The following is a 576,716-nucleotide window of genomic DNA, read 5'->3' as shown; positions in this document are numbered from 1 at the left end:
AAAGCACTTGAAACATGGCTAGTGCAACTAAGAAACTGAATTTTTAATTTTAATTAGTTAAAATTTTTATGACAGCTTTATTAAGATATAATTCACATACCATAAAGTTCATCTTTTTAAAGTGTGCAATTCATTGGTTTTTAATATATTCACAAAGTTGTGCAACCATCACCACTATCTAATTCCAGAACATTTCATCACCTCTAAAAGAACCTGGTACCCATTAGCAGCCACTCCCCATTCCCCACTCCCCCCCAGCACCTTGCAACCACTGATCTTCTTTCTGTCTCTGAATTTGCCTATTCTGGACAATCATATAAATGGAATCATCCGATATGTAGCCTTTTGTGTCTAGCTTTTTTAGCTTAGCATAATGATTTCAAGGTTCATCCGCATTGTAGCATGTGTCAGTGCCTCATTCCTTTTAATAGCCAAATAATAATCCATTGTATGGATATCCTGCATTTTGTTGATCCATTCATCAGTTTATGGACAATTAAATTGTTTCTACTTGATTAACTAAGACTCAAATAGTGGCTCTGCTATTGGACAGCACAAGAGAGCTGGGGCAGGCTTTGTAAGTGATTTTGCTCGGATATGTTCTCCTATGGTACCATCCCAGAGCAGTGAAGGGAGCCTGGAATGCTCCTGAACGATGTGAGTGAGAGCTGAGATGGTTCAGCTACCTTGACCTGGGCACCCACAGGAGACTAGCTCTGGATGCAGGAGAGAAAGGGCCTTAAGGGGAAAGGCCAAGCCACACACAGCTTGTCCAGCTGCATCCCTTAGGGAGGAGGGCATGGAGGTAGGCCATCCCCTTCCTGGCCAAGCTTCCAGTGCCTGCCCCTCCCTCTGCCCCCAGATCCAGGAGAGCGAGCACATCAAGGTGGAAAACAGCGAGAACGGCAGCAAGCTCACCATCCTTGCCGCACACCAGGAGCACTGTGGCTGCTACACTCTGCTAGTGGAGAACAAGCTGGGCAGCAGACAGGCCCAAGTCAACCTCACTGTTGTTGGTGAGTCTGGGCACGGGGTGCCATGGGAGGTTGAGGAATACCATTAGGTGGGATGCATGAACCTCAGAACTTCATCACCAGGGGTCCTGCTCCTTCCTTGGAATGCCTGTTTTCTCTGCTCAAACCTATTCTCCCAGTTTCTCCCTCCCTTATTCTGTTCTGGTCTTTCATGCTCATCAAGAATTCCAGACCCTGGACATCTTGCCCCCACCCCAGCATTTCCCTCTTCCTATGAATCCCTTCCCAGCTTCACTTCCTTTCTAGCCACTGGAGACCCTGTGCTCTGCTACGCAGGCTCTCTGCTGCCAGCACCTCCAACTCCCTCTCCCTCTGGAGCATTGCTTCCCTCCAGGAACTCACTCTCCTTTCACGTCCTCACCTTGAATCCGTGCTACCTTCTGACTTCACTGCTCCTGTTCCTGATTTTTCAGACATTGCAGGAAGAAGATCACATCAACCTGAATACTCATTGCTAGGCTCTAGTGACCTCCAGGCTCAGCTCAGGCATTGATGCTGGTCCGAGAGCCTTTTCCCTGTGTCCAGCATCATCTCCTATCCTCAAGAACGGCTATTCGCCAAGGTTCTTCACCTTGCACCCTTTGGCCTCCAGTTCCTCTGAGAAATATGAGGCATCAGGCATGAACTTGCTCAACTTCTTGGTCCCACACCTATAGGTGTCCCTATGTCTGTCCCCACCCTGCATCAACCATCCAGACTCTGAGTACAGCCCACCTTTCTCCAGCCTGAGGCTGCTCCCTTCTCCTGAGCTCTGTCTCCCAGGCTCTTGGAGGCTTCACCATCCCTTCCTTCTGGCCAGCTCCGTCCTAAAATATCCAAACAGCTTCCTAACTGTTCTCCTGCTGTTGGTCATGCTTGGCTCTGGTAGATCCACCTCCTGGCAGGTGCTCAAGACAGCAAAGGAGCAAAGAGATGAAGGAGCAGACAGGCAGATAGTCGACCATGTCCTATCATATGTGCGTGTCTATGAAAGCCTTTGACCTTGTGTTTATCAACATGTACATGAGACCTGAATGGGTTTTCCACTTGTCCTTGGCTTTAAAGCTGAAAGGATACTTTTGTGAAAATTAGAATAAGGGGCCCCTCTGGGCAGAGTGATTTAGAAAGGGCTGTACCCCCAGTCTCACACCAGGGTTCTTGACTTAGCCTTGGGGAGCAGAAGTTGGCCTAAACCCAGTTGGCCAGGCCCCTCTATGCAGTACACAAAACCCTCCCCTGGGTGTGGTAGTCCTGACTGCTACTTCTCACCTTGATAGACAGTCCTGCATGTGTTCCTGGTGCACACACACATGGGCATGCAAAGCAATAGGATCTGAAAGTGATAGGAACTCATATGCTATGGAAGTTAGAAATCTTCCCCTGGGATGTCTCTTGTGGGGTATCTACCATGAAATTGAAAGATGGAGAAGGTGACTATTAAGGTCCCTTGTAGCCCTGGAATCCTATGATTCCCTGACTTGGTCTCCAAGGAATTTTCCTTTTCCATCTTCATCTCATATCTTCACCTTAAGACTAAGATGGACAAATATGATTCTTCCAGCCTTACGAAGGGGAGACCAAGTTCCAGTAGAAAGCAAAGTAACAGTGCATCAGGACCAGCTGGGAACTAGCTCTCAAACTCCCACATGCCCATCCAATAATGAGAGAGGTGGGCACAAAGTAGGAGCAGTATGTCCCAAAGGGTGAGGGAACTCTCTGGTCAGAACATTCATCTTGAAAGTGACATCCAGGCCGTCTGGGGAGCTGTGCATATGCCAGGGAGTTGGCACCCCCTCATTCTCCCCAAGTGGAGCCTTGGGGAGCCCTGCAGCATCTTTCCCCAGCCTCTAAGCAGTTGGGGAAGAGGGAGTCCTTGTTCAACCCAGATGAGGAACAGGGAAGACATGAGACCAAAGGCCAAAGTGAAGCAGAGGTGGGAAGACAAGTGAGGAGGTCAAGGAGCCATGCCAAAGCCCGCTTCCAAAACAGATTGATGGTTCCAGGCTGCAACTGTCACACACACACGAGCGCATGCACACACACACACACCCCACAGGAGGACTACCTGCTATAAACGGAACCTAGGAGAGAGGCTCTGTAGAGAACCGGAGCTTTAGTGCCCACTTCCCCGCTTCCCCCCACGGTCCTTGTGTGTCTCTGCTGTTTGCCTTCCCTCTCCTCTTTCCCCTCTCCACTGCCTTTGTCCTTCACCCTATGTTCTGTTTCATCTATTTCTCGGTGTCTATCAGTCCATCCCATTTCCCCTCTTCTCCCTCTGTCTTCCTCTGATCCCCTTTTTTTTTTCATTTCTTTAAGTCAGGAGTTTTAAACGTGGGAAGGCCAGTGTACTGAGGGGTGGGGGGTAGGTTTCTCATCTATAAAAGGGAAGAGAGATCCTTCTCTCACTCTCTTTCCCTTTGGTGACTCCTGGTGTCTATTTTAATAATTTCCTGGGGAGTCAGGGACATTTGTGGGGCTCGGGGCGAAGATGCTCGTGATCCTGTCTGCCTGTGCACCTACACCCATTCCTTAAATATTTGGCCCCGCACCCCACCCTATCAGCAGACATCAGTCTCCAGTTCCCCAGTGTTCACTCGAGTCTGCCCCTGATTAGGCAGCATGGGGGTCAGCTCCTCCGACCTGCTTTTCTGCAGCCAGTGCCCCCTGTGCCCATTCTGGCGGGCTCCCGCAGGGTGCCACACATCCCCACCCCCGCCCCCCACCACCCCTGCTCAGGCTGCGGTTCTGGCCTTTTATGGTTTAGTTTCTCATTCTCCATGGCCAGTGCTGACAGGACCGTTGGCGTGGCTGTCCGCCAGCTGGCAGGAGCAGCATGTTAAATGCTGTCCCGGGAGGGGAATGGAATGGAGGGGAACGGGGCTGTCTGCCTCCCTCCCGTAGAGCTAAGAATAGAATTGCTCAATAAAATAAAGACTCACATTGATGGCTGCAGCACAGCCGCATTCATTCAGAGCCTGTGAATTTAGAATTAGTCCCAAGTAAACCTGGGTTAAGCTTGGCTTTACCCATGTGTCTCTAGAGACATCCGTGTATTATCTGATCAAGGTTTGTTAAGTAGTTGCAAAATGTAAATGAGATTAAGAATTAAGAATTGTCTCGAGCAATTCAGAAGCATCCGTTTACAGACCAGCTGGTTCAATAGAACTTCTTGCTAGCAATTGACATCTATTATCGTATGCTGTTTGAAGTAACTTTCTTTTCAGATAGTCTATGACTATTTTTAAATATTTTTTAAAATGATAGCTAAAACTACCTTTTTCCTCAGTTAGCTTAAATTCTTGATGTTTAGCTGTTTTGGAGTCTTATATTTTAAAAGACAGCATAGGGTTTTGTGGTGCTGAGAGAGTCCCTTCCCGCCCCCTGCGCCCTGCACTGCTTCCTGGGGATGGTGGCGGCGGGGGGTGGGGTGGAGGGAGCCGCTCAGGCTGGAGAGCAGCTCAGTGCAGTGGATGAATTCTTTGACGGAATTCACACACTCTGAGAAAAGCTGGTCTCCTTACTTGCCTTTAAAAGAGAAAACCCCAACACCCAATAACCCCCAAATACTGAGTTTGGCACTTGCTTGATTTTTAAGGGCAGGAGAGTTCCCTTCGTGTTGTTCAGTGCAGGCTTAGTCAAGATGCATTCTTGATCTTACTCTGCTCAATAGCCTGGAAAATAAAACGCCTCAGAGCCAGGGCCTGCAGAGTTTTTGGAATCTCTTTTTGGCTCTGCCACTGACTAGCTGGGTTTTCTTGGTAAGCAAAATGCCTTGACCTTGGAGGGCTTATTTCCTTCTCAGGCTGGATGGGGTTGATCCAAATAAGTGACTGCTGGGGGCCCTCCCAGCCCCCTGCCATTCTCTGAGAGCCAGAGGCAGTCTCCCGGGTGTGAGTGAAGGGGCGTCGGGGTGGGGTGGGGGGGACAGTTGTGGCCACAGATCACCTTCAAACACACAGGTACATAGAAACCATGAGGACAGTTACTTTTGTGCAAAGCTGTAGAGGCAAGATCCTCTGTTTTCCCAGCACTGAGAACATTTGCTGAGCAGAAAATCCTGGAGTTGATGCCATCAGAGACCATTTCCTTAGACTTGGCATTTCCCATTCTGTTGGTCAAGCCCCCAGGGAGCCATGGGAGAATTCCAAGCCAGTGTGGAGCTCCAGGCTCAGTCAGCCTCTCCTTTGCCAGGCTCTGTCTGGTGTCTCCCTCCCAGGCTGAGTGTGTCTGTGTTTTCAGCAAGGAGGGGAGGCTCATGGGAGCTCTTGTTTTGACAACATCCCTTTAGAGGGTTTTCATCCTGTCTAGTCCACTTCTGTGTGAGGCTCTGTAGGTCAGAAAGAATAAAAAGCATCAGGCATAGCCCATGGCCTTAAGGGCCAGGGGAGATGGGGGTGGGAGAGAAGGGGGGGAGCTTCCAGTTTTATATGATTTCAGAGAGGAGGAGAGACCCTTGGGTCTTTTCTGAACTCTCCTTAATTTAGCAACAAATTCCTTGAAAGCATTGACGTTTCGCTTGGAATTAAAGACCCCTTCTTGACATTTAGCAGCTTCTCCTTTAAGACTGTGACTTATGTCATATGTCAGTCATATTCAGCTGAGAGAGTTATGTAAAAGGGTAGGGTACAAATACTACCTTTTCTCCAATACCCATTTCTCAAAGTTTTTATTTTTCTTGAGTAAAGCAAAAAGGGAGAAAAATCGGGCAGTGGTGTGTAGCTGCATTAGTTGTTATAAAGCTTCATGATTCTAAACTTGTCCAAACGGATGTTTTCCAGGCAGTTTTCTTTTGGGGAAGCAGTGAGTCTGTCTTTTATCCCTCTTTAGCCCTTTTTACTTCCTTAGCTGGGTCTTGAGAGGACTTTAAACCACTTGCCTCCAAGAGAGCTGAGAGCAATAAACTTCTTACCCAACACCAGAAATGTTTCTAAAAAGACAAGTATACGTTTCAGAACAAACAGTGTTTCTAAGAGAACATATTAAACAACCAGTGAAAGTGGTTCCATCACAGGAGCCTCCAGAGCAACTGCTGAGGCTGGGCAGTGGCTCTGTCACAGTCCCCGGAATCATTCCCAGGGCAAGATCCAGGCTTGAGTTGCTGGGGTAGACAGTTTCCAGGCAAAGCATTCTTGGCCAGAAAGTGGAAGAGGGGTGGGGAGGAGGGTGAGAATGGATATGGAAAGAGAGATCATTCATTCCTATTTGTATATATATTCATATATAGCATTCATTCCTATTTATATATTGGTATGTCATTTATTCATATTTATATATATTCTTATGTGTATACGTACATATACATATACATCTATATACCCACAGAAGTCTCTTTCCTTCCCCATTTACACAGAGTCATGTATAGGAATCCTCTCCGGCCTTCCTACCTTGCTGAGGGGTGGGAGAATGGCTGGCCAAGTGCTTTACCTGTGCTTGCTTATTTGATCTTTGTGAAAACCTTAAGAAGTAGGTACATATTTGCTCCATTTTCCAAATGAGAAAGACAAACAAACTGGTCTCAGGTCAAGGACTGTGCTAGTGTTGACTTCGCTTAAGAATGGAGAGCCTGGTTGTCACTGCTAGTTTGTGGGGCTTCACCACCTCAAACCACCTTGGGGAGATAAAGGGTTACCACACACAGAGATCTGTAACCAACAACGACCTGTGGAAACTAGATCTGAAAAGTAGGAGAACTTTGTTCTGATAAACAACTAACAGAATCAGCAAAACTTGAGAGTCTCATTAAAGTGTTGGCTGTGGTGATTGGACATGAAGTTGACACTGTCAACTTCCATGCCAGGTCCTGTGAATGGGAACCTCGTGTGTCCTCAGCTTGTTTTGCAGCCCCCAGTCAGGGATGGCTATGATTTGCTACTGTGGCTTGCTTTTGAAACTCCTTATCTCATTTTATACCAGTTCTATGAAAATAGAGAGGTAGAAGTACTTATTATTTTTATTTTCCTTTTTAGAGAGGTAGAAATGAAGTCCTACAATAATGTCAGTAATGAGTTATCAAGTCATTGATAGCCAAGTCCTCTTCTCTTCTCTGTTCTGTTCTGAAAAATTCTCACAACCCTGTGATCCAGGTGCTATTGTTACCCACACTTTATAGATGAGGAAACTGAGGCACAGCGAGTTACTAGCTGGTGAGTGGGGACAAAGGTATCATCAAACCCAGATCTGTCTGACTTCAGAGCCCAACCCCTGCGCTGTGCTGCCCGGCAATGGGGCAGGCGTTTCCCAAGTCCCAGAGAAAGTGGAAGCAGAGCCCGATGTGGGTCCCAGGTCACTGGCCTGGGGCTGAAGGACACACACACGCACACTGAGCCCTCTCTCAAAACATGTTTGTGGTGGGAAACAGTCCACACCTTCTGCACAGCTTCCTAAATCTGTTTACACTAAGAAATATGCTTATGACTCAGGCAAAGTACAGGAAATCATGACTTCTGGACTGGAAAACCAGCCAAAGAGGTTTTGTTTTGTTTTTTTTAGCAAACAGGTATATGTGGGGTTTTCTGCATAGGTGGGTTTGTGCACAGGTGTGATTATGATGTGGATGAAGGAACAAGAACCAGGACATGGACGTCAGCTTGGGTTACCGAGACTTCTTCTTCCCCATGACAGAGCAAATTAAAAAAAGGAAAAACATTCTTCCCCTGCAATTCTGGAGAATTTGGATGATGATGTGCCTCTGTATCCATAGATAAGCCAGACCCCCCAGCCGGCACGCCTTGCGCCTCTGACGTTCGGAGCTCCTCCCTGATCCTGTCCTGGTACGGCTCCTCATATGATGGGGGCAGCGCCGTACAGTCCTACAGCGTCGAGATCTGGGACTCAGTGGACAAGACGTGGAAGGACCTTGCCACGTGCCGCAGCACCTCTTTTAATGTCCAGGACCTGCTGCCTGACCGCGAGTATAAATTCCGTGTGCGTGCAATCAACGTGTACGGAATCAGTGAGCCAAGCCAGGAGTCTGAACTGACGACGGTGGGAGAAAAACCTGAGGGTAGGCTGCCTGCATTTCATCATGGGCTTGAAATGTGCATGACTTACCTTTTCTATCCAGAAACCAGTACTGGGAGGGACACAGAGGTACTGAGAAGACAGTTTGATGATGACTGTCTGGCGGGGTCTTTGGGGGTCTTGGTTTCCAAGGTGGTGATGCTGATTCATACTTGAAAAGAAGAACATAGGACCTTTCAAAAACACATGGAACCATTGCCTGGTGATGGTGATGGTGTTCCTTCATCCTTCCCTCCGTCCTCTCCCCTCCTCTTGCACTCATATTCCAGTGGCCACTCAGCGTCAGTGAAGTAGCTTCACCATAGTTCGGTGGCTAGTTTGGGACACAAGGATGGGTAAAGACAGGGTGCTTAAAATCTGACTAGGAGTGACTGATTTTGCCATGGAGATCAAGGTAGGCTTCCTAGAGGAAGTGACACTTAAGCTGAGTCTTGGAAAAAAGGAATGAGATTCCAAGAGGTAGGGAAGATAAGGAAAGGAATTCCACACAGAAAAAATGGCAGGAGCCAAGGTACAAAGTTATGGAAATGTGGGGCAAATGCAGACAAAAAAGAGATGAAAACTCGGACAAGATCTTTGCATTTATTCCTTTTGGTTGGTGGTGATCTTCCACACAGTGGAAAAATGGTTAAGGAATAAACAGGAGATGGAGAGGCCAGGTGTATGGACTGTTATTTCAGGAAGTTTCATGTGAAGAGGAGAAAAGGGTTCTGTGAATTTAAGATGCAGGAGAGGTTGGGGGCAGAGAGGAGGTGGAGAGCTAGGGAGGGAAGGCTGCTCGTGGAGAGAGGAGAGCTTGACGATGTGAGGTAGAGAAGACTGTGGGGAGACTGAAATACCAAAGCCGGCCCTGAAATCTTCCTATAACTACAGGCATCATGTGTGCGGAAATTCTCAGGGTGATAAGTCTGCATTTTTAAGTTTTTTCTTTATTATTCATATTTTTATTGTTATATATATAGATATAAAACACAAAATTTCCCAATTTAACCATTTTTAAGTGTACAATTCAGTGGTATTAATTATATTCACAGAATTGTGCTACCATCACCAACAGTTTTTCATCCTTCCAAACAGAAATCTGTACCTATTAAGCAATAGCTCCTCATTCTCCTGTCCCTTCAGGCCCCTGGTAACCCCTAATCTACTTTCAGTCTCCATGATAACCCTCTTTATTTTAAAACTTAGGTATAAAAACAGACTTTCAAATTACTTTCAAATTAAATGATGACTCCAGATAGAAAGCTAGGAGGTTTTCAATGGAAAACATGACAGATTTGTAATAATTTTCCAAGTGGCCCTCTCCTGAGCACGCTCTGCCCGGGGAGCCCTAGAGATATGGTAGAGCAGGCTCCCCTGGGAGCAGCAGAGCACGCATCACGGGAGGCATGCGCCTCGATCTCTTAGCAGCAACTCGCCCCTCACAAATGTCTGATGGGGGAAACTGGGTGTCAAAACCGCTATGCCCTGCTCTTTTAACTCCCAGTCCCCACCCACCCTGAAATGGGCACAGGAGGAAGCAGGCAGGTTAGACTGGGGTGCCAAGAGGGGCAAGCAAGTTCCTGGCTGCAGGTTTTTAGCCTGTTACTCTGTTAAGGAAGAGGACTCCCCTCCCCCTGAAAAACTGACAGGGAAAAAGAATAACATTACAGTGAGAAGATATTCATTAGCTGGGCGGGAAAGCTTCCAAGCCTGGGCTGTGGCATGCCCCAGGAGAAACTGATTTAATTCCTGATTAACCCCACACAGTAGGACCGGAAGCCACGGGAAGCGGCTAGTTGAAGCTCCTGGGAAACCAGGTCAGCAGTTCCCAGGGCTGCAACTGCTTGGCTCTGGCAGGTGGCCTCTCCCTTCTTCCCTGCCACCAGTTGCCCCCCTTCCTTGGTCCTCAGACTCCATGCCTCTCCAATGCCCCTCCCCAGCTGGGGGTTGCCAAGGGGAAATGTCAAAATTGCCCAAAATCCAGAGGAGGGGTCCAGGCCACCCAGGGCTTCCGGACAGGAAGCTGCTCGCTACCCCTAGGCCCAGCTGGATTACCCTAGGGGGAAGAGGAGGAGGGTAGAACAGTTGGCAAGCATTCGGCTGTGCCCCAGCCCTCATTCAACGTTCATTTCGTTCATTCATCGTGTCCTGAGTACCACCACCCCCCCACCCTCTGTGTTCCAGGCACTGCGATAGGCTCCGGGGAGACAGTGGAGGACAAAGCACCAGAGTTCCCCATCCAGTCCCAGTGGTCTCCTTATGCCAGAGCCACCCCTAAGACTACGTTCCCTAACCTGACAGCTCACTTCCTTATCTTCCCAAAACTAAGTAAACACTAGCCACCACCTGAGAACACCACCTCTTCTCCCATCCCAGCCAGGTCTTGAATATAAATCTGAACTCTTCACTCCCACCCTAATCCTGCTCTAACTCTTAAATTCACTCCATCATGGCTCCTAATCCTAATTTAGTCTACATATAGTTGTCAGCAAAAGAGCTGTGATTGAAGCATCTTGCAGATTTGGGGGCTTCCTTGCAGCTTGAGGGCAGGTGGAAATGCAGAGCCTGAAGGGCGGGATCAGAGACACGGACTGTGCTTGGCCAGTCTCCGGGACTGGGGCGCCCTCTGGTGCCCACTGGCAGTACAGCAGCCCTCGGCCAACGAAAGGGACCGTTCTCTGTGCCGAGGGTCCCAACCTCCCAGCCGATCCTCTTCCCACACACTCCAGAGTAAGGAGACTCATCCGTTTGCAAAACTGTCTCACAAGAATCTTCCAAGTGGGTCTTTCACTCAACTCCTGGGTCTCACAGTCCTTTCTGAATAGGAGTTGTTTTTTTTTTTTTCTTTTCCAATGTTTAGTTGAACCGTTTCCTCCTACTGCAATTTTTGCACCTTCCTCAGTGGAAAGGTGAAGACTTTTCTCATTATCAGAGCCCTTTTTGCTCCAAGCGCTTGTCTACTTGAACTGTGGTCTTTCCTCCATTTCTCTCTTTCTCCTGCCCTTGTGGTCATTGTCCCCTTCAAGTAGAGTGTCAGGCAGAATAGAATAGGAAGCAAAGGAGGAAGGGAACTGTCTCAGCCCAGGGTCTTGAACGGAATTTCACACAGGAAAGGCTGTGGTGTAACAGTGAGCTGGAGAGATGGGTTTGAATTCCCTAAGAATGATCTGGGTCCTACAGCCATGGAATCAGGAATACAGCCTGCATCTTAATTGCCAAGGAGGGAGACAGGAAGATGACGGATGGTGTTTGTGAGTAAGGGGCAAGAAAGCTAGCTCGATGCTTGTCCAGTTCACGTCAGAGTGATGGGAGAGGCTGGTTCTAGAGCTGGATGCCCTCTTCGGGGCTCACTGGAAAATGCTTGGCTGGTGCCAGGGTACTGGGAGCATTCCCTGGGCTCACAGCACTGCTGCTGCTCCTTGCCCAGGAAGTGCAAATGGTTCCTCCTGAAGATGCCAGGCCAAGAAAACCCACCTCCCCTTCTCTGTCCCTGCTGTTCAGACCACTCCCGTACCCATTCCACACCAGGAAAATGCAGCATGGGAACAAAAAAAGAAGGGATGCCTCAGCAAGTCACACCCATCGTCTCAGAAAGGGGCACCACAAATCAGAAGGATGGGGCCTCCTTGGCAGTGAATGCTGTTGTTATTTTGTTTGTAAGGCTTTATCCAGTGACACATTTGCCGGGTGTCCTTAATCATTAAATTAATGATTGTTAAATTGACTTAAATCTCTTGCTTCCCTTAAAACCCTATTTGAAATAGCACCATTGAACTCACCTATTTATTGTCTTTATGGTACCTTTTCATATGACTTCTGCCCACTTACAGCCTCCTTCTTATGTGAAGTGTAACAATTCCTTTCAAGCTCTAAATGGTTCCCTCAACTTAATATTTGTGAGTTGATGAAAAGTCCGCAACCTTAATCTCACCATCGGCAGTCGTGTGATGTTTTTAATCACGTCTGCTTTGGACTTCTCTCCCAACATTAGAGGCCTAACCCCTTCTGATTGTCCTAACATGGCAGCTCTTCCTTCAGCAGCCCTCCATGCCTCCTCCAGCCCCATTGCGGCTTCCCAGGAGCAGGTGAACCCACTCTCTCAGGGAACGAGTAGTAACGCCTGTGTGTAGCCAGTGCACGATGGCCTTGATGACATCTCATTGGCCAGAGCAGTAGGTTGCATGTCTCCTGTATTCCACCTCTTGGGCTTTAATGCCATACCTTGGGGCTCGTCACCCTGAAAGGGTATAATGACTAAATTCTCCCTGAACACATTGACTCCATTACTGAACTGCAACTTTATGTGAGATCTCCCTCAGGAGCATCCTTGTCATCTATGAATTTGTGTAACTTTTTACTCTCAAATATGTAATTTAGAAAACTTGATCAGTTCAACCCTACAGTGGGGCAGGGTCTGTGAAATTCCACCACTACTTCATCAGCTGGACTCCAACCAAAAGTTCCTAGCCCATCCTCTTTTATTTTTCCATGGAAAGTTCCTTTCTGTGATAAAATATTCTTCCTAACCCACTCATTTTTAAAAATATGTTGTAGAACTCTGTCCACACTGTTTTAAGAACCCTAAACAAATCATAACCTCTCTTTGCTCCTTGTCACATATTTATCTATCCTTCAAAACTTGTTCGGCAAGGGGTACTTATCCTATGTAGAAACCATGTTACCTTTTCTCTGGTTGTTTGCTTCTGTGTTCAGTAATTTGTTCTTCCCTCAGCCTGCTAGAGAGGCTCACTGTCTACAGTTCCAAGCTGTGCTTTCTCCCCGACCCACGCCTCCATTACAAACGTTCGACTTGCCAACCTCCCCAAAGCACTGCAAAGCTCAGCAACTTCACATACAACCCCTCCCTGCTGGGCACTGACCCACCTCTTCGTTGTATTCTCTCATCTCTGACTCAACTCCAGGGCTGCTACTTCCAACAGTAATCATTCTTATTGCCCCTCTCTACCATTTCATGTCACCTTCCTCCATTGTGTATTCAGTTTGTACTGTGATATCATGTGCTTGATTATATTACACTTTTAATTGACATTTTAAGTATATATATATATAGTACCCACAAAACTGGCAAAATACTTGGTACACTGCAAGAATCACATAAAAATTGCTCAACAAATTCATAAGTGGATTTGACACTAGAAGCAATAAGTTGCTAACTTTTGAGCAAGAGCAGAAAGGGACTGTTGGAATTGTATATGAGTTCTGAGAAGCAGAGGAACAACTAGAAGGTTTTCTCTGGGGGACCACGAGATTAGAAAGGAGGACATGAGGGTGCTGCCTGGTGGAGGAGTGGAGATGGGTGGGGCGAGGGGGCCAGTCCTGGCCCGTTCAGAATGGCCTCATGTGCAGTCTGCGCTGACTGACCCCATGGGGATGCCCAGAGCTCCGGGCTTAGTGGCCTTGTCCGTGTCAGTGGGGCCTTCAGTGCTAACCATCGATGTCTTCTCTGCCCCTCCTTGTCCCCCCCCCAGAGCCAAAGGATGAAGTGGAGGTGTCAGATGATGGTGAGTTCCAGCCAGCTGTCCTGGGGCCAGGCTCTCAGGGTGGAAGGGGGTGTCTGAGGGGATCTGATGGCTTACACTCACCCCAACCCTCACCTCACAGACGAGAAGGAGCCCGAGGTGGATTACCGGACAGTGATAGTCAATACGGAACAGAAAGTGTCTGACTTCTACGACATCGAGGAGAGAATAGGATCGTAAGTGGAGTGGGAAGCTGCCTCGGGCCTCTGGGGTGGGGGCGGCACAGGCTCCACAGTTAAATGCAGTGCCTTGTCCTCCTCTGTTCCTGGGCTCCGCCTCCTCCCAGGCTGTCAGCACCCGTGGGTGAGCACCCAGAGCTCTGTTAGGATGTACTCCCGCAGTTCTGGCACTAGGTTAGCTCTGTGGATGCCTGGGATGGAGACTTCCCTTTTCAATGACTCCGTTCTCTGCCCAGGACTGAAACGAGAGGACTGGGATCTGGAGCAGATTATTTCTAGGATCTTCCCACCCCACCCCACCCAATCCCCACATTGAATCCACAGAAATAGTCCTTCCTTCTCCTGTCCTTGAACTGCACAGCCTGGTCATCTCAGGCCACTGTAGGAAGTTGGTCCATTCTGTTTACTTTGGGCCTTTCCTGGGGTGTGGAGGACGCCAATGAGCTTAGGCCCCCAACCCCGAGCCCATATAACAGCTAAGCTGTCCCCTTCAGCAGCACCCAACACTGGCCTTTTCCCACAAACTCTACCCTAAGAGGAGTGTGGGGGGTGAAAGAAAAAGGAAAGGGGCTCAGCTTTTGTTTCCTGGGGTTTCTGTGAGATAAGGAGACCCACAAACCCCGTAGCGTTTCTGTAAAAGGAGTCTCCACTGTCACAAAGAAACATCCCTGTTCCCTGTCCCAGCAGTGGGGAGCAGGATCCGTCCTGGGGCTGTCATCAGGGGGTCCATGCCAGAGAGCAGCCAGAAATGAAGGCAACCACCCAGAAATCCTCTGAATTGGGAGCAGATTCCCTCAGCCTGCGGGTCTCCCTGAGGGGAAGGGAAGAGAGGTCTGTCAGCCAAGACTAAGGCCTCAGCCCCTGGAGATGATGGTCCCTGAAAGAAAGAGCAGCAGGTCCAGACAGTGTCTGGATGGAGATGCTGGCCATGCACCAGCTGAGTTAACAAGTGATAGAGAGTAGGTTTGTCAACATTAGAAATGTGTTTCATGTGTCTACAGTAGGGGTTGGCAAAGTTTTTCTCTTAAGGACCAGATAGTAAATATTAGAGGCTTTTGTGGGCCTTAGGGTCTCTGTTGCAACTACTCAACTCTGCCATTGTAGCATGAAAGCGGCCGTAGGCAATACGTGAACAAATGGGCCTGGCTGTGTTCTAATAAAACTTTGTTTATAAACAGAGGGGACTGAATTTGGCCCCTAGGTCATAGTTTTCCAATCCCAATCCAGTGGAAAACTTGGTTAAATCTGGATTTTCTCCCCTCCCCATTTGGTTTGCAGTGGGAAATTTGGACAGGTATTTCGATTGGTAGAAAAGAAAACTGGAAAAATCTGGGCAGGGAAATTTTTCAAGGCGTATTCGGCAAAAGAGAAAGAGAACATCCGGCAGGAAATCAGCATCATGAACTGCCTCCACCACCCCAAGCTGGTCCAGTGTGTGGACGCCTTTGAAGAAAAGGCCAACATCGTCATGGTCCTGGAGATGTGAGTGGCCCCGCTGCTGAGCAGCCAGGCATTGTGGCCCTGGGGAGCCCCACAAGCGTCCTGCCCCAGCCACCTCTGCCCCAGAGATGCAGAGTTGCTGCGGCAGCCCATGTGGCCAGGCCCTGATCGCTTGGCACAGAATGTCTGCGTGCAGCACTGCTGCTGACCCACTGGGCTGTCCCTCTGTGCAGCCCTGTGCTCAGTTCCAGAACAAGCTGCCCCTCCCCCATTTCACCCTACTCTCCCCATGAAAGGGCCAAACAACACAAGCTATTCCTGGGCTCCTTGGTTTCATTCAGGGGCATTCTGGATGGCTTTAGGGTGGAAGGAGGGGGTCCTGCAGCTTGCAGACTTCCCTGTAACAAGAAGGGGGCCCAGGGCTGGGAGCCTGAATCCAGGGTCGTACTCTCTGCTCCAGTCCTGTTCTGAGCTTCTGCATACCCAGTTCCACCCTTTCTCGTACACCTCCAGGCTTCTCCCTCACCAAAGAGTAGCACCTTCTCTGCCTGGTGGTACAAAGGCCGTGGAATGAACCAGATGACCTCTAGACAGAGGCCCCTCTGGAATCCATTGCTTTGCAGTCCTCCACCTCCTCCCACACTTACCGAGTCTGTAAGCCAGGCCTCCGCTCCAAGGCTGTATTTTTTTGTTTGTTTGTTTCCTTTCCTTTTTTTAAAATCTTCATTTTTAAAATAGATATTGTAATCACATAAAAAAAATAAGGAAATAAATACACAATGAAAAGTCTCCTTCCCCCTCCTGCCTCCCACCTACCCTGTTCCTACCCGGCCACCACTGCAGGTAACCAACTGCATCGATTTGTCTGTATCCTTCCAAAATTTCTTTATGAAAACGCAAGCATATATGGTGTATGTTTATATATATATTCTTATCTTCCCACCTTTTAACACAAAAGGTAGCTTATTGCACTCACTACCTATATTTTGCTATTTTCAGTCAACAGTTTATCTTGGAGATAGTCTCACATCATTATCTAGTGACCTTCATTCTCATAGCTCCATGGTATTTCATTTCATGGATATTCACAATTTATTTAAGCAGTCCTCTTTTTGATAGAAAGTTTAGTGGTTTCCAGTCTTTTGCTTTTCCAAACAAACATTGTTTGTAACTTTGCACATATCACTTCACTTGTGCCTGTGATTCCTGTAGGATAAATTCCCAGAAGTATGGGAATATTGGATGGTAGGGTACATGCATTTGAAATTCCTAAGGATATTGTACAGTTGCCTTCTGGTACCCTTGAATTGCTCATCTTGAACTTTGGGGAACTCAGTCCTTAGGAGAGGACTCAATCAACGAGTTGAGGTGCTTTCTCAGGAGAGGTGAGGCCAGTAAGACATCCCAAGCTTTGAATGTGAATGGAATATTAGCCTTTTTTCTCCCCTTACTCCATCAACATTTTGGCTTATTTCCCTCCAGTAGCTGTTCCTTAGGAAAGGCAAAGTTTAGAGTGCACACTTCAGTCAGATAAACCTCACTTCAAACCCCAGTTCTACCTTTTACTTGTTATGTGACCTTGAATAAGTTACCTGACTGCGCTAATCCTTAGTTTTATTTTCTATATAAAAGAGTCTATTAAAACTGTCTCGTGAATGCTGTGAGGGATTAAATGGAATGATGCGTTTAAAGCATAGTGCCCTATAATGGGTAGCTGTTGTCTACAGTATAATGCATTGAGTTTTTCTCTATTATGCTCTTTTTCCCACTTAAAATTACTTGTGGGCATTTTCTGGTTGAGAATATTTTAACATCTTGAGTTGGTATTGTGGAACAAAACCTTACTGGAATGTAGGAAACCCAGGATCAGATTCTGCTGCTGGCAAGCCATGGTTTTGAATTAGTTAAATCCTACTGGTGAGCAGAGATATTTGGATTAGGATAATCAATCTTGAGACTGCTTTTGGCTCTAAAATTCTACAAAGAAATTCAACCAAAGAAAAAAGAACTATAGTAGATTCAAAGAAAATCTTCACTTGTATCTTAGAATCTGTTTACAGCCCTGAATTACACACACACACACACACACGCACACACACACACACACACACACGCACGCACACACACCGACTTTTAGCCCAGGTCCTGGCTTCACTCATGTCACCTTCGCATTAGCCCCATGGACTGTAGCTTTCCACATTTATTCTAGAATGGATTCTTAGCCCAGGCAGTGTGGGTGTGTGAGGACATGTGAAGAAATGTCTTCTCTTTATAAGTCAAACCTTGAGCAAGTTCGTGAGATGGTGCAGAGGGGACAGGAGGCCACTGAGTTGGGTAAGGCTGGGCAGAATACCATACTTAGCTTGGAATCAGGAGTTGGCAGGCTGGATGGAAAATGTAAGAAGGCTTCAGCTGGCCTGGCTTCCATCCCTCCACTCCGTGCCTCCTCCGAGGACAGGAGAAAGTCTTCCACACACAGATGCCAGTGGAGAGGCTGAGCCTGCGTGGGGGGGGGGGGGGGGGGGGGAGATTGCCTCTTGATAGGGACTCAGCCAAAGGAAAAGGGAGCAAGTTTGTACTTGATCTGTGTGTCTCTTCCAGCTGAAATAGTCTAAGATTTGGCCACTTAGAGGGGAAAGATACATTTTCAGCTATACCATTTGCTCTTCTTGTTATATGGGGAATGGAATGGAAGGGAAGGAAGATTCTTCACAATGTAAAAAGATGAAAATGTATTCCAGGGTCCCAGCCTTCAGTTCAGGTGCCTGAGATAATAGTGAGAAATAAGAATTAATGTATGTCCTAGAGCCTTTCTAACCTTTGATTACTGGACAAGCCCCCATCATTATTGCAGCATTTCTCTGCAACAGGGGCTCTTTCTGGCCCTGGAACCCGGGCTAGTCCTTTTGGGAGTGCTTGGAGCAATTGGTGACAGGACTCGGAGCACTGAAGCGGATGTGCAGTTCAGCCTGAGCTATCCAGGGCGATCTTACCTTTCTGCTACTGTTGGCAAAATTTATCTCAGAACAGTCCTGCTGGACGCCGTGAGACAAGGAGTTAGAGGATTTGGGTCTAGTGCTTTTCCTTCTGGCTCCAAATGAGGGCTGGCTCAGGCCTAGAACTTTGGGGATAAATTTGATCCCTTGGAGTTAGGTAGCCTTGATGGTGGTAGGTCATCACTCACTCACTCCATCACTCACTAATATTGGCCCTCACTTGGCACCTGGCATTATTATATCTGAGGGTGATGACTTCTTTTTATCAAATCAAAACTTTCTACCCATAGTCTTGAGCATTTTGAGAAGAAACCTACAGAACCATTAAACCTGTTGGTGTCACCTTTTCCATTCTAGCAAATGGGCCATAGGAACAGTTTCCAAAGTATATTTAATAAGTGTATTAAATATATTTGAACAGGTTTGAGCCTACATGGAATAAGTTCCCTCTAGAAATGCAGCACTAGCATCTCCATGGCTCAGATTTCTACCAGTTTTTGTCTCCTATGTCCCCAAGGGTACAGCAAATAACAGTTGCTTGCTTTTTCAGAATATTTTAAATTCAAAAGCAAACATTTTTGTTCTATGCCAGGTATTGCCAGATTCTAGCAAGGGTGTTGGGATGAATCAGACCTTGCCCAGATATTATCACAAACAGCTTTAAGACAAGGAAGACTAGATAGAAAAAAAATGCAGAAATAAGGCCATGGAAGCCCAGGGAGGGAAAGAGCATGTCATATGGAAGTCACGAGTGATCTCAAAGAGGATGTGAATTTTGGCTGGCCTCCCAGGGGTGGTAATTGAGTAAGCCAGTATTTCCCAAATTTGATCATAAGAATGATTTGAGGTACTTATTAAAAATATGGATCCCCAGATCCCTCCCAATATTTTTTTGAATAAAAATTTCCAGGGGAGGTTCTTTGGAATCTGTTTTCAACCAGAGTCCCAAGTGAGTCTTTAAAAAAATTCAAGGCTAGCATTATTGAGCACTTCCTGCATGCCAGGCACTCTTCTGAGCACTTTACCTGTATTAACTCACTCGATCTTCATAGCAACCCTGTAAGGCAGTGCTGTTTTTATCAGCATCTTACGGAGGAAATTGAGGCCCACAGATGTTAAGCATTGGCTGAGACCTAAAAATGTAGTTTATAGAGTGTGACTTGGAGCCTTGGTGGATAGAAATAGAGGGTTTGGGGACTTAGCGCCACCTGCCGGCCATCCAGGGACGTCCTTTGTGGGTTGGTTCTAAAGCATCAATTCCAGCAAAACCTCCTCAGCAGCCTCTGGCACAGGCTGACCTCTCACAGCTCAGCCCTTCCTGAAGCAAAGTGTTTGTGATGTGCTTATGGAGACAGAGGCTGCGGTGTGATGGGCCCCGTGGTGCTTCCCTGTCTGTCTGTCCCTCGGGTCCGTCACAAGATCCACCTGACCCACCAAAGGTTGTCAAACAATAATTAATGTGTGCTGAACACCTACTGTGTGCTTAACGTAAGTTCCCTCATTCCTAACAGCTCTAGGAGGTATGGATAGATAAGGAACCTGGGCTCTGAAAGGTTAAGTAACTTGCCCAATATCACACGGCTCATAAGAGGCAGAGGTGGGATTCAAACTCAGTTCTTTTCCCTCTTCTTGATGACCCACCTAAGGAGAGGGAAGGTCCTTGTAAGAAGACAGGCCCAGACAAAGCCCACCCAGCCTTGTTCAGCTGCAGAAAAGTGAGCTTACTGATGTCTGGATGCTGCAAAAGTTACCAAGAGACACTGCAAACTTTCTGGGCAGTGAGCAAGGAAAGTGGGTTGAAGGGCTGGGGCAGTTGGGCCATGCATTTGCACTGAAGGGCAATATGCTGCCTGGCTAAAGCCCCCAGGGCTGTTCTTAGCAGAAGATGCCAAGCTGTGGGCCCCAGAATCACAGGGCTGATTGGACATGGCCAGGATCCAATGTCTTTCCAGGTAAGAGGGATCTACCACACACTTCCAGCATGACAAGGAAAGGGTCGAGGTGAGACATATTAGTTAACAGCTAAAAGGAGTAAACTGTTACTGTCTAGCCAGGAAGTAAACAAATCTCATGACTGTAGGTATAATGGGTTACAGGCAACTAATTTTAGAAAATTTGCTGAGGCTCCCATTTATTGAAGATATTTTTCTGTTCCTAGTTATGCAAAACAAATGCTTATGGGTACTGTAAGTATTTTAAACTTCAGCTCTCTGTAGCTAAAAGACACAGCTAGATTACAAGAATGTTCCCTTATGCATCTATGGCTATTTCAGGGGAAGGAGTTACCCTTTTTACTAAGGAAATCTTGTCTGGATCTTTTAGTTCATTCCCACCTCTGAAACTGCCCCAGTCTAGACAGTGCTTCTGGAAATCCCCCAGCACTTAGTGGGTATAGGGCAGGTTCCCTGCCCCTTCTGGCATGATGGAAGATGGGGACCGGCCTAACAGGGCAGTGGCCCAGGACTCGGGAAGCTGCAGAGTGCCCATCACCCCCACACCCTGGGCTTCCCTGCCAGTGCCCGTCTATCCCAGCCTGCCCCTCTCCAGACGCCCACCAGTCCAGCCTCTGTGATCCTGTGGTCTGACCACCCCCTGTGCTCTTCCCACTTCCTTCTGTTCCCCCAGCGTCTCGGGGGGTGAGCTGTTTGAGCGCATCATTGACGAGGACTTTGAGCTGACGGAGCGCGAGTGCATCAAGTACATGAAGCAGATCTCGGAGGGCGTGGAGTACATCCACAAGCAGGGCATCGTCCACCTGGACCTCAAGCCTGAGAACATCATGTGTGTCAACAAGACAGGCACCAGGATCAAGCTTATTGACTTTGGTCTGGCCAGAAGGCTGGGTAAGGCTGGCCCACCTCACCTGTGGCGTGATGGCAGGGCTGTGTGTGTCCACACACGGGGTATTAGAGGGGATGCACAGTTTCGGGGTTAAAATCAGAGGCCATGGAGACTGCTCAGAGTCCAACTCTGCCTCTACCACTTGCTATCTGCGTGACTGGGAGTGAATTACTTAACCTCTCAGCTTCCGATTTCTTATATACAAGATGAGGATAATAGCACCCACCTCTGAGAGTGGTTAGGATGATTAAATGACTTTAAATGACAGAAAGTGCTAAGAACAATGTCTTGCACATGGTAATCACTATTTAGGTTTTGGCCTTTTTTTTTTTTTTAATTTTCATTATCCCCTCATGTATTTTTCACTCTGGTGCCTTTAGCAGGAAAATTGAAACTCAATTGGCAATGGTGGCTTTGCACATTTGCATCATGCTGTGTAGGTTCCAGAGCACGTTCATGAGCTTTATCTCATTTGGTTCTCACAGAAACCCCATGAGGTAGACAGGGTAGATTTTGTGAGCCGCGACTTATAGACTAGGAAACCGAGGTTCACAGTAGCTTTGCCCAGCCAGTCCCACCTCTAGCCAGGGGAGGTGCTGGGGCTAGAAGAAGGACCCCAGACCTATTTTGGGGTTCTCTGTAGCACTTCTGCTCTTCCTACACTGGGAGGGGTGATGGGGAAAGGGGCCTTGGTGCCCACCCCGGCCCACATTTTGGTCCGTGACTGGCCGCCTCCCACACTGCCTCTGCCCACCCTGTGTATGCAGCTCTTTGATGTCCCAGTAATTGAGGAAACAGCCTCACCTGTTTGTTATCCAGGAGCCCAGGGGCATGAGTGAACTGGCCTTTCTTTCACCTGGCCAGGGTAATGCCACCTAGAAGGTCTTCTCCCAGGACACCTAGTCCTGGACGAAGTGGAATTGGTCATAAGAGGAAAGTGAGGATGTGAGGTCCTAACAGGCTGCAGTACCCACCACAAAGTAATGGGCCGCGCAGGCCACTGGCCTCAGGAGCTGGCTGCATCACAGCCCCGGGAACACAGCCTGCAGGCTCCCTTGTAAAAGGGTATTGTGGGAATGGCAGCGTCCACCAAGGACCAGAGCACTGGGAACTAGTTCAAATGTAGCAGGAAGGGTTTAGGTTAGGGTTGAAGCAGAGCTTCCACCACATGAGAGCTGTTAAATGCTTTGCTTTAGAGCATTTGCAGTGGGCTCTGGAAAATTAAAACAAGATCTGGCCCGTGGGCCTGTCGCACATATGAAGGGCCTCTCTGGTCCTTGGTGAACAAGAGGTACCAGGTTGGGGTTAAGTGCCCCTACTGTCCTCCCTGCAGAGGATTAAGTCCTGCCTCTACCACTTATAAACTGGGGTGGGGTGGGGAGGGGGGGCATAAATCACTTCACTGCCCTGGGCCCACTCCCCTCTCGGTATACTGGGCATCACCCCTACCTCTTAGAGCTGTTGAGAATATTAGGTAGGAAAATCCCTGTAAAGCAGGCAGCATGGACATAGAACATAGTAACCAGTCAGTGAATGTTTAAAAGTATTATTAAGAATAAGTCACAGTCTCCACCGCAGAGAACCAGGGAAAGACAGACCCACAAACAAAAAGATCTTTCAGGGGAATCATTCCACAGATGCTATAGCAGCCCCTCCTCCTCCCCACCCTGCTCAGGATGGGTGTCTGGCTTATCCATGTCATGGACCAGCCAACGTCTCTGCGCCCTTCTCCAGACGGAGAGCACATGAAGATTGAGCCCCCGTGTCCCTCCCTGGATGGGGGCCCACACACGGACAAGGGAAGCACCTTTTGTGAGCTGGCTCCATGTTGTTCTGGTGATTGATCCTTTCCATCCTGGTTACAGAGAATGCAGGATCTCTGAAGGTTCTCTTTGGCACCCCTGAGTTCGTTGCTCCTGAAGTCATCAACTATGAGCCCATTGGCTACGCCACAGACATGTGGAGCATCGGGGTCATCTGCTATATCCTGTGAGTCCTGGGGTGCATACGGGGTGGGGAGGAGGGGCCCGAGAACAGGCTGCCCCTCAACGTTGTGGGAGGGTAAGTCCAGCTCACTTGGGTTGCAACTGAGGGTCACTGTCCCCTCTCAGCCAGCCACCGTGCTCCTATGCTCCTATGAGGTCAGAAGCCTGCTTTCCCATCTGTAGGAGCATTTAGCTCCACACACCAAAATCCACATGCTCAGTCCCACATTGTCCCCAGAGCTGGCCAGCCAGGGGCCTTTGGTCATGAGGGTGGGAACTGTGGCTGCAACATGTAGCCTACCCCGCCTGGATCAGTGCTTAGCAAATATTAACATGTATGAATCACCCAGGCATCTCCTTAAATTGCAGATTCTGATTTGGAAGTTCTGGGGGCCTGAGATTCCACATTTCTGACAAGTTCCAGGTTGCCCCAGTGCATCGAGGTGATTGGGGCCGAGGAAGCTCATGTAGCTGCCCACTTCCCACAGCCCTGGCAGGGCGACAGGTTTCCAAGGTTACGGTGCTGAGATGGGGATGGTCCCATGCAAACCAGGACACCTGGTCTCCCTACTTTCCAGGGACAGGACAGCGACCAGACTGCTCAATAAATTCTCACAGAGTGGACACACCCCAGATGGAGAAACCGATCACTACCAGGGTCCCAGAAGCCCTCCTGGGGCCCCTCCCTGTTACTAACCCTCAGGGAGCCACTGTCCTCGTGTCTAATGCCGAGGATTAGTTTTGCCTATTCTCGAACTTTATATAAATGAAATCATACAGAAAGAAGAGTCTGACTTAGGGTGACATGTTATAATGTTTAGTGGTAGATTGCTCATTCTCAGTACTATATCGTATTCCATTGTGTGAATATAACCCAGGGTATTTAGCCATTCCATGCTGATGGACTTTCAAATAGTTTCCAGTTTGAGGTATTACAAATACCCTGGTACATGTCTCTTGGTGAACATGTTTATTTTCTGTCAGATATATAATCTAGAACTAGAATTACTGGGTCTTAAGAGCATTTTATTCTTTTGCTAATAGAAAAAAATCTTTATGAATTGGACAAAATTGGAAACTTGAATAGACAAAAAATAAAATTTTAAAAATAAATTAAAAATAAAATTTTTTTTCCCCAAAAAAATCTGTGATTAGATGATTTAAAATTTTTTTATTGTGGTAACATGTACGTAACATAAAAGTTGCCATTTTTAAGTGTACAGTTCAGTGGCATTAATTATATTTACAGTGTTGTGCTACCATCAGCACCATCCATTATCAAAACTTTTGCATAAACCCAAACAGAAACTCTGTACCCATTAAGCAATAACTCCCCATTCCTCCCTCCCTAGTAACCTCTGATCCACTTTCTGTCTCTGTGAATTTGCTTATTCTAGATATTTCATCTAAGAAGAACACTTTATTTTAAAATTAAAATTCTTTTAGGTGGAGGAACATGGTATTTAGGATTTGGGCAATATGTTACTCTGCTTTCAAGATTAACAGGGAAGACTTTTTTGAAATTGAGGGGAAAATAATAATTCTGACGAATGGGAGTCCCAGCTTGAAGGCATATTGATGGGGGATGCCAACCAAGAGGGAGGAGAGCTGTGTGTGGCAGGGGGCAGTGGAGGGGCAGCTGAGACCCGCTCAGGGTCAGCCCCACAGCATCCTGCAGTCTCCCCAGCAGCCTGGCACCTGGATCCACACCACGGGCCCCTCAGGAACTTTCCCAGGCTGACTGTGCCAGTGGAGGTGGAGGTCTGAGAGTTCCCCTTTCCAGCTAGGGCTCCAGGCAGAGCATATGGTGCTAAAAACAGGATTTGGCCAACCAGATTGCTTCCTCTAGCCCTGCTTCTCTTGGCGGCCCTCTCTCGGGAGCTTGGTTGTCCGTCTGACAGTCCCTGTCAGGGCCACCTTCCTCCTTTGTCTCAATCTCCTTTCTGGGGCCAGGGAGCTGAAGAGGGTGAGATGAGCTGAAGAAGGTGAGATGATGCTGAAGAGGGTGAGATGGTATGCACTGCCTGAAACTCCACCCCCAGCCCAATGGCGGGGATGGGGGCACATCCTATCCTGGGGCTGGAGACACTGGTTTTCGAACCAGCAGGGGGATGGCATAGGTGGGGTTGCAGAGGCTCTCCCCTCTCATCCCTTACTCTGAAGGGAGATACTAGATTTTGTGAACCTCCTGCAGTCACCCAAGGTTAGCAATAGCCATTTGGGTTCTGTCAGGAGGAGAGAGGACAGGATGGGGAACTCTAGGCCACGCTTCAGTGAGAAGAAATGATAATCCACGCCTCATTTTCTAAGACTTTCCCCCTCTCCTATCATTTCCTGAGGACTTGGTGTTCCCTTACTGCTTGGAGGGGACCAAAACCCTTCTCCATGCTCCACCCTCATCCCTACTCCCTTCCCCCAAACCAGAGTAAAGAAGCAATTACTGCCCCATGTTCTCTTCCCTACCATCTTCCTGACTGGGCCCAGGGCCACAGCCCTCCCGTTTCAGCCCATTTGTTGAGCCCCTGCCATGCTCCAGAGATTTGGAGCCACCTCATCCCGGATCTGACTTGCGGGGACAGCAGTCTGGCCAGCTGGAAGAGCAGTCCCAGGTTGCCTGAGCCCCGGGGCGCCTGCTCATACAGAGGCTTGAATACCAGACTCTTCAGAGGGAACCGGGAGCCTCTTCCTTCCCCACCCAGTGCTGTCCCTGTCCTCCCTGCTGCTCTCAGATCCCAGCTTCTGCAGCCTCCAGGCTCCCTGCTCCTACCAGCCACCAACTTCATGTTTTGCTCTTCAGGGGATGAGGCTATGGTTAATATGACTAAACTCCAGGCCTCTGCTTCTCAGGCCATGGCACAAAATGATACTCAGCTCTTCCTGTGGAGCCTGCCCCAGCCCTCTAGGATCTCTCCACTAGGCCTTCCTAGGCCACTCAAGTATGCTTGCAGATGTGTGCCCCTTAGCTGGCCACTCATGCAGCACGGTCATCTGCATGTTACTTGACAGACAATGTGGAAGGTGTACTCCAAGAGGCATTTTTGTACTCCCCTCTCACCTGACTGTTCTGGCATGAGAGAAATCTGCCGCAAGGGGTGATTAAGAAATTAGAACTCGCTGTACTCATGACCTTTCCAGCCGACTGATATTTGACCATTCAAAATGAATGTGAAGACTCTGTGTATTTGTAAATGTCTATATAAGACAATGTTAAGTGAAGGAAAAGTAGAGCCTCTGAGAATATCCCATACCTATTACAGTTCAGTGAAAGCCAGATAAATCCATTGATAAAGACTAGGTAGTATTAGGAGAAGAGGTGAATAGTTGTGTTTGTAATATTATGGTTATTATGTTTGTTGATTGGTTAATTATTAACAAATAATGACTGTCTTTCATAAAAGAGATAAATCATCCTTACACAAATTCTAATAACATAGAAAAAGTCCAAAAAAGAAAGTAAAAAAAAAAAAAAAAATCCTGCAAGATCCCAGCAAACAGCATCACTAAAATGCAAACGCTCTCCTCGCCGCCACACTTGGCACAGCTTCCATGTTTCAATTTAGAGCCCCGCTCTTTAATAAGGGGAATGCTGGGGAACTTGAGCCGGCGCCGAGCCAGCCAGAACACCCAGAGTATTTCAGATAGAACAGGCTGCCAGGAAGGAAGCGCGCCAGAGGGCAAAGGCGAGAAGGCATTCCCTGAGTGTGGAGACCTATCTCTGCAGGATTACAGTTCCTAATTAGGAAAAGAGGTTTGCAGAAAGGGATCTTTCAGCATTCCACAGCAGGACTGTTTGCCATTCCTGCGATTTTTTGCAGTGCTACAGGACTTTCCCCCACTCTGTTTCAAATGGAAAATGTAAAAGACAAAAGGAAGCAGGGTAGCTGACAAGCAGGACTCAGGCTGCTTCTTGGTGGGGTTTGCAAAAAGAGGCCACGCAGGATTGCAGAGCCCCCAAAAACTAGGAGGTCCCTAAGAGTTCTAGCCCAGTGAGGCCTGGAGCAGGGAATGGAGTTGTATATAACAACACAGACTCAGGAACTGATGAGCTGCCACCCTTCCCTCATTGTGATATGACTGAGAATGAATATCTCTGTGCCTTCTTAAAACATAAATCAGTGCCTTCCTTATGAAAATGCCACATGCAAAAATCTGTTACTCAAAAACACAGATGTGTTGATAAGGGTGAATAATTCACGTTGCAAAAGCTTTCTTTTCTCTAAAAAGTTTCTGCCACAGGGTTCCTCCCAGGGGAAGCTTTGCTCATGATATTTAAAGTGGGTTTGGCTTTACAAAACTTGGTGTTAGACGTGGGTTTATTTAATAAACTGAGGCCCTTCAAATGGTAGAACAACTGCAGAAGGTTTGCGCTATTGTTTATGATGATGAATTCATAAGGACTCTGGGAAAGAGGTGTTAGTAAAGCCTTAACATGGGAGGCTGATGGCATGAGGGCCCCAGATCCATCTTGTAGGGTTCAGAGGTGGGGGTCAGAGCAGGACCAGCCACATAATTTGTGGGGTCCATCGCAAAATCAAAAGGCAGACCCGTTTGTTCAAAAATTGTGAAGCATTTCTGCAGAAACAGAGCATGAAACCAAGCAGGGGCCCTTCTGAGGGCTGGGCCCCCCATGACTGCACAAGTCGCAGGCCTGTGAGGCCAGCCCTGGGTCAGGATGAATGGAGGGCGCGGTGGAGGGGGTTGATCTGAGGATGAGGTGCACAGAGGTGAGAGGTGATGCCAGCAAGCTCAAAATCTGCCCTATTTGGGTTTGACATGCAAGAGAACTTTACCTTCCAAATTTTGTTTGGCTTAAGCTACTGATAAAATGAGTCATTCCTGAGATCACAGATTGCGAAGGCAGTGGAGGTGACCCAGGAAAACTGTAAAATCTCTAGGGTCATGGACTGAGCTCCTTCCCATGGATAAGACCTTGTGCCGGTGCTCATCCCTACGATGGATTTATCTTCACAGAAATGTTAGTATAAAGAGGAAAGGCTTTGGAGACAGACACCTGGGTTCAAGTCTCACTGGCTGTGAACCCTTGGGCAGGTTATTTAATCCTACTCTGTGCCTCCGTTTTCTCATCTGTAAAAGGAAAGGATAAGAGTTGCCGGTGTTACAGGGTAGTGTTAATATTAAATGAGTTAACCTATTTTAGCTCTTTACCCAGTGCCTGGCACACAGTAAATGTTTGATACACATTTGCTGCCGTGATGATTGCAATGATGATGGTGATTATGGTGATGAGTGACACCCTGTAGTAATAGGTTCCCCCTTTTACAGAGGCAGAAACTCACACAGAGATTAGGTGAACTGCCCAAGGTCACCCAGCGAGTGAAAAGACTTGGTTATGCTCTTTCCTCTTAGAGAAGCTTTCTAGTTTGGCCTCACTGCCTCTGATGCACTGAACTCATGTGTAAATAGACAACCAAACACACTTGCTGTTTCAAAGTCCTCCGTCTATGCAGCACACACTTGCTGAGCATCACCTTCAGTCCTCTTGGTGCCGAAGATGTGTGAAGATGAGCGGTGGAAGGGACGGGACAGAAGGTGCCGTGGCACTTCCTATACCAAGTGACCAGTCCACAGTGAGGGGGCAGGAGCACCAGGGGGAAAGGGCTCGCTCCACCTGGGGACTTGGAGAAGGCTCTGCGGACGGCAGCGTTCCAACCTGGGCTTTGGAGTTGCATAACCGAGTGGCAAAAGTCCCGAAAGGAAACACCTTCCACATCAGCCTCAGGCAGGTGTCAAGAGGCAGAGGATACCACAAAAAAGACGCAGAGACTATGGAAAGCTGGGGGCCCAGAGCCTCTGGGGAGCCACACCCTTTTTGTCTTTCCATGGGTGGGAGGAAAGGTGGGTGTGAGGGCCACACAGCTGAATCCGGGGCTGCAGAGGCTTGCAGCCTTCACCTTTGACCTCGCTTAGCACTCCCTTGGGGGTGGAGGAGATGCCTTCTCCCCTCTCTGCCAGTTCTCACTGCTCTCCCGCTCTTATCTCCCCAGGGTCAGTGGACTTTCCCCATTCATGGGTGACAACGATAATGAAACTTTAGCCAACGTTACCTCAGCCACCTGGGACTTCGATGACGAGGCCTTTGATGAGATCTCTGACGATGCCAAGGATTTTATCAGCAATTTGCTAAAGAAAGATATGAAGTAATGAGTTGAGATTTCAGTCTTTTCAGCTTCCCTGCTCCCTGGACTGGTGGGGGAGGCAGGGATTTCCTTGGCCGGTTGAGGCTCCTCTCTCTGCCAGTGCTGGTGCAGCGCGAGCAGGGGAGGGACCCAGCCCAAATGCGTGTGTGGAGGGGCCAGGGGTGGCATCGCCCTGGTGCTAGACATTCCCAGTCTTTAGAAGAGCAAAAACCTGGCTTGAAAAGCCGTACTTGACCGAGAGACTTGCATGGGGTGGAACAACTTGTCAAATCATGATGGCACCTTTTATTTTATGTGTGATCACGGCCTGTAAGGAGCCCTAGTGAAACCTCAGCCCCTCTTCAGAGACCTGGGGGGCTGCAGGCAAAATATCCTTTCAACAAGCAGGAGCAGATGACAGAGGCTTTCTTAGAACCTATTTGTAGGTCATGATCATTCCCCCGATTATAGATTATTCTGGTTTGGTACTTGTTTCATAGTTAAATTCTTTAAGAACTGCCTGCCTGAATATATCCATATGCCTTCTAGCACTGACCAGGGTTAGGTTGTGATCCCAGGCCCCTGGGCTCAGCCCTCCCCCCAACTCTGGCTCTACCCCCCAAAACAGTGCAGACTGCAGGGTTACCCACCTCTGCCTTGTTGGGCTGCCTGAGCACCGAGGATGGGTGAATACAAAAACCAGTGGTGAACAAAGGAGGAGGGTGTGCCCAGGTGTGTAGGTGGCCAGATATTGTGTGACAAGGTCACATAACACCAACAGGAGAGCAGAGGAGGTGAGATTTGAGGTAGGCTTTGGGTGTGGCTAGACAGAATTAATTGGTGAGGATTCTCCTGGTGAGGAGAACCAGCTAAATCAAAGCCAGAAGGTGAGAGGGGCTATGAGGGTGTAGGGAGAGCTGACATGCCCTGGGGAAGGACGCATCAGGTGAGAGGCTGGCCCATTGGGCCCCTCATCCGCTCTGTAGTCAGGTGACCAGATTAGGCAGGGCGTGGCCCCAGAGGCTTGGAATCCTATTTGGCAAGAGGGAGAAGTTACAAGGTTTGTCAGAGAAGGGTGGTGTTGAAATAGGTGGTATGTCAGAGGGTGGGAAGGGCAGAGCAGGAGCCACTGCATTCAGCCAGGTGACTTCAGTGCTGTAGTTCTTGCCGTTTCTGCCTGGTCCGTAGACCCCACCAAGGCTGTTTGGGACAGGAGAGCATAGTTGCTAAAGCAGTGATGCTGGAGGATCTCTTAAATGGCTCTGTCTGGTATTCCACTCACCTCTCAGACTTTTTAACCGTCTCCAAGCCAGACTCCCCAGATGTTGCTTTCCATACTCCTTGACAGTGAAATCTTTCAACATTTTTGCTTTTAGAGAGAGAAGTTGTGGGTTTATAGAAATCATGCATAAAATATGTGGCTCCCATATACCATATACCACCCTATTATTAACGCCTTGCATTAGTGTGGTGCATTTGTTATAATTGTGCTATTAACTCTAGTCTATGGTTTACCTTAGGGTTCACAGTTGTGTTGTACAGTCCCATGGATTTAAAAAATTTTTTTTATTCTGGTGACATATATATGACCTAAAATTTCCCCTTTAACCACATTCAAATATTCAGTGCTGTTAATTCTTTTCATAATGTTTTGCTACTGTCACCACCATCCATTACCAACACATTTCCATCATCCCAAATAGGTATCTAATCTGTGACAGTCTTTGTGTCAGAAGTAGGCATGACCCAGGAGGAACACAGAGGCTGTGGGGTATCTAGATCCCCTTTCACTCTCAGGGGGATCCCCCACTCCCAAAGTGCCTCAGGGAGATAGATTCCTCCCGCCTGATAGCTTTGGTCCAAGGATGACTTTTGTTAATCACACTCTGTTCATCCAGGATTTGGTAATCAAGGTATTATATGTACACTCTATTTTCTTATCTGACCTTGAATTAAGTCAGTAATAGACTGTGTTGAGCATCTCTGTGCTCATAAAATGGACTCACCAAAGGACTGATCTTATGCAAATAGATCAAGGCACTAGATTTTCAGAAACTCGTTTACATAGACTGTCTTCAACTAGAAATCTCCATCAATCAACACTTTTTGAAATTTTTTTTATTATAAAAGTAATACATCTAAATTGTAGAAAATTTGAAGAAAATATGAAAATGAAATCATCTGTAATCTCTTTATCTAAATATCACTACTATTTTGTTATACTTACTACTTTCCAGTCATTTTTTTATGCATGTTAGCATTTGGTTCTTTGGGCTTATTACAATTATGGTTTATGATGAAGATCCTGAAATAATTCTAGATTCCCACGGTTCTCAGAAAGATGAAATAAGTCTCAGTGCAGTTCTAGGTTTATCATATTTCATGGATTATATGGAGGACATACATCTTTAAGTCATAACAGGAAAAACCTGGTACTTGATCATTTACGAAGACATGAGAATTCATTGATTCTCTGTGGTTTTGGCCCCGAGTATCATTCTCCGCTCTCCTAGCCCTCAGCCCCATTGTGACCAGCTGAATGAACCCACCCTGGATATGATGCCATCTGTTCCCGGACACGTCTGCCCTCCAGCACTTGCCCTGCCTAGACCCCAAGGGCGGGTCACAGAACTCCAGTTACTTCCTTAGAGGTTAAGCCTCCTCAACACTGGCCTATGCTGGGTCTAATCAGTACCACCCAGACCAAGAGGGGGAGAAGGCTGAGAGCGCAGTGCCCTGGTCATGGTAGATGGACTGGGAGTGGGGAGTCCTGTGTGACCATTTCTGATCTGACTAGTGGTCTCTGAGGTCCCCTCCTGCTCAGAAATCCTCTGATCTCTGCCTCCATCAGGAACCGCCTGGACTGCACTCAGTGCCTTCAGCATCCATGGCTAATGAAAGACACCAAGAACATGGAGGCCAAGAAGCTCTCCAAGGACCGGATGAAGAAGTACATGGCAAGAAGGAAATGGCAGGTAATTCAGGCGACATTTTGGACTGGGATGTTGCTCCTCATATTTGCTTTATTCAAGCCAACTTGCCCTAGACTCATTCCAGAAAAGTTTAAATTTGTTTCTGAAATAGTCTGAGACCAATTTAGGCAGCTGATTCAGGAACAGTGTTGCACTCAGTCCACTTACTGGCCCTGAACATTGCTTAGAGGAAATCAATTTCTTGGCTACAACTGTCTCTCCAATCCTGTTCAGCTTTGTTCCAGAAGGACCAGTAAGGGCAGCTCCTGCAGCCCGGCTCTCACCAGGTTAGGCCCCTGTTATTTCATGTCTTCATGACTAAGGATGAGCAATATCACCTTGAGGTGATCTCCTTTAAAGGTAGTGTCATGGTCATACATTTCATTACAGGGATCTAAAGAGAAAGACACGGTTCCTCCACCACCCACTGAGGAGGTTGTTTGTTACCAGCTACATGTATTTGGACTTAACTTTGTCAAGCCTTCATTTTCTCATCTGTAAAGTGGAGATACTAGTGGTACCATCTTCATGGCATTCATGTGAGCATTAAATCAGATAATCTTCGTACAACCCTTAGCACAATGCCTATGCATATTAAGTGTTAAAAAAATGATAATAGTATCTAGTAAGTATTGAGGACTGACAGCATGTCAGGGGTGATTCAAAGCACTTTCTATGCATTAAATCGTAATCCTATGAGGCAAGTACTATTATTATCCCCATTTAACAGACCAAGGCAGAGAAAAATCAGGAAATTTTCCCGGGATCACATAGCTAGTAGGTAGGAAAGCCAGGATTCAAACCTAGAGCCTGGCTCCAAAGTACACAGCCTTAACAACACAAAAATGCCTCTGATAGCAAGAAGGATAAAATTGCCACCCCAAATCACAGAGTAATTATCATCATCATCATCATGTGTTTTATTATTTTTATCATTATTACTATTATAAAATGACTGGGCTCCTGGAGGGTACGCAATTCCAATACACAAGGAATGTATAGTATGATGGGGAAGGGAAGCAAAGAGACATAAAAGGACATAGCACACACCAAGAATTACAAACTATCAGTATAGCTCTCCATAACCATATATGTGAGTGCAGAGTGGAGAACAGAGCCTGTTGCAACCAGACTTGGATGTAGTTATGAGGAAATGCCCCCAGGGGTGGGATTTTGAAACTGGGCATGGAGCAAAGGGGCTGGAGAAAAGGGAATAACAGCCCCAGTGCAGGAGAAGGTCCAGAAGTGGGAGATGGACTTGTCTGCTGGGCAAGGAGACTGACGTTTTAGGGGCAACTGGGACATGGGTAATTTGCCACACACAGTGACCATACCACGATTCCCTCCAAAGGAAGAGCTTCACACACAGATTGAGGGCGGCAGCAAGGGTGGAGGGACCACAGGTGTGCGGGCTCAAGAAGCTACTCTCCCAGCCGGAAGTCTTCCCAGTGGGAGTCAGTTCTCAGTTGACTGAGGTTTAGGGGAGCCCAGCCGTCCTCAGGTGTGGGGCGAGAGTTGGACCACCTGTGCTGCTTACCCTCTGATGCCATTTGGATCCAATGAAATTGGAGGAGCAAATATTCTTTAAAAAAAACAAAATCAAAGGCTGGCTTTATTAATAATCCTGTGGTCAGTAGATCCCAAAGAGATGGTGTTTCTGGAGAGAGTAGGGTGGTTGGGTGGACTCCACAGAGCAGAGTCCACCTGGATTTTGCTTGGATGAGGCTCTGGGATAAAGGGAAGCCTTGTCACCTCAGACTATCTAAAACGATTGGAACATCGCAGGATGGTACCTAAACCCAAGGATAGGTGCAGAGAAAAATAAACAACCATAATTTGTGCTGATATTTTAATAACTTAAAATTTTTTTTTCTTATTTACAATGCTATTAACCATTGTGTTTTCTGGAAGTGGGAAGCAGAAGGGTAGAATTCAGAGAAGGAACCTCAATTTCACTTTTTAATATAGGTGGCAGCATTTGGGAATAACTTTTCCATGAAGATAGTGGCCAGGTTTCATAAGGTTGCTTACAATAGTAGCCCACAAAATTCCATTTAACACAGAAGGTACCTGGAACATAATTTCACAGGTAATAGTTAAGCTGCATCGAACCAGCTTGTGTTATTGCTTCCTTAGGAAAACGTTTTTCACATTTTAGCTCCAGACACCAGCACATTAGCTCCCTTTCCCCAGTAGCAACAGCTCCCCTGGAATAAGTGCTCCCTCTTGGAGCAATCAAGGCCCTATGTGGTTGGGCCTGTTGGTGGGGAGTGGAATCCAGTGGGCTAGAACATGCTGGAGGGAGAGGGGGCGAGACAGGCACAGGTGGCCCAGTAACTCTCCACAGGTGCATGAGAGACTGTACCTTGTTACTGTTCTGGTGTAGTTGCCATAAATAGCCCTAGGAGAAAAGACATTACATAATAACAAATCCCTACAAGCAAGGCTGTGGTTAGGTGACTAATCATGTTATTGATTTTAGAATGAAGTTATTCTGATAGCATGTTATTAAAATGGGAAAGCTGAGCAGGATAACAAGGCTTCTACATGCAAACTGGAAGCAAAGGACCAAGAATTGGAGGCCTGTTGGCAGCTGCCTGTTTTCTGGGATCCACGAAGACTCCAGCAGTGTGGACCAAAGGCCCATAGGGAAGAAAGCATTTGATTCAGTATGGCACAAAGTATTCTTAGCATCACATTTGGATATTATGCACTTCTCAGGGAAAATCATAGTCTCAAGACTCTTAGCTGTCAGGGACTGTCCCAATTTTAGCACCAGAAGACCAGCATCCCGGGAAGCTTCTCAGTCCCAGGCAACCCAGGGTGGTTGGTCATCCAGGTTTGTTCTCAAAGGGGAGGGATGCTGTTATAGGCACTGCCCACCTGGAACACAGGAAGCCAACCCACAAACAAGAAAGAGGCTTTCTCAAAATAAGTACAGAAATGAAAGAATGGAAACTTTGTTATTTTGTTGTCCACAATTTCCACAGATCTTGGTCAGTAAAGCAGCAACCAATTTTCAGCTCAAAGGCATGAAACTGGAAGACTAGGACATGCAGATATATTTCTTTTTCCAGTACTGACAAATAGGTTCCTTACCAAGTTTTGTTTTTCATAAATGAGTTTCCAAAGATTATTTTAAATATTTTTCTTATTAAGCACTTCTTATACTTGTCCCTTTTTTAGAGGTTATATACTTATAATTATATGATTATATGATATCTTTTAAATGAAAACATCACTTTTATTGACAGTTTTAGAGATTATATGCTGAGATATATCTCATAGAGATTATATGTTTTAGAGATTATATGCTGAGTATCTCCATTTGATGGAAAATTCCTCCTTAAGTGTGTCCTATTTGTTTGTTAATATGTATTTGCTCCCTCTTCTGAAATATTTTAACTCTTTCATTTGCCTTATTCTGGTAGATTCATATTAGTAATTTTTGTAAGAAATAAAATTAAAAATGGAAAAGACATCACCGCTCTGCACCATACAAGTGAAGACACGGTCCTGGTCAGTCACGGTGCCACTGTCTGGAATTGGGGAGCCCAGGGGTTCAGAAGACATGTTCCCTGCAACCCTTCTGTGTGTGTGAAGCAGAGGCCGGTGGGGACCAGTGCTGCAGGGAGATTAGAATCTTATAGTCCAATTACCTCATCATACAGCCAGAGACACTGAGGCCACCAAAAGTAGAACTGACTTGCACAAGGTCACATGGTAGTCAGTGGTTAGAGAGCTAATCTGTCCCTTTTTGGAAATGAGCCCTCCAAGGTAGAGACTCCTGGACCAGGTCAGCCAATCTGTGCTGGAGAAAGGAAGTAGAGAGCTGAGGAGAACAGATGCTGAGAGTCTGACATTAGGAAATGGTGTGGCCTGTACCAACTCTTACCTGTTCCGGAGACCACGATAAGCTCCTCTGGGAAGCTCTGAGTCTCTCCACACTCCATTTAGCACTACAAAGACATCACAGGAACAACCTTTCTCAGAAGAGCAGGGAAGACCGCCAGTGCTCTGCAGGCTGCAGGGGCATTCTCGGCAGGGCCACGGGGCCTCTGCCCCACAGTCCAGTTGGTAGGTCATCATCTCTCACCTTTCTCCCCTCCTGATCACCTTCACAGTGGCGCATCCTGGGTTCTGTTCAGAGTGACCTCATTTTCCCAGGGACCCAACTTCCCCAGGCAGCAGATGGCTAAAAGCATACCCATTCCGCGCAGTGATGCGTGCAAGAAGGCAAGTGGGCAGAGGGCAGAGCAAGATGGGATGTCTGTGCAAAGTACATGAAAATAGTCTGTAACAGAGAGGCAGGTGCCAAAACAGAAAAGTGGTCATGGTCGCAGCAGTAGGTCTCCTCTTCAACCACAGGCACATACGTGCATGCATGTGCACACGTACACATCACACACACACATTCACATAAAAGGGCTAGGGGCCTTTTCTGTACGATTCCTAAGCACCCTGAAGTTCTTTACTTTGGAAATAATATTTTTACTGAAGCATACTGGCTTCCCAGAGAGTCCAAAATTGTGAGACTTTATTGAAATACTGGAGTGTGTGAAGTTAATTCTGGAGAAAAATGGCTTTGTGAGCACAGTTTGAGGGCCAGTGAGTGAAGCCATTTGCTTATGAAGAGACTGTTTCCTTCCCTCTCAGAAGGGGGTAAGCAGGCAGACCGTGGTGACTTCTGGATGCATACCATCTGGATGCCTAGAAAAGATGTTTCTTGGTGTCACAGGTGGGAGGGCTTGGCTGTGCCCTGGTTTTCTTATCTTTTTTTTACTGACCTTAAACAAAAGGAGGGTGGAAATCCTATCTGAAGGTGAGAAACATCAACACAATTTACATTACTGGGAATTTCTTGACCCAAATTCTATGCTTGGTAGAGTTTTCACAAAACCAAGAAGTTACATCTCAAGCCCTGGCATCCTTTTCAGCAGAAATCCTGTCCTGTTCCAAGGTCCCTCAGAAAAGCAAAGTGCCATTGCTTTTTATTTTCGTCGGGTGCTTTTTGATGCCTGAGGGTACATCAGGGAAGAGCACCTCTCTGGTACCTCACTGCACGGCCATAGGCTTGTGCTGGGGCCAACCAGAAAGTTTCTCAAAATCTCTTAAGTATCTAAATCATAAACAGAACTAAATGGGATCTTGGAGATCATTTTATCCAACCCCCTCCTTATATAGAGAAAGAAACTGAAGCTCAGAGAGGTTAAGTGATTTGCCCAAGGTCAATGGAACTTTTGCTTTGGGACCTGTGGGATCAGAGGTAACTAGTCTCTTGAACAACTGAAATCCTATCACTAGCATTGTTTTATGAGAAACAGCCCCACTGGGTCCAGTCAGCAATAAGTCTTTGGAGCTGTCTCAGCCTGCAGTTGCTTTATATAAACTATCCCTTTTATGGGAGTTGAAGCACAGTATGAAATGAGTTTTTGTCTCATGTTGACCTTGTTTAGTCACATTAACGCATGCTTCAGTTCCAGGGCCCCATTCCATTCTCTGAACATCTTCTGACACGCTGATAGTGCTGAGCAGAGCAAGGTTGGGCTCACTCTGGCAGAGCCTCAGAGCACAGAAGGCCCTCGTTTCAGGGAGCAGAGCTGCTTCTCCTGAGCTGGGTGTTCTCCCCAGAGCACCTAGCAGTGCCCATCTGAAACCAGGGACATCTCCTGAGTCCAACCCCAGTGTCTCTTTTCCAGAAAACAGGCAATGCTGTGAGAGCCATTGGAAGACTCTCCTCTATGGCAATGATCTCAGGGCTCAGTGGCAGGAAATCGTCAACAGGGTCACCGACCAGCCCACTCAATGCAGAAAAGCTAGAATCTGAAGGTAAGGAGCTTGGGAGGATTTTCTCAGACCAGTTGGTGGGAAAGAAAGGGTTGGGGGATGAGGGTGGGGGTGGGAGGCTGTTTTCTTTTTTTAATAAAATTTGCAAGGATAAATCCAGAAGTACCTTTAGGTTGCCCTAACACTAAGTCCAGTAATTATTTTCAATTGTTTAATCATAGGCTTAACTATCTTCAGAGAGAAAGTTATTTGTCTAGTTGAACTAAAAGACTTCAGTTATCTTTTTCCCAAATTTTGTATAAGAATTAATAAAGGCTTTATTGAAACTTTCCTTTTATTTTCATTATGAACGTAATCCTTGTATATTGATAAAAAAAATAAAATTTAAAAATCACATTTAGTTGTGTAGGTTTTTTAAATATCCTACCACTGTGATCTTTTTTTTTTTTCTAAGACAAAAATTTATTTCATGTAGGCCATATTCTTTGACATTTTTCCTGCTGCTGAAGCATGTCATTTGAACTGGCTAGACAGTGAGTGGCAGGGCCCCTCCTGGAGACCAGTATGGTTCATTACTTGCCTGCCGTGTTTGAGCTGCTGTCCCATCCACGGATCAGGGAAGGCCTTGGCCTCTTCCTGCTTTAGATGCACTCAGAGCCTGACCCTTTTCTCCTTGAAGGTGCCTCCTTTAGGTGGAGATTCCCTCTGCTGCCTGGCGCTTTCCATCTCCACAGGATAGAAGCCCGAGTCAGATCCCTTTCGTACACCAAAGTAGGGTGATTGGCAGGACTAGTCGATGGGCTGCCCTGGAGCTTCCTAGTGGCTGGGGACAGAGTCCGCAGCACAGGGGCCTGGTCTCTCCTGACCCATACCTGTTGCTCCCCAGGTGACCCAGAAATAACCCGAAGGCAAGGGAGAGGGTACAGAAGCCCCTCAGAGTTTCAGCTCCTCCCTGGACCAATCCCAAATCTGGTGTGTAGTAAAACAACATGAAGGCAGTATGAGTGGTGGAAATAATACCATGGTCAAGTTGAAAATGCCTGTAGGACCTGGCTCCTCCCTTTTAAGGAGCAGGTTGAAGGGCCTGCTGCAGGATGAGGGCAAAGGAGCACTGGTGTGGTTCTGCCCTCTCAACTGAATCCTGCAACAGCATGAAATGCTGCCAAAAATCCTTTTTAAAGATGATTTCTTTTTTTTAATGTGTCAGCATAAGGGACGGGGGGAGGCTGAGGCACAGTTCTCTCTTCTACCAGAAAGGATTTGGCAGCAGGCCAACCTGTCCCCGGGAGAGAGGCATGCCTATGATGCAGTTCTCTAAGCTTTATTATTTGCTAAATTGTAGCAACTTTTTAAAAATCAGCCTTTTCAAATTAGAGGTGAGAAAAGAACAAGGAATGAGAATTGACCTGGTATCCTCTTCCCTGTCTTCTAGAAGATGTTTCCCAAGCTTTCCTTGAGGCTGTTGCTGAGGAGAAGCCCCATGTAAAACCCTATTTCTCTAAGACCATTCGTGATTTAGAAGTTGTGGAGGGAAGTGCTGCTAAATTTGACTGCAAGATTGAAGGTAAGTCGTAGCTGTTCTCGCCTTTACCACAAAAGGGCATTGGCTAGATGATGTGTCAACTACTGTGTGCCCTGGGGGGGAATATCAGTCTGTACAGCCTGGAAGCAATTAGGCAGTGAGGAAAGCTGGGTTGGGAGGAGTTTGTCCTAACGTCCCCTTCCCCCACCCCAAATCCCACCTCCTGAAGGCTCACTGCCCTTCAGTGGCATACATAGGGGCACGTTTGATATGTCACCCTCTTGCACTAGACCTAACTGGCCATGGAACATGTTTAATGAGGTGAGCTTTGAAAGCCTCTGGGAAGCATGTGAATGGCCCACAGGAGGCTCCCAAAGGAAGGATGGCACTCAGGGTACGGGGTATGGAGCTGCCAGCACAGCTGCTCGCCAGGGGTCTGAGTGGCCTTCGGTGATGGGCAACCATTCTGCACCTCATCTGTAAAATGATGTCCAGTGCACTGAGCTGCTGTCGATTCTGTGAGGCGATGGTATGGGACAGAGGGAATCTTTTCAGTGAATTAAAGATGTTATAGATAAAGAGAAAAGTTATGAGATTGGTAAGCAGGAAGAGAGAGCATGCACCGGTGGCTTCAGAGTGTGGACTGGGATCCAAGCCTGGGGCACACCACTCAGTCTGCAGACTCCTCCCCAGCCTCTCCTCCGCCTGCTGGGAAGAATGAGGCCATAGAATTGTGAGCTGGAGCTCAAGAGCCTGTAAGAGATCTTAGCACAGCACCTGAGAAATTAGCACTAGTGGTGGCACAAAGTGCTTTTGTTTCCGGAGACGGCAACATTCTAAAAAGAGAAGAGCAAGTGTAGATAGGCCTCTTTGCTTTATTTCTGTGACTGTCATATATCAAGCAGAGTGAAGAAGTATCTCCCATTTTTGTCTGACCAAACACAGCACAGAAGTTTATCAAGCAACTTTCCCCAGGCCACCTAGCACAGTGCAGCAAAGTCAGAACCTATCATGTCTCCCACTTATTAAGATTCTCCAGCAAGGTGACTGGATAATGCCTTTTGGGTAAAATAATCCAAAGTCCGGAACAAAAAAACTATTTTTCTTGTGTCTTTACATTATCAAATACCTTATAAATGGGTTTTTTAATCATATTTTTTAATTGTCGAATATAACATATATACATAGAAGTGATAACTTTCCAAGTGCAATTTAGCAAGTAGTTAGAGAGCAAACTTCAAAAAATATTATAGGTTACAGTTCCACAGTTTCAGTTATTTCCTTATTATGAAATATTATATATATACAAAAAAGTAATATCTTTCAAAGTATGATTTAACAAGTAGATATATAGGAAATTCCCGAAGTTGTTATGAGTTATAGTACCAGAGTTTCAGTTATTTCCTTAGTGGGAAATATAACATTTTTACAAACAGGTGATAACTTTAACATTATAATTTAGCAAGTAGCTATAGAACAAATTTCAAAGGATGCTATGGGTTACAATTCCACCATTTCAATTCTTTCCTTCTTGCTATTCTAGTACCCTAGCAACTAAGAAAAAGAAAATTATATAAATATTCAGTATTCATAATCCTTTGTTAAATTCCATCTTGTCTGTTGCTACCTCTTCCTCTAGTTTAATCACTTTCCTAATCTTCAGGGATGTCTAGGCAGTGGTAAGTAGGTTTTACCTACTATAATATTTTTCTTTTTTCACTCAACTGAAAAACAAATGGATATGCTTCCTTTGATAATGTGGAAGTTCTCATATTTGGCTTTCTGCTGAATGCTTTGGAGCCACTGCTTGTAACTCTCACCATCACCATTTTCTTTGGGTCTTCTGAAGTTGCTTCCTTTCTCCTTTTTTTTTTTTTTTTTTTTTTTAATTACTATAACATTGTGATTATCATCTTTGTACTTATTTTTGTCTTTGAGATTAGGTCCTTGGTATTTGCTTAAACTTTTGACTAGAGCTCTGATAGACAATTAAAACATATGGCTGCTGTTTTGATAAAAACAAAATTCTACTTGAAAAGAATGTTACAATTCTTAAGTTCTAATTTCTAATGTATTATTTTTATTCTGGTTGGGGCTACAATTATTTTCCATAAAAATATTTCTCCAAAATATAGGAGCAAGTCAATTAGAATATATTATATATTTTAAATGTATATTATATATGTGTGTTTATTTCATAAATTTTTAATGCTGATCTTTGCAGAAACATGACTAGTGCATAAAATGAGGGTAATCAGTGTGGTCAGTTTCCAGCTATCAACAATGAGATTATTTGCTTCGGAGCAGCCTAAGACAAGTAGTAGTAGTATCAGCTCCTCTAACTTATGCTCTATATAGCTGTAAGCAGCTTTATTAAGGTATAATTTACATAACATAAAATTCACCATTTTAAGTGTACAATTCAATTTTTTTAGCAACTCTACACTGCTGTACAACCATCACCACAATCCAATTTTAGAACATTTTCATCACCCCTAAAATATCCCTTGTGCCCATTCTCTCTCTTATTTTCTATTTAAATTTATTAAGTTAAACTTTTATACAAGATTTTTAAAGATGGTATTTTCATCCCAGAAGATATTTAGCCCTGGTATGTAGTTGGACTCGGGGCAGTATTTCTCTTTGTATTTTTTGGACAGTATTTCTCTGTCAGAAGTAGGGTAAAGGGCATGTCTTAACATGGGTGGAAAATGGGACAACTTTGAAATATTTCTCTTTGGGGATTTGAATATTAGTACTTACAATACTTGCCCATTTTTGAATGTAACTATCAAAATAGACACTAAAAGCAAATATAATTTTTTTCCTTTTGCCCCCTTAATCAATAGAGGTAACTTAGGAGTTGCTTGCATGGATTGATAAGAAATTTTGAATAACGGTTTCTGCAACTTGTGTTCTCTCCCTGTGATGCAGGATACCCAGACCCCGAGGTCGTCTGGTTCAAAGATGACCAGTCAATCAGGGAGTCCCGCCACTTCCAGATAGACTACGATGAGGATGGGAACTGCTCTTTAATTATTAGCGATGTGTGTGGGGATGATGACGCCAAGTACACCTGCAAGGCTGTCAACAGCCTTGGAGAAGCCACCTGCACAGCAGAGCTCATTGTGGAAACCATGGAGGAAGGAGAAGGGGAAGGGGGAGAGGAAGAAGAGGAAGAGTGAAACAAAGCCAGAGAGAAGCCGTTTCTAAGTCATATTGAAAAGACTATTTCTTAAAGCTCAAAAAACCCAAGCTATTAAAAGCACCTAGTGTGATAGATTATCTAGTTAGGCCATTTGGGGGTTGAGAATTCAGCAAGTTAATAACCTAGCAGCAGCGTTATCCATGGGCATTAATCTGAATTAGCTGGCACCTTAAGATACACTTAGTGCAGCTTTATTTCCTTTAGGGAAATAATCCACTAACTTCCCCGACCAATTTATTTTACAGAGAAAATAACCAAGAGGTATTTATCTAGGCAAAGTCATAAATTCTCCAACAGAAAGCCCTCATGAAAAATAAGTCCAAAATGAGGGCTCTGGGCCCAGCCCAAAGGGCCCCTGATGATAAAAGCCCCTGACTCCAGAGAACTGGTTCTTCCCCAGTCCTGCATCACTTCATTCTGAAAGCAGTTGAGCCATTTTAACTTATAAGGCACATTTTATTCCAAAGCGTACTGCAGAAGTTTGAACGTTTCATTTCTCTCCCCCGTTCCACCTGCTGGTTTTCCTAGATCTGAACTCGCTGTTTAAGTGCTAAGGACATGACAGTTCATAGATTCTGAAGATAGATCTCTGCTTACGGCTGATTCTGGCTTCCTTAGGTAAACAGATTCTCCTTTCTTCCAAAAGCAGTTAAAAAAAAAAAAAAAGAAAGAAAAAAACTAAGCCTATCCCCTCTTTGAAGATATCTTAGCAATTTCAGATTTTTATGTAAGAACCCATGAAAAAAAAATTCTTGCTAATGTGCTTTTCTTCTTAAACCAGGACTCATGTTTGTGCTGTTATAACATCAACTCTGGGTGGTATAAATTTTTTGTTTGAATGTATGGAAGAAACAATTTGCTGAAAGGTTAGTTTTATTTATTGGCCACTATGAAACGATTTCAACTGATGAAGAGCTGTAGACCACCACATACTATGGAACCTTCTTCAAGATAGTCTGAGCACATCTTCATTCTAAACACTCTCCAGACAACTCTACTTATATGGGTTCCACAGTTTTCTTTTTGAATGTGCATCAATCATGCCTTACCCCAACCTTGAAATATATTCTTAGACCTGATAAATGCACTCAGACTTGCATCTTTAGGAATTTTTTACTTTCTTTCACTACATTGGCACTTAAATTTTTTCTTTATAAAACTTTTTGAAGATCATAAGCAAAGGCCATAAACTGATGCCTAATATATTTTCCTTTGCGTGCGTGCGCGCATGTGTGTGTAACATTCCAAATACTCTTTTCCTTTTCCACTGTTTGTAAAGTACAGCAATTTAATATTTCAGGGGACTTTTTAAATATGGTTCCTTAAGAATCAATTTTAAATTACTTCAGTGCAATCCTACACAGTATCAATATGAGAACTTTGATATTATTTAGTCTTATGTTATCTTCTAATCTATTTTTATCTGCTTTTTGCTGCTAGTTTCAAATTGCCAGTATTTTTCCTTTTTTTTTTTTGCTTTTTAAAGTTACAGTATTTTCCATAATAGACACAGTATTGTCACAGTTTATTGTAAGAAAGTGTTTTTAATTTGATTTAGAGCATTCAGAGCTTTTTTTCCATCACTTTTCATTGTTTATGCTATAATTGTGTGTATGTTGTATGCGTGTGCATGTGTGGTGTGTATGTGTGTTTACAAGTTCTGAATACCTTCTTGAAATTGTCTTAATATTCTCCCAGTTTATTATGCCATCAGAATGGTAAATGAGAACACTACAACTGTAGTTAACTCACAGTTTTTAAATAAAGGATACCACAGTGCATGCTGTTTGTTCAATCTTTGCAGATTTCTCTTTCTTTCCATGCCACCAGTTGTAGAGTACTCAAATAGATTTTGGAAGCTAAAAGCATTGTGCTGCATCAAAGTAAAGCATTGCCTTATGTGGTTGTGGTTTATAAGGAACAGAATGATCTCTGTAGTTCTGTTTATACTAGGCTGCCTGATTTATACATTTAGTTCAGACTTTCTAGCGAGCATCAATTTAGTACAACTACTTTTCTAGCAGGATATTTATAGTATCAGGTCCTCATAATACTAAAATCTGTATGACGCATTTTTAGCATGTAACACGATTATCATCATCATCAAAATTATTTACCAGAGATTCATTTGAATTGGTGTCTTTGGTGCAATTAGTTATTGAAAGCCAAGTGCCATCTTTCCATGTCTTGATATTGAAGGATTTGTTACCAGGAAACCATCACTCCTGTTTTATAGGAAATTTGTTATCAAACAAATATAAGAAGGTAAGCCCCCCCAATTCTCAAGATGTTCAACCATTAGTGTAGATACCCTAGAGAGAATTCAAGACATGCTGTTTGATGTTGGATGAGATGAGTCTGTGATTCCAAAGTGTAGTCTGGAAGAATCTGTTGTGCAGTTAATAAATATTTCAATTTTTTTCATTTTTTTAAGCAACCACAACCCACAAGTGTTCCTAGTGAGGAACTGCTTAATTTTTTAAAAAAAGGACCATTTTTATTCCTTGCTAGTGGAAAATGTACCACATATATTCTGCACAGGAAAAATGGCAAAAACATTTTCTTCCATTGCATTTTCATTCCAAACATATTTTAAAAATCCAATGATTGCTTCTTTGTATTGAAAGATATTTCTATGTGTAAAAAAGATATACTAACTGGTTGTCCACAATAACTTCATTTATAGCAAGACTGCCTTATTTTTAACAAAATGTTTGCATTTTACTCTGCTTCACACCTCACTTGCTTTTAATAAATCTGTGCCAATAAGTATCAAGAAGTGATGGATAATTGAGTTCTAAAGAAAGTCAATTCTCCACTTTTCAAAGAAAACACAGTAGTACTACTTTCTTTACCTCTGAAAATTCCTTCTCTGTATTTTGAAAGGGTGGCAGTTGTCTGTGGCCTGTCGTTACTGTGGCTCTCTGCCCTCTGGTACAAGGTTAGCTGCATTCCTGGCTGCCAGGTTAGGTGGGATGTTGTAACTAGTTCTGGCCTGTGAGTTGTGAGCACAAGTGATGTGTGTCTCTGCTGGGCCGTGGCATTCAAGTACCATACAAGAGTCCCCCTAATGACTGGCAACATTTGAGATGGTGGCTATCAACCTAAGTCTCCAGCCAACCCAGAATGGGCACACAACACAAGCAAGAAATAATCTTTGTTCCTATAAACCACCAAGATTTTGGGGTTTTGGGTTTTTTAGTTTTTTGTTGTCTTTTTTTTTTTTTTTGTGGCTGCAACATAACCCAACCTACCCTGTTACAAGGTCATCACCATATTCTACATCTATTTTGTCAACAAGTGGCTATTTAGATTTAAATTCAAATAAAATTAAAACCTCAGTTGCAGTAGCCACGTTTCAAATGCTCAGTAATTACATGTGACTGACAATGGCTACTTGTGTTGAACAGCACAGAGAACATTTCTATCACTGCAGAGGGTTCTATTGGACAGCGCTGTTCTAGATGGACTAGGAGGAGAAACCCAAAGTGTTACCTGAACTATGTGCATCACTTTTCAAATTTTGTGAAATTAAAAGTTTTAACTCAAGCTTGTATGAAATTAGAGAATATGGTCTATAGTTTAATTGTGCTGCATAATATAGACTCAATACTCAGGTTATTTTTGATTCATTATTCATATTCATATATTTTTCCACTTTTTAAAGCATTTTAAAGTACAGCTGTGCGTCTCATGACAAAATATAAACCTGCAATTCATGAGCAACCACCAGATTCCTTGTGATATGCAACAACCAGGCCAAATTCTCCATTGTTTTTGGAATTTGGGGCTACTTGAGATAGGGAAGCATCCAGTGGGGAAATATGAGATGGAATGCAGACGAGACAGATGGCTGCTGGAGCAACATTTCCTTAACAGTGAACCATAAGGAAGGGGGAGAGGCTTTCCTGACATCTATAATTATTTTAATCTCACTGGCTTTTATCTTTTTTTAATGCAGTTTTATTGAGATATATTCACACACCATATATTCCATCCAAAGTATACAATCAGTGGCTCACAGCATCATCATATAGCTTTGCATTCATCACCACAATCAATTTTAGAGCATTTTCATTGCTCCAAAAAAACAAAAGTAAAAAAGAACACCCAAAACATCTCATACTCCTTATCCCCCCTATTATTTATTTTTGTCTTTATTTTATTACTCATCAGCCCATACACTGGATAAAGGGAGTGTCAGTCACAAAGTTTTCACAATCACACAGTCACACAATAAAAGCTATGTAGTTATACAATCATCATCAAGAATCAAGTCTACTGGATTACAGTTCAACAGTTTCAGGTATTTCTTTCTAGCTATTCTAATACACTAAAAACTAAAAAGGGATATTTATATAATACATAAGAATAACTCCAGAATGACCTCTCGACTTTATTTGAAATCTCTTAGTCACTGGAACTTTATTTCATTTCATTTCTTTTCCCATCTTTGGTTATGAAGGCATTCTCAATCCCACGATGCCAGGGCAGGGCTCATCCCTGGGAGTCATGTCCCATGTTGCCAGGGAGACTTACACCTCTAGGAGTCATGTCCCACTTGGGGACAGGGCAGTGAGTTTATTTGCAGAGTTGGCTGAGAGAAAGAGGCCCCATCTGAGCAACAAAAGAGGTTCTCTGGGGTGACTCTTAGGCATAATTATAAGTAGGCTTAGCTTCTCCTTTGCAGGAATAAGTTTCATAAGGGCAAGCCCCAAGATCAAGGGCTTGACTTATTAATTTGGGAGTCCCTAATGCTTGTGAGCATATCAGGAATTCCCCAGGTGAGGAAGTTTAATATTTCCACATTTTCCTCAGCCCCTAAAGGGGACTTTGCAAATACTTTTTTACTTTCTGCCCAAAATACTCTGGGATGTATCAGGGTATTACATTAACCTGTTCAGAATAATAAGATCTCATTCCTATTCTAGGTTCCATGTAATTACATTGTTTAAATAAACTGACCAGACAGGTTAAATTAGATAGGGTGCTACAGAAAATATAAATTTTGTGCCAAATGAACATCTCTCTGCCTTTGGTCTTACACAGAAGTTGGAGTTTTAAAATACAGTCAATATCATTCTTCTCTCTGTATTTTGATTTACCTTAGTCCTAACCATGTTCATTGGCTTTTATCTTTTCTCCCTTACCTTTGGAATTGGAAATGCCCAGGGAATCTACGGAGCTTGAGGACACATGAAATTTCTAACTGTTGATTGCTTGAAATTTTAGTCCATGGGCCTTGTCTTTGTCCCAAATGCCCTTGCAAGAAGTGCTGCTTACCAGAAACCGCAGCCCTAATATCGATCCCATCAAGGCCTAGGATAAATTCTCACAAGACACTGTTTGCCTTTTTTGGACTAGATCTTCCTTTTGGAGGTAACTAAATAAGGATGATGTTACAAACTAACCTAAAGCCAATTTGGTCATCTGCATTTATTAGCTTTGGGGGTGAGGGGGTGGCAGTGGTCATCATTAACCTCTAATAGAAGAAAGGTTGAGCTATTGGCTTCTCATCCACACCTTGTTTCAGGTGGTACGTTTCAGTGAAAGATAGTGTCAGGCCAGTTCTGCCCCTGTCAGACATTTATTAGCAAGCAGTCATCCAGCCTATCCTGTAAGCTACACAAGTGGCACATCTGTCCCTCCCAAAAGCACCTTACGTGTTCACCCAAGGCAGATGCTGCAGTACACCAGGGTGGGAGCTACCTAACCTGGTTAGGCAAGTGAAGTCAGTTACAGGACTACCTCTTAACAGCACTGTATAGCTTGTCCCTCAGTTTCCTAGTTTATAAATTGAGGACAGTAATAGTTCGTTCCTCCCTAACAGGTTGTTTTAAAGATTAAATGAGATCATACACGGCACCCAGCCCTTAGAATAAGCCTCTATTTTTCTGGCATTCAGAGATGCTATGATGTGTCAGAAACAGTCCCTACCTTCAAGGGACTGATTATACATCTGCAGAAACAAAACAAACACATGAAAAAGTTATATACTATTAAAAGATGGAAAGAATTATTTAAGTTTCACCCACCTCCCATGAAAGATGTTTGAAACTGAAAGCACCCATGCCTTTGTAAAAAAAAAAAAAATTGCCGTGAGTTTAGGAAATACTACAACTGCCTGACGTCTTGTTTTAAGAAAAAGTGTTAACTCTCAGCTCCTAAATACTTTCCATGGTTGAAGGAGAAAAGCTGTTTGTGTGACTCTGAAAAGCTGCTCTTCTGACCTCACGAGGCTTGTTTTTACAATCAAGGGGAAATTTCTCAGTTAGCTTAACTGTACTTAACCTCTATCCCAAGAAGTTTCCTAATTTTTCATTAGTATTTACAAAAGTTAATTCACATTGACTTTTTCTGTTTCCACCGAACAAATAGGGCTCTTCTAGGCCTAGGAAAAGGTTGGGTAAATATCTTTTTCAATTGTTTAGAAAGCTCAAGGCTAAAGTTCCTATTTTCTGGGGAGCAGGAGACGAAGAGTTTAGGAACCAGGAAGCTGCCCTAGGAGAGAAAGGGCCAAAGATGGACCGTGGAAGACAAGCATTGACCCTGTTGCCTTCTGAACCCCCATTAAAAAGAAAGGAATAATAATGTTTTAAAAGCTATAAGCCTTTCAAAAACAAATAAAGGAGATGACACCAGATGAAAAATAACAAAATTTTGGAAGATGGAAAGCAAATAGATAAGTGGGTAACTGACTTAGAACAGAGAGGACAGAACCAAACTTCTCACAGAGGAGGAAGTCAATAGGAAGGCAAGTCAAACTGCCCTCAAGAATCCCCAGAAGGTCAGAGATTGGAGGACCGAGGTACCTGTGAAGGAGGGCCTGAAAGGCAATGCAAGGTTTCAAATAACTGATGCAAACCAAGATCTGTAAGATCAGAAGCAGGTCCAAGTCCTACTAGGACATCAGGGCAGAGGTAGGAAGGGATAACTAGGAGTTAGGGCAGACAAGGATCTGACCCAGGAGGTCAGTCTGAACAAGACAGTAGCACTCATGGTCAAGGTGTAGATCTGATCTGGAAAGGCTTCTGCTAGCTCTAGGAGTTGCTATAGGACTGCTTTCATGGGGCAGGATTTCCTTAACAATGAACCAGAAGGAAGGGGGTGGAGGGACCCTGACAGCTACAATCATTTAATCTCAGTGGCTTTGATCTCTCTTACCATAGGAATTGGAAATGCCCAAAGTACAGCTACAGCTAAATAAGAGTATAGGATGTGATTACTTCAGTTGTGTCATAAGGAAGGGAACTGAAATGAGCAGCTTGACCTAGAATTTGTATACCAAAGGTAAATTGCTTAAAATAAGGCTCCAAAGGGAAGTGAAGTCAAAGGAGTGCTCAGTTGGGATTTGCATTTTTAAACCTGTGATGTTGGTGGGACTTGGTCATTTTTAAGCCCCTAGATTGACTGAATCATTGTAATAACTAGTAATGCTTCTAGGGCATGTATTACATGCAAAGCATGTTTTAAGCACTCCCTGTAAGTAGTACATTTAGTCCATGTAGTATGTGAGGTAGGCACTATTAAATACTGTTCTCATTTCACCAATGAGAAAACTGAGGCCCAGAGAGTTTGGATGGTTGAAAGTGGTTGCCAGGGGTGGGGGTGAGGGGAAAGCCCAAGCAAGTGGCAGAGCCTGGATGGCCATCCAGCTCCAGGGTCTATTAAAATAGAAACTTCTGAGATTTTCAAGAATTTGTGCCCCAGATATTCAGTTTGTTCAGAGTTTATGCTTAGAAATATCTTCATGTACAGCAAAGATTATTTATAAATGAAATACTATGTCTCACTGTGGTATGTGGTGGGCTGCTGCAGCTAGACTAAGGAAAGACAAATTCCGCTAACAAAGCCAGGAGGGAGTGATGGAGAAAGCTAAGAGCTCAGGTTTGATTTTCTATAATCTAATTTTAATTTTTATCATAGTTACATATGAATATAGTTTAAAAAGCCGAAAAAGATGTTAAAGACTTTTAACAATATTCCCCTCCACCCTGGCAAACACTTCCCACAACTTTAGCTGTTTCTTCTGGTATTTATGTTCATAATATGCATATATGGCTATTTCCTGAGTCATCAAATAGACAGTCTATATAATATTATAATCATTATTTTTTTTTTGCTATTATTTCCTATTTTGCTAGTTAAGAATTTTAACTCCATACACTACCCTCTTGTCTCCTCAATTTCTCAATGTAGTTATGTCATTAAGTCTGTATCCCGTTTGCCTTATGGTGCTTGCTCGGGAAGTCACAGACACACACTCAGCAGCCATCTCCCAGCACCTTGCCTACCCCTTGCCTTCTTTTCTATTGTTTCTATCTGTTTCCATTCCACAGCCAGGGGGGATGTTAGGTCTAACGAAAAGGCCTGGCCAGACCTTAAACCCAGAAACAGGGAACAAGCAGCCCCAGTGGTAGGGCCCCTTCCCCTAGAATGGATAAATACCTGCCGCAGGCAGCACAAATTTGTCCTTCCCCTCCAACTTGAAAGGGTGTGTGCAGAATGGCCATCCACCGACCAACCCGAGCAATTTGGCCTCCCTGGGAGACTGGCCACAAAGGGATCTCTTCCTCTGCTCTTTCGGACCCTTTGTACTGTGGAAGTAAGAAACTGGTCATTTCCCAAAAGTTTTTGTTGTGCCGGAGCCTGTGTTCCCAAAACACACCATACAGCAACTTGCTCCACAGTGATCACACAAATATTAATCCCTGCTGAGCCAAGCAGTATACTTTGATTCCATTTCTTTATCATCTTATTGTTTTTCCTGGGGTTCATCATTGTCTTATTATTTCATTGGCTTCCTTTTCTTTGAACCTATGGCTGTCTTTCCACATGCTCTAATAAGCTGGGTAAAATACCTCTTGAGATACTTTTCCACAGGTTCAAAAATCTGCTGGTCTCATGATTTTCCTGGAAACATTCTTTCTGGAGCCATCCATCCCCCTGACCCAGTCTGGACTGGTAGCTCCCTAGCTTCCGTCATAATATCTTGCGTGGACTTCTTCGGCATTTTTCCTGTGACATTCTCAAATTGGATCATCTGAAGAGCTTTTAATAAAGGGATGCTCTACAAAGGTGTAGGCAGGGCATAGACAAACCACAAGACAGTGCAAAACCACAGGAAGAGAATTTGAGCTCTCCACAGGAAGAGAATTTCATTCTCCTCCCTCCAATCTCCTGCCAGTGCTCCCCTAGACTCCAGAGAAAGGTGGAGGTGGGTCAGGAGGTCAAATGGAAAACATCCAGCAAAGCACACTCCTTCTGTATTTGCTTCTTCATTTTGGTGAAGTAACCCCTTATTTTCCAAAGCTACCTGAGAAAGGGCCACGGTAGGTAAATGTTATGAGACCTTGCATATCAGAAAATGTCTTTATTTTATCCTCATACTTGATTAATAGTTTGAGAGGGTATATATAATACAACATTGGATATTTATTTTCCCTCAAAATTTTGGAGACATTGCTCCATCAGTGTTCTGGTTTCCAATGTCAGTATTGAGAATCCAATGCCATTTCAATTACCAATTTTTTGCATGGGACTGTTTTTCTCTCTGACTTCTTCTAGATTCTAGATTCAGTGTTGCTCATGAATTGGTTAGGAATTTATTAGGGTCTGTGAGTCAAATATTTAAAAACAGATAAGCTTTTTCAAAGTTAAATTGCTTGTCCAAGAAGCCAAATAATTTAGACTTTCGGTAATATAGCCTCTTAATGAGTGTATTGTATTCATTTAAAGTGGAAGCTCATTGAACTAATCTCCATTTAATCCAGGTTGCTCAAAAACCATAGTTTTCATTCCCTCTGTAAAATAAATTAATTGAGGCCCACACACTTCTGACCTCATTAAGTGAATTGCACAATTACCAAGAGTCCAGTTGAGCTTGTTCCTAAACTTACTTATGCCCTTTGTACTTGTTTTTGTAATTACATAATTTAATTAAGTATTACAGAAACCCACAAAAAATTGAATATTAAAGGGAGTAGTAGTTGTTTCTATGAAAACTAGGTTTAGACAACCACTCCTGTATGGCAGATCAAACACCTGTACCTATCTCCTGTCCCTCTCAAAACCTTACTAAAACGAAAGTAAAGGAACAAAAGGCAAAACCCACAGGGGCAAAGAATGAGAAAGGAAAGACAGCAGACCTGAGTTGTTAACAAAATTTTGAGATGGATTAATTCCACTGTGCAAGTGTCTGTAGGGGAGAAAGCCTCAAAAAAGCAAGCTGATTCATAACAAAGAACTGTGCAAAGTTGGGAAATTAGGCCTCCCCTATCTCCTCCTTTAGTCCATATGGCCAGGTGACAATACCTCCCCCAACCCTGGCAGAAAGGAGATCTTTCAAGATTGGACTAGAGAGGCTGTTGACTGGTGAAAATAGGCACAACTGAGCTGAGAGGTGGGAGGGAGGCAACTCACAGAGTACACAGAAAATACTGAACCCTGAAACTCCCAGAATTCTAACTGCCAAACAGAGCTGGCTACCTACTCTGCAGAGCCCAGTACAAAAATAAAACATGGGGCCCTTTGTTTAAAAATCAGGAATTTCAAAACAGCAACAGCAGAGTATTGAACCAAGCTTGAGGTCCTTCTAAGTGCAAGGCCCTTGTGACTGCACAAGTTGCATGCCATGAAGCCCAGCTGCAGGTTTTTCCTGCACAGGTAGGAAATTGGAGGGATTTCTGGGGAAATTGGACAGCCCAGAGAAATGAACCACATATATTTTCATATAGGGATTTTGCAATAAAACAGACCAGTTCTCATCAGATTGTCAGTGTGGGTACTTTATACCCTTCACACCGATTTTTGTGCCAAAAGTGAGGGAAAAAAGATTATTAAGAAATCCCTCATTTTTAAACTAATATTTTACGTATTAATGTTGCAACTGTAAAAACCCAATCAAGTTTCCAAATCAGATTTTATATATTTATAAATAGATAAAAATTTAATACACTTTTAAAGGGGTTTTTACCATCTAGTAATTAATTCCTATAAACATCTAAAGCTGCATTCAGAAATTTAGTGAACACATTTCTTTTTTATTTTAAGTTCTTCAATTTTTTTTAACAAAACTTCTGAGAAAAAGTCCCTAGGAAATACCTTGCCAAGTAACATAAGTCTCATAAATCCAATAAATTAAATTTATCAAACGGTGGAATTTAATTATCTTAAATGATCCAATTCTGTTTATAAATTTAGTAAAAGTTAAACTTTGACATAAAGTTGTTCATAATATTCCCTTATTAACCTTTTGAAAATTTTGTTGTATTAGTGGGCCCCACCCTGATCAAGACAGGGCTCTGTCCTCCAACAGACACTTTGAACAACCAGCAAGAACTAGCAGAAACACCTTTCTCAAAGTTCCAGAAGGCATTTAAAGGACTGCAGTAATAGGGCAAGTGCCAAATCAAGGAAAAGGCTACTTAAAAGTGATAGAATCTTATGGTGTCCTGGCTGGCCCTTCCCCAACCCCTCCCCGGCTCAGCAGGGAGCTGGCCTGGGCTGATCTGGTTCCAGAGGAAGCAGAGTACCCCTCCTGCACATGCTGGGAGAATGTATGACTGGCCCAACCTATCAGATGATTGTGGTTTTCTGATGCCATGCCTCACATGAGGCACCAATTGTGGTTTTCTGCCCAGTAGTAACCACAGTGATGCAATGAATTACTCGAGACAAAAGTCAAGAGGGGCAAGAGTGAGAACAATTCAAGGGAGAGTGTCCTCCCCAGCAATTCTCATTTCGGTCTTTATTGAGATTTTCGGGGTAGGGAGATGTGCTGGCACTCAAGGCTGTTTAGGGAGGCAGGACATTTTGACCTTTATGACACAAAGATCGACAGGCAAGCAGACAACACATAAGCCTGGCCTTGGGAGTGGAATGTACTATGTGCAAGAACATAGCATACCAAGGCGGGACATTCTCATCATCTTTGATAGGAGTTAGACAAAGGCAGTTTTCTGCCTATATGCATGCTGAAGCAGAAGCAGAGTTTACAATAGTTTATCCACAGAATTCCCACAGATGATGGCCTGAGGGACCTGCCAACTCAGAACTTGCCCTACATGTAGAAGGTGGCTCTGTGGGAGACAGTCAAGTCATGCTGCCTGGGACAAGGGATTGCTGGCTGTAGGACATCCAGGGCAATGCCCAGGACCATGAGGAAACTGTTTCCTAGGGAAGAGAGGACATTTGTATCGACATAAACAGGGGAATTCCTAGGGCCACCGGCATGCTTAACACAAGATGCATGCATAGAAATGATCAGGATGGCCCCCACACTTTGAACTGGAGCTATTCTCTAAATTCTCTGTATGAATAAGCCCTGAGGGAGAGCACACAGGTCAAACTGCAAAGACAGGGAAAGGTGTTTTCTTCTTTTTTTTTTTTTCTTAGATCCTGGCATTCAAGGAAAGGTCTGTCCTAACACCAACTGAATACAAGCTTAAGGAACAGATGCCTCAGAGTCCAAATTCTAGCAATAACACATTAAAATATTAAAATGTGCAGGTTTCAACAAAAGACTCAGAACAATGAAACAGAAAGTGATGGCCCAGATAAATGAGAATATTAAAGGATTAGAAGCCATCAGTGTGTAGGACCAGACCTCAACAAGCTTAAGGAAAACATGGACAAAGAACTAAAGGAAATCAGGAAAATAATAGATGAAAACAAACAGACTATTAATATAGAGATGGAAATTATGAAAAGGAACCAAACAGAACTGAACACCACAGTAACAGAAATTAAAAATTCTCTAGAGGGTTCAACAGCAGTTTGAAGATGGCAGAAGGAGTTATCAGTGAACTTGAAGATAGGACAAGTGAAAGCATCCAGTCTGAGGAACAGGAAGAAGAATGAAGAAAAATAAACAGAGCCTGAGGAAACCTGTGGGGCACCATCAAGCATATCAAACTATGCGTTTTGGGAGTCCCAGAAGGAGAAGAAAGAGAAAAAGAGACAGAGAGAATATTCAAAGAAATAATGGCTTAAAACTTTCCAAATTTAAAAAAGACCTGAATACACATAACCCAAATGCTCAAGAAACTCCAAACAGGATAAATTTAAATAGAACCACAAGGCAGTATACTATAATCAAACTGTTGAATGCCAAAGATAAAGAGAGAATTCTGAAAGCCACAAGAGAGAAGCAACATATCATGTACAAGGGAGCCTCAGTAGGATTAAGTACTGATTTCTCATCAGAAACCATGGAGGTGAGAAGACAGTAGGATGACATATTTAAAGAAAGTAAAAAACTGCCAATCAAGAATTCTATATTCAGCAAAACTGTCTTTCAAAACTGAGGTATGGGAAGGGAAGGGCAAGATGGCAACATAGAGAGGAGTGGAATTTAGTTAGTCCCCTGGGGCAACTAATAAAAATCAAGAACTAGTAAATAACCTGGAACAACTGCTGGGGGGCAACCATGACTGTCCATACATCGTACACCAACCTGGATTGGGTGGAATAGCAGAGATCGCAACAAAATCTTTAAGTAAAAACTGCGGAACCATGCCAGCAGCCCCCTCCCCCCACAGCAGGCTGCGCTACAAGACCTCACTATAGGAGAAATCAGCGGTCCCGGAGCAAGTGAATATAGCTCAGCTCAGCTCCAACTTGGGTTTTAATTAACAAATGCAGCCTGCTGAATACAAGCTACAAACATAGACATACCCCTAACAAGCAGACAGAGGCTTTTAGAGAAAACTGACCTTAAAGAGCCAGAAAACTCCTGTGCCTCAGGAAAGGGAGCCCAGAAGGCCAGATGCTTTCTCTGACTAATGGGTGAAACTGGGGGGCTGTGGACTGGCTCCGAAAGGGGGCTTTCTGTCCTTTTTTCTCTCTCTCAACCTGAGTGGCCCAGTGGAGAAAGCCTCAGCCATTTTTAGTTCACAGCACTCTGACCCAGACAGCGGTGGAGATAACAGAGTCAGAGAGACAAAGGATCAATTCAAATGCAGGAGATAACTCCCTAAGGGGTGGATCTTTCCTAAGAGGAAGGAGATGGGGCCCAGTTCTAGTGCCAGCTTTCCCTTCAGAACTCAGACCCCATATGTTCCTGTTTGCTAATGCTGCCAGAATGCAAAATACCAGAAATGGATTGGCTTTTACAAAAGGGGTTCTTTGGTTACATGGTTACAGTCTTAAGGGGATAAAGTGTCCAAGATAAGGTATCTACAAAAGAGTACCTTCACTGAAGAAAGGCCATTGGCATCCAAAAAACTTCTGTTAGCTGGGAAGGCACACGGCTGGCATCTTGCTTACTCCCAGGTTGTGTTTCAAAACGGCATTCTCCAAAGTGTTGCTCTTGGAGCATTTGTCCTCTCTTAGCTGCAGCTGCACTTCAAAATGTCACTCTCAGTTGCTCTGAGCTCCTTCTCTCTGCTTTATATGACTCCAGTGACTTAATTCAGACCCACCCTGAATGGGTGGGGTAACACCTCCATGGAAATTATCCAATCAAAGGTCTTGCCCACAGTTGATTGAGTCACATCTCCATGGAAACACTCAATCAATAGGTTCCAACCTAATTAACACTAATATGTCTGCCCCCACAAGATTGCAGTAAAGAATACAGCATTTTATGGGGGACATAATATATACAAATCAGCACACCAGAGCCTAGGGAAAACAGCCAAACAGAAACTATACGGGCAACACCTCCTTACACCAGTTGGAAGTGACAGGCTGACAGGTACCACCTGCTGGGAAGTTTAGGAAAGCACAGCAGCTAGAGGCCTCACAGGAAAGTCTGTCATTCTTCTAAGATACACCCTCAGGGAAACCTGAAACTGAATGTAACCCCATTCTGAGACCTGAACCTGTTCTGGTCTGGGAAAATGTGATTGGGGTAACCAAGGAAACCCAATGCTAGACAACAGAAAACTACAAATTACACTAGGAAAAACAAAGATATGGCCCAGTCAAAGGAACAAACTTATGCCTCAATTAAGATACAGGTGAAATATTGTTTCACTTTAATGAAACAATTAAAGATTTTCAAAGAAATATGCTAAATCAACTCAAAAAACCAAATCAACAAGTTCATGGAAGAAAACACTGGGTGAATATAAGGTAGAAATTGAAAGTTTGAAAATACAACTGACAAAATCCATGGAAATGAAAGGCACAACACAAGAGATGACAAACACAAAGGAGACATACAACAGCAGATCTCAAGAGGCAGAAGAAAACACTCAGGAACTGCAGAACAACACACCTGAAATCCTACACACAAAAGAACAGATAGGGAAAAGAATGGAAAAAATATGAGCAATGTCTCAGGGAATTGGATGAAAACATGAAGCTCATGAATGTATGGGTCATGGGTGTCCCAGAAGAAGAGAAGGGAAAAGGGGCAGAAGCAATAATAGAGGAAATAATCAATGAAAATTTCCTATCATCTTATGAAAGACATAAAATTACAGATCCAAGAAGCTCAGTGTACCCCAAACAGAATAGATCCAAATAGACCTACGCCAAGACACTTAATAATCAGATTATCAAACATCAAAGACAGAATACTGAAAGCAGCAAGAGAAAAGCAATCTATCACATAAAAAGGAAGCTAGATAAGACTATGTGTGGATTTCTCAGTAGAAACCATGGAGGCAAGAAGGAAGTGGTGTGATATATTTAAGATACTGAAAGAGAAGAACCACCAACCAAGAATCCTGTATCTGGCAAAACTGTCCTTCAAATATGAAAGAGAGTTTAAAATATTCTCTGACAAACAGACGATGAGAGTTTGTGAACAAGATACCTGCTCTACAGGAAACACTAAAGGGAGCACTGCAGACAGATAAGAAAAGACAGGAGTGAGAGGTTTGGAACACAATTTTGGGTGATGATAACACAGCAATGTAAGTACACTGAACAGAGACGACTGTGAGTATAGTTGAAACAGGAAGGTTAGGAGCATGTGGGACACCAGAAGGAAAGGGGAAAGATAAAGACAGGGACAGTATAACTCAGTGAAACCTAGAGTGATCAACAATTGTGATAAAATGTACAAATTTTTTTTCATGAGGGAGAGTAAAGGAATGTCAGCCTTACAAGGTGTTAAAAATAGGGAGGTATGGGGGGAAAATAACATCAATGCAAACTATAGACTATAATTAACAGACACATCGTATTATGCTTCCTTTGATGTAACAGAGGCAATATACCAAAGCTAAATGCATAAAGGAGGGGGACATGAGGGAGGGGTATGGGACTCTTGGAATTGGTGGTATCGTCTGACTTTTATTCTACTTTAATTCTATCTTTCCTTTTGTTGCTTTTTAGCTGTCATGTTTCTTCTTCTGTCTTTTTCTTTTTCTTTTGTCTCTACCTTCTTTGACTCTTCCTCCTTCTTGTGGAAGAAATGGAGATGTCCTTATATAGATAGTGGTGATGGTGCTGAATACATAAATATGTGGCTATACAGGGAACCAACAATTGTTTACTTAGGATGGAAAGTATGGTGGGTGAACAAAACTGTTTAAAAAAAAAATGGGTTGTTGAAGAAACCTTGAGAGCACTACATTGAGTGAATTAAGTCAGACAAATAAGGACAAATATTGCAGGGTCTCACTGATATGGACTAATTATAATATGTAAACTGAAATATAAGTTACCAGGATATAGAACGAAGCTAAAGAATGGGGAGCGGTTGCTTATTATGAGCAGAATGTTTAACTAGGTTGAACTTAAGTGTTTGGAAATGGACAGAGGTGACAGCAGCACATTATTGTGAGAATAACTAACAGTGCTGAATGGTGTGTGAATGTGGTGGAAAGGGGAAGCATAGAGTCACGTATGTCACCTGAAGGAAAGTTGGAGGTTAAGTTAATAATAGAGGGGTGTATAGGGAAAAATATATACCTATTGCAAACTATGTACTATAGTTTGTAGTATTTTAACATTCTTTCATCAACAGTAACAAACGTACTATACCAACACTATGAGTCAATAATGGGGGGGAGTGCTGGTTTGGATGTATTATGTACCCCAAAATGCCATTATCTTTGATGCAGTCTTTTGTGGGCAGGAAACATATTGGTGTTGATTGGGTTGGAGACTTTTGATTCAATGTTTCCGTGGAGATGTGATCACTCAACTGTGGGCAAGATCTTTCATTGGATAATTTCATGGAGGTGTGGCCCCGTGAATCAGCATAGGCTTTGATTAGTTTACTAGAGCATTATATAAGCTCAGACAGAAGGAGCTAGCTTGCTACAGCCAAGAGGGACACTTTGAAGAACGCACAGGAGCTGAGAGAAGCTGGAGCTTACAGAGACATTCTGGAGAAAGCCTTTGAAAGCAGACTTTTGCTCCAGAGACGCTAAGAGAGGACAAGTGCCCCAAGAGCAACTAAGAGTGATATTTTTGAAGAACTGCAGCCTAGAGAGGAACGTCCTGGGAGAAAGCCCCTTTGAAACCAGAACTACAGAGCAGACACCAGTCATGTGCCTTCCCAGCTAACAGAGGTTTTCCAGATACCACTGGCCACCCTCCAGCGAAGGTATCCAATTTTTGATGCGTTACCTTAGACATTTTATGGCCCTAACACTGTAACTATGTAACCAAATAAACCCCCTTTATAAAAGCCAATCCATTTCTGGTGTTGTGCATTTTGGCAGCATTAGCAAACCAGAACGGCGCGGGGGGTGGGGTGGTGGTCAGGGGTATGGGAGGATTTGAGTTTTCTTTTTTTGTCTTTATTTCTTTTCTGGAGTAAGAAAATGTTCTAAAATTGAAAAAAAAATTGTGATGGATGCACAGCTGTATGATGGTACTGTGGGCAACTGATTGTGCACTTTGGATCTTTGAATAATTGTATAATATGTGAACAATCTCAATAAAATTAAATTTTAAAAAAAGAATCTACGGTGATTCGTTATCATGTCTTAGTTCAAATTGAAATTCCCTGGCCTAGCACTCAAGGCCCAACTATTTATTTTAACTCATTTTTATCTCTCCACCCTGGTTGGCTTTCTGTAGACACATGACTGTGTCCTATTACATTTCTTATAATGAATTTCTACCTTCATAACATATCCATTACTTTATTTATGATTATGTTCAACACACTTCTTTGAGAAGCTTTTCCTGATTTATCTCCCCTCACACCAATTACTGCTTTGAATTATTCTGAAATTATGTTTACCTAGACCTAACTTGATTAATATCTCAGTTGTTCTTTGAATGTAGCTATTCCCCAGCTATGAACTTGTAAGCTGCTCAAAGGCAGTTATATGTATAGTGCATCTGTTGTTTTTTTACCTGCCTAGCTCCATCCTCCTCATTTTGGTAACAAACCCCTTCTTTCCTTTTGGGAAGCTACATCTCAGTCAAACTCAATTCATACAGTTTGAATGAAGCTGTCCCGTACTCCTCTGTGGGAATACGACAAAGACCTGGCCAATCAGCATAGTCTATCCCCTTTGGCCACAATAATTGTGTCAGTGATAGGCGTGTAACACCAGTCAAAGTAATGAGATTAATTTCCAGGACTTCTGTTGGAACAATTGGGAAAGAGACCCTGTTTTGTTCTGGGACTTCTAGATTAAGCAAAAGGAATTTATCGATTCATTGATGGGAAGATTAATGAGAGAACTCACAAAACTGAAGGAAAAGCAACAGGGACCAAGCCTCAGGGACTGAAACCAAGGCTCAATACCCCAAGACACTCACTCTAATGTCTGTTTGGCTTCTAGCAACAGTATCTCGCCACCTGGAAGGAAAGATGGTTGCTAGGAGCCTTAGGTTCACATCCTCTGATCATTAACAATTCCAGCAAAAAGGCAAATACCGTCCCCTCGTATCCACATATCAATTTTATGGAAGGACTCTGAGAGCACTGCTTGTGTTGTTAGGGACCTAACTCTTGAAATAATTACTTTTAGTAGAGAAACCATGACGGATCCAGACTGTGTCATATTGTCAGGCGGTATGTCAGGCATTGAGTGTTCAGCAGTTGAGGGGGAAAACACAAATGCAAACTAAAATAACTCAAACCAACCACTCCCAACAACAAAATATCACTGTTCCTGCCCTTATAAAACTTGTACTCTATGAGGGAAAGAAATCACACAAATAAATATAAAATTACCATGGTACGTGTCACAAGAAAAAGTACATGGTCTAGGAGACTGTAACAGGGAGAACGATTCATTCCAGAAGTTAAGGGAAAGTGATGGCAGAATTTAGGTCAGAATGAGGAAGGTAGTAATGGAATCTTTTCTAGACAGAGGGAATAACATGTGCAAAGTCCTTGTGGCAGAAAGGAGCATTGCTCACTGAAAGCAGCCTGAGATAATGCCAGTACGGTTAGGGAAAGCAGGCTGTGAAATAAGGCTGAAGAGGCAGGTAAGGACTAGACCGTGCAGATTATTGTGGGCCATATTAAATGTCTTGCATTTTCTCTTAACTGCAATTAAAATCCATTTAAATGTTTTAACAGGGTGCAGTGGGGAGAAGGGAGTAGACAAGCACAAATTTGTATTTGGAAAAGGTTACCCTGACTGTACTATAGAGTTGGGCCTAATTAACCAAAAGAAGATACATTGAGTTTTCAATGGATTTCCAACTAACAGAGCTTATGCATTCCAGCCTCCTCCTCCTTTCCCATTAAGTAGATAATATTGGGAAAAAATGAATGAAAAAAACTTTTAGATGAATGATTATTTGCTTCACAATTTTTAAATTTTTTTCATATTCTGCAATTCAGGCCACCAGCTTGCTCTTTTAGGACGTTAGGAAGCTAAGGCAACAGTATCTGTACACAATCTGTGAGGGCAGTAAATGATAAGATCCCAACAATTGTTTAGTTCCTACATCTTCACTTAATCTCTAGATGTCTCAAGGCTTTAAATACCATGTACACCCTGATGACTCTCAGAGGGTCCCTAACCACACTTTGTCCCACAACCTCCGTGTCCAAAACTAATTGTCTATTCAACCTCTCCACTTGGACATCTAATAAGAATTTCAAACTCAACACATAAACAAAATTCCTGATTTCTACTTTCAAAATTGCTTCTTCTACAATTCAATTCTTCTAAGTGGCTCACAAGGCCCCTTTTACCTCACACTCCACATCTCATGTATCTACATAACTTATCAGGTCTACTTTCAAAATGTGTCCAGCATTCAGTTTTCACCACCTCAATCACTACCACTCTGGTCCAAACCACTACCACTATTGCCTGCATTACTGTAATACTTCCTTAACTGATTTCACTCTACGCTAAATAATATTTATTTTCGTCTGACTCCCTCCACATTCTAATATTAACTGTGGGGTACTTTTATTTATTGAAATGATATTAATGATCTTGAATCCAAAAAAAAAAAAACTTTGTAAACATGTTGATCACAATTAGAATGCCAACAAATTGAGAAAAACATGTTTCTGTAACTAGCGATAATTCGACATTTATGCTAGAATACAATATGGACTTGCCTGATGCCAGCCAGAGGGTTTCTCTAACATCAGGTAAGAGGCAGACTGACACCCCATTGCTCTGACTCCCGGCTCCAATGTCCATGCTATTCTGTTAAACTTGCTGCCATTCTCCCGGATGCACTGTGACCATCGGTTTTGAAAACTTGCCGCAGACCTGGCAACCGAGACCCCTCATTAAAGGTCCCCCTGCTTTCTTTCTGCCTTCGGGTGGATATCGTCGTTGGAGGCTCTGGAATCATCTTTAAATGAACTGGGGGCCGTTAACCATACGGGCATTGGTTGTATGGGCAGCTTGTACTAAACAAGCAAATAAACTGCATTGAGCATTCAAACTAGAGTCGTGTGGGATCTACTTTCAAGTGCTAAATTTACTTTCGATGTCGATCTGCTTTCAGTTTGTTACAACTACATTTACACGACAGATACCAAAGACTTTTGTTTAGTGCCGCGAACTCCAGTGCAACTTCGTAGATGCTCCATAAATACTTGCTAGAATGAATAAATATTTTATACCACTGCATTTACAGTAATTCATTTAAGGAGACATTTGGGTGTGTACAACTTGACGGCAAGGGAATTGTAAATAAAGAAAACTCTAGAAGAGACGATGAATGGCAAGTGGGGTCTGCTGGTTGAAGCAGGTTCCACAAGCTGTTTCAGTTTCTCTCAGGAGACGGGTTTTCTATCTCAGCCAACGACCTCCTATTTTTGGTCACTGTGGGTATATAGCTTAGCACCTCACCCTTAGCAAATCGCCGCATCATCTCGTCCCGGTCCTGGCTCTGGACGCTGGAGCCCACAGGGCTTTGGGCTTGAAGATGCACTTGAACATCTGGTTATCTCCTCAGCCCTCTCTGATGACGTTCGATCCTAAGCCATACGGGCCACTTTAATCGGATAGTAAGGGGGAGTGGGAGGGTCAATCTCATTTTTTTTTTCCCCACAGTACTAGCAACTTAAAAGGCAGGGAAGAAACCCTCGGAGACTATCCATCTGGCTATCCATTACGGAAACGAACACAACAGATGCTCCCTGCCAGCCTCACGAGTTGATGCGAAGTGAAGTTGGCGTCAATTGCCCTGATCCAAAATGGCAGGTTACTAGACGCGTGTATGAGTGAAGATAGGGCCATTGGGAGAAGCCAAGATGAGAAGGAAGAATGAAATTGTAATTGTCTTGACCCAACATGACGGCTGTGATTATAGGAGCGGGAATAACCAGGGACGACAGAAGCATCCAGGCATCTATAGTCCAGACGGCAAGATGGCCAAAAGCGACATTGACCTAATCCAAGATGGCGCCAGAGGTTATTACCCGGAGCGCAAAAGAGGCGGTGATTACCCTGATCCAAGATGGCAGTAGCGATTAAGACCAGCCGTGGGGCGTGGAGCGCCCAGCAGCGTCTTCGCCCTCTTCCAAGATGGCGACCGCCGTGGGCGCTGTCCCTGGCCCCGCCCCGCGGCCTCTGTCCCGCCTACTCCCCCGCCCCCCGACCTCTCCCCCCACTTTTCCCTCCACTCGTTTGCATTGCCGAGTCCGGGTCTGTGGTGCTCGCGCAGGGACAGCGTGCTCTGGTCGCCTGACATGGCGGCAGCGGCGACGACTGCAGCGACGAAGGGAAATGGGGGCGGCGGTGGCCGGGCCGGGGCCGGTGAAGCCAGCGGCACGCGGAGGAAGAAGGGTCCAGGGCCTCTGGCCACGGCGTACCTGGTCATCTACAATGTGGTGATGACGGCCGGGTGAGGCTGGGGCTTGGGGTCGCGGAAGGTGGGGATCGAGCCAGGCCGGGGAGGGGGCCCTGCGGCCAGCGGAGCGACGGGGTCAGCCACGCGCAGTGCAGCCCCGGCGGTCGGAGTCCGGAACCCGACTTCTGGGGGGCGAGGGCGTCCAGAGCTGAATCGGTCCTTGTGCTTGCCCAGGAACTCCCACCTGGGTGGGCGGCCGAGCCAAGTTCTGGGCGGGGGGAGATCAGGGTTCTCAGGAGGTGCGAGGAAGACTACCCGGGCGCTGACTCGGAAGAGCCTTGGGAGGACGGGTGGGCAAACCGCAGGTCCAGGTCTGAGGGGCCGTGTGCTGGGCGATCCTGCAGCGCAGAAGGGGAGAACGCAGGCAGCAAATCACGCATGGTGAACTGTCGTCGGTCCCCCCCCACCCCACCCCGCAAGGGAAGTGTTGGGAGCTGTGGCTGCAGAGTGTCCATTTTTTAGGCGGTTGTTTTCAAAACCAGGTTGAGTTTTGATCTGAAAGGTAATGGAAAAGTGTTCAAAGTTTTTGACCAGTGACATGGGCAGAGCTGTACTCTAGAGAAGTTGAGACTTTTTAGGATGGATTGGGAGTGGCGTTACTGGGAGAGGAGGGTAATAGATCCTCGAAACAGGTTTTACCGTTCCTTTTCCTCCCTTATTTCAGTCCATCCCTTGTAAATGGCGCGTTTTTATTTCTAGTTTTGACACTTACTTAACTAGCTGTGTGATCGTAGATAATTCACTTTATTTTCCTAGGCCTCCGTTTTTTTCATGTGTAAAACTAAAGAGTTGGGTTAGGTGATCTCCACGGTCCTCCAGCTCCGGAATTCTTTGATCTCGTGGTTTCTGGTGAGAAGGAGTGTAGAATCAGACTATTACTCATTTTTAAATTGTACTTATATATATATATATGTATAAAATTCCCTAACAGTTTATTATGAAAAGTTTCATACAGAAAAGTTAGAACTGAATAGTGAACTACCAGTTTTATTTATTTTTAAAACAGATAATAAATTGGCAAGGTGAAAAATTCAAAATATATACAAGAGCATTCAGTGAAAATCTTCGCTCTCACCCTTCCCTTTCACCCAGACCCCCTCCCTGGAGATAGCTAATTTTGTGTATTCTTCAGATGCTGATACAAGCAAATATGTACATAATTCTTTCCCTTCTTTTTTACACAAATGGTATTGTCATATATTTACAGTTTAATCTTTGGTTTTTTTGCTAAATATATGTATATATCTTGGGAGGATCATACATTTACTGCTATAATTAGAAATGGTAGGTATTGAAAGCTAGGCTCAGAAGTTATAACTTGCTTGACTTGTTTGCAGTCCTAGAACTTTTTAGTAGCAGATCTGGATCTAGAACCTATTTCTTGACTCAGAAATAATAGAGGTAAGAAGAAATAATAGAGATAGAAGTTTTCTTCAGCACATAAATGGTCACTAGAGTGATTTTTAAAAGAACATTCAGGAATTTATATGTGTATATATATAAAGTTCTTGGTTTAGCAAGAGCATCCATGAGAGCATTCGACTGGAGAGGGATTTTAAGATACTTTGGGCATGAAGGAAAGAAGTCTTTATTCCTAGGCCATGAACATAGATAATGGGGTGGAGAGTAAGGAGTGGCATCTTAAACCAGGAAAAGAAACTGGGATTGTGAGGGTAAAGTAAGCTTTTTTTCTAGGTGACTAATGCTGGGCCAGTTATATCATCAAGGAATCCATTTCTTCTTTTACACACTTTTGTAATATATATGATGTTTTCTAGAAATTACATAGATCACATACCTCATAGCCTAGTTGAGATTGTTCACTTAGGTAAATCTATTAATTCCTTTAAAAAGATATACCTTAATAAAAGTGCATTAGTTTCATTATGGAGCTTAGCAAATAAAAAATTATAGGGCCTGAGAAATCTATTTTTGAGGGCAGTAGAGCAGAGATGTAACCTTTACAGCTATACTCTGAATGCTTCCTTTTGTATTTTGTATTGATCTGGCTTTCTTTTCTGAGTTGGCTTTGGGAAATTCAGCTAAAAAGCCTTTTATTATTTCATTTGCAGTTTTAAAAGGATAGATTTCAAGGTCTGGGTATATTCGAATGAGATGCTTGTAAAATTAGTTTAAAACATCTTCTTCCCATCGTATTATTATTATTAAAGACCCTTTAACCTCATAGGCCATTAAATTTTTTTCTTTAACAGTTTTTTCTCGTGGTCTTTCTGGCACCTAGTTTAGCTATTGAAGGACCGTTTCAGCTTATTCCCTTCATTTTGGCCTTGTACTGTACAGACAAGGGTGCCAAAAAGCTGAGCTCCAGATGGGTTAGGTGCCACTGTGCTTTTGCAGAGCAGTCTGGCTAGGGTGCTGTTGGTGGTGCAACATTTCTGTGCATTACAGCTTGGCTCCCGAGAGATGTAGTTGATAAATCCAGTACCTGATTCTTTTTTTTTTTTTTTTTAATTTGTAACTTATATTGCAGACAAAGGGTTCATTTCCTAAATCTACAAGGGTATAATCAATAAAGAAAAAGATAATCCAATAGAACATTGAACAAAAGACACGAATAGGAATATAAAGAGAAAGAAACACAAATGGTCAATACACATTTGAAAAGATGCTCAACCTCATTAACAATTAAAATAAGGTAAACTGAAATAACATTTTTATCTATAAAATTGGTAAAATTTAAATTTGACAATACTCACTTGGGAACCGGATATCTTCATGTATACCTTTGGCATAAGGGTAATTGCTACAATTTGACAACATCTATAAATTTTTTAGCCTGTGTTTCTTTTTACCCAATAATTTCAGTGCTAGGAACTTACACTAAAGAATGTAGTTGCAAAAGTAGGCCACAAGATACATTGCAGTATTGTTTGTTTTTTTTTTTATGTATTTTTAAAATTGTGAACTTTAACATAAATGCATAACAGTGATAACTTTCAAAGTACAATTTAATAAATAGTTAGCAAATTTCAAAGAATGTCCTGGGTCACAGTTCCACAACTTCAGCTTTTTCCATTATTGTAAAATATAACATATATACAGAAAAGGGCTAACTTTCAATGTACACCTCAACAAGAGGTCATATAGGTAATTTCAAAAATTGTTATGTTATGGTTACAGTTCCACAGTTTCAGTTCTTTCCTTATTATGCACTATAGGTTATGTACAGAAAGGTAAAGACTTTGAAAGCACAATTAGCTATAGAGCAAATTTCAAAGGATGTTGTAGGTTACAGTTCCACCATGTCATTTATCTTCTTCCAGCTATTTCAACACCCCAGCATCTAAAAAAAATATGTTTATATAAATTTTCAGTATTCATAGACCTTTGTTAAATCTTATCTTAATGTTGCTATGCCTTCCTCTCACTTAATCTCTTTCACCATCTTCATGGGTGTCTAGGCAGTGAGTACCCTATCTTGTTCATATTGATGGGGCAATACTCGATTCTTGATGTCACCTTTAGCCAATATCTGTTGCCACATCTTTTTATTACTTAAATCCTTCTTAGCTTTTTTTTTTTTGATTGCTCCTTTTTCTCTTTTCCTTAGGTGGCTTGTTATAGCAGTTGGTCTGGTCAGAGCATACCTGGCTAAGGGTAGCTATCATAGCCTTTACTATTCAATCGAAAAGCCTTTGAAATTCTTCCAAACTGGAGCCTTATTGGAGGTAGGTCTTGAGATTTCTTGTTATTGATTTATAGTATTATAAAGTAAAAAACATGCTACCAAATTATATTGAAGCAGCCATATCTCTGTTGGATTCACTTGAAATTTTGCCTCAGCATACTAAAATGTTGATATTAGACTATCTTTTCAATGTTCTGGATAAGACAAAATCTCAGTTTACTTGTACTACCTAGACTACATTTTATATTCAACTTTAATTGGAAATAAAATGAAACAATTTTATATTAAGATTCAGAAGAATTCTAGTAACATCCTAGGGAAGTGTAAACAAACTCAAGATACTTTCAGGGGCCAGACATATAATAGAAACAGAGAAGTTAATGGGTGTAGGATATTAGGAGTGATAAACATAATGGTAGAGTCTGCCTAAAGACATTAAAATAAGACAAAATTTAACAAAAGTTTATTAATTTTCCTGTATTAAGGGTAATGCATATGTAGTTCTAGCTCCCATGGTAAGTATATACTAGGATTTTTGAATTGCAAGTGACAGAAATCCAACCCAAACTATTTTAAGCAAAAAAAAGAATTTTCTGGCTACTGTAGTTGATAAAGTTAGAGGTTAACCTACTGAATCAATAGAATGAGGGATGAAAACCAAGGATTTGTCATTGCCACACACTTTCCATTTCTCATCTCTGCTTATCTATATTTCTCTTTGATTGTTGGCCTTAGCCTTCTAGTGCAAACCACATTTTCCACATAGTGGGAAACAGAGAGGGAGTTTGTTTTTCTGAGCATCTGAGTCCCATTTCTAGAGAAGGATTCTATTTGACCTTGCTTAGACTAATCACTCTTGTCAGTGGTAGGACATTCTTGATTGACCAGGTCTAGGATGGAAAAGGGTGAACGGGGATAGCTTTGGGCACACAAAATCAATAGCTGCCATAGTTTGTTAGGGTGAAAAACCTTCACATTGTATGGAAGAGCTCGTATTCAGTTTCATTTCACTTAGCCTCCAGGGCAAGCCCATCATGACATTTATACTTCAGTGGCGATTTTTAAAACCTGAGCTATGAAATGATATTTAAGATAAAACTGTTTACTTCCATGAAATGGTATGTGATTCCTCCATCTCCCATCCTCACTTTTGAAAGGAGAAATTTTTTTTTTTCCTTAGAAGGTAAAGGATTTCAACTTTCACGTTTTATGTAGGTGATATGATAAAATGAGCTTCTAGCTGGGAGGACCCTTTTTGTAAGTTGGTAGTTTGAGGGAGCATGTCATATAACTCTTGTCTGCCTCATTTTCTCATTTGTAAAACAATGAGATTAAACTAGAAAGCTAAGGTGCCTTCCTGCTGGAACATTTTGAGCCTGAGAAAACTTAAACAAATCCTGGGATTGGGATCTTTTAAACTTAGCAACTTAAATTTTTTTTTTTTTTAAAGAGGCTGTTGTAAATGAGTAGCCCTTTCGTGCTCGGAGCTTTGGCCAGCAGAATTCTCTCAAGCTACAGAGACGCAAGCTTAGGGTCAAGACCACCAGAAACTTCCCCAGTGCTTGACGTAGTAGGGAGTAGTACCCCATTGGAATACTTCAATAATTTAGAGGGAATTCTATCTCCATAAGTCTTTGTAATATTAGAAGTATAATAATTTTTAAAATATAAGTACATCTTGGAGAAGGTAGTGACAGTAAATAGTGTGATACAAAATCTACTCTGGAACCAAATGTTAGACTTTGAAGGATTAATCCATTTATCCCTACAGAAGTTTTAATAGGAATTTAAGAAAATATTTTGGATTTTTGGTTTTATCTCTGTTATCTCCAATTAGGTGACAAATCCTGGAATTGATTTCAGGAAGAGGACCCTACATAATATAGTGAAGACTCCTAGGAATATGCAGTCATTTAGCATTGCAGAGGTCACTGATGGCAGTAGACTTCTTTGACTGGGTTGATAGAACAAGCTTATCAAAGCTGCCTTTTCTGAGTAGTCTGGTTAAGGAGTGTTTCATTGCCTACCCAACCTACATTATATAATAATTGCATGTGCATGGCATTGTTTAGTTACAGATAACGGTTGTCCTTGTGGGAATTATTAGTGCTTTACAATATATCCTATTTATAGGAGGAGAAAATTAATCCCGGGAGATCAGCTACTCCTTTATATCTCTGTATGCTGAATGATATTCTTCAGTAGGTTCTTAAGGAACTTGCTCAAAAAGGAAATAGGGTTTACTTGTTCTCAAGAAACTTAAAATCCTCTTAGGAAAATAGAACATTTTGCTTTTTAAAAGACCTGAAATATTTACCAAGCAAGTGTAAATGGACATATTGTAGTATGAGACGAAAAGACAGCTTAGTTTCTGAGGAAATTTTCTTTGCAAAATGGGACGCAGATATACTGAGTTGGTGATACAGTAACATTTCTTTTTTAATACAATGGACACAAGTTCTAATTTTTTCCTACATACTCATCCAAGAATGTTTTAAGTATTTTTGTATAGATAATTTTCCAAATGATTCCACCAGTAATAATTAAAATAAGTATGTGTTTGAGTCACTGTAATGAGTACTGTGGAGACTGAACCCTTACTAATAAGCCTTAAAATCTTATTTGGTAGATGATTATATTAGGCTTCTTGGCTGCAGATAATAGAAACCTCCTTAATTAACTTAAATAATAAGGAGGGTTTATTATAAGCATACAGTGTATCCTGTGGAATCTAAGGGCCAAGGTCAGTGCAGCCCAGTCTTAGGAATGTCCTGGAATCAGGAACTAAAACACTGTAGGGAACCCAGCAGTTCTTGCTCTATCTCTTATTTCTGCTGTTACCTCTCTCTCTGAATCCGATCCATTCTTCTCTTCTTATAGATCAGTTTACTTGCTTTCTTAGTCTATGTAATAGGTAATGGTAGCAGCCCAAATCTCCTGAAATTGTAGCTCCTGGAATCAAGAGAGCAGATATTTAGAAAAAGAATCTTAGTCCTAATTCCACATTCCCAGTGAAGGGCCAATTTTCCCAGCCTGAATCAGGTGCTTTTTCCTGGACCAGTCTCCAGGAGTGCTCCCCCTGACCTGTGGACAGGGGCAAGGCCACAGGTAACCAGGTAGAAGGGTTGGAAAGAAGAGGCACTTTCTAGAAAAAGGGTTGTTGGGTGGAAAGCCCCAGAAGTATCTACCAAAGTACTCAAAGACACAATACAGTGAAGCTTGTAATGTATTTGATAATTTATAAATTGGCAAAAAGTAAAATGCTGGTAATCGGTATTGTAGGCCAAGAGATCAGTGTGTGAATAAATGCATTGTGCCTTGAGTTGAGCATAGGTAGCATTTTAAAAATGCCATTCATGGGTAAATAAAATGTGTTATATCCATGCAATGGAATATTATCCAGCCATAAAAAGGAATGAAATACTGATGCATGCAACAACATGGATGAACCTTGAAGACATTATGCTAAGTAAAAGATGCCAAACACAAAGGACCACATATTGTGTGGTTCCATTTATATGAAATGTCCAGAACGGGCCCATAGAGACTGAAAGTTGATCCTTGGTCCCCAGGGGCTATGGGAACTGGAGAATGGGAAGTGACTGCTAATGGATGTATGGGATTTCTGTTTAGGGTGATGAAAATGTTTTGGAATTAGATAGTATTGATGGTTGCACAATCTTGTGACCATACCACAAACACTGAATTGTACACTTTAAATGGGTGAATTTTACAGTATGTGAATTATATTTCAGTAAAAATGCTCTTCATCCATGAGCCGTGGGTAAGCTTTGTTCTTCCTTCTTCATTCTTTTTTTGGACCCATGATATTCAATGGTAACTATAGACTATCTTTCCATCTTTGTTAGAAGAGTCAAGGATTAAAAATTAGTAGATTGTGCTACATTATGGCAGTTTAAAATTTTTTCTGAGATTATTTGGATTTCTAAATATCTTCAGTTACATTAAACTATAATTATATCAGATATTTTCCAATATTGTATTATTAAGAACATGATGGGATATGCCTCTGTGATTACTATGAGGATTCAGTTGGGTTAAGAAATGTTCTGCAAAGGCTGTAACTGTTGAGAATGACATGTACATCCGGTTATGTATCATTTACCTACATCTGCCCACCTGGGAATGCCTAAAGGACCTCAGGAATCCCCCTTCCCTGCCATTCTCTGTGATGATGGAAATGTTTCAGATCTATGCTTTCCAATATCTAGCCTCATTTCTGATCTTTTCCTAATGTTGATCTGGGGCTGGGTCTGAAATGGCACGACTGGTTCTGGAAAAGAGGTGAAGTAGAGATGAGAGCCTTGCCATGTCTTCTGACTCCCACTGCCACTTTCTAAGCCCCAAGTCTGTATTCTGGTCTAACTCCTTATGCCTCACCTCACAACTCTCTTCAAATCTTTTATTGAATATTCAGTAAACTGAATCTGGATTTTCTCTAAAATAAGGCAAAATTTTAAGAAATTATAGAGTTCTTAAGAAGAAAAGGCTCCAATCTTGTCTTCCTGCCAGTTTTTCTGTCTTTGTAGACTCAAACACTGGATGATTTTTTCCGTCCGGTCTATTAGATGGTTAGGTTCTATGGTGTATTAATATATTACTATGCTTTAGGCACATTATAGTTTGCTTTGGTGAACTACACTGAGGACATAATCATCATCTGCAATATTTTTCCTTCTTGTGAAAATATGCTAATTTCCCAATAATCTTAAAAAAGAACTTTTGAAACATAAGTTGTATGTATGTTTTAGACTGCCTTTATCTTAAGGACTTGTTTGAGAAAGCAGACCTTCAAAAGAGACTTGTGAAAAGCTAGCAGAGCAAGTCATAGTGGAGATATCTATCATAAACAGAAACAGGAACAAACTCCAGGAAAATCAACTTCAAAAACAATGTGAAAACCATAGAAAAAATAGAACTTGGGTATAATTAATAAGTGTCACAACATCAGAAGAAAACAGGGAGCCTGTAGGAAACAGGAACCCATCCACACAGGCCTCACTGCTTGACAACTTGAGCAAATAGACGCAAACTGATATGGTATTCAAAGAGGTAAGATAGCTAATGAATGCAAAAAGGAATGTGCTGTGAGTTAAAACAACAACAACAACAAAAAACACTAAACTAAAAATATCAATGGTGGCAGTACACGGCAGGAGCCCATAGGGCAGAGAAACAGTGATACTGGAGATTGAAGAAAAGCAAGAATTTCTAGTCATAGACTAAGATAAAGTAGGTTTCAGAGTATAAGCCACTGAGAAATTCTGAGTTCACCATTTGTGATCTAAAAGGAACATTACAAAAGATACAGTGCCAGGCATCAGAGACATGTTGGTGGACAAGCAAATTTATGAATGATTTATCTTAACATGAGAAAAACAAAATACATAGCAAAGTAGTGAAACTCCCCAGGTTAATAATAATCCAGTGGCACTGATGTATCTAGTAAACAGATTGAGGGTACATACCTATAAAAAAGTAAAGCTGCCAGAAGAAATAGATAAGGTTGGAAGGTATAACTCATAAATATTACCAGGGGGAAGAATTACAGAAAACTCCTGAAAACTCCTGAACTGAAAGGCAATCTCAGTATGGTTATTGAGAATATATAGATTTCCACATAGAGCTGATTTCCAAGAAAAAAAATCTCTTCCCTTCCTGGGCACCTATTTGCTAAATTGCTAAATTTAAAGCAAAGATAATTTCCAGTAAAAAAGAGATGATTTAAAATGTATCAGTAAAAACAGCCTGGGACTTCAGATATCCAAGAAGAAAAAGATCTACATGAAATGAGAAGTATCAGGTTCCTTGATACCAGACCGTGAAATTTCCTATAGCACTTGCAATCTGGCTGGTGGGACTGAGAAATTGAATTTTTAATTTTATTTACTTTAATTTAAATGTAAATAGGCACATATGGCTAGTGACTACTGCATTAGACCATGATACAGATTGCAAAGTGTCCCGATGGAATTTCATAAGATACTCCAGATTTTACCAGAAAAAGGTATGGAAGGAAGTGTTATCGGGGGAGAAGAGGGGACAGATAAAAGGGAATTTCCACTTCTTACTCTATATACTTTAATATGCATTCACTTCTGTGAATCTTTAAAATAATAAAAAAAATCTACAAAAGACAAATGAGGAAATGAAGAAAATCAAGTTTTTCAAAAAATGAAGAAAAATAGGCAGCATAGATACTTTATATTTTGATTTGAAGTGATATACCAAGTTTAGCATCTGCTGTAGTTATCCTGTAAATATTCATACAAATGGACTGATTAATTTTATCAAAATAAGGTCTAGTGGTTACTAGTGGTTACTAGTTTTAAAAACTAAAATCCAACAGTATGTTGCCTATATGAGACTGACTTAAGTTTTCTAAAGGTCAGACAAACCTACATCACCAAGCTTAAAAAAAAGCAGGAGTCCCTTTATCTTACTAGCATAAGATAAAGTCAATTTAGAACAAAAGCTAAAGAGAAACTTTCAGAGTTCACAGTTTGTAATGCAGGAACATGGGAGACATGTTGGTGGAATTAGTTGATGAGTGAATGATTATCTGAACATCAGAAAAACAAAATATATAGAAAAGCTGGCAGAAATGCTATCCTAGAAATAAAAATAGAATTGTCCTTGGGAAGGTTTACAGTATATGTAAAAGGACATTGGAGACAAGATATTTAGGTTTTAAGACTTGGTTTTGCCATTAATTAGCTCATGACACTGGTCTTAAGCTCTTTGGGCTCAATTCATTTTCTGCAGTAAATCTTCTAGATTAGATGTTGTTCTGGTTTGCCATTACTGCCGTTATGCAATATAACAGAAATGGATTGGCTTTTATGAAGGGGGTTTATTTGATTACAAAGTTATAGTCCTAAGGCCATGAAAGTGTCCAAACAAAGGCATCAACAATAGGGAACCTTCACTGAAAAACACCAATGGCATCCTGAAAACCATCAGCTGGGAAGGCACAGGCACGTGGCTGGCGTCTGCTCTGGGATTCTGGTTCCAAGATGCCTTTCTCCCAGGATGTTTCTCTCTAGGCATCTGGCGGTGTTCTCTTAGTTTCTCCCAGGCAAACTCTGGGCTAGCAAAAGTCTACTTTCAATGGCCATCTCCAAAATGTCTCTCGGCTGCAGCACTGAGCTCCTTCTGTCTGAGCTCTTAAAAGGCTCCAGTAAACTAATCAAGACCCATGCTGAATGGGCGGGGCCACACGTCCATGGAAATAATCTAATCAAAGGTATTGCCCACAGTTGGGTGGGTAACATCTCCATAGAAATGACCTAATTCAAAGATTCCAACCTGATCAACACTAACACATCTGCCCCCACAAGATTGCATTAAAGAACATGTGTTTGGGGAGACATAATACATCCAAACGGCACAGATGACCTTAAATTTTTTTTTGCCAGTTTTAAGTTCTATGAGAATTCAACATTTCATTATCAGAATATGAAAATTAAGCATGGAATGAATTAATAAATTATAGAGCTGAATATAGCAAAAATGTGAAATTATGTGACAAAGAGAAAAATTAATGGTAAATAAGGAAATTTCACCTATTACCTCCTATAATGGATGTAAAAGGATTTTGAAAACATGTTTGGAGTCTCTAGGAGGGCCCAATAAATAGTCCTCTTTTTACTGCATATGTTCTGAACATTGAGAAATTAATCAAAGGAATTGCATATGCATTCTAAAAATCACCTCTTTTAGTGATAGAGGCTAAATTGGAGGACTTGCTTTAGTGTGTGAGCCAAATGGATTTGGTAACTGAACTCCAGAATTGGACCCACCTGTGCAACCTATCCTAGGTAGCATTACCTGGGGGTGGCATGGAGGAAACAAGGAGAACTTGGGGTTCTCTGTGGAACTCCTGGGATGGAGCTGAATTGAAAATGCCCCATTTATTCTTCCCAAATTTATGGTTCAATTGAGCCATTCCTACCTTCCCCAAGGTAAGGTGATTAAAGAGTGAAGAGAAACTGGAAATATTTGGAGGAAGTTTCTCCTCATAGAAACCAGAGGAGATGGGAAAGTTTCCCCTCCAGCTATATATATATATATATATATATATATATATATATATATATATATATATATATATGTGTGTGTGTGTGTGTGTGTGTGTGTGTATAAAATATTATATTGCTATATATTTGTTGTAGAAGAAAAAAACAGATAAAGCAAAGTGAGAAATAATGGCTGATAGAACTTTCCAAACTAACAAAAGACATAAATATACACATCCAGGATGCTCAACGAACTCCGAACAGGGAACCCAAACAGACCCATTCTGTGACATATTATAATCAATTGTTGAATTCCAGAGATAAAGAGAACTCTTTAAAGCTGCAAGAGACAAGCAGTGTATCACATACAATGGAACCTCAGTAAGATTAAGTGCTGATTTCTCATGGGAAACCATGGAGGCAAGACATTTTTTGAAAGCAAAAAATTGTCACCCAAGAATTCTGTATCTGGCAAAACTGTCTTTCAAAAATGAGGAAGAGATTAAGATATTCCCCAGTAAACAAAAGCTGAGGAAGTTCATCACCACTAGACCAGCCATACCAGAGATGCTGAAGAAACGTCTTCAAGTTGAAAAGAAAGGACAATAGACAATAGATCAAAGCTGCATAAGAAATAAAGATCTCCAGTGAGAGAAATGACATGGGTAAATATAAATGCCAGTGCTGTTGTATTTTTGGCTTGTACTCCACTTTTTAATTTCCTACAGGATCTAAAAGGCAATTGCGTAAAGTATAACGATAAATCAGTGGTTTTGGATTAGCAATGTATAAACATGCAATTTGTGACAGGAATTGCATAAAGGTAGGGGAATGGAGGGGCATAAGAACATAGTTTGTGTATACATTTAAAGTTAACTTGGTATCAATGCAAACCAGATTGTTATAGATTTAGGATGTTAAATTTAAGCCCCTTGTATAAACTACAAAGAAAATATTGGAGAATATGCAAGATCATAAAGACAGAAACTAGGGTACAGGTTGCCATGCGTGGAGGGCAGGGGCAATGGGTATAAGGTTTCTGTTTGGGAGATGGGAAAGTTTTAGTAATGGGAAGTGGTGAGGGTACCGCAATATTGTGTATGTGAGTAATCCCATTGACTGGTATGCTTGAGAGTGGCTGAGATGGGAAAGTTTATGTTATATATATGTTTACACAATTGAAAAAAGAAAGCAACTGAAGAAAAAATGACAGTTAAATGCAGTACGTGATCCTGGATGGGATATAACGAGGGAGGAGAAAAGGTCAAAGGGACATTATTGGGACAAATGAAAATATTGGAATATAGACTGTAAGTTTTATATCAATGTTACAATGATAAGTGCACTAAAGGTGGTTACATAAGCAAATATCCTTGTTCTTAGGAAATGTACATAAGCAGTATTAAATGTTCAAGAAACATGATGTATACAATCTACACTCAAGTGCTCAGAAAATGTATTGCTAAATAGAATAACATAGACAGACAGATAAATAGGTGGATAAGGAGATGAATGATACAGCAAATGTGGCAAAAACGTTAAAGTTGGTGAATATGCGAATCTAGGGGGGTAAGGGTAGGTTGGAGGTCTCTGTGGAATTTGTATTATTTTAGTAACTGCCCTGTAAGTTTGAAAGTATTTCAAAATAAAAAGTTAAAAAAAAAAAAACGACAAATAAGCATAAAGAAGAAAATGCATATCTGTCCTTAGCTCACCACCTACTATTACCATTTTAGTATTTATCCTTCAAGACTGCCTGTTAAGTAAGTAGGTCTCCCCCTCCTTTTTAATTTTTATTGTGGTAAAATATGTAGAACAAAATTTGTTACTTTAACTGTTTTTAAGTGTGCAATGCAGTAGCATTAATTACATTTACATTTACAATGTTGTGCAACCATCACCACTATCTATTTCCAAAATTTTTTCATCACCCCAAACAGAAACTCTATACCCATTAAGAAGTAACTCCCCATTCCTCCCTTCCCTCAGCCCCTGTAATCTCTTATCTACTTTCTGTCACCATGAGTCTTACTCTAGATATTTCATATAAGTGGAATCATACAATATTTGTCCTTTTGTGTCTGGCTTATTTCACTTAGCATGGTGTTTTCTAGGTTCATCCATGTCATAGCATGTATCAGAACTGCATTCCTTTTTATGGCTGGATAATATTCCATTATATTATACACCAGTAATACAAGAGGCAAGAAAACAGTTGTGTAATAGATTAGGAATAATTTTAGGATAAAACTGAAACTACAGCTATCCCAAAACAAAATTTCAATTTCCGATTGGCAGACACTGTTCTAACCTTACTGAAAACATTGTTTATATGAAATAAAATGATAATATTATTGATCCTTACTAATTCTTCTCTCCCCTACCCTCTTTTTTTCTCTCTAGATTTTACATTGTGCAATAGGTAAGTATGGAATTTCCCCCCTACTATCTACAGTGTATTCTGCTTCTTTTTTTTCCAGTCATAGATGATAGGCTTGATTCTTATTGAATATTGAAAAAACAAAACCATTTAATCATTATATGTAAAATTGCTCAAAGTAGAATGACTTTTGATTTCTAAAATCATAGGTACTATTTAGATATTAGTGCAGGACACTTATTAAATGTTACAGCCATTTTGCTCTGTCAATTTAAAGAGGCCTCTCTCACCTTCTTGTTACAAGGGTAATAGAGAAATACCAGCTTGTTTATAAAAATGTGACTTGGGATTCTGGTGCTGACCTCTATTGAAACCCCTCTCTGATCTCTTAAATGTTATATTCTCTTTCCTCATCTTTAAATGAGGAAAATGCATATCTTGCCTACCTCCAGATGAATAGGTTATACAAATCTAAGGGATTTTTACTATAGGCAAATACAATACGTTTTCTTTTTCTTTTGGGGGGAGAATTATCAAAGTCTGCTGAGATAAGCCTCTAGTCTGGGGTGGCTTGGCCCTTCTAATTAAATAAAAAGCAATTTGGAAAAGTTGATAGTCCATATGGAGCAGCCCATAGGGGTTGTGCATTCCAGGCTTGTCCCTCAAAGGGAGGATTTGGCGTTGATTCTCATTCAGACGCACATAAGGTCTAAAAACTTCACCTCCAAACCATTATGTGGCCCTGATTGATTTAATTCATAAATTAACTGGCTGTTTACTGTAGACAGGGCACTGCATTTGGCACTGGGAAATTCAAAGATGAGGAAAGAGACTTATTGTTCAGAAGGGTACAAAGGATTTATCTAACCGATAATTCTGAGTGCGTCATTTCCCTGCTTAAAACCCTTCCGTGGTTTTAGTTTCTTCATGTGGCATGCTATGGGCCTTGCCCACCTCTCCAACCTACCTGTGCCCATTCCCTTCCTCCTACTCTGTACTTCGGCACCCTGACCTTCTCTTGGGTCCCCCAGGTACCATGCTACTGCACTGCTTCTTGCCTCTGCATCTGTGTCCAAGCTTTGTGCTCTGCCTGAATGGGCAGGTGACCCCTTCAGCTGGCTAACACTTTGCTACTCATCCTCCAGTAAACTTCCTTACCACCCACTAGCTAGATTAGGTCCTGTTCCTCACATTACTATAATACCTTACACCTCACTCTGCTATACTTTCCATGTTGTATTGTAGTCTGTTGCTGAAACTATATCCCCCCTCCTCCCACCCCCACCATACTGAATTTTTTGAGAGCAAAAACTGTTTCTTACTGCTCTCTCCATTCCAACACCTAACACAGTCCCCAGCACCTAGTGGGAGCTTGGTGAACATTTGATCATAATCTTGCTAAACACTGGTGAAATTTCCCAAAACTGGTTTCTAAATGTTCACAGTTCCAGTAATAATAATAAAAAGACTGTTTCTAGCATTAGTCTACAAGCAATGCTTTTTTTTTACACACATAATTTAAGTGCAATTTTTTGGACTAATGATGTGTTTCTCTGTGGCATTCTGAAAATTTTCAGTATAACAACTTGGTCTTTTAGACACTTATTTTAGAATCTTGAGATGTCTCTAGCTTACATGCTTGTTGATTTAAAGTATGGACCTCAGTCAGATTTGGTTACTTACCAGTTTTATGACTTCCAGGAAGTAACTCAACTCAACTTTTGTGTGTTTCCATTTCTTCATCAATAAAAGGGTGATAATTATACCTACTTCATCGGTTGTTGTGAAAATTAAATGGAACAATGCATGAAAAACACTTAGCACAGTGTCTTGAACGTGGTGATATTGAATAATTGCCCAATAAAATGGTAGCAGTTATTATTAAGTAAGGCAGTATAATGTCATAGAATGTTAAAAGTTTTATTCTGTTCCTTACTGTAATGTTCAATATTTAGATTTATATAAATGTAATTCTTTCTTGCAATGTCTATTTAAGTGGGTGCTTCAGAGCCTCGTTTTTTTAGCATGGGCTGGAGTTGCTTCTTGTCCATGGTTGTGTCAGTGCAGTTTGGCAGAAGTAGCCTCCAGAAATAGTAAACCAATATTCTATGTGAGGGGCTCCTTTCTATGAGGAAGTCAGCCTTCTCTCCTTTCCTGTGAGTTCCCATGTCCCAAATTTTTCCAAGTAGGTTGATTGGTCTCCATTGGGAAGGAGAAGCAGGATTTCTCAAATGCTGTGCAACCCTCAACCTAAGATTTATGTTTATGTAATGTTTTACTAGAGACAAGAATTAAAAACCACTTTGAGACATCTTGTTCAGAAGACTACAAAGACGAGTTGTGGTTTCTTTATTCATGCGGTACAGTTTGTGTTGAAAGAAGTGTTATCTTTTCTTCTGTGCTGTCTTCAAGACTAGATTGTGCAAGAGGCATATGGTATATGAGGTGGTTCTCAGATGATTTCTGCAGTGTAGCTGCTCTCTTAGTTGGAATAGAAATTAGAGGTAGAGAGTCTGGAGCTGAAGATACTCTTGGTAAGATGTGACTGTGCATTTGGTGAACCTTTATGTCTGAAATTATAAAATCAATATAAATAACTTTGGAAGTTTTCTGTTGATTGTAAACTGTAGAACAGATGTCTGAACAAAAGCTCAGTCATAGCCCAGAGGATATTATGTCTAAGGTTGAGTGTTAGCAGTTTGATTTCAACAGACAAGGACAAAAGACCTTTTGCATAGATATCCTGGATTTGTGGTTTCAAATATTTTCTGTTGCCAGCTTGCACTCTTCTCAAACTGATTAAATAATTTTAATTATTTATTAAAAGTGAATTTCAAGAATTTCACCATCATCATAATATTGGTTAGCAGCATATGACTCCAAACTGATTTTATTTGGTAAGAGAAGGTGCCAGGGAAGAAGTGGAGCCCCATCCCCTTCTATCAAAAATATTTTCCCTCCCATAAAATAGAGTTAACTAAATCTTTTCTTAAACTACTTCACCCACCCCCACCCCAGCTCCCACACATTGGGAGGGTCAGACCTCTCTCAGTCATTTGCAATGCAGTGTTATAAAGGAATCATTATCGCTTATTATTGAAACCTCCAAGTTTTAGCAGAAGACAACTAGAGAAGGAGAGCATTCTTGAGGGAAAGGGTTAATTCCTCCAAACTTCTCTTACCTGAAGTTCTGCTTTGACCCACCCACCATGCCCCCACCCCGTGCCCAGCCTTCTGGGGTATGGCTGGGCACACACAAAAAATGCTTTCTTTGTACTTTTCTTAAAACAAAAACTGCTTTCTTTAATTCCACTGAGCTTAACTGACATTTTAAAAGGGAACTTTACTAAATAGTAAGGAAGAACAAAAAAGGAATAATTATTGACAGTACAAACAGTATAAAAATAGCTGGCACAGCTACACACGTACCTTGTTGGTTCTCTTTCTGTCCTATTCTTAATGTGCTCACCCTTTCCTCAAGCTCGTATTTCTGGCCCTCTCACAAAAATGAAGAAACAAACCTTATTTTTTTTTTCAGACTCAAGCATTGCTTTCTACCTGGGGCATGTTTGGTGATGGTGATGGCAGGGGGAGGCAGGAGTCCTTTGAGGTGTTAAGCGGGGCCATAACCCTTCCAGGCAGTCTGAACTGTCTCCCCTGTAGAGGCTTCTGGGGCTCACCCTGTGAGCTGCCTGGCTGCAGTGGGGAGTTTGGAGGCCAGTGTAGGAGGTTGCCAAGGTCAACCTTCACCACATTTACAAAAACTGTGGTTTCTAGTATTTTGACACCAGAGCTCTATGTCAAGATCAGTTTTGAAGACTTCAAACCATAATTTTTCCCAAATCAGTCAAGTTTTTCAGGAAAACCTGGCATAGCCTCCTTTTGCTAGTTCTTTCTGTTGCTTCCTGAACTTATTTTGCTTCCTCCCCTCCAGACAGGGAAAGGAGGAAAGATATCTTACAACCTGCATCTTCTGCTCCTGATACCCAAGGTTTCAGCCCCTCTTCTCTGGATAACACTTGCTTTTTCACACCTCCATAATTTTGTACACGCAGGTATTGAGATGAAGGGAAAGAAGAGAGAAATAGAGCATTGCCCGTTAGGAGCTCCGATTGCTTGGCAAGGGAAAGACTTGCTCAGAGCTCATGCACACCACCTGGCACCTAGCAACCGCTCAGTAAGTGGTAGCTCTTCCTCATTATTATTGGGCAAAACATTGTCCCTGAGGGTTTCCGGAAGGCACCTTGTACCCAGTTGGAGTTCAGAAGGGAAGGCTATGCAAAGTGCCTGGGTCAGGGAATTTCACCCTCTGCTGCTCCTGCAGGAACAGCTAGGGGTTTGGTGTGAATGGGAATCTGTTATTGAGCTATTTAAAACATCTCTATAAGATAAACATTAGCTTGCTGTCCTGTCACTCAGGAACCCAGTTAAGGCAAACTCGCTTGATAACACTACTATTTGTGTGACAATTCAGACAGAGGGAGGCCCCTGGGCCATAGTTTTCACATCTGAAAAAAACTGGGGTTCGTCTAAATACTGGATGATCTCTGACATTCCCTACAGCTAGATGTTCTGAAAATCTGTGAAACTGCAACTATGATGTAGCCTCAGAGAAGAATGTCAATATATCTGAGTAGTGATAGAATAATCTAAATGTTTTAATGTGCCTATGTGTATTAGGAAACTTGTTTCAAGTACAGTAGGTATAGTATATTTTTCCCTCTCAATATATTTTGAAAGCCACATTAGAAAGCAGAATTGGGCAGAGGGGATAACAGACAAAACACATGTAGTTTTTCTATAGCATGCATTTACCCATGCTTATCACTAGATGGCACCCTTGTATTATAGTGAGGAGAATTTCTCTTGGAATTTACATTGGCTAGAGGTCTTCTGTAAAAAAGTGGCGAATCAATAACTGAAATTGAGGAGTGAGCAAGTTAACGAGAGAATAGAGAAATGGATGTTTTCTATCACTGTCTGATGATTTGATCATTAATATTTGAAGTCATGAAAAGCTGGAACTTTCTGCATTGCCCTGAAGGAGATTATCGTATAAATGTCTTAGTTATAAGGTATCTTTAAAATTAATGGCCTTAATTTGCTTAATTAATATATTTCAGAAATCTTTGATAAGATGGTATGTGATAGTCTGAATCATTTAACCTTCCATGTACATTCTTATCTTCAAAAGCAAGATTAGTCCAATGAAACATCATCTAGTGACCAAGTTGAGTAAATTACATTGAACCAAAAAGTGAAAGCTTGAGTCATCTTTTGGCCAAATAATTATTTGATTTATGATTTTATGGCAGGAGTTGAATGGTTAAATAATGTGTTAAGATAATAAAGGGAGCAAAGTAGCTTAGGAATATTTCTATTCCAGTGATTTGACTTCTTTTCTAGTTCCATAAAACTTTTCTGGGAGAGGCTGTTTCTCCTCATTTGTGGTGAATGTCTTTCCACTGATTTTTCTTTTTAATAACAGTTCCTATTTCTTATGTTCTTTCACTTAGCAGTATACATTTAACATTCACCCATGTCTTTGTGTGGCTTGATAGCTCATTACTTTTTATTTCTGAACATTATTCCATTGTATGTTATAATGGGATAACAGTTTGTCTATCCGTTCACCTATTGTTTATCCATTCACAACATTGCTTCCAGTTTTGGGTGATTATGAATAAAACTGCCATAAAACATCTGTATGCTACTTTTCCTGTGGACCCCCAAAAACAGTTTAGCATTTTCAAATAAGTTAGGTAAATGACTAGAAATGAAGGCATCTGATGCTAAAATGTAAATGCATAGAAATTACTGCTAAATTTATGGTTTTAAACATATAATGTAGAAAGATATGATTGGTAACAAGTATGAAAAAAGGTGGAGGAATGGAGGGGTATAGGAAAAGTGTATGTTTATGCTAATGAAGTCAAGTTGGTATAAAGCAAATGTGATTGTTACATATTTAGGATGTTAAATTTTAACCCCATGTTAACAGTAAGGAAAAAAGATGAAAAATATATCCAGATAGAAATGAGAAGGCACTTGACGTGGTACAACACGCACACACATACACACGTGCACACACACACACACAAAACAAAAAAATATGAAAGTAGGCATAAAAGAACCGAAGGACAAAAAAGACTTAAAAATTTTGACTAAATAGCAAAACAGCAGAAGAAAGTCTTGCATTATCGATAGTGATTTAAATGTAAATGGATTCAACTCTCCGGTCAAAAGGCAGAGATTGGCAGAATGGATTAAAAAAAGCATGACTTGATGACATGCTGTCTGCAAGACACTCACCTTAAATTCAAAGACATGAGTAGATTGGAAGTGAAAGGATGAAAAAAAAATAGACCTTGCAAGTAGTAACCAGAAGAAAGCCGAGGCACCTATACTAATGTCAGAAAAAATAAACTTTAAGTAAAAAATAGTTACAAGGGACAAAGATGGTCATTATATACTGATAAAGGGGTAAATTTAACAAGGTGTAACAGTTATAAATATATATGCACCTAATAGCAAAGCCCCAAAATATATGAAGCAAATACTGACAGATTTAAAAGGAGAAATTGATGGTTCTCATTGTCATAAGAGCTCTAGCAATTAGGCAAGAAAAAGAAATAAAAGGCATCCAAATTGGAAAGGAGAAGTAAAACTTTCCCTCTTTGCAGATGACATGATCCTATACAGAAAACCCTAAAAAATCCACCACAGTGCTCCTGGAGCTAATAAATGAATTTAGCAAAGTGGGAGGTTAGAAGAGCAACACTTAAAAATCAGTAGTGTTTCTATACACTAGCAATGAATAATCAGAAGAAGAAATGTAGAAAAAAATTCCATTTTATAATAGCTACTAAAAGAATCAAATGACTAGGAATAAATCTAACTAAGGATGTAAAGGGCTTGTGCACAGAAAACTACAAAACATTGCTAAAAGAATTCAAGGAAGACCTAAATAAATGGAAGGGCATTCTGTGTTCATGGGTTTGAAGACTAAATGTTACAATGTCTCTTCTACCCAAAGCAATTTACAGATTCAACATAATCCCAATAAAAGTTCCAACAGATATGGAAAAGTCAGTCATCAAATTTATATGTTAGTGTAAGGGGCCCTGAATAGCCAAAGCCATCTTGAAAAAGAACAAAGTTGGAGGACTAACACTTCTTGATCTTAAAACTTATTACTAAGCCACAGTAATCAAAAAATCATGGTCCTGGCACAAGGACAGACATATAGTTCAATGGAATTGAATTGAGAGCTCAGAAATCAACTTTCATACTTATGGCCAACTGAGTTTTTGACATGGGGGCAAAGACCACTCAATTAGGAAAGAATAGTCCCTTCAACAAATGGTGCTGGGAAAACTGGATCTCTATTTGCAAAAGAATGAAGGTGGATGCCTACTCACGCCTTATACAACATCAACTCAAAATGGATCAAAGATCTAAATATAAGAGCCAGGACTATAAAACTCCTAGAAGACAATGTAGGGAAGCATCTTCAGGACCTTTTGTTAGACAATGGTTTCTTAGAGTTTATACCCAAAACACAGCAACAAATGAAAAAAATAGATAAACAGGACCTCATCAAAATTAAAAATATTTGTGCCTCAAGGGACTTTCTTGAAACTAAAACAACAACCTACACAATAGGAAATAGGAGAAAATATTTGGAAACCACATATCCGTAAGTTTAGTATTCAGAGTATATAAAGAAATCCTTCAACTCAACAACAGAAGGACAAACAACAGTAAATTACAGGTGTTGGAGAGGATGTGGAGAAATAGAAATACTCGTTCATTGCTGGTGGTAATGTAAAATGGTGCGGCTTCTGTGGAAGAGTTTAGCAGTTCCTCTGAAAGTTAAGTATGGAATTACCATATTACCCAGCAATTCCACTTCTGGGTATATACCCAAAAGAATTGAAAGCAGGGACTCAACCAGATATTTGCACACTGAAGTTCATAGCAGCATTATTCACAATTGCCAAAAGATGAAAGTAATCCAAGTGTCCTTCAGCCAATGAATGGATAACAAAACGTGTGATATACCCACAGTGCAATATTATTCAGCCATAAAAAGGAATGAAGTTCTGATACCTGTGACATCATGGTTGAACATTTAAGACATCATGTTGAGTGAAATAAGCGAGACACAAAATGATGAATATTGTAAAATACTGTATGATCTCACTCATATGAAATAATTAGAATAACTGAACTTATAGAGTCAGAATCTGGAATATAGTTTACCAGGGGACAGTGTGGGGATAGGGAATAGGGAGTTATGGCTTAAAATGTACTGTTTCTCTTTGGAATGATGGAAATGTTTTGGTAATGGTAGCACGACATGGTGAATACAATTAACAGCACTGAATTATATATATGTGTGTGTGTATATATTAAATATATATGTATGTATGTATGTATGTATCTGTTAGGTTGTATATATGGTAGTAGAAAAAAATTTTTTTCAAAAAATCTATGAGACTGCATGTGATGGTTAGGTTCACATGTCAACTTGGCCAGGTGATGGTGTGTCCAGGTGTCTGGTCAAGCAAGCACTGGCCTAACCATTACTGCAAAGACATTTGTGGCTGGTTGATAAACCAGAAGGCTGGTTTATTAAATCATCAGTCAATTGACTGTACCTGTGACTGATTACATCAACGAAGGGCATGTCTCCTGCAATGAGAGAATTCAGTCAGTTGGATTTAACCCAATCAGCTGAAGACTTAAGGGAGAAAGAGAGAGGACCTTCTTTTCCTCTTTGGCTAGTCAGCAAAGTGTTTCCTGAGGAGTACATCAGACACCTTCATTGGAGTTGCCAGTTCACTGCCTGCCCTACAGAATTCAGACTCGTGCATCCTGCCCTATGGAGTCTGGACTTGTGCATCTCCACAGTTGTGTGAGACATTTATAAAATCTCATATTTGCAGATATTTCCTGTTGGTTCTGTTTCCCTAGAGAACCCTAATACTCTGCACAACATGGACAGTAAACCCTAAGTTAAACCATGGACTATAGTTAACAGTATAGTTATAAAAAGGTACTTTCATCAATTGTAACAAATATGTCACATCGGTGCCAGGTGTGAATCATAGGGTGGTTTTATGGATGCTGGCAGAAGTCACAAGACTCTTGGGTCAGAGACAAAGGGCTTCATTACTCATGGTTAAACAGTAACCGGAGCTTTGTATTCATTTATTTCAGTTCCTCATGGCCCCCAAGTCCCACAGGGGCAACACAGGTGGGGCGAGATGATGCCTGCACACACAGTGAGTTGTGTTACAGGAGAGGAATACTGCGCTTGGGGAATCTGAGCTTGCCTTTATAGTAAATGGAAGCAAGTTTGTTCTTTGAGGACAGACTTGACTTTATCCCCCAAGGTTGCTCACTGAAAACCTGAAAAATTTTCAGTAACTAAAATATTTTGATCCTTTTTGTTTGTTTGTTTTCTTTTGATAGTATTCTGGGTAGTTGTAAATTCCTTTCATCTATTCATTTTCTGAACATGGTTGTGAATTCAGGTTGGTTTGCAAGATTCCTAGTTCCAGAACATTTTTATCTGTCCATGTAGCCAAGTGCAGTCTCTTTCTTGCATGGCTTTTTCTTTGAGGAGGTCCATGGGAAGAGGAATTGTATGCCCTGTAATGATTTTAGTTCTCTTTTGTATTACGGGTTTCTAAGTTTCCCCGTGCCTCTTTTCTTCCCCTCACCAGCCAGTCACCAGAGGGCACTTCTCCCTTCCTTTTTCTTCTCTTCCTCCTCAGAAGCAATGCCTTTCTTAGATTGCCACTCTAGTCCAATGGCCTTAAATGCCTTCTCTGTAGTTAATGCTCTGAATGAGGAGCTCTTTTAGTGCTTTTGTATTTAGGCTAGATTTGATCTTTCTGGGGTGATTTTAGCTCAGATTTAGGCCCTCTGATCCTCTTTTCTTTCTTCCGAATCATTTTTTTCAAACTCTCTTTACTTTCTTCAAAGGTTTGCAGTAGGAGCTCAAGAGAAGTTCTGCTGGAATTTGGTGTTTATTTTTCTACATCTAGGTAATTTGAGCCTGTAGTGTCCTCTGTAGTTTAGTCATGCTGAGGGTGTAGGTTTAATATGGTTTTGTTTGTTATTGTTGATCTGTATAGGTTTTTGGAGGATGCATGGAATTCAGTTGTGTAAATATATTTGCTCCCTATTTGTTGAATATGTAGGTAGTTTTAAAATGAGAAAATTTTAACTATGCCTGTAGCTAAATCTTTTCACACCTGTGATTAGCTTCTATGGATAAATTCCTAGAAAAAGGTCAAAGACTGTCAGATTTTAATACTAAATGCATATTCCCAGTTGTCCTCCAGAAACCCTTCAAGCATTTATTGAGTTTCTGCTGAATGGCACACACTGCTCTAAGCACTGAAGATATGAAAATCAGGAAGACCCAGTCCCTACTCTCAAGCCAAAGAGAGGGACTTGAAGCATATGGAGACATTGTGACAAATGTGTCAAAAGGATAAATTCAAAGAGATCTATAGGTGCACAAACCAGGAGGCAACAGTGCTTCTTGGAACCCTTGTCCATTGTGAACAAACTCACCTCCATCTTCACACCACATTTCCTGCTGGAAACCTGACTGTCTCCTGAGGACAGCGCTTTCCTTGCTGCCCCTCAGGGTAAGGATGTTCTCTTTTCCACCCCCAGTAACCTCTCTCCTAGCTCTCCTCCTATGCCTTACTTAGGCCACCTGTCCTTAGATTCTTTCATGGGCTCTTCTTTCTCCCAATGTACCTCAAATGCTGGCGTTCCCTGGGCTTTGGCCCTTAGCCTTCTTTTCATCCCATACACATTCTCCCTGGGTGACCTCACCTTACCTTCCCCATCCTTCAGTGGCTCCCACAAACTCCCATCCAAGTGTTGGTCCCACATGCCCTGGTGGACACCTCTACTTGGTTGTCCTGCAAACACCACAAACTCATTAAGTACAAAACTTAACTCATCATTTTACCCCATCAGACTTGTTCTTTCTCCCATTCTTTGGAACTCTGTTAGTGACACTGGCAGTTTCTACCTAGTTGTCTAATCCAGAAACCTGGGGATGACCTTGACTCCTCCCTTTCTTTCTCTTTTTCGCCTTTTGCCCTCTGCTGCTTTCTATGCTGCTTATCCTTTTGCACTCATGTCCTCTGAAATTTTGCTATTCTTTCTCTTCTTTGTCACCTATTCTCCTCCCCTTTCTTTTCTTTCCCTTCATTTTTGCTCATTTTCTCCATTCCTCTTTTTTTTTTTCACTTCTTCCCCCATTTGTTCTCTCTGCATTCCATATTCTCAGGTTCTCCTTGGTTTCACTGCGCAGATCTGGGCCATGCCCCTGCTCTCCTTTCTTCAGGGAATTTGGGTTTGGGTGGGACAACTTGTGGCCAAAGTACCATTTCTAAAGCCTGGGGCTTTAGAAGGATAGGGTGGTCAAAGTGTCAAATACTTCTGACTGGAGGCCAACTCACTGTTTTCTCTTTTTCTCTTCTACACCAAGAGGTAGGCCAATGTCAGTCTTCTGGGTTCCCAAATGATAGCTCTTGGGGTGCCTTGAAAGCCACAGATAGTTATAACTTTGGTTTGGGAAACACCCCCTGGAAAGCCTCAAATCTGAGAAAAACGGACTTGAGTGATCAGGAATGAAGGTTTTAAAGGAATGTCAATCGGTAAGCATCGGCTAATTGATGTTTTAATGGTGGCTCTTTTTCTCAGCCTTCTGGAGACTTGGTTCATCTTTAGCTTTTATCACAGTCAGAACCTCAAGAAGCATGACATTCCAGGAGGCAGCTGAGTTGAAGAAAGAATGTTGTGAACTCCTAAGTTCTGTTAATGACAGCTGCTCAGAAAGGAATCGAAGGTCTATAAATAATGGCAGATTAGCACCTCGAATAAACTGTTGGGAATCAGAGACAGCTTGTTCTTATAGAGTTTTGGAGCTAGACTATATCATTTCTTTATTGATTTATAAGAGGCAAAGGGTAAATGACGATTTCAAGTGGGAATCATCTTTTAATCTTTATAGATTCCTTGTTTAATTTTTGATAGTAAGTATGTAGGACAGAATTTCAAAAATTAATCAGTTTAATTCATTTTGTTATTGAAGGGACATTAGGGATATTGCCCTTCTGCAGTGATCAAAATAGTTATTGCTTCCAGGGAAATGAATAGATACATGAAACAGTTAATTACACAAATTACAGGTTTCCTAAATATGATTTTTATATTGAAAATTTGGTTCTGAGGAATGGTTTTATATTAGTTACATAGTTATAGGTTAAAAATTACTCCAAAACTTAGTTGCTTAAAACAACAAAAGTTTATTATCTCACGGTTTTTGTGGGTCAGGAATTCTAGAGCAGCTTAGCTGGGCTCTTCTGGCTCAGTCTCTCCTACAGTTGCAGTTGAAATGTCGACCTGGGTGCGGTCATCTGAGGACTTGACTGGAACCGGAGGGGCTCCTTCTCAAAGGACTCACTCACCTTGCTGTTGGCAAGGAGGGCAGTTCCTCACCACCAGGGCCTCTCCGGAGGGTTGCTTTTTTGTCCTTCAGGATTGGGCAGCTGGCTTCCCACAGATCAAGTGATCGAAGAGAGAGAGCTGGGTGGGAGCCACAGTTCCTTTTATGATCTAGCCTCCAGTGTCATACACCATTACTTCTACTGTTTTCTGTTTGTTAGAAGCAAGTCACTAAGAGAATTAGGTTCTGCCTCTACAAGGGAGTAGCATCAAAGCATTTGTCAGCATATTTTAAAACCACCACATATTTATTTTGCCTGATTTTCTGTTACTGCTGTTATTGAAGGTGCTGTGGCTTAGGAGCTAAGAGCTAGCTCTGAGCCAAATAGCCTGGGTTTGAATTCTAGTTTTACCACTTGTTGATTGTGTGATTTAGCACGAGTTACTTACCTTCTCTGTACCTCAGTTCCCTCGCCTATACAATTAGGAAAATAAAGGACCTACCTCATAGGAGTGTGTAAGGAGTAAACAAGTTGTAAAGGATATAGAACCACACCTGATACAAAGAATACTCTCAATAAATGTTAGCTTTTAGTATTATCGTTGTTGTTGGAACAACAATATTGCCAAATTTATTTCTCCCTTTATTTCAGTACAACCTAAAATTATAGTTGGTTTAACATACACCAACTAATACAGATTTTCTGGATGTCTTGAGCAGTCTTTTAAGGACCACACTCCACTTTGTCTAGTTTATGGATGGATGAGTAGAAAAATAGGGGAAGGAAACAAACAAACAAACAGACAAAGGTACCCAGTGTTCTTTTTTACTTTAATTGCTCTTTTTCACTCTAATTATTATTCTTGTTATTTTTGTGTGTGTGCTAATGAAGGTGTCAGGGATTGATTTAGGTGATGAATGTACAACTATGTAATGGTACTGTGAACAATTGAATGTACGATTTGTTTTGTATGACTGCGTGGTATGTGAATATATCTCAATAAAATGAAGATAAAAAAAAAAATTTGCACAGTGGATACATGGCAATAGCAAAGTGAACCAGTGACTCTTAGTGCAGATTTCACTGTCATTGCAGTTGTGTATAAGGGATTTTAGCCTCACAGTGACACTCCATAAGGAAAGTGTATCACTTTCCATTCGGAAACTCTAACCTGGAAAGAGCTTTCTCCTAAATTATATAGGAGCCTTGTCTGAGACCTGTGATCTGCATTCATTATTCTTAAGGTTCATTCTCATATTTAGCCCAGAAATATTTATTAAACTTCTTTGGAGTTTAAAGCAAAGTGCTTCTTCATTGTACTTTATTTACTGTGAGGGACCAAGTGAAATACAGCTCTGTGGAGTTTCTCTCTTTTCATACAACATTTTCATCTTAGATTTCATCTCCAGTTGATGGGTTTAAATCGTTAGAGTACTTTGCTTACCAATGGGAAGTTTTTCCTTAAAATAATCTGTAGGGAGGAAGGGAGTGATCACAGTTCCAACACTTTTAAAGGAAAATGATTTATTAATAGACAACCAACTATTTATAATAGTTACACATATTCTCTAAATACTGCATTTGTATCTGCTAGTTCTTGACCTGGCATTTAGTTGCCATGGTCTTGGCTCTAGAAAGATGTTTTAAAAGATACTCATGAGTGAGGCGGGGCAAGATGGCGGACTGGTGAGCTGTATGTTTTAGTTACTCCTCCAGGAAAGTAGGTAAAAAGCCAGGAACTGCGTGGACTGGACACCACAGAGCAATCTGTCTTTGGGCATACTTCATACAACACTCATGAAAACGTGGAACTGCTGAGATCAGCGAAATCTGTAAGTTTTTGCGGCCAGGGGACCCGCGCCCCTCCCTGCCAGGCTCAGTCCCGGGGGAGGAGGGGCTGTCAGCTCCGGGAAGGAGAAGGGAGAATTGCAGTGGCTGCTCTCATCGGAAACTCATTCTACTGATTCAAACTCCAACCATAGACAGACTGAGGCCAGACACCAGAGACTCTGAGAGCAGCCAACCCAGCAGAGAGGAGACAGGCATAGAAAAAAAACAACACGAAAAACTCCAAAATAAAAGCAGAGGATTTTTGGAGTTCTGGTGAACACAGAAAGGGGAAGGGCGGAGATCAGGCCTTGAGGCGCATATGCAAATCCCGAAGCAAGGCTGATCTCTCTGCCCTGGGCACTTTTCCTTAATGGCCCTGGTTGCTTTGTCTATTAGCATTTCAATAACCCATTAGATCTCTGAGGAGGGCCGTTTTTTTTTTTTTTTTTTTTTTTTTTTAAATCCTTTTTGCTTTTTCTAAAACAATTACTCTAAGAAGCTCAATACAGAAAGCTTCAAAGAATTGAAATTTGGGCACGTCAAGTCAAGAGCAGAACTAAGAGAGCTCTGAGACAAAAGGCAATAATCCAGTGGCTGAGAAAATTCACTAAACAACACAACTTCCCAAGAAAAGGGGGGTGTCCGCTCACAGCCACCATCCTGGTGGACAGGAAACACTCCTGCCCATCGCCAGCCCCATAGCCCAGAGCTGCCCCAGACAACCCAGTGTGACGGAAGTGCTTCAAATAACAGGCACACACCACAAAACTGGGCGTGGACATTAGCCTTCCCTGCAACCTCAGCTGAATGTCCCAGAGCTGGGAAGGGGGAGCAGTGTGAATTAACAGAGCCCCATTCAGCCATCATTTTAGCAGACTGGGAGCCTCCCAACACAGCGCAGCAGCCCAGAACTGCCCTGGGGGGACGGCACTCACCTGTGACATAGCACAGTCATCCCTCAACAGAGGACCCGGGGTGCACAGCCTGGAAGAGGGGCCCACTTGCAAGTCTCAGGAGCCATACGCCAATACCAAAGACTTGTGGGTCAGTGGCAGAGACAAACTGTGGCAGGACTGAACTGAAGGATTAGACTATTGCAGTAGCTTTAAAACTCTAGGATCATCAGGGAGATTTGATTGTTAGGGCCACCCCCCCTCTCCGACTGCCCAGAAACACGCCCCACATACAGGGCAGGCAACACCAACTACACACGCAAGCTTGGGACACCAATTGGGCCCCACAAGACTCACTCCCCCACTCACCAAAAAGGCTAAGCAGGGGAGATCTGGCTTGTGGAGAACAGGTGGCTCGTGGACGCCACCTGCTGGTTAGTTAGAGAAAGTGTACTCCACGAAGCTGTAACTCTGATAAATTAGAGATAAGGACTTCAACTGGTCTACAAACCCTAAAAGAACCCTATCAAGGTCAGCAAATGCCACGAGGCCAAAAACAACAGAAAATTATAAAGCATATGAAAAAACCAGACGATATGGATAACCCAAGCCCAAGCACCCAAATCAAAAGACCAGAAGAGACACACCTAGAGCAGCTACTCAAAGAACTAAAGATGAACAATGAGACCCTAGTACGGGATATGAAGGAAATCAAGAAGACCCTAGAAGAGCATAAAGAAGACATTGCAAGACTAAATAAAAAAATGGATGCTCTTATGGAAATTAAAGAAACTGTTGACCAAATTAAAAAGATTCTGGACACTCATAGTACAAGACTAGAGGAAGTTGAACAACGAATCAGTGACCTGGAAGATGACAGAATGGAAAATGAAAGCATAAAAGAAAGAATGGGGAAAAAAAATTGAAAAACTCGAAATGGACCTCAGGGATATGATAGATAATATGAAACGTCCGAATATAAGACTCATTGGTGTCCCAGAAGGGGAAGAAAAGGGTAAAGGTCTAGGAAGAGTATTCAAAGAAATTGTTGGGGAAAACTTCCCAAATCTTCTAAACAACATAAATACACAAATCATAAATGCTCAGCGAACTCCAAATAGAATAAATCCAAATAAACCCACTCCGAGACATATACTGATCACACTGGCAAACATAGAAGAGAAGGAGCAAGTTCTGAAAGCAGCAAGAGAAAAGCAATTCACCACATACAAAGGAAACAGCATAAGACTAAGTAGTGACTACTCAGCAGCCACCATGGAGGCGAGAAGGCAGTGGCACGATATATTTAAAATTCTGAGTGAGAGGAATTTCCAGCCAAGAATACTTTATCCAGCAAAGCTCTCCTTCAAATTTGAGGGAGAGCTTAAATTTTTCACAGACAAAGAAATGCTGAGAGAATTTGCTAACAAGAGACCTGCCCTACTGGAGATACTAAAGGGAGCCCTACAGACAGAGAAACAAAGACAGGACAGAGAGACTTGGAGAAAGGTTCAGTACTAAAGAGATTCGGTATGGGTACAATAAAGGATATTAATAGAGAGAGGGAAAAATATGGCAAACATAATCCAAAGGATAAGATGGCCGATTCAAGAAATGCCTTCACGGTTTTAACGTTGAATGTAAATGGATATTAAACTCCCCAATTAAAAGATATAGATTCGCAGAATGGATCAAAAAAATGAACCATCAATATGTTGCATACAAGAGACTCATCTTAGACACAGGGACACAAAGAAACTGAAAGTGAAAGGATGGAAAAAAATATTTCATGCAAGCTACAGCCAAAAGAAAGCAGGTGTAGCAATATTAATCTCAGATAAAATAGACTTCAAATGCAGGGATGTTTTGAGAGACAAAGAAGGCCACTACATACTAATAAAAGGGGCAATTCAGCAAGAAGAAATAACAATCGTAAATGTCTATGCACCCAATCAAGGTGCCACAAAATACATGAGAGAAACATTGGCAAAACTAAAGGAAGCAATTGATGTTTCCACAATAATTGTGGGAGACTTCAACACATCACTCTCTCCTATAGATAGATCAACCAGACAGAAGACCAATAAGGAAATTGAAAACCTAAACAATCTGATAAATGAATTAGATTTAACAGACATCTACAGGACATTACATCCCAAATCAACAGGATACACATACTTTTCTAGTGCTCACGGAACTTTCTCCAGAATAGATCATATGCTGGGACATAAAACAAGCCTCAATAAATTTAAAAAGATTGAAATTATTCAAAGCACATTCTCTGACCACAATGGAATACAATTAGAAGTCAATAACCATCAGAGACTTAGAAAATTCACAAATACCTGGAGGTTAAACAACACACTCCTAAACAATCAGTGGGTTAAAGAAGAAATAGCAAGAGAAATTGCTAAATATATAGAGACGAATGAAAATGAGAACACAACATACCAAAACCTATGGGATGCAGCAAAAGCAGTGCTAAGGGGGAAATTTATAGCACTAAACGCATATATTAAAAAGGAAGAAAGAGCCAAAATCAAAGAACTAATGGATCAACTGAAGAAGCTAGAAAATGAACAGCAAACCAATCCTAAACCAAGTACAAGAAAAGAAATAACAAGGATTAAAGCAGAAATAAATGACATAGAGAACAAAAAAACAATAGAAAGGATAAATATCACCAAAAGTTGGTTCTTTGAGAAGATCAACAAGATTGACAAGCCCCTAGCTAGACTGACAAAATCAAAAAGAGAGAAGACCCATATAAACAAAATAATGAATGAAAAAGGTGACATAACTGCAGATCCTGAAGAAATTAAAAAAATTATAAGAGGATATTATGAACAACTGTATGGCAACAAACTGGATAATGTAGAAGAAATGGACAATTTCCTGGAAACATATGAACAACCTAGACTGACCAGAGAAGAAATAGAAGACCTCAACCAACCCATCACAAGCTAAGAGATCCAATCAGTCATCAAAAATCTTCCCACAAATAAATGCCCAGGGCCAGATGGCTTCACAGGGGAATTCTACCAAACTTTCCAGAAAGAACTGACACCAATCTTACTCAAACTCTTTCAAAACATTGAAAAAAATGGAACACTACCTAACTCATTTTATGAAGCTAACATCAATCTAATACCAAAACCAGGCAAAGATGCTACAAAAAAGGAAAACTACCGGCCAATCTCCCTAATGAATATAGATGCAAAAATCCTCAACAAAATACTTGCAAATCGAATCCAAAGACACATTAAAAAAATCATACACCATGACCAAGTGGGGTTCATTCCAGGCATGCAAGGATGGTTCAACATAAGAAAAACAATCAATGTATTACAACACATTAAAAACTCGAAAGGGAAAAGTCAATTGATCATCTCAATAGATGCTGAAAAAGCATTTGACAAAATCCAACATCCCTTTTTGATAAAAACACTTCAAAAGGTAGGAATTGAAGGAAACTTCCTCAACATGATAAAGAGCATATATGAAAAACCCACAGCCAGCACAGTACTCAATGGTGAGAGACTGAAAGCCTTCCCTCTAAGATCAGGAACAAGACAAGGATGCCCGCTGTCACCACTGTTATTCAACATTGTGCTGGAAGTGCTAGCCAGGGCAATCCGGCAAGACAAAGAAATAAAAGGCATCCAAATTGGAAAAGAAGAAGTAAAACTGTCATTGTTTGCAGATGATATGATCTTATATCTAGAAAACCCTGAGAAATCGACGATACACCTACTAGAGCTAATAAACAAATTTAGCAAAGTAGCGGGATACAAGATTAATGCACATAAGTCAGTAATGTTTCTATATGCTAGAAATGAACAAACTGAAGAGACACTCAAGAAAAAGATACCATTTTCAATAGCAACTAAAAAAATCAAGTACCTAGGAATAAACTTAACCAAAGATGTAAAAGACCTATACAAAGAAAACTACATAACTCTACTAAAAGAAATAGAAGGGGACCTTAAAAGATGGAAAAATATTCCATGTTCATGGATAGGAAGGCTAAATGTCATTAAGATGTCAATTCTACCCAAACTCATCTACAGATTCAATGCAATCCCAATCAAAATTCCAACAACCTACTTTGCAGACTTGGAAAAGCTAGTTATCAAATTTATTTGGAAAGGGAAGATGCCTCGAATTGCTAAAGACACTCTAAAAAAGAAAAACGAAGTGGGAGGACTTACACTCCCTGACTTTGAAGCTTATTATAAAGCCACAGTTGCCAAAACAGCATGGTACTGGCACAAAGATAGACATATAGATCAATGGAATCGAATTGAGAATTCAGAGATAGACCCTCAGATCTATGGCCGACTGATCTTTGATAAGGCCCCCAAAGTCACCGAACTGAGCCATAATGGTCTTTTCAACAAATGGGGCTGGGAGAGTTGGATATCCATATCCAAAAGAATGAAAGAGGACCCCTACCTCACCCCCTACACAAAAATTAACTCAAAATGGACCAAAGATCTCAATATAAAAGAAAGTACCATTAAACTCCTAGAAGATAATGTAGGAAAACATCTTCAAGACCTTGTATTAGGAGGCCACTTCCTAGACTTTACACCCAAAGCACAAGCAACAAAAGAGAAAATAGATAAATGGGAACTCCTCAAGCTTAGAAGTTTCTGCACCTCAAAGGAATTTCTCAAAAAGGTAAAGAGGCAGCCAACTCAATGGGAAAAAATTTTTGGAAACCATGTATCTGACAAAAGACTGATATCTTGCATATACAAAGAAATCCTACAACTCAATGACAATAGTACAGACAGCCCAATTATAAAATGGGCAAAAGATATGAAAAGACAGTTCTCTGAAGAGGAAATACAAATGGCCAAGAAACACATGAAAAAATGTTCAGCTTCACTAGCTATTAGAGAGATGCAAATTAAGACCACAATGAGATACCATCTAACACCGGTTAGAATGGCTGCCATTAAACAAACAGGAAACTACAAATGCTGGAGGGGATGTGGAGAAATTGGAACTCTTATTCATTGTTGGTGGGACTGTATAATGGTTCAGCCACTCTGGAAGTCAGTCTGGCAGTTCCTTAGAAAACTAGAGATAGAGCTACCATTCGATCCAGCGATTGCACTTCTCGGTATATACCCGGAAGATCGGAAAGCAGTGACACGAACAGATATCTGCACGCCAATGTTCATAGCAGCATTATTCACAATTGCCAAGAGATGGAAACAACCCAAATGTCCTTCAACAGATGAGTGGATAAATAAAATGTGGTATATACACACGATGGAATACTACGCGGCAGTAAGAAGGAACGATCTGGTGAAACATATGACAACATGGATGAACCTTGAAGACATAATGCTGAGCGAAATAAGCCAGGCACAAAAAGAGAAATATTATATGCTACCACTAATGTGAACTTTGAAAAATGTAAAACAAATGGTTTATAATGTAGAATGTAGGGGAACTAGCAGTAGAGAGCAATTAAGGAAGGGGGAACAATAATCCAAGAAGAACAGATAAGCTATTTAACGTTCTGGGGATGCCCAGAAATGACTATGGTCTGTTAATTTCTGATGGATGTAGTAGGAACAAGTTCACTGAAATGTTGCTATAGTATGTAACTTTCTTGGGGTAAAGTAGGAACATGTTGGAAGTTAAGCAGTTATCTTAGGTTAGTTGTCTTTTTCTTACTCCCTTGCTATGGTCTCTTTGAAATGTTCTTGTATTGTATGTTTGTTTTCTTTTTAACTTTTTTTTTCATACAGTTGATTTGAAAAAAGAAGGGAAAGTTAAAAAAAAAAAAAAAAAGAAAAAAGACAAACAAGGAAAAAAAAAAAAAAGATGTAGTGCCCCCTTGAGGAGCCTGTGGAGAATGCAGGGGTATTCGCCTACCCCACCTCCATGGTTGCTAACATGACCACAGACATAGGGGACTGGTGGTTTGATGGGTTGAGCCCTCTACCATAAGTTTTACCCTTGGGAAGACGGTTGCTGCAAAGGAGAGGCTAGGCCTCCCTGTATTTGTGCCTAAGAGTCTCCTCCTGAATGCCTCTTTGTTGCTCAGATGTGGCCCTCTCTCTCTGGCTAAGCCAACTTGAAAGGTGAAATCACTGCCCTCCCCCCTACGTGGGATCAGACACCCAGGGAAGTGAATCTCCCTGGCAACGTGGAATATGACTCCCGGGGAGGAATGTAGACCCGGCATCGTGGGATGGAGAACATCTTCTTGACCAAAAGGGGGATGTGAAAGGAAATGAAATAAGCTTCAGTGGCAGAGAGATTCCAAAACGAGCCGAGAGATCACTCTGGTGGGCACTCTTACGCACACTTTAGACAACCTTTTTTAGGTTCTAAAGAATTGGGGTAGCTGGTGGTGGATACCTGAAACTATTAAACTACAACCCAGAACCCATGAATCTCGAAGACAGTTGTATAAAAATGTAGCTTATGAGGGGTGACAGTGGGATTGGGAATGCCATAAGGACCAAACTCCACTTTGTCTAGTTTATGGATCGATGTGTAGAAAAGTAGGGGAAGCAAACAAACAGACAAAGGTACCCAGTGTTCTTTTTTACTTCAATTGCTTTTTTTCACTCTAATTATTATTCTTGTTATTTTTGTGTGTGTGCTAATGAAGGTGTCAGGGATTGATTTAGGTGATGAATGTACAACTATGTAATGGTACTGTAAACAATCGAAAGTACAATTTGTTTTGTATGACTGCGTGGTATCTGAATATATCTCAATAAAATGATGATAAAAAAAAAAAAAAAAAAAAAAAAAAGATACTCATGAATTCCACATGTCAAAATTGCCAAAGAAAGCAGATTTTTTTTTTAAACATGAAACACGAGGGATATTTGTTTGAGACCTAAACTCAATAAACTGTAAAAGGAAGAGTGTATAAGTAGGGTTGCATTTGACTGTACATGCCAGATTTCTGACTACTGTGACTTGAACCAATTAGGGATTTATTTTTCCCTGTACAAGAAGTTTGTCTTTCTGCTCTACCATCCTTAGTTTGTGACTTTGGTCTTTGTGCTTGTGGCCCCATAGTTGTAAGATGGCTTATGATGAGTTGTGCTGTCACCTGCTCCCTTTCCAGGCAGAAACTAACTGCACAAGCAAGATTTCCCCAGAAATTCTCAGTTTATTTTTCATTGTTCGGAACTGTGCCACATGACTTCCTCCAACTACAAGGACTTCCTAAGAGGTCACTGTTTTAGCAAGGTACATTGCTACCCCACGTGAAATCAGTGTTCTTTTGGTAAGGAAAAGAGGGAGAATGCACAGTGGGTAAACAACTAGTAGTGGCTGCCACAAGAAGCAAGGCCTGGGCCTATAGAACATTCCATGAATCTATCCCTTTTGCAACAGAATGCAGTAGTCCTTGATGTGAATAATCTGATGAATAGTTTTAAAGTTAAAAATGAGAAGAAGAACACAGACTGGTTTACCCATAGGTAGAATATATGGTCATAAATCTCTTATTTCCCTCTCTTCCCACACAAAGTCCTCGTTAGAGTAGGAGATACTTCCAAAAACTGTTTTCAATTTGATTTATGGTTATGTGTGATTTTGGGGGGACAAAAAGTATTATATACATCATTTGTGTGAAGTGATTACACATTATATTTTGATTGGAGTTGTACCAATTTTTGTTTTTAGCAGAATTTGCAGTATGGGTAGCAATTAAATAAAGTTGCAACCATGTGTTTTTTTTGTTTTTTGTTTTTTTTAGTGGAAAGACTTTATTTCTGATTATAAAAGTAACACTTATACATTGTAAAAAGTTTTTTCAGTGAAAATAGAAAGATGTAAAGAAAGTAAAAAATCACCTTTAATCTCCTTACCCAGAAATAATAATTATTACCATTTTGATATATTTCTATGCACATAAAATATTTGTATTTTAAGATAACGTTTTTAGGTATTTAGGTAATGTCTTTTAGAATTATTTGTGAACATAATTCAACATGAATAAGTATATTAGCTGAGATATCTTTTGATAAAAAATTTGGAAAACCTTAGATAAGTAATGCCATTTCAACCTTTAAAAAGTGAATAAAAGTTAAATATTTGGTGTTCATTATTCATAGCTTCTGAAAAATTTAAAAGTAGCATCTCTGACAGTTTGACATTCATGAATTCTTATTGATTTTATCATGTAACAAGAAATAAAAAGCTTTTGCTCTAGGCCCAGGACTTCCTAATTCCTCCCTTAGGCCTTTTATTTATTTGGGGGATCATAACCTCAATATTATCACTAGAATAGCAGATGATTGATATGAAAATAGAATTTTTTTACAATGACCATTTAAAATTCTGTGTAGGTTGGGTCTTTTTGTACCTGAACATTCATTTGCCTATCGTTTTCAATCTGCAGATATATTCCACCTCTCTAGATAAATTTAGCTGAAGAATTGTTAGGTTTGGGTTATAATTGCTCTTTCTCTTCTTTTCACTTTTGCAGCCTCTGCATTACTTTGACAAGCTTCACTCCTGCAAGCAGTGTTTTCAGTGTGTGTCTTTTATGAGCTGTCGACAGGCTCTTTCCATGTTCTTCTGGCCTCCTACTCAGTGAATGCCACCACTGTCACCACCCCCGTATTAGCATACGAATGGGGAAATAGAGCTGGGCAAAGTCATTTGTGCTTTTAACATCTACCAGTAAGAACAGCTCTCAATAGGCCTTTTTTTGTTGTTGTTCCTTCTTAAATCTCTTGCCCACAGTAAGAGTCAGGTTACCTACCCCTAGACCATTCTTGGTGCTTTGATTATGGGCTCATGGTTCAAATAGCTAGGCTTTCCTATTATGTATGGGTAACTGAGTGAAAGTACTGTGTCTTCCATTTAAATGCCATTTTAATGTTATTTATTGGACAGATAACATTATAAATATTACTGTGGAATTCATTTTAGTGGAAAGAAAAAATAACCCCTAAATTCTGCCATTCTGGTTGACTATTTCATTTCTCTGTTGCCTCCCAGGCCTGGTCTTTATGCATATGCAGATTTTACATAGTTATAAGCAGAGTGGCTATCATTTGACTACTGATTTCTTTTCTTTAATATAATCTTTTTTTTCCATGTTGTTACATAGTCTTCATAGCAATATACTTAAATGAGTTTATTTTTTGAATGAGTAATTCACTCACATGGTACAAAATTCCAAAGATATAAAAGGCTATACACTGAAAAGTAAGTTTCTCCTCGTCCCCAGTCTCCCAGCCACCCAGTTCCCTTTGCCAGAGGCAACAGCTTTCACCACTTTCTTGTGACATAACAATCTACTTTTTTTTTTCATGTAGCTCAATTCTTTCCCTTTATTTACTAGTTTTCAGAATAATGTGTTGGTTTCCCAGAATACTCCAAAGAAGACCAATTAAGTTGTGTGTGTGTGTGTGTGTTTATCATCCTGAATTCATGGATTTTAACATATTTGATGTGATTCAGTCCATTGTAGCTATTCTTTTTAGTGCTCAAACTGGCCCACCTTTGACCAGTGGGAACATTTCAGATTGTCTCTTGAGGTCTTTTTGTCAGAACCCAGTGATGTTTGATAACTTCCTTGCTTTCTGGTATGACAAAATGCTTCAGACTCTCTTTTTTTTTTTTTCCAGTTTTGCAAATGGTCATGTTTAAAAACCTGAGTTAGCTGGTACCTAGTGAGGTTTTTTTTTTGTTGTTGTTGTTGTTGTTTTTTAATCTTCATTTTATTGAAATATATTCACATACCACGCAGTCATACAAAACAAATCGTACTTTCGATTGTTTACAGTACCATTACATAGTTGTACATTCATCACCTAAATCAATCCCTGACACCTTCATTAGCACACACACAAAAATAACAAGAATAATAATTAGAGTGAAAAAGAGCAATTGAAGTAAAAAGAACACTGGGTACCTTTGTCTGTTTGTTTCCTTCCCCTATTTTTCTACTCATCCATCCATAAACTAGACAAAGTGGAGCGTGGTCCTTATGGCTTTCCCAATCCCATTGTCACCCCTCATAAGCTACATTTTTATACAACTGTCTTCGAGATTCATGGGTTCTGGGTTGTAGTTTGATAGTTTCAGGTATCCACCACCAGCTACCCCAATTCATTAGAACCTAAAAAGGGTTTTTTATATTGTGCGTAAGAGTGCCCACCAGAGTGACCTCTCAGCTCCTTTTGTAATCTCTCTGCCACTGAAGCTTATTTCATTTCCTTTCACATCCCCCTTTTGGTCAAGAAGATGTTCTCCGTCCCACGATGCCGGGTCTACATTCCTCCCCGGGAGTCATATTCCACGTTGCCAGGGAGATTCACTCCCCTGGGTGTCTGATCCCACGTAGGGGGGAGGGCAGTGATTTCACCTCTCAAGTTGGCTTAGCCAGAGAGAGAGGGCCACATCGCTTCAGACTCTCTTAGGCTTAATGATACATTAAAATTACTAAAATGAATTTTGTTGAATTAGATGTATCATCATTTCTCTCTTAGTGAAGAATGTTTAGGCAGTTTCTACTTTTAATATAATTTTTCAAGTAACATCTCTGTTGATATATAGCTTTTTGTTCTTGTCTTTCTTTGCTGATCATGAAACTGAATGTAATGCCATATATTTGTTTATTAATTTTATCCATTTTTAAGTGACTTTTCTACTTATGCAATTTGTTCATTTGCGTATTGAAGTCTTGATTTTATAAAATCTATATATTATGTTAACCTTTTGTCATATTGTTTGCAAACACTTTACATTGCAAACATTGGTTGCAAATATTTTAATTCTATTTTACTTATACTCTCAGAGAGTAGCCGCCAAATTTTAAACATAAATATTAATTTATATTGTATTCAACTATCCATTAAGCTTGGCAAGTCACTTCACTTGTCATGGACCTTACTTTCCTCCTTATCAACTGACTGGATTGAACTTGATCTCTTAGAGCCTTTCCAGCTCTGACAGCCAAGAAATCACCATAGTTAAATAACCGTTGCAGTTCCTTGCTCTCTTAAATAAGAGTGTTTTCCATGGATGCCCTCTTTTACAACCTTCTAGTAAAGTGATTCCCCAAAACGTTAAATTTTATTTTCTTCAGTCTTATTTCCCCTTCCATATGGATAGGTAGAACTCTGAAGGTAGAACACTGCTGACAGTAGTGTATTTCTTTTCTTTTTTTAATCATATATTTTTTTATTGTGGAATATAACATGTATACATAGAAGTGATAACTTTCCATGTGCAATTTAACAAGTAGTTAGAGAGCAAATTTCAAAGAATGTTATGAGTCACAGTTCCACAGTTTCAGTTATTTCCTTATTGTGAAATACAACATATATGCAGAAAAGGTAATATCTTTCAAAGTATGCTTTAACAAGTAGTTATATAGGAAATTTCAAAAAATGTTATGTTAAAGTATAATAGTTTCAGTTATTTTCTTATTGTGAAATATAACATTTATACAAAAAGATGATAACCTTTCAAATTACAATTTAATAAGTAGCTATAGAATGAATTTCAAAGGATGCTATGGATTACAGTTCCACCATTTCAGTTCTTTCTTTCTAGCTACTCTAATACCTTAGCAACTAAGAAGAAGAAAATTATATAGAGATTCAGTATTCATAATCCTTTGTTAAATTCCATCTTGTCTGTTGCTACTCCTTCCTCTGTCTTAATCACTTTCACTATCTTCGGGGATGTCTCGGCAGTGACCACCCTAACTTGTCCATGTTGAAAAGTGGTATCGACATTATGGGAAAAAAGGACACATCTGATTGAAGAGACTATTGCCTCTGGGTTTGAAGACTTAGCTAGCATAGTAGTTCTCTGGAGGATTTAAGTTTCTGAAGAATAAACTTAGTGAGTGAAATTTTTATGGAGTCTCAGATAGGGACCCAGGTATTCTTTAGGGTTTTCGGGGCTACTGTTGACTTGGGTTTATCATGCTGTGGCCATTTGGCATATCTAGGTGAAGCTTGCAAAGGAGTAACCTCCAGAAGAAAGCCCCTGGACTCATTCGAATTCTCTTAGCCAATGACACCTTATTTTGTTGCCTGTCTTTACCCCCTTTTTGTCAAAAAGGCATTCTCAACTCCTCAATGCCAGGGTCGGGCTCATTCCTGGAATCCATGTCCCAAGTCGCCAGGGAGACTCGTTCATCTGGGGGATCCTGTCCCACGTCAGAGGGGGAGGGTGATAAATTTATTTGCAGACTTGGGTTGAGAGAGAGAGAGTCCACATTGAGCAAAAAAAGAGGTTCTCTGGAGATGCCTCCTAGGCGTAGTTGAGTGAGTTAAGCCTTCCCTTTACAACCTGAAGTTTCACAAGAGCAAGCCTCAAGATTGAGGGCTCGACTTATAAAATAGGGGGTTCCTAAGTTCACATAACGTGTGTTATGTCCACAATAATCCATCCATATCTCACATTATCATCACTTAGTTGTACAATCCTCATCACTCCCCAAGTCTCATGACCCAAACCATCCCGTACCTCTTTTCAGCACTTAATTATTTGTCCCTAGTATTTGTGTGGTACTAGTAAGGTGTTCCTATTAATTATAGTCTCTAGTATGCAATAGGTAGATTTTTCCCATACACCATTCTGTTGTGAACTCTCTGTACTGGTGTCATACCTTACAAGTATATCATGCAAGCACCTGTCTATATTTGTAGTGCTGATCTGTGGGATACATGCCTTTAAATGACCCCTTTCAATCCTATTCGCCTTCAATACAGCTCTGATACTTATAATCCCATTAACAAACAATTGTCATCCCTAGCCCTTCCCATACCTTTGAATTCACCATCATTAACATATCTGAACGTATTAGATTATCATTCCTCCTCCACTAGCATATTTCACTAGGTCCCCAGTATTCTATAAGACATTGATTTTACATTGTTCAGGGAGTTCATAGTAGTGGTAACATACAATATCTCCCTTTTGGTTCTGACTTATTTCACTTAGCATTGTATCTTCAAGGTTCATCCATGTTGCCATATGTTTCAGGACCTTGTTCCTTCTGCTGCTGCATAGAATTCCATTGTGTGTATATCCCACAATTTGTTTATTCACTCATCTGTAAAAGGAACTTGGATTGTTTCCATCTCTTGGCAATTGTGAACAATGCTGCTATGAACATCGATGTACAAATGCCTGTTCATGTCACTGCTTTCATATCTTCTGGGTATATACCAAGACGTGGAATTGCCGGATTGTAGGGTAATTTGATATCTGGTTTTCTGAGAAGCCACCAAACTGTTTTCCACATCAGCTGTATCGTTATACATTCCCACCAGCAATGAATAAGAGTTCCAATTTCTCCACATCCTCTCCAGCATTTAATGTTTCTTGTTTGTTTGATGACAGCCATTCTTATTGGTGTGAAATGGTATCTCATTGTGGTTTTGATTTGCATTTCCCTAAAAGCTGGTGAAGATAAACATTTTTTCATGTGTTTTTTAGCCATTTGTATTTCCTCTTCAGAGAACTGTCTTTTCATATCTTTTTCCCATTTTATAATTGGGCTGTTTGTACTATTATTGTTGAGTTGAAGGATTTCCTTATATAGGCAGGATATCAGTCTCTTATCAGATACATGATTTCCAAATATTTTTCTCCCATTGAGTTGGCTGCCTCTTCACCTTTTTGACAGATTTCTTTGAGGTACAGAAGCTTTTGATTTTAAGGAGTTCCCATTCATCTATTTTTTCTTTTGTTGATTGTGCTTTGGGTAAGGTTTAAGAAACTACCTCCTTTTAATAGGTCCTGAAGATGTATCCCTATATTATCATCTAAGAGTTTTACTGTGCTGTCTCTTATATTGAGGTCTTTGATCCACTTTGAGTTAATTTTTGTATAGGGTGTGAGTAAGAGTCCTCTTTCATTCTTTTGTTTATGGATATCCAGTTCTCCCAGCCCCATTTGTTGAAGAGACTGTTCTGTCCCAGTTCACTGGATGTGGGGGCCTTAGCAAAAGCAGTCGACCATAGATCTGGGTGTCTATTTCTGAACTCTTGATTCAATTCTGTTAATCAGTATGTCTTCCTTTGTGCCAATGCCATGCTGTTTTGACCACTGTGGCTTTATAATAGACTTCAAAGTCTGGAAGTGTAAGTCCTCCCACTTCGTTCTTCTTTTTCATAATGTTTTTGGCAATTTGAGGCCTTTCCCTTCCAAATAAATTTGGTAACTAGCTTTTCCAAGTCTGCAAAGTAGGTGGTTGTAATTTTGATTGGAGTTGCGTTGAATCTGTAGATCAGTTTGGGTAGAATTGATATCTTAATGACATTTACTTTTCCTATCCATGAGCACAGAAAATTTTTCTACCTATTTAGGTCCTTTTTTATTTCTTTTAGTAAAGTTTTTTAATTTTCTGTATAGAGGTCTTTTACGTCCTTAGTTAAGTTTATTCCTAAGTACTTGATTTTTTTAGTTGCTATTGTGAATGGAATTTTTTTTTTTATTTCCTCTTCTCCTAGGTTATTACTAGCGTGTAGGAAAATTATTGACTTATATGCATTAATCATGTTTCCCACCACTCTGCTGAGTTTATTCGTTAGCTCGAGTAGCTTTGTCGTCAAATTCTCAGGGTTTTCCAAATATAAATCATATCGTCTGCAAATGATGACAGTTTTACTTCTTCCTTTCCAAGTTGGATACCTTTTATTTCTTTGTCTTGGCGAATTGCTCTGGCCAGGACTTCTAGCACCACGTTGAATAAAAGAGTTGGCAGTGAGCATCCTTGTCTCATTTCCGATCTTAGGGGGAAGGCTTTCAGCCTCTCACCGTTTAGTACTATGCTGGCTGTGGGTTTTTCATATGTGCCCTTTATCTTATTGAGGATGGTTCCCTCAATTCCTACCTTTTAAAGTGTTTTTATCAAAAAGGGATGTTGAATTTTGTCAAATGCTTTTTCAGTGTCTATTGAGATGATCAGTTGATTTTTCCTTTTTGATCTGTTAATGTGTTGTACTACTGTTCTAGTTTGCTAATGTTGCTGGAATGCAAAACACCAGAGACGGATTGGCTTTTATAAAAGGGGGTTTATTTGGCTACACAGTTACAGTCTTAAGGCCATAAAGTGTCCAAGGTAACACATCGGCAATTGGGTACCTGCACTGGAAGACGGCCAGTAGCATCCAGAAAACCTTTGTTAGCTGGGAAGGCACATGGCTGGCATCTGCTCCAAAGTTCTGGTTTCAAAATGGCTTTCTCCCAGGATGTTCCTCTCTAGGCAGCAGTTCCTCAAAAATGTCACTCTTAGTTGCACTTGGGGTATTTGTCCTCTGTTAGCTTGTCTGGAGAAAGAGTCTGCTTTCAATGGCCATCTTCAAAATGTCTCTCATCTGCAGCTCCTGTGCTTTCTTCAAAGTATCCCTCTTGGCTGTAGCTCCTCTTCAAAATGTCACTCACAGCTGCACTGAGTTCCCTCTGCCTGTCAGCTCATTTATATGGCTCCACTGATCAAGGCCCACCCTAAATGGGTGGGGCCACACCTCCATGGAAATATCCAATCAGAATCATCACCCACAGCTGGGTGGGGCGCATCTCCAAAGAAACACTCAAAGAATTACCATCTAATCAACACTGATAACATCTGCCCACACAAGATTACATCAAAGATAATGGCCTTTGAGTACCATGGTGTCTCCTGGCTTGTACTACCACCCTTCTCTTCATTTTGGCCAGGAAAATTTTGTTTCCCTGAGATTAACTTTTATTCTAAGGGAAAGTATTTAAGACAATTTCTGTTTGAGATTGCATCAGTTCAGTTTCAAAATTAACTTTTTACTGTTGCCAAATGTTTAATTTCTTGTGAAGAATGATTTTGTTAATTTTGAAATTTTAACTTATGTTCTTTGTAAGGAGTCAAATAATATGGAGAAGGACAAAGAGGAAAGTTTAGAAATAATTCTAAATTCTAATACCTAGAACTAAGCTTCATTAATATTAAGTAAATAGAATTCTAGAGAGCATTCCCTTCACATATAGTAATAAAAAGAAGAAGATGTAGATGGATGGAAGAACAGAGAAAGATATATTCTACATATTCTATTGCTATGTTCTACATGCTATTTATAATGAAAAACATTGAATTTATCAAAAATAAATAAAGAAATAAAACTTTGACCACGAGAGATTATTTGTTAAAAGATCCCTCTAAGTTTAAGAAAAAGATTATGAAAAAATTTTAGATTGAAGCTATTTCAATTTTAGACAATAGTTTTTTAATTCTATAAAATGGAAGGAAAACAGTACTGTCACACTTCTTAGCATCTCCCTTCCCTGACACCTATTTTCAAATTATTAATCAATTATTGTGGCTTATAAGCATTTACATTTTGTTTAATAATTGTATAGTCTTAGTGTTATATTTCAATGGATTCAGTACCTACTATGAGCCCCTTACCATAGCGTCTCCATTCCTTAGTTCTTTATTTTGAATTATCTCTTGTTCAGCTGAATTTTTGACAGCAAGTAGTGTTTCTCAAGAAAGTTGCATAGACATTATGTTCTGAGTCTTTTCAAATTTGGGAATGTCTACCTTTTGCCATTATACTAGCATGACATCTTGGCTGGGTACAATATTCTTGAACACTCTTTCCCTCAGACTTTTGTAGTATTGTGTCTGAAGCCAGGCTGATTTTCTCACCACTCTGTAGGCACCTTGCTTTTTTGGTCTGGATCCATGAAGTATTATTTTTTAAACCAAGAACTTTCTCAATTTTAGTCATTCACTATCAGTTGTTTTCTGAAACACAAAGTATTCTTTTAGTGGGCCATTTTAGTTCTTTCATTTCAGGGAAATTTCTTGGATTATACCCCTGAATAGTTTTCCTGTTCCACATATCGAGTTCTCTATATTGGGGATAACAAATACTCTTATGATGGATTGTCTTTGTCTTCCATAATTATTATCTTCCTTCTGGTTACTTTAATTTTTGACTTTTCCCGCAAGATGTAATAATGCTTTATTTCTCTTTTTTTTTCTGATATTATGTTTGTGTTGTTGCCATGGCTTTTCATCTTGCTAAAATGTGAGCAGCCCTGTCTAGCCATTTTTTTTGTCTGATACAGGTGTGATTGGATTCTCTCTGATGCTGTTTCCACAATATTTAAGATTCAATTGTTTTTCCTACTGATCTACAGTTTAAGGATTGGAGTTTTTCCTGTTTTACACACATCTCTGTATCAAGGGAATGGGAATGGGGCTTAAGGAGTGCATAAATATTAAAATGTTATAAAGCCTCCATAATTACAACAATTGTTTATGTATTGATATAGAAAGATCTTCAGGATGTTTTTAAGGGGAAAAATCAGGGTGCAGAACAATATATAATATGCTGCCATTATGTAAACTATTGGAAAAAAGTATGTATAAATATACCTTTATATGTTCATATACATATTTATTTTTTAATATGTTTTATTGTCAAATATAACATATGCAGAAAAGTGATAAGTTTCAAAGTACAGTTTAACAAGTAGTCATAGAGGAAATTTCAAAGGATGGTGTGGGTTACAGTTCCACATATTATGGTATTACATTAAGCTATGCAGAATTACAAGATCTCATTCCCTGTTCTAGGCTCCGTGTGCTTAGGTTATTTAAATGAACTGACCAGATAGGTTAAGTTAGTATGCTTCAGAAAATTTAAATTTTGTACAAAACAAACGTCTACCATTGTTCTTACACAGGAGGTGAAGTTTTAAAATACAGACATTATTATCATCCTTTACCCTGTATTCTGATTTACCTTAGTCCCAACCCGCTCAGCTATGTTCATATGTCTAAATGTGCTCTCTTGTTTGGCTTCTTTAAGAGTTGCTGCATGGAGTAACGCTGGCTTTCAGAGCTTCAGACCTCTAACTCTGAGTCATCAGTGTCACAGAGGTACCCAAAGTTCCAGGGAAACACACATAAAGCACAGTACATAAAGTTCCAGGGAAATACACATAAAGCACAGTACATAAAGTTCCAGGGAAATACACATAAAGCACAGAATCTATAATTTAGAAATAACATTTAAAACTCAGGAATAAATGTGACTGCTGTAAGAGCTTACATTCTAGACCCTAATTTTCTTATAAGTATTTTCCAAATGAGACTATGCCAATATTTGTCCTTTTGTTTCTGGCTTATTTTGCTCAACATAATGTCCTCACAGTTCATTCACCTCACTGCATACCTCACAACTTCTTTCCTTTCTGTAGCCGCACAATATTCCATTGTATGTATACACCACAGTTTGCCCTTCTGCTCCTCATTTTATGTACTCTTCAGCCACCTCCATCCTCTGGCTATTGTGAATAATGCCACCATAAACATCAGTGTGTAAGTGTCTTTTCGAGTCCCTGCTTTCAGTTCTTCTGAGTATATTCCTAGTAACAGGATTACCTAATCATAAGGTGACACTATAATTAGCCTCCCATGGATCTGCTACATTACCCTCCAGATGAGCTGCACCATTCTGCTACCCTACGAGCACTGAATTAGGTATACCTCTCTCCACATTTTCTCTAGCACTTGAGTCTGTCTATCTATCTACCTACCTACCTACCTCTCTATGTACTTTTATTTCTTTTGAAGCTGCAGTTTTGTTGAGATACATTGACATAACATATATTCTATCCAAAATAAACAGTGTCCCTCAGATCTTCACAATCATCATCAATCTCAGTTGCTCCAAAGAGAAAGATAACAGATAAACACAGCCATACCAAAGAGAAAACTCAAAGCACCCCATAATTCCTATCCACTCCCCCAATTATTTACCCCTAGTATTGGTGTGCTACTAGTGAGGTATTCCTGTTAAATACAGTCCATAGCATGTAATAGGTAGTTTTTCCCATATACCACTCTATTATTAACTTTTTGTACAAGTGTCATACCTTTGAAGTAGTTCATGCAAGAGCTTATTTATATTTGTAGTGCTGGTCAGTGAGATACATGACATTAAACAACCTCTTTCAATCATATTACCGTTCATTACAGCACTATTACTTATAAACCCACTAACGAACAACCATCACCTCTATCCATTCCCATACATTTAAGTTCAATCTTATTAACAAGTCTGTACATATTAGGTAACTGCTCTCCCTTCTTTAGCATCTTTCTATCTCTAGGTACCATATATTCTATATTTTAAGATTCTTAAGTTTACACTTTTTAGGGGGTTCATATTAGTGAGATCATATAATATATATCCTTTTGTGTCTGGCTTATTTCACTCAGCATTATGTCCTCAAGTTTAATCCATTTTATTACATGCTTCAGGACCTCATTCCTTCTTACGGCTGCATAATATTCCATCATATGTATGTACCACATTTTGTTTATCTTAAATATGTCATACTGCCTTCTCGCCTCCGTGGTGCCCATTCATTAGTCTTATGTGGCTTGTATGTGGTAAATTGCTTTTCCCTTGCTGCTTTCAGGACTTTTTCCTTCTCTTCAACATTTGACAGTCTGATAAGTATGTATCTTGGAGTGCATCTATTTGGATTTATTCTATCTGGAATATTTATTTGCATATTTATGTCTTTTATAAGGGTTGGGAACTTTCCCCCAATTATCTCCTCAAATTCTCTTCCTAGCCCTTCTTCTTCTGGGACTCAAATGATTCTTATATTTGTGTGCTTCATGTTATCCATAATTTCCCTGAGCTCCAATCAATTTTTTCTATCTTTTTCACCATTTGTTCTTTTGTGCATTCACATTCAATTGTTGTACTCTAGTTCACTTATGCTTTCTTCTGCCTCTTCAAATCTGCTGTTGTATGTCTCTAGTATATTTTAATTTGATCTGCAGTACCTTTAACTTATATAAGATCTATTATATTTCTGTGTACTCTTTAAGATTCTTCTGTATGCTCTTCTGTTGTCTTCTTGATATCCTTTATGTCTTTAGCCAACCCATTGAAGTTATTTTGGAGATTTATATGTACTTCTTTGATTAGTTGTTCTGAATTCTGTGTCTCCTCCTGCTTTTTAATTTGGTCACTTGGCTTGGCCATATCTTCTTTTTCTTCTTCTTCTTCTTCTTTTTTTTTTTTTTTTTTTTAAGATATTGTCACATACCCTATAATCATCCACAGTGTACAATCAATAGTTGTGCATTCATTACCAAAATCAATTTTGAACATTTTCATTACTCCAAAATAATTAAAAAATATATAAGACTAAAAACACAAGTAAAAAAGAACACCCAAAACATCCCATCCTCCCATCCCCCCATTAGTCATTTAATTTTTGTTCCCATTTTTCTACTCATCTGTCCATACATTGGATAGACGGAGTGTGAGCCACAAGGTTTTCCAATCACACAGTCACACCATGTAAGCTATGTAGTTATACAGTCATCTTCAAGAATCAAGGCTAATGGGTTGCAGTTCAACAGTTTCAGGTATTTCCATCTAGCTATTCCAACACACAAAAAACTAAAAAGTGATATCTGTATAGCCCATATGAATACCCTCCAGAGTGACCTCTCAACTCCATTTGAAATCTGTCAGCCACTGAAACTTTATTTGGTTTCATTTCTTTTCCCCCTTTCAGTCAAGAAGATTTTCTCAGTTCCACATTGCCGTGTCCAGGCTCATCTCTGGGAGTCATGTCCTGCCTTATTGGTCGTATCTTCTTCTTCTTCTTCTTTTTTTTTTTTTTTTTTGATGCAGTTTTATTGAGATATCACATAACATACAATCATTCAAAGTGTACAATCAGTTGTTCACAGTATCATCATATAGTTGTTCTTTCATCACCACAAACTTTGAACATTTTCATTACTCCAAAAATTAAAATAAAAAAGAACATCCAAAACATCCCATTCCCCTCCTCCCCCCATTGTTCATTTATTTTTTTAATACAGTTTAATTGAGATAAAGTCACATACCCTACAGTCATCCACAATGTAGTCAGTTATTCACAGGACCATCAAACATTTGTGCGTTCATCACCATAATCAATTTTTGAACCTTTTCCTTACTCCAAAATAAAAATAAAAACCAAAAAAACACCCACTTTCCATCCCTTCCATCCCACCCTATTCTTCATCTAATTTTTTTTCCCCATTTTTCCACTCACTGGATAAAGGGAATGCGAGCCACAAGGTTTTCACAATCACAGTCACACTGTGCAAGCTACATAGTTATACATTTGTCTTCAAGAATCAAGGTTACTGGGTTGCAGTTTGACAGCTTCAGGTACTTCCCTCTAGCCCTAATTCCAACACACTAAAAACTAAAAAGTGGTATCTATATAGCACATAAGAATACCCTCCAGAGTGGCATCTCGATTCCATTTGAAATCTCTCAGGCACTGAAACTTTATTTTGTTTAATCTCTCTTCTTCCTTTTGGTCAAGAAGATCCTCTCAATCCCACAGTGCTGGGTCCAGGCTCATCTCCAGGAGTCATTTCCCACATTGCCAGAGGGATTTACACCTCGTGTGTCATGTCCCACATAGAGGGGAGGGTAGTGAGTTCACCTGCTGAGGGGGCTTAGAGAGAGAGAGGGGACCACATCTGAGCAACAAAGAGACTCTCTGAGGAGGGGGGGGGGATCTCCTGGGTACAATTATAAGTAGGCTTAGCGTCTCCCTTGCAGCAACTAGCCTCACAAGGGAAAGCCCCCAGATCGAGGGCTTGACCCACTAAATTGGCAGTCCAGGTCATATCTTCTTGCATCTTCATGTGCTTTATGATTTTCTGCTAATTTTTTGGCATTTGATTATCTTGATAAGTTTATTTTGAAAGTTAACTTCCCTCACTTGCCTAATATTTTGTAGTTATTTGGGTTTTCATTTGAAGATCTCTTTTGGCGCTTGGTTTATCAGTACTTCCCTGCCAGACTGAGGCCAAGGCCTCCTGCAGGAGAAGCAAGTCTGTTTGGACATCTGCAGAGGATTTGGCAGAACAGCAATTTGCCAGAGTACACTTCCCCTGTCTTCCCAGCAGGTGGTGCTCTTGGGCCCCCTTTTCCCCTCAAGCCCACTTTTCCCTGACTATGGCAGCTCCCTGGGCAGGGTCCAAACCAGGTGAAAATCCAGACAATGCAGCAGGTCTCCATGGATGCTAGAGACCGCCAGCCCCAGGGTGGTGGTGGGCACTCTGCACCTCAGCAGAGAATCCACTTGAGGGCACGATGGGTCTGGTGATTTTCAGGCTTCCAAGTGAGATAACCTCAGGCTGTGGACTGAGATTTTCCCTTTCCCCAGTCCTCAGCCAGCTCAGAAGCACCCTGCTGTTTGTCAGCCTGCAAGATCACTGCCCACTGTGCACCAATGTGCCTCTGACATGGGGAGGGGGAGCTCTTGGTGCTTCCATGGTGGCTCTTTCCCTTGCCCCCACCTCTGCACCCATGGATGCTGTGAGTGCCACTGGTCTCCATGGAGAAAGGATGCAGACTGCAGAACAGAGAGTGTCTCTCTCACCTGCTACCCATTGGATCAGCTTTGCCCTGCGTCCCTCTCCTCCCAAGGGGAGGGCCCCTCAGTCTTCCCCAATACCAGGCTCCTGCAGCAGCCTGCCTCAGGGTTGCTGAGTGGGCACTGTACCCTGCAGAAAAGTCTGTGTGTGGGGGTAAATCAAGTCTGTTGGTTACCAAGTTCCCGCACATGTGCTCCTGGCTGCAGGACAGAGAAGGATGTGTTCCCGAGCTGAGTGCAGAGATGGAAGTGCGGGAGTGCACAGTTCGTCCCTCACCTGCTTCCACTGGCATGCAGCAGCCAGCCCTAGAGGCGCTTGCAATCAAACAAGCTCACCCCCTCCTTTCAGTCATAATTTCTCTGCTTTTCCATCCAGGTCCTCCCAATTAATGTAGAAGTCCCTCTCTGGCCACTCATACCCTGGAGCCACTGTCCCACTCATTTTCTGTTTTTTTTCTAGTTACTCTACAGTAGAGAAGTTAGCTCTGCCTCTCCTATTCTGCCATCTTCCCAGAAGTCCCACATATTTGCTTTTATATGCCTAAACTATTATGTCTGGAATGATGGACAAGGCACTAATAATTGGTTGCTTGTGGAAAAGGGACCTAGGTGGTAGTAGGATGGGATTGAGATATATCTTTTGATAGTTTTTTATTTTGAACTTTGTGAATTACTTTTTTAAAAATGTGTGGGCTCTGCTTTCTCTTCTGAGATTTGTTTAAATGCCCTGTTCCAGGATCCCTCAACTCGTTGTTTCCCATCCCCGTCAGGGTCTTTGTACCAGTCTTCCAACTCGGTGTGAAGTCTAAAAGTCTTAGCATCCACAGTGTCATGGTCCCCAGTTAGTCACTTCCCCCACTTCACTTCAGCTTCCATGTCTAGCACATTCTAGACAGAAATTTGTATTCCACTCCACATCCGGACCTATTAGTTAAAAGTCTCAGGATTTTGTTAACTCACCAATATCACTTTTGGTGGGGGAGGGGACAAGGTAGGAGGTGTGCCATAATCATTTTTCTTGGCTAACCCTTGTAAGAATATATGACATTACATTGTAACCTATTCCTTCTTGGTTGCTCCTGGTGATTTCTGTTGTTACTATTTAATGTTACGACTTTCGGTTCTATTCATTTGGTATTCAAGTAGAACAATTCTGTGATCTGGTTTCACTTGTCATCATTTAGTTTAATTTCTGCCACCAACTTTGTGTCTCCTGCTTGCTTTAGTCTCCATGACCGTGTATTCCTTAATGGTTGGTGCCTCCCCTGGCTTGTGGCCTCTGGCTCCACTTGAACATTACCCTACTCTGCTCCCAGCCTTGCCTTGCCTCTCCTGTACTGGTCTTGGTCATATTTACCAAGCTCCCAACTCTACTAACCGCACCCATCCGAGGGCTACACTGGGCAGGGAGAATTTCCAGGGCTGCCCAGCTTTGCTGAGATCAGCCATGTTGGGACTCTCAGGGCACCCTGATTCTGGGGAAGCAAACAACTGACTGCCAGATCCCCTTTGTACAGCTTTTGCTTAACGCAGACACACGTGCGCATGTGCGCACCCTTGCCTATGTCTCATATATCTGCCAGTTTTTTCCATCAAAATTTCGTTGCCCTTTCAACATAAATTGCCGCAACTGTTTCTCAACTTATAGCCTTACCTTGCCAAAGATTCGCACTGCTGACAGAGATCTTTCTGAAACTAAGATGTGATTATGCCATTCTCCTGTTAACAGATTTTTTTGTCGCCTGTCTTCGTCTTCAGGAAAATGTCTTGAAAATGCAAGCTCTCCTGAAACAAATCAGTTACAGCGTTGAGCCACGATCATGTCTTATTCACTATTATAGCCCCAGCATGTAGAACAATAGTACCTGGCACAGATGTGGCACTTGAGAAACATTTGTTGAATAAATTAACAAATAATAGATGCCAATAAATCTTTTTTGAATGAATTGTGATCTAGTGATAGCTTGTTATAAGATTCTTATTGATAGGAATCTCTCTTTGTCATATGAAAACATCCAATTTAATCTGCTCTCTGGGTAGTTTTAACATGCTATGCCATTATGTTCAAATAAGGGATAATGGGGTGATACATGCAAACACAGTGGAATTGACTTAATGAAGTCTAGAAAAGGAAGAGGATCCAGTCTGTCTTATCTGTATCTACTCCTCATCCCACATGGATTTGTGGTAACTTATATATAAAATATAATAATGTAGTGCTCTTTGGATTTGGCCTAAAGCTTTCTGGCTACCAAATTGATAAGGGAGACTGAGTTATTTAACTCTTATCTTTGGAAGGAAGCAAACGTTTCTTAACATTAAGTTCTAAAAGAAATCTCCCACCTGGAGCTTCATGTAAGGGGAATTCAGTGATAGGGTGGACCTTGTACTGTATACCATTCCTGCAGCAAATAAGGTAATAATTTTTTAACAATTTCTTATGAAATCCACCTGATGATAATAGTAAAACCCAACTCATTGATGCCAATTCTGTTCAGAGCTAAGATAATATGGTCCACTATGTGGCCTTCTGTTGTTTACAGACTTGAATCCCAGGACAGACAGAGTTCCTGGCCCTCAGATGGTCTTCCTTATATAAGGGTCCCTTCTTCCCACTGGCCTTTTGTAAGCTTCAGTAGGGCAGGCATTTTGAGCATGTGCTGTCAGGCTAGGGGCTGAACTGTTTTCTGAGTGAATGGTTGAAGTAGGTGCATGTGCTGAATGACTTGGATTTTAGAAACCCTCATCTAGGAATACTTTTTAGTTAAGTGAGGAGTTGGTGTGAATGGCATCATTTGGGGGAAGTTAAGGTGCCTCACTAGATAGTTCCCCAGGTGGGGACTGCAGAGCACCTGCAGGCAAGGCCAGAAACATCTCTGCATGTGTGTCAAATTGGAAAACATTAATCAGCTTTAATTCACTAAACTAAGATTTAAATTGGCTGCCAAGAGGTGCTAAAGCAGACATTCTTGTATTTTGCTGGTGGGAGTGTAAATTGATATAAATTTTTTGGAAAGCAATTTGGCAGTAAATCTCAAGAGCCTTAAAAACATTCATACTATTTGACCTAGTAGTTCTAATTCTGGGAAACTGCCCCAAGGAAGTAATCCCTTAAAAAAAAAAAAAAAAAAAAAAAAAAAAAAAACCTCCAATAATTGAAGTGTTTTTTGTAACAATTTCATTGTAGTATCAAAAGACTGGAAACCATTTAAATGCCCCACAGAGGAAGAATAAATAAATACAGATGATACAGTCTACTCAAACAAATGTTATAACTCAAGATAAAATTTGGAAGAATATATTATAAAATAGAAAATCTTTTTAAATGTTAGATGAGAAAAGCAGGAAACAAAGAGTATAAACAATAGAAATGGAACCGTCGTTAAATAAATGCTCACAGGAAAAAACTGGTGGGGAATATACTATAATAGTAAATGATTTGCTGTTTTTGGATACTAACACTTGTTTTTAATAAAAAAATCTGATAATTTTGTTTCGCATTTTTGAAAGGAAGCAAATATACACACTCATATCCCTAGAAAAGTAAACTTTAAAGTAGAGAGGGGATAATTAATAAATATGTGTTCAGCTAAATTGAAATATTCCCTCAGACCTTCCAAACCCCTCTGTTCAAAGTCACACCACTTACTAAGCATTCTGATCATGATACCAGAAAAAAAGTATTCCTATATGATGGTCTCCAAAATTCCAGAAATTATTAGAAAGGTTATGCCTTGATTATAAATGAATAAATTGACATTTTGGTGTATTAACAAGTCTCCTGTAGGTTTGGTTAGTATGAGTCAGCCTCCCAGAGCCTGATTATTGCTGGTGACCAGGATAAAATCAGGGTTCTGAAGCTGCAAATCTGAGATCCAGATCCTAGACTTCTTGGTACCCACAAAAATACAGCAGCAACCCCAGAGCACTGCTTGAATCATTAGCAGTCTAACCCATTGCTTCAGTGGCAAAAGGAAAAAGAGCAAAAATGAGGGGGAAAATCATATTTTCATGTGATGAGCTAGTCTTTGAGTTAAAAAAACTAACAAAGCTAGAAATAGTGATGGTCTTTCCTTAAGTGGTAAATACTTAGTAACTCATTTAGGAAAGCTTTTGGATTCCCCATCCCCTTCTCCCCCTCTTCCCCCATCTTTTAAAAATATTTTTTTCTTATTTGAGGTGTGATCTTAAGCATATTCGCTAAATATTTGACTCACTAAATAGCTCCTTTAGCAGTATTACATATTATATAACCAGGCTTTCTACATCATTCATACATTAATATATAATAGCTTTTTTGCGGTATAATTCACATACCCTATAATTCACCCATTTTTAAGTATACAGTTTAATAGTTTTTAGTATGTTTAGTATATTTACAGAGTTGTGCAACCATTACCACAATCAATTTTAGAATAAACCCCCCATTTCCCAAACCTTCAAGCCCCAGGTAACCACTAATCCACTTTCTGTCTCTGTAGATTTCCTGTTCTAGACATTTCAAAAAAACGGAATCATAGTATATGTAGTCTTTCATTACTTCACTTCTTTTTATTGTCAAATAATGTTCCATTGTATGGATGTGCCACATTTTATCTATCCGTTCATCAGTTGATGGGCTTCTTGTTTCCAACTTTTTGGCTATTGTGAAAACTGCCGTGAACATTATTGTACAAGTTTTTGTGTGAACATATGTTTTCATTTCTCTTATACACATATAGTGGGGTGGAATTGCTAGGTCATTTGGTAACTCTATATTTAACCTTTTGAGGAACTGCCAAAGTGGCTGCACCATTTTACTAGCAGTAGTAGGGTTCCAATTTCTCCACAAACTTGCTAACACTTGTAATTAATTATCTGTCTTTTCTGTTATTGCCATCCTGGTGGGTATAAAGTTGTGGTTCATTGTGGTTTTGAAATCCGTTTCCCTAATAAGTAATAATTTTGACCATCTTACTATTACTGAATTGTAAGAGTTCTTTATGTATTTTGGATACAAGTCCCTTATTGATATATGAATTGCAACAAACTTCTCCCATATGTGGGTTGTATTTTCACTTTCTTGATGGTATCCTTTGAAACACAAAAGTTTTAAATTTTGATGAAATTCAATTTATCTATATTTTTCTGTTGTTTGTGCTTTAGGTATCATATCTAAGAAACTATTGCTTAATCCAAAGTCACAAAGATTATGCCTATGTATTCTTCTAAGGGTTTTATAATTTTAGCTGTTACATTTCAGTATTTAATCCATTTTGAGTTAATTTTTGTATATGATATGAAATGGAAGTCCAACTTCATTTTTTTACATGTGACATTCTCGTTGTCTCAGCACCATTTGTTGAAAAGACTATTCTTTTCCCATTGAATAGTCCTGGTACCCTTGTTGAAAATAATGTGACCATAAATGAGGGTTTATTTCTGGACTCTCAGTTCTATTCCATTGATTTATATGTCCATACAGTTATTAATTTCTTTCATTCTCTCATTCATTCTAAAAAATTTATTGCGCACCTCTATAATATGCTAGGCTCGGCTTATCCAGGTTACTGGTTTGGGGAATCAAATATTCTCCAAATATTCTTTTCTTAAAACCCATTCTAACAGGAAATAGCATCTCTGTTTATTAATGAAATATAAAGTGATCTCTCTCTAGTAATTGCCTGTAGAGGCTATTTTAAATCTATCTGATTTGTTCACAGTCTTCTGTAGTTTATCCAACTATATTAATGTCCAGCAGTCTGAGAACATTTTAGAGAGCTTGAAAAAAAATGAAAATCTGCCTCAGATAGTCCAATGAATGTGTTGAAAATCTGGTTAGTTTTAAAGTGGAAGAAGAATTTACAAACATGATGAGGAGGTCTATGGAATAGCCTGTGTTCAATGTGAGAGATCCAGGAAGTTGGTAAATCTATTTATCCAGGGAAGCAGAAGTAAAGGCCAGAGAGAAATGGTGGGGAGCTGCTGGAGTCAATACCCAAAATTATGCTTCTAGATTTTATTTTAGTAGTAGCTCCTTGCCAGTGTGAAATTATAAAGAGAAAATGATGTTTACAGATGGTGGCTTATTGCTGGATTTAGGTTGGGTTAAAAGAGGTGAGAATTCTAATAATGGTGGCTAGTCTCTAGACAGGGGTTGTGGTTATAGAACTAGACAGGCCCAAGGAATGTAAACTTAGCAGAACTTGGTGATTATCTAAAATAATTAAAGACAATTCCAGTGTTATAACATGAGGAAATTGGAAGGGTAATTGTATCAGGGCTTCTAATGAACAAGGTGAGAAGAAACATTTATAATGATAATGAACTCTGATGTTGCTGTGCTTGTTGGCAAAATGTTCAAGTGGATAATAAAAAGATATTTTAACCATTGGACAGGATATCAAATCTGATACGCAGAACCTTCCAACATTCATTAGACACAAAGACGGTTGATTTCCCATCCATTGTTGCCTATTCCTTTTGGAAACACATAGCGTAAAATGAACTTTCAATATCTAATTTTAAAGATTAAGTGATGGTTTTGTTTATTTGTATGATAAAGTGTAGAAATTATTGCACTAGATTCCATGGTTTGCCATTGCCATTAACAATATTATTGTTTCAAGGGGAAAAAAAGTTAGTAATATTGACTACATTAAAAAATTTCATTTATATAGCAGTAAAGGTAAGTTTTAGTTGTTCACGGTGGTTTTGGCACTAAACATTTAAATTTGGATGTTTAAGGAAATTCATAAAGTGTTGAAATGCAGTACTGCTCATTTATTTACCCATCCTAAAATATCTTTCAGGAATTGTTCCATCTTCTGTTGTCCTGACTTCTTTCCAGGTGATGTCAAGGGTTTTTCTAACGTGGGCAGTAACACATAGTGTCAAAGAGGTAAGTGTTTGAGTAAAATAAAATAATATCAGCATTAGCAAATACTAGTTAATTTTTCTTTTTCACATGTGTTTTATGGCTATAGATGAAACTCCAGGTCAAATCAACATAACTCAGATAAAGTTCATATGCACTGTTGGAGTTGGATTAATAATGGGAAACCTACCCAAATGTGCAACATTGTTAAAGAGTGATTAAATGAAAGTGTCCCACGGTCTTAGTTACCATGGAAGTTTGAATGGTGTGGATGTGACCTACAACTCAGTTATATTTTTCTGCTGTTTATCTTATTTGTAGCCAGCACACTAGACTCTGGGCATCTCTATCCTTGTAATGGAACTGTACTGGATGGGAGCGTGGGGGGCACTGATTTACTCCAAGAGAAGTCTGATCTTTGTGGCACCAGGAGAAACAAATTTGTTTCCACCTAGCCTCTAGGGCTAATGGGATCCCCAAATGTGCTGTCTATTGATTCTGGGAGATGACTGCTCTGCTGGGGCCCAGCACATTAGGTACAAGGTAGGCCCAGGGATAATCATTCAAGAAATGGGGAGAGAAATCCACCCTTACCATGGGAATGAGTTTGCACCTAAGCTTCCATTTTCCAGTATGTGGGGTTTTTTTCCCTCCTATGTATATATTTTTTCTTTTTCAAAGTCATCTCTTGCTAATGTCACCTTGAGATAATCTGTAGACACAAGTAGGATGAATTTTTCAGTTTTCTAATCCCAGTGACCTATCACCAGCATTATTGGATTCTTTGGGGCTCAGGAAATGCTCTTATTCATTAACATTATTTTAATGTTTTCTTTGTCCTCTATTCTTCTGAAATCTGTGTCAAAACATTTTGTTTTTCAGGATTTATTTTGACAGTTTCAACTAATGAGTTTTTTTAAATCTTTTTATTGACATATAATATACCTACTAAAAAAATGCACATAGCTAATGAGTTTTTAGCCAAAGTTGATTAAGCTAAGTTGTTATTTTTGTTACAGTCATATGGAACCACAGGCTTTTTTTTTTTTAAGCTCTCTCATCCTTTGAAAATGTGTAAACTTTCCGTGCAAAATATAAAGCAGTTGCATACTTTTGTCCTTAGAATGTCATATTTCTTTTTAAAAAAACACAAAACCAATTCACAAAAATAGGCAAGTAAATCCTAGTACAACATATTGCCCTTTGTTCTCATACTGGATTGTTTTTGGAATTCTAATACTGAATTGTTTATTTTAGAATACCTTGTCACTTATCAATACATTCAGAAGTCCTATCTACAAATCGACATTTTTTAACCTATCCCTCTCATTTTGTTGTATACTGTTTCCTTTTCATTTTAACTAATAAACCCTAGTTTTATCTTGCAGTAGTCTTAAATGACCTAAAAATTCTTCTTACTAGTAACTCATTTACATTCTTAAGTGGGCAATTATGTGCTTTCAATAATAAAATGCTAGGTACATGAAGACAAAGTATTGTCAACTGTGGAGTATTTAATCACTCTGCCGATATAGTCAGTTATTAATTGTCCCAGGTGCTAATGCTCCAGCTAATGGATTATTCATGGCCCCTGCTTCTCCTTCCCTCTTCTGCTTCAGTGACTTTCCTCTGTTTATTACTGTGTCTGCCAAAGGGAGTGGACAGGCAAATCAAAAATACTTAAAATTCAAATCAAAATCAAGGCTCCATTCAAGATGGCAGAGTGAGACACTTCAGGACTCTGTCCCCAACAGAAGCTTTAAACAACCAGCAAGAACTGGCAGAAACATCTTTCTCAAAGCTCCAGAAAACAGTTAAAGGAACACAGTAACAGTGAGAGCTGTGTGTGGAGCCGGCCTGTGCTCCCAGTATGGATTCCTGGTCCAGTTCTGGAGTGACCCTCGTACACATGCTGAGAGCATGTTTGTCTGGCCCAGTCTGTCTGTGGTAGCCTGAGGGACTTGCCGTCCCTGAATTTGCCCTTTGTGTAGAAGGTGGCTCACCAAGCTCTCCTACAGAATGCTGGGGGAGAGCAGTCAAGTTGTGCTACCTGGGGCCCTTGCAATCTAGCAGTACTAGATTGCTGGTTGAAGGACACACAGTTCGTGCCTGGGACTGTGAGGAAACTTTTTTCTAGTGAAGAGGGCACATTTATTTGTATCTGTGTAAACTGTGGTTGTGCCAGTTTGAATATATTGTGTCCCCCAAACGCCATTATCTTTGATGTAATCTTGTGTGGGCAGACGTTATCAGTGTTGATTAGATTGTAATTCTTTGAGTGTTTATTTGGAATGTGCCCCACCCAGCTGTGGGTGATGACTCTGATGAGATATTTCCATGGAGGCGTGGCCCACCCATTTACGGTGGGCCTTGATCAGTGGAGCCATATAAATGAGCTGATGGGCAGAGGGAACTCAGTGCAGCTGTGACATTTTGAAGAGGAGCTACAACCAAGAGAGACACTTTGAAGAAAGCACAGGAGCTGTAGGTGAGAGACAGTTTGAAGACGGCCGTTGAAGCAGACTCTTGCTCCGGAGAAGCTGAGAGAGGACAAATATCCCAAGTGCAACTAAGAGTGACATTTTTGAGGAACTGCAGCTGAGAGAGGAACATCCTAGGAGAAGGCCATTTTGAAAACAGAACTTTGGAGCAGACACCAGCCACGTGCCTTCCCAGCTAACAGAGGTTTTCTGGACGCCATTGGCCATCCTCCAGTGAAGGTACCCGATTGCTGATGGACACTTATGGCCTTAAGACTGTAACTTTGTGTTTTAGTTTGCTAATGCTGCAGAATGCAAAACACCAGAGATGGATTGGCTTTTATAAAAAGGGGATTTATTTGGCTATACAGTTACAGTCTTAAGGCCACAAAGTGTCCAAGGTAACACATCAGTAATCGGGTACCTTCACTGGAGGATGGCCAATGGCGTCCGGAAAACCTCTGTTAGCTCGGAAGGCATGTGGCCGGCGTCTGCTCCAAAGTTCTGGTTTCAAAATGGCTTTCCCCCAGGACGTTCCTCTCTAGCAAGCTTGTTCCTCTTCAGAACATCACTCATAGCTGCACTCCGTTCAGTCTCTGAGTCAGCATGTTTTATATGGCTCCACTGATCAAGGCCCACCCTGAATGGGTGGGGTCACACCTCCATGGGAGTAACCCACCAAAGTCACCACCCACAGCTGGGTGGGGCACATTCCAAGCAAATCTAACCAGCACCAAAAAGAAAGACCACGAAGATAATGGCATTTGGGGGACACAATACATTCAAACCGGCACACTTTGTAACCAAATAAACCCCCTTTTATAAAAGCCAATCCATCTCTGGTGTTTTACATTCCAGCAGCATTAGCAAACTAGAGCAGTGGTATTCCTAGGGCCACACACACATGCCCCAGACAAGATGTATGTGCAGAAAGGATCAGGGAGGCTCCTACACTGTGGCCTGGAGTTATTCTTATTCAACCCATTGAATGGATAAGTCCTAAAGGAGAGCACTTGCAAAGGTCAACCTGCAAAAGACCGTGAAAGGTGATTTCTTCCTCTTTTTTTTTTTTTTTTTTCTTTTTTTTTCTTTTTTGGTTAGCTCCTGGCATCCAAGGAAAGCTCTGGCATAACACTAATTAGATACAAGCTTAAGGAGCAGGCGCTACAGAGTCTAAATTTCTGCAGTAACACATTAGAGTATCAAAATGTCCATGTTGAAACAAAGAAACAGGAAGTGATGGCCTAGACAAAGGAGAAGATTAAAGCATTAGAAACCATCAACAAGGAGAACCAGACCTTACAGATACCAAAGACTTTTTTAAAATGGTCCTAAATGTGCTGAAAGAGCTAAAGGAAAACTAAAGGAAATCAGGAAAATAATAGATAAACACAAACAGAATATCAGTAGAGAGATGGAAATTGTGAAAAGGAACCAGAAGTGAAGACCACAGTAATAGAAATTAAAAACTCCCAGGAGGGGTTCAGCGCTAAATTGGAGCTGCAAAAGAAAGAATCAGTGAATTTGAAGATAAGACAAGTGAAATCATTCCCAGCCTGAGGAGGAGAAAGAAGAAAGAATGAAGAAAAGTGAACATAACCTGAAGAACCTGTGAGAGAATCAAGCATACAAATATGTGTATACAAATATACACACTGTGGGAGTCCCAGAAGAAGAAAGAGAAAGGGGCAGAGAATATTCAAGGGAATCATGGCTGAAAACTTCCCAAATTTAAGAAAAGACATAAATATGCACATCCAAGGTGTTCAACGAACTCTAAACAGAATAAATCCTAATAGACCCATGCTGCAGCATTTTATAATCAGGCTGTCAAATACCAGAGATTGAGAGAGAATTCTGAAAGTCACAGGGAGAAGCAATGTGTCATGCACAAGAGAGCATCAGTAAAATTAAGTACTGATTTCTTATTGGAAACCATGGAGACAAGATGGTAGTGAGATGGCATATTTAAAGTGCTGAAAGCAAAAAATTGCCACCCAAGAATTCTATAATCAAACAAAACTCTTTGAAAAGTAAGGGAGAGATTATGACATTCCTCAATAAACAAAAGCTGAGGGAGTCATCACCACTAGACCAGCCCTACAAGAAATGCTAATGAGAGTTCTGCAGGTTGAAAGGGAAGGACAATAGATAAAACTGCATGAAGAAATAAAGATCTCTGGTGAGGGTAATGACAGGTAAACATAAATGCCAGTACTATTGTATTTTTGGTTTGTAACTCCACTTTCTACTTTCCACAGGATCTAAAAGGCAAATACGTAAAGTGTAAAGATAAGTCAGTGGTTTTGGACTCATAATGTATAAGCATGTAATTAGTGACAAGAACTACATAAAGGAACATAATTTGTGTATACCATTGAAGTTAAGTTGGTGTGCCGGTTTGTATGTTTTATGTCCCCCAAAACGCCATTATCTTTGATGTAATCTTGTGTGGGCAGACGTATTAGTGTTGATTAGATTGTGATTCTTTGAGTGTTTCCATGGAGATGAGACCCACCCAACTGTGGGTGATAACTCTGATTGGATAGTTTCCGTGGAGGTGTGGCCCCACCCATTCAGCGTGGGCCTTGATTAGTTTACTAGAGCACTATATAAGCTCATACAGAAGGAGTGAGCTTGCTACAGCCAAGAGGGACACTTTGAAGAATGCACAGAAGCTGAGAGAGGAGCTGGAGCTTACAGAGACATTTTGGAGATGGCCTTTGAAAGCAGACTTTTGCTCCAGAGAAGCTAAGGGACACAAATGCTCCAAGAGCAACTGAGAGTGACATTTTGGAGAGAAGCTGAAGCCTAGAGAGGAACATCCCAGGAGAAAGCCACTTTGAAACCAGAACTCTGGAACAGACACCAGCTATGTGCCTTCCAGCTAAGAGAGGTTTTCCGGACGCCATTGGCCACCCTCCAGTGAAGATAACTGATTGTTGATGACTTACCTTGGATACTTGATGGCCTTAAGACTGTAACTGTGTAAGCAAATAACCCTCCCCCCTTATAAAAGCCAATCCATTTCTGGTGTTTTGCATTCTGGCAGCATTAGCAAACTAGGGCAGTTGTTATCAAAGCAAACAACATTGTTATAGATTTAGGATGTTACATTGTTACAGTTTGCTAAAGCTGCCTAAATGCAATATACCAGAAATGGATTGGCTTTCACAATGGGGGTTTATTAGTTCACAAATTTACAGTTCTGAGACCATGAAAATGTCACAATTGAGGCATCAGCAGGACAATACATTCTGTGAAGAAAGACCAATGGCATCTGCGGTTCCTCTGTCACATGGGAAGGCACATGGCAATTTTTGCTGGTCCTTCTTCTCTTGGGTTCTGGTTTCAGTGGCTTTTTCCAAAATGTCTCTGGGCTTCTGTGTCTTTCAGCTTCTCTCGGCTCTCTGCTTTTTTCTCCCGGGGGCAACTCTGTATTGCATATCTTAGCTTCTCTCCAAAATGTCTCCCTAAGCTTCTCTTGCTCTGTGAGCTCTCTTAAAGGACCCCAGAAAAGGATTCAGACCCACTTTGAATGAGCGGGGTCACATCTCCATGGAAACAAGCTAATCAAAAGGTCCTATCCATAATAGGTCTGCCCCCATAAGATTGGATTAAAAGAACATGGCCTTTTACGGGGTACATAACAGATCCAAACTAGCACATATATTTAAGCCCCACAGTAAACTAACTACAAAGAAAATATTGGAGACTACAAGCTTACAGAGACAGAAATTAGGGTACTGGTTACCAGGCATGGAGGGCAGGGGCAGTAGGTGTAAGGTTTCTGTTTGGGAGATGGGAAAGTTTTAGTAATGAAAAGTGGTGAGGGTACCATCATATTGTGAATGTGATTAATCCCATTGAATGATATGCTTAAGAGTGGTTGAAATGGGAAAAGTATATATTGTCTGTGTGTTCCCACAACTAAAAAAGGCAAGAAAGAGCAACTAAAGAGACAGTGACAGTTAAAAGCAATACATGATCCTAGATGGGATCTAGCAAGGGAAGAGAAAAGGCTCAAAGGGACATTATTGGGACATATGAAAAAATTGGAATGTAGATGTGTTCTAGTTTGCTAATGCTGCCAGAATGCAAAACACCAGAAATGGATTGGCTTTTATAAGGGGGGGAGGGGGTTATTTGCTTACACAGTTACAGTCTTAAGGCCATAAAGTGTCCAAGGTAAGTCATCAACAATTGGGTACCTTCACTGGAGGATGGCCAATGGTCCGGAAAACCTCTCTTAGCTGGGAAGGCACATGGCTGGTGTCTGCTCTGAAGTTCTGGTTTCAAAGTGGCTTTCTCCCAGGACGTTCCTCTTTAGGCTGCAGTTCCTCAAAAATATCACTCGTAGTTGCTCTTGGGGTGTTTGTCCTCTCTTATCTTCTCCAGAGCAAGAGTCTGCTTTCAACAGCTGTCTTCAAACTGTCTGTCATCTGCAGCTACTCTCTCAGCTTCTGTGCATTCTTCAAAGTGTCCCTCTTGACTGTAGCTCCTCTTCAAAATGTCACTCTCAGCTGCACTGAGTTCCTTCTGTTTGTCAGCTCATTTATATGGCTCCAGTGATTTAATTTAGACCCACCCTGAATGGGTGGTGTAACACCTCCATGGAAGTTATCCAGTCAGAGTCATCACCCACAGTTGGGTGGGGCACATCTCCATGGAAACGCTCAAAGAATTACAATCTAATCAACACTGATAAGTCTGCCCACACAAGATTACATCAAAGATAATGGTGTTTTGGGGGACATAACACATTCAAACCAGCACAAGATGGGAAGCTTTATATCAATGTTAAATTGCTTGAACTTGATAACAGCTTTGAAGGTGGTTGCATAAGTGAATATCATTGTTCTTAGGAAACATACATGGCAGTAATAAGTGTTCAAGAGCATGAGGTATATGTAAATTACAGTCAAGTGTTCAGAAAATGAATCGACAAATAGATACACACAGATAGATGGATTGACAGAAAAATGGATACCTAGATTGATATTGCAAATGTAGCAAACTGTTAAAAATTGGTGGATCTGGATATCTGGAGGTAGGAGGAGGTGGATGTTGGAGTTCTCTGTATGAGGTTTGTATTATTTTTGTAACTGTCCTGTAATTTTGAACACATTTCAAAATAAAAAGTTTTTTGTTTTTTTTTAAATTGAAGTCAAGCAATTTTGTTAGCCAAAGCAGTCTTAGCAACATTTGCCAGAGTTCGTGGCAGACCATTAAGGCTGGTTGTCTAAAAATGCTGTTAAATGTTCCTGTGGATTACACATACATGGACCTGGCCACTGACCTCAGTAACCACAGTGCGGCATTTAACAGGTGGGTTTTATATATGGTATTATATTTGAACTTTACAATAATTTAAGTTATCCAGTCATTAGATTTGCGTATTCAGAATTGTTTCTCTACAACCGAACCGAATCAAATTTCTGTTAAGAATGTCATATAATAAATTTTTTTTGTCTTTCTGTCACTTCTTTATCCTCTTTTTACATAATATGTTGTACACCTTGTTAGTTCACTTTCTCCTTTCTTACTCAAATAGGGTTCAATATTTCTGCTGTTTCCAGATCACAGTTTTTTCCTCCTCATTCCCCTTTCCTTTGAACAGAGCTCCTTATTGTTCGCTTTGTTTATAGCAGTAGATTCTTTCCTTGCCCCTGCTCCGAGTCTTTGACAGCAAACTTGAAAAACCTATTTGCAGTGGTATCTCAGCAGCCAGTCTGCTGTTTGTCATCTATTCCTCAGTCCCTTCTTTTGGCCAAATGCTATTTTTCCTGCCTCAGAGATTCATATTAGCAGTAATTCAGTTTGTTCTGTATAGCATTACACGTGACTTCTGTACGAAATTTCCATTCTTTTATTTCCTGAAGTATCTTAAAAGATATATTTTCCCTATATTCAACACTGCTAATTTTAATGGTGGGAACCACATAACTAATACATATGGAAATCAATCTCATTTTCTCGGAGTAATGTTCAAATTCTTTTCATTCTAATTTACTTTGATTTCTCAGTTTCTTTTTGCATCATATTCCCCTCTAAAGCTGACAATAAGAATTCTGCATTTCATAACATTATATTTGGATTTGGACTCTTTCTCCACCCTTTCTGGCCTGCTCATATTTTCTGTGCTCATTTCCCTTTTTTTTCTGCAATTGTGCATGCTGTGTTGAGGTATATCCTATATACCTTTCTAAGAGGCCCTAAAGGACACCCATTCTTACTTGTCATTTTAATTCTCTACCCCATGGAATGTTGATCACATAAATGTCATCATGCACATTGTGGAACTAAAAGGTGGTCACGTGGTTTTCCTTTATGACATGTGAGGATCCACTCAGCAGCTTTTCTGACACCTTTGGTGACAGGATATTAAAGAAAAAGTTTTGGTCTGTATGCTTAAAAGCTTTTTCTTGACCTGACATGGTAAATAACCTTCCTACCTTTGTCCTTTTAAAGGGACCATATATATGAGCAAAGAAAAACTTTTGGCCCAAAAAGGGGTGGGGGGGGGGGAGGTGATTGGGGGAATTGTGGGGAATACAGGAGAGAATTGGTAATTCAAGGTGACCCGTTCCCTTTCTGAGGTTTCCCACCAGCCTCCCACATCTCAACTGGCTCCTTTCCCATCCCTTGGCCAGGCTGGCTCCTACTGCCATCACATATCGCCTCCGTGGACATTTGTTCCCCTCATCCATTTGGGTCTGTGTCTTTATTTCCTCGTTGAACTGAGACAAGATGGGCATTTTTCAAAATGAGCTTCACTGGGAAATGCCATCTTGCCTCCCTCAATAAAGTTTATAGGGCACATATTCTTCCTTCTTCAAAAATAGCTTAGCCTAGCCTCAGACGCATCTGCATGCAGGAAAGCCACTATTCATTTTCCTGACTCAGCCCTCTGAAGAAGCCAGCCCAAGTCCTCTCCTGAGTTCCTAATGTAAGATCCCTGTGTATATTGCACAGAAGTCCCAGGTCACCTCCATGAGGGGCAGTTGAGGAAGAAATTCCTAGGCTCTCACTGTGGTTTTAGCCCAAGTCCGGTGAACCTCCATTCGTTACTCTAGGAGTAATCTGAGCGTTCTCTTCTACTCACCCTTTGCCACCATTTGTGAAAGGGATGTGTCCCACATTCCTCTGGAATGTTCTGAGTTCTGATTTCACCAGTCATCTGTTTCCCACCTTCCTGGCATGCTGCTATGTGTTGTGACACTTTACCATTCTTGCCAAATTTTCAGCAAGATGCTTATAAAAACCTTGTAATCAGTATTTAGGAAAGTTAGTAGCCTCCAGTTTCTTATAATTGATTTTTTGTTGTTTGATGCTTTTATTTTATAGAGAGCTTTATTAAAATATATCATGATCATTTCCTCTTGACAGCCTTCCCTCAAGGTAGGTTGTAGCCTCTGTTTAGAGTTGAGAAAGTAGAAGCTAGAGAAAAGTAAAGTAACCGTCACATACCCAACAAGTTTGGAATGGATTTCAAACCCAAGGTCTTCCCACTGCATCAGAGCTACTGCCTTCTCACCCTTTGAAAAGGTGATTTTATTGTGCTCTCCATGCTTCCATTCTCCCACATGGAGTTGAAAACCCCTACCTCAGGCTCAGAAGCACTTTGCCTCTAAAATGCCTGTCTGTTCAGTTGTATAAAAATGTAGCTTATGAGGGGTGACAGTGGGATTGGGAATGCCATAAGGACCAAACTCCACTTTGTCTAGTTTATGGATCGATGTGTAGAAAAGTAGGGGAAGCAAACAAACAGACAAAGGTACCTAGTGTTCTTTTTTACTTCAATTGCTCTTTTTCACTCTAATTATTATTCTTGTTATTTTTGTGTGTGTGCTAATGAAGGTGTCAGGGATTGATTTAGGTGATGAATGTACAACTATGTAATGGTACTGTAAACAATCGAAAGTACAATTTGTTTTGTATGACTGCGTGGTATGTGAATATATCTCAATAAAATGATGATTAAAAAAAAAATAATAAAAAAAAAAAAATAAAATGCCTGTCTGTTGTGCTGTATTTTGTTTGACCTTTCCTTTCTTGATTTTACTTCACATTTTTACCTGCTTATTTCACTTGGAGCCTAAACAAATCTCAGTTCCATTATGCCACACATATATTGAGATATAATTATCCTGTCAAATCATTTATACATCAAATGTATACACCAGCTGTGGGCTCTGGGTGTTTGTTTGCAACACTTTGTGCATTTGCTTCTCTGTTTTTTTTTTACTGCCTAATTGGCCCTGTGATGAACCCTTCCAATTAACTGGCCTTGAAGGCTCCAAGACTGTTTTTCAGACTGGGGTTCATGGACTATTTGGATCAGAATTACCCAGAGAGTTTATTAACTACGTATTCCAGGTCCTACTCCACAGTTGATATAGAATCTCTGGGAGTGGGGCCAGAAAATCTCCATTTTTACTAAGCTCCTCAGATAATTTTATGGATTCTAAAGTTTGTGAGATACTCTAAAATGCCTGTCTGTTGTGCTGTACTTTTTGTTTGACCTTTACCTTTCTTGATTTTACTTCACATGTTTATCTGCTTATTTCACTTGGAGCCTAAACAGATCTCAGCATGACTTCCCCTAGTCCAAGAACCTCTGTTTCATTCCTGGAGAATGAAAGCCTTAGAATTCCCTTGAACTGCTTAGTTATACTAAGTTACTGTGGACTTTTGCTAGCAGCCCTCTCTGCCTTTTCTTCTGGTGCCTTCTCCAAAACCCAGTTTCTTTGCTGAGATAAGGCTCTTGTCTATGTGAATGAAAGCCTGAGGACCCCATCTTTAAGGAAGAGAAGGATCTGAAATCACTTCACTGAAGAAGCAGAAACTTCTGGTTGGTTGGTTGGTTGGTTGGTGGGTTGGTTGATTTTAAAAGAGAAGCATAAGGAATCCATGGCCATTTTGTGGTCCTCCCAGCATGCACTACCCATGCATATAACATCTCTGTGAGGCAGGAAGGGCAAGTTCTTATCCCCATGATGCAGAGGAGGGGATAAGATGCTTTGCCTGGGCACATTATTCCCTCGTCAGATACTGTGCTTGGACCAGAAGCCATGCCACTCTGCCTGCTAGCTCTGGTCCCCTCTCCACGGGCCACTCCACCTCAATTTAGCAAAGGCCATTAAGATATATTCAGTAACTTTTGGCTCCCTTGGATGCTGAATGTCTAAAATTCTCTATCCGATTCCATCTATTCCCTTACTTTCTATTTTAAATATTCCTGTAGGTGGATTTGCATCACCCTAAGTTTTAAAATTAGCAAGCACCACTCCAAAAAGTAGAAAACCTCATTATTTGATTGTTAACCAGACACTGTCAAACTTTAGACAAATCCTGGACAATTACAGCAGTACTTTAATGCCATTTTCCACGTGGGTTAATTATGAGCACTTAAAGACTGCGTTACTTATCTCATAGCTAGATGGTTCATTTTGCCATTACCTATACTTAGCATAGGTGACTTTGGCAAAATCAAAATGTCTCTTTCTCTCAATGTTTTTCTGCCTCTCAATTCCACTATTTTCTTGTACTGTGCCTCAAATTTCAAAATACCGAAAAATATTTGGGTCCTTTTGAGCTTCATCATAGGTTTGTTTCTGACATCCCACGTTGCCTCTTTCTCTCGTTGTCTTGGTTCTTTTCTAGCCCTTGAAAAACTCCACTGGAATTTCTGTGTTGTTAAAAATTTGATACCCTCTGACAGTACACTTCTTTGATAATTAAGTGAGATGTATAAAAAAACAAAACAGTAAGACATTTTCTTAAATCATGCAAGCCAGCATCACCACCACTTTATATAGATCATTGCCCTTCCATGTCATTTAATAGTTGAATAGGTTCCAAGCTCAGCAAAATGAAAAAAAAGGAACTGGTTTAATTTGTCTTTAATGTTAATCTTTGTCTCCTCTGGGCTCCCTCCACAGTACCTGGCCTCCTCCTCCCCGTGGGGACCCTGCCCCTGCCCCATCCCACCCCCACTCCATTCTTGAGCTTCTCAGTTCCTGTTCTTTTGTTCTCTCACCCCAGGGGTTAAAATCTGACATTCATCATTCCCAGTTGTCAATTTAGGCATGAGAGTGAGCGCTTACACCAGGCAAACTCCCTGGAAGTTTGCAGAATTATCTTTGCTCTGAGGATATCACACTCTGTGGAGGGGCCAAGGCCTGCATGCCGGGCCCAAAGGGAAATGTCCCACTGTCAGCAGGTTCTTCTAAGATCCAGAGTAGGACCTAGAGTGGGACCTACCCAGCCTACTCCATCCAGACTGCCCTGGCAGACACCCTGTCCTTTCAGGCTTGAGCACAGATTGGCTTCTTTCTTTTTCTCTTGTCCCAAAACTTCCAGCTTTTGGGTTTTCTAGTATATTTTGCATTCAAGTTAGCCTTTTAAAATGTTGTTATATGAACTACCTCCCCTCCCCCGCATCAATCAGTTTGCTATTCCAGATGCAGCAGCAGGGATTCCTGCATTACTCCTAGCCTTGATGATGGAATTTCTGACCAAGAAGCTTATTGTGGGAATACATTGCCTTCCAGCATAAGACATTTCTATACTGTTGGGTAGTAGGTCAGTATATGTATTGCTGCTGCTTATAAATAGGAAATCTGATGAGAGTCAAATCTGCTTACTTGCATTCCTGGGCTTAAAGATGCTGGACTTTTGACATTAGGAAACTATCATGGAAAGGGAATGAGAGTAAAAGAAGAAAAGAATTGTACCTTGGGCTTAAATTAGTGGTTTCCCAAATAAGCACATGAAATTTGCAGGCTGGGAGCCTAAGCAATTTCAGTTTTTGTTATATGTCATCAGATCAGCTTGAATTACCAAATAAGATGGGGAAACAAAGCTCTTGTCACAAAATTATGCTGGCAAGTTGTATTATCGGTGGAGAATTAACCAGTAAGTAAATTCTGACATTCAGACCAGTTTTCACCCATGGTTTCAAAATGTTTATTTTAAGCTAAAAAAAAAAAAAAAGAAGTTAACTTTTTAGTACTATATAGTGATGGGAAAATGTTGGTAACCAACATTTTTCTTCTGTGCTTCCTTTGGGTATTTCCTCTATACTAGTGTTGTCCAGTTGAACTTTCTGAGATGATGGATATGTTCTGTATCTGTGCTGTTAAATGCAGGAGCTCTTTGTCACCTGTGGCTATTGAATGAACACTCAAAATGTGGTTAGTGTGACAGAAGAACTGAATATTCATTTTATTTAATTCTATTTTAAATAGCCACATGTGACTAGACATTACCATATTTGACAGTGCTGCTCCAAAAATTCAGTGTAACATTTTCCATTCTCTTGATTTCTTTCAGTTAGATTTTCATATATGTTATTGCATAGGTGTGTGTGCACATGACTGTATATTTTTCTGTTGAAAGAATTATTCAAAGAAAATATATTTGCTATGCTGTATACTTTAAATCAGGGGATTTTTGTAGTTCTCTAGCTTAAATTATTACAAAAATCCAACTTGCCGTGTAGCAAACAGCGTGATAGTGTTCTACTTAACCTGTAGCAGAAATAGCAGTTGATTAGGTGGTGAGGCAAGAGGCCAAATGAACCTCATCTTTTAGAAGGCTGTGGCTTGGCCTCTGCAGTGGGCTCACCTTAGTAGCATGTCCCAGGTTTACTGTTATTAGAAACTGTTTCACTTGCCTCATCTCTCCTATTTGAGTTAAGAGAAGTCATGGAAGTACAGTCAGCATTGTTATTATCCCAATGAGCTTGAAGATTCTCATTTCACACTGAAAAAGTGACATGATTGCCACGCATCGTGAGCATTGCTAAAATATTTCAGCAAAGCCAAGACAAGTTATAAACTATTATCTAGAAACCACTTTTAAACCAGTGTGCTCCACAGTACAAGTAGCATTTTTTGAACATTGATTAATATTCATTTGAAAACTTTTAGGATGTGGGAGGAAGAACTATCTTTCTTAAATAACCTGCTCCTTTGCCAAAACAGTCCTTTATAGTTTTTTTCAATTTAACTTTATTTTAAAGTATAAGTATGGGTTATGAGATACCTTAGTTAAAATACATAAACTTAACAAGAATACCAGAACCTTCAACCTCCTGATAGTTGTCCTGCACAGTGAATGCAGTCAGGTAACTGGTCTTATTGTGAATCTTTAGACCACAGGGAAACCTGAAGAAATTGTCCCCATTCTGCCAATCCGATGAAATAATATAAAGTATATTTCAGTTTCTTTGGGGAATAGGGTTCAATAACCTTTTTTACTTACCCACATCAAGGAGCTCTATAGTCAGGAAGCTCTCTCTACAAGCTCTGATGCAAAGTTGTCTGCATTTTTCAGAGAGGACTCTTTCAGTTCTGAAGTGAAAACCCTGGTGCACTTCTGGAATTTGTAAGACATGAGTTGATATACACATGTGGATGTGTGTGTGTGCGCGTGCATGCCAGGGGTATCTTTGCATTTTAAAAGGGAAAAAACTAATTGCTAGACTTGATGCATTACAGAGTTTTAAATTCTGGTTTGTTTGTTTGTTTTTTTCCCACATTGCCACCAGAAATGTTTGTTTTTAATGGGATGAGTTTTGGTATCTTCTTACCTTATCTTGCTGTGGCTTATTACCAAAATAACCAAAAACTCAAAAATTGTGCATCTCTTTTGCCTTTTGCGTTGGTGCTATCGTGTATTGTTAGGTCAGGTTTAAGGAATGTTTTTTCATTGCCTCCAAGAAAAGTGTGTTCAAAGCCTCAAATGTAAAAACTAATCAGACTTTTTCATAGCACTTAGTAAGTTTATAAAACTTGAGCATTTTTAAAGTAGGTTGCAGCTTATTTATGTAGGACTTTACCGTCTTTAGCAGAGTTTATACACAGGCAGTAGAGATCTGTCGCGCTTGTGGGTTTTAAAATAAAGTTAAAGAAAACAGTGACTGGAGGGTGTGTGCACCTTATACCAAGAGCAGCTGCAGCTCACCTCAGCTAAATATTGCCAAATTAGGTCAGGATTATGCATTTTTTAAAGAAAAGGTAGAAATCTACACTTTTGAACACTGACTCAAGTATTTTTAAAGCAATGTACAAACCTAAACAGAACACCTGTGGACTAGGTATATGGGTCTCCATTTTCATATTTATGCTCTGGGAGATGATAATCATAGTTTTTGTTTTTATTTTCTATCTTGTTAACAGTTTTGCAGTTATTACACTGTCATAGTACAAATAGAACCATGATGTTTCACCATTTAGATTGCCAATTTCATGTTCTTTTGACATTTCAGTCACACTCCTAATGATGATAAATCCTCTCCCCTCTGGAATGTTGGGGGGGGCACATTGGACACTGCATTTCGAGGTTTGGGGGCCGACGGGGGTGAATATGCCTTAGCTTTTTCGCTTGGAGCCAGGTTTACCCATGACTGGGAAAGTTGTTTGGTGCTATCATTGCCTGTAGCTAAAGGACTGTTAACTTCATATGATATTTAGTCGGGAGTAGATATATATGGCCAGGGTTGGGACTAAATATGACCCCATTCTTATGTGATCCCTGTGCTTGAATTGGGATGAAGGTAATAGATGCACAAAAGCTTTTTATATTCTTTGGAGGCAAGAGAATCAAACAGGACTGAGGAAGAACACTGGGAAAGGTTAGCAGTTGGTGAGATCCTTAGACATCAAGAGTTAGAAGTATATTAACTTTGAAGTAGGAGAGATGGCATCTAGTATTTCACTTCAACAACAGACAACAACAAACAAAATAACAACAGTGACATTTTCTTGGTAATTCAGCCTAAGAAGCAGCCACCAGGTTGTATTCTCATTGAGCCCTAGCAGTGACTAGCATAAAACTGTAGGAACTCAACAAATATTTATTAAATTGTTTTCCTTTCATGGAATAATGACTACTATTATTAAATGGCTAGCACTTTGCTAAGCACTTATCTCAAGATGTTTTTCTAATCCTACAACAACCGTGCAAAAGCAATTATTATGTCCTGTTTATATATGAGGGAGCCGAGGCTCAAAGAGAATAAGTAACTTGCCCCAGGACATGCAGCCCGAGATTCTGGAGATCTGTTTGATTCCAAAGTCGCACTTGAATGGAGAAGAGGCTAGTTGTAGTAAAGGGTCGTTGAAATACCTTCATGTTTTCCAGAAAACTGACAGATCACATAGTAACTGTTAAAGTTGCATGAATGGGAACATTTCAGCGATCAGTTCTGCATGTCTGCCTTTGGGCAGAATTGACCTTGCGTTGCTTGTTGCCTGCATGCTTATATGTTTTTCTCATTGCATGTTCAGAAAAGTTGACTTCAGGGTCAAGAGTTGTTTTGGTAGGCCAAAACATTTAACTAGACTATCATCTACATCAAAAAGTAATCTTTAGTTACTGTGTGGTAATGGAAAGAATTTTTTTTACAGAATCCTTTGTCACTATGGGGTAAAAAAATAAGCATAAAAATAAAAAATCTATGTAGGTGCACATTTTTCTCTCCTTTAAAGAAGAAAAATATTAATTTTTCTTTAACTCATATTTTCCCCCATCATGGATTTTTGAAATAAATACTAGATAATAAAGGATAATTTATACATGAAATTGTCAAGCGAAAAGGCTGATGCTAGAGCAAACTTTTTTTTAACCGTCACGTGTCAGTATTTATTACATCTTAATTTATTTTTTTCAAGGGTGAAATTCCTTTTAAATAGATAACAATATGGGTTACATTTTTGTTCAGAAAAAGTTAATAATGTTAGTGAAAGGACCAGGATTGTCATCAGAATTGCCCTTGGTTGATGTCACCAACCAGGTACCAGTACTGAGGCCCTCAGCCTTGCTTTCATTGGAGCTGCCCCTGACCCCCAAGGCTAGTCCAACCAAGTTGAGAACATTTGCAAGCTCAGACTGGAGATGGGTCACCATTGCTTTATGTGTTTATTCATTCTTATTCATTCAACAAATATTTATACAGTTCTCCAGGTTTTATACTGTTCTCCATGTTTTATACTAAGCACTAAGATACAAGGAAAGGGGAAAGATATAGTTGCTGCCCTAACAGGGCTTCGAGCCTAGTATGAGAGCTGGAGCAAGCAAGCAGCAAATATCATACAGTGGGATAACTGATCAGGCAGAAGAAGGACAGAGTGCTGTGACCAGTTGTCAGCCTCAGTGGCCCCTCAAGGAGTGATCTTGAGGATTTAATGAGTTAAGACATAAATGCTTAGAACAGTGCCTGGCACTTAGTAAGTGCTCAGTAAATGGTAGCTACACGTTAGCTATGACGTGACCTAATCTTTTCAAGAAATCAAATTTCCGAATAACTATTTTGAATACTTTTCTATGCCCTAAGGTTCATAACTGAGATATAATTGACTTTTCACATAGAAATGAATATGTTCTTTATACTTATTAAAATAGTTTCACAGTTAACTCATGAAAATGTACACATAATTACTTTGATCATACTTAAGAAATAATTAGCCCTGCTAATGGGAGCTGTCGTTATTTTAATCATCATTATTATCCTAATCTGAAGCATTTATTAAGGATTTGATTAACTCCTGTTCAAAGCAAGTTTGTAAACCTGTTCCCTGCCCACAAGATATTTGGAGTCTAAGACAATAATGATGTTTGATACAAATTTAGGGTCAGCATTGAATCTCAAGTTACCATGTGTTACTGTGCCCTTATTGATGTCTTGTTGTAAGTGTGCTTATGTCTTTTTATGGTCATACAGCCTGCCACTTCCAGCAGATTCTGAGGCTACATACCAAAAATGGTATGTTTGGAAGCCAGATGATAGTTGTTACGTGCTTCCAATTGTGTCCCCAGAGTGGTGGCTTGGTACTTAATGTGAATGGCTTTTTTTTTTTTTCAATAATTCTTTAAAAATAGTTTCAAACTTACAGACAAGCTACCAGAATAGTACAAAGAACTGCCCATATCTCTTTCAATCAAGTTTCCCAACTATTGACATTGTATTGCATTTGTGCCATCCTACTCTGTATTTATATACCCATTGTCATTAATCTATTTTTGAACCTTGAGAACAAGCTGTGTATCATGTCCTTTAACCCCTAAATACTCAACTCTTTATTTTGGACATGCTCCTACATCACTTGAAAATCAGGAAATCAACACCGATTTTCAACAACTGTATCCAATCTTCAACAACTCTATCCAATCCACAGACCCCATTCAAATTTCACTGACTGTCCAAACAATGTCTTTCTTTCCTTCCTCAAATGGCAAATATTTATTCAGTATCTTCTCTGCTCCATCTGTTGTGCTAAGCATTAGGATACAAGGGAAAGGGAGAAGCATGGTTGCTGGGGTCCTCTGGCCACACATGTGTTACATTTGGTTGTCAGGTCTCTTCAGATTCCTTCAGTCTTTCCCTGTCTTTCATGTCCTTGACAGTTTTAAAGAGTATAGGCCTTACATTTGGTAGGGTGACCCTCAACCTGGATCCACCCACTGTTTCCTTATAACCGATTCCAGGCATGTGTTCTTGGCAGCAATACCACAAAAATGTGCATCACATCAGGAGGCAAAGCCACGTCTCCCCATTTCACCACTGGTCTTGTTGGTGTCCGCCAGGTTTTTCCACCTTAAATTCACCATTTTCCCCCTTTGTAATTCATTAGTATTTTGTGGGGACAACTCCCACCTTTATCAACCACTTCTATGGTGGTTACCATATAGTAATTCTCTATTTTTATCATTTATTTTGTATGTATTAGTTGCCATTATACTGTAAGAAATGGCTTTCCCTTTCCTCTATTTATTTATTCATTAATTTATTTTATTTCTATCAGTTTGAACTCATGGATTCCTATTTTATTCAATGAATTATTATTTATTTTGATACTAAAATTGTCTGTGATTTGACCAGTGGGAGACCCTTCTCCCAGGCCTTTCAGCTTGTCTCCGTCATTCATTGGGCATTTCCTTATCTTCTAACACAAAAATTTTTCTAGATTCAGCTTGTGCTTCCTCTGACCCAGCCCTGGAATCAGCCTTTTTTTTTGCCAAGGAACCCTGTTTCCTTTTAGCAGAGGATGGTATTTAAGAACCAAGATCTGGATGCTTGAGGTTCTCATTGCTCCTGGGATGCCACTGTTTCTAGGCCCTCTCAGTGGACAAAGCTCAGAATTACATATATGTATATACATACATATACATACACACACACATATATATACACATAAATAGACACATTTATATATCTAAAGTATATCTATCTACCTGTATGTATACGTATGTATAGAATCCTGCATGTATGTATGTATGTATAGAATCATGAGTTCATCATACCAATTCCTCCAACTGCAGTCCGCCTTAGCCTTCTCCCTTCCACATTTGTAAATACCTTCTTTGGCAATGAGAAACCCATTTTTCTTAACTTACTGACTTTTTTTTTTTTTTTTTGCTTTGTTTACTTATTTACTCTGTGTAACTGATCTCTCAACTGTACTGGCCACCTTTTCCAACCACCGCCTCTGTGTCACCCCCTCACCACCCCCATCCTCAGCCATCAGGCCTCTGGCTCTTGCCTGGGGGTAACCCCCGACCTTCCCTCACCTCCCTGTGTTCTTGGCCTCCAGGCCCGCTGGCCCGTGCCTCCACATGGCACCCTCACCTCACCCCTCCCCAACTCAAGTTTCTCAGCCCCCATGCTGACTCCTCCACACGCAGAAAGAAAAGAGGCACTTTGGTGAATGTGAATACCCACCCACAGACAAGTTTGGGATGATGTGGATGATCTCTTCTGGAAAACCAAAGGCTTGCTTGTGTAGGGTATTCATTCTTTTCTCTCATTTTCTTTTTTATCTTAGTGCTTATGAGTTTGTTTTTATTTTGAAGTAAAATCAAATTGCGTATTTTTAATTTCTTCATAGCAGAGATAGAAAAGAGAAACAAACTTTTAAGATACATTTTTAGGGGTTTGACAATAATTAAATCCAGGAAGTAAAACGGGTAAAACAAAGAACGAATGAAGATATTAGCGAAACAAGACTCAGGGAAGATTCACGTTAACTTTAGGGAATCCATTAGGGTTTGTTTCGGTTTCTTATGTTGGATTCAGTCTTGGGTCAGTTAATTCACGACTAGAAGTCGTTTCATGGACATATTAAAGATTCCTATGAACACCAATGTACTATAATTTTTCTTCCTTTATTCAGTCCCTTTCAGTACTCCTTTTCTGCCCAGTCCCTCTGGTGTCCCAGATCCTATTCTAAGTTCCCTCCTTAGAGGTGGGCCACATTTTTTGGAGAACTAAGGATTTTCTTGACCCTGGAAAACTGTAGCTAGCTGTGTATAGTCATTGGTGGTCACAGTTACCTTACTTGTTCTCCAGGCTTTTGTATATGGATTCCTTAGACATTTGCTTGATCTCACAAAGAGGTATTCTCGCCATAACAATGGGGGAGAGGTGTGAAAGGCCTCACCTGAATCCCAAACAAGAAGACACATCAGAAGGTTACAGGGTTTAGGTGCACAGACCAGGGTTCAAATTTGCTAAGCCTCATTTTCCTCATCTGTAATATGGGGAGTCAGTGAGAATGCAATACTATTAGGTATAATTGTGTTTACTACTATTGTTATCATAATTTTTAAAAAGAGATTACTGAGATTTTAAGATGACATAACATGAACAACCAGCCTGAACATGTTCTTATGAAGGTACTTCCTTTTTCTATAGTGTCTATTGGTTATAGATACATTGACACTCTCCATCTTCCTCCCCTCCTGTCCCCACAGGAAGGCTGAAGAATGACACCTGTAGGGGTAAACAGGTCATTGGGAGGAAAAGTTGGAAGGCAAACGTATCTAGAACATGGGTTGGCCAACGACAGCCTGTGGGCCAAATCCACCCTGAAATTTGTAATGGTTTTCACATTTTTAAGGGATTATAAAAAAACAACAGGGAAGAATGTGTGACAGAGGCCATAGTGGTGCAAAGCCTAAAATATTTACTCTCTAGCCCTTTACAGAAAAAGTTTGCCAACCCTTGGTCTAGAACATACACTTCTCAGTTTTTCCAAGAACAGGGTCTAGTTCTAGCCATTTAGGTTTTACCAAAATCTCTGCACAAACAAAAGGAGTAGTAAGAAGAGAAAAGAATGTCTGCCATAAGGCATGATCAGGCGATTCCTTTGAAATAACCTGAGTGGTAAGCAGCAGGTTTCAAAATACTAAGAAGAATAGGGTTTCTACAATAGCAATTTTCTTATAAGGCACCATCTGTTTTTCTTTGACTGTAATAAAAATGACAGCTTTTCATGTACTGGTACTCCCTGAGCCTTTTAAAGTCAAACATATGATGCTGTTTGTGTGTAAAGGTTTTTCTCTTGGACCCATTTGTTTCTCCAGCTTGAATTTCTATGTAAACTCCCTTGGCTAAATTACACAAGCCGCCTACACCCAGCCGCCTCCTCCTGTACTGGGCAAAGGGAGATTTCCTAACGGGAAGGTCTGCCCATGCCCACGTTCCCATTTGCGCCCATTGTTGTGAATGTGCACCTCTGAAATGTGGCTTTAAAACGTTCTTGGCAACCCACCTTAAACCTGCCCTTTTGCCTCCCTCTTCTCTTTTGTAAACTTTGATGAAACCCCACTATCTTGCTTTGCCCTGAATGCCTTTTTCCCCTTAAAAGGCAATAATATGAATTTAAAATTAACCTCTTATTCAATTTTTTTAAATAGCTGCACAGGGGTGTAATTTATATACCATAAAATCCCCCCATTTTAAGGGTACAATTCAGTGATTTTTCGTAAATCTACTAGGTTGTACAACCATCACCCTAATCCAGTTTTAGAACATTTCCATCACCACAGTAAGACCCCTTATGCCCTTTTATGGTTAATTTCCATTCTCACCCCTAGACCCAGGTAACCACTAATGACTCTCTGTCTTTAGATTTGACCATTACTGGGCATTTCATATAAAAGAAATCATATAATATGTGATCATTTCCATTTGGTTCTTTCTTTTAGCATAATGTTTTTGGGGTTCATCCATGTTGCAGCACGTATCGATATTTCTTCCCTTTATATTGCAGAATTATACTCCATTGTATGGTTATATACCATATTTTTTATCCACTCACCAGTTGAAGGATGTTCGAGTTTTTATTTTTTGGCTATTATGAATAATGCTGCTATGAACATTTGTGTGCAAGTTTTTGTGTGGACACAACAAACCTCTTGTTCTTGATAATTAATAAAATTGTATGTTTCTAGTTCTTAATTCAACAAACAGCTGAATTGAACTTTTTAATAATCGTAGTAGTCCTTTGCCCCTCAAAAAACCCCTTCAAAGCTAAGCTGGCTTTTTTCACTTCTCCAAGGCCATCAATTGATTATTTTTCTCCGAGTCATTGGCCTTTGATAGAAAGGAAAATCTTCACTTGTTAGAAAAAATGTTCCCCACTCTTGTTTTCAAAAAAGAAAAAGAAATATACAAGGTATCGTTCAAGTTAAGGGACACTGATTCCACGCATCCCTTGTGCATTAGGGTTCTCCAGAGAAACAGAACCAACATGATGGAAGGAGGGGGGTCGGTGCACATATGTGTATAATAAATAGATTTATTATAAGGAATTGGTTCACATGACTGTGGGGGCTGGCAAGTTCAAACTCCATAGGGCAGGCCTCAAGCTGGAAACTCTGATAATGGTGATGTTGAAGTCCTTAGTCCAAATTCCCCAGGGGAAGCTGGCTGACTAGAAGTTCTGCCAAGAGCCAGTGCTGAAGTTGAGGCAGAAATTATTCTTCTGACCTCTGACATCCTCCATTTTAAGACCACCAAGTAATTGAATGAAGAGACTGTCCACATTGCTGGAGGCAATCTCCTTAGTTGGTTGTAGATGTAATCAACTGATTGTAGATGCAACCAACTAATTAGAGGTGCAAATCTCATCTATGAAGTACCTTCAAAGTAACAAGCAGGCCAGAATGTTCAATTAGGATGAACTTAAATGTTTGGAAATGAACAGGGGTGTTGGTAGCAAGATGTGAGAATAACTAACAGCGCCGAATGGTGTGTGAATGAGGTGGAAAGGGGAAGCTCAGAGTCATATATGTCACCAGAAGGAAAATTGGAGGTCAAAAGATGGGAATGTATAAAACTGAATCCTATGGTGGGCAATGTCCATGATCAACTGTACAAATACTAGAAATCGCTTCCATGAACCAGAACAAATGTATGACAATACAATTAGAAGTTAATAATAGAGGGTCATATAGGAAAGAAATATATACCTATTGCAAACTAGATACTACAGTTAGTAGTATTTCAACATTTTTTCATAAACAGTAACAAATGTACTATACCAATACTACAAGTCAACAATTGAGGGGGGTTGGTTAGGGATAGGGGAGGATTCGAGTTTCCTTTTCTTTTTTTCTTTTTTCATCTTTCACTTTATTTCTTGTCTGGAGTAATGAAAAGTTTCTAAAAATTGAACAAAAGTTAAGTGTGGTGATGGATGCACAGCTGTATGAGGGTACCCAGGGGCAAGTGATTGTACACTTTGGATCTTTGGATAATTGTATGGTATCTGAACAATCTCAATAAAAATGAAAAAAAAAAAAAAAAAAAGTAACAAGCAGGCCAATACTTGACCAAACCTAGCCAAGTTGATATGAAATTAACCGTCACAGCTTTTTTCCAGACCTGTGCCAGAGTCTGAGGAAGCCAAATGAGATGAGACATGTCCCTGGAAGACCTTACTGTCAAGTTGGGAGTAAATAGGCAGAGGACTATTCCCAGTCTGCACACTTAGTAAAAAGTAAATTATTCTCTCCACTCCTGCTTTCTTTTATAAAGGAAAATTATTTCTTAAGAAGTACTATTAAAGCCTACCCATTTTTTGTCAACTAGAAAGAAAGTTAGTATTAGCCAGTTTAATGCATAGGTCATATGTGTATGCCTTTCCAAAGAAGAGCAGATGGAAACCATTATCAGCCGTCATCCAGCTCAGCCTTCCATCCTTTGCAGGAATCTCTTCTGGGGCAGCCTAAGTTATGTCCAGTGCCCAGGAGCACACAGCTTCGTGAAGTAGCCTATTTGACTGCCAGGCATTTTCTGTTGATTTTACCCATTAGCTTCATGTTCGTATGCCTCTTCTACATGGTGCACTTTTACACATTTTAAAAGTAGTTATCCTGTCTTTCCTTTCCCTCAGTAAGCTCTCCTAGTTCACTTCACCAGTTCTTATAACACACTCTGATTCCTAGGTGGGGTCTGATCTGTTCAGAATGTAGTCATCAAAATGACACTATTAATGTGGCCAAGTACATTTTTTTATGTGTGGGATTTGTTTCTTTTTGTTTTGTGCTGAACAGCCACCTAACACCGTTTTGGCTTGTGGTTCATATGAAAACTCCAAATCTCTTGGTTCATAAGCCAAGTCTTCTCCGTTCTGTGCTAGTCATTTTGTTGTTGCTAAATCATATATAACTTTACATTCAGCCCTGTTAAATGTGTTCTTACTGGTTTTAACTCATTATATCTGCCCATTTTGTATTATTGAATAAAGATCTGCAGACCAGATGAGTGTAATCCTTGTCTTTATCTACGTGTCTCTTGCTAATAATGTTGCATTAACAATTGATCTGATGGTATCATTTGCACAAAATGGTCACTCCTCCCAACATCAATCTTTTTTTTAAGACCTATGACTTGGTCTTTGCAGCTAGACTCTCAGAGCAGGCTTCTTTCACATTTAGCCTAAGTGTGAGTCTGTTATAATTCTATTGATTAAGGTCTAACTATAGGGTGGAGGTGGCAATGGCGGGAGGCCGCTAATCAGTAACCTCCAGGCTGGTCAAAGTCGGAGTTTGGGGCATTTTGTTTGTTGGGTTTTTTACCTGTGTATTTGTAGGCCACAGGGACTACACAGAAAGTAATATTAGACCCCAAAAAAAGAAGGAAACTGAGTCTTAGAGTGACCAAATTAGGATTGAATTAATTTAATTTGTTCAACAGATATTTATTGAGTGCCTACTTGGGGAAAACACAAAGTGCTTTTGAAATCAAAAGATAAATAAAGCACGCCCCTGCTTTCAAGGTGATTAAAAATATTAGAGGAACTCCCTATAATAATCCAGAGAACTTTAGGCAAGACTTCAACCCTTAGCTGTAAAAACATATCTCTTTAAGATGAGGAGGATTACAAAATACATCAGAAAGCAAAGTGTGTCCTGAAATTATATTTCAATAGAGATGGGATTAAGCAAGGATTTTGGAACAGACTGAAAAATCTCAACTTGAAAGATCTAGTGGTATTTAGCTTTTGCTTTACTTTGGCTAATATAAGAATGCCAGGAAAACAAAAAGTCCTCTTGTTCTTGACAGTATAAAATTCTTATTATTTTTAGAGAACAGTAACTATGCATTTATGAAATTCTTTGTCAGAGCAATTTAGCTAATAGGTATGTAAATGACTACTTATTTCATTGTGTAGGTGGATAACTCCATGCACGCTTTCTGAGGAAGAATGTAAGTGCTAGAAACTATTAACATTGCAAATCGAAAGAAGCAGAAGTTAAGGTTATAATGCTATACCTTTGTTGTATTTAGGTGTTAGTAAGACAGAGAAAGTCCATCTTGTTAAGATTTGTTGGGTTTAATGAGTGGAATTTTTTATTCACTTCTAAGGCTTGGACATCCCTTTTTGTATACAAGAAAACTAAAATGAATTAAGGTATAAGGTTGTTTCTTACTATTGGTTTTTCAAGGACAAAATATCATTATAAACCCAGCTGGGAGGAGATGGGGAAAAGTGCTGAAATTAATTCCACAGCAATAAATTTTCATGCAGGATTTTCCTTGTAAGGCGTCCAGTGAGAACACCTCCTGAAGAAGAACAAAACAAAACAAAACAAACAAACGAAAACACCTCAAGGGCTCTTTAATAAGTTTATTGTTTTTTTCAGCGTAAATACAGCTTCTAAGGAGTCTGGGAATTCAAAGCCCTTCTGGCTCTAGCTGACCTCTTGTGATCAGTATGGAAGTTTAGATAACGCTGAGGCATTAAACCAAGCCCAGTCTAGAAAAAAAAGTGGGGAGAGAATAAATGGACCCTGCCTGGTAGATGGTCTCTAGCTCTTCCCCCACTTGAATTCATCCTACCTAGTAAATTATCTTCATCTTCATTTGTGTTTTAATCATTATATTCCTCTTCTTTGAATTTTCCTCAGATTCCTACTTGTCATGCAAATCAAATTAAAATTCTTGATAATGGATTCCAGGCCTTCCACCAGTTTGCCCTCCCACGTGTCTTACCTGACTGCTCTGCCTCCCACCAGCATCAGTTCACATTCTTAGCATCAGGCTTGCAGATGCACATGTAGAAACTCACTCATTATGTGTCATTTGTTCCTGGGGGCTAAAATGCATATAATTCCCCTCCCCTGTTTCTCTCACTCATCAGTCAACTTAAGTTCCTTCCAACTCTTTGCAAACAGTGCCCGAAAGTCAGTTCTCCAGTTCTTGCACCATCTGACTGCCACTTGTGGAGCCAGACCCACTTGTACCTTATCTCTTGGTTCTGCAGTATTCTCATAGGCTTGTGTTCCTTTATTTGTAAAGCCTTTCTGTGCTGCGGCCATGGCCACTGAGGTTAGGGACCAGTGGCTATGTCCACTTACTTCATCTCCCCAGCTCTGCTGCAGGCCATGTGCATTCTGATGCTTCTTTGTTGATGGTTATTGCCTTTATTTTAAATAGCATTTAAAAATTCTTTTTATGTATTTGCTTTTGCTTTTCTTTTCCTTTAGGTACAGAGTGAAGACAGTGTCCTCCTGTTTGTTGTTGCCTGGACAATCACAGAAATTATCCGTTACTCCTTTTATACATTCAGTCTGTTAAACCATCTGCCTTACTTCGTCAAATGGGCCAGGTAAAAAAGTACACGTAATGGGACAAGCTTTTGAAATTATCCATCAGTGCATTTGTCCTTTATTGCCTAAATATTGCCTCCAAGTTCCTAAAAATAAAATTGTGTATGACAGGGTTTGGGTAGAAATATTGTCTATGGATTTTCATCACAATGTGGACTCTACTTCTATTCTTTTGATTAATAGAAACACTGTTTTAATCTTTTTTAACTTAAACTATTTTTGTTGCAATCAGTTCTTTTCAGTTAAATTATTCAATACAGATTTTTGTCCATATCAGATTTTACTGATTAGCTTCTGCCATGCTGATGTTTTTCTGGATCAAGTCCAATTCTGGTCTCGATTTTACCAAGAAGCTACCAATTTTTAGTTAATAATAAATGTTATATGGCAGTCTTAGCTTGTTATTGGTTTTCTTTTGCTTTGATTATTTTTACCAATAATATTCATTATGAATTGGGTAAAAGGCTAATAGCTCATCTATTTTTCTTAACTAATCCATGAGACAATTATGAGCAGTTTTCTGAGTTGGATAAAACCATTGAGGGAAGAAGGAATGACAGAGTAAAAGGGTCAAAATTGTCCTTGGGTGGGGCCCAGATACATCATTTCATAGAAGGAAAACAGTGATTCCTAGAGAATTTATGAGTTTAGTGATTAAATTAAGAATATAAACCAGTCATTACCAACATTTCAAATATAATCACTCCTTTACTTTTTATTTGTTTACACTGAACATTTTTATTAGGAAATGGGAAGAATGGGAAACATACAGCAGTTATAATAATCAAATGCAAAATCTTTCTGGGTAGGTACCGTGAAAGCTGTCAACCCTGGTTGTAGGGGAATTTTGTCCATTAAACCCTGACTTGACTATTGGGCAAGATTCTTTTGTCTGTTACTCTCGAAAGCCTGTGGAGGATTCTTCCTTTTCCACTGTCCTCACGACAGCTAAAGTTGGCAATGGGGACTGACTATGTCCTCCTTTCTTCTTCACAGATATCTCAGCACAATTCCTGTGCCTAGAAGTTTGGAGCCAATGCTTATTGTAAGCCACAAACAACTAATGGCTTTTTAAATTTTGAACTGAGGTTTGGGGGCAATGCTTATAGCTCAAAAATGGCTTCTGGTTAGTTCCGTGCCATAGTAACCACTCTAATTCTTTTGAGGTCGTATCTGCTCTCTGAATTCTTTTTGAAACAGAGAATTTCTTTTTAATGTGAAAAATTTTTGTGGAGCTGCCCATCTGATAGTAATTGTAATTGTAGTTTTCTTTATTGAAAGATTACATAATGACCAAAAACTTATGGATTTTTTAATGTTTTGAAATTAGCAAATGTTTCATTTATCACAATTGCATGTACATTGAAAAATAGTAACAGTGTACACACATTTGATGTGCTTTTTTTTTTCAGTCCACAGACCAGAGTTGCAATGTGTTGTAGGGATTCCTAGAAGCTGTGCTCCCACATCTTTCCCCCCCGACAGCCCCCCATCCACCCCCAGGCAGGACCCTTTGGTGTAAACCGTGACTCAGCACCCTACTTCACCAATATGTGACATCATCTGAGTTATTTCAGGGCATTGTTTTGAAGAGTTGTTTATGTAGTCAGGCCAAAGTTTGAGGCTGGCTGAATACATTTGTTTTATTTTAGAACATTCAGAAACATGTACCTGCTTTAGGCCCTTTTCAAAAATTGGCTTGGAAAACCTGAATTTCAACAAAGAAGACACAGAAAAATTTATAAACAATAGGTTTCTAAAGCAAACAATACTGCTTAGAAAGGTGGGAGTGCATTCCTCTAATAATGCTGGTGTTGAGCCTTAGTAATTAATATTTTGTTTGGTTTCAGGTACACACTTTTCATTATTCTGTACCCAATGGGCGCTTCAGGCGAGCTGCTCACAATCTATGCCGCTCTTCCCTTTGTCAGACAGGCGGGCCTGTATTCCATCAGTTTACCTAACAGATACAACTTCTCATTTGACTATTACACATTCCTAATTCTGATCATGATCTCTTACATTCCACGTAAGTAAACAGTTGTGCATACGTTTATTTATTTATATCTAATAATTTGGCTCTACAAGGAAGAGTTAAAGGTCTTTGATTGTGCACCATATCCAAGTAAATGTAAATCTAATTTTTGGGGGAAGCTTGGGTCTTTATTGAATGCTTACTGTTAAAGTGGCTTTTCTCTGGTAATAATTGAATCAAGATGAGCCCTTTTCAAGACAGCTGCCAACATGCAGCCCTTCTCAGTATGTGGGTTTGAAATGGTGAATACAGGATAGGTTGACTATGTATTAGGGGACAGTCCTGAGTGCAAAACAAAACAACATTAAAGACCTTACCTTGATTTTATTTTTCTGTCTTTAGAGAACTGCGTGGTATGGTATTTGAAAACATTGTAAAAAGATTTTTGCATTGTTTATTATATCAAAATAGATGGCTACCTCATTTTTAAGGGATTGGGAGTTAACTAGAAACAAATAAAACCAAAATAAAAATAGTTTTTTTTTCTGTGTTTCTCATTTTCTTGTTTGGGACATAATGTTCTCTTCAGGATGGTTTCCAGCTATTTTAATAGTACTGTTAAAAGGTTTAAATATATGGAAAATCAAATGTGCCTTGGTAACAAAGAGAAAAAGACATGTTTGATGCTTTAATGAGGTGAGTCCTATTTGCTAAGGAAGAGGGATTTAGTCCTTTTTTTCACATTACAATATTCAATTGTAAATCCTGTGATCCAAGAGGATCTTGCTATACGTAAGGACGTATAATGTTAATGTTTCTTCTCATTTAGCCAGCGTAAAACTTTGAATCTTATTTTAGTCTACAAAAGATGCTATATTCTCCTAAACTCCTAAATTCAGACAGGGCTGGATTTTTCTTCAGCCCACAGCAGCAACCCAGTGAATCATCCAAACAGTCATTAGTGACATGTTTTTTGTCTCTCCATGGAAAATTGCATTTCGTGCATTATGAGAAAAAAACTACATCCAAATTTCATGTGAATATTTATCTTGGAGAAATTCCTGGACACAATTCTGCTTCATGATTCACTTTCTACTCTTTGTTAATTAAGTCCTCTTTGGTGATGGGACATGATGGCGAAAGGCCTTCTCTCTTCAAATTGAAGGTAGTTGGTTTTGAAACAAAAGATAAATATGAAGAATCTAAAAATTTAAGTAATAAAAATTAACTTACAGTTTTTCAATTCTCAAATTTTGTTCCCCTTGGAGCTTCATTTTCCAGTCACTAGAACAATATCTAGTTATGGTTGTGCCGCATGCTGAGCACCACATATTTATCCCAGTGGACGCCACTGGATTTATTTAAATTCAGCGTAGTCTTTTTTTTTTGAGTGAATAGGGGTTCTGTCCAATATTGGATAACTGGAAAGGGGCAGGGCAGGTATCATGAAATCAAACAAATAACAAGGTGCTGCCACACTGACAAAAATCTGGGGAACCCTACCACAGAGTTTGACAAAATTTCCAGTGCATCTCGGAAGGAGGGGCTGCATTCCAGGAATAGCTCTCCCAGACACCCTCAGTGTATGTGCTTCTCCTAGTTTTGTGTTGTGCTCCAGTGGCTGGCCAGCGGCGAGCCTTTTGCCTCTGCCTCTGACCTCATGATGTACCGAAGGGGCCAGATCAAGCACAGACACCTTCCCATGATGATAGGAGTCCTGAAGGAAAAGAATCCCAGTTCTGTGAGATTCATTCTTAGCGAGAAGAGAGAGACCAGAGAAAGCACAGACCAGAGAAAGCACAGGGCCAGCTGTCTGTTTGCAGAGTAGGGCAGACTCTTCTCCCAACAGAAGTCTGTTTTCTTTACCTTAATTTCTCCCACTCTCTTCCAGTTTCCCCTTCCTTGGACAGCAATTATGTGTCAATGACAAGATTTGCATTCCTCACCAATGAACATGCATTTTCATTGGGGAGATATCACCCCTAAGAGGATAAAAATTGATTTGGGGGGGGGGGGATATGAAAAAAAAAAGGTTGAGAAACACTGATGTTGGTTGAGGACACTGAGAAGCTGGGAACTATCCAAGTTGTCAGTCACCTTACTGTGATTTTTAGAGAAACTACAAAGGAAACTTGCCCCAAGCAGAGCATTTCCAGTTGCTCGCAGGCTGGAATCCTCTTCTCCCTAGAGGGGAAAAGAGCTCTGTAGGGACTGGCTGCCTTCCTAAAAGGAGAAAGGCCTGGTAGCACTCAGTATCCTCTCCCCCAACACACACTGACAGGTGCACGCACATGCACAGCAAGTGTCTCCATTTTGTGTGTCCTGAGAAAGCAGCGAATAGAATTCTCATAGCCCATTGTCAGGTTGAGATTTTCTTAGTGTTTTTCCTCAGTGTGGCCTAATGTAGTTAAAAATAGTAGTCATGCATCCAGGATTGTTTCAGCCATTTAAGTTGGGTTCAGACCAAACAAATGGGTAATTTAGATGGAAACAGTGTCCTGACAGTGTCACCCAAGTTCTAGCCACCAAGAAGTCACTGCTAGAGGTGTGGAGTGCCTCCATCACCGCCACCACCACCTTCTTCCCACATTCCTTTCTCTTTGAGGCTGAGAAACCTCTGGGGATGTAAAGGAATGAAAGGGCCATATCCACCCCTCTTTCTGGCATCCAGCCATTCTGGTAGCCAGCAGACCCCTATCCATGGGCGTGAAGGAAGACTCGGCCATCTTCCTGCTGTAGCTGCCACATTGGGCCTGATGAATGGCTTCTAGGTCTTTATCCCCCACTCAGACCCTCAGAACTAGCCGTGAGGTTGTAGCCACCCTATGTGGGATGGTGTAATCACCGGTGTTACCAGAGGGGATGTGCTTAGTGTACTTTGTTCACAAAGTTTCGCTTTACTAAAGTAAAGCCATCAACATTTGACTGGCCCCACATTTTTTTTTTTTAATGTATTCTTTTTTTTTTTTTTTTAATTCAGTTTTATTGAAATACATTCACACACCATACAATCATCCATGATATACAACCCACTGTCCACAGTATGATAACATAGTTATGCATTCGTCACCACAATCTATCTCTGAACATTTTCCTTACATCAGAAAGAACCAGAACAAGAATAAAAAATAAAAGTGAAAAAAAAACACCCAAATCATCCCCCCATCCCACCCCATTTGTCCTTTAGTTTTTATCCCCATTCCTCCACTCATCCATACACTAGATAAAGGGGGTGTGATCCACAAGGTCTTCACAATCACACTGTCACCCCTTGTAATCTACATTATTGTATAATTGTTTTCAGGAGTCCAGACTGCTAGGTTGGAGTTTGGTAGTTTCAGCTATTTACTTAAAGCTATTCCAACACATTAAAGCCCAAGAGATGTTATCTATATAGTGCATAAGAATGTCCACCAGAGTGACCTCTCGACTCCATTTGGAATCTCTCAGCCACTGAAACCATTTCGTCTCATTTTTCATCCCCCTTTTGGTCAAGAAGATACTCTCAGTCCCACGATGCCGGGTCCACATTCATCCCCAGGAGTCATACTCTGCGTTGCCAGGGAGATTTACACCCCTGGGAGTTGGGACCCACGTAGTGGGGAGGGCAGCGAGTTCACCTGTCGAGATGGCTCAGTTAGAGAGAGAGGGCCACATCTGAGCAACAAAGAGGTACTCAGGGGGAGACTCTTAGGCACCATTACATACAACTTTAGACTCTCCTTTGTGGTAATGAGCTTCATAAGGGCAAGTCCCATGCTCTAGTGGCCCCACATTTTTAAATGATTACAATTAGCATTCCTTATGGTTTGATCATATCTTTACTTCTAGTTTTTAGATTATAGAGCTTGGCAAATTGTCTGGCTTTTGTACCAAAATAGTTCTCTCACTATTGAATTATATTCATAAACTAGGTCTTTTCTGTGAATAACTTCCTGCCTCGAAATAGCATCTGGAGTGGATGGCAGCAGCGCTCAGAACCGGCTCCTCCGCTGCAGTGTGTCAGATTTATGTGCACACACCCACTGATGTCTTGGAATACTTTAGGAGGATCATTTGAAATTTGGCCAACTTGGAGCCCGTATATAAAGGAAGAAACTGTTAGAGGAGAGTTGGCAGTAGTAGAAATTACCTCCCCCAAAATAAAGGCTACTGTCTAAAAACAGAGGTTTGAGCAGCTGGGAAGAAGGGTATTGTACACCAAAGGCCATCTCACATGGAGATTTTTACATGGTTATTGAACCCCCAGTTTACAGTAACCTTGTAAAAGCCAGATAGCTTAAAGTGGCATTTCCCAGCAGGGTCTGGGTGGGACGGTTTTTAGTTTGGGGCACTGTCATGCATCAAAGGATGTTCTAGCTTCCCTGGCCCCACATGTTAAATGCCAGTGACCTCTAACCCCCTCCCCATTTCCAAATATTCCCTAAGGAGGCAGTTCTACCCCATTCATTTGAAAATCATTACTTTGTAAAGTTTTCTGTGAAATGCCCAAGGACAGAATCTCTGTTGCCTAAGATACTGGCTTACTTTTCCATAAGGACTTTTACCACATGCAAACCTTGGCTGAGTTGTATTCAAATCCATTGTCACAGAGCTCCTTCCCCTCCACAGCCCTCCCATTCAAGTACCTTCTAGAGATTCCCGAGTGACAGAGGGGCCTTGACTGAGAGTCAGGGGCCCAGAACCTGGTCCTGACTTTGCCAGCAATTTGCTGTGAGACCCCAGGCAAGTTGCTTCCCCTCTCCGGAGCTTGAAGTCTTCCTCCCTGAAACACGAAGAGTCAGGAATATCAGCTCCATCACTAGAATTCTTTACCCAGTTGTGAAAATAATCAGAGAATAAACGTGAAGGATATGATTGATGGCTAATATTGACAGTAGAGGCTGTCGTTCCTTTCCACAACACCCTCACCCCTCAGCTAAAGCAGGAAAAGATAAGTCTCTGTTTTTCTAGTAAATATGCTCATGCCTCTGTCTCGAAGGTTCCTGCCCTTCCCCCAAGTGTACTTTATCTTCTTCAGTTGCTGGATGAGAGACGACCTCAAGTCCATGGGCTTTAAATTTAGCATGCAATTTTAAATGAACTCTTTAACCAACTCGTATTTATTTTCTTTCCAGTTTTTCCCCAGTTATACTTCCACATGATATACCAGAGAAGAAAGGTCCTTTCTCATACTGAAGAACACAAGAAATTTGAATAGTTCCTGCTTCCTGCCACCCCACCCCCAAAAAACTCTTCAGTGATCAAAAAAATGCTGCAGACTTTTTGAGTTCCCAACACGTTTCATAGAAAATAAAGTAAGAACTATTTTTAAAACATTGGAAAAAAAAACGAAACAAAAACCAAAAACAAAACAAAACACTGTTACATAAAACATCCTGGCATTTCAGCATGCTCTTTCAACCAGAAATTCCCATTACTTATGATGGCAATAGAAAGGGATTTGACATTTTATATCCTCCTGTTTCCTTTCTGTATCTGCTAAATAAAGAGCTGTAACACTAAATGCTTGAGAGTTACAGTCTGAGTAACGAAGTTGTATTAACTGAATGCGCAGCTCACTAAGTTAGTTACGTTTCAGTCTGCAGTGTGTTTAGCATTCCCTTTCCAAGCTTGAATGCATGCTGGAAACTATTTGTATTTTTGAAGTGGCAAACTTTGTTCTCTGGAATGCTCTGAAGTTACGACTGGGATCTATTCCCTCATATCTAGTGAATGAATTACAAACTGTATATGCCTGTGAAGCTTTGGGGTGGTGCCCATAGCAGAAAACAACTCAAACCCTTTTATTTGTTTGCAATTGATTCATTACTGCCTGCCACTAAGAAATGTGCTTGAATTTAATAAGTATGTGTGCATTGTAAACAAATACCATATCTGGGGCTCAGCCTCAACCATATTTTGATAAAATGACAGTTTTCAGAGGAACAAAGATTGATAGCTACTAAAGGATGAGTACCTTTCACAGCCCCATTCTCAGAACACCTCTGAGTAATGTGTTTGCCAACAGCTGTTCTTGTTTATAGGCCCAAAACCAATCTAGTCATATAGGAGTAGGGAATCTGTTAATAAAAGCACATGGAAGGTGTTGCTTTAGAAATATAGTCCAGAAAAACATCCAGGAATAATTTTATATACTGTTGTTTTTATTATTATAAAGTTTTTAAATTTTCATCCATCTCTTCTATTTGTATACTTTTCCTAATTATGATCCTTTTTTAATTCCCACCAAGTTGTTCAGGCTGGGCAGTCATAGGCTAAAAGTAGTATCATCCATGCATGTGGTAGCAACCAAGAAATGTTTTGGTCATATGGATGTTGTCCGACCTCATATCTTCATGCCATTTAATTGCTCAACTGTGTTTAAATGTACCCTTCAAGGAAAGATTGAATGAAAATGTAAAACCAAGTTTAGATGTGCATTTGATTTTAAATACAGTGTGTTCTTTGTGGAGCCTTGTTTCAGGGATTTTTGTGGTGTGGGTTGATCTTTAAAACTTTAAAAGTCTATCTTACTGAGTAGTTATCATTTAAAATATAATTGCCAATATCAGAAGACTGTCACAATGAAAAAATATTTTAAATGCTTATTTCACTGAAGCTTGAAAATTAAGACAAAAATGAAAAAAAAAAATGCATCCTAAAATTTAATGCAGGCGATCTGTGATAAATTATTTTTGAATTGAACACTAAAATTCTGCTTTTTAAATTTAGTACCTTTAACTTGGGTGTGTTGAGATTAGAATCTATTCTTGAACTTAAAAAGACAAAACATGTGGGAAAGATAATTTTTCATGCTTTCACACATGTGTTCTTTTAGTCTCTCAAAAGATATTTGGTTAGATCAGTCTTATTACTTTATTTGGTTAAAATTTTTCCAGTTGTATTTGGGATAGTTGTAGAAGAAGGAATGAAAAATTCAGGTTTTCCGGGATTATTAAGACTGGGGGTTTTAGTCAATCCTCTCTTATAATCTGTAACTATGAAAAACAGTGTTGCAAACAGTAGTTCGGCATCAAATTGAACTTTGACAACAAGCACACAGCAAACAACTCCCTTTTAAAAAACAGTTTCGACCTCGTGGTGTATTTTTATCCAGCATTTAAAATACTTATGGCAGATAAGTAAGACATTATTAGAGGTTATTGTGTCCTTCAGTAGCTTCTCTCATTAACGGGTTTCTTTATCCCTAACATGAATTAATTTTTCCTTTGAAGTGGTGGTGTTCTTTTATAAACATCCAACACCACCAAATGTCACATCTTCTCATAAAGTGTGAATGAGGAATGTGGTGCTTTGGTGGGTATTTTGTCAGACTGAGCAGTTTCATTTCAGGGTACAGTCAAAGGCATCAACTTCACAGCTACCCACTTGATTCCATGTTTCAGATCCCCCCCTGCAGGAGGCTTCCTCTGGCAGAGAACGTTTTTTGAGGTATGCAGTAGTGCTTTGTAGATAGAAGCTGCTAATCTGCATCCTGCTGTGTTCTGTTTGCTAAGATTGGGATCATTCATTTAACATATACTGATTATTATCAAAGGCACCGTGGACAGTTAGTCAGGGAATAAAGTGTTATCCTCCCAAATGAAAAGGTTCCTCTGGGATAAGAAAGGGTTAGAAGATGTAGAGTTAAAGAGGCATATGAAGAGATCATGCCCTCATTTTTCACTTTGTTCTTGGGTTATTCGTTTATAATAAAAGGTTGGCATTGATGTGGCCAATCTTGCAAATTATTTTCAATTCTGAGTCTTAGATAAAACACCAAATTCAGTACATACCATTCCTTTGAAATTTGGGTAAAAATATTATACAACCATATATATAGTCATTTTTGTATTTTTTCTATGTTGTGAAAACCAAAATTGTAATTTTATAAGTCTTTGATTCACTCAAATTATATAATTTAAATGTATTTTTTGTATATTTAGAAATAAGGAATTCAAAGACTATGCTTACACTTTCTATGCATGCATTTGGAAGCTATTTTTACTTGATAATGTTAACATGGTAATAAGTTGTATTCATAAAATACTGATCTGTGTTGCATTTTAAAATAAACTGGTGTGTGCTCTGCCTGGATTTGAAATACTGACCAGTGAGTCTAATGATTTTCCACATTAGATCGGCCTGAAGGTGGCGTGCAGGAATATAGAAGAGTTCCAACTCTGTTACCGATTCCGGCTCTTTCTGTGACAGTTTTAAAATCTATTTTTGCTATCCATAATGGTTCTGCACCTCATAGAAAAAACAGACTTTTAATATTCACTCATGGGATGCTATTTTTCATGTTTCCTTTTATGATTAAATTTATGAGCAGTAAATAATAGTGCCACAAAATCTTCTATTTGCAAGTCACTTAAGCTTTATTAGCCTTGATTTCTCTTTTTTAGTGTGAGAAATGTAGAAGGTATTGTGCAGCAAACGTATATTATAAGATTTCCAAAAAGTCAGTCGTCTTGCCAGTCAGACTTCAAGCTTATCAACCAAACCAGTCTCCATGCTGGCTGCAGAGGGGCAGGAGGGATTCCTCGTGTAAGTGACCAAGACACCCAGGGAATTAATCAGGAAAAGATTGGGGACCTTTGTCTTACAATGAGAATTTTGGTTTTTGTTTTTAGCCTGGCTTTTCTAATATAAGTTGAAAGGGGAAAATCTGTTTGCCCAGCAGTGTCCATCTTATATTAAAATAAGATGTGGGAAAGGTCAAGTACCTCATCCTGAAAATGCCCCAGATACAGATCCTAGGAACTGCTTTACTCTCTCTGAAGTTCTCAGTAAGAAGTAATGGAGGGGATTTAGGGTAGTCTCAGCTGGGCCACTTCTGACCTTCTTGCTCTAGACTCCCAATTCCCTCACCTCAAAATAAAAGTGCCGATGCTTCCCGGGTGCTGGGCTCTTCTGGTTGCTTCTCTGCGTGATCTCTCTTGTGGGGCCCCAGCAGTAACAGCCCGCCCCACCCTCCCCCACCTTCCCCTGCCCAGGTGTGCTGGGTCTTTCTCAGGGTTAACGTCACCCTTGTCCAAGGGTGTGGTCTTTGTCCCACATTCCTTTCCAGATGTTGTCAGCTCATAGCTTAGAAATTACCAGTCCAGTAGTTAGAACGCTCCCTCCTCATACAGTCTACTCTGTTTCAGAAACAGGCTTTTTCACTTATGAAAAGAGAAATAAAATAATTTTGACTGAAACGAAGGAACAGATGGTAAAGTTAATAGAGGCTATCCAGAAAATACAACCTTGACAATCTCAGGGTTGCAATAGGAAACTGGGGCTTCCTAATTTGTCATTGTCATACTCTGTGACAATTACATGTACTATGGTAACAGAAGCCCCAGCCTGGAGGAACTACCGTTGTTACAATTAAAAGACCTACTGTTAACACACAGCATTCCAAAAATACTTCTGTTTGTTCTGTTCCCTTTAACAAGAATGAAAAGTAGCTTTGCAATTTCTCATGTTATTAAAAAAAAAAAAAAAAAAAGCAAAACAAAACAAAAATAGCCTCACAGATAACCTGGTTCGACATACAGATTAGTGGTAAAGAAACTGTACTAAGCAACTATTACCAAAAATAGCCATACCTATTAACATTCCCCTGCCTACAACTGAAAACTAGGGTTAGAAGAGAGAGCTGTGTGCTTTTTAACCAACCCTTTCTTTTAAACATGTGAGAGACTAATCTTTTTTTTTTTTTTTCAAATTGAGAGAGGTACCTTTAGTGTCATAGGGGCAAGTCTTATTACCAAAAATATTCTTTTTCCCACAAAAGGCAATTCATCCTAAAAGTAAAGTGTGAGAGGCTGTGTAGTTAAGTGCCTCGAACGAGTTTCATAAACCTTTTCTACTGGGAAATTGTGTTTTCTGCTCCCTAATTTCAGAGCGTAAACACATTACCATGGCAACACTTTCGTGTCTATCTTTGGCCTCCAGTGGATGCAATCCAGATGCCTTTCCAGATGCTGCACCTGGTTAAAGCCCAGGAACGCCATTTCCACCCCCGTGTTGTCGTAGCTGAGCTTTCCCGCTGGAGGGCAGCACCTCACAAGTGATCGGAGCTCTCGAAGTAAAAGGACATGGAAGGGGCAGAAGGGTGCACTAATGAAAATTAATCGAGGCTTTTTATTGTCCATATAAAGCAAACTCAGTCAGATTTTAAAGCATATTCTGGAGTTGTACAGGAAATAACACTTTTTTTAGAGCAGAGAAACCAGTTTGGGTGCTGCTTTGAGGCCCGATTTATTTTCTGCCAGCAGCAGAGCACTCAACCATCACTGACCCTACAGGCTACTTGGTTTTGAAATGTGGAGGACGTTTGGGTTATAAACAGGTATGAGCACTCCTATTTAATGGAGAGCTTGCTTGTTAATATTTGAAGTGCTCAGGGAGGTCCAGTCCCACTCTTACTCCGTCTCTGGATATTTTTAGAGGATGGCCTGGGCCGTGAGAAAATGTCAGGCCACCTTATAAGGTTGTGTCTGGACCAGAGAGTTCTTTTCTGCAGCATGTTCAGTACACACTGGATTTGCATTAACTCGATTCTTGGACTGTGGTTTTTCTCACAGATTTGAAATGCTTCTTTTCATGCCATGGATTATTCTCACTCTTTAACAAGTTTCAAGTCTTCCTCAAGAGACCCAATAGAAAACGGAGGAGACATGTAAAGTGGATAACATCCATCGACAACCACAATTAGTTTATTGCATTTGCACAGACGGTTCTTTCTACTGGGGGTGGTTTGTTTATTTAACTTGGTGCACGTTAAAGTGAAATCCATAGAATATCAGTTTCTGGATGATATTGGAGGGTGTTGGGGAGGAGTGTGTGGTTTAAAAAGTTTAAACAAAAATAACTTTCTCTCCTGTTAAACTGTTCAGATCTTTTAACATGTGAATGCAGTTTGTGAATCTCCAAGAGGGTGATGCTAGCTCAGTATTTTCCAAACCTGTGTTTGACCTTTTTACTGAAAACATCTTGACTGCTAAGGCTCTTCCAACAGACGTTGAAAAAAGACGAATTTATGGCATCTTTCCCCATCAGGAATGTTAACTCATGGGGCCAGAGGAGTGGGGGGAGGGGGGAAGATGGGGGCTTAGCTTGGGATTTAGGGAGATTTCCTTTGTTCTCTTTCCTCTCTGTTGTTTCTAAAGCATTTTTTTTTTTAATATGCCACAGTTATCAAATAGGTAAATGAATGACTAGGTTGAGAACCCAGGTGTCAGAGTCTACATGTGCCACTTTCTAGGGAGACTGAAAAGTGTCTACCAGTACTTGTGAACTCGTCTTAGAAAACTAGGCTGAGACCAGTGGCCCCTCTGGTTCTGCGTGGACTTCAAACCAGCTGCCTCTTCCCTGGGCTGACACCCAGGTTTCTGAGCACAGTCAGAGCCTGTCCTTGAGGCTTGTGGTGTCAGGACGCTGTCTTCCACACTTCACCACATTCCCAGTTGTCAGCAGGTGGTGGCTGCTATGTCCTAGTGTGCCCCATTATCTGACAAAGCCTTAAAGAGCCTCTTTTGTTCTGGGTTACATCCTCCCCAGGTTGGCACACCACACAGTCCCTCCTGAGCCAGAGAAGCTTTTTAGGGGCCATCCACTGCCAACACTCACACAGAACAGAGGAAACTAAGGCCCCAGGAAGGCATAGGACTTAACCCGGGAACATACAGTTAGACACAGATCTGGAACTAGCATCTGGCTCTCTGCTCCCCACCCCCATCCCATGCCAGAGCAGCCCCGGGGCTACGGCCCTGCCTTCTTCTGCCCACACCCATCCATGGCTGTTCTGATGTTTCCAGCTCTCTTACTCTGTTCCTCCATCTCTACCTGGTCCCTGATCTCTCCTGTCCGTGACCCTCTACCTTCTCCATCAGCCACATCCTGCCAGATTCCATGAGCCACTCTCCTCCCACTCTTTCCACCGTTATCGTCAGCCTGCTTGCCCACTGCCCTCCCATTGTACCCTTGTGGCCGACTGGAAGCTGGGATCAGTGTGTCACCCTTCATGCCTCTCGCCCTTGGGACTGCCTGCCTGGCTCTCTCCACAATTCCCATGCTTTCTCTAGTTTTCGTCTTGGAGAGCATTTTAAACTGTCTCCTTAAAACTCTAAACCACTCAGCCGAGGAGATCAGTCCTAGTTTCACTGAGAAAACAGCCATCGGACAGCAATTCCTTCAACTTTCTTCCACCAAATAAACTGTAAACTTGCCTGTACTGGGCTCATCTTTTTCTTTTCCTCCTGTTCCAATGGGGGAAAGGGGCAACCTTGTATCCAAAGTTAATCTCCACCTCACCCCCCATCTCTAGATGTTTCCATCTTCTCCCTCCTCGGGGACCTCATCCTATTAATCTGATTCTCTCTGTACTTCTTCTTCCTCTTTGCCAGCTCTTTCCCATCAGTACTTCCCCATCTTGTCCTTGACCCCATGTCCTCCTCTAGTTTCCACCCTCTCTCCTCACGTGTTCTCTGGAAGAGTTCACTACCAGCACGTCTCTATTTCTTCACCCCCCACTCTCTTCTCATCTTGCTCCAACCTGGCTCCTTCTATCATGCCACAGACACTGCTCTAGTTAAGATTACTAGTGACCTCCTTACAATGAAATCCAGCGTACACTTTTTAGTCCTTGTCTTAAGGTTGAAATAGGGGTGCAATCCTGCTGGATGTTGAGAATACTGGTATGAATTTGGAGTAGATGGGGGACCCAGCAATACCCAATCCTCTCCCAGAACTCTCATTTCTCCTCCACGCATCTCTAAGGAAGGTGTATGGCAAACAAGCAAACAAAAAACGTTATAGTTAACTGTCGATTGAGCCCCAGGGTAGAGTTTGGTAAACTGGGTGGAACCTACTTCCTAAACTAGTGAGAGGTAGTAGATTAGATGAAAGGAAATTGTGAGACCTGCTCAACCCACTCTCACACCACCCTTTTCCATTCCATCACTTAGATCTTACTGCTGACATAGGGAGAAAGGCTGATCCAACACACCACTAGCTCCGGGAAGGAGATAGTAAGAAAGATTATCTGACTGTGGCTAGGATGGGCAAGGAAGAATCCAAGGAGAAAGAGAGCGGACCCTGCTCTGCTTCCCTCTTAGAGCTGCATGGCTAGAAGAGACAGGAGACCACACCCATGTCCATAGAACCCCTAATGCCCAGGGACTCCACTCATTCTACCAGCAAATGTATCTCAACTGAGCATTAAGATCAGCCTTCCTCTTCCTCAGGGAGGAGCAAAAACGTGTTAGGGGAGAATGAAGAGGGACCTTGGAATCTTCCCAGGAAGCCATCAGCATTCGACACTTAGCCAGTAAATTGATCTTATCTTGATAGCCTGCTCTTCCAGTTTTCTCCTACCTCCTTTTCAGTCTCCTCTGCCTACATCCCAACTCAGAGGTTCTCACTCGTGGTGTTTGTTAAAAATCAGCTTCCTGGGCTACACCCCAGACCTACAGAATCTGAATCACTGGAGATGACACTTGGGAATCCACATTTTTAGACAAGCCCCATGGATGATTCTGATGCAGACACTTTGGGAGCAATTTTGAAAACATTGCTTTAAGGGGTCCTGATCCTGAGAGTTCTGTCCTAGATCTCTTCTCACCACAAACCAGCAGCTCCTGACCATGGTCCTTGGAGCAGATCTGGCCCATGGATATGTTCTCTTTGGCCCACATCGTATTGTTTTTAAATTGAATCAGTTGCCAACACTATAAAATTGAGAGAGATTATGTAAGTACCTAAAAAAAAATCAGAAGTTGAGACAGCAGGAGTCCACATTCCCACAAATCTGTCATCAGCCATGTGGATAGACGCTAAGGAAGGGATAGCCCCAGGCTCCAATGTCGCCAGTCCAAAGACTCCAGGTCACCCCCTGTCCTTGCCCAGCTTGGCCCTGCAGGCATCTGAAGCAGTTGCTGGAAGGAAAGAGTCAGACTAATGAGCTTATATTTCCATCTCCATGCTGATGACACCAAGTCTCCCTAAGCTCAACCTCTCAAAATGAAACTCATCATCCTTCCTCCCCACAAATCTTTTGCTCCTCCTAGTTGCTCAAGCCAGGAACCATATGGGCAGCATCCTTCCTCTTTCGCGCCTTCACCAGCCCTCCAATATTTTTTAAAAATAATCAACAATTTTAAAACTTTTTCTATTTGGAAAACTTTATATATATAAAATAATACAAGTGGAGATGAAGTGTAGTGAATGCCGAAGTATTCATCACTCATCTTCACCACTTAACAGAATTCTTGCCATTCTTCTTTTACTATATTTCTCCCTGTTTTACTTTTATTATTATTATTTTCTTTGCTGGAGGACTTTAAAACAAATCCCAGAAACCATGAAATTTTACCTGTAGACAGGTATATTTAAGATACTTATTTGTAAACATTTAAGGCTAAAGATAGGAAATATTTTGAATTTTCATCTGACTTCACTTTCAGTAGCTAAATCCTGTTGCTCTATTGCTTGAGGATCTCTTGACTCTTATCAGCCACCCTCCTTGCCACCTCCCCTCGTCCGAGCCACTGTCATGTCTCACCTGGACCGCAACAGTGGCCTCCTAACTGGCCTCTCAGGCTTCATGCTTGTCCCCAAAACCATCCTCCATATGGCAGCAAGGATAACTTTATTTTTGTCTGATGTTTCTTAAAATTGTTCTAAGAGAAGTTGTTGGTTTACAGAAAAATCATGCAGAAAATATGGAGTTCCCATATATTACACACACAGACACACACACACAGAGTTTTCCCTGTTATTAACATTTTGCATTAGTGAGGTACCTTTGTTAAAATTGATGAAACGATATTATTATAATTACACTATTAACTATAGTCCATAGTTTACATTAGGGTTCACTGTTTATGTTGTACAGTTCTATGGGGTTTTTTTTATTTTTATTTTTAACCACATTCAAATATACAATTCAGTGGTGTTAATTACGTTCACAATGTTGAGCTACCATCACCACCATCCAATTACCAAAACTTTTCCATCACCTCAAACAGAAACTCTGTACCAATTAAGCATTAACTCCCCATTCCCTACACCCACCCTGTCTCTGAAGGTGCTTTTTCTGGTTATTTCACATCAATGAGATCCTACAACATTTATTCTTTTGTGTCTGGTTTATTTCATAAAACATGATGTCTTCAAGGTCCATTCATGTTGTCACATGTACCAAAACTTCATTCCTTTTTACAATTGAATAACATTTCATTGTATGTACATACCACATTTTGTTTATCCATTCATCTGTGATGAGCGCTTAGGTAGCTTCTGATTTTTGGCAATTGTGAATAATGCTACTAGGAACATTGGTGTGCAAAATCTGTTCACGTTCCTGCTTTCAATTCTTTTGGGTATAAACCTAGAAATAGGATTGCTGGGTCATGTGGTATTACTAAACTTTCTAAGGAACTGCCAAACTGTTTTCCAGAGTGGCTGCACCATTTTTACATTGCCACTAATAAAGAACTAGTGTTCCTATTTATCCACATCTTCTCCAACATTTTTTATTTTCCATATTTTTTTAGTAGTAGCCATTCTAGTGGGTATGAAATGGTATCATATTGTGATTTTGACTTACATTTCCCTAATAGCTAATAATGTTGAGCATCTTTTCCTGTGCTTTTTGGCCATTTGTTTATCTTCTTTGGAAAAATGTCCATTCAAGTCTTTTGCCCATTTTTTAAATTGGGTTATTTGTCTTTTTGTTGTTGAGTTTTAGGATATCTTTATATATTCTGGATATTAAATGCTTATTGATCCCCACCTCAATGGTTGCTGATGTGATCACAGACATAGAGGACTGGTGGTTTGATGGATTGAGCCCTCTACCACGGGACTTGCCCTTGGCAAGACTGTTGCTGCAAAGGAGAGGCTAGGCCTCCCTATAATTGTGCCTAAGAGGCTCCTCCCGAATGCCTCTTTGTTGCTCAGATGTGGCCCTCTCTCTCTAGCTAAGCCAACTTGGCAGGCGAAATCACTGCCCTCCCCACTACATGGGATCTGACACCCAGGGGAGTGAATCTCCCTGGCAACATGGACTATGACTCTTGGGGAGGAATCTAGACACAGCATCGTGGGATGAACATTTTCTTGACCAAAAGGGGGATGTGAAAGGAAATGAAATAAGCTTCAGTGGCCCAGAGATTCCAAAAGGAGCCAAGAGGTCACTCTTGTGGGCACTCTTACACACAATATAGGCAACCCTTTTTAGGTTCTAATGAATTGGAATAGCTAGCAGTAAATAACCTGAAACTATCAAAGTACAACCCAGAACCCATGAATCTTGAAGACGATTGTACAAAAATGTAGCTTATGAGGGGTGACAATGTGATTGGGAAAGCCATATGGACCACACTCCCCTTTGTCTAGTTTATGGATGGATGAGTAGAAAAATGGGGGAATGAAAAAAAAAGGCACCCAGTGTTCTTTTTTTACTTTAATTGTTCATTTTCACCTTAATTTTTATTCTTATTATTTGTGTGTGTGTGGTAATGAAAATGTCAAAAATTAATTTTGGTAATGAATGCACAACTATATAATGGTACTGTAAACAACTGAATGTACACTTTGTTTTGTATGACTGCATGGTATGTGAATATATCTCAAGAAAATGAATTTAGAAAAAAAAACCTTATTGAAATGTGGTTTCCAAATATTTCCCCCTAATTCTGTAGATTGTCTTTTTACTTTCATGATGAAGTCCTTTGAGGCACAAAAGTTTTTAATTTTTATAAACTCCCATATATCTGTATGTATGTATATAAATATATATATATATATTAGCTCATGCTTTTGGTGTAGAGTTTAAAATACCATAGCCTAACAGACGGTCCTAAAAATGTTTCCCTATGTTTTCTTCTAGGAGCTTTATAGTTTTTGTTCTTATATTTAGGTTCTTGATCGATTTTGAGTTAATTTTTGTATATGATGTGAGGTGAGGTCCATCTTCAATCTTTTGAATATGGACATCCAGTTTTCCCAGTACCATTTGTTGAAGAGACTATTCTTTCCTAATTGAGTGGTCTTTCTCACCTTGTCAAAAATCAGTTGGCCAGAAATGTGAGGGTTGATTTCTGAGCTCTCAATTAGATTCCATTGATTTATCTATCTGTCCTTCTGCAAGTACCATGCTGTTTTGATTACTGTGGCTTTGTAATAAGTTTTAAGATTACAAGGTGGGAGTCCTCTAAACTTCATTCTTCTTTTTCAAGATGGCTTTAGCTATTCAGGGCCCCTTACCCTTCCATATAAATTTGATGATTGGATTTTACATTTCTGCAAAGAAAGTTGGAATATTAATTGGAATTGCATTGAATCTATAAATTGCTTTGGGTAGTATTGACATCTTAACAATACTTAGTCTTCCAATCCATGAATATGGAATATCTTTCCATTTATTTAGGTCTTCTTTAATTTCTTTTAGCAATATTATGTAATTTTCTGTGCACAAGTCCTTTACATCCTTGGTTAGATTTATTCCTAGATGGTTGATTCTTTTATTTGCTATTGAGAATGGAATTTTTTTTCTTGATTTCTTTTTGATTGTTCATTGCCTGTGTATAGAACCACTACTGATTTTGGGTTGTTAATCTTGTACCTCGTCACTTTGATGAAATCATTTCTTAGCTCTAGGAGCTTTGTTGTGGAATTTTCAGGATTTTCTGTAATTAGGATCATACCATCTGCAAATAGGGAAAGTTTTATTTCTTCCTTTCTAATTTGGATGACTTTTATTTCTTTTTCTTGCCTAATTGCTCTGGCAAGAACTTCCAATATAATGTTGAATAACAGTAGTGATGGTAGTGGGCATCCTTGCCTTAATCCTGGTCTTAGAGGGCAAGCTTTTAGTTTCTTACCATTAAGTAGGATGTAAGCTGTCGGCTCTTCATATATGTCCTTTATCATGTTGACAAAGTTTTCTTCTATTCCTAGTGTTCTAGATGTTTTTACCAAGAAAGAGCCAAATGCCTTTTCTGCATTGATTGAGATGATCATGTGGGGGTTTTTTCCTTCTTTCTGTTAATGTGGTGTATTACATTAGTTGATTTTCTTATATTGAACCAACCTTGCATACCAGGGATAAATCCTACCTGATTTTGGTAATTCTTGTAATATGCTGTTGGATTTTGTGGAGGATTTTTGCATCTATATTCATAAGAGATATTGGTCTGTAGTTTTTCTTTTCTTTTAGTATCTTTATATGGCTTTGGTATGAGAGTGATGTTGGCCTTGTAGAATGAGTTAGGAAAGGTTCTTTCCTCTTCAATTTTTGGGAAGAGTTTGAGCAGAATTGGAGTTAAGTCTCCTTGGAACGTTTGGTAGAATTCCCTCATGAAATCATCTGTTCCTGGGCTTTTCTTTTGGGGGAGGTTTTTTATTACTGATTCAATCTCTTTACTTGTCATTGGTTTGTTCATATCTTCTATTTCTTCTTGAATCAATGTAGGTGGTTTATGTGTTTCTAAGAATTTGTCCATTTCATCTAGGTTGTCTGATTGGCATACATTTGTTCATAGTATCCACTTACAGTCCTTTTTTACTTCAGCAAGGTCAGTAGTAACATCTCCTTTTTCATTCCTGATTTTCATTATTTGCATCCTCTCTCTTTTTTCAATTTAGCTAAAAGTTTTTCAATTTTGTTGATAATTTCAAAGAACCAACTTTCAATATTGTTGATTTTATCATTTTTTTGTTTTCTCTTTCACTTATTGGTGCTCTAATCTTTGTTATGTCCTTCCTTCTGCTTGCTTTAAGTTTAGTTTGCTCTTCTTTTACTAGTTCATCCAGTTTTTGTGGTTAGGTCTCTGATTTGAAGTCTGTCTTCTTTTTTAATGTAAGCATTTAGAACCCTTTCAGCACTGCCTTTGATGCATTCCATAAGTTTTGGAATATTGTGTTTTCCTTTTCATTTGCCTCAAGATATTTCTTAATTTTGCTTCTGATTTCCTCTTTAACCCATTGGTTGTTTAAGAGTATGTTGTTTAATTTCCACATATTTGTGTATTTTCCATTTCTCCCTCTATTGATTTCTAGATTCATTCTGTTGTGGTTGGGGAATATGCATTGTATGATTTCAATATTTTTAAAATTTATTTAGACTTGTTTGGTGACCCAACATATGGCCTATTCTGAAGAATGATCCATGTGCACTAGAGAAGAATGTGTATTCTGTTTTCATTGGGTGCAGTGTTCTATATATGTCATTAGATCTAGTTGGTTTAGTGTATCATTCAAGTCCTATACTTCCTGATTGATCTTCTGATCTTCTATCCATTATTGAAAGTGGTGTGTTAAAGTCTCCTATTACTAATGTAGAATTGTCATGTTCTCCTTCAAGTCTGTCAGTATTGCTTCATACATTTTGGGGCTCTGCTATTAGGTGCATATATATTTATAATTGTTACATCTTCCTCTTCAATTGTCCCCTTTATCAGTATGTAATGACCATCTTTGTTCCTTATAATTGTTTTTTACTTAAAGTCTGTTTTATCTGATATTAGTATAGCCACCTGTTCTAGTTTGCTAATGCTGCCAGAATGCAAAACACCAGAGATGGATTGGCTTTTATAAAAGGGGGGTTTTTGGTTACACAGTTACAGTCTTAAGGCCATAAAGTGTCCAAGGTAATGCATCAACAATTGGTACCTTTACAGGAAGATGGCCAATGGTGTCCGGAAAACCTCTGTTAGCTGGGAAGGCATGTAGCTGGCGTCTGCTTGCTCCCAGGTTGCATTTCAAAATGGTGTTCTCCAAAATGTCTGCATCAGCTTCCAATGGCCATCTTCAAAATGTCTCTCATCTGCAGCTCCCCTCTCAGCTCCTATGCGTTCTTTAAAGTGTCCCTCTTGGCTGTAGCAAGCTCACTCCTTCTGTCTGAGCTTATGTAGTACTCTAGTAAACTAATCAAGGCCCATGCTGAATGGGTGGGGCCAAACTGCCATGGAGATTATCCAATCAGAGTTATCACCACAGTTGGGTGGGGCATATCTCCATGGAAACACTCAAAGAATTACAATCTAATTAACACTGATAAGTCTGCCCACTCAAGATTACATCAAAGATAATGGCGTTTTGGGGGACATAATACATTCAAACTGGCACACCACACCAGCTCTCTTTTGGTTACTACTTGCATGGTACACATTTTTTTCCATCCTTTCGCCATCAACCTGTTTGTATCTTTGACTTTAAAGAGAGTATCTTGCAGACAGTATTTGGGTTGGATCAAGCTTTTTTAATCCATTCTAATCCATTCTGCCAATTTCTGCTTTTTGACTGGAGAGTTTAATCCACTTACTTTTAAAGTCACTATAGATAATATAGGACTTTCTTCTGCCACTTTGCTATTTAGGCTTTGTAATCTTATGCCTTTTTTTTTGTTTTTGTTTTTGTTTTTGTTTTTTTTTTTTTTTTTGGTTTCTCACTTCTGTTAAAGCCTGTTTTATATTTATTTGCTTTCTTGTGTTGTACCATATTGGGTGCTTCTCATTTCTATCTCAATATATTTTTTCATCTGTTTTCCTTGTTACCATAGGGTTAAAATTTAACATCCTAAATATACAATACTTTGATTTGATTTGATACCAACTTAACTTCAATAGCATGCACATAAACTTTTCCTATACCCCTCTGTCACCCCACCATTTTTTTGTACTTGTTACTGCTTATATCTTTGTACATTGTATGTCCAAAAACCTAGATTCATCACTACTTTTTATGCATTTCCATTTTGGCACCTATAGGAAGTAAGAAGTAGAGTTACATACCAAACAATACAATACAATAATACTGGCATTTATAATCACCCAAATGGTTACCTTTACCACAGGTCTTTATTTCTTTATGCTGCTTTGAACCACTATCAACTGTCCTTTCATTTCAGTCTGAAGAACTCCCTTTAGCATTGCTTATAGGGCAGGTCTAGTGGTAATTTACTCCCTCAGCTTTTGCTTATCAGAGAATGTCTTAATCTCCCCCTTTATCACTGGATATAAAATTCTTAGCTGGCAGTTGTTTTCTTCCAGCACTTTAAGTATTTGGACCTGCTGTCTTCTTGCTTCCGTGATATCTGATGAGCAATTGTGACTCTCTTGTATGTAATAAATTGCTTTTCTCTTGCAGCTTTCAGAATTCTGTCCTTGTCCTTTGCATTTGATAGTGTAATCAATATATGATGGGGTATTTTTTCTTCATGTTTATTTTGGTTAATGTTCTCTGAGCATCTTGGATGTACATATTCAAGTCTTCCAGTAAGTTTGGGGCATTTTCTGTCATTAGTTCTTTGACTATTCCTTCTGACTCTTTCTCTCTTCTCCTTCAGGGGCTCCTATAATGTATATATTGGTGTGCTTGATGGTGTTCCATAGCTATCTTAGGCTATTTTCATTTTTAATATATCTTTTTTCTTTTTGTTCCTCAGCCTGACTCATTTCAAATGTCTTGTCTTCAAGTTCACTGATTCTTTGTTCTGCCAGCTCCAAGCTGCTCTTGAAACTCTCCAGGGTATTTTTCATTTCAGTTATTGTAGTCTTCAACTCCAGTAGTTCTATTTGGTTCCTTTCTAAAATTTCTATCTCATTACTTAAACTCTCATATTGTTCATTCATTGTTTTCCTGATATCCTGTAGTTCTTTCCCTGTATTTCCCTTCATCTCCTTGAGCATTTTTAAAATCATGTTTTAAAGGTTTTGTTCAGTGTATCCACATTCTTGTCTTCTTTGTTGGTGTTTTCTGTATTTTTATCCTCTTCCTTCAGATGGATCACCGTGTCCTGTTTCTCTGTTTGTTTTATACTCTTTTGTTGCACACTATGTGTTTTTATATTTTAAATTGTTAGCTCTGGGATTTACTCCCTGGGATGTCTGTTTCTTGGTTTTGTAACCAGGTGGTGATATGACAGAGGTTTTACTATCAGGAAGGTCTGCCCAAGGCATATGCAGTGTGCAGGGTTTTCCCTGCCTTTCTGGGCCTCTGTCTTCTCTTGAGCTTTTGCTCACTAGTTGTTTTGGAGGTCCTCTGTCTACAGGAGTTTGGTTGGCCCCTCTGTTTCCCATGGGACACACCTTCCTCTCGCAGGTATATGAAGCTGGCAGGCCTTTATCCCAGACTGTGTGCCTCTATAGTTTCTTATACTCCTTCTGTTGTCTCACTCTGATTTTGCCTGGACAGCAAATTCTGGGAGGAGCATAACCCCGGAAAACTTTCCCATTTAGGTCTTTCTCAGCCAAAACAGGGTCAGGGACCATGGTGGGGGATGGGGGGAAGACCTGCTACAAAGTGCCCTGTGGAGGGGATCAGGAAGGGCACCAAAGGCTTCTTTGATGGCACCCCAAAGCTGAGCTTTCCCGACCTGCCCAGCAAATGCAGCCCTGAGGAAGCCCTGCATCTTTAAATCTCCACCACCTCTGCCCCTGTCTGGAGAGAGTTGAAACATTGGCTGCTGCCACCTTTGTTTAGGGTGGGTTGAAACAATAGCTGCCCTCAGAGCCAGGATCCAGCAATCTGAATTCACTAATCAAAAGCCCTGATCAGTGGTCAGCCATGTCCACCCCTGTAATTGGGGAAAAGGATTTTTAGGTCCCTTTCTGTCACACAGTGGCCTGCTGTGAGGATAGCTGATGGGCAGCGGTAGCCACCACACAGAGAGAGCAATTCACAGTTCTCTGCCATAATTTTTATCAGCCTCTTCCTCCATACCTCCCTGGATGCTGTGCAGTGTTCTTCTGGCCTCTGGAGTTTAAAAATAGTTGTTCTAGACAGTTCCTGCCTGTTTGGTAGTTCTTTTGGTGCAAGGACTGAGTCCTGGAGTTCCCTATCCTGCCATCTTTCCTGGAAGTTCCTCTCTCCTACTGTTTTTAAAGCTGCATTTTCTTGATTTATCACTTGCCCACTTACTGCAACCCTTTAACTGTTTTCCGGGATTTTGAGGAAGAGGGTTCTGCCCGTTTTTGCTAGTTGTGGGGGAACAGCACCCTGGAGCTCTGCCATCTTGGTTGACCAGCCAGAATAACTTTTTAAAAGGCAAATATTTCACATCATTCCCTGTCTGAGAGTCCTCAGTAACTCTGTTGCTCCTGGGATACAGTCTGGACCCCTGAGCAGAACCCCCGATGATCTTTTGTGACCTGTCCTTATTATGTCTCCAGCCCCCTGGCTCCCCTCATTCTGAGAGAGCCTGTCAGGTCCTCCGAGGCACTTGACCTTCACCCTCTGACCTTGGACACCACATTCTGCCTGCAGGACGCTTGCTCCCTCTTCCCTCTCCACCTGGCTAACTCCTGCTCTTCTCTTGTGGCCTTGCCTCCAGGCAGCACCCTGAGGTTCCAGGATGGCTCTGGGGCTCCCCCTGGATGCCCCACCTTGCTTGAGTGGGCAGGTTAACCACAGGAGGCCCAGTTAATTTGAATTTCAGGTAAACAGTGAATGATATTTTTGTTTTTGTTGTTTTTTCTTTGAATAATATTTTAGTATAAGTGTGTCGCATGCAGTATTTTTATTTACTGAATCATCGTGACAGTGCCCACACTTTCCCCATCGGAGCCTAGATCGCTTTCTTTTCTTACCTGTTTGCCTTTCTCGACTGTAAGCTCCATGAGGTCAGGGACTATTCCAGACTTGTTTACCACTGTATTCTCAGTGCCTGCCATTCCACTGGGGTCTGGGAGACAGGTGGGAAACTTGTAAACAAATGATTAGACAGGATACTTTTGGTCACTGATAAGTTCTGTGAAGAAAATTAGAAAGGTAAACATTAGGCACTGCCTGGGGCCTGCCACTTTGGCTAGTGTGGTCAGGCAAGGCCTCTCTGACCAGGGATCCACAGGACTTGAACCTGATCTGCACACCCCAAAGACCACAGTCATTTCCCTCCACTGTGCTGCCTCCCTGGTCTCTGGAGCACAGGGAAATTGGTGGCAGATAGGGGGCTGTGCTAGTTTGGATATGTTATGTCCTGCCAAAAGCCATATTCTTTAATGCAGTCTTGTGGGGACAGACGTATTAGTGTTGATTAGGTTGGAATCCTTTGATTGTTTCCATGGAGAGGTGACTCAATCAACTGTGGGTGAAATGGTTGATTAAATTATATCCATGGTGATATGGACCCCGCCAATTCAGGGTGGGTCTTTATTTAATCACTGGAGTACTACAAAAGAGCTTACCAACAGAAGGACCTCAGAGCAACCGAAAATAACATTTTGGAGAGCAGTTGAGAGGCATTTTGGAGATGGCCATTGAAAGGAGGCTTTTGCTGATGCCTTGGAGATATTAGCCCAGAGTTTGCCCTGAGAAGCTAAGCCCAGAATGCTGCTCCTTAAGCCTTTGGAAAGGACCTGGGAGAAAGAACCAAGAACACACAGGAGCTGAGAGAGGAGCTGGAACACAACCCGGGATCAACAGATGCCAGCCACATGCCTTCCTAGCTAACAGAGGTTTTCCAGATACCATTGGCCAACCTTCAGTGAAGGTACCTGTTCTAATTTGCTAATGCTGCCAGAATGCAAAACACCAGAAATGGATTGGCTTTATAAAAGGGGGTTTATTTGGTTACACAGTTACAGTCTTTAAGGCCATAAAGTGTCCAAGGTAATGTATTGGATGCCTTTACAGAAGGATGGCCAATGGTGTCCAGAAAACCTTTGTTAGCTGGGAAGGCATGTGGCTGGTATCTGCTTGCTCCCAGGTTGCATTTCAAAATGGTGTTCTCCAAAATGTCTGCATCATCTTTCAATGGCCATCTTCAAAATGTCTCTCATCTACAGCTCCTCTCTCAGCTCCTATGTGTTCTTCAAAGTGTCCCTCTTGGCTGTAGCAAGCTCACTCCTTCTGTCTGAGCTTATATAATGCTCTAGTAAACTAATCAAGGCCCATGCTGAATGGGCGGGGCCACACCTCCATGGAGATTATCCAATCTGAGTTATCACCACAGTTGGGTGGGGCGCATCTGCATGGAAACAATCTAATCCAAACGTCCAACTTAATCAACATTAATATGTCTGCCCACACAAGATTGCATCAAAGATAATGGCATTTTGGGGGATATAATACATTCAAATGGCACAGTACCTTATTGTTGATACTTAGCTTGGACACTACTATAGCCTAAGATTGTAACTTTGTAACCAAATAAACCCCCTTTATAAAAGCCAATCCATTTCTGGTATTTTGCATAATGACAGCATTAGCAAACCGGCACGGGGCAGGCAGACATTTGGATGAATGCCATGTGAGTATCTCAAAGGTTGTTGGTGCTGTGTTTATTCCCCCCTGAGTCCTTGGGGTCAGGGACTATTCCTGAGAAGCACAGTGGATGCAGTGGGAGGCTGAGGTTTCCCAGGACACACCTGCTCCAACTCCTCTGCCTCCTGCGCAGGCCTGGGGCACCTGTGCTGGATTCCAGGATGCAGCCCCTCTGCCCAGCTGCCTGAGTCTAGGTGGGAGCACAGGGCATCTGAGCCAAGTGAAATCTTTTCCCTTAGCTCCTTCCTCCTGCACTTGTCATTAGCAAAGCTGCTACAGCTGGGAGTCCGATGACACGGAATCCACACTGGCCTGCAGGTTGAGCCTCCTCCCTGGGGAGCACAGAGGTGTGTGCACACGCTGAGAGCATCACTGACCACTTTCTAAAGTCTTCATTTCTTAGCTCATCTCTGCCTCTTCTTCCCAGCATTAGCGCAGACCCAACTCTCCCTGAAAGCTCTTCCATGCCTTAACGGCAGTCACTGACCACACCGGCCATTGGCTCGGGCGGCTTCACTTCATATCCCAAGGAAGAAGCAAGCAGCCCTACCCGCTCCACAGAAGACTGCCCTTGCCCCCCCCCTCCATCCCCATTCCACCCCCAAACTTCCAGGCCATGCCGCACATGAGAGAACCATAAGGAGCCTCAGACTGTCATCATCACCTCCAGCCTCCAGTTGTCCAGAGATAAAAACTGATGCCAAACAGGGGAAGGGATGCAGCTGGTAAGTGGCACAGCCAGGACCACTCCTTGTGCCCCATCCCACAGCCTGCAAGGTAGCCTTGCAGGGCACCTCAGGGTGTGTCAATTAGGGGACTTCATGCTCGATCAGGAACCTGAGCCATGCAAACTGTGACTTGAGGACTGGACTTTCAAGAGGACTGTAGAATTGGGGGACACCCTCTCGGGCCCTGGGGAGGAGGCATGGATGCTGCCCCTTCCTGGAAGCTTGGAGAACACAATCAGGTGTCTGTGCCAAGTGGCCCTGGGAGGGCAGAGGGCAACAGGGAGAGAGAAGTCTGCGTGGGATTTGCGTGCCCCCTCTGGCCACCAGAGTCCTGTGGTCACACACCTTAACCATGGCCTGTGCAGGTTCCCCAGAGCCCCGGGGTATTCACCCAGGAATAGAAGTCTGTGGGCTCTGGGCTAAAGCCCTTCCAGGAGTCCCATCTTCCCATAGTCTGAGAACCACATCCTGGGACACTGCCCACAAATGTGGAATCCAAGGGCTTGCCCAGCCTCTTGTCAGGAATCTCAATTCGGAGTCAGGCAGCTGTTTGGCTTGCCTGGTATATTTAGAAAAGTCAGGCTCCGGTTGCTCCCTGTTCCCTTACAAAGTGTGAACTGCACCCATCACATGGAAATGTGATTCACTTCTCAGCAACGAGGCTGAGCTGCTTCCCACCCACCTCCAAGCCACCCTCCCTCTCTGCCCCAAGACGCCCTCTCTGCACTCATATCCCTTGCAGGCCAACGCATTGGCAGTGGAGAGCTGTCGCTTTGGCATTTTTTTTGGTTGCAATGCATCGGTCTTATCCTGTTTCCTTTCTTTCTGGAAATCTGGATGCTTGCTTCTTCATTTCTCAATTTCTTCCCCAATTCTTAATGCCCCCACTCCAACACACACACACACACACACACACATACACACACACACACACACACACTTTGCTCCTGTGGTCTGTAGGGGCCCTGAAGAAGCTCAGAGACCCTGCAGAGGTTGCACCCATGCAGCCCGCAGGCTGAACATGGCCTTTTGGGATTTTTTTCCTAAAATTATATTTTAAATTGTTTTGCTTACCAGTATTTTAAAATTAAAAGCATTCATGTTAACACTCTTGGAAAGAAAAACAATCTGGAGCTCTGGTAACTCTGGGTGACATTCCCTCCAGGCACATGGGCAGAGGCTGGGCAGAGGCTGCCCCCTTTAGACAGGGCAGGTTCTCGGGGTTACCTCCCAGGCCTGAGCCTTCAATTGTGCTCCCTGCCTGGGTCCTGGATTTGGATTCCCAACCTCAACCTCGCCTATCTAGGGTCTTCTATGATAGCAGGTATGGAATAGAAGTTTGTAGCTGGTACTATAAGGACACAAAGGAGGGTGATATTTCTCCCCTCTCCTCTAATTTTGCATTCTCTGCATTCCTTGGGCCTTCTGAGTTTATTTCGCTTCTTTTTCCTCTCACATTCCTCTCTAGCGCCCTATATTATTGCTTGTACAGTTCTATTTTTGCCCAAAACCAACCTTCTCAACCCCTGCCTGATTCCTTGGAGACATAGCATCACTGTGCTTTGGAATCAGGCCCGAGTTTGGTTTCTGCCTTCACCCTTCCCTGAGCCTCTTTACGTGTCGAATAGGGACAACATGATGCCCAGTTCACAGGGTTGCTTTGAGGACTGCCCAGGAAGTGCTCAATCCATGGACTTGGGTTGGTTTCAGTGGAGAACAGAGCAGAAGCTGTGGCCTCCTCCTGACGCTGCAGGAACCCCAGTTCTTCCCTCAGAGGCGGGAAGGTCAGGAGGGGCAGGGGGGAGCCCCGAAAGGCTGAGTGTCCCATGTTCGCAGAGGCTGTGACTCTGACCCTCTGAGAGCAAGAACTCCCTTAAATGATGGGTCTCACTGGGGTTGATGGACACTGGTCAAGCCGGGCCGCAGGAGGCCAGGGCAGGGGGAAAAGCGAGAGCCTGGGGCCGTGCTTTCCCTCCTTCCTCCAAACTACCAAAGCCTGGTACCTGCCCCAGCCCAGGGCCACGGGCGCATTCTCCCCAGATCCTCCGGCTAGAGCTGAAGGAAACCAGCAGAGTGAGTCCCAGATGCCCTGCACCCCCATGACCTCGGGTGATGGCAACTCCCACTCCTCCCACAGGAGTGGCCGGCTTGGCGAGAGAGCCCTGGACTGGGACCAGGAGGCTCCCCCACCCCCGTGTCACTGTCTCCCTCCCTGCCCCTTGCTGGGTCCTGGTTTGCTCCTCTGAACAATGAGGGGATGGACTCCAGACCTCTTAGGCAACCCCTGGCCCTGACACCACAGTGATTTAGTTGAGAGGAAGAATTGTATGTTTGAGAGATGCAGGTGTGGCTTTGAGAGTGCACACATGATATCAAACCCACGGGAGCAGGAGCAAAAACCAACAGTGTAGTATAAAAGGTATAAATGTGAGACTTAGGGTGAGAGAGCAAAGGCTGGAGCAAAAGTGATCTGATCCATGCTCAGGCCTCATGGAGGGTTCCCCTTGGGGACTCTTGTCCCCCCAGGATGTCATCTGCTCTCCAGCAACATTACCCCATATCAGCTTTGGATAGAAATAAGATGGACTCAGGAATATGGGAACTGTCCTAGGCCAAAGTCCCCTTCCCCCAGGGCGCCCGAGGACTGGTACAACAGAGGTCCACAGCCAGAGGGAAATACAGGGCTGGAAGCTGGGCTGGATCTAGCCAAGGCTGAGGTCTAAGGGGCATCTGGCTACCCCCACTCCCAAGCCAAAGCTTGTTTCTTAGCACTGGCAAAGGAGGGCCTGGAACAAAAGAGCCAGATGGCTGGGAGGATCCCTGCAGAATGAAAGAGAAATGAATCCCAGAGAAAGATGGTGGGCTTCCCGCTCCAAGGGCAAGGCCTTGGCCAGCTTCCTGAGCTCCCTGTATGGGTGGAAGGGAAGAGGGGAGAGCCTCACCCATGTGCATGGCCCTCATGCAAAGGTGACCCCATGAAGAGCTCATACTGTTTAGCACTTACTCCGTGCCAAGCACTGGTATGCATCTTTGACATATGTTAACACAGGTGATTCTCCCAACAATTCTATAAAGACAATACCATTAGACTCCTCCCATTTTACAGACGAGGAAACTGAGGCACAGAGAGGTGACGGAACTGGTCCAAGGTCACCTGGCTGATGAGGGGGACAGCCTGGATGAACATAAACCCAAACGACAGAGTTTCAGAACCTGCACTCTTCTTGATTGCACTAAGTATATTGCTTTTTCTTTAACTGCAAGGCCAAAGAGGGCCCCACGCTGAGCACTCAGCCCTTTTCTTGCCATCTTGAATCATCTCCAGCTGCACCGGGGCAGCCGGGCTTGCCGAGCCGGTTACGCAATGAGCACCACGTGACCGCCCAGCCCAAACAATACCGGCAACATCACCAAGAGCCCCCTCCTGTTTTCCAGTCCATCTCTTGACCACACAGAGAAATCAAGGCCCCCACAATGAAACTCTCTTTTCTTTGTTGTAACAGAGAAACATAAAATGGAGCTATTCAAGTGTCCACACAATGACAAAGTGTCCCTGCCTCTCTTCCCCATTGTTGTCCTCCTGCTCAGTCTGAGCCCAAAGGATTTCACTGGAGTGCCTGATGTGGTTCCTGCCACAGCTGCAGCCTGGTCACCTTTCTTTGGAACCCATGGGCCACACACACAAAAAAACATTCTCAGCATCTGACACAGTGGAGCCACATTGCTTTCCTGCTTAACCCTAGCAGAAGCTGAGTAGTTGCCCTGGGAGGGGGAGACAGGCCAGGCAAGAGCCAGCAGATGGAGAATAGCAACAAGGAAAAGAGGAAATCTGCCTTGCCGGGTGCCTGTGGATCCTCAGCTCTGCAGGCCGTGAGCTGGGCAGTTCGCGGTCGGGTGGGAGCGACTTCTGTGGAGCGGGTGGTGGCGCTACCTGGGGCTCCTGATTTCTTGAGCCCAGCATGTCCCTGTTAGCTCCCGAGCCCTCAGGGACCTCCCGAAACCTCAGCATTTGGGGTCCCCAGATGAGAAAGATGCTGCTGTCTTCTCCTATGTTAGCACCAAAGTTTCCTTCCTGCTGGAGCAGGACTTGCCTTCCCCCCCGAGAGGCAAACACGTCCCCTAGCCCTCTCTGAGAATTAGGACAAGGGAGAGAAAACAGTGGGGATCACAGAACCTCACCACCTGCCCAATGCCCCCTCCCCTATAAAGCTCTTCCTGCCCCGCCAAGGGCCCTGCCTGTCCGAATATGCAGGAGCAGGGTGAACTTGGAGGTCTGGACAAGCCTGTCCTGAAGCCTCCAGGGAGTGTCCCTCCTTCCCAACAGGAAGATGGGCCTGGCGCTAGCAGGGAAGGCACCCAGACCCCTCCCCAAAGCAGGAGCCCAGTCTCTCCACTGAGGGGGCTCCATTGGCACGGCTCAGTCGGGCAGACAGGCTGTTCCTTGGTGGGCTGGGCATGTTCCAGAGGTACAGTGTGCAGAACTCAAAAGCTGGGGGCAGAGGCTCAAGTCTGGGACTGGGTTCTCAGGGTCAGCTGATTGACAGCCCAGTGAAGGGGTGGGTGGGGATAGCCTTACCCATTCTTGAAGCAGATCTGAAGGACCTCTGGGGTTGGGATCAGGGAGGGAGAAGAGGGGGGAGATCACTCACAGGGATCCTCAGGTTCCATCCCTGGAGAACCTGATCCAGTGGGTCACCAGGAAGGCTCCATTTCAAACAAGACCCTCCACACACCCCACTGAACCAGATGGACTGTATTTGGAGAAACTCTTCAAAGCTTTGGACACATGCCCCCAGCAGGGCTAAAAGCAGATGCACCCTTGTTATAGACAATTTTCTATTTACTTGATCCCAGTTCAAGAGAAGCAGAAGCAGATTTTGAAGATGGTACAGTCCATGTTTTCTATCTTTCCCCCATCTTCGGCATCCTTCTGGGGTCCTTCTGCTTTTCAACCTTTATCCTCCATTCAAAAGAGGCAAATATCCTATAGCAGTCACTTGCACTTTAGTGTGAATTTGCTTCTTTAGTGTTGCATCCTCCTTATGGATCATTTGTCTTCTTGCAATCCAAATTTTTCATACTCTTTTCAGAATTACCTTTAAAATGTGACCATGTCACCCAGTGTTCTTTTTTACTTCAATTATTCTTTTTCACTTTAATTTTTATTCTTATTATTTTTGTGTGTGTGGTAATGAAAATGTTCAAAAATTAATTTTGGTGATGAATGCACAACTATATAATGGTACTGTGAACAACTGAATGTACACTTTGTATGACTGCATGGTATGTGAATATATCTCAATAAAATTGAATTTTTTAAAAACAGGTCAAAGGTCAAGGTGCTACTGATAGGGAGTTTTTCTAGTAATTAGTTTTTTTAAGTGATATGTTTATAATGAAAACATAACAATCTTTTGAACTCACAAAAATAATCAAATCAATTTTCTATTGCTTTGTCCAAATACACAAGTTCATGTACCATTTACTGTAAATGTTTTAAAAAATAAATGCAATCATTTCTGGTTTGTATATTAAAAAAAAAGTGCCTATGTCTCTATTAGTTTTAAAACCTATTCTGACTCATTGACTTTAAAATAAAATTGATTCCTTTGCGGCTCAAATAGGGCCTTTGCAACCTGGCCCCAGGAGCCTTTCATTACTTCCAGGAACCCTGTGGCAGATTCTTTTCATTTCCTGTCCCAACAACCATTCCTCCCCATTACTCAGTAAGGAACCCCCTATTGGTTTAGAGTGGTAATGCACCCAGCTAAAAGAGTACCCATCCCAGCCTCCCTTGCAGCTAGGGATGGACAGGAAACTAAGTACTGGCAGTTGAGATATAAGTGCAAGTGTGGTGTCATATTTTCATTAGGCTTCAGTAAAATAGAAGAGGTGGATCATTCTTTTTCCCTTTCTCCATCCTGCTGTCTGGAACAGAGATGTGATGGCTGGAGCCCTACCAGATATCTTGGGCCAAGAGGATGAGGTCACTCCTTAGGGATGCCAGGGTGGAGAGCTGCAGAGCCTAGGACCCAGATAGCTTCATTAGACACCCATTCTATCAATTCAAACTTCTTTTCCCTGACAAAGTAGAACCTTATATATTTAAGCTGTCGTTTGTTCACTTCTTTCCATGTGGCCTAACCTGAACTCAATCCCCATAAACCCTTTTGTCCCCAGTCTTCCCTCTGCATCGTGTGTTTTCTTTTCTGCATCAAAGAGACAGTGCAGCGTAGAGATAAGGGTGAGCCTCTGAAGACAGATTGCCAGGATTTGAAGGCCAACATTGCCATTTGCCAGCCATGAGACTTTGGAAAAGTAGCAACCTCTCTGTTGCCTCAGTCTCCTTATCTATAAAATAGGAACAAAAGGTTAAGAGGCTGACATGGGTTAACACTTAGAACAGTGCCTGGCGCATGGCAAGGGCTCAGTAAACATCAGCTATTATCCTTCTCCACCTGTCAAACTCCTCGTCCTTCAAGACACAAGTCAATGAGACTTCCTCTGAGCTGTCTCCCCAGCCTCTCTCCCCTCACCCAAACAAAAGCAGTTGCCTGCTCACCTGCTTCCACAACCCTTGCAGGGATTCACCTCCAGCATCAGCTCAGGGTATCATAATGAGCTGTTTAGAGGTTGGTTTCCTCTGACAGCCCAGTGGCTCCTATGGAACAAGGAATGGATCTCATTCATCTCTCTTTTTAAAAATAACCTTTTCTGGGTCACAAAAAATCTTGAGCCTGAGCCACAATATAGGCATAAAGCCATCATAGAGCAAAAATACTTCATCATCATCAGCTTAAATGTGTCACAGTTTTCTTCCAACAATTGAACTTGTCTCATTCACCTTTGTCTCTCCAGCATCCGGTACAGAGTGTACCATATGGGGAGAAGGCACAAACATTAGTTGATCAATCAAAGGAGGAAAGGGACCTGAAGGTTGGAGCTGACATAAAGGAGCCTCTGAATGTACCATCCAAGGAACCCTCAGTTGGTGGGAATATGGGTGGGTCCTGGGGGGTGATGGGAGGATGGGAGGAGGCCCCGGGTCATGGGGGCAACTGAGGCTAACAATGTCAGTGACCAAGTGTGATTGAACAGGACCTGGTATCAGGGGAAGCTCTCAGCCCGCATCCGTGACATCCCAGAGAACTAATAGGACAAAAAGAACAGCGCTATAACCATTGGCTTGGCTGTGTAAAAGTCACATTGGTTATCTTTGTTTCTGCGGACCGTTTACTATTTATGACTAATCACTACTTAACAAAACAGCAGTTATGTATATAATTATGTGGCAGATTAATTTTTTATTACCTTTATTTAATTATACTGCTGAACTCTGTTTTTGTGTGCTAAGCCTCCACTACTCAAAAAAACAGAAACGAATAAAACAAAACATCAAGGTCCATCATTCATCTCTTCTTTCTCAGTTGGAGAAAGCAGGATCTGGCCCGTCCTCAGTGGCAGCCCGTCCCCTCACTGGGTTCTCTTCTGTGGCTGTTGGTGTGAAGAATTGTTTTGTCCTGCTCACTTGCTCTGTATCAGGTACCGGGCTAAGCGTCTCATAGACTGTGCAAAGCATAGAGACCCTGCTATTATCCTTTAATATTCACCCTCTAAAAGCCGCCTCCTGTGGGGTCAGTTCCCTTTCCTCACCTGGGCTCAGGGAGAGGTCATCTGGCTCAGGAGCTGGGGGGTGGCTGGAACGACCTCTTACATTCACTGCAGTGGGGACCATCCAGCCCTGTCTCTCCTGTCCCTGACTTCTACAGTGCCAAGCACTGTGGAAATGCTGATGGACTCCTGGGGTTCCAGCCGGAGTGGGGAGTTGGGAGGAGGAAAGGAGCCACAGAGGGAAAAGCCAGGTAAGATCTGCAGCAAAGTTGTGACCCTGACCCCACTGGACCCCTTACAGTCATCCATGGAGTCCAGCCCAGCCTTCTTTCAGTGAATTCTCACTGTGGAAGTTCTTTCTGTTATCTAGCCTCCATCTGTCTTCTTGTGTTGTACAGTGCTTTCCTTGGACTCGCTCCTCAGTGCAGGAAACCACAATGGGTCAGCCTCCTTTGAGAAAGCCCCTTAGAGCCCTGGAGACCTTGCTCCATTCCCAACTCCACCTCCACCCACCCCAGGGCCTTCTTCAGGCTGCACGCTCTTGGTCTCTTCAACAACAGTACTATGAGTAGCTAACATATATTGAGCACGTACCATGTCCACTCTCCATGCTGAGCACTTTTCATGCCGGTCTGTGTCCTTCCAGCAGCCCTTTGAGGTACATGCTGTAGTGGCCATCTCTGTCCTGCAGAGAGAGAGAACGAGGCACTGACAGATTGAGGAACTTCCCAAAACTCACAGGTAGTAAATCACGGAGCCAGGATTCGAAAATAGATTTGTCTGTCTCTAGAGCCCATGCTCTTAACTTCTACATTGTAGGGCCTCCTCTATCATTCATTCATTCATTCATTCATTCAGCAAATATTGGTTGAGCATCTCTTTGAGGCCAGCTGGGTGCTGAGGATGGACTGATGAACAAGGTGTTGATGAAGGAGCCTGTGCAGAGTTCACAGTCCAGGCCCACCCAGCACCCTCCCGTAAGCTTTGTTCTCCTGGGTGGGGACCAGTCGAGCTGATGGCATTCGCAGCGGAAGAGGCCTGTTGTTTGGGATACACAGCACCTCCATGCCCCAGAGGGAGCCTCGGGCAAGGTCCCAGGTACTGGTGCTGGCCCCTGCAGGGCCTCTGGGGCTCCCCCACACCCTGAGCTTGACCGTCAGCCCGGCCTTCCTCCCACTGGGTTGGCTCCCCCCTTCCCGTGGGCCAACCTTCCCCAACGTCCTCCCCTTCTGCTCCTTTGACTAGATGTTCCATCCAGAAGTTGTCCCACCTCGAGGGAACCCCACTAGGTGACAGAGCTGCCTCTGTTAGCTAGTGAAAGGGAGACAGAAGCACTGGGGTCTGGGGGACCGAACACCAGCCAGGCGGCCCCACTTCCCACGCCGCAGCCGAAGCTGGAGCAGGGCTGGCCGAGATAGCCGGAGGGAGGGCGGCCACCCATCCCTCTGAGGCTGCCCGAGGAGCCAGAGTGGCTCCCGCTGGGAGGCGTGGGGAGCTGTCTCCCCTGAGTCAGAGCAGAGGGGAAAGGAGCGGTGGGCCCGACAGCTCCCCAGGAGGACTGGGGCCGGCCAGGTGAGGAGTTAGGACTGTGCTTCCTCGAGCCTCTCTTGTGTATCAGGCCTTTTCTATACTCTAGGAGAAGATACTGTTTTTATTCCACTGATAAGGAAATGGAATCTCAGAGAGGTTAAGTATCTTTTTGAGATCACACAAGAAGCAAATTTTAGTGCTGTCTAAAAGGCCTACCTCCAAAGTCATCCATGCTCTTCCCACACCACATAGCCTTCTTAGAAGCCAGGGCCATATTCTTTCCTCGTACTCTGAGAAAAGGGAAAAAAAAATGTGTCAAGTACCTATTGTGATTGTTAGGTTCATGTGTCAGCTTGACCAGGTGATGGTGTCCAGGTGTCTGGTCAAGCAAGCACTGGCCTAACCATTACTGCAAGGACATTTGTGGCTGGTTAATAAATCATCAGTCAACTGACTGTACCCGTGACTGATTGCATCAATGAAGGGCATGTCTTCCACAATGAGAAAATGCAATCAGCTGGATTTAAAATCCAATCAGTTGAAGACTTTTAAGGGAGAGAGAGGACCTTCACCTCTTCTTCAGCTAGCCAGCATCTCCTGAGGAGTTCATCGAACACCTTCATCGGAGTTGTTAGTTCGCTGTCTGCACTACAGAATTTGGACTTGTGCATACCCACACTTGTGCGAGACACTTTTATAAAATCTTATATTTACAGACATCTCTTGTTGGTTCTGTTTCCCTAGAGAACCCTAACTAATACACCTACTGTGTGCTATGCTCACCATTCAGCAACACTCCAGTTCCTCCTTACCACCCCTTGCCCCTGCCTTACTTGCCACGTGGCCTTGGAGACAGACCAGACCAAGAAGGTAGCAGGTGTGGGCTCATGAATCACACACACACACACACACACAGCCGTGTTGGGGACTGCCCTGCTCTTCAGGCAGTTCTCCCCAAACCACAGTCCCAGGATGGCAGGGGCACCTGCCTGAACTCTGCCTCCCTGCGCTTCTGGCAGATGGGCATCCTGTGCGGCTCTGACAGGGAGCTCACCACCTGTCGAGGCAGCACACACCACTGGAGCAGTGCTTCTCAGGGGGCGGTTTGGGGGCAGCAGCATCAGCCACTAACACTGACTCAGGACTTCTAGGGGTGAGACTGGGAATCTGCATTTTAATAAGCACCCCAGTTGACTTTGATGCACACTCGCATTTGAGAAGCATTGAACAAGAGGACAGGCGGGGAGGCTGATCCACACAGTGAGACCCCAGGGGAACAAATTCATTAACTTGCTACTTGGAAACGAATTAAACCCACATGGCACGATCAGCAAGTGTGAGTATCAAAGGGAAAGGCCACCCCTGCAGCTCCCCTGACATCTGTCTACATCACATAGGTCTCCTCACTTGCAACAAGGGTGCTTCCCTCTCCACCTGGTAATTCTCACCTCTTTCAGGTTTTCTCTCAATCATCACTTCTCAGGGAAGCCCACCCCAATAACCCCCTGTGCATGACTCCCTTGCAATTGCTCTGTATTTCTCCTTCAGTGCCCTAGAAGGGGTGTCATTAAATGACTGTGGGGTTTTTAAAAAACTTTTTATTTTGAAAAAAATCTCAAACTTACTTACACAAAAGTTGCAAAAACAATACAAAACCCATGCAGAGAACTCCAACATTCCCCACCCAGATACCCAGATCCACCTACTTTTGACATTTGCTGTATCATTCAAGCCATTGATGACTAAGTGATTTCAGTTCAGGGTCTGGTTCTCCCTCCAGAATGTAAGTTCCTAGAGGACAGGATTCTTGCCTGGTTCACAGCCATTGCCCCAGCACTCGCTCAGTGTTTGGCACATGGCAGACACTCACTGACTGTTTGTTGAATGCATAACTCATGTTGGAAAAATGGAAGGAGTAAGCTCAGGTGGGAGGGAAGAAATGTTAAAAATAGAGTTGGCCTTGTAGTTCTCAGGGCCTTCCCCATTCAGGAATTGTGCAGCCCCCAGAGGAATTTCACAGGGCCTTGGAACCCTGCCCCACCTACCTCCCACCCCCAGCCCTGGGTTGGACAGTTTCTTCCTTGCATTCAAACTCTCTCTGCAAAGAAAAGCTCTGTTCTCCAAGATCTCTGCAAAGGGAAATTTCTCAGCTTTCCTTCCATATTATCCATGGCAGTGATTTATGCTCTTTGCTGTTAGAAAAGTTATGCTTTGAGTCTGACTCCTATATTTCCTACACCATTTTAATCCCCATTCCTTCTCTTGAATACAGACTCTAACAATATCAGAACTAGACAGGAGTTTAGAGAAGATCTAAGAGAGTGGTTTTCAAGCCTAATTTTTTCTCCTAAACATGACAATCCCTTTTCCAAAAAGTTCAGAATCCGAATCCTAATATGTGCCGCAGACAAAAGGGAAGTTACTCTGATTGATGTAGGGATTGGGAGCCCTTCCAGGGCACCCCCGGGAGCTCCAAGGAACCCAACTTGAAAACCACTAATCAGGTTCAAGTCTGACACTTTGTGGATGGCAAAACTCAGAAAAGGCAAGTGATTTGCCCCAGCCAGGCCCACAACCCATCTTTCCTGTCTAATGTTGTCAGACCTCAGTAAAAATGGCAACATTTGGGATGGTCTGCTTTTTCATAAGTATGTTCCAGTATTGTTTGGGAGTTATGTGGTTTTTCTTTTTCTCCTTTATGATGTCTGGTACTTTGATAGGCCAAAAAAACTCAGCAAGAAGTTGGCAAAGGAAGTTACATAAATATGTTTTGCAAATCTCCAAATCTTTGAGCAAAGATGGTCATCATATTTTCCCAAACATTTCCAGATACGGTTGGGGAGTAAGGCCCATTTTTTTGTGTGCTATTACTTATTTATTTATTTTGGAGAGCATTTTGAGCACAAATCAAGCGATTACAAGAAAGATCCAACTTGAGCGAGAAATAGCCAAGCATCCTTTTTACTGGGATTCATTAAGCCAGCCAGCCCCAGGGATCTGGGGATTTTCACAGAACCAATTCCCTTCTTGGGATTGTTAACATAATCCCCTAATTGGAGCCTTGAGGGCCCTGTTAGCTGCCAGTGCAGTGGGCCTGCTTTGGCCCTCAGCGGGAGCACATTCCCAAACACTAAGAGGAAGGTCCAGGCCTCTTCTTGGATTTCCCACGAACCCCACGCTGTCCACCCCACACCCTCACCCTGACCTTCACCTTCAGCTGACTCCCAGGCCCCAGAGAAGGGCAATGTGGAGTGCCCTGGGAGAGTGGAATCAGTGGGGCTTAAATTGTCACAGCACTTACTGGTTACCCATTTTCCACATGGCATCCTGGGAACATTAGTCAATACAGTCAGACTGCGGATGCCCCTGATGAAGCTTCTACTATGTGCCAGACATTGTGCTAGTCCACCTCAGCTTAACAAAAAGGAATCACAATATTGTTATCTCCATTTGGCAAATGAGAATGCTGGTTTTCAGAGGAGCTTGACCAGGGCCAAATCTTATTTCATTTAATTTACATACATTATTTCATCTACAGGTAACAGTGGCCAACCCTTAATAAGTGTGCACTATATTCTAAGAGATTTGCATTCATAAATTTGTTTAAACTTCACAAAGACCTTATGAAATTGGATGTTACGATCATCCCCATTTTAAGTATGAGAAAACTGAGGCACCAGTGGTTAAGAAACTTGCCCGAGGTTACCCAGCTCTCGGCTTCATCATCAGTTCAGTGTCATCTCAACTCAGTTCAAGCACCAGTTGTGTTTCTTCTATAATGCAGGGGATGCAGTACAGTGGAGGGGTTAGAGCATAGACTTTGGAGTCAGACACACCCAGGTTCAAATTCCAGCACTTTCCCAGTCAAGCTCTGTGAGTACAGGCAAGTGTACAAACTATCTTGATCTGGAACACGCTACCCCAGAATTTGGTGGCTTAAAACAAACATTTCTTATCTCACAGTTTCCATAGGCTGGGGATCTGAGAGCAGCTTAGCTAGGTGGTCCTGGCTCAGGGTTTCTCATGAGGTTGTAGTCATCTCCAGGCTCAAATGGGAGGTCTGGCTTCCAAGCACATTTATGTGTCCTCTCCACAGGTCTGCCTCCGTGGTTGAGAGAGAATGAGAGGAGAGCATTCAAGATAGAGCCACAGTCTCTCTATCACCCAATCTCACAAGTGGCATCTCCTCACTTCTGCCATATTCTGTTCATTAGAAGCAAGCCGGAAAGTCCATCCCCACTCAGTGATAGGGGATTACACAAGAGCATGAGGGTGAGGAGGTGGGGATGACTGAGCCATTGTAGAGGCTGCCTCCTACAGCAGGTCACTTAAACTTCTGAGCCTCATTTCTCTCATCTGTAAAATGGGAATCATAATAGTACCTACGTCAAAGAGTGGTTTTAAGGCCTTGATGATATGATGCCTGTGAAGAGATGAGAACAGTGCCCAGCAAATAGTGAGTGCTCCATAAACACCCGCCACGATCATTACTAGGCCTCTTTCTTGATCACATCTGTCCCTTCAATGCTTGCCTAGCTCAGTATCTGGCACTTCCTTTCACTCCACTAATGCCAGGCACTGAAAGCATCAGGGCAGGGATGAGGAAAAGTGAAGCTTCTATCATGAAAAAAAATGAAAAATAACAAGTGTTTGTGAGGATGTAGGGAAATTGGAATCCTTTTGCATTGCTGGTGGGAATGTAAAATGGTGCAGCCTCTTTGGAAAATAGTCTGGTGGTTCCTCAAAAAAGTTAAATATACAGTTACTGTGAGTTCTGGCAATTCCACTCCTGGGTATATACACCAAAGAATTGAAATCAGGGATTCAAACAGATGCTCGTACACCAATGTTCACAGCAGCACTATTCACAATTGCCCAAAAATGGAAACAGCTCGAGTTTTCATTAGCAGATGAATGGATAAACAAAATATGGTGCACACATACAATGGAATATTATTCAGCCATAAAAAGGAATGAAGTTCTGATACATGCTACAGTATGGAAGAACCTTGGAAACATCATGTTGAGTGAATAAGTTAGACACAAAGGGACAAATATTGTATGATTCCACGTACAGGAAATAGCTAGAATGCAAATCATGGAGACAGAAACTAGAGTACTGGTTACCAGGGGCAGGAGGAGGGTCTGGGGAGTTAATGCATACTGTGTGTACAGTTTCTGTTTAGGGTGATGGGAAGGTCTGGTACTGGATGGGGGTGAAGGCACCACAACATTGTGACTGTGATTAATGCCTCTGGAGGGTATGTTTGGGAATGGTTGAAATGGGGAATTTTATGTTGTGCATGTTTCCACAATTTAAAAAAAGAGAGAGAATGAGAATGAGACTAAAGAGACAAAGACAATTACATGCAATACACGGCCCTGGACTGGATCTAACAATTGAGGAGAAAAAACCCAAAAGGACATTTTGAATGTAGCCTATAAGCTTTACATCAACATTAAATTTCTTGAACTTGATAAGTGCACTTAAGGTGGTTACATAAGTGAATATCTCTGTTCTTAGGAAACATACATGGAAGTATTCAGTGTTCAAGGAGCATCATGTACAGTCTATGCTCAAATGCTTAGAAAATAGTAGGTAGATAGACAATAGATAAATAGATGGATAGATGGATAGGTAGAATGATATGACAAATGTGGCAGAACATTAAAAGTTGATGGATCTGAGTATTTGGGTTGGGGGTACTTTGAAGTTCTCTGTATGAGTTTTGTATTATTTTTGCAACTGTCCTGTAAGTTTGAAATTATTTCAAAATAAAAAGATTAATTTAAAAAAATTGAAAAGGAATGATACATGCTACAACATGTATAAATCTTGAAGTCACTATATTGGCTGAAATTAGCCAGACAAAAAAGGGCAACTATTGTGTGATTCCACTTATATGAAATATCTAGAATAAGCAAATCCACAGAGACAGAAACTAGACTAGAGGTTACCAGGGTCCGGGGGGAAGGGGAATGGGGAGTCAATTGCTTAAACGGTACAGAGTTTCTATTTTGGGTAGTGATGGTAGCACCCAAAAAATGGGTAAAGAGACAAATTTTGTTATTTATGTTACCATGAATTTTTAAAAATTAAATTTTTTAAAAAAGAAGAAGAATGAGGCTATACCTTCCCTCAGAGAGCATGACAAGCATGTATTTGCACAGTCAAGACATTTCCCAGGCCTGTGGGAGGGGTCTCCCTGGACCAGCCCGGGCACCGGAATAGAGAGGAACCAGGGGTACTGGCTTCTGCTGCCTCCTCACCGCCTCCACCCAGAGGACAGAGGGCAAGCTGCTGCAGGGGCTGCCCCTGGGTGCGAGCCCTCCAGCCCTGCCCCTGAGGGTGCTGGCTTGGCAGATCCCTCAAGCACTGCCCAGACCCTGCCCAGGAGAGGCTGGCACAGGGCAAGAGCGAGAAGTTCCAGAATGCTAGACCACCTGCGTGTGGCTGACTAACTGTCAGTGGCTCCCTGAGGCTTGTCATCAAGGAACAACATGTTGCCCTCTAGGGTGCTTGCTGAAGGTGGCAGCTGCTCAGGAGGGGAGGCGGACAGGGAGGGAGCCAAATCCTTGGCAAAGGACCACATACCCAGCCAGGCTGGAAACCAGCAAAAGAGAGCATGCACCGTGGAAAGCAATGAACTGTACAGGAAGGGTACAGGCTGCCAAGTGTCCCAGACCTGGGTTTGATCCATGACTCGATCGCTTGCCTGCTGGGTGACTGTGGACAGGCTGTTTAACCTCTCCATCTCTGGTGCCTCATCCATGAAATGGCGTAAGCATCCTGCCTCCTGGCACAGAGGTTATAAGAATGACCAGTGTGAACGTGTAGGGCCTGTCATTCAGTAGATGGAGCCATCGCTATTATCAGCCTGGTGCAGGTGGGTGGGAGGGGGCTTAGAGAAAGGAAAAGGGGACTGTGTTGTTTTGTAAATGTTATGGAGGTCTGCATCCATATAGAAAAGCATGTTTATCACAAGCGTACAGCAAGACAGAACTGCACAAAGTGAACACGTGTGTAACCCACACCAGATCAAGAAACAGAGCATGACCAACACCCCAGGAGACCCCTTGTGCTCCCTTCCAGAATCACACCATGAGGGGAGCCTGGGACTGGGAAGCTGTGGCTGCTGCATGGCTGCGAGCCTTCTGTGCGGAAGCCTGGCTGGGGAAGGAGGTCTCCAGGCTAAGGCCGGCCTCTGGCCCTGGTGGCAGTGGCAGCAGCGGGGACTGAGGGGTGGACGTGGTTCCCAAGATGCTGTCAGCAGAGCCCTGCCCGGCGGGAGGGGTGAGGAGAGGGACCATGATACAGTCGCAGAACTCTCCAGATGGGAAGCACCTCAGTGGTCTTCTACCTTAGAGGTCTTTTCTCTCCCACTCCTTTTGTTCCCTTTTTAACAATTTATAAGGGACATTTTCAAACATACACAAACGGAGAGAGAATAGTACAATGAGCCCTCATGGACCCATTATCCAGGTACAACCATCATCAACTCATTTGCCCAGGGTTTTTTTTTTCTCACATTTTTGCAAAGCTCTTTAATGTCTAGTTTTATAGAAGGCAGTTGGATTTTTTTTTCCTTTTTTCTTTTTCTCTGTTCCCGTCAGTTTTTTTAGAGCAATTTCATTGAGATATATTCACACAGCATACAATCCATCCAACCTATACCATCAATGTTTCCCAGTATCATTACATAGCTGTGCAATCACCACAATCAATTTTAGAACATTTTCATTACTCCAAATAATAATAATAAGATAAAATAAAAGTATAAAAGAAAACCCAGAATATCTCATACCCCTTATCACCCACTGTTGTTGACCCCTAGTATTCATGTGGTACATTTGTTACTGTTGATGAAAAAATATTAAGATATTACTGTTGGCACTCTTATGCACACTTTAGACAACCCTTTTTAGGTTCTAAAGAATTGGGGTAGCTGGTGGTGGATACCTGAAATTATCAAACTACAACCCAGAACCCATGAATCTCGAAGACAGTTGTATAAAAATGTAGCTTATGAGGGGTGACAATGGGATTGGGAAAGCCATAAGGACCACACTCCACTTTGTCTAGTTTATGGATGGATGAGTAGAAAAATAGGGGAAGGAAACAAACAGACAAAGGTACCCAGTGTTCTTTTTTACTTCAATTGCTCTTTTTCACTCTAATTATTATTCTTGTTATTTTTGTGTGTGTGCTAATGAAGGTGTCAGGGATTGATTTGGGTGATGAATGTACCACTATGTAATGGTACTGTAAACAATCGAAAGTACGATTTGTTTTGTATGACTGCGTGGTATGTGAATATATCTCAATAAAATGAAGATTAAAAAAAAAAAAGATATTACTGTTAATTATATTCCATAGTTTGCAATAGGTACATTTTTCTCCCAAATACCCCTCTGTTATTAATTCCTTGTAGTAGGAATTACATTTGCTCTAGTTGATAAAATAGCTTTTTTCTATTTGTATTGTTAATCACAGTCATTGTGCACCAGAAGATTCACTGTGTTATACATTCCCATATTTTCACCTCTAGCTTTTTTTCTGACTTTCCTGACTCTAAACTGCCCCTTTCAACCACATTCACTCACAATTCAGCACCATTAACTATAATCACAATAATGTGGCCCAAGGGATTTTTAAGCTGTTTTTAGCCTTATACTCTGTTCAAATAAAACCTTATGGGTGTGTAGCTGAATGGGATTATGAAATATCAACTTATAGTTTTTTCCCTGTCCCTTCCTCCCATTTAAGACTTTAGAGGGATGGCCTGCGATACCTAGGACTACAGGGTTTGCAAAGGAGGTAAACGAAGGGACAGAGTTTCACCGGCAGAGACTAAGTGAATGTACTGGAGAAACATGAAGGGAGAAGGATTTCTCCCCTTAGCTTCGAGGGTGAGGTGGTGAGATGGGCCTGTGGGATGAGCGAGGGAAAGGCAGAGGGACGGGACGTTCAGCAGCCTCCGTGTGCCAGGAGCGGCCCAGGATCAGCAGAGAGCAGCGGGACCCACGGGGCCGCCAGAGACGTGGCTCTGTCGGTGGGTTCCCATGTCCCAGGAGTGAAGTGCTACCCAAGAGGAGGACCCCAAGAATACTTGAGGTGAACATTTTATCCAGCTTCTAGTAATGGTGGCTGGGAATAAGAAATTAATTTAGAGATTGAGAAAATAAAGGAATTGATATTTTCTGCACCAAAAAAGTTTGTCAACTGAGAGTTATACCTGCCAAGCATAAAACAGATAAAAGCAAGACTGTTCTGGTTTGAGATCAACCCCGGTCCTGGCTCCCTACCACCCCCTACAGCATCCCAAAGCAATCCCAAGGAATCCTAGGGTTCCAGGAAACTCAGTTTGAAAAATACTTAGGGTGTACACCCCTACCCCCACCCCTATGTAACATACAAGACACTGAGGCTCAGAAGAGGAAAAGGCTGGGAGCAGAGCCAGGCCTAGAACCCAGGACTCCTTGGTCTCCCCAAGGACACTTTCCTGCTGGCCTCCTCAAAGACTTCCCAGAGAAGCTCACGTTGTTTCTTTGATCCATATCAGGGTCCTACCTGGAGAGGTGTCCTGCTCACTGCACAGCAAACAAGCTGGCTCCTCCAGCCTTTATGGAGTGGGCCTGGGGTCCCTTCTTGGGACCTTGTAAGAACCAAGACCAAAGGCAAAGCCAGAATGGATCCTTACTGCATTACTGAGGATGGGCCCTGGAAGGACAAGCATGACCTGTGACAAAAGGGCCCTGAGACACTGGGAAGTGGCAACAATGAGCCTGCCCTGGAGGAGCAACCAGTTTCTTTGGAGAGACAAATATGCAAACAAACCTGATAGTTCAGGGTGGTGAGTGCTACCAGACCTGTGTTCAAGGAACAGGCTGCCTGGTGCTAGGTAAATAGGTCTTTCTGGGAGGACATTTGAGCTGAGGTTTTATTTAATTTTTAAAATATTTTGGAAGGACATCATCAACATGGTGATGTAAACAGCTACTGAAAACTTCTCTCCAGAGATTCAACGAAATATAGGATAACTCTGAATTGTTTGAGACTCTGGAGGAGGATATAGACTGGAGAAAACCCTGCAAATGCCAAATTGAAGAAAGAGAAGAAATATCAGGTAGGAATCTTCCACCCTGGACCAGCCAGTCCTCTCCCCTCCCCCTCACTTGGTCTTAGTGTGGGAAAGGCACAGAATCAGCAGACTGGACCCCTCTCACCAGGGACACAGACTATAAAGTCTCTCCCAGCAGTAAGACATACCCCCACCATTTGAAGACCCAGGGGACAGGGGAGTTCATTTCAAGTCCTAGTTCAGTGAGTGAACCCATTGTAGGTAGGGTTTTGATGAGGTGACTTCAGTTAAGGTGTGGCCCACCTAAATCAAGATGGGTCTTAATCCTATTACTGGAGTCCTTTATAGGAGAATGAAATTCAGACAAAGAGAGAGAAAGCCACAGAGGGAGCAGCCAGAAGCTGAACTCAGCAGAACCCAGAGAGAAGGGAGAAACCAGGAGATGCCACGTGCCATGCGACAAGCTAAGGACCAGGGCTTGCGGCAGCCAACCCCAGACCACCACAGTCTTCAGGGAGAAAGCATCGCCTTGGTGATGACTTAATTTGGATTTTTGCTAGCCTCAAAACTGTGAGAAAATAAATTCCCATTGTTTAAGCCAAACCATATCATGGTATTTGCTTGAGCAGCCCAGGAAATTAAAATAATATTGTATACACTTTTTTTGGTTAAACCATTTGAAAGCAAATTGCAGCAATTCTGGCTCTTCACCTCTAAACAAAGAACTTCAACATGTTTCTCCTAAGAATGTCATTTTCCTCTCTAACTACAATATCATGATCACGTTTAAGAAAAACAACATTGATATACAGTCCATGGGCAAATTTATGCTTTTTTCCCCCAGGATCCAACGAAGGATCATGATTTATGTGTGGTGGTCATACTTTAGTACCCTTCAATCTAGAATAGTGCACTTTTTTGGGCTTTCATTACAATGGCATTTTTGAGGCTTAGAGGCCAGTTACCTTGGACAATGTCCCCAAATCTATATTTGTCTCATTTTTTAATGATTAGATTAGGGTTAAACATTTTTGACAAGAATAACTACACAGGTAATGTTGTGTATTTCCCACTGAAACATAGCTGGAGGCACACATGTTGATTCATCCCATTATCGTTGAGACTAAATTTCATCACTTGTTAAGATGGTGTCCATTAATTATCTTCATTGGAATGGTTCTTTCTCCCTTTAGTTAAAAAAGAATCTGTGCAGTGATACCTTGAGACAAGTATGAACATTCTGTTCTCCAACAGTCTTTTACTCAGTGGTTCTAGCATCAGTTGATCCTTGCTTGAATCAATTATTCCATTAGTGGTTACAAAACTATGGTTTCCTTTTTTTAATTAAGTTTTATTGAGATATATTCACATACCATACAGTCATCCACAGGGTACAATCAGTTGTTCACAGTGCCATTATATAGTTGTGCATTCATCACCACAATCACTTTTTGAACATTTTCATTACTCAAAAAAAAAAAAAAGAATGAAAATAAAAGTAAAAAAGAACACCAAAAACATCCCATCCCCTATCACACCCTATTTTCATTTAATTTTTGTCCCCATTTTTCTACTTATCTGTCCATACACTGGACAAAGAGAGTGTGAGCCACAAGGTTTTCACAATCACACAGTCACACCATGTAAGCTATATAGCTATACAATCATCTTCAAGAATCAAGTCTACTGGGTTACAGTTTGACAGTTTCAGGTATTTCCTTCTAGTTATTCCAATACACTGAAAACTAAAAAGAGATATCTATATAGTGCATAAGAATATCCTCGAGTGGCCTCTAGACTCCACTTGAAATCTCTCAGCCACTGAACCTTTATTTGTTTTCATTTCTCTTCCCCCTTTTTGTCAAAAAGACTTTTCTCAATCCCACGATGCAGGGTCCAGGCTCATCTCCAGGAGTCTTGTCCTGCATTGCCAGGGAAATTTATACTCCTGGGAATCATGTCCTGTGTAGTGGGGAGAGCAGTGGGTTTACCTGCAGAGTTGGCTTAAGAGAGAGAGGTCAATCTGCGTAACAAAGAGGTTCTTTGGGGGAGACTCTTAGGCACAATTATAAGTAGGCTTAGCCTCTCAGGCAAGTCCCAAGATGGAGGGCTTCGCTTACTAAATTGGTAGTCCTGAATGCTTTTGAGAATATCAGTAATTCTTCAGGTGGGGAAGTTTAATATTTCAGCATTTCCCCTCAGTTCCTTAGGGGTTTTCTAATGCTATCATTCCCTCTATATTTATTAGCTTTCCCTTTTCTGGTCTCCAACTTTTGTTGAGTGTCCTGATGGACTCACGGATTCTTTTTTTGTTTAAAATGTTGTAATCTTTACCATTAATCTTCTTTTTGAGGCTCAAATTGTCCCAAATTTGGCTATTCAGAGCTCCTTTAAGCTGGTTTAGGTGCCCTTTTGTTTTGTTTTGTTTTGTTTCCATGTTTTTATTAAGGTCTAATTTACATATGATCAAATTCACTCTTTGTTTTGTTTATATTTTGAATTTAACTTAATTATAATTATCAAATGCATAATAGATACATTTTTAAAAGTCAAATTTACTGAAGTATTTATACACGATGAAATTTACCCTTTTTAGGCAGGAAGTTATATAAGTTTTGACAAAAGTACACATTCGTATAACCATCACCACTATCAAGATTTAGGGATAGTTCCATCATTCCAAAAAGTTCTCTTGGGTCCCTTTGTAATCAATATTCTCCCCACTTCCCAGTCTCTATCAATCCCTTATCTGATTTCTGTGCCTATAGTTTTGTTTTTTGCAGAAACTTTTATGAATGGAATCAAATAGTTTGTAGTCTTTTCCATTTGGTTTCTTTCACTTAGCATAATGCATTTGATGTTCATTCAGGTAGTTGCATATATCAGTAATTTGTTCCTTTTTATTGCTGAGTAGTCCTCCATTGTGTAGATGTACCACAATTTGTTTATTCATTTGCCAGCTGAGGGACATTTGGGTTATGTCCAGTTCTTAGCAATTATGGACAAAGCTGCTATCAACATTCATGCACATCTTTGTGTGGACGTATGCTTGCATTTCTCTTGAGGAAATATTTGGGAGTGTGCTTTAATTTGCTAAAGCTGCCAAAATGCAATATATAGGAAATGGGCTGGCTTTTAACAATGGGAATTTGTTAGCTTATAAGCTTACAGTTCTGAAGCCGTGAAAATGTACAAATCATCAAGATGATACCTTCTTCCCGAAGACAGGCTGCAGGCAATCCTGGACTTGTCTGTCAGATGGCAAGGCACATGGGGGCATCTGCTGGTCTCTCCCTTCTCTTCTGGGTTTCGTTCCTTTCAGCCCTGGCTTCCGTAGCTTCCTCTCTGGCTTTCTCAGCTTCTGTGTTTTTTTCTGTGTTGCATTCTCTTATAAAGGACCCCAGGAAGAGAATTAAGATCCACCCTGAATAAGGTGGGTCACATCTTAACTTAAGATCCTACTCACCAAAAGATCCTACATATATTGAGTGCACACCTACAGGAAAGGATTAAATTTAAGAACATACTTTTCTGGGGTCCATAAAGCCTCCAAACCATCAGAGTGGGATTGCTAGGTTGTGTAGTAAGTGTATGTTCAACTATATACGGAAATGCCAAAACTTTTTCCAAAGAGGTTGTGCTATTTTGCATTCCCACCAGAAATACTCAAGTCCCAGTTATTCCACATCCTCACTAGCATTTGGGATTGTGAGGGTTTTTTGTTTATCTGTTTGTTTTCTTTTAGTCAATCTAATAGATGCACAGTGTCCTGTGTACTTTTTTTTAATTCAATTTTATTGAGATATATTCATGTACCACACAATCATCCAAAGTGTACAATTGTTCACAGTACCATCAAATAGTTGTGCATTCATCACCCCAATCTATTTTTTTTAACATTTTCCTTGTACCAGAAAAAGTGAAAATAAGAATAAAAAAATAAAAGTAAAAAAGAACACCCAAACCATTCCTCCGACCCTATGTTTCATTTAGTCTTTTGTTCACAGTACCATCATATGGTTGTGCATTCATCACCCCAATCTGTTTTTTGAACACTTTCCTTGTACCAGAAAAAGTGAAAATAAGAATTTAAAAAAAAGTAAAAAAGAACACCCAAACCATTCCTTCCCACCCTATTTTTCATTTAGTCTTTTGTCCCTATTTTTCAACTCATCCATCCATCCACTGGATAAAGGGAGTGCAATCCACAAGGCTTTCACAATCACACTGTCACCCCTTGTAAGCAACATTGCTATACAATTGTCTTCAAGAGTCAAGGCTATTGGGTTGCAGTTTGATAGTTTCAGGTATTTACTTCTAGCTATTCCAATGCATTAAAACCTAAAAAGGGTTATCTATATAGTGCATAAGAATGTCCACCAGAGTGACCTCTCGACTCCATTTGGAATCTCTCAGCCATTGAAACTTCATCTCGTTTCATTTCGCATCCCTCTTTTGGTCAAGAAGATGTTCTCAATCCCACGATGCCAAGTCCACATTCATCCCCGGGAGTCATATCCTACGGTGCCAGGGAGATTTACACCCCTGGGAGTCAGGTCCCACGTAATGGGTGAGGGCAGTGAGGTCGCCTGCCTAGTTGGCTTAGCTAGAGAGAGAGGGCCACATCCAAGCAACAAAGAGGCACTCAGGGGGAGACTCTTAGGCACAGTTATAAGCAGGTTTAGCCTCTCCTTTGCAGTAACGAGCTTCATAAGGGCAAGTCCCGTGATATTGGGCTTGGCACATCAAACCGCCAGTCCTCAATGTTTGTGAGAACATCAGCTACATTCCAGGTGAGGTAGCCCAACCCAGCTCCTCAGGGGGGGCTTGCATATATATTTTTATTCCCTGTCCAAATTACTTTGGGATGTGTCTCTATTTCACACTAACCTATGCAAACCTACCAGGTCTCACTTCCTGTTTAAAGTTCCATGTAATTATGGTATTTGAACAAACTATACAAGTTAAATTGTTTAGGAAATATAGATCTTGCACCAACTAAACATTTCTACTCTTGGTCTCACATGGGATTTGAAGTTTTAGAACGCAGTCAGTATCATCCTTTACCCTTTAGCCCAATTTGCCCTAGTCCTAACCACATCTGCTTCATTCATATCTCTAGTTGAAGTCTGGATTCTTTTTCAGTTTTTTTAACAGTTGCTGTATGCACTAATACTGACATTCATATCTGCTGAGCTCTAGCTCTGAGTTTCAGGTGTCACATAGATACCCAGCATTCCAGGGATTGATCAGGTTATACACAGGAATCAGCATCTCTGTCCTGTGTACTTTTCACAGGTCCCCATTAATCCTTGAGGACATCCTTGCTTTCTAGCCCAATGAGGTGTTACCCTACCCCAGACCTGGAATAAGCCATTTTTTAAAGGGGCTCTTGTTCTAAGTTGAGTTTGACAAGAAGAGGGTTTGGAAAGTTATTGTGTGTTAGATGAGAAAGCAAATTTAAAGGTACTTCTATAAAGTATATTTGCTTATTCTACAGTCAGATCATTTTCCACATACTAAAGTAATTCCCATATAGCAGAAATGACCTCCTTGAACTTGTCTCCAGCATATTTTAATAAATTATTTTCTGTCTCAGCTAGGGTGGATTCTGTTGTCAGTTATTAACCCTGGCCAGTAGAGTCATACCAGGAATGGTGACAAGCAACAGACTCTCAAGGAAACGAGAACTTGAGATTGGATATCTTATCTGGTTGAACTGGAAGGCATAATCCTACTAACGTTAGAAGATAGCATTCTAATGTGTAAAGAAAGAAATGACAAGCTGTTCTAGTTTGCTAATGCTGCCAGAATGCAAAACACCTGAGATGGATTGGCTTTTATAAAAGGGGGTTTATTTGGTTACACAGTTACAGTCTTAAGGCCATAAAGTGTCCAAGGTAACACATCAGCAATTGGGTACCTTCACTGGAGGATGGCCAATGGTGTCTGGAAAACCTCTGTTAGCTGGGAAGGCACGTTGCTGGCATCTGCTCCAAAGTTCTGGTTTCAAAATGGCTTTCTCCCAGGACATTCCTCTCTAGGCAGCAGTTCCTCAAAGATGTCACTCTTAGTTGCACTTGGGATATTTGTCCTCTGTCAGCTTCTCCAGAGCAAGAGTCTGCTTTCAATGGCCATCTTCAAACTGTCTCTCATCTGCAGCTCCACTGCTTTCTTCAAAGCGTCCCGCTTGGCTGTAGCAGCTTGCTCCTTCTGTCTGATCTTATATAGTGCTCCAGTAATTTAATTCAGACCCACCCTGAATGGGCGGGCCAACACCTCTAATAAAATAATCCAATCAGAGTCATCACCTACCGTTGGGTGGGGTGTATCTCCATGGAAACACTCAAAGAATTACAATCTAATTAACACCGATAGGTCTGCCCACACAAGATTACATCAAAGATAATGGCGTTTGGGGGGACATAACACATTCAAACTAGCACACAAGCTGAGAGCTTTGTTCTTCCTGTTTTAAAAATAACTTTATTGAGGTATAGTTGACCTATAATAAACTGCATATTTATTTTTTTTTGCATATATTTAAAGTGCACAATTTGATAAGTTTTGACAATATGTTTATATACATGAAACCATCACCACAATCAAGATAATGAACATCTGTCACCCCCCAAAGTTTTCCTGTGCCCCTTTGTAATCAGTCTCTCCTGCCCGTCCTTGCCCTTGCTATTCCCTGTGTAACCAGTGATCAGCTTTTTATCACCATAGATTAGTTTGCATTTTCTAGAATATTGTATCAATGGAATCACACAGTATGTACTTTTTTTTGTCTGACTTCTTTCACACAGGACAATTATAATTATTTTGAGATTTATTCATGTTGTTTCATGTATCAATAGTTTATTCCTTTTTATTGCTGAGTAGTATTCCATTATATGGATATCCCACAATTTTTAATCTTTTTAGCTGTTGATGGAAATTTGGCTTTTTGGCTTTTACAAAGAAAAATGCTATGAATATTTGTGTACAAGTCGCATGCTTTCATTTTTATTGGGTAAATACTTAGGCATAGTATAAATGGGATGGATTATATGGCATGTGTTTGTTTAAAGTTTTAAGAAACTGCCAAACTGTTTTTCAAAGTTTATCATTTTACATTCCCACTAGCAGTGTATAAGAATTCCAGTTACTCTACTTCCTCACCAACACTTGTTATGGTTACTCTTTTTTAGTTATTCTAATATGTGTGTAATGGTATCTCATTTTGATTTTAATTTGTTTTTCTCTATTGACTAATGACATTGAGCATCTTTTCATGTACCTATTTGCTACACATATATCCTCACCCATTTTTAGTGAAATGTCTATTCAAATCTTTTGCCCATTTTTATTGGTTTGCTTTCTATTTATTGAGTTTAACGAGTCTTTACAGATGCTAAATACAAATCTTTTATCAGATTTCTCCCAACCTATGACTTGTCTTTTCATTCTTTTAATAATTTTCTTTGAAGAGACATTCTTAATTTTGATGCCATCCGATTTATTAATTTTTTCTTTTTCATGAATTGTGCTTTCAGTGTTGCATCTAAGGACTCTTTGCCTAACACAAGGTCACAAAGATTTTCTTCTATTTTTTCTTCTAGACATTTTATAGTTCTAGGTTTACAGTTATGTCTATTATTTTGTGGGTGTGCATGGTATGAGATAGGGGCTGCAAACTTTTCTTAAAGAGCCAGAGGGTGAATATTTTCAACTTTGCAGGTGATATGGTCTCCACTGCAACAACTTAATGCTGCCATCGATGTGCAAAAGCAGCCAAAGACAATAAATAAATGATTGGGTGTGGCTGTGTTCCAATAAAACTTTATTTGCAAAAACGGGCAGTGAACTGCATTTGTCTCACTGGCCATAGTTTGCTTACCTCTGTTTTAAATCCCCAAACCCCATGAGCCTCCCAAGACAGAGAAGAAGCCCCACCCATCCATATCTATTCAGTTCCATCCTGCCTTGCTTAAAGCTCCTTAGTGACCTCACCTCAGGTGGGGACCTTGCAAAAAGGATGCCAATTTTTCTCATGCCCTTCCCCTACTCCTCCTTATTGCTTTCAGACCTATAAGCAGAGACATATTCCTGCGTGCCACAGGGACCAAGGACAAAGTCTGACTCAGGAAGAACTGGCTAGATGCCAGAATCTCAGGTAGACAAAGTAACCTGTGTTCAACTTCTTCATCCTTCTCTGCCTGCTTTGGTGTGGCAAAAAAAAGTCAAGATGGTTGGGCCACATTCTGCTCCTAGTGCTGTGTGACTTTCAACAGGTCACGCCACTTCCCTCTTCCTCCGTATCCCCATCTGTGAAAAGCATTTCTGCGAATACCGACACTGTTATAATTGAGTGGATAAGAATAAGACAACAGGTTTCTTACCCACCTGGTTCACTCTGTACGAAACAATCCCAAGGCTGCCTCCTCCTTGAATAGTTTATAAAGACAGCTTTCTTTTTTCTTTTTTGAAGCACCATACAAATGCAAAGTATTGTTACTATTTTCTCTTTTTTAAGTAATTCTAGAAAGCAGCCTGAGGAGTTCGCAAGCTGTCACTGTCCCTTGGTGCCCCAGCCTGTTGCCAGGGAGAGAGATTATCCCGGCTAGGGGAAGGTCAGCCAGCCCCAGCACGGTGTCCAACACAGCTCGGCTTGCCACCCCCAATCACAGATTCAGAGGCAGTGACACAGAGCCCGGGCAGGACCACTCCAAGGCCAAGCAGAACGGCCACGGAAAGGAGAAACCGCGCTCGGCAGCACTGGGCGCCGCACAAGCCGCTCTAAGCACCACCCACGCCTGCCGGCGGACGCAGCTCCCGGGTCTGGAGGCAGACATGCTGCTGTCTGTCAGAATCCCGAAAGAAGCAGTGTGTTTGAGAACAGAGAGCCCATCTGCGTGGCCCTGGAGGCTCTGCTTTGAACATGCACAGATGAAAGAGCAGATCTCCCAGAGTACTAGAGGAGCTGGTACACAGCAACAGTCATAAAAATATTTATCACAGTCATCTATAAATATATGCAAGGGCTTGCGATCCAGAGATGGACCTCATTCTATGCTAACCTCATAAATGGACATCCGGATTTATTAAGAGCAAATTTATCAATTCTCTGTTACGAAGAATGCCTCGCAATTTACATAAGGGTGAATAATTTGTAAAGGGCTTCCACGTTATTGTCCTGATCCTCGTAAGTCATGAAGGGGAGGTAGGAGAAGCACCATTATACTGGCTGGAGACTGCAGTTCAGAGAGGCGAGGGGACTTATCTGAGGCCACCCAGCTAGAAAGTGGTGAAGCCAGTATAGATCCTCTAGGTATTGTGACTCCAAGCTTAGTGCTCTTTCCCACTCAGTCCTCTTCTATGTTGACTGGAAAGCCTGTTTCCTCACCAGATGGTAAGACTTAGTAAGGAGGCACAAAGACAAAGGAAAAGAGATTAAGCCAACTGGTGAGCCAAGCCCGTTTAATCAGTCCTACCTACCAGTGGAGTGACCGCGGTTAGGGCAGAGCCCCCAGTACCCCTCTTCTTGCCCCCCAACATTGCTCCTGGCTTACAAATCAAACATGTTAGGGAGTAAGCACTATATATTTTTTTCCAAGAGGATTCACCACAGAGAACCTTTGCACAGTCATCTCCCCAAGGGCATTTAAGAGAGGGATCAAAGGACTAGAATTTTATTTTGACACAGTTTGGGATATTTGTCTGTTTATTGAAAAGTGAGAACCATATGCATGGTCAATCACACATGCAGACAGGCACTGGGGTAATCTGAGACAGGGAACAAGAGAAAATGACCTCCGAAGAGCAGAGGGGAGTGGATCTCTGGCTCTTTCTCTCCCACACTCCACAAAGAGGTTGTGGATCTGTGAGAGTGTGTGAGTGTGTGTGCATTTGCACATGCACATTCGTGGAAGGGGGTTTGTACAAGGTGGGGGAAAGCCAGGCTTTCACTACCAAAGCCAAAGTTCAATGATGCTGCCTTCCAAGGCTTTGACTTTCCTAATGAAAAATTAATAGGCACTTACTTGCTACTGCCTTTAATTACATTTGCTAGAGAGGAGTGTCTGCCAACCGGCATGGCTCTCTGGCTGCTTTCCGTGCTGGGCCTGCTCTCAGCAAAGCCCATTTGGTTTGGGAGAAAAAGGGCACCATTTTGGCTGGGCAGCAGAAGAGGCAGAAATGTCCTGGAGTGAGGGCCTATCAGGTTTTCTGCAAATGGGTTCCCACCCATTAGCATTTGCATAACCAAAGCAGCTGAACCAATCCATCTTTGGTAGATCATGGGTCAAGATTCTAAACTTGTGTGCTGTAGACCCTAGGGGACCAAGGAGATTGGGAAAGGGGGCCACCAATCCATATATGCACCGACCCCCATCTGTAAGCGGAGGAAACATGCTTCCCTACAAAGGCAGAACCATTGTGCTAACATGCCTAGATGTTATCGGGATTAATTCATTTAAATTAATTACTAAATTTATAAAAGATTTTTACCATTGATTAAAAGTACATATAGGCCATGTTAGGGTCCTTGGAACATTTTTTACCTTTAAAATGTGCGTTCCTACAGGAAAAGACAAAGAATTTAAAACAAGGATATTACTTCTATAACTGTGATTTCCAGGAGGAAAATTATAAAATTATTGAACAACTTTATTGTAATATAATTTATATACCTTAAAGTTCATCCATATAAAGTATGTAATTTAATGGTCTTTTTTCCTGTAGATTTACAGAATTGTGGAACCATCACCATAATCTTACAACATTTTTCACCACTCCATTCCCCCCACATCCCCTTCCCCACCCTCAGCCCTAGGCAGCCACTAATCTACTTTCTGTCTTTACAGATTTGCCTTTTCTGGACATTTCATATAAATAGCATCATACAATATATGGTCTTTTGTTATTGAAGGAATGTTTTGAGTCCTGAAAAGTCCATCCAGTTTCTGAATATCGAATTCCTATGCATTCTTTAAGACCCCTTCGAATCCCTCCCAGAAACCTTTCTTGCTCACTGTAATCTAGAGGAGTATGTTTCTCCTATTAATTCTCAACCTCTTGTTTAGAGAGTTTAAGAGGCATTGGCGTAAGTGGCGTCCCTTTCTGCTGAAGCTGTGCCGTTCTCTAGCTCTTTCTGTGAATTCCTCACCTCTGGCTCCCTAGGGTGGCATCTTGCTGGCATACTTTTTGGGATCTCCCCACCCCCACTGTGCCCAGCATGGTTTTCTGGTTGAAATGGGTAATCAGGGTATGTGTGTTGAAAGAATAAATGACTCACAGTCATGTTCCCAGACTTTCATGGAAAAAATAAAAGATTTGGAAGAAAGCACAAGAAAGAAAGCAAAGTCAAGAATAGAACAAAGATAAAGCATGAAAGGTGAGCATTAGAGTTTGAAGGGGTAACCAATCAGGTGCTGTCCTTGTGATGTGACTAGAGGGACATTAAAAGGGCCTATTTGGAATGATGGAAATATTTTGATAATGGGTGGTGGTGATGGTAGCACAACATTATGAACATAAGTAACAGCACTGAACTCTATCTGTGAATGTGATTAAAAGGGGAAATGTTAGATTGCATATATGGTAACAGAATAAAAACTTTTTAAAAAATCCACGGACCTACACTATACAAACAGCGAACCCTAACTCCAACTATGGACTTTAATTAACAATACAATTATAAAAATGTGCTATCATCCATTATAACAAATGTTCCACACCAATACAAGGTGTTGATGGTGAGATGGCATGTGGGAACCCTGTATTCTACGCATGAGTGTTCTGCAAACCCACAACTTCTCTAATAAAGGAAAAAAAATATTTTGAATGTGCAGATAGTAACAAGCACACACACACACACACAAACACACAAGGACCTGGGAAAGTCTCCATCCCCCTACAGAAGCTTTGAACAACCAACAAGAACTGGCAGAAACACCCTTCTCAAAGCTCCAGAAAACAGTTAGAGGGAGGGTGAGCACTTAATCAAAACGAATGCTTAAAATTGGCAGGATGGCATGTGGCCTGGCTGGCCCCTCCCCCATCCCCTCATCAGCTCCTTGTAGAGCTGGCCCCCGCTCCCATTTTGGATCCCTGATCCTGGTTCTGGAGGGTGCACAGTAACCATCATGCATATACTAGGAGCATGTATGCCTGGCCCAATCTGTCTGGTGGTGGTCTGAGGGACTCGCTGTCTCAGAACTTGCCCTGTGTTTAGAAGGCAGATCACCGAGCTCTCCTACAGAATGCTGTGGGAGAGCAGCCAAGTGGTCTGCCTGGGGCAAGGGATTGCTGGCTGTAGGACATACAGCACAGTGTGTGGGGGACATTTGGAATTGAGTAATGGGACAGTATGCCTAGGGCCACATGCTCATGACCAAGAAAAGAGGCATACCCAGAAAGGATCAGGAAGGCTCCTATGCTTTGGCCTGTAGCTATTCTCCAAACTCATTGTATGGATAAACCCTGAAGCACTAGCATACAAGTCAATCTTCAAAGACTGGGAAAGCTCTCCTCCTCCTCCTCCTCCTTCTTTTGGTTAGCTTCTTGCATTAAAGTTGCTGTCATAATGCTAGCTGGATACAAACTTGAGGAACAGACACCTCAGAATCTAAATTCCAGGGATAACACACTAAAATATCAAAATGCCCAAGTTTCAACAAAAGATTATGAAACATACAAAGAAACAGGAAGTGATGGCCCAGGCAAAGGAGAAGATTAAAGCATTAGAAACAATCGATGAGGAGGATCAGACCTGGGACATTCCAGACCAAGACTTTTAAAAAATGTTTCTCAATATGATCAAAGAGCTAAAGGAAAATATGGCCAAAGAACCAAACAAAATCAGGAAAATGATAGATGGACACAAAAAGAATATCAATAGAGGGATGGAAATTATGAAAAGGAACCAAACAGAGCTGAAGACACATTAACAGAAATCTGAAATCCCCTAGAGGGGTTCAACAGTAGATTGGAGGTGGCAGAAGTGAACTTGAAGCAAGACAAGTGAAATCATCCAGTCTGAGGACCGGAAAAAGGAGAGTGAAGAAAAGAGAGCAGAGCCTGAAGAATCTGTAGGACACCATCAAGCATAACAATGTGTCCATTGTGGGAGTCCCAGAAGAAGAAAAAGAAAGAAAGGGACAGAACGAGAGAATATTCAAAGAAATAATGACTGAAAACTTCCCAAATTTAATGAAAGATGTGAATATGCACATCCAAGATGCTCGATGACTCCAAATAGGATAAACCCTGTTAAAATGAAAACTTGAACAAAATTTGGTTGGATCTCAGAGAGTTTTTTGAATCAATTCATGAATTGGGGAGACTCCAATTTTACAAGGTAGAGAGGAATTCCGCTGAATAAAGAAAGCAATTGGGTTTATAGATAGAACAAGACAGTGCATTTGGAGGACATTTTTACTGGTTAATGCGGACTTTATTTCCTAATATGGTTAGAGCAGGCAGTGGCTTAGCAACTTAACAGCATTTAGGGTGGCATTAAATATTATATATTTATAACTGCTCCCTCTAGGTCAGGTGTTCCTAGGTGTTCTAGTTTGCTAATGCTGCCGGGATGCAAAATACCAGAAATGGATTGGCTTTTATAAAAGGGGGTTTATTTGGTTATACAGTTACAGTCTTAAGGCCATAAGTGTCCGTCAGCAATTGGGTACCTTCACTGGAGGATGGCCAATGGTGTCCAGAAAACCTCTGTTAGCTGGGAAGGCACGTGGCTGGCGTCTGTTCCAGAGATCTGGTTTCAAGATGGCTTTCTCCCAGGATGTCCCTCTCTCAGCTCCTGTGCATTCTTCAAAGTGTCCTCTTGGCTGTAGCAAGCTTGCTCCTTCTGTCTGAGCTTTTATAGCACTCCAGTAAACTAATCAAGGCCCATGCTGAATGGGTGGGGCCACATCTCCATGGAAATTATCTCATCAGAGTTATCACCTACACTTGGGTGGGTAGCATCTCCATAGAAACACTCAAACAATTACAATCTAATCAACACTAGTATGTCTGCCCACACAAGACTGCATCAAAGATAATGGCATTTTGGGGGACATAGTACATTCAAACTGGCACAATGACCTCCAGAGGGGCTGTGCAATTTTACTTCCCTACCAACAGTGAATAGGTATACCTCTTTCTCCACATCTTTCCAGTACTTGCAGTTTTCTGTTTATTTTTCAAACAGTTTTATTCTTTTGGTGGTACACTAGGGAAGCTACGATGGTGCATGTGAAAGAGTGGAACCCTATATTATGGTAGGCCGAGGGCTTGGGGCTATTAACCCTCTTTTGTCAGTCTGAGGCCTGGAATATAAAAGATAATAAGTTAGCTTTCTGACTGGTGTTTAGGGTGGATAATATATGCATGATCGCAGGATCCAGTCTAATTTTACAGGTAGGTTATCTGAAGTTTATAAAAGGGATGCAAAATAGTTCAGACAATAGGAGCAGAATCTGCTAACCCACAGGAGTATGCTATAGTTTTCCACTGAAATAAAAAAATTTTTTATAGTCACCCTTCTTCTGATAAAAGATAACCTCAAAAAATATTTCTTAATTATAAAATAAGATTAGTTTCATTAGAGTTGGCCTGGTTATTTACACAGGTGCAGCAAGAATGGCAATTTACCATTCTTAAGTTTTCTTTGCTGGTAGTTTTTATAAGGAACTTCTGATTGGACCCTTAAAAACATCTTGCAGCTAGGAAGCCAAACCAAGAACTCAATACCTGAAGTTCAAAAAGTAACTTTCTTTACTGACCTGTAAAGCTGGGAACACTGGAGCTAGGTACCAGGTTGGTTTTTCCAAGATGGTTTTGTAAGTATTGGCTTCATAAAGTTAACCTTAGTTTCTTAAAATTGTCTGGTCACATTTGATTAATGAGCATTATTCTTAAATATGATATTCCAGTCAAAACTGGTTATATAACAGTATCTCCAATTATGTCCTGTTAATGAGGATGACAGATTCTAATTAAACCTATGTAAATAATTATCTTGCCATAAAAATAAGAACATTCAGTAAGAGTTTCCAAATTCTGGAGGGTCCAGGTAAGGAGAAAAAAAGAGAATGTTTTATGAGTTACAGATGGCTTAAGGGAAAAGATTACCCTTAATCTTTCTCACATCTAGAAAATAGAGCATTAAAACATCAGCAATGATCCAAACAAAAGTGTAACCATTCTTTACCTGTCATCTGGTCCTTGGTGATTCGCCCTTGTTCTGCTCAATCTTTTGGTAGCAACCTCATTACCCACTGGCTTCTTTGCTAGAATTCTGGAATCTTGATTTTAGTCTAGTAGGATGGTGTTCCAGTTTGCTAATACCGCTGTTTTGCAAAACACCAAAAATGGATTGGCTTTTATAAAGGGGTTTATTTGGTTACAAAGTTACAGTCTTAAGGCCATAAACTGTCCAAGGTAAGGCATCAACAACAGGGTACCTTCACCAAAGGATGGCCATTGGGTCCGGAAAACCTCTGTTAGCTGGGAAGGCACGTGGCTGGTTATCTGCTTGCTCCCAGTTTAGGTTTCAAAATAGCGTTCTCCAAAATGTTGCTCTTGGGGTGTTTTGTCCTCTCTTAGCTGCAGCTCCTCTTCAAAATGTCTCTCTCAGTTGCTCTGAGCTCCTTCTGTCTGTGAACTTTTTTTTTTATTCATTTTATTGAGATATATTCACATACCACGCAGTCATACAAAACAAATCATACATTTGATTGTTCACAGTACCACTACATAGTTGTACATTCATTACCAAAATCAATCCCTGACACCCTCATTACCACATACACAAAAATAACCAGAATAATAATTAAAGTGTAAAAGAGCAACTAAAGTAAAAAAGAATACTGGGCGCCCTTGTCTGTTTGTTTGTGTGAACTCTTTTTATAGGACTCCTGTGATTTAATACAGACACACTGAATAGGTGGGGTAACACCTCCATGGAAATTATCCAATCAAAGTTCTCACCCAGTTGAATGAGTCACATCTCCATGGAAACACTTAAACAAAGATTCCAACCTAATCAACACTAACATGTCTGCCCCCACAAGATTGCATCAAAGATAATGACATTTGGGGGGACATAATACATCCAAACTGGGACAGATGGATCTCAGTCATTTAAGCAATGTCATTAGAAGCCTGTGCCCCAGAGTACTTGGTATAGTTCTTTCGATGGGTCTATGAGACAGTACTTTTTGTTGAAGATGAAGCACTCTGGCCTGTAGCTGATTGCATGTATTTTCAGGGAAGTATCAGAATAGAAATTGTCTGATTGACTTGAAGTGGCCATGGTTAACTTATTATAATTTTATAAAACTGGAAGTTGTGATGAAAGTTAATTACAAAATAATATAATTGAGAAGGAAATTTGGTTGCTTCTGTGATAGGTAACATTTAAAAAGAATAACTAAAATTATGACCAATAACACTACACTGTTGTCTTATATCAGGCAAATCACTACTAGGAACATTTCATGGACAGGGTGGATACTGACAAATCTCTAGGAATTTTATACAATTTCTGAAATGTTTATATTAATAGCATTTTACCCCTATAAATTTAACTAACAGAAGGTTAGAAATTCCTTTTAATTTGACAACACTTTCCATGTAACTCGTAACATAGCAAATCAATCTAATTATTTCTAACACCTCTCTTTACAGAAGGAGAAAGAACAAATCCTTTGGGATTTTCCAGGGATCTTCTGGAAAATCCCGAAGATAATTTGAGACCAATAAGATTTATTTAGCATTTGATTTTGGAAAGAGAAAATGTCAAAATTGGTTAGTTTGCACATTTTGTTAAATAGGGAAATGGGTCACTGCTGATACTGATCAAAAGCAGTGGTGGGTTCTCTGCCCAATGAGCTCAAATGACCAATTCCTGAGACACTTTGGTTTCAAAGACAGAAAGAAATTATTGCAAAGCACAAGCCAGGAAATCAGATGGCCTATTCAGCCTAAAAATCTGCCTCCTCAAACTGCAGTAACTGTGATTGTTTTATAGTATCAAGATGGGCAGGTTTTAGGATCATGAGTAGAGGGCTCGAGATGATGAAGTTAGAGACAATCTAATTATTGAGCATGTGCAGATAGATTTCATGCTTATAGAATGTATGTAAGAAAAAGGCAGCCTTAATATGATGATGGGCATGATTTTTTATATGATAAAGAGGAATAGGTCACTTATAGGTTGAAGTTTAAGATATTGCACATGTCAGGCAGGCCAATTTTGGTTAGATCCAGCTTCATCTAGGAAGATAGTTTAGGAATTGAGGTGGGTTAGTTCTGGGATGACTCAAGTTCTTTCATTAATAAATATTAGGGGATGTCTTTTGTGATCATAAGACTCTAAAGTTGAAAAACACGATAAGGGGGTACAAATGGAGCCAATCACAAGGTTTTTATAATCAGAAGATAAAGGTTACATAGTTATTCAATCATTATCAAAGATTGGAGCAGCTGGGTTACAGTTGAGTAATTTCAGATATTTTCCTCTGGCTGTTCTAATATACTAGAAAGTAAAAGAAATATCTATATAATGATTCAGCAATCTTAATAAATTGTTAATTCCTAATGTCGCAGTTACAACTCCTCCCTTTTGTTTGTCTTCATTCTTCAATCTTCTTTTTAAATGCAATTTTATTGGAATATATTCACATAGCATACAATCATCCAAAGTGTACAACAATTGCTCACAGTATCATCATATAATTGTGCATTCATCACCACAATCACTTTTTGAACATCTTTATTACTCCAAAAAATAAAAATAAGAATAAAAATAAAAGTAAAAAAGAACACTGAAAACATCCCTTACCCCTCCTCCCTCCCATTGGTCATTTACATTTTATCCCCATTTTTCAACTCATTTGTTCATACACTGGGTAAAGGGAGTGTGAGCCATAAGGTTTTCACAATCACACGGTCACACCATATAAGCTATATAGTTATCATCTTCAAGAATCAAGGATACTAGATTGCAGTTCAATAGTTTCAGATATTTCCTTTTATCTATTCTAATAAGCTAAAAACTAAAAATGGATATCTATATAATGCATACAAATTACCTGGAGAATGACCTCATGACTCCATTTGAAATCTCTCAGCCACTGAGACTTTATTTTGTTTCATTTCTCTTCCCCTTTTTGGTCAAGATGGCTTTCTCAATCCTATGACGCTGGGTCCAGGTTCATCCCCGGGAGTCATGTCCCATGTTGCCAGGGAGATTTACACCCCTGGGAGTCATGCCCCACGTAGGGGGACATTCCTCAATCTTGAGGTATACCAGGTTGATGACTGTTCTAACTTCTTCAAGCTGAAAAGGGGTGTTGACATTATGGGTAGAGGAATGAAACTGATTGCCATTCTTGGAGAGATCAGTACCTCTGGGTTTCAGGGCTTAATGGATACAGGAACAAACCTGAGGCTTTAAGTCTCTGAAAAATAAATTTATTAAGTAAAACATTTTATAGAGTCTTAGATAGATCCCAGAGTTCTAGCTATTGTGGCACTTTGCAATATCTGGCTGAAACCTGCATAAGAGTAACCCCCAGAATAATCACTTGACTTTATCTGAAATCTCTTAGCCACTGAAACTTCATTTCGTTTTATTTCTTTTCCCCATTTTGGTCAAGAATGCATGGCCAATCCCATGATGCTAGGGCCAAGCTCATCCCCATGAGTTATGTCCCACATTGCCAGGAAGACTTACACCCCTGGGAGTCACGTCCCACGTAGGGGGAAGGACAGTGAATTTATTTGTGAGTTTGGTTTAGAGAGAGGCCATATCTTAGCAACAAAAGAGGTTTTCAGGGGGTGACCCTTAGGCATTAATTATTATTAGGCTTAGCTTCACCATTATAGAAATAAGTTTCATAACTGCAAACCTTAAAATTGAGGGCTTGGCTTTTTAAGTTAGAAGTCTCTAATTCTTGAGAGAATAGCAGGAATTCCTGAGGTAGGGAAGTTTAATAGCTTTCTTTCTTTCTTTCTCCAGTCCCTCAAGGACCTTGTAAATATTTTTTTCATTTTTTTCCCAAAACACTCTGAAGTGCATCAGAGAATTACATCACCTTGTACAGAATATGAAGATGTCATTCCTTATTCTAGTTTCCATGTCAAATAAAGCTGAATTAGGTTGTTTAAACAAACTGACCAGACAAGTTAAATCCAATAGCGTGCTACAGAAAATTTAAATTTTGGGCAAAATAAACATCTCTTCCTTTGGTCTGACACAGAAATTAAAGTTTTACAATAGAGACAATATCATCCTTTACCTTGTATTCTGATTTACCTTAGTCCTAACCAGATTAGCCCCATTCACATCCTTAATTGAAGTCTGATTTTTTTTTCAGCTTTAAAAGCAGTTGCTGTTGTGATGTTGCTCCTTTAGTACTTTTACAGCTGGAGAACAGATATAGATACAGGTATACAGATACCCAAAGTTCCTGGGAGCTATCAGGCAATACATAAAGAGCAAAGCATCTCAGAATTTAGAAATAAACAGTTAAAGCTCAGGAATAAATGTGACTGCTGTAACAGCTTACAATGTAGGCCCTAATTTTCTTATAAGTATTTTCTAAATGAAGCTATTTTCTTTTTTTTTTTTTTTTTTTTTTTTTTAATAATAATTTTATTGAGATATATTCACATACCGCGCAGTCATACAAAACAAATTGTACTTTCGATTGTTTACAGTACCATTACATAGTTGTACATTCATCACCTAAATCAATCCCTGACACCTTCATTAGCACACACACAAAAATAACAAGAATAATAATTAGAGTGAAAAAGAGCAATTGAAGTAAAAAAGAACACTGGGTACCTTTGTCTGTTTGTTTGCTTCCCCTACTTTTCTACACATTGATCCATAAACTAGACAAAGTGGAGTTTGGTCCTTATGGCATTCCCAATCCCACTGTCACCCCTCATAAGCTACATTTTTTTTTTTTTTTTTAATCATCATTTTATTGAGATATATTCACATACCACGCAGTCATACAAAACAAATTGTACTTTCGATTGTTTACAGTACCATTACATAGTTGTACATTCATCACCTAAATCAATCCCTGACACCTTCATTAGCACACACACAAAAATAACAAGAATAATAATTAGAGTGAAAAAGAGCAATTGAAGTAAAAAAGAACACTAGGTACCTTTGTCTGTTTGTTTGCTTCCCCTACTTTTCTACACATCCATCCATAAACTAGACAAAGTGGAGTTTGGTCCTTATGGCATTCCCAATCCCACTGTCACCCCCCATAAGCTACATTTTTATACAACTGTCTTCGAGATTCATGGGTTCTGGGTTGTAGTTTAATAGTTTCAGGTATCCACCACCAGCTACCCCAATTCTTTAGAACCTAAAAAAGGTTGTCTAAAGTGTGCGTAAGAGTGCCCACCAGAGTGATCTCTCGGCTCGTTTTGGAATCTCTCTGCCACTGAAGCTTATTTCATTTCCTTTCACATCCCCCTTTTGGTCAAGAAGATGTTCTCCATCCCACGATGTCGGGTCTACATTCCTCCCCGGGAGTCATATTCCACGTTGCCAGGGAGATTCACTTCCCTGGGTGTCTGATCCCATGAAGCTATTTTCAAAATTAAACATTTGACAATTGACTTATATTGGGGTCATCAACCACAAACTGTAGCAGAAGTTTTGTCCTGATTCACCTTTACACACTTACCAGGGTTATGTTAATTAACAGGTAGGACATAATTTATATACTTGCCTTCTTCTCTTTTAAAGCCATTTTTTGGTTGAAGATTAATTTCTGACTTGCACTTTTAGAGGAGCATTAGCGCAAAGTAGTGTAATTGACAAGGAAATCTGCTTGTTTCCATGATCTGTAACATTCTTTGAAGAATAACTAAAACTATGATTAAACAACATCATACTGTTGTTTAACATTATGCAGATCAGTATCAGGACAAAACATGGACAGTGAGAACACTGTCAAGTCTTTAGAAATTTTATATAATCTATACATACATGAATAACATTTCATCTATACAATTTTAACCAACAAAAGGTTAAAAAATCCCTTTTAATTTTGATAACACTTCCTAAACAATTCTTATGTAATATATTAAACTATTTTGAGCACTTCACTTTTACAAGATGAAAGAACAAATGTTTTGCAACAGTTTGAGATAAAAAGATATCCTTTAGGGTTTGATTTTGGGGGGGCAAAATGTCAAAAGTTGTTAGGTTTGAACACTATGTTAAACAGGAAAATGGGTTACTGTAAAACAATATTTGGTTCCTTTTTTAACCAAGGAATCTAAAATAAAGGATGATAAGGTCAACATAAACACAAACAAGGATATTATTCTGATATGACACAGAATCTTTTTCTTCTAGACAGAATACTCAGATGGTTAAGAAAAACTTTTCATAACTATTAGGAGAGAATTATTTTAACAGAGGGAAAACTAAATTCCAGTTTTGTATAAATGCTCAGTTTGACACAAAAGCTCTCTAAAAAATATTATAAACATGCCTATCAAATTTTTGGTCAGCATTGACTATGACAGACAGAATTCACTTTCACAAATCTTCTACAACTTTCCATATCCATTCAGGTCTTGACTTACATATTGAAATTAGCCATTTTAGTTTAGGACAAAACTATGCTCCCTTAGACAACCTTATCAAATTTTAGTCAGCAATGACTAGGACAAACAAACTTCACTTCCACAAACTTCTACAACTTTCCATATTCACCCAGGCTTTGTCCTACACATTCTTGAGGAGAAAACTACACATCTTTCTTTAACAAAGCACATCTTGTATAGTTTACATACCCACATACTTTCAGTTACCAAAAAGATCTTTGATACCACCTTTTAAATATCCTACAAAATATATTTTTAAAATAAAGTTTCTCAAGATAATAACTTAATTTCATTAAACACAAACTGACACTTTTCACCTTCTTAAAGATATAATAGATATAATGCTAGCTTATTTTATCAGTAACTTGTATACATTTAGGGAGATCATACCTAATTAGAATAGAATTGTATTTAGTACAAAAGTCATCATAAAAAACAGGAATAGGACGAGACTTTGTCACTTCATTTTTTGTAGCTGTATTTGCTTTTTACCCCTTCTATTGGAGGTTAAAAAAATTCTTTGCTTTCATAATACAACAACCTCAAAAGCATATTGACTATCAAGCTCTGAAAAGTATACTAAAATTGTATAATTTGTCCTGAGCATAAATCCAGGAAAGCTTTTCCATAGCTCTCAAGGACATTTTCCATAACTTAGTAAAATACAGCAATTAGATCTCATTTAATTACCCCTATCCCAAGGCTATTTGTGTTTTAATGTGATTTATTGCAGTTACTGTTGCAAAGGTATTAGAAAAACAATAATTTTAAATTGGGGAATTCTTTCAGAATAAACATGGCCTATTCAGCAACATTTCTTCTGTGCCTACCATTTTTAATCTCTAGACCCAGTAGAAAGAATTCTAAACCAAACCCATTCCACCATCTCCATCTTTCTGTACCCAGCTCTTCTCCTAGAGCTGCCCCAACTGATTCATTCATATTTGGCCAAGGTTTGACACCCCGGATGTAGGAATAGGTGAGACAGAAAGAATGAGGCCTGGTCTGTTGAATTTGGTTTGAAAATGAGGGCTGTGGGATTTAAGACCCATAATGTGCCTTAGTATTGATGAGAGTTCCTATGTCCTTCTGTAAATTGTTTCCAATTATTTGACCTATTTTGCTTAAAGATGTGACCTGGACAATTAGAAAAGTCTTTGCTGTTTCCTGAGGCAGCTTTCTGCTATCTTCAGGAAATTCTAGAAGGCTGTTTCTGTCCAATGTCCAGGTTGGCTTAATATATATATACATATAAGTGTGTGTGTGTATATATATACTGTATATATGTATATACTATATATATATGCATATACTGCTTAAAGATAAATAAGTACATATATACGTGCACTTATTTATCTTTAAGCAGTTAAAATAGAACTCTTTAACACTTTTTTGTTAACTTGTTATTACCATCCTGAGGTATGGAAATATATATTGTACAAGCAGATAGACACAAATAGAAAGTCAGACAGACAAAAAAACAGAAACACAGAAATATATTTTCGGGAGAGATAAAGAAAGGATTGAATATACATAATCTCATCCCATTTCTGTTCTCTTTTGCAGAACTACTCTAACTTTAATACAGTGTCCTTTTCTATAGAACCATTTTCAGGCCATCTCCTTTCTGATTCTAAATTATATTGAGGCCAGACTGTGTTATGGAAATAAACCATGTTTTGTTTTTCCATAGGCTTATAACTGAAATCCTTCCAATTTTTCAAAATACAGCCCAAATGGCTATTCAAGAATGCTATTAGAATTAGAATTTCCTATTTTCGAGAACTTCAGTAATCAATAACCAATTAGGAACACATGAACAATACAAATGCAGTAATACATCAACTAACAATTGATACAGACACCTAATGCTTACTATGTATTTAAGTAACACACCAATTAATAATTAAACAGACAGTAAACATTTAATTTCATTAAACACCAATTAATTGAGGGATTGCTTAATTTCCAAGAGTATACTGAACCAATAGAAAACAGAAGAAAAAAAGAAGAAAATGAGTACAGGTCAGAGCAAGGGGGGTCTCTCTGGAGGGGAACCCAGGACCCAAAGCCCAGGCCCAGCGGACTCACAGCTCAGTACCAACTTCCTGATCCACTTTCACAATGGTGACCCATGGCCCAGTCAGATGTCTGGACTTGGAACTGGAAACTGTTTCTCTCTTTGAAGTTTTTAAAGCACTGAGGGCCTGGAGTGTCCATGGAACAACAAAAAAAGTCCAGTTGCTGAGCCTCTAGACTAAAAGTGTCTAGCAGATGCAAATGTCTCAATTACCGTGCTTAGCTGTCCTGCAGGGCTCCAGAACTTTGGGCAATTGGACTCCCTGCTCCATAGGGTCTGCCTCACCAGAGTCACCAAACTGATACTGATGAAAAGTGGTGGGTTCTCTGCGTGATGGCTCAAATGACCAGTTCCTGAGAGATGGTTTTATAGTATCAAAAGACGGGCAGGTTTTAGGGTAATGAGCACAATGGCTCAAGATGTTGAAGTTAGAGATGCTGTAATTATTGAGCATGGGCAAATTGATTACATGCTTACGCACAGAAAGTATGTAAGAAAATGGCAGCCTTAATATGATGGTGGGCACAAATTTTAGTATTATAATGAGGTATAGGTCACTTATAGGTTGAAGTTGAAGCTACTGCACACATCAGGCAGGCCAACTTTGGTTAGATCCAGCTTCATACAGGAAGATAGTTTAGGAATTGGGGTGGGTTAGTTCTGGGATGACTCAAGTTCTTTCATTAAGAAACATTTGGGGCTGTCTTTTGTGATCATAATACTCTAAAGTTGAAAAACAGGATAAGGGGGTACAAATGGAGCCGATTACAAGGTTTTTACAATCACAAGATAAAGGTTATATAGTTATACAATCATTATCAAAGATTGGAGCAGCTGGGTTACAGTTGAGTAATTTCAGGTATTTTCCTTTGGCTATTCTAATATACTAGAAAATAAAAGAAATATCTATATAATGATTCAGTAATCTTAATAGTTTGTTAATTCCTAACTTCTCGGTTACAGTGTGAAATAATATGTGGTTCCCTATTTAACCAAATGACAACAAAAGATTTAAAAGTAAATAGGAGTTAACATGATTGCAACAAGACAAAACAACAACAACAAAACAAACTTAACTCTTTCAAAACTGAAAAGACGTTTTCTAAAACAATAAAGGATGATAAGGTCATATGAATATCAGTAAGGATATTATTCTGATAAAATATAGAATCTTTGCTTTCTGGGCATATTACTTAGACGGTTAAGAAAAACCTTTCACAACCTCTTACTAAGAGCAGACCAATAATCTAAGAAAACGTTATTTTAAGAGAAAGACTAAATTCTAGTTTTGTATGAGGATACTGTCTAAGAAAACAAAATATCTCGTAGGCTCATCAAATCTTAGATAAATTTGTTCACGACAAATTAAATTTCTTTTCCATAAACCTTTTATGACTTTTTCTATCTATTCAGTTTTTGTCCTGCACATTACTGCTTCTTATTCTGTGACAACCAGTGATTATACGTTATGACAAAACCACTCCCCTTTTTCATAACAAAGCACATCTCTCATACTTTATATACCTGCATACCTTGTGTTTCCAAAAAGATCTTTGGAGCTGTATTTAAACAAACGTCCTACAAAACACAATTATTCTTAAAATAAAGTTTGTCAGAATAATAACTCAATTTGGTTAAACACAAATTTACATTTTTCATCATCTTAAAGATTGAACAGATATAACTAGCTTATTTTGTCAGTAAACTTGCATAAATTTAGGGAGAACATACCCAAGTAGAATAAAATTGTACTTGTACTGTACTTAACATTGATAATTTAGAAGGCACAGCTGTTTTTATTTAACTTGCAATATTAAACTAGTCTCATTTACCAAAGTTTTATCTGAGTTAAGTGAACTTGAACTTTTTTTAAACATTTGGTTTTAGTTCTATGAATGCTTTTTTTTTCCATTGGGAATATTGGAAATTTGGTTTCTTTAATTCCATTACTTTAGGAGTATTAATTTATACACAAGCATTTATCTTTAAGTCAATTTGAATAGCACTCTTTTAAGGAGATTTAGAAGTTATTTGGTAATACCATGCAGAGGTGGGAAAATATTTTACAAAGAACATACAGACAGATACAAATAGAGAGCTTTATAGCTTTAATCAAAAATCTTTTAGCTGTGAGTCAGACATAAAAACACAGAAACACAGAAAACACAAAAATACAAAACTCACTAGTTTATGTAAACTATTTTAGAGTCTTGCAATTTCTCAGTAGATTCTGAATACCAATTAAAATAGGCATCCTATGTAGCCTAATTCAGGAGCCCCCCCTTTTTAAGTGCACTTCTTTGTTGAGTAAAGTTTCCCATAAGCGCCATTTTAATTCTAAGCTTTCTTTAGTGATATTCTGCCGTTTAGTTAAGTAGGAGCAACTCTGTGCCCCATACCTCTTTGTGTGTGTGTGTGTATTGGATATTAAATATTTTTAATGAAATTTTATTGACATACATTTACATAGCCTATTAATCTTATACATAAAAGATGATGGGATGCAAAACCAAGAAGCAACAGCATCTTCAAGAACATCAACCAGATGCATCCCCCTTTCCTATAATGTCCACATGCCTTCGACATGAACAAGTTAGGATGGTCACTACCTAGACATCCCTGAAGATTGGGAAAGTGATTAAATGAGAGGAAGGGACAGCAACAGACAAGATAGAATTTAACAAAGGATTACGAATACTGAATATGTAATTTTTTTTCTTAGTTGCTGGGTATTGGAGTCGATAGAAGGAAAGAACTGAAATGGTAGAATGTAACCCATAGCATTCATTGGAATTTGCTCTATAGCTATTCGTTAAATTTTAATTAGAAAGTTATCACCTTTCTGTATATATGTTATATTTCACAATAAGGAAATAACTGAAACTATGGTACTATAACCCATAACATTGTTTGAAATTTCCTATATAATTACTTATTAAATTGTACTTTGAAACTTATCACTTTTATGTATATATGGTATATTCCACAATAAAAAAAAATTAAAAAAAAGAAAAGATGATGGGATGCCAGCTGGAGGAGGGTCCTTAGAATTTTGGGATCCATAGCAAATCAGCAGCAAAAGTGCTGTGGACCCCACTGCAGAAATGCTATGAACAAAACCAAAGGGTAAGGACTCAGGTCCCTTACATGACTGTCTTGCTAAGAATAATAGACCTGGTAACTCCTGGATAGGAACTCAGTGAGACTGGAGAGCTCGGACACAGAAAGAGTGGAGGTCGGACCTGAGAGGAACTCACTGACAACTGAAGAGGCAGTGAGAAGGACAGTGAACACAATGGGTTCCAGCGTGTACCATGCCTACTGCTCAGGTTATTTGCAGAGTCATCAGCAGTTTCCTTTGGGTGCCTCCGTGGTTACCAAAATAACAGTTAAAATAAAAACTCGAACAAAATTTGGTGAGACCTCAGAAAGTTTTATTGAATCACTTCATGAATTGAGGAGATTCCAATTGCTACAAGGTAGAGAGGAATTCCGCTGAACAAAGAGAGCAGTGGGCTTTTATAGATAGAATAAGGGAGTACATTGGGAGGAAATTTCATTGGTTAATGCAGACTATATTTCCTAATATGGTCAGTGCAGGTGGTTGCTTAGCAACAAGGAAGCTCACTAGCATAAGAAGAGGAAGGTGGTGATAGCTGGTTGGCTGATTTAAATTTTGTTATCTTGGTGAGCCAGGCATTTACAGGGAATAGAAACTTACCTAGATTTTGGGTTTGCTGACACGGGGCTCCGCACGGGCCCCTCCATGTTGGGCCTACTAGATTTTATTTATCAACCCAAATAGACCCACACCATACCATGTTATAATCAAACTGCTGAATGACAATAATATTAAGTGCTTATTTCCCATTGGAAACCGCAGAGGCAAGAAGGCAGTGGGAAGACGCATTTAAAGTTCTGAAAGCAAAAAATTGCTAACTAAGAGTTCTGTATATGGCAAAACCATCTTTCAAAAATAAGAGAGGAATTAAGACATCCCCAGATAAACAGAAGTTGAAAGAGTTCATTGTCCCTGGACCAGACCTACAAGAAATGCTAAAGGGGTTTCTGAAGGTTTAAAGGAAAGGACACTAGATGACTGACAGAAGCCATTTGAAGATAATGGTAAAAATAATGCCATGGGTAAATGTAAATATCAGTACTATTGCATTTTTGATTTGTAATTCTACTTTTTACTTTTTATAGGATCTAAAAGGCAAATGCATAAATTGTAAAGACAAATCAGTGGGTTTGGACTTATAATTTATAACTATGTAATTAGTGACAAGAACTACATAAAGGTGGGGGACAGATTGGTATAGGAACATAGTTTATGTATGCTCTTGAAGTTAAGTTGGTATCAAAGCAAATGAGATTGTTATAGATTTAGGATTAAATTTAAGCCCCATGGTAATCACAAAGAAAATGTCAGAGAATATGCAAACTCATAAAGACACAAAGTAGAGTATAGGTTACCAGGGGTAGGAGGCAGAAGCAATGGGGAGTTAATGCAGAGTAAGTGTCGGATTTCTGTTTGAGGTGAAGGGAAAGTGATAGTAATGGATGGTGGTAAGGGTATGGCAACATTGTGAATGTGATTAATCCCACTGAGTGGTAAACTTGGGAGAGATTGGGATGGGAAGGTTTATGTTGTATGCATGTCTCCACAATCAAAAAAGAAAGACAGGAAACTAAAGAGATAATGACAATTAAATGCAATACATGGTACTGGATGGGATCTAACAATAGAGGAGAAAAGGCTCAAAAGGACATTATTGGGATGTAAGAAAAAATTGGAATATAGAATGTAAGCTTTATATCAATGTTAAATTTCTTGAACTTGATAGTTGCCCTTAAGGTGATTACATAAGTAAATATCCTTGTTCATAGGAATGTACTTGGAAGTATTATGTGTTCAAGGAGTATGATGTGTGCAACCTATTCTCAAATGTTCAGAAAGTAGATTGATAGATGATAGAGTGATAGGGTGAAGGTGGGAAAATGTTAAAATGGTGGATCTGGGTATCTCAGGGATGGGGGTCTATTGGATTTCTCTGTATGAGTTTGTGTTATTTTTTGTACTGTCCTGTGTTTGAAATTAATTCAAAATAAAAAGTTGAAAAAATGTGTTTGCTTCTGCTGCACATATACTAAAACTGGAAAGATACGGAGATTAGCATGGCCCCTGCGCAAGGATGACATGCAAATTCGTGAAGCGGGCCATATTTTTAAATAAAGAATAAAAAGTTAAGGAAAAAAAAAAAAAAAAAGGCCCTGGGCTGCAAAGGGTCTCCCACCTACCTCCAGTAGCAATTGAAAGAACATATTAGTCACTTCTTTAACTGAAGGCATTAACCACCTCCACTAAAATGCAAATGTCAACACCTGGGAGAGTGGCAGATCCAGCTATTATCAGCCATTTCTACCTCAGCTCCAGTCTGAGCTGTTTGAATATTTCCTGTTCCCTGAGGCCCAGAGCTCTGATGTTTGGGGTTGAGGATGGAGTCTGGAAAAATCTAGGACAGGGTTCCCCAGAGAGCCAATTGCAAACATTATCATCCTTGCTTTCCAAGCCAAGGAAGCCAGAGGTCAAGAGTACAAGGGCTGAGGCTTCTGGTTCCTCCTCAGAGCTCACGGTGCAAGGTGGAGTGGAAGGATAAGACCTCAGCCATCTGTGCCCCAGTGGCTAAGACACCAGGCCCCAAGCCCCCATGGATGACCTGCCCTCAAGATGCCCATTGCTCCAACCAGAGCTACTCTCTGACTTTGGGATAGTAACGAGTTCTTAGTAGGAAAGGTAGGTCATCTAGTTTGAAGTACAGTACTTGCTCTCCAAATGCAAATGTCCAGGGGAGGTTGACACACTTTGTGGAGTCATTTCTACCTAATTGTAGGAATGGGATGATCTTCAAGATCCTTCCCACCCTTGAGAGAGCCTATGGTTCTTAGAGTTCCTTAACTCTTGAAGAATGCATTGCAGGGCAGGGCTCTCCTGGGCAAGACTTTTTAGTGGGCAAAGTTCATTTCTGGTCCCTGAATCCCAACCAGCCTTCATTTTGCTCTCTTCCTTCTGGCTCTGGGCACCATACCCTCCTCTACCCAGAGTCTTCCATTCTATAGTTTCATGGTTTCATTCACCTTAGCAGATTCTCAGTGGTCCCAAGTTTTCCCTCCTTACTCCTCCTAACTCATCCCCACTCCTAAACACCAAAGCATCCTTTCTCTTAATGCCCCAACCTTGGCTGGGTATTAGTGGCGGAAGCATGTAGATTAAACTCATTCACACTGACGTGCTAATGACTGACAGCTCAGGCATAAGGCATTCCATTTCCAGGGGTATCTGCATTTATTTTTGTAAACTGCTTTATTGAGATTAATTTAAATACTGTAAAGGTCACCCATTTAAACTGTGCAAATCAATGTTTTTTGTATATTTAGAGTTAAGCAATCATCACCATAATTTAATTTTAGAGTATTTTCATCACCCCAAAAAAGAAATCTTGAACACATTAGCAGTCAATATACATATATTTTCCTCTTCAGGCCTAGGTAACTACTAATCTTTCTGTCTCTAAAGATTTTCTGCATTTATTTTTAAAGAAAATGATTGTCAGCCCAAAGCACTACTATTTAATGGTGGAATTTTAAGCAGTGTGGGGGAAGGTATTTTTAGTAAGGGGGGTATTACCAGTACCCACTTCTACAAACACTTCATCTAAAAGAAGGCTGGAGGAGTGAAGAATGGAGAAGTCTTGAAAGGTAATTGAGGCACAAGGGAAAAGGTGGCTGGTGCTAGGGAAGGGGGTTGTCTACAGGAGGTCTCCGAAAGGGCCCCTTGTGCTCTGGAGTCTGCAATCCCCACCTGTCAAGCCAAGTACTCATTTCAGAGAGAGGGAGAGTTGTAGTTTGAGGCCTGAGATGATCCGTGGGTCAGCGACCTATTTGATCCTTTCTATACTGGTGCACTTCCGGGAGTTTGTCCTGGAGTTTGAGCCTTTGCCTGCTGTGACCCCACCTTTTCTTGGTTTGCCTCTGATTTTAGGATTCTACCTCTGGCTCACGCAGGGGTTGACCCCCGGGTTTCTTCCTTAGCCCTCTTCTCTCCTAAAGCCTTCTCCAGCAAATGGTGTCATTCCCATTATTATGTTACTCTTGGGGAAATCTACACTTGCTCTGTAATAGTTTTCCAACTGGTTTCCTTAGGCTCCTGGAGCTTACTTTTACCATCTGATTACATTATTGCCAGAGTTTGCCTCCTCAAACATAAGGGACCAAGACACTCCCAGCTCCAAACTCAGGGGCTCCTTAATTGTCTTTAAACTCAAGCCCAGCCCACCTTCCCAGTTTCATCCATTATTGCATGCTTCCTCCTTGCATACCTTACACTCCATTCTGCTCACTATTCCCTGGATGTACCATTTGTCTATCCAACAAATAACTCTAATGCATGTGCCAGGCTCTAGGCTAAGCACTGGGGCACAGGAATGAATTAGACGCCAACTGTCCTCAAGGTATTCAGCAGACTGGGGAGACAGTTCTGTGAATAAATCACAATGATACAATGTGACGAGTGCTATTATAGATAGTTAAGGTGTATTGGGAGCCTGATAGGAATTTGATCTGTGGGGGAAAAGGGTAACCTAGGCTAAGGCATCAAAAGCAGTTCACGGTGGCCAGAGGGCAGGATGTACGTCGGGAAGTGTTGTACCGTGAAACCTAGCACGGAGGAAGAGGTTGTTTCCTGGACAGTGTTCGGTGGGGATGTGACATGATCAGATGGCAGCAGAGCAGAGGGCACATTTGAGGGTAAGGAGGGAGGAGGAGGGAGAGTTGGGAATTTTCCAGGGAAGGAGGGGGAGGATCTGCACAAAAGTAGCAGTAAGAGAATGCAGAAGAAGAGATAATGTGAAAAGAGAAGGGCAGAGGTGGCGGAACTTGGGAACTGGGATAGAAGGGGACGAAAGACCACTCCTCTAAGATCAGGGAGTTCACCGGATGGCAATTCCACCAGTGGAGGGAAAACAGAGAGAAGGGCAAGCTTCTTGGGAGATGAATTCAGCTTTAGACAAATTGAATTTGTGGTGCTGGTAGGTACCAAGGAGCTCTCCAGTGGACAGGGAAAATGCAGATTTGGAACTGGGAGCAGAGGCAAAAGGAAAAAAAAAAAAAAAAGTGGTTTTCCTTTGTCCAGGAAATTCTACTTGCAGGAATTTCTCCTAAGGACATAATTAAGTATGCGTGTTAAAATTTATCTATAAAAATGCTCATTATTTATAACAGTAAAAGAGTGGAAATTTTTCATAAACTGCAATGGCAGTGAAAAATATCTAAGCGTAAGGGATTGGTTAAATAAATCATGCTATATCCATGCAATGGAATTTTATTCAGACAATAAAAAGGATATCATAGATGAATCCTCACTGACATGGAAAAACATCCACAGTATGTTGCTAAGTAGAAAAAAAAGCAGACTATAAAACTTTTTCTAGAGTAGCAGTGCCATTTTTTTGTTTAAGAAAAAAAATAAGGTTAATCATGTTCTTTCTAGGTGGCAAGATTATGAATGTGCTTTTCTTTTCTTTTTTTAGTTTCTCTATATTAAACATATATGGTTTTTGCTATAAGATGATGCCTATTTAAAAAACATGAATAAAATTCAAAGGAATAACCTAGGGCAAGCTCAGGGACTAAAAAGAGGGTTAAAGATGGAACCCAATGATCTTAAACCTCTGGCTGTCTGGCCTCTATATGGGAAGTCTCCTGTGCTGGTTTGAAACTATGTGCCCCAGAAAATGCCATATTCTTTTAATCCATTCTTGTGGATGCAGACCTGTTGTGGGTGGGACCTTTTGATTAGGTTGTTTCCATGGAGATATGACACTCAATTCAAGGTGGGTCTTAATCCCTTACTGGAGTCCTTTAAGAGATCTGATGGAGAGAGAGGGCTTAGAAAGAAAACACCTTGGGAGAAGCAAGAAGGACCCACAGAAACTGAGAGAGCCATTTTGAAACCAGGGCCCAGGGGAAAAGGACAAGCCGACACTGCTATGTGCCTTCCCATGTGACAGAAGAATCCTGGATGCCAGCAGCCTTTCCTCAGAGAAGGTATCTTCCTCTTGATGCCTTAATTTGGACATTTTCATGTCCTTAGAACTGTAAATTTGTAACCTAATAAATCCCATTGAAAAAGCCAACCCATTTCTGGTATATTGCATTTTAGCAGCCTTAGCAAACCCAAACATCTCCTATGTTCTGAGTTTCCCTCCTCATATTTGCTACATGATAGAATGCAAGGAACAGACTTTGCAGTTAGGTTCCATTCCATTGCATACTATGGGCCTCAGGCAAATTTTCTGATTCTTTGTCTCAGTTTCTCAACTTTTTAGTAGAGACAACAACCACTCTCCTCAAAATGATTATATAACAACAAAATAACATCTAGAGACATACTAATAGTTATAAAGATTAGTCCATCCTCCCTCCCTTTCTTTTTACTCATCCTTCCCTACTAGACCCATATTTGACCTCCATAGTCATTTTTGGCCCTCACAGTAGGAATGAATGACTCCTCTCTGACCACCTAAAGTGCTCTGCTTGGATCTCGGTTGAAAACTAACTGCATTTTGCTCTGCAGTTAGTGGCTACCTTGTTTCTTTCCCACGACTGTAAGCTTCTGGAGGGCAGGGACCAGAGTTCGGTGCAGTTTGGTCACCTATCTCAGTATTGCCCAGCCACACAGTGCTTTGCACACAGCGGGTACTCAGTGAATGTTTGTTGATGAAATTCATGTTGCTTTTTAGGATTTAGCTAATCATGGATTACTCAAAGGCTAGATCTCTTAAAGCTTAGCTTTTTCAGCTCTCTCGGAATTTTTCTCCTCCCAAATTGTGACTATGACAAGGCTTATTTTCCTTTTCCCAAAGACATGACCAACGGAGGGGTGGGGAGTGGGGAGTGCTGGCAATGGAAGTTCACTCAGACCTCTAGGCTCCTTGTCAGCAGCTCTGGGCAGAGGGCTGGATGATGAAGGGTAATGTGGTGGCTGTTTCTCCCTCTACTGGGTGGATCTTTGGTCTCTCCACTCCCCTCAGTATTTGAACTGCAGTATCTCCAGCAGAGCAGCTGACAATGGGGAGTTGGGTAGAATCACTCCACTGGCCTAAGTCCTCTGCACCCCAGTTAAACCCTTCTTTCCATCTCTGCCTCTCTATCCTTAGCTCTGTGCAGTAATATCTATCCGGTCATTCTCCTTCCTCCTGTCCCCACTCACTGTCCCCAGCCGGACTTCACCTGGTCCTGGTGTCCATCCTTTTGGCTAAAATCTTGCTAGGTAGGGAATGTAGCCTGCTGATAATCAAAGAACTTTGGCTTGCAATTCAGGAGAACTGTGAGACCTATGGCAAGTTGATTATGCTCTCAAAGTCTCAGTTTCCTCCTCTCTAAACTGGCAATAGCCACACAGGCCTTGTCCCCCGTCACATCATAGCCTTTTTGAAGGGATCACATGAGATAAAAAGTGTGAACAGGCGACGAGTTCTCTGTAAACGCCTGTGCTCTCTGTGGGGTTCTCTCGCCGTTCTATGAGTAAATCACCCTCAGGATGTAAGTACCCACCAAACGCTCTTGACCGCCCCGCCCTGGCTGCATCGGCCTCACCCACCGCATCTCCATCTTTTCTGTCACTGTCTTCCTGCGCTTCAGAGATCCTCAGTGTCTCCATCTCCCCCGTTCATTTCCGGGTCTGGCTCCAGGGCTCCTCTGCCCCCTCCAGGGACTCTAGGCTCCGGTTGCCTGAAGCAGTAGCTGCCCGGGAGCCCCCCGCCCGGCGCGCCCTCCGTTGGCACGGCCGCGCGGCCAGAGAATGGCCCAATAAGAGCGCCGGACCCAAGTCTGACAGCGCAGGAAGCGGCCAATAGAGCCCGGACGGAGGAGGGGGGCGCAGCGCCGGGGCTGAAGTTAGGTTGAATAGTGGGAGAGGGATTAAAGGGGGCTACAAAAGAGAGGAGCTAGGACTGGGGGCACAGGAATCAAAGCGGAGGGGGCTTGGCACGCGCGCCGCCCAGGTCCAGCGAAGGGACCGCAGGACCGGACGCCACTCCAGGCGCCAGGGAGGGAGGGGGCGCGGCGAGAAATTTAGGTGAGGAAGGGGAGCTGGGCCCCGTGCCATCCCCGGGCGCCTTCTCGGGCTGGGCCCGAGGATGCCGGCAGGGCGCCGAGGCGGGGGCCGCGGCCCGGCCGGGGGCGGAGGCCTCGGCTCGCGGCTGTGAGCCGAGGCCGGAGCAGGGCGGGGGGCGGGGAGGCGGTGGGAGGAGGGGATGCGGAGGGCGCTTCGGCTGCCGCGGCGGCTAGCCGGCGAGAAGGGAGGAGCGGCGCGAGCGGCCAGAGCGGCGCAGAATCCGGGGCGTGCATGGCGCGCCCTAAGCCCGGCTCTCCCGGGCTCTCCCGGAGCGTTCCTGGGGCGCAGCGGGTCTGTGGCCAGTTCCTCTCTGCCGGCTGTTTCTAAGCCCCGGCGCCGTGCTTCCCAGGAGAAGCTCGCCTGCGTTCGGGAAGAACGGCGGCGGCGTTGCGCCGGCTTCTGCTCTCCGCCTAGTCCTTCCGCGCCCGGGGCGGGTGGGCCCACAGTCGGCGCGAACGCCCTCCGGGCCCGCGGGTCCCGGCCAACCCCGCTCCGTTTGGAGGTAGCCGAGAGGCGAGAGGGTAAGGGCCGCGCCGCAGGAGTCGGCCCTTGCCCCCGCCCCCTGCGCGGACGTGCTGAAGCCTCGACTCGGCTTTTGAGGGGGCCACGCTCCCACTCCTGCTGCGGGAGGTGGGGGATGCGGGCGACGGCCCCCCCGGGTTCCAGGACCCTCCCCCCGGGGCTCCAGAGCTCTTGCTCCGCCCGCCGCCCCCTCCCCCGTGTTCTCCACTCCCCATCCCACCTCCCCACCCCTCGCCAGAAAATAATTCTGGCTGGCGCCCGCACCTCCCAATCGCTTCCAGTCCGCCGTGAGGCAAGGGGACCCGCTCTGTCTCCGCGCCGCGACCCCCGCTGAGCCACCGCTTCGCCCCGTGAGCCGCTGGGTTCCGCTTAGGCAGAATCTATGAGCGCCGCGCCCGGGCACTGCCAGACCCGGTGAGGCGCCGCCCGCAAGGACACCTCGCCGTCCCGCCTCGTCCGCAACTCTGGCCCTTGTCTAGCTCGACGCGAGCCAGGAATCCAGACGTCCCTCTGCGTGCGGCGCAGCAGTCACCGCTGCCCCAGCTTGGAGCCAACTCCATCTCTGACCTGGGACTCCTGACGCGGCTACTCAGCTACTTCTCACCTCCAGGCAGTGCCTGCCTCCCTGCTCGCCCTCCCGCTGCCCTACTCCTCTGCTCAGGACGGGGGTGCCACGATGCCCCGCTGCTGCGCAGGGTCCCGGGCCGCCCCCGACGTGTGACCCCAGCCTGGTCCCCCTACTCGGCCGTCCTCCCTCCCCTTGGAGACCCCCGGCCCGGCCCCTGGGGGAGGAGGAAGAAGACGACGAGGCCGAGGAGGGGATGTCCCGCTCTAAAAGCGTGAGCCCCCCGGGCTACGCGGCGCAGAGAGCGGCGGCGCCAGCGCCCCGGGGAGGCCCCGAACACCGCTCCGCGTGGGGAGAAGCCGATTCCCGTGCCAATGGCTATCCCCATCCCCCCGGGGGCTCGGCCCGCAGCTCCACCAAGAAACCCGGAGGGGCCGTCACCCCGCAGCAACAGCGCTTGGCCAGCCGCTGGCGAGACGACGACGATCCTCCGTTGAGCGGCGACGACCCCCTGACCCGAGGCTTGGGCTTAGGCTTCAGCTTCCGCTCCAAGTCCGCCTGGCAGGAGCGCGGCGGCGACGATTGCGGTCGCGGCAGCCGCCGGCAGCGGCGCGGCGCGGCAGGCGGGGGCAGCACCCGGGCGCCCCCTGCGGGCGGCGGCGGCGGTTCGGCAGCTGCGGCGGCCGCCGCGGGCGGGACGGAGGTACGCCCCCGCTCGGTAGAGCTGGGCCTGGAGGAACGGCTGGGCAAGGGTCGCGCGACTGATGAGCTGGAGGCCGGCGCCGTCGGGGGTGGCGAGGGGTCCGGGGATGGCGGCAGCTCGGCGGGCTCGGGCGCTGGGCCTGGTGCGGCGCTGTCGTTGGGTGCCTGCTGCCTGGCGCTGCTGCAGATATTCCGCTCTAAGAAGTTCCCGTCGGACAAGCTGGAGCGGCTGTACCAGCGCTACTTCTTCCGCCTGAACCAGAGCAGCCTCACCATGCTCATGGCAGTGCTGGTGCTAGTGTGTCTGGTCATGCTGGCCTTCCATGCGGCTCGGCCCCCGCTCCAGCTGCCCTACCTGGTAGTGCTGGCGGCGGCTGTGGGCGTGATCCTCGTCATGGCCGTCCTCTGCAACCGTGCCGCCTTCCACCAGGACCACATGGGCCTGGCCTGCTACGCGCTCATCGCGGTCGTGCTGGCCGTCCAGGTGGTGGGACTGCTGCTGCCCCAGCCGCGCAGTGCCTCGGAGGGCATCTGGTGGACCGTGTTCTTCATCTACACCATCTACACGCTGCTACCGGTGCGCATGCGGGCGGCTGTGCTCAGCGGGGTGCTCCTGTCTGCCCTCCACCTGGCTATCTCCCTGCACACCAACGCTCAGGACCAGTTCCTGCTCAAGCAGGTAGGGGCCTACGCGGCCACAGGGCTTTAGACAGTGGGGTGAGCAGGCCTCAGCCTGACTCGGAAGAAAGGGGTCTTAGCCTCACCCTCTAAAGTGGCGCAAAGAGCCAGAGATGCGACTCGGCCATGGAGGCTGTGTCAGCTGTGTGATATCTTCCATCTCTTAACCCCACTGAGCCCTGTCTTCATTTACACAAATGCTGCCCTTGTATTATATGTAATGTTCCTGGCCCGGTAAAAGATACACACTAAACCATGGCCCTTCCTGTGAGGATGGAGGAAGGAGGGAAGGTTAAGGAAGAAAATTATATGGAGAGGTCCTCATCCTTCCCCACTTTTGTCTCTGTGTAGGAGGCCCTGGAGGAAAGTGGCTGGACCCTTTAGCAGCCACCCCCTCCTGAGAGCTAACAGCTTGTTTTTTCAGAGTCCTGGGTAGAGGTTTGGAGAGGTGGAGATCCTGGGTGCCCCTTGTCCAGCCTTAAGGAGGAGAAATGAGAAGGCTGCCACCTGTGGAAGGCTGCCTAGCTTTGGTAGCTGGAGATAGCCCTGAACTTGAAGGAGGACTGTTAAGTTTGTTTCCTTTACAAAAATGCCCCAAGCCAAAAAGCTTTATTGGTGGCAAGGAGCCTCTGAGTTATGTGTGACTGGGATTTCCTGGCCTGAGCAGGAACCTAGCCTTGAACTTTCTGTGGGGACTCCTGGTCATTGCTTGTGGTGAGACATTTTTAACCCCTGCTGGGACAAACAGGTAAGCCTAGAACCGTCGGCCCCTGTCTAACTAGTGGCTCCTCTAAAGGCTTCTGGGACAAGGGGTGCTGTCATCCTGAGCTCAGGGAGAGACAAGCCCCTCTGACATCCACATCTCCTGTTGTCTTCCTGATCTGTTAACCCCTGCTGAGCCTGCTTGTTTTCATGCTGCTTGACTGCTGCAGAGTCAAGTGGGCCCTTGCACTGACAAGTCTCTTGACCTTGGACCCTACTGGACACCTCCCATCCCTTTCCTGGTGCCTGATTCCTCCAACAGAACCTCTTCACCGTATGCCATGGTCGTTGCCTTCCCTCATTTACTCTACTTCTATTGCCATTCCTCAGGCTTTGATTGTGTTGAGCAACACATCTTTTTTGAGGTGCTCACCTGTGTCTCTGGCTTCCTGGGTGCCACACTCTCCCATGGGAAAGAGCTTCCAGCTAAGCTTCATCTGAGGTGCTCTGTGACTGCAGGGGTTGGGGGTGTGCAACCTCTCTGGCCCCAGTTCCTTTTCTAGAGTATGAGAGGATTGTCTGTGTCCCTTCTGGTTCCAACAGCTTGGGTCCCAAGCCTCGGCTCCACCTATTCAGCCACACTGGCCTCCCACTCTTCAGTATCTTAACAATAGAGTCATTGCCTCAGTGGAGCACTTAGTTATTGTTCGTTGGTTTTACTCCCATCCAGTGTGAGCTCCTTGGATGCAGGTATCCTGTGGTGTATGTTGTTTCCCTCCTTCTCCTCCGTGCTTTCTCCCTTGCCTGGCAAAGTGCGGGGTACTTGGTAGGGACAGTTGGGTTGGGGTCCAGTGAGTGGAGTAGATGGGTTGTCAATGCTGAGTTTTAAGGGTTCTCAGGAAAAAAAACTTAGAGATCCACTTTGAACTTGAGAGAGAAACCTATTGGGAGATGTTGGTTTAAAAAAGTTACTACTTTTCTAAGTGCTTATATTGGCTCCAGCTCTTTTGTCCCAAGGACCTGTGCTTTCAGCTGGGTGTTGTATCTTTGGGGAGTATTCCTGGCTTGGGTGAGAGGCAAGTTGCCTGGCTGGGTATAGCTTTTCAGGAGAAGGAAGGGATTGTCATTCACATGGAGCAGAGGAGATTTCCAGGATGTTTTGGGGTATTTTCTTAACCAGACTGGAGATATAGGGTCTGTTTACAGCCCCAGGCCATCCTGGATGTATGATTTCAGGAGACTGGCGTTAGACCCCAGGAAAGGAGCTCTGAAGCTGGGGTGCTCCAGCCGCATCTCAGCAAGAAAATGTCACTGCAGCAACGGAACGTCTGCCTGACTGATGCTCCCTTCTAGTTCCTTGGACGAATCTCTCTCCTTTCTCTCTCCACCTCTACCAGCCCCTACCCCCATGCTTCTTTCACCTCTCACAGTCCTTAGACCTTTGCTTGGCTGTAGGATTTTAGGTGGATTTATACTTTTCATGATCTGCTCTATTGAATCCAGCAGAGTTTGTTATGAATGGTCCAAAAGGGAATGAATGCCCCATATCCTTTTATTTGGTTTCAGAGAAAACTGTATTTTTGTTGGTTTGTTTGTATTTGATTTACCTTTCTGACTATGTTCGATATAAAATTTATATTTCTTGAGCAACTGTTGCTAGATGGGGGGTGGGGGGAGAAGGGGAGGATATTAGTGGACAGTCCAGCATTAGCCTCTGCCTCAAGTTACCCCAGAGCAGTGGATGTTTCAGGGTAGCTTGGGTTAGATGCCTTGTCCTTGTCTTTGATGAAGACATGTGTCCAGGGAAATGGGATGGCAGGAAATGCTTTCAAGCACTGGGGCTCTGGGGATTTCCCTCCACGGTGCCTTGGGCACACAGTAGGTCCTCAGCAAAACTGTGCTGGCCTTTTTTCATTTCTGCAAGGCTGGGCCCCTCCCTCCCATGGCCCAGGTGTTCAACAGCATTATCTGCACCTGTGTGTTTTTCCTTCCCAGATCCTCTTATGTTGGGGACTGCCCTTTGCTCCAATTAGGAGAAACATTTGGTTTCCTAACCAGAGAGCTCCAAAAGGCAAGGTGGGGCAGCCCTTCTTTGTGGAGTGATGGTTCCTCCCTTTCTATTTCTTGCTCTTTTTCTCCCCACTCTCTCCTCCACTGCTCTTTCTCTCTCTCTCTTTCTGCCTGCTCCATCCTTTCTTACTTCCTTTCTCCTCCCATCCTCTGGCCCCTGTTGCTCTCTGCCCACCTCTCCTTTCTGCCTCCCTGCTTGTTCTGCTTTACCATCTTACTCCCCATTCGTGGCCTCTGAGCCTCTCCCTCTGTGCTCTTGTCTCACAGTCATCTCTTTGCTGGGTACAGTAGGAGTGTCACTGGGTTGTTTTTTTTTTCTTTCTTTGCCTGTTAGAAGTCCGTCTGCTACACCCATACCATAAATAACGCTCGAGCATCTGCCAAGCGCATTCCTCACTGGTGTTAATAGACTGCGATGATGCCGGAGCCTGTTGCCATGGCAACTTCATTTTTGTTTGACTGTATCCCACTCTGCTACATAAAGCCTTTGCACGCATTCAAACACAAACACGCACGCACACGCAACTATTATATGTGCTTAGGTTTTCAAGATTATTTTGCAGATGGCATCTTTGGGCCCTGTGGGGGTCATTTGGCCAAAGAGAACAATCTCCACTGGCAGTGGTGTACCTCTAGGAGGTGATCATGCACAGAAGAGTCTTTGGAAAAAGTAGAGAGTCCCGCTCAGATTGGGGTATTATTATTCTACGGCCACGTTCAATCTGCCTGATGTGGTTTCTGAGGGGGCGATTCTGACCCATGTGGGTCCCGTGAGCTCGGGACAGCTGTAAGAGACTGCCCTTGCAGTGCCCAACAGATCCATCCCCTCACCTCCACCCTCTCTTTCTTTGGCTCCTTCCTCCCTTCCCCCAACCCTTCTGGAGGAACTCAGTGATTTCCTGCATTTTTCCCTTTGTGCCTCTTTGAACCACAACTGTCACCAGTTGTTCCAGAAATCAGAAAGGCACAGGCGCTGTGTGGGTGATGTTCTGTGGCTGTGAGCACGTGTGAGTGTCTGTAGCGAGGCGGCTGGGGGTGGGGGTGGGGCTGGGATTGTGGACCAAGAATTGACTGCTGTGGCTGCCCAGGGGTGTGTGTGTGCATGGGTGTGTGTGTCCCCATCTGTGTTTGTGTGTCTGCCTGTGGCTGCCCTGCAGGTCGGCAGGGGCGATTGAGGTGCGCCTGGGGGAAGCCTTTGTATTGACTTTGAAAGGAGATCAGTGCAGCTCTGTCCTGTTTATTCTTGGCTGGTGGTTGGCCTGCTGTGGCCATTTGCCTTTCTGATTCTGGACCCTGATCGCTCTTCCAACCTTGTGTCCTGGATGTACATGCCCCCTTTCAGTAGTGACTCTGGGGCTAGAATTGAGTGGTCAGCAACCCTGACCCCACGGAGTCCCACCCTTCCCCTTCAGGAACACTTCCTGCTCCCCAGTGTTCAGCATTCCTGGAGGCCCGGGCCTCCTCCCTCTGGCATTTGGCCGCAAGGCCTCTCTGGTGGGTCACTGTGGCCGCCCGTGTGTGCATGGCTGGCGGCCACCGCCTTGCTGCTCCCTGGGGGATATGGAGGAGTGCACATTTCCACCGCATCGGCCCGGCATCTTTTACCACCAATTACTTCCTCCGCCTCCTACATTTCAGGACAGGAGAAATCTGGCCGCAGTGAACTCTAGCCGCAGTAGCAGGCTGGGTTGGGGGTTGGCTTTGAGTTTGGAGCTGAGGAGGGTCTGCTTGCCTTGCCTAGAGGCTAATCGTATTTGCCAATTATATTTGCTAATTGTTTTTGGTTGTGCTCATGTTGCCTCCTTCTGTAGGCAGCTGGGAGGGGGGTGTTTAGAGGGGAGCAGAAGTGGCTGGGGGTGGGGTCAGTTGAGCAGGGCTTCTGGATAGGGGTCCACTTCTAGACGCGGCAGGCTGTTGCCTTCATCCCCACGGGAAGGACTTCAGGAATGGCGGGGACTCGGCCGAGGAGCGGAGTGCGATGCTGCTGTATTTGCGGGAATGTTCACTGTTAATAATTCAATCTAAGTTTTGATCTGGAGCAAGAGCATGAGATCTGTATGCTGGGGAACACAGAACAGTGTGTTCATGCTTGTCTGTAAAGAGGAAGCAGACAGTGTGCTAAACCCCATGCACGGAAACCTGCCCAGCCTCACAGAGGAGTTTTGAAAACGAGCCTAGAAGACCTGGAGAGAAGCCTTCCTGTGCAGACAGGCCCTGGCCCCGAGTCCTCGGAGCGAGAGAGTGCCGCGGCTCCCTCGGGATGCTGGAAGCAGGAGGCAGGGCTGTGGCCATGCTGGGGCTGGGCCTCCTGTCTCCTGAGAGGTGCGAGCAGAGCCACCACTTTGGTCTCAGCAGAGATGGGGGTGGGTCATCCTGGGTGTCTGAGATTGTGCCAGTCTCCGACCGGGTGACTTCCGGTCCACGACTGCCTGCTTGGCACCTCAGTTAACTTTACCTTGTGATGGGTCCAGCTCACGGTCATTGGCTTCCTAGGAGTATAGCCTGTGATGGGAATGGAAACACTTAGCTCTGTGGGCGCCAACATGGCTGTGCCCATAAATCCTTTGGGTGCAGTCACATCAGTTCTATTTTGGCATATCCCTCTCTTGTCCATGCTTATCAGTTGGGGGTAGAAAGCTAATGGAGGGCAGAATCAGGATTCACTTTCTCTCCCAAACACAAAACTTAATGGAGATTAATTGGAAAGACCTACTGTAAAAATTGTTTTTTTTTAAATTTATTTATTTTTATTTTTAAAGCAATGTCCAAATGCAGGACAGGGGAGATCTCTCTTTACAACATGGAGAACAAAATCTGGGGGTCTCTGGTTAATGGACTGCAAGTTTAATGTGAGCCTGCATTTTGGGGTGGCTATTAGAAAAGGCTAACTGAATGTTGGTTAGGTTTATAGGCATATCCAGTTTATAGGAAGATGGAGTCCCATCTGAACTCCTGTGTTTGATTCTAGAATTCAGAAGAGAGAGACCTGGTTGGTAAGGGGATTGGAAACCTTGACTTCTGAGAGAATATTTGAAAGAATGGGGGATTTTTAAATGGGAGAAGAGCAGACTGGAGCAAGATAAAACAACCTAATGAGTGAGGTATTATTGCTAGGATCCTGATGTTAAGGTGTTAGAGGAGGGACTAAACTTGTTTTTGTTTGCTCCCAAGGGCAGAGTTAGGGCAAATGGGTGAAAAAAAATTTCAACTCCAGGTAGGAGATACCTGTGTAACAATTGGAGTGCAGCAATCCAACCAGATGCTGCTTGGGGTAGCGAGCTCCCTATCAGTGGAGGTGTTCAAGCAAAACTGGATAGCCATCTGCCAAGCTTGTTACTGAGTACATTTTCTGCTTGGTGGAAGTGTGGTTGGTTCACTAGGACAGTGATTCTCAACCTTGGCTTATCATAATCTCCAGGGGAGTTTCTGAAAAATGTAGACTCCCCAGACCCCACTGGGAGGGTTCTGCTTCCAAAAGTCTGTGGTGTGGCACCCAGCAATGGATCCTATTTTTTAAAAAGCTTGGATCTAGTTTTAAAAGCTCTAGTTTTTATAACACAAAATTTACCATTTTAACCACTTTCATGTGTACAATTCAGTGGTATTAATTACATTCACATTATTGTGCTACCGTTACCACCTTCCATTACCAGAACTTTTCCATCACCCCCAACAGAAATTCTGTACCCATTAATCCCCAGGTGATCTTGACAACCTTTTAAGTTTGGGACCATTGCCAATCACTCAGGTCACCCTCCACCCTGGTACTCTGTGGTTAAGTGTCTTGCATCATGTGGCTACCTCCTAAAGTCCACTTGGGTGTCCTCTCATCCTGTCAATCTCAGTCTCGATTCGAAAGAAGCAGAATTACTATAGATACGCAGAGCCTTTGGGAGGCGTCCACGTGGCGCTGCTGGGTGTGTGTTGCTACAAGGAAGCAGATCTGGAGGACCACTGGAAGATGATGGTGTGGCCGTGAAACAGGATGGGCGGATACCCCGGTCCTGGGCTCACCTTCTCCTCTCGCCCCTCCCCCCAGCTATTCTCACCCCTCTCCCTTCCCCTTTGAGGCACACCAGTCTGTGACTCACCATTGGAGGCAGTTGGGTAGAAAGATGGACCTAGGTTTGAGTCCTGGTTTATTCATTAAGTTATCTGGTATATAGGTGAGAAACACTGAGGATACCCCAGGTCCAGGATGGATGGTCCAGAATGTGGAGAATGTGGTGGTCAGGGATTAGAAGAATGCCGCAGGAGGTAGGGAGGGTTGGGGAGGGAGTTAGGGGAAGGTTTGAAGGAGAGGGAATGGGGCTTAAGGGAAAGAAAGAGGAGATATGGAGATGTGAGTTTGGGGAGGGAAGGACTTGCAGGTGGGGGCAGGGATGCTCTCTAGGAACAATGGAATGTTGTCACAAGAAAAGGATTGTAGACAAACACAAGGAGACAGCAGTGGCTTTATTCTTGAGACCAGCCTCATGTGTCAGCATGAAATTAATAGATCCATCCCCTATCCCCCCTCATTACCTCTTACTTTGGGAGTGTTTTGAGCTGCTGCCTCTTGACCTCACAACTTGTAAAGTCCTCTCCTGCCTCCCCTTGGGGGCTTCCTGGTCTTTATCACACAAAACAGCTCACTGCAGCTCTGCTTGGCCTTTGGAAGCCATCCTGAGGGACCTGACACATAGTAGGTGTTCAGCGAGGGTTTGAATGAGTGAATGGGTGGGTGGGTGGCTGCTTGCAGATTCTGGGCTGGGCCGACGTGCTAGACCAACACCTCCACAAAAGGAAGCTCCGCAGCTCAGTTTGGAAGCCTATTTTGGTGGGTTGTAAACCTAAACTCTGAGCAGGGCTTCCAAAATCCTCCCTGCTGCAATTTAAGCATGTGCCTTCTTAGAAACAGAGTTGTTGTTGCCTGGCACTGCCGATACTATATCACTTTATAGATTTGAAAACCATTATTAAGACATTCTTCCAGCCATCTCCTCATTCATTCAGACAGCCATCGCTTGTTAGTACCAACTGTGTACTAGGTTCTGTGCTAGAATGTGGGGGTGCAAAGATGACTCAGATTGGGTCCTGGCTGCTTCAACTGCCGTTAGCCAAGACTCTCCTACAAAGTGTGCCCCTTGGAGGGATGTTAACAGATATTTCCCATATACACAAATGGTTGTGTCAAATAAGTTTAGGAAATACTGGGTTAAACAGAATTCTTTACTGTAGGGCTTTAGAGCTTTTAATATGTTAATGTGCATTAAAATTTGCCAAGAGGGTGATATTGTATGCAGCATTTATCGTATGTCATTTATCACTTATCATTTTGGACCCAGAACCATTTACACAAGGAATGTAATGATGGTTCCTTTATCTAGCATCAGTTTATTTTAGGGGTTTTCTGCTATCATTCAACATTGGAGCAGGTTGGGCTGCTGCATAATAACCCTCGGTAGACCTAGGGTCTAGTGGATGTCTTTGCAGAACACTTGATTCATTCTGGATCATTCTTCTTCCCCAAATGTTTGCTTCTTTCCTTCCCATGATCACTCTCCAAAAGAAGGAAGCTCATAAAGAATATTATCAATGAGTGTATATTGAGTCCTAACTATATGCCAGACACTGGGCTTATCCCTTACATTCATGACCTTGTTTAGTCTTAGTACCAATCCTATGAGGAAGACATTTTTATCTCTATTACATTGCTGCAGAAAATGGGATAAGAAAAGGCAAGTGTTCCCCAAGATCCACAGCTAGTGGGCAAAGCAGACAGTTCAGCACCTGTCCATTTCCCCTGGGCATGTACCTAGCCACTTATGCCAGCCCAGCTGCCAGCACTCAAGGGCTCTCTCCAGCCATTGGATCCTCCCCACCTACTCGAGAGGCAGGTCAGGTGTGCCAAGAAGTTACTGCTCCTCAGCGCAGCTCTCAACCAGTGATTTTCAGGAGCTGGTGGATAAACACCGCCGCTCCCTTGCCCCTTGGGAGTACACCTGTGTTCTACGCTGCCTCCCAGGGTTCCCCGGCAGGATTAAGCTCTAGTGCCCACAATGGTATGGGAACAGGCTTGATAACACACCTCCTTTTTTTTTTTTCCCGTTTGTCTTTCTTTCCTTCCTAGTGTCCCTTCTCCACTCTCCTATTAGTGTTTCCTGGGATCACCTCCCAAATAAGCTACTTGTACTCGAATCCTTGTCTCCATGTGTGTTTCTAGGGGAATCCAACCCGAGAGTGGAAAGCCAGGATTCTAACCCAGGTTTGACTTGAACACTAGGCAGGAGGAGCTGCCCCTTATTGGGGACAGAAATACATCAAGTACAGAACTCCATGACAGACTTAGCGCCCTAACTCCACTCTGGGCTCTTTACTCCTTTTGATAACATGTTCATCACTAGTGGTTGCCGAACTAGAGGAATAATGTGAATTTATAGTTCTTAAAAATGTGGAGCTTTCTGTCCCCTTTCTTGTTTGTACTCTGTCCTGACTTCTGATCTCTAAGCTATTGTTACAAAGTGGTAACAGAACCTGTGACCTTAGAAAATGAAGGTTCTCTTAGGATAAGGAACAAGGAAAGGCTCTTGACTTGGGCATTTTTGCTGTAATGCATGTCTAAAAGAAATTGTATACTGGCTAAAGGGCCTGCCAGCTCCCTTGGTGAGGCTGTGATATTGCTTGGTCAGTGGAGGACTCAGTAATTAGTCAAATCTGCTTCTACTGGTATCCGTAGGGACCTCATCCTCAAAGGCAGTGCCTTCTCAGCGTTTCCCTAGTTTTGAAACTCTACTTTTTTTATGGAACTTTCCCAGACTACCATGCGCAAGCATCTAAGACAGTTCAGTTCATCTCAGTAGTTGCTTATTGAGCTCCTACTGTGGGTAGGTCCTGTGAAGTGTGGTTGGGGACAGGTACCCAAAGGAACGAGACACAGTCCTTCCAGAGAGGTGTTTCCCACATATTAATGGAAGATCTAGGTGCAGGTCCCTTGGAAGGTCCTCCTGTTGTCATCTTGAGGTCTTATCTCTGAGTGATCATATGGGTGGTAGAGGGCTCTGGGGGTGGGAGGCTAGATTGTAAGTTTTTACTCTGGCTGCCCATTTGATTCCCCAGGAGCTTTGACAGAAGACCTGCTGGGGCCCAACCCAGACATTTATATTATATTCTCAAGGGTTGAGGCTTGGGCATCCCCAGGTGATTCCGATGTGTGGCCAGGGTTGAGACCTGGACTAGAAGGTGCGTCAAATACCAGCCAGGAATACAGCCCTTGACATTTGATTAGTGTTTTACAGAAGACAGACTTTTCCATGTGTGATCTCATTTGCTTCTTGCAACAGGATTGGAGAGTCTATGGGGCAGTCACTGGCTTTGGAGCCTGGAGGCCCAGGAGAAAAGCCTGCTTGTATGATTGTGGCCAAATTGCCTTAACCTCTCTCTGTCAGTTTCCTCACCTATAAACTAAGGGTAATAGAATCTTGTTTGAGGGTATGTGTTGGGCATGCCAAACAAGTTAACGTGTGAAAGGGTTATAGACGTAGGTTGCCGGTATTGTTCAGAAGAAGAGGAAACAGAGCTTCAGAGAGGTTTAGCGACCTCGTTCATTCACACAGTCATTTGGCTTAGGAGTCACTTTCCGAATCCAGATCTCCAACTCCAAAACTGGTGCTCTATTCACATTTGTGCCCAGCACTGCGTCCACCCCCTGGTGCCTTCCGAAGCTATAGAAGGCATGGCTACTCTCAAGCAGTTGTTTCGGTTTGGTTTTGGAATGCACGGTTTTTATTTGTGATGGCCTTGCTTCTTGCATGGTGTCTGGCTTACAGAGGCATTACGGTGAGTTCTCATTTCCTGAGCCTGCAGTGATGCTGTGAGGGAACGTGGCGCTGATGTGTTCCGGTGATGCCTGGGATCAGATGTTTCCCTAGGAGAGCCCCTGAGTGGTTTTATGGGCGAGTGTGCAGGGGCTGGGAGCACACCCCGGAAGAGGAGTCAGAAGTGATGCTGGGATGGCCTAGCTTTGGGGGTGAGGCTGCCTGATATCCAGAGTCCTGGTGGCTGCTGGGACACAGCAGGATCACCTCTTGGTACAGTCCTGGAGGTCAGCCTCTGGTCTCTGCAGAGTAGCATCCAGTAGTTATGCAGTTTCATGCCTACCAGGGTATTTGCAGGGATTCTTTTAAAGCCCAGATCCCCAGAACCACCCACACACTAAAAAGCACCCCAAACATTTGTTAACTCCTCCAACCCATTTCTGTCACTATACTCTCCTCAAAAAAACTAAAGGAAAATGAAACTCATGCCCGAGTGCCATTCTTTTGCAAGTGGATTTTTCAGATTTTATTTTCATGTTTTCTTTTGGGTAATGGGAGGGCTATTTATTTGTTCACTTAACATGTCCTAGTCCCCAGCCGTCCTCTGACCGAGTCCCTGTTACTGCAATCATCTCACTGCACTGCGTGGGAGGGGATCCACCTGTCCGTCCCCCTGACTGGCCCTGGAATTGCCCTGGTCCTGGCTTCTCAGCCGAGGAGGCTGTGGAGGGAGAGGGTCCGGAGAGGAGTCCCATGGGTGAGGAGTGGGCTCGTGTCCCTCTCAGGGACCTACCTTTGCAGCACCTGAAGCCGTGAGTCTAAATTAGAAGGATACTCTTCTTTTTCTCTGTAGCATTTCTACTGGTTTGTAATTTTATCTTTGTGGTTTATTTAATTATCTGTCTTTCCACTTGACTGTCAGCTCTCTGAGGGCAGGGGCCTTTCTATTCTGTTCCTTGGCACAGGAAAGATACCCAAATACTTGTTGAATGACACTGACTTGCAGACCCCTACTTGCCCAGCACTCTGGGAAGAAGGCAGAGGTCTAGTTGCCATTCTCAGGGTCCACAAGGAGTTCTGTCATCTGCCAGTGGGAGGTTCCTCATGGGCCTGCATCTCCCCCTGCAGCAAGCGTGAGCATCCTCCACGGTCGGGGGTCTCAGAGAGCCCGACCTCTCGAAAAGGCCCTGTCTTACTCATTTGCTTCTCCCTTCTGATCTCTGCCCCTTTGCATCTTCCCATCTTCTGGTGTCTTCCTGCCCCTTGCTGCCCTCCACACTTTCCTCTTTCCAGCTGTAAGACGGGGGATGTACCTCAAAGACTTTGTAAGGAAGTGAATTTGCCTGGCTCCCACTTTAATAAAGGAACTGAAAGGACAGTAAATATGAGCATGGCTATCCTGGCTAACTGTGCAAATTCCAAAATTCCAAAAAGGATTCTTCATCCTTTTCAAAGAAGTTCTGTGAAGTGGCAGTTCCTGCAGTGTGTTCAGAGCTTCCTTATAGTTCATTGCAGTGTATTACAGTGTGTCAGCCTCAGTTTTTTTTCACCTCACATGCCCAGGGCTGAGACTTAGGTGTTCTGGCTGGGTCAGCCCCAAGGAGCCCATCAGCTTAAGGTGTGGGAAGTGAAGGCATGTCCTAGGAGTTTTTAGAGAATATTGATGTCTGGGCCCCGGATGGGGTGGGGTGGATCTGTGCATCAGCATTTTGCCAAGTGCCTGGTGATTCTAATGTGACCCAGGGCTGAGAACTACTGCTTTCCTCCTCCCCTCGTCAGCAGAAGGGATCATGTGGATGACATTGTTGAGTCTGATTTATGGCAGTATTGAAAGACAAGTTGTTTCTCTCTCAAGGGTTTATTATGGTGATTCAGTATAGAGTGATGGCCACTAAAAATTGTCGCAGGCGTGTAATAGAGGAAGAAAACTGAGTTGGTGATTGGTGTATAAAATCTTGTCAGTCAAAACTGTGACTTGGTATATTTATGTTGCTCTTATCACCAGCAATTAGCCCCAACTGTGGCTTGATACATAGTTTAGCACAGTGCGATAACTGTAAGAATATTTTTAAAAATGCCTGCTACACCATGTGCTAGACAGAGCCAACTCAGCAGAGCATCTAGTCTTACCCGATATTCCCGATGGCCCGTTAGCTACAAACAAATGCCTACTGATTGGTATCAACTCTTCTCTCCTCTCTTTTTTCTGTGATATTTCATTTTCGAATGGGGAGAAATGACACAAACGTGTCGTTACCACCTTTAGCAGTATTCATTAGGCATTGTGATTCTTTCTCTGCTAGAGCATAAACTAGAACAGTGTCTGTAGTAGGTGCTCAGTAAATATTTCTTGATGGATGAATGAATTTGCCCAGAGTTATATTGCAAGTAAATAGCAGTGTTAGTCCAGCAATATTACTTTTTCTTCAACTCTACAGCTTGAAGAAAAACAAGGAATTGCAGTTTGTGCCTCCTTATTTGCATTTGTTTTTATCATCATGTATAGGAGAGGATAAGGAGAGAAAAAGTGAGTGCAGGGTGGTGAAGGGATTGGGCTTCCTTCCTTCCATGTTGAAGTTTAGTCCTTTTCTAGCTTTCTTCACCTTTGGATTTGGGCAGGAAAGATGAGGATCCTGCTGCAGCCCCTATGCTCTGGGATGATGGAGAAGAAGATGGACAAGCTCCAGATTTGCAGGGCTGGGGACCAGGCAGCTTCCCTATCCAGGATACAGAGATGATGTTGGGTTAAATCCTCCACAAATGGACACATGTGGATTACGATGTGGTTTTTCTTTGGAAAGCCATTATGTGGGGAGAGTTAATTTTGGGTTTTGCTTTACATTTATTTTTAAAGTGAAATATTTCTCCAGCATTGGTGACAATGGCCTAGAAAAGCCAGTTAGTCACCATCTGACATCTTCCCTGGGTGGGGTGTTGCTGCCCCTGCCTCTTTCCTGACTGGTGTCTTTGGGGCTGATTGAAATCCTCTCCCTCAAGGCCTCAGGGGTGATTTCAAGGGCAAACAGGTCTATAGGGAACTCCTGCTGGGTTTGAAGTGGTGTCATCCTCTGCTTGGAACACAGGATATCTGGGGAGATGGTGAGAGCTTGGTGTGTGTATGTGTGGGGGGGGAGCAGCCCCTCTCCCCACCACCCCACAGGGGTGCCCTTTGCTTCTCTTTGGAGGACGCGATGGAATCTAGGTGAGGATTCCCTGCCATGTCCTGGTCCATAAGATTGTATCCATCCTACTCCCCACCCCCCACCCCCAGTCTTTTTGCCTTTACTTTTGCTCCCCATCGTCTCCTAGGAGTAAAAGGCAAATCACCCTAAGCCTGGGACTTAAAGACCAGACCTGATTTCCCTTAAGGGAGCAACTAAAAGATGAATGTCCCCTTTCCCACTTCCCCCAGGTCTTCTCTAGGTTCCTTTGTAGAGCAGGAAGAGGGTCTCGCTGTTTTGTGTGGGTAGATGCTAGAGTTCTGTGCTGGGAGAAAGGAGGATAGCCTGGGTGGGGGTGGCATTGAGGCACACACTTTGTTAGCTTAGTAGAGTTGAAGGGTGAGCGAAGGGCTGAGGCTGGCCATGTCGTGGTGTATGGGGCATCCACTCACCCCCCAGCCTGAGCTGCCAGCTCTGGGACTCCTGCTGGCTCTCCACTCCCCAGGCTGTAATTAGTCTAATAGGGATGCTGGGGGAGCCAGACGGGAGTGGGGCTGGGGCTGGGTCTGGGTCAGGCAGGCTGGGAGAACCGGTTGCAGTCGGGTGTGAGTGTGGGGTGGGAGTATCTTCTTCCCCAGTGAAGAGCCCAGTGGTCTGAGACCTGGGTTTTAGAAGCAGAGCAGCCGCTGGCCCAGCCACACAGATGGAATCTGCCACCCTCATGGCCTGTGTGCCGCTTTCTCCCACTTGCTTTCCCGCCCTCTCTCTCCCACCCCTCTCGGGAATGAGTAATCAGGTGGCCTCAGAGGAAGGTGCCTCTTTCTGCCGTTAATTAGTTTGGTGGCCTCCATGGTCCTGTGGACTCCAGGCTGCAGGAGTAAATAAGGAAGCCAGCTGGGAAGCTACCTGATTGGTGGGTGGGGGCAGGTGGGGGAGGCTCCTGAGATGCGGAAACGGTCCTTGCCTTCTGCTCTGAGGAGAGGTGGGCTTGCTTTGAGCTTTCCCCTCCAGGAGGGCTGAGGAGGGGCTGGGTGCAGGCGCCGTCTGGGGAAGGTGACCCCTCCTTGTCTCTGGGGTCCCCTCTGCATTAGGAGGGGCCGTGCAGCCTGGGAGGGTGTGGCATCCGGGGGTCTTTGGGAGCAGCATCGCCATTTCTTTTCCACGCAGCAGCTGTTGCTGTTGCTCTGATGAAGCCCTGGGCATGGAGAGGAAAGAGGAGGTGTCATCCCTGCCTTCAGGGAACATCTTCTGCCTTTTGGAGGTGCTCAGCCTGCAGATAGGACGGGATTGCCAGCCAGACACAGCACTGAGCACTTACTAACTTATTTGACCCTCGTAATCTCTACTTAGGTAGGTATTGTCTTTTTTTTTTTTAAAGATCAGAACATTTTTCAGGTAAGAAAATTGAGGCCCAGGGAAGCTAAGTAGATCACACGGTTATAGGGTATACTGTGGGGCTCCAGTGCTTCTACTCTTAACGAGTATTCAAGAAGCTCCCAAACTTGTGTGTGCAGGAATCCCCAGCAAGTCACTTTAAAAATTCGGGCCCCCTCTCTCTCTAACTAAGCCACCTTGCCAGGTGATCTCACTGCCCTCCCCCCTACGTGGGACCTGACTCCCAGGGGTGTAAATCTCCCTGGCACCGCAGGATATGACTCCCGGGGATGAATCTGGACCTGGCATCATGGGATTGAGAACATCTTCTTGACCAAAAAGGGGATGCGAAATGAAACGAAATAAAGCTTCAGTGGCTGAGAGATTTCAAATGGAGTTGAGAGGTCACTCTGGTGGACATTCTTACGCACTATATAGATAACATTTTTAGGTTTTAATGTATTGGAATAGCTAGAAGTAAATACCTGAAACTACCAAACTCCAACCCAGTAGCCTTGACTCTTGAAGACGATTGTATAGCAATGTGGTTTACAAGGGGTGACAGGGTGATTGTGAAAGCTTTGTGGATTGCACTCCCTTTATCCAGTGTATGGATGGATGAGTAGAAAAATGGGGACAAAAACAAAATGAAAAATAGGGTGGATGGGGAGGATGATTTGGGTGTTCTTTTTTATTTTTATTTTTTATTCTTATTCTGATTCTTTCTGGTATAAGGAAAATGTTCAAAAATAGATTGGGGTGATGAATGCCCAACTATATGATGGTACTGCGAACAGTTGATTGTACACCATGGATGATTGTATGGTATGTGAATATATCTCACTTAAACTGAATTACAAAAAAAATTCAGGCCCCTTGTCAAGAGGTATCCAGTCTCAGGCAGAGCCCAGGAATCTGTACTTTTAACAAGTACCCCATGCAATTTGAGGCCAGTGTTCCGGGACACAACTCTACCCTACATTGCCCTCCCAGAATGGGAAAGGATTGAGGACCCTGATAGAGCAGTCTGTGCTGTCAGGGCTCTTCCTCCCTGAAGTGAGGGGGAGTACAAGGCCCCTCCACAGAGAGCGCAGTTTCTGTGTCAACTTTACCGGAAGGTGGGCCCGAGAAAGGCACAAAGGGGTGGTTAGGCTGAGGATGGAGGGATCTTCTGCTGAGTTGGTGCTGGTGCTGGTGATTCTCGGAGCAGAGCTGTGTAGGGCTGGAGGAGGTTTTTAGAGGAAGCAAGGGAGAGAGTTGGAGAGGCAGGTGCTAGGAAATAGCCTGCGAGCACAGAGAGGAGGCAGACGGCGGGATTTTCAGGTGACTGCCTGGGACAAGGGCTGTTATGCAGTGGCGAATGACCCACAGGCCCAGCCGCCTGGGCCTCAGACCCTCCCCAGAAGCCCCCACCTTCCTGTGTCTCAGTTTCCTCATCTGTATGAGAAAGAGCAGAGGATTTCTAAAGGTTCTCCCAGTGTGGACATTAAAGGGTGCACTGGGCCAGATGAGAGAGGACTTCACTTTGAAGGCTTGGGTGGAAAATGCCGTGGGGGTAAAAGTAATATAAACTGGGGGACAGCCAGGAAGTGCACGCTTCTCAAATATTTCTTCCTAGCCTTAACCTCAGCTGTGGGTCTTTGTCCTCCTCGTCAGCGTCCCTCCTGCTCTTTGAACTCAACGTATCCCAAATTAAAATTTGTCATCATCCCTAAACTGACCTTATTTTTGTCAGTATCAGTTCTTTTGGCCTGTGAACTGAACTACGGTGTTAAATGTTTGTTTTAGATTGCTAGGCTGCCGAAAGTAATAAACCAGAAATGGTTTGGCTTTTAACAATGGGAATTTATTAGCTAACAAGCTTACAGTTTTGTGGCTGTGAAAATGTCCAAATCAAGGCATTGTCAAGATGAAGCTTTCTTCCTGAAGGCTGGCCACTGGAATCCTGGGCTCCTCTGTCACACGGCAAGGCACATGGCAGCGTCTGCTGTCTCTCCCTTCTCTTCTGGGTTTTTTTGCTTTCAGCTTCTTGCTTCCATGATTTTCTCCCTTTTCCTCTCTCTGTATTCATCTCGTTTATAAAGGACTCCCAGTAAGAGAATTAAGACCCACCTTGGGCCATGCCTTCACTGAGGTAACCTCATCAAAAGGTCCTACTTACAATAGGTCTAGACCCACAGGAATGGATAAGCTTTAAGAACATGATTTTCTGGGGTACATATAATTCCCGACCACCACAATGTTCATTGGACTGAATTATTTAACAAATATCTACCATGTGCCAGGTATGGGAAAGCCAAGATGAATTCACCTTAAATGGTGCCTCCTAAGTGCCAGGCTCTGTTCTAAGTGCTTTACTTATATTATCTCATCAAATCCTCCCAGCAGCCCTATGAGGTAAACAGTTATTATAATCCCCATTTTGCACATGAGGACCCTGAGGCATGGCAGATTAGGTAACATAATCTTATCGGCCTCTTCTCAAGTTCCCAGGACTCTGCCTTTATCCAGGTGTTAAGCACCCAAAGATTCAACCTCCTAGATTGTCTTCCTTCTGGAGCCCAGGAGCCTCCACTCCAGCCAGCTGCCGCCTGGTGCCGAGAGAACTCCAGCTGTGGGTCCTCACACCACTCTGGGACCCTGGCATCCTGGCTACTCTGGCCACCAGCAGAGCTCTCAACATGCCTGGAGGCCCCAGTGCCAACCCCTTGCACACTGTCCTTTCTCAGGATGTGTCATGTCCACTGCTGGATTCCCCACTCCCAGCTCCACCATGACCCAGCTGTGTCTCCTGGGCAAACTCCTTGCCCTTTCTGAGCCTTAGCATTCCCTCTGTAAAATGGAGGAGAATGCTAATTGTTACTACGGAGGGTTATGTTGAACATGGAATGTGATGATGTGTGCAAAACTCTTAGCACAGTGCCTGCCAAATAAAAAGCCCTCAAGAAATGACCCCGTGGTCTTTCCCAGCTGCGTATAGTTTATAGTTACAGGAGAGTTTTGTATTTTTCTTGATCTGCCTCTATGTTTGGATGGCAGTAAACAGGGTGGAAGAAAATGTCCTTACCTCCAGAAAAGAAGGGCAAATGCGAGAAGGGCCGAGTTCTGGGTCATGTTTTTTCACTCACCCCTGCCCCTGCATCCTTGCTGGTGACCCAGAGGGACCAGCACAGACCCTCTTTCGAATGGGTTGGAGCCACTGGGGGAGGAGAAGGGACGCACATCTGCTCGTCCCGGGTGTGCTTTGTTCTGTAACTCCATTAAAACATGTACACACACAGCAAAAGACCAAAAAGCCACCCATGGACCCCCGGCAGCCTCAGTGCAAAGAAAGCTCTGAGTCTGTGAGCATGCTTTGTGGCAGGCCTGGGAGATGTCAGATGAGATACTCAAAGGCCAGTGACACTCAGGAGAATGGCTCAAATGCCCGCCCCCAAGCTGGTGTCTAGGTGGGGCATAGGAGGTGTGAGATAGTGATGGAGATGTCCAGAGCATCTCTCCACTGCAGGTTGGATCCTTGGAGCTGGATGCAGAGTTAGCCACTTGGGTGGATGGTTGGAGGTGGCCTGCTGGCTTCCTGCCCATTCATAACCTGGGGCGTCCCAGACCAGGCCCTTTCTCTGGGGTGCTTGATTGCCCTGACAGTGAGAGGGGGCTCCCTGTGCCTGGGCTGCACTCAGGATGCCTGGGGAGGGACCATGCCAGCGTCAGAAACCACAACAGCCCCTGACCCTGGCTGGTGGAGGCAGTCTCGAAATGGACCTTTTTTTTTTTTTTTCTTTTTCTTTTTGGCTGTATTAACATTTGGCATTTCAGGGCGCTGGCCTCACGCCCAGCTGCTCTGGCCTTCTGCCTTTCAGCTCCTTTGAGGCTATTTTTGTCATTCACTTATTTATTAACTATTATTGCTCCCCAGGACAGATGGGCTCACACACATGTACACACCCTCACACCCTTGTACCCTCCAAAGCCAGAGTCCATTGGAAAACCCAGCTTGCACCTGCCAGGCTGAACAAGGGGTGGAGAAAGGGGGAATAACCAAAAGGATGGGGACTCACTCTGAGTCAGGGAAGAGGTAGGGCTGCCCACCCTTGTCACTCCCCAGAAATGCCTCCCACCTCCAAGGCAGCTCTGTACCCGTCCTCACCCTCAGGGGCGTCCAGCCCTGGGAAGGGCTCTTGTGGGAAAGGATTGTGGATCCTACATGGACTATCTGTCCAGAGAAATCAGCAGGAGGGCCTGGGAGAAATAAAGGCCCCTGTGAGCACATGGAGGCCTGCTTCTCGGCCTGGCTCTCCCAGTCTGCCGGAGAAGGGGGACTTGGCCTCTGCTCTCAGAGAACTCTCAGCCTAGTGGAGCTTTCTACTCCTTAGATGAACAGGTCCCACCACCTGAGAGACAAGGGCATGGGAAGGAAAAGGCCTGCGCGATGGGGGCAGTGTGAGTGAGACCAGCCCACCGTCCGATCTGTCTGGTATCAGCCCCTTGGTCAGCACAGATCCTGAGACCCCAGTGTGCCCAGGGCACTGTGTGTGGTACCCAGGAGATGGTGCAAACACTATGCCTGCTAATCCCCATGTGCATGTTCAGTCTCCTTGTCGCGGGGCCAGCCCATCTGCTCTGAGCCTGGGCCCTTGGCTCCAATCCCTACCACAGCCTTGACACCCAGGCTCTAAAGCCAGCGTGGAACCAAAGGGAGGACAGACTGAAAAGCAGAGACTTTATCACCTCAGGCCACTCCCTGGGCCTTGCTTGTTCACATGACAAGGAGGAATGATTTTCCTTGCTCACCTTCAAGGCAGTGAGTGAGGCAGGAGAGCAGAGGCGGGGGTGGGGGCTGCCCAAGAGTGGTGGTGATCATGCCCAAGTCTTGGGACCTTTCCTTATTCTCTCCCACTCACCTGACCAGTTCTTCCTTTCTCTTCTTTTAAGGGATGTGCTAGCTGCTTTCCTGTTCCCCAGGGGCCTGGGCATTTGCTGCACTCTTGGGACTGGATACTTACTGCAGGGGGGCTGTCAACTGCCTGGGTCTGTCCTGTGGGGTCAGGGCTGTGTCTCCTCCATTAGACTAGGAACCCCTGAGGACAAGGGCATGTCTCCCTCCTTAGACTGGCAGTTCCCTGAGGGTAGGGACTAAGTCTGACCCCACCATATTGGGAGCTCTCTGAGGGCAGAAACTGTCACCTCTCCTGTCAGGCTGGGGGCTTCCTGAGGGTGGGATCCGTGCCCTTTCTTCCCTTCCCTGAGGACCCAGTTTCTAGCTATGGAGCACAGAGGTCCTCAGTCCTGGGCACCTGAAAAGCTGGGAAAGAGGCTATGGGATGCGTGAGGCCCCGAGGCTGTCACTGGGGATATGAGAGGGGAAGAAACTTGCCACCTCTATGCTGGTGTGACAGGACCAAAAATTACATCCCCTTAGTAGCTTCCCTCCATTTCCCTTTCTCCCCAGTGGGAGATGGTGGGGCAGGGATGGGATTTTATAGTTGGGCTCAGGATTTCACAAGCCTGAGAGCCAGTTGTGTACACAGTGTCGGTGCCAAGCTCAGGCGTGAGTTAGAGAGAGGCCGGGTGTGGTGTGTGATGGGTGAGCAGTTGGGGGGCTGGGCTGGGGCCTCTTGGTGGGCTCAGAACCACAGCCAGACTTTCTGTGCCTTCTTGAGGTGCTGCCTCATCTGACCCCTGGTAACTGGCCTGTCCCCTCACTGTGAGATGTGGGGAAGTATCATCTGCTTTTGGACCTTCCTTGTCTTTGAAGTCGGCTCTGCTGCTCCTCCACGGGAGGGACGGGGGAGGTCCTCTCGGCTCTGGGTGGCCAGATTATGGCTGTACAAAAATTTCTGGGCTCTTTTCAGACCGTGATATATATGCATATTTCTCCCCTACTTGAGAAAGGACTGTCTCTTTGTAATCTTTATGCTTGCCCCCTCCTCCTGGAATGGCCACGGCCCTTGGACCGCTCTGAAATGCCATGGCTTCTGAGGGCTCCAAGCAGCATGAGGAGGGACTTGATGGGAAGGGACCGAGCCTACTGCCTGCGGGCCAGGCCTGGGAGCCATTGTCATGTGTTCTGGGAAGAGGCAAGTCCTTACAGCCGGGTGTTCTGGTGGGGGCCAGGGGAGGGGGATTTGCAGCCCCTCAGTCATGAGCTGAGCTCACTGGCCCTCACCCTGGGGATCTTGACTCATTGGCTGTGTGGTTTAATGGCAGGCACTCAGGCTTTGCAGTCAAGGAGATCTGGGTTTGGAACCAGCTCCTTCACCTACTGGCTTGTGACCTTGACACGTGAACACACTGTCTGACCCTCAGTTTCCCCTCTGAGCACCTGCAGCTGTTGATACCCACTCCACAGGGCTTTTGAGGGAATCCCACGTGCTAATCTGCATTAAACACCCTAACCTTCCCCACTGCCCATGGAAATCCCACAGACAGGCCGAGAGGGCCCAGGAGGTAAGTGGTAAGTCAGTCTGCTAAATGTCCAGCTCCTCTGGCCCCTGCCCCTGCCCTCATTTATCCATGCTGTGGTGTGTTTTAGTTTGAGTCTGCTTTAACCACTCGACCAAATCTGGACTCAGCTCTCATGCTACTTTCTTGAGAAGAGAAAGGACGGCAGTGCTAGGAGCTGGTCAGAACCCTCTGAGCGGGCCCCTTTCTGTCCAGGAGGAAGCTGGCAATCCCAGTGCCTGCACAGTTTTCTGCCTCCCAGTAAAGACTGCATTATTATGAGCTAATGTCTGTACTGTCCCCGGAGTGGCTGGGGAAGAAACATCGAGTAATATGATTACTACAACAGTAATAATAAAAACAACAGTACCAATAAGCACACACAATTATGGAGAAGGCTATGACTTGAGGGCTGGCTCTGGGCCAGAAATGTGGTTGGGTTAGCAGAGATGGCAGTGGGGTTTGAACGCAGCAGGTTTCATGCTTTTCATGCTCAGTTCTCTGTCGCACGGTCTCCTCCGATTAAATAAAAAGTCATCAGGACAAATCTGTAATTTCTTCAACTACAGCTCAGCAGCTGGGTTTGATACAGTGAGGTCTTGTATCCATCTAGGGGCTGACAGGGGTGGGCCCAGGAAGGGAGGCCGTGGGCTCCATCTGCCTTTCGCTCCACCTGCCCCCTGCTCTCTCCTCACCCACCCAGGCAGCGCTCGCCCCAGGCCTGCCCAGTTTCCCCACCTCTGGGTGGTGACTTGAGCCCAGGGTACAGGGGACACTTGCCCTGTGAGAATTCTTTCCGTGGGTCAGTCTGATAGCCAGAGTGGACCACATGTGGGGTTTGGATTTAACGAGGTGTCACAGGGAGGTGATGTCTTTGCTGCCCAGGACCAGCCCAGATGCTAAAATCACGACATGTGATTATTATAGTGCAGTGGCTTAAGAACCACCTGGGTTCAAATACTGGCTTTGCCATCTGCAAACTGTGCAACCTTTTGTGGATTACCTAACTTCTCTGTGGCTCATCTAGAAGTGGAGATAATAAAAGTAACCTACCTCAGGGTTGTTATATGTACTTAGAATAATAGTATGTGGCACCTGGAAGCCCTACAAGGGTTAGCTCTTTTATAATTATTTCCCAGGAACAATAACAGTACCTGCACTGATCCCACCCTAATGGTTGGGTGGGGGTGTGGCCCACTGTCTCCCACTGCCACCCTGAGCTCCCTGCTGGCCGTCCCCAGGGAGAAGAGCGGTGGTGGGACCGAGCACGTCAGAACAGAGGTCTGGGGCCTGCTGTCAGGCTTCAGCTGCCCGTGAGCCTCTGGCCTCTGTCCACGATGGTTCAGGCTCTTGGCCATGTGGGTTGTGGATCTGGGGCCATTTGTAGAGCTCGGTTGCATGTAGCCCACCTGCACCCTGCATCTGGGCCCCCTCACCTCCCACCGTGTCTGCCTGCCCCTCCCCTCTGCTCCTTAGAGGACTTCCCACCTTACCCCTGCTCCGTGCAGGTAGAAATGGAGAAAGGAGATAATAAATCCCTGGAGAGGACAAGCTAAAGTTGGGTGTGGCCTGATCTTCTCTATCCTATCAGAGCCTTACTGGTGATCTCTGGCTGGGATGTGTCCATGTGTGTGTGTCTGCGTGTGGTATGTGATTGTGTGTAGTGATGTCCCTCATTAGGCTGCCGTGGGCCTTGTGACTGTGAGTCATAAACTAGCAATCATGTTGCACTGGACAGAGTGGGTGACGCCGTTCCGATAAAGCCCTCCACAGTGCACCTTGGCAGCCCACCCCACCTTCTCCCTCCACAGAACAGGTTGTTCAGGTTCGTTCGGGGGAACAAATATGTCTTGAGTACTGTGTATGCATGACATGGGGATACAGCCATGAGGAAGGAGCAGGCCATGGGGTGGAGCTTTTCTAAGACAAGTACACAAATGACTCTTTAATACAAAGTTGGATAAAATGAGGAGCATGGAGAAGAGTGAGGTAAGAGTTGTCGGGGAGAGAGGGACTTTAAGGAGGAGTTGCTCACTGGAATTGGGGATGTCTAGGGTCAGGAGAGATCAGGGAAGGCTTCATGCAGGAGGTGGCATTTGACGGGCTGTCAGGTGCAGGCATTGCTGGCAGGGGGAATGGCAGAAGCAGAGGCTGGGAGCTGGAGTGTGCGGGGTGTGTCTGGGCACACTGAGTCGCCACTGGGGCTGGCAGGAGATGAGGCTGGAGATGTAACACATCGTTCCTGGCCTCAAATGCTGGAGTGAGGAGTGTCTCTGTAATTCATACTGCAGAGGGGATCCATTGAGGTTTGTGGGCAAGAGTGCATGATTCAGGCTGTACTTTAGAAGGGCCGGTCGGACAGGGAGAGTTTGCAGGATGGGAAGCATGCAGCAGATGAAGGTCTGGCTGAGTGGGGTAAGGCCTGAGACAGGGTGGGGGAGATAGAGGGAGTGGGAAGGAAAGAGTGAAAGGAGAGACATTTCTGATGTAAAACTGACAGTATTTGGCAAGCGAGGAGGAGGAGGTGGCATCAAAGATGAGCCAGGGTGATGCCGTTTGAAGAGGAGTGGGTGGAGGTGCCTCCTTGGCCTGTGGGGGCCTGGGTAGGAGGGGAGGAAAGGGACTAATGTGCCGTCTGACTGTGCGCCTGGGGTCAGAACAGGAGCCTCTGATGGGGTGGAGGGCAGGCTTCCTCTGGGGGTCCTGGCCTGGGATCATGGATGGGGCAAGGTGGGTGCAGGGGTTCTCTGGAGTTACCAGGGATGGTGGGGGCATGGGCCAGGTGACGAGGTGGGACCCATGGGTGTGAACATGTGTCAGTGGCCTTGCCAGGAATGAATGACCAGTCTGGGTCTTGGCTCTTGGGGCTTTGGGCAGTTTGTAGCTCAGGTCCGAACAGCTCTCTACCACCTCCGGGACTCTACACAGACCAGCCGACAGGCACAGGGGCCAGGACTCCCCAGGGAAACGAGCCCTTTCTTCCTCCTGCAGGTGGCCGTCTCCTTGCCTATAGAGAGCTGGCAGCCGTGGCTGGTCTGGGGGCTGTCATGTGTTGGAGGACACCCATCTGTATTTTCCTCCAGCACATTTCAGGTGTCTCAGGCCATCTTATCCTGCAAGTCTTCATTCGTATTGTTTTCTGAATTTTACTTCATAGGATTCTAGAATGTTGGAACTGGAATGAACTTAGCTTTTCATTGCCAACCCTCTCATTTTCAGTGGAACAAATGGGGGCCCAGTGAGGTGAGGTGACTCTGCCCCCCCTACCCCAAGGCCACAGAGCCAGACCTTGTGGAATTTGGAACCATCTCCTGACTTGGCATATGGTCCTCTTTCCTGTGCCACTGCCTTTATTTGTATAGATGTCTGTCCCCTTAAAGTCAGGAGCTGTTTCCATCTCCAGCATTCAGCAAATTGGACATTTGATAAAAAGATTTGTCCTCTCCATGAAAGAAGGATGAGACCTAGCACATGTGAATATTTGTTCTGTCAGAGAGTTGTGGGAGGAGTGGGGCCTGAGTGCCCGGGGCCTGTGAGGGGCAGAGGGCTCAGATGCCTGGCCTGCTCAGGGGTGGTCATTTCCCTTGTTGCCCTGTTGGGGAGCCTGGGAAGGGCGACGAGGAGGACAGGGCAGGAGTCCCTCGTTTCTCCCAACTCCCTTGTCTTCCCCAGAAGAGTAGACATCCTGTGGCCTTCTCATTGCTTCCTGCCTGTATCGGGGGGGTGGGAAGAGGCTGCCCCTTGAGGCAGTGTAGGAAATAAGGGGTGCTTGAGCCAGACAAACCTGCCTACTGGGTCAGATGAACTGCAGCGATCCTCGGGGAGGAGAGGGCTTGCAAATGCGAGCCGCATGTTTCTATCTTCCTCAGTGTCAGGGTGCCCTGTCTGTGGCAGAGAAAGTTTGTAGTAGGAGTTTGCTCCAAATCTCAATGTCTCTTTAAATAAAAATCCTGAGGTGTGTGCCCCCGCACGCGTCTGTGAGAGAACTGTCACGTTCTAACGTTTACCTCAGGTGAGGGGCAGCATCTGGGTGTCCCTGTTGCCTTAGAGCTCCCTTACCTCCTTCCCACTCCAGTCCGGGGCCGGGCAGGAGAAGGGTGGTCATCCAAGCCTGGTGCTTTCCCAGCCCAACGGGGCACATTTTTCTGATCGTGAAAGTTTCTCCAGAGGAGGAGACTCTTGCCCTTAACCACTCTGGGAGAAGAAACTGGAAGTGGGTACTGAGGAATAAGTCCGCTCTTGAGGCGGAAGTGACCTGTGCAGCGAAGCAGCAGGTTCTGGGAGGAGCACGTGCCCCTCAGAGGGACAATCATGATTGCCGGCCGGCCGGGTCTCTTCCTCTCTTCTCCTGTCTTTCCCTCCCCATGCCCTTGCCCCCTCCCTGGGCTCTGCATTATGAGCCCCTGCCCCTCTACCACAGGCTCCTGGAGGCAGAGCTGGGGGCTCCTGGTCCTCTTTGATTTGTTAACGTGAAGCATTTTAAGTTGAGAGAATAGTAAACCCCCACATACCCGTCCTTCAGATCCAACAGTTGTCATGATTTATTTCATTCATTCTTTTTTTTTTTTTTTTTTTGCTGGAGTAGTTTAAAGCAAATTTCAATCACTGTGTCAAATTACCCCTGAAGTTCTCAGAGCTTCACTTTAATATGTATTTCTGGGAAAAAAAAAATCTGCATCCGAATTTGGTCTCTGCCTCTCTGTGTGGTCCCAGGCCAGCCTGCGATGGCCTCCCTGCTCAGTTCTCTCTCTGTGACTGGGGGGGCACCCCTTTCCTCCCCAAGGATGTGGTGGTTGGGAAGAATAAAGGAAAACTTAAGAAGAAAAACACTGTAGTTAGAAGGGGCACCCGATTGAACCAGAGGCCTGGGTTTTGTAATTAAACCGCATTCCCCCTGGTTGGGGCTCCTCCCCAAGCCACTGAGGTGCTGTAGGATATGCCATCCCCTCCCCCCCGGGCTCAGGAAAAGTAATCGTTTTCTAAACGGTCCCACGGACGCTGAAGAGAGGCTCATTAGTCCCCCTGGGAGCCGCTGTCACCCCTGGAGGACAAGTGTCCCAGCTCAGAAAGAATCTGGGTCATTTTATTTTGCGCCATGAAGACCTCCCGAGGGCCAGCTGAGGCCGCACGCCCACGGACACCTGGCGGGTGCAGGCCCCCTGGCCCTGGCGCTGGTGTGAGGGGGTGCTGGGCGACACTGGGGTTCTGGGGAGAGGTTGGTGTAGGACTCCGTCCATGGCTGGTTCCACCCTGCCCCCTGGTCCCCAGCGGAGCAAAAGATAGTTTTATGATTCTATCTCATTCCTCGCTAACAAATGAGTTTCTCTTCCTCCCTTGGCAAGCTAAGCTCGTGTTTACAGAAAATATCAAAGTCGAGAATAAACAGTTCCTGTCAGGCCTGAGGGCCAGCAGGCCTGTGGGAGAACCTGTGGGTCTCCTCCCTTGTGACCAGGGGTGTCTGCGGGCCCTGGGCTGGCTCACACCCCTGCTCTTGTCTCGGGTGTCCCCTGGGGCCACCCCTAGGACCTGGACACAGTGGGATATGAGTTGAGGAAGAGTCCTGGGGGCTGGGTGTGGGCAGGTGTGGCGGAAGCATGGCAGTCTGTGAAGTCTTGCTTCCAGCCTTGACTCCCCCTGTAAGGTGAGTTGTCACATCAAGCCCCTGGCTCCCAAATGGCATGCAGAAGTGCTGTTTTTTTCTTTCCCCTGATTTGGAGCTCCCATGCCCCTCTGGTATTCAGTTCTGGATATGGGGAGTAATTGGCAAAACGAACTTAGGTAGTTTCCAAGAAGCTTTTCCCATACGTTATCTCACTAGAGTGTCGGCAAAGTAGGAATTTTTATTAGCCTATTTTACAGATTAAAGCAATGAGGCTCAGAGGGGATAAGAGGATCATATCCAGTTGCAGAGTTACTGCAGAGGTGGGGCTCAGGCTTGGGATGAGCTCGTAGGTGAAGTCAGTGTGAAGTGGACGGAGAGCTACTGGGAGTGTCTACTTGGGAGCAGAGAAGACTGCACAGTGGGTGGCAGGGCTTTGAAGATTGAGTGTCCTCCAGGATATTCTTCATTCACCTGGCAATTATATGCCTTTAGTTCATAACATACCATCTGGACCATCTTTTAAATTTTCCTCTCTTTCCTCCCCTCCCCAGAGTTTTGTTTTCTTAGAATGAGAGCTGGAAGGGGCCTTTGAGGTCATCTCCCCTGGCTCTGTGCTGTCTCTGAGAGTGAGGTCGGGTGCACAGAGGTTAAATGATTTGCCCAGGATCACACAATCAGTGGAGGGGCAGGGACAGGACTCCCAGGCATCGCTGTACACAGCCCTGCCCCTTTGATTTGTCTCTGCCTGGCTTCCACCGCTGTAAGCTCCTTCAGGGACAGGCACTGGAATTTGTCTTTTATACCCAGCAGGGTCTGGCTTAATAAATACTCACTGAACAAACAAAAGAAGGGGAGGTGAACTGCTTTCTCTGTCCTCACCAAGGAGAGAACAAGAAATGCCAGGGGGATTTGGGTTACACACCCAGTGGGGCTTCCCGTGGTATCTCCGCAGGCTGTCATCTCCTCCTCTGGGAGAGCCACATCGGTTTGGGGTTTATTTGTGGGGATTCTGTGCAGTCCTGGATCCAGGGTTGACCACTGACCCGGCCTCCCAACCTCAGGTCTCGGGTTTCTAAGGGGAAGCCTTTCTCAAGCCCCTTTTCCATGGTTCCACTCTGGAAATTCTGTCTGGGAAGGGGCTCTCCCTCCCTCCTCAGGCTGAGAAGACCAGACTCCCAGAACTGTCCCCAGCTCACCCATGGGCCTGAGCTCATAGCTCAGGGATCTCATCAGGGACGGGAAGTGCTTCTGCCTGACTGAGATTAGGGTTCGGGGAAATGCTTCGTGTTTTAGGGCCGTTCCGCGTCTGCCTTTACAAAGGTCACTACTTAAAAAAACAGCCCAGTCGTTGGCTTGGCTGATCTCCTGGGCGGCAGGGGCTGCAGGGCCTACTTCCAGACTCTTCTCCCAAAGTGGTTAGGTTAAGGGCAAGAATCTCCTCCTCTGGAGACCTTTCATGATCAGAAAAACATGTCCCGTTTGGGCTGGGAAAGGCACCAGGCTGCCCGGCAGCGGACGGTTTGGATGACCTCCCGAGGGCCCTCCCTGCCCATCCCTGCCTGGAGTGGGAAGGAGGGAAGGAGCTCTAAGGCACTAGGGGCCGCAGCCCCTCACCTGAGGTAAACGTTAAACTGACAGAGTCGGATTTTACATTCCCGGGATGAAAACGGGAAAACAGACCCGGGGAGGGAGGTTCTTCTCCTGGGGAAGCATGTGTCGTGAAGCCTGTGCCTGCTTCTGATGTGAGGACCTCTCCAGAGGCTTTGGTACCTCTTACACATCCAGGTTTAACCAGCAAACGGGGTGGCTGTCGTCGTGCCCGAGCCCAGGCTGACATGCCCCCTGTGTGCGGTGGTCCTGGCGTCTCTTCCCGGCCAACCCTTCCGACAGACCCGTTCACAGGGACAGGGCTATTTGGGGCCATCACTGAACACGCACATAACCGTGACTGCCATTTTTTGTTTGTTTTGTTTTTAGCCTAAGGAAGGAGCCAGATGTTTCTAGTTCTCCAGATGTTTTTTTGTCGTAAAGCCGAGCTCGAGAGGTTGAAAATGAGGGATAAGGGTGAGTTGGGTCCCAGAGCCTTCCACATAACAGACACCCAGTTGATAATTTGCTTCTGATGAGGAGTCAAATTCCTCCTGCTTTGGACTCCCACAGTCAGCCCTTCCAACTCTCAAGCACATCTTTTCTTAGCTTTTTGTTGTTCGCTTCTCTCAGAACTCTCTGCCCACTGTGACGGCGTCTTCATACCCCTTGCAACACCTGAAGAACCATCCCTGGGGGCCCTGGCATCTTGGGGAATCGCAGGTGTAAGTGATGCCTGGACTTTCAGAGGCTATTGTAGTTACAGTATTTGGCATCCACTCAGTTGGAGGGAGGGCAGTCCTATCAGTTGTTTCTCTGTCATGGTCCTTTTCCCTCTCTTATTCCACCCCTATTTCCTGGTAGGGATGGTGCGCTCCCTAAGGGGGCAACCTGTAGCAGAAATCTTTGAAACTCGGCACCCAGGCCATGCCCAGTAAAGCCCACAGGGTAAGAAGATTTCTCTCCTGCCTGTGGTACCCCTTTCAGTCAGGAAGTCCTCTCTGGGGTCTAGCTTCATTCCCTCCTGCTGTCCTCTTATCCTCTCCTGTATGGAGGGAGGTTTTGAGAGTGGGCATCTTCTGGAGAGGAGAGGGCAGGCATCCTGAACCCCCAGATGCTGGGTTGGTGGCCTGGGGTTGTGGGGAGAAAGGATGCTCCAAAAGGTAGTTCCTTTAGGAGGGGAGCATCGGGGTGGGACTCCCTGTTTGCATGGATTTGGTAACGGGGCCTACAGGCTGCAGGGACAGGAACTGGACTGTGTGGGGGGAAGGGTGATGAGGGCTGCAGTCTGTCCACCTGGGACTCTGTTATGCAGTCAACATGGGTGGAAAGCCCCGCATGGGCCTGCTCACCTGTATTGACATGTCAGCCCAGCTGTCCCTGTTAGATTAAGCTGCTCTGGGGTGTGTGTGCTGGGGCCTGGAGGCTTTGGTCCCAGGGCTGTCCTGGCCACCAGGGTGTGAATTCAGGAGCAGCAGCTCTGACCTGCGCTCTGTTTTGTCTCTAGGATGTGGGCTGAGTCCTGGGAGGACAGAGCTGGTACCGCTGGGCCTAGGATGCTATGTGAGCCCTGGCTTGATAGTGGGTCTGAGCTCACATGTGAGAGGCGGGGGTAGGGAAAGAAGGCAGGCACTGGGACCCCGGGCCAAGTTTAGGCCTTTGTCCTTTGTCCCCTCAGGGCTGGGCTGGGTCCTTGCCTGTTGCCTCAGGAGGTCTCTGTCTTGGACTCAGGCTTGTGGTCTGTCCCAAGTGCCCAGGACAGGGCACTAACACAATCGTCCAGCTGTGTGGACAGTGATGGGTGACAGTTGGCAGGTGTCCATTTGTTCCCTGTTAATTTGAGGTTCTTGTTTCTCTTCTGAACCTGAAGGATTCCATTTGATTTCTCAAGCATACCTGCCCAGCCCTCTGTGAGGGGACCCCATGATGGATGACAGGCCCTCCTCAAAGCAGGCACCTACAAATGTGACTCGACACCGGTAGGGCTGGGGAGAGGGGGCGTCACAGGGCAGGGAAGGAGGGCTTTCTGACAGATGGGGAAGGTCATGAAGGGCTTGGCAGTAGAAGACGTATTTGGTGCAGCTGGTGGTTTGGATTTGAAGGGGAACCCAGAACGGCTGTGCTAAGGAGTTTGGGCTCCGTCCAGGAGGTGATGATTAACCATTAAACGTGTTTGAATAAGGGAGGGCCTTGATAGAGGGGATGATTATAATAGCTTCTGTTATCGAGTGAACTTGACATAACTTGACGTATTATGTTGTTTTATTTAACCTTCATTGCAATCTTCTAAGGAGGGTGTTGTTATCCTGAAAACTGAGTCTCAAGGTCAGCCTGTTAGTAGGAGGTGGAGGTGTGATCCAAATACCCGCCCTGTGCGATTCTGAAGCTGGATTGTGTGCAGGGTGTGGCCACGGGCCTTGGAGTTGTTGGGGTGAGCACCTTCCCAGGCCTCCCCTAGCAGCCTGTTCACCCTGGGAGATCAGCTCCTGCTGTTCGCCTGGGAGGTGAAGGGTGGTCCCAGCCTGCTCCTTCTAGAAGGAGGAGGGGAGGGAATGCTTCCAGGGGCAGAGCTACCCTGGAGGGAGCCTTTGTGAGATGTTTCCTGTGGAGTTCAAGAAAGGAAACTCCCCATCGCTCTGCCATCCTGAAGATGGATGAGCTCGGTTCCAGCCCCCTGATCCCGCCCTCCCTCCTCCTCCCTGCTCTGGAGGGGGCCCTGGGGGCGGATAGGGCCCTCCTGCTGGGCTGAGAGGATCCCAGCGCTGGGTTGTGGGGGAGCAGAGGGAGGTCCTATTGCCTGTCTCCGGGGACCCCAGGGCTTTGGGGCTACTGCCTCCAGGGAGCACAGGTCTCAGGCTGGGGACCCGGGGTGGGGCCAGGTTGTGGGAAAAGCTGGCGGCAGTGCAGTCACTGTAGACAGATTTATTGCGGCTTTCCCTGCTCCAGGTGTTTGCCTTTCCCAGGCCAGTGGGTTGGTGAAGAGAGAGGGTGGTGGTAGATTAGCCCCTCTGAATACAGGGAACTTGCTCAGCTCATCCAGCTGGGGTCCGGGAGGGGGAAGAGGGCCGGGGCCAGCCAAGCAGTATCTTCCGGGGGCAGTTTTCATTCTCTTCTTGCTGAGCGTCTGTTGAGGAAGCAGGCGCTAGAGGAGCAGTGGGCAACCTGAGCAGGTACCATAAGCACCTGGAGGGCTTGCAGCGCCCCCGCCCCCCACCCCACACGCAGATGCAGAGAGTTGGGGGTGGGGCCCAAGAATTTCCATTTCTAGCCAGTTCCCAGGTGATGCTGATGCTGCTATTCTGGATATGTTATTTTGAGGACCACTGGGCTGCAGGATCAAATGAGCATTTATGGTGAGTTTCCTTTCCCTGCCTTGCCATTTGTACCAGACTGTTGCCCTCTCCACCAACGAAAGTCACACCCTGCCTTCCCACCCTGGCTCAGAGGGCATCTTCCCCGGAGCCACACTGAGAACCTGCCTCTCTCTGCTGCACATCTGTGCACTGTTCCACATTCTGCCTGGTTTTCTAGTCCTTGGTTGCACACTCCCTGCGGCCCATGGCTTACAAATCCCCAGGGCCCCTTGGTGCCTAGCATAGGCCTGCCCTCAACATCCCCCTCCCACACCCCACCCTCCAGGGCTGAGTGGATCTTGTTAAACCCCCTTTTCCAGATCCAAGCCCTCCCAGGCTGGATAGGGACAGATCCAGATCTAAAACCTGACTTCTTGACTGCTAATCCAGTGCTGTGTTTACACACAATTTTAAAGAAGAAATTCCATAAGCTTAAAACACCAGCTAGTCTCTAGTGTTTCTTATAACTTTGGCTGCAGAGGTACATTTTATATATGCACATGCCGTCTGCATAGCTAGTATTTTATGGCCACTATTTTTTGTAAGCTAATATTTCATATACTAATTTTTTTGCCAAGTATAGTGAGTGCCTTTTGTATGATGGCTGTATGTTATCTCGTTTAATTCTCACAACAACACTGAAGATAAGTTTCCTATTTCCATGCTGTAGGGCATTCATCCCATGGAGGTCATGTTCCATAGTTTGCTTAATGTTTCCAAAGCATCAAAAACAGAATGGATATTTGGATTGTTCACTGTGGGTCCAGGGCTCTTAGACTATCCCAGGCCACCCCTGTATTTCTTTTTATGTGCTCACTGTACACTGTATGTAATTGATTGATGGATTACCCAATCCCCCCTCTTTTTTTTAAATTGGGGTGAAATTCACATAACATAAAATTAGCCATTTGTAAGTGTACAATTGAGTGGCATTTAGTGCATTCACAATGTTGTACAACCATCACTTTCTATTTGGTTCCAAAATATTTTCATTATTTGCAAAGAAAACCTTGCACCCATTAAGCAGTCACTTCCCATTCCTCCCTCCACCCTAGTCCTAGGCAATCACTAATCTCTCTGTCTCTAAGGACTTACCTATTCTTGATATTTCCTATAAATAGTACCATACAATATCTGGCCTTTTGTGTCTGGCTTCTTTCACTGAGCCTAATGTTTTCGAGATTCATCCACATTTTAGCATGTATCAGCACTCCAGTCCTTTTTATGGCTGAATAATATTCCTTTGTATGGATATACCACATTTAGTCTATCCAATACCATTATTTTTTTTTTTGGTGTCCAGAGGCATATAAGTGCTAATGTTGGATGTCAAAATTGAGATTAATGTTTGAGAAGAAAGAGGGCACCAGGGAGTTTATAACCAGGAAAGACCTGCGTGGAAGAGGGGAGTGAAGTGGTGGGCCTGGAAGATTTGAGAAGATTGAGTTGATGGTCGAAGTTGGGACTGGGGATCCAGATGGGCAGAGAGGGGCAGCTGAGGGGGTGTCATGTTCCCAGAACAGAGGAGCAGTCAGTTCGGGGAAATGGTGGTGGCCGAATTCTAAGGAGGTCCCCAAGTCTGGATGTGGGTGGCTTCAAATTGAGGAATTTTGATCTTTGGAAAAGGCCTGGGTTTCCCGAGAAACAGGAGCGGTAGCTCCGGCCCGTCCTGCAGGGTGGTGTGCTGGAGGCAGGCCGGCCGAGCAGGGGCCGATGGGGGGCAGACAGCGAGACGGCCTGGACATGCTGGCACTCTCCAGCCTTACAGGGAGCCCAGCGGCTGGGAGTCAGGGGAGTGTGAACCTGCTCAACCCAAGTTACCCCAGCGTTCCTGTCCATCCCTCATTGCCGTGGGGCCAGTGCTCTATAAACCGATTGCGCCATTTTGAGTGACCATGGGAGAAATGGAAGGGAATAACCCTGAATCCCCAGAGCATAATTTCAGGAGGAGAGAGAGACAAAAAGGCAAACTTTCCTGTCTTCTTCTCCCCCTCCAAGCCAAATGAAAACACCACTTTGCTGGTCGATGGCAGCAGAAAATTATCTTTGTAGCTGACTGGGATGCCCTGCCTGTGGGGAATGCCAAGGGCCTTTTTTTTTTTTTTTTTTTTAAATAATAAACTTTATTTTTAGAGCAGTTTTAGGTTTACGGAAAAATTGCATGGAAAGTACAGCGAGTTCCCATGTTCCTCCCCCCACCCCCATGCAGTTGCCCCTGTTATTAACATCTTGCATTGGTGTGGCACATTTGCTGGAGTTGATGAGCCAAATAGCCATAGGGTTCTCTCTTTGTGGCTGCAGTTCTTTGGGTTTTGTCAAATGCAAAATGTCATGTATCCACCATTACGGTATCATACAGAAGAGTTTCACTGCCCTAAAAGGGCCCTGTGCTCTACCTTTTCCTCCCTCCCTGCCACCCCATCCCCAGCCTGGGGACTTGTTGTCATGGCCCCACTGGGGCCTGCTCTGACTTCCCTGCTTCCTTCCCTGCCCGTTGCAGCTCTCTCAGATCCTGGAGGAGAAAACAAAGTTGGAGTCTATTTTCTCTGCCCGGATGGACTCAGGGTTTGGAAGTACTTGTGTTTCAAGAAGGGGAAGGACCCTGAAGATGGAGACAGTGTCACCCTGAGACTTGCCTTTCCATGTCCATCAGCTCGAGCCTGGCGCTTAGAGCCTCTCCAAATTGCCGAGGGAGGAGTGTCCAGGGACAGGGCTGCCGTGGGCAGGCTGAGGGCCTGAGTCTCTTGGCTGGAAAATCAAAGCCACAGCAGTAGGGAGGGCAGGCCTGGGGGGCCTGTGCTTGTTGGCCCACAGGCCTTCACCCAGCAGCACTGCTCTCTGGGGTTGCTCCAGCAGAAAAGAAGTGACAGGTAGTATTTCCTAACAGTTCTAGCACGCTCACTTCTCCTGGCATCTCCCTGTCGTCCTAGCTCCCCGAAGACAAGGAGGGTAGGTTTAGATCTCTCTGTGGTGTACGCAGGAAAACTTGAGGCCCAGAGGAGGCCAGAGTTAAGTGCTAAAACCCCCAAACAAATCCATTTACCAGAATACACTGCCAGGTTTGTCTTTCAGAGCCAGATTGAAGATGGGATCTAAGGAGATGGAATAAGAACAGAAATCTGTCTGTCATGCCCTCGTGCCTGGCCATTCAAACCCAGACATGTCCAGCTCAGCATGACTTCTCCAGGGGGATCTGTTTTTCTTGCTGTTCTGGCTAGTGAGCCCTGGTTCAGTGACACACACATAGCCCCTACTGCCAGGAGCACTTGTCTGGTGGGGGCGGAGGCTCCCGCTTCCGTCCTGAGCTGCCTCCTCACCCAGGAGGCCTGTGTGAGTGTTTGTTCGGGCATAGTGCACATTCTTCTCTCTGGAACACAGCCGGAGAGATAGGGCAAGGCAGCAGGCAGCCCCCAGACACAGGCAGGGGACATGGGCTGACTGCCCACTTCTGGCCCCGTCCTGCTGAGTGGGAGAGCTGGGAGAGAGGGTGGTGATGCAAGGGCTGAAGGTACCAGGAGGGCCTTCGTTTGATGCTCTGAACTGGCCAGGGGCTCGCGGGGTAGCCATGTCCATCTTCTGTGTCTGGTGAGGGGAGTGTCTGTCCAAGGTCGGAAAGATACAGTACGGAAAGAGGGAACTGAGTCTTCTTTTGGTTCTTGTGTTCTCAGTACTCAGGCAATGCTCATTAAGCAACTGTTCTGCGGATAAAACTCCCCTTCCAAAGCCTCCAGGTAGCCCAGCCAGGGTTGTGACTCAGACATAGCGCCGATTTTGTCGCTTTTGCTGGTGCTTCGTAATCGGCCGTTCTGCCTCATTAAATGGTTCCCGGGTGGGCATATCTCTGTTCTTCCCTGCTAGCTTCCAGGTTCTTTGAGGGGAGAGACTGGATCTTATTACTTTCTTGTAAACTAACCAGACTCAACATGTTTACTAGTAAGGAAGATGAACACCTGTATAAAGCAGATGACAATCAAAGCTGTCGGTGAGGAAGGCCTGGTAGCCAGAAAGAGTTCAGTTCTGGCTGAAGGTGTCAGAGAAGGCCTCAGAGAGCAGGTAGTATTTAATTGAGGCCTGAAGGCTGGGTAGGGATTCCAGAGATGGATGGGATTGAAAGCAAGTGGGGTAGAGGGGAGAGCCTGAGATAGGACAGGCAGGAAGGAGGGACGCCAGGTCTGTGCAGGGGAGCTGTGAGGAGAGGCCGCCTTTGGTCAGTGACAGCTGGGCTCAGGAGTTCAGTCCTAATTCCATGGACGGTGAGGACCTTTTGAGAGCTTTTGAGTGATGTGGTTGGTTAAGTCACATGGGGGGTGTGGGTTGGGAGGGAGAAGGCTGTGTCCTTCAGAAGATAAGACCAAGAACTGATTCCTAGCCTCGCCCAGTCACTCAAGAGCTCTGCCTGAGGTTTTCCTGGGAGTGATCCTGTTAGGTGGGTGCCTTTCCCATCCCCATTTTATCGGTGAAGCTGGGCCAGGTGACACAGGCCGGAGGAGGTGTGGAGCGAGGAATCAAACCTAGTTCTTTCTGTCTGTAAATCTTGTACTCCTAATGCTACTCAAGACTTTGCAAGGTGGGGAGGCACTGATTTGATAAAGGGATCTTTTGATCTAATTGTCCCCCCGTCAGTACTGAAGGATGCTACTGGTTTCCTTTCCTTCTTTTTTAGTACCAATCTTCAATGACATAGTATTATATGTCGTTCTTCCTGCCCCCTCTTCCTGAAATTGTAGACAAGACTAGAGACCCCTTTGGACACTTCCTGACCCTGGTCCTATGAGCTCTTCTCCCTTTGGATGGAGAGGTTCAGAAGAAACCCTTGCATGATAGGCACCCCTTTCCCATCCAACATCCTGCCAGTGTTGTCAGCCACACAGCCACTGGCTCACCATCAGTGCTTGGCTCACCATCAGTGCAGTGCTGTCAGCAGCCAGATTCAAACCCAAGGATAGGAACTGTGAGTTAGAGCCACTCTGGGCAGCCCCTGCATTCCACCTCTGGGCCTGGCCCGAGGGGTGTGCTTGGAGAGTGGAGGGTTGTCCTCCTTGTCATCTACCTTAAAAGGTTCTGCTTGTGGTCCAGGCATCCCTAAGGTCCTTGATGACCGATCGTAGTTCTGCTTTTTCTTAATTTATCTGAACCCTCCGTGAGCCAGTTTTAGTCTCAGCTGATCTCAGCACTTAGGGAGAAGAGGACCATGGGTTCCCATCTAGCCTGGCAGGGTACAGTTCCCTTTTTTGTCCTAACTGTGCCTCCCTTAAGCTCTCAGGGGCACTGGGGCCTGGTCTTTGAGGAGCTGGTGGGCTAGCCTCTTCCTTCACAGTGCATGGCCACAGGGCTCTCCTCTCTGGAGCCACCCTGGCCCTAGCCAGGCCTGATCTGAGGTGTGACCTGGGCAGCATGAGCTAGCCCTCTCTGAGACTGGCAGGCATTCTAGGTTGGTTGGGTAACAGCTAATATGTCACAGTAGAGGCCTCAGAGGACAACTGGAAAGAGATTGAAAAGTTTGGGGAAGAGTTGCTCCTGCCTGAAGAATGCTAAGTAGGGAGGGAGGTCAAGACTCAGGGTGATTCCAGCTTATCTTCCCCACCCCACAAGAAAAAGTTTTTTTGATTTTTCTACCATTTTTTGCAACAAAATCATACAAAACTGTCTTTGGGGAAAGCAGTTTATTAGCCATTTAGGGAGATGCCTCCCCTTTCTGTGACCTGTCCCCACTTTGATGCTAGTCACTAAGTGGGCCCCAAGGTGCACAGATTGAGAATCAACTGTTCTAGGATATAGGGTTTTGTGCCAGTGCTGCCAGATTGCAAAACACCAGAAATGGATTGGTTTTTATAAAGGGGGTTTATTTGCCTACACAGTTACAGTCTTAAGGCCATAAAGTATCCAAGGTAATGCATCAACAATCAGGTACCTTCACTGGAGGATGGCCAATGGTGTCCGGAAAACCTCTGTTAGCTGGAAAGACACATGGCTGATGTCTGCTGCAAGTTCTGGTTTCAAAATAGCTTTCTCCCAGGAAGTTCCTCTCTAGGCTGCAGCTCCTCTTCAAAATGTCACTCTCAGTTGCTCTTAGTGTGTTTGCCCTCTCTTAGCTTCTCCGGAGTAAGAGTCTGCTTTCAACAGTGTCTCCAAAATGTCTCTCATCTGCAGCTACTCTCTCATCTTCTGTGCATTCTTCAGAGTGTCCCTCTTGGCTGTAGCAAGCTTGCTCCTTCTGTCTGAGCTTATATAGTGCTCTAGTAAACTAATCAAGGCCTATGTTGAATGGGCGGGGCCACACCTCCATGGAAATTATCCAGTGAAAGATCTTGCCCACAGTTGAGTGATCACATCTCCACGGAAACATCCAATCAAAAGTCTCCAACCCAATCAGCACCAATACATTTCCTGCCCACACAAGACTGTATCAAAGATAATGGCATTTTGGGGGACATAATACATCCAAACCAGCACAGGGGGTGTCTTAGTTTGCTAGGGCTGCTATGACAAATACCACGCAATGGGTTGGCTTGAAGAATAGAAATCTATTGTTTTGTGGTTTGGGAGCCTTGAACACCATGTTTTCACCTGGAGTCTGTGACAATCTGTGCTGACTTGCCACATCTCTGCCTCTGTCACTTGGTGATCTGTCTCCTTGGCCACCCCTAGTGGCTTTCTCCGACTGAATGCATCCAAATTTTCTTTCTGCCTTATAAGGACTCCAGTCATGTAGGTTAAGGCCCACCCTGATTCACTTTTGTGCTCATCTAAATAGGGTCTTTGAAGATCCTGTTCACAAATGAGTCCACACCTTAACCAATAATAACATCTTCAAAGGTCCTATTTACAAGTGGGTTCACACCCACAAGAATGCAGATTAAGACTGGAACGTGTCTTGTGTGGGGGACGTGATTCAGTCCCCAGCAGGTGGTCGGACATATGCTTGCTTTTCGTCCTGAGCGCCAGTAGTCACAAAACTGAACTTTTCCCACCTTTACTTCTTCTTTTTTTTAAATAGAAGGCATGCGGGCAGTGGGGATGGTCATTCTCCACCTGGATGTGAGTTGTGCTTGTCCCTTTCCCTGCAGCGACATCCTAATGTGCTGTTTCCCTGACCGACTCAGCGGTGGGCCTGGGCTCAGCATCCAGGGCTCAGTCCCTGCCTGTCGGACCCCTCCAGGCCTGTGAGAGCCAGGAATGCTCTTGGAAAACATCGAATCCAATACCCTCATTTTATATGCTTTTCAAATGTATGTACATTTAGAAACTAAGAAAAGAAAAACAAGCACTTGCAGCCCTATCACTCTAAATAGTCACTCTTTGCCTAATGGGAAATTGCCTTGTGAATATATATGTGTGTACCCCCAAAGAGGGGGCCAAATTTCCTGTGGAAAAAAATTTTGCACCAGCCTCTTAATGGCCTGCTTTTTTCACATGACCGAAGCACATTCTATGTGGGTACTCTGTGTTTTTTTTTAAATAACTGTGTAATATGTCTTTAAGTAGATTTACCATCTCTTAGTTTAACCATTTTCCTATTATTAAACTTTAGCTCATTTCCAGTTTTTTAGTATTTTGAATAGTACTGAGATGAAGGTCTTTGAAGATGGGCTTTTCCTTTATTTAGGACTATTTCTTTAGGATTCTCAGAAGTGGAATTACTGGGTCAAAGAGTTTGAACATTTCTAAAGCTCTTGACATGTATTGCCAAATCGCTGTACAAAAGGATCAAGCTGGTTTGCATTCCCGTGAGCAGGGTAAGCGGAGGCCTGTCTAACTGCATCTCAAAGTATTAAGCTCCTTCTATTACTGGCGAGGAAATGGAAGTCCATAGATAGGAAGGGAGCGATCCCAGGGCAGATAGTGACTTGGGAGCAGAGGTGATTCTGCAATTCAGGTCCAGACTCCCACTTAACTATCCTCACTATCTGCTCCTATTGTAAATCACATTTTAAGATCTCTACCAGTCCGGTCCCTCCTCTTGTGGAGACCATGCCTTCAGGGGCTAGGAGAGCCTATAGCTTTGCTGCTTCAGAACTGGTCTTCTTGTTTCCTTCCTGTGTGTGTGGAATGGAAAGTGTCAAGGGTTGGATTCTAGTCCCACGTGGGGATATTAATGTCTGATCTGCCTGTTTCACAATCATGAGAACTAGCTCATGCAAAAGGCACCCTAATGTAGTAAGAAGCAATACAAATGAAGTCTGCTAGAATGATTATTGTTATTCCTAAAATATTCCTGGGATATGAGATTCAACCTCAGGGCACTAAAGGTCTAATTGATTAATTGATTTGTAACACCAGTTTGTTCCAGAAAGAATGTGAGGCATCTATCAGAGAAGCACACGTTGAGATAAAATAAAACTAAAATAAGAATAGTGAGACATGGGGACAAGGGGACAATTTAGGTGGAAAAGTCATTACACCATTCAGAGGGCAAAGAGAGGCAAAGAGATTTTAACATGAAACATGCATGGCAATTAACTTACCTAAAGTATTCTAAACTAGCACTGTCCAACAGAAGCATAATGCAAGCCACATGTGTAATTTAAAATTTTTCTAGTAGCCACGTTAAAAAAAAAGTAAAAAGAAGCAGGTAAAATTAATTTAGCAATATATTTTATTTAATTGAACATATCCAAAATATTACCATTTTAGCATGTAACAAGTATAAAAATTATTAATGAGCCATTTTTTACATCTTTTTTTTCTACCAAGTCTTTGAATTCCAGTGTGTATTTTATACTTACATTACGTCTTATTTCAGACTAGTCACATTTTAAGTACTCAGTAGTCACATGCAGCTAGCGACCACTATATTGGACAGTACAGATATAGCACATTTCCAGCACCGTGGAAACTTCTCCTGGAGGGTGCGACTCCTAGAGTTTTTCCCTTCAGCTTGCCTTGGAGCCGAGCTCTGGTATTGAAAAGCTAGTGTGGGGCTGAGGCCTGGGGGAGGGCGTGGAGAGCAAGCGTCCCAGGGCCGAGTTGGTGAGGAATCCCAATGGGAAGCTATGGTGCTTGTCCCTCAGGAGTGCCTGGTCTGATGGGGAAAGTTAAATGGTGGGTCCTCTGGGAGCTCCCAGTCTGATGGGGGAATCGTGCAGCCTAACGAACGAGAAAGTTTTCTCCTTGAGGAGCTGTTAGCAAAGTTAGAAATGTGGAGCCCACAAGCAGATGGCCATTTGTAGGTTTCCTGATCAATGCTGGGGGTAGATACCCGTAATTACAGTGCCAGACTACGGCATGGTTTGTTGCAGGAGGTGAATGTCTTTGTACAGGCAGAACCAGAAGGCAAGGGCATTGCAGGAGGGGGCTAGTGTCGTGAGCAAAGAAAATGTGGCAGGAACAAGAACACTGGGACAGAGAAGTGACGGCGTGACTGGAATGGTGAGGACCTGGGGTTGAGGTTGGTGTGGGTAGGGGTGTAAATACCATAAACGGTTAGGTTTGATCTGATAAGCTGGAGCCAGCTATTTTAGGCACTTGAGCTGAGGAGTGATTGGATAAAAATGGTATTTGAAAAAGATTATCCTGGTGGTGGTGACTTCATGCTAGCTGGTTAGGAGTGGGGGAGACTCCCCTGGAATCTGGGCCTGAGGCGACGGGGGCCTGGGGGATGGGGGCTGCAGTGATAATGCATGGTGAGGCGCCATTCCTGTTGGGTCCTTGAAGCATTGCAGAGCACCTCCCAGTGTCCCTGGAGCAGGCCCTCAGGACCGTGATTGCTGGATGTACAAGTTGCCCAAGACAGGGCTCACGCCGGCCTCTGCCTCATTCTGCACTGGGATGTGTGGGTGCCCTTGCATGGGTGGGTGGGGCCCTTGGTTTTGGAGGGAAGGGGTTTGTTGGAAATCACTTGGGGGTCTCCTTGCTGGTGAGACTGCTCTTCAGGTGCTGGGAGAGCTTGTTGCCATGGCGATGGGCACATGTTGCCTGTGCTTCTAGGAGGAGGGCAGCAGATGGCTGCTTTGGTGCTGCTGGGCCAAGGCGGTGGGAGCACTCCAGCCGAGGGGGTGCCTGAACCCCAAGACATCGCTTTTTCGCTCGGCAGCCAACTGGATTTTCGAAAGGAGTGTTAGCCTTTGGATTTTCCTTCTTACTTTTCTCCTTGTCCTTTCTTCACTCTCTCCAGCTGCTTTTCTGTGCTTTGTCTCCCCATCTACCACCACAGTCCCCTTCAGGGTTAGTTTTATCCTTAATAGTTTCCTCACTGGTCCTTCTAGAATTTAAGGGGTATCACTTAACAACTGCCAGCTTTTCCTCATCTTCCTTCCTCAGCTGCCTCCTTTCTTGTCTGAAAAAGCCCACTTGACTTTAGATCAGAGGGGAAGAGATGGCTGGAAGTGGGGTGGAAGTTCTCCACACAGGACAGAGGCGATTTACATCAGGAAGAACTTCCAGACCATGAAGATTGTGCTGCAGTGGATGAGGAACTCATTCCTTTCCCTAACAGTCTTTGAGCAGAGGGCAGACGCCTAATTGGAGAAGCTGGATAGAAAATGGGTAGTGATTGCAGATATTTCTGTGCCTTGCCCCCTGCTGTGCTACAACCAAGAGTAAGGAAGAAGTCAATTAGGCAAGGCACTGGAGGAAATTGTTGGCAGGGCCCCCTTCCCTTCCACCTAGTTCCACCCATTCTCAGGAACAGCAGGACAGAGACAAATTTGGTCCCTCTACATGTTGAGGGTTAGTGGAGAAAAAAATTAGCATGAAATCTTTATTGGGCAAGGGGGAGTTCCTTCCCAGTTTGACTTCTTTCCTAACTTTCCCAATTCTGGGAGATCAAGCTGTTCCTAAGTTTCCCCAAAGTCACAGGAAGGGGAGGCCCGTGTGTGAAGTGCACACGCCTGGGAACGCGCAGCCCCTGATTCACTGTGTTGTGGACCCAGGTTTTCAAATCCTGCAAAAGTTCCTTGACTCTGCCAGCCAGCTGTCAAGGGCTTCCTTCACACAGCATACAGGCCAACAAAGCCAGGGAGGTGGTGGTGCGAGCCATGCTACCCAGCACAGAGTGATATCTTATTGCATACTTTAAGCCACGAGCTGGGGAGAGAAGTGGCGGGAAGTGTGGCCCCGGGCTGAGGGCACAGCAGGGGCACATAAAGCCGGGCACTGTGCAGGTGCGTGGGCATGTCTGGGGGGAGGGGTGGAGCCTGGGTATATAGCAGGAGATAGGCCATGCAGGGGGCTCCAGGGGAGGCTAGAACACCTGCAGTTTGGATTTTATTCCTGTTGGGTTGCCCATTCGTCAGGGGGTTGGACCAGGGAGCGCTGTGGGGCTGGGATTCCCCTCTGGATGCTGGCACTGTCTGAAGGCCTTGGCCTCTCCGAGTTGGGGGCCCCTCTGCATGCCACACGAGGTTTGCACAGTAATGCCTCTCTTTTCCAGAACCGTGGGGAATAGGCCATTCTATGTGGCCTGCTTTTCTGGATAATTAAGAATTCATGTATTTAGATGCCAGCATTTTATTATTATAACTACTTGTGATGGAAGTCTTCCTAAAATATATGCTTTGGCCACCTACTTAAATAGTCACTGATATAATATACCCCTTTTTTGGTGTCTTGGGCCATTGTGGTGAAAGTTAATCATTGTCCTCTGCACAGAGGGACATTTGCTCCCACACTGAATAGCCTCAACCACTGGGTTTTTTGATGTCTTATTGCATACTTTAAAAACACATTTTCTGTCTTCTTGTTATAGACTGTCACTTGTCACTTCTCAGTGTTGTCCCCATGCCTGCCCAAGCAGCTCTTCACCCCATCCCGCCTCCTCCCCCCACCCCATGCTTCTCTTTTGCTGTTTCTAAACCTCTCACAAGCTTGCAAACTAGATTATTAGAATTGTGTGGAAACCAACAGTAAAACGTGCTTAGTGAGAACCTGAGAGATATTATCACTTATGAGTAAAGTTTCGCGAATATCAGTGCACAGTCAAAGTGACATCCATTTTGTCCCCTGGGATGCCTTTTTTGGCTGTTTCCTGCTTCTCAGCTGTGCTGTAGTTGCATAAGGTGCTACGGAAATACTCATATTTTTATTCATTCAGAAACAATGAGATCCCTGGAAGGGAACATGAGAAACATGAAAACAGTTGATTTGTTATGGTGGTAGGATTGGAGGCAATACTGTCCTTTATTAGTTCTGATTTTGGATGAGGAAAGTCATTTTTAAAATCAGATTGAGTTTTAATTAGTTAGGAGAAGAAAGAAAAAATATAACTCAGAAAAGCAAATTGAAAGTGTCCCCATCCTAAAATTACCATTTCAGTTAAACCTTTATGTTGTTTGCAGTCCCTGGAGGGTCCTCAGCAGCCAGGGCTGGAGGGAAGGGAGGGGAAGCTGGGAACGGTCAAGGCCAGGGTCTTCCCAGGTGGCAGGGGAGGCTGGGAGCCCTGGAAGGCAGGAGGGCCTCCAAGGGCAGCCTTGGGAATAGTGAGAGTGTCAGCACATGGAGGGGAGGATTCTCCCCAGGGAAACAGAAGGGTTGACAAAATGAATAGCTGCTTGGGCCTTCACCGTTCTGAGGCTTGAGAGTGTTTCTCCATCACTCACATTATCCCGGGAGCCCTCGGCCTCCCAGCCTTTGTCTGGCTTGCTGGTCTGTTCATAACAGATGTTGTTTAGTGAGCCACCCGCCTTTGCACCTGGACTTGCACGCGTTATCTTGTTCTCAGGTAGTATCACACCCCTAGGGATTAATGTCCTCATTTTACAGATGGAGGAAATGGGAGAAGTGGAATAATGTGCCCAAGGCCGCAGAGCTCTAAGCAGAAGGGCCTGGGTTTGAAACTCAGGGCTGTCTCGCTCCCTAGCTAGCTTTGCATTACCCGGGGGAAGACTGTGTCAGTGCTGTGTGTGGGCTGGGGGGTTGGGGGGAGGGTTTAAGTGGGGTGTGTGTGTGGGGGTGGTGCAGGTGGTGGGAACATGGGTTTCTGTGTCCCGTTGCTCACCTGCCTGCCTTGTTTGTAGTCTGATTACAGGGACTGAAAGTTCTGAGTCTTCTAGTGTGTGCCATTGTCTAAGCCCATTGCATTTAGAGCACGTGTCCCTTGAGCTTCTTGGGGTGGGAGTGACGGATGCTTTCTGGGGTGCTTGAATCCTTTCTCCACAGGAAAATGTGCTCATGCTATCTTTTGGGAGAAGGGGAGGTGAGGAGGGGCAGTATTAGGGGTCTTTAGTGAGACCTGGAGGTTATAGTATGGGTGTTTGTGCATTTATGTGTGTGCGTGTGTGTGACACAGAGAGAAAGCAAGAGAGGTGCAGAAGAGGGAAGTAACACTGTCCCTTGCCTGGGGGTCAGGAGAGCTGGATTCAGGCATTGCAACTACCGACTGGCTGAGTCTGGTGTTTTCTGGGCCCCGGGCCCCTATTGATGAACCGGGAGAGCTGGAATTGCCTCTACATCTACGGCTTCTGAAAACCTCAAGGACCGCTTCCTAACTAGGGTAGCTTCAGGCTCCAGCCCATCTAAGCTAAACTGTTCCTTGACTCTCCTTTCCAAAACATGAGCAGGTTTGTTGCCCACCAGGAGCTCACAAAGGATTCTATCCAGGATTTCTTGGGGGAAAAAAATCTTTATTGCATTCCTAGTCCTTTTTCCCTGATCATCAAGCCATAGACATCATTTGAAGGCAATCTGGAAAATTAAAAAAAAAAAAAATAAGGGAGAAAATAAAAACTCACCTTTAATTCTACCACATTTTGATCTTTCCTTCTAATCATTTAACAACAAAATTAGTAGGATACAGGTTATACTGTTTTGTTAAACTTGCTTCCCCCATTCCTGCCACTACAGTAGTGGATTTTTCTTGATTACGTAAAGTAAATTAAGACGAACAAACGTTTTAGATGTGAGGAGGAGGTGCTCCGTCTGGAGCAGGCGGCTGTGTCAGCCCCTGCCTTTCTGTGGAGGCTTCTAGAAACGGCCCTGACCTTCTCCCCAGAGTCCCAGTCAGATAGGGAATCGTCACCAGGCCCCAGGATGCCTTGGCAGTGACTGCCAGTCCCTGGGGTCGGAGATGACACCCTGGGCAGGACGGGCCCGAAGTCCGCCTGAAGAGCAGGGCTCTCTGTCTGGGAGCTGGGAACACATGGCTGGGAGAGCTGGTTGCGGAGTGAGTGGCCACCTCAGGCCTTGACCCTTGACTACACACAGCCCTGTAGCCTGCAGAGGGAGTCATTCACGTACGGCTGCAATGTGAATGGCGCCCCCTGGAGTTGTGCCACGCCAAAGTTGGGCCAAAGCCTGAGGGCCTGCCTGTGCCACCACTGTGACTAACAGGTACCCGAGACCCTGTAGAGGGCTAAGCACATTTCACGGGGTGAGGTTATTTTGGTCATGTTTCTATCCTGGGGCATTCAGGCCCTGGGAAGGGATGAGGGCAGGGGCTGGGCTACAGCAAGGGGACCAGGGGCTGCCTGGGAAGTGTGGCTGCTTCTTGGCCTCCTTGGCTGGGGCAAGGGACTGCCTCCTGGGAAGGGCATCCCTACAGTCCACCCGCACCCCCGGCCCGGGATCTTGCCCTCCTTCCGGATGGGAAGTCATGATTGTAATTTATGGCCTCTCTTTCCCACGAGATGCTCTTTCACTTTATTTTGTCCGAGCCGTTCTTGCCGTCCCCACATGGCCCTCAAGGACATCTGTAAGTGCTTAGTCTGTGGTCATCAGGCGGTGGCCCATGGGCTGGCTGGGAAAGGTGGGTTTGGCCTAGTTTAGGGCCCCGGCTGCCTCAGGGACGGCACATGCTTAGAAATTCTCAGAATGTAGCTCACTCTTTTTTCTCTTCTGAAACCCACACTCTTTTGCTTCCTTTCCCATCCATCAGCACACCCCGCACATCCTTCAAGCTTCCGGGAAACCCAGGCCTGTCTGTTTGGGCAGCTGAGCCTCTTGGACAGGTGTACTGGGCAGCCCCCACACCCCTGGAGGGGCAGATGGGAAGTGTGCTGGCCCCGGCCCAAGGGTGGATCAGTGCAGTTTGTTGTAGTGTTTCCTTGGGGTTTTCCAAAGTCAGCTTCGAGCACCTCATTCCCGTAAAGAGGAAAACCTCTAAATGCCCGCCTCATGTCCCCCTGAGGTTCTTTTTGTAGCACATAGTTGAAAGTTGAACACACTTTCCCTTCTCAGCTGGGGATTTGGGGAGACAGACCACTGAGATAAATCCTCATGGGTGCAGGCCTTGGCCCACCATCCTGAGTGGGTGGAGGGGAAAGAAGGAGAAGGACAAATCTATTCCGAGGATTTGGCTGGGTGGCTCAGCCCCAGGCCTGCTGGGTGGCAGCCTCCATGTCCTGGGATCACCAGGGGATTGCGATTCAGCCATCTGCCTGAGTCCAAGCCCAGCCCTCTTTCCATACTCTATGGTGCTTCTCACACCCCTAAAACAACTTTCTGTCCTCCTTTGGGCCCCAGCCCCTCTGAAGGATCTAAGGAAAGCTGTTAAGCCTTCCCTGCAGGGAAATGCACTGCTGTGTACACACACACAGAGAAAGCTGCTGGGTACCTGGGTTCCTGAAGACCACCTGTGCACACCTGTGTTAAGAGCCCTGCTATACAAGGGAGCTGGCCCTCCGTGGCCCATTCCACCAGTGTCTGCATGGGAGGGAAATTGGCTGGAGGATGTGGTGGGGGGCGGATTTAGGGCAGGCAGAAGGCTGGCACCAAAGGGCAGGTGATGGAGGGGGTTTTGAAGGCCTCTCTGGGCTTCTGCCACCATCCCAGCATTCTGCCCACTGCCAGCTCCTACTTCTTTCCCTCTTCTCCCTCAAACAGCTGAACAGGTCGTGTTTGCCTGTGAGCCGTGTCTGCTGGGAAGAGGGGTAGGGGATGGTCCCTTGTCCTCTGAGCTCCTGACTGTAATATCTGTCCAACTTCCTGGCCTGAGATCAAAGCTGGAATCTTGATGGCCCAAAGATCGTTAGCCATCCTCATCTCTGTCACCCAGGGGCCCCTGCTCTGCTCTGGCTCACCCAGCCCCTTGCAAGATTACACCCCAGGCCCTTCCTGCAGCTCTGCCCTGTTCCACCACTTCCTTTGCCACTCTTGGGAAGAGGAGGGATGTCAGACTTGCTCCACTCTGGATTCGTCCTGCTCGAGCCATGTGCAGGGAAACACTTAATTCTGGGAGACTCGATTGACATGTGTCCAGTGAGGGGGAGAGTTTAGGTTTTTCTAACCTCGGGGTTAGGGTCCCTCTCATCTACTGGTCACATGACCCTCTGCATGTGGAGCTCTGCTGGGGGCGTCACCAAGGGGGAGGAAACACACTTGGCCTGTGCTGGAGAAGGGGTTCCCAGCTGTGCTGTGCTGTGAGTGAGTGAGTGTGTGTGTGAGAGAGAGGGGTACCTCTCTTTCGTGAGAACTTTCCATGTGCAAGTGAACACTATTGGTATTGGCAAAAAGTGATTCTGAGATTTAGAGTGGGTGGTACAGGACCCAAGGGAAACTCTTTAAGCTGAGTTCCTAATTTTTCTGAGCCAGTCCCCCTCCTGATCCACAATTCCACAGAAGGATCTTCTAGTGAAGTTCCCTGTTTTATTTATATCCTCTTTCCCAAAGCAGCTAGCCTGAGCCCTCACCAGTGTCCTGTCCAGTCCCCAGTCCTGTGCCTCCATCAAACCCTCGGTTTTTGCCAGTGATCTCCCCACTTCACCGAGGACCCTCAGCCAGTGGTCCCTCCCTGTCTCCGCTGGCCTGTTGGATGCCCCTCCCGGCCTCTCAGGGTCAGCCAAGCTCCTTCTGCCCAGAACGTTCCATCCCCTGGCCTGGCATCTGTTCCCACCCTTCTGGCCACCTCCCCACTGCCTCCCTCCTGGCTTTCAGCCTCTCCTCCCTCCCTGCCTCCTTCTCTCAGATGAGGAACATGGACACAGATTCTCCAGCATAAAAACACACCCTTGTTCTCTCCTGGGCCTGCATCCATTTCCCGTCTTCTGTCGCCTTCCCTTTACCACCCGCCCTCTTGACTGTGGCTCTCAGCTCGCCTGTCTCCCTGACATCACGGATTCCACCGCCTCCTGGTGAAAGCAGCCCTCGCTGCACATACTGGGGCCTCTGGCTGCTGCACAGGTTGACCCTCCTCCGCCATTGCTCCCCTGCCACTCCTCGGCCTGGGCACCCCCTCCTTCCTGACAGCGTCTCCCTCTTCCCTCTCTAGCTGCTTCTGCCCTGTCCTTTCCTTCCTCCCAAGCACTTAAGTTTTTCCCAGGGCTGCATAGGGGGCTCTTTTCTTCTGGCTGTTCTTGTCTACCTCTCAGACTGGCTTTACCGTGTACCCTTTCTGTCCCTCTGGCCCCGACCTTTCTCAAGACCTGCTTACAGATTTCCAGCTGTTTAATTGCTATTGCTCCCAGGCTGTGTGTTCCTTGGGCACCTCAAACCCAGCATGCGTCCCACCTAACTCATCTGCCCCACTGTCCTCTCCCAGAGCAGCTTCTCCGCCACTTCTGTTCTCCATCTTGCCTTCTGGCACCACCATCCACCCGGTTTCCCGGTTGGAAACTTGAAGTCCTGCTTGACAGCAACCTCTCATCACCATTCCTCTACTGCCTGCATCCCCTCCCAACCTTTCCTGGTTAAACCGGTATCATCATCTCTCATCGGAACTATTGCAACAGCCATTTACTGGTCTCCCTGACTCCTATCTCTCCTTCTTTGGTTCACCTGCCTCACAGCTGTAACATTATATTTCCAAACCAAGGAGGCACGTTGCTTTCTTGCCGTTCCCCCATATGCCATCCACCCCTGCACAGCTGCTCCGCCAAGCCCTTGACCCCTGGCAGTGAGGCTTACCCAAAGTGCTTTTTGTCCTTTCTGCTGCTCCTCTTCTGCTGCTGCTCACTTGCATTCCAGAGCCCAACTCAAGCATCACCTCCTCTAGGAAGCCTTCCTGGACCACCCCTCTCACAACACACAGGTATGGGCTTTTTTCTTCCTTGGCGCCCCACTGCATGGAACATTCCTTGGTTACCACACTCACCCAGCTGTGGTACTCTCCTGGTTTTATTTGTCTTTCTCTGCCTAGACTGGGTGCCTCTCAAGATGTAAGACAGACCTTATTTTTTGCTGATCTCTGAGTACTTGGCCCATCATTGGCCTTGGTACATGTTTGTCTTGTTAATGGTAAAGATAAATTCTCTTTAGGATCTGCTAATAGGCCTTTTCAAAGGAAGTTACTATTTCACTTGGTTTGAATGTGTCCCTTCCCCCTGTTAACTGTTCCCTTGTTTGTCTGTGACCGGATCACACATCCTGGGCAAGTAATACATACTCTCAGATTGATTGATTTGGCTGGGTTGAATTTTCCCCTGTCTAGCACCCCCAGTCTTCTGCATTTTCTGAGAGTATAGAAAGTTCTCAGAATCTAGGCTCATTTAAATAACAGTATAATATCACAGGGCTGAAACATCACCAAGGAAGTAAATGTATTGGAAAAAATCACCTAATACATTTCAAAGCCTGATACCAGTGATTTCAGGTTTTCCTGAATTAGCTCACAACCCACAAGCAACGGATAACTAAATCAGTGTGTGTGTGTATGTGTTCATTTCTTCATCCTGTTGGTTTTGTATGCATCCTACTTTGGTGGGTTCTTGTACTTCTAGCATTGATGATACGACATAGCCTTGAACCTAGCTGATGTTTAACTACTGTTGAATGAATGAATGAACATGTGAATCAGTGGACAGATTAGAGTTCGAGGAAGTGGCTGTTTTGTCTTTTTGAAGATATAGCAGTTTCTCATGGGTTCTTGAGTATCTGTGAGCTGTGCGGGGTAATGGGTCTGGCTGTTTCCATTCCCACTTCTGGCGTGGCCTGTTTCTGCTGGAGGTTCCCTTCAAAACTGACAGGCTCAAGACCTTTGGTCACTTGTGTTGTGTTGAGCAGACCCAGCTGTGCTACTTCTAGGTAGAAGTCAGAGGCATGGGGCTGAGAGCTGGCAGGCAGCATGGGAAGGTTTCTACAGCCTGGAAATAAAGGAGGCTGGTCAGGGGTGTTTCTTGAGGTCCTTGGAACTGCCCAGGGAATGTTGGATGTTCCCCCTTGGGTGACATGTTTGAGTCTTGGGCTCAGGAGCCTTCATCTGGGTTGGGGGGGGTGGATTCAGAGTATAGTGACCATGTAATTTAGCATCAAAACCAGACACTTTTGAGAATGAAAGGGGAGGGGGAACTATTAATAATTGTTCTAGGACAACAGGCATAAACTGAACTCTGGGCAAATCTGAATGTATGGTCCCCTAAGTGGAGGACAGGCCTATTCTGGGGGCCTCTGCTTCCTTCCAGAGGGCACCCCATGGGTAGAGAGTTGGAGCGTGATGGAAGTCAAGATACCACCAGGCTGGGAGTTAGGATCCCTGGGGCCACTAACATCCTGTGGGGTCGTGGGCGAGCCCCTCTCTCTGGGCTTCAGAGTTCCTGACGGTCGACTTTAAAGGCTGGCCGCACCTGCTGAGGGTGAGGGCCCTGCTTAGCCCTCACACCCAGCCGGAGCCGAGCCAGCTGGATTCGTTCACGCCTTTACGCCTTCGTGCCTCGTCTCACTCTCTCCTGGCCCCATGAGTTCCGAGGAGGGCTGGGTCTTCTGAAAGCATTTCCATGGGGCAGATTGGGCTTTTAGGCTCTTCTTGTCTCTGTGACAGTCCTTCCCTGTCTCCATCACTTAGGCTGTGACCTGAGGCCAGTCTCAAAGCCCCTGTGAGCCTCGGTTTCCTCATATGTAGGATGGGAATAAGAATACGTACCTGGAGGGCTGTCTTGGGATTAGAGAGAGGATGATAGTGGTGGTGATGATTCTCTGTTATCCACACAAAAAGTCACTTTGTAGAGAGGGAGGTAAGAGAAACAAAGTGGAATAATAATAATTAGCTAATATTATCTAATTTAATCTCCACAACCCTTGAATGTAGATGTTATTTATTTCCCATCACAGATGAGAAACCAAGGCACAGAGAGGTTAAGTAACTTGCCCAAAGTCACACAACAAGTGATGGTAGCATGGGACTTGGACTCCAGCTTTTGTAAACAATTTGGGGATGGCTAGAACTCCATATGGGAGTCCTGGGAGCTAGAGGGGGCAGGGATATGCATTCAAAACATTGGCAGGTCTCCTGTCCCACCTCTGTCCTACCAGCTAGGTCTCCAGAAAGTAGAAGAGTCATGGTTTCTGGCATTGAGATTGCATGTCTGGCTGGGACTAAGCAAGGGTTATTTATAAAAGGTTTTAATAAAATAAGCATTTGGCTCTATTGACATTCCCTCCCTGTCCTTTCACCATGTCCCATCCCTGCCCACCCCCCTCGCACACACACACACACACATACACACTCTCACACAGAGATTATAGCATTGGTTGTGTGTGTGTGTCTGCAGTGGACATTTTTTGCCCCTAGAAGGATGTGTACCGGCTCTCGAGTGGAGAGTAATTCTGGTTCCAGGCTGACCTCTGCAGGAAGGGCAGCTTGCTCGGATCGGGCCATCCAGAGCTGCGCTCCTGCTTGGTGATGGGGTTTCTTGCTTGTTTATTTATTTACTGGGAGTGGGGTGAGTGCCGAGCGTAAGGAGAGAGGGGCTGTGTTCAGATTATTCAGAGACATCTGCTGTTTGCAGTAACTTGCCAGCCAGGCAGAGCTGCTGGGTGGCTTGCTTTGCAGTGTTCCCTGTAAATATTATGACTTCAGGGACCAGGGTGGGGGCCTGGCGACTTCAAGGAGACTGATGGGCTGGTCCTTCTTTTGGTGCCTGCCTCTCTGAAGTCCTGTTGTCCCCCTCTTCCTCCATGATATCAGGGGTCATGGGGTGGGGTGGGGGGCTCCAGGAACAGCAAGGGGCCAGGGGACTACCAGTAGCCTCTTAGGCACCTCAAATGAGGAAACTTGGATTTCACAGATTGTCCCCAGACCTCAACTTCAGAGTGGGCGGTTGGGAGAGAAAAGGTGCCCTGAGACTTCAGGCCAGTTCTTATGGATTTAGTGGGAATAAATAAGGAAGAAATAATTTCTCAGGGCAGTTAGATGGCCCAGGAGTCCTCTGGAACTTGGTTCTGGGGTCGGAGAAGGACCAGGCTGGAAAGGGCAGTGTATTATGGACAGGTTTTAAGTGGACATGCCCGGCTTTAATCCCAGCTCTGGCATTTACCTGCTGTGTGACCTGGGACAAGTCTCTCAACATCTCTGAGCCTGAGTTGGTATATATGAAGGGCACAAGTAGTGGAGGTTCGTAATATGCAGCAGGTGCCATTTAAGGCAACCGCCAGGCCTTGGGTGGGCTACCCTTGACCCAGCCCAGGCCGAAGAGGCACCCTCTGGTGATTCAGTCATTGCAGTTTCCCTTGGTTGGAAGGTTTGTCCTCAAGTCTAACCAAATTCCTTCAGAACATGTACTGCTGAGCTCTCCTGCTCTGTTCTCAGAGGGGACAGCTGGTCCCATCTGCAGTTGTAAGCTAAAGGCTGTTTATTATTAAATCTCCCTCAGGGTTCCTTTCTCGGGGCCTAGCAACCTCAGGCCCTCTGACTGGGGACTCTTAGGGTCACATGTGAAAACATTTGGTGGCGTTCAGAGCTGCAGGAAGTGAAGAGCAGCCATGTCCCAGCACACACACACACACACACACACACACACACACACACACACACACTCACCCCTTACACGTCAGGAAAGGTACTTCACAACGCCAGTCTGGAGGGAGGGTGTGTGTGCATGTGCGTGTGTGCACATATGTGTGCATGTGTATATCTTCTTTTTCTTCTGAATTGTCTCATAGTTTACACCTCCTCGGCTGAGCCGTGTAGGGGGCATTGCCCAGGGAGCTGCTGCCACTGCCATGGAGCCTAAAATTAGCCCCGCAGGCGGGCACTTTTCCATCTGGCATTGCTCTCCCTGAAGAGCTTGTCCGTCTCCGGGAAGGTGCGAACAGGAGCTCAGCCAGTGCAGCCCCACCTCACCCCACCTTGGCGGCAGCGTCGAGCTGTGAGGAGCACCTTCTGACTTCTCAGGAGAGTTGAAAGCTGGCCGACGAGCTTGTCCCAAGTGAAAGGGCCATGCCGGCTCATTTCCCATCCCTTGCAATGGCGAGATGGGTGGTGGCCAGGCCAGGCTGCGGAGGGGAGCCGGGACTCCCTTTCCTTCTTGCCCTATGGGGCGGCCACCACCTTTGGATGGCTTTTCCCTTTGGGCTTTCCACCTATTCCAGCAGCCCCATCTCCTCCTCCCATGGGCTGGACTGCAGTCTCACGTGTGTACCTGTGTGTGTGTGTGCATGTGCGTGTGGGTGTGGGTGTGGGTGTGTGGTATCTATATCTGGGTGTGTCCTTTATGGCTGCTGTTAGTAGGGTTTGCAGTGAACCTGGAGCCCCCTCCTGCCAACTAGGGCTGGGCTGTGACTCAGCCACACACGGTGCCTGGGGTCGGTGAATCACCTGTTGGGAGTGCTCTGGACCCGGCGGGTGTGGAGGAGGCCGAGGGTGCCTGGCAAAGAAGAAATGGGCCTGGAGAGTGGAGGAGCAGGGGGCTGCAGTGGGTTCCATGTTGAGTCTTCCACCCTGGTGCTTTTTTAAAGGCTGGATTAAGTGTATCCTGGCTTGGAGACAGAGGAATAGTTGAAATGATTTTAGAGGATTTTTCTGGCATTAGAGGAACGTCTGGTCCTTTGTTTGGGGAAGAATATCTGGGGTGAGGGTGTCCCATGCAGAGGAAGCAGCCAGGGTGAAGGCCCTGGGGCGGGAATGTGCCTGGTGGCCTGTTTGTCGAAGAACAAGGAGGCCAGCATGGCGGGGCAGCGGGAGCAAAAGGGATGACTCTGGGAGATGAGGCCAGCGAGGCCAGGGAGGGCACGGGGCACAGAGGGCCTCGTGGGCTGCCATCAGAACTTGGGCCTCTTGCTCTGAGTGAAATGGGGCCACTGCCCCGTTTTGAGCAGAATCACATTTTTAAGGACTTCTCTCGTTGCTGTGTTGAAGAAGGACTGTGGGAGTGAGCGTGATGGCATGAGACCAGCTGGAAGGGCCCAGTACAAAATGAAAATTGGCCCCTCAGTGTAAAACGATTAAGAATTTCAAGATGGCAACGGCAGAGCTTTGGATTAAGCATGTGGCCCGCCTTAGAGTGGGGCTCTGAAGCCGGCCCTGCTGCTCAGTCATCCAGCCTCTCGCAGGCCAGCGAGCAGCTCCAGGACTGGAGTGAGTGAGGCAGGCACCTGTGGCACAGATTTAAGGCAACACTGGCTCTTGGGATCATGCATCTGCAGGATTGTCAGCTGCCGATAACCCTATTCCTAGACATGTTTCTGGGGAAAAGGCTTTCAGGATTGGCTTTTGTGAGAAGCAGGGAGATTGACATACCTCTCCCCAGAACATGGCTCAGGCTACAGGTTAAGTCCCCCAGGAGAATGGAGACGGTGGGTAAGAGATGGTGGTCTAGTGGCTGGAGCAGGTGCTGACCCCCACCCTGATAATCAGGCACCAAACAACCCAGACGTCCTGGCTCCGGAAAAAGGGAACTGAGAAAACCTTCAGCATTTAGTAGGAGAGAGGGGCGCAGGGTGGCTGCTGCCCTCTAATAGTGGAGGAGCAGAATAATGGGATTAAAATGGTTTTAAAAACTGTGTTAGCACATCACACATCTTATTGTGTGGAATGCCCACAACCACTTTAGGAGAAAGTACTGTTATGATCTTCATGTTACAGATGAGGAAATTGGGGCTCAGATATGAAGTGGAGAGACCAGATTTGCTCTCTCCTCAGCAGCAGCCCCTAACCATTCCCTAATACTGGTAAGTGTGAGCTCCGCTCCTCCCCTCACCTCCTGTAGAAAGGGAGGGAGGCAGAAGGACAAAGGCTGGGTCACATCCTGCTCCTTGCCCCTGCCCCTCAGAGGCCCATCTATGTCCCTCTCTTTCTCACTGGTAATAATGTTAGTGACAATATTTGTCAAGCACTGGTAAATATTTATTTGCCTTTTATATATTAACTCATGTAATCCTAAAGGGGTAATCCCATTTCACAGAAGAGGAGACCAAAACTGAGACAGGGCCTTCCCCTGGGCCACGTGACTTGCTGTGGCTGGAGCGGAAACCCCGGGGGAGGGGGCACCAGGCTGTTTGTCCTTCTTGTGGGGGTGCCCCAGTTTTAGGGAGGGTGACCCTGCCAGGCACCCCGATTGCAGGAGAGGAAGCTGGCCACACCTGTGTTTAGAGGGTCAGGCAATGGGCAGTTTTGTAGGACATGGTTTAGGTGAGTAAATGTGGCTGACAAAGCCTGTTATCAGGCTTACTCACCCCTTCTCTCTGCACCCTCCCCTCGGGAGGCCAAGGAACCCCCAAACTCCAGCCACTCAGAGCTCAGCTTTGCGCTACAGGACCGGAGCCCACATGAGGGCAGAGGGCATTGTAGCCAGGTCACCATCGCTCGCTTCGGTCTGTCGCCGCGGCTGCCTCCCTGTAATGCCTGCGGTTGGGAACCATACGGATGGTGTTGGATTTCTGTGGCTTATTGTTGCCCTAGGATATCAGACTGTGTTCAAACCTGGACTCACTGTTTCTGAGAAGACAAGAGGGGGTAGAGAAGAGCCTTGCCTGTTGTTGGAAGGGGAAAATTCAGACCCACATGAGTCTAGTTGTGTCCTTTGGATATTGATGGACCTGGATTTGAATTTCTGACCCTGCCTGGGTTATTTTATCTGTGTATCCTTGGGCTGAGTTGGGTCCTCCTTTGAGTCTCAGTTTCTTCTTCTGCAAAAATGAGGATAATCTACTTGTTTCTCGAGGGTAGAGTTGATGCATAAACCCATGGTGTGACGTTTAACAAGAAAGAGAAATGCATTGCCAGAAACCTTTTTAGGCTGGAGTCACTGTTCAGAGACAATCTGAATAGAAGTTGTGAGAGAACTGGGGGTTCCAGTTGAGTTTCTCAACTTTACAGTTGCCGAGCCCTCCTCTTTTGAAATCTTTCTCTCCTACCCTTGCCCTATGTCCCTGAGCCCCTGTGCAGCATCCCCACCTTCACCCACATGCCATTCCCACGCTCTGTGCTGTCACAGGAGCCTCTCTTGACAGCTTCCATTGTCTGCCTCACCCACTGGTTCTTCCACACCTTCTCTCCCACCTCCCCACTCACCCCTTCCCCATGGCTCTTCTAGGTTCTCTCAAAGTTCCCACAGCCCCCTTGCCCACTGCCCTATCAGTTCCTTTCTCACCTCAAGAAGCTCCCAGTCCCCAGAGCAAAGAGACTCAGAGTAGAAGGAATTGCCTCTGAAATCCTCCATCCTGGGAGCTGATGGGAGGACATGGCCCCAGGGAAGGCCACGGCATGCCCAAGGCACAGCCTCCTAGTGGCTCACGAATCCCCTTCTCCCACTCTGGGGCCCTCTATAGCAGGCACCCCCATACCAGCCTCACCCCCCAGCTCCTGCACCTTGGCCAACAAAAGACCAGGCATGGATGGTAAAGTGCCCACCAGTGGTCCCAGGTCCCTCGACTGGAGACTGTCCAGGCAGAAACCTGTATGCGAGTGGGTGAGTGAGGTGCCAGCCCCACGACTGGCACTTAGCAGAGTAAACGTTTGCATCTGATTCTGTGTCCAGGTACAGTGGTACAAGAACCAGTGCCCAGGAATTCACTTACCGTGGAGAATTTCAGTCTGAGTTCCTGAAGCTGGGCTGAGTTCCTGAAGATGTGCACTCTGAAATTGAGACTGAGGGACAGGGTATTGAGGCAGTGGGCCTCTTTTGTAGTGTCAGAGCACAGCCAAAGGGAAGGATCTGCCTTTGAGCTATAGGTGACTTTCTCTATTTATAATAATTGATGTCACTTGCAGGATGTCATTCCTCACCTCTCTTCTTTAATCCTCACACTGACTCTGGGTGACAGGGAGGAATTAGTGCTACACATCTCCAATTGATCTTTGGGGAAACAAAGGCATGAAGGCATTTGGCCACTGAGAGCTGGTGCCAGGACCAGAGCCCTGGTTAATTTCCAATGCCGCGGCTCCCTCTGCCCATCAGTTTCTGGCAACCCTGGCAGATGACTGGGATAAGAGCCTTGAGTTTTAACACTGAAGTCGGACTTCCCGAGCATGGCGTTGGGCTTCCCGCCTGCAGGATGGGACCCGCTGGAGCCTGGGAGGACTGAGAGGAGGATGGCCAGAGCTCCAGGTCATGGTCTTGGTCACCACCTCTCTTCCTCCTCTCTTCTCCCCAAATCCCATGGCTGTCAAGAAGACAACTTGCTGATATCTGGGAGAGACTGGGCTTTGCCTTGGGATTGGATTTTCGCAGGGTTTTCGGCTCTGGGAAACTTGGTCCCTAGTCAGTGTGTTATCTCGGGGTCAGAGGCTTTGTCCTCCCAGCAGGGAGACATGGCCTGGTTGGCCAGTGCAGGCTTCGGGTCAGTCCAGGACTCTGGATGGAAGTAGTCCTAATTAGGAGCAGCGTGACAGTGGTGGGGAGGATGTGTTCTCTCTATGGGCGCTTGGGAAGACTGTGTTCCCGAGCCTCCCTCATGGTTAACATGGGGAGTTTTAGCCAGTAGAATGTGGGCGAAAGCAATGGATAGCGTGATGTGCACCGTTTCTAGACCTGATCCACAAATACATCCTGTGCATTCCTTCAGCCTTCTCTTCTCCCCTTCTGCAGTGACCGCAGTGCCACATGGTCCAGAAGTAAACTTATATTGAATTAAGCTGCTGCAGTTTCAGGGTTTATTTGTTACACAGCATGGCCTAGCCTGTTCTGCCTAATAGAGTACCTTGTTAGAATCAAGTAGACCCTGCTGTCCTGCTACCTGAGGGTGTGATTTTCGGCACTTGACCCGTTTCCTCATGTGGAAAAGGAGGGTGTTAAGCCCTCTCAGGGTCTTAAATTTGGTGTGAAATTGAGAGTTGAGTGAACAGGTACTGCTGGTTCTAGGTGCGCTGGAGAAAGAACAGTTCCTGGGCTCAGGGGGAAGAAGGAGGGCAGGTCCCTGCTCTACAGACTGAGCTGTTTCTTAGCTTCGTTCTGAAGTGGGATTCATTGATCTAGCTTTGGAGAGTGCCCGGATGCTCATGACTGGTTTGATTCTCTTCATTCATTCATTCATGCAATATTTCTTGAGTGCTTATTAAATACCAGACACTGTGCTAGTTGCTGATGATTTGCTGGTGAGCAGAACAGGCCCTCCCCTATGGAGCTCACAGACTAGTAGGAAAGGTGGACACGGATGAGAAATCCCATTGGTAACTAAAATTCCAGCTGTGTGCAGCACTTTTTTTTTTTTTTTTCCTAAAGGAAGGAGATGTGGAGCTTTGGTGGCTGTTATGGGGCAGATCACTTTGGGAGGTCAGGAAAGGCTTTTTGGAGAATTGAATATTTGCTGCATTCTAAAAGAGGAGTAGGAAGTAATCAGGCAAAGGGTGTGGGGGAGGGGGCGGTATTCTTGGGAGTGAGACTAGCACATGCAAAGGCCCTGTGACACAGAACAGAGTAGGAACTGAATTCAAGGCTCGTTGTGAGAAGAGATTGGAGTAGCAGTAGGAGCCAGATGATACAAACCCATGTAGCTAAATTCAGGAGTTTAGATTTTATTCCAAGAGACTTGGAAGTTAACAAAGTTTGAAGTGGGAGGGGAAGTATAGTTTACATGATTAGATTTGTGCTTTGAAAAGATCATTTTGGCTGCTGTATAGAGCTCCAGTTCTTGTCAGCTCTACTCTTGTCAACTGGAGGTGGACAGGTGTGTCTTTGTGTGTGAACATGCATATGATTTTTTTTAGAAGAGAAAGAAAAACAGTTTCGTTATTGTATAAGCACCAAACCTGATTGTGATGCATCACAGGCAATCTGCTATGAGATTGCAAGGACAGAAAGAAAGTGAACCTTTTTTTTGTAGCTGACAGATACAACCCCTTAAATATGTGTTCTCAAGCTATTTCTCGTATCTTTATTTTTTATTGTGGTAACATATATATAACACAAAACTTCCCATTTCCACCACTTTCAAGTGTACAATTCAGTGGTGTTAATTACATTCTCGATATTGTACTACCATCACCACCATCCATTACCAAAACTTTCCCATCATGTCAAACAGAAACTGTGTACCCATTAACATGAACACGATTTTAAAAAGGACATGGCCCGAGATTTCCCCCTTCCTGCTGGGGCACGTCTCCCTGTTGGTCTGCCTCGGTGCGGATAAAAAGCACTCCATGCTTGAAAGACCAGGGGATGAAACTTCCCCAGGGGATGACAGGAACTCACCAGATGCAAATCCTGGTTTGGAGAAGAGTGCTAATAGAGAAAAGAACCATTGTCTAAAATTAGGTTTGGGGACTATTTCAATAAAATGGATTCTTCCTGCCCCTTCCTTGATGAGGACTCCTCCATGTTTCCTCTCTCCTACCTGCCCAGATCTTTGTCTTCCAGGTTGACCCTTCTTCTGGCCCTCCTGGTCCTCTTAGCTCACCCCCAGCCCTGCTTTGGAGGCTACCTGGGGCTCCCACGTACAGAGCAAGGGTTGAGAGGTTGGTTCATCGTTATTTATCTGAGGCCTCACTGGGTGTGCACATCACAGTGAGGCAGAGGCCAAGGGATTTCCACTTAGCAGATTATGCCAATGAGACTTTTCTCAAGAATATGCATTCCCCCTCACAGCCTGAGCTGAGAGACCCTGGGCCTTGGGAGAAAATAATTTACCGTCCTTGGAAAAACTTCCCATTTGTCTCACTGAAGTCCCAGGGTCCAGAGCCTGCACCTGCACCTCTTTGCTTAACCGTGACCACCTCAGCCACACTCTTAGCATTTCCTTGCTCTTCAGTCCTGCAGTCCCCAAACTGCAGACCACCTTAGTCACAGTCCTGCTAAAATAGGAGCCCAGCAGACCTTGAGTCTCCCCTGTCCCCTTCTGCAGAGCCTTGCCCTGGAGAGCAGGCAGATTCAGGACTTGTGGGGCTAGTGCACACCCTCTGCTGAATATCCATGAAATAGTGCAACTTTTGGGTTAAGAAAACACATACACACATCACTATCACCTTGGTTACTCCTACCACAATACTGAAGGCCTTCATAGAGCTCCAGCTGTGGGGCTGTGTCCTGGCTTTCTCATAGTGAGTGCCTGAGAATAGCCGGATGGACACACTGATGTGGACAGAAGGTGTTCTGCTTCTTGGGTCATACTTCCCAGGCCTCCATCCCTCCATCTGCTGTGTGAGTGTCCTGTCCAACACCCCCAGATTCCGGAACACCCAGCACTTAGTCGGCCCTCAGCAAACACTGAAGAATGCAGTCAGCCCTCAGAATGGCCGGCCTACCAGAGGCCTCTCAGCCTCTGACCCCTCGTGCATTCTTGGGGCAGACTCTTAGCTATAGACATTTTTTCTCAAGAAAGCAAGATGGCGCCTGCTGACCTTGGGTTGTAAATATTCCTCGTTCTCCAGATTGTTCTGAGAAGGGGGCCAGAGGGGCCTGATCCAGATGGGTGGCTGCGCCCAGAGACAGGGTGGGCTGGGCTGTTAGGGTGAGGCCTTGACAACCATTAGGCCCAGAGAGTCTTCAGGAAGGACACCCTGCTCAGAGCCTTCTTGGCCAGGATTACTGGCAGCAGGTCCTGGGAAAACTAAGCGCCTGGTTTATCTCTGCTTGTCGTCCACTGAAGAGAAATGGAAGTGCACTTCCTTCTCAGAGGCGGAGCTGTTTACATCTGCAGGATCTTGACACACGTGTGCATGCTTTCACACACAGAGACTCGAAATATTTAAATAAGTCCCCCATTTTGGACTCCTTGGCAGTGTACAGACACTAAGCAGATCCTGTCCATTTCCCCTCGGAACAAATGTGCTGCCCTTGAAAAGGGATTGGTGGTGGGGTGTCATCAGATGCTGGGCTGGTGAAGGGGCCTTCACTCCTCTGGAGGGCTATTTATGAAGACCAGGGGATAGCTGGTTATGTCAGATGGGCTGCAGGTGAAGTTTAGGTTAGACAGGAGCAGACCTGCACAAGAAATGAAGGGTGTTCATTGTATGGACAGTTCTCAGCTCTTCAATCTGAACTCACCTTCTGCCCCACCATTGGTACCTTTCCCAACTTTTCCCTCTCCTGTCAAGGATCCCCTAAACATTCAAGTGTCTCTGAGCTTGGGCTGGGTCAGCTCTGCATCTTGTCACTGCTTCCTTCCTAGCATTTCTTGGGTTCATCTCTTCTTTTCAGCCCCTTCACAATCTGTAATGTTGACTGTATCCCTGGCCTGCAGATCCAGCTGACTGAGAGCAGCTGCTGCTCTCCTCTTTTGCCCTCTCCGTCTATATTTGCAACTACAGACAAATTGTTCTTCCTTCTTGGGGGCGTAATGTAGCCTAGGGGTAAGAACATGGGTTTTAGAGTCAGCCAACTCTAGGTTCAAGTCCCAGCTCCACCATTTTCTAGCTGTGTGGACTTGAGCCACTTGCTTAACCCTTGCTTAGAAGGGTCAGTGATGAAAGCTGGAGCACGTTTGTTTTGACAAGGGCAATTTAGTTTAAGTGACTTGCTCTAGCACTGGAGGTGCTCCCAGCAGAGATCTGGCTCACTCCCTTGTCCAGGAGCTCTGCCTCAACTTTTCTCATCTGTAGAATGGGAGTTCTAATTGCACCCACTTCTTAGGGCTGTCATGAAAATGAAAAGAGATTATACTCTGTAAGCACTCAATACTTAGTAGCTGCTATTAAATATTCACTTCCGTCATGGAACTCCTCCCCTCATCAATCTGCAGTGGCGCCTTACTGTTTGTGTGACCAAGCCCAGCTCCCTGTGGTGGCAGGTAGTGGTCCACCCACTGGGCCTCTTGAATGATTCAGCTTTATCACCTGTGACGCCCTGTCACTCTCTGAACTTGCTGTGGTGGCCTCCTTACTGCTTCAGCCATGCCATGATGTGCATGGGCTATTGCTTTCAGCTGAGAATTTCCCCTCCCTATCCAAACTCTATTCAGTTCCCAGCCCAAAGCTCACCCCCCTCCCTGAAGTCTGTCTTGATCTTGGTGGCCCCAGAGGCATTTGCCATCTGAACCCAGCCATCTCGCCCTTAATCATATGCTCTGTTTTTATTTCTGTGTCCTCTACCTTAACTGAGGGTGCCCTGCAGGCAGGGGCCATGCCTTGAATGTCTGTAGCATGGGCTGCCATGCTGGGCAAGTATTTGACTTGACTCTGTTGACGTGGAGAGTGGGAATTGACTGTTTATGGTCAGTAGAAGTTTCTCCATCAAAGAGAGGGAAGCCCTATGCTTATTGTATAGTAACAGAAGGGACAAGAGAGGTATCCTGAGGTTCCTAAGTGGGGTAGAAATGGGGTTAGACCTCCAGCCCAGGGCCTGGATTCCCTCAGGCCTGATCCTCTGCCCCCTGGGGAGTATCTGGCCTCTTGGCCAAATTCCAGAGCTTAGAAGGATCAGTGATGAAAGCTGGAGCACGTTTGTTTTGACAAGGGCAATTTAGTTTAAGTGACTTGCTCTAGCACTTGAGGTGCTCCCAGCAGGGACCTGGCTCACTCCCTTGTCAAGGAGCTCTGCCTCAACTCTCATTTCTGTGACATGGCATGAGACTGTGGGGGTGGGGGTGGGGGGGTGAGAATCTGTCCCCTCCCCCACGCTCATCCTCCCAGTCCTGCTGTGACTCTTCGGGCAGCCCAGGTGAGACTTATTGGCTCCAAGAGAGTTCCCATCCCTCTGGGTGACATCTTCTAGTACCTGCATTGAGCAGGGAAGTCTGTGGCATGGATAGTACCAAACCACAGAGGATTTCTAAATGCATCGAATGGCTTGGAATGCACCAGAATGTTTGTGGCGGACTTTCTCCCTTATTATTTTTCACTCATGCTGAGGTCAGATCAGTCTGGATTCCTTCTGAACATAGCAACTGTCTGGAGGTGGCCATGTTTCGGATGGACCAATCATTCCTTGATGCGTTTGCCCATTTTCCTACTCACCAAACATTTCTTCAGTCCCTGCCACTGTGTGAGGTGCTGAAGGCACCGTGAGATGTGTTCCTGTGCTCGGAGAGCTACCTGGCTGACCCTGGGGAAAGAATTTGCTGTGGATCATTCCCAGTGTGGATGAGGACGTTGAATGAACCGGCAAGAACTGACAGGCGATGTTGCATTGCCCAAGTTTCAGAGCACCCCTTTCCTTTCCTCTGCTTATCAGGGTTCCAGCTGTCCAAGTTCAAGGGGTGGCTTTGCCAGGCTCTGCTTGCTGTTGTAGCTGTGGCTCTCTCTAAGAAAACCCGATCGACCAGCATTCATACTAGCGAAGCTAATTTATTAGGGGAGTGTTTGTTTGCTTTGGGGAGGGAGTTGCTGCCTTATGAAGGACACACCCTAGGATCCCTTCCCACGGCAGCTCCCTGGGTGCAGACTTTGATTTGCAGCAGACTTCTCAGGAACAGTTGTGTTGTTGGTCACGAGCCCAGGAGGGTTTACCTGTACTTGCTGTCTGCCATGAGCACAGGCACGCGTGGCTTTTGTGGTGGGGAGGTGGCCACGCTGCTGCTTTTCTCTTGTGGTTCTCATGCTCTGTCATGCCAGGCAACTGCATGTGGCCGAGAAATGGAGAGCATCTGGTGTTACTGGCTTGGATTCCCTTCTGGTCTGCCTTTCTGGGGACTCGAGGCTCTTTCCCTGCATCTCCAAGCTCTAGGAGGGGGCTGCACTTCCTCCAAATGGTGGGGAGAAAGGATGCTCCTTCCTCTACCTCCTGGGTGCTCTCAGGATGGGAGTGCTACGCAGGGGCCGTTATTTTGTCTTAGAGGGCATAGTGACTTTTCCTAGACCCTGTGGCGTTCCTGGGAGATGCCCTCTTCTGCCTGTGCCTGGGGGTCAGAGCAGCATGTTCAGCTCCTGATCCCTGGGAGAGGTGAGGGGTGGCAGGGTGGGGACCACGGGGCAGGTGTCTTTCCTTTGCCAGCCAGGTCATGAGCATCTGGAATCGAGAGGGGTCAGTGTTTAGGGCCCTCCAGCAGGGAATGTGGGGTAAATGGAGACAAGAGAAGAGGCATTGGGTCAGCGTGGGAGCTTGCCATTCAGAAGCAGATGAAAGCTCCTGGACACACCCAGCAGCAAGTCAGCAAGTGCAAAGGAACACTGAGGACGCTGAGCAATTAAACAAAGGTGCCTAGAAATGGGCCTCTCTTCAGTGGGTGGTGCTGGAGTAACAGGCCCAGCCTCTGGGGCCAGAGGAGGGCCGAGTTTTGAGTTCACCTTCCTCCACCTCCTCAAATGATTACATTTTTGAAGAAAGAAAGGAACCTGGATTGTAGAAGAGAAGGAGAAAAACAAATGAAGGAAGAGAGAAGGGAAATGCAGGGCAGGGGGGCCCCAAGCCCTCCGTCTGGTCCCCTGTCAGACCCCAGGGACTTTACCTGCCCCTACACTCTTGAACAAAACTCCCCTGTCTCCCCCAGATGTAGCTCAGAAGCATCCTAAGCCCCCAGACTCCCTTTCCCTGAGGCAGGCAGGGTACTCAGGGGCTCTTTGTTTTCCTGCCTTTCACTGTGGAAACACTGAGGGACTATCAGACAGGGAACTAAGGTTCAAGATTCCTCTGTTGCCTTAGGCTGGGTTGGAGCTTGCTAAGGAACCCCTGAGAAAGGAATGGTCTTCCTTCTCCCTCCTGAGGCCGAGGCTCACGCCTCCCAATTCCCTGCTTTTACGTGAAGGACCCCCCAGTGAAGGCCTGCCGTCCCCATGCAAGGACCTGTAGAGGCCACTGGACAAAGGAGAAGGAGCCCCCACCTCAGGCAGGGTGGTCCCAGTTATGGAGGCCTCTCTCCTACCAGGGAGAGCCCCTGAGGTGGCACCCACCAGGGGCATGGGAGCGTTAGCCTTGCCCACTTCCCCCACTGCTGGGTGCACAGTTCCCCGAGGCTCCCGACAGACTCCGGCTTTGCTTGGGTCTAGTTCATGCATCACCCCCTGGGAGATGCTGTGGGCAAAGCACCCAGCACTGTGCCGGTGCGGGCGGGCACTTGACAAATGCCGGTGTCCTTGGTCTCTCCTGCTCCTCCTGGGGGGCCTGGGGAGAGATCGATTGGGGCTCGCAGTTTCCTGCTTTCACTATTTCCAAACTCAGATAGGGAGTGGAAGAATAAGTGTTATCCTGACATTTTATAAATGCCTATTTAGTCCATCTTTGCACAGTCCTTGAGAAGTTGGTAGTATCATCCCTATTTTATAGAAGAAGAATTGGAGACTTATCAGGTTAAGATAGTCAGTACTGCTCGTCTAATAAGAAAGCTGGGACCTGAACTCAGATCTTCTGACACCTGGTCCCATGTTCTTTCCCCCACACCAAGCTCATCTCTTGAGATGGTGCAGAGCCCATTCCTTCTTTCCTCTGGGCCTCTGTTTCCCAACACACAGAGTGCGGCCGTGAAACCTCCTTCCTCTGCCCTTGAGAATCCAACCAGTCTGTCTGCTTCATCTCTGGTCTTTTTCTCTGGGGTCTGTCCCAGCTCTTGTCCAGACCACTGCCTTGGAAACCTTCAACTGTCACTGAAGTGGACCTCCCATTTCACACCTCCACCTTCATCCTGCCTTCTCTCATCTTTGTGTGCTCTCAGGCTGTAATTTCTCCCTTCTGCACTGGAGATGTGGGGGAGCAGGAGGATACTCAGATCTAGAAACCACTGCTGTTCATAGGTATATCAGTTAGGGTAAAGGTTAAAATGCTGTAACAAAAGGCATCGAAATACAGGTGGCTTAAAGAAGATGAGAATTCATTTCTCTCTCATGGAATAGTCCAGATGTGGATAGGTCCAGATTGGTAGGGTGGCTCAGTTCCATGAGGTTACTCCACTGCCCCTATGGACATTATTCTTTTCTGCTGGGTCAGAGCTGGGCTTTGGGTCTATCCATGTTCCAGCCCAGAAGAAAGTGAGAAAGGGTGGTGGTCTAGGTATAGGGCAAGGGGCTTGTCTTGGAATGGGATGGGAAATGACATGGAAGTTGCACATCTCACTGCCACTCATGCCCTTTCTCCTGAACTTATTAGTCCCATGGCTACATTTAGCTGGGCAGCCACATACTCGTTACTTGGAAGAAAGGGAGAATGAACTTAGGTGGACAACTAACAGTCTCTGTCACAGCCTTTTTTAAAAAAAAATCTGTTTTATTGAGATATATTCACATACCATACAGTCATCCATGGTGTACAATCAACTGTTCACTAGTACCATCATATAGTGGTGCATTCATCACCCCAGTCTGTTTTTGAACATTTTCCTTATACCAGAAAGAATCAGAATAAGAATAAAAAAGAAAAAGAAAAAGAACACTCAAATCATCCCCCCCATCCCACCTTATTTTTCATTTAGGTTTTGTCCCCATTTTTCTACTCATCCATCCATATACTGGATAAAGGGAGTGTGATCCACAGGGTTTTCACAATCACACTGTCACCCCTTGTAAACTAAGTTGTTATACAATCGTCTTCAAGAGTCAAGGCTGCTGGGTTGGAGTTTGGTAGTTTCAGGTATTTACTTCTAGCTATTCCAATACATTAAAACCTAAAAAGTGTTATCTATATAGTGTGTAAGAATGTCCACCAGAGTGACCTCTCGACTCTATTTGAAATCTCTCAGCCATTGAAGCTTTCTTTCGTTTTGTTTCACATTCCCCTTTTGGTCAAGAAGATGTTCTCAATCCCACGATGCTGGTTCCAGATTCATCCCCGGGAGTCGTTTCCTGCGTTGCCAGGGAGATTTACACCCCTGGGAGTCAGGTCCCACGTAGAGGGGAGGGCAGTGAGTTCACCTGCCAAGGAGGTTAGTTAGAGAGAGAGGACTGCCACAGGCTTTTAAAAATAGTTTTTTTTTTTTTAATTAAAAAGGTTAATCTCAATGATCTGCTGTAAAGCAGGGTGGAAAGAGGTAGTGATGTGGTAATCTATAGTGGGAGACCTCAAGCTCGGAGTATTTGGGTGGGTGGGGGGGGGCAGGGAGGGTCAGTCTGCAAGCGAACGTTTGCCATAAATACTTTTCCCATTGGGTACTTCTCATAGCTTTCCATCAGTAATGGTTGAGTTTAAGGGCACCCCAAGGGGGTGGGCTGCACCCAGGTAAAGTCTCCATTGGCCCTGGGGAAGAAGGCTTCACGCTCTCCCTCCCCACACACCCAAAATGGGGGTGGCCGATGCTGCTTAGACAAGAAGCACAGGGTATATCCCTGGTCGACCTTGCTGCCCCTCGTTAGCAGCACAGTGGGGAGTCAGGGGAGACCTGGGGCTGACGTTCTTGATTTTCTCTCTGGGAGGCTAAGTCACATCATGGAGAAGTTCACAGAGTCCCAGATATCTGCACACTTGGGGAGTGGTCCCGTTCTCCCAGTTGATATAAGGAACCTCAGGGGACCCAGAGAGGCTGAGGGACCTGTTCAGCTGGCCCAGCATGTGAGGAGTCCTTTGCTGTTCTCCAAGCCTTTCCACGAGCCCGATGGGCTCATCACTGCACTTCTCCTCCCAGGCTCAGCCTCCGGGACTTCGCAGCGATGTGCTCAAGGTCAGTCAGCTAGGAAACGACTAACTGGCTACAGCCCGGGTCTCCCGGTTCCCAGACCGGCAGCGCCTTGCACCTTGTCACAGGGCCCTGCAGACCTGTCTCATGGGTCACCTCCCTGATGGAAACCATCTGCAAACCCTGAGATCCACGGCGGTTAGGACTGCATTCACGTGCCTGCCTTTCTTGTTTAACCTGTTTCATTTCCTTCTGACATGGGCCTGGGCATTCCTGGGAGTGGGAATCCTGTAACCCCCACCCCCTCTGGTCTTTGATGCTCAGAAGCTCTGAGACTGTCTTCTGTTGTGATCTGGAATATATGAGGCCTTGAGGCTGTCCTGTAGCCCTCGACTTCCTTTTTATTCACTGACTCACTTAACAAGCATTTATTGGTGCCTGCTCTGTGTCAGCTGCTGTCCTGGGTGATGGGGACACAGTATTGAGCAAAAGAAGGCACGGCCCAGCCCTGTGGAATTTTCTATCAAATTCTCACCCCTGCAAACGACTAATGGCATGGCTAGCCCTACCCTATATTGCATTTGCATCTGTGTCTTATCAGCAGGTACCATTAACTCCATTTTAGAGATGAAGATATTGAGATTCAGGGAGGTTAAGTGATTTGTGCACAGTCACAAGGCTGGAACCCGGGTCTCCTGACTCCCAGCCTAGCACTGCTTCCATTGTACCACCATGCCTCTCTCTCTCTCAGGCAACCTCTGCGCCCCAGAACCTCTGCCCAGGTGCCTGACAGAACCTCCTGGGCCATGAGGTGATGGGTCATCTACAGGACTGTCTGTGCAGTGCTGGACAGTGCCCAGGCATGCCAGCCAGACAGCCAGACACAATCCCATGCAAATTCTGTGCTCAATTTGAGATTAGGCAAAAGGTTAGATGGTGGGTTCACTTTTTCTTTAGTGAGTTTTTTTTTCTCTTCCAAATTCGTTCTACCTCAAGTGGGCCTTGGAGGTACGGAATGGAGGGAGGGAGGATCTGTGGGAGGGTAGGTGAAGGTTAGGGGATGGGGAAGACATGAAAGAAGCCACACTTCCCTGTGCAGGGTGGGAATCAGCACTCAGGTTTAGGTGGGGTGCTTTTTTCCCTCCTCCTGACTCTGGTTCCCACTTTCTGTCAACCCATTCCTTCCACCTACACCCAACATCATCCACAGCTGTCACCACCACTCACACTGAACAAAGGAAACTCATCTAACTTTCCTGGAGGAGGGAGGAGGAAGCTGAGGGTGGGAGAATTTGGGTGAGTGGGGGGTGGATGATTGTTCTCCAAGATGAGATTTTTGGAGAAGAGAAACTTTACTGCACTCGGATTATAAATAAACTTCTAGCCCACAAAACTTTTTGCCAGGCCACAAAGTGAACTCTTCTTTACCCCAGAGGTCAGAGAACTGCGTGAGAAGCAGTTTGTGGGTGGGCGAAGCCATCAAGCAGCTTCTCCAAAAAGCCTTTCCAAGGTACTCCCACCCAGCCCGCTGCCCCTCCACCCCAGACCCCCTACCCTACCTCATGTCCTTGGTTTGTGTGGGAATTTATCTGCCTTCCTACCCTGCTTTGCACGTGTGATTGCCACACCTTGGTTGGTGGGATGGGTGGGTACACCGCTTGGCAGAGGTTCTGAGGGACTCCAGCTTCCGCTGGGCTTCCCCACAGATCCAGAATGGGTCTGACGTGGGAGTTTTGTGGGACCTCCAGGTGTGAGGGACTGTCTTAAAGTTGCATCTTACAGTCTGAATATTGTACCCCAGAATATTTCAGGAGAACAAGAGACAGAATATTTGAAAACAGGGGTTTCCCAGAAAATCCAGCAAGTGGCGTTTTAGTTTGTAATGGAATGCTCAGCATGCTTGTCCTGCCTGAGCAGCCAGAGGCCTGGTGGCAGTCGCCTTCACTCCCTGCCCCTTATGACGTAACCCCTCGCAGTCTGGACTTCTCTGCTGATTCTCTCGCAGAGGTCAGCGGTGGGGCCCCTTGACAACTTGTGATTCATTCCTGTCTTCTCAGCCTCTTCCACTGCACCTGACTCTGTTGGCCCTCTTCCTCTTCCTTGAATTTCTCCCTTCCGTTTAGGTTTCATGACAACTCCTTACTCATATTTTGCTCACCCTGAAACCAGCTCCTCCCTGGACTTCTCTGCATGGATTATGAACTGGAACCCCCGCTCCCCGCCTTCCGACCCCCAACTCTCCCATGGTCAAATACTCCTACTGTTCTGGCTTCCCAGCTCCTCATTCAGCCTGGCACATGCTCCCGGTTCCCTCCTCAGGGCCCCTAGCCTCTCTCAGGCCCATGGTCCTTCTCAGCTGTGCAGTTTCTTCAGCTTTCTTATCGTTCTCTCTATTTCTAGTATGTTCCTCTTCACTGTTTCCTATGCACAGCAGCCAGATTAATCTTCCTGAATTTCAGCTCTGACCGCATTTCCCTGTTCAAAGCCTGTAGCAGTAGAAGTTGTAATAACAGAGTAACATGCTTATGTTATAATGCTAGGTGAAAAAAGCAGGTTACCAAAGTATGTAAACAGTAAACTCCACAGCTTCATGAAATTGGAAGACAAAAATCATGTAGATTAAAAAAAAAAAAACAAAAACAAGAAAAAGGAATAAACGAAAATGTTTGTTTTTTTCTTTTCTATGTTTTTGAAATTTTCTATAACAAAAGCATATTTATTTTATAATTTGAAAAATGAATGTACATTTTATTTTTGGAAATTCAGCCATCAAGTGTTTGTAAAGCCACCTGGGGTTAGGTGCCAACTCTTTACCCTGACATTGAAACTCTTTGTGATTTAACCTCTGTATCTCAAGTCCTCCACTTGCTTGCTCTTCTCTGGTGGGCACTGACTGTCTGGTGTTTCCTGTGCAGCCTTATACTCTTCTGCCCCTGGCTTCTTATTCATGTTGTTTCCTCCACTGTGATACTGGCTACAAGTATCCTGCCCTTGCAGCAAGGCCCATCTCCATGGCACTACACAGTAAGCCTTCCTTGTCCCTACTGCCCAAATATGTTTGTTTTTTTTTGGTTTGAATCATTTTTCCACTTGACCCATTCTGCCTGGTATTATAGTCGTTTGAATACTTGTCTTATCTCTCCTATGAAAGACGAAGTTCCTTCAGCTTGTTATCCTTTGAAGAGCTTAGAGGAAAAGCATGTATTTGTTCCATTTTTTCATGTTTATCATTTTCTCTTTTAAGAGTAATCTATATGATAAAAAGTTGGGAGGTGTTAAATGGTCTGGAGAAAAAAGGAAAAAAATTCTTATAACCCCACCACCTAGAAACATCCCACCTCTGTTAATATTTTTTTTTCAATTGGGATCATGCCATATATGCAATTCTGTACTGTGTTTCCCCACTTGACATTATATTTTAAAAAATTTCCCACGGTGTTAAATTTTCTTCTAATAAAGCATTTAAATCACTTTGAGATATTCCTAGGGATCAAAGCACCGTAATTTAACTATTCTCCAATTGTTCAACATTTAGCTGTTCCTAATTTTTAAATTTTATAAACATCCTTGGGTATAAAGCCTATCCAAGCTACCAAGGTTTCTGTTGCACAGATTCCTTGGGGGGACTGGGGATGGGAGGTTTATTGAATCAAACATTTTTACAGCTCGTCATACAACCAGGAAGGCTGTACCAATTCACGGCCCTACTGATAGCGTAGGAGGGTGCCTGCTTATTGCATTCCTGCCAACATTATTACCATGAAAAAAAAAAAGCTTTGCTAATTTAAAAGGCAAAATATTGTTTCTATTTGTATTTCTTTGCCTACTAGTGAGGTTTCCCATTTTTTCATATCACATGGTTTGTTAGTCATTTGTATTTTTATATTTTTGAATCACATGTTCATCTTCATTAACTGGTTTTCCATTAAATTCTACTTGTTCTTGTTCATTTATAAGAGCGCTTTATATATTAAGGGTATTATCTACTCTGATTTTTTTTTGCAAACTGTGAAATTAACTTGATGTTAGAGGTTAGAGATTGGGAGACCTGCTGAGTATGTGTCCTCTGAGGTGCTCTGTGCACATGCCCGACTCCTCCGTCAGCCCCCCTGGAGGGAAGGGGTCAGTCAGGTGGCAGCTTCAGGTCCACTGACACCCAGCATGGTGCTTGACAGTAGGTGCTGAATCAATGTTTGTTGAATGAATAAATAACAAAGAGCATGTCCTGTTCAAGTAAGTACCATTATATGAAAGCTGTTGCCTCTCTGGAGTCATGCATACGATCTGGGGTCTTCCTAGGAACAAGTAACCAAAAGATAACAAAAATAAAGTGTACAGTGTAGCCAATTCTCTTTAAAGGCACAGCTGCTCAAGTTACAGAACAGTCGATCTCACTTGTGATTGTCACTATTTGCTTTATAAATTTAAGGGAATGAAAACCACAATGAGATACCATTTCACACTTGCTGGGATGGCTATAATAATAATAAAAAAAAGATGGATAATAATACATGTTGGCCAGGATGTGGAGAAATTGGAACCCTCATACACTGCTGGGGGGAATGTAAAATGGTGCAGCTGCTGTGGAAAACAACCTGGCAATTCCTCAAAATGTTAAACATAGAGTCACCATGTGACCCAGCAATTCCACTCCTAGATTTATACCCAAGAGAATCGAAAGCACATGTTCATGCAATAACTTGTACACGAATGTTTATAGCGGCATTATTCATAATAGCTAAAAAGTGGAAACAACCCAAATGTCCATCAACTGATGAATGGATAAACAAAATATATTATATCCAAACCATGGCATATTATTCAGCCATAAAAAAGAACAGAGTACTGGTACTTGCTACATCATGGATGAACCTTGAAAACATTGAAAGACTCCAGTCACAAAAGGCTGCATATTGTAAGATTACGTTTCTATGAACTGTTCAGGACAGGCAACTCGATAGAGACAGAAAGCAGATTAGTGGTAGCCGGGGACTGGGGGTAGGAGGAAATGGGGAGTGATTGCTGCGGGGGGATGATGAGAACATTTTGGAATGAGAGTGTGACGATGGTTGCACAACCCTGTGAATACACTAAAAACTACTGAATTGTATACTTTAAAGGGGTAAGTTTTATGGTATGTGACTCATATCAATAAAAATATAAGGAAAAGCTATACTGGGTTAAGCCCTGGCCTCATTTCACGGGTGGTCGGCCTTTCTCGTCCACATGGTGAGCTACGTGGAGGGGTGTAGGGGGGAGGGAAGTGCCCCTGGAGGACACTCAGTGTGCCCAGCAGTGGCTGGGAGTAGGTCTGTGATCTGCAGCACTTTATGTGACCAGGATCTGTGAAGAAGGTCTGGGGCACCCAAGGCAAGGGTGGGAGAAAGTTGAGTGTTTGTTTATTAAATAGAATGAAACAAAACTGATTTCAAATTAAGTTGGGATAAATAATAGCTTAGTACAGTAGAATAAGGAGAGCTCTGGACTTGGAGTGAGAAGCTTCTGATCCACTGTGCCATGGCCTTGCTGTGTCGCCATGGGCAGGGCTCTTACCTCGAGCTTCAGTTTCCTCCTCTGCAAAAGGGGGACGATACTGCCTGGCTTGCTTAACTTATAGGGCTGCAGTGAGGATGGCATGAAATACTACAGGTGAAAGTGTTTTGAAGACGTAAATTTCTGTACCAAATCTTCGTAGGTTCTTGTCTTTCTTCACATTCTGGTCTATTTTGTCATTCTAAAAGCTTGTTAAGCAGATGATAATGATTGATTTGTTCATATTTTATGCTCTGATTTTAATAACAGTAAATTTGCTTTTAGAATCATACTGTAGATGGTGTTTTCCAGTGATAGCAAGTAGCTGGTATGATGGGAGCAGGTGTGTTAACCAGGGAGAAGTAGGTGATGAGACTGGGATCTGGTCTGTAATGACTTTTAGGGCCTTAAATGTCAGCACAGGACTTTGGGCTTTGTCTTACTGGTAATGGGGAATCATGGTAGCTTTTTTTTTTTTTTTTTTTTTTTTAATTCAGTTTTATTGAAATATATTCACAAACCATACAGTCATCCATGGTATACAATCAACTGTTCACAGTATGATCATATAGTTATGCGTTCATCACCACAATCTATTTCTGAACATTTTCCTTACATCAGAAGAATCAGAATAAGAATAAAAAATAAAAGTGAAAAGAGAATACCCAAACCATCCCCTCATCCCACCCTATTTGTCATTTAGTTTTTACTCCCATTTTTCTACTGATTTTTTTTCAATTTTTTAACTTTGTTTATCAAAAAATTAAAAACAAACAGGCAAACAACAACCAAAAAAACCCCACAACATTTCAAACAAAGCAATGGATTAAGGAAAACAAATAACCTAAAATAACTACTTTGCTTCCAATATGTTCCTACCATACCCCAAGAAAATTAATAAACCATGTCCAAACAGAGGAGTAAGAAAAACAAATAATCTAAAATAACTACATTGCTTCCAACATGTTCCTACCATACCCCAAGAAAATTAACAACCCCTAAGAAAACAAAGGAATAAGAGAAAAAAATACCTAAAATAACTCTATTGCTTCCAACATGATCTTACTATATCCAAGAAAGTTTACAAACCATAATCATTCCTGAGCATTCCCATAACATTGAGATTACCCTCCATAGTTTATCTGTTCTTATTAGATTATCATTCCCCCTCCACTAATTGGTATCTCTAGGTCCCCTACATTCTACAGTAAAAAAAACATTGTACATTTTTCACAGAATTCACATTAGTGGTAACATACAATATCTCTCTTTTTGTGCCTGGCTTATTTTGCTCGGCATTATGTCTTTTTTTTTTTTTTTTTTTTTTTTTATCTTCATTTTATTGAGATATATTCATATACCACGCAGTCATACAAAACAAATCGTACTTTCGATTGTTCACAGTACCATTACACAGTTGTACATTCATCACCTAAATCAATCCCTGACACCTTCATTAGCACACACACAAGAATAACAAGAATAATAATTAGAGTGAAAAAGAGGAATTGAAGTAAAAAAGAACACTGGGTACCTTTGTCTGTTTGTTTCCTTCCCCTATTTTTCTACTCATCCATCCATAAACTAGACAAAGTGGAGTGTGGTCCTTATGGCTTTCCCAATCCCCTTGTCACCCCTCATAAGCTACATTTTTATACAACTGTCTTCGAGATTCATGGGTTCTGGATTGTAGTTTGATAGTTTCAGGTATCCACATGGTAGCTTTTTGACCAGGAGATTGTCATGACTAAATGAGAGATTTTCAATGTGGATGAAACAGATTTAGAAGAAGATGCCTTCTAGGACTTTCATAGCTAGAGAGGAGAAGTCGATGCCTGGCTTCAAAGCTTCAGCAGACAGGCTGACTCTTGTTGGGAACAAATGCAGCTGGTGACTTTAAGTTGAAGCTAATGCTCATTTACCATTCTGAAACTCCTGGGGCCCTTATGAATTTGCTAAATCCACTCTGCCTGTGCTCTGTTAATGGAACAACAAAGCTTGGATGACAGCACGTATGTTTACAACATGGTTTACTGAATATTTTAAGTCTACTGTTGAGACCTGCTCAGAAAAAGACTCCTTTCAAAATATCACTGCTCATTGAGAATGCATCTGGTCACCCAAGATCTCTGATGGAGATGTGCAGTGAAATGAATATTATTTTCCTGCCTGCTAACACAATATCCATTCTGCAGCCCATGGACCGAGGAGCAATTTCAACGTTCAAGCCTAATTAAAGAAATATGTTTTGTAAGGCAGTCAGTTGAAAACCTTCTGGAAAGGATTCACCATTCTAGATGACATTAAGAACATTCGTTATTCGTGGGAGGAGGTCAAAATAACAATTACAGGAATTTGGAAGAAGCTGGTTTCACATTTCATGGATGACTTTCAGGGAAGACTTCAGTGAAGGAAGTAACTGCATATGTAGTGGAAATAGCAAGAGAACTAGAATTAGAAGTGGAGCCTGAAGATGTGACTGAGTTGTTGCAATCTCATGATAAATTTTGAATGGATGAGGACTTGCTTCTTATAGATGAGCGAAGTGGTTTCTTGAGACGAAATCTACTCCTGGTGAAGATGTTGTGAACCTTGCTGAAATCACAACAAAGGATTAGAATATTACATAAACTTAGTTGATAAAGCAGTGTCAGGGTTTGAGAGGATTGACTCCAATTTTTAAAGAAGTTCTGTGGTAACATGCAGCATCACGTGCCACAGAGAAATCTTTTGTGAAAGGAAGAATCAATTGATGCAGCAAACTTCATTTTTGTCTTATTTTTAAAAATTGCTACAGCCACCCAACCTTCAGCAACCAGCACCCTCATCAGTCAGCAGCCGTTGACATTGAGGCAAGAGCCTCCACCAGCAAAAAACGAGATAGATAGATGGATTGATAGGTAGATGGATAGAGAAGAAGCAAATGTGGCAAAATGTTAAAATTGGTGGATCTGGGCATCTAGGGGGAGAGGGATAGGGGTATGTTGGAGTTCTTTGTATGGGTTTATTTTATTTTGGTAGCTGTCCTGTATGTTTTAAAATATTTCAAAATAAAAAGTTAAAAAAACAGAGTCTAAAGAGACTTTAAAATATAAATAAAAAGTAAATAAGCTCCCTAGCAGCAATAGTTTGGTCACTGAAAACCAAATAGCAGTCTTTATTCTCTGTAAAGGAAAAAACTTAAAGAAGTGTCATTATGATAAAAAAAAAAAGGTTAAAATATGCAATATTTTTAAGAAGCCATTAAGCACCCAATTGAGCATTGTGCAGTATTCAAGGAACTGTGCAGATATGCCTTCTAAGTCTATAATTTAAGATTCTTTTTCCTTGATTGATTTTATTTTATATCTTAATGGGATTGTACTGAGGTCTCTTGAGCTTCCCATAATCGCCATGTAGGAGAAATGAAATCCATCACACAGAAAAGAAACTCTTGTCAGCTCCTTTTATTTTGGGCTGTTTTGTTGTTAGTCTTGTGCGTTTGTGAACAGAAAAAGAGCTAGATTAGGAAGCTGTGTGCCTGAGGGTGGGGCCCTGGGGACAGGTCTGCAGGCAGGACGGACACCCCCACCCCCCTTTCCTAACACTCAGAGTAGCAGGGAGCTGCTCATCAGCCCCCCGCCCCCATGGCAGGTGGGCGGATTTGGAAAATCAGATTCCAGCTCTTTGGCTTCCGCTTTGTTGAGGTGATTTCAAACTTTGATGTAAAGAGAAAATGCCATGGTGTGTCTTCCCTCCTTGACGTGGGTGAGTGGAGGATCTGGAAGAGGACGTAGGGTGGATTGGGAAGTGGGTGATCCCTTGGTGTGGGGAGCCCAGCTAGAGGGGAGAGGGATTGTCAGAATTGGGGAGGGCACGTGTGGTTTGAAAAGGCTCCTTGGTAGGGTTGTCAGATAAAATACGGGCCGCCGCCCAGTTAAATCTGAATTTCAGCTACACAACAAATGATTTTTTTGTGTAAGTATGCCCCAAATATTGCATGAGACATACTTATACTAAAAAATTACTCATTGTTCATCCGAAATTCAAATTTAAGTGAGTGTTCTGGCTTTTTTTTTTAACCCCTAAATCTGACTTTCTAGGGTATTCTGATCCCTCACCCCTACACACACACACACACAAAACAATGAACCACATTGATTTTAGGATAAAGGGCCAAGCTGAGTATAACAGCAGCCATGCAAAATAGCAGATTGTGCAAGGACCTCCTGTCTTTCCCAGCCCTAGCCCCCAACCCGCTCATTCCTCATTCCTCTTTGCCTTGAGCCTTTTCTAGGATTGGCGAGCAGCAAACATATTGCAGCAGGCCCACGAGCCCCTTGAAAACTCAGAGAGAAGAGGCAGAAGTGATTGCAGTGTTTAAGCCAGCTGCTTGGACTTGTTTGTCTTCAGCTCAGGAGACGCTAGGCACAAACTGGGCAGTGTAGCTTCACACGCGTGCCCCAAACCAAAGCTGCAGCCTGCAGGCAGCGGGAGATTGGGTTTCAGAAGTGCGGGGGTGGGGGTGGGGGTTAGAAATGCAGGTGGGCGTTGTAAATATTCATAGACCTCTCCCCTGCGTTTTGACTTTGAAGATAGAATACCAAAGCTTCCCCCTCCTGTAGTAGGTTTCTCCCCGTGAGTTCCTAGAACCACCAGCTCCTGACCATCTGGACTGGAACCACTTGTAGATCCTGTGGCTCTTCCCTGGGCTGAGGATCGCTGTGTTATCAGGACTCCCCTTTACTCTACTTGGTGAAATATGGGTGTGTCACCCCCCCCCCCCACACACACACCTTTTTCTCTGTCTCAGGGAAAACCGGCAAACCCTTAATTAGGTCCTGTTCACCTGCTGTTGCGTAGTCTCAGCATTGAATGATACCCGTTACTAACTAATTAAGTCCTTTACATCAGGGTTTATCCTTTTACGGTATCTGCCTCGGTGGGGGCGTAGGAAAGGGCTGGATAATCAATCATTGTATTTAGTGGAGGAGAGAGCTGTTCAGCATTTAGACACCCAATCCTTGTACCCGAGAGCATTCCCAGGAGGCTGTCAGCAGAATTCCATTGGATTTTACTGATGCTGTCCCTCGATTCATAACCTTAGCCTTTGCACAGGGACCTTAGCGTCTATTAACACTCGGGGCACAGATCTCTGCTTTTTTGGCCAGTGGTCTGTGAGTCTGAGCATTTGTGCATGTATGTGGGTGTGTGTGTGTGAGAGAGAGAGAGATTGGCTTGTTAATCTCTTACCTTTTCACTCTCAGGTCTGATTTGTTGAAATGCACCCCCCCCCCCAAACAGCTTTGCTCGAGACCCTGCTCTCAAACCCAGCACCCTCTTCCTGCCCACCTGGTTTAGTGTTTAGTGAATGAGAGGGATGAGGATTGAGGCGTATTTAAGGCTAGCGAAGCCCTTTGGACTCCTATTGGGTTACGGTGCATAGTCTTACCTGGATTTGCGCTTTTACCATTGGCCTTCAGGCTGCAGGAGGAGTCCAATTACAGCTGGAGAGGCCCAAAGGATTAGCAGAGACGGGGCAGCCAGCGGCTAGTTGGTAATTACCTTCCAGGTCTTGTCTCAAAAGAGACGCTGGCCCCAGAAAGAGGAAAGGCTTCCCTTTACCTGTCGGGCCAGCCCTGCACATTCTCTCTCCTAGTCCTTCCTGGGTCTTCCTCTTGTTCCTTTTATTAAGGTATATTTTGCATGCAGTAAAATTCACCCTGTTTAGTGTACGGTGCTCGGGCATATATAATCTCCAGCACAATCGAGATGGAACAACAGTCCAAAAGATGCTCTCCTGCTGATCCTTTGTAGTCAGCTCTCCCCGTCCCCTTCCCCCTGGCAACTGCTGATCTGTTTCCTGTCCCTACAGGTTTGCCTTTTCCAGAATGCCATATAAATGGAGCCATACAGTGTATAGCCTTTTGCATCTGGCTTCTTTCACTTAGCACAGTGCATCTGAGATTCATTCACATCGGTGTGTATATTGCTAGTTTGTTCCTTTTTTTTTTTCAGCTGAGTCGTATTCCATCATGTGGCTGTACCACCAGTTGAAGGCCTTTTGGGTTGTTTTCAGTTTTGGGTGATTATGAGTAAAACTGCTATTAACATTCACATACAGGTTTTTGTGTGAAAATAATTTTTTTCATTGCATTTCATTTTAATACGTGGCAGTGAGGTTAGTGGGTAATATAGCAAGTATACATTTTACTTTATAAGAAGTTGCCAGACTGTTTTCCAAGGTTGCTGTACCATTTTTTGTTCCTACCAGCAAGAGGGTTCTGGTTGCTCCACATTCTCACTAGTGCTAGTTATTTCCAGTGCTTTTTCTTTTCTTTTTTAATTTGAATTTAATTTAAGCCATTTTAATAGGTATATAGCAGTATCTCTCTCCTTTTGAATTTACGTTTCCCTGATGCCTGATGATATTGAGCATCTTTCTATGTGCTTATTTGTCATTACATTTTTTTTTTTAATAGAGCATCTGTTCAAGTGGTTTGCCCTTTTGAAATTTGGGTCATTTGTTTTTCTTATTGCTGAGTTTTGAGAGTTCTTTATGTATCCTGGGTATAAGTCTTTTATCAGACAGTTACATGATCTGAAAATAATTCTTCCCATTCTGTGTCTTGGCTTTTCATTATCTTAAAAGTGTCTTTTGAAAAGCAGATTGTTCTTAATTTTAATGAAATCCAATTTATTAATTTCTTTCTTTTGTGAATCATGCTTTTGGTGTTGTTGCTAAGAAATCTTTGCCTAACTCAAAGTACTGTGTTTTCCTCTGAAAGTTTTGTGGTTTTAGGCTTTGCATTTAGGCCTATTTTACCATTTTGAGTTCATTTTTATATATTTTGTGAAACTCATTTTTATCATATGGCTATCCAATTGTTCTACCACTGTTTATTGAAAATGACTATCCTTTCTGCATTTAATTGCCTTTATACATTTGTCAAACATCAAGCTGTGATAAATGATTTGCAAATATTTTCTCCCATCCTGTGAGCTGTCTCTTCACTTTCTCAGTGGTGTCCTTTGAAGCACAAAAGTTTTCAGTTTTGAAGTTCAGTTTATCTTCTTTCTTTTGTCATTTGTGCTTTTGATGTTGTATTAAGAAACCATTGCCTAATCCAAAATCATGAGGATGTACTCTTGTGTTTTCTTCTAAGATTTTTATGGCGTTAGCCTTTACATTTAGGTCTTGGATCCATTTTAAGTTAATTTTCATATATGGTGTGAAGTGGGGAGAGGGTCCAACTTCATTCCCAGCACCATTTATAGAAAATACTATTCCTTTCCCCCATTGAATCGTCTTGGTACTCTCGTCAAAAACCAACTGACCGTAAATATAAGAGTTTATTTCTGGATTCTCAATTCTTTTCCATTGATCTATATTTCTATCCTTATACCAGTACTACACTGTTTCAATTCTCAAAATCAGGTTTTGTAAAGGTTCCAATTTGGTTCTTCTTTTTCAAAATTGTTTTGGCTATTCTAGTCCCTTTGTCTTTTTGTGTAACTATTAGACTCAGCTTATCAATTTCTGCAAAAAAGAAAATGCTCGTTGGATTTTGATTGTAACTGTCCTGCATCCATAAATCGATTTGGGGGAGAACTGATCTCTGAACAATATTGAGTTTTCCAATGCATGAGATGGTATACCTCTACATTTGTTTAAGTTTTTTTTATTTCTTTCCTCAGTGCTTTGTAGTTTTCAGTGAACAGGGCTTGCACATATTTTGATAGATTTGTACTTATATTTACAGTTGTGAAAGGTACTTTTTAAAATTTTCACTTCTAATTGTTTGTTGCTAGTAAATAGAAATACAATTGCTTTTTGTATTTTGAGCTTGCAGCCCATAACTTTGCTAAACTCATGTACTAGTGTTGGTAGCTTTTTTGTAGATTCTTTGGGATTTTTTACATAGACAGTATCATCTGCAGAGAGAGACAGTTTTATTCCTTCCTTCCCAATCTGTCCGCCTTTAATTTCTTTCTCTTGTCCTATTGCATTCATTGTCTTAAGACCTTCAGTACAATATTGAATAGGAGTGGTGAGTGGGGACAGACAACCATTCAGTCTTTTACCGTTAAGTATGATGTTAGCTGAAGACTTTTTGTATATGCCATTGAATCTGATTAAGGAACTTCAGTTCCATTCCTAATTTTCTGAGATTTTTTTCATTCATGAATAGATGTTGAATTTTGTCATGCTTTTCGAGTGTCTATTGAAATGACTTTTTTTTTTCTTTTTCAGTCTATTAATATAGTGAATTACATTGATTGATTTGATTGATTTTTTTTCATTCATGACTTTATTTTATTACTCATTTACCCATACACTGGATTAAGGGAGTGTCAGCCACAAGATTTTTATAATCACATGCTCATATAATAAAAAGCTATATGGTTATACAATCATTATCAAATATCAAGTCTACTGGATTACAGTTCAACAGTTTCAAGTATTTCCTTCTGGCTATTCTGATACACTAGAAACTAAAAAGAAATATCTATATAATGATTCAGAGTCATAATCATTTGTCAAATCCTAGTTTCTCAGTTACACCTTCTCCCTCTCACTTGATCATTCTCTCAGTCTTCAGGGATATCTGGGCAATGACCATTTTAGGTTCTTCGTGCTGGAAAGGGGTGCCAACCTAACAGAGGATTGGAACCGGTTGATATTCTTGGAGGGACTGGTACTTCTGGGTTTCAGGGCTTATTTGGCATAGGAACAATCTAGAGGCCTTAAGTTTTTTAAAAAATTAACTTACTAAGTAATACATTTATAGAGTCTTAGATAGAACACAGGGTATTCTTTAGGGTTTTCAGGAATTCTGTTGGTTGGGGCTTGGCATACTGTGGCAGTTTGCAATATCTGGTTGAAGCTTGCATAAGAGTAGCCTCCAGAATGACTTCTCGACTCTATTTGAAATCTTTTAGCCACTGAAACTTTATTTTGTTTCATTTTTTCCCCCTTTTGGTCAGGAAGTCATTCTCAATCCCATGATGCCGGGGCCAGGCTCATTCCTGGCAGTCATGTCCCACATTGCCAAGGAGACTTACACCCCTGGGAGTCATGTCCTATGTAGGGGGGAAGGTAGTGAGTTTATTTGCAGAGTTGGCTGAGAGAGAGAGGCCACATATGAGCAACAAGAGAGGTTCTCTGGGGGTGACTCTTAGGCATAATTATAAAGAAGGCCTAGCTTCGCCATTGCAGAAATACATGTTATAAGGGCAAGTCTCAAGATAGAGGGCTTGGCTTATTGCATTGGGAGTCCCTAGTGCTTGAGAGAATATCAGGAATTCCCCAGTTGGGGAAGTTTAATAATTCCACAATTTTTTTTCTCCAGTCCCTCAAGGGGACTTTGCAAATACTTTTCTATTTTCTGCCCCAAATACTCATGAATGTATCAGGGTATTACATTAACCTGTATAGAGTAGCAAGATCTCATTCTCTATTCTAGGCTCCATGTAGTTAGGTTGTTTAAATACACTGACCAGACAGGTTAAATTAGATAGTGTGCTAAAGAAAATTTAAATTTTGGACAAAATAAACTTGCTTCCTTCGATCTTACACAGAAGTTGGAATTTTAAAATACAGACAATATCATCTTTTACCCTATATTCTGATTTACCCTAGTCCTAACCAGATCCACTTCATTCATATCTCTAATTGAAGTTAATTTTAACAGTTGTGTATGGAGTGAGGCTGACTTTCAGAACTGCAGAACTCTAACTCTGAGTCTCAGGTATCTCACAGATACCCAAGTTCCAGAGAACTACCAGGCTGTACACAAAGAGCTCAGCATCTCAGAATTTAGAAATAACAAAACTCAGGAATAAATGTGACTGCTGTAAGAGCTTTCAATCTAGGAACCTTTACAGTGAGCTTTATTGAACACTCTGTACTCCTTGATCGTTGATTGCCCAATCCCTGCTCACTTTCTATGTCCTGATAGCCTATGCTCTTGAATTCAGTTCTCAAAGTTTGCTTATTATAGTTACTTTGTATTAGTGAGACCATACAATATTTGTCCTTTCGCTTCTGGCTTATTTCACTCAACATAATGTCCTCAAGGTTCATCCACCTAGTTGCATGCCTCACGGCTTCACTCCTTTTAGTAGCCACACAGTATTCTGTAGTATGCATATACCACACTTCGTCCTTCTGTTCATCAGTTAATGTACTCTTAGGCCACCTCCATACATTGGCAATTGTGAATAATGCCGCCATAAAACGTGCAAATACCTATTCGTGTCCCTGCTTTCAGTTCTTCTGAGCATATACCTAATAACGGGGTTGGAGGATCATTTGGCAACCCTATACTTAACCTCCTGTGGAACCACCTCACTGCCCTCCAGAGGGGCTGCACCGTTCTACTTCCCTACTCACAGTGAATAGATATATCTCTGTCTCCACAACTTCTCCAGCACTTGTTATCTTTCTGTTTATTTTTTAAACGTTTTATTCACATACCATATAATCCATACTAAGTGTACAATCAGTGACTACTGGTAATCACATAGTTATGCATTTACCACCACAGTCTATATGTGAACATTTCTGTTTCTCCTGCAAAGAAAGAAGAAGAGAAAAGGAAAAAAAAAAGAGAGAAACAGCAACAAAAACCCTGGACCCTCCCTTATATCCCCCTCTCATTAGCTTTGGTATATTGCCTTTGTTTCACTTAATGAAGGAGTATTACATTCTTGCTGTTGACTATAGACCCTAGTTTGCAGTAATTGTATTTTTTCCATATACCATCCCATTTTTTACACCTTGCAATGGTGACATTCATTGTTCTCCCTCATGTAAAAACTTTCTTATATTTGTACATTTAATCACCATTATTGTCCACTCTAGGTTTTGCTAAGTTATACAGTCCCAGTTTTTATCCTCTAGCTTTCCTTCTGGCGCATATATGCCCCTAGCCTTCCCCTTTCAACCATACTTGTATTCAGCTTTGTTCGTTATACTTACAGTATTGTGCTACCATCACACAGTTTTGTGCTATCCATTTCTGAATCTTTATAATTTTGTCAAACATTCTGTTCTCCTTCAGCATCAAATGCCCAATCTCACCCTCTTTCTATCTCCTGATAACTTGTGTTCTCAACTTTAACTCTCAGAGTTTGCTCATTATAGTTAGTTCATATCAGTGATACCATACAGAATTTGTCTTTTTGTTTCTGGCTTATTTTGTGCAACATAATGTCCTCAAGGTGCATCCACGTTATTGCGTGCCTCATGACTTTATTATGTTGTACAGCTGTATAATCCATCGTATGTTTATACCACAGTTTGTTTGTCCGCTCTTCTGTTGATGGACATTTGGGCCGTTTCCATCTCTTGGCAATTGTGAATAATGCTGCTTTCAACATCAATTGCAAATGTCTGTTCGTGTCCCTGCTTTCGCTTCTTCCGAGTATATCCCTAGTAATGGGATTGCTGGGTCATAAGGCAGTTCTATGCTTAAGTTCCTGAGGAAACATCAAACTGCCTTCCAGAGTGGCCGCACCATTCTACATTCCCAGCAATAGTGAATAAGTGTGCCTTCTTCTCCACATCCTCTCCAGCACTTGTAGTTCGCTGGGTTTTTTGTTTGTTTGTTTGTTTGTTCGATGACCTTTCTGGTAGGTGTGAGATGGTATCTCACTGTGGTTTGGATTTGCATTTCCATAATAGCCAGTGCAGTTGAGCATCTTTTCATATGCTTTTGAACCATTTTATTTCATCTTTGGAAAAGTGTCTATCCATGTCTTCTGCCCATTTTTCAATTGAGTTGTTTGTTGTTTTGTTGTTGAGTTGTAGGATCTCTTTATATATTCTGGATATTAAACCCTCAACATTGACTGATTTTTGAAATTGAACCAGCCTTCCATTCCTGACATAAAACCCACGTGGTCATATTGTAATATCATGGTGCATCATCCTGTCTGAGGCTAGCTTCTCATCTTCTTACCAGTTCCTCCTGCCTCACTCAAAATTTTATCTTCTGGTACCTTCCTCCCTCCTTTCAAACAGGTCTCCTCTAATTTGAACATCCGTCAAAATTCCCTGTAGTCTATACCCCAGCCTCACTTCCTCATCTCTTTCTCTCTCCTTACCCCTCTCTCATGGTCCCCAGTGGCTTCCCAGAGGCCTGTTCTCAGAGCCTTTCTCCACAGTCACTGCACAGATTAATACTGCAGCCTGTGGTCTCTTTCTTCCTCGAGTTTCTCCGTCTAGGTCTCTGGGCTCTTTCTCTGGAGTCAGTTCTGCCCTGCCCAGCCCCAGCCTCCTGTAAGCCTTTGTTATCTCATTCTTTGGGCTTCTGTGGTAGCTCCTGACTCCCTGTAATTTGCCCCCTGATAAATATTCCCCCAGCTGTGTGCTCATCCTGCTACTCTTTGGTTCAACAGTCCTTGGTGGTTGCTGTTGTACAAGAATCGTGCCTGGCCTTCTCAGCCTTTGATCTGGCTCCAGCCTGCCTTTCCAGCTATAAGTTCTTTCTGTGCACTTGAGAAGCAGAAAGCCTCGGATATTTATTTGAGGACCTGTTCTGTTTGCTAATGCTGCTGTTATGCAAAATACCAAAAATGGACTGTCTTTTGTAAAGGGGATTTGTTCGGGTACAAATTTAAAGTTCCAAGGCCATAAAAGCGTCCAAACTAAGGCATCAACAAGAGGATACCTTCACTGAAGAATGGCCGATGGCGTCCAGAAAACCTCTGTTAACTGGGAAGGCACATGGCTGGCGTCTGCTGGTCCCGGGTTGTGTTCCAGCTCCTCTCTCTCAGCTCCTGTGCGTTCTTACTTTTTTCTTCCATGGCATTTCTCTCTAAGTGTCTGGGAGTCCTCTCTTAGCTTCTCTGAGGCAAACTCTGGGCTTTATCTCTTATTAGCATCTCCAAATATCCATCTGTCTGCTTCTCCAAGCCTCAGAGTCTGTGTTGACTCTTAGCTTCTTCTGGGGGCAAACTCTGGACCACATATCCTAGCTTCTCTCTCCAAACTGTCTCTCTCAGCTTCTCCTTTTAAAGGACTCCAGTGAACTAATCAAGACCCACCCTGAATGGGCAGGGTCCACACCTCCATGGAAATAATTCAACCAGAGGTTCCACCTAATCAACAGACTAATCAGTCTGCTGCTGCAAGATTGCATTAAGGAATATGGCTTTTCTGGGGGACATAATATATCCAAACAACACAGACCCAGAGTGCTCTGGGGACACAGGCCTCCCAATGGCTAAACCTCCTTGGATGCTCTCTCCAGGGATGTCGTTTCGCATGCCTACCTGCCTCTCCAGACAACTCCTAACTCAGAGGCCAGCACACCCTGCTGAAAGGTCTCCTCATCATGCCAGCACTACCTCCCACCCCCACCCCAAGGTCTCTAACCCTTGCCTGGTATAAACCAATTAACTACTTCACATTGCTGGTTCTCCTTCTGTCTTCATGTCTTACCTCCTCTACTGGATTGTAAATTTCTGTGGAGCAGGGTCTTCTTTCCTAGTTATAAATATGCTGGGTTTTTCTATGCCAAATATTTACAGTTTCTAAATACTACAAAATGGTAATAGGACTCTGGGGTGGATGGGGTTGGGTGGGAGGCTGTAGGAGTTTTGAGTCATCAGGAGGAGCTGGCCAGGTTGGTGGAACTGGTAATTTGAGCTTGCCCTTTCCCTGAAGGCACATCCAGGAAGCACCTGTGAGTTAATCTGACATATGATGGGGGCTCAGAGCACCCTTTGGCCAGGAAACTGGAATTCTTTGTGTGGCCAAGGAGAGAATGCGATTTTAAAATGGGAAGAGAAAGAACGTCTCTTTCTATTCATTGAGTGGAGCAGGCATGGTGGAGGTGGAAGAAGGAACAAGGAAAAGATGGGACCACGTCCAGCATGGGCTCCACACGGCCTCTGGGCCTAGATGCTGGAGGGGACCCGGGTCAAAGGTCAGGGTCTGCAGAAAGCTGGGCTGGGAAGAGGCTTTGGTAGCATGAATACGAGTCAGGGACAGAGCTTGTAGGTTCCAGAGACAAAGAGGTTCCTAGAAGAAGGGTGTAGGAGCCCTCTGCCGGGTCACAGCTGGTGGGTAAATGGACAAGTGCCTTCCTCGTGCCGAGGGCTCGGGACCAGCACAGGGCTGGAGGGCCAGAGCAGCCTCCGTGGAAGGGTCCAGGGCTGACCCACCCTGTGTTCCCTTTCTGCAGCTGGGACTAAGAATTCAGGGTTTTTTGTTTGTTTGTTTGTTTGTTTTTTAATTTTTTTTTTTTGTCTTATCAAGCTCAGAAGACAATTGTTTTACTGAGTAATTTTAAAATTTCCATGAACGTATACCAACTTTTCTATTAGATAGCATCTTTTCTTTTTTTAATGCAATTTCATTGAGATATATTCACACAACCATACCATCCATAAAACCAGTGACTCACAGTATCATTGCATAGTTGTGCATTCATTCCTCACCACCATCAATTTTAGAATGCTTTCATTACTCCAAAATAAAAAATAAAAATAGGAAAGAAAACCCCAAACATCCCATCCTGGAATTCGGTCTGCGGAGGGAGTGATTGCCATGCAGGTCAAGCCCCTGCGGCCTGGATGCCCAAGCACCTTTGCTTGGCTGCTGCCCTGAGTGGCCCTGAGGAGGGGGCAGGAGCAGAGTCAGACACCCCGGGAGCTGTGCGTGGCATCCTCTAAGCACCCGGTCTCTAGAATCTGAAATGTGCTGTGTAAATTTAGCTTTTGGGGGGTTGTATTGTGTTATGTGGTGTTTTCCCTTAGTTTTTCAGTAAATATTCCTTTCAAAAGAATTCCAGCCTTGTCTCTGCTCGCTTGCAGTGGCCGTGGTATTTTTCCACACATAAAGGATCAGGGTGGAGGCCGGGCAGGGGGGAATGCTCTCCAGCTGGTGTGGGGGTGCTGTTGGGGGCCTTGGTGCTGGCACAGAGAAAGAATGGAAACCTTGGAAGAAAGGAGATGAGACCAGCCCTGGGCCCTGATCCCTACTGGCCAGGACCTTCTCCTTTCGTTCTCAGTAGCGTTCAGCACCCATCTATCTGACGGGTGGCCAGCGAGTACTTGGTTCACTGGTGCAGTTCTCTGGGGAGTAATAAGCCCAGGCTTCCCTGCAGCCCTTTGTCTTATGCTGGACTCTGTTATACTTTCAGGAAAGTTCCATTCTCATGGAAACGTCCTTGCATTTCCCCTGCTGCCTCCAACACACATACAGTCTGTCATCAGTACCCTTAGCCTTTCACTTTTTTGTATTTGTGGACATGTTCAGGATGATTCTTCAGTGACTCGGTGTCCTTAGGGGCCATACCCCATTCCAGGCGAGCCAGACTTAGTGCTTTGAGGACCTCAGAGATCCCGGCCCGTTATGTTTGGCTACTCCTGGCAGTCTGCTGTGCGTGGGGCGCAGCATTTGTTTGCAGGCCGCCAGGGGTGTGTTTGCTAAGTGGGGTGGGGGTGGGGCTGGGGGTTCCAGGATGGTGCAGTAACTGGCAGCTGCTCCACTCATGAGCTGGGTGTGTTGGTCTCTCCCTCTGCAGCTTGTCTCCAACGTCCTTATTTTCTCCTGCACCAACATCGTGGGCGTCTGCACCCACTACCCAGCTGAGGTCTCCCAGAGACAGGCCTTCCAGGAGACCCGGGAGTGCATCCAGGCGCGGCTCCACTCGCAGCGGGAGAACCAGCAGCAGGTGAGTGGGGCCTGTCCGCTTGCAGCCCTCCTGCCCCCTGTGCTGCTGAGAGGGGCAAACAGACTCAAGTCCTGCTCCAGCCCACCGCCCCGCCTGGGGGCTCCGCCTCCTCCCCCGTGCTGTGCTCCCTCCTGCTGCCCAGCCCCACCTCCCTGGGGAATGTTGCCTCTGGAGGGAACCCAGCATTCCTGGCTCTGTGGGAATCCTCTCTGAGGGACTCCAGAGAGAGAGCTCTCCCCATTCCCTGGCCTGGAGCCTCCTTGCAGTATCCCTGTGATTTGCAAAGAGCCCAGCAGCCAGGCCCTGGGAGGCAGAAGGTGAAGTGGAGCTGGCTTCCCCCTCCCTCCCAGGCTCCCCCCTTCCCAGCGGGGCTGGTGAGTTGGAGGTGTGAGACCAGTCAGCATTCCCAACTTTTTAAGTTGGGGTTCAAGTTCAAGATTAAGTTTAAGATTAAGGCATTCCTTCTGAGGAGGGGTGAGAGAGGAGAGGAGACAGCATCCGAGAGCCCCTGTTGTACCCCGTACCACAGCTGTTTTGGGGGTTCTGTCTCTTCTCCGGTGCATGTGCACCAGACGGGGCACCTGGTGAGTCTGAGATGGGATGGAGCTGCCTAGCTCCAGAGGGGAGACCTGGAGGGGGCCGTGGGGACCCTGGGGAAGACAGGGGAGGGGTCAGCATGGCCACAGGGCTCCCCCTGGACACGTGATAGCTATGACTCCCACGAGAGAAACATTCTCCACGCCAGAGGGTCCTCCTTCTGCACTTACGTTTGTGTCTGTCTGTCAGGGAGTTACAAACTCCAAAATCCTGTACAAACTCTGGTGGAGCCTTCCTGTGTACCAAACACTACATCAGCCTTGATGGCAGATGTGATCCTGAGAGCTGCCCTTGAGAGTGGGAGCAGGGGCGGACACGAGCAGGACAGCTAGGCCCCATGCCCTCCTGGCTGACATCGGAGTGTGTGCTGCAGCCTCCCTAAATGCAGGGCAGTTGTCCGATGCGTGAGAACTCTCTGGTCCAGTTAGCAGCCATCCTAGGTGAGCTGCAGTAACACAGGCTAGTGGCATCCAGACAGCGAAGCAAGGATGTACAGCTCTGAAACGTCTCTCCAGGCCCTGCCCGATTCTCTGTCTGTTCCTGGCTTCCCTTCCGGCGCTGCCTCTGGGCTGCTGCAGGTCTTGCCAGGTTCTCCATGTGGAGACCTGGCTTTCCCCTTTTGCTCCATGGCCCTGTCTGGGCTCCTGGTCCAGCCTCTTGGATGAAAGTCCTGCTCAGCCGGTATCCTGAGCGCCCCCCCACTGACTTTTCTTGGGAAGCTTGCCTCACCTCCAGTATGGCATACTGGGCTCACCCCTTAGCCCCCAAATTCCTCGATCACTACGGTCCAGGCCCCAGTATCTCTTGGCTGAGATCAGGGTAGCTTCCTTCCCCTTCCATTTTAGGGAGTGCCTCTTGCTTTACGAGCTTATGTCTCTGAACTTCATTCCTTCTTCATAAACATTAGCATTTCACAGTTCATCGCAGTTTACTTACTCTGTCCCTAGCCAGGCTGTACATTCCAACAAACCCACAGGGATTTGGGGAAGAAGATATTTTTGCCTTACCTTGTTCAGGGCCGAGGTACTGAGGAGGGACAATCACCTCCCTGGGGACAGGCTGTTCTCCTTGCCCCCCCGGAGTCCAGCAATTCTGGGGCCCCCTTGCTGCCCTCTGCAGAAGGAGCAGCTCTTGGGATCCCTGGGTGAAGCCTCCCGCATGGTGAGGGACTGAGACTTGCTCTCCTGGCTGCTCCTGGCCCTCAGCCCCAGAAGCAGTTGTGGATGTTGGAAGCCCTCTCCTGCACCCAAACAATGGGTAGCACACTGTCTGCCAGTCGTCCTTTGCTGTCACAGAATTCTTTAGTTCATGTTTCCATCTCCATAGCTGTTTACTGAGAATTCAGTAAATATGAGATGGCCATTGACAGCTGTGTTTACTGATGACTGGGGAGACCAGACAGAACCACAAAGAACAGCATCCTTTACTAGTTTATCAGCGTTTTGTGCGCATAAGGCTCTGGGCTATGGAACTGAACAAGACCCAGCTCCTGTCATCCAAGGAGGCCTCTCGTTGCACAGTGAAGAGAGACACAGTTAACAGGGCATCGCGATGCAGGTGATCAGGGGCTCTGCCAGAAGGCTTGGGGAGCCAGGGGATGCTGGCAGTCAGAGCTGCGCCCTCCCCCTGGAGTGGATCCCCAGAGGAGATGGAGGTAAACCTGAAGGAGGGTTAGGAGCAATGTGTCAAGATGTCAAAGATCCCAGGCAAGGAACTCGTGTGTGCAAAGCAAGAAAAACCGCTGGAGGTTTGGTTACTGTATTTGGAGTGAAGTGTAGATGGCAATTCAGGTGATGCTGGGAGAAGACTCTGGAGGGGTAGGGAGGGCCAGTTTGTGGACACGTTGAGGCCAGGCTAGGGTGGGGGCAGATACTGGAAGCTTCAGGTGGCATAGGAGAGTTTCAAGCAGGGCAGTGATGTCGTCAGGCATGTGTTTTAGAAAGGTCACTCGTGCAGCATGGAGAACGGATCACAGGCAGCCAATGTGGAGACAGGGAACTGATTCAGGGGCTGTCCTGGTCACTCAGGCAGGATCTGAAGGCGGCCTGGACCTGCTAGAGGCTGTGGGAGAGATAGGAATGGGTGAGTCTGAGAGCCAGCACAGACCGACCCCATGGGGGCTGCAGGATCCCCAGGGAGAGGGGGGTCAGAGTGTGCTTCCAGGAGAAGGAGCTTTGCAGGCAACTGAGGCTGGGACGTTAGGTGGGGGCTTCTGCAATGAGAAAACAACAGCCAGGCCCAGGTGGGTGGGAGTGAGCCAGAATGGAGGCGGTTGGAGTCAGGGTGTTGGGTTGCAGTGGGAAATAAGGAAGAGTGGGTTTGGGAGGCCCCAGAGGAATCCACATCGCATGTGGTTGGTGGGACCCAGGGAGGCTTTGGATGTCTTGAGCAGTGGCGTGACCTGACAAAGCAGTTTACTGGAGAGATTGGGGCCACACAGGCTCAAGGAGGGCCGAGGTGGGGGGCCGTCTGGCCAGGGCGGGGTGGCAGGAACCCCAGAGTCAGAGGAGAACTGCCCCAGGCGGTCGAGGTGGGTGCCGAACAGAAAGGACACATCTGAAGGCTGTTTTGAAATCAGCAGGACCTCATCCGTGTTGGCCAGAACCAGGGCAGGGGAGAGGAATGAGTCTCAGAGGAAAAGTTCTGAAAAGTAGGAACGGTTTGCATGGGCAGGGTCTTGACCTTGGTGATCAGGAGGGTGGGAGTGTCCAGGGCAAAGGCAGAGAACTCAGGGGATGAGCATAGGGCAAGGTGAGTGTGGTTGGGGTGTGATGTCAAGGTGGTGGGCAAAGGGCAGGCAAAGAGACCCGGGCAGGAGGTGACGGTGGAGGCCTTGGGAGTGGACTTGCTCCCAGAGGGCAAGAGTGAACCAAGGAAGGACAGAGGGGAGGTGATGCCCTCTGTTTGGGGGCAGGAGGGGAAATAAGAACCAGGAAAGGAGAGGAGGCAGGAGCTAAATCTCGGTGCCCCACGAGGGAGCGACCCAGCACCCGGTGCACAGTTAAGGGCAAGGAAAGTGAGAAGGGTGGAGGTGAGAGAAATTACGTGAGAGGCCAGCAGAACCTGCTGCGTGGGGTGGGCTGTGGAGGGCAGGGATGGACCCTCCCCCCAGGAGGTAGCTGGGTGCCTTGGAGCAGGGCAGAACGCAGAAAGGCGGCCAAGTCCAGACCCCAGAATGGGACACATGGCCCTCCAAAGGGGGCCCTGCGCCCTCACCCCACTTCTCTCCCACCTCCCCTTTGGCCTGTTTTAACAAATTCGGGTTCCCAGTCACCTTGCTTTCCCCCACTCCTGGGCTGCTGCTCCTGCGTGGTAGTGGAGCCCCCTACCTGCCCACCTCCTCCTCCTGGTCTCCATGGAGACTTCTCTGACCACCTGCTTCTCCCCCCGTCTAGGTCAGGCCCCCCTCCCTGTGCCCTCACGAGACTGGATACTTTGTGAGGGAGGACCCATGTCCGTCTCGTTCAGGGTTGTAGCACCTGGCACCCAGCGTGATACCTGGGACATAGTAGGTGCTCAGTAAATGTTTGATGACTGACTGAACGAATGTAATTCAGGATTCTACTCTGAGGTGCTCAGTACTTGCAGGTTCACCAGGAGCGCTTTTCCCCACGCAGTGTGGCTGCAAACAAGGCTGAAGGAACTGGGGTGTCCCTGGAGATGGCCCCCTGGGGTGTCACCAGGTGCCACCACCACCTTGGCATTGCACCCCAAACCATGCTCACCTTGTCCTATTTTCATTCCCTAAGTTCTCTGCCTTTGCCCCTGACACCCCCATCCTCCTGATCACCAACATCAAGGCCTTGCCCATGTCTCAGGAGAGCCTGAGAGGTTTTCCAGGCCCTGCAGGTGGGCGCACAGGTGCCAGGGAGGCGACGGGACTGCCGGGCAGATGGAAGGAGCCATGACAAAAGCGTCTGCTTCCCTCCCCAGGAGCGGCTCTTGCTGTCTGTCCTTCCTCGTCATGTTGCCATGGAGATGAAAGCAGACATCAACGCCAAGCAGGAGGATATGATGTTCCATAAGATTTACATCCAGAAACATGACAATGTGAGGTAGGGGTGAGGCTGGTGGGGTGAGGGCAGGGTGGGGGGCTGAAACCCAGCGGAGATCCACATGGCGTCCCCACTCCCTCCCCTTAAGTGGGCACAACCCAACTGGGTGGGCTGGTGGCTTTGGAATCTGTGTTGTCTGGAGCACTCTGCCCCGGCCCCTTGGGGTCAGGTGAGTGAACAACCATTGGGTCCTGTTTAACCTTCTTTGGGGTGGGGGGAGACCGCAGGGAGAGGACATGGAAGGAAGGATGAGAAAGGAGGAGGCCACAACACTGGCTCTTTGGGGGACCTCCTTGTCTAATAGAAGAGACAGAAAAATACACCTGGGTCCCGTGTGTCACCATCATCATCACAGTCTTTATCAACCATCTAGCAGCTTCCATGCCTTCCTCACCAGTGTGTGCCAGGCACTATATGAGGCATTGCTCGCATTATCACTAGTACCCCTGATAACCCTACTATGTGGGTATCTTCATTAGCACTCCCAGTTTATAGCACCTCCACTTTGCAGATCAACAGATCAAGCTTGGAGTGGGTAAATCCCTTGCCCAAGGTCACCCAGCCAGGAGTGGCAAAGCTGGTGTGCACCCACTTCTGCCCCCTCCAAAGCCCACACTCCCTTTACTGCATGCTGCTGCCTCCCTAGACAAAAGCTGCTGACAGCAGGGATGTGCAAACAGATGTAGATTAATAGAGTGCAAAATCTGCTTATGAGTTCCACGGGGCCATGGAGCAAGACAGTGGCCTTCATGCAGCCTGGCTTCCCGGAGAGCTGGATAATCCTCCCAGATGCACAGGAAAGAAGCCACCGTATTTGCCCTTGAGAGAGTTACTTTCTCCCTGGGCAAGTTTTCCTAGGACCCATGAGCCCTCTAAGGTTGGTGTAAAGGGAGCCTCTTGGAGGCCTGGGCTGAATTTTCAATACAGGGATTAAAGGAAATAATGTAAATGAGGATGTTACACGAACATACGTTCAAGGGGAGGTGGATGGCACTGGAAGGGCAGGGTAGTGTGTTCTGGGATCCAGGACTGTTGATTCTGCCTGTGTGACCTCCATCCACCCCCCAGAGCAGATACTCTAAACCTTCTGGGCAACAGAGCCCTTTGGGTCTCATCAGAAAAGCATACCTGCACAGCACACATGTCCTGAATTTTGGGGGTCTCTCAACTCCCCTGAAGCCCCCTGCCCCCTGTGCTCCCACTCCCAGGCAGGGTGACGGGGACTGAGCTGTGTGACCTGCAGGCTGCTCCTGGTGGGAGGGACATGGAGGAGGGGGCTGCGGGTGGCTGAGCTCAGGGAGGGAAGTGGAGTCTGGGACTGAACTTCTGGGCTTGAACCCTTTGAGGTAGCGCTGACCTGTTGGCGTCTGCTTTCCCTCCTCACACGCACCTCACGTGGTGGAATCATCACTGGTAATAATAGTTAATGCTTATATAGAGCTCGTTTTAACCCAGGCCCTGCTCTCAGTGCTTTTGGATATGTGTTCATTGAATCCCCAAAACAAACCTAAGAGGTTGGTACTATTATTATCTCCACTTTACAGATGAGGAAACTGAGGCACAGAGAATAAATAACGTGTCCAAGAGCCCATAGCTGGATAAGTGGGAGAATTGCCCCCAGACATCTTTCTGATATCAGAGTTTTTTTGTTATTTGTATACCCAAGAGAAAGGAGTATTTTATTTTGTTTATTTTTTTTAGGGTTCTGTGGGAAGAAGATGTGGGGAGGGCCAAGAGGAGACTCAGCGGACAGGGAGGAGGGGGTTTGGCTTGCAGCGTGTGTGTGTGTATTTGACTGAGCAGCCACCAGGAGCCTCTCCTGACTGACGGCCACCCCCGAAACCTGGTGTCTCCACATGAGGACATTGTAAAGAAACAGCCTTCCCTATTAGAACAAATCCCCGAAACCCAAATTTCAGGTGGGAAAGGGTGATCCACTGAGTGGTTCCAACATCTAGATTTTTCTCTCTTGGTCCTTTCATCACTGTCTCACTGACCCTGACATTGTCCCTGACATCTGTGTGGACAGAATGTTCTTTCCTTGGTTGCTCTGAGCATAGCAGAGCTTTCAGCAGCTATCACTACAATATAAAGGAAATCCAGAAAACTCACCGCTCAGAAACGGTCCAGCATCCAAGACGCAGTTTCCCCACCTGGCTGGCTGGTGCTCTTGGCAGGCTGTGGAGCCCACATCTGGAACATCTGGCCTCCACTGCATCTCTGCCCCATCCTCGCTCCCCCACCCTTTCTCCTCTCCCATATGGTAGACTCTGTCTTACTTCCGGTTCCATGGTTGCTGGCTCTTGGGGACCCCCTGTCCTCCAGCAAGGGGGATTGTTCAGAGGGGCTGACTCGGGCCTCTTCCACAGTGGTCCCTGCAGGAATGGCCCACCCTTGGTGGAAGCAGTGACTTTGGGTTGATGAAAGCACAGTGCTGTCTTCGCAGAGTGGCCCGAGCACCCACATGGCAAGAATCAGACTCCAGCCACAGAGTGGGTATTTCTGTTCTAGGATGTGCTAAGGATCAGTGACAGCAATCACGAAAGAGATGAAAGGAGAGAAAAGCCAGGATGCAATGATTGTCATGGGGACAGCAGTAATTCCCACTCTGAAATCACTAGGATAGTGGTGACTGGTGCACATCAGAGGCCAGCCTCAAGCAGTCACATGCAAATATCCTGCTGGGGCCCCTTTTCCTGCTCCGTTAGTGGCACTGGGTGCAGCTGCTGATGGAAACAGATTGCCTTCTCCTGTCTTTGTTTTGGGGTTAAATCTTTGGCTGGGGTTAGGGGTTGAGTAAAAGTGAGGGTGACAGCAAATGTAGAAACACGTTTGGGGGCTGGGCTCATGGAAAGCCAGCAGGGGAGCAGTAGTTAGGTCTGGGCTTTGAGATTAGGCATCCCTGCATGTTGTCCCAGCTCTGTTGTTTCCTAGATGTGTAACCCAGGCAGGTTAGAGGCATTGAGCCACTCTGAACCTCAGTTTCTTCATCTGCATAGTAGGAGTGCCTACTTAATAGGGGTGTAAATAGTAAATAGAACAATGTGGGAAAAGTGCTCAGCACAATGTCTGGCACATAACAAGTGTTCAGTAATTGGGAACTGCTATTATGGTTATTATCTGTTTTTTTTTTAATGATTATCATCATCATCCCCATATCGACAATGAGAGGCCTGGGGATTCTCTAGCTGGAGAATGGAAGAGGGATGAGTCACATTCATCAACTCTCTGTGGAGTTGTAATATTTAGAGAACGTGATGACATGCTGTTCTCTAGCCCCACCAAGAGCAAGGCCACAAGAAAAATAAATCAACTTCTCTGTGTGTGAAATTGGGCCTGGATCTAAGCAAGGAGAAGAGACTAATGGGATGGGGTGAGACTTTGGCCTGGGCAGGGAGGGTGACAGACAGGGGCCCACTGCTCTCTTGGGGCCTCATTCTCCTCTGCCCCTGAGGAAAACAGTCATGCAAGAAATAATTCCTGGGGCACCAGTGATGATTGGTGGAGGAGCCTGTCAGATCAGTTGATGCTGGCTGTGGATTGAGGCCGGCCAGAAGCCAGGGAACCCCCGGAGTCCCCCAGAGGATCTCACATATAGTGCGTGGTGATAGATGGAGATGCTTCCAGCCCCTCTGGCAGGAGAGGTCAGCTGCTCCAAGCTGGGGCCCGTCACCAGGATGTCAGACCTGAGCCTGAGAGTCTTCCTACCCTGCCCCAGCCCAGATGCATGCCCCTCTTCCAGCCAGCAGTGCCGGCCTCAGGAGCAGGGTGTGATGTCCCCACTTCCAGGACGTGGGCCTCCAGGACATGCCGGCAGGGACCACTCTGGGGTGGGGCTCCTGGTGCTTGGCTTTGGGAGGAAGGGGCTCTGTCAGCCTCAAAGGGGTTGGAGGAAGGGGGCTGCCAGAGAAGATGCTGCAGGGGAAGGCACGTCCCCAGGGGTCACAGTAAAGGTGTAGACACGGACAGAACCCGGGCAATGCTGAGAGGCTGGCCGTCACTACTGGGAGCAAGATGAGTCCACGCTGGGCACCGGTTCACATCCCAGCTCTGCCACTTAGAAGCTGTGGGCACGCCTCCTGATCTGAGCCTCACTTTCCTCCTCTGCAAGATGGTAATAGTGATGTCCATTCATTCATCCATTCAGCGAAAGTTTTCCCTCTGCCTGCGTCTCTGGGGACCACCAGCCATGCTCCTTGAGTGACAGCTAGAGGCGGGGAACACGATGTGGATTAGGATCGGCACTCTCTGACATCATGAAGTCCACCTTCTCTTAGGGAAGACACCTTGGACACCAATTAATTTGTAAATACCGAATCTCTCCTGTGCTTGTCTCCTGCCAGGCACGCTGTGAGGAGGAGGGAAGAGTAGTGACCAGGCAGACCTGGACTTTGCATTTGAGAATGTGAGAGTCTGTAATGGGTCCAGCCTGGCCCAGGCGCTCCTTGCAGGGCTGCTGGGGGTTGGAAGAGGTAGTGTGGGCAAAGGCCCCAGCCCAGTGCCCAGCTTGCAGGAGCCAGCTGCAGACTGTCTTCACTGTAAGGGTGGGCAGGCTGCGGACAGGAGTTGAGGTCAGGTAATACAAACCCCAAAGGTTTCAGGGGGCAGGGAATGCCCCAGCCAGGCCGGAAAGGGCTCTGAAGGATTCTCTGTTTCCACGCAGGCCTCCTACAGAATGAGAGAGGCCCCATGCCCCATCAGCCTGTTCCCAGGCTGGAGCTCCCTAGATTTCACAAGCTGAGGTGGTGAAGGGGCAAGAAATCATTTCAGACTGTTCTCCATGTGAAGGAGAGAAGGCTGCGTCCTCCAGGGGGCGCTGGGACCCCGCAGAAGAAAGAAAGGGCATTCATCGTAGGGCTCTATCTGTTTGGACCCCCAGGGCTGAGGATGGAGTGGATGGGTGGTTCTTGGTTCAGAGCCCCATTCTCAGGGGCCCAGGGACCCCGTAGGGCTGGAGCCGGGTCCTGGCCGACGGGCTGCTGACCCTAGTTTGGGAATGAGGTAACCGGTCCCCTCCCCACAGGGCAGGGTGTGGCTGGGTTGCAGGGAGTGAGGACGGGAGGGGAGGAGGACACCCTGTTCTCATCCCTCCCTCCCCCCTTGCCTTCTCTCTCCCCGGCTCTCCCTAACTTCTCCCCCTTTTAAGGTTATTATCTCCCGTCTCCTTCAAGGACTTGGCTGCGTTCCCCAGGTCGCCGTGCTGTCTGTCTGGCTCAGCCACAGTGTGGTTCTGAATTACAATGACCCCGCTACTCCTGCAGTGCTCAGAGCGGTGGGTGGACTGTGAACCTGAGGGCAGGGGGTGGAAAATGTTGGCCTCCAGGTACTTCCCTCGGCTGTGGACCACAGGTCCGGAAACTCCCTGCATTCCTGTCTCAAACCCAGAATTGGTGAGACGAGTGTTCTGGACTCTACCCCATACCAGTGACAGAGAGAAGTGGTTTTATATTATTATTTTATTCATACCACCAGCATATATTGAGCTCCTACAAAGACACCTTCCTTTCTCCTGCAGGGACTTCCAGCCTCCCCCGTGAGATGAGGGCACAGCGGCTCGAGGTGGGGGAGCCAGTGGGATTGGTGTTGACAGAGAGACCTGAGCTCGTCCTGGGGTGTGGAATCAGCGTTGGTGGAGAACGCAGCCAGCAGCTAACCAGGACTCGTTATTTTAGCTTTCTGGATTCAGAATGGTGGGCACTGGGGTAGACTGCAAGGGTGAGAAAGACGCGGGGAAGGCACTGACTGGTTAAACATGTCAGGTTATGTCTTTGAAAGGACTGCAGTCAGTAATGGTCCCAATGACATCATCTAGTGATTTGTGATTCTGATTCTGATAAAAATTCAGGCATGAGAAGCATTGTTTTAGACTGGGGTAAGTCAAGGAAGACATGAAGATGGAAGGGCTAGAATCAGGTCCTAAAATATGGATGTGATTTGGTTTTGACCCTTTAAAAAGAATCCTTTTTATTTTACAAGGAATGTATGTTCTTTGAAGACAAATTGGAAAATATGGAGAAGGAAATAAGAAAGCACCCATAGTCTCACCACCCAGAGTCAAGAACCACCATTAGCCATCATTCCCTCCTTCCCAAGTGTTTCGTGACTTTGTAAGCACAAGGAGCTGCAGGATATCCCACTGTAGGGATGGCAGGGCTAGGATTTGGATGGGCAGAGAGAAAATAGCAGGGATTGGGTGGACAGATGAGTCTGCAGGAGAGCCTAAAACCTGTCAAAGTGCATTCCAGAACATTCCTTGACTCCAACATCCCCTGTACCCAGTCCTGAGGGTCAGGCCTGTCATAGGGCCTCTCCTCTTGGACTCCCTTCTTTCCCCGTCTCTTCTGTGAGTTGGAAAGGGCTTGGCTGACCCGGTTGGTGGAATTTGTGCAGACGTTTGGTGGTGTGTCTGGAGTCCGCTCTCTGCTCTCTCCCCGTTTTCCTTCCCAAGCTTATTCCCCTAGATAGGTCTCTGGCGGCTCTTAGTTCATAGGCCTTTCTCTCATCTTTTTCTACCATCCCTTGGAAAATACCCAGTCCTCTGATGTCTGTTCTCAGCCAGGTGTTAATACGACCACAGCCTCATTGTACTAATTCACCTAATGGATATGAATGACTCATCGTTCTTCCTTTACTAGGGGCATGAATCCAAGTGTCTCCCCAGCTTGTAGCTTGGAGCAAATGGAGGGCACCCTGCAGGTGCAGCCCTCTTGGTCAGGAAGAACCCACTGGCCTGGCCAATTTAGAGGCCCAGCCACTTTGGCTCCTCACGCTACACAGTAGGGCCTCCAGGGTGCTTCCCGCCCTGCCCCCCCGGGCCCTTTAGCTCCTGCTGTCCATCCTAGGAGTTGGGCAGAGACCTTGCCTTACTCCCTTCCCTTCTCCCGCCCCATGACCTCGACTTCCCCAGGCCCCTGCCCCTCTGCGCCACCTGCCCCCCCATGGTTTTCATCTTGGTGGCATTTCTTTTTTTGTTTTTTTTTTTTTAATTAAAAAATTTGCTTTTATTAGAGAAGTTGTAGGTTTACAGAAAAATCACACATAAAATACAGAGTTCCCATATTTTGTGGCATTTCTTGAGTTCCCTCTCCATGCCAGAGCCTACGTAGTTGTGGACACAGAGCAGGAGCTCCAGCAGTGAGGACCGGATGGGGAAATGCTGGGGATCAGAGGAGAAGGTCATAGGCACTGCCCTCTTCCCAAACCACCAAGAGAACCCAGCTTCTGGGTGTTTGGAGGGGCTACGGGATGTGGCTCCGTCCATGTAGGTCTCCACACGGGAGAAGGGTCAGATGCTGACGACTTCATAAAGTTGCAGGATCTGTTGGCATCAAGAAGGAAGAACAGGAAGGAGATCCGTGAAAGGCACGTGGATGAAGCCGAGCTGATGCTGCCTGGAGAGGTCATAATTGCCTCCTTCTTGCAGGCAGAGGTGGTTGATAGATGGCAGGCAATTAGGGAAGAGAGCACAGCCAGAATGGGCCGTACCCCAGCTTCTGTGTGCCTGCCAGGAGGGCCTGGTAATGTTGCCAAGATGAGCTCTCAAGTGTGAGCTGATGGATGAATTAGCGTCTTGCTGCAAGCCTGGGCCCTGGGTTGTAAAGTGGCCTTCAGATCAGAGAACCTTGGCCAACAGAACACAATCAGGGTGTACCTCATAAATCGGAGCATCCTCCTGCAATGACGCTCACTAAGCAGACTCTGCCTCCAAAGCCGCTGAGAGATGTGACTTTGTCTCTTACAGGAGGGTGAGTGGATGTGGAGGCAGGACTCTCCATACATGGATAGAAGGGGCTGTGTCGGTGTTGGGAGGGGATCTCGGAGACCCAGACCAAGCTGCCACCGGCTCACAAGGCCTGCTTTGCTTCTCCCTGGCTGGCTGGCCGGCCCGCTCGCTGGGTTACAGCGCCCAAAGGATGGGAGCCAGAGCGACCTGCCCTTCCGCATTCCCAAGAGGCGGGAGTGCAGGTCAGGTTTCTCCTGGTCCTGAACCGGGAAGCTGCCCGAGGCCCTCAGAGGATGGGTCCTGAGGAATAGAGGGAAGAGTTCACAATTTAGTGATACTGGACTTGCCTCCTACTTGCTGTGAACCCATGAACATGCCTCTTCCACTCAACAAATACGTATTAGGCGCCTACTATATGCTGGGCATTTGGGGGGGGGGGTGTTGCTTGGAGGTGGGCAGGGTTGGCCAGCAGGGGCAAGGCAGACCTGGCCGGCCCTCGTGCATTCAGTTGTTCATTCACAAACATATTGCGTGCCAGACACTGGCAGTGAATCCAATAGACAGAAGTCCTCCCCCAAGGACTTTTTTTTTTTTAAATTCAGTTTTATTGAAATATATTCACATACCATACAGTCATCCATGGTGTACAATCAACTGTTCACAGTACGATCATATAGTTATGCATTCATCACCACAATCTATTTCCAAACATTTTCCTTACATCAGAAAGAATCAGAATAAGAATAAAATCTAAAAGTAAAAAAAAGAACACCCAAACCATCCCCCCATCCCACCTTATTTGTCATTTAGTTTTTATCCCCATTTTTCTACTCATCCATCCATACACTAGATAAAGGGAGTGTGATCCACAAGGTTTTCACAATCACACTGTCACCCCTTGTAGGCTACATTATTGTATAATTGTCTTCAGGAGTCCAGACTGCTGGGTTGGAGTTTGGTAGTTTCAGGTATTTACTTCTAGCTATTCCAATACATTAAAACCTAAGAGGTGTTATCTATATAGTGCATAAGAATGTCCACCAGAGTGACCTCTCGACTCCATTTGAAATTTCTCAGCCACTGAAACTATTTCGTCTCATTTTGCATCCCCCTTTTGGTCAAGAAGGTACTCTCAGTCCCACGATGTCAAGTCCACATTCGTCCCCGGGAGTCATACTCTGCGTTACCAGGGAGATTTACATCCCTGGGAGTTGGGTCCCACGTAGGGGGGGGGGCAGCGAGTTCACCTGCCGAGGTGGCTCAGTTAGAGAGAGAGAGGGCCACATCTGAGCAACAAAGAGGTACTCAGGGGGAGACTCAGGCACCATTACATGCAGGTTTAGCCTCTCCTTTGCAGTAATGAGCTTCATAAGGGCAAGTTCCACGATCGAGGGCTAGGCACATTCCCCCAAGGACTTTGCATTCTGTAGGGGAGACAGACAGGACATGATAAATAATAATAATGAAAGTATGTTAAATGGTGAAAAGTGCAATGAAGTAAAATAAAGCAGGGAAGGGAGACAGGCGACTGAGGGGGTTGCCAGTGTAAACAGGGTGGTGAAGGAAGCCCCATTGGGAAGGTGTCATTTCAACTAGTGCAGCGGTTCTCAGGGGGGCTGCATGTTAGGCTGACCTGGGAAGCTTAGAAGAGAACAAAACAGAACAAAAACAACCAATAGCAGGGCCCCACCCCAGACTAATGAAAGTAGAATTTCTGGGTGTGGGGCTCTGGGGCTACTTTAAATAAAAGCCCCCCAGGTGATTCTAACTGCACATCAGCTTAGACTCACTGGTATGGTGTGATAAGGGCTACCGGAGAAAAGCAGAAATGTGCTGTCTAGGGCCCAGTGTGGCCATCTGTGGGGAAGGAAACGATTGCAGACCTGTCCAGCTCGTGGGATGTGGAAGGGGCTTCAACCTGCAGAGGCCAGGTCCCAGCGAGTGGCCAGATGTGCTCGGGCAGGTACAGGAGCTCTGTGCTCAGCCATGCGAGGCTCTGCACCCCAAAGCTGTGGGTCCCAAGCATCTCCTCGTGTTCCTGGGGTGGCTCATTCTCCTCAGGCCTCCTCCGTTTGGTGCTGCGGGCCACTTTGCACAGTAGCAATGCCTCGGCCAGGTTAGGGGACATTTTCCTTCCTAGGGGTCCCTTTGGCTGCCTGTCCTTGGATCTGGGGTGGAACAGCCTCTGGGCCTGGTGTCTTCCAGCTTTGCATCGGAAATACTGATGTTGGCCAAGAGGACACTCGCTCACCGTGTGTCTTGACTCACTTGCAGCTGACCTGATCCTGACATCCCTTGGCTTTGATTTCCTGAGGGTTAGAGAAGAATTTCTAGAACTATATCACTGGTGCTTTTGCACAGACTTGGAGGCCCTTCCCTCCTTCCTGAGTGGAGGGGGGCAGCCACCTGCGAGACTGGGAGGTGGAAGGTGGGCCAGGACGGCTGTGTTAGGGCGCTGGGGTCAGCGTCTGGGGCATCCCAGCCCCCCTCCCCGTCGCTTCTCTCACCCCAGGATGCCTTACACCCACATAGCCCGCCCTCTCTGCAGGGCGGAAGCCTGTCTGCCGTGTCAGACATCAGCATCAAAGCTCCGTGGAAAATTCCGCGCTCCCTTTCATCTCCAAGCCCACCCCTCCGCGCACCGCCCACCCTCCCAAGGCTGCCCGCTCTGCAGCGACTCGTCTGCTGCCCAATCCCGAGTCCCGTGACCTAACAGGTCGCATTTCACTCTCTCCCCTCTGCTCTCCTCCTCCTCATCTTTTCTTGTTTTCCCCCCATTTGTTTTGTCTCTCACCCCTGTCCCCCCGTTTCTCCCACTCTTTGGCATCCTCCTCCAGTTGCCTCTGCTGACCCTCTGGGGTCGGAGTGGCCGAGGAGCCCGGAGGCAGGGAAGCAGCGCTGGCTCGGGCCTGGGGGTGGCTCTCCTGCTTTTCTTGGAGGGTAGAACAGCCTGACTGAAGCCAAGGGCCTGGTAGCCCAGCCTGTGTCTGCCTCCCCCGTGGTTTGCCTCGTGTGAGCTGGTGAGCAGCCGCTGGGAGTGTCTGCTCTTCATGGAGTCCTGTACGTGCCCTGCTGAAGGGCTGCAGCAGCCCGGTGTGAGCCACTGGTGCAGCTCACAGGTGCCCCTTCGCCTCCCTCTGCCCATGTATAATGCCTGACACTGAATTATGCTTTGATTCATTTAAGATGATTGAAGGGCAAGCAGTGACAGCATCATATCTGTAGGTAGGAATCCTGGAATGTGGAGCCTGGGTGGCGTTGGGCAGGTGGGTCGACCTTTCTGTGCCTCGGTTTCCCCACCTGTAAAATGAGGATTCTGACCTCTTGGGGTGTTGTGAGGCTGACATGACTTTAGTGCATGTCAATGAGCTTAGAGCAGTGCCTGGCACACATCTTTAAAATAAAGTAACAAAATATGTTTAATTCTACGTTCTTAATTTAAAAAATGAGATTGTCGTTCTCAAGCCTAAGCAGTCCCTGAGGGATAGTGGACAGAGCACACAGCCCTGGAGGAAAACTCCAGTTGTGCTGTTTCCTCACTCTGCGGGCTCCAGGACTCAGCCTTCTCATCTTTGAAGTAGAGAAACCAACTCCCTCTTTCAGGGTTGTCTGGAGGACTCAGTGCAAGGACAGATGGGAAGCTTCCGGCTCAGTGCCTGCCGCTGGAAAGTCTCTGTCCATGAAGGTTATTATGGTTTTGTGTCCATTTTAAGAAAAAAAAATTCTAGGGACCTGGATATGTTATGACCTGGGGGCCTTACCACTGGTCATCTGTCACAAAAGAAAAGGAAGATGTTTTCAGTATAGGGAATGTGAGCCGCAGAAATGGATCAAGATCCATAACTCCTAGTGCAGAGTGGCGGGGGCCTTTGACGCTGCCCCCGTGGCAAGGCTGGTGAGTTAGAACAGCTTCCGGAGGTGCCAGCTGGCTTGTATCCTCATTTCTCTCCTGCCTGGGCTGCTTTTAGTCTCTGCCTTCTAGAGAACTCTTGGACGGAGAGCTTGGGGTCTGGTTGGGGGCAGATTCCTTTGCAGCTGGGGCTGGGAAGTGAGACCTTTGCAGTGCCGCTTGCTGAGGTGCTTTCCAGAACAGATGAATGAAACGCCCAGGCTCAGCTACTGGCTCAGAGGTCCAGCAGAGGCAGGCCTGAGAGCACTCTAAGAATCGGGGTGGGGGTGGGGTGGGGTCTGGGTTCCGGTGCTAGTCGGTGCCTTGTTCATGCTAACCTCAGGCAGACACACTCCCAGGCCTCACACCCCCTTCACCGTCGTTTTCCTCTCGGGCAGAAGTGAGGTGCAGTCAGTACAGAACGGTGTTGGTGAGTGGAGGACTGGAACGCCGTTTCCTGGCCAGCAGGAGAGGCTGGCATCCTCCGCTCTCCAGGAGGAGGGCCTCTTTGTCCCCTACCCAACAGCGTCCTGAAGCCTGGGAGCCCCAGGCTGAGCTTCTCCCTCATGGAGTCTTTCTCGCCCACTGTGTCCCCAGCATCCTGTTTGCTGACATCGAGGGCTTCACCAGCCTGGCGTCCCAGTGCACCGCGCAGGAGCTGGTCATGACCCTCAACGAGCTCTTCGCCCGCTTTGACAAGCTGGCTGCGGTGAGTCCCCTTGCCCCTGGTCCCAAACCTGGCCTGGAGGGTGGCCTGGCCTGGCTGCCTAAGGGTGGATGCTGTGGCCAAGGGCCCTCTGAGCCCCTGGGGCTGCGCAGTGTGCTGGGTGTGCCTTGCTGGGGGAGCCTGCTGTTGGGGGCTGGTGATGAGCTGTGGCCATGTGTCCATGTGCCCTTGCTGGCCTTGGCAATGCACTCAGCTGGAGATGCTTTCAGAGTGTCCTTTGTCCTTGGAGAGCATGTGGGGAGCCTTCCATGCCCACATGTGTGGAGGGGGAGGGGGAAATGCGGGCAATGTTGCCCAAACCTCCAGAGTAATTTCTGTTAGGCTGGGAGAAAATTAGGTGCCATAGAACCATGTTCCTGATGAGATTGGCCCAGAGTGATGAGGGAGTGAGTCTGAATCCCCAGCTGGCTTGCAGGGAGCCATGTGCTGCCCACCAGAGGCTTCCAGAAAGAGATCTCTTCAACTTCTGGACAACCTGGAAGTGACACCCCACAGCAGGGAGTGGTGAATGACGTGTTCGTTGATGAGGTCCCTATTTACACTTCTGCCATCCTTTCCCAGCCTTGTGGCTTTGGGTGAAGCTCTGGGCCTTCTGTTGAGTTGATATACAGAAGGGGCCATTTATTGCAATTTCCGCCAACTTGTGGGCCTCGTCCCCTCTGTGGCTGAGAGGCTGGCCCGTCCCAGCCGGTGCCGGAACCTCCGAGGGCATCAGATGTGGGCCTCACACCTGCCCCTCAGTGATTGTTTTTAGCACTGACCACGAAGGAGGTGAATGGGGGCACGCTTGGCACTTGGGCCTTGCACGGGCCTCAGATGAGAGTCCAGGCCACCCGGACACTTGAGTCCCAGGGTCCCGGCTTCGTGATGTACTTTCAGGGAGCCAGATTTGGACAGCTCGTAACTGATGGTTAATTACAGTCCCTCTCATTCTCAGTTCCGGTTGACTGTGGCCCGTGGGCATGACCATGCTGAGCCCATTACTCGGCGGTGGCAGTGGGAAGGGACTTTTGGGTCTTAGCCCTCGTGTGCCCTGCTGGTTTAGTAAAACTCCTCTTGATGAAAATCTCAGGCAGGCCTAATGCTGAAGGCTGGGTGAGCTTGTGGTTGGAGCCCCTTTATGCGTCATTCTTTCGGTGAAAAGAGAAGAACTGGAAAACTGTCACAGAATCTTAGGCCAAGATTCATCATGGACTCCAGGGGCTTGGATTGGGATCGGGGGAGCTTCCTTAAGCTGACAAGTCTGTTCTGCTTGTTGAGCCACAGTGGATCAACTAGATTCTTGAAGTGGCTGGTTAAAAGTGAGTCCCAAGCCCCGGGGAGGCTGGAATGTCTGCTCGGCCTGCCCTGCTGTCCCTCCCGCCCCCTGAGGAGCCTGTCCCCAGGCTGGGATCCTGCATAGTCTGGCACTGGGTCTGTGCTCGCTGCCCTAAAAGGCAAGCCGTTCCACACACGGGGTGAATCTCTTTGCTTCCTGTTTGCTTCCCTCCCACTCTGCTTTCCTACTATTTTTAATTTTTTAAATTAATTTGTTTTCCAGGAGAATCACTGTTTACGTATTAAGATCCTGGGGGATTGTTATTACTGCGTCTCCGGGCTGCCGGAAGCGAGGGCCGACCACGCCCACTGCTGCGTGGAGATGGGCATGGACATGATCGAGGCCATCTCGTAAGTGCCCTTCTCCAGTGGACTGCCCGGCAGCCCCAGGGCCTGGCTGACCAGCTAGCTGCCTGGGTGGGACCGACGGAGGCAGGGGAACAGTGGGGTGAAGCTGTCTCCCAAGGACCAACTAGCCAAGTTCGAGGGTTGACGGGCACCTGCAGGCTGTGTGCCTTCTCCTGAGCTCCCCCTACCCAGCGCAGCCTGGGAAGCTTTACCAGGAAGGGAGGGCTCTGCAGGCTCAAGGTCTGCAGGAGGGCGACGGGTCCCCTCCCCAGGAGAGGAGGAGAAGCTGGCATCTGTCGCATGTGCTGTGTGTTCTGCCGTGTGAGGGCCTCTCGCTTCTGGAGGGTATAGAAGCCACTAGCTCCATAGGGAAAGGTTGAACTGAGGGGTTCACCAGCACCCAGGGTAATTCTGCTGGGTGGGGGGGATTCAAACACAAGCATTCCCATTTGTGTGAGCAATAGCAGAGAGAATCTGATCACTGCTAGTCTTGAAAGGAGACCTGGTCATTGAAAAATCTGGATCATCCAAACTTACATGGGAGGGGGTCAGAGACTGCAGCCAGACATGGTAACTTTGGGCTTTAGAACTAGCCTAGGCAGAGGCAAAGGAAAAACCACAGAGGGCAAGTCAGATGTCAGAGGGGCTGGTAAGAGAGGTGGCCGGGTTCATTTGGTTTGGCCCGATTCCATTTGACAGCATTCGCCAAGTGCCCACTGCACGCCTGGGGTGGATAGTCAGTCCCTTATCCTGGAAGCCCCATGTCTGTTGAGGGAGAGTGGCTGGTACATGCATTGCTCTAATACAAGGCATGTTGTGGGATGGCCTAGGAGGAGGCAATTGATCCCAATTGTGGGCATCAGGAGAGGCTTCATGGAGGAGGTGACCTGGAGTTAAGTCAAAAAAGTAGAATGAGATTTCATCAACCAAGCAAGTCAAAGCCATGGTGGATATAAGGAGCAGCTTGAGTGAAGGTTGATCCCAAGACAAGAGAGATGATGGATGACATAAATCTTCCCTGAGCTGTCAGTCTCTCACTGGTGGGGTGGGGTGGGGTGGAGGGCAGGGAGTCTGTGGGGTACAAGTCAGGGTGCCAGGGTTGGGGGGTGGGGGATGTCAGGGTCCCTAAAATGTGCATATGTTCACATCCCCCAGAGCACCTGCACCCTCTTCTGCAGTCCTGGGCAGGTTCCCAGGAGCCTGGAGATGTATAGCTTCCTTTCCTGTCTCCCTCCCACCACTCCCGCAGTGTGAGAGGTTGTAATTGAGCATCTACTGGGGGTCCCTAGGAATGCTGTGCATGTGGCAGGGATGGGACCCCTAGGGCATGGAGCCCTGCACCTGCCTGGGTGCCCCTTCTTGCCTGAGCAGGACATATGTCTGCCCTCGAAACTCAGTTAACCACCTTTCTCCATTATCCCCTCTTAATGCCGAGAACAGCAATGTGAATAAATCCAATATACAGATAATCCAAAAGCCATTTCTGTCTTACCCCTAGGAGCATTCTGTGAATGGGGTTTGGTGTGGCCATAACTTCCCTGTTTGGTTCACACGTACACTAAAGTGCATTTGCATGTTCTGAGCACGGTTTAATTGACAGAGGCAGTGATGACCAGAGGTGCCCTAGGGGAGGGGGACATGGGGCCCTGGGTTTTAGCGTGCGGGGGCCTCGCCACCTTGTGGCCAAACTAGGAAACGGTGCTTCCCGGCTTCCAGCCCAGGAGGTTGAGGACCAGCCCACTGCCGCCTCCGCCCCGCCCCAGCCACTGTCAGGTAGAGCAGTCTCCGGCTCTGCTTTTGGGCTGGACTGGAGAAAAATGGCTCGCTGACCCCCGCCCCTTCCGATGCTGGGGGTGGGTGCCCCCCACTCCATGTGCCTGGCCCCTGACCCTCTCCCAGCCTCACCCCTGCTCCATCCCCAGGTTGGTCCGGGAGGTGACGGGGGTGAACGTGAACATGCGCGTGGGAATTCACAGCGGGCGAGTACACTGCGGTGTCCTTGGTCTCAGGAAGTGGCAGTTCGACGTCTGGTCTAACGACGTCACGCTGGCCAACCACATGGAGGCTGGAGGCAAGGCGGGGTGAGTGCGCCCAGACCTGGAGCCCTGACTTGGCTTCCCGCTCCGCCCCACCAAGGGTGACCCCCTTGAAGAGGTGGGGCTGGCACGGGGAGGAGGGGCCGGCAGGCACCTTGGGGTTTGGGGTTGCAGAGATTAAGGAGAAACTCCTCTGTCTGACCCCTCACTTGCACCGGACCATGGGCAAAGCGTGGTCTGGGAGGCCAAATTGTAGGGAGCATGTGTTCAACTTTCGGGGAGCCTTTTCCCAGAGGCAGAAGATATTTACACAAAAAAACGGTGGCTTGTGAGAGGCAGTAGGTATGGTGGTGTTCTGGAAGAGGGAGGAACATCCGATAATTTCTGGAGTGGCCAGAACACAGAGGCGGTGGAAGGTGAGCTGGCCAGGATGGCGGGGTGGGATTTGGACAGAGGAGGATGGTGAGCATGAGGAATGGGTGGGGTTGTGAGGCTGAAGGGGGTGGAGTGAGGCAAGGCACAGATCTGGGGAAACACAGTGTTCCCAAGGAATGGAAGCAGAGCAGATGGCCTTTGGGGAGCGGTAGGAGAAGCAGTGCCTGTGTTAGGAAGGGCCCGAGTGCCAGGCTGGGGGCTTTGGACTCCACCCCATAGGCAGAGGGGAGGGTAGTGGGCATTGCTGGCTTCCGAGCAGGAGTGCATGGGCTGCAAAGCTTGTGAGTCGGGAGGCCGTGTTCTCCCGGGCAGGATGTGAGGTGTGAGTGGGCATGGCTGCAGTGGGGTGAGCGGGGAAGGGCCATCTTGTTAATATTTGAGGGCTATCCATTGGGGTAGGGATTGGGGCCCGGGGAGTGGAGTTGGGGGTGAGTCTGGGATTGGCGTTTGGGTCTGTACAGGGGGCTGGAGATCTGAGCTTCCCCTCCCTGTTCCCCACCCCCCTGTAGACGCATCCATATCACCAAGGCCACCCTCAACTACCTGAACGGGGATTACGAGGTGGAGCCGGGCTGCGGGGGCGAGCGCAACGCCTACCTCAAGGAGCACAGCATCGAGACCTTCCTCATCCTGCGCTGCACCCAGAAGCGGGTCCGTGGGAGGTGGCGGAGGGGCTCCCTTCTTTGGGAGAAAGAAGCTTTTCCTTGGCTTGCTGCCCCCTTCTCCTCTTCTTCCACTTTCCTTGAGTAACGTCCTGAATTCCATGTGCAGTTGTGTTCCTGCATCCTGGGCTGGTCGTGAGAGTTAGAGCAGCCTGGCCAAGAGCAAAGATTTTCACTTTGCTTGTGCTGCAAAACTGCAACAGGCCTCGCTGCAAATAAAGTAGCAGCAGGACATCAGAAGGGCACGCGATGGCAAGGAGGCACTGAGGAGATCCGTGTACACTGTGCATTTTCTCTCCATCTGTTTCCTTTCCTTTGCCTTTTACTGGGTGGATATTTGTCCTTATTTCTCTTTATGTATTTTGTGTATCAGTGTGTATCTTTGTATGTTCCTATATGTCTTTGTTTCTGGAACCTTTGTCTTTTCCCCTCTTTCACTTTCTTGTCTCTTTCTTCTTCCTCCTTTCATCTGAGCCCAAACTTGCCAAAATATAAAGTGAAATTATTAGCAGACTTCAGTGTTCTATTTTCAGTAGTGTCATGCTCCATGGTTTTAATTTTTAAAGCAAATGAAGAGAACATTTTATATTTCTTCCTAGATTAAAAGCCTTTCACTTATGAATATTTCAGTTGAATTTATCTGTTGGTCAGTGCCCTTTGATAGAGAAAAGCTTCCTTTTTTCTTTCCTAAGAAGTTAGACTAAAGACACAATAAAGCCAGGAGAGAAGTGCAGAGAAACTCTTGGATGACAGCAGTAGTAGATTTTTAGGTAAGGGAGGCAGGCCCCCCACCCCGACAGGGACATCTTGGGGTCCCTTGTCCTGCCCTAGTGCAGGACAAGGGCCACTTTGGGGAGAGCCCTTAATGGCTAAATTAACCCATTTTTTAAACATACACTTGTTATTTGGCTAGAGTGTAAAGGAAGGGAAATCCTCCCAGGCCCTTTTCCACATCCCCCCTCTCCTGACCCCTTCCTGCTCCAGTTCCCACCTTTCCACCCCTACCCAAGCTATGGGCTCGGCCTCCGCCCAAGGATTCCCTGGGTCTTGGTTTCCCCAGCTTGACAGGTGGTCCAGAAAGGAGGAAGGGGAGATGGAAAGAGAAGGTGCATCACCCCCAGCAGTGTCAGCAGAAGCAGGCTGTGTTCCCCACTCAGCATTGCATTATCTGACGGGCTCCCATCCTGGTGCTCAGCGAGGGGCTCGATGGCAGGTCCGCCTCAAGTCCCTCTGCGTCTCCATCCCTCATCCCTTACCCTCACGTGGATGGAGGGATAGACACGCAGACATAGATGCTGGGGAGTGTGTTGGCACGTGTAACTGGCAGAGTGTCTGTGTATTTGTACAGTGTGTTTCAACCCTTGAATCTCATGGTTCAAATGACCCAGACCTCTACCCTCCCTGCTAGAACTTGCCTGTTTTGCACTAGGTGAATGGAGATGGGAATCCCAGGTCTCCTGTCCCCCAGTTGTACACCTGGGGCCCTCCAGATCCAGGCTCTGCACCCCGCCCCCCCCACCTTCCCAGGCTGTAGGTGGAGCCTGAGCTGCCAATAATCGAGGCTCTGCCCACTGCCCCCCAGTGCTCTGCCCCTGTGGGGAGCCTTTGGGACCCAGGGGAGGTGGGCAGAGGACACAAGCATTGGTTTGGAGAAGATGTAGGGACAGAATCTTGCGATCAGTTGGGGGAAGTGTTGGCTTTCTCACAAAACTAGCCCTCATTACCTTGTTCTACCACTCCCACCTGGGGCAGCCAGGGCAGCAGTTGGGGAGTTGGAGGGGATTTCGGCTCTTCCTGGGGGAGGGAGGGGTTGTTCTAGGGTCTTGGCAGACCTCTGTGCTCCGGGGCAGCCGAGAGAAGAGGGGGGCAGTTGCCTTGGTCTCTTGCCTTGTAGCTGGGAGCAATGAGAGTTTCCCTCTTTGGGCTCCTCGGATGGACCTCTGCCCACAGGGTGATGCTACTCTCTTGCTTTCCCAGAAAGAAGAAAAGGCCATGATCGCCAAGATGAATCGCCAGAGAACCAACTCCATTGGGCACAACCCGCCACACTGGGGGGCTGAGCGCCCCTTTTACAACCACCTGGGCGGCAACCAGGTCTCCAAGGAGATGAAGAGGATGGTGAGTGGCTGGGGCTGAGGTGAGGGTAGGGACAGATTTTAGAGCGAGAGGCCCCTCCAGTTGCCCGAGGACATATGAAGATCCATGGAAGGAAAACTTGGGAGGAGGGCTCCCCCCAGCTTTGCACTAGGAGCCAGAGCTCCTGACTTCTGGCCCTAGGCTCTTCCCTCAAGCCCACCATCTCTTGGCCTACTTGGGCTTAGGAACAGAGCAGCGGGGCCTCTTCCTCCCTCTGTCCTGGCTGCGCTTGCTGGTGTGGGCTAGAAACCAGCCCATCCAACTGGATTCTGGTGCAGCCAGAGCCTCTGGCCGCCTCTTGGCAGTGTGTGGTGAGGCCCTTGGGAACTGGGTGGGCACCAGCTTGCCAGACCCCCTTCCAGCACCTACTATGTTTCCCAGGCAGTTGAAACCACGTCCTTCAGCTCAATTGCCCAGGAACCATCCTGATGCTATTGGGCAAGTGCCAAGTGATGGTCCTCGTTGCCCTCCATGCTGAGGGACACCCCCGCTAATCCCCGCCTTCTGATGGGAGAACATAGGCTGACTGTCTGCAGGCCGTGGTAGGGGGTAGTGTCTCCCCTTCAAGGGACCCTGCCTGCTTCAGGGACAGACACCCCCAGCCTTTGCAGCAACACTGCAAGAGGGAGTGTGGTGGTTGGAACCCACTGCAGACACTGCCCAGGTCTGTGGACATCCAAGTTCAAAGCCTTGGTGGAAGGCTGGGCTTCCCCGACTCCACGCCCTCCTAACGCTGGCCTCCCACAAGCTGCTTCTCTGCCATCAAAGTTTAAAATGAGTGTCTTCACAAATGTCCAAAAATCCAAAGAGGTCTGGGGAACCAGCTCCACTGCAAAGACAAAGAGGTTAAGTAGATTGTAATACAAGTATTCCATGCCTGGAAACTTTAGTTGACTAGGATGAAGAGAGGAAATTTCTTAAAAGAATGTTAACAAAATATTATACATTTTTATATATACCTATCACCATCAAACATAAAATGTTAGGATAATGGGATTCTTCTCCCTTCCTCCACTCCACTTAAACCAGAGGCCTGAGTGCATCTGCAGGTACGTTCATGAGATACCAAGTGATGTCATGTGTGAGAGGGGGTCGCATCAGTGCTTTCATTTGCCACACTCCGGCTCAGTGGTTGTACAAATAAAAATAAATAAATAAATAAAATAAAATAAAATAAAATAAAATGAGTGTCTTGATTCAATTTATTTTTTCTCCTGTACATTTACTTTAAAGCCTTGTCACCTGCGACTTGTTAGTTAGCAAGAAGCAGAGTGCCTGGGTCCCCAGGCTGTCCCCTCCTTCAGGTCCCCAGCTGGCTCTCGTCGCATGGAGTCTATCTCTACTCCCTCCTGCTGCTCATTCGGGGTGCACTGCCTGGTTTGCCAAAGCGGACACTCAGCTGAGATAGAAAGATGAGTTCAGGGGGAGGGGAGAAGAGGATGAGGAATGAAAAGAAGTCAGGTTACAGCGGTGGTATTTTCTTTTGATCTGAGAGCTTGTCTTCCACACATCAGCCTTGTTCCTCAGTTCAAAAGCAGCTGGGACTCCTGCAGTGGGGGTCCACCCACACCGAGGGAGGGGTGAGGAGGGAGGTCGTGCAGGGAAAGGCTTGAGGCCACGTTGTTCCCCCAGAGCCGGGTAGTGGAAAAAAGGAAAGGGTACAGGCCTGGGATTCTGAAGTTTGGGGTCTGTGGATCCGAGTACATTTAAGGTCCAGCAGGAGGAAGTAGAGATAGACTCCATGCGACGAGAGCCAGCGGGGGCCTGAAGGAGGGGACAGCCTGGGGACCCAGGCACTCTGCTCCTCGCTAACTAACAAGTGGCAGCTGACAAGGCTTTAAAGAAAATATACAGGAGAAAAAAATAAATTGAATCAAGATGTTCATTTTAAATTCTGACAGTAGAGCAGCAGCTTGTGGGAGGCCAGCGTTAGGAGGGTGTGGAGTCGGGGAAGCCCAGCCTTCCACCAAGGCTTTGAACTTGGATGTCCACAGACCTGGGCAGTGTCTGCAGTGGGTTCCAGCCACCACACTCCCTCCCGCAAGGGCTGTCTGCAAAGCAGAGAGCAGTTGGCAGACCCTCCCTGTTCTCAGCCCCTTTGATGGTCTCCTGCAGAGTCTGCCCCACGTCACCCAGATGGTGAAGACGAGGAAGAAGGGGGAGAGGGAGGCTCCCCTGCAGGTGGAAGCAACCAGAGGAAGAGGGGAGCAGAAGGCAGGAAGATGGGGACGGAAGGGTACGGGGGAGATGGGAGGGGGAGATAGAGACGCAGAAGAGTAGGGAAGAGAAGGATGAGGGAGGAAAGGGAGGCCGAGAACTGCAGGGGAAGAAGAGAGAGCAGCCAGCAAGCAGGAACAGTGCCTGGTAGTAAATCACTTCCTCTGTTTAAAATCCTTTCAGCTTACACCCCAGTGATACTTGTTATAAGCTGAAACTTCAGCTACTTCAGAGTCTCTACTGAGGCAGTTTGTATGAGAAAGCATTGGTTTGGTAGAGGTATTAATCATTGCCAGGACAGGAAACCTTGGAAGACTTAGCAGAAGGGCTGTACTTGTGGGAAGGACAGGCTCAGGGAGCCAGGCTGCCAGGAGGCCCTTTGGTGGATGTGAGCTGAGTGGTGCTAACTGCTTTGCCTGTGGGGAAGGGGATGCTTTCGGAAGAGCAGCGTCAGGGACAACCTGTGCTGCAGCCAAAGGAGAAGAGCACCCTCCTGGCTGGGCACGGGATCACCTGAGGAATCACAGTGAGCAATCAGTCCCGGGGCTGGGGCAGGGGACAGGTTCCAAGGGCTGCCAGGCCACAGTCCAGAGGGGGCTCCCCAAGTGCTCAGGGAAGACTAGCAGTCTCACCTGCACCAAGTGTGCAAACCTGAGCCTCCAGGGAGAGCCACCATCACACTCAGCACCTCTGGTGTGGACGAGCTGAAGGGCCACAGCCTGTGTTCTTGCTTTAGGTCCAAGAGGGAGGAACCAGGAACCCCTGAGCTGGGCTGTTCCCCAGGAACCCATCTGATGGGCCTTCTGGCCTGGCTGGGAGAGGTTCAGTAATTTGGCTGTGGCCCTAGATCTAGTAAGTGAGTGGTGGGACTGAGACGTGAGCTCAGTCTGTTGGACCGTGTTCTTAGTGACCCTTCTGCTGTGGTTTATGGACCAAAGTGTTTTCTGTTTTCCCTTCACTGCCCCAACCTGATGCTGAGCTCGGCAGCACGTCACCCAGCATGGTTAGAATAGGCTCCTCTCTTTGCTCAGCACAGGAGGGCAAACTGGGCCCCCAAGACCAGCAGATGACCAAAGGAGCACTGGGAAGAGTCAGAAACAGATTTATTAAAAACATGTCAGGTACAATTATATAATAATGTAGATTACAAGGGGTGACAGTGTGATTGTGAAGACCTTGTGGATCACACCCCCTTTAGTGTATGGATGAATAGAAAAATGGGGATAAAAACTAAAGGACAAATGGGGTGGGATGGGGTGATGATTATGATTTGGGTGTTCTTTTTTCACTTTTATTTTTTATTCTTGTTCTGGTTCTTTCTGATGTAAGGAAAATGTTCAGAGATAGATTGTGATGATGAACGCATAACTATGTTATCATACTGAGGACAGTGGATTGTATACCATGGATGATTGCATGGTGTGTGAATGTATTTCAATAAAACTGAATTTAAAAAAAAAAGTAAAAAAAAAAAAAAAAAAAAAGTCAGGTATATTCTTGAGCTGTAGAGACCAGCATATGTATAATATAACCGGATTGTTCAGAGTCCTATAGTAAAATCATTGCTGGCTCAAGTGACAGAAGCAAGTGGGCCAGCCCCTGAGGGGTTCTGTGGGGAGCTCCGCACATCCAGGCACTCGCTGCCTGGTCACGCTTGTGCCCCTGGGGGCCCCGGAGCATCAGGCACGGGCCTGGCCCCTGGAGGGAGCGTCCGCTTGATGCTGAGTCCTAACCCCAGACCCCAAGGTGGGGGCAGGCAGGAGAGGAAGGAGACACCAACTCCTCCGGCCTGGAACTGGACGGTGATGTGGGCCGGATCTCGCAGCCTGGAGGGAGGGCCTGGTAATCTCAGAGGGCAAGGAGGAGAGGCTCGTCTGGTCACATGGCTGCCAGGATGGGCTGGGCAGGGGACCGGTGGGGGCAGCCTGGGAGGAGCTCAGAGCCTGCTCCCAGGACCTGTATCTGTTTCAGTGCCTGACAGCTCTGGCTCATGGAGACCAGCATAAATCCCACGTTTGTATTTCCAAATCATGTCCTCAGTGGGAATAAAGAGAGGTATGTTTATTTGGGTTTTGGTTCAACCAGCATTTGCTGAACTCCCCTTTTGCTCAGCAATATATTGCTCTACGCTGGGCCACAGAACTGAGGGGTTGACCTCTCTGTTCTTTTCCTGGCAACCTGAGCCTTAACCTGGAACTGCATATCCTGGGGCTGCTGGTTGCCTCTTCCACTGTCCCCCAGATTCCATCCCACTCCCATTTTAGGGAACCCTCCATTCTGCCACAACTCAAACTGGCAGTGATACACATCTATTCTTTCCTGGACTTTGTAAATGAACTCTAAATAAGGTGTTCAGTTTGACAATCAGCAAAAGTTCTTCCCACTCTCACCTCTGCCTGTGTAAACGAACGGCTGAATAGTGGTCAGCCACCGTGGCAGGTGGGCTCTGCACTTCCTGAGGCCCCAGCAACGTTGGCCTTAGAATACATAGGCTCTCAGATACCAGGAAGGCTGCTGCATGCAACTGGAGTTTTTTTGTTTGTTTGTTTTTAAGTGCAGAGACTGAACTCTCAATAGGTTTTATGTGTACTCAGTGTGTGGGTGGATGGGTGGCGGGGCAATTGGGCAGCTTAGTGATTTCTCTTATTTCCATCTGAGTAAGCGGCAGAGTTGGGAGGGAACCTTCCAAGCATAGATTCCAGGAAGAGGGAGGGGAGCGGTTTCAGGGAATGTGGAGGCAGTTGAGTGTGGGGATAGGAAGAGCTTAGACACATGGATTTTGCCAGTAGAGAAAATGAAACCACAGTGCATCTTCAGCGTCCAGCACAGAGCCTGTCCCGTAGGAAGAACCCAAGCATGATTTGTGAAATGAAGGAAGGGAGGAAGGAAGGAAAGAACTAAGGAATGGTGATCCTGTCTATGTCCAGGCTCCTTGATGAACTTACAAAGATCAGCTACAGCTTTCCTGCAGCTCCCAACTCCCGAGCTCCATCCTCTCAGTTCTCATGCTCCTCTCTCTCTCTATCCCTCTTTTAGGGCTTTGAAGACCCCAAGGACAAGTGAGTAATGTGACCTTCTTTATTCCTGCTCTCTCATCTGGGAGATGTCTCCAAATCTACCTTATAACTTGGTTTCCCCACATTTCCTTGGGAAATGATCCCACATACGGTCCTAGTGGGAGTGAGTGGAGCCCGCCATAGCTGATGGATGGTCGGTCCGTGTCCACCAGACAGACCAGGGCAGCCCCAGGAGCCCAGGCCGCCCGGAAGAGGGTCCGGGCCTCAGCACTGCCCATTTTATCTCTACTACACTCATGCACGCATGTGTGTACATAGACGCACACCTCACACGTGGGCACAGGGACACCCATGTGCAGACTGCACACACACACGTGCACGTGCACCCACACACACGTGCCTCCCTCAGGAAAATGCGGGCCTTGCTCCTTGGTCCCCAGTGCCTGACCACATCCCCGGCCTCGAGGGGATGCCTTTCCCCCTCCTCTTCCCAGTTCTCAGGGACTTTAAAAAATTCCACTCAAGATCTAGGCTTCACCCTGACCAAAACTTAGCTCCTGAAGATCACAGAATCTGCTTCCTGAAGTTTGTAACCTGAGCCAGGCTATGGAAAACGGGTGGGTCACAGTCTCTGCAGTAGAAGTCTCACCCCCCAACCTTGGCTTTCCTTTCAGGGTGGTGATAAAACTGGAGAATAAAGAGCAGAGACTGTTACCTGCAGGGAAAAACAATCAAACCCTCATTAATCACTAAGAACCATGTACAAAGACCACGTCAGTATGAAGTAACTGATAGAACCAGAAAAGCCTTTCTGTCCCTGAGCCCCTCCAGCTGGTGTGTTTGAGAGTCGATGGTTTCCGACACATCCATACCAAAGTTAGAAGTGAGGGCTGTGGCTGTTGGTGGACCTCGGCTAGACCCCAGCTTCCCGCCCCCTATTAGCTGGATGGTCTTGGGTGGCTGCCAGGCCCCCCATCAGGCAGAGCTAGCCCTGTAGTGGGGCCCCCTGGCGGTCAGCCTGTCCTGTGTCTTTGCTCCTGCTCCCCAGGAACGCCCAGGAGAGCGCAAACCCCGAGGATGAAGTGGATGAGTTTCTGGGCCGGGCCATCGACGCCAGGAGCATCGACAGGCTGCGGTCTGAGCATGTCCGCAAGTTCCTCTTGACCTTCAGGGAGCCTGACTTAGAGAAGAAGGTATAGGAGCCTGGACAGGGAGGTGGGGGAGGTCCCGGGTGGGGCCTGGACTGGGGGTGGGGGGCAGGGGTTCAGGGCAACAGCACCTCGCTCTCCCGTGTCCCCTCCGCCCAGGGAGCCCTTCTCGTCAGTCAGTTTCCCCAGCTCTGATGCTCTGCTACCCAGGAGATAGGGGTCTAATGAGACTTCCTTGGTTGGAAGGGATAATGTGATTATTTCACCTTTCTCTGCATCAGTTTCCTTATCTGGAAAACAAGGATGTTTAACATACCTACCTCATGGAGTTATGGTAAGGATTAAATGAGTTAATACATGTACAACACATAAACCAAACCTGGCAGAGAGTACGTGTTCAATAAATGTTAGTTACTGTTTTTAATATTATCATAATTATTATAAAAATATGTCTACCCAGCTTGCTTTTGGACCCTCAAAGTTTTAAAGTTGGAAGGGGCCACTGAGAGCTTTTGTCCCATCTCCTTAAATTGTGAAGGAGAAAACTGAAGCTCAGAGTGGTTGGGTGACTTGCCCCAGGACACCCAGCACAGGAGTGACCCCTGGTCCTGGCAGTTCTCTTCCTACCACATCACAGGCCGCCTCAGTGTTCAGTTAAAACCCATGAACTTAGGTCAGCTTTAAATGAGGCAGACCTACTTAGGAGGGTAAAACTATTGAAAGGATAAAAGGACACTAGTTATGTTTACCAGCAGTAACAGGAGCTGATTTGTGGATGCCCACTCAGGGGGCTCTGTGCCGGTGCTACCTCCGTTGGTGCTGACCTCCGTTGGTGCAGCCAGTTGGTGGCGAGGGGAGGAGATGGGGCTCAGAGTCGGGGCCCTGGATCTCATCCTAGTTATTCCAATTAGGAGCTCTGTGACTTTGCACAAGTCACACAACCTCTCTGAGCCCCAGCTTGCTCATCAATAAAGTAGAAATGCCAGTAGTCCTGGGCGTCCATCATGGGGCTGTTGTGAGGGCAAACATGTTGTAGACTCTCAGCATGTTGCCCAGAATGTTAGTGGTGCTCACTAACTTGTAGCTGTGACCGTTCTGCCTTCCTCTCCCACTGACCTGGCCTGCAGAAAGTTTCTGGTTTGACACAATCCCAAGTGCCCCTTCAACCACCCTTCCCACAGCACCACCTTAGGGTCATCTGGACTGCTTGCTCTCTTTGATCTAAGTCTAGCGCTGTTTCTCGAGTCTTACCTGTCCTGAGAGCGGGCTGCACAGGCCCCCTCACCCTGTCCTCCCCTTCTCAGTACTCCAAGCAGGTGGATGACCGATTTGGTGCCTATGTGGCGTGTGCCTCACTCGTCTTCCTCTTCATCTGCTTTGTCCAGATCACCATCATGCCCCAGTAAGTACCCTCGTTCCTCCTGACTCCCTCCTCTGGCTGCAGAGGCTCCTGGGGGTGGGAGAGAGTGGTCGCTTAGAAGGAGGGGTGGGGGGCGCCTGGGCTTCACTTGCTCGGGCAGGGAGATAGGTTTCCAAATGTGTCCTGGGTGGGACTGGAAAGCCAGAGTTCTGACTGTTCTGTCAGGGGCAGGCGATGGACTCATTCACTGGGCACTGCTGTTCTGCTGCACAAGAGGCTCCTTTTCATCCTTTCTCATCTCATCCTATTTTAACCCAAACCACTGTTAACTGATTAAATCGTCCAACTTAGTCGCCAGGCTTATAGATTCTCAGTGACCTTTGGTTCTTGCAAAAAAGTCAATACATCTTCAAAAGATAGAGATTTTCTACTACTCTGGCTATTTCAAAGAATATATTTCAGGTTCCGAAGGCTCGTCTCAAAGAGGTGCTCCTGAATTCTCCTGAAGACTGGCTGTGTCGCCAAGAGAGGCCGGTGGCAGTTCCTCAGCCTTTACTTGTCTTTCATGGCCTTAGCACTTTGGAAAAGTACTAGTCACCTATTTTGTAGGATGTCTCAGTTTGGGTTTGTTTGGTGTTTTCTTGTGATTAGATTGAGGTTATGCACGTTTGACACAAGTCTCCCAGAAGTGATGTTATGTCCTTCTCAGTGTACTTGTCAGGAGGTAGCGGATGTCTGTGTGACTTTTAACCCAACACCTTTTACTTTTAACGACATTGATTGTTGACGAGGTGTCCTTACATCTGCATCTGCTGTGGCGTCTGTTGTGATACCACAGGTAAAAACCAGAGCCGGCAGCCAGCGCCACCTGGTCACGCAGCTGAAGCCCATTGCCCCTTGCACTGAGGCTGTGCAGGGCTGGTGGGCAGGGGAGCCCTTATGGCATAGAACCCCATTTCTCTGTATTGAAATGGAGCCACAGGTATAAATTAGCAGCCTTATACCACGTTGCAACCACTGTTCCCAAAGTTTGGGAGCATAATCCTGCCTCTTGGCCACTTTTTTCCCCTCCCTGCGGCATGGAGTGGGGCTCGTGTTATTACTTGCTCTGCCTCCAGCAGCTCCACCCTCTCCTCTGGCCACAGCTCTGAGTTGCCAGGCCATCGACAAGGTCATTCTGTAGCCCTCTCTCTCCAGGGAAGCCTTACAAGTCACTTTGAAGGTGTTTCTTTCCCTTTGAAAAGAATTCTTTCCCCTTTCTGATTAAGTCAGCTAAGTGCTGGCTTCTGGGGGATCCTAGAACAAAGAGGCTGTTTGAATGCCTCCCTGGAGGTGTCCACCTGGCTTTTCAAGTCCTGCATTTGCCTTTAACCTGCTAACAATGAGGGGCCCCTCAGGCCCCTCTTCCTCCCTGGAAAGAGGGAGGAATCCCTGTGGCCTCCTGCTGGGATGATGGAGCTTGCTCTACTTGGGCCAGCCCTGTCCTCAGCAGGGCCAGCTGGAAGTTCCCACTGAAGGCCACTCGCAGCTCTTTTGTCTGAGAGTCCTGTCCCGGCTGGCCCCGCAGGTCACCCGCCACCTGCCTCCCAAGAAGAGGGGCAGAGGAGATCCTTGGCATTTTTCTAAGAACAGGGGAGCAGAATCTGAGTGGGACTTGCTGTGGGGACCTGGCAGTGGGGAGAGGCAGAAGGGAGGGAATCTGCCCCTCCCAAAGGACACATCACCCCTGCTTCTGGCTGGACTGGATTGCTGGCTTACGTTTTCCTCTCAGTGACGGTCATTTATCAAGTCGAGTTTCAGCCTTCATGGCTATTTATCAAGCCATGAGCTTGGAAGAATAACCTGGAAGAAATAACCTGGAAGAAATAACCAGGTGCTTTTAAAAAGTGGGTCTTTCAGGGTAAATGAAGACAGGCTGAGGACAGCTAAGAAAAAGGCAAAGTATCATCCAGGTGTCACCTGGCTCTGTTCAGCTCCCACCTGGAAGGGGACAGGAAAGCAGGAAGGGCCAGAGAGAGACTGCAGTGCAGGAGGGTCCCTGGATCTGTCTGCACAGCCCTGTGAGCCCATCTCGGTAACTCAGGGGCTCAACTGAGTAACTTGGGTTCCTTCTCTGGGGCTTTCAGAGCCCCTACCTGCTGGAAGTGTGACGACGGGCCCTCGAGCCTGCGGCATGCTTGCCGGGCCAGCCCCCAACCCCCGCCCCAGGGATGCTGCAGCCCCCTGACCTGGGCATGGCTTCACCACGCCATCTCTGACCGGGCCCACCCAGAGTGCCTCAGCTGCCTCTCTACTTCCAGCTCCGTGTTCATGCTGAGTTTCTACCTGACCTGTTTCCTGCTGCTGACCACGGTGGTGTTCGTGTCTGTGATCTACTCCTGCGTGAAGGTGAGTCCAGCAGATGCCCTGCTGTAGGGCCTAGGTGAAGAATTGTCTAGAAGACGGTCTGGAACCAGGACCTGGGCCAGGGGTGGACATGTGCTCTGTCAGCTCTGGGCCCTTTAGAGCCTACTGTGGCCGGGCCCCACCTCTGGCCTGCTCTTCTCTCACCGCTCTAACAGCACACCTAACAGCACACCGTAGCTACAGTGGCCTCTTTGGCTGAACCCCAGAAAGAATCTTCTCTTAGCTAAGTTATGAACCAAGTCAAAGCCATTATTTTGTTGTTGTTTCAGGCATTTATTTCACCTGTGTTCAAATCAGAATCAAAGCTATAGGTAGTCTATAGATTTTTAGCTAGAACCTAGATTTTCTGTTAACTGCTTTGGTAAACTTGAGCTGTACTGACTCCATTTGCCTTGTGTTCCCTGATCTGTGTGTGTATTGGGTGTGTGGGTGGGGGGAGAGGAGGGAGCCTGGGTCCGTTTTCCCACCTATATATATCTATATCTATGTATCTATGTATCTATGTACCTATCTATATATATATATCTCTATCTATATATATATATCTGCCTGCCCTGGCCATTTTGAGTTAGTTTACTTCGGGCTGGTGAAATCTTTTCCCCATTCTTCAAGGTTGTTTATGATAAATCATCCCTGCCTCCTTGTATATTATTTATTCTACCTATTTTGCTATCAGTGTCAAATGCAGTAAGCTTGTTCTCAGTTCTTTTACTTTAGCCCAGCAATTTTTCATGCTTTTTTGGAGCAGCCTCTGGTTGCTCGGGGAGGCTGGTGGATGGAACGCCCACCTCCCTGCCCCGGCAGTGCCCATGAACGCTGTCCCCCCACACCCTTCATCAGGGACACTGCTGCCTTCTCACTGATGCGGGGCTTCAGGAAAGAATTATCTAGCAAAAAAGTCTGGAACCAGGCTCCGGGCCAGGAGCTGACATGCCTAATAGACTCTAGCAACACCCTCAGTCCTTGCTGTGTCCTCCCCTCCTAACCTCTTGTCAAAAAAAAAATCTGTATTTGCTAAGGAGAGACTTTATTTGAAAGGATTATTGCAAACAGGAAAAGGGGCTTGCTTTTGTAATAGGGCGAATGCTCTGACCATAAGGTCCACAAGCATTTCAAGAATTAGGCAAAAGGGGTTTTTCTTTTATAGAGAAGAAGGAGCCAAGTGTGGGGAAGTGGGATGAGAGGTTGACATGAACAGACAATAGACTGGAGAATATTATATGCCAAAGAACCCTGTTTTCTGGGAGCCACCCTTAGAGTTCAATGGACTGGAGGAAGGAGAGAAGCTTAACAAACGTTGGGTTAACAAGCATTTTGTTAGTGGGGATTGGTCGGGGGGACAAGTAGCTCAGCTAATCGTTTATGAGGTGGCGGAAGGGGACTGTGGAGAGTCTGTGTCCCACCTTGCCGGAGCTAACACGGGGCATCGTGGGCCTTATCTACGTCACGTGGGGTAGGTGCAGCACACTGTTTCCCAGAACACAAGGGGCTGGGGGACTTCCTAACTGTCCTGTCTTCCAGGATCCTGGAGCTCAGGTAAAAACTTAACATTGTCACTCTGATAAACCATCATCTCCACATTTACCCACCTTCTAAAAGGCATAGCCCGACTTGAAAAGTTGTTTGTGGCATGAACTCGTTTTCCAGTTAATTCTTCTTCTTTCCTCCCTCATGTTGTGGATTAAACTGTTTGCACATTAGGACATGAATCAGGCAGTTCTATCTTCTGGCATCTTTGCAACAGGGAATCTTAACCTGTCCTTTTCCCCAAGGCTGGACATTGGCCTGTCACTGGACAGGGGCCCTCGAGCACCGTGCACGGCACCAAGCCACCGACAAAGGCGGCTTGACTGGAAGTTTATTTTGTCATCGTTTTTGGTATTGACATGAAGCTGACTAAGTTTCAGCATCGTTCTGTTCTCCCTTTAAGAAGACTTGCCCTTCACCAGAACTCGGAAGCTTTTCATCTTATTCCCACAATTTCACAGGAATCACGGCTAGTGGCGTTCCAGTGAGATACAACTGTTCCAGAGGTACTCCGGGGAACAGGCTCTGCTGGTCCAAATCCGGGAGGTTCTGCCGGGCACAATTTCTTTCTTTACTTTTCCATTTTCCCAAAACAACTTGGACTTCCTTCCTTAAATTATTCATTGCTTAACCTTTCTGAAGAGAGAAACTTGAAGACGACAGTTGGAAGTGTAGCCTGGATTACTGGTCTCCCTGTCTGTTGGGGAGCAGGGTTTCCGCAGGTCCTTTCTGTCCATCCTGTTACGAGGTTTTCCTCTTCTTACCTACTAAGTGTTCTGGCTGCCTTTTTATCTTGGGCCTGTTCAATCTTTTCCTGACACAGGCTGGTCCAGTTCGCACACACCCCTAGGTTTCTCCAAGGGGCTGAGTCTTCATCTTGTCCCGACATTCCGGCCTCCCTTCCGGAGCCCTTGGCTGCCTTCCGGCGCCCCAGCTGTCTCTCAGACGCCTTGAGCACTTGTCCCCCTGAGTGCTTCCCTCGGGTGCCCTGTCCCTGGTGATGCTGTCTTAGAGGACAGGCTGTACGTCTGCACACGTCACCCCTTCCTTCCCTTGGCATCTCGGGTGACTGAGGCCTCCAGAACTGCTTTTCTAAGAGAAAAGCAAGTTAAATCCTTCTCATGATTACACTTTTTGTCCACAGACTCAGAGCATCTCAGGTTGGAAGGGAAGTGGGCAGTGAGGCCAGCCAGGGTGTCCCCCGGAGGCTTGAATCCCTTTGTGATCACCCTGCCGCGGGGGGGGCCAGCCTGGGCCCCATCACCTCCTGGGGTGGCGAGCTCGGTCTCCCGGGCGCAGCCCCTTCCCTCCTGGGCCAGCTCTGGCTGTTCCATCAGCCTCCCTGTAGCTTCTGCGCCCTCATGCTGTGAAGTGGCCAGGCCTAACCCGTCACTACCGGGCACTTTTCTGCCACCTCCCCCATGGGTAGGTGGGTTACTCCTTTTTTTACAAGCCTCGGAACTGCCTCCTCCCCCCACATTCTGACCTGAGCCCCTTGCCTTTACCATGGCTTATTGGGGCATCCTTACTCAGAAGGCCAAACTCTCCTTTCCAGCTGTGTGGGACTTGGTACAGAGGCCCATGGGAGGACTGAGCTCCATAGCAGGGGTCTGTGTGTGTGTGTGTGTGTGTGTGCGGCTTGTGCGTGTTTAAATCTTCATTCTCCAGCCTGCATCCCACTGACCCCGTGTCGCACTGTCGGAGCTCCTGCCTTCTGTGATCAGAGCCTCCCCCAGGCCTGCCTGCCCTGTGCAGCCTCCAAAAGAGCCTCCTCTCCTCTCCCTGCAGCCTGGAGGTAGCTAAATCCCACCAAAATGGATGTCCCATCTACCACTCCATCCTGACTCCTGGTCCACGATTTCCGAAACAGGGTCTTACTGAGCCACCAGCCCCCTCATCTCTTCCAGCCTGTGAGGACATTAGGATTCCCACACTCAGGTTTCCATCAGTGTACTCAGGGCCACATTTTGTCAATTAGGGAAGGGATATGTTGTCGCCATGCATGTGATCATTAGGGGGATGGAGAACTCTTCATTCTAGGAGGCTTATCGTATGTTCTTCCCATGGTTTGTGCATCAGGCTGTCAAGGCTCCAGCTCCCAGCTACACCACTTTGAGCTGTGGCTCCTGAATCTCCTGAGCCGCTAAGGTGGCTTTTATTACATCCACTCCTCAGGTGAGGAGCCTGGGGCTCAGAGAGTTCAGGCAACTTACTGGCTCCTAGAGCTAGGAGGTGATATCACTGGGATCTGAACCAGGTAGTTCTGATTCCAGGGCCCATGGGCTTCACCTGCAGGACACCACCTCTGTCAATATGTCCAGTTGACTCCTGAGCGGGCCGGGTGGTGATACTGGTACAGCTGTGGGCATCTGCCTGCCTTGTATGGCCTCTGAGATTTTCTTTTCTTTTTTTCTGAAATAGGAGCTATTACTTCTCTTATTAGCTCCTTGTCAAAAAGGTTGTCTTCTTAAACTTTTCACCACCAGATTTCATCACCTTCTTTCATCTCTGCAGTACCCTGCACCCACGTCACAGGCAGGGCCCAAGGACCAGGGAGGTCATTGATTTGCCCAGAGACACTCAGGCCAGGATCAAAACTGAGCCTCACCCAGTCACGGGTCATTATGTCCCCACTCCCATTTTTCTCCTTGAGTGGATTTAAATTAATCAAGCTGGGAACGTACTAAACTTATTTTTTTTTTAAATTAGTTATTTTTCTGCACAATGATCATGAGCAGGCACTGAGCGATTGGCTTGCACAAACACAATTATCCTGCCTTAAAAATGCTCTTTAAGAGCTGCTTGTAACTGTGCTGCAGCCCCACAAGGAGACTCTGCCCCGGGTAAAGATTTTTTAAATCCACTGCGGGCTAGTATAGTTAGGATTCAGGGTCGACATAGAGTGCACTTTGATAACAAGAGATGAGATAGTCTATAAACAAGGAAAGGATGTTGCATCTTCAGGGTACTTCAAAATAGCAGCAGTTCCTAAGTTCCTGCTGAGATTTTGAAGTCAAGGGCAGGTCTTGTTGAAAGGTGTAAAGATAAGTCAGCTTACAGCAGGCCAGCACATGAAGAGTCAACCACTCAGTAGATGTTAAAGCTACATTCCAGGTTGAATTTTTTTTTTTTTTTCCAAAATAGCTTGCAGTTCTTCTCCTGTTCACTAAATGATTCCCATATGGATTAGGAACTCTGTGAATATCCTGTTTCCCAGTCACCTTTTATAAAAGCTGGCTTTAGCATCCACTTAAATCAGTCATTACACTGGTGGTTGCAAAACGACGGAAGCCCTTCACTTTGTGGCTCAGGGTGCACGGAACGGAAACACTTTAAGAATATGGGGGGAAATGGAATGGCAAAATTTTAAACAGCCGTAGATTAGCAACCATCTGTCACACCATCTCAGGGTAAGGTCCTCATGCCAAAACACTTTAACCAAGCTGTGAAACCCAAAATTCCTTCAATGGGAAACAAGGACTTTCGTTCTTGTTGGCAGTATAGCTCTGCGAAGTGCAAATATTAGCTGACTTTTCTGAGCATGTAAAAGCTTACAGAGCACTTTCAAATGTATCATGTCATTGAATCTTCATAGCTACCCTGTGATTTTATCCTATTTATGGTTAAGGAAACCATGGCTCGGAGCAGTTAAGGACTTCTCCAGGATCATACAGCCAGTAAGAGGCTGACCAGGATTTTGAAACTAAGAGCTTCATTGAGATGTAATTCACATACATAAAATTCACCTTTATAAAGTCTATAATTCTATGGTTTTTAGTATATTCACAAAGTCGTGCAGCCACCTCCACTCTCAAATTCTAGAATATTTTCATCATCACCCAAAGAAATCCCATATCCTTGAGCTGTCACTCCCCATTTCCTCCCCTCCCCCCAGTCCCCGGCAACCACTAATCTACTCTCTGTCTCTATGGATTTACCTGTTCTGAACATTTCATATAAACAGAATCATACAATATGTGGCCTTTTGTGTCTGACTTCTTTCACTTGGTGTAATGGTTTTAAGGTTCATCATTCTGTTTTATGGCTAAGTAATATTCTATTGTGTGAATGTACCAAATTTTGTTTATCCGTTATCAGTTAATGAACTTTTAGGATATTATGAATAATGCAACTTCTTTTGTGAGGCCGTATGTTTTCAGTTCTCTTAGGTTTATATCTAGAAATGGATCTGGTTCTTACGGTACTTTTAACATTTTAAGGAACTGCCAAACTGTTTTCCAAAGCAGCTGTACCATTTTACATTCTAACCAGCAATGTATGAGGGTCCCAATTACTCCATATCCTTTCAACACTTGTAATTATGTTTCATTTGGTTATAGCCATCCTGGTGGATAAGAAGTAGTAGCTCATGGTGGCTTTGATTTGCATTTTCCTGATGATGAATGATGTTGAGCATCTTTATGTGTGCTTATTTTCTATTTATATATCTTCTTAGGAGAAATGTCTTTTCTGGTCCTTTGCCCATTTTTAAGTTGGGTTGTCTTTTTGTTGTTAAGTTGTAGAAATTCTTTATATATTCTATTAAACCCTATCAGATATGTGGTTTTAAAATATTTTCTCCCATTCCATGGGTTGTCTTTTCACTTTCTTGATAGTGTCCTTTGAAGCACTAAAGTTTTAAATTTTGATGACACCCCACTTATCTATATTTTTCTTTGTTGCTTTTGATTTTGGTGTCATATCTAAGAAACCATTGGCTAATCCAAGGTCACAAAGATTTACTCTGTTTTCTTCTAAGAGTTTTATAGTTTTAAGCTCTTGCATTTAGGTCTCTGATCCATTTTGAGTTAATTTTTGTTCTGGGTGTGAGGAAGAGATCCAACTTCATTCCTTTGCATGTGGATATCCAGTTGTCCCAGTAACATGTTGAAAAGACTATTCTCTCTGTATTGAATTGTCTTGATACCCTTTTCAGAATCAACTGATCACAAATGTAAGGGTTTATTTCTTGATGCTCATTTCTATTCCATTGATCTATATGTGTATTGAGTAGGATTTTAACCCAAGCTTATGCTCTCCAAATCACATGTATCGTTCCTTCTACTAACTGAGAGGTTGTCAGTCAGAGTGTTTCTTTTATTAGCCCAAAGGGAATGGCCTTGCTTGAAAGGCAGAGGAGGACTTGGGATGCGAAAGGTATATGGCTCTGTACACACACCCAGCCCAAAGCCAAGACCGAGGGGTGAGGGGGACCCTGTCTGGTGTCAAGAACTGTAAAGGGGCTGAGATTTGCTTACAAGCTAATATGTTCGCCTGTTGCTGTTTCCTGGGTGCTAGCAGAAGACATGAGATTCCTGGGTCAGAGACAGAAGACTTTATCATTCAGAGCAGAGTAGGCAGCATGAGCTTCAGCATATTCGTGTTGGTCCTCTCTGCTCCTGAAGTAGACCCAGTGGGACAACATGATGGACGCAGATGGATGCTACTACGTGTGCAGGTGGTTTGTGTTGTAGCTGAGGAACGCTGGACTCAAGTCCCAGCACTTTTTGAGCTAGCAGCAAACATTGTAGCACCCAAGCCAGCAGTTACAAGGGGGTCATGCTGTGTCCCCTGGACTTACTTAGTTGTCTATGTGACCAGCTACAGAAACTCTCAGCATCAGGAGATGGATAAGCCTTGCAGTCGGGCACACTCAGCAAGAAGGTGCAGGGATGCTCAGAGCCCAGACAGGACTGCCTTTCCTGACACTTGGTTTGCACGACAGGACAGCATTGGAGAGGGAGGCCTTTGCCTGCTTCCCTTACCACAAAGTTCAGGGCTGCCTCAAGGGCTCAACGAGCCCTGTAAATGGGATGGCCTTCAGAGAGGGAATGTGACTTGCTCACCGTCACATGGCAAAAGCCAAGCCTAGAACCCAGGCCTCCTGACTCCAGGGCTCTTTCTACCACCCTCCTCTGCCCTTGGGAGTTTCTAGATGTCACTGGACATGTTTTCAGCAGAGGCCTCACCAAGAGATGTTGAGGAAGGTAGCAGTGGGAGCCGTTATCTACTGCTTTGCTTCTCTTTGTCCATCAACTTATTTTTTAGCCTAGGTTGCTTGGGAGATGAGTAGGACATGGTGGACGAGGCCAGCTGTGTCAGATTTAGGTGGCAGAAATGGGACTTCACGGCCTGACATTTAATTAATAAAACTGCATTGGGTTTTTGAGTGGATATATGGTTTGCCCAGTTGAAGAAAATACAGGAAGGATTGGGCGAGGGAAATGGCAGAAGTCCCTGGAGCTTCCTGCTGAAAATAAAATCTCACTTAAGGCACTTGTCCAGGGCCTCCTGGCTTCGTGCCTGTACTCTGCTCTGCCCCCTTCTCACAAGCCCTTCCCTTCCTCCAGACCCTGGATCCTCTTTGAATCCTCACATCCACACCTCCCCATCTCTTCCAAGAAGCCTTCCTGACCACCCTGGGAAAGTTCTGGGCCTCTCCATGAACCCTCAACCCATCACCCCCTCCCTGACTGTAACTCAGAGCCCTTTTCTCTAAGGCACAGAATTCACATAGCAGGTAAATGTGCTTTTTCATCTGCTTTCCTGTGTCATCTTCCTTGCTGCCTCTGTCACCTGTGCACTCCCCACTGTCCTGGCAGCTGCAGGATCTGTGCTGCTGTCGGCCAGGTGTGACGGTGCCAGGCTAGAGCCTTCCACACTAGGACAGCATCCAGGCCAAGGCAGAGAAAGGGCCAGCTCCGCTGAGCTCTTGTTCGGTGATTTGCAGTGTCCTCACACTGAATTCTCTTGCATTTCTCTCTCGCTCTCTCTTCTCCCGAGACAGCTCTTCCCAGCCCCGCTGCAGACCCTCTCCAGGAAGATTGTACGGTCCAAGATGAACAGCACCCTGGTTGGGGTGTTCACCATCACCCTAGTGTTCCTGTCGGCTTTTGTCAACATGGTGGGTGACTCTGCCTCCACCCGGTGCCTCCCCCACCCCACCGGGCCAAACCCAGTGGAGTCCTTTGCCCTCCCGACAGGCATGGGCTGGGAATAGAGCTTCCTCCCAGACCCTGGAGTCCTCCCTCCTTGGAAATTCTTCCTTGTGGGATCAGATTTGTCTCTTAAAGCATCTCAGACAGGCTTTTGGTTTCTCATTTTCAAAGCAAGGAGAGCCAGAAAGAGCTCAGGGCAAAGTCCCAGAGGGAGAGGTCAGGGTCCAGCCTTGGGAGGGCACCCCAAGCACTCTCCTTCCACCCAGGGCACTGGGCAAACCTCTGCCATGCCTCACCCTCTTCCAGGCGAGGCCACGCTTGAGACAGAGAGTTGGCCTGGCCCCTGCTGCCCCATGGGGACAGGCTGCCCTGGCCTGGCCCCCAGGGGCTGACCGTCTTCTCATGGCCCTCGTCCCCCAGTTCATGTGCAACTCCAAGGACCTGTTTAGCTGCCTGGCAGACGAGCACAACATCAGCGTGAGCCAGGTCAACGCGTGCCATGTGGTGGAGTCGGCTTTCAACTACAGCCTGGGCCAGGAGCAGGGCTTCTGCAGGAACCCCTGGCCCAACTGCAACTTCCCCGAGGTATTGGGAGAGAAGGGCTGGAAGGGGGCAGATGGGCACCCTCCCGCCTGTGTCTAAGGCTCGTCCCCTCCCTTGCTCTGTCCTTCGCTGTCCAGGAAAGATCCAGGGCAAGTCCGGGGCCCCTTAATCTCACTCATGTGTATGTGCAAGACACTGTGGGAAACTGGTGAACAAGGCCCAGCCTCCTGAGCATGGCAGTAATGACACTAACAATGTGGCTAATGTTTCTGTAACACCCCATGCCAGGCACTGTGCTGTGCACTTTATTTATATTTCCCTTATTTAATCTTCACAACAACGCTATGGCACGGATACTTTTATCTCCTTTATACAGATGAAGAAACAGAGAGGTTAGGTAACTTGCCCAAGGTCACAGAGCCAGGAAGCAGCACTCCCAGGTGGTCTGGCTCCAGAGTTCATGCTTTAACCTGAGGGTGAAGCTGCTTCTGGATCCTCCGCTTCTGCAGCAGCCCCGACCCTGCCTCGGGAGAGCCTATGGGAGCTGTCTGGACCGTTAGGGTCAGAGAGCAGGGAGGGGAGAAAGGGAACCCAGTTCCAAATCAATACGACAACGAAGTTTGCCTACTTAAAGTCAACAATTCAGTAGCATCTGTTATATTTACAGATTTGTGCAGCTATCACCTAATCTAATTTTACAATATTTTTATCCCCCCCTAAAAGGAACCTTGTATGTACAGGCTTTTCAGTTTAAAAAATTAACTTCAAGAACCCTTGTTTGGAGGACAGGTGTTAAGCACCTGTGCCGTACGAGGTGCCTCATTCCCTGGGCTGCCGTACCCCGGGCGGGCAGTGCCCTGTGCCGTGGGCTCTCCCCTCCCCCAGCTGCCTGCTCCTGGGGTCAGTGGACGTCCGGGGGCTCATGTGAAACCCAGATGATGATGGCAGTTTCTTCGTACCTGGGCGCTTTTCTGGGGAGACATCCATGCTTTTATCCAATCCCCGAGGGGCCATGATCTACAAAAAAGGCTCTGAACTGCAGCAGAGGGGCCATCCTGGGCTGTCATGGCCCAGGTTCCCTCTCCCATCCCGGACTCCCACCCACCCCCTGGCCCCAGGGTCCTTGGCCCAGCTCTTCCTCTCCTCCGGGTGGCTGTGTCCCCCAGGCAGGCCTGGCCGCGCACTCGCCCACCCCTCCCCAGGCTCTTCCCGCTCCCATCTGGCCGGGGTCCCACAGCAGCAGCACTGCTGCTTCCCGACAGCATTTGCTGAGGAGTGGAGGCTAGTTTTGGTCTTGTACTTGCCCCTCAGGGATCACTGCACAGGAGGGGCTGGGAGTGGGGGGTGGCGGGGCCCGTTCCAGCTCGTTTCTGGAGGGGGTTGGTCCCAGCCTTTGGCCCTCATGAGCCCTGCCAGTCCCAGGCCCTCTGAGTCCCTTGGGGACCCCATATTAAGCCTGGGCCTCCTGGTTGTCTGGGCCCAGCTCTGAATGGCAGGGCAGGGGAGAGAATAATAAGCATCCCAGTGCCTGACTCAGAAATAACGGATGATAAAGTTAAAAGAAAGAAAAAAAAATAGATGCCACCATGTCTAAGATTAGTAGTGGGACAACCGAGCAGAAGGGGACACTCGGATCACCTGGTCCAACCCCTCATTTGTCTGAGAAGGGAACTGAGGCTCAGAGACCAGAAGGGACTTCCCCAAAGTAAATAGTGCAGGGCCCCCACCCCGCTCCTGAGACCCCACACCCCCACTGCAGTCCTGAGCAGCACCTGATAATGAAACAGTAATATTTCTGCAGCAAAATAGATGAATAGTCACAGGCAGCAGGATAAAGATGGTAATTAGCATCCTATCAATTAAGTCAGGTTTTGCCACCAAATAAGCTCAGTTTAGGTGTTGTCACTACCTGGGTTATGAAAATGCTTTCAGTTCTTGGAGCCGTGGATTTCAAAATTGCAGATCGGGCTGGGAGCCTGTGCTGCCCACAGCTATTCAGGGTGCTGGGCTCTGTGCCAGGCAGGGTGCCACAGCGAGCCCAGGAGATGGGGGCTGTTGTCCCCATTTTGCTTGTGGGAAAACTGAGGCTTAGAGAGCTTGAGCAAATGGCCCAAGGCTGTAGTGGATCGGGGATGAACCTCTGGTGGACCTGAGCCCAGAGCCCGGTTCTACACAACTCTGGCCAGTCTTGGCCGGGAAGCCCACCTGGGTCCAAACCAAGGTTCTTCACACTACATGACACCTGCTGGCAAGTTTGCATCCTGGACCCCTCAGCAGCCCCCCGTGAGGCCAGCCCGGGCTGGAGGGGCACTGGAGCGGGCCCGGGCGCTGACGCGGCTGCCCTCTCTCCACAGTACTTTACCTACAGCGTGCTGCTCAGCCTGCTGGCCTGCTCCGTGTTCCTGCAGATCAGCTGCATTGGGAAGCTGGTGCTCATGCTGGCCATCGAGCTCATCTATGTGCTCGTCGTCGAGGTGCCCGGCGTCCCGCTCTTCGACAATGCCGACCTGCTGGTCACCGCCAACGCCATGTACGCCGCCCCTCGCGCACGCCCTTCTGTGGGTTCAGGGCATGGCGGGGAGGTGGGAGGAGCTGGGGGCTCCCAGTCCTGGGGCTGCAGGGCCCCTACAAGGCAGTTGTCCTGTTCCTGCCCAGCTCGAGGCAGTGCCCCCTGACCACCTGGAGAAGGCGTGAGGGCTTCTTTTCCTTTCCCTCCCTCCCTTCCCCACTGCTGGGGGTGGCTGCAGGGCAGGAGGGACTCCGAAGGGCAGGCCCCGATTTCCTCCTCACTCAACCTCAGGCAGGCCCCAGTGAAATGTTCTTCACTTGCCCTGGGTACCCTCTGTGACTAATCCCAGCTGCCCCTAGCAGCTCAGGCCCAGAGGAGGTCAGGGTTCAACAGAGCGGGATAGCAAGGTGTGTGGGAGCAGAGGACAGCCTTTCTTGTTTTCAGGGCTCTGTCCTGCCTCCAGCTAAACACTTCCACATACAGGAGTCCTTTTCATCCTCATCGCCACCCAGCAGAGTAGGCAGGCCACCGTAAGGGCGGGTGGTTTGTGCACTGCACAAAGGCTCCTGGCCCTGATGGCGAGGGGGGCTTGTAAGGGGTGTGGGCAAGGGGTGTCTCTGCCTGGTGGAGGGGCTCCTTCCCCCCACACAGAGGCAGGACAGTCTCCTCACAAGCCTGAGCCTGTGGAGCTGTGTCTGCCCTGGGGGTGCCTTTTCCTAATTTACATCCCTGAAAGTAGGCTTGTCTGTCTCCACTTAACCCAAGGAAACCTGAGGTTCAGAGAGAGGGCAGCTCACCCAGCAGGGAGGAGGTGGGTGTGGGGGTTTCACTCCAGGCCCAGGAGCACGACCTGTCATCTAGTGTCTGCCCTCAGATTTCCAAAGTGGGGGGGGGGGGCAGTGAGGGGAAAGGGCTCTGAGTCAAATTGAGTTTGAATATCAGCCTTGGGCACACATTTAGCTTTTCTTCCTAAATGTCATTATTTTTCCCTAGTAAAGTGGGAATAGTAACATCCATAGTAATAAAATGTATGTAATGTATGTAAAGTGCCCCCCCCCACGCACACACATACACACTAGGAAGTTAAAAAAATGTGGCAGGCCTGTGTCCCCCAAGAACAGATGAGAAAATGAAGATGTAATGAAGGATCTAAGTCAGACTCAAGGAAGAACTTCCTGGCTGTGGACAGATAATCGGAAGAGACTGTACCATTGTGAACAGTGCAGGCTGCAGTCCTGTGAGAGCCAGGAAACGGCAGTCCAGGACCTTTTCCCCCGTATTGAGTCTGGAGCGGTTAATTTTGCTCCTCTTACTTGTACCTCCCCCCCCATCCACAGCCTCTCCTCTCCCACTGAAGTTGGTGGCTGATGATGGTCATTTCTTGGATGGGAGACCCTGGTTTGGGTCTAGAGCAGCACTGTCCAGTAGATATATAATGCAAGCCACACATATAATTTTAAATTTTCTAATAGTTATATTTAAAAAATAAAAAGAAACGGGTATAATTAGTTTTAATAATATTTTTTATTTACCCAGCAGATCCAAATTATTATTTTAACATGGCAATCAATATAAAATTAAGGAGCTATTTTACATTCTTTTTTTCCCCCAGTAATTCTTTGAAACCTAGCATGCAGTTTATATTTACAGCACATCTCCGTGAGGACTAAGCACATTTCACGTGCTCAGTAGCAGCAGGTGGCTAGTGGCTGTCGTCCTGGCCAGCACAGATCTAGTGTTTCTCACTCTGTTTGGATGGCAGCAAAGAGCAGGGCCGGGTGGGAGATGGGGGCCTCCTCCTAGGTGGGTGGGCCCATGGTGTGGTGCGGGGCTGGGTCAGGAGTTACCGGAGTCCCAGGTAAGAGCTGGGTGAGGCCAGGTCACGGTGGTCAGAGGCTAGCCGCTAGCCAGGCTGCAGCTTTCTGTGAGCCTCCTGTCCTTGACTGGAAGCCACTGGAAGTGTCCCTGGATACAGGACTGCTGGGGATCGGGGGGTGGGGGGGGTAGAGGAATGGAGCAGCAGTAATTAGGGGATAGGAGCAGGGCATGGGGGTGGCAGGAGAGCAGGGCGTGGGGGACAGGAGGGTGTGTGGGGGCAGGAGAGCAGGGTGTGGAGCAGTGGTGGGCTTGGAGACCACCTTATTCAGAAGAGTGGCCCTGACCAGCCCCTTTCCCCAACTTCTGTCCACAGAGCTTTCAACAACAATGGGACCTCCCAGTGGTGAGTTGATGCTCTTTCTCTGCTTTCTCTGGTGCAGCCCCATCCCTGCCTTCAGCACAGAGCAGCCAGAGGCCAAGAGCCCGGGGCTGGTGATGGAGGAGGCTGGAGGGAGCAAGGAGCCACCCCTGGAGTACCAAGTGGTCCCAATGGGGCAAATACCCTGCTCTTTGTTCATCATCTCCCCACCCAAGATGATCTGCAGGCAGTGGCTGGTCCACCAGGACTCATCGGTCTCATTCTAAAGTATTGAGCTCTGGCTCTTGTCCAGGAGTGTGTACCAGGACCCCAGGCCCAGGAGAACAGGAACCGGTGGAGGAAAAGCCACGGGGTGCGGTGGGTGGGGGGACACAGTGGAAGGGGTCCAAATGCAGGGCCTGCAGGGCTTGTAGGATTTGGTCCCTGAGGGAGGGCCACCACCTGGGCAGGGCACTACTACCCAGCATTCAGGTTTGGGGCTCTTTGCTGGTACAGGGAGGAGGGTTTAGAATGATGGCTTTTATTAAGATTATTTATTGATAATGTTAAAGAAATATAAGAAAACAATAGCTACCATTTTTGGAATACCTATTGTTTGTCAGCTATTGTGCTAAGCATTTTATATCTAGTATCTTTAGTCCTCCCCATGATCTTGAAATGTGGGTATTGTTATCCCTTTTCTTAGAGGAGGAAACTAAGGTTCAGAGAGGTTAAGGGGCTTGCTCAAGGTTGCCCAGCAACAGGGCTGGTCTGTCCTGCCTGGCTCCCTTGCCTCTGTCTTGTCCACTGAGAAAGATCTGGGGTGTTCCCATTGCCTTTGAGAAGGGCCTTCTTCATCCCCTGATGTGACCATTGGGGAGCTTTCCCATGTGATGGGGATCTTACCACAGGAGAGGGGTCATGGCCACCTGAGTTGGCAGGTGTGGGCAGTGGCTGAGATGGGGCTGCTGGCCAGGAGGGCTTCCTGGAGGAAGCACACTTTATACAGCATGAGCAGGAGGGGCAGGAGGAGAGGGAGAAGGAAGACCTGAGGAGTCTTGGAGCCTGACACGAGCCTCCCACCTGCAGCCCTGAGCACGCGACCAAAGTGGCGCTGAAGGTGGTGACGCCCATCATCATCTCGGTCTTTGTGCTGGCGCTGTACCTGCACGCCCAGCAGGTGGAGTCCACCGCCCGCCTTGACTTCCTCTGGAAACTGCAGGTGGGTGGCTCTGGGGCTGGGGCCAGGAGCCGGGCGGGGGAGGCCCCTGCTGCTCTGCTCCCTCATCTGCCTGGGCTGGGCCTGGCCCTGCACCCACGACGTGCCTTGCTGGCCTCGTCCCAACTGGCGAGGGCCCTACAGTGAGTCTGCTCCCTGCTCTCTGGGGCCAAGAGGCAAAACTCCAAAGCTTATTCCAGACAAACCCACCCTCGAGGTGCTGGGACTTCGTTAATGTTTTTATTAGTGAAGTTGCAGGTTTATAGAAAAATCATGTAGAAAGTAGAGTTCCATATACCAACCTCCCCCCACCCACACAGGTTTTCCCTATTATTAACGCTTTGTATTAGTGAGGTACCTTTGGTACAACTGATGAAACATTATTATAATTATACTTTTAATTATAGTCCATAGTTTATTTTAGGGTTCACTGTGTCTCTTGCACAGTCCTATGGTGGTTTTTTAAAAGAATTTTTATTCGATTAACATATAAACAAACTAACATTTCCTCTTTTAACCACATTCAATTATTTAATTCAGTGCTGTTAATTACATTCACAGTGTTGTGCTACCATCACCACCAAAACTTTGCCATCGTCCCAGATAGAAACTCTGGACCAATTAAGATTTGTTTCCCACTCCCTTCCCCCCTTCCCAGCCCCTGGTAACCTATATTCCAGTTTCTGACTCTATGAATTTACTTCTTCTAATTATTTCATATCAGTGAGATCATACAGTATTTGTCCTTTGTGCCTGACTTATTTCAGCCCCGAGAGGCACTTGTATGATTAGTGTTCTGCCCCATGTGTGGCCACAGAAATGGCTTACTTCCGCTTCGTTACCTTTCCTTCCTGATTCCCTCCTCCCATTTTTATCTTTTTTGTAAGCATTAAAAAAAATTTTAAGTCTACAGAAAAGTTACAAGAGCAGTGTAAAGAACTTCAGCAGTCTTTTATCCAGATTCCTCTTTTAACATTTTCTGCATTTGCTCTGTTGCCCTTTCTCCATATATGTTTTTTGACATGAAGCCCCACTACCCTTAAGTGCTCCAGTGTTTACCTCCCAAAACCAAGGACACTGACTCATGCAGTCATGGATGCTGCAAGTCTGAGATCTGTAAGGCAGGTTGGCAGGTTGGAAATGACGGTAAGAGTGCTATTCCGGTTTTGAATCTGAGATTCATTGGGGGAGCTGGCAGGCTGGAGAAAAAATTCATATATATTTTTTAAAAGGCTGAGGATCCCTGGGCCTTCCTTCCCTGTCAGGGCCTGAACTTAGAAGCAGCTGGCTGTGTTGGCAGCTGCCGGTATGACTTGGGGCAGAGTGCCAGATGTGTTGGGGTGTCTGACGTGGGCCCTGGGTGTTGGCCTCTTCTCCCGGCATCCTGCCACCCCCACCTCCACTCTGCCTGATCCTTTGGGTGGATGCTCTCAGGAAGGACACTTGTCCCATTTCTGCCAGGTTGTTGGGGTGAGTGGCGGAGCTGGTGTGCTCCTGGGGTTCCATGGGACCGCGGCCTGTGGCCCCAGCAGGAGGGAGGGGGCAGGGCTGCCAGTGGTCTGATGCATTTTTAGAGGCAGATGGACCAGCTTCTGGGGTTCCTCCATGTGGGAGTCCTTGAGAAGAACAGGAATTCCCACCCTAGCCTCCTCCCTCAGGCTCACCTGTTGCAGAGCTCAGAGCAGGTAGTCCTTCCTTATTGGGATGGGGATGATTCAAGTGTCCCACCTCACAGAAGCAAAGGTCACTGGGCTGAAATGCTGGGGCAGGAAGATGGTGCATGCAAACTGGGTTCACAAGGCATCTAAGGAGAGGGGTATGGGGTCAGGGGGGATGAAGAGTAGGGTCTCCTTTATGGTTCAGGAGCTTCTTTGGGCAAAACGCCAATTCTCCCAGCCACGTTTCTGGCAGTACTAGGAGTGACAGCTGTGGATGGTGCCACCAAAGGATCCTCTCTTCTCAGGGCCAAGACTTGGTCGCTGAGCCTTGGGGTCACTGAGCTTTCTGCCCTGGGGGCTTCCCTCCCCTGCTGGACTCCAGTCCTGTAGCCCTGGAATGTGCTTGCCTGCTTCTTCCCCATGGCAGACACCACCTGCAGGAAGAGTTGGGAATGCAGTCGTGCTGGGCAGGCCCTGAGAGGCAGCCCTGGCCCTTTTGGAGAGTCTTGTTGCAGCCAAATGTGAAGTCCTCTACGTTTCGTTAGAAAAGGCCCAAGCAGGCTGGATAATGATCTTTTTTACCTGCTGTACCAACATGGCCCCTGGGGCAGTTTTTTTTGCCATCCCCGGTAAGGGTAGGGCAGCCAGCAGACACCCCTGTGAGTTGTGTGTACTGTGAGCACTTTGACCAGATGATTCTGTGCCACGCCTGGGTGGCGTAACTATCTCTCTGCTTCAGGTCTTATGCCATACTGGCTTCTTGACCCAAGGGCTCTGCCTTGTCCCTTTAACCTTCAGGGTGAGTGACCTCCCACTCCACAGACTCATTCCAAACTGCAGAGAACCCAAGTCGACGGTGACCTTGGGGGGTTCTCCTTGTGGGCATCTGCGCCTCCTGGCCCTGCCCAGCTGCCTCTGGCTGTGGAGCGAGTCTGCTCTCATGGGAACCAGGGAGACTTCCCAGGGCTTTGACCCTGTGGGGTCAGTTAGCCAAGGCAACCCTTCGCAAACTGCTTTTCTGATTGCATTTCCTGATATTAAGAGACAGATGAGAAGTTGAAGAGCACTTGGGCAGCTGGAGGGCTATTTTGGGAATGGTGTTTGGAACATTCCTTTAACCTGCTGCCTAGTTCCAGTTCAGACGGGATCCTTTTGGCCTCTCCTGTGGGACAGGCAGGTAGGGGAGAGTTGGATCCTTGGTGGCTGTCAAAGTCATGGATGCTCGATGTTATGGAAGTACCTTGGGAGGAGTGAGCAGTAGCATGAGAAGAGAAAGCTGGGGCCTTGTTGAAGCCTTGGGTGCCGTGGCTGGTTGGTGAATCGAGCCGTCCTTTTCCGAGGGGTGCTGGTCCTCAGCCCCCTTGCTCGCCTCCTCCCTCTGACCTGCCCCTCCGCCCCCAGGCCACAGAGGAGAAGGAGGAGATGGAGGAGCTGCAGGCCTACAACCGGCGGCTGCTGCACAACATCCTGCCCAAGGACGTGGCCGCCCACTTCCTGGCCCGCGAGCGGCGCAACGACGAGCTCTACTACCAGTCCTGCGAGTGTGTGGCCGTCATGTTTGCCTCCATTGCCAACTTCTCTGAGTTCTATGTGGAGCTGGAGGCCAACAACGAGGGTGTCGAGTGCCTGCGGCTGCTCAACGAGATCATAGCTGACTTCGACGAGGTGTGGCCCCAGACGGGCGGTGCGCTTGGATCCCTGGGGTTGGGAGGGGTGTGGAGAGGCCCGTGCCCTCTCTCCCATCCACAGAGGGACCCCGGCCATGGTAGCTCTGGTGTTGGGAGCTGACCCTGCCTAGGCCTTGTGATGGGCAGCCTCATGTTATAGATGAGGAAACTGAGACCCACAGAGAGGAAACCTGCCTAAGGTCACAGCCAGTAAGTGCTGGGCTGGGATTTCCGCCCCAGCTGGTTGAATGTAAAGCCTGTGCTCAACTGCCCTGCTGTTCCCTGTTCAGCCAGCTCCAGCCATGGCCCCATCACCACAGTTCCTCTTGAGCCTTCTGGGGCTGCACAGGGCCCCCGGGCCTGGGGAAACATTTTCAGGCTTTGAGAGAGTCCAAGCAAAGAGGTGTTCCCAGACTACAGGAAGAGGCAGGACAAAGATGCAAGGCCCTGGGCAGCACAGGCAGAAACAACGACATTTCTTCATTTACTCCTTATCGAGCACCTGGAGTGGGCCAGGCCCTGGGGATGCTGAGGTGAATCAGCAGCTCGACTCTGGGAGCTCACCGAGTAATCAGAGTAGAGAAACAAACCGGGTAGGGAGAGTGAGCATGTCAGCCACAGCGGGAATGCAGGGCCTGGGGCGTGGGGCGCAGGGAGGAGGGGAGCCATGGCACCAGGAGTGGGCAGTGTTGGAAACAGCCTGCAAGACCCTGGGGTAGTGGAGTAACTGGATTTGGCTGAGATGAGTCTGGGCGGCTTCCCGCAGGTGTGGAGATAGAAGGGTGTCCTGCTAGGGGTGTCCCTGGGTGGGATGAAGCATGAGCCAGTGAGGGGCAGGCGGCGGTCTGCCTTGTTGGGGTCAAGGGACCAGGGGCACTGAGTGGCCTTGCTGCAGGGGCCCTTGGTGTGGGGTGGGCAGGCAGCATACTGTCATGACGCCAGAGGAGGCCTGTCTCGGTCGGGATGGGAGATGGGCCCTGCTGCACAGAGAGGGCAGGTGTGAGAAGCCTTCCCCAATCGTCCTCCTCCCCTCCCTGGGGACTCCGTAGCCCAGACTTGGGGGTGACCTAGATGTGGCGTCCTTCTGCCCAGATCATCAGTGAGGAGCGGTTTCGGCAGCTGGAGAAGATCAAGACCATCGGCAGCACCTACATGGCTGCCTCGGGCCTCAACGACTCCACCTATGACAAGGTGGGCAAGACCCACATCAAGGCCCTGGCTGACTTTGCCATGAAGCTGATGGACCAGATGAAGTACATTAATGAGCACTCCTTCAACAACTTCCAGATGAAGATCGGTGAGCCACCCAGTGCTTGCAGGGGCTCCCCCACCCCACCCTGCAGCCATCCTGGTCCAGCGGCAGAAGGCGGGAAGGCTCGCTCTGGGGGCACCAGAGGCTGGCCTTGTGGTGCAGCCCCCTGCCCAGATGTGGGGTGGAGGGGCACCAGTCACTCCCACTGGGGGCCTCCTGGAGATGCCGCCCCTGCACGGTGTGTGCCGGTGGCAGGAGCTGGAGCCTGGTTCTGAGTTCTGACTGAGCCCCATGCATGGGGGAGGCCTGGCTGGAGCCTTGGATGTGCCTGCCCCAGAGACTTATGGAAGGCGCCGTGTGCCAAAGGCAAGGGGCCTTTTGGGAGCTGCTACACAGGGCAGAGTGACAGTACCATTTACTTCAAGTAATATGGACTTGATAGCGGTATTTAGTTCAAAGGTGTTCCAAATGCAGTAAGTAAAAATAAAGAGTAGCAAAATTAATACAAAATGTAGAAGCATGTTACAAATCATTAAATTTGTGAATTTATAAAAATATTGAACACAGATTCTACAAAATTGTTAGCAAAATAAAAACAAAATGAAGTATTACTTTTAGAAACTGAACATGAACAGGAAATAATCATGTAAAAATGACAACGAAATATTTAAACTTTGTAAAAGTGTAATCTCAGAAAACAAAATGGATCAGTGGGATTATTGTTGAGTTCCAAGTGGCTTCTTTGTGGGTGAGAGCAAAATCTCCTAGCTTCTAGCTAGCAAGATCTTTCTAATCTACCCAAAGTGGGGAAAGAAATGGTGAGGATGTGGTTATACGTCAACTCCACATACCTTCTTTGGACTCTCTCTTTGCCACATGCCTCTGGCCTTGTTTTATGGCTTCGAGGGGGGCTTTGCAGACCCTTTCCTGGTGTCCAGAAGGCACTGGCAGGGCAGTTGCAGAGTTGCAGCTCTGCCACCCTCAGCTCCTTCACGGAGAGGAGGAATTCCGAGCAGAGGCCCTGGGCCAGTTTCAGAATGCTCAGGACCATATTCTACTTGTCCAGAAAATCTTTGAACTGGAAATTTTTTAAATTACATTTTGCAGTTTTATTACCCCAACTTTAATTTTGACAAGTTTCAAGTCTATAGAAGAGTTGAAAGAATAGTAAGAGTGAAAACCCACGCATATGCACATACTCATTTGCTCCACCATGCTGTGCACACAAAATGATTTCAGAATTACAATTCTGAATCTCTTTTGTAAAGTTCAAGGTATTTTGGGAGTTCTTTTTGTCCTTAGAATATATCCTACCAAGGATGGAAAGTCCTACAGAGTAAAAATTATTTTTGCAATAGAAACTTTGCTTTGTCGAGTGTTATTTTCTTCTTCCTCTTGAGGATTATGGAGGTAAAGGAGGATGCTTTCCGAGGGAGTAGACCTTTGTTCCGTTCAAAGTTTTAATGCTTTAATGGGTATTTCTCAAGCCATAAGTGATTCAGATTTCAAATTTTTAAAAAGTGAAAGTAATTTACCAACAATATTGGTATTTCAGTTCTCAAAATTAGCACATTTAACTGAGATAATGAATTACTAAAACCCAACGTTGTAATCAGTGTTCTCAGGAGGCATTTGTTTCTGGCCTGAGTGAGTGTCAGGAATTGTGCTTTCCCTGAAGGGGCTGGCTTGTTTTAGCCTATGGGCATGATGCTTTGTGGCTTTTGTTTTGCCTTGGCTGCCAGGAAGCCCAGACTAGAGCCTGCTGGGGTCTGTGTTTGATAACGTGTAGCCTAATTTCTGTATTAACTCCATGCTTGGCTTCATGTAATGTTGCCGTTCCTATTTTCCTTTTAATGCATCTTTTTCACATACTTTTGAATTTTATTTTTCAACTGGTATGTATTCTTGTAAGCTTTTTTGACTGGGGATTGAGTGACAGGGTCTAGCAATAGTAGGTAACAGCTGGGTAGCTGGCAGCATGGGGCCTTGTCTGGAAGATCCCTTTGTACAATCTCAGTAATGTCTTCACTGGACTTGGCTTCTGGAAATGGTCAAAAGCCCCTGAGAGCTCAGTTTGGTCAGTGTGGTGGACAGTCCATTCCGGTAACAGCATTTGGAGTAAAAAGCTCTATGTAGCGTGACAGGTCCAAAGAGGAGGAGGATGAAGGGAAGATTCTGGAGACTTGGTGACGTTGCTGATAGAGCAAGGGGCCTATTCTGGGAATTCTGCTGTGTTTGCAGTCCTACCTTTCACATGCAAGAAAAGTTAAGCAACTGGGAGGCCTCACAAGGGCCAGCGTGAGCAAGACAGCTTATGAAACAGGAGGGAGTGCCCTGGAGCTTGGGGACAGGGCAGAAAATGTCTAGAGAATGTGGGCTTGAGCCAGATAGGTTAGGGAAGGATTTAGCCAGGAGAGAAGGAAGGAAGACACCTGAGAAGGGAGAAGCGGCTCAGCAAAGGTTCAGCGGCAGGATCGCTCAGCGTTTCTTTGGGCAGGCAAGAGCAGAAGCGCAAGGAGTGAGATGGTGAGCTAGATGGACAGCGGTGGTGTGGCTTCTGGAGCTTGGTCGCTGTGGCATCCTTGCCTGAGCACAGAGGCCGAGAGAGGAGAATAGCTTGGAGAGAGAAGAGATGGAGCAGGGAGAGTAGGCTAGGAGCGAGGTTCTAAGAATGAAAATGGTGAGGCTGCTGAAAAAAACAGGAGTGAGGAAGTGGAAAATGGTGAGTTCTGGTATATGGAGTCTGAAGTGATGGTGAAAACTTAAAATGCCACCAAGAAAAGGCAACTGGATTGTACCAACTGGAAACTTGGAGAGGGCCAGTTCTGCTAAGTCATGGGGTGGGGCGGACTTGCAGGAGCTGAGCATTGACTGGGTGGCAAGGACACAGGAGCATTGGATGTTTGAACAAGTTCCTGTTATGTTGAATCAGCAAGCGCTTGACAGGAGAGGCCTGGAGGACCCTGAGTGTGTCCAGGCCAAGAGTGCAAGAGAGAACCTCTGGAGTGTCGAGGGAGTGGTGACTGTGTCAGCAAGCAAGGCAGGAATTGGTCTGGACCCTGGTGAACGTGGCTGATTTCTGTCCCCTGCAGGGCTCAATATCGGCCCTGTGGTGGCCGGGGTGATTGGGGCTCGCAAGCCCCAGTACGACATCTGGGGCAACACGGTGAATGTGGCCAGCCGCATGGACAGCACCGGCGTGCCCGACCGCATCCAGGTGAGTGCAGGGGCCTCCACCAGCCACCGCGCCACGCAAAGGGACCTCTCTGAGGCTGAGCGGTCTTAGGGCAGGCCACCGCAGGGTCCATTTGGAATTCCTGCAGCCAAATTCAAGAGTGACAGGGCAGTTAGGGCTGGAATCTTGGAAGCACAAAGAACACGATTGTGTGCTAGGCCCTCAGTCCCTGGGACAGATCCTCAGACCCATGCAAAACATTCCACTGGGCATGAGAGGGAATGTGGGGGTGGGAGGTGGGCCTGGCTGCTGATGTCAAGCCAGGAGCGCCAGTGGGGCTGTCTCTCAACCTGGGCTCACAGAGAGGACTAGATGCTCGTGGGAGGAGCAGGATCTTACCAGATGGAGCCCACAGCACTCAGGGGGCTGGTTCAGGAGAGGCTGTTTTCCAGGAGAATCAGACAAGGCTGCTGGTCCCTGGGACAGTGCCCCTACCAGTGCCCGCAGCTGAGGGACCTGCCAGAGACCCAGACATTTTCTCCTCTCTTCATCCTTGGCGGCTGGTGCTTCTGGTTCCCAGGCCTGCCGCCCTTCAGCTGCTGCTGTTTGCTCAGGCCTTCCTTGATTCTTTTTGCTCTGGTCTGACAATGGAGAGACCCTGGACTGGGCTGTAGTCCTGCGCTGCCCCCACGCCCCCGCTTCCTTGTGAGCCTGTGGGAAGGTTACTTTGCTTCCCTGGCCTCAGATTTCCCCGTGTGCCAAGTGCACTATTTTTAAGGCTTTTTTTTTGCCCACACTAATACTGTTTAAATGTCCCCAACTTCTCTCCCCTGAGGGCCTTCTGACCGAGGGAGTTTGGCTTCAACCTGGAGTTTGCGGCCAAACTCCAGGTGTGGCTCTGGCCGGACCGAGAGCCTGGCCGCCTCACAGGTGCTGCCTGAGGTCCCCAGACACACTGCCAAGAGAAGACAGGCCAGCCAGACAGGAACTAGGGGTCCTGAGGACAGATGAGGGGAGAGGGATGTGGCTTTAGAGCTTCTCACCCACCCATGAAGACCACCTCAGACAGGTATGGGACTCTGTCAGCACACACTGCAGAAACCCAGCACCTCACATTCACACAGGGCTTTACCGGTCACAAAACTCAGTTAATGACAAAGCGCAGTCACCTCTCAGCAGCCCACCCGGCGATTCCTGTGTCCTTCCTCCCTAGGCCCATAAGGCCAGGCTGCTCCCGGACATGCACCAGCTGTGCCGTGGGGGTGGCTGGGGTATGGGAGCTCTGACTATACTCAGAAATGGTTCCTTTTTTTTTTTTTTAAATTTCCCCCTCCCCATGTTTTTAGAATTTCCTATATTCCCCCATTCAATATTGGCTGCCACAATCAGGCAGACAGAAAGTGCAAGGACCATTTTTTCTTGCATCTGTAGTGGAAACCTTAGCAGCAGACATTAACGGCTCCAGGTCTGTCAGAGATGCATCAGAAATGATTCTGGAGTTTTTTTTTTGTGGGGCCTTTGTCTGAACTGCTTCTCCCTCCACCGTTGCTACAGTGGAGTGCAATTAACAAAGCCACCTGTGAGTTCTTCTTTGTTCCAAAAGCTAAAGCAGAGACAGACAACACAACCTGGAACTGAATCCAGGCTCTGCCATTTGTGAGCTGTCTAACCTCAGGCCAGCACATTAGGTTTCTGAGCCCGAGGACAACAGGAGTACTTTCTCCACAGAAAGATTAAAGGAGATAAGCAATGATTCTCGAACCTATCTGTGGGGTGAAAAACCAGTTTTTAAAAATATTTCTGATCTGTCATGGACTGACACTTTTTTGAAATACACTGCTTACATACTTGGCTATTCCAGCAATGTCAGACTGCTGCAAAAGTTTCTGAGCACACTCAGTTTCCACACTTACCTTATTAGAGAGATAACAGTCTGTGGTCTGCAGTCTGCAGGGCACACTCGGACTAGCACTGAAATAGCACACAAGGCACCTGTCACAGTGCTTTCTCAGAGAAGGGGCTGAGAACAGCAGCCGTCAGCATTCTCATCACTGATAGGTGCTTCCATAGATGAGCCGCTGTCAGTCCCCAAAGCCCCCACGGTGAAGGAGCTGCCCAGCCCCCTCTGTGGTGGGGCAGGGGCAGGGGCAGCCTGTGGGCGGCCGCAGGGTGGTTCTGCCCCAACAGCAGGCTCCTGGCTCAGGTCACCTTGGTGTCTCCTCTCTCCTCTGCCTCCTCAGGTCACCACAGACATGTACCAGGTGCTGGCCGCCAACACATACCAGCTGGAGTGCCGGGGTGTGGTCAAGGTCAAGGGCAAAGGCGAGATGATGACCTACTTCCTCAATGGGGGGCCACCGCTCAGTTAGCAGCTGCCGGTCGAAGATGCCAGGCAGCCTGGCCTCCAAGCAACAGAAATGGCCTCTTTGTGTGCCGGGTGGGCAGGTGGGAAGCTTGTGCTCCAGCCCACGTGACCGTGCCAGTGAGAGTTTCCACTTTGACTCCAGAAGCAGATTCTGCCTTGCCTGGTGGGCAGTGGCCTCCATCACAGGCCCTGGGGTGCCGGCGTCCTGCAAGCACCAAGCTGACCAAAGATGTCTCCCCCTGTAGAAGACAGACACTCGATCTGAAGCTCGAGTTTTCTAATGGGTGCTGCTGCACGGGTGGAGAGGAGCTGCTGGGGTGTTTATCAGCGTGTTGCAGCCCAGCAAATGATGGCAGGACCTTAGGTGGGTGGGTGTTACTCTGGTCTGGGGGTTCTAGGGGCCCCAAGGGTTCTGCTTTTCTGGGTGAACCTTTAAAATTCAGACAGAGGCCGCGACCCATGCTCCATGGAGGGGGCTCTCTAGCAGCAGTGCTGTCTCTGGGACTGTAGCCGTCGTCACCACCCCCCTCCCAGACCTTCACACACAGTGTCCCTTTGAGAGAAGCAGAACTAATTGCAAGGGGGAGGCAAGAGGACTCCCAGCAAGGAGTGGTGGTTCTGAGAAAAAGAATATTTATTAAATAAAACAAAAAAAGTTTTCTGTGCCCTTCTTTAGACTATGCTAGTTGTATGCGTGTAAAGAGACACACAGCAAATGAAGAACAAACACGTCAGCAGGATTCCATGGGGAGGAGAGGGTGCGGATACCCACTTGTCTTTTTTGTATTTTTTATTTTGTATTATTGAAAACCTTGGAGATCTAACATATACCAAATTCTATATTTTGTAAATTCTCTATATTAGAAAACAGCTGTGCACAGCAGGGCGTTTGTGCTCATTTGTCCTGTACATATGTATGTCGGTACAGGTGTGTGTGTGTTTATGTGTTTATGCTGTGGAGTTGCTCTCAGGCAGGATGCCTGTTTCCCTCACTTCAGATTTGGCAGTTTTTGGTTCTCCCTGATACAGCCAGAGCAGTGGGTGTGCCCTTTCAGGGTCCCATAAGAAGTGCATAAACATATTATCCCCTTTCTCTTTCACTCACATACCACTAACCCTAAGCAAAATGCAATTGGAATGATAAGAAGAAAACAAAAAGCTCTTCCCCATCCCAGGCCAAGTTCGAGGCACAGGAAGTAGCCCTAACCTGGCCTCCAGAGGCAGCTCCTGCTCTCTGGGGCCCTCTGCTGGGCATGCGGGGGTCTAAGGAGGCCTGGCCCTGCCCGGCTTTCTCGGTTGGCTCTCTCGGGAAATGATCCCTCAGCACTGGATGCAATGTGCAGCCCTCAGGTTCAAGGAAGGGGCAGTGGCCTTGCCCTCCACCTGCAGTCCAGGACAGAGGAACAAGTGGAGCCCAGCTGAGAAGTCCGTGCAGCCAAGCTAATAGAAATTTTGTTTGGTTCAGTTTTTGTTTTGGGGTAAGGGGCAGTTAAATATATCATGCAGAAGAATTCTTTTTTATGGCCTATGAGGGAGGTGATTTACTAACAGGTATATTCAGACAAAATCCTTAAGGCTTGCACCCAGATCTTTTCATTGCTTCTCAGGGCAGAATTATTGTCACCTCCAAAAAGAGCTTAAAGGAGGTGAGGTGGCAGCTATCTGCCAGCTGCTGAAACATCACTTTGATGCCCAACTGGACACTAGCTCCTGCCCCCCCTCTCCACACCCCAACTCCTACCCCGATCTGAATGCAGCCCCGAAAAGAAAGCATAGGAACCTAAAACTGCCAAGCCTGAGTGAGTCCCGTGCTTTTGCTGCACTCAGTTCCGCGTTGCTCCTCTTGCAGTCTTTGCAAGGGGCTGGCTTTCCCCCACTGTGTTGTTCTCAAGCCCCCTGCCCCTCCACCTTGATGTCAGTGGTGTTGCGTTTCTGTTTTGCTTCCAACTTGAGTGAAGTGTGTACCGAGTTCACCCCCATGCCTGCCTCCCCAGCCTCGTGGGGCCGGCCCTCCCCTTCCCAGCAGTGTCTGTTGACGTGCAGTGCTAGCTCTTCATTCCCTCCAAGGGGTGTGCACTCTTTTTATTCCTGCTCTTGCAAACACGGATACGATTATGATTTCCCATGGAAATTGAAGTCTATTTAAATAATTTAACTATTAAACACTTTCACTGGTAATGTGTCGTGGTTTGATTTGTGGCTGGGGCCAGGGGCCCTGGTCCTAAGAACAGTGTACTCAGCCTTTCGTGGGTACTGGGGGAGGGAGCCTCAGAGCGTGCCCCCGACTGGGGGAACAGCACATTGCTCGAGGGCCAGGCACACACATTATACCACATGGGGGCGCTGTCCCTTTTGTGTTTCCTGCGTTGAGAGGCGTTGTACTCTTTTTTTAAAAATGAGTTTCGAGGCTCTGGGACTCAGGTTTCCCATCTTGGCATGCTATGTTTATGGCCATCATAGACACTTTGCCAAAGATTTAGATCCAGTTCCTTACCAGCATAATGAATAAATGGAATTTTGTTTATTTTCTCAGATGACAATCCTACAACCTCTGGCCATTCAGAGGGACAGTAGCTTGCTAACCAGTGTCCCATGCTATACCCTTCAGCAAGATATTGTGCTGCTGGGGAGCAAGCACAAATTAGTCCCTGTTGTGGAAGAACTTGGGGATGGGCAGAGTGGGGTGGGCTTGGGGAGGGTTGGTAGCTTGAGAAAGATACCTGAAGATTCTGATGTGATCACACAACTCCCACCCCGCTCTCTTAAAAACCTGGTCTAGTGGAAGAGACAGCCAGCCAGACATGACAAGACTCTTTAGGCTGCAGACAGCAGATGCTGTCACAAGCAAACAAGATGGACTTATTGGATAGATACAGGAGCATCTCATAGAATCCAAGCAGTTGGCCATCCAGACCTGGGTAGGAGTGGACATTTCCAGGTGCCTCATTACAAAGGGGTTTTCCTTCTGGAACTGTGGTTCCCAGACCTGAGCAATTAGAGTTACTAAAGAACTTAAAAACAAATGCAGGTTCTCAGGTCTCACCTCCAGAGACTGATTCAGCAGGACTGGGAATTGAAAAGCTTCCAATATGACACTGATGACCAGCCACTTTTGGGAACCGCAGCGGTACAGCCCTACCATTTACAAGCTTCCACCCTCCACCCCCTCCACCCCAGTCTCTCCCACAGATTCTCAAGAGAAACTGATACATCCATCCATCTCTGGCTCAACCCCCTATGGCTGGGGCCAAGCTATATGGAGGAAGTCTGGCTGCTGAGGGCCTACCTCTGTGTGTGGACAGTGGAGGAGAGAGTGGGTGGCTCAATTCTCAGAAGAGAAGCTAATCTGGGTTTCTAAGGAGTTCCAGAATTTCAGCAGGAGGAGGAGCTGGAGGCACAGCAGGAGGGCCCCTTTTCAGCAGTCCCTGTCTGCTGCCCCCACTGAATGCAGAGTTATATTTGGGTTCAGGAAATAAAAACCAGAGGGGCTTGGGCAAATTAAGTGTAACACAGGTATAAATGAAGGAACCAGTGAGAAAGACTTCCCTGAAAGAATGGCCACATGGGGACACATGGCAGCCCTGAGTATAGGCAGGCCTCCTGTTCCAAAGAAAATGGGCACCATCATGGTTTCAAATGTGCATAATGCAAGATGCACTTTTATACAGCTAGAAGTTTGAGAAATTCAAGCGGGGGGTGGTGATGGGAGGGTACATCAATTAGAAAAGAAGACCAATTGGTCAGGAAGGTCAAACTGGAGGGGCTGATTGGTCTAATGGGAACCTCAACTCCTGAAAAACTCCCATCCTATTATGGCTAGGAAGACTAGACCCTCAAGCAGACCTGATGAACCCACCCCCCACCCCTCTGCCCACACACACAGTGCACACAAGTACATCAAAGGACGGTAACTCAAAACCTTCATAAATTTCCTTTCTCTGTCTTCATTGAGCTAATCCCAGAGGACATATTTGCTTCTCCCTTATAAGGTTATATATATATATATATTTTTTTTTTTACCAAAAGCCTACCCATACCTAGAATGCTAATCACCAAAACTTTCATTAGAAAAGACGCCACTGACATGTGGGGTGCATTTAAACACCACCTCAATGCTTACTCACAGCAAGCACCTCTAAAACCAAAACCCAGGCAGATGTCAGCCAACATGGTGATGATCTGACTGCAGTGTGGCATTAGCAACAAATTAAGAAGGCACAGTGAATCTTGGTGCATCTGGGAAGCTGAAGCTAAAATTCACCAGGTATCAAGGTTGCTTTAAGACTTTCAAAGCTATAAATACATTTACAAAACTTTTTCAAAAGCATCACCTCAGCAGCATATAGTTATAAATGATGCCCAGATGCCCAGAGGAAAAAGCACCCGTATTTTCCATAATACTGCAATCTGGCTGCGTTGCTAATCCTAGAAAATGAGCTGCTCAGAGCCTGAAAAAAATGCTGAGTCCATATCATCATCACACAGCAGGAAGCATTCTTGGGCACTGGGATACAATGTTTCAAAGTAGTGAAGAGCAGTCTCACTATCCCCTCAACAAAAGAGCTACACTGGCAGGGAAAAACACTCCCTGAAAACCTGCAGCTTTTGAATTTTTCTAAATCAAAAGAACTCCGTGCTAAAGAGAACAAGTAGGGTACAGGTAATCTTCAGGGGGAAAGGGAACTGAGAGCCTAGGTCATCCTGACCATGCCGAGCTCCACCAGAAAGCCCACCATCCCTTGGTGCAGGCGGGAGAAGGACGGGTGGAAGGGCCGGGGTTACTGACGATGTAGGGGCGAGGCAAGGGGCCTAAGCAGAGAGGACAGAGAACAGTACCTTCCTCCATTTGGATGAACTTCAGGGTGTATAAAGAGCTTCCACATACAATTTTACTCATGCCTTTCCCCAGGAGGAGGCAGTAGGAGAAAGGATGGAGATATCCTCTGAGGGTGCTCTGATTCCCACAGGCTCTTCTGTCCAGTCTGCCATAAGGCTGGGTACGGACTATCTTGGCAGGAACAGAGGGCTTGCCACTCCTCAAGGTTGACAAGACATGAAATGAGATCCAATTACTATAGTGCGCTTTTCTTCTGGATTTTTAAAAAAAGTCCATTGGTGGTTTTTCCTCTGTCTCAATATGAAAAATATGGTATTTATGGAGCGCTTGCCTTTCGGTCCTTCCCACCTGCACAGTCACTGCTTTACACGACAGACCCAAGAACAAAGCTGACTGAGGGCGTCGGTATAGCTGGTCTTTGAGGGCTCTTTCTCATCTGGCATTCTCTGATTCTAAATATTTGTGTAGATTTCTATCCAACCTTTAAGTGCCAGACCACATGTACGGCCCAAGCATAAATACAATCGAATAAGATTTTAAGATTTTAAAGCCAAAGAAACAGAAACAAATGAGATGAAAGCATTGTGCCAAGGGGGATATGTGGGAAGATCACCTTCAAACCAATCAGAAACAGCCCTTGCATTGTCTGCCTCCAGACACCAAACCAGCAGCCGTGCATGAAAGCAAGGCCAGGGGTCCTTTCTCATCAAGGGCTCCGATCCATGGCATGGGGAGATGTGGGGGGAGGTTGGTTTAGGTTCATAGAGCAAGCAGAGGTCCCGAAAGACAAAGGGAAGGGGAGAAACACCATAGAGAAGGGAAAGAATTCATCTAGGGTTGAGGGTAAAGTAGGCAGGCATCCTGTCCATTGGGGACTTCCAACCCCCAAACCTCACCTGCCCATCAGTTTCCAGAGCTGTCACCCCCACCCCTGTCTTGGTGGGAGCAAATTCAACCCCAGGGTCCCTTTCATATTGCTGGTCTATTAGGTCCATGAATTTAAGGAATTTTCACTGGAATCCATTAGGGGACGTCACTGCTATTTTTTTGCTCAGCCAATTTCTAACATGCACCTACCTGGAATCTCTACTTTGTCAGCGTCTCCGGTTATCCTTAGACTATTTTTCCAATTTTGCACATTTTGCTTCTCCACTTTGACTTTGCTATAGTGGCACTCCCCTCCTGGCTCACATAGGTTGTTTTCTTGTGTTGGGTGGCTGCTTTGCTTTACATTAATCTTTCTAAAGCCATGTTGCTTTTGTGCTTTTTAAGAGTGCTGATCAGCTCTCACATCCCCAGGATCTGTATGATATCACAGGTTGACTGGCTGCTGGCTGCCTCCCCCACCCCTGCCTTCCCACACGCACACATGCACTCACGGGGCCTCCGGCAGACACTAATGCTGGGCCCTTCCAGAGGGGTGGGCACTAGGGCAGTTGCTATCCATCAGATCAAATTAGAATGTAGAAAATGAAGTGTGATTGACACCAAATGCTGATGCCACACGGGACAAGGAGGGGCTCCCAGAAGTACCATCCTCATTCAACAGTGCTGCAGTCCCTGGAGAGCTCAGCCTACCCCATCCAAGTTGCATGATACTGGACAACTTTCCTCAGATACCTGTTTACTTTCCTCAGAAGGATTTTGTTAAGCTTAGATAACATTCAGTATGAAAAGCACCTGGTACACAGCAGTTACTTGGCAAGTTTGAGTCCCCTCAATTCCCTTCTCACTTAGATTGCACCCTGCTCCCACCCCGTCCCGTTCCCCTCTCAGAAATCTGCACATAAGAGACCCCCAGTGCAGAGCACCTGCCTGGCAGATATTTCAACAGGATCATCACTTAATTGGTGATTTCTGAAAAGCTATGTGCAATAATTATTACATTGGAGAGTGGTTGCAATTTAAAGGACTTCTTACCTTTAAAATAATTTTAACACCAAAAACAGAGACATTATGGTAGCCAACACTTTCATAGCATTCGCTATGTGCCAGGCTCTGTTCTATGTGCTTCACATGTATTGACCCAATTAATCCCTCCACAATGCTTTGTTGAAAGGTACTATTATTATTTCCATTTTGCATATGAGCAAACTGAGGCAGAGAGGTTAGGTGATTTACCTGAGGTCACAATGCTAGGAGAAGGGAGAGCTGGGAGTCTGGTGGGAGTCTGGCTCCAGAATCCAAACTCCTAATTGCTGTTTTATACTGCAAATAGTTACCTCTTATTTTTTGTTTAATATTTTCAGATAGAGGGACCACTTTCAACAGAATTGTCATGAAACTTCAACTTAAAGAACCGATCCATTACGGCCTTCAGCTAGGAAAAGTATGTAACACATGAATCACCAATGAAACTTCAACATTCGATATCCAGAATTATCAATTCATGAGTTAGTTTTACTATAAATAATAAAATGTATACCTTCTTGCCCTAACATCTAAGACACACTTAAGTTTCACAGTTCTTAGCCATCTGTCCTATGCCATCCTTATAAATGTAGAAACTTTAGGAAACTATTTTATTCAGTCTAGGACATCTATACTTCAGAAGTTAGACCTCTTAAATCCAAAATACATTTCATCATATTTCCAAGTTATCTAACAATATTAAATACAGTTAAGAGCATGGGTTCTGAGTAAGATAGCTCTGGATTTGAATCCTGGTGCCACCATTTGGGTTAGACTGTGACTGTGGTCAACTTGCTTAACTTCTTTAGGCCTCAGGTGCTTCAGCTATAAAATAGCCCTCATACAAAGCTTTCTGGGAGGATGACTATACTTGGCCATTTCCCCTTTCCATGTCTGCTTCATCTGTGCTCACTGTGCTGTATCAGCAAGAGCCCACCTGCTTCCACTAAGTAATACGCATACTCACACTTAAGAATTTGCTTTCTGAGAGACACTGTGGCACCGATGAATGAGCACCGACTTTTGAATCATTTTAACCTAAATCCCAGGTTTGTATTCCACATCCACCACTTACTATTATGATACCATACAAAGGACAAGTTCCTTGACTTCTATGAGTCTTTCTCCTCAACTGAAAATGAAAGAGTGCCCCCCTCACCAGCTATCACAGGGTTATCTATGTAGGAGGACCTAGTGCTGGTCCACAAAAGTGCTCAATGGCAGTATTATATCATTATAGTCTTAGGCACGGAGGAATTCAAAGTGCAAGGGCAAAATACCATTTGTTTGCCTTTAGGTGAGGTCCTCAACAACGCACCACAAAGAAAAGTATTGGCACAAAGTAGGCAAGTAACCAAGGCAGAGCTGGGAAGGGGCTGCCAGGACCAAATGAGAAATGGAATGTGTGAATCCTGTTTCCTGTTGCCAGATGGAGCCTGCATATGCTTTCTGCTGGGTGACGCTTGCATTATGGTGCTATGGGATGCAGGGAGAAAAGGGCAAATGTGAACCGTGGGTGAGGCTGGGCTGAAAATACCGTTTGTTGCTAAGGAAACCTGCGGTACTATTCCTAAGGCTAGGTTCTTGATTTCAGGAACTCTCTGAGAAGTAGGCCCGTTGTCTCCTTGAATATCTGAAAGCCCCTAATTGTGTTGAGAGTATTTGTCACACTCCAGCACTGCCAATGCAGAAGAAAATTGTATGCACACATGTTAACACCACGCACTGTTAACAAGCAAAGAGGATACAAACCACATGGCTTCCAACCACGCAGCATTTCAATGTTAATTGTGATTTCACCTACTAAACAAAGCAACCTAGAAAGCTTGGCCACTCAAGAAAGAGATGTTACAAGAGTGGTAGCCACAGATACTGCTTCTCTTTGAAAAGATCAATGCTCAAACAGGAGGCTGCAATCTGCCAGCATTCAACAGCAGCTGTAGAAAATTGATGAAGATAAGCCGACACCTCTACTCCTAATAAATAATACTAGAAGAGTTAGATTCTCAGCTGACAGAGCCCTTACACACAAACTCATTCATAATCTTCGGAGTTGGAGGGTTTCTTTTATTAACTTGTAACCAGGTTCTTACCAAAGCCAATTTAAACCAAGAATCAGGTTTGATTTTACCACAGCATTTTTTAGTTAAAGACTCCATTTCCTTAGAGATAACAAAGCAGAAAAACACAAAGAAGCCTTGACCACAGACAAAAGAATGAGACCTGACAAATGACCTATAATTTGTGGTAAGGATGAATGTTCAATTTGGGCTGAATAGTAACTGCTTTTGAAGCAAGTTATTTGTTCTTTTACCACACACTTCACTATAGCGCTTTTTTAAAAAATTAGGACTATAAGAGGTTTATTAGGAGTAACATGAATGAAATACAGAAGGAGAGGGGGCAGGAAAATCCTTCATATCTTAATGTAGATCTGAAGCCTTTTCTAAGATTATAGTAGCCACAGCCTGCTGACCACAGCTGAAGGTCCTCTTCAAATGTCAAAATGATTGTTCAAATGGTGGAGATGGAGGCAGTGGCTGAAGCCCAAGAGGCCCCCAGGGTGTTGGAGGTGGCCCACAGCTCAGCTTTGGTGTTAGAGGGCCTCCCATGGGGTAATGCATGTAGGGTGATCCAGGGAAAGGAGAGGGCCCTTTTGCAGCCATATTAACCTCTCTGTGGGGGGTTCTGCTTGTCAGGTCTTCCAAGCATTGGTGTCCCAATGCTGAAACCCCTCTTATGACTTATTTTGGGCCATTTCCTATCAAGTCCTTGTTGTTTACATTCTGACATCTCTCATTATACCAGGTAGCTTGTGTACTATGAATGATATCACCCAGCATTTCATTCCTCCCTTCACGGGTTTTGATGTTAACTTTGAATTTATGTATCAGACAATATTATTGTACCCCTTCATTTCTTGTACACATTCCTTTGATTGATTGATCTATAAATATATCTTCGATTTGTCCAACATGAGACGGACACCTGTGAGGGGGAGGGGCAGGGCCTGGCAGGTTCTGGGATGTGGATAGGGACCAGGATGTATGGCCAGAAGCAAGGTTGCAGCATGAGTGAAAGGGGAGGGGGCAGATGCTCTTGGGTTCCTAGAAGGGGGTGGGGGTGGGAGGGTAGGGTGAGATGTTAGGGGAACGGGTGCAGGGGACAGGGAGAGGCAGAGGAGGGTAGACCATACTGGAGAGAGGTCTATAGCTCTTTTAAAGTGAACAAAAAGTCTGTTAAAATAGTAACCAGAAGAACGGTAAAGACACACATGCAAGCACACATGCTCACATTTTGTCCCCTGGAAATCCAAAAGATCAAAGTAGGTCCTTGAGTTACTTAGTAATCCTTTTAGATTAAAGACCAAACAATAGGCTTCTTGGGGGGCACCCAGCCTCAGGAAGAGGGACTTCTGTGACATGAAGGTTAAAGGTCACATGACAAATCTCTGGTCTAAGCCTTGATAAATCAGGAGTCTAATGGGATTCCATACAGAATATAACAGAAACAGACTACGTATTTCTCCAGACTAGATACCACTGTGAAAAGTACCATGTTTAAAGCAAAATAAACATGCTAATCCAGGTACAGCACATCCATTTTATATGTTATAAAACTCCAAAATTAGGTAAAGATTCTCCACGTCACAAAGCATTTGTCTCAAATGTATATGAAAGCTTTAACCAGATACTTGTTTTTAGCTTAGGATAAGAATTCCCTATCCTTCCTTATGGGAACAAAATCCTTTTTGAACCACAAAAACCAAAACCCAAACCGCTCTGAAATGCAAACCTTTGTAAGCTGGTACAAGTTAAAGATCAAAGGCACAATCATAATACGCAAATGTATTGAGGATTTTGTTCATTCAAAGAACACTCAAGTGAGAACATTTTTGCCAAAATTCATCAAGAAAAAGTCTCCACTAAGAAACAGGTACACTTTTGACTTAGAGAAATTCATAACTTGTCTTCTATCTAGCCTTGGTTGCCAGGAAGTTCCAGAGTCAAATTTTACATCCATAACAGCAATCTGTTAACCCTTCCTTCCATTTTCATTGATCTTCTTTTACTCCCCTTTCTTTTCATATTTCATTAACATCATTCTATATGTCTTTTCTTGGTATGCTGCTTCAAATTCTTTTGTGTAAATACAGATAAGTACAGACCAAAAAAGTGAGCAAATAACTGCAATTACTTTGGGGATGTAAATGAAAGTTATCAGTAAAATATGAAAGCAGAAAAAGGGGATGTTTCATCTAGAGCTAAGATAATGTAACATCTCTAACAAATTCAGCAGAGAATATTTTAACGAGAAAGCAGTATTTCAGAACTACCTAAAGATAAAATATGACTTGATTTGACAGCAGCAGGCCTGAACTCACTGAAGCCCTCAATCTTTGATTTTACCTAAGAACAGATACATTTCCTGAATATAATCTTGATCGCCTTCATTACTTTCCATGCTAGGAGATAAGAAGTTGCATGTGCTCAGCTGTATTAATATCGGTATACCTTTGTTTCTTCCCCCATGAGGGCTAATATTGCTTTCACTACACTGCAAAGGAATTTTGATGAGGTAAATGCAGACTTCCTCTTAGAAGTAGAAGTGCATACACATGCAAGATAATAGTATCATACACATCAGAGGCTTAAGGGATCCTTTCTTAAAAATTTAAGGACTTTTCTACATCCATGGCAAAAATTTCTCTTTCCAAATTCAGTTTCTTTAGCAATCAGATGATAGAGGCAGGGAAGCTATATAAACACTTAGCGATGCAGACACCAAATAATGAAAGCATTTCTATACATAAAAAATTATTTATACCTATTTTCATTTTTTTACATTAAGATGTAAACATCTCCTTATCCAAAACAGCTGGTAAACAAACAAACAAACCAAAAACAAAATTAAGCCTTTAAAAATAGCTGGTGAGGAGTTTCCAAGTGTTCTTGCTGAATGGTTCCAAATACTAAACATAATTTATCGATACAAAGATACGGAGGTAGCCCCTGAACCAAACTGGTGAGAGAGCTAAAATATATCAATATATGGCAAAATCACAATTAACCAGAATGTTCCAACTTCCCGGTTAACTGATTATTTACAAGAAAACTCTTTTTCTTTTTTGTTTTATTCATTAGTTTAGAAAACCTTTCCAAAATGAACCACTACACTTTCCTGGCTCAGTAACTACATAATGCCAATCATAATTCGATGTTGTTTTGATGATTTAGGATCATGTAATGCCTTAGGTATCTCTCAGAATATAAGTAATTTCTGTGTGGTCTTGGTAGAGGCAGAAATTGGAGTGAATTGGAGTTTCCTGTTTTTAATAAATCCCTGATATCATAAATTTTTTTCCTTTTGCCTCATTCTTCTAAAAGGAAAGTACAGCAAAATGGTTCTAATTAAGCAAAATTTTACAGTTCTGTACATACCCACATATACTGGTTCAGGCAAACAAGGCAGTTCATTGATAACTTCCCCCTCTGGACTATTTCTTCCAGTTAATCACTATGCCCAGTAACACAAATTCCATTTAATGGCCACTGTTTTTCTGGATAATATCAAATTTCAGTACCTTATGAATTCCTTGATTGGGACCTTTTCCTTAAAAAACAAAGGAAAATCACTCATGAAGATGACCTGCAAAGCCAAGCTGGAGAACTGTAGATTTTGCTAATGGAATCAGACTCTGATTCCTATACCATTAATTCGTAACTGCTTGAACTATCTTTATAATGTTATCAAAAAGCAAGTAAGTTCTCTCAGATAGAAGGTGCTAAACTCATGAAAGCCATAAAATAACAAGAGCTGCTGGGAGAAAAGTCACTTTCTGATTTAATAAAGTCCATTGCTTCCAGAGTACAGGACCCACACTGGTGGTGGTCATGAGATGATTTTAAGTGGTACACAGCATGGAATTAAATACTGTTTAATCACAGTGAAAATGTTATTCCCTTTACAATTTTCTTCCTATCCTGATTATCCCACAGAGAAAGCCTTATTTTGGTGCTGGGTAACACCTCTCTTTCACTGCAACAAAGAAAGAACAGGCCCTATAGTTCAGAGTCTTGGCAGGCATTAGTGTTTAGCTAGAATTTAATATCAATATGTTATTTTAATTTTATTTACTTTTTGGTTAACCTTTTATTTATGGAAAACTGATAACTGGTTTTCCACTTGGAGTAGAAATTAGTTTCTTTTTAAAATACTTTAAGATTTAAAAGACAACTATTAAGTAAATAATTGTATCTGTAGTACTCAGGTGATTGAAGTGTGGGAAACAATGGCTATAGTCTAACAAATTTTTGTTTAAGTGACTTTAAAAGAAACCACAAAAGAGGTCTAGAAAGGAAACATACATCATTGTTTTTTCAATACTTGTGATGTTCCAGAGATGAGCTCACCGCATGAGCCTCTCCTACATCAGGTGATTTCCAGAGTCAAGACTCACGCAAAATTATAAAAAGGAAAAGAAAAAAAAAATCCACACCACCCTGGACCGCATGAACCCATGGTACTGTAAATGTGCAAATAATCTGATATTTAGCAAGTCATTTGTTCTAAATATAAACTTTCCAATTTGCTGCAGCATTTTTTATTTGGTCTAGTGCCTCACAAAGGCAAACCCATGTTGCAGAGTTCCTGCTTGGACTTCAGAGTAAGTGCCACATACAATTTTTGATTGAACTCTTCAGCAAGGATTCAGGACTGCTGGCCAAGTCTTTCAATGTGTCTGACTGTTCTTTCACTGTTATGGCCCCGCAGAGAGAAGCTTCTCCTTCTCCTCCTCTGAATAATGTCAAGGCCAACATTCTTCTGAGAGGAGTTTGCCTGGCAGGTCTTGCGTGGTCACAAGCATGCCATGCTGATTTAAAACAAAAAGAATAGTTGGAGAGAAAGAAAGCAGAGCTTCTCATTTGAGATGAATAGTTTCTTCATCACAGTGGCAGTTAAGATATGTTCTCTTCTTTTCTCCCCTGAAGCCAAGGTAAAACATCTGAAGATTGGTGTCAGACATCATAATCAGGAGCCTTGCCCTGGGCTTGCCTTAGCCAGATCTGTAGTGTAACAAATGCTGCCACAGTCACGTGAAAGAAAAGCTGCCAGAGGTTGCGCAGTTCATAGAGATACATGTTGCATAGACAGATTAAGCCAAAAGTCAAAAAAGATTTGGCATTCCGCCAGCTGGTGTAGTAGACAAGTAAATAACACTGTTCAAAATATAAAAATGAAAGATGATTAGGGTTATAGGAAAAGAAACAGATACTTCTAATATAAAATTGTAACAGTCCAGAGAGTAAAATATGAAAGCAGAATAAGGGGATTTTTCATCTAGGGATAAGATAACATAACACCTCTAAGACTTTCAACTACAAAAGCTCCATAGCTTGAAAGGGAAATAGATTTTTCCTTTTACATTGTTCATTTTTCAAAAGAAAAAATATTATGTATCACAGTTAAGACAGAAGTACAAATTGGCTTACTCCCTTGCATACAGGCTGGGCAGATTCCCCAAGCTGACAGGCAGCTAAGAAACATTCCTAGGGTCTGAGGAAGTTCCATCTCTCATTCTCAACCAAGAAAAGTACAAAATGCTCACATTAGTTATTCAGCAAAATGGGTTCTTATATAATCTGAGTCTGAGAATTAATGAAGTCAACAAATATTTACTGATTTCCAATTGAGTGCAGGGAACTATGCTAGGAACAGGATCTTAATGAACATTTGAGTGAGAATTCATTCAGCAACTATTTATTGAGGGCCTGCTACAAGTCAGGCATCTGTGACTAAAACAGATAAAGCCATTGTTTGCAAGCCGCTTACATTCTAGTAGGGGAAAAGATTATAAATATATTTTAATATATAATACCAAATAAGTCTGGAAAAAGATAAAAGATAAAGCAGAAAAAGGGACAGAGAATGTCAGTGGGCACTGTTTTTTTTTTAATTCAGTTTTATTGATATATATTCACATACCATACAATCATCCATAGCGTACAATCAACTGTTCACAGTACCATCTTTTTTTTTTTTTTAATTTTTATTGGGATTGTTCAGATACCATACAATTATCCAAAGAACCAAAGTGTATAATCAGTTGCCCTTGGTACACTCATACAGCTGTGCATCCATCACCGCACTTAATTTTTGTTCAATTTTTAGAACCGTTTCATTACTCCAGACAAGAAATAAAGTGAAAGATGAAAAAAGAAAAAAAAAAAAAAAAAGAAAATCAAATCCTCCCATATCCCTAACCAACCCCCCTCAATTGTTGACTCATAGTGTTGGTATAGTGCATTTGTTACTGTTTATGAAAGAATGTTGAAATACTACTAACTGTAGTATATAGTTTGAAATAGGTATATATTTCTTCCCTACATACCCCTATATTATTAACTTCTAGTTGTATTGTCATATATTTGTTCTGGTTCATGGGAGAGTTTTCTAATATTTGTACAGTTAATCATGGACATTGCCCACCATAGGATTCAGTTTTATACATTCCCATCTTTTGACCTCCAACTTTCCTTCTGGTGACATACATGACTCTGAGCTTCCCCTTTCCACCTCATTCATGCCCCATTCGGCACTGTTAGTTATTCTCACATCTTGCTACCGACACCTCTGTTCATTTCCAAACATTTAAGTTCATCCTATTTGAACATTCTGCTCATACTAAGCAACCGCTCCCCATTCTTAAGCCTCGTCCTGTATTTTGGTACCTTATATTTCATGTCTATGAGTTTATATATTAGAATTAGTTCTTATCAGTGAGACCCTGCAATATTTGTCCTTATGTGTCTGGCTTATTTCACTCAGTATATTGCCCTTGAGGTTTCGTCATCAACCTATTTTTTTTTTTTAAGATGGTTTTGTTCACACACCAAACATTCCATCCTAAGTAAACAATCGATGGTTCTCTGTATGGTCATATATTTATGTGTTCACCACCTTCACCACTATCTATATAAGGGCATCTACATTTCTTCCACAAGGCAGGAGGGAGAGTAAAGAAGGTAGAGAGGCAAAAGAAAGAAGAAAAAAAATGACAGCTAGGAAGTGGCTAAAGGAAAAGTAACCTTAAATCAAAGTAAAGAGTCAGAAAACACCACCAACGTCAAGTGTCTAACATGCCTCCCCTATCCCCCCTTATCTGCATTTACCTTGGTATATCACCTTTGTTACATTAAAGGAAGCATAACACAATGATTCTGTTAGTTACAGTCTCTAGTTTACATTGATTGTATCCCTCCCCCAATGCCTCCCCATTTTTAACACCTTGCAAGGTTGACATTTGCTTGTTCTCCTTCGTAAAAGAACACATTTGTACATTTTATCACAATTGTTGAACATGCTAGATTTCACTGAGTTACACAGTCCCATTCTTTATCTTTCCTCCTTTCTTGTGGTGTCTCACATGCTCCCCACCTTCCTCTCTCAACCGTATTCATAGTTATCTTTGTTCAGTGTACTTACATTGCTGTGCTACCATCTCCCAAAACTGTGTTCCAAACCACACACTCCTGTCTTCTCCTATCACTCTGTAGTGCTCCCTTTAGTATTTCCTGTAGGGCAGGTGTCTTGTTCACAAAGTCTCTCTTTGTCTGTCGGAAAATATTTTGAGCTCTCCCTCGTATTTGAAGGATAGCTTTGCTGGATATAGGATTCTTGGTTGGCGGTTTTTCTCTTTCAGTATCTTAAATATATCACACCACTTCCTTCTTGCCTCCATGGTTTCTGCTGAGAGATCCACTCATTGTCTTATTAAGCTTCCTTTGTAAGTGATGGATCGCTTTTCTCTTGCTGCTTTCAGGATTCTCTCTTTTCTTTGACATTTGATAATCTGATTATTAAGTGTCTTGGCGTAGGCCTATTCAGATCTATTCTGTTTGGAGTACACTGCGCTTCTTGGATCTGTAATTTTATGTCTTTCATAAGAGATGGGAAATTTTCATAGATTATTTCCTCTATTATTGCCTCTGCCCCTTTTCCCTTCTCTTCTCCTTCTGGGACACCAATGATAAGTACATTCTTGTACTTTGTTTCATCCTTAAGTGCCCGGAGACGTTGCTCATATTTTTTCATTCTTTTCTCCATCTGCTCCTTTCCGTGTAGGCTTTCAGATGTTTTGTTCTCCAATTCTTGAATGTTTTCTTCTGCCTCTTGAGATGTGCTGTTGTATGTTTCCATTGTGTCTTTTGTCTCTTGTGTTGTGCCTTTCATTTCCATAGATTTTACTAGTTGTTTTTTTTAACTTTTGATTTCTGCCTTATGTATGCCCAGTGTTTTCTTTACAGCCTCTATCTCTTTTGCAAAATATTCTCTAAACTTTTTGAATTGATTTAGCATTAGTTGTTTAAATTCCTGTATCTCAGTTGAAGTGTAAGTTTGTTCCTTTGACTGGGCCACAGCTTCTTTTTTCTTAGTGTAGGTTGTAGTTTTCTGTTGTCTAGGCATCTGACCTCCTAGGCCACCCCAGTCAGGTGTTCCCAGACAAGAACAGGCTCAGGTCACAGAAGGAGGAAATATTCAGTATCTGGTTTCCCTGATGGTTTTTCTTAGAGGATTGACACACCTGTGCTTTTCTGCCCGGCAGGTGCACCTCTCAGCCTGTCACTGGCTGGTATAAGAGGGTGTGGCCTGTGGCTCTCCTTCCCCAGGCTTTGGGGTCTGGTTCTGGAAAGGCAGGCAGTAGAGCTGGGCCCCTCCCTTTCCTCATGGGAAGCTAAGGTCATCTGCATATCAATAAGTTCTTTGTTTCTCTGACTCTGCTGATCAAAGTGTTTTGATTTTAAAATGGCTGAGGCTGTCTTTACTGCAAAGCGGTGTGGGCTGAAAACGGCTGAGGTTTTCTCCAGAGAGAGAAAGGGACAGAAAAGCTCCCAGGTTCACCCATCAGCCAGAGATAGCATCCGATCCTCTGGGCTCCCCGTCCTGAGACAGCTATGTCCCCCGACTCTCCCAAGGTCAGTTGTCACCAAAAGTCTCTGTCTGCTTGTTGAGGATTCACTGTCTGTATTGAGCAGTTAACATTAAAACCCCAGCTGGAGCTGGGCTGAGAGAGTGCTGCTCTCTAGCACCGCGAGACTTCCGTGAGGAAGGGGGCTCTCGGCTTTCGGCTTTCAGTGCAGGTCCACAGTTTTACTTACAGATTTTATGCTGCAATCTCGGGCATTCCTCCCAATTCAGGTTGGTGGATGATGAGTGGACAGTCACGTTTGTCTCCCTGCAGTTATTCCAGATTATTTACTAGTTTTTTGGTCATTTATGGATTGTTCTGGGGGGGACTAACAGTCTTCTACTCCTCTCTATGCCACCATCTTAGCTCCGCCCACAGTACCATCTTATAGTTGTGCATCATCACCATAATCTATTTTTGAACATTTTCCTTTCACCATAAAGAATCAGAATCAGAAAAAAAAAAAAAAAAAACAAAAAAAGAACACCCAAATCACCCCCCCTTCACATCCCACCCTATTTTTCATTTAGGTTTTCTCCCCATTTTTCTACTCATCCATCCATACACTGGATAAAGGGAGTGTGAGCCACAGGGTTTTCACAATCACACTGTCACCCCTTGTAAGCTACATTGTTACACAATCATCTTCAAGAGTCAAGGCTACTGGGTTGGAGTTTGGTAGTTTCGGGTATTTACTTCTAGCTACTCCAATATATTAAAACCTAAAAAGTGTTATCTATATAGTGTGTAAGAATGTCGACCAGAGTGACCTCTCGACTCCATTTGAAATCTCTCAGCCACTGAAGCTTTATTTCATTTCATTTCGCATTCCCCTTTTGGTCTAGATGTTCTCAATCCCATGATGTCGGGTTCAGATTCATCCCCAGGAGTCATATCCTGAGTTGCCAGGGAAATTTACCTTCACCTAGCAATGAAGCAGTTGATTTCTCAGCAGAAACATAAAGGCCATAAAAAGGTAGAACAACATTTTAAGTGCTAAAAGAAAAGAGGTGTCAACCCAGAATCCTATATCTAGGGGGGAGGGTAGCGAGATCACCTGCCAAGGTGGCTTAGTTAGAGAGAGCCACATCTGAGCTACTCGAGGGAGACTCTCCTTGCAGCAACAAGCTTCACAGGGGCCAGCCCCAAGACAAAGGGCTCAGCACATCAAGCCGTCAGTACCCAATGTTTGTGAGCATTCAAATCTCACAATCAGCAACAATCCAGGTGAGGAAGTCCAACACCTCTGCATTCTCCCCCAGCTCTTCAGGGGGGCCCTGAATATATATTTTTACTCTCCACCCAAATTACTTTAGGATGTGTTGCTATTTCATTCTAATCTAAACACAGCTACCATATCTCACTTCCTATTCAAAGTTCCATGCAATTGTAATGTTTGAACAAACTGACTGTTAGAAGTTATATTGTTTAGAAAACATAGATTCTACACCAAATAAACATCTCTTCCCTTGGTCTCACATGGAAGTTGATGTTTGAACACAGTCAGTTTCAACCTTTACCCTTTGGCACGATTTGCTCTAGTCTTAACCAGATCTGCTTTATTCATGTCTCTAATTGAAGTCTGGCATCTATTTCAGCTTTTTTTTTTTTTTTTTACCAGTTGCTGTATGTGTTAATACTGATATTCATATCTGATTGGGCACTATTTTAAAAGAGATGAAGAAGTGTCTCTCCCCCCATCCTGACATTCACCCTTTCCTGCTTTATTTTTTTCTATAGTGTATTATAAACATGCTTTTTAAAATATGCTTATTTCGTCTGTCAATAAAATGTAAGCTTTATGGCTGGAGAGATTTTTTACTGTTTTGTTCACTCATTTATCTTTTCTGGCCTCTAAAAAAATGTCAATGTTGTAAAAGACAAAAACACAACAGAACAGAATAAAAAGGCCAGAAGACTGCACAGCAGATGGAAAGATATAAAACAATCAAACGCAACGCATGATCCTGGATCAAATCCAGGATTGGTGGGGGGAAAAAAAAACAGTTACAAAGAATATTTTGGAGACAACTAAAGTCATCTGAATATGGAGTCCATATTAGATAATACAGTATCAATGTTAAATTTCTTGGGTGTGATAATGGTATTGTGACTATATAGAAGGATGTCTTTGTTCTTAGGGGACATGCTAAATATGTAAAGGTAGAATAACATGTTTGCAACTTACTTTAAAAACAACTGTACAGGGACTTCTGCTTCTGGAAAGATGGAGTAGATGAACTTTTCCTTATTCCTTCTGCTAAGCACAACTAAAAACCCTAGACATTAAATATATAAGATATTCATAAGAAGACTCTGAAAGGAGGAGAGAAAGCAGCAGACAGACTAGGGATCTTTGGACCTGAAGAATGACATAGTGGTACCCTCCTTGTTTTGTTTTGTTCTTTTCCTCATATATCCCAGACTTGGAGCTGAAGAAGCTGGCAAACGGAAAATGCTGACAGGAAAAGACAAAAGAGGAAAAAAAAGGAAAAAAAAAAAAGCACTCTCTAGCCAAAGAACCAGGAAAGCAGCAACTCAGCAACACAGAAAATGTTTGGAGAATAACTGCTCTACTCTAGACAAACAACACAGAAAAAACTAGCTCCACCCCCACCAGCAAAGGCTAATCTGGGAGCCTAAAATTCCACTCTTGAGGGACTACAATGAGATGTTCCAATCCCCTTGCCAGGATGGTTTTAGAGAAGGCTAAGTAAAGAGCCAGGATTTTCATTCCCACTGGATGGTATCAACCCTCACCCCCTCCCCCAACCTGGTGTTGGTAGAGAACAAATGGAAGCCTGGACATCTACCTTCATCTAGCAATGAGGCAGTGGAGTTCTCAGCAGAAACATAAAGGCCATAAAACGGCAGAACAACATTTTTCAAGTGCTAAAAGAAAAGAGGTGTCAACCCAGAATCCTATATCCCGCAAAAATAGCTGTGATGGTTAGGTTCACTTGTCAACTTGGCCAGGTAATAGTACCCAGCTGTCTGGTCAAGCAAACACTGGCCTAACAATTGCTGCGAGGACGTTTGTGGCTGGTTAATAAACCAACAGGCTGGTTTATTAAATCATCAGTCAATTGACTGCAGCTGTGACTGATGACGCACCAAAGGGTGTGTCTTCCACAATGAGAGAATGCAATTGGCTGGATTTAATCCAATTAATCAGTTGAAGACTTATAAGCGAGATAGACAGAGGACCTTCACTTCTTCTTCGGCTGCCCAGTGAAGCGTTTCCTGAGGAGTTCATCAAAGTTGCCGGTTCGTTTCCTGAGGAGTTCATCGAACACGTTCGTCGAAGATCCCAGTTCATTTCCTGAGGAGTTCGTTGAAGTTGCCGGTTCGTTTCCTGAGGAGTTCATCGGACATCTTCCTTGGAGTTGACAGTTTGTTGACGGCTCTACAGAATTTGGACTTGTGCATACCCACAGTGGCGTGAGTCACTTTTACAATCTGATAATCAGAGACACCTCTCATTGATTCTGTTTCCCTAGAGAACCCTAACTAATACAACCACCATTAACCAATAGAATCTAATCACTATTTCTAGAGCACTCATCCAACAACAGAATACACCTTCTTTTCAAGTGCCCATGGAACAAATACCAAGATAGACCATACTTTGAGCCTTAACAAATTGAAAAGAACTGAAATCTATAGATTATATTTTCTAACCACAATGGAATAAAATTAGACATCAGTAACAAAATAACAGGAAAACCCCCAAATACTTGAAAACTAAACAATACATTTGTATATAATCCATAAGTTAAAGGAGAAGTCTCAATGGCAATAAAAAATACATTAAAGTAAATTAATATGAAAATACAATATCAAAATCTGTAGCAAACAGCTAAGGAAGTAGTAAGAAGGAAATTTATAACATTAACTATGTATATGTTACAAAAGAGGAAATTCTCAAATCAATAATCTACATTCCCACCTCAAGTTTCCCAATAAAGAGCCAAATCAAAGCAAGCAAGAGAAAGGAAGAAGGAGGAGCAGAAATGAAGGACACTGAAACAGAAAAAACAGTAAGGAAAATCAATGAAACAAAGAACTGTTTCTTTGAAAAAAATCAATGAAACTAACAAGAAAGAATGACAAAGAAAAAGAGAGAGAAGATATATATTAACACTATCAGGAATGAAACAGTAACATCACTACAGACTTTGCAAGTATCACAAGGATAACAGGGGAATACTATGAACAGCACACATAAATGTGAACTTAAATGAAATGGCCCACTTCCTCAAAAAACATGGACTACCAAGACTCACATAATATGAAAAAAATAATCTGAATAGCCCTTGTGATGGTCAAGTTCTTGGCCAGGTTATGGTCTACTTGTTTAGTCAAGCAAAGCAAGCACTGGTTTGTTACTGTGAAGATATTTCATGGATTTAAATCACTGTATCTCCTGTCAATTCTGTTTCCCTACAGAACCCTAACACAACCCTAAAACTATTAAGGAAATTGAATTTGTAATTTAAAAACTTCCAAAAAAGAAATTTCCAGGCCAAGATGGTTTCAATGGAGAATTCTACCAAATGTTTATAAAGAAAATTAACACTGATTCTACACGCTCTATTCCAGAAACAGAAGAGGAAGGAACACTTCTCAATTCATTCTACAAAGTAAGAATTACCCTGCTATCAAAAGCAAAGACAGTACAAAATAAGAAATATCCCTCATGAATACAGACACAAAAAAAACCTTACCAAATATTAGCAAACTGAATTCAGCAATGTATAAAAAGAACTAAACATCACGACCAAGCAGAGTTTATTCCAGGAAGGAAGCTGTTTCATTACTAGAAAATCAATCAGTGTAATCCAACTACTAACAGTTAAAGAAGAAAAATCCAGATGATCACATTAACTGATACAGAAAAGGCAAATTCTACACCAATTTATAATAAAATGTCTCAGGAAAATAGGAATAGAGGGGAAATTCCTCAACTTGATAAAAAGTCTCTACAAAAATTCTACAGCTAACATAATATTTAATGGTGAAGGACTGAATTCTTTCCACTAGGATCAGTAATGAGGCAAGGATATCCTCTTTCATGACTCTTATTCAATATAGTGCAAGAAAATGAAATTAAAGGTATACAGGTCAGAAAGAAAGAAATAAGACTGCCTCTATTTGCAGAACAGGATTGTCTACATAAATACCCCAGGAATTAAAAAAACAAAAGCCAAAATAAAATAACCTACTAGAACTAATTGAATTTAGCAAGGTCCAGGATATAAGATAAACATACTAACATCAATTGCATTTCTAAATGAATGTGTGGACAACAAAATTAAAAATACAATACCACCCTAAATCAATTTAAAAAAATGAAATAGGTGTAAATCTAAGAATGTGTGCAGGACTTGCATGCTGAAAACTACAAAAGGATGATGAAAGAAATCAAAGATCTAAATAAATGGAGAGAGATACTGTGTTCATGGATTGGAAGACTCAACATAGTAAAGATTTCAGTTCTCCAAAAATTAATATTCAGATTTAATGCAATTCCTATCAAAATTCTAAAAAGGTTTCCTATATACACAGACAAGATTACTCTAAAATTTATATAGAAATACAAAGGAACTAGAATAGCTAAAATAATTTTTAAAAAAGAGAATAAAGTGGAATGAATCAGTCTCTCCAATTCTGACTTATTAGGTAGCTACAGTAATCAAGACTGTGTGGTTTTGACAGGGAATAGACACATATATCAAAGGAATAAAACAGAGAACCAGAAATAAACCCACAAAGATAGGCCCATGTAATTTTTTTTTGTTAGAGAAGTTGTAGCTTTACAGAAAAATCATGCAGAAAATAAGAGTTCCCACATCCCGCCCAAATACATGCAGTTTTCTTATTATTAACACTTATTATTGCATTACTTCTTGTTACAATCGATGAAACAGTATTTTAATTACACTGTTAACTATAGTTTGCATTAGGGTTCCCTGTTTGGGTTGTGCAGAGCTGTTTTTTAAACGTTTTTATTCTAATAACATATATACAACCTAAAATTTCCAATTAAACATACTCAAATACATAATTCAGTGGTGTTAATTACATTCTCAATGTCATGCTACCATCACCACCATCCATTATCAAAACCTTTCCATCACTCCAAACAGGAACTGTACCAATTCAGAACTAACTCCCCATTCCCTACCACCACCCAGTTCCCTGGTAACTGTATTCTAGTTTCTGACTATGAATTTGCTTCTAATTATATCGTATCAATGAGATCAGAAAATATTTGTCCTTTTGTTAGGCTCATTTCACTCAACATGATGTCTTCAAGGTTCACCTGTGTCACATGTATTAGAACTTCATTTCTTTGTATGGATGAATAATATTTCATTGTATGGTATACATCACATTTTGTTTATTCATTCATCAGTTGATGAATACGTAAGTAGCTTCCATCTTTTGACAATTGCAAATAATGCTGCTATGCACATCAGTGTGAAAATACCTGTTCGAGTTTCTGCTTTCAATTCTTTTGGGCACATATATACATATATGTCTTTGGCACATTTTGAGTTAATATTTGCATATGTTGTGGGTCGACCTTCAATCTTTTGCCTATGGATATACAGTTTTCCCAGCAACACTTGTTGAAGAGACTATTCTTTCCCTGTTGAGTGGACTTGACACGCTTTTCAAAAATCAATTGGCCAGAGCTCTGAGGGTTTATTTCTGAACTCTCAATTTGATTCCATTGGTCCATATGCCTGCCCTTGTGCCGGTACTATGCTGTTGTGATCACCACAGCTTTGTAATAAGTTTTTAAATCCAGAACTGTGAGTCTTCCAACTTTGTTCTTTTTCAAGACGTTTTTGGCTATTCAGAGCCCCTTACCCTTCCATATAAATCTGATAGGCTGCTGGAATTTTGATTGGAAATATGCTGAATCTGTAAACTGCTTTGCATAGAAATGAATCTTAACAATATTTGGTGTTCAAATCTATGAACACAGAATGCTCTTCCATTTATTTAGACCTCAATTTCTTTTAGCAATGTTTTGTAGTTTTCTGTGTGCAAGTTGTTTACACCCTTAGTTAAGTTTATTTGTAGATATCTGATTCTTATGGTTGCTATTGAAAACGGAATTTTTTTTCTTGATTTCCTCTTCAGATTGTTTATTACTAGCATACAGAAACACTACTATCTTTGCTGGATTTATTTATCAGCTCTACTAGCTTTGCTGTGGATTTTTCAGGATTTTCTCTATATAGAATCATGTCATCTGCAAATAGAGAAATTAAAAAAAAAGAAAATAGGGAGAAAGGGAAAGAAAGACTAATTGCTCTGGTAAAAATTTCCAGTAAATATTGAATAACAATTGTGACAGTGGGCATCCTTGCCTCGCTCCTGATCTTAGAGTGTATTAGTTAAGGTTCTCTAGGAAACAGAACCAATGGGAAATATCTGTAAATATGAGATTTTATAAAAGTGTCTCATGCAACTGTGGAGATGCATGAGCACAAATTCTGTAGAGCAGGATGCATGAGTCCAATTCTGTAGGGCAAGCAGCGAGCTGGCAACTCCAATGAAGGTCTTCAATGAACTACACAGGAGAGGCTGGCTGGCTGAAGAAGAAGTGAAAGTTCTCTCTCTTCTCCCTTAAGAATCTTCAACTGATTGGTTTAAATCCAGCTGACTGAATTCTCTCATTGCAGAAGATACTCCCTTCATTGATATAATCAACCATAGATGCAATCAATTAACTGATGATTTAATAAACCAGCCTTCAGTTTATTAACCAGCCACAAATGTCTTTGCAGTAATGGTTAGGCCAGTGCTTGCTTGTCCAGACACCTGGGCACCATCACCTGGCCAAGCTGACACATGAAGCTAACCATCACAGTCTACCCCTTGTCAAATTGGCAGCCATACACATCACCTCCAACCATACTGAATCTCTAAACAGAACACATTAATAGATATAAGTTTCACCTAACAATACTCAGCTGTCATGTGTACAACCAGAAATGCACTAAATCTCTCCAGAATAGGGTGCAAGTCCATGGGTAACATTCACTATTAAACTTGGTATCCTATATCTTAACTACTACAAAATGAACAATATAACTTCTTAACATCCAGTTCAATGTAATTATCGTTGTGTCTCTTGGTGGGACCATTCTTCCTTTCGGAAGTAAGACTTGTAGACTTAACTTGCAACTTAAGGTTGCAGAGACAAGAAGCAAAAGTTTTCCTAGTGGATCCCTAGGGGTGATATTGAGTGGTGCCACTCCCATTTCCACCCTTTGTTTCCTCGACCTGTGAATCCTGGCTATGGGAGAAACAGCACTATAGAGTGGATGTTGATTCAGAGCATACACAGCCTCCCGGAGAACACTGCCCCAGCCCTGCAAGGTATTGCCACATAGCTGGTGCTGTAATTGAGTATTCAAAAGGCCACTCCATCATTCCATCAACCCAGCTGCTACTGGATGATGGGGAACATGGTAAGACCAGAGAATTCTAAGAGCATGTGCCTATTCCTGCACTTCATTTGCTGTGAAGTGGGTACCCTGATCAGAAGTAATGCTGTATGGAATACCATGAAGGTGGTAGACAGTAGTTTTGGCAGAAGCACTGCAAGCAGGGAAGGCAAACCCATATCTGGAATATGTGTCTATTCCAGTTAGAACAAATTGCTGCCTCTTCCATGATGGAAGTGGTCCAATGTAATCAACCTGCCACCAGGTAGCAGGCTAATTACCTCGGGGAATAGTGTCATAGCAGGGACTGAGTGTGGGTCTCTGCTGCTGGCAGACTGGGCACTCAGCAGTGGCTGGGGCTAGGAAGGCCTTGGTGAGTGGAAGTCCATGTTGCTGAGCTCATGCATAACATCCATCCCTACCACCATGACCACTTTGTTCATGAGCCCACTGGACAATGACAAGAGTGGCAGGGGAAAGAGGCTGATTGATATTCTCAGAATGGATCATCCTACCCACTTGATTATTAAAATCTTCCTCTGCTAAAGTCACCCTCCGATGAGCATTCACATGGGACACAAACTCTTGATGTTTTTTCACCCTCTCAGAAAAGTCTATCCACACACCTCTTCCGCAAACTTCTTTGTCACCAATTTTCCAATCATGTTAGTTCCAAGTCCCTGACCATCCAGCCAAACCATTAGCAACAGCCCATGAATCAGTTATACAAGCACAGCTCTGGCCAGTTCTCCTTCCAAGCAAAATGAACGAGGTGCACTGCTCGAAGTTCCACCCACTGGGAGGACTTCCCCTACCATGGTCCTTCAGGGACATTCTAGAAAGGGGCTGCAGTGCTGCAGCTGTCCACTTTCAGGTGGTACCAGCATATCATGCAGAACCATATGTAAACCAGGCCTGAATTTTCTCTTCCTCAGTCAACTTATTGTAAGGAACTCCCCAAGAGGCCATAGCTCTGGGTTGGGAAAGAGAAGGTAATGTAGCAGGAATGGGGGCCATGGGCATTTGGGCCACTTCTTTATGTAACCTACTTGTGCCTTCAGGACCTGCTTGAGCTCTATCTCGTATATACCATTTCCATTTTATGATGAAGTGCTGCTGTGCAAGCCCAACTTTATGGCTTGGCAGATCAGATGACACCCAGCTCATGATAGGCAACTCAGGTCTCATGGTAACTTGGTGGCCCATGGTTAAACATTCTGTCTCTACTAAGGCCCAACAGCAGGCCAAAAGCTGTTTCTCAAAAGAAGAGTAGTTACCTGCAGAGGATGGTAAGGCTTTACTCCAAAATCCTAAGGGCATGCATTGTGATTCTCCTATAGGAGCCTGCCAAAGGCTCCAAACAGCATCTCTATTTGCCACCGACACTTCCAGCACCATTGGATAAGGTGGATCGTATGGTCCAAGCGGCAGAGCAGCTTGCACAGCAGCCTGTACCTCTTGTTTCAGTCCCCACTGAAAACTAGAAGCTTTTCTGGTCACTTGATAAATGGGCCAGAGTAGCACACCCAAATGAGGAATATGTTGTCTCCAAAATCCAAAGAGGCCAACTAGGTGTTGTGCTTCTTTTTTGGTCATAGGAGGAGCCAGAATGCAACAACTTATCCTTCACCTAAGAAGGGATATCTCGATATGCCCCACACCACTGGACACCTAGAAATTTTACTGAGGTAAAAGGCCCCTGTATTTTTGTTGGATTTATCTCCCATCCTCTGACACGCAAATGCCTTACAGTAAGTCTAGAACAGTTGCTACCTCTTGCTCACTAGGTCCCATCAACATGATATCATCAATTTAACGGACCAGTGTGATATCTTGTGAGAGGCAGAAACAATCAAGGTCCCTGCAGACAAGATTATGACATACGGCTGGAGAGTTGATATACCCCTGAGGTAGGACAGTGAAAGTATACTGCTGGCCTTGCCAGCTGAATGAAAACTGTTTCTGGTGGTCCTTACTAACAGCTATTGAGAAAAAGCATTTGCCAGCTCAACAGCTGCATACCAAATATAAGGGGATGTGCTGATTTGCTCAAGCAATGATACCACATCTGGAACAGCAGCTCTAAGTGGAGTCACCACTTGGTTAAGTTTATGATAATCCACTGTCGTCCTCCAAGACCTATCTGTTTTCTGCACAGGCCAAACAGGAGAGTTGAATGGGGATATGGTGGGAATCACCATACCCCTGCACCCTTCAAGTCCTTAAGAGTGGCATTAATCTCTGCAATCCCTACAGAAATCCAGTATTGCTTCTGATTTAAATTTTGCTAGGCAGGAGGAGTTCTAGTGGCTTCCACTTGGCCTTTCCTACCATAACAGCCCTCACTCCATGAGTCAGGGAAGCAATATGGGGATTCTGCCAGTTGCTGAGTATGTCTATTCTAATTATGCACTCTGGAGCTGGAGAAATAATCACAGAAGGGGTCCAGGGACCCACTGTGAGACAGACCTGAGCTAAAACTCCATCAATCACCTGACCTCCATAAACCCCTACTCTGACTGGTGGACCAAAGTGACGTTTTGGGTCTCCTGGAATTAATGTCATTTTTGAGCCAGTGTTTAATAATCTCCTGAAATAGCTGATCATTTCCCCTTCCCCAATGCACAGTTACCCTGGTAACAGGCCTTAGATCCCCTTGAGGAAGGCTAGGAGGAAGATTAATATAAATTTTTGGCAGTGTAACAGGGTCCTTCCCCAAGGGTACTCGGCCTTCCCTTCATACAAGGGGCTCTGGGTCTGTGAACTATCTCAAGTCTGGAAATTGATTAAGGGGCCATGCCTCCCTGTTCTTGCAATTCAAGTTAGACTTTTGTTTACTTAACCTACAATTCTTCTGCTTATACAGATCAATAAGAATTTAATAGATTGTCATTCTATTTTACTTCTAGGTACTCCATGATCTACTAGTAAATGCCATTAAGTCTCCGTGAGTCAGATTATTTTGACTGCTGCTTTAAGACTGCTATCCATTATGGTAGCCACACCCACTTGGTCTTTGGTGATTGCTGCCACATGGCTTCTGCCAACTCGGGATCCTATTATCCCCATTGTAATTAAGGATTCCAGCTCAGTGACAGCAGTTCCCACAGTAATATCTGACCACAGAACTCTTCAGGGATGATGGAGCTAGTCTCACAAATTTATTCCTCACAGTCTTAGTAAAAGGTGTGTTTTCTGGACATTCCTGTGGTATGTGAGCAGGTCTTCCATGATAAAACCATTCTAACATTCCAATCTCTCTAAGCCTTTGAATCCCCTCCTCTACATTATACCAGGGCAGTTCTGGCATTTCGACTTCAGGTAATGTTGGCCACCTTTTGATCCATGTTTCAGACAACCATCCAAACAAACAGTTAATGCCCTTTCTAACCCCTCAAGCTACAACATTGAATTCAGAATCTATGCTTAGTAAGCCCATATCAATAAATTCAGTCTGATCCAACTTTATAGTCCTTCCACCACTATCCCACATCCTTAATATCCATTCCCACACACAGTCCCCTGATTTCTGTCTATATAAATTGGAAAACTCATGCAGTTCTTTTGGAGTATAGCATACTTCCTCATGGGTCACACTTTGTACCTCATCCTTTGGGGCCTTTTGGGACTTTAGTCTAGTCATAGGTCTTGAAGAAAAGAGCAGTGGAGGGGCGGGGAGGTTATGAAAAGAATTAGAAGTATCCTTCAAGTCAATTACCTCAGACACTCCATAGCAGATTCATCTGCTAACACAAGATTAATTGCTCCAGACAGAGGATTGAGGGCTGCTTCCTCAGGGGAGATGAATACAGGTTTAGCAGGCACTGAAGGATTAATCTCTTTAGGTGGAGGTTGGATGGCAGGCTCCTCAGGGCAGTCTGGAGGGCAGGAAGCTGTTTCCTTAAGGCAGGCTGGGGATGGGGGTGGTGCATTTCCTCAGGGCAGGGTGGAGGTGGGGGGGCCATTTCCCCAGGGCAGACCATTACAGGTATATCTAGCAAAGACTCAGCAGACTCCAAAGTTCCAATGTCCCCACTGCCATCATTATCAACCCATATGTCCCTCTCCCAATTTTCAGGATCCCATTCTTTTCCAATCAATGTCTTTACTTTAACAGCAGACACCCTGAGAGGTTGAGATTTTAGTCTATGTTGTACATCTGCTACTCACACAATGAGACTCTAGGTCTGGTTTTCAGAGATCTCAAATCTGTGGCTACAGGAAATAAGATTTTCTTTCAGGGCACACATAGAAACCTTTACATCTGTCACAAGGCATTTAAGATTCAAATTTGAAGCCTTCAGCTCATCCCTTTCTCTTATAACTGTATCCAACGTATCTAAGAACAACCAGCCAACATACTTCTTAACTCCACAAAACTCTGTTAAGGTGTCAAAAACACTGTTGCCCAGAGCCTCGCCTTGCACGAACGTATGATTAGGAGAATCAAATGGTGATATTTTGTGTATCACCATTGCCAACTCACGCCATGGACTATTAGTGCCATCTTGATTACTGGAAATAGTCATTAGTGCCTTTGAATCTAATCAGAGTAGAAAACCAAATGTAAAAGCCCATTTTAAGATTCTGTTTCTCAAGAACCACTCCCGGTACCAAGCTGTATTGGTTAGGGTTCTCTGGGGAAACAGAACCAACAGGAGATATCTGTAAATAGGAGATTTTATAAAAGTCTCAAGCAACTGTGGGGATTCATTTCTTTCCCATTCTTCATATGTTTTCTTTGTGTTTACCATGAGGCATAAATTTAACAATTAGCAATCACAATCGATTAGTACCTACTTAACTTCAATAGCATACAGGTACACTGTTCCTAAACACCTCTGTCCCTCATTTTTTTGTTGTTTTTGTTATAAATTATATCCTTATACACTGTATGTCCAGAACTATACATTTATCATTACTTTCTATGCATTTGCATTCGAGAACTTGTAAAAAGTAAAAAGTGACATTACATTCCAAATAATACAATATGATAGTACTGGCATTTATAATTTACCCATATGGTTACTTTTATTGGAGGTCTTTATGCAGCTTCTTGTCTTTCAGTCTGTAGCATTGCTTGTAGGGCAGGTCTAGTGGTGATCAACACACTCAGCTTTTGTTTACCTGGAAATGTCTTACTTTCTCCCTCATTTTTTGAAAGACAGCCTTGCCGGATGTAAAATTCCTGGTTGGCAGTTGTTTTCTTGCAGCACTTTAAATATTTTGTCCCACTGCTTTCTTGCCTGCATGGCTTCTGATGAGAAATCAGCATTTAATCTTATTGGGACTCCCTTGCACATAACACATTGCATTTCTCTTGCAGCTTTCCAAACTCTCTCCTTGTCCGTGGCATTCAACAGTTTATTAAGTGTCTGGGCATGGTTCCCTTTGGATTTACCCTGTTTGAGGTTCATTGAGCTTCTTGGATATGTATATTCATGTCTTTTGTTAAATTTGGGAAGTTTTCTGCTATTATTTCTTTGAATATTCCTTCTGTCCCTTCCTTTCTTCTTCTGGTATTCCCACAGTGCATACACTGTACATTTTAATGTTTTAAAAGTGTTTACTCTGGGATTTAGTCCCTGAGTTGCCTGTTCCTTAAGTATGTATGCAGATAGTGATATGGCAGAGATTTCCTTAAGTGCCGCAAACTAACAGAAACAAACCAACCAAAGCATAAAACACCTTTCAAAGTCTGCAAATTGGCTCTGCATTGCTGGTGCTCTCCTTCAGAGTGTAGCCCTGTTATCAAGACCCTGTAAAGTACAGGGTCCTCTCTGTCTTTCCTAAGCCTGTGTCTTATCCTGGGCTTGTACCTGTGTATAGCCTTAGGAATTCCCCCTTTTACAGTAATTCAAGTGCCCCCTCTATTCTCTACTAAGTAGACTCTCTCCCCCTCCCAGGTGCTCTACTGTATAACGTCAGCAGGTAAACCTTTGCTCCAGGCTGCTTTGGTTTGTTTCTTACACTGCTTTAACAAACAGCAAGTTGTTTCTGCCTGCAGAGCAAGTTCTAAGAGCAGGAGCCAAAGGTTTCCCGGCTCAGTCTTTCAGACTGCTACCTAATAGACTGGCACCCACATATAGGCACCCCAGTATGCACAAAGGGGTTACTCTGCTCCCTCTGGAACTGAGCCAGGGATCCACAATGGGAGCACAGGCTGGTTCCATACCATGCCAAGGAGGATGTGGAGGAGGGACCAGGAAGGATGTCACAAGCTTCTCAAAGTTTTTAAACTTAATGTTCTTGACTTGGCCCTCGTTCAGTAATGGCAACCCTTTAACTCTTTCCCAGAGGTCTGGGGAAGGTGGATCTGCCAGTTTTTGCTTTTAGTTTAAAGATTCCACTGGGGAATGGCACCCTGGAGTGTCTTATGCTGCTATCTTGGTTGACTGGAAATGATCCTTTTAATTTTTGCCAAAAGTGCAAAAGCAATTCAGTGGAGGAAAAATAGCCTTTTTCAACAAATGGTATTGAAACACTTGACCATCCATTGGCACCAAAAATGAACTTTGATCTAGACACCCAGGGGAGTGAATCTCTCTGGCAACGTGGACTTTGACTCCAGGGGAGGAATGTAGACCCGGCATCATGGGATAGAGAACATCTTCTTGGCCAAAAGGGGGATGTGAAAGGAAATGAAATAAGCTTCAGTGGCAGAGAGATTCCAAAAGGAGCTGAGAGGTCACTCTGGTGGGCACTCTTATGCACAATATAGACAACCCTTTTTAGGTTCTAATGAATTGGGGTAGCTGGTGGTAGATACTTGAAACTATCAAACTACAACCCAGAACCCATGAATCTTGAAGACAATTGTATAAAAATGTGGCTTATGAGGGGGGACAGTGGGATTGGGGGGCCATGGGGATCACACTCCCCTTTGTCTAGTTTGTGGATGGATGAGTGGAAAGGTGGGGGAAGGAAACAAACAAACAGACAAGGGCGCCCAGTGTTCTTTTTTACTTCAGTTGCTCTTTTTCACTTTAATTATTATTCTAGTTATTTTTGTGTGTGTGGTAATGAGGGTGTCGGGGATTGATTTTGGTGATGAATGTACAACTATGTAATGGTACTGTGAACAATCAAATGTACTATTTGTTTTGTATGACTGCGTGGTATGTGAATATATCTCAATAAAATGAATATTAAAAAAAAGCCTTGATCTAAGTCTCACAACATATACAAATGTTATATTTTATGTAAAATATAAAATTACAGAACTTTTAGTAAAAACAATAGGGAATCTTCAGGATCTTGGGCTAGGCAAAGATTTCTTAGACTTGACACTCAAAGCATGATCCGTAAAATAAAAGCTGATAAGCTAAACTTCATCAAAATAAAAATATTGCTCTGTGAAATACCCTGTTAAGAGAATGAAGAGGAAAACTGCAGAATGGAAGAAAATATTTGCAAATTACATACAAAGGACTAGTATCTAGAACATATGAAGAACTCTCAAAACTCAACAGTAAAACACAATCCAACAGGAAAATGGGCAAAAGATATGAACAGACATTTTACCAAAGAAGACATATAGAAGGTAAACAAACACATGAAAAAATGTCCAATGCCATTATCCATTAGGAAAGTACAAATTAAAACCACAACAAGATAGTACTATATACCTGTAACAATGGCTAAAATAAAAAATAGTGACAACACCAAATGTTGGCATGGATGCAGAGTAACTGGATCACTGACACATTGCTGGCTGGAATGTAAAATGGTACCACCACCCTGGAAAATAGTGGAGCAGTTTCTTAAAAAAAAAAAAAAAAAAAGCTAAGCATGCAACTACCTTTATCCCAGAGAAATGAAGACTTATATTCTCACAAAATCTACATGAATATTTATAGCAGCTTTACTTGTAATAGCCCCAAACTGGGAAACTCAGATGTTCTTCGTCAGGTGAATGGTAAACAAATGGTGGTACATTCACACCATGGAATAATACTCAGCAATAAAAAGGAATGAACTACTGATACACGCAACAACCTGGATGGCTCTCCAGAGAATTACGTTGAGTTAAAATAAAAAAAGCCAATCCCAAAAGGTTATACACTTAAAAAAGAAAAAAAGAGGCTATATCCTATATGATTCTATTTATATGACATTTTTGAGATGACAAAATTATAGAAATGGAGAACACATAAGTGGTTGTCAGGGGGTTAAGGAGGAAGTGGGAGGAGAAGGGAAGTGGATGTGGTTATAAAAGGGCAACATGAGAGATTCTAATGTTTATGGAAATGTTGACTGTATCAATGTCAATATCCTAGTTGTGATACTGTATTATATTTTGCAAGACATTAGCACTGAGGGAAACTGTAAAGAGTACACATGATCTCTCTGCATTATTTCTTACAACTGCATGTGAATCTACAATTATTTCAAAATAAAAAAGTTTAATAAAGAAAACTTTAAACACAAATATTTGTCTGCAACTTTATAAACAACTATTATACACATATACACACATATAAAGAGAAAGTGAGATAAAGCAGGTGTTACAAAATGTTAATTGATGACTCTAGGTGTACTAGTCTTTCAACTTTTCTGTTGGTTTGAAAGTTTCAAAATAAAATACTGAAGGACAAAGAACAGTATATTTTATTCACTGATCCTCTGACTTCCTATGTGAACTATTCCATATCAAGATTACTCCTATCTGGCTGACCTCTGTGCTTCCACAGCCTGGAAAAGAAGGTGATAAACTATATAGTAGTGGTCTTTGAGATCTTATAAGAAAGGGATTAAAAATGTCCTGACAACTGTAGGTAGGTCATATTATATTATAAAATGTAATCACTTAAGTTTTACTGTGGAATAAAACAGTGCAATTGATTATCCCTCTGCTCAGCATTCTTGGAATGCATGCAGTTTCATGCTTGTCAGGATGAAAGAAATTGCTTTTTGCTTTTCTTTTTTTAAAAAATTAATTTGTTCACTTCCTTCAAGTGAAAGAACACCTAAGTGACATTGTTCAATCATTAAGCAACTCTGAGAACTACTTCAGAGTATTCTGGGAAATGTTACAGAGGCATGCCTATGTATAGCTCAGTGGTCAAGAGCACTAGCTCTGGAATTGCAAACCTGGATTCAAATTGCTGGCTAGTTGTAACAACTGTCTAGGCCTTAGTGAAAAATCGCAATGATAATAGGATTAGAGTGGGGCTTTTGTAAGGATTTAATGGATACAATGAATGTAACAGGCTTGGCACAAACAGCTCAATACATTTTGCTACGATTAAGCATTTAAAATGATTTCATTAAGGCAGAGCAGCCAGAAGTTATATTTTTACAAAAATAATTGATGCATTATTTTAAAGTTAGTATTTACCTCACACTGTTTTGAAAAGATTATGGATATGTTACAAAATTATAACCTTATAATATTGTAAAATTATACAAATACAGGCATTTAGCTTACTGGCAGCACGAGACAGCAGAAAGAGCATATTATGTTTAACATCAGAAAACTCAGTTAAGTCCTGACTCTACCACTCATGTCGGGATAGTACTCAAAACTGCTTCAGCTTTCTCATTTTTGAAAAATGGGATAATATGTCTGTGCAACAGGAATGTAGGGATTAAAGCAGAAAATTTATACAATAATACGTTATAAAAGAAAAGCACTATGTGACATTAATAAATACAAGTTTTCACATTTCCTGCCTGAAATACGTAATTAAAAATCTGTCAAATTTGACAGAAAAACAATTTCTAAAGATATATAAATGATTAAGAAAAATGAGGGGACTTTTAAAAAAAATTTGGCCACTGAAACTGAAATTTCCAGTATGTCTTTACATAAAAGTTGGATGCATACATTCAAAATATTTCCCCAAAAGCTTTTACTGAATTTTAGGTTGCCTTATATTTGCAGTTCTGAATTTTTCAACATTTTTTCTATGTAAGCTAGAGGAATGTGCCACTTATAAAAGTTAGGTCAAAGGGCCTTTCACTAACATGTTTAAATAAAGAAATTCTTGAGTTTGGCATGATTACTCATCCTTCCCTACAAATCTGTGCCTCCTGTGGCCTTGGAAACGTGAGTACCAGTGTCCACATGACTCAGGCACAAGATCTCTTTCCTCCTTAAGTCTTCTATCTACTCTGTCTTCAAGTCCTAGTGAATCTTCCTTCTCAATGTCTATTTTTTTTTTCTCTAATCCTCTTGCCATTACCACAGTTTAAGCCCTCATTATTTTCTGCCTGAAGTAATGGAATCACCTTCCAACTAATACTCTTGCTTCCAGTCTCTCCACTCATATTCCATCCTATTCATCACTGCTAAATAAAATTTCCTAAAATCCTGCTTTTAATGGTGTCACACCCTATTCAAAGGCATTCCTCAAAGTACAAAATCCTCAGCCTGGAGTACAAGCAGAGCCTGGAAGCTGAATAATCAGGCACCAGAAAATCCAGAAGTAGCTTTTACTGTCCTAGACAGATAACATGCTACCGCTGAAGCTGTGACACAGAATGAAGGTTAACATTAAGCTCACTGGGATCTATATCCACTCAAAATGGACATATAGGTCACAAAGTTAATAGAGGGTCAAATTAAAGAGGCAAATAACTCAGACATTATTTTTACTTATTTAAAATACTCAAGTTTTTAAGAAAATTATTACAATTGATATCTTAAACAAACTAATGGGAAAGTGTTCCTAAAAAAAATGAGAGAACCTACCTGGTAAAGGCAGGCGGCTGTTCCAAGGAAAAATGCAATGATGTAATTAAAATCTTCACCATCACTCTGTGAAAACAAAATAAAAGATTACTTTTTTTTTCCTGGTAGAAGCCCATCTCCACAGATAACCCAAAGGGATAGGATGTTGACAATGTTTATGTACAGGAATAGGATGCTGACAATGTTTATGTAAAAATAGGCAAAATTTTCAAACTGGTATGTAAAAATTCTCAAGAGTTCTGAAATGGAAACAAAACCAAGGACGGTGAGGCAGAGGAAGGCTATAGGTGTTCTCTATGTCTTGACCTCTCACATCAATTTCATTTCACCTAAGAGAAGATGAAAACTAAAGGGAAAAAGTTCTCACATAATGTAAAAAGCCTCCCTTCTTTCTACTAAAGATACTATATAAAAATGCACAACGGTTTAGAGACCTATCAAGTTACTTCTATTTATTGTTTGACTCAAGTAAAAACGGACAAACTTTATTACCTAGTACGCACATCGCTGAATTGTCCATTAAAGTAGTCTGATATGATTAAAAACAAAACTGTGAAACCTGAAAAGCTGCTGTCCACTAGAGTGTGCTAAATTCCAGTGAGAAAAATCTGGACGAGCCAGTCATACATGTCATGCTAGAAAAACAGCCACCCAGAGGAAAAACAGAGATAGAGAATGCACAAAATATTTCTTTTAAAAGAAAACTAATGGAGAAATCTAATAATCGATGTTTTTCTATCCCTTTTTGGTTTCTCTTAAATATCTACATTTATCAACTTCTTTCAATATTTTTATGAAGTAGAACATTATAGCCCACCTTTCTTCCAGGCAGAAGTATTAAATTTGGCCCTTTTCTTACTTTAGAAAAAATGTTGTATATAATGAAAATTTCCACATGACCATATCTTCATGAAAGAGTACAAGAAATTTCCTTTTAGAATTGTTAGGCAACAGAACCGACTGGAAAGCAGAGAGCAAGCTGCTTAGCCTTGTGAGAAGATTGTAAAATAGGAACCATTAACCTGTCTGGGATGCTTAGGCCAGTTCTACCACAGAGCAAGGACAATCAACATGGCATCTTTCCACTTCAATAATTCTAAGACTTTAAATAAGCTCTGTTTGATAGTTTTTCCTTTAGCCCTTTTTAAAAAAACTTTATTTTGAACTAATTTCAAACTTAAGGGACAGTTGCAAAAATAAGACAAACTCACACAGATGAACTCCAAAATACTTCCTCCCTTACCCCCAGACAACCAGATCTACCAGATTTAATGTTTGCCACCTTTGCTGCGACACTCTTTCTTTCCATTTATCAATCAGATGTTTGAGAACAGGTCCCACACATCATACTTCTTGAACTAAAATACTTCCATGTGCATTTACCATGAACAAAGATATTCACTTATGTTTAAGTGCAGTTATCAAGATCAAGAAATTTAATATTGGTATAAAGTTTAAATCTACATTACAATTTTGTCTTATTTTCCAATAACATCCTTTTGAGCCATCTCTTCCATTCTTAGATCTCATCCAGTATCAAATATTACATGTAATTGTCCCTGTTCTAGTTTGCTAATGCTGCCTGTCCTAGTTTGCTAATGCTGCAGAATGCAAAACACCAGAGATGGATAGGCTTTTATAAAACGGGGGTTTATTTACAATTACAGTCTTAAGGCCACAAAACATCCAAGGTAACACATCAGCACTCGGGTACCCTCACCGGAGGATGGGCAATGGCCTCCGGAAAACCTCTGTTAGCTAGGAAGGCAGCTGGCATCTGCTCCAAAGCTCCGGCCTCAAAATGGCTTTCTCCCAGGACGTTCCTTTCTAGCAAGCTTGCTTCTCTTCAAAACATCACTCCCAGCTGCACTCTCTTTCTCCCCCCGAGTCAGCTCATTTATGTAGCTCCACCGATCAAGGCCCACCCCGAGTGGGTGGGGCCACGCCTCCATGAGAACATCTCATCAGAATTATCACCGACAGCTGGGTGGGGCACACTCCAAGCAAATCCAACCAGCACCAAAACTTCTGCCCCACACAAGACTACAAAGATAATGGCATTTGGGGGACACAATACACTCAAACCGGCACATTCCACCCCCTGGAACCCAAAATGACATTATCTTTCCAAATACAATATACATTCATTTCATCACAACATCACAAAAACTTAAATCATTTCAGTAACAAAAATTAAGTACAAAATCCCATCAAAATCAATTTAGACGTGGTCAGTCCTAAGGCATAATTTTCCTTTAGCTGTGGATCTGTGAACCTAGAACAAGTTATGTGCTTCCAATATACAAAGGAGGGACATTCATAGGATAAACATTCCCATTGCCAGAAGGAGAAACAGTAAAGAAAACAGGGTTAACAGGACCAAAACAGTTCCTAAAACCTGCAGGACAAACTCCATTAGATTTCAAAGTCTGAGAGTCATTAACAGAACGATGTTGCATCCTTGGGGCTTGAGAGAGCGGGAGCCTAACCCTTCCTAAGGGCCTTTTCAGCAGCCCTTTCCTCTCCAAACACTTAGATGAGTGCTCCAACATATCCAGACATTGGGGAGACCACCTTCTTGGCCCCACCCTCCTCAAACCTCGGGGCAGCTCCCGGATTCCCTTCCATCTCCGGGGCACATGCTCAACCCCTTCAGAACAGTGTGGTGGCAGCCAGGCTCTCCTCAATTCCCTGGGAATGTGCTCCACCCTCTTTGGGACCTCGGGTGGCAAAACTCTTCCAGAGCATCGAGGTGGAATGCCCACCCTTGACCTCTGGGGCAAACTCACCCTTTCCATGCATGTGGGCTGCTCCACTCTCCCAGCCCAAGGCCTCTTGACTCCAGACCTCAACCTCCATGGCTCTATCTTTGAAGAAACTTTTCCTTCAATTCGTTCCTTGTCTTTCTCCTCCAGTCCCGACTGGCAGCGGCTCTGTCTGTAAAGATCTCGCAAAAATTCTGTTGGCTTTGCATGAAGCACACAGGGGTCAAAGCCATCAGACAACAGGACTTTCCACAAATCCTTTCTGGATAATTCCATCTCCAATCTTGGCTTGTACTGAAATGGCGGCTGGGTTCTGTGTTTGGTTACATCCTCACGTTGGGCTGTAGCCTCTGGGATTCCACCCCCTGGAAGCTCGTAATTTTCTAAGCCATCAGCTTCTGGTTTCTTTGAACCCAAGAGTTCAGTTCTAAGTTTATCTCTCTCTGCTCGCATTTTACTATAAGCTGCAAGGAGAAGCCAGGATATGTCCTCCACACATAGTCTGGAGATCTCCTCAGCTAAGTATTCCAGGTTGTTGCTTCCAGATTCTTCCTTCCATCTGACACCAGGACTCAATTTTGCCAAATTCTCTGCCACTTTAAAACAAGGATCGCCTTTCTTCCAGTTTACAACACATTCATCATTTCTGTTCAAGTCCTCATCAGAAGTATCTTTAGAGTCCACATTTCCACAAACAGTCTCTTTAAAGCAGTTTTGGCCTTTTCTATCAAGCTCCTCACAACTCTTCCAGAAACTCCCCATTATCCATTTAAAAAGCCGTTCCAACATGTTTGGTATTTGCAAACTCAGCAGCAAAAGCACCCCACTTCTCTAGTACCAAAATCTGTCCTAGTTTGCTAATGCTGCAGAATGCAAAACACCAGAGATGGATAGGCTTTTATAAAACGGGGGTTTATTTACAATTACAGTCTTAAGGCCACAAAACATCCAAGGTAACACATCAGCACTCGGGTACCCTCACCGGAGGATGGGCAATGGCCTCCGGAAAACCTCTGTTAGCTAGGAAGGCAGCTGGCATCTGCTCCAAAGCTCCGGCCTCAAAATGGCTTTCTCCCAGGACGTTCCTTTCTAGCAAGCTTGCTTCTCTTCAAAACATCACTCCCAGCTGCACTCTCTTTCTCCCCCCGAGTCAGCTCATTTATGTAGCTCCACCGATCAAGGCCCACCCCGAGTGGGTGGGGCCACGCCTCCATGAGAACATCTCATCAGAATTATCACCGACAGCTGGGTGGGGCACACTCCAAGCAAATCCAACCAGCACCAAAACTTCTGCCCCACACAAGACTACAAAGATAATGGCATTTGGGGGACACAATACACTCAAACCGGCACACTGCCAGAATGCAAAACACGAGATGGGTTGGCTTTTATAAAAGGGAGTTTATTTGGTTACACAGTTACAGTCTTAAAGCCATAAAGTGTCCAAGGTAACACAGCAATCGGGTACCTGCACTGGAGGATGGCCAGTGGTGTCCAGAAAACCTCTGTTAGCCGGTAAGGCATGTGGCTGGCGTCTGCTCCAAAGTTCTGGTTTCAAAACGGCTTTCTCCCAGGATGTTCCTCTCTAGGCTGCAGTTCCTCAGAAATGTCACTCTTAGTTGCACTTGGGGTATTTGTCCTCTCTTAGCCTCTCTGGAGCAAGAGTCTGCTTCCAACGGCTGTTTTCAAAATGTCTCTCATCTGCAGCTCCTGTGCTTTCTTCAGTGTCCCTCTTGGCTGTAGCAAGCTTGCTTCTTCTATCTGACCTTATATAGTGCTCCAGAAATTTAATTCAGACCCACCCTGAATAGGTGGGCCAACACCTCCATGGAAATTATCCAATCAGAGTCATCACCCACAGCTGGGTGGGGCACTTCTCCATGGAAACACTCAAATTACAATCTAATTAACACTGATAGGTCTGCCCACACAAGATTACATCAAAGATAATGGCATTTGGGGGGACATAATACATTCAAACTGGCACAGTCCCTAACTCTATAGTTTCTCTTTCCTTTTTTTTTAATTGTAGAAACATATATACAACATAAATCTTCCCATCCCAACCCCTCCCAAGCATACCACTCAGCGGGATTAATCACATTTTCCAATGTCACAGTATCTTCACCACCATCCATTACCATCACTTTCCCTTCATCCCAAATAGAAATCCTAAACTTATTTTTCATTAACTCCCCACTGCTTTTGCTCCCTACCCCTGGTAACCTGTACTCTACTTTCTGTCTCTTTGAGTTTTCATATTCTCTGACATTTTCTTTGTGATTACCATGGGGCTTAAATTTAATTCTAAATCTACACCAATCTTTCTGCTTTAATACTGACTTAACAACTTCAATAGCATACATAAACTATGTTCCTATACCCCTCCGTCCTCCTGTCTTAATGTAGTTCTGGTCACAAACTAAATATTTATACATTAGGAGTCGAAAACCATTGATTCATCATTACATTTTATGCGTTTGCCTTTTAGATTCTGTAGAAAGTAAAAAACGGCATCACAATCCCCAAACACAATAGTACTGTTATTTGTATTTACACATACCATTATTTTATATTTATTTCTTCATGTGGCTTTGCTCTATTGTCTATTGTCCTTTCCTTTCAGTTTGCAGAATTCCCCTCAGCATTTTTTATACGACTAGCCTAGTAGTGATCAAGTCCCTCAGTTTTTGTTTATCTGGGAATGTCTTAATCCCACCTTCATTTTTGAAAGACAGTTTTGCCGAATACAGAATTCTTAGCTGGCAATTTTTGCTTTCAGCACTTTAACTTTAGTCTTTCTACTGACTTCTTGCCTACATGGTTTCCAGGAGAAATCATCATTTAATCTTATTGAGGCTCCCTTATATGTGACACATTGCTTCTCTTTTGTGGCTTTCAGAATTCTCGCTTTATCTCTGGCATTCAACAGTTTAATTATAACATGATGCTGTATGAGTTTATTTGGGTTTATCCTGTTGGGAGATCACTGAGCATCTTGGATGTGTATATTCATGCCTTTCATTAAATTTAGGAAGTCTTCAACCTTTGTTTCTTTGAATATTCTCTCCGCCCCTTTCTCTCTCTCTTCTCCTAGGATTCCAACAACACATATATTGATATGCTTAATGGTGTTCCACAGGTTTCTTACTTGATGTTCACTTTTCTTCATTCTTCCTCTTTCTCTTACTCAGACTGAATGCTTCCAATTGTCTTATCTTTAAAACTCACCGATTCTTTCTTCTGCCAGCTCCAACCTTCTGTTGAATCCCTCTACGGAATTTCAAATTTGTTTTTCTGGACTTCAGCTCTGCTTGGTTCCTTTTCATAATTTCCATATCTCTACTGATATTCTCTTTGTATTTATATATCCCATACTTGATTTCCTTTAGTTTTTTGTCCATGTTTTCCTTTAGCTCTTTGAGCATATTTAGGACCTTTTTTTTTTCCCCCTTTTTTTTTTTTTCCTTTTCTTTTTTTTTTCCAGCAAGTCTTTGGAATATCTCAGGTCTGATCTTCCTCACTGATAGCTTCTAATGCTTTAACCTTCTTGGCCTAGGCCATCACTTCCTGTTTCTTTGCATGTTTTGTAATCTTTTGTTGCAACCTTTTTATCAACCCAGCTGCCTCTGGATGATGGCGAATACGGTAAGAAGAGAGAATTCCTGAGCATGTGCCCATTCCCTCACTTTATTTGCTGTGAAGTGGGTTCCTTGATCAGAAGCAATGCTGTGTGGAATACCATGACAGTGGATAAGGCATTCCGTAGGTCCATGGATGTTAGTTTTGGCAGAAGCATTGCATGTAGGAAAGCAAACCCATATCCGGAGTATGTGTCTATTCCAGTGAGAACAAGTTGCTGCCCCTTCCATGATGGAAGTGGTCAAATGTAATCAACCTGCCATCAGGAAGCAGGGAATGGTGCCATAGCAGGGGGCTGAGTATGGGTCTCCGCTGCTGGCAGACTGGGCACTCAGCAGTGGCTGTGACTAGGTCAGCCCCACGTTGCCAAGCAGATTTACACTCCTGGGAGTCATGTACCACATAGTGGGTAGGGCAGCAAGTCTACATGCCGATTTGGCTTAGAGAGGTAAGCCACATCTGAGCAACAAAAGAGGTTCACTGGGGGTGACTCTTCAGCATAATTTTAAGTAGGCTTAGCTTCTCCTTTGCAGTAACAAGCTTCAAAAGGGCAAGCTCCAAGATCGAGGGCTTGGCCTTCTAAATTGATAGTCCCCAATGCTTGCGAGAATGTCAGGAATTCCCCGGGGGGGGGGAGTTTAACACTTTTCCCAAGTCCCTTCAAGGGGGCTGTGCTGGTTTGCATCTTGTACATACCCCATAAAAAGCCACATTCTTTAATGCAATCTTGGGGGGGGGGGCAGACTATTGTGGGTGGGACCTTTTGATTAGGTTGTTTCGATGGAGATGTGACCTACCCAACTAAGGGTGGGATCTTTTGATTAGATTATTTCCATGGAGATGTGGCCCCACCCATTCTGGGTGGGTCTTTAATCAATTAGTTTACTGGAGTCCTTAGGAGAGCTAAGAGCCGACACAGACCCAGATGCTTGAAGAAGCAGACAGAAAGATGTTTGGAGACGCTAAGCTAAGAGATGAAGCCCAGAGTTTGCCCCAGAGAAGCTAAGAGAGGACCTCCAGAAGCTCAGAGAGAAACATCCTGGGAGAACAAGCAAGGATGCACAGGAGCTGAGAGAGAGAAGCTAAGAGAGATAGAAACCCAGAGATATTTTGGAGAAAGCTATTTTAAAATCAGAACCTGGGGAAAAAGAACCAGGAGATGCCAGCCACATGCCTTCCCAGCTGACAGAGGTGCTCCAGAGGCCATCAGCCTTTCTTCAGTGAAGATATCCTCTTGTTGATGCCTTGGTTTGGACACTTTTATGGCCTTAGAAATTAGGTTATTTGTAGCCTAATAAATCCCTTTTATAGAAGCCAATACATTTCTGGTATTTTGTATAATGGCAGCTTTAGCAAACTGGAATAGGGGCTTTACAAATACTTTTTTATTCTCTGCCCAAATTACTCTGGGATGTATCAGGGCATCACACTAACCTGTACAAACCAACCAGATTTCACTCTCTAGTCAAGGTTCCATGTAATTACGGTGTTTGAGTAAACTGACCATACAAGTTAAATTACATAGTATGCTACAAAAAATATAGATTTTGCACCAAATAAACATCTCTTCCTTTGGTCTCACACAGAAGTTGAAGTTTTAAAAACACTGTCAATATCATCCTTTACTCTTTAGTCTCATTTAACTTAGTCTAACCAAGTCCATTTTGTTCATATCTCTAATTGAAGTCTGATCTCTTTTTCAGCTTCAACAGTTGCTATATGCGGCAATGCTGGCATACATAGCTGCAGAACTCTGGCTCTGAGTCTCAGGTGTCACAAAGATACGTGAAGTTCCAGGGACCAACCAGGTTATACACAAAGAGCTCAGCATCTCAGAATTTGGAAAGAACCATTACAACTCATGAATGGATGTGCCTGCTGTTAGAGCTTACAATCTAGGAACCTTTACCATAAGCCTTCCCCTGATAACCTATGCTCTCAGACTCAATTCTCAGAGTTTGCACATTATAGTTAGTCCGTATTAGTGAGGCATTATAATGTCTGTCTTTTCGTTTCTGACTTATTTCACTCAATTTACTGCCCTCAAGGTCCATTCACCTAGTTCATTTCTTCTTGCAGCTGCTCAATATTCCCTCATATGTATACACCACAGTTCACCATTCCATTCATCAGCTGATATACCCTTATGCCACCTCTATCCATTGCAAATCATCCTCCCGCTTTTACTTTTTTTTTTTTTGATTTATCATTATACTTTATGTATTTTAGATCCTATAGGAAGTAAATAGTGGAGTTACAAATCAAAAATACAGTAGTATTAGTATTTATATTTACCATGTATCTTTACTGGAAATCTTTATTTCTTCATGTGGTTTCAGTCAATTGTTTAGTGTCCCTTCCTTTCAGCCTGCACAATTCCCTTTAGTATTTCTTATAGGACTGATCTACTGGTGATGAAGTCCCTCAGCTTTTGATTATCTGGGAATGTTTTCATCTCCCCCTCATTTTTAACCTCCAGGTGTTTGTGAATTTTCTAAGTATCTGATGGTTACTGACTTCTAATTGTATCCCATTGTGGTCAGAGAATGTGCTTTGAGTAATTTCAATTTTTTTTTTTTTAATTTATTGAGGCTTGTTTTATGTCCCAGCATATGGTCTATTCTGGAGAAAGTTCCGTGATCACTAGAGAAGAATGTGTATTCTGGTGATTTGGGATGTAATGTTCTATACATGTCTGTTAAATCCAATTCATTTATCAGGTTATTAAGGTTATCAATTTCCTTATTGGTCTTCTGTCTGGTTGATCTATCTATAGAAGAGAGTGATGTGTAGAAGTCTCCCACAATTATTGTGGAAACATCCATTGCTTCCTTTAGTTTTGCCAGTGTTTGTCTCATGTATTTTGTGGCACCATGATTGGGTGCATAAACATCTATGATTGTTATTTCTTCTTGTTGAATTGCCCCTTTTCTTAGTATGTAGTGGCCTTCTTTGACTCTCCTAACATCCTTGCATTTAAAGTATATTTTATCTGAGATTAATATTGCTACTCCTGCTTTCTTTTGGCTGTAGCTTGCATGAAATATTTTTTCCATCCTTTCACTTTCAATTTCTTTGTGTCCCTGTGTCTACGATGTGTCTCTTGAACGAAACACATTGATGGTTCATATTTTTTGATCCATTCTGTCAATCTATATCTTTTAATTGGGGAGTTTAATCCATTTACATTGAACGTTATTACTGTGAAGACATTTCTTGAATCAGCCATCCTATCCTTTGGTTTATGTTTATCAGATATATTTTTTCCTCTCTCTCTCATTGTCCTTTAATGAACCAATACTGAATCTCTTCATTACTGAACCTTTCTCTATAACTCTCTCTCCTTTCTTTGTTTCTCTGTTGGTAGGGCTTCCTTTAGTATCTGAAGTAGGGCAGGTCTTTCATTAGCAAAATCTCTCAGCAATTGTTTGTGAAAAATTTAAGCTCTCCCTTAAATTTGAAGGAGAGCTTTGCTAAATATTCTTGGTTGGAAATTTTTCTCTCTCAGAATTTTAAATATGTCATGCCACTGCCTTCTCACCTCCATGGTGGCCACTTAGTCTTATGTTGCTTCCTTTGTATGTGGTGAGTTGCTTTTCCCTTGCTGCTTTCAGAACTTGCTCCTTCTCTTCAGTATTTGACAGTCTGATCAGAACATGTCTTAGAGTGGGTTTATTTGGAGTTCACTGGGCATTTATGCTTTGTGTATTTACATTGCATAGAAGGCTTGGGAAGTTTTCCCCAACAATTTCTTTGAATATTCTTTCTGGACCTTTTCCCTTCTCTTCCCCTTCTGGGACACCAGTGAGTCTTATATTTGAATGTTTTATTTTATCTATCATATCCCTGAGGTCCATTTTGATTTTTTCAATTTTTTTCCTCATTCTTTCTTTTGTTCTTTCATTTTCCGTTCTGTGGTCCTCGAGGTCGCTGATTTGTTGTTCAGCTTCCTCTAGTCTTGTACTATGAGTATGGAGAATCTTTTTAATTTGGTCAACAGTTTCTTTTATTTCCATAAGATCATCTATTTTTTTTTATTTACTCTTGCAATGTCTTCCTTATGCTCTTCTAGGGTCTTCTTCATGTCCTTTATATCCTGTGCCATGCTCTCTTTGGTTGTCTTTAGTTCTCTGATTAATTGCTCCAAGTACTGTGTCTCCTCTGATCTTTTGATTTGGGTGTTCGAGTTTGGGTTCTCCATATTGTCTGTTTTTTTCATATGCTTTAAATTTTTCTGTTGTTTTTGGCCTCTTGGCATTTGCTTTACTTGATAGGGTTCTTTTAGGATATGTAGAATTATTCAAAGACTAATCTCTAATTTGTCAGATCTACAGCTTGGTGGCGTACAGTTTCTCTAACTAACCAGCAGATGTTGTCTGTGAGTCACCTATCCCCCTCAGGTCAGTTCTCCCCAACTTTGTCTTTGTGGTGTGGGGGGGTCTGATTCTTGTGGGGTCCAACTGGTATACCAAGTTTGGGTGTGTTGTTGGTGCTGTACGCCTTGAATATGGGGCATGTGTCTGAGCAGTTAGGGAGGGAGAACAGCTTTAATAATCAAACCTCCCAGGTGTTCCTGGAGATTTAAGGTTGTTTCAAGAGTCTAAACCTTCATTTCAGTATCGCCACAGATTGTCTCTGCTGCTGACTCACAATCCTTGGTATTGATGTATGGTCTCTGGGATTTCCAAGTGGGTCCCTCTTCCAAGCCACGCCCTTCTAGGGCCTCTGCTGAGGGAAGGTTGTGCTACATCACAAGTGCGCGCTGTCCCTCAAAGGAAGTTCTGCCGCACTTCACTGTGCTGTTCTGGCTGTCGTATCTGCAGCTGCTTCTGGGTTTTTTAAAAAAGAACTAGTCCACCTCCAAACGCCAACCCACAGTTTCCCCACACTGCAGCACAGCTGCCAGATATTCAGCAGGCTTACTCACTGTTTCAGAACGCAGACTCCCAGTTTCACCGAGTGCACAGTCCCTACGGATTTAGCAGACCTTGTCCAGCTGGTGCATCGCTGGAACTGGTGTTCTGGGTCACTTTCTGGCTTTTATCTAGTATTTTTCAGGGAGGTATTTTTTTGCCCTTCTCTCCTAGCCGCCACCTTAGGTTCTCCTCCATCCTCCCACTTTTAAGCTGCCTTTTTCTTGATTTGACACTCATCCTATTACTGTAGCCCTTTAACTGTTTTCTAAAGCTTTAGACAGATGTTTCTACTATCTTGCTAGTTGATCCTAGACCTTTATTTTTTAAATGATCTTTCTTCTGATTATAAAAGGTATATATGCGCATGTGTGTATGTATGTGTGTGAAGATATTTATATATATATGGAATCATACTTTTATATACTGCTCTTTAGTAATTCGTGTCATATCATAAACACTTCCCCAATAAAGTAGAAACTCCTCAAACATACAATTTTAAATAATCATATATCCTTTCATTGTGGGGATATACCATAATTTAATCACAGTCATACAATTGGATATTTTCTCCCTATCACTCTCTTATTTGGCTTTGGAACACTTAAGAGCATACTTCTGGAGCCAGAGATACTCACTTTTTAATCCTAAGTGAAAAAAAGGACACAAATTAAAACTGGATATGATAAATTTATAGAATATAAAGAAAAATGTTGGGGACGGTTTTTATTTTCTACTTTATATATTCCCTCCTCTAATTTTTTGGCAATGAGCATTGGTCACAAAAAATATTTTTATTTCTTTTGTGTGTATGTGTGTGTGTATGGTAGGACTTTTTTTTTTTTAATAGTTTTATTCACACACCATACAATCCATCCTAAGTGATTATACCTCTTCGTATAATCACATAATTATGCATTCACCACTATAGTCAATATGAGAATATCCTCATTTCTTACAAAGAAAAAAATCCTATATCCCTTATATCCCCCATTACTGACATTTAGCTTTGGTATAGTGTCTTTGTCATAATTAATGAACTAATATTACAATGTTACTGTTAACTATAGACCATAGTTTACATTAATTGTATTTTTTCCCATATACCACCCTATTATTAATATCTTGTAACAATGACGTACATTTGTTCTAGTTCATGTAAGAACTCTCTTATTTTTATACAATTAACCACCATCACCATCCACTTTGGGTTTTGCTAAGTTATACAGTTCCAGTTTTTATCCTCTAGCTTTCCTTCTGGTGACATACATGATTCTTGCCTTCCTCTCTGAACTATACTCACACTTAGCTTTGTTAATTACACTGACAGTATTGTGCTACCATCACACAGTATTGTGCTATTCATTTCCAAACCTCTACAATGAACCTTACTGAACACTCCTTACTCCTTAATCATTAATTGCCCAACCTCTGCCCACTTCCTATCTTCTGGTAATCTATGCTCTCAAATTTAATTCTCAGAGTTTGCTCATTATAGTTAGTTCATATTAGTGAGATTTATTTATTTTTAAAAAAGCAAATACTGCATCTTTGTATGGAAATTATCCTACTAAACAAATAAAAAAGTTTCCATTGAGCTTTAACGTGTATGTAATAGTAAAAGATATTAAGTTTATGGGAAATAAAAAGCACTAGGAATAAAAGGGAATTTTGATTACTTCTGCATTATTGCAGCCACAAACAATTTTAGAATCAGAATCTTAGAATGTTAGTGCTGAAGTAGTCCTTGAGCTCATGGCATCTAAAATCTTTACCTTGTAGATTAAGAAAGTGGGATCCAAGAAAGAAGACTAATTCATGCAATGTCACAAAGTTAGTCAATGGCAGATGGCATCCAGCACTGGACTTCCAGGCCAGAATTTCTACTGCTGTATCAGGATACTCATTTTTTTCTACTGCACCACATATAAACTACTTCTAGTTTGGCATCAGCCTAATTAATATCATTATTTCACAATTAATCCTTAAAGGAACACAGGCAGTATAAATCCAATGTGATAAAAGCTTATGCATTCATGAGGTGTCAATTCACATTAAACTTAACATCTTTAAACTCAGAACAAAGTTGGGAAATAAGTGAAAATAATCTAATTTACACATTACTGTGAATGCCAAATCAAATTTATCAACTTAAAAAAAGTTCACCAACCCTAAATCTCTAGTCTGAACTCAGATACCAAAGAAAAACTTCAAGGCTAAATATTTTAATAAATTCTTCACTATCACCCCAAGAGGCAGATATTAATGCAGAAGAAACAAACTTGTGCTGGATCTTCTAACAATGTTAACAATATACAGGAATGGTTATTCAGGTGGGTTTCTCAAATTTAAATGTGCCTCAGGTACAAAGTTACATGCTATGAGTTAAATGTAGCCATCATTTTTAGTATTCGAAAAGAGTAGTCAGAATTCATGACCTTATTAAAAGTGAAACAAATTAATATCTATATATTGTTCACACTCAGGAAATGCACTACATATTTTCATTAGATCTAAAAAATATAATATCAAGATAAATCCTTTGCTCTTAAATCTAGTGTGCTGGCTTGGATATATTATGTCCCCCCAAAAGCCATATTCTTTAATACAATCTTGTGGGGGCAGATTTATTAAACTTTCTGATTAGGGTGTGACATCTTGATTGAATGTTTCCATGGAGACATGACCCTGCCCATTCAGGGTAAGTCTCGATTAGTTTACTGGAGTCCTGTAGAGGGAACTCACACAGAGAGCAGAGAGATGAAAACGCCCCAGGATATGCTAAGACAAGACCCAGATGCTTGCTGATGCTTAGAGATGCTTGGAGATGTGGACAGAAGGACATATGGAGATGCTAAGCTAAGGACACACAGGAGCTGAGAGAGGAGCTGAAACACAACCCGGGACCAGCAGACAGCAGCCACGTGCGTTCCCAGCTGACGGGTATTCTGTACGCCATCGGCCATTCTTCAGTAAAGGTAGCCTATAGTTGATGCATTAGTTTGGACACTTTTATGGCCTTAGAACTGTAACTTTGTAACCAAATAAACCCCCTTAAAAAAAGCCAATCCATTTCTGGTATTTTGCATAATGGCAGTATTAGCCAACCGGAACGTCTAATATTAAAGAAATGTTGAGACCAGTTCGTCTGGGTACTGCTTTTCCCCCTCCTCTACCGCCACCATATATGAATAACTCTAATTTCAAGATAAAGGTTTAAGTCCTATGTCTTGGGATCTGCACTCGAGTCTGTATAGCAGGACTACCTTAAAAAGATTTTATTTTACTGACCAAAAATTCTCAACAACCACTCTAGAGATTATTCAAAATTCAATGATCAACCAGAAAGAAGGCTAAAAGTATGTTTAAATTCAATGCCTTTAGTGAGAAAAAAAAGTATCTTTTATTCAACAGAACTCTTAATAGTAAGATATCTTAATAGTATCTTAATAGTAAGATACATATATCTTACTATTATCTTAATAGTAAGATAGACTCTAATGAGGGAAAATTAAAAGTAAGAGACCTCAGGTCATCAATTTTGAGTATATTTTCTTTTAGGTTAAATCAGGCTATAAAGGATATACTTGCTGAAATTAATCTGAAATTTTCACCCCTGAACTTTCTCTGCTTAAACTCAAATTAAATTTAAGCTTATTAACAGTGCCCACCTGCATTCTGACATTTCATTTTCTTCTTTTATTTTACTATTGTCCTTTCCATGTTTTAGGACATGGAATCCTTAAAAACGCAGATACTTCCAATGCTACATAATACTCCCTTTCACAATTTTTGGCAACCCTAAATATTAATTATGTCATTTTTTTTAGGTAATCAATTATATTAAATTGAATCTTTATTAAACTTAATTTGAAAATAATAAAATTTTACAAATTAATTTTAAAAGGAAAATTTTACATCTCTATCATTAATAGAAACCAATATTCCATACCAAACATATAATTCAGGGCTGTTAATTACATTCACAATGTTGTGCTACCATCATTACCATCCATTTCCAAAACTTTACAATCACCCCAAATGGAAATACTGTACAATTTAAGCATTAACTCCCCATTCCCTACCCCCAACCCAGCTCCTGGTAACCTATATTCTAGATTCTGACTCTATGAGTTTGCTTATTCTAATTATTCCATATCAGTGAGATCATCTGTCATTTTTTGCCTGGCTTATTTCACTCAACATGATGTCTTCAAGGTTCCTCTATTTTGTCATATGTATCAGAACTTCATTCCTTTTTATGGCTGAATAATATTCCATTGCATATATACATACCACATTTTCTTTATCCGGCCATCTCCTGATAGACACTTGAGTTGCTTTCATCTTTTTTGGCAGCTGTGAATAATGCTTTTTTTTATTGCATTTTTACTGAGATATATTCGCATAACATACAATCCTTCAAAGTGTACAATCAGTTGTTCACAGTTGTGAATAATGCTGCTTTGAACATTGTGCAAATATCTGTTCTATTCCCTGCTTTAAATTCTTCTGGAAATATACCTAGTAGTGAGATTGCTGGGTCATACGGTGTTCTGGTTTGCTAATGTTGCCGTTATGCAAAACACCAGAAATGGATTGGCTTTTATAAAGGGGGTTTATTTGGTTACAAAATTATAGTCCGAAGGCCATAACTGTGTCCAAACAAAGGCATCAACAATAGGGTACCTTCACCAGAGGAAGGCCAATGACATCTGGAAAACCTCTGTCAGCTGGGAAGGTGCAGACACATGGCTGGCATCTGTTCCAGAGTTCTGGGTTCAAAATGGTTTTCTCCCAGGATGTTTCTCTGTAGGTATCTGGGGATGTTCTCTTAGTTTTCCCCAGGCAAACTCTGAACTAGCAAAAGTCTACTTTCAATGGCTGTCTTCAAAATGTCTCTTGGCTACAGCTAACATCAGGGGTGCATAACTCCAAGCATGTCTAAGCATCAGCGTCAGCAAGCATCTAGGCCTGTGTGGCTCTCTTTCAAGTACTCCAGTGATTAAATCAAGACCTAGGCTGAATGGGCAGGGTCACATCTCCATAGAAATAATCTAATCAAAGGTATTATCCACAGTTCGGTGGGTCATATCTCCATGGAAACAACATAATCCAAAGATTCCAACCTAATCAACACTAATACATCTGCCCCACAATTGCATTAAAGAACATGGCATTTGGGGGGACATAATACATCCAAACCAGCACATATGGTGTTCTAGTTTGCTAATGCTGCCAGAATGCAAAACACCAGAAATGGGGGTTTATTTGGTTACACAATTACAGTCTTAAGGCCATAAAGTGTCCATCAACAAAAGGTATCCTCACTGGAGAAAGGCCATTGGCATCCAGAAAACCTCTGTTAGCTGGGAAGGCACGTGGCTGGCGTCTGCTTACTTCCAGGTTGCATTTCAAAATGGCGTTCTTCAAAATGTCTGTATCAGCTTCCAATGGCCATCTTCAAAACATCTGTCTCAGCTCCAGCTAGCTATAAGCTCCTTGTATCTGAGCTTATATAGTGCTCCAGTAAACTAAACAAGGCCCACGGTGAATGGGCAGGGCCACGCCTCCATGGAAATTATCCAATCAGAGTTATCACCTATAGTTGGGTGGGTCACATCTCTATGGACACTGAACCAATAGGTTCCAACCCAATCCACACTAATAGGTCTGCCCCCACAAGAATGAATTAAAGAATATGGCTTTTTCTGGGGGACATAAATATACAAACCGGCACATATGGTAATACTTATACTTAGCTTTCTGAGGAATTGCCAAAATGTCTTTCACAGCAGCTGAACTACTTTACATCCCCAGCAGCAATTAATGAGTGTTCCTTTTTGTCCACATCCTCTCCAACATTTGTAATTTTCTGTTTTTTTTTTTAACAGCAGCCATTCTAATGGGTGTGAAATAGTATCTCATGGTTTTGATTTGCATTTACCTAATGGCTAATGATGTTGAGCATCTTTTCTTTTTAATCGTTTGTATACCCTCTTCGGAGAAATGTTTATTCAAGTCTTTTGCCCATTTTTAAATTGCCTTTTTATTGCTGAGTTTTAGGATTTCTTTTTATATTCTGGATATTAAACCCTTATCACATATGTGATTTCCAAATATTTTCACCCTTAAGTAGATTGTCTTTTCACTTTAGTGATACAGTCCTTCGATGCACAAAAGTTTTTAACTTTGAGGAAGTCCCATTTATCTATTTTTTCTTTTGTTTGCTTATGCTTTGGGTGTAAAGTCTAAGAAACCATTGCCAAACACAAGATCCTGAAGATGCTTCCCTCCATTTTTCTTCTAAGAGTTTTATAGTCCTAGTTTATATTTAGGTCTTAAATCCTTTTGAGTTAATTTTTGAAATACATAACTCAAAATTTAAAATGTTCATTTGTGTACTACTAAAATCATCTGTTGTACAATCAGTGGTAAATGTGTCCCATACACTGAGAAACACTCATAAGATCGACAAGCGGTAGCTAAGCTAGGGCCAGCACCTCTCTTCCACACACACACACACAAATAAAATAAACATAACTCTTCACACCCCTACACTACTTTTCTTTCCATACCACCAAGCTAAATTATAAAAAAAAAAAAAAAAAAGCAAAAGCTAAAGTATCTTATTCATTAGCTTTCTAGGTAGCAATCTCCAAATCATCTTTGTTTCTTTTTGGCAGGTTGCCTAATTGGCTCAAAATTGAACTCTCTCTGCTAGAACGACACCCTGTAGAATGGTACACTGAGTTTTCCCCAAACTAACAGCAAACTTAAAACGAGATACAAGGTGTTTAGTGGGTTTTGACAAACAGTAAAGAGTACAGTATTCTGAGCTTAATGTTGACCAAGAAAAAAAACAACAAAAAAAAGAACTGATGCACAATGTGGTAGTATCAAGAATCTTCAGAGAAAGTGAGTATGAATAAGGGAAAAGGGAATTTGTACAGTCTGAAATGAACGAGACTTCAAGAAAGGAAATTTCCAAATAAACCAAAAGAGAAAAAGTATGTTCTGAAGGCTACAGTCTCTGAAAGAAGACTAGTTTAAGAAGGATAGTGAAAAAAATGCACTGGAAAATAAAACATTTGGCAATATCTGAAGAAATCAGTGGTTGCACTGGGAGCTCAGGTTTTAAAAGGGCACCAAATAAAAAGGGAAAGGAACAGATAACTAAATAGGAAGACAGAGAAGTGAGACAAAAACACTGCTCATGGATCCCTTCTTCATTATCCCACTCCTGTCTGTCTACTTATATCTGTCCAAGTCCACTCACCACCTTCTCTGCAAAACCTTCTCCTGTCTTGACTCATGCTGACCCCTCTTCTCCTGAACTCTGTTTACTTAGCAATTACTCATGTACTTCTTTTCCTTCCCAATTTAACTGTAAGCTCTGAGACTGCAGGGCCCATGTCACACATGCCTTGGCATCCCAAGTTCCCAAAGGCAGTGGCCTTCTGCCTGTGGAGATGTTAAATAAATACGTGCTCAATAAGTCAAAGAGGACAACTAGATATCAGTGTTTTTAGAGCTAGGGGTGACTAGTACTGACATAAAGAACAAATAATTTGAGCATGCATTGTAAGTTTTACTAACATCCAATCCAAGTCAGTTGTGGATATATATAATCAATAGAGTCACCTGAAATTGGAAAAATGGCACAATACCTGCAGGAGACTTTCTATGGCATGAAAGCCTCGAATTAAATTCAGAGCTCCACATAAAAGACTAAGGATAAATGCCACAATCCCTGACAGGGTTGTTGGTTCCAGTCGCTGATGAGCTGGAAAATAAGAAACAGTGGAAATGAACACTAATATCTCATGTACCTAAACTTACATAACACCAAGATTCACTGCTCAATTCACATACAGATTAATCTTTGTCAAATTATTTAACAATATATCAAAGTAATTAAATGCTTAACAAATAAATACAAAACATAAAACATAAAAGTTTCACAACATAAAAGTTTCACTTCCCTAAACTCAAATTAACTTTTTTCTATACATTTATAACAAAGGCATCTAACTTGTATTTGGGATATATAGTGCTAAGGAGTAGCCACATCTGGCAGTACATCATGTAGGCAAAAACCTTACTGCCTAAATATATCTACTATTTGCAAGTAGGTGCAATATTTGCAAAGGCGACTTTGCTTGGAAATTCACTGCATAATTCTTACTTTTTCTGAAAACACTCAGAAAACACTTTTAAGGACATACCTAGCTTGCTTTTAAGCAAAGCTCTCCCTTATTTGGGTTCCATGCCTATATACATGTAAGTTCATATGTAATCTCCAATCTGAACTCCACAAAAAAATGAAGTTACAGGTCCTCTGAAGCCTACTTCAATGTAAAAATGATAAAACACCATTTGAAGTAGTGACCATTTCACATTTACACATTCCCTAACCTTTCAAAACTTCAGCAGCATATGACATTTAGTTATACAGTATCTTCCTTTAATCAACTGGCTCTTAATATATAGAATTAACAATGAGTCTAAATAAAAACATAAACTAAATGCATAATCACTCTGCTTCAAAAGGGAAAGAGAGAAAAAAGAACAACAGAACCACATTTAGATCATTTTATTTAAATCACTGAAGTGAAAAATTGCTAACAATGAAGTTAATGAGGTAGAACATCAATATAAGGGCTTAAATCTTACTTACTTAGAATCAACCATTACAGACAAAAAAGCTTCCGTAAACTTTAAACAGTTCATAAAGACAAAAATCCCCACAGATCACACACACAAAAAAGCATTTATTCCTCAAGTTCAGCAGAAAATGCTAATATTCAGCAGAAAAAGATAATATTTCTTAAATTTCTTCTGCGTCCCAGCTGATTGCCTGGTCCCCTAATCAATTTCCTTGAGATTTTAATAAGAAAATAAAAAATTAAATGTCATTATAAAGTAATGATACTAAGTCTTATGCCAGTAGAGAACAAATCTCACAATTTAAATATCTACCCAAATTGGTCTATAGATTAGTCGTGTTTTGCATTCTCTCTCGCCCTCTCTTTGTAGTGATTAAGGGAGAACTGGCCTTTAATAAAAAGAAAAAAGAAATCCTTACTATGGACCTTGAAGACAAAACCATCTGACAATTGAATAGATTATATAAATCATACCCCTAAAGTATGTAAAATTACCTTATTAAAGAAAAAAAATGTGCATAATTAAAAACCTCAGCATTTTATGTTCACGTAAAGTATTGTCATTCTTCACTGGAAACAATACTACCATTTTAATGTATTGATGATTATTTAAGAAATGAATAATAAGACCTTGAAAGCAGCAGCTACTGACTTTCCACAAGCACATTGTAAGAGATTTGGAGAGGCAGCATGCTTCCTTATCCTTTTCCATTTTTTTCCTTTTCCTTTTTCTCCCCTCTTTCTTTCCTTCCTTTTTTCTTTCTTCTTGTTCTTAGTCCAGCACACCGAAGAGTGGGAAAACTGCATTTCCAGAGTGACCACAATATAATATTCAGAATGTCCAGTTCTCAACAAAAATTCACAAAACATACAAATAGACAGGAAAGTATTGTCCAGTCATAGGACAAAAAGAATTTGAGGGAAAATATCCCAGAGGAAGTGCTATCTCTGAAATTACAACCAAAGTTCTAAGAAAAACTCTCACAAATATGATCTATGAACTAAAGGAGAGTATGGACAAAGAAGTAAAGAAATTCAGGAAAACAATATAGAAACAAAATGAGAATTTCAATAGTGAGAAAGAAAATATAAAGAACCAAATGGAAATTCTGGAACTCAGAAATACAGTAAGTGAAATGAAAAATTCAGTAAGGGGTTCAAGAGCAGTTTGGAAGAGGCAGAAGAAAGGATCAGTGAACTCAAAGACAAAACAATTGAAATTTCCAGGTTGAGGAGCAGAAAGAAAAAAGAATGAAAAACATGAAAAGACCCTGAGGATCTGTCACCATCAAGCATACCAATATACTCATCCTAGAGTATATTGGTATCCTAGTATACCAATATACTCATCCCAGAAGGCTAAAAAAATATTTTTTTATAAAAATATAAAAGGCTTTTATAAAAGGCTAAAAAAGATTTGAAGAAATAATGGCAGAAAACTTCCAAATGCTGATGAAAGATATGAATATTCAAATCTAAGATGTTCAACAAACACCAAGCAGGATGAACCCAAACAGACCTCCACTGAGACACATTATGATTAAACTCGCCAATGCCAAGGACAAAGACAGAATCTTAAAAGTAGCTAAAGAGAAGGTACATGTCACATATAAGGGATTCTTAATAAGATTAACATCTGATTTCTCAACAGAAACCTTGGAGGCCAGAAAGCAGTGAGATAACACATTTAAAGTGTTAAAAGAAAAAGAGCCCAGTACCTGAGAATAATATACCCAGCAAAGTTGTCCTTCAAAAGTAAGGGAGAACTGATATTTCCAGACAAATAAAAAATAGGGAGTTCATTATTACTGGACCTGCTTAACAGTAAATACTAAAGGGTATTTTCCATATTGAAAGGAAAGTATACTAGAGAATATTTGGTATTGGATGAAGATATAAACATCTTCAGTGTAAGTAAAAATATGGGTGAATGTATATGTCAGTATTATTTCAGTTTTCATTTATAATGGTGTGTTTTATTTCTTATAAAGCTTGTGCCAGTTTGAATGTATTATGTCCCCCCAAACGCCATTATCTTTGATGTAATCTTGGGTGGGCAGACTATCGGTGTTAATTAGATTGTAATTCTTTGAGTGTTTCCATGGAGATGTGCCCCACCCAACTGTGGGTGATGACTCTGATTGTATAATTTCCATGGAGGTGTGGCCCCACCCATTCAGGGTGGGCCTTGATCAGTGGAGCCATATAAATGGGCTGACAAACAGAAGGAACTCAGTGTAGCTGTGAGTGACATTTTGAAGAGGAGCTACAGACAAGAGGGACACGTTGAAGAAAGCACAGGAGCTGCAGATGAGAGACAGTTTGAAGACCACCGTTGAAAGCAGACTCTTGCTCCAGAGAAGCTGAGAGAGGACAAATATCCCAAGTGCAACTAAGAGTGACATTTTGAGGAACTGCAGCCTAGAGAAAAATGTCCTGGGAGAAAGACATTTTGAAACCAGAACTTTGGAGCAGATGCCAGCCACATGCCTTCCCAGCTAACAGAGGTTTTCTGGACACCACTGGCCATCCTCCAGTGAAGGTACCTAATTGCTCATGTGTTACCTTGGACACTTTATGGCCTTAAGACTGTAACTGTCTTTTTATAGACCCCCATTTATAAAAGCCAATCCATCTCTGGTGTTTTGCATTCCAGCAGCATTAGCAAACTAGAACAAGGCTCAAAATTCAAATGTATAAAAAGCAAGAATTAATCTTTATTTACTGAGCACAAAACACATAATGATGTAATCTGTGACATGAACAGCATAACATCAAAAGGCAGAGACTGGCAGAATGGATAAAGAAGCAGGATCCAACTCTATGTTGTTTACAAGAGACCCATTTTAGATCCACAGATACAAATAGGATAAAAGTGCAAGCATGGAAAAAATATTTCATGCAAATAGTAATCAAAAGAGAGAAGGGATGGCTATATTAATAACAAACAAAACAGACTAAGTCAAAAACTATCACAAGAGACAAAGGACATTACATACTGCTAAAAGGGTCAATTCAACAAGAAGATTTAATAATTATAAACATATATGTACCCAATGGCAGAGTGCCAAAATATACAAAGTGAATACTGATAGGACTGAAGGGAGAAATAGACAGTTCCACATAAAAAGCAAGAAAAAGAAATAAAAGGTACCCAAATTGGAAAGGAGGATATAAAACTATGTCTATTTGTATATGATATGACCTTATATATAGAAAACCCAAAGGAATCGGCAAGAAAACCATCAGAGCTAATAAATCAATTCAACAAAGTGACAGGGTACAACATCAACACACAAAAAATAATTGTGCCCTTATATCATAGCAATGAGACCTCTAAAAAGGTAATTAAAATAGCATCTAAAAGAATACAAGGGTACAAATGATTTATATGCTGAAAACTATAAAACATGCTGAAAGAAATTACAGATCTATATATATGGCAAGATATCCCATATTCATGGGTTAGAAGACCTAACATTAAAAAATATGTCAATATTACTCCGAACAATATGCAAATTCAATGGAATCACTATTAAAATTCCAGCAGTTTTTTTAAAAGAAATGGAAAAACTGATCCTCAAATTTATATGGAGCTTCAAGGGGCCCTGAATAGCTAAAACAGTCTTGAAAAAGAACAGAGTTGGGGGATTCATACTTCTCAATTTCAAACTGCAGTACAAAACACAAGTAATCAAAGCAGTGCGGTAATGGCACAAAGATAGACAAATAGATCAATGGGACAGAACTGAGAGTCCAGAAATAGATCCATATATCTATGGCCTATTGATTTTTGACAAGGGTGCTAAGTACATGCAGTGGGTAAAGAACAGTCTCTTCAACAAATGGTGTTGGGAAAGAAAAAGGAAATCAGACCTCTGCCTCACACCATAAACAAAAATCAACTCAAAATGGATCAAAGACCTAAATATAAGTGCTAAAACTATAAAAACTCTTAAGAAATAACACAGAGACAATTTTCATGACCTGGGATTTGGCAATGGAATCTTAGGAATGACATCAAAAGCACAAGCAACAAAAGAAAAATGGATAAATTTGATTTCATCAACATTAAAAACTTTTGTAAAAATGCATCAAGAAAGCAAAATGACAACCAACAGAATGGGAGAAAATATTTGGAAACCATAGATCTGATAAGGGTTTAATATCAATAATATATAAAGACTCCTACAACACAACAATTAAAAGACAAACAACTAATTTAAAAATGAGCAAAGGACTTGAACAGACATTTCTCAAAATAAGACACACAAATGGCCAATTAGCTTATGAAAAGATGCTCAACATCATTGCCACCAGCGTAATGCAAATGAAAACCACAAGATACCACTTAACACCCACAGGGATGTTATTATTTTAAAAACAAAAAATAACAAGTGTTGGAGAGGATACGGAGAAATTGGAACGCTAGCTCATTGTTGGTAGAAAGTAGAATGGTGAATGTGTTGGGTAAAGCAAATTGGCAGTTCCTCAAGAGGTTAAGTATAGAATTACCATTTGACCCAGAAATCCCACATCCAGGTTCTTCTAGTTTGCTAATGCTGCTGGAATGCAAAACAGCACGGATGGATTGGCTTTTACAAAAGGAGGTTTATTTGGTTACACACAGTCTTAAGGCCATAAAGTGTCCAAGGTAACACATAAGCAATCGAGTACCTTCACTGGAGGATGGTCAATGGTATCCGGAAAACCTCTGTTAGCTGGCAAGGCATGTGGCTGGTGTCTGCTCCAAAGTTCTGGTTTCAAAATGGCTTTCTTCCAGGACATTCCTCTCTAGGCTGCAGCTCCTCAAAAATGTCACTCTTAGTTGCTCTTGGGGTGTTTTTCCTCTCTTGGCTTCTCTGGAGCAAAAGTCTGCTTTCAACGGCTGTCTTCAAACTGTCTCTCAGCTGCAGCTATTCTCTCAGCTCCTGTGCATTCTTCAAAGTGTCCCTCTTGGCTGTAGCTCCTCTTCAAAATGTCATTCTCAGCTGCACTGAGTTCCTTCTGTTTGTCAGCTCATTTACATGGCTCCAGTGATTTAATTTAGACCCACCCTAAATGGGTGGGGTCACACTTCCAATCAGAGTCATCACCCACAGTTGGGTGGGGCACATCTCCATGGAAACACTCAAAGAATTACAATCTAATCAACACTGATACGTCTGCCCACACAAGATTACATCAAAGATAATGGCATTTTAGGGGACATAATACATTCAAACCGGTACACAGGTATATACCCAAAGAGCAGGAAAACAAGGTTGCAAAAAGATAGTTATACACAAATGTTTATACCAGCATTATTCACAATAGGCAAAAGTTGGAAACAATACAAAATATCTATCAACAAATTAACAGATAAACAAAATTTGGTGCATACATAAAATGGAATATTATTCAGCCATGAGAAAAACTGAAGTTATGAGACATGGTCGTGCCGACACCTTAATTTTGGACCTAACCTCCAAAATTGTGAGAGAATAAATTTCTGTTAAGTCACCCAGTTTATGATACTCTGTTATGAAAGCCCTAGAAAACTAATACCAGTCTCAACATTCAAATTAAATGCAGAGATAGTCAGATGGGATTTTTTAAAAAGATATAGCAACATGACACCTATAAGATATCACTTTAAATTAAAGATACAAACAGGTTAAAAGAAAATGACAGAGAAACATATACATCGTAACACTTATCAAAAGAAAGATGAAGTGGACGTCCAGTAAGATGGTGGATTAGGAAAGACAAAGCAAAATTCTCCTCCATGAAAAACACTAGATAAAGGACAGAAAGCACTCCAGAACAGCAGTTCCAGGGATCCACTGACTGGGCAGGGACTTCTACACCCACATTGAATGTGTACTTGGAGAAACCAAGAGACTGTATATAAGACTGGTGAGTATACAGCCCAGAACACTGCGGGGTACAGGCTGTTGAAGCCAGTGGACAAGCACGGAGGGGAGCAGCCTTCCATGCCCCGGACACTCTCCTCAGCACTTGGCTTGGATGACAACCCTTCACAGACCCACAGACAAAAGACCCATGCCAGGGACTAGAGGCTGGAGAAGGCAGATGAGCATGGAAAGGGCAGCCATCTTTGCAGTTGGCTGGGAGATGACCCTTCACAGACCCACAGCCGAGAGCTTCCTTGAGGGAATTTGTGATTTGGCAGGCTTGTGATGGCGTCCACTCTTCCTCCACGGAAGCCCGCGGTGCGCACAGCCTAGAGGCAAGGCCACTGCACAGCAGTGCCAGAAGCCCTACCCCAATCCCAGGGATTCCTGGGCACATGGCAAACAGGGACTGTGGGTCATCTGAGATGGAAGGTGACATGCCTAGCTCTGGAGCCCCAGAGTACACCACCCGCAACCCCAAGAATGGCCAGGTCCACTGCGTCCTGGAGCAGATTTCCTGCCAAACTGCACAGGGCATGCCCCCACCACAGGGCTAGCAGTCCCAAGTGCGCACAGAAGAGAAGAGTAAAGAGAAGAATAAAGAGCTAGGAAGAGTATCAGAAGACATTGTTGGGGAAAACTTCACAACCCTTCTAAATGACACAGATAGGCAAATTAAAGATTCCAACAAACTCCAAATAGAATAAATCCAAATAAACCCATTCCAAGACATATTCTGATCAGACTGTCAAATACTGAAGAGAAGGAGAAAGTTCTGAAACCAGCAAGGGAGAAGTAATTCTCCACATACAAGGGAAACAACATAAGACTAAGTACTGACTACTCAGCAGGTACCACAGAAGTGAGAAGGCAGTGGTATGACATATTTAAAATTCTGAAATAGAAAAACTGCCAGGCAAGAATTCTTTATCCAGCAAAGCTCTCCTTCAAATTTGAGGGAGACCTTAAAATTTTCACAGACAAACAAATGCTGAGACAATTTGTTAACAAGAGACTGGACCTAGAAGAAATATTAAAGGGAGCTCTACCAGCTGAGAAAAAAGTAAAGGAGAGAGAGGTCTGGAGAAGGGCAGAAAACTGAAGACTTTCAGTAAGGGTAACTTAAAGAAAATAGAGAGAGATAGAGGGATAAAATAGATCTAACAAAAACCAAAGGATAAGGTGGCTGATTCAAGAACTCCCTTCACAGTAATAACATTGAATGTGAATGGACTAAACTTCCGAATTAAAAGATACAGACTGGAAGAATGGATTAAAAAATATGAACCACCAATATGCTATTTACAAGAGACTCATCTTAGACCCAGCAACACAAAGAGATTGAAAGTGAAAGGATGGAAAAAAATATTCCATGCAAGCTACAGCCAAAAGAAAGCAAGGGTAGCAATTCTAATTTCAGATAAAATAGACTTAAATTGCAAAGGATGTCAAAAGACACAAAGAAGGACACTATAAACTAATAAAAGGGACAATTCACCAAAAGAAATAACAATCGTAAATGTTTATGCACCCAAACAAGGTGCTTCAAATTACATGAGACAAACATTGGCAAAACTGAAGGAAGGAATAGATGTTCCCACAATAATTCTGGGAAACTTCAATACATCACTCTCTCCTATAGATAGACCAACCAGACAGAGGCCCAATAAGGAAACTAAGAACCTAAACAATGTGATAAGCAAATTAGACTTAACTGACATATATAGAGCATTACATCCCAAATTACCAGGATATACTTTCTTCTTCAGTGCTTTCTCTGGGATACATCATATGCTGGGGCATAAAACAAGCCTCAATAAATTAAAAAGGACTGAAATTATTCAAAGCACATACTCTGACCACAATGGAATGCAACTAAAAGTCAATAACAATCAAAGATCTAGAACATTCATAAATATCTGGAGGTTAAACAACACATTCCTAAACAATCAGTGGTCAAAGATTGCAAGAGAAACTGGTGAATGAAAACGAGGACACAACATATCAAAACTTATGAGATGGAGTGAAGGTGGTACTGAGAAGGAAATTTATAGCTCTAAATGCATGCATTAAAAAGGAAGAAAGAGTCAAAATCAAAGAACCAATGCAACAACTGAAGAAGGTAGGAAATGATCAGGCAACAGCCTAAAGCAAGTAGAAGAAAAGGAATAACAAGGATTAAAACAGAAATAAATGATACGGAGACCAAAAAAAAAAAAAAAAAGAATAAAATCAAAAGTTAGTTCTTTGAGAAGATCAACAAGATTGACAAAGCCTTAGCTAGACTGACCAAGTGAAAAAGAAAGAAGATACAAATAAAATAACAAATGAGATGGGAGACATTACTGCAGATCCCAAAGAACTATAAAAAATCATAAGAGGATACTATGAACAACTGTATGCCAACAAACTAGATAACATAGAGCAAAAGGACAATTTTCGGAACAACCGAGACTGTCCAGAGAAGAAACAGAAGACCTCAACAAACCAATCACAAGCAAAGAGATCCAATCAGTCATCAGAAAGCTTCCCACGAATAAATGCTCAGGGCCAGATGGATTCATGGAGGAATTCTGCCAAACTTTCCAAAAAGAAATGACACCAATCTTACTCAAACTCTTACAAAAATTCGAAGAAAATGGAACACAACCTAACTCATTTTATGAAGCCAATATCACTCTAATACCAAAACCAGGTAAAGATGCTACAAGAAAGGAAAACTACAGGCCAATCTCCCTCATGAATATAGACAAAAAAAATTCTCAAAAAAAAAAAACCTTGCAAATCAAATCCAAAGACACATTAAAAAAATCATACACCATGACCAACGGGGTTCATTCCAGGCATGCAAGGATGGTTCAACATAAGAAAATCAATTAATGTAATACAAGACATTAACAAATCAAAAGGAAAAAATCAAATGATCATCTCAATTAAAAAAAAAGCATTCACCAAAATCCATCATACTTTTTTGATAAAAATACTTCAAAAGGTAGGAATTGAAGGAAACTTCCTCAAAAATATGAAAAACCCACAGACAGCATAGTATTCAATGGCAAGAGACTGAAAGTCTTCCCTCTAAGATCAGAAGCAAGACAAGGATGCCCACTGTCACCACTTATTCAACATTGAACTAGAAATGCTAACCAGAGCAATCTGGCAAGACAAAGAAATAAAAGACATCCAAATTGGAAAGAAAGAAGTAAAACTGTCATTATTTGCAGATGATATGATCTTATATCTGGAAAACCCTGAGAAATCGATGACACAGCTACTTGAGCTAATAAGTAAATTCAGCAAAGTAGTGGGATACAAGATTAATGCACATAAATCAGTAATGTTTCTATACACCAGAAATGACCTAACTGAAGAGACACTCAAGAAAAAGATTTCATTCTCAATAGCAGCTAAACAAATTAAGTACCTAGGAATAGGCTTAACCAAAGATGTAAAAGACCTGTACATAGAAAACTACATAACTTTACCAAAAGAAAAATGGAAAAATATTCTGTGTTCATGGATAGGAAGGCTTAAATGTTGTTAAGATGTCAATTCTACCCAAACTCATCTACAGATTTAATGCAATTCCTATCAAAATTCTACCAATGTACTTTACAGACTTGGAAAAGCTAGTTATCAGATTTATTTGGAAGGAGAAGATGCCTCGAATTGCTAAAACCTTTCTAAAAACGAAAAATAAAGCAGGAGGACTTACACTTCCTGACTTTGAAGCTTATTATAAAGCCACAGAAGTCAAAACAGCATGGTACTGGCACAAAGATGGACATATTGATCAACGGAATTGAACTGAGAATTCAGAGATAGATCCCCAGATCTTCGGTTGACTGATCTTTGATAAGGCCCCCAAAACCACTGAACTGGGACATCCATTCAACAAATCTGGCTGGGAGAGCTGGATATCCATATTCAAAAGAATGAAAGAATACCTCTACCTCACACCCCACACAAAAATTAACTCAAAATGGATTAAAGACCTCAATATAAAATACAGTACCATAAAACTCCTAGAAGATAATGTAGGGAAACATCTTCAAGACCTTGTTTTAGGAGGTCACTTCTTAGACCTTATACCCAAAGCACAAGCAACAAAAGAAAAAATAGATAAATGAGAACCCCTGAAACTTAAAATCTTCTGTACCTCAAAGGAATTTGTCAAAAAGGTGAAGAGGTAGCCAAGTCAATGGGAAAAATATTTGGAAACCATGTATCTGACAAGACTGATATCTTGCATATATAAAGAAATCCTATAACTCGACAACAATAGTACAGACAGACCAATGATAAAATGGGAAAAAGACATAAAAAGACAGTTCTCTGAAAATGAAATACAAATGGCCAAAAAAAAAAAACAAAAACACATGAAAAAATGTTCATCTTCACTAGCTATTAGGGAGATGCAAATTAAGACCACAAGATATCATCTCACACGAATTAGATTGGCTTCCATCCAACAAACAAGAAACTACAAATGCTAGCGAGGATGTGGCGAAATTGGAACTCTTACTCATTGCTGGCAGGATTGTACAATGGTACAGACACTCTGGAAGACAGTTTGGCAGTTTCTCAGAAAACTAGATATTGAATTAACTTATGATCCAGCAATCCCACTTCTCGGTATATACCCAGAAGGTTTGAAAGCAGTGACTTGAACGGACATTTGTACACCGATGTTCATAGCAGCATTGTTCACAATTGCCAAGAGATGAAAACAACCTAAGCGTCCTTCAACAGATGAGTGGATAAACAAAATGTGGCATATACATACAATGGAATACTATGCAGCAGTAAGAAGTAACAAGGTCTTGAAACATATGGCAACATGGACGTACCATGAAGATGTAATTCTGAGTGAAATAACCAGACACAGAAGGATAGATACTGTATATTACCACTTCTATGAACTATCTGACCAAAGTAAAGTCAATGTCTTATAATGTAAGAATACTGGGGACCTAGTGATAGACAGTAGCTAGTGAGGGGGAATGACAGTCTAATACGTTAAGATATGTTAGTGATGGTGAAGTCAAAGGTGTTGTGAGGGATAGGGGTGACGACTGTTTGTTAATGGGATTATAAGTATCAGACCCATATTGAAGGCGAATAGGAATGAAAGGGTTGTTTAAAGGCATGTTTCCCACAGATCAGCACCACAAATACAGATAGGTGCTTGCTTGCATGATATATACTTCTAAGGTATGACACTGGCACAGAGTTGACAACAGAAGGGTACGTGGCAAAAATCTAAACATTGCTTTCTAGGGAGTATAATTAATAGGAATACCATACTCTGTAAAGTTTCAATCACTAAGTTTATTCATCAGAAACTTAAATCCTTCAGAGTGCCCCTATACCAGCTAAGTCCCGAAACCCAGAGGCAATAGCCTCTTCAAGAAAATCAACTAGATATGTCCCCTTTACTCATAAAGTTGATACCCCTTTTCAACATGAATGGGTTAGGGTGGTCAGCAGCTAGACATCCCTGAAGATCAGGGAAGTGATTAAACTAGAGGAAGGGCTAGCAACAGACAAGATGGAATTTAACAAAGGATTAGGAATAAGTGAATCTTTATATAATTTTCTTTTCCTTAGTTGCTAGGGTATTAGAATAGTTAGAAGGAAAAAACTGTAATGGTAGAACTGTATTCTATAGCATCCTTTGAAATTTGTTATATAGCTACTTGTTAAATTGTAATTTGAAAACTATACCTTTTTGTATATATGTTAGAGTTCACAATAAGGAAATCACTGAAACTATGGTACTATAATTCAAAGGTATATATCTACTAGTTAAATCATACTTTGAAAGATATTACCTTTTTGTATATGTTATATTTCATAATAAGAAAATAACTGAAACTGTGGAATTGTAACCTATAATATTCTTTGAAATTTGCTCTCAAACTACTTGTTAAATTGCAGTTGGAAAGTTACCACTTTCATGCATATATGTTATATTCTACAAAAAAATAAGATAAAAACAAATTATATATTCAATGTTTGCCTTGATAAGTTCTTGGACTATCATTTATCTATCTTTCATTCATCTCCCCTACAGCCTCTACCTTTCAGCATAGCTATGGCTGCCCAATACTTTCTGTTTGTATGTATGTTCCTCTCTCATTTGTTTCTGAGTTCACTACAGTTTCATCTTCTCGTGCAAGCAACAATGTATATTATGAGAATCAAGCAATGCTTACAAATAAGAAGAATATGAACTAAAAGCATACAAATTATTTTACAAAATATTTTCTATAGCAGCTCATGATGTCTCCTTTTGGCCATGTAGTTGATGTTTGTCAGGGGAGAGCTGGAGGCATTTAATTTTCATTTTCCAGATGTGAGAGACTGTGATAATAGGATAACCTAAGACTTAGATAAAATGTTAAATTTAAAACATATACCTAAAGAATTTTAGCTAGAAATGAGGAATCATATAGATTAGGCCTTATTTTAAAGATTTAGAAATGGGTTCAAAGGAGGTGATGGCCCAAGGTCTTCTATTTGGCTTGTGCCTAGAAATGCTAGGGATTAGAACCCAGGGAACTTTATCCTATACCACACTGCCAAATTTTCTTTGACAATTTCAATTGTAAGAAGAAAAGCAGGGCCAGTTTTCTCTAGCATCAAATTTAGAGATATCTGAAAATGCAGTGGTAATTACATAGGATTTTCTTCGCAACTTTCAAAACTATTTTATGTCTTGGTGAAAGAAGTGTCTTAGGGAAACAATTTAAAATATCTCCTGTATCTGTTTCTTCCCTGACATTCACACTCTTTTAGTTCAGGCCATCACTATTATCTCCACCCTGAAATACTACAGTAACCTAACTTTATCCTGTGCCTAGTCTCTAATATATCTTCTACATTACCACCATGCTGTTCATCAGCAGAGGGCGCTTGTGAGTTCTTTTTGAGGTTGCCACTTGTGTTCATAATTGGGGATCTGGACCTTCAGGGCAACAATTCAGCCTCCAGGAAGTTGGTGTCCTCAGGGTTTGCCACAACCTGGCTCATCAGCTTTTCAGGCCTTGTTTTCGGCTATGTTTTCTGTTTGGCAACTCCTAAGATGAGAGTCTACCCCTGACATTCCAGGAGTCTCTGCTGCTCAGATGTTCCAGTGGAATTGACTTGGAGAGGCATGGAAGGAGGAAAGTCTTCCTCCTGGCTGGGCATAATAGCAGACCAAACCCTGAGCCAGTGCCTGAGTCTGATTCAAACTCAGCGTCCACCATGGCACGCTCAGTGTGGTGGCTTCGAAGCCCGTCGTGGTCGTTGCCACCAACAGGGCTACGTGGGAACTGTCCATTGGTTCAGGCCCAGCACAACAGCCAGAGTTCTTTTCAAATCAGAAATCTGATCATTTTAAGGTACTGCTTTAAAGCTTGTACAAATCCCATGACTTCCCAGATAAATAATTAGGATGGCACTTAGGATCCCTAAGTCTGCCTTCCACTGATTCTTACAGATTTTTCCAGGTTCACCTCGTCCACCATCACAACCACCCATCCAGCCTTCTCTGTGCCTCCCAAGAATCCTTGTCCACTAAAAAATACCCAAATGCCGCATCATCTCTCACTGAAGGAATGAGAATCCTTTTCATTGATGTGCAGCTAGGTTTTCCTTAAAGATGTCAAATCAAACAGAATCTATGTGCATTTTCTATGTGGCCAGAATTAGAGACATAAAATAAGACTTTCTTCATGGTGTCTTCTCTTTCACAGGATTAAGAGGAACAATCTCTTAAAAAATAAATGTTGGGGAAGATGGTGGCATAGAGAGGAGAAGCTAGTTAGTCCCCCTGGAACAACTAATAAACAACCAGGAACAACTAGTAAATAATTTGGAATAACTGGGGGTGGGGGGAAACATGTGACAGTCCACTCATCATACACCAACCTGAATTGGGAGGAATGCCCAAGATCACAACATAAACTCTGTAAGTAAAAACTGTGGATCCAAGCTGGGAGCGCCCTTCCCCCACAGCCCAAGCTACAAAGCCTCATAGAGCTAGAGAGCAGCTCTCTCCAAGAAAGCGAATATAGCTCAGCTGAGCTCCAACTGGGGTTTTATTAACAAGCGTGGACTGCATGATATGAATCCCCAAAAAGCAAACAGACGCTTTGGGTGAAGACTGACCTTGGAGAGCAGGAGGGTGACTGCAGACTGGACCTGAAGGGAGTTTTCTGTCCCTGTTTCGGCTCAGTGTAGAAAGTCTCAGCCATTTTCAGTTCCCAGCACTCTGACACAGACAAGGGTGGAGATAGCACAGGCAGAGAGAGACCACTGAAATGCTAATGACCTCCCCCTAGGGGATCTATCTTTTCTAAGAGGAAAGGGGTGGGGCCCAACTCTATTACCTGCCTTCCATTCAGAACCAGACCCCAGAGCCTGGGGGAAAAACAGCCACGGGACACACCTCCTTACACCAGTCTGGAATTACAGGCTGACAGGCACCACCTGCTGGATGTATGACACTTCATTTTTCTTTTTATAATTATCTTTTTTATTAACCACCAAAAAAAAAAAAAATTTTTTTTTCATAGTAATATATTCAAGTGCTGACTGTGGTGATAAATGTACAACTATATGATGATACCGTGAACAACTGATTGTACACTGTGGATAACTGTATGTTATGTGACTATATCTCTATAAGATTGTAGGGAAAAATATAAATAGGGGTAAAGTGCTGAAGAAAACATGGAGAGAGGGATGTACCTATTTACTGTTGATGATGAGGCAGAATGGTGTAGCCTTTCTGGAGGTCACTGTGGTGGTTCCACAAGAAGCTAAGTATGTGGGGGCCATAGGGTCCTGCAACCTCATTATGGTGTATGAACCCAGAAGATCTGAGAACAGAGACACGAATGGACATTCGCACATTGGTGTTTATGGAGGCAGTATTCATGATTTGCAGTGGGTGGAGGTGGCCTAAAGGTACACTGACTGAGGAACAGAATGGTGAACTGTGGTGTATGCATGCAATGGAATACTGAGCAACTATGAGGAGTGAAGTTATGAGACATGCAACAAGGTGAATGGATTCTGTAGACAGCATTTCGAGTGAAGTACGTGAGAAACAAAGGCAAACATTATATTGCCTCACCGATACGGACTAACTACAATGTGTAAAACTCAGAATTGAATCTTAGAGCACAGCCTAACAGGGAAATGATTACTGTAATGGTCCCTAGAGTGTAAGCTCTTACAGAAGAAGTCAAATCTATTCCTGAATTGTAATGGCTGTCTCCAAACTCTGAGAAGCTGATCCCTTGGTTTATAACCTGATTGGTCTCTAGAACACTGGGTATCTGTGTGACACCTGAAACTCAGAGCTAGAGCTCGGCAGATATGAATGTCAATATTCATGCATACAGGAACTGTTATGAAACAAAAAAGAAAGAGCTGAAAAAGAGCCCAGACTTCAATCAGAGATATGAATGAAGCAGATCTGGTTAAGACTAGGGCAAATTGGGCCAAAGCGTAAAGGTTGAAACTGTGTGTTAAACTTCAACTTCCACATGAGACCAAGGTAAATGTTTATTTAGTGTATGATCTATATTTTCTAAACAATATAACTTCTACAGTCAGTTTGTTCAAACACCACAATTACATGAACTTTGAATAGGAAGTGAGATATGGTAAGTCTGTATAGGTTAGAGTGAAATAGCAACACATCCCATAGTAATGAGGGCGGAGAATAAAAATATATATTCTGGGCACCCCTGAGGAGCTGGGGGAAGATGTGGAGGTGTCGGACTTCTTCACCTGGATTGTTGCTGTTGTTCTCACAAACATTGCGGACTGACAGCTTGACATGCTGAGCCCTCTGTCTTGGGTATTGCCCCTATAAAGCTTGTTACGGCAAAGGAGGGGCTAAACTTTCTTATAATTGTGCCTAAGAGTCTCTCTCTGAGTGCCTCTTTGTTGCTCAGATGTGGCCCTCTCTAACTAAGCCACCTTGGCAGCTGATCTCACTGTCCTACACCCTACGTGGGAACTGACTCCCAGGAGTGTAAATCTCCTTGGCAACACAGGATATGACTCCCGGGGATGAATCTGGACCCAGCATTGTGGGATTGAGAACATCTTCTTGACCAAAAGGGGGATACGAAATGAAACGAAACAAAGCTTCAGTGGCTGAGAGATTTCAAATGGAATCAAGAGGTTACTCTGGTCGACATTCTTACGCACTATACAGATAACACTTTTTAGGTTTTAATGTATTGGAATAGCTAGAAATAAACACCTGAAACTACCAAACTCCAACCCAGTAGCCTTGACTCTTAAAGACAATTGTATAACAACGTAGATTACAAGTGGTGACAGTGTGATTGTGAAAACTTTGTGGATCGCACTCCCTTTATGCAGTGTATGGATGGATGAGTAGAAAAATGGGGACAAAAACTAAATGAAAAATAGGGTGGGATGGGGGAGGATGATTCAGGTGTTCTTTTTCATTTTTATTTTTTATTCTGATTCTGATTCTTTCTGATATAAGGAAAATGTTCAAAAATAGATTGGGGTGATGAATGCACAACTATATGACAGTACTGTGAACAGTTGATTTGTACACCATGGATGACTGTATGGTATGTGAATATATATCAATAAAACTGAAAAAAAAAAGGGGGTTGATGAAGAAACCTTGAGGGCACTATATTGAGTGAAATAAGACAGACACATAAAGGCAAATATTGCAGGGTCTCACTGATAAGAACTAATTATAATATGTAAATTCATAGATATGAAATATAGGTTACCAGGATATGGAATGAGGCTGGAGAATGGGGAGCAGTTGCTTATTATGAGCAGAATGTTCAACTAGGGTGAACTTAAATATTTGTAAATGGACAGGGTCACTAGCATGTTGTGAGAATAACTAACAGTGCTGAAAGATGTTTGAGGGTGGTGGAAAGGGTAAGCTCAGAGTCACATATGTCACCAGAAGGAAAGCTGGAGGTTAAAAATGGTAATGTATAAAACAGTGAATCTTGTGGTGGACAATGTCCATGATTAACTATACAAGTATTAGAAATCTCTCTCAGGAACTAGAACAAATGTATGACACTATAACTAGAAGTTAATAATAGAGAGGCATATAGGAAAAAAATATATACCTATTGCAAACTATACTACAGTTAGTAGTATTTTAACATTCTTTCATCAACAGTAACAAACGTACTATACCAAAACTCTGAATCAATAATGGAGGGGGGTTTGGTTAGGGGTATGGGAGGATCTGAGTTTCCTTTTTTTTTTGTCTTTCTTTTCTGGAATAATGAAAATGTTCTAAAAATTGGAAAAAAATTAATTGTGGTGATGGATGCACAGCTGTATGATGGTATCATGGGCAACTGACGGCACATTTTGGATCTCTGGATGGTTGTATAGTATGTGAATAATCTCAATAAAAAATATATATTAAAAAAAGTAAATGCTATCTTCATTATTTAGAGGCAAATATGTGGGATTCATGGAGAGATTTTAAGGTCTCAGAAGTTTGGTCACTAATATATCTGTCTTGTAATCAGCTACTGCATTATAATTTCTCAAAAATCTTGTAAGTACTACGTTAGTTCTGTTTTGAATATTGCTCATTCTGTGCAGTGCTTTTCATTAATTCTTTCTCTTAACCATACTGGATTATTCTAAAGATAACTTTATATAAGATTAAAACTGAATAATAAATTTATTTTAAACAGCAACAATAAAAAAAGATGGAGTGGTTATATTAATGAAATAGATTTCAGAACTAAGAATATACTGGGTATAAAGAAGGTAATTTCAAAATAATAAAGGACATCAATTTATCAAAAAGACAAAATAATCCCAGATATTTTTGTACCACCTTATAACAGAGATTTTTTTAATCGTATTTTTTTTTACTTCAGAATATAACATATATAAAAAAGTCATAAATTTCCAAGTGCAATTTAACAAGTAGTTAGCAAATTTCAAAGAATATTATAGGTTACAATTCCAAAGATTCAGTTATTTCCTTATTACGAAATGTACGATATATACAAAAAGGTAATATCTTTCAAAGTATGATTTAATGAGTAGATATATAGGAAACTTTCAAAGTTATTATGAGTTATAGTACCATAGTTTGTCATTTCCTCGTGTAAGAGATAAAAGCACAAGTCCAAGAAGCGCAGGATACCCCAAACAGAACTGATGCAAATAGACCTACATGAAGACACTTACTAATCACATTGTTAAATGTCAAAGACAGAGAATTCTGAAAGCAACAAGAGAAAAACGGTTCACCAAATACAAGGGAAACTCCATGATACTAAGTGCTGGATCTCTAAGCAGAAACCATGGAGGCAAGAAGGCAGTGGTATGATACATTCAAGAAACTGAAAAAGAAAAACTGCCAACCAAGAATCCTTCAAAATAAGGGAGAGTTTAAAATATTTACAGATAAACAGACACTCAGAGTTCCTGAACAGGAGACTTCCTCTATGAGAAATACTGAAGAGAGTGCTACGGATAGATAGGAAAAGACAGGAGAGAGAGGTTTGGAGAAGAGTATAGAAGTGAAGATATCAGGAGTTAGAAAGAGGGTATAGAGATCGGGCATTTGATGCTGAAGAGTATAGATTGTTCAAGAGGACTGATTTTATAGATCTAGAAATGGAGAGCACAATAATGAGTGGTGGTAGCACAATATTATAAGTATACTGAACAAAGATGACTGTGAGTATGGTTGAAAGAGGAAGGTTAGGGGTAGGTATGATACCAGAAGGAAAGATAGAAGATAAAGACTGGAACTATATATCTTTGTGAAACCTAGAGTAGTCAATGATTGTGATAAATGTACAATTATAAGAATGTTTTTACATAAAGGAGAACAAATGAATGTCACCTTTGCAAGGTATTAAAAATGGGACAGAATTGGGGAAAAAAATACAATCAATGCAAACCAGAGCCTATAGTTAACAGTAGCACTGTAATATACTTCCATTAATTGTGACAAAGGCAATATAACAAAGCTAAATATCTATAAGAGGGAGATATAAGGGAGAAGTATGCAATTCTTGGCATGGGTGTTGTCCTCTGAACTTTTTATTGTATTTTAATTTTATTTTTTCTTTTACTTTTTTTAATTGTCTTTTTTTTTTTCTTTTTTCTCCTCTTCCTCTTTCTTTCCAGAAAAATGGAAATGTCTTCATATAAACTTTGTTGGTGAATGCATAACTATGTGATTATACCCGGAATGGTGTTTTAAAACTTCAACTTTTGTGTAAGACCAAGGGAAGAAATATTTATTTGGTGCAAAATGTCTATTTTCTGTAGCACACTATATAATTGAACTTGTATGGAATTTTGAATAGGGACTGAGATCTGGTTGACTTGTACAGGTTAGTGTGGAGCCCCAATACATCCCAGAGTTATTTGGGCAGAGAATAAAAATGTATTTGTAAAGCCCCCTTGACAGACTGGGTTAGGACTAAAGCAAATCAGGCCAAAGGGTTTGACTGTGTTTTAAAACATCAACTTCTGTGTGAGACCAAGGAAAGAGATATTTATTTGGTGCAGGATATATATTTTCTACAGCACACTAAATAATTTAACTTGTACAGTCAGTTTATTCAAACACCATAATTACATGGAACTTTGAATAAGAAGTGAAATCTGGTAGGTTTGCACAGATTAGTGTACCTTTCTGTATATATGTTCTACTTCAAGATAAGGAAAAAAACTGAAATTGTGGAACCGTAACCCATAAAATTCTCTGAAATTTACTCTCTAGCCTTGTTAAATTGTACTTCGAAAGTTTTCACTTTTCTGTATATATGTTGTATTTCACAATAAAAAAGGTATAAAAAAAAAAAAGAAAATTAGAGACCAATCTCTTAAATGAATAAAGATGCAAAAACTTTAACAAAATACTTGCAAATTGAATCCAACAGCATATTAAAAGAATCATATACCATGATCAAGTGGGTATTATTCCGGGTATGCAAGGGTGGTTCAACACAAGAAAATCAATTAATGTAATATACCACATTAACTAATTAAAGTGGGAGAAGTACAGGATCATATCAATTGATGCAGAAAAAGCATTTGACAAAATGCAGCATCCTTTCTTAATAAAAACACTTCAACACTTCAAAAGATAGGAATAGAAGGAAACTTTTTCAACATAAAAAATGTCAAAGGAAAGATAGAAGATAAAGACTGGGACTATATAACTTAGTGAAACCTAGAATGGCCAGTGTTATTAAATGTAATATAAGTTTTTACATGAGGGGGAACAAATGAATATCAATTTTGCAAAGTGTTAAAAATGGGGTAGTATTGGGAGAAAAAATACAGTCAATGCAAACTAGAGTCTATAGCTAACAGTAACACTGTAATATGCTTCCATTAATTATACAAAGGCAATATACAAAAGCTAAATGTCTGTAAGACAGGGATACAAGGGAGTGGTATGGGATTCTTGGCAGTGGTGTTGTCTGACATTTTTATTGTATTTTAATTTTCTTTTTTCTTTTGTTGCTTTTTAATTGTCAATTTCTCTTTCTTCTTTTTACTTTTTTCACCTCTTCCTCTTTCTTTGTGGAAGAAATGGAAATGTCCTTATATAGATAGGAATGTCCTTACATAAATAGGAAATAAAATAAAGTTTCAGTGGTTGAGAGATCTCAAATAGAGTCAAGAGGTCATTCTGAGGGTTATTCTTATGCATTGTGATGGTTAGGTTCATGTGTCAACTTGGCCAGGTGATGGCACCCAGCTGTCTGGTTAAGCAAGCACTGACTTAATCGTTGCTGCAAGGATGTCTGTGGCTGGTTAATAAACCAACAGGCTGGTTTATTAAATCATCAGTCAATTGGCTGCAGCTGTAACTGATGACGTCAACAAAGGGCGTGTCTTCCACAATGAGAGAATGCAGTTGGCTGGATTTAATCCAATCAATCAGTTGAAGACTTTAAAGCGAGACAGATAGAGAACCTTCACTTCTTCTTCGGCTGACCAGCGAAGCATTTCCTGAGTTCATCGAAGTTCCCAGTTTGTTTCCTGAGGAGTTCATTGAAACAGCCAGTTCGTTTCCTGAGGAGTTCATCGCACATCTCCATTGGAGTTGCCAGTTTGCTGCCTGCCCTACAGAATTTGGACTCCTGCATACCCACAGCTGCGTGAGTCACTTTAATAAATCTTATATTCATAGATAGCTCTCATTGTTTCTGTTTCCCTAGAGAACCCTAACTAATACATGCATTATACAGGTGTCCCTTTTTAGGTTTTAGTGTATTGGAATAGCCAAAAGGAAATTCCTGAAACTGTTAAACTGCAATCCAGTAGCCTTGATTCTTAAAAACAATTGTATAACTATACAGCTTACACTGTGTGACCATGTGATTGTGAAAACTTTGTGGCTCCTACTCCCTTTATATAGTGTATGGACAGATGAATAGAAAAATGAGGATACAGTGTAAGTGAATAATAGGGAGAGATGGGGGGTATGGGATGTTTTGGGTGTTCTTTTTAACTTTTATTCTTATTCTTTTTTATGAGTGGTAATGAAAATGTTCAAAAATTGTGGTGATGAATGCATAACTATATACTGGTACTGTGAACAACTGATTGTACGCCATGGATGACTATATGGTATGTGAATATATCTCAATAAAATTGAATTAAAAAAAAAACAAAACTCCTAGAAGAAAATGTAGGAAAGGATCTTCAAGGTCTTGTGTCAGGTGGAGGTTTCTGAGACTTGACACCCAAAGCACAAGCAATGAAAGAAAAAATAGGTAAGTGGGACCTCCTCAAAACTGACTATTTCGGGCATCAAAGGACTGTCAAAAAGGTGAAAAGGCAGCCTTCTCAATGGGAGAAAATATTTGGAAATCACATATCCAACAAGGGTTTAATACTCAGAATATATAAAAAAAATCCTACAACTCAATAAAAAGACAAACAACTCAGTTAAAAGTTGGGCAAAAGACTTGAATAGACATTTTCCCAAAGAGGAAATACAAATGACTAAAAAGCACATGAGAAGATGCTCAACATTACTACCTGTTAGGGAAATGCAAATCAAAACCATAATGAGATATCAATTCACATCTACTAGAATGGCCACTATTAAACAAACAGAAAACTATAAGTGAAGGAGAGGACATGGAGAAGCAGGAACACTTACTGTTGGTGGGAATGTAAAATGGTACAGCTGTTGTGGAAGACAGTTTGGCAGTTCCTCAGGAAGCTAAACACAGAATTGCCATATGACCTGTCAATCCCGCTACCAGGTATACACCCAGAAGAACTGAAAGCAGGGACATGAACAGACATTTGCACACTTATGTTCATAGCAGCATTATTCACAATTGCCAAAAGGCAAAAACAACCCAAGTGTCCACCAACAGATGAACAGATAAACAAAATGTGGTCTATACATATGACGGAATATTATTCAGCAATAAGAAAAGAATGAAGTCCTGAAGCACGTGACAACATAGATGAACCTTCAGGACATTACGTTAAGTGAAATAAGGCAGACACAAAAGGACAAATATTATATGATCTCATTAATATGAGCTAATTATAATAAGTATACTCAAAGAGTTAAAATCTAGAATACAGGTTACCAGGAGACAGAATGAGGGTAGGGAATGGGAAGAGGATGATTAACGTGTGCAGAATTTTTAACTAGGTTGAATTTAAATGTTTGGAAATGGACAGAAGTGATGATAGCCCATAATGGTGAGTGTAATTAACAGCAATGAATTATGTGTGCAATTGTGATTGAAAGGGGAAGAAGTTTAGAGTCATGTATGTCACTAGAAGAAAAGCTAGAGGATGAAACACCAGACTGTGGTGGACAGATTACTGTGATTAATAGTACAAATATAAAAATGTTCTTTTAGGAACTAGAACAAATGTACATCATTATTATAAGGATTTAATAATAGAGTGGTATATGGGAAAAATGCACCTATTGCAAACTATGGACTACAGTTAATAGTATTTTAATATTCTTTCATCAACAGTAACAAATGTACCACACCAATGTCAAGAGTCAACAATAGAGGGGGATAATGGGTATGGGATGTTTTGGGTTTTTTCTTTTTTAGTAATGAAAGTGTTATAAAATTGATTGTGGTGATGAATGTACAACTATGTGATGATACAATGCACGACTAATTGTACACTTTAGATGGATTGTACAGTATATGAATATATTTCAATAAAACTGCTTAAAAACATCAATTGACCATAATATCAGGGTTTATTCTGGTGTCTCAATTCTCTTTCATTGCTCCATCTTGATCATAAGAACAACACTGTCTTGTTTACTGTAGCTTAGTTTAATGTTTTGAAATTGCCAAGTGTGACTCTCCATCCTTTTCCTTCTTTTTCAAGATTGCTTTAGCTATTCTCAATCCCTTGCAATTCCATATGAATTTTAGGATCAGTTTAGAAAACAAACAAACAAAAAAAACAGCTGGGATCTTGACAGGGATTACGCTGCAGCTGTATATCAATTTGGAGAATATTACCATGCTAATAATATTGTCTTTCAATTCATGAACATGAGACTTATTTTCATTTTTTAGGTCTTCCTTAATTTCCTTCAACATTTTTTTGTAGTTTTCAGTGTACAGAATTGTTTCCTTAATTTCATTTTTGGATTGTTCATTGCTAGCATATAGAAATACAATTGATTTCCATATATCATTATATACTGATCTTTATTCTGCAAGCTTGATAACAGCCTTTTACGGTTATCTTAGGATTTTCTAAATTCAAAATTATGTAATGGGCATATGAGATCGTTCCACTTTTCCCTTTCCAATCTTTTGCCTCATTCCTTTCTCCTGCCTATTTTCCCTGGCAGAGTGGCACTGTGTTTTGTTCCTGATTTTAGAGAGGGAGCTTTTAGTCTTTCACCATGAAGTATGATGTTAGCTGTGGGTTTTTTGCAGATACCCTTTATCAGACTGAGGAAGTTACCTTCCATTCCTAGTTTGCTGAGTGCTGTTATCATGAAAGCAACTGTATTTTGTCAAATGTTTTTCCTGTTTCTATTGAAACGTAGTTTTCTTTTCTTGTGATATCTTTGTATGGTTTCTGTATCACAGTAATACTACCCTCACAGAATAAGTTGGGGACTGTTCTATTCTCTGTATTTTTTGGAAAATTTTGGGAAGGACCGGTGTTACAGCTCCTTTAAATGATTTACACCTGCACTGGTAAAGGCCATTTGGGTCTCAACTTTTCTTTGCAGGTAGTTTCTAGATTACTAATTCAATACCTTTACTTGTGGCAGGTGTATTCAGATTTTCTATTTCTTCTTGAGTCAGTTTTGGTAGTTTGTATATTTCTAGCAATTTGGCCATTTCATCTAGGTCCTCTAGTTTATTGGTATCCAATTATTCACAGTATTCACTTACAATCCTTTGTGTTTTCTGTTAAGGGTGATAGTGATATCTCTCTTTCATTACTTTTAGTAGTTTGCTTCTCCTTTTTTTGTTGTTTAGACCAGTTAAAGGTTTGTCAATTTTGTCAATAAAACATGGTTTTGTTGATTTTCTCTATTGTTTCTCTAGTCTGTATTTCATTTATTTCTGCTCAAATCTTTATTATTTCATTCCATCTTCTTGCTTTGGATTTAGTTTACCCTTCTTTTTCTAGTTTCTTAAGGTTGAAGGTTAGGTTATCCATTTGAGACATTTCTTCCTTTTTAATATAGGGGTTTATAATTATAAATTTCCATCTAAGTACTGATTTAGATGCATCCTATGAATTTGAGTATGTTGTTTTTTTTTTGTCTTTACGCTTCCTACAGTATTTTTCTACTTTCCCTTGTGACTTCTTATCTGAACTATTAGTAAGGACTCAGTCGTTTCATTTCCACATACGTTATTTTACCAAATTTCCTTCAGTTACTGCTTTCTAGCTTAATTCCATTGTAGTCAGAGAAATTAGTTTTATGGTTTTAATCCCTTTACAATTTACTGAGACTTGTTTTATGGCCTAACGCATGGTCTATCTTAGAGAATGTTCCATGTGCATTTGAGAAGAATGCATATTCTACTGCTGTTGGGTGGAGTGTTCTATAAATGCCTGTTAGCTCTAGTGTTTTAAAGTGTTCAACTCTTCTATTTCTTTGTCAGTTTTCTATTCTTTCTATCCATTATTAAAAGTAGGGTATTTATGCCTAGAACTATTACTGAATTATCCATTTCTCCCTTCCATTCCTTGCTTTAAATATGTTGGGGCTCTGTTATTAGGGGTATATATGTTTATAAGAGTTATGTCTTCTTGATGGTTCAACCCGTTATCATTATAAAACATTATCATTATATCCTTCTTTGTCTCTAGTAACAATGCTTTCCTGAAAGCCTATTTTGTTTGACATTAGTATTACAACTTCAGCTCTCTTTTAGTCACTAGAAAATACTTTAGTTTTAGTTTCCCAGCTGCTAAAACAAATACCATCAATGGCTTGGCTTAAACAATGGAAATTTTTTGGCTCACAGTTTTCATGTTAGGAGAGGCATAAGCAAGGCAATGCTTTCTCCCTGAGGACTATGGCATTTTGGGGCTGACTGCCAAAATGGTCCTTACTTTTATGTCACCTGGCAATGCACATAACAGCATTTTCTCTTTGCTCTTCTAGATCTTTTGACTTCCAACTTCTGTCAGCTCCTCATGCCTTCTGACTTTCCCACTGTTCTACTTGGAGTCTGTTGTGCTTCTTAGGTGTACAGACTAACATTTTTCATTAAACTTGGAAAGTTTTTGGCTATTATTTTTTCAAATACTCTTTCTGCCTCTTTATTCCTTCTGAGATCCCCATTATGCATATATACTGCTATGCTTGATAGTATCCCCACAGATCTCTAAAGTGAAGTTCATTTTTCTTCATTATTTTCCATTCTGCTCCTCAGATTGGATGGTTTCAGTCGATCTATCTTCAAGTTTGCTGATCCTTTCTTCTGCCAGTTCAAATTTGGCGTTGAGGCCCTCTAGTGACTTTTTCAATTCAGCTAATTTACTTTTCAACTCCAGAATTTCTATTTTAATAATTAAAATTAAATACTTCAGTTATTCTTTTTAATCATTTCTACCTCTTTATTGATATTCCATTATTTAGTGAGACATTGTTCTCATACTTCCTTATAGTTCTTTAGACATGGTTTCCTTTAGCTTTTTACACATATTTAAAATAGCTGATTTTAAGTCTTTGTCTAATAAGTCAAATGTCTGGGCTTCCTGAGGGTGCTTTTATTGAACTATTTCTTTCCTATGCAGGGACTTTTTTGTTTCTTTGCATATCATAATTTTTTGTTGCAAACTAGACATTTTAAACAATACAATGTGGCAATTCTGGACTTCAGATTTTCTCCTCACTTGAGTTCGTTCTTGTTTATTTTTGTTGTTTAGTGATTTCCTAAACTAATTCTATAAAGTTTGTATTCTTTGGTGTGTGTGGCCACTAAATTCTCTGCTCGGTAAGCTTAATGATTGGACAGAAATTTCCTTAAATGTCTTGCACCAATAAATATCGTAAACTTTACTGAGGTGCTCTTTGTGTGTGTCGGAGGTACTTCTTTAGTGCTTTTGCGCTGAAGTGTTTACAACACTTTCTTAGCCTTCACTTTTTATTTGTATAGAGCCACAAGATCAGCCAAAGGTGAAGGCTTATAGCCTTCTTAGATCTTTCCTTGGCATACATACAAACTTGCATATGTATGTGGCCATCTAGATTCCCAGGAACATGTTGGAGGTTTTTAAAACCCCCTATGGACATCTCAATCCCCTGCTTTTCTTTTAAGTTTTTTGTTCAGCTCTTGTTTACTCCAAATGCTATGGCCACGTTAGGTAACTACAATGTTAAACAACTGCCACTGATTGTTTTCAACAAATTCTGGAGGAAAAAAGCTGTTTGTAATGAGGAAGCTCCAAGTCACATCAATTAGAGACAAGTGCTGAAAGTGAGGGCTTACAGGAAACTGCTAGACAGGTCAATCTATGACTATTCCTTAGGGATGGAGCTTTGGGGAGCTCCAAAGCTGTTTTACCCCTTCCAGTGGTTGCTAGGCTGCTATCTTTCATGGCTTCATGACTGTAAGACTATAGGTTTTCAAGGCTACCACAGAGCTAGGGAGAGGTTTATGGGAAAATGGCATGTTAAAATGCCACATAGCTCATGTTCTTAACAAGATTTAGTCAGTTCTATCAAAGAAATATTCCTTGGATTGTTACAAGCCTTTGCTTTGTTTCCACAGTTCTTAAAAAGTTGATTTTGATATCTTTTTTTTCCACTGTACTCACTGCTTTTACAGAGGGTTTTTTTGCAGGTCTTTACTCTGCCATTCCCACTGATGTTCAATATTACCCTTTTGACAGCATGTTAGCCTGCTTATTCAGTGCAAGATATAAGCAAAGCTTTCTTAATACACATCTGAAATTGATATGAAGGCAAGATGTAAAAGTGATGCAGAATTACGTGATATCTGTTGGCAGTTCCATTTTAAAAATAGGTAATGAGAACAATAACAGAAAGGGATGTCTGGCACATGTTTTGACCAGAAGGAAGAACTGTTGGATGATGTGTAAATGAAAAATACCATAAGGAAAAATATGTGTTAGCTCTCTTAGAATTCATAATAACAGGCTAAAAAGAATTTAGACACCAAAAATTCACATAAAAGATATATATATTAATGTATGAATAGACAGGAAAAGAGACTATAAAACAAGTATGACCAATAACAAAAGGGAGACTTCTAGGTAAAATTTAAAGAAACAAAGGGGGTCACATGAGAACCTTTCTGATGAACTTAAGATTTTCAAAGATGAATGGAGAAACATATAAGCAACAATGAAATAAAAAAAGGCTCATGAAGAATAGGGAATCACATATTTGAGCACTAATGTTCATAGCAGCATTATTCACAATAACCAAAAGGTGGAAGCAACTCAAGTGTCCATCAACAGATACAGATGAATAAACAAAACGTGATACACACACACACACACACGAGAATATTATTGAGCCATGAAAATGAATGAAGTTCTGATATATGATACAACATCGACAAAACTAGAAAACATTAAACTATGTAAAAAAGCCAGACACAAAAGAACAGATACTGGACAATTCCACTTTTATGAAATATCTAGAACAGACAAATTCAGAGACTAAAGGTGATTACAGGAGAGGATTGTGGGATGATGGCCAAGAAGGAAGCTCTAGAATTTAGTCTTTCCACCAAAACAACTATTAAACATCCAGGAACTGTGTGAAACAACTATTTTGAAACTCCAGAGGACAGTAGAACACTATATAGCATTCCCAGAAGAGCAGGAGGAAGAGATTGGCAAATTACGTTCAAGACCAATAAACTGCTCTCTCCGCACAGTGGTTACCAGTGCCCATTCCCCACTCACGTGGCAGGCCACTGTGGGGTCCAGCCCCTGGCTGGATCACTGGTTACAGAAAAGGATAAAAATATCCTCTTCCCCAAGACCAGGGGTGGGCATGGCCAATCACTGATCATGGCTTTTTTTTTTTTTTTTTAATCTTCATTTTATTGAGATATATTCATATACCACGCAGTCATACAAAACAAATCGTACTTTCGATTGTTCACAGTACCATTACATAGTTGTACATTCATCACCAAAATCAATCCCTGACACCTTCATTAGCACACACACAAAAATAACAAGAATAATAATTAGAGTGAAAAAGAGCAATTGAAGTAAAAAAGAACACTGGGTACCTTTGTCTGTTTGTTTCCTTCCCCTACTTTTCTACTCATCCATCCATAAACTAGACAAACTGGAGTGTGGTCCTTATGGCTTTCCCAATCCCATTGTCACCCCTCATAAGCTACATTTTTATACAACTGTCTTTGAGATTCATGGGTTCTGGGTTGTAGTGTGATAGTTACAGGTATCCACCACCAGCTACCCCAATTCTTTAGAACCTAAAAAGGGTTGTCTAAAGTGTGCGTAAGAGTGCCCACCAGAGTGACCTCTCGGCTCCTTTTGGAATCTCTCTGCTACTGAAGCTTATTTCATTTCCTTTCACATCCCCCTTTTGGTCAAGAAGATGTTCTCCGTCCCACGATGCCAGGTCTGCATTCCTCCCCGGGAGTCATATTCCACGTTGCCAGGGAGATTCACTCCCCTGGGTGTCTGATCCCATGTAGGGGGGAGGGCAGTGATTTCACCTTTCAAGTTGGCTTAGCCAGAGAGAGAGGGCCACATCTGAGCAACAAAGAGGCATTTGGGAGGAGGCTCTTAGGCACAACCATAGGGAGGCCTAGCCTCTCCTTTGCAGCAACCGTCTTCCCAAGGGTAAAACCTATGGTAGAGGGCTCAACCCATCAAACCACTAGTCCCCTATGTCTGTGGTCATGTTAGCAACCATCGAGGTGGGGTAGGCCAATACCCCTGCATTCTCCACAGGCTTGATCATGGCTTTTTATTAGCAACTTCAGAACACTGGAGGCTCAGCACAGAAGGTGGCCACTGTACCAGCCCACTCTGGACAATGGTGGCAGAAGAGACTTAAAGGTACTACAATTCCTCAGGGCTGCAGGGCACAAGTAGTTGAACGGCTGCATTTGTTAGGCAGTTAAAGAAAGCCCAGCTTTGTGGAGCCACATAAGAAATTCCTGGGCCCTTCCCGATCCCCTCTCCAGGGCACTTTGGACTTGATCTGTGCCCTCTTCACGGGTCTCAGGCCCCGTTTTGGGTGGGAAAGACTGCCTTAGAAAATTCCTCTCTGGCGTGCCCTCCCTCACAGAATTTATCCTCCAGGCGAAAGCAGTTTGAGACAACTAAAAGAGTGTAAGAATCTATAGAGGCAGACAGTCTGGGGCGAACACTTGCCTGCTTTAAACATCCAAGAGAAGGAGTTCTGTCTCCTGGAAAATAGAGGTGGCATCCAAATTCCTATAAACAGAGGAACTCCAGAACAACTAACAAGCACAAGCCCAGGACAAGACACAGGCTCAGAAAAGACAGGGAGGGCCCTGTGTACTGCATTCATCTTGGGCGGACCTTCCTGATAGGAGAGCTAAAGCTCATGAAAATCTCTGTCTTATCAACAGCTGGTTACAAAATAAAGAAAGAAACAACTCAGGGAATAAATCCTACAATAACATTTTAAAATATTAAAATGCACAGTGAACAAAAAAAGAGTACAGGACAAACAAAGAAACAGGAAATGATGGCCCATTCAAAGGAAGAGGATAAAAATCCAGGAAATACCAATGAAGAGAAGAATGTGGCCATACCAGACAAAGACCTTAAAACTTGAAGACATCATGTCGAGCAAAATAAGCCAGACACAAAAGGACAAATATTGTATGATCTCACTGATATGAAATAATTAGAACAAGCAAACTCATAGAGTCAGATTCTAGAATGTAGGTTACCAGGGGAAAGGTTACAGATAGAGAATGGGAATTTCAGGCTTAATATGTACAGGGTTCTTATTTGGAATGATGGAAATGCTTTGGTAATAGATGGCGGTGATGGTAACACAACATTGTGAATGTAATTAACAGCACTGAAATATGTATCTGAATATGGTTAAAAGGGGAAATGTTAGGTTGTATATATGATAACAGAATAAGGATTTTTTTTAGAAGTCCATGGAACTATACTACACAAACCGTGAATCCTAAGTTAAACCACAGACTATAGTTAATAGTACAGTTATTAAAATGTACTTTCATCAGTTATAACGAATGTTCCACACCAGTGCAAGGTGTTAATAGGGTGGTGTGCCAGTTTGAATATATTATGTCCCCCCAAATGCCATTATCTTTGATGTAATGTTCTGTGGGCAGACCTATCAGTGTTAATTAAATTATAATTCTTTGAGTGTTTCCATGGAGATGTGCCCCACCCAACTGTGGGTGATGACTCTGACTGGATAACTTTCATGGAGCTGTTGGCCCGCCCATTCAGGGCAGGTCTAAATTAAATCACTGGACTCATATAAATGAGCTGGCAAACAGAAGAGACTCAGTGCAGCTAAGAGTGATCTTCTGAAGAGGAGCTACAGCCAAGAGAGACACTTTGAAGAAAGTATAGGAGCTGCAGATGAGAGACATTTTGAAGATGCCGTTGAAAGCAGACTCTTGCTCCGGAGAAGCTAAGAGAGGACAAATACCTCAAGTGCAACTAAGAGTGACATTTTTGAGGAACTGCAGCCTAGAAAGGAACGTCCTGGGAGAAAGCCATTTTGAAAGCAGAACATGGAGCAGACGCCAGCCACGTGCCTTCCAAGCTAACAGAGGTTTTTCAGACGCCATTGATCATTCTCCAGTGAAGGTACCCTTTGTGGAAGGACACTTTATGGCCTTAAGACTGTAACTGTGTAAACAAATAACCCCCTTTTATAAAAGCCAATCCATCTCTTGGTGTTTTGCATTCTGGCAGCATTAGCAAACTAGAACAGGAGGTATATGGGAATCCTGTATTTTATGCATGATTGTTCTGTAAACCCACAACTTCTCCAATAAAGAAGAGGAAAAAATGGTGATTACAGGTTACTAGGGGTCAGCGGAGGGGGAATAGGGAGTTATTGTTTAATGGGTATAGAGTTTCTGTTTGGGCTGATAAGAATGTTTTGGTAATAGATGGCGGTGATGGTAGCACACCATTATAAATGTCACTAATGCCACTGCATTGTACCCTTAAAAATGATTAAAATGACAGATTTTACGTTTTTTATATATATTACCACCAAAAAATTTTTTAAAAGTCAGGGAGACATGACCTTACTTGAAGAGTAACTAAAATCAGCATAAACCAAAGGTTGGGATATTTACTAATAACTGAAACTGATTTCATTACTGTATTCCAAGCAAAAAGAATTATCAAAAAAAGGAGACTGATTCGGGAAGATGATATAACATAAACAGACGACTTTTTTTTTTTTAAGGCAAAACTCTCAACTATAATTTTTACCTTATTAAGTAATGTAAATAATCCTCAAAGTAAGATTGTAAGACTATCATAAAACAAGAACTAAATATCGCATAGGTACAGCAATACTAAGGAGCTATTTTAAGCAAATTCATATTTTGAGCCCCTCTCCCCCAATCACATACCAAAGTACTGGAAAAAGCTTGCAAACAGAGCTGTAGTACCACTAGTAGTATTCTTTGGAAAAATTTTATAGAACTGAAGACTATACCAGAAAGAAGAAAATGTCACAATTTTCAAAACCAGAGATGGGAAGACATATTTGTGGACACTACTGATTGGTAAACTTGAAAATAATCTCCAGTAATATCCTAAATAAAAATTAGGCCACAGACAGTTTAGAAAGACAGTTTAGAAAAGAAAGGATTGGGTATTCTCTTTTCACTTTTATTTGTTATTCTTATTCTGATTCTTTCTGATGTAAGGAAAATGTTCAGAAATAGATTGTGGTGATGAACGCATAACTATATGATCATACTGTGAACAGTTGATTGTATACCATGGATGACTGTATGGTTTGTGAATATATTTCAATAAAACTGAATTAAAAATAAATAAATAAATAAATAAATAAATAAATAAATAAAGGCAAAAAAAAAAAAAAAAGAAAAGAAAAGAAAGGAGTCATCACTAGGAGTTTCACTGAGATTTACAAGAATTAAGTTATGGCAAGCCAGCCTCTTCTCTATTTTAACAGGGCTAAAAAATTATGTCATAAACATACTAGAGCTTACTTTCAGCAGAATATTTCTCACAATTTTTCAAATTTTATGAATAGATTTTAAAGCATTGTGGATTAGTTCAGTAATTTTCCAAAATGTCAGAGTATGAGGTTGACATCATGTGTTCTTTACTTAAATGTTTTATATGCTAACTTATCTTTTACCCACAGGTGCTTATGGGATAGGCCAGGAACAAGATGACCTGACCTTCAAAGGTCAAGAATGTAGTACCTTGAGATAGAGTGAACCTGGCAAATGAAAGATCTTAGCAACATTTAAGAACCTGTCTGGCAACAGCATTTCTTAGAGTATGGACATTTTTTTGCAAAATAAAATGTGGCTGCCAAGACCATAAGGCAGTTCCAGGAATGGTTATTTGGGGACAATCCTGGGCATGCATAATACTCAGTCAAAAAGGTAGCTTAATATAGTTGTGCTGATTTCAATTTTTCCCTTCAAACAATTCTGGTATCATTTACCCTGGAAAGACTGAGACAATCTGGTAATGCTTCAAAAGTTTTGCACAAATAAATCATACTTTCAAAGTTATCACTTTTCTGTATATATATTTCACAATAAAAAATGTTAAAAGTTTTGCACAATATCCTTGGAAATATGATGAAGAAATTTAAGTATAATAATAAACTGGGAAGGATTCAGCTAGCTTAATAAGCATACTCAGGAGTTAGGTGCATTTTTTTTTTTTTTAATTTCTAGCTTAGTGAATGGGAATTGCCAGATGGTAGGTACTAGAAAAATGATTGGTTGAAAGGAAATGTCAAATTGGAAGAATTTTTGTTGTTGGACGACTTACGAGTCTTTCCTTAATCTAGTTCTAGTCAATATTTTAATCAGTGCCTAAAGAAAGAAAGAAAAAAAAAAAAGCAGGCTTATCAACATTGTAGATAGCCCAAAGCTGACCGAACAAAAAACAAGCACAACATATTCAAATTATTTCAATAGGCTGAAAGATAGGCCAAAACAAACAGGATGAACTTTAACAGATAGAGATTAAATTCCACACTTAGGTTCAAAAAGATCAACTGAAATTTAAGTAGTATATTTGGCTTGAGGTTACTCTCATTTTGTATTAATCAATCCAAATGTTAAGTATTATACATGTTCAATCCTGAGTGCCACATTTGAAAATCAGTAACAAACTAGAGCATGTCCTAAAAAAGCTTCTAGGACAGTGAAGGCTTCAAAATGTCATACACAGAAAAGCTGAGGAACTAAGGATATTTTACATACAGTAAATCAGACTAAAAGGTATGGAAAGGACACAGAGTTGCTGACTTCAAAATTCTGAAGTGCTATTAGGGAGGGAGTGAAAGGTCACAGAACTCAGGCAAACAGGTGGGCATTACAGAGAAGCACACTTTTTAGCTCAAGATATACAGACGAATTTTTTAAACAAGCATATCCAACAACAACATATGCCACCTTTTAAAAAATGAGGTTTCTATTCTTAAGCTGAAATTTTTAAGCTATCATCTCAGTCATCTACTGAGGATGGTATTCCTTATTTGGGAAGGTAGGCATAAGCAGATGATCACTAAGGTTCTTACATTTTCTGTGACAGTCAAGAACCCTGACTTTGAATGCAGTCATTTTGACATAATGGAAAGCACTTTACATGACTGTAAACATACATTATGAAGAAACTATTACTCATTTCTAGAACATTTTTTAAGAAGAAACCTTCTTAAATGTTTTCCTAGCAAAGAGATTCTCTTGAGATTTCTATTTGAAAGTATTTTCCTGATTAGTCACATACCTGGTAGATTACTTTATAAACCACAGGCAGAAAGATTACTCTGAACTTCTTCATTTTCTCATGTATTTGCTTTAAAATATTAAAATAAAGTAATTCATTTTCAAGAGTTCTTCAATTTTTAGAAAATAATGATTAAAAAAGTGAAACAAATGAGATCCAGAACTCACCAGAAGAAATCTTACCAGCACCTTTATGGTCAACAGAAAATGCAGATGTGACTCCATTGGCTGACCCCAGTTCATACATGGAAATCTGATAAGGGGGTCTCAGCTTGATTTCCATCTGCATGTCAGACAAATTTATCTTTGTTGAAAGAGACCTTGGATTATTATATCGCTGCTTGGTCCTCTGAATGAAGTTATCTATGTAAAATAAAAAAATAAATTTTCTTGCTGTCATTTGTTAATTAAGTCATTTGAGAATGTGATGTTTATGGACAGTAAATTTTGCAAGTAATTTGTTTAATTTGCTATTCAAAACTGTTCAATTTGTCATGGAATGTTCATGATTAATGGCTAATATATCACAGAGTCATCAGTTTTATACTCTAGAATTATATTTTAGAAATTAATAATTATAAATAAACTAAGGGTCGCCACCAATTGGGTATATTTCTTCTATTATATCTACTTCAAGGAACTACAGAAACAAACAACAGCTTTAACTTTAAACCAGTCTTAATTTTTATAGAACTCCTTATCACAGTTGTAATTACATAAGAACATACACTGTGAGTTGCATGTTTTTATAAATGTTTTCTTAGTTACTGCTTACACCAATAGAATGTACATTTTAAAGAATATAATGAAATCAATACAAGACATTTTCTAAATATCTTCTAAGTGGGATTTTATGTTTACTATTTGCTACATAGTTTTTTGTTTTTGTTTTTGTTTTTTCATTCTACATCATGAATCAAGTAACTACTGCCAACAGACAAAATCCAACCTGCTGCCTGTTTTTGTAACTAAAGTTTTATTGGAACATAACCATGCTCATTTATTTATGTATTGCCTTTGGCTGCTTTTGAGTTATAATGGCAGGACTGAGTAGCTGCAACAGAGACCATATGGCCCTTAAAGCCTAAAATATATACTATCTGGTCCTTAACAAAAAATGTTTGCCAACCCCTGTTTTACATTAAGCTGACTACGTAAGATTTTCACATAAACACAAATCTCTGAAGGCTGGCTTATAAATTTCTCTTTAAGAAACTGTCTTCCAGGGTTAACTTTTTGGGCCAATAATCACAATCCCCTTCATGGCTCAAACACAAATTTTTCGAACAGGCATCTTAACTAGGAAAGAAGTTGCCAATTTATATATTGTTTGCCAAATAATTTTATCAAAAGCAAAGCAGCAGCAGAATTTTCTGAGTTCTCCCATTCCCCTTGCCTCCCCCCCCTCAATTATTTAAAGAAAAATTGCTTATGACTGAATGGAGACAGGATAATGAGAAGGAAAAAAAAATCAGGTCCTTACCAAATTCAATGAAACAGTAAGGTCTGACAGCAGTATTTGTCTTCATCATGCTATAAGTAGTAATGAACTCCTTCTGAAGCTCATCCAGGAAAGAGAACGCCAGAACATTAGGGTAACTTTCAGTGCACAGCATCATGTAGCTCACTCCCAGAGAGCTAATAAAACTACAGTATAAAAAAACGTTGGTTTTAAAATTCCAAATGAAATTAAGGTCATTCATTGCTTCAACAAGACTGGTTCTATATATCATAAATTGCTGCTAAAATGGTAATGAAAATCTTTAATATACATTCCAGCAAAAATTTTAAAGTAACCAAGATATAACATTAAGTTATACATATATTTTAAATGGTGGTTGGAAAAAAGTAGAAAAAATTGACTGTACCTACAGAACAACATACACTATGGTTCTAACACTTAAGTTATTTATCATTTGGTATAGCAAACAGGATAAAGAATATACAAATATATAAGGGTAACAGATAGATTAAAGTTTAACCCTTTAATCCAGTGGAACTTAATTCTGTTTTAGTCAAGAAGGCTTTAGAGCATCTGATGAAAGTTATGGATGCTCTCCCCAGAAAGATGTCCAAAAACACAAAACTTGGCACACAATTTCAGGGTGGTTATTGATCTCTTAAAATCATCCACTGACCCCAAAGTTAAATCCTCTAGTTCACAAAGTAAAAACAAAGAGGAATTGAAAAAGAAAGAGGAATTTATAAGCCCATAACAATAACAAATAAAATAACATAAAATAAAAGGGAGAGAAGGAAGGATTCTTGCTTACAAGAGAAAGCTGAGTGCTGAGTGGTAATAATGGAGGTAGTGCTAGAATGGGAAAAACCAGCAGTTTGCAACCATCATACTAAAGACTGAATCAGGCAAGGACAACCAACGGATGCTAACTCTAGGGGGAAATTTTGATGATGAGCAAGATATTTGCATAGTTCTAAAATGTCTTCCTACAGACTGCTTATTAGTTGCAAGGGAAAAATATTACTTACATAGTACAAACTAGATAACACCTTGACTAGGTACTCCAACATCACTACTGAGGGACAAGTGGACATCATGTGCCTACAGATGGGATATCCTGAGAAAGACATATCACCTATGTAGTATTCTGGCCAGAATGCATAACCTGAATCTAAACATGAAGAAACATCAGAATGAGAAACTTTTTTTGTTTTTAAAGGGAAGGGGGTGGGCTGTATTATTTTAAAATCTCAATGTTATAAAAGAGAAAGACTGGAAATGTTTCAGATCAAAGGAGGCAAAAAGTCATGACAAATGCAATACCTGATACTAGACTGTATCCTATACCAGAGAGGGAAAAAAATGCTATTAGGACATTTCTGGGTCAACAGACAAAAATGGAAAACAGGTGATAGATTAGATGAAAGCATGCTATCAATATTAAATTTACTGATAACTATATTGGAGTTAAATAAGAGAATAACCCTGATCTTAGAAAACACACCCTGAAGTAGTCAGGAATAAAGGGGAATGGTATTTGTATGTTACTCTCAAATGGTTTAGGGAAAACAAAAAAGGCAGATAGATAAAACAATAAAGCAAATGGGGTGAAATGTGAATGAAGAGTGAATCTGGAAACAGGTATTGCTATTACTTTTCTTATTTGTGTAGCTATTCTACAAGTTTGAAATTATTTCTAAATAACAAGTAAAAAAATAAAAAATTTACTTCTACTTTAAGGCACTAAAACATTTAAATTAACCATGTTCTAATTTAAAAAAAAAAAAAGGCCTTCTAGACTATAGTATATACCCCCCTATAATAAGCAGAGCAAAGGACACAAAATAACCCTTTTTAAAGTCACTTAAACATCCTTTTATAGTATTGTCAGCACAGCTGATCTGGATCAGGGGTGGCAAACACAGAACATACAGGCTGTATTTCCCCACTCCTGTGCCAGACAATGCTAACCTATAACAGCAATATTTCCTGCTTAAACACTGATCCAAACCAGAGTCCTTCTTTTTCCCTAATAACGCAGAAGCAGAACTCATTATTTTAAATCTAAATTTTAGAATAATATATTCACACGATTCAAATTCAAAAGAATGAAAGGGTATACTATGAAGTGTCTTATCCCCACCCTGCCCACAGATTCTCTTTCCCTCAAACAAACCCTGTTATTAATATCATATGAATCCTTCCAGAGAGAATGTATGCATATGCAAGTAAATATGTATATATGTATACGTATGTATGTGCATATATATATGTGTGTGTGTGTGTATATATATAGGAATCCTTCTTAAGAGACCATCACAAGCAGTGAAATGATTTGGGGTTGGTACCAATTAACCATCCATTATTAACGATGTGAGATATGATACTGTGAAACTGTGCTGATCCTATACTTCTAGAGTAATCTGGAATTCCTTTCCAAAGTTCCACTTAAAACACAGTCATTTGGCCCAAGGTTTTTTAAACTGCAAGTTATAACCTACTAGTAGGTCATAAAATTAATCTAGTGGTTTATAAACATTTTCTAAAGAATTGAAATAGAATATAAGAGAAAATACTGAAGTCTATATTGTTTCATCAAACTTTTTAGTTACCTATATGTATGTATGTATTTGTTCACAAAGTAAATTTATCTTTTGTGAGTCAGAGTCAAAAATGTTTAGCCATAAAATAATGCATTTTTCTACAAAATTAATAACTATATCAAAGGCCAAAATATGTTTTTCCCAAGTAACTTTCTCTTTCCAAAAAAAAATCTTCACTGTCATTATCAAAATTCTTGTACATGTCATCAGCATTCAAACATACCCCACAAAACTGGTGATAGGTTCCCACACCCTTGGAACTCCCAACTGCCTAAGAATAATTTCAGTATCCTCCAATAATATGACTGAAGATTTTGGACCACATTTTCTTTTGTATTATGGCAGGATTTTATTGCATTTCCACATTAATAATGGAGTGAATCACAGACACCTACATGATACTTTATCCCAAACGGTTTATCTTGCTTGCACTAAATTTAACTGAAGAATTGTATGTGAAGTAAAGGAAACCCCATGTTTTTAAGGTTATATATTAACACTTTCATAGAGTCGTTATCCAAAGTCTTTATTTTACCATAATTACATGACACCCTTTGAAAAAGCTATAAAGTGTTTTACATACCATGGCTTTTCATGAAGTGAATTTAGCCCTCTATTGATGTCTTTCTTTGAAATGCAGAGCCATTTATCAACAAGTGTATATAGATCATTTTGCCTCTGTTATAAAAGACTTGCTTTTTGAACTATCACTAGAAAAGATTTAAAGTCTCCCAACATTTCACTGAAGACTACCCATATGAAATAGTATTCAATAACATCTAAAGTTGCTACAGATATGTTGGTTTGCACACAATTTATCAGTGTCCATCGGGTTCATTTAGCTCACATTTTTTTAATTCATTTTTATTGAGATATATTCACATACCATGCAGTCATACAAAGCGTACATTCAGTTGTTCATAGTACCATTATATAGTTGTATATTCATCACCAAAATTAATTTTTGAACATTTTCATTACCACACACACACAAATAATAAGAATAAAAATTAAAATGAAAAAGAACAATTAAAGTAAAAAAGAACACTGGGTGCCTTTTTTTTTTTGTCCCCATTTTTCTACTCATCCATCCGTACATTGGACAAAGGGGAGTATAGCTCACATTTTATAGACAATCTGGCAGTTGTCCTTCTGCCCTGACGAGGAAGTGTAGGAAGTAGTAGTAATAGTTAACAGCAACGCATACAGTTTAATGACCATGAGCCAGGGCCTCTGCTAAGTGCATTAAATATATTTTTTTCATTTTTACAACTTTTATTTTGAAATAATTTTAAAGTTATGGACAGTTACAAAAATTATATCATAATACAAAGAACTCCAATATATCCTGTACCCACATAACTTATTTGTCTAACTTTATTATTTTGCCACATTTTTGTATAATTCTATGTGTGTCCATCTCTCCATCTTTTATATATCTAATTATATATACTTTTTTTTAAAAAATTTGATAGTAAGTTGCATACATCATAATCCTTAAACATGCCATACCTCTGTGCATATTACTGTCCCCACAGAAATAAAAAGGATCATAAGAGATTCTATGAAAATTGATATGCTGATAAATTGAACAAACTAGATGAAATGGACAAATTCCTTGTAATATACAAATAACCTACACTGACTATACAACAAATAGAAGATCTCAACTGACCAATTCCAAACAACTGAATCAGTCTTCAGAAATCTCGCAATAAAGAATAGCTCAGGATCAGATGTCTTTACAGGTGAATTCTACCATTCAATACAAGAAGAATTAATACCAATCGTGTTCAAACCATTCCAAAAATCTGAAGAGAAGGGAACACTACCTAATTTCTTCCATGAGGCCAATATTACCCTAATGCCAAAACCACATAAAGACACAAGAAAATAAAATTACACACCAATTTCTCTTATGAATATAGATGCAAAGATCCTGAACAAAATACCTGCAAATTGAATCCAACAGTGCATGAAAACAAAAAAACAAAAAACAAGATCAAGTGGAATTTATCCCAGGCATGCAAGATGGCTCAACATTAGAAAATCAAATATAATACACATTATTAAACAGAAGGGAAAAGCAGCATGATCTTTTCAATGGATGCAGAAAATGCTTCTGGCAAAATGTAGCATTCTTTCTTGATAAAAACACTTAGAAAGTAAGAATAGAAGGAAACTCCCTCAATCTGATAAAGGGCATAAATGACAAACCCAGTCTAACATCATACTTAGTTGTCCAAGAATGAAACTTTTTCTCTAAAATCTGGAACAAGACAAGGATATCCAGTGTCACCACTACTGTTCACCATTGTTCTAGAAGTTCTAGTCAGAGTACCTAGGCATGAAGAAGAGATAAAAGGCCTGCATATTGGAAAGGAATAAGTAAAACATTCACTATTTGCAGATGATATGATCCTATATATAGAAAGGCCCAAAGAACATACAAAAATGCTACTCAAGCTAATAAATGAATTCAGCAAAATGGTGGGGTCCAAGATCGACAGCTAAAAATCTTTACTGTTTCTATACACAAGCAGTGAATAATCAGAAGTAATCAAGGAAAAAATTCCATTCACAATAGCAACTGCATTAATCAAATATCTAGGAATAAATCTAACCAAGATGTAAAGGACTTGTACACAGAAAACAAGAAAACATTGCTAAAAGAATTAATGAAGACCTAAATAAATGATAGAATATTCTGTGTTAACAGATTGGAAGAAAAAACATCATTAAGATGGAATGAATGCATGGATCTGCAATATTCTGTTATCTCTCAAACAGAACTGGGATCCAGGTTCAAGTTGTCATCAAGACCAGGATCTGAGTCAGAAGAGTCAGAAGAGGTCGACCACTGCTGCTGGGAGCTGGGGTCTTATGCGAGAATGGCAGGATACGGTAAAGAGATGACCATGGAGGGCTTGGGGTCCAGGGCGCCCATCCTGGTACCTGAGAGTTCTCCATGTAAATCACATGTGTGAGGGTTGTGGGGGTCAACATCAGCTCTTCAAGTGGCACAAGGATGGTGCAGGCCTGGAGCTGAACTCAGGAGGTGGAAGGTTGGCCAAGTCTGAGGAAATGCTGTCCTCCCAGTTATAGTCCATTATTCTATGGAGGGCCTCTCCATAAGGACAAGGCAGGGATTCGGTCCTTGGCTTCTGGTTGGCCTCATGTATTGCCCAACATAAATCTGTAAAACTTATCAATGTGTGGTGACACTGTCACCAGCTCTTTTTTATGCCCCTCTCGCTGAGCCCCTGGGCAATTGATCTTGATATTGATTCTTTTTCCTCTGTCTGGGATACATCACACATTCAAGGGATTCCCGTTCCTAAACGAAACACCTGATTTCCTCATCACTCCAAGGAGTATTTAGCTGGCCTGAGGGCTTCTCTGGTTCTTGAGTCTCTTCTCCCTCCTTTACTTCCTGGGTGTTTCTAGTAATTTCAGGCTAATGCATCACTTCCTCCATTTTTATCCCTGAGTTTTCTCCTGAAACTTTTCTCTGCAGCCATAGGGCCTAATCCAGGGTAGGCAGAGCTGGCACTTACACTGTATTGCAGAAATTCAGGTAAGTATGGAGGCCCTGAGAGAGGAAATGGGTTTGCTTTTCTCTGCTTTGTGGAATCTCTCTAAATACTTTATTTAATTTCATTATCACAATAAAGGGGCACTACTATCTCCATTTCACAAATGAAGGAACAGAGGTCAAAGAGGCTTAGTAATTTAACTTCCCTAAGCCCATATAGCATTAAGAAACAGCTGGGAAAAAGTGAATTCTGACTCTAAAGCCCACATTCTTTCCATAATGCAACACCAATTTTCATATGAAATAGGTAAACCAATTATGTTCTAATTTGCCAACATTTTTTTTTGCTCCTTCCAAGTCACAAATTAATCTCTTATTCTTTTTCCTAACTAAGAGTAATGAAACTTGAGGCTTTTGGAATTTGTATCACCGGTATATTCTGGAAGCCTGGAAGCCCTGCCAATTTCTCCACTTCCTCTCAAGCAACTCCCTTCTTCCCTCTCTGCATTCTAGCCACACTAGCCTTGTTTCAGATCCTCAAGGATGCCAACTCACTCCCAGCTCTCTCACCCCCAACCTGAGAAGCTTCATAAAATTCTGTCTTCCCCACTTGCAGTGCTCCCTTCCCCACCTCCAACATGGTTAACTCCTACTCAACCTTCAGTTCTTTGATTTCAAGTCACCCACAGAGCACTCAATCTAAACTGACCTCCAAAACCCCATGTTAACATAGCAGCCACTATTTTTCTGCCTGTAAATTAACCCAATTTGTAACTGTATGTGTTTATTTTTTATGATGTCTCTTTCACTAGCATATATGGTCCATGAGGGCAGGGATGATTTCTGTATTTAAACCTAGAATATTCTGTGTCTAGCACACAGTAAGTGCTCAATAAATTAGTAAATAAATGAGTGCAAGGATGGCATCATTCATTTACTCATTTATACACTAATTTGTTGACTATATCACACACAGATAATTGTACAGGCTAGCGGTAGCTCCACAAGTAGAAGCTCTATAAAACTTTGACTAAATGACAGAATAGAGTAGAACCTCACCTAGTCTTCCAGTCTCCCCCAGACTTTAGGGTTGAGGTCAATGAGCCTTCAACATGTCCCTGCTTTAAAGGGAGGGATGTTCTCAGGGGCTATGTAGAATTACTTCTTCAGTAAGAACTCCCAAACAGCATGCAGGCCTAACAGGCAAGCCTGCTTTCCCTCTATCACGGTCACTACTATCCTCACCACTACCCCTCCCCCCACTAAAAAAAGCCCACTTTTTCCACCTTGTACACAAGTTTTAAATTGTCATTCTTTTCTTCCTATGTTACTCTAATTTCCTTTTTCTTTTTTATTTCCCTTCTATTTCTTGGCTTTGGTAACAATGGGGTTTGGTCTTTATTGCTATTGCCCCTCAGTAAGAGCATCCGTTTCTTCTAGCTAAGCAATGTATGAATCTCAGTACATCTTCTTGGCACACACACTTGGAACTTCTTTAGGCTCAAGTGTATTCTGGACAGGTAAGGCTGGAAGAAGCCCAAACTCCATATAAGTGGGGTTTAACCCTTTTCAATCACTTTGTTTAAAAGCAAATTCTATCACATATCCAAAAGACCATACCACAAGTTATCCCTAAAGTCCAACGTAATGAATAAGTCATTTTCGACAGTAAACTTTTTATGTTATCTAATTTTATGAACTGTCAAAGAAATTTTACATCACCAATTAAACGTTGACACTATTAGGACAATTCTGGCCTGCTGACCCAAATTAAATAGCGAAAGTCATTATCTTGCCCTCAGCAGATAAGAGAGCACCTAGTACATGCCTAGCACTCTACCATATAGGTGCTGATGTCAAAGATAAAGAAGGTCCCTGCCTGCCAGGAGTTTTCAATCCTGTACTGGGGATGCACTTGAAAAAATGATATACAAAATATGATAAACATACAAAACTGGATTTTGTAGCATGCCAAATGACAAGGTATTTAGCAAACTAGAAATTGATGATAGTTAACATTTATATTGCATATAATATAATTTTCCCTCTTCAAATATAACATTACACACAGAAAATGTGCTTATGCTCTGCAGGCTCATATGCCCAATGAATAGCTTATAGTGCAGAAAAGTTATGCAGTAAGACCTGCCATCTCTAATCTACTCTTAAATTGCTTAGTATAAAAACAAAACTATATTTTCGAAAGAGAACCTTCCACATGGGAATTCCATTCTCTAAAATAAAGTGTTTAAACTCTGAAATATAAATTAAAAGATTTGACATTATGAAAGTGAGCACATCTTATGGATTTTATCATCACCAAATATGCCTAATAGGAAAACAAGCTGAAAACAAAGTACCATCAGAAAGACAGTAAGGAGACAGGAACCAGAAAGAGAACTAACTCAGTAATACTGTCTACCATGTGCCAGCATTCTACCAGGAACTTCATATTTTCTTATTTATTCCTCTCTTAATTATCAACTTTCAATTACCCTCCAGTGTTGAAGAGCTCAATCATGAATGAATTATTGCATGAATAAAAGACCAATTTTAGCAACTATTTTATATATATATATTTTTTACTGAGATTGTTCAGATACCATACAACTATCCAAAGATCCAGTGTACAATCAATCAATTGCCCACAGCACCACCACACAGCTATGCATCCATCAACACAATTTTTTTTTCAATTTTTAGAACATTTTCACTACTCCAAAAAAGAAACAGACAAAAAAAAAAAAGGAAACTCAGATCCTCCCATACCCTAACCACGTCCCCCCCCTCCATTATTGATTCACAGTTTTGGCATAGTACAGTTGTTACTGTTGATGAAAGAATGTTAAAATACTGCTAACTGTAGTATATAGTTTGCAATGGGTACATATTTTTTCCCTATATGCCTCTCTATTATTAACCTCTAGTTATAGTGACATACATTTGTTCTAGTTCATGAGAGAGATTTCTAATATATGCATAGTTAATCACGGACATTGTCCACAACAAGATTCACTGTTTTATACATTCCCATCTTTTAACCTCCAACTTTTCTTCCGGTGACATCTGTGACTCCGAGCTTACCCCTTCCACCACCTTCACACACCTTTTAGCACTGTTAGTTACTCTCATTACATGCTACCATCACCCCTGTCCATTTACAAATATTTAAGTTCACCCTAGTTGAACATTCTGCTCATAATAAGCAATCACTCCCCATTCTTTAGCCTCATTCTATATCCTGGTAACTTATATTTCATGTCTATGAGTTTACATATTATAATTACTTCATATCAGTGAGACTCCGAAATATTTGCCTTTATGCGTCTGTCTTATTTCACTCAATATAGTGCCCTCAAGGTTTCTTCATCAACCCATTTCTTTCAAGATGGTTTTGTTCAAACACTATACATTCCATCCTAAGTAAACAATCGTTGGTTCCTTGTATAGTCATGTATTTATGTACTGAGCACCATCACCACTCTCTATACAAGGACATTTCTTCCACAAAGACAGAGGAAGAGTCAAAGAAGGCAGAGAGGCAAAAGAACAAGGCAAGAGAAAGAGAGAAAAACAAACAAACAAAAAAACTTGATAGCTAGAAGGCGACAAAAGTAAAGACAGCATTAACCTAAAGTAGAATAAAGAGTCAGACAACATCACCAATGCCAGGAGTCCCATACCCTTCCACTATTCCTCATCCCCTCTCCCCATATGCATTTAGCTTTGGTATACCGCTTTTGTTACATTAAAGGAAGCATAATACAATGTTTCTGTTAATTCTAGCCTCTAGTTTGCATTGATTGTATTTTTTTAACACCTTGCAATGCTGACATTCATTTGTTCTACCTCATGTAAAAACATAATTTGTACCTTTTATTACAATCGTTGAGCACCCTAGGTTTCCCTGAGTTACACAGTCCCAGTCTTTATCGTTCATCTTTTGTTCTGGTATCCCACATGATCCCAGCCTTCCTCTTCCAATAATATTCACAGTCATCTTTGTTCAGTGTACTTATACTGCTGTGCTACTATCCCAAAATTGTTTTCCAAACCTTTCTCTCACTCCTGTCTTTTCCTTTCTGTCTGCAGTGCTTCCTTTAGTGTTTCCTGTAGAGCAGGTATCTTGTTCACAAACTCTGTCACTGTCTGTTCATCAGAGAATATTTTAAGCTCTCTCTCATATCTGAAGGATAGTTTTGCTGGATATAGGATTCTTGGTTGGTGGTTTTTCTCTTTCAGGATCTTAAATATATCACCCTACTTCCTTCTTGCCTCCATGGTTTCTATTGAGAAATCCACACATAGTCTTATCAAGCTTCCTTTGTGTGTGATAAATCGCTTCTCTCTTGCTGCTTTCAGGATTCTCTCTTTATCTTTGATGTCTGATAATCTGCTAATTAAGCGTCTTGGTGTAGGCCTATTCAGATCTATTCTGTTTGGGGTACGCTGCGCTTCTTGGATCCGTAATTTTATGTCTTTCATAAGAGATGAGAAATTTTCATTGATTATTTCCTCTTATTGCTGCTGCCCCTTTTCCAACTTCTCTTCTCCTTCTGGGACACCAAAGACAAATAAATCCTCGCTTTTCGTTTTGTCTTTAAGTTCCCAGAGACACTGCTCGTATTTTTTCATTCTTTTCTCTATCTGCTCTTTTGTGTGTAGGCTTTCAGGTGCCTTGTTCTCCAGTTCCTGAGTGTTTTCTTCTGCCTCTTGAGATCTGCTGCTGTATGTTTCCAGTGTGCCTTTCATCTCTTGTGTTGTGCCTTTCATTTCCATAGATTCCGCCAGTTGGTTTTTTGAACTTTCAATTTCTACCTTATGTACGTCCTGTGTTTTCATTATATGGTTCAGCATCTTCCCTAAACTTTTTGAATTGACTTATTACTAGTTGTTTCAATTCCTGCATCACAGTTGAGGTGCAAGTTTGTTCCCCTGACCGGGCCATAACCTCATTTTTCTTGGGGTAGGTTGTAGTTGTCTGTTGTCTATGCATGGTTTCCTTCGTTACCCCAAACAGGCCTCCCCAGACCAGAATGGGCTGAGGTCCAAGAATGAAGAAATATTCAATATCTGGTTTCCCTGAAGGTGTGTCTTAGAAAATTGGTACACCCTCTGATGACTCCGGTCACTGTGCTTTTCTGCCCTGCAGGTGGTGCCTGTTAGCCTGTAATTCTTGACTGGTGTAAGGAGGTGTGGCTCTTTTTCCCCAACTTCTGAATAAAAGGCAGGTAGGAGAGCTGGGCCCCATCCCTTTCTTCTTAGAGAAGATAGACCCCCTATACGGAGGTCATTAGCATTTCAGTGGTCTCTCTCTGCCTGTGCTATACCCTTGTCTGGGTCACAGAACTGGGAACTGAAAATGGCTGAGGCTTTCTCCACTGAGTTGAAAAAAGAACAGAGAGTCCCCTTTAGAGCTACTCTGAGGCGACCCTCTGGCTCTCCAAGGTCAGTCATCACCCAAAGCCTCTGTCTGCTTGTTAGGGATTCGTACTCGTAGTGAGAAGTTCACACTCGCTGATTAAAACCTCAGCTGAGCTATATTCGCTTGCTGAGAGAAAGCTTCTCTCTGGCACCACGAGGCTTTGTAGCTCAGGCTGTGGGGGAGGGGTCTCCCGCTCTGGATCCATAGTTTTTACTTAGAGATTTTATGCTGTGTTCATGGGCATTCCTCCCAATTCATGTTGGTGTATGATGAGTGGACGGTCACATTTGTCCCCCTGCAGTTATTCCGGATTATTTACTAGTTGTTTCTGGTTTTTTTAGTTGTTCCAAGGGTACTACTTAGCTACCACGCCTCTCCATGCCGCCATCTTAGATCCTCTTAGCAACTATTTAATCTTATTTAATTAGAACATATTTATTAATATGCAATATACTAGGTGGTAGCAACTTATAACAGTAAGCTGAAGGAGAATCTGAGGTGATTTTAAGTGGCCAAAGGTGACAACACCATCAGAGTCTTAGTTAAAGCACAGAGCAGTTTGCCTTTGGCATTAGTCATCTCCTTTACTGAAGAGGTCATCTATCTCCTAATTCACCCTTTCTCACTAACCCTGACACCTTCACACTGCACACTTCTAGAAAATGAAGATCTTGATTTAAAAAATTTTTTTTAGATAAACCATACAGGCAATCCCTAATTTATCTATTGAGTATAGTCCAGAAGTTTGTTACACCTAGAACTCATTTTCCCACAGAAATGGTATTGTAACAGTAATTAGGTTCCAAGGCCAGTTCACAAGAGCCTATTTGATATGCATGGTGCTGAAAAGCTGTATACTTTGCCAACATAAACAGTAGAAAATAAGTACTGTGGTTCTAGTAACAAAACAAAACAGAGAAGTAGGATACAAGAGGTTTGGTAGCTACTGGTGATTGTATTCCCCTGCAATGCCCCCTCCTCACCAAACACCTTGGTACTGTGTTCCTCATTATTACTCAATAAGACAGAAAGAGAGAGAGAGAGAGAGAGAGAGAGAGAGAGAGAGAAGGATGGATGGATAGATAGATAGATAGATAGATATGGAGGGTAGAGGTTTATTTCACATAATTCTCTTCCCTGGTTAATTTCTCTCTCCGGAAAACATGAAAAGAATTAGGAGAATTAGGAACATACCCCACCAAGAAAGGGTTAAGAGTAAAGGGAGGCAACTCTATCTTTTACCAGAGAATAATGCGAATGCTGAAGCCAAAAGACTGTGGTTTAGATATATCATTTATTGCCTTTGTGACTTTGAACAAGTTACTTTACATCCTTAAGTCTTATTTTCTTCATCTGCAAAATAGGAGTGATAGTACCATAATGAATTATTTCCGGTTTCACTACCTATTCTATATGGTATGTGAAGCTGCCCAATCAAAGGGGTGGGCAGGTGACCCAGGCTTGGCCAAATAAGAGTTCCTCATCACCCTGGTCACAATGATTACTCTAGAAATGGGTCATGACATAAGCTTAACCAATTATAGTCCTTTTCTTGAAACATGGAGGAAGAAGTGCTGAGTTGGAATGAATAAAGTAAGCCTCGAGCTCGCTGTGCAGTGTTTTCCAGCCCATGGAGAACACTATCTGTAAAAGGAGAGAATAAGGCCAAGACACTGCAGAAACGAGAGAGAATGATTCCTGATAACAGCATCTGAATCACTGGCTCCAGCCACTCTGCAGCCGGCCCCACTCCAATCCTTCACAATATTCCTTTTTGCTTAAGCTAGTGTGAGTTGTGTTTCTGCCCCTGGCAATGGGAAAGAGCTCTAATTATTACCCATCTCTACTTTCAAAGCTGTTGCAAAGTTTAATGATAATGTAAGTAAGGTGTGTGGCAATTTGCAGGTACTTAATATTTGGATTATTGTTGACATTATTATTCCTGCAGCTAGAAAATATCACTAAAGAGTGAAGGGAAAACACTTTAGAGATTAAAACATAAAGGCAGAGAGACCTAGAATGGTATTCCTGGCTCAAGATAGCAGTTTGGGGACAAACAGGAGAGAATCCTATGAAGCCAGCCATCATCAGCCTTCAAATGAATTCACAGGGAAAGAACTAAGGAATTTTATTTCTTGCACTAAGAGAAATTGACAATAGGGTATGACTGACATCTCAAAGGGTATTTGTCTTTTCATAAGAGCAGAGTCTCCATGTTTAGAGATCTCAAAATATACAACTAAAAGCAACTGTAAAATTTGAAGTTTTCAGATGACACAACTTAATTTTCATATGGTTCATAATTATGCCTTTAATCATGTTTTTTTTTTTTAATTTTATTTTTATTGTGAACTTTAACATACATATATCAATGAGAACTTTCAAAGTATGATTTAACAAGTAGTTAGAGACCAAATTTCAAAGAATGTCACGGGTCACAGTTCCACAAATTCAGACATTTCCATTATTGTAAACTATAACATATGTACAGAAAGGTGTCAACTCTCGATGCACAGCTCAACAAGCAATTATATAGGTAGTTTCAAAAACTATTATGGGTTACAGTTCCATAGTTTCAGTCTCTTCCCTGTTATGCAATACAAGGTATATACAAAAAGGTGAAGCTCTTCAAGGCACAATTTAACAAGCAGCTACAGAGCAAATCCCAAAGGACGCAATAGGCTACAGTTCAACAATGTCATTTACCTCCTTCCAGCCATTCCAACAACCCAGCATCCAAAAATATATATGTAATTATATAAAGTTTCAGTATTCATAGACTTTTGTTAAATCTTATCTTGTTTGTTGCTACACCTTCCTCTCAGTCTCCTTCTACAACATCAGGGGTGTCTAGGCAGTGAGAACCCTAACTTGTTCATATTAAAGGGGTGTTGACAGTATGGGAAAGACACCTACATCTAATTATTGATCTTAAAGAGGCTGTTGCCTCTGGTTTTACTACTTGTCTGGTACAGGAACACCCAAGTTTCTGAAAGATAAATCTTAAGGAGTGAATCTTTTATAGAATCTCTGGTAGGGACCTAGGTATTTGGGGACGACTTGTGGTAAGGGCATGGCATACTGTGACGATTCGGGATGTCTAGCTGGAGCTTCCTAAGAGAAACCTCCAGGACAGCCTCTCGACAATATTTGGGGTCTGTGACTTCAGCTTGTTACCTTTCTTTTCTGCCCCTTTTGGTCAAGTAGGCATTTTCAATCCCTTGCTGCCAAGGCCAGGCTCACCACTGGGAGTCATGTTCCACATTGCCAGGGAGATTCATTCTCCTGGGAGTCACGTCCCTCCTTGGGGGAGAGGTTAATGAATTTCTTTGCCAAATTGGGGTCAGAGAGAGAAAGGCCACATCTGAGCAACAAGAGGATCCCTGCGGGTGCCTCTTAGACACCACTATAGGAGGGCTCCACCTCCTATTTACAACCCTAAATTTCACAAGAGCAAGCCTCAAGTTGAGGGCTTGATTTATTCAGTAGTGGGTTCCTAACTTCACTTAATATATATTCTATCCCAAGATAGATGGTCAGTTTCTTACATTATCTTCACTTAGTTGTACAATCATCATTACTCTCAACTTTAAACAATTATCACAATATAATATACCCCAGAGTTACCAGCTGCTAATTATTCATCCCTACTATTAGTGTAGAGTTGGTAAGATATTCCTATTAAATACAGTCTTTAATACATAATGGGGACCTAGGGGCAAGATGGCGGATTGGTGAGCTGTATGTTTCAGTTACTCCTCCCAGAAAGTAGGTAGAAAGCCAGGAACTGTGTGGACTGGACACCACAGAGCAATTTGACTTTGGGCATACTTCATACAACACTCATGAACACAACGAACTGCTGAGATCAGCAAAATCTGTAAGTTTTTGTGGCCAGGGGACCCACGGCCCTCCCTGCCAGGATCAGTCCCTTGGGAGGAGGGGCTCTCATCTCCAGGAAGGAGAAGGGAGAACTGCAGTGGCAGCTCTTATCGGAAACTCATTCTACTGATCCAACCATCGATAGACTGAGACCAGACACGAGAGAATCTGAGAGCAGCCAGCCCAGCAGACAGGAGACAGGCATAGCAAAAGACAGCAAGAAAAAATCCAAAATAAAAGCGGAGGATTTTTGGAGTTCTGGTGAACATTTTAGAAAGGGGAAGGGCAGAGCTCAGGCCCTGAGGCTCATATGCAAATCCCAAAGAAAAACTTATCTCTCTGCCCCCTGAATCTTTCCTTAATGGCCCTAATTGCTTTGTCTCTTAGCATTTCAATAACCCATTAGATCTGTGAGGAGAGCTTTTTTTTTTTTTTTTTTTTTTTATTTTTATAAAGCAATTACTCTAAGAAGCCCAATACAGAAAGCCTCAAAGACTTGCAATTTGGGCAGGTCAAGACAAGAGCAGAACTAAGAGAGCTCTGAGACAAAAGGCAATAATCCGGTGGCTGAGAAAATCCACTAAACACCACAACTTCCCAAGAAAAGGGGGGTGTCCGCTCACAGCCATCATCCTGGTGGACAGGAAACACTCCTGCCCATCGCCAGCCCCATAGCCCAGAGCTGCCTCAGACAACCCAGTGTGACGGAAGTGCTTCAAATAACATGCACACACCACAAAACTGGGCGTGCACATTAGCCTTCCCTGCACCTTCAGTTGGTTGTCCCAGAGTTGGGAAGCAGGAGCAGTGTGAATTAACAAAGCCCCATTCAGCCATCATTTCAGCAGACTGGGAGCCTCCCTACACAGCCCAGCAGCTCAGAAACGCCCTGGGGGGATGGCACTCACCTGTGACATAGCACAGTCATCCCTCAACACAGGACCAGGGGGTGCACAGCCTGGAAGAGGGACCCACTCGCAAGTCTCAGTAGCCATACGCTAATACCAAGGACTTGTGGGTCAGTGGCAGAGACAAACTGTGGCAGGACTGAACTGAAGGATTAGACTATTGCAGCAGCTTTAAAACTCCAGGAACACCACGGAGATTTGATTGTTAGAGCCACTCCCCCTCCCTGACCGCCCAGACACACGCCCCATATACAGGGTGGGCAACACCAAATACACATGCAAGCTTGGTACACCAATTGGTCCCCAAAAGACTCACTCACCTACTCACCACAAAGACAAAGCAGGGGCGAACTGGCTTGTGGAGAACAGGTGGCTCGTGGACGCCACCTGCTGGTTAGTTAGAGAAAGTGCACTACACGAAGCAGTAGATCTGATAAATTAGAGATAAGGACTTCAATTGGTCTACAAATCCTAAAAGAACCCTATCAAGTCAAGCAAATGCCAAGAGGCCAAAAACAACAGAAAATTATAAAGCATATGAAAAAAACAGACAATATGGATAACCCAAGCCCAAGCATCCAAATCAAAAGATCAGAAGAGACACAGTATCTAGAGCAACTAATAAAAGAACTGAAGATAAACAATGAGACCATAGTACGGGATACAAAGGATATCAAGAAGACCCTAGAAGAGCATAAAGAACACACTGCAAGACTAAATTAAAAAAATAGATGATCTTATGGAAATTAAAGAAACTGTTGACCAAATTAAAGATTCTGGATACTCATAGTACACGACTAGAGGAAGTTGAACAATGAATCAGTGACCTAGAAGATGACAGAACGGAAAATGAAAACACAAAAGAAAGAATGGGGAAAAAATCGAAATGGACCTCAGGGATATGATAGATAACATAAAACATCCAAATATAAGACTCATTGGTGTTACAGAAGGGGAAGAAAAGGGTAAAGGTCTAGGAAGAGTATTCAAAGAAATTGTTGGGGAGAACGTCCCAAATCTTCTAAAGACCATAAATACACAAATCATAAATGCCCAGCGAACTTCAAATAGAATAAATCCAAATAAACCCACTCTGAGACATATTCTGATCACACTGTCAAACACGGAAGAGAAGGAGCAAGTTCTGAAAGCAGCAAGAGAAAAGCAATTCACCACATACAAAGGAAACAGCATAAGACTAAGTAGTGACTACTCAGCAGCCACCATGGAGGCGAGAAGGCAGTAGCACGATATATTTAAAATCCTGAGTGAGAAAAATTTCCAACCAAGAATTCTTTATCCAGCAAAGCTCTCCTTCAAATTTGAGGGAGAGCTTAAATTTTTCACAGACAAACAAATGCTGAGAGAGTTTGCTAACAAGAGGCCTGCCTTACTGGAGATACTAAAGGGAGCCCTACAGACAGAGAAACAAAGAAAGGAGAGAGAGACTTGGAGAAAGGTTCAGGACTAAAGATATTCGGTATGGGTACATTAAAGGATATTAATAGAGAGAGGGGAAAAATATATACGACAAATATAATATCCTTTCTCAACCAAAGGATAAGATGGCTGATTCAAGAAATACCTTCACGGTTATAACATTGAATGTAAATGGATTAAACTCCCCAATTAAAAGAAGTAGATTCGCAGAATGGATTAAAAAAAATGAACCATCAATATGTTGCATACAAGAGACTCATCTTAGACACAGGGACACAAAGAAATTGAAACTGAAAGGATGGAAAAAAATATTTCATGCAAGCTACAGCCAAAAGAAAGCAGATGTAGCAATATTAATCTCAGATAAAATAGACTTTAAATGCAGGGATGTTCTGAGAGACAAAGAAGGCCACTACATACTAATAAAAGGGGCAATTCAACAAGAAGAAATAACAATCATAAATGTTTATGCACCCAATCAAGGTGCCACAAAATACATGAGAGAAACACTGGCAAAACTAAAGGAAGCAATTGATGTTTCCACAATAATTGTGGGAGACTTCAACACATCACTCTCTCCTACAGACAGCTCAACCAGACAGAAGACCAATAAGGAAATTGAAAACCTAAACAATCTGATAAATGAATTAGATTTAACAGACATATATAGAACATTACATCCCAAATCACCAGGATACACATACTTCTCTAGTGCTCACAGAACTTTCTCCAGAATAGATCATATGCTGGGACATAAAACAAGCCTCAATAAATTTAAAAAGATTGAAATTATTCAAAGCACATTCTCTGACCACAATGGAATACAATTAGAAGTCAATAACCATCAGAGACTTAGAAAATTCACAAATACCTGGAGGTTAAACAACACACTCCTAAACAATCAGTGGGTTAAAGAAGAAATAGCAAGAGAAATTGCTAAATATATAGAGATGAATGAAAATGAGAACACAACATACCAAAACCTATGGGATGCAGCAAAAGTGGTACTGAGGGGGAAATTTATAGCACTAAACGCATATATTAAAAAGGAAGAAAGAGCCAAAATCAAAGAACTAATGGATAAACTGAAGAAGCTAGAAAATGAACAGCAAACCAATTCTAAACCAAGTAGAAGAAAAGAAATAACAAGGATTAAAGCAGAAATAAATTACATAGAGAACAAAAAAACAAGAGAGGATAAATATCACCAAAAGTTGGTTCTTTGAGAAGATCAACAAGATTGACAAGCCCCTAGCTAGACTGACAAAATCAAAAAGAGAGAAGACCCATATAAACAAAATAATGAATGAAAAAGGTGACCAAAGAAATTAAAAAAATTATAAGAGGACACTATGAACAACTGTATGGCAACAAACTGGATAAAGTAGAGGAAACGGACAATTTCCTGGAAAACATATGAACAACCTAGACTGACCAGAGAAGAAATAGAAGACCTCAACCAACCCATCACAAGCAAAGAGATCCAATCAGTCATCAAAAATCTTCCCACAAATAAATGCCCAGGGCCAGATGGCTTCACAGGGGAATTCTACCAAACTTTCCAGAAAGAACTGACACCAGTCTTATTTAAACTCTTTCAAAACATTGAAGAAAATGAAACACTACCTAACTCATTTTATGAAGCTAACATCAATCTAATACGAAAACCAGGCAAAGATGCTACAAAAAAGGAAAACTACTGGCCAATCTCCCTAATGAATATAGATGCAAAAATCCTCAACAAAATACTTGCAAATCGAATCCAAAGACACATTAAAAAAATCATACACCATGACCAAGTGGGGTTCATTCCAGGCATGCAAGGATGGTTCAACATAAGAAAATCAGTCAATGTATTGCAACACATTAAAAATTCGAAAGGGAAAAATCAAATGATCATCTCAATAGATGCTGAAAAAGCATTTGACAAAATCCAACATCCGTTTTTGATACAAACACTTCAAAAGGTAGGAAATGAAGGAAACTTCCTCAATATGATAAAAAGCATATATGAAAAACCCACAGCCAGCATAGTACTCAATGGTGAGAAACTGAAAGCCTTCCCTCTAAGGTCAGGAACAAGAAAGGATGCCCGCTATCACCACTGTTATTCAACATTGTGCTGGAAGTGCTAGCCAAGGCAATCCGGCAAGACAAAGAAATAAAAGGCATCCAAATTTGAAAAGAAGAAGTAAAACGGTCATTGTTTGCAGATGATATGATCTTGTATCTGGAAAACCCTGAGAAATCGACGCTACAGCTACTAGAGCTAATAAACAAATTTAGCAAAGTAGCGGGATACAAGATTAATGCACATAAATCAGTAATGTTTCTATATGCTAGAAATGAACAAACTGAAGAGACACTCAAGAAAAAGATACCATTTTCAATAGCAACTAAAAAAATCAAGTACCTAGGAATAAACTTAACCAAAGATGTAAAAGACCTATACAAAGAAAACCACATAACTCTACGAGAAGAAATAGAAGGGGACCTTAAAAGATGGAAAAATATTCCATGTTCATGGATAGGAAGGCTAAATGTCATTAACATGTCAATTCTACCCAAATGTATCTACAGATTCAATGCAATCCCAATCAAAATTCCAACAACCTACTTTGCAGACTTGGAAAAGCTAGTTATCAAATTTATTTGGAAAGGGAAGATGCCTCAAATTGCTAAAGACACTCTAAAAAAGAAAAATGAAGTGGGAGGAGTTATACTCCCTCACTTTGAAGCTTATTATAAAGCCACAGTTGTCAAAACAGCATGGTGCTGGCACAAAGATAGACATACAGATCAATGGAATCGAATTGAGTATTCGGAGAGACCCCCAGATCTATGGCTGACTGATCTTTGATAAGGCCCTCAGAGTCACTGAACTGGGTCATAATGGTCTTTTCAACAAATGGGGCTGGGAGAGTTGGATATCCATATCCAAAAGAATGAAAGAGGACCCCTACCTCACACCCTACACAAAAATTAACTCAAAATGGACCAAAGATCTCAATATAAAAGAAAGTACCATAAAACTTCTAGAAGATAATGTAGGAAAACATCTTCAAGACCTTGTGTTAGGCGGACACTTCCTAGACTTTACACCCAAAGCACAAGCAACAAAAGAAAAAATAGATAAATGGGAACTCCTCAAGCTTAGAAGTTTCTGTACCTCAAAGGAATTTCTCAAAAAGGTAAAGAGGCAGCCAACTCAATGGGAAAAAATTTTTGGAAACCATGTATCTGACAAAAGACTGATATCTTGCATATATAAAGAAATCCTACAACTCAATGACGATAGTACAGACAGCCCAATTATAAAATGGCAAAAGATATGAAAAGACAGTTGTCTGAAGAGGAAATACAAATGGCCAAGAAACACATGAAAAAATGTTCAGCTTCACCAGCTATTAGAGAGATGCAAATTAAAACCACGAGATACAATCTCACACCGGTTAGAATGGCTGCCATTAAACAAACAGGAAACTACAAATGCTGGAGGGGATGTGGAGGAATTGGAAGTCTTATTCATTGTTGGTGGGACTGTATAATGGTTCAGCCACTCCAGAAGTCAGTCTGGCAGTTCCTTAGAAAACTAGATATAGAGTTACCGTTCGATCCAGCGATTGCACTTCTCAGTATATACCCGGAAGATCGGAAAGCAGTGACACGAACAGATATCTGCACGCCAATGTTCATAGCAGCATTATTCACAACTGCCAAGAGACGGAAACAACCCAAATGTCCTTCAACAGATGAGTGGATAAATAAAATGTGGTATATACACACGATGGAATACTACATGGCAGTAAGAAGGAATGATCTCGTGAAACATACGACAGCATGGATGAACCTTGAAAACAGAATGCTGAGTGAAATAAGCCAGGCACAAAAAGAGAAATATTATATGCTACCACTAATGTGAACTTTGAAAAATGTAAAACAAATGGTTTATAATGTAGAATGTAGGGGAACTAGCAATAGAGAGCAATTAAGGAAGGGGGAACAATAATCCAAGAAGAACAGATAAGCTATTTAACGTTCTGGGGATGCCCAGGAATGACTATGGTCTGTTAATTTCTGATGGGTATAGTAGGAACAAGTTCACAGAAATGTTGCTATATTAGGTAACTTTCTTGGGGTAGAGTAGGAACATGTTGGAAGTAAAGTAGTTATCTTAGGTTAGTTGTCTTTTTCTTATTCCCTTGTTATGGTCTCTTTGAAATGTTCTTTTATTGTATTTTTTTAAATTTTTTTTTAAATTTTTTTATTTTTCATACAGCTGATTTAAAGAAAAAAAAAGTTAAGAAAAAAACAAGGAAAAAAATATGTAGAGCCCCCTTGAGGAGCCTGTGGAGAATGCTGGGGTATTGGCCTTCCCCACCTCGATGGTTGCTAACATGACCACAGACATAGGGGACTGGTGGTTTGATGGGTTGAGCCCTCTACCACAGGATTTACCCTTGGGAAGACTGTTGCTGCAAAGGAGAGGCTAGGCCTCCCTATAATTGTGCCTAAGAGCCTCCTCCCAAATGCCTCTTTGTTGCTCAGATGTGGCCCTCTCTCTCTACCTGAGCCAACTTGAGAGGTGAAATCACTGCCCTCCCCCCTACGTGAGATCAGACACCCAGGGGAGTGAATCTCCCTGGCAATGTGGAATATGACTCCCAGGGAGGAATGCAGACCCGGCATCATGGGATGGAGAACATCTTCTTAACCAAAAGGGGGATGTGAAAGGAAATGAAATAAGCTTCAGTGGCTGAGAGATTCCAAAACGAGCTGAGTGGTCACTCTGGTGGGCACTCTTACGCACAATTTAGACAACCCTTTTTAGGTTCTAAAGAATTGGGGTAGCTGGTAGTAGATACCTGAAACTATCAAACTACAACCCAGAACCCATGAATCTCGAAGATAGTTGTATAAATATGTAGCTTATGAGGGGTGATGGGATTGGGAAAGCCACAAGGACCACACTCCACTTTGTCTAGTTTATGGATGGACGAGTAGGAAAATAGGGGAAGGAAACAGACAGACAAAGGTACCCAGTGTTCTTTTTTACTTCAATTGCTCTTTTACACTTTAATTATTATTCTTGTTATTTTTGTGTGTGTGCTAATGAAGGTATCAGGGATTGATTTAGGTGATGAATGTACAACTGTGTAATGGTACTGTGAACAATCAAATGTACGATTTGTTTTGTATGACTGCGTGGTATGTGAATATATCTCAATAAAATGAAGATTTAAAAAAAAAATTAAAGGGCTGTCAACACAAAAACTTGTACATGATTTTTCACAGCAGCAATATTCATAATAGCCAAAAAGTGGAAAGAACTCACATATCCATCAGGGGATAAAATGGGCAAGCAAAGTGTGATACAGCCATACAGTGTAGTATTATTCAGCAATAAAAAGGAATGACACATGCTATACAACATGAATGAACATTGAAAACATTATGCTGAGTGAAAGAAGCTAGGCATAAAAGTCTACATATTGTGTAATTCCATTTATGTGAAATAACCACAACAGGCAAATCTATAAAGACAAAAAGAGTTGTCATTGCCAGGCCTGGAAGGATGGGGAAGTGGGGAATGGAGAGTGACTACTAATGTGTATGGAGTGAAGAAAATGTTCCAAAATTATTGTGGTGATGGTTACACAACTTTGAATATACTAAAATCCATTTAATTGTATACTTTCAATAGGTGAATTGTATGGTATGTGAATTATATTTCAATAAAGCTGTTAAACAGATGAATGAATAAATGAATGAATGAAGGCTAAAAAAAAAAAAAAAGTACCTAGGAAGAAATGTGTAAAAAAAAAAAAAAAATACATAATGGGTAGTTTTTCTACACCACTCTGGTGTTAACCCTCTGCATCAGCGTCATACTATAGAGGTATATCATGCTAAGGCTTATTTAGGTTTGTGGTGCTACTCTGTGGGTAACATGCCTTTAAACAGCCATTTACAAATGTGTTCACCTTCCATGTGTCACTGACACTTACAATCCCATCAAGTCATAGTCACACATGTCCATTCCTATATCATTAAGATCACCCTCATTATCATATCCGTACATATAAGATAATTGATCCTGCTCATTTTCATTTTTATTTTTATTCTTGTTATTTTTGTGTGTGTGGTAATGAAAGCATCAGGAATTGATTTTGGTGATGAATGCACAACTATGTGGTGGTACTGTGAACAAATGTACACTTTGTTTTGCATAACTGCATGGTATGTGAATATATCTCAATAAAATGAATTTTTAAAAAAAGATAAGTGTTCCCCCTTCACTAGCTTCTGTATATCTCTAGGTCCCCTATATTCTACATTATAAGACATTTATTTTACTGAAAAATCTACATATTGCAAACTAGGGACTATAATAAATAGGAATATCATACTAGTCTTACACAAACACCAGGGACAAATAATTAAGGGCTGACAAGAGCTACAAGATGTTTTGGGCCATGAGAATTGTTTAAAATGGAGAGTGATGAGGATTGTACAACTAAGTGACGATAATGTGAGATATGGATGGATTATTGTGGATACAACACATGCTGTGTGAACTTAGGAACCCCCTACTTTTTAAGTCAAGCCCTCGATATTGAGGCTTGCTCGGGTGAAACTTATGGCTGTAAAGAGGAGGCTGAGCCCACCTGTAATTATGCCTAGGAGTCACCTCCAGAGAACCTCTTCTGTTGCTCAAATGTGTATTTTCTCTCTCTAAGCCTAAATCTGCAAATAAATTCACAGGAAAAAAAAAAGAATACAACTTACCTACTCTGAAGTTTTCTACAACAATAAGAGTTGAGTAAATATGTTTACATTAAGAATAATGTTTTCTTTTTCTTAAGAGATACAACTGCAATAGTATTTTTTTAGATTTTATCCAAGAAGTTCTCTGGGCAAAAATCTTGGATCATTTTTATGTAGCTTGATTTTCCTTGGGATGCAAATTTTACAACAGTCCTTTAACATGAACAAACAATCTGGAGCACACCAAAGGGCACTCTAAATTGTGACTTGAATGACTGCATTAAAGCCACTAAAAAGATGAGGAAATCGGATTAGGGCAAACCAATCCATCCTAGTCTTCTGCATTGTATGGGCGCACCACCCTTCCTGCTCCCAGACTAACTTTACTGTAAAATCCTATCACATTCCATGTCTGAATTTTTGGATTCAGAGTGGATTTTCCTTATTCATGGAAGAACACATGGATCTCCCTGACTTTCTCACCCATGCTGGCTACTCATGCTAACCCTGAAAGTATGATCACTTTTGAACCTGGTCCCTTAACAACTGTGCTGGGCTACAAAATGAGAGCATCATTCCCCATAAGATCACTGCAAAGTCCTCCTACAGTATTTTGAAGTAGCCCTCTAAATATTTCTTTTTAAACAAACTTCTTTGGATGCACATTTAAAGTTACATATATGTGTATAGTCTCCGATTTAAAAACAAAAAACCCTAACAGCATACTTGAAGAAAGTTATACTCAAACGTTCAGTGCCTCCTTATGCTTATAATAGGATTTTTATTATTGTTATTATTATCATTGGTTGTTTTCTTTGGGGGGGGGACAGGGTTTGGAGGGTCACTTATTTTTCTTTTGAAACAAAGAAGTAATATTTTTAAATGAAATAATAGATAGTAGAGACACACGACAGATTTGAACAGGCAGAAGAAAGAATAAGTGAGCTAGAGGACAGGATAATTGAATGGGAACGCACAAAAGAAAAAAATGAAAAAAAATGAAAACTTTGAAATAGACCTCAGGGAAATAATGAACAACATGAAGTGCACAAATATTAAGAATTACTGGTGTCCCAGAAAGAGAAGAGAAAAGGGCAAGGAAGAGGATTTGAAGACACAGTTGAAGAAAACTTCCTAACCCTTATAAAAGATATAAATAGGCAAATAAAAGAAGCTCAACAAACACCAAATACAGTAAATCCAAATACACACACTATAAGACATTACACTAATCAGACTGTCAAATGCTGAACAGATGGAGAAAGTCCTGAAAGTAGCAAGAGAGAAGCGATTCACCACATACACGGCAAACAACATAAGACTAAGTATTGACTACTCAATGGGCACCACAGAGGCAAAAAGGCAGTAGGATGACACATTTAAGATTCTGAAAAAGAAAAATTATCAGCCAAGAATTCATCCAGCAAAGCTCTCCTTCAAAATTGAGGGACAGTTTAAAATTTTCACAAACAAATACTGAGAGAATTTGTTAACAACAGACCTGCCCTGCAAGAAATACTAAAGAGAGTTCTAACAGTTGAGCAAAAAAGAAAGGAGCGCGAGGTCTGGAGAAGGGCACAGAACTGAAGAGTAATAGTAAGGGTAACTTAAAGGGAAAAAAGAGAGAGAGGGGAAAAATAGACTTGACAAATAAAAACCAAAGGATAAGATGGTTGGTTCAATAACTCCTTTAACAGTAATAACTTTGAATGCGAATGGATTCAACTCCCAAATTAAAAGATAAAGACCAGCAGAATGGATTAAAAAGTATGATCCATTGATCTACTATTTACAAGAGACTCAGCTTAGACCCAGTGACACAAAGAGATTGAAGGTGAGAGGATGGGAAAAAATATTCCACAAAGCTGCAGCCAAAAGAAAGTAGAGGTACCTATATTAATATCAGACAAAATAGATTTTAAATGCAAAGATGTAATAAGAGGCAAAGAAAGACACCATATATTAATAAAAGGGACAATGCACCAAGAAAAAATAAAAATCTTAAGTGTTTATGGACCCAATCAAGGAACTCCAAAGTACATAAGACAAACATTGATAAAATTGAAGGGAGCAATAGACATTTGAAGAGGGAGACTTCAATACACCACTTCTTCTATAGATAGAACAACTAGACAGAAGACCAATATGGAAACTGAGATCTTAAACAAGGTGATAAATGAATTAGACATAAGAGGTGTATGAAGATTTGCATCCCAAATCACCAGGATATACAATCTTCTATAGTGCTCATGGAACATTCTCAATGATAGAACATATGCTGGGGCACAAAACAAGTCTCAATAAATTCAAAAAGATTGAAATTATTCAAAGCACAATCTCTAACCATAATGAAATGCAGCTGGAAATCAACAACCACCAAAGAACCAGAACTTTCACAAATATATGAAGGCAAATAGCACAATCCTAAACAATCAGTGGGTCAAAGAAGAAATTGCAAGAGAAATTGGTAAATATCTAGAGATGAATGAAAACAAGAACACAACATATCAAAACCAATGGGATACAGCAAAGGCAGTGCTGAGAGGGAAATTTAGAGCTCTAAATGCATACATTAAAAAGGAAGAAAGAGCTAAAACAAAGACCTAACTGAATGACTGAAGAAGCCAGAGAATGAATAGCAAACTAACCCTAAAGCAAGTACAAGGAAAAAAACAACAAAGGTTAAAGCAGAAATAAATTATATGGAGAACAAAAAAACAATAGAGAGAATTAATGAAACCAAAAGTTGGTTCTTTGAGAAGATCAACAAGATTGACAAACCCTTAGCTAGACTGAAAAAGTCAAAGAGAGCAGACCCAAATAAACAAAGTCAGAAATGAGAGTGGAGTCATTACTACGGATCCCGAAGTAATTTAAAAAAAATTCTAAGAGCATACTATGAACAACTGTATGCCAACAAACTAGACCACTCAGAGGAAATGGACAATTTCCTGTAATCACATAAACAACCTAGACTGACCCAAGAAGAAACAGATGACCTCAACAAACCAATCATAAGCAAAGAGAGCCAATCAGTCAACAAAAATCTACCTACAAATAAAAGCCAGGGCCAGATGGCTTCACAGGAGAATTTTATCATACATTCCACAAAGAACTGACACCATTCCTGCTCAAATTCTTTCAAATAATTGAAGAAAAAGGAACACTATCTAACCCATTTTATAAAGCTAACATCACTCTAATACCAAAACAAGATAAAGATACTACAAGAAAGTAAAACTATACGCCAATCTCCCTAATGGATAAAGATGCAAAAATTCTCAACAAAATACTTGCAAATCGAATCCAAAGACATATTAAAAACATTATACACCATGAACAAGTGGGGTTCATCCCAGGCAAGCAAGGGTGGCTCAACATAAGAAAATCAATCAATGTAATACAACACATTAACAAATCAAACGGGAAAAATCAAATGATCATCTCAATAGATACTGAAAAAGCATTAGACAAAATTCAGCATCCTTTTTGATAAAAACATTTCAAAAGGTAGGAATTGAAGGAAACTTCCTCAGTATGATAAAGGGCACATATGAACAAACCATAGCCAGCACAGTACTCAATGGTGTGAGACTGAAAGCCTTCCCCCAAAGATCAGGAACGAGACAAGGATGCCCACTGTCACCATTATTATTCAACACTGTGCTAGAAGTTCTAGCTAGAGGAATTAGGCCAGAAAAAGAAATAAAAGGCATCCAAATTGGAAATGAAGAAATAAAACTGTGATTACTTGCAGATGATACGATCATATATTTGGAAAATCCTGAGAAATCGATAACAAAGCTACTTGAGCTAATAAACAAATTCAGTAAAGTCGCAGGATACAAGATTAACATGCAAAAGTCAGTAATGTTCCTATATACTAGTAATGACCTAACTGAAGAGGCACTCAAGAAAAAGATTCCATTCACAATAGCAACTAAAAGAATCAAGTATCTCAGAATAAACTTAACCAAGCAGGTAAAACACCTCTACAAATAAAATTACAAAACTTCACTAAAAGAAATCAGAGGACCTAAATAGGTGAAAAGATATTCCATGTTCATGGATAAGAAGACATAATTTAAGACATCAATTCTACCCAAGCTGATCTACAGATTCAATGCAATTCCAATCAAAATTCCAACAACCTAATTCACAGACTTAGAAAAGCTAACTATCAAATTTATTTGGAAGAGAAAGGGGCCTCAAATTGCCAAAAACATATGAACTCCCTGAAAAATGTAAAGTCAGTGTCTTAAAATGCCAAGTATAGGAGTCCTGGAGATAGACATAAGCTAGAGAAGAAGGAATGATTACCTAATATGTACAGTCCTTATACCTGAACTTAAAGGTATGGGAATGGACAGGATGAATGACAGCTTGTTAATGGGACTATAAGTATCAGTGCCATATTGAAGGCAAATATGTTTAAAGGGGGTTGTTTAAAGGCATGTATTCCACAGATTAGTACTACAAATATAAATAAGAATTTGCATGACCTACTTCTAAGGTATGACACTGGTTCAAAGAATTAACAAGAGAGTGGTATATGGGGAAAACTATCTATTGCATACTATGGACTACACTTAATAGGAATACCTTACTGGTACCACACTAATAGCAGGGATAAATAAGTAATGGCTGATAAGAGCTTTGGGGTGTTTTGGGTTATGATAATTGTTTAAAATTGAGAGTGATGATGATTGCACAACTAAGTGAAGATAATGTGAGACAATGATTGTTTATCTTGGACAGAATATATGTTTTGTGAAATTACGAACCCCCTACTCAGTAAGTAAAGCTCTCAATCTTGAGGCTTGCTCTAGTGAAACTTATGGCTGTAGAGGGGAGGTTAAGCCTACCTACGGTTGTTCCTAAGAGTCATTTCCAAAGAACCTCTTTTGTTGCTCAGATGTGGCCTTTCTCTCTATAAGCCCAACTCTGCAAATAAATTCATTACCCTCCCCACTATGCAGGATATGACTCCCAGGGGAGTGAATCTCCCTGTTGACTTGGGATATGACTCCTAGGAATGAGCCTGGCCCAGGTATCAAGAGATTCAGAGTGCCTTCTTGACCAAAAAGGGGAAAAGTAAGGTAACAAAATAAGGTTTTGGTGGCTAAGAGATTTCAAATAGAGGTGAGTGGCTATCCTGGAGGTTACTCTTATGCAAGCTTCAGCTAGATATTCCAAATGGCTACAGTATGCCAAGCCCTAACCAACAGTAGTCCCAAGAATCCTAAAGAATACCCAGGTCCCTCCCTATAAAAGTTTCACTCACTAAGTTTATTATTCAGAAATTTAAATCCTCAAGACTGTTCCTACGCCAGATAATTCCCAAAATCCAGAGGCACCAGCTTCTTCAAGAACATCAACCAGATGCATCCCCCTTGCCCATAATGTCAACACCCCTTTTCAACATGAACAAGTTAGGGTGATCACTGCCCAGACATCCCTGAAGATTTAGACAGCGATCAAACAAGACAGAGAAGTAGAAACAGACAAGATAGGATTTAACAAAACATTATGAATACTGTATCTTTATATAAATTTTTTTGTGTCTCTCTGGTATTAGAACTAAAAGGAAATAACTAAAATGTTGGAACTATAACCCATAACATTCTTTGAAATTTGCTCTATAACTAACTACTTGTTAAATTATACTTTGAAAGTTATCACTTTTCATATATATGTTATATTTCACAATAAAAAAATGTAAAAAAAAAATGTGTGTATATATATGAAATCCATGTTATTGCCAAGAACTAAAACTAAAAATTCTCATTGTCCAATCCCTTTTTGAATGCTTTGCTACAGAAATAACATACATAACAGTTTTTCTATGCATGATTCTGAAGGACATATGATCTATTTATTCCTTTAGATGTTTCTAAATTGTATTTATGGATAAGGCCAGACTAGATCTCTGCTCATTCATACCATTCCTAAATTCTCTCATAAAATTACTTTTTGCATCATTCCACTTATTTACACTAAGAAATGATAGAAGAAAAATCATACAAAGCTCAAGATTAGAGCCGCTGGAAGAATGCTATCAAACACCACTTATCCCTCTTTATGTACATGAGGTCTCCGTAACATAAAAATAACTTTTTATCTGATGGATGCTGTGAATCCTTAACATCCTGTTATTCTTTCCTTCAGTCACAAGGAAGCTCACAGCAAAATTTGTAGTTCTATTCTAACAAATGAATGAACTAAACAGTTTGCATATCCAGAAGGAAATGTTACCTGGATTTATTATTCTCCTATCTCTATATTCTTTCATCTGATTCCCTTACATGTATTCTTGAATTACTAATTTTTTGTAAAGTGCCACAAATCCTTTGCGGAATATGGAATACAAATAAATATTACAAAATCTAGAATTTACAATTAATAACTAAACAGAATGGAGGTGTGGTATTAACATTTTGCTACATTCTACTCTACTTTTAAGCAAATAAGGCAGAGGAACAAAAAACATTTGCAAAAAAAAAGTTTTTCACTTTTCACTCCAGAATTAATATACACTCAAGTCAATCTCCTATAACTTTGATATCTGTCTACAGTACTATACAATAGCAAATAAAACACAGAATAATGACTCAAGGCACTAAAAGAGCCTGATGATTAAACAAAATAGTAAAATGTTTCAAGTATTTTCTCCAAAAAAAATAGAAGTTGGCTAAGATGTCATTTTAGATATATTTTACTACAACATTTTCTAGTCAAACCCAAAGAAAACCCACTTAAAGATAGCAGCCCATTATCTTACCATTACTCAGGTAATTGAAGTAATTGTAGACATTCTCTAAGGTAGATTTTGGACATTACTCTAAACTCAGCGGGCGTTTCCACCCTCATAGTTTTAACCACTTCTATGCGAATGATTCCAAAAATCTCTATCCATCTCTGCTGGATGCCTTATCATAACCTCAGTTAAAATGCTCAAAAATGGAGCTTCATTACCTTCCTCTTCCCCATGCCCCATAAACAACTCTTTCAAAAGACTTCATTTCTGACAATGGCACCATCATTCTGTCCAATTCCAAGGCTTCAAGTCATCTTTGCCCCTTCCTTCTCTTCATCTCTGATATTCTATCTCATCAGGCTTGACTGTTTTCTTCTTTTGAAGTGCCCTTCTGGTTAGCATTTTCTTCTTAATTTGCACTTTTATTTTCCTGGTTCAGACCCTAATCATAAATACTCTCAATACTATGACAGCTTCCAAGCTGTCTCTGTTTCATCTCTCTCCCCTCAGACTTGCCATTGTATCCCATATTCCACTGTCTTCGCATTGTTTTATCAAGTCAATTCCCTCTAACCTGCACTAGAGGTTTTCTATAACCTATTATATCAAAGATTATATCAGTATGAACTTTCAGGGCAATATAGTCTCTGGCCCCACACTAATTATCACACATTTTCCTGTAACTATTCCCTAAATTGCCATCCATTACATGAAGCCAAAAAGATTAATACATCTACCATACTAACTCACATGCTTTGCTTGTACTGCCTCTCCTCCCTATACCTGGAATGCCCTTCTTCCTGCCTTAGCCAAATCTTACTAATTCTTTAGAACACTGATTCAGGTTTCATCTCAAAGAATATAATCTGCGTATTATATTCCATATGAACCTTGTTCTCATCTGATGTCCTACTGCATGCACAATCAGTATAAAATGGCTCAGAAGTTAACTGTTCTCTAATTATTTCATGTGTACGCTCTCCAAGGTGGTCTCTCTCATTCCAAGGGCTTCAATTACAAACTATAAGCTGACTCCCAAATCTAAATCTCCATACTTGTCCTCTCCACTAAATTTCAGATTCATACATCCAGCTGCCTACCTGAGGGTGACACTTAGTGTCTAATAGGTTTCTCAGACTTATTAAGTCTAAACAGAACTCTTGACTTTTACCACTGAAATATTTATCTCCCAGTCTTGATCATTTCAACCCCATTATCCATCCAGTTCCTCAGGCCAAAAATCTACAGGTGATTCTTGATTTTTCTCTTGCCCTCATGTCCTACTTCAATCCATTAGGAAGACTGGCTGGTGCTACTCCCAAATATAGTCTAAACCCAACCACTTCTCCTCATTATCACGCTGTTCAAGTTACAAATATCACCTCTACTTGAAGTTCTCTAAGAATCTCCTAACTGATCTGTTTCCACTCCTCCTCCCTTACAACCCATTTGCCACAGAGCAGCCAGGACAATCTACTCAAAGCCAAAACCAGATCATATATCTCTTCAGCTTAAAATTCTCCAATAGCTTCCTATACATTAGACTCAATTCAAACTCCTTATCACAGAATATAAGGCCTTACATAACCTGCCCCATCCCTACCTTTCCAACCTCACCCTCTGCCACTCTAATGCTTCATCATCCCTGGATTTCTTCCCATCCCTTGATCTTTATTGAAGGGCTTCTACACTAGCAGTTACCTCTGCCTTGCTATTTATCCATAGCATCCTTCACATAACTGCCTCCCTTCTCTGCTCAAATGTCACTTTCTCAGACATGCCCTTGACCATCACAGTTAAAGTCACTCACTATCCCATCGTCCAGTTTTATTTTCTTCATAGACAGTAAAGTGATGAGTGTTGTCTTTTCCCCTAGAATGCAAGCTTCTTTAAGTTCTTTGAGGGCAGGTTTCATGTAAGATTTTTTTAAATTTCCCATTACAATCTGTCTGCCACAATCCTGGGCAGGCAAGAAAACCAATAAACACCTAAAGAAGGAATACCTACAATCTGTGAAACTATAAAATTTTTGAAAGCCAGGTAGAAATACAGAGAAACTGCAAAAAGAGCAGTGACATGATGACTATTTGGTATAAGTTCAGAATCACATGAACAAGCTCTCCTAATCTAATCAAACACTAATTTATATTGCAATTGTTCAAAATTCATTAAAATGATAACCACCGGGCAAGTAATTCTAAAGAAGCAAATTGAAGTCTTACTTAATGTTATAATGTCCAGTTTTCAATGCACATCTATCAGGAAGCTGAGCAAGTTTCTTCGAGAGTAATTTAAAATACTTTCTGCACTCCTCCACTCTTGTGCTTTGTTCATAATCTGTAGAAGCAGAAAGTGGCAGTCCATCTCTGACACGAATGACTGAGGCAGATAAAATCACAGACATTTCAACCGTTTAGGTCCTAAAACAAAATGAACAATTGGCATTAGATAAAAATTAAAGCCAAAGCTGATAAGCATATGTAAAATGTTCAACTCACTAACATTCAAAGAAAACTAATTAAAACAATGGCATACCACAGAAATTACTGAAAACAACTTAAATATCCAATAATAGGGGAATGGTTAAGTAAATTATGGTATACTCATATGATTCAGGGGAAAAAAAGTTATGTTTGTGAAAAAACTATAAGCATTTGTTAAAATGCTTATATTTTAGGTGAAAAAAGGCAGAATACGAATTGCAAATTTTATATTCCATAAAGATAAAGAGAAGGAAGGAGGGAGGGATAAGTGGAGAAACAGATACCGGAAGGAAAGATATTAAAATTAGAATAATGTTTATCTCCAGGAAAAAGTGTTATGGGTGATTATCTTTTAATGATTTCCTAAATTTTCACAATATTGCATGTTTAAAATAAATCCTAAAGTCAAAGGAATACTGGTTTTAATACTGTTCTCAATCTTTTTTTTTTTTTTTTTTTTTTTTTTTTTTTTTTTTTTTTGAGTTTTCATGATGGAATGTTTAATGGGACAATGTGAACCCTGAGCATCAATCTAAATCTGTCATAACAGCAGAACTGATTTTGTAACACTTCAGTAAACTTCAAATATATTTCAAACAACCAAACATATCAAAGTTTTTAGTTTTATTAATCCTCTGGTAAAATCTGCACAATCACGGATCAAGTCATTGAAGAGTCTTTACTCCTTCTGTTATCCAATCTCCAGCTCACTTTTTGCCAGCACCAACATTGGCCTTTGCAGTCCCCCTGACTTTCTTCATTCTGTTCTTGCGTTCCTTTCGCTGTTTTCTGGAGGTCTTTTTCTTCTCATACAGACCATGTCTTGCAAGTCTGTGTTTGGGTTCATTTTTCTTTGCATAATCTAAGGAGTCATAAATCATGCCAAAGCCAGTTGTCTTGCCACCACCAAAATGGGTTCTGAATCCAAATACAAAGATGACATCTGGTGTAGTCTTGTACATTTTGGCTAGTTTTTCCCGAATTTCTGTCTTAGGTACTGTTGCCTTTCCAGGGTGAAGAACATCGATGACCATTTGTTTCCGCTGAAGTAGTCGGTTGGTCATGAATTTCCTGGTCCGGATGGTTACCGTGTCATTCATGATGGCCGATGATCCTCAAGCAACCAGAGAGGAAAAGAGCTGTTCTCAATCTTTTTACCAGAAAGCAAATCAGAATGGCAGTTTTTATTGGATTCTGGCCCCGCTTTGCAAAACAGATAAAAGGATTTCATAGGCCTATAGAAACTTTGATATAATACACAGTAGTTCTCAAACTTAAGCTTGCATAATAATTGATGAAAGTATGGTTAGAAATGCAGATTTCTGGGCCAACACTTCCTCCCCCAAATTCTGATTTATTGACTGTGTGGGGTAAGGCTTGAGGAGATTCAATTTTAGCAAATTCCCCAGATGATTAAAATGCTTATTGTCTAAGGAACATACTGTGGAAAAACACTGAAATAAAACATATCCAGTCTAAAATTAAGTGATAATTATTCTCTCCCAGGCCATCAGAGCTCAATGCCTCTAAATGCTTCTCCTTCACTAGCAGAAGGGGCAACTGGTGAAAATTCAAAAGAGTCACAAAAATTCCGTAGGCTTTTTTCAAAGATAATGTATGTCAGAGACAAAATTAATCTAACTAACTGCTTCCCCATTTGGACTAGATCAATATTATCCCATTCCAGAACTGAAAACTGAGTTAGTAATACATCAAAAATGCTACAGAAAACCAACCGGTTCTGAGTTTGGGAATCAGGACAATATCATTTGTGATGGCAATTGATCTGAGAATAAAAATTAGCCCAAATAATAAAGTTAATGCATTAAATTTACTTCTCCTTTCTCCCCTTTTCATGAGGAAATGGGAGGAATAACTAATTATTAATGTCCTTACCCTTTAATATTTTCTACTCTACTTTTTAAAAAAGAAAACAAAAACAGCAGCAAATTAAATTAGCTTCTTTTTACCCACAGCGAAACCTTCAAACTATAGTGGCGCTATGACATATCCAAATCAGCATTATTTTCTTATCCATCTCATTTCTTTTCTCTCCTAAAAGCACAGGCAAGAGAAAGCTGAGACCTATCAAGGGATTGTATCTATACTAGAAACCCCTTTAAAATAATGTACCACGTTTTATTTAATTGTCATATTTAGCCAAAATGTAAGAAAGTAGGAAAATGTCTTACTTCATACCATTAAGCATTTACTATTTAAATATAAAATTTATGTCTTTCCAGAAATACACTGCAACACAATAACCACCCTGAGAATTAATATGAGGGCAGGGTTGTGACTTATAGGTTCCAAATATCCATATTCTTATTATTTAAAAATAAATTGCATTCTTTTATGCGCGATCTTTCTAGGATCCTAATGGAAATACTAGGAATAGTCTTTGTTAACAGGGTGCCAACGTTTAAAATTACTCTTTTCTTTTTAAAAATTTGGATGACAAAAATACAATTCATACTTTCTAAAACATACACAGAGAAAAGAATTTCAACCTTAAGATCCATTTATTTAACAAACATTTAGTGAGCACCTGCTGTATGCCAGGGACTATACCAGACATAGAAATACATAGTTCCTACCTTCAAGAAACATCAGTCCAGAAATTACAGAAAAGCAAAAGAGCAAAAACAATGCAAGCTATGTTGCCCTCCATTTTACTAACTGGAAAACTATAGTTAGACAAACTTATATTTCAGTTATTCCCAATACACACCTTTAGGCTTATAATCAAAAGGAGAACACAACAGTCATACCCCCTGCCAAGATTCCTAAAAGGTTGCCAGAGGATTGTTTCCATTAATCAGTAGACAAGATTTTTTTGAGGTGCAGAAGTTAAATCTCTTTCTCCAAGACTAATGCGATCTAGCATCCAAACCAGTGAAAGTTAAGGAAGCAAAAGAAACTGGTCTGAATGTCCAATCAGCAATTCCAGGCTAAGCTTATGTGCAGACAGATTTCAATCCCAGGAGGATAAGCAGTCTTCTCTATCAGCTCAGTAAACATGTCCCTTCCCCCACCTTATCTTCTTTTAACCTTTGATTCTTAATACAGTTTCTTTAGAAAAACTCCAGTCTTATCCGTACTGTAATACTAGAAAAAGGAATCCGTCCACATCAAGGCCAAGATAGGGTAGAGTATCCTTAGAGTCTAGGCAGTGGGAGAAACAGAAGAGAGACAGTGGAACAGGGGAAAACAAGAGGTTACAACAACATGGGAAGATTGGAAGTGATAGCTTTTATCTTAACAGGGCCACAGATAAATTTCTAGGTCCATTTGTCCTCTGTAACAGAGAGGAAATAACACCTATGCCTTTAGACAGCAGCAGAAAACTCATAGGGAATCTTGAGTACCAGCCTATATTTCCTTTCTCCAGTGGCAAGTGCAGGAGGAAAAAATTCAAATTAGAATCTAAGTTGGTCTGGTTAAACTTTTATGTACAGGTTGAGGAAAATAAATTCCCACAATGTCAAATTGTAACAACAGTGGATAGCAACCTTTTAGATTCAAGATAGCATGATGATGACCCTCTTTTTCAGGACCTTGTAGAGTGATGACCTTGTAGGAAGGGATAGGCCTTCCTAAAGAGGCAACCTCTCAAAAAGTAAAGAACAAACACTTAGAAGAAAACATAGGGAAATATCTTTCGGACCTTGTATTACCAATAGATTCTTAAGACTTTACACCAAAAGCATGAGCAACAAAAGAAAAAAAAAATAGATAAATGGGACTTCACCAAAATTTAAAACTTTAGGGCATCAAAGCATATTATCAAGAAAGTGAAAAGACAACTGAACAGGAGAAAATATTTGGAAACCATATAACTGATAATAATATATAAAGATCCCCTACAACTCAACAACAAAAAGACAAACAACCCAATTTTTAAAATGGGAAAAAGATTTGAATAGACATTTCTCCAAAGAAGATATAGTCATTAGGAAAATGCAAATCAAAACCATCCTCTAAAAGGGCTATTGGGAAAAAAAAAACAACAAACAAACAAACAGAAATTCACAAGTGTTGGCACAGATGCAGAGAAATAGGAACCCTTGTACAACGTTGCTGGGAATATAAAATGGTGCAGCCACTGTGGAAAAGTTGGGTGATTCCTCAGAAAGTTAAACTTAGAATTACTATATGACCTGGCAGTCCCACTCCTAGGTACACCCAAAAGAACTAAAAGCAGGAACTGGAACAGATATTTGTACATCAGTGTTCGTCACAGGATAGTCACAATAGCAAATGGTGGAAACAACCCAAGTACACAACAACGGATGGATGGATAAACAAAATGTGATATATACATGCAATGGACTATGGCTCAGTCTTCAAAAGGAATGACATTCTGATGCTTACTACAACATGGATCAAGCTTGAAGACAACATGTTGAGTTTTATTTAAGCCAGATACAAAAGGACAGCATTCTGCGATTTCACTTATATAAAATAACGAGGATATACAACTTCATAGAGACAGAAAATAGATGACAGGTTACCAGGGGCTGGAAAGAGAGAATGGGGAGTCAGTGCTTAATGGGTACACAGTTTTCTGTTTGAGGTGACAGAAATGTTTTGGTAATGGATGGTGATGGTAACAGAACATTATGAATGTAATTAATGACACTGAATTGTATGCTTCTAGATGGTTAAAATGGGAAATGTTATATTGTATGTTTCCACATCAAAAATAATAATAAACAAAACCCAACAAGTAAATACATTTTATATCTACTTTCCAGCAAGATGGTTTCATAAATACCTCTTTTAAGATAAAAACATTTCATACAGGAGTCAATCACTTTTATTTTAGTTCATCATTTCTGAAACTTCAATCATTCAAGTTCCACTTTCAGAATTATCATACCTGTGTCCTGCCCATACTATTATTTACCATATTAATATAGGTCTTTCAACTGACCTACCTTTTTTTAATGCAATTTTACTGAGATATATTCACACACCAAATAATCCATCCAAAGTATACAATCAATGGCTCACAGTATCATCATATAGTTGTGCATTCACCACCACAATCAATTTTAGAACTTTATTACTCCAAGCAAAAAATAAAAATAAAAAAGAACACCCAAAATATAAAACATCCCATACCCATTATCTGCTCCCCCCATTTTTTTTTTTTGTCTTTATTTTATTACTCATCTGCCCATACACTGGATAAAGGGAGTGTCAACTGACTTACTTTTACCCTAACCTAAATTATATCTGTGAAATCAGTTCTGAGCCTGTGCCAGTTTGGATATATTATGTCCCCCATAAAGCCATGATCTTTTAATGCAATCTTGTGGTATATTTGGATTAGGCTGTTTCCACAGAGATGTAACTCATCCAACTGTAGGTGATACTTTTGAGTAGATGATTTCCACTGAGGTGTGGCCCCACCCATTCAGCATGGGTCTTGATTAGGTTACTGGCGTCCTTTCAAAAGAGCCATCACAGGCCCAGACTGCTGCTGACACTTTGGAGATGTTAGCCCAGAGCTTGCTCTGGAGAAGCTAAGCCCAGAGACATTTTGGAGGAAGTCATTTTGAAACCAGAATCCTAGAGCAGACGCCAGCCATGTGCCTTCCCAGCTGCCAGGTTTTCCAGAGCTATAGGCCTTTCTCCAGTGAAGGTACCCTATTGTTGATGCTTTAGTTTGGACACTTTTATGACCTTAGGACTGGAATTTTGTAACCAAATAAGCCCCCTTTATAAAAGCCATTCCATTTCTGGTATTTTGCATAAGGGTAACATTAGCAAACCAGAACAGAGGCATTAGGTTTTTTCCTACTAGAAGTTAAAGTAAATGAAGAATTATTTTTTGTCTCATAGCAAAGTTTTGTATGAAAAAATTTTTAAGAATTATATTTTCAAATGTTCATCTGCTTATCACTTAAATCATCTTGTATATCTTATGACTAAAGTTTGGGAAAGACAACATTAGTACATATTATTAAGTATGCTAGCTGAGATCTGTGGAAATGGGAAAGAGTCATTTAGAGAGAAAGCTATTACTAATTGTGATGCACAAGGTGGGGGAGCTTTAATGCAAAAGGGGGAAGGACTTACACACAGCAGAAATAAGCCAAAAGGCACCTGGGAAGACAGAGCATGAAGAGAAGGGGAAACAGTACCAACGACAGCCAAAATTTATTCTGCAACTTTGCCTGTTCCCCCTACTTCATTCACCAGCAGCCTCTGAGATTCTTATTACGGATGTTACACTGCATAGTATGTGTAAGAACTTAGCAGATTATCCCCACACCTAGGAACAGGGCCCCCAATACATGCTCAAATGTATCAATCCCCAACATTTATGTAGTACCAGACAGTTCACAAACAGTGAGGTAGGGATAACCTCCATTTTACAGATAAGAAATAGAAGTGCACTTTCTTAACGTCAGACTGCTAAAATATGGCAGAAATGGTACTTAAAACTAGTTTCTCATACCTCTACATCACTGTGCTACTTCAGTCTCCCAAAACCATCTGGTGATACAGTTACTCATTTTGAAATAATAATAAAATAATGACTTACATTTCCCTTAAGAGGCAGTACACTGGCAGTTAAGACTCTGGAGCCAGATTTCATGGATTCCAATCCTGGCTCCACCATGTACCAGATGTGTAGCTTTGGGCAAGCTAATGTGCTTTTCTATATACCTCAATTTCCTCACCTGTAAATTGTGGCTATTAATAGTATCTATCTCAACAGGTTATTTTAAACACTAAAGGTAAAGCACCAGAAACATTTTGCATTGCAGAACATAAATACTATATTAAGCATCTGCCATTCTTTATTGACAGGCACTTAACACACATTACCTCACTTAAGCCTTCCAATAACCTGCGAAGTATGTATTATTATCAGTTCCATTCTACCTATGAGGAAATTCAAGCCCAAAGAGGTTAAGTTTCTTACTCAAATACAGTGAAAAGGTCAGCCACTCCTTTGTCAAGACTGGGCTTTTTCACACACCAACATAAAACATACTTAGATATTAAAAAAAAAAAAAAAAATCAGCCATACACCAAAAAAAGCATTAAACTGATGTGATGGTTCTCAACACAGGAAAGGCCCAAATGGGCCATTAAGTTAGGGAATGGTCACAGGTGTCAGATCCAAATACAATCTTCATATACCAAAAATGGTAGGTACCGTTCAAGTAACCTCCTAATTCCTTACACTCTCAGCACATAAGCAAATGTGAGTAACATGGAATGTAATTCAGAGATTTTTAAAAGTGGCTGTTAAACCTGTCAATAGGGATCGAAAAACCTCTCGTCTGGTGGTGGTGGCACTTTAGCCCTGGGCTGGCTTTATCCTGGCTGCACAGTATAGGAACAGGAGCGGCTAGAGCTCAATCTCTCCACCTACCCCAGGTTGATGATCCAGAAAAATAAGGAAACTAAGGAGTAGGAAGAAGGTCCAAAGCTGTTTTCACCAGCAGAGATTCAAGCCGAGTCGGCCTCCACTTTCGGAGCCTTCCTCCACCTGTTGAGTTAATAGCTCAGGTTTCCCTTATGTCACATCTTTGCCAAAGCGGGCAAGTCTCTGGATCAATGTTCATTCAAACCCACAAAAACGCAAAGTAAGTCACTGATTCCAATACCACTCTGCCTAGGAAAATGAGATGCCTCCCTTTCAAGCCCTCTTGGGCCACCTAAACGCCTTGATGGTTCTTCGTGTTTCTGACAACTGGGCCTCGGAGAAACTCCCTCTACCCGCTGGCAGCTTAGAGCGACGGTCCCTCCCCCTCGGACACCCAGGCCCGGGCTGCCCCATGCCCGGGGTAGATCAGCCTAGGGGCAACTGCCTACCGCGCGGCCCCAAAGACCCCTCAAGCCGAAGGGGAACGAGTCCCACTTTCCCGCCCCTCCCTCCAGAGTTTCGTGGCTCCAACGACCCTCAGCTCCCGCCCCCAAGGCTCGGGCTCAGTTCCTGTCCGGGATAGGTCTGTAGTTCCCAGGGCTAGGGCCAAGGGCGTCGCGGAAGGCCGGGGTCTGAGCCGCCCTGAGAAGCAAGAATAGGCTGAAGACGCCAGGTTGTACCTGTCGAGCCGGGACCCGCCGCTCCGAATGACGCGTCTCGCAATGCATTGTGGGGGCCAGGGCGTGGCCTTTTCGCGGGGCAGCACCGCGTCCTACGCGGCCTGCGCCCGGCGGAACCAAGCCCCGCCCCGTAACCTCGGCTCGCTCAAGCCAATCAGATTCTGTGGGAAGGCCACACTGACTCGCCCCTGCACGGGGGCCCACGTTAGTCCCGCCCACTCCAGAAGAGATTGGGCGCTTGTCAAGCGCCTGAGCCCGGAGATGGGATAGTGTTTTGATGACAGAACTATGCTGGCCCTCAGAAATATGGATAATCTCCCCCGCCTGCCACCCTGTGATTGGAGGCAGTTTGTCTCTCACACGTGGCCCTACAGCAAATACTTACCCTGCCGCGTGAAAGTAAGGGGAGGAAGGAAATGCCCCCTTTGGGTAAGTAAGGAGCTTTTATCGGTCTGCCACTACACCCACGAAGGAACCTTACTGAGACAGAGAAGTGCTGCATGCCGGCCCTACAGCCCCTTCCAGCCTCAGCATAGGTCATGCAAATATTTACCCAAGCATCTACCACGTGTCAGGCACCATATTACAGGAGTAAAATAACACACGATGAAATTTGGGTGCAATGATGTTTTAATGTTGGATTATCAGGGAAGAGCTCTCTGAAAAAGTGCGTTTTTAGCTCCATGCATATGCAAGAGCCTTCCAAAATGTTCCCAGGCAAAGGGGACATATTGTGTGAGGTGACTTGGGCATGAAAGAACTTGATGTGCTCTAGGAAGACAAACGAAGCCAGTGTGGCCAAGTGTAAGGAGCAAGAGGCTGAAGCCAGTGTGGCCAAGTGTAAGGAGCAAGAGGCTGAAATAATTAAGGCAGGGGCTACATCATGTGGCCACATTATAGATTTCAGACTGTATTTTGGAATATATCCTAAGGTCAATGGGCAGCTAATAGAGAGTGTTAAGTATGATCTGATTTACATATCTAAAAGCTTACTCCCTCTGTTTAAGGGAAATTGATTGGAAGAGGGCCAGAGGAATTGCTCAAGGCAGTTGCGTTAGTCACAGACAGAGATGGTGGCTTGAACTAGGGTAATGGCAGTAGAAACAGAGAGAGGTGGGTAACTATAAATAGGAGGTGGAATCCAAGGGACCAATAATGGATTGGATTGCAGGAAAGGGTGAAGAAAAGAGGAGTATTAAGGATGACTCCTGTGTTTCTGCTTAAGTAAGTAGTTGGATTTGGAAGCCATTTAACTGACTGGGAACATAGGAGGAGGAGCAAATGGTTTCAGATGGGTTAAGTTTGAAATGCTTATAAATGGGAATAGCAAACAGATTTGGAAAGGTAGGTCTGGAGTTCGGAAGAAAGATCTGGACTAATTATATAAATGTGTGGTTGTTGGAGTGTAGACCATATTTAAAGCCATAGGTAAGCACCTAAGGAGAGAGTGTAGAGGGCCTAGGAAGGAAGCCTAGTAGAAAGAGTGAATGAAAATGGCAAACTTAATGCATGCTTCAGTGTCCTCCTCCATAACCAAAGGCTAAAAACAAACAAATAATACTGCACAGTTGGGACCTACTTGGATAGTGCTCTCAGTCCATTGGTGTGATACAGGGAAGAGGAGGAAGAGGGAGGAGAAGAAAGGCATGGAGCAATAACCAAGATGATTTCTTGAGAAATCCCAGTAGAAGGAGTCAGTTGAATCACTCTCTCCCCCTCCATTTGTGCACAAGCAGGGACAGCCACAGGTGTCTGCCCCCAGGGAAGAAAAGTGAATGCGGTGACTGAGGCTAAAAAGTAGGGAAGCATTCCAAGTTAGTCTAAATAAAGGTTTGAGTTTTTGAACAAAGTAAAGTAAAAATAAACTGGAACTAAACTATAAGAGGATCTTCACATGGGAGATGGCAGGAAAGAGAGTGAAGTAAAAACATGCTAAGGTTCTTATATTGCTTTGGGAAGAATATATAGATAGATTAAATCTAGATGGTGTTGGAGAAATTTAAATATGGCATATTGAAATCTTTAAAGAATGGTGCTAACACCTTGGAAAACTACTGGGCAGTGTCTTCTTAAGCTGAACATATGCTTACTCTGTGGCCCAGCGTGTCACTCCTAGGTGTATACTCAGCAGAAATGTACTTATATGTTCACCAAAAGACATTTATACAAGAATGCATGTAGGAGCACTTTTTATAATAGCCCCAAACTGGAAACAACCCAAATGTCCATCAACCATAAATTGGATAAATTTTACAATGTTCACATACTGGAATACTATACATAAAAGAGAATGAACATTTTACAACAACACACAAAACATGGATGAATCTCATAATCATATAATGTTGAGCAAAAGAAACCAGGCACAAAGGGTGCATACTATATGATTACACTTAAGTAATGTTCAAAAACATGCAAAACTAATATTTGGTGATGAAACTCAAGTTATTGGTTACTGTGGTGGTTTGAAGTTGTATGTACCCAGAAAAACATGTGCTTAAATTTAATTCATTCTTGTAGGTGTGGACATATTGTAAGTAGGACCTTTTGATGAGGCTACTTCAGTTTAGGTGTAACTCACTTCATTCAGGATAGGTCTTAATTCTCTTACTGGAGTACTTTATAGACGGAATGAATACAGAGAGAGAGAGAAAGAAAGGCATGGAAGCAAGAAGCTGAAATAAAAAAAACCTGGATGACAAGGAAGAGCCCAGTAGATCCTGCCAGGTACCTTGCCATATGGTGGAGGAGCCAAGGGTTGCTGGCAGCCAGTCTTATGGAAGAAAGCATCGCCTTGATGATGCCTTGCTTTAGACATTCTCGTGGCCTCAGATTGTAAGCTAATAAATTTCCACTGTTTAAAGCCAATCTATTTCATGGTATCTGCTTTTAGAAAAGGATGAAATGAAAACAGTTACCTTATGTGGTATTGTTTGGAAGGGGACTCAAGGGGGCTTCTGGACTTCTTATCTTCTTGATCTGGGTGCTGGTTACACCAGTGAGAAACTGTGCTAGTTTGAATCTGTTATTTACCCCAGAAAAGATTATGTTCTTTTAATCAATTCTTGGGGAGGCAGACCTGTTGTGGGTGGGACCTTTTGGTTAGGCTATTTCAATTGAGATATGACCTAGCCCATTCAAGGTGGTCTTAATCCCCTTGCTTGAGTTCTTCATGAGAGGATAAAAGACACATGAAACTAAGAGAGCTCAGAGAAGATAAGAGATGAAATCCAGAGTTTTCCCCAGAGAAACTAAGAGAGGAAAAGCCCAGGGAGGAGCCGAGAGAGAAAGCCATTGAAATCGGAGCATAGGAGAGGACTAGCAGACATCACCATGTGCCTTCTCATGTGACAGGGAACCCTGGATGCCAGCAGCCTTTCCTCACAGAAGGTATCTTCCTCTTGATGCCTTAATTTGGTCATTTTCATGGTCTTAGCACTGTAAATTTGTAACTTAATAAACCCCCATTGAAAAAGCCAACCGTTTCTGGTTTTGCATTTCAGCAGCTTTAGCAAACTGAAACAGTAATTAATGAAATTCCACCAAGCTATACATTTATAATTTATGTACTTGTTTAGTATGCATTTTATTATTCAATAGAAAATTCACATTTAAAAACTGTTAAGGGTGATTCATCCATGAATGAGTAACTGGTACCAGGCTGACCTTCCTACTACAAACAATAGAAAACTAGACCAAATATATGAAACAAATTTTCAAGCATTTGGCAATAGGTACAGTAAGACTATGATTCTGGGAATATGGAAAACAAACAAAATGAGTACAAATATTGCCCCAGATTTCTATCTGGAGGTATTTACTGGACCCACACACAGGGTCAAATGAAGCACAGAGTATAATGCTTTTGCTAACTAAGGAGACAGAAATTGAAATTTAGAGAGGCTTAGGCAACTGAAATTTTCAGGGCAGAGCAACAAAGAGGAGGGAGATTCATAGAGAAAGATTTCCAGAAATACGCATAATAGTCCCTTTGAATCATTTGCTTAGGCACAGGGCTCAACTCTGTGAGGCTGGTTAAAGAACAACTACTGGGGGGAAAAAAAAACAATACTGGGAACTGTCAGCTGAGCAACTACTAGAGCTTGAAGAGGGTTTGGAAACATTCAAGTTCTGACCAACTGGAGAAACCTATTGAACACTAAAGTTTTTGGTAAAGAGACTCCAGAAATGCCACACTTTAGAAATAAGGCTAACCTAGCCTGAAAATAAAGGCTATTCGAGACCCACCCAAACAAAGCTTAAAAACCTGATTTCCAAATAAACTAACTGCTTGCTTGGATGAAACTTAACAGTCCTTAAAGAAGACAACAAAATCTAGGCATTCAAACATGTAACATCCACAATGCCCTGCTTCAAATAAAAAAAAAAAATTACTAAACATATGGAGAGGTAGCAAGATGTGAACTTTTAGTGGAAGAAAAATCAGTCAATAGAAATAGAGCAAGAAATGACAAAGATGATGAAATTAGCAGATAAGGACATTAAAATAACATAAATATGGTCAAGAATTTAAAAGAAAACATGAACATAATGAAGTGAGAAATGGAAACTATAAAAAACAACCAAATCAAACTTCTAGAGCAGAAAAAAATACAACATCTGAAGTAAAAAATTCCCTGGATGGGCTTAACAGCAGATTAGACACTGTGGAAGAAAAGATCAGTGAATCAGAAAATAGTGCAAAAGAACAATTCTACACTGAAGGACTGGGAGAGAAAAAAATGTTGAAAAAAATCAACAGATTCTTGGAGAACTGTGGATAATATCAAGTTATCTAATGTGTCATCGTAGTTCCAGAAGGAGAAGGGAACAGATAAAAAATATTCGAATGAAAAATGGCCAGAATTTTTCTAAATTTGATGAAAATCAAGGATAAATACAAAGAAGACCACAAGACACATTATGGTTGAACTACTGAAAACCAGTAATAAAGGGAAAATATTTTTAAACGACCAGAGTAAAACCCATCTTACATACAGAAAACAAAGATAAGAATCATTACTTATTTTACCTCAGAAAGAATGCAAGAGAGAAGATAATGGAATGGCATCTTTAAAATGCTGAAAGAAAAAATTGTTAACCTAGAATTCTATACCCACCAAAAGTATTCTCAAAAAATAAAGGTGAAATAAAGACATTTTCAGATGAACAAAAGAAGAGAGGATTTATTGCTAACATACCAGAAATATAAAATACGTTAAAGAAAGTCCTTCAGATGAAAGGAAAATGACTGCAGATGGAAGCTTGGATTCACACAGATGGATAAAAGAATACCAAAATGGTAAATAGGTGAGTAAATATAAAGGTTTTCTGTTTTTAGATTTTCTTAAAAATATAATTTTAAGAGAATAAATAAAACCAAAGGTTGGGGAGAACCTAAGATGGCAGCTAGGAGAGACAGGGCAAAAAAACACCTCCAAGAAAAATAATATGTAAAAACCAGAAAGTGACCCAGAACACCAATTCCAGCAATGCATCAGCTGGACAAGGTCTGCTAAAACGACAGGGACTGTGCAGTTGGTGAAACCTGGAGTCTGCATTCTGAAACGAGTGAGTAAGCCAGCTGAAAGTCCCACAGCCATGCTGCGGTGCGGGGAAACTGCGAGTTGGCATTTGGAGACAGACTAGTTCGTTTAAAAAAAAAAAAAAAAAAAAACGGGAACGGCTGCAGATACGGCAGTGAGAACTGCGCAGCGAAGCACTGCAGGAGCGGGCTGTAGCCAATGCCTCAGTGTCTGGCATGGAGGACAGCCCTTCCCACACCCGCTGCTGATTGTCCTGGGGCCAGAGAGACAGAGGGGAGAGCCAAAAGGAGAAAGAAACTGCACCCCTTGCAGCCGGCTTCCCGGCGTGCTGGCAACACTCCTGCCTGGGGCTAGACCCACAGCCCAGAGCTGCTTCAGGAAACCCAGTCTGATGGGGAGTATATCCCATGGCACCGCGCATACACCACAATATCGGCCATGGACAGGGGCCTTGGGTGCACCCACAGCTAGTTGTCCCGGAGCTGGGAAGGCGGAGCTGTGCGAAAAGGGGAGAGGGGTTTGAGATGCCCCGTTCAGCCATTTTTGCATCAGGCTGGGAGTGCCCCTGCACAGCCGGGCGGCCTGGGGCTTCCCTTGAGGGAAGGCACGCACTTGTGATGTAGCACAGCCTTCCCTCAGCAGAGGTCCTGGAAGATCACAGTTATCAAGCAAAGCAAATGCCAAGAGGCCAAAAACAACAGAAAATCTTAAAGCATTTGATAAAAGCAGACGATATGGAGAACCCAATCCCAAACACCCAAATCAGACGATCAGAGGAGACACAGTACTTGGTGCAGTTAACAAAGGACTGCAGTCAAAGAATGAGAGCATGGCACAGGATACAAAGGACATGAGGAAGAACATGGCACAGGATATAAAGGACGTAAAGAAGACCCTAGAAGAGAATAAAGAAGAAATTGCAAGAGTAAATAAAAAATAGAAGATCTTATGGAAATAAAAGAAACTGTTGGCCAAATTAAAAAGATTCTGGATACTCATAATACAAGATTAGAGGAGGTTGAACAATGACTCAGTGTCCTTGAGGACCACGGAACAGAAAATGAAAGAAGAAAAGAAAGAATGGAGAAAAAAATCAAAAAAAATCAAAATGGATCTCAGGGATAGGATAGATAAAATAAAGTGTCAAAATTTAAGACTCATTAGTGTCCCAGAAGGGGAAGAGAAGGGTAAAGGTCTAGAAAGAGTATTCAAAGAAATTGTTGGGGAAATCTTCCCAAACCTTCTACACAATATAAATACACAAAGCCCAGCAAACTCCAAATAGAATAAATCCAAATAAACCCACTCCAAGACATATTCTGATCAAACTGTCAAATACTGAAGAGAAGGAGCAACTTCTGAAAGCAGCAAGAGAAAAGCAATTCACCACATACAAAGGAAGCAACATAAGACTAAGTAGTGACTACTCAGCGGCCACCATGGAGGCGAGAAGGCAGTGGCATGACATATTTAAAATTCTGAGAGAGAAAATTTCCAACCAAGAATACTTTATCCAGCAAAGCTCTCCTTCAAATTTGAGGGAGAGCTTAAATTTTTCACAGACAAACAAATGCTGAGAGAGTTTGCCAGTAAAAGACCTGCCCTACTTCAGATACTAAAGGGAGCCCTACTGACAGAGAAACAAAGAAAGGAGAGAGAGAGAGAGAGAATTTTAACAGACATATATAGAATCTTACATCCCAAATCACCAGGACACACATTTTTCCCTAGTGATCATGGATCTTTCTCCAGAATAGACCATATGCTGGGACATAAAAGAAGCCTCAAGAAATTTAAAAAAAAAATTGAATATATTCAAAGCACATTCTCTGACCACAATGGAATACAAATAGAAGTCAATAATTTTTTATTTGTAACTCCACTATTTACTTCCTACAGGATGTAAAATACATAAACTCTAATGACAAATAAGTGATTTTGGACTCAATGTAAAATATGTAATTTTTGACAAGAACTATATAAAGGCGGAATGGAGAAGTATAGGAACATGGTTTACGGGTCCTATTGAAGTTAAGTTGGTATCAGAGAAAACCAAGATTGTTATGGAATTAAAAGGTTAAATTTAAGTCCCACAGTAAACACAAAGAAATTATCAGAGAATATGACCATGGAGGTGAAAAGTAGAGTATGGGTTATGAGAAGTTGGGGAAGGGATAATGGGGAGTTAAGAAATTAGTGTATGGTTGCTGTTTGAGGTGAAGGGAAATTTCTAGTAATGGATGGTGGGAAGGAGATAGCATTACAACATTCTAAATGTGAGTAATCCCACTAATGGAATGCTAGGGAGGGGGTGGAATGGGAAGATTTAGGCTGTATATATGTTTCCACAATTGAAAAAAAAAAACTGTCTAAATAGATGACAATTGAATGCCAAGGATGATCCTGGATGGTATCTGAGGATGCAGGACAGGAGGCTCAAAGGTACACAGTTGGGGCATAAGAAAAAAAAAAAAAAAAAGGTAATAGAGAATGTAAGCTTTGTATCAATATTGAATTTCTTGAACTTCTTTGCTGCACTTAATGGGATTGCATAAAAGAATATTCTTGTTCATGGGAATTGTATATGTGAATTACAGTGTTTGTTCAAGGATGTATGCAACTTGCTCTCATATGTTCAGAAGACAGAGCAATAGATGATGGATGATAGGGAGGGACGGAGGGATGGAAAGAAAGAAATGGCAGTGTGACAGCATGTTAAAGTTGATGGATCGGGGTATCGGGGGAGGGGGGTCAGGGTATGCTGTGTATGGAGTTTGTATTGTTTTTGCAACTGTTCCTGTAACTTTGAATTTATTAAAAAAAAACAAAAAACAAAAAACAAAGGTTGGTTCTTTGAGAAGAGCAAAAAGATTGACAAACCTTTAGCTAGACTGACAAAGTCAAAAAGAGAGAAGACCCAAATAAACAAAATAATAAACAAGGAGGGGGGGAATTACTATGGATCCTGAAAAAATTTTTAAAATATCATAAGAGGATACTGTGAACAACACTATGCCAATAAACTATGTAATTTAGAAGAAATAGATAATTTCCTACAAACATATGAACAACCTTGATTGAATAAAGAGGAAATAGAAGAACTCAACAAACCAATTACAAGTAAAGAGATCCAATCAGTTATCAAAAAGCTTCCTACGAATAAAACCCCAGGCTCAGAGGCTTCACAGGTGAATTCTATCAAACTTTCCAAAAAAGAACTGAAACCATTCCTACTTAAGCTCTTTCAAAAAATTGAAGAAAATGAAACACGACTTAACTCATTTTATGAAGCCAACATTGCATTAATACCAAAACCAGATAAAGATGCTACAAGAAAGGAAAACTGCATGCTAATTTCCCTAATGAATATAGATGCAAAAATTTTAAACAAAATACTTGCAAACTGAACTCAAAGACATATTAAAAAAAAAAATACACCTTGACCAGCTGGGGTTCATCCCTGGCATGCAAGGGTAGTTCAACATAAGAAAATCAATTAATGTAATAAAACACATTAACAAATCAGAAGGGAAAAATCAAATGATCATCTCAATAGATTCTGAAAAAGCATTCGACATCGAGCATCATTTTATTATGAAAACACTTCAAAAGTTAGGAATTGAAGGAAACTTCCTTAATATGATAAAGGGCATATATGAAAAATCCATAGCCAGTATAATTCTTAATGGTGAGAGACTGAAAACTTCCCCTCTAAATCAGGGATGAGACAAGGATGCCTGTTGTCACCATTATTATTCAACATTGTGCTAGAAGTTCTAGCCAGAGCAATTCAGCAAGAAAAACAAATAAATGGCATCCAAATTGGAAAGGAAGAAGCAAAACTCTCTTTATTTGCAGATGATATGATTTTATACTTGTGAAACCCTGAGAAATTAATGACACACCTACTTGAGCTAACAAAGTAATTCAGCAAAGTGTTAGGATATAAGATTAATGCACGTAAGTCAGTAATGTTTCTGTACAGTAGAGATGACATAACTGAAGGGACACTCAAGAGAAAGATTCCATTCTCAATAGCAACAAAACAAATTAAGTACCTAGGAATAAACTTAACAAGGCTGTAGAAGACCTGTATACAGAAAATTATATAACTCTACTAAAAGTAATGGAAGACAACCTAAAGAGATGGACAGATATTCCATGTTCACGGATAGGAAGGCTAAATGTAGTTAAGATGTCAATTCTACCAAAACTCATCTACAGATTTAATGCAATTCCCATCAAAATTCCAACAATCTACTTTGCAGGCCTGGTAAAGCTAGTCATCAAGTTTATTTGGAAAGGAGAGATGCCTCAAATTCCTGAAAACATTCTAAAAAACAAAAGCAAAGTGGGAGGACTTACACTTCCTGACTTGGATGCCTACTATAAAGCCACAGTAGTCAAAACAGCATGATATTGGCACAAAGGTAGACATATTGATCAATGGAATTGAATTGAGAATTCAGAAATAGACCCCCAGATCTATGGTTGACTGATTTTTGATAAGGCCCCAAAATCCACTGAATTGGGACATAACAGCCTCTTCAATAAATGGGGCTGGGAGAATTTGATATCTGTTTCTAAAGGAATGAAAGAGGACCCAAACACAAAACTTAATTCAGTGTGTATCAATGATCTCAATATAAGAGAGTCCACCATAAAACTCTTAGAAGATAATGTAGGGAAACATCATCAAGACCTAGTAGTAGGAAGTTGCTTCTTAGACCTTACACCCAAATAACAAGCAGTGAATGAAAAAATAGATAAATGGGAACTCCTCAGAATTAAAAGCTTCTGTAACTCAAAAGAATTTGTAAAAAAAGGTAAAGAGACAACGAACACAATGGGAGAAAATATTTGGAAACTATCTATCTGATAAGAGACCGATATCTTGTTTATATAAGGAAATCTTATAACTCAATGACAATAGTACAAACAGCCCAATTATAAAATGGGCAAAAGATACGAAAAGACATTTCCCCAAAGAGGAAATACAAATGGCTAAAAAACTTATGAAAAAAAAAAACTGTTCATCTTCACTAATTATTAGAGAGATGCAAATCAAGACCACAATGAGGTATCATCTCACACCAATAAGAATGGCTGCCATTATGTAAGCACAAAACTACAAATGCTGGAGAGGATGTGGAGAAATTGGACCTCTTATTCATTGCTGGTGGGACTGTATAATGCTTCAGCCACTCTGGAAGACAGTTTGGTGGTTCATCAGAAAACTAGGTATTGAGTTACAGTATGATCCAGCAATTTCACTTCTCGATATTTATCCAGAGGATCTGAAAGAAGTGACTTGAACAGATATTTGCATACCGATGTTCATAGCGGTATTGTTCACAATTGCCAAGAGATGGAAGCAACCTAAATGTCCTACATCAGATGAGTTGATAAATAAACTGTGGTACATACATATGATGGAATACTATGCAGCAGTGAGAAAGAATGAGGTTGTGAAGCATATGACAACATGGAGGAACCTTGAGGACATAGTGTTGAGTGAAATAAGTCAGATACAAAAGGAGAGATATTGTATGATACCACTAATGTGAACTCTATAAAAAAACTTAAACCAAGTGTCTTATATTGTAGAATATAGGAGACCTAGAGATAGACAGCAACTAGTGAAGAGGGAGCGATAATCTAATAAGAACAGATAAGACATTGATGGTAATCTTAATGATATGGGAATGCAGGAATGACTATGGCTCATTAATTTTCTTGGGTTATGGTAGGAGCATACTGGAAGCAATGTAATTATTTTAGGATATTTGTTTTTCTTATTCCTTTGTTTTGTTTGAAATGTTTTTTTTTAATTTTTTGAAAAATAAAGTTTTAAAATATATATATATAATTGGCTTTTTATAACAAACTTAGTGACAATGTTTTGTAAGGTTTGTAACAAATGAATATATAAAGTGTGATAATCAAAGCATAAAGGAAGGAGAATGGATACACACTGTTAAAATCTCTTACATTATACATAAAGTGGTATAAGATTATTTTAAGGTTTATTGTGATAAGATAAAGATAAATATTGTAAGAGGAATGGCTGAAGAATATCCAAAAATTAATAAACCAATAGAAGAATTAAAATAGAATACTATAAAAGACTCAATTCAAAAGATGGCAAGAAAAAGAGGAACAAAGAAATTATAGGGCCATACTGATAATTACATTAAATATAGTAGGACTATACAATCCAATTAAAAGGCAGTGGTTGTCATATTGGATTTTTCAAAAGGCAAGACACATACATGATATGCTATCTACAAGAAATCCACTTCAAATATAAAGACATAGATGGGTTAAAAATGAAAGAATGGAGAAAGAAAATACCATGCAATCAATATTCAGAAGAAAAATGGATTAGCATTATTAATATCAGAGTAAACTTCAGAATAAGGAATATTATCAAGTTTAAAGAGGGGTGCTTCATAATGATAAAGGAGTATTCTCATCAAGAACACATAACAGGATCAACATGGCAATGTAAACAGTGACTGAAAACTCTCCAGAGATTCCATGAAAAAAAAGGACAATTCTGAATTGTTTGAAACTCTGGAGGAGGATATAGACTGGAGAAGGATGCTGCAAATGCCAAATTTTAAAAAGAGAAGAAATATCATGTTGGAATCTTCCATTCCAGACCAACCAGTCCTCTTGCCTCCCACTCACTTGGACTTAGTATGTGAAAGGCACAGAATCAGCAGACATGACTCCTCCCACCACCAGGGACACAGACTAGAAAACCTCTCACAGCAGTGAGACATACCTCCACCGTTTGAAGACCCTGGGGACAGGGGAGGACATTTCAAGGCCCAGGTCAGTTAGGGGCAAAGAGACTGAAAAAAAGTGGACAGAGACTGTGTCTCCAGCCCTGGGTCCAAAAGCCCTATCCCCACCCTTGAGGGAAACAGCAGCTGGCAGCCATTTCCTTGTCTTAGGGATGGCTGGAGTACTGGGTCAGCTGAGGGAGTCCTCTGCCACAGGTGGAGCCCCAGATTTTGACTGGCAGTGTGAGGGCATAGGAATCCCACAGTTTCAGCACACCTGTGTACACACTGCCTGTGCTTGGCAGCAAAGCAACTTCTGAGGTTGATTAAGTTACTGAACAGTGCCATCTTCTGGACAGGCTGGAAGGTGCAAGGGAATTAAAACACTTTTTAAAAGATGCTCCAGACCGTTTTTAGGACAACAGGACCTGGTCTACATGCCCTGCATGGAAACCAGGCCTGAGTTTGGGCTGAAAAATATGGATGACCCAACTGTTAACACAGGGCTCTAAAACAAACCCAGGTCTTGTTCGCCATCAAAAAAACAGAGCACCACTGGAAGCCAGCAGATTTGTTTTACCACACACAGTGAATGTGCTGGGGTGCCCAATGCCTACCTCCCATCCTTGTGGCAGACCATAGTGGGCACCTGATTTTGGGAGGAAGCCTGGGGGCAGAGCCAATCTGACAATTGGCCAGTGAGAGAAACAAAGAAAAGATAGAGATCAAAGACAACCAACAAGAAAACCTTAGGCAAAAGAAAGAAAACAACCTCCAGAATAAACTAATCAGTAAAATCAGATGCCTAGACAGCAAAGAATCACAAGTCACACCAGGAAACATGAAAATATGGCCAGTCAAATGAACAAATTAACCCCTTAACTGAGATTCAGGAGTTGAAACAATTAAAGATATTCAAACGAACATGCTAAATAAATTCAAAAATCAGATCAACAAGTTGAGTGATGATATGTCAAAAGAGATGAAGGATATAAAGAAGACAATGGGCAAACATAAGGAAGAACTCCAAAGTTTGAAGAAACAAATGGCAGAACTTATGGGAATTAAAGGCACAATAGAAGGGATGAAAAACACAATGGAGACATACAACAGTAGATTTGGAGAGGCAGAAGAAAGGATTAGTGAACTAGAGGTCAGGACATCTGAAATACTATACACAAAATAACAGGGAAAAGAATGGAAAAATGCAAGCAGGGTCTCAGGGAACTGAATGACAACATGAAGCACACAAATATATGTGTTATAGGTATCCCAGAAAGAGAAGAGAAGGGAAGGGGGGCAGAAAGCATAATAGAGGAAATAATCAATGAAAATTTCCCAACTCTTATGAAAGACGTAAAATTACAGAGCCAACAAATGCAGTGTACTCCAAACAGAATTGACCCAAAAAGACCTACTCCAAGACACTTACTAATCAGCTTGTAAAAGTCAAAGACAAAAAGAGAATTCTGAAAGCAGCAAGAGGAAAGCAATCCATCACATATGAGGGAACTCAATAAGACTGAGTGCGGATCTCTCAGCAGAAACTATGGATGTGAGAAGACAGTGGTATGATATATTCAAGTTACTGAAAGAATCTTGCCAATCAAGAATACTATATCCGGGAAAACTGTCCCTCAAAAATTTGGGAGAGTTTAAAATATTTACAGATAAATAGATGCTTAGAGAGTTCATGAACAGCACACCTCTACAAGAAATACTAAAGAGAGTTCTACAGACAGATAAGAAAAAACAGGAGACAGAGGTTTGGAGAAGAGTGTAGAAATGAAGATTAACAGTAAGGGTAACTGAAAGGGTGCATAGGTAATCAGGAGATAGAAACAGGATAGAGATTAGGCATTTGATGCTGATTGTATAGTTCCAGAAACGGATAGCACAATACTGTGTGATGGTATCACAAATTGTAAGTACGTTGAACAAAGGTAACTGTGAGTACGGTTGAAAGAGGAAGGTTAGGGGCATGTATGACACCAGAAGGAAAGGTAAAAGATAAAGACTGGGGCCGTATAACTTAGTAAAACCCAAGAGTGGTCAATGATGCTGCTTAAATGTACAGATATCAGAATGTTTTACATGAGGGAGAACAAATGAATGTCAACTTTGCAAGGTGTTGAAAATGGGATGGTATTGGGAGAGAATACAATCAATGCAAACTAGAGTCTGTAGTTAACAGTAACATTGTAATATGCTTCCGTTAATTGTAACAAAAGCAATATACCAAAGCTAAATGTCTGTAAGAGAGAGATATAAGAGAGGGGTGTGGGATTCTTGATGGTGGTGATGTTGCCCTAAGTGTTTATTGTATTTTATTTTTATTTTTTCTTTTATTTTTTATGTATCTTTTTTTTCTTTTTTCTTTTTTCTCCTCCTCCTCTTTCTTTGTATAAGAAATGGAAATGTCTTCATATAGATTGTGGTGGTAAATGCATAACGATGTGATAATACTGGTAACCATTGATTGTTTAGTTAGGAGGGAATATATGATGTGTGAATAAAACTGTTTAAAAAATAAACTGAGGGATACAAGTGCTGGAGAAAATGTGGAGAGAGTGATGGTGGGGAAGTAGAATGGTGTAGCCCATCTGGAGGGCAGTGAGGTGGTTCCAAAGGAAAGTAAGTATGGGGTTGCCATATGGTCCTGCAACCCAATTATTGGATGTATACTTGTAAGAACTGAGAGCAGGGACATGAATGGACATTTGCACACTGGTGTTTATGGTGTTAGTATTCACAATTTGCAATGGATGGGGGTGGCATAAGAATACATTGATAAACACATGGGAAGCTGCAGTGTATACATATAATAGATTATTGAGTGGCAACAAGAAGGAATGAAGTGAGGTAAGCATCTAGGTGAATGGACCTTGAGGACAGTATGTTGAGTGAAATAAACCAGAAATGAAAAGAAAAACATTATAACACTTCATTAATGTGGTCTAAATATAACATGCAAACTCAGAAATGAATCTGAGAGTGTAGGTTATCAGGGGAAGGAGTATGGCAAAGGTTCCTAGATTGTAAGCTCTTATAGCAGTTGCATCTATTCCTGAGTTGTAATGGTTATTTCTAAATTCTGAAATGCTGAGGTATAATCTGGCTGGTCCCTGGAACTGTGGGTATCTGTGTGACACCTGAGACTCAGAGCCAGAGTTTTGCAGCTATGAATGTCAGCATTACCCCATATAGCAAATGTTAAAGAAGCTGAAAAAGAGATCAGACTTCAATTAGAGAAAGGAATGAAATGGACTTGGTTAGGACTAAGGTAAATCAGACTTAAGGGTAAAGGACAATATTGGCAGTGTTTTACAACTTCAACTCCTGTGTGAGACCAAAGGAAGAGATTATTTATTCAGTGCAAAATCTATATTTTCTGTAGCACACTATATAATTTAACTTGTGTGGTCAGTTTGTTCAAACATCATAATTACATGGAACTTTGAGTAGGGAGTGAGATCTGGTTGGTTTGTACCTGTTAGTGTGAAGCCCCAATACATCCTACAGCAAGTTGGGCAGAGAATAAAAATGTATTTGCAAAACCCCCTTGCAGGACTGGGGGAAAATGTGGAAATATTAAATTACCCTCTCTGGGGAATTACTGATATTCTCACAAGCATTGGGGCTACTAATTTAGAAGGCCGAGCCCTCGATTTTGGGGCTTGCCCTTATGAAGCTTTTTACTGCAAAAGAGAGGCTAAACCTACTTATAAATATGCCTAAGAGTCACCCCCAGAAAACCTCTTTGGTTGCTCAGATATGGCCTCTCTCCAAGCCAACCCTGCAGGTAAACTCACTGTCCTCCCCCCTACATGGGGATGACTCCTAGGAATGTAAATCTCCCTGGCAACATGGGACATGACTCACAGGGATGAGCCTGGACCCTGCATCGTGGGATTGAGAAAGCCTTCTTGACCAAAAGAGGGAAGGAAAATTAAAAAAAATAAAGTTTCAGGGGCTGAGAGATTTCAAATGGAGTCGAGAGGTCATTCTGGAGGTTATATTATATAGATACCCCATTGTAGTTTTTAGTGTATTGGAATAACTAGAAGGAAATACCTGAAACTGTTGAACAGCAACCCAGTAGCCTTGATTCTTGAAGACAACTGTATAACTATATAGCTTACACGGTGTGACTGTGTGATTGTGCAAAACTTGTGGCTCACACTCCCTTTATCCAGTATTTAGACAGATGAGTAGAAAAATGAGAACAAAAATTAAATGAATAATGGGGGGGGTGGAATGTCTTGGGTATTCTTTTTTACTTTAATTTTTATTCTTATTTTTACTTATTTATTTTTTTGGAGTAATGAAAATGTTCCAACGTTGATTGTGCTGATGAATGCACAACTATATGATGGTACTATGAACAAATGAGTGTACACTTTGGATGACTGTGTGGTATATGAATAATAATCCTAGATATTTTTGCACCTAATATGAGATCTTCAAAGTACAAGGAGCAAAAAGAGTTAGTACTGAAAGGAGAAATACACAAATACACAATTATAGTTGGGGATATCAACACTTCTCTTTCAGTAGGTTATAGAACAAGTAGACAAAAAATCAACAAGGATGTAGTAGATATGAACAACCCTATCAATCAACTTGACATAACTGACATTATAGAACATTCCACCAAACAATAGCAGAATACACATTCTTCTCACTTAGAATATTCAGTAAGCTAGATCATAATCTGGGCTACACAAATAATTTTTAAAAACATTCAATGGAACAAAAGAAGCCAGACACTAAAAAGTACATTCTGTATGATTCCATTTATATGAAGTTTTAGAAAAGGCAAAATGAATCTATGATTTAAAACATCAGAATAATGGTTGCTTCTAAACAGTAGAGACAGATTGACTAGAAAGGAATATGAAGGAACTTTCTGGATGTTTGTAATGTACAAATCTTGAAGGGGGCTTGGGTTACACAGGCGCATGCTTTTGTCTAAACTCATCCAGTAATACACTTAAGATTTGTGCCTTTCATTGTACGTAAATTTCACCTAAAAAAAGATCTGTGAATTCAAAATATTAAACTTTAATTAGTGGTTTCAAAAATACTTTCTGTGTTTCCTAAGCTTGAGAAAAATGAGTCAGTACATTGAGGATAATGGAAGTCAAATTTCTCATGCCAGAGAAGAGAGTTAAAAATAAGGGAATTACAAATAGTGTGTTACTTAGAGTGTACTCTGAGATGTTGAATTGGAATTGGAGTTATTTGTTTTTAATAGATAAATCTATAGACAGATGAAGGAAAAAAATATGTGTGTGTGTGTGTGTGTGTGTGCATGTGTACACAAGTAACAATGAGCATACCTGGTATAAGATCTTGGTTTATAAATGCCATTTCCATGAAAAGGAGCCAAGGATCTTTGGAGAGAAGGTTGGAGAGAAGGTTGATCTCAGGACTAGGGTACAGAAAGAATAACATGATCCTGAACCATTTTCTTGTGTCAGGAAGTAAGGAAGTGACACAGAATGACAGGAATATATAAAAAGTGCTCAGGAATCATCTTGAAGGAACTACAGCTGATCAAATCTGGGACAATATGAGCATCAAACTAAACTACTGCAAAGTTTTCTAATCCATTCAATGGAATGAGAATAATGAATCAAACAAATAATACATGAGTACAAACATATACATTTAAATATTAGATTTATGATATATTTATAGATAGGCAGATAGATAGATAGATAGATTTATAGACAAACAGATGATGGAAAGCTTTTTCTTACAGTAAAATGCCAAGTAATAAATATAGAAGGAATTGTGGAGTTGGAAAATCATCCATGAATGCCAACATTAGTATATAAAATTTTAATAAGGAACGGGATATTTATAGTCTCAAAACATCTACCCAAATCATCTATTAATTGCAAAGGGGAAAATAGTAACTTTACAGCAGAGAAACATAGCAGACACCACCTTAACCAAGTTACCAAAAGTTAATGTCACCAATTTTGGAACAAAGAGACTGTATGTGCTTCCCACTATAAAGCACTGAGGCCACAGTCACAAATTTAGGTTCTCTGGAAGCAGACACTAAAAGTTTTGGATGCAAGAATTTTTTAGGGTTTAACACCTGTGTAGGGAAACAGGGCAGAAGCAGGATTGGGTGGAGGAAGAGGTTGAACTGCAATAAAGACCTGACAAAGCCTTGCCAAGCCCACTGGGGAGTGTGTAATGCCCATTAGTGTTCCACATGGGTCAAAATGATCAGGGCTTAATAGCCCCATCTCATTCAGTCACCAAATCCAGGCTACCCTGGAAAGAGTATGACCTTAGATGAGATGGTCTCTGCATCTGATGCAGCTCCTGAAGGGTCTGCACTCCATGAAACTGGGCAACAAGTCCTTCATTGAAGAGGGATCTAGGTAGCTTAGCTCCATATCTACCACAGTCAACTCCTTATATTGCTTGAATCTACTTCTCTAGGATTCTGGTCTCTTCCTAAAGGGAAACTCAGAGAAGGAAGGGTAGTAGGGATAGGCTACAGCTGATGCATTTGGTCTCAGGACTAAGATTGACAATCACTATTTTCCTCCTCCACTATCCATTCTAGATGTCCCTCAGCTTCAGCTACCAACCACTATCCTCAGTGCCTTACTTAGTAGCATGACCCAGACTCTCATTCCTAAGGGAGCAGAGCCCTTGGACATCATGCCCTTCTCGGGCCAAGGTTGCTGCTCCTGTTGTTTTACAGTCACAACTGGGCAACGGAGTACCATGAGGCTCCTCTGTGGGTCATCCCCACACATATTCCTCCCTGCCCTCATTGTATAAAAGCAGCTCTGCTTTCTCTTGATGAGCAGTTACCCCTGCCAAAACAGTGATTCCTTTTCGTGCCTGCAGGTCCCCAGATGCAAGGAACCCAAAGTACTCAGGGAGCAGTCACAGTTTATAATCCAATGGGACTCTTGGTCTGTTCCTTTGAATTACAGACAACAGTATGCCACTTTAGGAGACCAGGGACTCTAAACCTGCAGAAAAAGTTTTGGAGACAACACACTCCTAAAATAAATGGTTTATAATGTAGAATGTAGGGGAACTAGCAATAGAGAGCAATTAATGAAGGGGGAACAATAACCCAATAAGAACAGATAAGCGATCGTGGGTAAATGTAACATTCTGGGAATGCCAAGGAATGACTATGGTTTGTTGATTTCTGATCGGTGTGGTAGGAACAAGTTCACAGAAATGTTGCTATATTAGGTTATTTTCTTGGGGTAGAGTAGGAACATGTTGGAAGTAAAGTAGGTATCTTAGGTTATTTGTCTTTTTCTTACTCCCTTTTTATGGTTTGTTTGAAATGTTTTTTTTTTTTGTATGTTTTTTTTAATTTCTTTTTTTTATATAGTTGATTTAAAAAAAAAATACAATGAAAAAAATATGCAGAGTCCCCTTGAGGAGCTGGTGGAGAATGCAGGGGTGTCGGGCTTCCCCATCTCGATGGTTGCTGATGTGCTCACAGACATAGGGGACTGGGTGGTTTGATGGGCTGAGCCCTCTACCACAGGACTTGCCCTTGGGAAGACTGTTGCTGCAAAGGAGAGGCTAGGCCTCCCTATAATTGTGCCTAAGAGTCTCCTCCCAGCTGCCTCTTTGTTGCTCAGATGTGGCCCTCTCTCTCTAGCTAAGCCAACTTGGCAGGTGAAATCACTGCCCTCCCCACTATGTGGGATCTGATACCCAGGAGAGTGAATCTCCCTGGTAATGTGGAATATGACTCCTGGGGAGGAATCTAGACCCAGCATCGTGGGATGGAGAACATCTTCTTGACCAAAAGGGGGATGTGAAAGGAGATGAAATAAGCTTCAGTGGCAGAGAGATTCCAAAAGGAGCCAAGAGGTCACTCTGGTGGGCACTCTTATGCACAATATAGACAACCCTTTTTAGGTTCTAGTGATTTGCAGTAGCTAGCAGTAAATATCTGAAACTATCAAACTACAACCCAGAACCCATGAATCTTGAAGACAATTGTATAAAAATGTAGCTTATGAGGGGTAACAATGGGATTGGGAAAGCCATAAGGACCACACTCCCCTTTGTCTAGTTTATGGATGGATGAGTAGAAAAATGGGTGAAGAAAAAAAAAAAAGAAATGCGAAGTCCCCCAACAGGTCATTGACAGTAAGGGTAAAGGTGCCACTCTGCTTCCACTCCTTGGTACTCAGACTCATGTTTTTTTTCCTGTTGGGGATACAACGAATTGTGACTTTTTTGTCGGGTAATTACCCTCAGCCTCTCACTCATCTATACTTACTTCTTTTGCTAGTACAAGCTGAGTATTAATCTTGTCAGCTGCCCCCAGGGTGGGGGTGGGGGTGGGGGGCTGTGTTCTAGAAACCATTTCCGTAGTTCTTTGAGGTCAGGTCCCTTAGCTGCTACTCTGACTTTGCCAGTCATTATAATAATCCACTGGCCTCTATTTGTTCAGGGTACTATATCAGGGACCCAAAGTCTGTAACAGCCTCTCCTACCATCAACATGGCTTACAGAGAGAGCCACTGCTGAACTTTTTAGTGATACCCCTCTCATCACCGTCTCATTCCTTCAGGCATTCCCGTGAAGATGGCAGGTCTTCCAGCCATACACGGTATAACCATTCCAGCATGCCTAGTTCTATTTTTTTTAAGTTTTATTGTGGTAGCATACATACAACACAAAAAGTTCCATTATCACCACTTTCATATGAACAATTCAGTGATATTAACCACATTCACAATATTTTGTTACCATCCCCACCATCCCATACCAAAACTTATTCAATACCCCGAACAGAAACTCTGTACCCAGCCACTGGTAACTTTCCATCTCTATGAATTTGCTTATTTTACATATTTCATATAAGTGAAATCATATAATATTTGTCCTTTTGTGCCAGGCTTATTTTACTCAACATCACATATTGTAGTATGTAGCAGAACTTCACTCCTTTTCACAGCTGGATAATGTTCCATTGTGTATGTATATACCAGATTTTGTTAAGTAATTCTTCCATTGATGGACACTTGGGTTACCTCCACCTTTTGGCTATTGTGAATAATGCTACTGTGAACATTAGTGTACAAATATATATTTGAGTCCCTGTTTTCAATTATTTGGGATATATACCTAGAAGTGGAATTGCCAGGTCACATGGTAATTCTATGTTTAACTTTCTGAGGAACCCCAAAACTGTTTTCTACAGTGGCTGCACCATTTTATATTCCCAACAACAATGTTCAAAGGTTTTTCTCATCCTTGCCAATACCTATTTTCTGTTTTTTTTTTAAATATGTATATAGTAGTCATTTTATTTGGTGTGTAGTGGTAGCTCATTAGCATTTTCCTCATGGCTAATGATGTTGAACATCTTTGCATTGCTTATTGGCCATTTGTGTATCTTCTTTGGAGAAATGTCTATTCAAGTCCTTTGGCCGTTTTTAAATTGGGTTTTTATCTTTTTATTATTGAGCCACTTCCACTTTTAATCCCTTCCTCATCTGCCTGCCATGGCAGTTCTGGCATTTCAAGCTTCACTCACTCTGGGCCGTCACTTTTCCATGCTTGAAGGAGCTATTCTAGTAGTAAGTTCACATCACCTCCTGAGGTCCGGGATCCTGGCTAGGTGTTAAATCTTGTATCTTGGGAAGGTGCTCCCAAGTCAATAATCTCTTCCCTATCCAATTTCATGTTCTAGGCCCTAGATTAAGCATCCTCAGAATCCACTCACACACACATTCTCCTTGCTCTTTCTGGTACATGCTGGCTTAATTTGGCAGCTTCTTTGCTGTGTAGTACCTTTCCTTCTTTATAAAGCCCAGCACATCCTCAGCTGGGTTATGCTGTGACTTAACCCTCATAGACCTGGTGGCCAAGAAGAGAAGCGAGGGCAGGGACACATGTTATCTTGGGTGGGGGAGAGGAGAAAGTACCAGTGCCTAGTAGTGAGGGTGGGCTGCCCCCACATCTGAAGGTTCCGAGGAGACTGGGTGGGTGGACGGAGTATGTAAAATATTCAGGGTCATCTGCCCATATGACCCCTTCCCATGTGTCCTGTTTCCCAATCAATATTTCCCATTCAGGACCCTGGCAATGCATAACATGCCTGGATTGGCTTCGAACCCATTAAGTCCTGGGATTCTCCTGATCTTTCTGTACCTTCCCACTAGAGGAGACTGGAGCAACAGCAGCTGCTGCTTCTGCTTCTGCAGCTGGTCCCCATCTCTCTCCTTTCCGCCTTCCCTCCTTCTCCTCTCTTCCCTTCCCCGTCTTCCTCCTGCAACCAAAGTAGTCCTCTGGCCTTCTTCATACCTGGTTTTCAATTGCCTATTACTCGCCCTTCATTGTTTATTATATTTCTAAATAGAGCCTCAGTATCAGTCAGCAGTAACAATCTATGGTGGTTTGAAGCTGTTTGTACCCAAGAACAACATGTTCTTAAATTTAATCCATTTCCGTGGGTGTAAACCCACAGGGCCTTTTGATGAGGTTACTTCACTTAAGGTGTGGCCCGTCTCAATCAGGATGGGTCTTAATCCTATTACTGGAGTCCTTTATAAGCAGAATGAAATTCAGACAGAAAGAAAGCCACAGACGGAGCAGCCAGAAGCTGAACATCAACAGAACTCAGCAGAGAAGGGAGAGACCAGGAGACACTGCCACGTGCCTTGCCATGTGACAAACTAAGGACCAAGGATTGCTGGCAGCCAGCCCCAGAATGCCACAGTCTTTGGGAGAAAGCATCACTTTGATGATGCCTTGATTTGTACTTTCTTTTACCCTCAAATCAATAAATTTCCATTAAGTCGACCCATTTCATGGTATTTGCTTGAGCAGCCAAGGAAATTAAAGCATCATCCAATCCATTATCCTCATGGCTACTCTTTTTTCTATACATCTTATAAGGGCCTGATACATTATACCTCTAGCATATTCCCTTCCAGCAGTACACCCTTCCATTTTACCACCGTTGAAAGTTGTAACAATTGGACCACCACATTGGGCCAGGGACTGTCTGTGTTCCACTTGCAAACCAGGTAGTGAATGATTCAACTCCAAACACCCAGATTTTCTAACATTACCCCATTTCTGGTACTAACCCAGCATGGGGTCTCTGGAAATAGATGCTAAGGTAGAGCTTGTGGTGCAACATATTTATTAGGGACCAACATCTGTGAAAGGAAGGGGGAGAAAATATTAGACAGAAGAAGTTGTTGAACTGGGATGCAGGCCTAACAAAGCATTGGCCAATCCAGCTTTTGGGTATTGCCCATTAGAGTGTCCTGTGTCGGGGTAAAATGACCAGGCTTTTATACCCTTCCCTCATTCAGTCACTATATGTAGACTTCCCCCTAGACAAGCCTGACATTGAAGAAGGTGGCTTTCTGAAGCAGAGGCAGGTCCTTACAAAGCTATCAGTTAGACTACCTGCTGGCCACGGTCCCTGCAGCTGTGCAACAAGTCCTTCCTTGATAGAGGATCTGGACAGGGAGTCTCTGTGTCTACCATAGACACACATCATTTCTGTGATATTCTTGCAGAAAAATGCAAAACATGAAAATAATCATGTGGAAAATCAGACAAACCCAAATTAGAGGACAGTCTTCAAAATAATGGCCTGTACCCTTCAAAAATGTCAATGGCAAGAGAGAGAAAGAAAGGATGAGAATATTTTCCAGATTAAAGGAGAATAAGTAGGCATGACAACTAAATGAAATATTAGATCTTGGGCTGGGGGGTTGGGGGAGAGAAATAGCCATAAAGGTTGTTATTGGACAATTGATGAAATTTGTGGATTAGATAGATGGTAGTATTAATACTAAATTTCCTGACTTTATTCATTTTAATTTTAGTTAATTTTAATATAAATTTTAAAATCAAAGCAATGTAGAACTTTTAAAATATTTATTACATGTTAAATGATAATACTTTGGAAATATTGAATTAAATATATTATTATAATTAATTCTGCCTGCTTCGTTTTACTTTTTCAAAGTGGCTACTAGAAAATTTAAAATTACATGTGTGGCTTGCATTCTATTTCTATTCTAGCACTGTTTTAAACCATTACTTTTTCATAATATAAGAGTCAAGATTATTTCTAGCACACTCCCCATCCCTCATTTTTTTTCTGTGCCCAACTTTGAGATTGCATTGTTGGGACATGAGCTAATGTGGAAGGCCTGCTTTTTTGTTGTTGTTGTTGTTGTTTTCATTTGGAAAATTTTTTAATGGGTTAAAAAATGTATCTCTTGCATATGTGAAACTTTTTCTAAGTGATACATCATTTGGATCAGAAAAATCTCATAATGTTACCAACATTTCCAAACATCCCTTTTCAAGATGCTCTCTTTCCAACAGGACTTTTTTATTTAATTCAGTTTTATTGAGGTACATTCACACACCATACAATCATCCATGGTGTACAATCAACTGTTACAGTACCATCATATGGTTGTGCCTCTATCACCCCAATCCATTTTTGAACATTTTCTTTACACCATAAAGAATAAAAATAAGAATAAAAAATAAAATTAAAAAAGAACACCTGAATCATCTCCCCCATCCCATCCCAATCTTCATTTAGTCCCTGTCCCCATTTTTCTACTCATCCATCCATACACTGGATAAAGGGAGTACAATCCACAAGGTTTTCCCAGTCACACTGTCACCCCTTGTAAGCTACATGGATATACAATCATCTTCAAGAGTCAAGGCTACTGGGTTGGAGTTGGACAGTTTCAGGTATTTACTTCTAGCTATTCCAATTCACTAAAACCTAGAAAGGGGTATCTATATAGTGCATAAGAATGCCCACCAGAGTGACCTCTCGACTCCATTTGAAATCTCTCAGCCATTGAAACTTTGTTTTGTTTCATTCCACTTCCCCCTTTTGGTCAAGAAGATGTTCTCAACCGCACGATGCTGGATCCAGTTTCATCCCCGGGAGTCATATCCTGCGTTCCCAGGGAGATTTACACCCCTGGGAGTCAGGTCCCACGTAGGGCCGAGGGCCGTGAGTTCACCTGCCAAGTTAGTCCTAGGTTTTTTAAACTGCAACAAGGTATAGATAAATGGGATTGACCCTCTGTGAATTCATCTGCATGCAAAAGCCATCTGCCGGAGCCCCTTACATCTCAAGGCTCTAGCTGGACCTAGTAGGAGAGAGAAGTGCAGATTTTCATTTAGGTAGGGATATGTCTGATTCTTGGACCCTAGCACTGCAGAACCAGGAGTAAATAGCTGGTGGCAGGAGGGGCTGCAAAGGCTGGGGGAAAGGTGGGGGGCAGGGATTTCCCAGCACTGCACAATTACATTAATAGCTTGCCACTGTGACGTTTCTTTGTCACTATCACTGCACATCAAAAACCATCCTCCCAATCTCTTTAATGAATATAGATGCAAAAATCCTCAACAAAATACTCGCAAATCAAATCCAGCAGCACATTAAAAGAATTATACACCACGACCAAGTGGGCTTTATTCCAGGCATGCAAGGCTGGTTCAACACAAGAAAATCAATTAATGTAATATGCCACGTCAATCATTCAAAGCAAAAGAACCACATGATCATCTCAATCGATGCAGCAAAGGCATTTGACAAAATTCAACATCCTTTCTTGATGAAAACACTTCAAAGGATAGGAATAGAAGGGAATTTTCTCAATATGATAAAAGCAATTGTGATGGTTAGGTTCATGTGTCAACTTGGCCAGGTGATAGTACCCAGCTGTCTGGTCAAGCAAACACTGGCCTAACAATTGCTGCGAGGATGTTTGTGGCTGGTTAATAAACCAACAGGCTGGTTTATTAAATCATCAGTCAACTGACTGTGGCTGTGACTGATGACTCACCAAAGGGCATGTCTTCCACAATGAGAGAATGCAATTGCCTGGATTTAATCCAGTTAATCAGTGGAAGACTTATAAGCGAGACAGACAGAGGACCTTCACTTGTTCTTTGGCTATCCAGCGAAGCGTTTCCTGAGGAGTTCGTCGAAGTTGCCGGTTCGTTTCCTGAGGAGTTCATTGGACATCTTCCTTGGAGTTGACACTTTGCTGACTGCTCTACAGAATTTGGACTCATGCATACCCACAGTTGCATGAGTCACTTTTATAAATTTTATAGTCATAGATACCTCTCATTGATTCTGTTACCCTAGAGAACCCTAACTAATACAGCAATATATGAAAAACCCACAACTAACATCATACTCAATGGGGAGAGACTGAAAGCTTTCCCTCTAATATCAGGAACAAGACAGGGATGCCCACTGTCACCACTGTTATTCAACATTGTGGAAGTTCTAGCTAGAGCAATTAGGCAAGAAAAAGAAATAAAAGGCAACCAAATTGGAGAGATAGAAGCAAAACTTTCATTGTTTGCAGATGACATGAGTCTATATATAGAAAATCCAGAAAAATCTACAGCAAAGCTATTAGAGCTAATCAATGAATACACCAAAGTGGCAAGCTACAAGATCAACACACAGAAATCTGTAGTGTTCTTATACACAAGTAATCTGCAACAAGGGGAAGAAATAAAAAATTCCATTTACAATAGCAACCAAAATAATCAAGTATTTATGAATAAACTTAACGAAGGCCACAAAAGATCTATACAAAGAAAACTACAAGAAACTGCCAAAATAAATCGAACAGGACCTCTAAAATTGGAAGAACATACCATGTTCATGCATTGGAAGATAATTAAAGTGTCAAGTCTACCTAAACTGATTTATAGATTCAATGCAATACCAATTAAAATCCCAACGACTTACTTTGCAGAAATAGAAAAACCAACAACCAAATTTATTTGGAAGGGCAGGGTGCCGCGAATATCCAAAAATATCTTGAGAAAGAGAAACGAAGTGGGAGGCCTCACACTACCTGACTTTGAAGCATATTACAAAGCTACAGTTCTCAAAACAGCATGGTACTGGCATAAGGACAGAGATGCCGACCAATGGAGTAGAATTGAGTGCTCAGAAATAGACTCTGGCATCTACGGACAACTGATCTTTGATAAGGCAGTCAAGCCAAAGCACCTGGGACAGAGCAGCCTCTTCAATAAATGGTGTTTGAAGAACTGGATATCCATTTCCAAAAGAATGAAAGAGGACTCCTACCTCACACCTTATACAAAAATTAACTCCAAGTGGATCAAAGACCTAAACATAAGCACTAAGACCATAAGACCCTTGGAAGAAAATGTAGGGCAATATCTTAAAGATCTTGTGATAGGAGGTGATTTCTTGGACCTTACATCCAAAGCACGAGTAACCAAAGAACAAATAGACAAATGGGATCTCCTCAAAATCAAACACTTTTGTACATCAAAGGACTTTGTTAAAAAAGTAAAAAGGCAGCCTACACAATGGGAGACAATATTTGGAAACCACATATCAGATAAGGGTTTAATATCCCAAATATATAAAGCAATCCTACAATTCAACAACAGAAAGACAAACAACCCAATTAAAAAATGGGCAAAAGACGTGGACACACACTTTTCTGAAGAGGAAATACAAATGGCTCAGAAACATATGAAACAATGCTCAACTTCACTGGCTATTAGGGAAATGCAAATCAAAACCACAATGAGATATCATCTCACACCTACCAGAATGGCCATTATCCAAAAAACAGAAAATAACAAGTGCTGGAGAGGATGCGGAGAAAGAGGCACACTTATTCATTGCTGGTGGGAATGTAGAATGGTGCAACAACTCTGGAAGACAGTGTGGAGGTTCCTCAGGAAGCTAAGTATAGATTTGCCATATGACCCAGCTATTCCATTGCTAGGTATATACTCAGAGGAACTGAAAGTTAAGAAAGAAACGGACATTTATAAACTGATGTTTATTGCTGCATTATTCACTATTTCCAAGAGATGGAAGCAGCCCAAATGCCCATCAATGGACGAGTGGATAAACAAACTGTGGTACATACACATGATGGAATATTATGTAGCTGTAAGACACAACAAAGACATGGAACATAAAATAACATGGCTGAACCTTGAGGACATTATGTTGAGTGAAGTTAGCCAGAAACAAAAGTACAAATACTGTATGGTCTTACTAATATGAACTAACATTAGTGAGCAAACTTTGAGAGTTAAAAGCTGATAACACAGGCTACCAGAAGATAGCAAGAGGGTAGAGATCAGGCATTTGATGCTGAAGGACTACAGAATGTTCAGCAGGATTAATTGTATAGATCCAGAAATAGATAGCATAATACTGTGTGATGGTAGCACAGTATTGTAAGTATACTGAAAAAAGATGTCTGTGAGTAAAACTGAAAGAGGTGGGATGGGGAATGTATGACACCAGAGGTAAAGATAGATGATGAAGACTGGGACCGTATAACTTGGCAAAAAGTGGAGTGGCCAATGACTGTTACTAAATGTACAAATATAAAAATGTTCTCACATGTGGGAGAACAAATGAATGTCAACCATGCAGAGTGTTGAAAAAGGGATGGTATTTGGGAAAAAACATAATCAAAGCAAACTGGAGTCTATGGTCAACAGTAACATTGTAATATGCTTCCATTAAATGTAACAAAGGCAAAATACCAAAGTTAAATGTGTATGAGAGGAGGATATAAGGGAGAGATATGGGATTCTTGGTAGTGGTGTTGTTTTCTGTCCTTACTAATATATTATATTGTATGACACTTTATTTTTCTTTTTATTATCTTTTTTTATTATTCATCAAAAAAACACTTTTTAATAGTAATCAATATGTTCAAGTGCTGACTGTGGTGATAAATGTACAACTATATGATGATACTGTGAACAACTGCACACTGTGGATAATTTTATGTTATGTGAATATATCTCTATAAAATTGTAGGAAAAAATATAAATAGGGATAAAAGTGCTGGAGAAAACATGGAGAGAGGGATGTATCTATTTACTGTTGATGAAGAGGCAGAATGGTGTAGCCTTTTTGGAGGTCACTGTGGTGGTTCCACAAGAAGCTAAGTATGTGGGGGCCATAAGGCCCTGCAACCTCATTGTGGGGTATGTACTTGGAAGATCTGAGAGCAGAGACATGAATGGACATTTGCACATTGGTGTTTATGGAGGCAGTATTCATGATTTACAGTGGGTGGAGGTGGCTTAAAGGTACAGTGACTGATGAGCAGAATGGTGAACTGTGGTGTATGCATGCAATGGAATACTGAGCATCTGCAAGAAGGAGTGAAGTTGTGAGACACGCAAGGAGGTGAATGGATCCTGTAGACAGCACTTTGAGTGAAGTACGCCAGAAACAAAGACAAACACTATGATGCCTCACCAATATGGACTAACTACAATGTGTAAACTCAGAATTGAATCTTAGAGCACAGCCTAACATGGAAACGATTATTGTAATGGTCCCTAGATTATAAGCTCTTACAGCAATCAAATCTATTCCTGAATTTTAGTGGCTATCTCCAAACTCTGAGGTGTTGATCCCTTGGTGTATAACCTGATTGGTCTCTGGAACATTGGGTATCTGTGTGACACCTGAAACTCAGAGCTAGGGCTCAACAGATATGAATGTCAGTATTAACGCATACAGCAACTGTTAAAAAAAAAAAAAAAAAAAGGCTGAAAAAGAGCCCAGACTTCAATTAGAGATATGAATGAAGCAGATCTGGTTAAGACTAGGGCAAATCAGGCCAAAAGGTAAAGGTTGAAACTGACTGTGTGTTAAAACTTCAACTTCCATGTGAGACCAAGGGAGGAAATGTTTATTTGGTATATGATCTATATTTTCTGAACAATATAACTTCTACAGTCAATTTGTTCAAACACCACAATTACATGGAACTTTGAATAGGAAGTAACATATGGTAGGTCTGTATATGTTAGAGTGAAATAGCAACACATCCCAAAGTAATGTGGGTGGAGAATAAAAATATATATTCAGGGCGCCCCTGAAAAGCTGGGGGAGGATGCGGAAGTGTTGGACTTCCTCACCTGGATTGTTGCTAATGTTCTCACAAACATTGGGGACTGACGGTTTGACATGCTGAGCCCTCTGTCTTGGGGCTTGCCCCTATGAAGCTTGTTGTTGCAAGGAGAGGCTAAACTTGCTTATAATTGTGCCTGTGAGTCTCCCCCTGAGCACCTCTTTGTTGCTCAGATGTGGCCCTCTCTCTCTCTAAGTAAGCCACCTTGGCAGGTGATCTCGCTGCCCTCCCCCCTACATGGGGCCTGACTCCCAGGGGTGTAAATCTCCCTGGCAACGCAGGATATGACTCCCAGGGATGAATCTGGACCTGGCATCGTGCAATTGAGAACATCTTGACCAAAAGAGGGATGCAAAATAGAGTTTCAGTGGCTGAGAGATTTCAAATGGAGTTGAGAGGTCACTCTCATGGACATTCTTATGCACTATATAGATAACACTTTTTAAGTTTTAATGTATTGGAATAGCTAGAAGTAAATACCTGAAACTACCAAACTCCAACTCAGTAGCCTTGACTCTTGAAGACGATTGTATAACAATGTAGATTACAAGGGGTGACAGTGTGATTTTACCAATCCACACCTTGTGGATTGTACTCCATTTATCCAGTGTATGGATGGATGAGTAGAAAAATGGGGACAAAAACTAAATGAAAAATAGTGTGGGATGGGGGGTTTGATTTGGGTGTTCTTTTTTATTTTTATTTTTAATTCCAATTCTGATTCTTTCTGGTGTAAGGAAAATGTTCAAAAATAGATTGGGGTGATGAATGCACAACTATGTGATGATACTGTGAACAGTTGATTGTACACCATGGATGATTGTATGGTATGTGAATATATCTCAATAAAACTGAATTTTTAAAAAAACCATCCTAATAAAATTGTTCAAAAATTAATTTTGGTGATGGGCACGTAACTATATGGTGGTACTGTGAACAGTTGATTGTACGCTTTGTATGACTGCATGGTATACATCTCTATAAAATTGAATTATTAAAAATAATAAAATTTTAAAAAAATTTAAAAAAAATCCTCAACACCTAGGTGTCTTGTTTAGGATGTTGTTTTTCATTTAGGTTAGCACTTTCTTTGACAGCCACATTTCTAAATTATAGAGATGAAGAAAAGTTTCTCATCTGTATCTTGGAAATTCTGAAACAACATTTCCTCTAATCTACAAACTCTTGTCTTGGTTTACTATCCAAAACTGTATTTTGATTAACTTTTCACATATTCAACAAATATTGTATGCCCTCTGTATGCTGAGCACAAAGATGCAATAATTAATATATGATCCCCTCTTTTAAGGTGCTCACAATCAGGATGGAGAGAAAAACGTGTATAAAGACAATAACAACCCAATGAGATAAGTGTCAATAAAATTTTGACCAAAAGGCTAGAGAGAAACATGGAAAGCTTTTTACAAAGAGAGGTGATGTTTGAGGATAGTTATAGGAACAATAAAGTTTTATTAGCAGGCAGTGGCAGGGGATGAAGAAAAGCATCTGTATTTGATCTCCTATCACTTCATTCCAGGAAATGAAGTCGAAAGAGAGGCCAAATTCTAAAGAGTTGATACGCCAGGCTATGAAGTTTGGCTTTTTTTTTCCTGCAGGCAATGGGAAGGCACTGAAGGAGTGAAAATGGGAATAACAAGATCAGGTTGGTGTTTTTAAAACCAGCAAATTCTATAAATGTAAAAAATTTAACTATAAAACAACTATAGGACAACATTATAAATGTCATTGACAGCCCTGAATTATATATTTGAATGTGATTAAAAGGGGAAATTTTAGGTTGTATGTATGTTACTAGAATTAAAATTTAAAAAAAACAAAGGACTATAGTTAATAGTACAATTATAAAAATGTTCTTTCATGAGTCTAAAAAAAAAAGAGAAAGCTGAATCTGACTTCTAAGCATAAAAGCAATGAAGAGACCACAATGATAAAAAAACTAATGGACCAGATTAAATAAAAGTATAACATATAAACATCTGTACATGGAAAAGAAGTCATGCATGAAATTAAAAGTCAGACAACAAAATGAAAGAAACATATGCCACATACGACAAAGAATGCCAACAAATCAATGAGAGAAAGGAACACTCCCTTTGCAAAATAGGTAATGGACTTGAACTGACAATTCACCAAAGAACTGTAAGTGGAAAAAAATTTTAATGGTAATTAAAGGGAAAAAAATTAAATATCCTGCCTTTCTGAATACAGTAGGAACTGTATTTCAGAGCAAACAAGTTGTTCCAGTTGATGAGGGGAAAGCTCTGCTTTACAGAATAATAGGAATAGGTGGAATAAATAAAAGGAATGATAGAATTACAAAATCATTTTGCAAACATGAATGCAAACATTAATTTAGGCATATATTAACTATAGGTGGTAAAGTTGTTAGCTGAGACTGGTGGGTGGAGAAAGGACATTCTTATGGTGCCAAAGTATACCACACAGATTACTTTCCAGTCCCAGAGGGGAAAACCCAATATACAATGGTGGGAGCAGGCTGCCATCACCTGAATCAAGGGGTCAATCTTAGCATCACTAATGTTTCATCAATAACAGGTCAGTCTCCTGAAGTGAGGCAATTAGAAGTACACAACATCACATAGGATGTTTTCTTTCCAAAAATGTTGAACTTGAATTTATCGTGCCTTTAGAGCTAGCTCCCCTATTTACAAAATACACAGGGAATAGAGGATTCAGGTGGATACCACCATGCAAAAGGACTAGACATGATCTCATATCCTGAAAAATGAAACCTTCTCAAGACAACTAGGCCAATCTCTTCAGTAAGTCAGGTCAGTGCATGGAAAAAAAAAAAAAAAAAAGGAACTGTAGATTAAAAGAATCTTAGACATAATAACTAGGTGCAATGCGTGGTCTTGAGTTGGATTTTGTTTTTAACAATATCAAAATTTTTGAGATAATTGGTGCAATTTGACCATGGTATAGATATTAGATAATATTAAGAAATTATGATTAATTTTCTGTTAACTATGATAATGTCATTTTGGATATGAAAGGAAATGTTCGGTTTTAAGATGCAAAGTGAAATAAAATATATTTTAAATTTTTTCAATTACACAATCAAATAAATAAAAATAAAAAAGGAGATAGATATTTTACCCATCAAATAGGTAAAGTTTTTTTTTAATTATTTATTTAAATTAAAATGAAGTCACTGTTCAGGGTAGGATGCTTCATTCACTCTGATCCCCTTCCAGTAAGAATGCAAATTAATTTAGCCTTTCTGGGAGCCAATTTGGCAATATGTTATGAAAATCTTTAAAATATTCATGCCAGTATTGGACTTCTCCTTTCCCTTCTAGAAATTTCTCTTCTAGAAATTTATACTGAAGAAATAATCAGAGATATAATGAGACATATATATATAAATATATAATTTGTAATAGCAAAAAATTAAAAATTACTTAAATGTTCAGTATTAAGTTGCTGATGGTACATCCATGATATATATTCTATAACTATTAAAATTATGTCAAAAAGTGATTAATAACTTGGGGAAATGCTCACAGTAAACCAAGTGAAAAATCAGTATACAATGTTTTATCTATAATATAATTCTAATTTTTAAGAATTTATAGAAAAAAGACTGAGGACAATACAACAAAATATTAACAGTTTACCTTTAGAGAGTGCGTTTGGTGTTTTTATTTTCTTTGATGGATTTTTCTATATTTTGCAAGTTTTCTCCAATAAATGTATACTCTTTTTATAATAAGGGGGAAAAGTTGTTGATATAAAAAATACCTCCCAAAACAAGAAGAGGAAACCCAAAAGGACAGGTTGTTCTGGTACAGTGTGGATTATGGACTGGGGAGGGAGTAGCTCTAAAAGTCTGTTATTTAAAATAGCATGCAAGTTTAAACTATCTTAACAACAAAAGTAATTCATGCTTCTAATAAAAATTATAATATAGAAGTATCTATAGTAAAAAAAAGGAAGAAAGAAAAGTCATCCCTTAACCTTTTTGCAATCTTCCTCCTACTAGTTGAGTGTGGATCCTTCCACAGCTTGTTTAAAATTAGATCATATTCTACATATTGTTCTCCAACTTGTTTTAATAACTTAAAGATATCTTATGGGCCACCCCCCCTTCCTATCCCATGTATCTATATATGTTGTCTTACTTCATTCTCTTTGATAAGGGCTGGTGGAAATATGAATGTACCGTAGTTATTGCATCATTTTCTATTAATGGATGTTTAGGTTCCCCTTTTGTGCATTACAAATGTTGCTGTTGCAAACACCACCATATGTACATCTTTGTGTAGTGTATTTGAGTAGGACAGATTCCTTGAAGTGGAATTTCTTGATCAAAGAGCATGCAGGTTTAACATTTTTAGAGCTACTACCAGATTGCTCTCAAAAATCTTACAATAACTTGTACTCTCATCAATCATATGTCCATTTTCCACCCTCACCAAAATGCGAATTGTATCAGTCTGCTTAATTTTTTACCAATTTGAGAAGTGAAAAAATGTTACTTCGTTGTTTTGCTTGCAATTTTTATATTATTAGTAAAGTTGGTAATTTTTAAAATGTTTATTGGCCAAATGCAATTCATCTTTTGCAAGTTACGTAGTCCTCTGTCCTCTGCCTAAACAATATGCAAGTTCTACTAATTTGATTGAACCCTAGATTTAAAATGGCTCCTTCAAATATTACAAATTTTGTTAATTAAGGAAAAAATGTTTCAGACTTACCAAGGCTTCTCCTTCCAAGACTCTTAATTTGAATGTTCGCCTGTTTGGATCTGAAAGACCAAAAATGTTTTTGATATACCTCCTCTTTTTAAAACAGAATCTCTTGTTATACTTTGCAGATAGTTACGTTATCATAATTTTCCAGGTAGGGAATCAGAGCACGAAATGCTATGCTTAGTTAGGGTCACAGAATGATTCAGTGGCAGACAAGCATCTGAAATCCATCACTCCATCCTATATTTCAATTATGTGCTCCACACTTCGCTCCTTCAATTCACTCCACACCACAGTCTCATTTACTAGAATAAAGAGCCAGTTAGTATTCATAGGTTTTATTCAAACATATAAATATGTAAGTTCATGAAGGAGTGAAATGATTGCATATCAGCTATAAATTATTTCTTGTTCCTGTTTACAAATAACACTTTAATTACTGTATACTTCTTAGCCATAGGAAAAATTACATAGAAATAATTTTCCATTCAACCGAAATTCAGTAAGAAATATGTTTTAGTACAATAGTGCTTGCACAGAGAGAAATCTCAATGTGACATTGCTGTTGTAGTTTAAGGGAAAAAGTAAGCTAAGCTGAAAGGAAAGGACTTTAAACTTTTATTACAGGAGAGGGTTTTAGGCAAGGGAAGTTCTCCAAATCCAAAATAACAAGTTTCCCTAACTGTTATAAATACATCCATCATTTCTTACCGCCCCCATATGACAGTGACCTTGTAGGATAGATAGAGTGGAGCGAAAAGCTTATTTCTCAGAAACGAGACTTTAACTATGTGGTACAGTGATATTTTCTCTTCACAGTTTTCTGGGGACTGGGAAATGTTATTAACACTGATAAAAATAATAAAAACAATAACTCTTGCCATTTGTTTACTTTATGGTAATTACTTCATATTCATCTCATTTTGTGTTTCTAGCAACCTTGTGCCTTAAATATTATTATTACTATTTTACAGGACTAAACCCCAGAAAACTTGGCCAAGGTCACACAGCTAGTTATTATAAGAGCCAGGGTTTGAAGCGAAGTCTGCTGATTCACACAAGGATTCTTTTCACTGCCAGTCTTTACTGCCACTTACATTTGGGGGTTCTTGTCCGGCGCCGCCCCGCCCCGCCTCGAGTCCTCGGTCGGCCGGCGATGGGGACCAGAGAGATAAGGGGAGAGAGGGTGCGGACAACGTCTTACCCGGAGCACTTGTGATCACTCAGGACTCGCGGTGGTAAAGCAGATAAACTTTTAATGGGACTAGGCAATCATCATCTTTACAGGTTCCACCCGGGGCGAGACACCTCGGGGGAGAACAACCTCGATGCGGCCGTCAGGTACGGCTCCTTGTGGGCTGTCTCTCCGAGCTTTGCCCGGGAACTTTCTTATAAACCTTGCGTGTATCCAATGGGCTAACGCCACGCACACAAGCATGATTGGTGAATACAGCGGGTGGTTACATACATCAGAAGCCGGAAGCAGGATGTGGGCGCCATCTTGGCACCACTCGATGGGCGGGGGGGACTTTGGAGCAGGTTTACAGCGCATGCGCTATGCCCGTCCCGGGAGACGGCTCTCCACATCTCCCCCTTTATTATTTATATCGACCCAGTGTCCCCAGTGATGAGTGTGCTCCCGTGAACCCAGATGGCTCACAATTTGTTCCGGTGCTTTGGGGAGTCTGGACTAGGTCTCAGCCATTTAGCGGCGGAGCCTCTAGCACCGACCAGAATGCTCACCTCATATGGAGACAGGAGAGTCCGTGAGCTGGAAACAACATGACTCTCCCTGCAGTGCTTTGCCTTGCAACTGGGGGACAAAGGCGGGGGCAGGGATAGCATTAACCAGAGTCGGAGGTGTCACTAGGCGTCCCTATGCATTGGCTAGAGTCAAGTCTGGCCACAACTATGACTCTGCCTTAGGGACCTACCTGAGACAAAAATTATGACTGCTGGCGTCGCCCGTTATACCCGGGACACAGCTGCGCGCTTAGCTACAAACCTCGCTCCTGAGTGCCCCGCCCGAGGCGGCCAGGATGGGGTATGGCCATCAGAATGGTCGCTGTTGGGGGTATCAAAGGTGGAGGACATAGCCATCATAGTGGTAACACGGTACTGCCGCGCTTGAAACAGGCGTTCTAGCAAAGATTTAACAATGACTAATCCCACCAATAGTCCCACCATCAAGAGAATCCAATTAGTCAAATTGGGCCAAGAGAACCAAGAGGTGACTTGGTCCCACAGATTTTTTACAGTCTCGCCCAGTGTGGAAAGGTCGAAACTAACAGGCTTCAATTTCCTAATGTTCTCAAGTCCCTGAAGGCCGGAGGCTTGGTCCAATGGCCCAGGCCGTATATTCGTTGGCGTTTCTGACAGCTGCTCCCCGGCCTCCCCAGGTGATGCCACGGTTCCCACCAGTCTTTCCGGAACCCACACTGGTTGACGTCCTGGTTCCTGGGGAAAAACACAAACAGAGCCTCCGGCCCAGCCGAGCACCGGGTCAGGGCCTTTCCACTGTGACGTGGAGGGAGCGATATGGCCCTTAACAGTCTCCCATATAAGGACTAGAATCGGGTCCAAACAGACACCCGTTTGGCGCGCTCGGTCTATATCACGACCAAGTTTCATCCAAGAGGGCAGGTTGAGGCTGCCAGAGCAGGGAAACCAGGGGGCAAAAGTGGCCACATCATCAAGGAATCGCTGGAGAGAACTTCTCTTAATTGAGATACCCCGCTGTTTCAAAAAGGTCTTTAAGGGGGTTAATAGGGGTGAACTCCCAGACTGCCCCATGCTTGCAGTCGGCACTATCTCTTAATCACTCGGAGAGCTCTTCCGAGTCCCCGGGGCTACCTGAACGCCCACGGGCCCTAGTCCTCGCACGAAAAAAGGGGGTGCTTACCTTCTCGCGGTGATCAGTCGCGGAGGTCAAACCACGGATCCCGGGAGCACGTCTCCGTCGGGTCGAGGGGAACGCGAATGAGTTCCCCGTACGGGCCACCACTTGTCCGGCGCCGCCCCGCCCCGCCTCGAGTCCTCGGTCGGCCGGCGATGGGGACCAGAGAGATAAGGGGAGAGAGGGTGCGGACAACGTCTTACCCGGAGCACTTGTGATCACTCAGGACTCGCGGTGGTAAAGCAGATAAACTTTTAATGGGACTAGGCAATCATCATCTTTACAGGTTCCACCCGGGGCGAGACACCTCGGGGGAGAACAACCTCGATGCGGCCGTCAGGTACGGCTCCTTGTGGGCTGTCTCTCCGAGCTTTGCCCGGGAACTTTCTTATAAACCTTGCGTGTATCCAATGGGCTAACGCCACGCACACAAGCATGATTGGTGAATACAGCGGGTGGTTACATACATCAGAAGCCGGAAGCAGGATGTGGGCGCCATCTTGGCACCACTCGATGGGCGGGGGGACTTTGGAGCAGGTTTACAGCGCATGCGCTATGCCCGTCCCGGGAGACGGCTCTCCACAGGTTCTATAGTGGGGAACGCAGTCTGGCTTGTCCTCTCAGGGTACCTCATGTGTCTTGGGGATCCAGCCAGCTTCACAAGTTCAGAAAGCCAATGTTATGAGGTGTTCATCCAAGAAGATAGTAAAGTGCTGGGCCACGGGCATCCTTGAAGAGAAAAGATCTAGCTGGATGCAAAGGGAAACCTGGGCACAGATGATATCCACAATTTTATTAAGGGATGTGAAGTCAAAGACCAGGGAAGCCACAGAGATCGGGAGATGGGGAACACAGGCTGAGATGTCCAGTCCATGCCAGAGATCATAATGGTCCAATGAAAATAACACAGTCGAGTGGTCACAGTTCTCAGGCGGTCAGACAAATGGTAACTAGGACTACCTAGGAACTAAAGGGGCAGAAAGGCCCATCAGAACTTTGGCTTCTGCCACCTGGGGAGAAAACATCCTGTGCATATCTGGAGGCTTGCTATAAAATAAGGACAAACTGCAGGCTGGGGATGTAGGAGCAGAGGGCAGGCAAAGCTCTCTGAGGCAGACTGACCGACCCAGCTAACTAACCATATTAGAGGCTAAGTTGTAAGTTGGTTTGCCTGCCACACCCAACTTAGTTAGCATTTTAGCTTAAATTTTGGACTCACATCTACTGATGACGTGACCCATTCCTACTTAGCTATAGCTGATTCAATCAGGAGTGGATATCTGACCAAAGTAGCCTATTTACTGGCTGCCAGCAACCAATAAGATTCTTTCAAAATTTGGCCTAAGAAACACAGACAATAAGTTGGTCAGATGGCATGTGCATGGAGCTACAAGATCTCTTGTAGGCCAAAGAACCCATAAAGTGCAGCCCAAGGTACAGGGGAGCAGAAGGTTAGAGTCTAGCAAAGAAAGCCCATGAAAAATGGACAAGACTGTGTGCCCAGAGAGAGACAGACCAAGACTGATGACTCATTTTATAGTTTCCAATCAGGATAGGCTCTTTCCTACAATTAGATCTCCGAAAGATTCTCCTCAGTCCTGATAATAAGCCCCCTTTCTATTTGCATTTCTTAGGGTAGATTTTTTTTTCTTACCAACAAGTCCTGACCCAGATACTGATTTATGAATAAGAATACAATTGTATTCATGAACAATGGGACGATCCTTTCCAATGAGAATTCTTGTGTCTGTTTCCTGGTCTCAGTATACGTGGCATATGAAATTAATAATCAGAATGTCACTTTGTGAGCAGAGTGTCACAGTCCAGGGTGTTGGATCATCTCATAGGAAGTTTTGTTCAGGCTGAGGCAGCAGCTGGAGAATACTTCTTCCTGGGGAAGCAGAGGGAAATGAACAATTACTAAGTATCTGCAAAAGGACTCCTGGATGTTATATATGAAAGATCTCATTTAATTCTCACAACTTTTTTTTTTTTTTTTTAATTATAGTAAGAATCTGAGGTTCTAAAAGGTTAACTCACCTGCCCGAGGTCACAAAACTAGGAAGCAGCAGAGCTAGGGTTCAATGTCAGGCAACTTTTCTTCTCAGGCACCTTGTCTCCCAGCTACTAAACATGAGCAGCCACCCACTACAGCCCCTTTCCCCTTGGGCAATGATAGATAACTATTACTAAATTCTTTTTTTAATCTGTATAAATTAGGGCTGTTACTTTTAACATCTCAGGCTCATAGAAAAGAGCACTTGAAATCACAAAATGGGCTATATTACACAAATTCCCTTCCCTTGTATATTAAATCTCATTAGATTCCATTTAGAGAGTGACTTTTCTGACCTTGTCTTCAGATTCCAGCTTAGCTCAGTGTTTCAAATTGTGGGTATATATAAATTAACCAGGATATTATTTGTCATACTTTAACACCAGCAATAATAAGTACTAATTCTGGACCTGTGTTCTTTGGTGCAATCACAAATCTTCATAACCTCTACCTACACCCAAATGTCATTGATACCTGCAAGTGCCAGAGAGGAGATGCTAATTTGAAAACTGTTATTGGCTGTAATTTGTTTGAAGATAGTGAACTGAGTCACAAATCAAGCTAAAGGTATGCTTTAATACCCTTTATTAGTACACAAAATTGTTGGAAATATGTGTACAGGGTGAGTCAAGGCTGAAGCCACAGATCATTTGGTCAGTTATTCATATTCTACTTTAAAACATTTTCCTCATTTCAGGCAACCAGTAACTCTTTTTGGGGGGAAGAGTGAAGAGCGGATGTATGGTAGTTATTACAATTGTATTGTAAAGCTTGTACCAGATGCCAAGGATACTATTTTCACTACAAGAATGCCCATGTCTCAAGAGTAGAAAAAAGGGGGACAAAAAATATAAATGAATAATAGGGGGAAAAAAGGAGTGTGAGATGTTTTGGGTGTTCTTTTTTACTTTTTTCATTTTTATTCTTATTTTCAGCTTTATTTTTCGGGGTAATGAAAATGTTCAAAAACTTGATTGTGGAGATGAATGCATAATATGATGATACTGTGAACAATTGATTGTACACTTTGGATGATTGTATGGTGTGTGAATATATCTCAATAAAATTGCATTAAATAAAGAATGCCCATGTCTTAAATAAAATTAGTGATAATGAAATGATAGCAAATCTCATATATTTAGAAATGAAAAAGCATACTTGTAAATAATTTATGGGTTAAAGGAATAATTACAACAGAAATGATGTCCCTTAAACATGCACAACGAAAACACTACATACTAAAGGAATGATGCAGTCAAACAGAACTAGAACTAGAAGAAATAACTAGAACAGAACTAGAAGAAATAACTATATCCTTGTGATTGCCTACATTAGAAAACAAGGAAGTGTTAAATGAGCAAAGCAGCCAATTCAAGAAGTTAGAAAAAAAGTAATAGAATGAACTCTAAAATATAGAAGGAGGAAAATATGAAGATGAAAGCAGAAATTAATGAAAATAGAAAACAAACAATAGAATGGTTAAAAAAGACAAAACATTCTTTGAAAAGGCTAGCAGCCCTGATAAAAGGAGAAAATAGAAACAGAAAACACAAATGAATATTAGTCATGAAAAGGATAATATAACAATAAACCCAGTATAGATTACAAAACTTATTGGAGAATAATATAAATGACTATCATGCCATTAATTCTGTAAACTTAGTTGAAATGGGAAACTTTTCAGAAAAACATAAATTACCAAAATCTTCTAGAGAAGGAATAGCAAACCTCAACAGACCAATAATTAATAAAGAAATTGCATCAATAATTTAAAAATCCTTCCCCAAAAGTCATCAGGCCTAGATTTTTTTTTTCATTTTTATTGAGATTGTTCAGATACCATATAATTATCCAAAGATCCAAAGTGTACAATCACTTGCCCCTGGGTACCCTCATACAGCTGTGCATCCATCACACTTAATTTTTGTTCAATTTTTAGAAACTTTTCATTACTCCAGACAACAAATAAAGTGAAAGATGAAAAAAGAAAAAAAAAAAGGAAACTCTAATCCTCCCTATCCCTAACCAACCCCCCTCAATTGTTGACTCATAGTATTGATGTAGTACATTTGTTACTGTTTATGAAAAAATGTTGAAATGCTACTAACTGTAGTATATAGTTTGTAATAGGTATATAGTTCTTCCCTATATGCCCCTCTATTATTAACTTCTAATTGTATTGTCATACATTTGTTCTGGTTCATGGAAGCGATTTCTAGTATTTGTACAGTTGATCATGGACATTGCCCACCATAGGATTCAGTTTTATACATTCCCATCTTTTGACCTCCAACTTTCCTTCTGGTAACATATATGACTCTAAGCTTCCCCTTTCCACCTCATTCACACACCATTCGGCACTGTTAGTTATTCTCACATCTTGCTACCAACACCCCTGTTCATTTCCAAACATTTAAATTCATCCTAATTGAACATTCTGCTCATAGTAAGCAACCACTCCCCGTTCTTAAGCCTCGTCCTATATCTTGGTACCTTATATTTCATGTCTATGAGTTTACATATTATAATTAGTTCCAATCAGTGAGACCCTGCAATAATTGTCCTTATGTGTCTGGCTTATTTCACTCAGTATATTGCCCTTGAGGTTTTGTCATCAACCCATTTTTTTTTTTATATGGTTTTGTTCACTCACCATACATTCCATCCCAAGTAAATAATCGATGGTTCTCTGCATGGTCATACATTTATGTGTTCACCACCTTCACCACTATCTATATAAGGGCATCTACACTTCTTCCACAAGGCAGGAGGGAGAGTCAAAGAAGGTAGAGAGGCAAAAGAAAGAGGAAAAAAAAATGACAGCTAGGAAGCAGCAAAAGGAAAAATAACCTTAAATCAAAGTAGAATAAAGAATCAGACAATACCACCAATGTCAAGTGTCTAACATGCCTCCCCTATCCCCTCCTCTTATCTGCATTTATCTTGGTATATCACCTTTGTTCCATTAAAGGAAGCATAATACAATGATTCTATTAGTTACAGTCTCTAGTTTATGCTGATTGCATCCCTCCCCCAATGCCTCCCCATTTTTAACACCTTGCAAGGTTGACATTTGCTTGTTCTCCCTCGTAAGAGAACATATTTGTACATTTTATCACAATTGTTGAATACTCTAGATTTCACCAAGTTACACAGTCCCAGTCTTTATCTTTCCTCCTTTCTTGTGGTGTCTCACATGCTCCCCACCTTCCTCTCTCAACTGCATTCATAGCTACCTTTGTTCAATGTACTTACATTGTTGTGCTACCATCTCCCAAACTTGTGTTCCAAACCACACACTCCTGTCTTCTATCACCCTGTAGTGCTCCCTTTAGTATTTCCTGTAGGGCAGGTGTCTTGTTCACAAAGTCTCTCATTGTCTGTTTGTCAGAAAATATTTTGAGCTCTCCCTCATATTTGAAGGACAGCTTTGCTGGATATAAGATTCTTGGTTGGCGGTTTTTCTCTTTCAGTATCTTAAATATATCACACCACTTCCTTCTTGCCTCCATGGTTTCTGCTGAGAGATCTGCACATAGTCTTATTAAGCTTCCTTGGTATGTAATGGATCGCTTTTCTCTTGCTGCTTTCAGGATTCTCTCTTTGTCTTTGACGTTTGATAATCTGATTATTAAGTGTCTTGGCGTAGGCCTATTCAGATCTCTTCTGTTTGGAGTACACTGCGCTTCTTGGATCTGTAATTTTATGTCTTTCATAAGAGATGGGAAATTTTCATTGATTATTTCCTCTATTATTGCTTCTGCCCCTTTTCCCTTCTCTTCTCCTTCTGGGACACGAATGATACATACATTCTTGTACTTTGTTTCATCCTTAAGTTCCCGGAGATGTTGCTCATATTTTTTCATTCTTTTCTCCATCTGCTCCTTTGCATGTAGGCTTTCAGGTGTTTTGTTCTCCAGTTCCTGAGTGTTTTCTTCTGCCTCTTGAGATCTGCTGTTGTATGTTTCCATTGTGTCTTTCATCTCCTGTGTTGTGCCCTTCATTTCCATAGATTCTACTAGTTGTTTTTTTGAACTTTTGATTTCTGCCGTATGTATGCCCAGTGATTCCTTTACAGCCTCTATCTCTTTTGCAATATCTTCTCTAAACTTTTTGATTTGATTTAGCATTAGTTGTTTAAATTCCTGTATCTCAGTTGAAGTGTATGTTTGTTCCTTTGGGCCATAACTTTTTTCTTAGTGTAGGTTGTAATTTTCTGTTGTCTAGGCATGGTTTCCTTGGTTATCCAAATCAGGTTTTCCCAGACCAGAACAGGCTCAGGTCCCAGAGGGAAGAAATATTCAGGATCTGGTTTCCCTGCAGGTGTGTCTTAGAAAATTGCTCCACCCTGTGATGCCTCAGGTCACTGTGCTTTTCTGCCCAGCAGGTGATGCCTGTTAGCCTATAATTCTTGACTGGTGTGAGGAGGTGTGGCCATGTTCCCCCAGGATCTGGGGTCTGGTTCTGAATGGAAAGGGCCCCACCCCTTTCCTCCTAGAGAAGACAGACCCCCAGGTGGAGGTCATTAGCATTTCAATGGTCTCACTCTCTGCTTGTGCTGTCTCCACCCTTCCCCAAGTCACAGCCCTGGAAACTGAAAATGACTGGGGCTTGGTTTCTCCACTGAGCCGAAAAAGAAACAGATAGTCCCCTTCAGACCCAGTCCAAGGCAACCCTCTGGCTCTCCAAGGTCAGTCGTCATCCAAAGCCTCTGTCTGTTTTTTGGGGATGCATACCTGTAGTGAGCAGTTCACACTCGCTACTTAAAACCCCAGTTGGAGCTCAGCTGAGCTATATTCGCTTGCTGGGAGAGAGCTTCTCCCTGGCACCACGAGGCTTTGCAGCTCGGGCTATGGGGGATGGGGTCTCATGACTTTGATCCGCAGGTTTTACTTACAGATTTTATGCTGTGATGTCGGGCATTCCTCCCAATTCAGGTTGGTGTATGATGAGTGGATGGTCTCATTTGCACCCCCCCCCCCCACAGTTATTCTGGATCATTCACTAGTTGTTTCTGGTTTTTTTCAGTTGTTCCAGGGGGACTACTTAGCTTCCACTCCTCTCTATGCTGCCATCTTCCTCTAGCCCATTTCATTCTATTACCACTTAGGCTAAACACCCCTTCATAGGTGGGATTTTCTAGTTTTATTTCCTTTTAAGTTAACTATCAACATCAGACCTACTGTACATTAAATGTGTATTTATATCATCTATAGCTCAGAGGCATCACTACTCTTAAGTTTTATTTCAATGGGAAATTTATGTTTACAACTTTGTTCTAGAGATACAAAGTCCAGTATATTTATTCTGTACTTGATCAATCAAGGTCTGTAAACAGTGAGAAGAAGGTATGTGGAGTGAGAAGAGAGATTAGTAAAAAACATTCATTTACATAAAGTATTATTATGCCTTTATATTGCTCAGGTTAAAATTTTATAACCAAGTTCCCATCATTTGGCAGACATCCTTTAGTATGTAATTATTTTAAATATAGGCCATTATTTTAATTATCTCTAATTAAAAGCAGTTTCACATATCAATAGGTATTTTAGTGAAAAGGAACTCTGAATTCCTTCCATTTTATAATACAGACTCTATTTCTCTCTTTAAAGTAATTTTACATGTCAGCAATAAGTCCCAGAGAGTTTCTTTAGATAAGTTATGAATTTTTATTTTGTCATGCTACAGAAATAAACGTTAAAGGACTTTTCACTGTGGGGTCTTTTTTTGTCTTCACTAAGTACTTTTCTTTTATCTGATTATTCACACAATGCTTTCAATGAATACTAACTACTTCTATTTGACATTCCATTTCATAGTGAGAAGGTGAATTCTACCACATCCTAATTATCATAATTATTCCATTACCTAGGTAGTCGTCAGAGACCACAAGAATGTGTCCTGTTATTTGCAGTTACGGTCAATCATCACCACATGGAATTAATACACAATTAGGATGAGTCATGAATATCCCAATTCAGATACCACTCTTGAAAACTGGAGTTAAAAAGGCATTTAGGGAAATTTCAGAATATACTTCTTCTTCATTGTGTTTAACTAGAGTCCTTTGGAAATTTAAAAACTGATATCCACTTCATTACCCCTCAACTTTGGAAATTTTTCTTCACTCACATTCTCATTAATTTATTATTCTAGGGATTACTGAGGAAGCTCTGAGGGTGGGCACTTATTTGAGTCAAAATAAATGAACACCCAGCTCACTTAACTTGGAGACCCTGCTCCACTCCTCTTTTCCTCCTCCATGATTACCTTCATTCCGTACAGTGTTTGCTTCTTTCTTTCTCTCCCTGTTACAGCATTACCTTAATCTCATCAAGTCCTCTTATTCCCATCTTATTCCCTTCTTCTTGGTGTCTTTCTTTTTGTCTTCCCTCCCCTTTCTTTAAATGCCACCAATTATCTAGCCACATCTCTAGTCTAAGGGGGCCTCATTAATCTCTCATTCTTTTTCTTCATGGTTCCATGTGTCATTTTTATTTTTGTGGATTATCAGAGTAATTCATGCCCATTACAAAAACCGTGGAAAGCACGCGTATGCACGCGTGCGCACACACACACACACACACACACACACGCACACACAGACCAACGGGAAGAAAATGAAAACTACCTGTAATTCTAACATTCAGAAGTAACTGCTATTAATTTATTGACGTATTTCTTTCATTTTTTATAATTAAAAAAGTCTTAAATCAGGATCATGTTAGAACATTTTGTATGTAGTATTTTCCTCCTCACATTTCATCATGAGCATTCTCACCTCTAGTTTATCTAAAATTTTAAAGACAACATTGAGAAGAATTTAGAATCTCTAGAAAGGCAGGATGAAGAAAATGAAAATAACTCATACTTTTATCATCCAGACACAATTACTCTTAATATTTTGATCTATTTCTGCTGTTTTTTCCCCTATGCATATTTTAATTTTTAAACAAAAACTGGGTCATGCTCTGCCTTCACTTTCTAAAATATTGAATTTTTGTGTGAAAATTTTCTGCATTTATTCAACATTCATTGAGCACTTACCATGTTTTGGATGTTGGGGCAAACTGGTGAACAAGACAGAAAAAGTCTTTGCCTTCATAGAGCTTACATGCTAGTGAAGAAGAAAGATATTCAACAAACAAAAACAGAAATAGCATTCTGAGGGATAAGTGCTATGGAGAAAAAGAAAACATGGTAAGAGACCGATAAAAAGGATGCTGGCTACTCTGTCTCGAGTGCACAGAGAAGGGATCCCTGAGATGATACTTAAGTAGACCCCTAAATAGAAAATTTTTTAAATTAAAATACTCTATTACTTTTCTGGATTATGTGTCATTTGGGTATATTCAAGCTTTTCAAATGTTTAACTTGTGATTTCTTTTTTTCATTATAAATAAATACTTGCTTTTGTCCTTAATTTTGCGTTCTTATCCTTCAAAAGGGCCCTTAAACTTTATAAGCTTCAGTCATCACACATCACAGATCTGCTCTCGGCAGCACTTCTGGGAGGAAGCCTTGAAGATGAAACTCTTCACGGGCACACGGCCCAGGGACCAGTTCTCAAGAAAGAAGGGAGGAATGGTGTTGGGCGGGGGTCCTTGGACCCTGCAATGCCAAGGGGTGGTCCCTTGCCATGCCAAGGAATGGTTGTGCAGATCAAAAACCCACCTGGCAGTGAAAAAGCCCAGAAGCACATTATAGACCTCGAGGCAGGCTTAGGACTTGGATGCTCCTGGGACATCTGAATATGATGCTTATAACGGGAACATGGGGTGGGTTGAATGGAAGTACAACAAAAAGTTATATCCCAAGATCCTGGCTGCCATTCCACCCTGATGGATGGAACTTGGTTGACTCAGAATCAATGAACTATGAGCTATCACTATTAGCAGTTTACCTTCTCAGCACACACCCCCCTTATGTTTTTTTTTTTCAGCATGTTAAAGACTTCTGAAAATGAGATGACTGCATGCATTCAGATAAACTCCTTTATGCGTCCACATGTTAGCTTATTTCTGAATTTGAGGAATTTTGAAACCCAGCCCAGTTTCTTTTCATGCAGAAGAATCAGCAGCAGTTAGGAGATGACAGGAATTAAAGTCTGGGTCCCGCTAAGGCTTGAACATCCTGTTAGAGCAGACATTTGCTTGGCAGTCTCCCAGCCCAGATGCCAAGCGAAAACCCAATGATACTGTAGCATTTAAAACATCCTGTTCTGCATGTGTTGCTCACTTTGTGGTCCAGACAAATATAGTGGTGGTTTCTTGTTGCCTTTGAGTCCAAGATCAAGATATTTGTAGCTGCATGGGTCCTGTATTGCAGTGGTAATGTACACAGATTTACATAAATAACTTCCTATTGTGTGGTTTTTAGAAGCAATTTTCAGGAGACTAAAAGTAGCAATAGACTTTAAGCAACTTAATTACTTAAAATCATGAAAAATTTCCAAAGTCTTAGAGAATAGTGTTGTTGGAAAAACTTCTTTCCTTTGAGTTTTCCAAGTTTTTTTCCATCCTTTCTTTCATATAGATTAGTGAGCTCACTGTTGGGTACCAGTGAGCCTTCACCTCTCAACCCACTGGGTGTCATCTCTGGCTGCATGTTAGAACAACCTGGAGAACTTTTGAAAATACCAATGCCAGGGCCCCATTCGCAGATATTTCGGTGCAACTGTTTGGGGTAGGGGGTTGCCTTGACTGTTTTTAAAAGCACCCTGAGTGATTTAAATGTGCAGCCAGGATAAAGAATCACTGCACCTGGGGAAAGATGGGAAAGGAATGGGATCTCTTCCTTTCTTAGAAAGTGAAGTAGCAGAAAGTACATCTGTGCTTGCAGGGAACCCAGCCCCCAGGGTTTCCAGTTTCCAATGACAAGATGCTGGTGCTCAGTGGAAGGTATTGTAAGGGACTTGAGGCTAGAAAGAGGAGGGCATCTGGGATCCACAGGTCATTACTCTCAGCTCAGACTGTGAAAGACGACTGTTGTAGAAAGAATGTCCTGTAAGCCGAAATACTTGCAGGAGGAGATATGGCCCAAGAGGATGAGGAAGTTCTCAAAAATATATTTTCTGACTTGGCAATTGGAAGTGATCTCAGTGAAAAAAGGAAAGGAGGGCACACATTAAAAAAGCCAGGGCGATGGCTCTGGGAGATGAGCTCAGACCAGAAGCCACCTAGAACAAGGAGGGCACATATTGGAGACCTCTAAGGAGAGTTCCTGGAAAGCCCAGATGACTGAGGTTTGCAACAAAAAGCCAAGGACAACAAAAGGCTGCTTTAATTAAGTCCAGAGTAGGTGATTCAAGGAAGAAGATCTGGGCTTACTGTTGAGAGCCAACTATATAACGTTGATGGATGAGAAAAGAAAGTGAAACTCCGTAACTTATATTTCTGCTTACTCTGTCAACGAAGATGATCATTGGACTGAAAAGGATAGACTGATCTTTGGTCAGAAGGAACTTAAATTCAAGTCAGAAAGTTTAACTGAAAAAAAAATGCAGAAACAGCCAGGAAAATTCCTAAAAAAAAAAAAAAAGTAATTAAAATTGGAATAGACAGATCCATGGTATAGAGCAGAAAGTACAAGATCCAAAACATTGTGAAATTTGCTATATGTAAAAAGCAGCAATTCTGTGGCAAATTATTCAAAATGGTGTCAGGGCAAGTGGCTAGCCATTTTGAAAAAAAGAAAAAAGCCTCATTCTTAAATCAAAATAAATCTGAAATGTATGTAAAAGTACCAGGAAAAATACAAATAAATTTATATATGATCTTGGAGTGGGAAAAACTGCTATATATGTACACAAATAAATGTACCTAAATACACACACAAAAACATACTACATATTTGTTTGTAAACTGATAGAAAAGATTTGGAAGGCTATAGAGCAAATGTAACCATAGTTATTTAGTTATTTCTGAGGCATTGAATTTGAGAGCAATAATGTAAGTTTCTCTCTTTCTCTACACACACACATAAAATAGTTAATATCTAAATATATTCATAATATAAATATATAACATACTTAATATGTTTAGGTATTGGTTAGGTATTAGTTGATGTTTTTTTACAGAGAAATGTATAGAATAAAAGTAAATTTTTTTGGAGGAAAACACTTGGCTAGTTCTAAATTCAAGTCTATTGACCCAGACAAATGTCACACCAGAGTCCTGAAGGAATGTGAGACACGGCTAAACCACAGTCAAGGAAAGGGAAGACTACTGAGGAGGCATTAATCTTCTTGGAAAGGAAGCAATAGTCACTGGGAGGAAGCACCACCAAGAAGTCTTGTCAGTCATGGGAAAGAAGAAGGAACCCTGAACAGCCCAGAGTACTGGTGTTTTCGTCAGTCTGCCAACTACCACCTTTATTACCTTGGACAAATTATCTAGTCCCTCTGAGCCTCAGCGTCCTCATCTCAACATCATGGGGTTGTGTGGGGATTAAGTGAAATGGGGGGAAAATACTTCCAGACTGTATGTAAAGGTCTGTGCACAGGTAAAAGATTTTTCTTCTTTCCCAGGGTGATTAGATTGACTCATCAGATAAATGTGATAGACCCAGTATATTTAGATTTCAACAAAACACTTGGAAGTATCTTTCATTGTATCCTTTAGGAAAGGTTGAAAAAATATGAGTTAGATGTTGGAACAATTAAGTGGGTTAAGAACTTGCTGAATGACTGTGTCTGGGGATGCTGAATAATGGATTGATGGGGAAATTTTTATTGGCTTGCCACAGAATTATATGCTAAACTCTTTTTCAGCATTTTTATTCTTAGCAAATTTGCAAGTGACACAAAGTTAAGGATAGAAAACATGTCAGAGACTGAAACAGAATCTAAAACATCCTTGCAGGTTAAAACAAAAATGAATTTCCTTTGATCCAGAAAGTCACTTCTGAACATGTGTAAAATAACATGACCAGAGATATCCATCTCAGCATTACTGATGGTAAGAAATAACTATAAATAACCTCTATCTATATATATAATAAAATATATTTATAAGTAAATAACGGTGTGTATATAAGGTGAAATGCTATACAGCAACAGTTCTCAACAGGGAGTGATTTTGACCCAAGGGAACAATTGGCAAAGTCTGGAGACATTTTTGGTTGTCACAACTTGGGGGGGTGGGTGGCAGTTTGCTACTGGCATCTAATAGGTAGAGGACAGGGATGCTACAATTTACAGGATAGCCCCCTACAACAAAGGTTTATCTGACCCCAAAATGTCAACAGTGCCAGGGTTGAGAAACCATGAAAAATTATGTTCAAGAATATCCATTGATACAGGAAAATGTTCAAAATATTTTGTAAAATTTTTTTTGAAAAAGATTTCATTTACGTGTGTGAAAAATTGCAAGACTATTTTTCCAGAAATGGAAAAGCCAATCATGAAATTTATAAGGAAGGGTAAGGGGCCCTGAATAGTCAAAAACCATCTTAAAATAGAAGAACAAAATTGGAGGACTCACACTTCCCAATTTCAAACCTTATTACAAAGCTATAGTGGTCAAAAGAGCATGGTACTGGCATCATATATAGGACAGATATACCGACCATAGGAATCAAATTTAAGAGTTGAGGAAAAAGCCCTCACATCTATGGCCTATTCATTTTTTAAAAAAATATCCAACTTTCAATTTTGAAATACTTTAAAACTTACAGGACAGATACAAAAATAAAAATCCCATACAGAGAACTCCAACATAGTCCTATTCCCCCAGATAAGCTGATCCACCAATTTTAACATTTTGCCTCATATGCCATGTAATTTTATCTATCTATCCATTAAACAATCAATCCATCTAACTATTTACCCATCTATCTGTCTGTCTATTTATCAATCCATTTTCTGAACACTTGAGTGTACGTTGTAAACATCATGCTCCTGGAACAATTAATACTGCCATGTACGCTTCCTAAGAACAAGGATATTCACTTATGTAATTACCTCAAGTGCAGCTATCAAATTCAAGAAATGTAACATTGATATAAAGCTAACAGTCTATATTCCAGTTTTTTCACATGTCCCAATAGTATCCCTTTGAGCCTTTTCTCCTCCCTTGCTAGATCCCATCCAAGATCATGTACTGTATTTAAGTCTTTGTCTCTTAAGTTGCTTTTCTTTTTTTCTTCCCTCCCTCCTTCCTTCCTTCCTTTCTTCCTTCCTCTCCCCTCCCCCTTTCTTTCTTGTGGAAACATATATACAACATAAACATTCCCATTTCAACCACACCTGAACATACCATTCAATGGGATTAATGACATTCACTATGTTGCAATATCCTCACTACCCTCCATTACTAAAACTTCCCCACTTCCCCAAACAGAAACCCTACACCCATTCTGTGTTAACTCCCCATTCCCCCGCCCCTGCCCCTGGCAACCTGTAGTCTAATTTCTGTCTCTATGAGCTTGCATATTCTCCAATATTTTTTTTTGTGGTTACTATGGGGCTTAAATTTAAAATCCTAAATCTGTAAAAATCTTGTTTGCTTTGACACCAACTTTTCTTCAACAGTATACACAAACTATGTTCTTATACCGCTCAATCCCCCAACCTTAATGTACTTCTTGCCACAAATTACATGTTTATATGTTATGAGTCCCAAACCACTGATTTCTCATTACGTTCTATGCATGTGCCTTTTAAATTCTGTGTAGGTAGTAAAAAGTGGAGTCACAAACCCAAAATACAATAGTACTGGCATTTATATTTATCTGTGTCATTACCCTTTCTGGTGATCCTTATTTCTTCATATAGCTTTGAACTATTGTTGATTGTTCTTTCCTTTAAACCTTCAGAACTCTCTTTAGCATCTCTGGTAGGGTAGGTCTAGTGATGATGAACTCCCACAGCTTTTGTTTATCTGGGAATGTCTTAATCTCTACCTCATGTTTGAAAGAAAATTTTTACAGATACAGAATTCTTGGTTGGCAGTTCTTCTGCTTTCAGCATGTTAAATATGTAATCTCATTGCCTTTTTGCCTCCACGGTTTATGATGAGAAATTGGCACTTAATCTTATTGAGGCTCTCTTGTACATGACATGTTGCTTCCCTCCCCGGGCTTTCAGAATTCTCTTTATCGTTGGCATTCAATAGTTTGATTATAATATGCCATGGTGAAAGTATTTTTGGGTTTGCCCTGCTTTGAGTTTGTTGAGCATCTTGGATGTGCTTATTCAAGTCTTGTGTTATATTTGGGAAGTTTTCAGCCATTATTTCTCTGAATATTCTCTCTCTCTCTTTTTTCTCCTTCAAAAAATCCTAAAATGCATGATTTGGTATGCGTGATGGTGTCCCACAGGTTCCTCAGGCTCTGTTCACTTTTTTTCTTTCTTTCTTTCTTCAGAAACACTGGATGATTTCAGAACTGAACTCTTCAAGTTTTCTGATTCTCTTTTCTGCCAACTCCAATCTGTTGTTGAAACCTCCTAGGGAATTTTTAATATCTATTATTGTGGTCTTCAGCTCTTTTTGTTTCCTTTTCATAATTTCTCTCTCTGTATTAATATTCTCTTTGTGTTCATCTATAATTTTTCTGGTTTCCTTTAGATCTTACTCCTCCAGCTCTGTTTTCCTCTAGCTCTCTGAACATATTTAAGCTCATTTTTAAGAAGTCTTTGTAGGGTCCTCCTCGTTGAGGTTTCCTAATGCTTTTTCTCTTCTGCCTGGGTTGTCACTTCCTGTTTCTTTATATGTTTTGTAACCTTTTTTGAAACCTGAATATTTTGATATTTTAAGGGAATTTAGAGTCTAAGGTGCCTATTCCTTAAGCTTATATATAACCACGTAGTGTTATGACACTAGTTTGAATGCTAGGATATAACAAAAAAAAAAAAAAAAAGGGAAAAAACCCCACCTTTTCCAGTCTTTACAGCTTGACCTCTTATTTAGAGCTTACCCATACAATGCATTTGAAGAATAGCTTGAGGCCAATGCATAAGGTCTGTTCTGACACTTCCTGTGCATGCCTCTTGTCTTGGGCATATGCATGGGAACTCCCCTGTTTACATGGTTTCAAATGTTTCCTCTTCTCTAGAAAACAGTTTCCTCACTGTCTGGGCACTACACTGTATGTCTGACAGTCAGCAATCCTTTCAGCCAGGCAGCCATTGACTGCTTTCCTACAGCGTTCTGTAGGAGAGGTCTGTGAGCTGCCTTCTCCATGCTGAGCAAGTTCTGGGATGGTGAGCCCCTCCGGCCACCATCAGACAGATGGGGCCAGACATGCATGTTCTCAGTATGTGTGTGAGGGTTACCCTGCTCCCCCCAGGACCAGGACCAGGAATCTGTACTGGGAGCAGGGGGCAGCTCTGTGCCGAGTCCATGAGGGTTGGGGGAAGGGCCAGCCAGGGCACCACAAGAACCTACTGCTTTTGAGTAGGCTTTTTCTTGATTTGGCACTTGCCCTGGTTCTGTAGACCTTTAACTGTTTTTTGGAGCTTTGAAAAAGATGTTTCTGCCTGTTCTTGTTGGTTGTTCAAAGATTCTGTGTGCGGACAGAGGCCTGAAATGTCATTTTTGAAAGGGTGCCAAGTCCACTCAATGGGGATAAAAATAGTCTCTTCAAATGATGCCCCTACTTCACACCACATATAAGAATCAACTCAAAATGGATCAAAGACTTAAATGTAAGACGCAAAACTATAAAACCCCTAGAAAAAAACTTAGGGAAGCATCTTCAGGACATTGTGTCAAACAATGGTTTCTTAACCTTTACACCCCAAGCAAAAGCAACAAAGAAAAAATGGATGAGACTTGATTATCAAAATTAAAACATTTGTGCATCGAAGAATTTCTTCATGAAAGTAAAAGATGAACTACAGAATGCGAGAAAATACATGGAAACTACATATCCAATAAGAGTTTACTAATCAGACTATATAAAGAAACCCTAGGACTCAAAAACAAAAAGACAAACAACTCAATTAAAAATGGGCAAAAGACTTGAATAGACATTTCTCCAGAGAAGATATACAAATGGCCAAAAAGCACATGAAAAGATGCCCAGTATCATTAGCCATTAGAGAAATACAAATAAAAAACCACAATGAGATATCATTTCAAATGCACTAGAATGGCTACTATTAAAAGAAACCAATATAACAAGTGTTGGAAAGGATGTGGAGAAATAGAAATACTTGTTCATTGTTGTGGGAATATAGTTGCTGTGAAAAACAGTTTGCCAATTCCTCAGAAAGTTAAGTAGAGAATCACCAAATGAGCTGGCAATCCTAGCCCTACGGTATATACCCCAAAGAACGGAAAGCAGGGACTTGAACAGATTTTGCACACCAATACTCATAGTAGCATTATTCACAATTGCTAAAAGATGGAAGCAACCCAAGTGGTTTATACATTTACCCATTCCTCTGCTGGTATATACAGACCAGTGTATATACACAGACCAATACATAATATGATTAGATAGCTAGATAGACAGATAGGATGGAATATTATTCAGCCACAAAAAGGAATGAGATTCTGATACATGCGGCAACATAGGTGAACCTTGAAGACATAATTTTGAGTTAAATAAGCCAGACACAAAAAGACAAATATTGTATGATATCACTGACATGAAATAATTAGAAGCAGCAAATTCAGAGAGTCAGAACCTAGAATACAGGTTGCCAGGGGCTGGGAGGGAGTAGGGAAAGGGGAGTCAATGCTTATTTGGTGCAGAGTTTCTGTTTGGGGTGATGGAAATGTTTTGGTAATGGATAGTGATGATGGTAGCCCAACATTGTGAACGTAAGTAACAGCACTGAATTACATATTTGAATGTGGTTAAAGGGGAAATGTTAGGTTGTATATATGTTATTAGAATAAAAATTAATTTAAAAAACCCACAGGGCTGTACAAAACAGTGACCCCTAATGTAAACTATGGACTATAGTTAACAAGATAATTATAATATTGTTTCAACAATGGTAATGCAAAATAATAATAGGGAAAACTGTAGGTATGAGGTGGGGTTTTAGAGGAACTTGGTATTTTCTGCATTATTTTTCTGTAGAACTACAATTTGTCTAATAAAACAATTTTTAAACCTCAACAATAAAAAAAATGGACAAAAATGGACAAAAGATGTGAAGAGACATTTCACTGAAGAGGATATACAGATGGTAAATCAGCACATGGGAAAATATTCAACATCACTAACTTTTAAACCTCAACAATAAAAAAAATGGACAAAAATGGACAAAAGATGTGAAGAGAGATTTCACTGAAGAGGATATACAGATGGTAAATCAGCACATAGAGAAATATTCAACATCACTAACTGTATTATTTAGGTTTCTCCAGGGAAACAGAAGCGACGGGGGATATATATCATTATATAAATATATATATTATAGGAATTGGCTCATACAACTGAGGGGATGGACAAGTTCAAATTCCATCAGGCAGGCTGCAAGCTGGGAATGTCCAGGAGAAGCTGGCTGGCTGAAGTAGAGATGGAAATTCTTCCTTTAGACTCCTGAAATCATCAGTTCTCCCTTTAAGGCCTTCAGCTAATTGGATTAGACTTCTCTCATTATTGAAGACAACCTCCTTTGTTGATTGCAGATATAATCAGCCATAGATGCAATCAATTTACTGATGATTTAATCTACAAAATATCCTGACAGTAACAATCAGGCCAGTGCTTTCCTGACCAAACAACTGGACACCATCACCTGACCAAGTTGACATATGAACAATGATCACTGTCCACCTCTTATCAACTTGGCACCCATACACATCTCCTTAAACCATAGTTAATCTCTAAATAAAAACAGTAACAGTCATATTTTTGCCTAACATTTATCTTCCCTGCATACAACTCGAAGGTTACACCAAAACCACCAGAAATGAAGATTGAAAATTAGCTCCCTCCTAACTCATGTACTTATGTCCTGCCTAGACATCAGCCCACACATGCAGGATCCCACGAACAGAAGGGGTTTAGGGCAAGTTCTTGAGTGGGGGTTGGAGGAGGGGGTCTGCACCCATCAGTGAATCCCAAATGAACCAAATGTGGGGAACTAAAGAGATGCCACAGTACTGGCTCCGTCTTCACAGAACTCCAGAATTGGGGCATGGGGAGGAAAGGTGTAGGAGTGGAGGAAGAGGGGTCTGTCTGCAGAGGCAGCTACCCAGAGCTGGGATGAAGTTGTTTGCATCATGCCCAAAGTCACAGCCAAATATAACATCCTGACAAATGCCCTGTAATTAGCCAACCGTGCAGAAAAGAGAAGTGAAGAAAATGCCATTTCTTGAGATTTTCCAAGAACTTCCACAGAAGCCATGCCAGGAAAATGTGACTTTGAGGCTGGGGAATGGACAGAAAGCAAGCCCTGTACCTTGAAGGCAGGCACTGTGATACGCAGACAGCAAGTTGCCTTCATGTGGTACAGTTAAAAAAAAAAAAGAAAAATTAAGACACAGCATGTATTTTCCTCCCACAAATACTCTAAAAAACCATCAAGGGAACACACGTACATGCACCCTTAGCTCTCTCAGGTGTCCCTTGCAGGAATGGGTACCCAACACCCTTGTATCAGGATTAAATGAAAATGACTCTTGACAGTGTGTGGCACCCAAGAGGAGCTCACTAAATGTTTGTTTAAATGAAGCTGAAATGCATGCTTCTTTCTTTCATACCCATTTACCCAGTAAATGGAAGTGGGTGCTTAGGGGAAAAGGAAAAGTCTAAACTGGCAGGGGTTGGAGGTGGGGGCAAGTGGGAAGTTGGAAAACTGCAAGAACAAGAGATCTCAAAACCTCTTTTTTTTTTTTAATGAATTTATATGCCGAGTTGGGCTCAGATAGAGAAAGGCCACCTCTAACCAACAAAAGAAAGAGGTTCCCTGGAGGTGCCTCTTATACTTAATTATAGGAAGGCTCAGCCTCCCATTTACAATCCTAAGTTTCACAAGAGCAAGCCTCAAGTTGAGGGCCTGATTTATTAAGTAATGGGTTCCTCAT

The 576,716-nt window shown here is 42.7% G+C and overlaps 5 protein-coding genes, 1 long non-coding RNA gene and 2 other non-coding genes across 15 annotated transcripts in view; 4 read left to right on the top strand and 4 right to left on the bottom strand.

Moving 5' to 3' along the window:
• The window catches only part of MYLK (myosin light chain kinase), a 319,613-nt gene extending 275,210 nt beyond the window's left edge, over positions 1–44,403 (top strand). For 4 of the 5 annotated variants that reach the window (XM_037837064.1, XM_037837055.1, XM_037837082.1 and 1 more), the window contains 12 exons: positions 863–1,016; positions 7,714–8,016; positions 13,505–13,537; positions 13,638–13,731; positions 15,013–15,216; positions 20,796–21,013; positions 22,877–23,000; positions 29,002–29,154; positions 31,985–32,108; positions 37,805–37,934; positions 39,325–39,456; positions 42,349–44,403. In XM_037837064.1, the coding sequence (XP_037692992.1) occupies positions 863–1,016; positions 7,714–8,016; positions 13,505–13,537; positions 13,638–13,731; positions 15,013–15,216; positions 20,796–21,013; positions 22,877–23,000; positions 29,002–29,154; positions 31,985–32,108; positions 37,805–37,934; positions 39,325–39,456; positions 42,349–42,599 (1,920 nt within the window). In that variant the 3' untranslated portion in view covers positions 42,600–44,403. The remainder of the gene's footprint in view (positions 1–862; positions 1,017–7,713; positions 8,017–13,504; positions 13,538–13,637; positions 13,732–15,012; positions 15,217–20,795; positions 21,014–22,876; positions 23,001–29,001; positions 29,155–31,984; positions 32,109–37,804; positions 37,935–39,324; positions 39,457–42,348) is intronic. The other variant, XM_037837074.1, reaches the window with a different exon arrangement.
• Positions 44,404–64,586: 20,183 nt separating this feature from the next.
• HACD2 (3-hydroxyacyl-CoA dehydratase 2) lies at positions 64,587–160,829 on the top strand. 2 transcript variants are annotated; one of them, XR_005217060.1, is made up of 8 exons: positions 64,587–64,816; positions 68,394–68,511; positions 78,914–78,932; positions 123,318–123,406; positions 150,646–150,767; positions 151,765–151,813; positions 152,619–152,797; positions 157,861–160,829. XR_005217060.1 is itself a non-coding variant. In XM_037837042.1 (7 exons), exons 1-7 carry the CDS (start codon positions 64,662–64,664, stop codon positions 157,941–157,943), a joined length of 765 nt encoding a protein of 254 aa, XP_037692970.1. In that variant the 5' UTR covers positions 64,590–64,661; the 3' UTR covers positions 157,944–160,829. The 2 variants fall into 2 exon arrangements, 1 of the variants encoding a protein (XP_037692970.1); XM_037837042.1 differs by lacking the exon at positions 151,765–151,813 and having other exon boundaries at positions 64,590–64,816.
• A 26,155-nt stretch (positions 160,830–186,984) lies between these two features.
• LOC119534562 lies at positions 186,985–232,802 on the bottom strand. Its single transcript, XR_005217058.1, has 3 exons — positions 232,316–232,802; positions 188,071–188,144; positions 186,985–187,009 (listed from the first exon to the last, which is right to left on the bottom strand). It is a non-coding gene; the product is annotated as an uncharacterized LOC119534562 (long non-coding RNA).
• Positions 226,782–226,885, top strand: LOC119510414. Its single transcript, XR_005211917.1, has one exon. It is a non-coding gene; the product is annotated as a U6 spliceosomal RNA (small nuclear RNA).
• An 889-nt stretch (positions 232,803–233,691) lies between the features above and the next one.
• ADCY5 (adenylate cyclase 5) lies at positions 233,692–386,296 on the top strand. 2 transcript variants are annotated; one of them, XM_037837024.1, is made up of 21 exons: positions 233,692–235,299; positions 324,867–325,016; positions 329,547–329,668; positions 341,878–341,989; positions 343,548–343,675; positions 345,682–345,753; positions 346,653–346,794; positions 348,783–348,923; positions 354,195–354,217; positions 355,224–355,368; positions 356,628–356,725; positions 358,984–359,071; positions 367,404–367,520; positions 367,975–368,139; positions 370,452–370,627; positions 372,798–372,827; positions 373,872–374,004; positions 377,061–377,324; positions 378,419–378,623; positions 381,671–381,795; positions 383,994–386,296. In XM_037837024.1, exons 1-21 carry the CDS (start codon positions 234,175–234,177, stop codon positions 384,120–384,122), a joined length of 3,690 nt encoding a protein of 1,229 aa, XP_037692952.1. In that variant the 5' UTR covers positions 233,692–234,174; the 3' UTR covers positions 384,123–386,296. The 2 variants fall into 2 exon arrangements, with proteins under 2 accessions (XP_037692952.1, XP_037692943.1); XM_037837015.1 differs by having other exon boundaries at positions 233,694–235,299; positions 345,595–345,753.
• Positions 383,104–383,235, bottom strand: LOC119510630. Its single transcript, XR_005211987.1, has one exon. It is a non-coding gene; the product is annotated as a small nucleolar RNA SNORA31 (small nucleolar RNA).
• Positions 386,297–397,216: 10,920 nt separating the features above from the next.
• SEC22A (SEC22 homolog A, vesicle trafficking protein) lies at positions 397,217–518,757 on the bottom strand. Of its 2 annotated transcripts, none has more exons than XM_037836983.1 (7): positions 518,718–518,757; positions 510,387–510,584; positions 476,868–477,031; positions 475,553–475,747; positions 439,990–440,105; positions 421,000–421,065; positions 397,217–398,086 (listed from the first exon to the last, which is right to left on the bottom strand). In XM_037836983.1, the coding sequence occupies exons 2-7, from the start codon at positions 510,566–510,568 to the stop codon at positions 397,886–397,888; spliced, it is 924 nt and encodes a 307-aa protein (XP_037692911.1). In that variant the 5' UTR covers positions 510,569–510,584; positions 518,718–518,757; the 3' UTR covers positions 397,217–397,885. The 2 variants fall into 2 exon arrangements, with proteins under 2 accessions (XP_037692911.1, XP_037692917.1); XM_037836989.1 differs by lacking the exon at positions 518,718–518,757 and adding an exon at positions 518,044–518,548.
• LOC119534546 (40S ribosomal protein S24-like) lies at positions 511,257–511,794 on the bottom strand. Its single transcript, XM_037837001.1, has one exon. The coding sequence runs from the start codon at positions 511,745–511,747 to the stop codon at positions 511,355–511,357; it is 393 nt and encodes a 130-aa protein (XP_037692929.1). The 5' UTR covers positions 511,748–511,794; the 3' UTR covers positions 511,257–511,354.
• Positions 518,758–576,716: the final 57,959 nt, after the last annotated feature.

This window comes from Choloepus didactylus, chromosome 1 (genome assembly GCF_015220235.1).
Source record: "Choloepus didactylus isolate mChoDid1 chromosome 1, mChoDid1.pri, whole genome shotgun sequence".
NCBI classification, from domain to species: Eukaryota; Metazoa; Chordata; class Mammalia; order Pilosa; family Megalonychidae; genus Choloepus; species Choloepus didactylus.
This window is presented reverse-complemented; position numbering and strand designations above follow the sequence as displayed.

Excerpts from the sequence above, each read along its gene's own strand:
- ADCY5 (XM_037837015.1), top strand. The coding sequence starts at position 234,175 with ATGTCCCGCTCTAAAAGCGTGAGCCCCCCGGGCTACGCGGCGCAGAGA. Across the intron at positions 367,521-367,974 it reads TGTCGGCTTTTGTCAACATG|TTCATGTGCAACTCCAAGGA; the intron begins GTGGGTGACTCT and ends CTCGTCCCCCAG. Across the intron at positions 377,325-378,418 it reads TCATAGCTGACTTCGACGAG|ATCATCAGTGAGGAGCGGTT; the intron begins GTGTGGCCCCAG and ends CCTTCTGCCCAG.
- HACD2 (XM_037837042.1), top strand. The coding sequence starts at position 64,662 with ATGGCGGCAGCGGCGACGACTGCAGCGACGAAGGGAAATGGGGGCGGC. Across the intron at positions 123,407-150,645 it reads TAACACATAGTGTCAAAGAG|GTACAGAGTGAAGACAGTGT; the intron begins GTAAGTGTTTGA and ends CTTTTCCTTTAG. Across the intron at positions 150,768-152,618 it reads TACTTCGTCAAATGGGCCAG|GTACACACTTTTCATTATTC; the intron begins GTAAAAAAGTAC and ends GTTTGGTTTCAG.
- SEC22A (XM_037836983.1), bottom strand. The coding sequence starts at position 510,568 with ATGTCTGTGATTTTATCTGCCTCAGTCATTCGTGTCAGAGATGGACTG. Across the intron at positions 477,032-510,386 it reads ACTGGACATTATAACATTAA|TTTTATTAGCTCTCTGGGAG; the intron begins GTAAGACTTCAA and ends TTTATACTGTAG. Across the intron at positions 398,087-420,999 it reads CAGCCGCCTGCCTTTACCAG|TGTTATTTACTTGTCTACTA; the intron begins GTAGGTTCTCTC and ends TATTTTGAACAG.
- LOC119534546 (XM_037837001.1), bottom strand. The coding sequence starts at position 511,747 with ATGAATGACACGGTAACCATCCGGACCAGGAAATTCATGACCAACCGA.